Below are 495,357 nucleotides of genomic sequence, written 5' to 3'. Positions count from 1 at the left end.
TTAATTAAATATTAACCAAGTTTAACTTGAATCTAACTTAAAATAAATAACTAATTAAATTAATGAACTTGTGTTCCTATAATGAACTACCTGGTTTAAAATGATATGTTTAAGATGAAAGAATCCTATAACACATATTTTATTCACAGTTAAAACTTAGAAAACAACCAATCTTTTGATACAAAAACTCATTCTTTTACCTTTTTTAAGGGTTACACTGATGTCCATCCTATTATGGGCCCTTTGAAACTCAGTGGTTTAATCAACTTTTTACTGGTATTAGTTGCAACTTTAGTGTGATGTGAAATGACACTTTACATGACAGTTTAATTGAAATATGATTTGTGTCTGTCGGTCACTTTCCTGCTTTGCTACAACCAAAAAGAGACAATTTGTTAAATAATGATTACAAAGAGATGCTGCTTAGTTCTATAGTGTGAATCGATAATGAAGATTTATCACCTCTCATTAAAGAGGCGTCTTGGATCAGAGAAAGATGGATGGATTGCTTTTGTTCAAATCCTCTCTTCAAAATTGAAGAATGATTTGCAAAGGGCACACATAATGAATAAACTAATATATATATATATATATATATATATATATATATATATATAGGTATGGTACAATTGAGACAATTCGGTCTCCTTTTCAAGAGATACCTATTTTAGGCAATATACAGTGCTTTCTTCTTCTCTCTTCACCCTCACGAACCCTAGGAGCTCCAGAAATTCTCCGACGACACCGCCATCGAGTGTCGGAGGTCATCAGGGACTGGTGAGTTTTATTTTAATGTTTTTAAAAAAATAAAACCTTTTCATGTAATTACAATACATGGGATTGTAGCCATCCCCTGGCCCATTAGCAGGTTGGTGTAAACATGAAACAAACATCAGTAATAGAATAAAACACAGAGCATAATAAATAGACAGGTAACATACAATAACCGTGAAAAATCTATGTGATATAGTGCAAAGATAAATCTAGAAATTTGGGGACGATGACAATTATATATTGTTGATTATAAAGTGCAAGAGTGCTAATCAAAGTGTTGTAATGCTAAAGTGTGCATGATGCTTGCTGCTTAGTGCACAGATGGGCAACTTCTATCTCAGCGCGGGCCACAAAAATGTGATTGTCTGATCTGAGGGCCACATTATCAACATTGATGTCAGCATTTAGACAAATGAGTAATCTGAGCATTAATGCAAGCTTGAAAAAACACATTTCATGTGTTTTTAAACTCATTTTGTAAATATTCTCATCAATATGATGGATTTTTGTGTTTTTTGAAGTCATTGTGTGTGTTTTTATGTTTTCTTTTTTTTTTTCTCTTGTCATTTTGTGTAATGTTGTGTGTGTTATGAATCATTTTTGCATTGTTTTTTGTGTTTTTGTTGTTACTTTTTGTGTTTTTCTTGACATGTTGCGCATTTTTCTGTTTTCTGTGTTTCTCGTGATTCTCAACTGGTGGGTCGGGACCCAAAAGTGGGTCGTGGACCTGTACTGGGTGGGTCGCGGACAGCTGGTCAAAATTAAATAAATGCTTATTGTCTCTCATGTTGTATTTTATTTTGAAAGAAACTTTTCCTTTGACAGGGATGCTGTGAAATGCATGTTACACAGGGAAATATATAGATTTATGTTTGAAAAAAATATTATAGATGTGTGTTTTCAAAAGCTATTTTTGAAAAACTAAGTTTTGGAGGTTAAATTCCAAAAAAGTGGGTCGCGATTTAATGTCCGTGGCAAAATGTGGGTCCCAGGGTGAGACCAGTTGAGAACCACTGTTCTAGAGTTTTATATTATTATATAGTATTATATTGTTCTTTGTATACCTTCCATCTTTATGAATTACAATTTTGTTTTGGGGGCTGCATGTGACAACTGATTACCAGTTGCTAATGTTTGGCCTAGAGGCTCAGGTCATCATTATATTGCACATTGCCAGATTATAGTAGGAATATGAGTGTATTACATTGCATACACCCTACTTTCCTACTACTAGCTGGTGTGAACTAAACCACCTGCAGCTCAGCCAACAAAACAAAGGAGATGGTGATCAACCTGAGGAGGAGGCTGACCCAGATCCCACTTTTGAACATTCAAGGACTGGACATTGAGAAGGTGGAGACTCACAAGTAGCTGTGAGTTCACCTTGATAATTAACTTGGCTGGACTCATATAACTCAAACATCCTTTACAAAGACGACTCCTCCGACTTTACTGTATTACTATTTTTTTTAATCTAAGCAGTGCAATTTTCCTTATTTTTTTTTTTTTTTTTTTTTTTTATAGTTTTCAATGCATAAATCAATTCATTTTTTTATGTGTAAATTGTCTAATTTTTTTTTTTAAATCTCAATTTCAGTACTTCTTAAGTCTTGTTTCTTGTGCTGCTGTGACATAACAATAAAGTTTTATTGGTAACAATTTATTTGAAGTTTTATGGGCTGACATTATGTTGTCATTATCTGTCATCAGCATAAATAAGATGTGATGAAGGCTGTCATTAGTGTCGTTCACTAAATTATGACACCTTGGAGCTATGTTTGGCGTCTTTTGGGTTAGGTGGAGGGATTGGGTATAGTGTTACGGTTAGTTTAACGAATGACAGGACGCCTATTAAAGCCAATGACAGTGTCGTGTTATAACATGACACCGTAATGTCATATAAAACTTCAAGTAAAGTGTTGTTGTTTTATCTTGTATTAATAATGATGTATATTGTTATTATTGATATCATAATACATTTCAAATATAATATGAAAATACATCTTGGAAATGGCACTTTATTAGACGTTTGTTTTAAGTAAAGACACAACATTGGTCCTTTTTATTATTTGTACAAGCCTTGTCACACGGTTTTCACTATCAACGTTTATCCAACAGGTGGCGCCACTAGATCACAAAAGAAAACAATAGTGTTTCATTTCCATTCATTGTGTACAATCCAGTAAGATGGAGATAAAGTTGTCAACAACTTTGGACCACGTGTTTTCTTGTTCTGATAATAAAGCAGTACAAACCAATTAACCACACCAAATGTACCATCTTCTATGTAAACACCAGCTGTAGTTTCAGCCTCTGCTCCTCCATCAGAACAACAAGGAGCCCATGCAGGTCAGAAAAATAAAAAAAGAAAAAGTGAAGGCTGCTCTTCACCATCGGACAGTGGGCTATAAGCAGTGGTGACAGGGGTCGGATTAGAGCGGCTTAATGCTCCGTGTATGCATGTTAATGTAACAGGCAACGAGGGACCAGCGGGCGCACTGCTTTGGGATTATTTATCACAAAACATTTGTATTCTTCTGTCGGAGAGCGGTTTGATCCCGGATAGCTGCACACTAATCCTTCACTCCGGTTAATTAAAAGAAGGGGAAACCAATGGAACTGTGTTGGTGGTGATTCTTCTCTTCCAGAAATGTAATCATTTCTGGAGAAGCTTAACCATCTGCTGAGGTTAAGTCTACAAGCAGATTGTGTTTTCTGCCTGTTTAAAACCTTGGGATTTTCTCTCTTTTTTCTCCCCTCAAAATGGGAATGGGTGTTTTAGACCTGCTCTTGTAAAGAAAAAGGATGGAGATATCAACTTTTACTGATGAGGGTACTTCCCATTATGTAATTATTGATATAGATCTATTTCAGAGTTAAGTCTTGACCTTTTGACCACCTTGAAAACCAAACCAGATGGGTTGTAGACTTCATTCTGTGGTTGTCACTGTAATTTCTTAATGCATACAGACGATTGTTTTGTTGAATTTATCATCTTTGAGCAAGTGTTTCCCAAACTTTATTGCCCCATGCCCCAGCCTTTATTTCTTATCAGCACCCTTAGCTCATGTTATATATTCTTGTGTCTGCAGGCTTGTCTAAACTCCTCCTGTGTCTGTCCAACATTAAACTTGAAATTAGGCCCTTTTTATTCATTTATTTCTGATGTTTTGCTCATTTTAAAACTTGAACTTCAACCTTTTGGTGTATGTTAAAGAGTTGTGCCACAATTATTATTGCTGGAAGAGGAAAAAAAGTCTATGTGCGTGTAAAAAAAATCAAAAAAATCGACTTTATAATGTTAAAAAAAAATGTTGCTATGTACCCTCTCGAGAGGTGTTCAAGTACCCCTAGGGGTACACGTACCCCAGTTTGGGAACTATTGCTGTATATGTTTTTTGTTTAAATTCACGACTAGCAAATGGAGTTCCAAATTGTCCTTCCATTGAGAGCGTAAATACTATTTATAAGGCTGTCTTGATGCTAGATGCTATCCTCTTTTGGGTTTTTTTAAGAATCACAGCATCCAACAATCAAGTTTATAAGGAGTGGGGTCATGGGTTTTAGCAGCAGGTTTTAAGAGAATGCTAGTAAACAGAGAAATGAATTCCAGAAGTAGCCCATGAGGAGGGCTAAAGATGTCATCAGCTCTAAGAAGAGACTCAGATTTCCAGCCACCATCAGAATTAGAATGCCACTCGTGTTCGTGTGGAGTCTAACTGACAAAGACGTCCTTCACTTCCTCTCCCAGTCTCCCCGCCCTGCTCCCTGTCATTCAGTGGCTGTCTTACTGACCAGGATTAACAGGCAAAAGATTAAATCTCATCAAACACGTGTTTCACAAGGAGATGCCCTCTTTGTTCCATGAAGAACACTATGATAGCACTTTGATCTATGGGTGTCAATTATAATCTGCATCCACGTGTGTCTCCTTTGTTCCCCTCAGATATGTGCAAGCATCATCGATAGGACAAATATCTGACCCCTGACTCTAATACCTGATTAGAGACAAGTATGATTAAGGATTTATGACATTGCTTTTATGATAATTGTGTTGATACACACTGGGGCGTACTTAAGTGATTTACACATGTGTAATGCCTGTTTGGCTGTATTGTCCTCTCGGGATTGTTAATGCAATCATTTAAGCTCTAATATCTAAAAAAATAAATAAATAAAAAAGTGATTGGAATGAACATCCTGGCCTATCAAAGATTGTTCTTACACAACCCAGTTTGGTGTGTGAGTGTGTGTGATGATGATGATGATGATGATGATGATGATGATGATGATTAATGAATGGGACTGTTTTGCAGTGTGGGCATTCAACTTCAAAGGACTCTAATTAGAAAGAATTATTAAAGAGTCCCTGGGAGCAAACTGGTAGCCTGTCCAATACTGTTTTTTTTTTTTTGGATATTACTGGTGGTCTATAAGGCTTAAGTACACTTTAAGATCAGGAGGTCAAATCCTTCTCGGTCCTCAGCAGGAAGAAAATGACACCAGACGCAGCTTGACTTCTAATACGGATCCGGCTCTGACTTGGTGTCATTCTTACACCTTCCTGTCTCTTTAATGGGTCAAAGGCACTGAGACGAGGACGTAAACGGGTTTAATGTCTAGAGTAATTAGAGCCCCCCCTCTCTCCCTCTCTCTCTCTCTCTCTCTCTCTCTCTCTCTCTCTCTCGTCTGCTCCAATACACTGAAGACGCATGCACTATTCTGCACCGTTCACACAGCAGCTATTGCGCACAGAGCGCAGAGAGGCTCTCTATTCCTCCTTCGGCTCATCCTCAGTTTAAAGTTTTTACGCACAGATGTAACAAACTGAAATCTGGGTTCTTTTTTTTTCTTCTTCTTCCTTTCTCTCTTTTGTCACACACTCGGTTTTCCATGTGCTGCCTGGTTTTATGAGGACAAAGATGTTTTGTTGAGGTGATTTTACGCACGCAGCTGAGATGGATCACAGACTCTCCAGAGGCAGCTGGGTGCCCGTGACTGCTTTGGTTGTGTGCCTGCTGTTTCTGTGCCTGTGTGGTGGATTTGGTTCTTGCACAAATCCGCTACTCCATCCCAGAAGAGCTGGAGCACGGAGCGTTCGTGGGCAACATTGCTGAAGATTTGGGTTTGGACGTGGCCAAACTGTCAGCCCGTCGGTTTCGCATCGTGTCCGGGGCAAAGAAACAGTATCTGGAAGTGAATTTGGAAAACGGCATCCTCTTTGTCAACGAGAAAATAGACAGAGAGGAGCTCTGTGAACAAAGTCCGAGCTGCTTTTTACACTTACAAGTGGTTATAGAAAATCCATTGGAGCTGTACAGAGTGGAAGTGGAGATATTGGACGTTAATGATAATTCTCCCAGTTTCCCGTGGAGCGAGTTTAACCTGGACATCACGGAGTCCGCCGCGCCCGGCTCTCGCTTCCCGCTGGAGAGCGCACAGGACCAGGACGTGGGCACCAACTCCCTGCGCTCCTACCAGCTGAGCGCAAACGAGCACTTCATACCGAACATCCAAACCCGCAACGACGGGAGCAAGTTTGCTGAGCTGGTGTTGGACAACCCGCTGGATCGAGAGCAGCAGAAAAGACATCAGATGGTTCTGACTGCCTTTGACGGCGGGGCTCCGGAGCGCACCGGGACAGCCTTAATCACCATCACGGTGTTAGATGCCAACGATAACGTGCCCGTGTTTGACCGCTCTGTGTACCGGACGAGCCTGGTAGAGAACGCACCGAGAGGCACGCTGGTGGTGAAGCTGAACGCCACAGACTTGGATGAAGGCGCAAACGGGGAGGTTACCTATGCGTTCAGCGGACACGCACCCCTGAAGGTGCGTGAACTGTTTACCGTGGATCCGTACATGGGTGAGATCCGAGTGAAAGGCGTTGTGGACTATGAAAAAGCAAGTGTGTATGAATTATATGTGCAAGCCAAAGACAGAGGACCGTCGGCGGTGGCGGTGCACAGTAAAGTGCTGGTGGACATCCTGGATGTCAATGACAACGCACCGGAGGTCATCCTCACATCCGTGTCCACACCTGTGCAGGAGGACGCACCTCCGGGGACGGTGATAGCTGTGATCAGCGTCATGGACCGGGACTCAGGAGAAAAACGGCAATGTTGACTGTCAGATTCCGAGTAACGTCCCTTTCCAGTTACATTCATCCTTTAAAAACTATTACACACTGGTTACCAGTGAATTCCTGGACAGGGAAGCAGTTTCTGAATATAATATTACACTCACAGCCCGAGACTTAGGCTCTCCTTCGCTCTCCACCAGGAAAACCATCCTCGTCAAAGTGTCTGACATTAATGACAACCCCCCGCGGTTCTCCCAGCCTTCATACACTGTGTATGTGACCGAGAATAACGCCCCGGGCGCTTCCATTTGCTCTGTATCTGCCTTCGACCCCGATTCTAACCAGAACGCCTATTTGTCCTTTTCTATTGTGGAAGGTCAGATTCAGGGCATGCCTGTGTCCACGTATGTCTCAATCAACTCTGACAACGGCAACATTTACGCGCTGCGCTCATTTGATTACGAGCAACTCAGAAACTTTCAGATTCTGGTCCAAGCGCAGGACGCAGGTTTTCCTCCTTTGGCCAGTAATGTGACAGTCAATGTTTTTGTCTTGGACCAGAATGACAACGCACCTGTTATCGCGTCACCGCTTCCTAAAAATGGCACCGTGGCCACGGAGGTGATCCCCCGGTCCGTTGACGCGGGGTACCTGGTGACCAAAATCACTGCGTTAGACGCGGACGCGGGACAAAACTCCAGGCTTTCCTATCAGCTGATGCAGGCCACAGATCCCGGTCTGCTCAGCGTGGCTCTCTACACGGGAGAAATCAGGACAATACGGCGCTTGGTGGAGAAAGACGCAAACAAGACAGAGACTTGTGATTTTAGTCAAGGACAACGGGCAGCCGCCGCTCTCCGCCACAGTCTCCATTGTCCTCACAGTGGTGGACAGAGAACCAGAGTCCCTGTCAGACTTCGGAGATCTCACCCTCAGCCCACAGCCCCCCTCCAACCTCGCCCTCTACCTGATCGTGTCACTGAGCACCATATCCCTAATCTTCCTGGTGGCTATCATTGTTCTGGCTGCTGTGAAGTGCTACAAGGACAGAGAGACCCGAGCGGGTACAACCTGCCCCCGTTTGCCTGCTGCTGCTGCGGGGGCTTTCAGCCCGAGCCTCCGCCAGAGGTGTTCAAAAAATCCAACCTCAACCTGCAGATCTCCTCCGCTAAAGTGCCCACCAACTGCATGGAGGTGAATGGGAACAGCAGCATGTCTCAGTCCTATTGTTATAAAGTGTGTCTGACACCAGAATCCGCCAAAAGTGACTTTATGTTTTTAAAGCCGTGCAGCCCGAGCAGCACGCCGAGGAACAACGAGGCAAAGAGCGCCGAAAACAGCTGGAACGCGCAAAGCCGGAGTGCGTCTGTCAACAATGGAGCGACGACTCCAAACGAGGTATATATGACAAAATTCGCACAGAGTCATGAGTGATCGCGTTCAGCACTGATATCCACCTTTATTTAAACCCCCCACATTAGATTATGTGTCTGACAGCAACCTGAAGAATGACATTCCTTCATGAAGGTCAAATATCAGACAAGCTTCAAAGTTAAGCTCAAACCAAACAAGTCTCCCCTTTTTCACACATTTTTTTTTTGTTTTACTTCAATAGTATCGCTAATGCATGGTAATAACTGCCCAGCTTCTGTTAAAGCCGGGGAATGAAATGAGACCCTGGACAATTGCTTTTAATTGGCATGTTAATGAAAGCGTGACACGCGCAGAGCGTGTCGGGAATAAAGATGTCAATCAAGCCTAGAGAGGGGGGTGGGTTTAAAGATGACACAATTAAACACTTCTCACAGTTGATGCATGTGAACGTGAGTGGATCATTGGCACAGCACAGCGCGCGCACCTTCCATGCAGCTGGAAAAGTCAAGGTTATTCACGGACAAGGTGAAAGACGGGCTTCTTCTATATAGTGCGTGTGCGTGCGCGTCACGCCTCCTTAAACTCTAAACTAACAGCAAAGGAGAGATTACCTCACTGACACGTCAAGGGCACGAGCACGACCTGATCTGCGTTAAACAGAACAATGTTACGTGTAGCCTACACTAAAGGAAAAAAGGGAGTGGGAGCCAGCGTTATTGATGACAAAGATAATGACCGGTTTTGGGGAGACGGGGGGGGGGGGGGGGGGGGGGGGGGGGGGGGTACAAGGACACGACTGGAACGAGACGTGGGCAGCCTGTAGATCTGTGTCCTCTGAGACTGAAGAGATGACATGTGGCTTCACATTAGAGCAGGGAGCGGGGGGGGGGGGGGGGGGGGGGGGGGGGGGGGTTTGGCTGGCTGGGATGGAGGACAGAAACGAAGGAAGGTGTGTGCGCAACGATGCTTAGTCAAACTCCAGACATGTGTCAATGTAACATCGACCGTTTCCCATAAATTCCTTATTTTCAAACTAAAAACATTCAGGGACGATGATCATATTAAGTTATTAATTATTATTCCCTATAGGCTTACACCCTTTATCGCATGGTATATCACGAGTAGGCTTGTCTAAACCCTTTTCTGTGTCTGGTCCAACAATACATATCAGATTTAGGCTTTTTTTTTTCTTAGTCATCTATTTCTGAGGTTTGGCCTATTTTAGATGTTGAACCCCACCTTTTAATGTGTTTTGATGGGTGAGATGAGACATGAAATAATCAGATCTGACCAGAACTGTCTGTGTGCATGCATGCATGTAGAATCTGTTCTATATAGAAATGTACTGATTTTTCCATGCAATCCCTGAGATCAAGTCTCCATTAGCCTTAGTTAGAAGAACCACTTTGAGATTCATCATATCTTGACACAAAACAAGTTTACAGTTTCAAAATTATACTAAAATGTCCTTAAAACAAATAAATAGCATAGAAGACAAGTAAATGAAAGACAATGAAAAAGTGCAGTCATAGAGGAGGAGCTTATGAAAGCTATAAAAGCCACCAAAAAGTTCAAAATAAATGAGCTAAAACAAGAACAAGAAGAAGTTTTTGTTTCCAGAGGTGCTGTAAAAGGGCTCTACAAAGCAGGGGTTCTGGACTGGTCTCAACTTGGAACTCACGTGCACGGTCATTAAATCACGACCTTTTTTTTTTTTTGAGAATTTAACCAACCAAATTTAGTTTTTAAATAATAGCTGTTGAAAACATACATATATAATCTTTTTTTTTTTTTTTTAATATATATTTTCCTGCAACATGCATTTCACACCATGCCTGTCAAAAGAAAAGTTTTTTTCAAAATAAAAGAGTCCTACATGAGAGACGTAAGTATTTATTCATTTTTGACCAGCTGTCTGCGACTCACTTTTGGGTCCCGACCCACCAGTTGAGAATCGCTGACCCAAAGGATTGTTTATTCAATGTAAAAAATAAATAAAAATAAATAAATAAATAAATAAAAAAATATGCAAGGAAAACATTGACTATGAAGCGATACTTTATACACTTCGGATTTAGATATTCAATATTTGTGATGCATGTTTTGCAGCTATTGTGCAATAAAATAAGTTATTTTTTGGGCGATTGAGTTGTGCACTCATTGTAATAAAATGAAAATATTAATATTAATTCACTGATCTAAAGCCCTGCACTCCCGACTCACATACATCTTCCTGCAGCTCTCCTCCTCCTTCAGAAGAGGCGCGTCCTCAGGATAATAATTAGTTCTGCTAATTCATCTTTAGATGAGTCGTCAGGAGGTTTGTCTTTGACACATGAAAGACAAATCACAGCCAAACTGTGCTTGACGCACATAAGCAAGTGCACTGACACGCTGCGGCTGATGAACCGAAGGTGAAAAGTGAGATTGAATCCACAGTCATGCGTGAAAGACGCACGCGACAGTGGCACGGAGGGGCGTCACTCTGCGTGTGAGCCTTTATTCTCTGCGCTATAAAACTTTCCAAGGCTCTCTGTGTGACTTTTAATTAAAACGCTTGCATGAGGAGCATTAGGGGAATTATTAATTTTGGAAAATAATGCATGAACCCATGCTACAAAACAATGACGCGCGTAATTTTGTTAATTTTCTCCCCGGCCAGGATTCCTTTGAAGATTAAAATCATGTTTCGTTTCATCCCGGTGGGGCTCTAATTGGTTTTTGCCCCTATATGGTGAGCAGAGTACTTTGAATACCGATTAAATGCGCTTACTTTGCAGTCTTTCCGTTAACAACTCTAGGTGAGTTATTGGAGCATGCAGATCATACTATTATGGACTCGTGCATGGAATAAACATCACCACAGTGTTCCCTGTCAGCATTCCCGCTGCGCCACAGAGAATAAAAGGAAAACCAAGTGACAGCCGAATAGTAGCTGAAGGCAACAGCGTTTCAGCAAGTGTCCGCTAGATGGCAGTCAGATACCACCTAAATAAGGGCATGGCAATGTGAGTGATCTCTGTGAACCAAAGACCAAAAGATAATTAATATTTCAAAATAAGTTAAATTATGTCATTTTACATTTTTCCATATATTTGCTTGATGTTTGGACATTTTTTTTTTTTTTTAATGAGAAATGAAATGAATAATTCTTAAATATTTGAAGTTTAATTAATGCTCAGTTATTTCTTCTTGCAGCTGAAGCAGCCAAACACAGACTGGACTCTCACAAAGAACAAGAACTCCTCCATTAAAAGGTATGTTTTTTTAAAATGTCTAACCTTTTGATTAAAAAACAAAAACAAAAAAAAACACGTCACGGCTTCACATAATGCTAAACCATCAAAAACATTTGAGTGTGTGGTTCAATATGGCTGTGATGTATTTTATTAAAATGTGAGTAAATACGTAGTCGAGCACTTGCACTATTTTAGACCATCACATTAAAGTTTCTTTTAAGTTAAACCTAAAATTCTGCATTTTTATTTAGCAGACACATTTATCCAAACTCAAGTACAACACGAGTAGTTTGGGTTAAGGTGCTTGCTCAACATCCCATAGTGAAGGACCAGGTTGGATTTGAACCAGTGACCCTCTGATTGCAAACCCACTTCCTTTAAATGTTGTCCATGTTTATTTATCAGGGACATTATAGCAAATATAAGATCCCAACTTTGGCATCTCACAGTGCTACATGGTTGATCTAGATTTTCTATTGTTTTTAAGTGTGACTTCAAATACTGTGATTGCAGTAGATCTGTAGTGTTTTAAACCAGCAATTCTCAACTGGTGGGTCGGGACCCAAAAGTGGGTAATGGATCTGTACTGGGTGGTTTGCATGACAGCTGGTCAAAAATAATGTTGGACTTGTCTTTTATCTTGAAAGAAACTTTACTTTTGACAGGCATGCTGTGAAATGCATGTTGCACAGGAAAATATATAGATTTATGTTTCAAAAAAGATCATATATGTGTGTTTTCAACAGCTATTTTTGAAAAACTAAATTTGGTTGGTTTTAATGTAAAAAAAAAAAAAAAAAAAAAAAAAAAAAGTGGGTCGCGATTTTATGACCATGGCAAAATGTGGGTCCCAGGGGGAGACCAGTTGAGAACTCGTGTTTTCGACATTGTAACAGGAATGTTAAACACTTAGTATCTTTTGGCCTGCAGCTATAATTCTATCAACATGGATGGCACCCTTATGCGTAAGGCCATGCACGCAGACCCAGAAAACTACGTGACCTCCATGGCACCCGGGCAGTACTGGACCTGGGGGACACGCCCGAGGGCCACAAAGGGTAAGACACACCAAACATTGTGCATTAAAGCCACCAAATATGGAGCATTATGTTTTCATGTGTTTTATTGTTCTCTGAGCCTCATCATTAGACCACCAGCATTATACAAGATGTGCTTTCCACTGTGTATTTATGCTGCATGGGGTTGTTTGCATAAATGCTGTGCAGTAATAATCCAGATGTGTTTACTCAGCTTTTTCATCCAGTTGCTTTGAACTATTTTCACCACAGACTATAAGATGTCTCCTTCACCCAGCGGTCTCACCTCTCGCCCGTGGACCCCTCGCTGCACTCCTCCTCCACAGCAGCAGCAGCCCTCCATCCAAGCCCACCCACACCCACACCCCCCACCCGACTACCACCACAACGTCTACATTCCTGGGACTCCCTCGGGCTTTTGCACCCTGAGGCCGACCACACAGCGGAGCGAGCTGGATGTCCACAATTCTTTCTCCACTTTTGGCAAAAAGCGACGCCTGCAGATGTCTCCCCAGGGAGAGGCTGCGATGATAAACAATGACCTGTACAACGACTAATAACATGATGTACAAAGGTGGAGGATCTTATATGAGAAAAGACATTTACTAAAGAAGTGAAGGTAGAGATAATGTAGTGTGAGGTCAGTTGTGAAATAATGTAATTCACAGGAAAATGGATGAATGGTTTGTTTGGACTGCAAGGCAAAACATCAATATATTATTATTATTATTGTTATTATTATTATTTGGACAATCAAGCTAAAGCATCAGTTAATCCCAAATATTTTAAAAATGATTAGCGATTCAAATCATTTTTGCACATCATTATTAATGGACATATTTTTTATCTTACAAAAAAAAAAAAAATACAAAATGTACTTTTTCTTGGTTTTTACTTCCAGTTTGTGTGATTTTGACAAATAGTTGTGTGATGTTTATGCAAGCTGCACCATAAAGCAGATTACTGTAACGATGGGGGCGTTTTACCCCCACACATGTACTGTAAACATTTACAAGAATAAAGTATTTTTTTATATGAAATGCTTGAGTTTGGGATGGGAAGCCAAGTTAGGGAGTGCACACACACACACACACACACGCACACACACACGGTTACATCCTTTGAATCTGTGTTTAATTAGCTCCAGTCAATTATATTGGGGTGAAAAAGTTCTGCAGTTTCTCTTTGCAGAGGGCGAAAAGCTTTCCGCCATGGTAAGCTGTTTTCCACAGTGAGGAATAAACATAGTAAAATGCTAACATATGCTAATTGGAGTACTTGCATTTCCATTTGCCCTGAGAGAATAGTGGGTTCATTAACTGAACAAACAGAAGCTCTTCTCACGAAATATCACTTTAATTAAGACGACGAACACAGATACTTGCTTTGGGGGGGGGATGTGCATGGGAAGGGGTTCAAACTCTAAATGCCACACCTGAAAGTGAGCCGGGGGCACTATGGCTTCTCTCCCTTTTGCCCTTTTTCTATCTTCTCGGGGAATTGGTTTCCAGCATCAACAAATGAGAAATGGCCACTGGCCAAAGAAACACAGGCAGGGTAATTAGGTCGTCCTGTGGCTCAGATTGAAAATAATTTGGTTAATAAGGAAAAGGGGAGTCAGCAGAGAGCAGGCTAACCTTCTCAGCAGTGACGTGATCCACAGGGACAGCAGAGAGGACACCAACATTTAGGTCAGACTGGGTTATTTTCTGCTCGTGTTATCAACACTTTCAAGGAGAGTTTAGGGTTTCTCATTGGTAGGTTTTTTTTAAAATAAAGGATATAAATGTATTAAATAATTAAAATATCATTGATACAGGTGCACATGTAGTATATAGGTGCAACCTTTTACATACGGTACCATTTTATAGTGAGTTGGGTTTTAAGATTAAGATACAAACACCTTTGAGACCTATAAAAAACACAAGAAAGACCTCACACTTTAAAAAAAAGAGGGAATTTTAAATGCATTTCAGGCCGCACAGTCACAGTAAGAGGGACTAGATCACAAGTGTCAAACTCATGGTCCGGGGTCAAAATCCAGCCCTTTGGCGCATCCAATTCGCCACGCAGGAGAAGTGACAGAGAAATCATGAATCATTGTGTAAGTAAAAATCAACAATATTTGCAGGTGTTCACAGTTTTCCCGGTGCTTATATCATATGAATGAAGTCATTTTTAACACTAAACTGTTGAAAAAAAATCCAAATTCTTACAAAATTCTTCAATTTTCCTGAAATTATTTCATAATATCCCATTAATTAAATAGAAATTGGTCACAAAATTAAGAAAAATTAAAGTGAAGATACTTTGGACTGATATTTATCACTTACTACTTGAATATGGTCGGTTTCTTACATATTTAGTATTCAATGTATACGTAAAAGTCTAAACTAGGGCACAATAATGTTGTAATTACGTTTTTCTTGCATAAAATCTGTGCCCCGCTTGAGATCAAACTGTTCTGTATTTGGCCCCTGAACGAAAATGAGTTTGACATCCCTGGTCTGGATGAACACTTGGTAGCTGTGTCTGTATGAGGAGAGTTTGCATGTTCTCCCTGTGCCTATAGGTTAGTCTGGGTCCAGTGTCTTCCTGCAGTTTCTAAAACTGTGTGTGTTGTGTTATTTAGTGTTTCTAATGCACTTGTTTGAGTGAAGAAAGGGTGAACCATTGTTTTTGTCTCTGTGTTGGTCCTTGGACAGATTGGCAATGTAATGTAAGCTACAAATGTCAAACTCAAGGCCCGAGGGGCTGAATCTGAACTCAACTCGACTCAACTTTATTTACATAACTCAAAATACAACAAAGTCATCTCAGCGCGCTTAATAAATTATATGGTTCATAGTAAGAAAGAAAGAAAAAACCCCAACATGCCCTTTAGAACAGTGGTTCTCAACTGGTCTCACCCTGAGACCCACATTTTGCCACGGACATTAAATCGCCACCCACTTTTTTAGAATTCAACCAACAAATTTTTTTTTTTTTTCAAAAATAGCTTTTGAAAACACACATCTACAATATTTTTTTCAAACATAAATCTATATATTTCCCTGTGTAACATGCATTTCACAGCATCCCTGTCAAAAGAAAAGTTTCTTTCAAAATAAATTACAACATGAGAGACAATAAGCATTTATTTAATTTTGACCAGCTGTCCGCGACCCACCCAGTACAGGTCCGCGACCCACTTTTGGGTCCCGACCCACCAGTTGAGAATCACTGCCTTAGAGCTTCCGAATGTGACCCACTTGAGATCTAACAGTCCATAGTTACATAAATAAACACACACTACACTAAAGCACATGCTTCTCTACAACTGAGAACCAAGACCTGAAGAACATATGGAGGGTGTAGACATGCAGGAAGTGTCAAAATGTAATTGTTTTAAGAAATAATAATAATTTGAGCCCCCATATGGTTAATATTCATCAATTGCTCGAGAAGCATCAACAATTGAGTAATTTTAGGTGAATGCATTGACAACTTTTTTTTTTTTTTTTTTTATCAGCCTCAGAACTAATATACGTACTACGTCTTTAATTTAAAAAAAAAAAAAAAAAAAAAAATGCTTCTTGATTTAACAAAAACGTTTTCCTTGGAGGAAACTGGTGCCTGACTGACCACCTCTCTGTCATGTGTCGGTCATTCTGGGAGCTGTTCACGGACACAGTGCTGAAAATCCTCATTCACAAGCTCTATTATGTCTACCTGCAGTGCTACTCTTCCTCCACCAGAGGGCAGACGTAACATTGCTCAAAATCACAACATCCACAGAAATACCATTTATTTAGATAAATCATCACCGTAATAATAAGCAAACAAGGACATAATTTTGGTTGCACAAATGGTTTGTCCCCTGTGGAACGTAAGAGAAAATTATTTTCAGTGCTAACCCTAAATGGAGAACAATTATATTCAGCCACAAACAAACGTACATTGTCAAATTTGTAATGTATCATGGAAGATTTGTTTATATGCAGGAAAATTACAAATCACTGTAAAATATTGTATTTGAGTCAGAATATACATACTAAAATTATAATATAATATATATACTATATATATTTAAATAAATGTAAACTGCGTGGCACAAATATTAATAAATACATAAATGTAAACTTTTATAAAATTGTACAGAAAGTATTTCATGATTTGTGTTACAAATAAGTTCATATTTAGAATATTTTAATTATTGTCCAAGCATACAATATAATAATCTGCTAATTGGAATGAATAACCAGCAGAGGGCATCGTTGAGTAAAAATCGTTTCCTCATAAGCTTTACAATTTTCATTTTAAAATGTATTTTAAATTATAGAAATTAAATTCAAATTCAAATCACTTTATTTGCCCACAAGGGAGAATTTAAAACACCAACTGAAATACAACCAGCCATACCATAGCACAATTTAAAAAAAATAAACATATCGTCAATTTAAAAATGCCCATTGTAATGTCATAATAAAATATAGATTATAAAATATAAAAGTGCAGAGATGATAGCTGTGATCATAACTTGCAAACTGTGTTATTCATGTCAAAATACAAATATAATCTAATAAATTAATTAAATAAAACAACAGGTGGGAAGAGAGGGAGAAGAACTCAAACATCTTCAACAACTAAACGTTTTTAGAATAATTCAAATATGGGATCAAAACTTTTTTCTCCTTAAATTATTATTATTATTATTATTATTATTATTATTATTATTATTATTATTATTATTATTATTATTATTATTATTATAAGGCAACACTCCACAACGTTCTGATGTTTTTTTTTCAAGTCAACAAAGGAAAACAAAAAAGACAGACAATAAAAACTGACTGACTAACAAATAAATGTTAATAATAAATAATTAATTAATACATTAACAAATAAGCATGCTAGTGAGTAAATAAATACATCAATAAATAAGTGATGTATTTTTATTTATTCATTCAAAAAGAAAGTATCAAATATACATGTTGACAGTATTGCTTTCAAACACTTTAAAATTGTTTATCTTAATTCTTTAATGACATTGACACACTTTTTTTTTTTCCTTTGTGCTATATGCAGTGTTGTATCTTCCTTTCTGTATAAAATGCAATAAAATGGTCTGTCATCAAGTTACAGTATAAACAGCAAAAGCGTAAATGTGAATCTTGTCCAATCTTTTACAATCAATCTCACACATTGTAGAACTTACAATTTACATCCAAACTTTAGCCATAGATTGCATCAGAAAATCCCTCCAGTATACGCTGTATTTTGACCATGTTTTCTATACATAATCCTGACACAAGGACTTGTCATTCTGAGGTCATTGACGTGTTAATTGACGCAGTTGTTCACTTTTGACAAATGACCGGAAGATTGCGAGTAAAGAGACCCATGTCGCGAGCAAGATGAGCCAAGACAAGACACTGCCCAAGTGGGGTGGCACCCCTCGCCACACCCACAGGCCCGAACCGGAAGGACCCCACCAAAACCGGCCCAACGCACCTGCCGAGTCCACCAGCCCGTGAGGGCACACCACCGGCTCAGGAAGCTATAATAAAATAAATCAACATTTAACTCCAATGAGCGGGGGTGTGGTTTAAATTTAGGGGTGGCCCGGCTTGGGCGGTTGGTGGCGTCCTGTCTTGTTGGGGGGCCGATGACGATTCCCTTTGGATAGTTTTGTATCGTCAGACCATGCGGTCCTGTGTTGGTCCTGATGCAGGATCTGGTGTCTCTGAAGCCGGGGCCGCTCCCCAAGCACAGCGGGGCGCCCTCTCTGGGGCGGCCTGCGATGTTGGTCACTCCCTGAACCGCTTGAGGGTGTGGCTGGCGCCTCCCTGTGCTTGGGGGATGGGGGGTGCCACCGTGCGCTGTGGGGCCAGTATAGGTTCGGGGTGTACTGCGGAGTGGGAGTTAGAGAAGTGCTTTGCCAATTGGGGAATGAAGAGGCACCATAACAGGGTGGTGAGTGGAATCACACATTCAGGCCTGTCAGGTGGAGGCGCGGCCCCTCTGTGGATTGGCTGGACCACCATGCAGAGCACATATACATCTGGATGGTGCGGTCGGGTGTGGCGGGGCAGTGTGTTTTTGTGGGGGCATTGAGGGGTGCGGCTGAAAAGTCACTTTGCGGGGTCTCTCCGTAGCTTATTGACCTTGCAGGGTAAGGGGGTACCTCTCCTCTCCAGGTTAGCCGACCCAGATTGCAGGTGTTCATGTAAAATAAGGGCAGGTCAGAGCGTCGAATCAAAGTCCATCCATGGAGAGTGTGGAGATCAAAATAGACCTTGACAGGGTGTTTTCAGAGGGGGCTGAATGAGATAAGAGAATATGTTTTCAGATGGCTAAGCCACAACATGACTGCCAGCCCTTTTGTTCCTGGTCATTTGATCAATAATCCAATAATATGGTCATTTCCTTGAGATGAACTCTCCACTCATTTTAAAGTTCACCATGGTGGAATCCATTGAGAGCTCTGAGAGCTCAGCCCCTTCCATGGATGACAAGCAACTTCCTATATTGCTGCCAATGTAATCAGATGTTTGTGATAAATCAGGAAAATGCCAGACCCAATCAGCAGAAAACCCATTATCATAATTCCAATCGGTGGACGTCGTCCACGTCTTTAGGATTTATGGACTCTCCCAATGCCTGTACAATTCCCTCTATCCTTGGGTTTGAACTCTGCTGACTCTGGACCTGACCCTAGGTAGCGCTCCCCACCCAAACCCTGTGGATATAGGTGTACCATATGTGGTGAATTAGCTCCGAAGAGCAAGAGGTTGTCCCTCCCAGGGGATGGAGTGCCACCCCCGTGCCACAAGTGACTCCCCCCCACACCATCACCACCTTCAGCCCCACCATCCAGACCCCCAAAGGTTGGACTGGTGTGTGATGTATGTGAAAGTGTAAACCAGACCAGCTGGGGGTGAGGTGTCCAAGTAAGAGGCCTGTCTGGTGTGAGCCTGGAACGTCCATACAGCAGGCCACTGGAGTGGTGAGATGGCGCAGACGGACCCGCGGCACACATCAACCCACACCAACCCCACAGTGCACAACAGCACCCCTCACCCCCAAAGCACAACGGGCCTGCACTGCCCCACAACACAACACCGTCTGCACGGAGGCGACACCCACATCCCCTCGATAAGAGAAGGCGCTACCAACCACCCAAGCAGGGCCACCCCACTAGCCACAGACCAACAAGCAAGCGCACCCAAGCTCCCCTAACCGGGCGCCGCTACCCCACACAAATGTTGCCAGTACAACCCTCCCCCAAGTCCACTGCCGATCACCCAAGCCTCGACACAACAAGAGTGCCCCATAGGCCAAGCACCCCACACGTGTAACCATATCTTAAACAAAAGCATTGCTTTGTGCATTATTTGCAATTCTGTAACACACTTGCTTTTATCTGCAACACACTCACTCAGTTCAGCCATTTTGAGAACAAGCATGGAGGCAGGGAGAGCTAGAGCAGAGGAAGAAGAAGAGAGAGAGACAGGAGGACGTGGTCAAAGAGGCCATGCAGGACCATTATTTTGGATGACATAAGAGCAACTTTGGGATGTTGGGCAGAGAGGGTCCACCTCGATTTCAGTTTCATCCTTAATAAGGATATTCCGACTAATACAGGTATGTCTTCAAATCTACTCAGACTGTATCTAGAGTATTTACTAGGGATGTAAACATTCATTTCAGGAATTCAAATCACAATTTGCTGTTGCCAATTCAATTCAAGGACAATATTGGTTAATTTACAACAATTTGATCCAAAACAATTCAGTGACTTGAAATTGATTCAGTAACTTTTTAGTCAAAATAATAATGTAACCAGTGAGTGAAAAAAAAATACCTGGATACTGTAGTACAGGTGAGGTTTCATATATTCCTCATGTTTCTTGTCTATAAATGTATTATGCATAAATAAAGACGTAAACAACATTTAATGGTAATTGTGTTTATATCTCATTTGACTAAGGTCCAACCAACACTTCAGTTTAAAATAACAGGATGTTAACTTTTTCTGCTCTCATTTTAAATACTCAATACCTGACTTTTCTGCATGGTTTTCAACATTAAAATAATATAATTTTTAATATCAAAAATGACTTGCAACCAAGATCTGTTCATGTTAAATGAGCAGTGGTTACACATACTTTTCATTTTAATTTGATGGTCGTTGTAAGGCTTCTGCAGAGCTAATGCTAACAAGGCAACTGCAGTGAAAGGTGCCAGAAGGGCCTTGTGGTAAATGGTCAACACAGTGAGCGACACCTTTAAAATATCAATATTTCTATTGCCAGCTTCTCCATTTTGTTTGTTGTCTGCTGGCGCGCGGTGGGTGACGTCTTAGATAGCTGACAGAGTCAGAATAATGTCTTTATTAATAAAAGCACTTTTAAAACACATTCATATAAAGTCTGCCTTAAATCCAATGTGTTACTTCCTTGTATCGCTACGATTGATTGACTACCTTTTAAAATGAGTTTAGATCTTGTTCAGTGGGAACAAAGGAATGCCTTAAGTGCTCTGTCTTGCATTGTGGTGGGATGATGCGTTGAATGAAGGTCATTATGAAGGGTGGGAGGAGTTTTCCAAATTTGAAAGAATTGCGTCCCTCGTCCTCCTCTCAGCAACTGTCTCCAGGGAGTCCAGATACAATCCAACCACAGACTTCCTCACCATTTTGTTGATGGCACCACTCCCCCCAGCACACCACTGCATAGAACAGTGCACTGGCCACCACAGACTAGAAGGACTTCAGGAGTGAATTGCAGTCACTGAAGGATGTGAGTCTCCTCAGGAAGAACAGCCTGCTTTGTCCCTTCCTCAGTGTTGCTAAAGCAGTCCATTTTGTTGTTGATGTGGACCCCAAGATACATATATGAGTCCACCCTCTCCACTTCCTGCCCAAATGAGGACTGGGGCTGGGGGCCTTCTGTTCCTCCTGTAGTCCACCACCAACTCTTTGTTCTTACTGGTGTTGAGCTTCAGCTGGTTGGTGTCGTGAAGCTCAGACCTCTGTACTCCTCCTTGTCATCATTGTTAATGCAACCGATAATGGAAGAGTCGTCGGAAAACTGAATGTGGTAAGAACCAGAGTTCAACCTGAAGTCTGAGGTGAAGAGAGTGAAGGGGAATGGCGCCGAGCAGTTCCTTGAGGTTAACCAGTGCTGCTTTTGACCATCTTCCGATTAAATATTCATTGTTTCGCGTTTACTCCAAAGGCTGAGGAAATTCATTTTAAAATGTTAAATATTTTCTACCCATGTCATGTTTTTTTTTAGATCAAACTTTTATTATTGAATTGAGAAACCATTTTTTATTATGTTTATATTGATACTATTGAGCATGCATTTACATATAAACACACCAAAATGTTTTGGATTATATAACAGTATTGGATTTGTTGTTTTCGGGTTTTGCGTCTTTTCAATTCAATTCAATTCAGTTCAACTTTAATATCGCAAGTTACAACAAAGTTATCTCAGTGCGCTTAACAAAATATAAAGTCCATAGAAAGAAAGAACCCAACAAGCTTGGTCTGATTAAGTTTGGTTTAAAAATGAATGATACATATGTTTTAGGTATAATTGTCATTTTGGAAAATGAATTTAGGTGTAGATAAATGCAGCCATGCATGATTTTCAAAATGCTTCAAAAGATAATTAAAAACAATCTGTCTGATATAAACCGGATGTCAAAATTTTCCAAATTATTACATTTCTGCCTCTGAATTATTTTGGTTTTAGCTTTTGCTGACTTTCTGTTTAACTTTTGTTTGTTAATGTTACCTGCCATTTAATTCAGCCTTTGTCACTGTGGTTGTCATTGTTATGACTGTGGGACTTCATTATGTTTGTGTTTGTTAATAATAACTTTTGAAAAAAATCCTCCTCTACACTCATCCTTTACATCCTCCTCTCCCACATCCTCCTTTTATTCTCTCTCCACTCCTCCTCCTGCTAAATTTCCTCTTTCTCTTTCTCTTTTGTCTATTCCTCTTCCTGTTCTACATATTCTCCATGTCTTTCTTATATTTTCTTCCTCATGTCCTCTCTCAACATCCTCACCTTCCTCCATTATATATCTTCTCCTCCCTTTCTCCCTGTTCCACTTCTTCCTCTCCCTCCTCCTCTTCCTCACCCCCACCCTTTCTCTTCCTATTCTTTTTCTGTTTCTTCCTTCTCATCCTACTCCTCCAATGGTGAATGGTGCAGTCTCTTTAATGATATTAAGACAATAAATAAATCTAAAAAAAATATATATATATATATATGTATATAATTTTCATTCTGTACATTAGGCAAAGGCCAGTGTAAATGTTGACTAAATAAATGTCATTAGAAGGCATTAATTGTATTGTATTAGACACTTTATAACAATTAATAGGTGTGATACCTGATTTAAACATTAATTTGAAATGAACAAGGCAGGCCCTGTCCCTTTGTATGTCATTCAGTGAGTTTTTATGATTTATATTAATAATAAAACATTGTTAATATTCATTAAAATCACTCAATGTGTTAAATAAAGAGAGATGTATTGAATCGGCTTTCAGATGGTGATATTAGGTATTGCATAAAGATTTGTTAACACTGATTTGTTTTGTTGCTGTTTAATACATTAATCTATTGTTTTTAATTATTAATAGAGTATATCGGCCTCAAAGCAGGTTGTGTAACATATCGGTATGTGTGTCTATTCTGTCACTTGATGTCACTGTTGACCACGGAGGCAATAATACAGCATATCGTCATCCCTCATAACGGCACACCTCACAGTGAATTTGCTGCAGGACGCACGGTTCCACGGAGGACAATTAAGTTAGAAATTAAGGGAAAAGCCGGTTTATTTTACGCAGCTAAATATTTTCACGCAGATTTGGAAAGGAGGATCATATTTTATTGCACCTTTTTAAACGGTTGACCTTTCTCATTTGAAGGATGGGGTGTTGGGCTGCTGTCTTTGTCTGGTGCGCGCTGTGCCGCGGTGCTTTGTCCGTGACGCGCTACTCCATAGCAGAGGAGATGGAGAGAGGCTCCGTCGTGGCCAATCTTGCTGCAGATTTGGGACTCGAGCTTGGGAAAATGGCTGAAAGAGAGGTAAAACTGGACATTTTCACTAACAAAAAATACTTAGATTTTAACAAAAAGACAGGCGAGCTGTATATTGTAGAGGAAATGGACAGAGAATATCTCTGTCCGGTGAAATCCACGTCCTGTTTCTTAAAACTGGATTTTATTATTGAAAATCCATTACGAATTTTTAACATTGAGCTTGGAATAACGGACATAAATGACAATGCTCCTAATTTTAGACGAAACAGAGTAGAGCTGGACGTTTCAGAGTCTGCTGCACCGGGGGAGAGGTTCTCCTTACCCAATGCTGTGGATCCAGATGTTGGCATTAACACCATTAAAACCTATGAGCTCAGCACGAGCAAACACTTCACCATAGAAATCCAGACGGGAACTGATGGGACTCAATATGTAGATTTAGTGTTGACAGAGTCATTGGACAGGGAGGAAAAGGCAGTTCACAATCTGATACTGACTGCTGTGGATGGAGGAGACCCTGTGCGCTCAGGTACTGCTGATAACATAGTGAGAGTCCAGGACACCAATGATAACCCTCCCCGATTTGATCAGCAGATTTACACAGTGAACATGACAGAAAACAGTGCTGTAGGAGCCTTAGTGATAAAGCTAAATGCTACTGATCTGGATGAAGGTCTGAACTCAGAGGTGGTTTACTCCTTCACTCTTTACACATCAGAGAAAACACAAAATGTGTTTTCTCTCAATGCAAACACGGGGGAGATCACTGTGAAAGGGACAGTAGACTATGAAGACATGACTGTTTATGAGCTGCACATAGAGGCCAGGGACAGAGGGACACAGCCTCTGTTAGGACAGTGTACAGTTGTTGTCCATGTTATAGACATGAATGACAATTACCCAGAAATAACCATTCAGTCTGTTAAAAACACAGTGGTTGAAAACATACCAGTTAAAACCATCATTGCACTTGTAAGCATTAGCGATAGAGATACTGGTGAGAATGGGAAAGTGAGTCTTTCTATTTATCAACCCATGCCCTTTATTCTCACTGAATCTTTGGACCGACCAATGCACTACCAGCTCATTGTAGCCGAGCCTTTAGATCGAGAAACAATGCCTGAATATGACATCATGATGGTTGTTACAGACAAAGGCTCTCCTCCTTTATCTGATAATGAAACAATAACTGTGCACCTATTGGACGTCAATGACAACGTCCCACAGTTCCCACAGTCCTTTTATACCATACGTGTGATGGAGAATAACGCACCTGGAGCTCTGCTCAGCTCTCTCACTGCCTTTGACCCAGACCTCCATGAAAACCAGTATCTGGTGTACTTCATCATAGAGAAGGAGATAGCCAACACCTCCATGTCCATGCTGTTCTCCATCAATCCAGAGAATGGGAATCTTTACGCTCTGAAAACCTTTGACTATGAGATTGAGAAGGAGTTTCTCTTCCACATTGAGGCCAGAGACTCAGGCTCTCCTCCACTCAGCAGTAACGTGACCGTCCACATCATCATCGTGGACCAGAACGACAACGCTCCAGTCATTGTGTCTCCATGGCGCGCACACGGCTCGGTGGTGGAGGAGAAGATCCCCAGATCCACTGATAAAGGCTCCCTGGTTGCCAAGGTGATCGCTTTGGACACAGACTCAGTGCACAACTCTCGCATCACCTACCAGTTTCTGCAGGTAACTGATGCCACCTTGTTCAGCCTGGACCAGTACAACGGAGAGATCCGGACTATGAGGATGTTCAGCTACAGAGATCCACGCCACCAGCGTTTGGTGGTTGTTGCCAAGGACAACGGGGAGCCTGCTCTGTCTGCTACAGTCACCATCAAGCTGTCCACGGTGGAGACGGCTGTGAAGGCCAACTCTGACATGAGCGAGGTTTCTCTGGAGTATGACATCTTCTCAGACCTCAACCTGTACCTGGTCATCGGTCTGGGCTCGGTGTCATTCCTCCTGCTCATCACCATATTGGTCACCATCGTGCTGAAGTGTCAGAAACCCAAGGCCAGCTTAACGGCTCCTCCCTGCAGGAACAGTGTGATCAGTGAGAGGAACTCCACCATCGCAGACTCCACCCTGGTGTCCAACGATGCCTACTGGTACAGCCTGTTTCTAGCAGAGACCAGGAAAGGAAAGCTGGTGGTTAGACAACCTGCACCAAAGGGCTCCAGATACATTGTGTCCAGCATCCCCAGAGGGACGGGACTGACGGACACCAGTGGCTCAGCTCCTTCTACTCTGCAGGTATGTTGCACTTTTTTCAGTTATTTAAACCTTTTTTTGTTTAGTGCTGTCACTGTTCAAACATCTCACCAAATATAAACCAATTTTAATACATGATGCTGATTAATGTGTGTTTAACCACTATCAAATAAATAAATAATTAATTATTTAATTAATTAAAAATAAATATGTTGTGCACACGGTGATGTTTAGCACATCTGCCTCACAACAAGAAGGTCCTGGGTTTAAGCCTTGGGGTGGACACTTGGGTCGTTTCTGTTTGGAGTTTGCATGTTCTCCCTGCGCTTAAGTGGGTTTTCTCCACCGGCTTCTTTAATCCAAAAACGATGACTGTTAGATTGATCTGAGTTTATAGATTGCCATATTGAATGGGGGTTGTCTCTCTGCGTGTGTGTTGTCCTGCATGGACTAGCAGCTTGTCCAGGGTGTACTCTCACCTATTGTCCGATGACAGCTGGGCACCAGACGCCCGCGACTATGAAAAGGTGCAAGCTGGTTGGAAAGTGTATGGATGGATAGATGGATGGATGGATATGTCTTTCCAAATGCAAGCATGTCTTGTATGTCTATTAGTAATTTCATTTAATTAATTTAGGTTTAAAAAAAAAGTGATAAAAAAAAAAAAAACACATTTAAACCATAATTTTCTTTGATTTCAATTGTTTGTTTGTTTTTGTTTTTTTAAACATTAATTTGGAGCTTCTTTCCTCAGGCCATCCACATCCTCAACAAACACTGATCTTTATTATTTCTCTTCCCTATTTGGCCCAGCACAATTGACTCGATATTATATCTATACTCTTATGTTTATGTTTTTACTGTAATTGTTTATTTTAGGTTTTTATATTGGTCTAGCTGTGTGTAAGTACCCATGGAGTAACACTGAATACATTTACATTGCACATGATTGTGTATGTGACAAATACAGTTGATTTGATTTTAATTTGTGAAAATTACCCCTAAAAAAATTTAAAAATCTAAATATTAGCAAAGAATCAATTAAAAACAAAACAAAAAAAAAAAAAAATTAGACCCTTCAACGAAAAATGTATTGAAAATACGTGTTTACAGTATATATAGTGAGCTATTCGATACACATTTAAGGCTACAAATAAATTGTTGAAAAATATGCTTTTAGAAGAAAAAATAAACTTTACCTTCTAAAGATCAAATTATGACAGCATAAAGCTCAAAGGGGCGCTGTTCACTCATAGAAAAACCCACTGCATGAACGCAACCACATTCGCTAGTTATTGACACATGAAGAAAGGAAAGCGACGCTGCAGACGCTGAATGGGAACCTGCGCATTTGTACTGATGTTCCCTGCACACACAAACCTGGATTTTAACAGAAACATGGTCATCTGATCACGGATTCCTTTTGGTTTTCAACATCAGCGTGTATTACTGCAAAAGGACAGATCTGGTTCTCCCAGAGACGAACACGCATAGAACAATGGGCTCTGTTCTGATGGTGCGGTCACACAAAAGGTACGTGACTCTCGTGTTTCTGTTCTCGCTTTTTCTTTGCGTGTCGGCCTCAGTCAGTCACTATTCAATACCTGAGGAAATGAAGGAAGGATCCGTTGTAGCGAATCTAGCCACGGATCTGAGCCTGGATGTTAAAACACTGAACAAGAGAAGGATGAGACTGGACATCATCGCCAGCAAAAAATATCTGGATGTGAACAAAGAGACTGGAGAGCTGTATGTGGTGGAGAAAATCGACCGGGAATATTTATGCAACACAAAACTGTCTTGTTACCTAAAGCTGGAGATGATCTTGGAAAATCCACTGAGAATTTTTAACATAGAAGTAGAAATTTTAGATATAAATGACAACGCCCCACAGTTTCGCAGGGATGCCATTCATTTAGACATTTCTGAAGCGACACCAAAAGGAGAGAGGTTTTCTCTGAGTAATGCAGTTGATCCAGATGTAGGATCTAATTCAGTAAATACATACCATCTGAGTGAAAGTGATTATTTTAATATCGGTTCAGACAGGAAGAGATGGATCAAAATTTGCTGAATTGATTTTAATAAAGACATTAGACAGGGAGCAGCAGGCTGTTCATAATCTAATCCTTACAGCTGTAGATGGAGGAACACCTGCTCGCTCTGGCACTGCCAGTGTTATTGTTCATGTTTTAGATACTAATGATAATGCACCAACTTTTGGTAAATCAGTGTACAATGTTCAAGTGTTAGAAAACTCTCCAATTGGCAGCCTTGTTATTGACCTGAATGCTACAGACTTGGATGAAGGCTCAAACTCTGACGTCACTTATTCGTACAGTTTATACACGTCAGAGAAAACACAGGAAACCTTTAATTTAAATCCCTCCACGGGTGAAATCACTATCAAAGACATGTTAAACTATGAGGACTTCAGGATTTATGATATGGAAGTTATAGCAACAGACAAAGGAGCCAATAGTTTATCAGGACAATGTACCATTAAGATCATAGTTGAAGACATGAATGACAACCATCCAGAAATATCCATCAAATCCTTTCAGACTCCAGTCAGTGAAAGCATAGAAGTGGACACAGTGATCTCTGTGGTTAGTGTGAGTGATAAAGACTCAGGTGATAATGGAGTGGTTGATCTCCGTATTCCAGACAACATGCCGTTCAAACTGAGGGAGTCGTCTGATAACTATTATGAGTTGGTGGTGTCAGAGCCGTTAGACCGTGAGAAGGTCCCAGAATATGTCATCACGTTCACAGTCACAGACAGAGGCTCTCCTCCTTTATCTGACAATGAAACCATGACTTTAGAGCTGCTGGACGTCAATGACAACGTCCCACAGTTCCCACAGTCCTTTTATACCATACGTGTGATGGAGAATAACGCACCTGGAGATCTGCTCAGCTCTCTCACTGCCTTTGACCCAGACCTCCATGAAAACCAGTATCTGGTGTACTTCATCTTAGAGAAGGAGATAGCCAACACCTCCATGTCCATGCTGTTCTCCATCAATCCAGAGAACGGGAATCTATACGCTCTGAAAACCTTTGACTATGAGATTGAGAAGGAGTTTCTCTTCCACATTGAGGCCAGAGACTCAGGCTCTCCTCCACTCAGCAGTAACGTGACCGTCCACATCATCATCGTGGACCAGAACGACAACGCTCCAGTCATTGTGTCTCCATGGCGTGCACACGGCTCTGTGGTGGAGGAGAAGATCCCCAGATCCACTGATAAAGGCTCCCTGGTTGCCAAGGTGATCGCTTTGGACACAGACTCAGTGCACAACTCTCGCATCACCTACCAGTTTCTGCAGGTGACTGATGCCACCTTGTTCAGCCTGGACCAGTACAACGGAGAGATCCGGACTATGAGGATGTTCAGCTACAGAGATCCACGCCACCAGCGTTTGGTGGTTGTTGCCAAGGACAACGGGGAGCCTGCTCTGTCTGCTACAGTCACCATCAAATTGTCCACGGTGGAGACGGCTGTGAAGGCCAACTCTGACATGAGCGAGGTTTCTCTGGAGTACGACATCTTCTCAGACCTCAACCTGTACCTGGTCATCGGTCTGGGCTCGGTGTCATTCCTCCTGCTCATCACCATATTGGTCACCATCGTGCTGAAGTGTCAGAAACCCAAGGCCAGCTTAACGGCTCCTCCCTGCAGGAACAGTGTGATCAGTGAGAGGAACTCCACCATCGCAGACTCCACCCTGGTGTCCAACGATGCCTACTGGTACAGCCTGTTTCTAGCAGAGACCAGGAAAGGAAAGCTGGTGGTTAGACAACCTGCACCAAAGGGCTCCAGATACATTGTGTCCAGCATCCCCAGAGGGACGGGACTGACGGACACCAGTGGCTCAGCTCCTTCTACTCTGCAGGTAGGCGAAAACATGACATCTTCTTTTTAATATTCTCAACTTTTCCCCTTCGTATGTTTTTAGATACAATTACCATAGGGTCAATTTTTTCTAAAAGACAAAAAAAAAATAAAAAAAATAACACTGACTTTCTGGCTGAAAAAATGTTTTATTGTGGAAGTAATTTCCATTCAAAGCAAAAATCCTTGATCTAACAGGAAACAGTTTTGTTTAGTGAACAATATTTGTCATCATTAGATGTTTTTTAGGCATTGAATACATTGGTCAGGCCAACTGGATTTTGTTTGGGTAATTGTTATGTATTTGGCAAGATGGGTTTGTACCTAAACCTTTTTGGTTATGTAAATGTGTACGAAATTGGGATGATTATATGTTTGCTGCAATGGTCAGTTAAAGCTAATATAACTAATAATAAATCACAATACATTGAAATTCTGGTCTCAGCCTACTCCTGCCTTTTGGAAACTTATTTTTATTATCAAAGTTTCCACCTACAGTAGCATTTATAGAGTGTGTTAAAAGTCATGTTCAAGGACATAATGATGTTGATCAGGGCGAGACTTGATCTAGCAACTGTTAGTTTATTGGTTTAATTCATTGACATGATGCTCGTCCAATGCTTTGAAATTCAACTCACTACCAATGAAGCTTTGCAAAAAATCCAAATGCAGCTTGATGGAAAAACTGTCAAAGAAATATTTTAAATATAAAGAAGTAACTCTTCTTCGATAATTATTTTTGAAAAAGTGGCCAACAAGTTTGCATAATTGTATATTTGAATGACTTTTTGCTCTTAAAAAGATAGCTCTTTTTCATTAAAAAAAAAAAAAAAAAAAAAGGTTCCTTTTAACTCCTAAAAAAGGATGGACTGTGCTGATTTTTATTTATTTAATTGTTTATTTATTTTTATTAGCTTTTTCAATGCACTTTTTGACCTTAAATATAGATGCAATCAGCTTTGAGCTGTGATTTTGTTACATGTTTTTTTTAAAAAGATACTTGGTATGTAGAATTGGACTTGAAAAGTTTTTCTTTTAAGCAGTTGTAATTAAACATTTACATCATTCTAAGTGAATTCTATCATTTATTTGATTAAGGATTATTTAAGCAAGTTCATTTCGCTCTTCGCTGGTCATTTAAAAAAGTTAGCATCAGCCAGGATAAACTGTCTTTGTTAAGATTGTTGAATGTATAAATACCGTTTATTTTTAAATATATGTAATTATGTTCAAAATTTTAAACTTTCATTTCTTACATCAGTAGTGCTCTGTCGTCCTTGTAGAGCCAATACCCAGCACATTTTCCACCATGACCTGACTGAGTTTTAATGACTCTTTTAAATCTAGCAAAAATAACTCATGTCAGTTTGAAGTATTGGGTCAGCTAATAGCTATACTATTATCTTTATTGTTATTACGCACATTACATTAGTGTTACCTACACTAAGGTACACAAATTATCATAAAAATTTTAATGATGCAATTAGTACAGGCCCAATCCGACCTAGCCTAAAAAATTAAAAAGAATAACATTTTGCAATTACCTTCACAAATTTGTCCTGATCAACGTAACTCATGTAAATAATTACATTCATGTTGACCTGACAGGCTGACACATCAATAATTGCTTTTTGGTAAATCAAGACATGCTTTGGATGGAAATACTTTAAAAAAAAATTTGCAGGAAAATTTCCACTTTTTAAACTTCAAATACAAGCTTTTGAAAATAAGAGACACTTGGGTTGAAACTTCAACCTTCATTGTTTTTGTTATTATTGTTTTTTTTTTTTAATGTTGATTTCATGTTGTTGCAAAATATTAACAAGTAACAAATTTAATGAGCCATGCAATGTAGCCGCAATAATAAAGATGAAAAGATTTAACAACTAAACTTATATTATTCTAGTATAGTAATATTTTATTATTTAAAAAAAAAAAAAAAAAAATGTTTTTACACTTTAAAATATGGTTAATATAAACTCATAGGAGCATGATTGTATGGTGGTTAGCATATATGCCTCACAGCAAGAAGTTGGTTTAAATCCTGTGCTTGCTTAGGTTCTCTCTGGGAACAATTGTCTCCTCTCATCAGCCAAAATCAAGTATATTACGTTAATCGACTTCGATCAGCTGTATGAGTGAATGGGAGTGTGAGGTGTTGTCTGTGTGTTGGTTCTGTGGTGGATGGAACCCTGTCCAGGTCGTACCTACAGCACCCTTTGAGTGCTGGAGATCTGCACCAGCAGAACCCTGCAACCTAAAACAAGAACAGGTGGACTGGATGATGAATAAATGGAAATTGCATGGGTAATTTGTATGCATCAAAGACAAAATGACACAACTTTTTTAAAATTATACCTTGGTTTACCCTTGCATTTAACTGTTGGCTGGAATATTTTTGATTTTTTTTGTGTTCAATTTTGATTTTAAGAAACAAATTAAAATACAATGTAAAGTCTTCAATATAATCTAAAAATAATGCATTTATTATAACAAATCTGCTTTGCAAAAGACGAAAAAAGCAATAGGTGGCGCTGTTATACAGTAAATGCCGGAATCCAAACGTGCTCATTGTGCAGAGCTGTTTATGTAGAGAAGCAGGGAGCGCAGTGCTGAACGTTTGCAGGAGAAAACCGCTGTAATCGTTTCATGATACAGGGGGAAAAGACGGACTATTGCTCGATTTGGATCGTTTTTGTAGGCGTTGTGTGAGAGAACACTGTTACTGGAACAGTTCATTTTACTGGAACGGGTGGATTGTAACGCGCACAATGGATCCGATCGTGTTGAACAGGAGGTACGTGCTGCTTCTCTCTCTCTCTTTATTTTCGTTGGTGTGCAACGTTTCAACATCAGTGACTCATTATTCCATACCCGAAGAATTAAAAGAGGGATCCGTAGTTGCAAACCTCGCCTCTGATCTGAGCCTGGATGTTACAACGTTGACAAAGAGGAGAATGCGTCTGGACATCATCGCCAGCAAAAAATATCTGGATGTGAACAAAGAGACTGGAGAGCTTTATATTGCAGAGAAGATAGACAGAGAAGATCACATTTGCAACATGAAATCATCGTTCTCGTGCTATCTGAAACTTGAGGTAACACTCGAAAGTCCACTGAGAATTTTTAACATAGAATTAGAAATTTTAGACATAAATGACAACGCCCCACATTTTCGCAGGGAAACCATTCATTTAGACATTTCTGAAGCGACACCAAAAGGAGAGAGGTTTTCTCTGAGTAATGCAGTTGATCCAGATGAAGGATCTAATTCAGTAAATACATACCATCTGAGTGAAAGTGATTATTTTAATATCGAGGTTCAGACAGGAAGAGATGGATCTAAATTTGCTGAATTGATTTTAATAAAGACATTAGACAGGGAGCAGCAGGCTGTTCATAATCTAATCCTTACAGCTGTAGATGGAGGAACACCTGCTCGCTCTGGCACTGCCAGTGTTATTGTTCATGTCTTAGATACTAATGATAATGCACCAACTTTTGGTAAATCAGTGTACAATGTTCAAGTGTTAGAAAACTCTCCAATTGGCAGCCTTGTTATTGACCTGAATGCTACAGACTTGGATGAAGGCTCAAACTCTGACGTCACTTATTCATACAGTTTATACACATCAGAGAAAACACAGGAAACCTTTAATTTAAATCCCTCCACAGGTGAAATCACTATCAAAGACATGTTAAACTATGAGGACTTCAGGATTTATGATATGGAAGTTATAGCAACAGACAAAGGAGCCAATAGTTTATCAGGACAATGTACCATTAAGATCATAGTTGAAGACATGAATGACAACCATCCAGAAATATCCATCAAATCCTTTCAGACTCCAGTCAGTGAAAGCATAGAAGTGGACACAGTGATCTCTGTGGTTAGTGTGAGTGATAAAGACTCAGGTGATAATGGAGTGGTTGATCTCCGTATTCCAGACAACATGCCGTTCAAACTGAGGGAGTCGTCTGATAACTATTATGAGTTGGTGGTGTCAGAGCCGTTAGACCGTGAGAAGGTCCCAGAATATGTCATCACGTTCACAGTCACAGACAGAGGCTCTCCTCCTTTATCTGACAATGAAACCATGACTTTAGAGCTGCTGGACGTCAATGACAACGTCCCACAGTTCCCACAGTCCTTTTATACCATACGTGTGATGGAGAATAACGCACCTGGAGATCTGCTCAGCTCTCTCACTGCCTTTGACCCAGACCTCCATGAAAACCAGTATCTGGTGTACTTCATCATAGAGAAGGAGATAGCCAACACCTCCATGTCCATGCTGTTCTCCATCAATCCAGAGAACGGGAATCTTTACGCTCTGAAAACCTTTGACTATGAGATTGAGAAGGAGTTTCTCTTCCACATTGAGGCCAGAGACTCAGGCTCTCCTCCACTCAGCAGTAACGTGACCGTCCACATCATCATCGTGGACCAGAACGACAACGCTCCAGTCATTGTGTCTCCATGGCGCGCACACGGCTCTGTGGTGGAGGAGAAGATCCCCAGATCCACTGATAAAGGCTCCCTGGTTGCCAAGGTGATCGCTTTGGACACAGACTCAGTGCACAACTCTCGCATCACCTACCAGTTTCTGCAGGTAACTGATGCCACCTTGTTCAGCCTGGACCAGTACAACGGAGAGATCCGGACTATGAGGATGTTCAGCTACAGAGATCCACGCCACCAGCGTTTGGTGGTTGTTGCCAAGGACAACGGGGAGCCTGCTCTGTCTGCTACAGTCACCATCAAGCTGTCCACGGTGGAGACGGCTGTGAAGGCCAACTCTGACATGAGTGAGGTTTCTCTGGAGTACGACATCTTCTCAGACCTCAACCTGTACCTGGTCATCGGTCTGGGCTCGGTGTCATTTCTCCTGCTCATCACCATATTGGTCACCATCGTGCTGAAGTGTCAGAAACCCAAGGCCAGCATAACGGCTCCTCCCTGCAGGAACAGTGTGATCAGTGACAGGAACTCCACCATCGCAGACTCCACCCTGGTGTCCAACGATGCCTACTGGTACAGCCTGTTTCTAGCAGAGACCAGGAAAGGAAAGCTGGTGGTTAGACAACCTGCACCAAAGGGTTCCAGATACATTGTGTCCAGCATCCCCAGAGGGACGGGACTGACGGACACCAGTGGCTCAGCTCCTTCTACTCTGCAGGTAGGAGAAAACATGACATCTTGTTTTTAATATTCTCAACTTTTCCCCTTCGTATGTTTTTAGATACAATTACCATAGGGTCAATTTTTTCTAAAAAACAAAAAAAAATAAAAAATAACACTGACTTTCTGGCTGAAAAAATGTTTTATTGTAGAAGTAATTTCCATTCAAAGCAAAAATCCTTGATCTAACAGGAAACAGTTTTGTTTAGTGAACAATATATGTCATCATTAGATGTTTTTTAGGCATTGAATACATTGGTCAGGCCAACTGGATTTTGTTTGGGTAATTGTTATGTATTAGGCAAGATGGGTTTGTACCTAAACCTTTTTGGTTATGTAAATGTGTACGAAATTGGGATGATTATATGTTTGTTGCAATGGTCAGTTAAAGCTAATATAACTAATAAGAAATCACAATACATTGAAATTCTGGTCTCAGCCTACTCCTGCCTTTTGGAAACTTATTTTTATTATCAAAGTTTCCACCTACAGTAGCATCTATAGAGTGTGTTTAAAGTCATGTTCAAGGACATAATGATGTTGATCAGGGCGAGACTTGATCTAGCAACTGTTAGTTTATTGGTTTAATTCATTGACATGATGCTCGTCCAATGCTTTGAAATTCAACCCACTACCAATGAAGCTTTGCAAAAAATCCAAATGTAGCTTGATGGAAAAACTGTCAAAGAAATATTTTAAATATAAAGAAGTAACTCTTCTTCGATAATTATTTTTGAAAAAGTGGCCAACATGTTTGCATTTATTGTGTGTAATTGTATATTTGAATGACTTTTTGCTCTTAAAAAGATAGTTCTTTTTTATTTAAAAAAAAAAAAGAAGTTCCTTTTAACTCCTAACAAAGGATGGACTGTGCTGATTTTTATTTAATTTTTTTTATTAACTTTTTCAATGCACTTTTTGACCTTAAATATAGATGCAATCAGCTTTGAGCTGTGATTTTGTTACATGTTTTTTTTTTTTTTTAAAAAAAGACTTGGTATGTAAAATTGGACTTGAAAAGTTTTTTTTATAAGCAGTTGTAATTAAACATTTACATAATTCTAAGTGAATTCTATCATTTATTTGATTAAGGATTATTTAAGCAAGTTCATTTCGCTCTTCGTTGGTCATTTAAAAAAGTTAGCATCAGCCAGGATAAACTGTCTTTGTTAAGATTGTTGAATGTATAAATACCGTTTATTTTTACATATATGTAATTATGTTCTTTAATTTCTTACATCAGTAGTGCTCTGTTGTCCTTGTAGAGTCAATACCCAGCACATTTTCCACCATGACCTGACTGAGTTTTAATGACTCTTTTAAATCTAGCAAAAATAACTCATGTAAGTTTGAAGTATTGGGTCAGTGGCAGCTAATAGCTATACTATTATCTTTATTGTTATTACGCACATTACATTAGTGTTAACTACACTAAGGTACACAAATTATCATAAAAATTTAAATGATGCAATTAGTACAGGCCCAATCCGACCTAGCCTAAAAAATTAAAAAGAATAACATTTTGCAATTACCTTCACAAATTTGTCCTGATCAACGTAACTCATGTAAATAATCACATTCATGTTGACCTGACAGGCTGACACATCAATAATTGCTTTTTGGTAAATCAAGACATGCTTTGGATGGAAATACTTTAAAAAAAAATTTGCAGGAAAATTTCCACTTTTTAAACTTCAAATACAAGCTTTTGAAAATAAAAAAGACACTTGGGTTGAAACTTCAAACTTCATTGTTTTTGTTATTATTGGTTTTTTTTTTATGTTGATTTCATGTTGTTGCAAAATATTAACAAGTAACAAATTTAATGAGCCATGCAATGTAGCCACAATAATAAAGACGAAAAGATTTAACAACTAAACTTATATTATTCTAGTATAGTAATATTTTATTATTAAAAAAAAAAAAAAAAATGTTTTTACACTTTAAAATATGGTTAATATAAACTCATAGAAGCATGATTGTATGGTGGTTAGCATATGTGCCTCACAGCAAGAAGTTGGTTTAAATCCTGTGCTTGCTTAGGTTCTCTCTGGGAACAATTGTCTCCTCTCATCAGCCAAAATCAAGTATATTACGTTAATCGACTTCGATCAGCTGTATGAGTGAATGGGAGTGTGAGGTGTTGTCTGTGTGTTGGTTCTGTGGTGGATGGAACCCTGTCCAGGTCGTACCTACAGCACCCTTCGAGTGCTGGAGATCTGCACCAGCAGAACCCTGCAACCTAAAACAAGACCAGGTGGACTGGATGATGAATAAATGGAAATTGCATGGGTAATTTGTATGCATCAAAGACAAAATGACACAACTTTTTTTTAAAATTACACCTTGGTTTACCCTTGCATTTAACTGTTGGCTGGAATATTTTTTGATTTTTTTTTGTTTTCATATTTGATTTTAAGAAACAAATTAAAATACAATGTAAAGTCTTCAATATAATCTAAAAATAATGCATTTATTATAACATATCTGCTTTGCAAAAGACGAAAAAAGCAAGAGGTGGCGCTGTTATACAGTAAATGCCGGTTTCCAAACGTGCTCATTGTGCAGAGCTGTTTATGTAGAGAAGCAGGGAGCGCAGTGCTGAACGTTTGCAGGAGAAAACCGCTGTAATCGTTTCATGATACAGGGGGAAAAGACGGACTATTGCTCGATTTGGATCGTTTTTGTAGGCGTTGTGTGAGAGAACACTGTTACTGGAACAGTTCATTTTACTGGAACGGGTGGATTGTAACGCACACAATGGATCCGATCGTGTTGAACAGGAGGTACGTGCTGCTTCTCTCTCTCTCTTTATTTTCGTTGGTGTGCAACGTTTCAACATCAGTGACTCATTATTCCATAGCCGAAGAATTAAAAGAAGGATCCGTAGTTGCAAACCTCGCCTCTGATCTGAGCCTGGATGTTACAACGTTGACAAAGAGGAGAATGCGTCTGGACATCATCGCCAGCAAAAAATATCTGGATGTGAACAAAGAGACTGGAGAGCTTTATATTGCTGAGAAGATAGACAGAGAAGATCACATTTGCAACATGAAATCATCGTTCTCGTGCTATCTGAAACTTGAGGTAACACTCGAAAGTCCACTGAGAATTTTTTAACATAGAAGTAGAAATTTTAGATATAAATGACAACGCCCCACAGTTTCGCAGGGATGCCATTCATTTAGACATTTCTGAAGCGACACCAAAAGGAGAGAGGTTTTCTCTGAGTAATGCAGTTGATCCAGATGTAGGATCTAATTCAGTAAATACATACCATCTGAGTGAAAGTGATTATTTTAATATCGAGGTTCAGACAGGAAGAGATGGATCTAAATTTGCTGAATTGATTTTAATAAAGACATTAGACAGGGAGCAGCAGGCTGTTCATAATCTAATCCTTACAGCTGTAGATGGAGGAACACCTGCTCGCTCTGGCACTGCCAGTGTTATTGTTCATGTCTTAGATACTAATGATAATGCACCAACTTTTGGTAAATCAGTGTACAATGTTCAAGTGTTAGAAAACTCTCCAATTGGCAGCCTTGTTATTGACCTGAATGCTACAGACTTGGATGAAGGCTCAAACTCTGACGTCACTTATTCATACAGTTTATATACGTCAGAGAAAACACAGGAAACCTTTAATTTAAATCCCTCCACAGGTGAAATCACTATCAAGACATGTTAAACTATGAGGACTTCAGGATTTATGATATGGAAGTTATAGCAACAGACAAAGGAGCCAATAGTTTATCAGGACAATGTACCATTAAGATCATAGTTGAAGACATGAATGACAACCATCCAGAAATATCCATCAAATCCTTTCAGACTCCAGTCAGTGAAAGCATAGAAGTGGACACAGTGATCTCTGTGGTTAGCGTGAGTGATAAAGACTCAGGTGATAATGGAGTGGTTGATCTCCGTATTCCAGACAACATGCCGTTCAAACTGAGGGAGTCGTCTGATAACTATTATGAGTTGGTGGTGTCAGAGCCGTTAGACCGTGAGAAGGTCCCAGAATATGTCATCACGTTCACAGTCACAGACAGAGGCTCTCCTCCTTTATCTGACAATGAAACCATGACTTTAGAGCTGCTGGACGTCAATGACAACGTCCCACAGTTCCCACAGTCCTTTTATACCATACGTGTGATGGAGAATAACGCACCTGGAGCTCTGCTCAGCTCTCTCACTGCCTTTGACCCAGACCTTCATGAAAACCAGTATCTGGTGTACTTCATCATAGAGAAGGAGATAGCCAACACCTCCATGTCCATGCTGTTCTCCATCAATCCAGAGAACGGGAATCTTTACGCTCTGAAAACCTTTGACTATGAGATTGAGAAGGAGTTTCTCTTCCACATTGAGGCCAGAGACTCAGGCTCTCCTCCACTCAGCAGTAACGTGACCGTCCACATCATCATCGTGGACCAGAACGACAACGCTCCAGTCATTGTGTCTCCATGGCGCGCACACGGCTCTGTGGTGGAGGAGAAGATCCCCAGATCCACTGATAAAGGCTCCCTGGTTGCCAAGGTGATCGCTTTGGACACAGACTCAGTGCACAACTCTCGCATCACCTACCAGTTTCTGCAGGTGACTGATGCCACCTTGTTCAGCCTGGACCAGTACAACGGAGAGATCCGGACTATGAGGATGTTCAGCTACAGAGATCCACGCCACCAGCGTTTGGTGGTTGTTGCCAAGGACAACGGGGAGCCTGCTCTGTCTGCTACAGTCACCATCAAACTGTCCACGGTGGAGACGGCTGTGAAGGCCAACTCTGACATGAGTGAGGTTTCTCTGGAGTACGACATCTTCTCAGACCTCAACCTGTACCTGGTCATCGGTCTGGGCTCGGTGTCATTTCTCCTGCTCATCACCATATTGGTCACCATCGTGCTGAAGTGTCAGAAACCCAAGGCCAGCTTAACGGCTCCTCCCTGCAGGAACAGTGTGATCAGTGACAGGAACTCCACCATCGCAGACTCCACCCTGGTGTCCAACGATGCCTACTGGTACAGCCTGTTTCTAGCAGAGACCAGGAAAGGAAAGCTGGTGGTTAGACAACCTGCACCAAAGGGTTCCAGATACATTGTGTCCAGCATCCCCAGAGGAACAGGACTGACGGACACCAGCGGCTCAGCTCCTTCTACTCTGCAGGTAGGAGAAAACATGACATCTTGTTTTTAATATTCTCAACTTTTCCCCTTCGTATGTTTTTAGATACAATTACCATAGGGTCAATTTTTTCTAAAAGACAAAAAAAAATAAAAAATAACACTGACTTGGCTGAAAAAATGTTTTATTGTGGAAGTAATTTCCATTCAAAGCAAAAATCCTTGATCTAACAGGAAACAGTTTTGTTTAGTGAACAATATTTGTCATCATTAGATGTTTTTTAGGCATTGAATACATTGGTCAGGCCAACTGGATTTTTTTGGGTAATTGTTATGTATTAGGCAAGATGGGTTTGTACCTAAACCTTTTTGGTTATGTAAATGTGTACGAAATTGGGATGATTATATGTTTGTTGCAATGGTCAGTTAAAGCTAATATAACTAATAATAAATCACAATACATTGAAATTCTGGTCTCAGCCTACTCCTGCCTTTTGGAAACTTATTTTTATTATCAAAGTTTCCACCTACAGTAGCATTTATAGAGTGTGTTTAAAGTCATGTTCAAGGACATAATGATGTTGATCAGGGCAAGACTTGATCTAGCAACTGTTAGTTTATTGGTTTAATTCATTGACATGATGCTCGTCCAATGCTTGGAAATTCAACCCACTACCAATGAAGCTTTGCAAAAAATCCAAATGCAGCTTGATGGAAAAACTGTCAAAGAAATATTTTAAATATAAATAAGTAACTCTTCTTAGACAATTATTTTTGAAAAAGTGGCCAACAAGTTTGCATTTATTGTGTGTAATTGTATATTTGAATGACTTTTTGCTCTTAAAAAGATAGTTCTTTTTCATTTAAAAAAAAAAAAAAAAAAAAGTTCCTTTTAACTCCTAAAAAAGGATGGACTGTGTTGATTTTTATTTATTTAATTGTTTTTAATTTATTTATTTTTTTTATTTTTTTTAGCTTTTTCAATGCACTTTTTGACCTTAAATATAGATGCAATCAGCTTTGAGCTGTCATTTTGTTACATGTTTTTTTTAAAAAAAAGACTTGGTCTTTAAAATTGGACTTGAAAAGTTTTTCTTATAAGCAGTTGTAATTAAACATTTACATAATTCTAAGTGAATTCTATCATTTATTTGATTAAGGATTATTTAAGCAAGTTCATTTCGCTCTTCGTTGGTCATTTAAAAAAGTTAGCATCAGCCAGGATAAACTGTCTTTGTTAAGATTGTTGAATGTATAAATACCGTTTATTTTTAAATATTTGTAATTATGTTCAAAATTTTAAACTTTAATTTCTTACATCAGTAGTGCTCTGTTGTCCTTGTAGAGCCAATACCCAGCACATTTTCCACCATGACCTGACTGAGTTTTAATGACTCTTTTAAATCTAGCAAAAATAACTCATGTAAGTTTGAAGTATTGGGTCAGTGGTAGCTAATAGCTATACTATTATCTTTATTGTTATTACGCACATTACATTAGTGTTACCTACACTAAGGTACACAAATTATCATAAAAATTTAAATGATGCAATTAGTACAGGCCCAATCCGACCTAGCCTAAAAAATTAAAAAGAATAACATTTTGCAATTACCTTCACAAATTTGTCCTGATCAACGTAACTCATGTAAATAATTACATTCATGTTGACCTGACAGGCTGACACAGCAATAATTGCTTTTTGGTAAATCAAGACATGCTTTGGATGGAAATACTTTTAAAAAACAAATTTGCAGGAAAATTTCCACTTTTCAAACTTCAAATACAAGCTTTTGAAAATAAAAGAGGCACTTGGGTTGAAACTTCAAACTTCATTGTTTTTGTTATTATTGTTTTGTTTTTTTTTTGTTATGTTGATTTCATGTTGTTGCAAAATATTAACAAGTAACAAATTTATTGAGCCATGCAATGTAGCCGCAATAATAAAGACGAAAAGATTTAACAACTAAACTTATGTTATTCTAGTATAGTAATATTTTATTATTTAAAAAAAAAAAAAAAAAAAATGTTTTTACACTTTAAAATATGGTTAATATAAACTCATAGGAGCATGATTGTATGGTGGTTAGCATATATGCCTCACAGCAAGAAGTTGGTTTAAATCCTGTGCTTGCTTAGGTTCTCTCTGGGAACAATTGTCTCCTCTCATCAGCCAAAATCAAGTATATTACGTTAATCGACTTCGATCAGCTGTATGAGTGAATGGGAGTGTGAGGTGTTGTCTGTGTGTTGGTTCTGTGGTGGATGGAACCCTGTCCAGGTCGTACCTACAGCACCCTTTGAGTGCTGGAGATCTGCACCAGCAGAACCCTGCAACCTAAAACAAGAACAGGTGGACTGGACGATGAATAAATGGAAATTGCACGGGTAATTTGTATGCATCAAAGACAAAATGACACAACTTTTTTAAAATTACACCTTGGTTTACCCTTGCACTTAACTGTTGGCTGGAATATTTTAGATTTTTTTGTGTTCAATTTTGATTTTAAGAAACAAATTAAAATACAATGTAAAGTCTTCAATATAATCTAAAAATAATGCATTTATTATAACATATCTGCTTTGCAAAAGACGAAAAAAGCAAGAGGTGGCGCTGTTATACAGTAAATGCCGGTATCCAAACGTGTTCATTGTGCAGAGCTGTTTATGTAGAGAAGCAGGGAGCGCAGTGCTGAACGTTTGCAGGAGAAAACCGCTGTAATCGTTTCATGATACAGGGGGAAAAGACGGACTATTGCTCGATTTGGATCGTTTTTGTAGGCGTTGTGTGAGAGAATACTGTCACTGGAACAGTTCATTTTACTGGAACGGGTGGATTGTAACGCGCACAATGGATCCGATCGTGTTGAACAGGAGGTACGTGCTGCTTCTCTCTCTCTCTTTATTTTCGTTGGTGTGCAACGTTTCAACATCAGTGACTCATTATTCCATACCCGAAGAATTAAAAGAAGGATCCGTAGTTGCAAACCTCGCCTCTGATCTGAGCCTGGATGTTACAACGTTGACAAAGAGGAGAATGCGTCTGGACATCATCGCCAGCAAAAAATATCTGGATGTGAACAAAGAGACTGGAGAGCTTTATATTGCTGAGAAGATAGACAGAGAAGATCACATTTGCAACACGAAATCATCGTTCTCGTGCTATCTGAAACTTGAGGTAACACTCGAAAGTCCACTGAGAATTTTTAACATAGAAGTAGAAATTTTAGATATAAATGACAACGCCCCACAGTTTCGCAGGGATGCCATTCATTTAGACATTTCTGAAGCGACACCAAAAGGAGAGAGGTTTTCTCTGAGTAATGCAGTTGATCCAGATGTAGGATCTAATTCAGTAAATACATACCATCTGAGTGAAAGTCAATATTTTAATATCGAGGTTCAGACAGGAAGAGATGGATCAAAATTTGCTGAATTGATTTTAATAAAGACATTAGACAGGGAGCAGCAGGCTGTTCATAATCTAATCCTTACAGCTGTAGATGGAGGAACACCTGCTCGCTCTGGCACTGCCAGTGTTATTGTTCATGTCTTAGATACTAATGATAATGCACCAACTTTTGGTAAATCAGTGTACAATGTTCAAGTGTTAGAAAACTCTCCAATTGGCAGCCTTGTTATTGACCTGAATGCTACAGACTTGGATGAAGGCTCAAACTCTGACGTCACTTATTCATACAGTTTATACACGTCAGAGAAAACACAGGAAACCTTTAATTTAAATCCCTCCACAGGTGAAATCACTATCAAAGACATGTTAAACTATGAGGACTTCAGGATTTATGATATGGAAGTTATAGCAACAGACAAAGGAGCCAATAGTTTATCAGGACAATGTACCATTAAGATCATAGTTGAAGACATGAATGACAACCATCCAGAAATATCCATCAAATCCTTTCAGACTCCAGTCAGTGAAAGCATAGAGGTGGACACAGTGATCTCTGTGGTTAGTGTGAGTGATAAAGACTCAGGTGATAATGGAGTGGTTGATCTCCGTATTCCAGACAACATGCCGTTCAAACTGAGGGAGTCGTCTGATAACTACTATGAGTTGGTGGTGTCAGAGCCGTTAGACCGTGAGAAGGTCCCAGAATATGTCATCACGTTCACAGTCACAGACAGAGGCTCTCCTCCTTTATCTGACAATGAAACCATGACTTTAGAGCTGCTGGACGTCAATGACAACGTCCCACAGTTCCCACGGTCCTTTTATACCATACGTGTGATGGAGAATAACGCACCTGGAGATCTGCTCAGCTCACTCACTGCCTTTGACCCAGACCTCCATGAAAACCAGTATCTGGTGTACTTCATCATAGAGAAGGAGATAGCCAACACCTCCATGTCCATGCTGTTCTCCATCAATCCAGAGAACGGGAATCTTTACGCTCTGAAAACCTTTGACTATGAGATTGAGAAGGAGTTTCTCTTCCACATCGAGGCCAGAGACTCAGGCTCTCCTCCACTCAGCAGTAACGTGACCGTCCACATCATCATCGTGGACCAGAACGACAACGCTCCAGTCATTGTGTCTCCATGGCGCGCACACGGCTCTGTGGTGGAGGAGAAGATCCCCAGATCCACTGATAAAGGCTCCCTGGTTGCCAAGGTGATCGCTTTGGACACAGACTCAGTGCACAACTCTCGCATCACCTACCAGTTTCTGCAGGTGACTGATGCCACCTTGTTCAGCCTGGACCAGTACAACGGAGAGATCCGGACTATGAGGATGTTCAGCTACAGAGATCCACGCCACCAGCGTTTGGTAGTTGTTGCCAAGGACAACGGGGAGCCTGCTCTGTCTGCTACAGTCACCATCAAGCTGTCCACGGTGGAGACGGCTGTGAAGGCCAACTCTGACATGAGCGAGGTTTCTCTGGAGTACGACATCTTCTCAGACCTCAACCTGTACCTGGTCATCGGTCTGGGCTCGGTGTCATTCCTCCTGCTCATCACCATATTGGTCACCATTGTGCTGAAGTGTCAGAAACCCAAGGCCAGCTTAACGGCTCCTCCCTGCAGGAACAGTGTGATCAGTGAGAGGAACTCCACCATCGCAGACTCCACCCTGGTGTCCAACGATGCCTACTGGTACAGCCTGTTTCTAGCAGAGACCAGGAAAGGAAAGCTGGTGGTTAGACAACCTGCACCAAAGGGTTCCAGATACATTGTGTCCAGCATCCCCAGAGGAACAGGACTGACGGACACCAGTGGCTCAGCTCCTTCTACTCTGCAGGTAGGAGAAAATATGACACCCACTTTTTTAAAATCGTGTTTTAAATAGTTCCGTTTTTTTTTCTTTCTTTTTTCTATCATTCCATATGTTTTGTGCAAGAAACAACTTGGTGAAATCCTTAAAAAAAAAGCAAAAAAAGTGAATTGTTTTATTATAACCAGAAACATTAAGGTGAAGATTTACAAAAAACTTAAATATGACACTATAATAATAATAATAATAATAATAATAATAATAATAATAATAATAATAATAATAATAATAATAATAAATCCACATATAATACAAATTACAACAGATGGCGCTGTTTTGTTGGGAATAACCATTAGACAGATTCTATGACGCAGCTGCACAGTGCAGCACGTCGAGAAAGGAGTGGAGGATTCTCACTGCTGAAAACCCCTTGGCTCCTGCGTTTTTCCCTGATTTGCTCATTTTTCCTTGGCTTTGCCTACACTACAGTATCTTTTGGAAAATATGGTGTGAACCTCTCATTTATGGATTTCTGCACGGAGCAATAAGGAGCGTTGTAAACGCACAAGTGACAAAGAGCCGCTGTAACAATGGGGTCTCACAAAAGGTACGTGCTGCTTGCTGCTCTCATCATGTTTCAGTGCGTCAGGAACACTTGGACCTCAGCGACTCATTATTCAATACCAGAGGAGATGAAAGAAGGATCAGTTGTAGCGAATCTTGCTACAGATCTCAACCTGGATGTTAAAACACTGAATAAACGGAGGATGCGTCTGGATGTCATTGCAAACAAAAAATATTTGGATGTGAACAAAGAAACGGGAGAGCTGTATATAGCGGAAAAGATTGACAGAGAATATTTATGCAATGTCAAAACGACGACAAATTGTTACCTCAAATTAGAAATGACTCTAGAAAACCCGGTACGGATTTTTAACATAGAAGTAGAAATTTTAGACATAAATGACAACGCCCCACATTTTCGCAGGGAAACCATTCATTTAGACATTTCTGAAGCGACACCAAAAGGAGAGAGGTTTTCTCTGAGTAATGCAGTTGATCCAGATGTAGGATCTAATTCAGTAAAAACGTATCATCTGAGTGAAAGTCAATATTTCAATATCGAGGTTCAGACAGGAAGAGATGGATCTAAATTTGCTGAATTGATTTTAATAAAGACATTAGACAGGGAGCAGCAGGCTGTTCATAATCTAATCCTTACAGCTGTAGATGGAGGAACACCTGCTCGCTCTGGCACTGCCAGTGTTATTGTTCGTGTCTTAGATACTAATGATAATGCACCAACTTTTGGTAAATCAGTGTACAATGTTCAAGTGTTAGAAAACTCTCCAATTGGCAGCCTTGTTATTGACCTGAATGCTACAGACTTGGATGAAGGCTCAAACTCTGACGTCACTTATTCATACAGTTTATACACGTCAGAGAAAACACAGGAAACCTTTAATTTAAATCCCTCCACAGGTGAAATCACTATCAAAGACATGTTAAACTATGAGGACTTCAGGATTTATGATATGGAAGTTATAGCAACAGACAAAGGAGCCAATAGTTTATCAGGACAATGTACCATTAAGATCATAGTTGAAGACATGAATGACAACCACCCAGAAATATCCATCAAATCCTTTCAGACTCCAGTCAGTGAAAGCATAGAAGTGGACACAGTGATCTCTGTGGTTAGTGTGAGTGATAAAGACTCAGGTGATAATGGAGTGGTTGATCTCCGTATTCCAGACAACATGCCGTTCAAACTGAGGGAGTCGTCTGATAACTATTATGAGTTGGTGGTGTCAGAGCCGTTAGACCGTGAGAAGGTCCCAGAATATGTCATCACGTTCACAGTCACAGACAGAGGCTCTCCTCCTTTATCTGACAATGAAACCATGACTTTAGAGCTGCTGGACGTCAATGACAACGTCCCACAGTTCCCACAGTCCTTTTATACCATACGTGTGATGGAGAATAACGCACCTGGAGCTCTGCTCAGCTCTCTCACTGCCTTTGACCCAGACCTTCATGAAAACCAGTATCTGGTGTACTTCATCATAGAGAAGGAGATAGCCAACACCTCCATGTCCATGCTGTTCTCCATCAATCCAGAGAACGGGAATCTTTACGCTCTGAAAACCTTTGACTATGAGATTGAGAAGGAGTTTCTCTTCCACATTGAGGCCAGAGACTCAGGCTCTCCTCCACTCAGCAGTAACGTGACCGTCCACATCATCATCGTGGACCAGAACGACAACGCTCCAGTCATTGTGTCACCATGGCGCGCACACGGCTCTGTGGTGGAGGAGAAGATCCCCAGATCCACTGATAAAGGCTCCCTGGTTGCCAAGGTGATCGCTTTGGACACAGACTCGGTACACAACTCTCGCATCACCTACCAGTTTCTGCAGGTGACTGATGCCACCTTGTTCAGCCTGGACCAGTACAACGGAGAGATCCGGACTATGAGGATGTTCAGCTACAGAGATCCACGCCACCAGCGTTTGGTGGTTGTTGCCAAGGACAACGGGGAGCCTGCTCTGTCTGCTACAGTCACCATCAAGCTGTCCACGGTGGAGACGGCTGTGAAGGCCAACTCTGACATGAGTGAGGTTTCTCTGGAGTACGACATCTTCTCAGACCTCAACCTGTACCTGGTCATTGGTCTGGGCTCGGTGTCATTTCTCCTGCTCATCACCATATTGGTCACCATTGTGCTGAAGTGTCAGAAACCCAAGGCCAGCTTAACGGCTCCTCCCTGCAGGAACAGTGTGATCAGTGAGAGGAACTCCACCATCGCAGACTCCACCCTGGTGTCCAACGACGCCTACTGGTACAGCCTGTTTCTAGCAGAGACCAGGAAAGGAAAGCTGGTGGTTAGACAACCTGCACCAAAGGGCTCCAGATACATTGTGTCCAGCATCCCCAGAGGGACGGGACTGACGGACACCAGTGGCTCAGCTCCTTCTACTCTGCAGGTACTCTGCTCACCCTCTCATTAAGTCTTAACCACTCAGTCATATTTGTTTTATTTTAATCACAATTTTGGCTTTATTTGTGTATTTTAAATAGTTGTTCCAGAATCTATTGTTTGGTGGATCCAAAAATCATAAATTAAATATGTTTTTTAAAAAGAAAATCACATTATTTGTGAGAATTTACTTTGTTAATATTTTTTTATGTAGGGATGCGCAAATCCCTGTTTTGGAAACACCGTGCAGTCGTAGCATCTGTATTTTTTTTAATACCGTGAGTTTTTCATAGACCACAATACCAGCTTACACACAATATTGGTCAAGTGAAGTGGTGGAATGTAGTGCCTCTGGACATTGTTGGAGAGGAGGCTGTGTTGCAGTTACAAGCATGCGATATTGTGAGAGCATAAGTTGTGTTTTTCAATTTAGGAAGTCCACTTCAGATAGTTTGGTTTGCTCATCAAGCCCACTAGCTCTTGTGGATTTTTAGAAAAGGTTGGAAGTCTCTGTTGTCTCAGAAGCTTTGCTGCTGGTTCAAGATTAAAGATTTGTTGATGTTGTAAAAATACAACGTTGGTAGCATTGTGCTGCTCCCCAATGCAGGGTTAGATGTGTGATGCTGGTGATTAATAATCTGTCACTTGTTGTGTTGTGTGAGCTCTGACAAGACATTTCATGTCAGTGTGTGTGATCAACATCCATTATGGAGAGAAGATACGTTAACAACGTAAACATTACTGTACAAGGTTACAATTACTTTTCGCAGATGCTTTTATCCAAAGCAACGTAAAACACAAGCAGTTAGAATTAAGGGATTTGCTTTACATCCCACAGCGATGGCCCAGGTTGGATTAGAACCAGTAACCCTCTGATTACAAGCCAGCTCCCTTAGCTATTATACCACCATCAATCTGTAATGAACAAATAAAGTTACTAGTCTGGTAATAACATTTTCTCTTATTAGAATAATGAGTGCCACCTCTTTTTAAACAGCATCATCACCTTTTTAGGCATGGCTGCCAAACTCAAAACGCCACTCACTTTGTTGTTGTTCTTCTTGTGTACACTAGTTAAAATCACTACTCCTCTGTTTTTTGTGAACAGATCGGGCTGAAATTTGGTAGGTATAATCTATGGATGTGTATGCATCAATGCTCAGAGCCCGATTTGCGATTTGGGGCCCACCCCAAAAGAAAAAAAAACGAAAGTCAATTTTTTCATGTATTTGTGAGTCAAATAATACAAGGGTTGGTGGTACCGAATCTTTGACACATGAAACCAATAGAAGAGGCTCAAGCATAGCTAGAAACAAGAGTAAAAAAACCCTAAAATAATGATACTACAGCAATTGATACTATTAATATTAGGATTATTAGCTGCCTGTTCATTTCAGAACTAATTTTAACTACTTTTATTTGTTTTTAAATCATTGCATTTCATCATACTTATGTCCCTTCTCGGACTCTCAGATCTGCTGATTAGCTTCTTCTGAGAGTCCCAGTAATCAGAGAAAGCTTTGAGGGGTCGGTGGCTGTGTTCAAAATTGCATAATAACGTACTACTCATACTAACATATGACTCACACTAAATCTGACGTCAAAATTAGTATGTAGTGCATTCACATTAGATATGGAAAGATTTAGTATGCAAGAAATACCCAGTTGTATACTTTATCATGACATTTTTTAAGTGTGCACGGTGGGCACACTCGTCATACTCAGCTGTCCCATGACCACATGTTGATATTCTATTCGGTCACTTTCTTGCTTAAATTTTTTTTGAGAACGTTCAAAGGTGGCGAATCAATCGAGATATTTAGCCTCAGTGTGCTTCAGGTTTTGTCGTTGTAGGTTTGAAATGCATCTTGGGAAACTTTGAAGTATACTTCAGTGGGAATGGTCGTCATCCTAACCATACTTCTAGTATATAGTAGACAGTAGGTACTCATTGAGTTTGTAGTGTGAAGTACAGTGTGTGTCATTTCAAACACAGCCTGTGCTTTTGCAGTTATGCGTGTTCACTTTAGGGAATCTTCATCTCTGCCTATTTTTAAATCTTTGCTAAGAACACACCTTTCCTCTTTGGCTTAATTGTTGATTTTATGTACACTGTTTGTAATTTACATTGTGCTTTTACAGTTAGTTTTATTCATTTATTATTATTATTTTTACTGTGTTGTCAATGTTTTTATTTTGGTGTGTTTTTAAATTGATATTGCTTCATGGGTGTTTATAGTATTTTGTATATTTTCCATGTTATGTCACTATGCATAGCAATTTGTCTTCCTCTGTTTATTTATGTTGCTTTACAAATAATGTTGGTTCGTGATTTGATAATAGTGACAGTAGTAGTAATAATAATATTATTATTCATAGTCTTGTTGTTTTTTTGTGTGTGTGTAGCAAGAACTAAGATAGAAATGAATTCTGTTCCAGAAGTGATTGGAACACATGCAGGTTGATGGTGTCAGATGATCTTCGTTTGTAAAGAAATGACGGAATGCTCCAAAATGTTTTTTTTTTCTTCTCGTGCACGTATTACACTGCATTTTGTTGTAGTTATCTAGTTATAATTTTGTCTGTTTTTTTTTTTTGAGTAGTCAAATAAATTTACAGTTAGTATAATTCAAATCATTGTCGTATCAATAAAATTTCCATTTGGTGATCGAACCTCCCAATGATAAATGTATTTTAATGAAATAAGAAAAAATAAAAATGCACTGGTGCACATTTATATGTACAACACAGTTTCAAAACATTGTATAAAAAACCGAAAATAACTGCCTTTTGCTGAATTTGCAATGTTTACGTTAACCAAAAGCTATTGATTACATGTTACCATAGTTACATGTTAACATAGGAGATCTTCTTTGATATCATCTTCACAGTTCCTGCATTTGTTGAACTCTTGAGTTCTTGTAAGAGTTTACACTTGACTTCCTTTGCTAGATATCAGAATAGCTGCTGTGTAGGTGTGAACCATCTCAGAGACCACACCATGAGTTCATCTCATTTCATGCCCGGTGACGCAGATGTTTTCTTTAAAGCATGAGGTGGTGTGTTGTCATGCATGAAGATAGTTTTGCTACAAAAAAGCAAGGTTCTTCTTCTATATGGAACAAAGTGGTCACTCAGAAACTCTATAAAAGTATCACTATAAAAGGCCTTCCATGATTCATGACTCTGCTATTGAAAGACCACTGAGTAGCTTTCATTATGCCTTGGTATCACATATTAAAAAACACACTAGTGAGCTACAAAAACTCTGAAAATGTTACTTGTCAATCATTAAGGTCTCTATTTAACTCATGCATACAACTTTATGTTACTAGTGTGCTATAATGAACATACTATCTAGTTAACTATAGCTCAAGCCTATGTTGTCCTTAGTAAACTAAATGGACCCAACATGTTTTCCAGTGTCAGTTTCCGCGTCTTGTCCACAGTCTTCTTAGCAGAGGTTGAGACGGAACAGAGTGAAAACAATGCAAAGTTATGTTTCTGTGTCACATCAACGCTGTAGCTACGTGTAGCCCTCTGTGTCGACAAAAATTGCAATGGTCTCTTATTATATTCCAGAGCTATGACTGGACTGAATAACAAGTTTTTGTTTCATGTCGAGTTTATTCTGATTTAAAATGTGTTTATTGTTACATATACCAGTATGGCCTTAAAGCCTGATTAGGTGAAACAGTTGTCCTTGCAGTGAAGCCATGTTGAGCTTTTTTGAAAGGTTTTCTTATTGCAATTTTATGCTGGTTTGATACTGACATATTACTGCTGGCTTCATGTCAGAGATGTTAGTTCTATACCTCAGGTGTTCACTGATATATTATTTACAAAATGTGTTGCACATTGTCTTTGATTAAGCATTTATTTAATGCCTGTATTTGCACATTGACCAGTTTGCTTATTTAATTAAGGTTTTTCTGTTTTTTCATACTTGTGTTGCCATCTTTTTAAATGTTAAAGATTCCGTTGAAAATAAAAAAAAATAAAAAAACGAAAATTCTGCCTTTTTCTTCTGGTCTTTATTTTGAATAAATATGAAACACTTATATCGTGATACATTTTCCAGGCCTATTGCGCCCTAATGTGTACGTCCTTCTTTTTTCTTTCAATTAGGCTCACCTGAGAAACTAATTAAAGTCTAAGATTAATTTTAGTTATTTAAAGGTTGAATAAAAAGTATTATTTTAAAGAATATTATGTGAAATTTAAGAGTTAGATTCAGAACATTATAAGTTGTTTGACTTTAATTTCATTTTATATATTAATGTAAACCTTTTTTTTTACCTTCATTGTTTACATATTTCCTTTGTATTTTTTTATAATGTTTATACTTTTTATTTTATTTTTTCTATTGATATTTCTATTTATACATAGCCTCTGTAACTATACAGTTTATTTTACCTCCTTTATTGCATTATTTTTCAGGTTCCATTATTGCGTATTTTGTGTGTTGCCTTCTTTTGTCTTTTTTCTTGCACTTTATCTGAGTGACAGTAAATGTATACTCTACTCACTCTACCCTGTATTTAATATATTTTCATGGCATTTGATCATATACATTATCATATACATTATCTAGAACAGGCTGAAAGTTTTCATCCTCGTGTCGTGCTCAGCCTTGGTTCTATACGCACACGCAGCTGTGCGTAAAACTCCCGCTGAGCCGAGAACACAAAGCAGAAGGCTGAAAAGTGCAAACTGTTTGTCCTTTCAAACTTCTCCCAATCGTTGCAAAGACAATCACAAAACAAACACAAATTGGATTTGTAAATAGTAAAATATACTTATAGAGAAAATGCGTTTTTGGACTGAAACTCGTTCCTTTTAAACTGGATTAAAGGAAATCACTGTCAAATTATCTTTGATTTGAATTTATTTTTGTTTTATATATATATATATATATATATATATATATATATATATATATATATATATATATATATATATATATATAATTTTGTTGCTGTTTCGTTTAAATAAAGAAAAAAAAACAAAAAGAGTCGTTGATGAGGTCATCGTCATCCATTAGACATTCAGGGTGGGTGCAGTGAGCGCACGTCACTCCTGTGCTGGAGTGGAGACGCTTTCGCTTCTGAGCAGCGTGTCTGTTGACATCTTTCACATTCCTCCGTCAGATACCAGAGCGTTTGCTCGGGACTTTCCTCCACTATGTTTCACACCGGACGGTCCAGCGGAGTGAGTTACGTGCTTCAGTTTCTGTGCGTGGCTGCCGTCGTGGACTCGGTATGGACGGTTACGCATTATTCTGTTCCCGAAGAAATGGAGGAAGGTTCTGTGGTCGCGAATTTAGCAGCTGATTTGGGGTTAGACGTGAAGACGCTGCGTGAAAGGAAAATGCGCATCGATGTTGTAGCTAATAAGAAATACCTCGACATACACAAAGAGACAGGTGAGCTGTTGATCCTCGAAAGGATTGACAGGGAGTTTCTGTGTCCATCTAAAACAAATTGCTTTCTGAAATTAGACGCCACGATTGAAAATCCGATCCGTATGTTTAATATTGAGGTGGAGATAACTGACATTAATGACAACGCCCCTCATTTCCGTAGAGGTACTATGCATTTGGATATTTCAGAATCCACTGCTGTTGGAGAGAGATTCTCACTGAATGATGCTGCAGACCCAGATGTTGGAGTAAATTCTGTTAAAAATTATTATCTCAGTGCAAGTGAGCATTTCTCTATTGAAATTCAAACTGGAAGAGATGGCTCCAAGTTTGCAGATTTGATCCTTAAACAGTCGTTGGACAGAGAGCAGCAGGCTGTCCATCATCTGACCCTCACTGCTGTGGATGGAGGGGTTCCCACCCGCACAGGTACAGCCAGCATCATAGTCCGTGTGCTGGATGTGAACGATAACGCCCCTTCTTTTGACAAAGACTCATATGTTTTTAATGTGATGGAGAATTCTCCCATTGGCAGGCTGGTGGTTAAATTAAATGCTACTGATTTGGATGAAGGGTCCAACTCTGACGTAGTGTATTCATACAGTCTGTACACGTCTGAGAGAACACAGGAGATGTTTAATCTGAATCCAGAAAGTGGAGAAATCAGAGTAAAAGAGATGATAAATTATGAGGATTTAAAAGTTTATGAAATGGAAGTGATAGCCAGTGATAAAGGACCCGTCTCTTTATCTGGACAGTGTAGACTGACAATCCATGTGACAGACATGAACGATAACCACCCTGAAATATCCATTAAATCATTCCAAAGTCCAATAAAAGAAAATGAGTCCATGGACACAGTGATCTCTGTGGTTAGTGTGAGTGATAAAGACTCAGGTGATAATGGAGTGGTTGATCTCCGTATTCCAGACAACATGCCGTTCAAACTGAGGGAGTCATCTGATAACTATTATGAGTTGGTGGTGTCAGAGCCGTTAGACCGTGAGAAGGTCCCAGAATATGTCATCACGTTCACAGTCACAGACAGAGGCTCTCCTCCTTTATCTGACAATGAAACCATGACTTTAGAGCTGCTGGACGTCAATGACAACGTCCCACAGTTCCCACAGTCCTTTTATACCATACGTGTGATGGAGAATAACGCACCTGGAGCTCTGCTCAGCTCTCTCACTGCCTTTGACCCAGACCTCCATGAAAACCAGTATCTGGTGTACTTCATCTTAGAGAAGGAGATAGCCAACACCTCCATGTCCATGCTGTTCTCCATCAATCCAGAGAACGGGAATCTTTACGCTCTGAAAACCTTTGACTATGAGATTGAGAAGGAGTTTCTCTTCCACATTGAGGCCAGAGACTCAGGCTCTCCTCCACTCAGCAGTAACGTGACCGTCCACATCATCATCGTGGACCAGAACGACAACGCTCCAGTCATTGTGTCTCCATGGCGCGCACACGGCTCTGTGGTGGAGGAGAAGATCCCCAGATCCACTGATAAAGGCTCCCTGGTTGCCAAGGTGATCGCTTTGGACACAGACTCAGTGCACAACTCTCGCATCACCTACCAGTTTCTGCAGGTGACTGATGCCACCTTGTTCAGCCTGGACCAGTACAATGGAGAGATCCGGACTATGAGGATGTTCAGCTACAGAGATCCACGCCACCAGCGTTTGGTGGTTGTTGCCAAGGACAACGGGGAGCCTGCTCTGTCTGCTACAGTCACCATCAAGCTGTCCACGATGGAGACGGCTGTGAAGGCCAACTCTGACATGAGTGAGGTTTCTCTGGAGTACGACATCTTCTCAGACCTCAACCTGTACCTGGTCATCGGTCTGGGCTCGGTGTCATTCCTCCTGCTCATCACCATATTGGTCACCATCGTGCTGAAGTGTCAGAAACCCAAGGCCAGCTTAACGGCTCCTCCCTGCAGGAACAGTGTGATCAGTGAGAGGAACTCCACCATCGCAGACTCCACCCTGGTTTCCAACGATGCCTACTGGTACAGCCTGTTTCTAGCAGAGACCAGGAAAGGAAAGCTGGTGGTTAGACAACCTGCACCAAAGGGCTCCAGATACATTGTGTCCAGCATCCCCAGAGGAACGGGACTGACGGACACCAGTGGCTCAGCTCCTTCTACTCTGCAGGTATAGATGGTAACTCTCTTGACTTGAGTGAACTAGAGCTCGTCTTCAATTCTAACCTAAATGCACTCATCATTCAAAGGAATCTGAATAAGTTGTTTCTAGAAATCTATTATTATTAGTTTGTTCTTTGTTTATCCCCTTGTTTTTCAAAAACTTTATGCATTATTTAAGCCACAAAAATGCTTTATATGGCTTCATGCTCAGATTCAACATAAACTATAGGTTTAAATTATTTAGCAATACTAACTTATATTTCAAAAGAGTGATGCATTTCTATCAAACATCACTTCTATGTTGGAATTCTTCATGAAAGAAATTCAAAATGCAAGCCCCCCTTTATTACTAAGAAATGATTCCCTTTTGAAGTGTTATTTTGTGTTACTGTTTGCATATGGTAGAACTACATTTATAAGTTTTTAGACTGAAGAAAGGCTGAAAGTGTTCATATGTCTCTCTTTTGATTTAATGTTTTTTTTTCTTTTATTGTAATCGTGCAACAATAAATTTGATCAAACGTCCACTTTTGAGTATTACATAATTAAAGTCACCACTTAAACACGCACAAAAAAAACAATGAAACAAAACTGTCCGAAAACCAATTTTACATGTTCATGCATGAGTAGAAAGATGTTTAAACATTGAAGCCACTGTCATTGTTTTTGTCCATGTTGGTAAGTATTCTGCTGGATTAAACAGCATCGGACTGTCACAGATTGTTAAATTGTTCAATAAACCAATATATTGTTTACTCGCTTGTTCTCAAGAAGAAAGTAATGTATGTTATACTGTCTCAACAGTGACTCTGTGAGCATGGTTTGCATACATGTAGCTCTTTTTACGCATTGATCTTCTAACACTGCTTTCTTTTCTTCTGCCCATTTTAAAGTACCCGAAATGAGGGACGTCCACTCTGCAGCTGGAGGTATGTCAGACTCTCTCTCCCCAACCATTCATGACCTTTCTGCACTACATTGCAGGATTCATCATTTGAATGTTGTTTGTCTTTTTACTTTGTATTTCATCCTTTTCTTTTCATTGTGTTACTAACAGCTGTGCATTTTAATATAGCTACCACAGTTGTTAACAAAGCTGTTAAAATGTCAACATCATGTCTAAGAAATAGTTCTAGTCTATATCAGTAACCACAAATCTACTTGTAGTGACTACAGTGTTTTATGCTAACATGCAAACTCAGCATAAGCAAGCATAGCTTAATAATTATTTTTAGTAAACTAAATAAAAAACGTCATTCATGCTGGAACCATTTCCTAAGTGTTACAATGCTCATGTAAAGAGAGCGACAACACATCTAATGTTAATCACTGTGTTAAAAAGATGCTGTACATGTGAATAATAATCTGTGCTGACCATCATCACGAATAAAATATCCTATTTATGAATCATATAAGTGACATCACTCTGCTGCTTATGTCCGACTGTGGTGATTGATTTTTGAGCATCGTCTATACCAGGGTTTCTCAAATGGGGGTACGCGATGCCACGACAGGAGCTACTTGAGAGAAAGTGGAAAATGAACAAACAAAAACATAAAAAATACGTGATTTTATGATATTTTTGTTTTAGTAAAAAAATAATAATTATGATAATATTGATAGAAGAAATCTTGATTAGAACATGAACCGAAAATACAAGGGTCAGTCTTGGTCCCACACCAGGTGGGAGATGACTGGAAATGATAAAAACAATAGAAATAAATCTATTCAGGAGGAAATACTGTTTGATTTCACTTATTTACCATGTGAGATTTTTAAAAAAAATGTATAATCACTCATTTACAGTATCTGAGAAAAAGGATTGGATTTAGAAATAGTAGAAAGGGGGTATTTGGGCCAAAAAAGTTTGAGAACCACTAATCTATACCAGTGGTTCTCAAACATGTTTGTCTCAAGTTCCCCCTTTCTCTAACTTTTGAATCCAAGTACCCCCTTTGTCCGACTGTAACATTTTACTCAGAATTCTGTGAAAAAATAACTCTACAGCATAATGATGGAATGAATTAGTGATAATACACATTTTTAAGAATCTCATTTTGTAAATAAGTAGAATGAAACAGTATTTAGTGCCTCCTGAATAGATTAATTTCTGTCGTTTTTCAAATGTCATCTTTCTCCTATGGGACCAAGACTGATCCTTGTATTCTTAGTTTATGTTCCAATAATTAAGGTAATTTCTATCATAATTTTGTGTGTTTTTTGTGTCATTTTGTGTATTTTTGCGTTGTCTGTTCTTTTTGTGTGTTGTTGGTAGTATTTTCATTTAAATTGTTCTCTCAGTGTGTGTTTTTGGTGTTGTTTGGTTGTTTCTTATGTCATTTTGTACGTTTCTCTATTTGTTGTCATTTTGCATGTTGCTGGTATTAAGTGTTTTCCTCTCTTAGTGTGTTTTTGGTGTCGTTTTGTGAGTTGCTGATACTATTTAATATGATTATCATTTTTAACTAAAAATAAACATCATAAAACCCCATATTAATTCAATTCAACTTTATTTATATAGTGCTAATTACAACAAATGTCATGTCAAATCACTCAAATGCTTTCATTTGTTCATTTTCCTCTCTCCCTCTTTCTCTCAAGTATCCCCTATTGTGTCATCGCATACCCCTAGCCTGGCCTAGGGGTACACGTACCCCCGTTTGAGAAACACTGACTATACCAGTGGTACCTTACCCTCTCTATAATTTCATATAAGCTTTTTCATATGTGGAACAGCGGGCTCTCCTAAACCCCTGACTGTCTCTCCAACGTTTATTCCTTAAAACATAATCTACAAATTCAAAACAATGAGTGAAATTTTAAGTTTTTTAAACTATACCAATGTGACTTTAATGTGATTACTTCAATAGTAAGTAAATGTAGGAAATTATTAACTCCAATTTTCAGAAGTGTGATAAAATGGCCTCTACAGCATAAAATAATCCTGTTTTAATAAATTACAAGAAAATATGGTATTTAATTTAGCAATAGTACTTTTAGTTTGTGGAGAATGTTTTGAAAAAAAAAAAAAAAAGCCTAAAAATGGTACATTTCCCAATTTTTTTTAAACTAATTGTTAAATATTTTCTGAGTACCCCCTGCAATGTGCTGCTGTATCCCCAGGGGTACACGTCCCCATGTTTAAGAAATCCTGATCTATACTGTAGTCTGAGTTATGACCTAATTCTTTGTGCAGGAGAGGCACAAAGAGAAACTAGTCACCCAGTTACCTAGCAACCACTCTTCTCCCTGCATGGTGTTCACTGATAGACTCTACCTATTTAGGATCCCCTTCACCCTCTGTGTTGTGTACCTCAAGCCCCTGTCTGAGAGCCAGACGTCAGCTGCATGAGATGTGTTGGTTTGGTCCGTCATAGATCTCAATAGATCTCAGTATCCTTTTCCTTATGTATCTAATTATCTGTTTTTTTTTTTTTTGTTTTTTTTAAGCAGGCATCCACCACCAGCAGCTGCAGCTCCACATGAGTCCCCATTCCCTTTCTGATGCACGCTGGAGTAGTGATGATCCACAGAGGAGAGGAGAAACACAAACACACATACCATACCCCGGCTGAATTCCCATCATGCTCTGCTCGTCATCCTGCAACATTAATGAACAGTTGTGACCAATCAAACAGCGCTACCATTTTCTATTACTGAGCACAAGGAAAGCCTATCAACAAAGGTCTTTATTTTTTTTTTTTTTTTTAAATTGCATGACAGCACTGCATGACTTCCCCCACAGATCTAATGACTTATACAAGATCTTTGAGATGCTCACAAACAGTCTCAAACTACAAGGACTTTAGGAGTGGACGTGGGATTCATGAAATGCCTTTAAGAGATACATATTTTCTCTCTAAACAACAAAAAACGTGTTTGAATAATTCTTTTTTTTTTTTTTTTTTTTTTTGTTAGCCTTGGTTTCTTGTCTAGCTTCATTGCACCTGCACTAATGTATGACGCCTACAAGTTACCTAAAAAGTAAAGCAGCACATTTTTCAGAAAAGCACCACCTGCAATTGTTATTTGTGAACATGGACGGAATCAGTCTTTTTTTTTTTTTTTTTTTTTTTCATTTTGTATTCTAATGTTTTCTTATTGTGCTTTATGTAGGTTTTGCCTACTTATAAGAGAGACGTAATTTGTATAGAATATATGAAATGTATGTCAGTGTGTGGCCTTCAGCCATCCCACCTTTCTCTTATTTCTGCATGGACAAAAAAAGCTTTAATACTTTTGTGACATAAGTAAACTCATGTCAAAATAATGTTAAAACAGTAAGATTGAATGGTGCTTGTTCAGTGTATAATTGTACCAGTGTTTTTTTAATACAGCCTCATCAGAACATCTATTTGGAAACAGACTTACATGTGTTCATTATGCTCACATTTAGACCAGCAGAAACTTGCTTTAAGTCAATGAGTATGGGTTAAATAATGACTCTTGATCCGTATGTACTGTACCTCATCAGTTTTGTTTTCTAAGCGCTTTCAGCAATTTATACGCTTAAGTGCTTTTACCACTATGTAACATGTACCTTAAAAAACAACAACTTACTATTAACTGTGTTTAATGCTTACCTTACAATACTGAAAAAAAAACAGCTGGGTTGTAAAAAATGTTGCATTGTATGTGCAAAAACCAACAGCAATATAAACATATCCCACATATACAGCAGATTATACTGTATGGCTGCATCTGTATTAGTTCTGCCTTGCATTAATCTGTGAAATCCTACGTGCCATCTTTCAGCTAACTTGTTGTAAAACCTGTGAGCACAACTCCCACTGTATGACATGCAAGAAGCTGCAGTGAGTCAAAGCCAACCATATTCAGTAAGTGCATTTGTATAGTGGTGCTATTGTGGGACTTTGCTTTCTGTGAAGCTCTTTGAGTATGTATGGTGTCCTAGATACTCAAATAAAATATTGTACAGAATGTCTTGATCGTTGGTGAAATGTAGCTAATTGAGGTTTACTTTTCTTCTTTTTAGGTCACAGCATTTAAACTCGGTGTAATTTGCTCATGAAGGAATAGTGTGTGTGTGTGAGCTTAAATTTATTTGAGTCTATTTTACATAAATATAGTTTAAAGAAATGCGTAACAATTTTTTATCATAATTGCTGATTAGATAAACTAAAAAGAAACAAAATATCCTGAAATAACAATGACAATTATTGAAAACACATCCAGGTTTGGAAACAATGAAATTAGTTTTAATTCCTCATCTTTAATAATCTCTACTTAATTCTTAAGCATGCTTAAAACACACTGAGTTAGTTGTTTTGGGGTTTAAATTTTACTACATTAGATAAATAGTGTTTGAAAACATGGGTGTGACTAAAAATGAGTCTGTCTCTCTTTATTCTCTTTGTCTGTGTCCACATGACTTCATATCTCCCCAGAGACATGATGTCATGTGGGCAGAAGAGGCGAGACTCTCATTCAGGACCCCCCCCCCCCCCCCCCCCCCCCCCCCCCAACACACACACACACACCCCACCCCCAGAAATGTAATGTTTATCTGTCAATAACTACAAACATAAGAGAATGAGGCTTATTATTTCCTTGATATATTTGGGTTATACAGTATATGGCACTAAGAGAGCATTTAGTGCTCACTGTAGCTTAGAAACAGGAAAGAAAGGCACATAATTTGCCAAGATTAGGATAAACTATGAGGTCTATTGGGATGTTTCTGGGTTTGCAGCGGCCATTCAAAGCTGTTCTGAAGAAAAGGAATACAGTGATCCTGAAGAATTAAGGTAGGATCATTAATCTATCACAGAGATTTCTGTGACCTGTAGTCATGATTCAATGCACCATGAAAAGCCAAAAATATTGTTTTTTTTTGTTTATAATAAAACAACATTGCACAAATTAATAATGTCCTTTGAAAGTGATTCATCTACATACATTATAATCCATATAAATCACCCTATACTATCTTTACTAGAAGAGGTGGATGTGATGATGAAGGAAGGGTGAAGCACATGCTGCATGTGTTTGCTTGAAATCACAGCTCCAGCATCCCTCCCCCTCTTTCCGTCCTTGCCTTCCTCCTTCATCCATCTGATGAGGATGCGTTACCATGACGACATGGTCATGTGCGCCCAATCCTCTTCCTCCTCTTCCTCTTCTACGCCCCCCACCTCCCCGACCCCTCCCTTTCCCACCCGCTGCTGCAACGTCACAGTGCAGCATCTGAGGTCTGCTGGTTTCGGATCCTGCATAACACAGCCCCCACCTTCACTAAACACCAGGTTTAATCATTACAATAGGATGCTTTGAAATAAGCTAATAATAATGTCATAGGAGTGATCAATAGACGTGATTATATGACATATTGCAGCAACTCCTGAGCATGCGCACTCAATGACTGGCATGCATCCAGAAATGATAAGTAGCAGGTGGGAGGGGTGAAAATAATTGAGATTTTATTATGTAGGTCATGGAGTTCTATTGCAACCAGCGGTGTGTCTGTGTTTTACATATACACTAATAATAATCTATATATTTTTGCAATGATGTACATGGCTGTAAGTGGTCTGAGATACTTCAAAGGAGAAGTGGAAATAGCAATAGATGAACAGAGCATTACTGAAGAGGGAGCTTTACAGCGGCACTTGCAGGCAAAGTCCAGACGATGTCACTGCTCACCAATGACAAAAAAATACACTGTGGGTGTGAACATACATTTAGAGGCACGATTTCTATTGACATTTATACATATACCAATAATAATAATAATAATAATAATAATAATAATAATAATAATAATAATAATAATAATAATTATTATTATTATTACTATTATTATTATTATTATTATTAATAATAATAATAATAATAATAATAATAATAATAATAATAATAATAATAATAATAATATTATTATATTGATAAATGTATACATGAGATCAACATTAAGAAAAAAGAAACAGCAATAATAATACGACATTGAACAGTCTGGTTTTTCTTGTTATAATAATAATAATAATAATAATAATAATAATAATAATAATAATAATAATAATAATAATTACAATTATTGCTGTTTATTTCTATTAATGTTGATCTAAGGCATCAGTTCTCAAGGGGAAATTCACTTTACTATATCTATACCTTCTGAAGAATGGATGCCCACACCTTGACTATCTATTTAAAATTTAAAAAAAAATTGCAACCAAATGACATCTAAAATATTTTTCTTAATCTCTATTTTCTATCAACGATACATAAGGCAGGTTAAGTAAAAAAAAAAAAAAAAAAAAAAAAAAATCAAGCTGTGTCGTTGGACTTGCAAAGGGTGGTGCTCTAACTCCACTATTACCTCAGCTGTATGATCTGCTGTGTGTGGTGTGTGCACATAGCGGTTGGAAGAAAAACGAGAGCAAACGCAGTTCTCTTTCCAGAGTGACCATTCTTAGATAAAATGTGTTTTTACTTTATTTAACAAGACATTTAAACGTCTTTACACACAGATTTTACAAACCACGGTTCAAAGGATTTCTATTTCTCTCCAAACAATGGGAATAACGCACCTCAAACGGACGTGGAGGGACGCGAGGATTTCTTTTTGTCTGGTGTTGCTGAATATTGCATTGAAGCCTAATGGTATATCTGCTCAAATACGGTATTCCGTTCAGGAAGAGTCCCGAGCAGGAACGGTGATTGGAAACGTTGGCAGAGACCTGGGTTTGGATCACGGCGGACTGGCTGGTAGGAATCTCCGTGTCGTTTCGGGAACAAAGCAGGAGCTGTTCATAGTAAACCTCAGAGATGGAGCCCTGCTGGTGAATCAGAGAGTAGATAGAGAAGAGCTGTGTGGGAAAAGCGTTCCGTGCATCACAACTCATAAAGCAGTTGTTGAAAATCCTTTGGAAATGCATCAAATTTTAGTTGAAATTATTGATGTGAACGACAATGCACCTAAATTCCCGGAGGAAAACTCCACCCTGGAGGTGTTCGAATCTGCCATTGTTGGATCTCGATTTCAAATCGAGGGTGCAAATGATTTGGATGTAGGATTAAATTCATTACAATCGTACAAGCTTAACCACAACCAATATTTCCGATTAGAAACTGAGGAATTTGGAGAAGAAGGAAAGCTGCCATTCCTGGTTTTACAGAAACCTTTGGATAGAGAGCACACTGCTACACACTATTTACAGTTAACAGCCACAGATGGAGGAAAACCACCCAAATACGCAACATTTAATATTACTATATTTGTATCAGATATAAATGACAACTCACCGGTGTGTGATAAACCAAAATACATTGTAACAACAAGGGAAAACGCCCCAATAGGGACATTTCTACTGACAGTGAAGGCATCGGATGCAGATGAGGGGGCAAACGGTGAGGTTGAATATTCCCTCAGGAGTAAAGTCAGAGGAATCACACCAGAAATCTTTGAAATAAACAGCAAAACGGGAAAGATAACTGTAAAAAGAGCCCTTAATTATGAGGAAAAGCAAATGTACGAGATCAAGGTGCTGGCTGCTGACAGAGGAGCTGTCTCCCTCTCCACATTGTGTAATGTTGTCGTTAAAGTAGAGGACGTGAATGATAACCACCCCGAAATAGAAATCACATCGCTTTCAAGTCGCCTCCGGGAGGATGCACCTCCAGGCACTGTGGTGGCCTTAATGGGCGTGACTGATCTTGATTCAGGTGTGAACGGACAGGTGGATTGCAGCGTCCCAGGTCACTTACCCTTTGTGTTAAAGCCGTCCCCTGATGGACAGTCGTACTCTCTGGTCACCAAGGACTACCTGGATAAGGAATCAGCGCAAATGTATGATATTAAGATAACAGCCAAAGATTTAGGCAGCCCCTCTCTATCATCTTCAAAGGTGATTCATTTGGATGTACTTGATGTGAATGATAACAGTCCACTGTTTACCAGCAGTCCTTATATTTTCTATGTAGCAGAAAATAATATTGCTGGACTTCCAATTTTTGCTGTATGCGCAACCGATGCAGATGAAGGAGAGAATGCTGAGGTAACATATTCACTCCATTATAAGGGTTCAAAGAGCCAAATAACTTCCTTTATGAATATAAACCAGGCAAATGGTCAAATCTCAGCTCTGAAGAGTTTTGACTTTGAGGCTGTGAAAACGTTCCAGTTCCAAGTTGTTGCCACAGATTCTGGAACTCCATCACTGAGCAGCAACGTCACAGTCCACGTGTTCATTCTGGATCAGAACGACAACGCTCCAGTCATCCTGTATCCAGTCAGCTCCAACGGCTCTGCTGAAGGTGTGGAGGACATTCCCCGCAATGTCCACGCAGGACACTTGGTGACCAAAGTCCGAGCCTATGACGCTGATATAGGATATAACGGCTGGCTGCTCTTCTCACTGCAGGAAGTGAGTGACCACAGTCTGTTTGGTTTGGACCGCTATACAGGACAGATCAGAACACTTCGCTCATTCACAGAGACAGACGAGGCTGAGCACAAACTGCTCATACTGGTCAAAGACAATGGCAACGTGTCACTGTCAGCAACAGCTACTGTGATGGTCAAAGTGGTGGAGCCCAAAGAGGCTTTTGCAGCCTCTGATGTTCAAAGTGCAGCTAAAGATGATGAAGACAGTGATGTGACTTTTTACCTGATGATCACTCTGGGAGCAGTTTCACTGCTTTTTGTCATCAGCATCATCGTGCTGATTGCAATGCAGTGCTCCAAATCCACAGACTATACTTCTAAATATCTGCAGGAGCCAAACTATGATGGGACACTGTGTCACAGCATCCAGTACAGATCAGGAGATAAACGCTACATGTTGGTTGGACCCAGGATGAGTATTGGATCTACTATAGTCCCTGGAAGTCATGCTAACACACTGGTTCTACCTGATAGGAGGAGAACATCTGAGGAGGTAAGATGCTGATTTCAGAATATTCTGCTTTTTTTAATGGTGCGTTTTAAAATATTGTGTTTTGCTCCACACCTTTTTTCCCACTGTGTGCTGTCCGTGGTGCTGATCTCTTGCAAAAATGCTGTATGTATAAAACTGTCACTTTTTCGTAGCTGACTTATTTTGAACATTATCTCACTTTCCTCACATTTAGGTAATTTTTCTTTCATTTGAGACAGAAATTCATGTAAAAAAGCATGTTTTCTATTGTTGTTAAAAAAAAACAAAAAAAGTGCACACATGAAAAATAAATCTAAATGTAAAATTTAAATATAAATATGAAATGTATTTCTAAATGTTAAATGTATTTCTAAATGTTAAATGTATTTCTAAATGTTAAATGTATTTCTAAATGTTAAATGTATTTCTACATGTTTAATCTAAATCTAAATGTTAAATGTAAATCTAAACGTTAAACTGGTGGCCACGTGTAAAGCTAAATGTTTAGAAATTATACAAAGTGGGCAAGTCAGCGCCTGTCGATCACAAGGCCCCGCCCACACCACCGAGGGCCGCTCAGTGAGTGTTTGGGTGCGTGGAGTGTGCATAATTACTAAACATTTAGCTTTACACTTGGTAAACGATTTAACATTTCAATTTACATTTAATATTTAACTTAACTTTTACATTTCGACTTAACATTTACATTTAGATTAAACATTTACATTTAGATTTTGATTTATTTTTCATGTTTACACATTTTTTTTAACACACACACACACACACACACACACACACACACACACACACACACACACACACACACACACACACACACACATATTGCTTTCATGAATTTGTCTCAAATAAGAGTAAAACAAGCTAAACGTGAGGAAAGTGAGCTATAATATATATAAAAATATGTCGGCTATAAACAGTGATCAAGTTGTAACATTCATTCATTTTTAATAATATTGTTTACAACTGTTACGGATCGATGTTTTTAAGGTATATGAAGTGAATAGGTTGATAAATAAAACGCGTTCTGGGTGTTGATGTACTGTATGCCCGTGTCCACTTCGCGTCAGTGTGAACTAGGGAATGATTATGATGCTCTTCATGGAAAAAGCCCATCCCATCTTCACATCGTCACTGAATGGATTGTGTTAACGTCGTGTATTGTAGCAGAATTGTGTTGAAACGCAACACGGAGCATTCAATATAGATTGATAAAAAGAAAACATATTTTTAGGGAATCGGGCATTGTTTTTGATAGAGTAAGGTACTGGATTACAGTGGAGGTGTCGGAAGAAGGATTTTTTTTTTCCAGGTTTAAAATGGGAGGACGAGGACAAAGGCGATGCCGGGTCCACTGCTGGGTTGTCGGGATTCTGTTGGTGTGCAATGTGGAACGGATTTGTGCTCAGCTGAGATATACTGTCCCTGAAGAAGTGCAAGTAGGATCCCCTGTTGGAAACGTGGCAAAGGATTTAGGAATGGACGTTAATACGCTGACAAGCCGCAGATTACGCATCGTTCCTGGTCCAAATCACGCTCTTTTCCAGTTAAACCAGAACAACGGGCTGCTGTCTGTTGGTACAAATATCGACCGTGAAGAGCTCTGTGACGGTACCAAAGTATGTTTGATAAACCTGAAAATTGTGGTGGAAAACCCGCTGGAAATACACCACGTAGGGGTAGAAATTAGTGATGTGAACGACCATTCTCCTGCTTTTCCAGAAAGCGCGCAGCGACTGGAAATAGCAGAAAATACTCCTCCAGGTACTCGTTTCCAAGTGCATGCTGCCAGAGACCCAGACTTTGGTGTCCAGTCTGTTAAAACATACAAATTAAACACAAATGATATATTTGACATTGAGATTAGAGATAGCGAGGAGGATAAAATACCATTTTTAGTTTTGAAAAAGCCATTAGACAGAGAGAAAAAGGCTGAGCATTGTTTAGTGTTAACAGCTGCTGATGGTGGAAGTCCGCCTAAATCTGGTACCCTTCATTTAAATATAACAGTACTGGATGTAAATGATAATCGACCCATGTTCAGTAAGGATGTATATACAGTATCTTTAGATGAAAATGCTCCAATAGGAACTCTTGTTCTACAAATAAACGCTACAGATTTAGATGAAGGGATGAATAGTGAGATAGAATATTCTTTTGGGAAAACGCAGAGGAAAAAGGTGCATGATATTTTTGATTTGGACCGAGTGACTGGTGAAATCACAGTAAAAGGCAGTGTGGATTTTGAGGAAACAGAGATTTACAAATTAGATATAAAGGTCTCAGATAAAGGACAGCCACCAACAATGACTGAGAGTAGAGTCATAATAAAAATAAAAGATGTGAATGATAATAAACCAGAAATTGAAGCGACCTCACTGTCCAATAAAATCCCAGAGAACACAAAACCTGGCACCATTATTGCCCTCATCAGTGTTACAGACAGAGATTCTGGTGTTAACGGGAAAGTTATATGTAAAGTATCAGATCATGTTCCGTTTGATTTGAGGCCGTCAATAGAGGAAAATATGTACTCTCTCATAACAAAGGGGCTTTTAGACCGAGAAACCCTGTCTCACTATGACCTCATTATTACAGCCACAGACTGTGGTGAGCCTCAACTTCAGTCTGTGAAAACTTTAAGTGTTCAGGTGTCAGATGTAAATGACAACAAACCAAGTTTTAGTCAAAATCCGCAAGAACTTTACTTAACAGAAAATAATACCCCAGGGGCTGCAATATTTTCTGTTAGTGCGGCTGATGAAGATTTGAATGAGAATTCAGTGATAAATTATCACCTTTTGAGAGGTGATGGGGTGAAGGGGGATATGACATCATTCCTAAACATAAACTCTGATAATGGAGAAATCTCAGCTCTGAAGAGTTTTGACTTTGAGGCTGTGAAAACGTTCCAGTTCCAAGTTGTTGCCACAGATTCTGGAACTCCGTCACTGAGCAGCAACGTCACAGTCCACGTGTTCATTCTGGATCAGAACGACAACGCTCCAGTCATCCTGTATCCAGTCAGCTCCAACGGCTCTGCTGAAGGTGTGCAGGAGATTTCCCGCAATGTCCACGCAGGACACTTGGTGACCAAAGTCCGAGCCTATGACGCTGATATAGGATATAACGGCTGGCTGCTCTTCTCACTGCAGGAAGTGAGTGACCACAGTCTGTTTGGTTTGGACCGCTATACAGGACAGATCAGAACACTTCGCTCATTCACAGAGACAGACGAGGCTGAGCACAAACTGCTCATACTGGTCAAAGACAATGGCAACGTGTCACTGTCAGCAACAGCTACTGTGATGGTCAAAGTGGTGGAGCCCAAAGAGGCTTTTGCAGCCTCTGATGTTCAAAGTGCAGCTAAAGATGATGAAGACAGTGATGTGACTTTTTACCTGATGATCACTCTGGGAGCAGTTTCACTGCTTTTTGTCATCAGCATCATCGTGCTGATTGCAATGCAGTGCTCCAAATCCACAGACTATACTTCTAAATATCTGCAGGAGCCAAACTATGATGGGACACTGTGTCACAGCATCCAGTACAGATCAGGAGATAAACGCTACATGTTGGTTGGACCCAGGATGAGTATTGGATCTACTATAGTCCCTGGAAGTCATGCTAACACACTGGTTCTACCTGATAGGAGGAGAACATCTGAGGAGGTAAGCACACCTTGTAATTCCAGAGAACTGTTATATTTACATTTTTAATTGTTGACATTTTTCGACTCACACACTGGGAGGCTAATTGTTTAAGCAGTGGTTTGTTAGCTTTCTGCTTTAATGTGTTTGTTTCTTATGGTGACATCAGTGTTTTTGGAGAATTTGTATGTGCTTTCGAAACGTAGTGAGTGTTTTTAAATGTTATTCCCTTACCGATACTAGTTGGTGTGTATATAATGGTCCTTTCAAACTATTAAAATCACATTATTTTTCTGGGTTAATTGCAATTTTTCTGTTGTTGCTGAATTTCTGTTCATTGTGTTGTGGCAATATGAATAGAACATATAAGTAACTCTGTTCCAGCAAATGCATTTTGCTAACAAAGGTTCAGTATTTGTTGAAAGTGCACGCTACTTTAAAATGAAAACAGTATTCTTTCCACTCTTACTGCTTACTGCAAAGCGTCTTTCAGTTTTCTTTGAAAATTGCTATACAAAACCAACTTATTATCATTATTTACAAGGAAGCAGATACTGTATCTATAACCTTTTTCTCTTTGGAAATATAAAGTTGAATGAAATAAGTCATTTGTAGCCCTACTATAGGTCAGTGCTAAACTATATCCCGGAGGTGTGAGCCAAACTACAACAGGATGATTTGAAGTCATTGAAGTAGTTGAATATGTCCTGGTACTATCTGGAATTTTGTCCTTCATTATGGCTAACTTGATAAATACAAAAGGTGCATTATACGGGTTGGTTATGTTTAACCTATTAAGTTTTATGTGGTATCGTTCATTATCAATGTGATTAACACGCTCATAAACGGCGGTCATGATAATGATAATAATAATGCATTGGATTTTATTTAGACACTCAAAGCGCTTAACATTGATGTGCATTATTTTTTCACTCCGCACATGGTGGTGGTAAGCAACTATTGTAGCCACAGCTGACAGACTGACAGAGGCGAGGCTGCCATAGTGCTCCATTGGCCCTCTGACCACTACACCACATTCATACGAGGCAATGTGGGTAAAGTGCCTTGCCCAAGGACAGAACGACAATGACTTGGCTAGAGTCGGTTATTGGACGACCCACTCTACCGCTGAGCCACGGTCGCCCACCTCACTTTGCATCACACAAAGAGAGAGCGAGGGAACAACAACTACACCTCCCACACGTTAGGCCTCAACTTCCCATAATGCATCATCATTTAAGGTGGTACCAAGCCCGCAACGGTACAAACTAACCTCAAATTAGGATGCCTAAAAAAAGAACATTTGGATTAAAGCTTGTTAAAATGACTATCGGTGTTAATAAAAGAATAACTTCTTAATGTGATAACGGACAGCTATATACAGTATATAGCATATAAATGATATGCATGTTAATGTTGGTGCCTGTGTGCTGGGCCTTTTATGGCATTGGATCTAAAGTTGGCTTATACTATGAACAGTCTGTGGTTTTAAAGGGATGCCATAGCAATGATGACCATATATCAGCAGTGTTTTTAGTTTCAGACTGGCATGAATTGTCAGTTTGGCATTTTAAAAAGGAAAAGTCTTATTTATTATTTTGTTGAATAGTCTTTTTTTTAATTTCAGTTTTAAACTTAAAATGCTTATACAGTCTTCAAAACTCTTCCAAATTTTCTATCAATCTCGTGAACCCAATATCATGTGTTGTATTGTATCTTGCACTTAGAGTTTTGTCCCACCACTAATAGATATATGTATGTCTCATACAGACGAATCAAAGTGTTGGTAAGATGAGAAAGAGTGTGCTTGTTTCGTCTGATTTGATTTCATTTCAGTTTGTGTTGTGTTTGTGTGGTTTTTTATTCTCTATACGAATGCATGCATTTTAGACTTCTGGGGGAAAAAGGAAATTATTTTTTATGTATTTTTCAACATAAAAAAACCCATCTTTGCGCGATCAACTGTTGCTTTATGGCAACTGGAGTTACACTTGTGTTGTGTACAGAGTGACAAAGTTAATAAACATATTCTTGTTCCACTCAACATCTAAAATATATAGATATTCAATATCAATAATGTTTTGATTATGGAACTACAAAAATTTACAGTAAACCACCTCCACTTATTTAATATGTTCAACTGCACTGGAGTCGCACAAAGGAAGTAAAAATTGTTGCAGGAAAATTCTGTCAAAAGTAAGGAGAGAAGTTGGCACAGTTCAGTCTTTATAGGACAATTACCCACCATTTGATTTAGTTTCAATAATATATTTGGAATCTAAGAAAATATCAACAAGAGTCCAAGTGAATGCTTTAGTGAAGTCCAACTGGCACTTTGGTCCAATCAGAGACATGTAATCTGAGTTTATAACTATATGGTTACAAGGCTGCATTTATCACAGTTCTGTGTGTCTGACCCCTGCTTTTGGGTCCTCATCTCTGTGCAAAACCTTCTAAATGTTGAAATGGTGTTAATATGTCCAATGTTAATATAGTAATATTTCCACATTCATCTATTCAAGATGCCTCAAGGGATGGAAAGGAGGGATTTAAAATAATAATAATAATAATTGGTTATACATATCCATTTTTTCCCCTCAACATAGTGATATTTTATAATCTTTTACTTTGAAACTTGAGGTCACATCCTGAATCCTAAAGCTTTTTTTAAAAAAAAATGCAAACACAAAACTGACACAATATTGTATATACTGTACACTGTTTCTTACGAACAAGAAATTGGAAATATATACCCTTCAGTTGTGTATCTAGTCCGCGAGGTGTCAGTCTCTTATCAGTAATGTAAGTAGCCATCATACCCGCCCCTTCCTTAGTGGTTTTGTTCCAGTCGACAAAGGAGAGACGGAAAGAAGGGTTGCGTTTTTTAGCGCAAGGAAAAGGTGGTAGATATTTCCATGCATCGTTACGTCCTTTAAATGCTTCTTTTATTTGATGATCTGTTGTAAACCTTTTTTTTTTTTTTTGTTAACGATGGAATCTGGAGGACAGAGACGGAGGATGTTGTCCTGGCGGGTGGCTTTCAGTCTTTTTGTGACGCTCAGCTGCGTAAAGCGGATTTCAGCTCAGATCAAGTACATCATCCCAGAGGAAGTAAAAGTCGGATCCGTCATCGGAAATATAGCCAAAGATCTGGGCCTGGATATAACCTCGTTGGGAGAACGACAGTTTCGTTTGGTTTCTGGAACAGATGACGCTCATTTTAAGGTGAATCTGAACAAAGGCGTGTTATACGTGAATGAAAAGATCGACCGGGAGAAGCTCTGTGGAAGCGTTTCCCCGTGTTTGAGAAACCTGAAAATAGTGGCAGAGAACCCTGTGGAAATACATTACGTTGGAGTTGAAATCACCGACATAAACGACCATTCACCCAGTTTCCAAGAAAAAGAGAGGATTTTTGAAATTGCCGAGTCCACGTTGCCAGGTAAACGTTTCCAGCTGCCAACTGCTCGGGATGCAGATGTTCTACTAAATGCTGTGCGTGTTTATAGACTAAATCACAATGAATATTTTAGCATCCAAATCAGAGACAGGGGAGAGGATAAAATACCGTTCTTAGTTTTACAAAAATCCTTAGATAGGGAGAAGCATGATGAACACTCTCTGATCCTGACAGCAGTAGATGGTGGAAATCCACCAAAATCAGGGACTCTTAATATTACAGTATTAGTCCTAGATTCAAATGACAACCATCCCACGTTTAGCCAAGAAGTATATTCAGTAACAATACCGGAAAATGTCAAAAAGGAAGCAAATGTAATCACTGTGAAAGCAATAGATTTAGACCAAGGCCCAAATGGAGAGATTGAATATGTATTTGGCAGTGAATTAGACTCTGCACTTCAAGATTTATTTAGCTTGGATAAAGAAACAGGTGAAATCAGAGTAAAAGGAGAAATTGACTATGAAAAAGCTGATGTATATAAACTAGACGTGCAGGCTAATGACAAAGGACAGCTTCCAATGAGCACTGACTGTAGGGTGATCATAAAGATATTAGACATAAATGACAATAAACCTGAAATTGAAGTTACGTCTCTGTCAAACACAATACCAGAGAATTCAAAGATTGGTACTGTAGTTTCTTTAATTAGTATAACAGACAAAGATTCTGGTCTGAATGGTAAAGTGATATGCACCATTTCAGATAATGTACCGTTTGATTTAAAACCGTCAATTCAAGATAACATGTACTCCATAGTATTAAAACAACATTTAGACAGAGAGTCAGTGTCACACTATGATATTACAATTAAAGCTACAGACGGTGGTGACCCACCTATGTCCAACCTTAGAACTCTGAGTATTGAAGTGTCTGATGTTAATGATAATAAACCAGAGTTTTTACAAAATCCCATTAGACTTTACCTCTTTGAAAATAACATGGTGGGAAACTCAATATTTTCTGTTTCTGCCTCTGACAAAGACTTAAATGAGAACTCAGCTCTGACCTATCATATCATTAGAGAGCAAAACAATCAGCCAAAATTTACTTCATTTCTAAATATTAACCCAGAAAATGGAGAAATCTCAGCTCTGAAGAGTTTTGACTTTGAGGCTGTGAAAACGTTCCAGTTCCAAGTTGTTGCCACAGATTCTGGAACTCCGTCACTGAGCAGCAACGTCACAGTCCACGTGTTCATTCTGGATCAGAACGACAACGCTCCAGTCATCCTGTATCCAGTCAGCTCCAACGGCTCTGCTGAAGGTGTAGAAGAGATTCCCCGCAATGTTCACGCAGGACACTTGGTGACCAAAGTCCGAGCCTATGACGCTGATATAGGATATAACGGCTGGCTGCTCTTCTCACTGCAGGAAGTGAGTGACCACAGTCTGTTTGGTTTGGACCGCTATACAGGACAGATCAGAACACTTCGCTCATTCACAGAGACAGACGAGGCTGAGCACAAACTGCTCATACTGGTCAAAGACAATGGCAACGTGTCACTGTCAGCAACAGCTACTGTGATGGTCAAAGTGGTGGAGCCCAAAGAGGCTTTTGCAGCCTCTGATGTTCAAAGTGCAGCTAAAGATGATGAAGACAGTGATGTGACTTTTTACCTGATGATCACTCTGGGAGCAGTTTCACTGCTTTTTGTCATCAGCATCATCGTGCTGATTGCAATGCAGTGCTCCAAATCCACAGACTATACTTCTAAATATCTGCAGGAGCCAAACTATGATGGGACACTGTGTCACAGCATCCAGTACAGATCAGGAGATAAACGCTACATGTTGGTTGGACCCAGGATGAGTATTGGATCTACTATAGTCCCTGGAAGTCATGCTAACACACTGGTTCTACCTGATAGGAGGAGAACATCTGAGGAGGTAAGTAGTCATCTCAAGTTTATATATTACGCAAGCGCTTTTGTTCATAAATACAATTTTTCAAAGCTCATCAAATCAAGAAAGTGCAATAAGTTTTTATTTTTTCTTTGCCAGATTGGTGTTTCTTGCTGCATGAAACTTTTGTGGTTACTGTGTTTAAATGGAGACTATAAAATGGGGAAAGTTTTTGTCTTTGTGAGACTTGTCGCAAGAACACTGAAATATTTTCTAGAGTTAAAAGAAATAATTATCTGTGGTTAAGGGGAAATTTGTAATTAATTTGAATATATCTATTATTCTTGTTGTCATGTAAATTAGTTTTATGCTTTTAGTCTATTGAATAGATAACAGAACATGTTGTAGAGTTGCAGCTGTAGTCAACAAGGCAGCACTTGAAGCCTTTTTTTTTTTTTTAACTTTACAGCCAGATGTTTTATTATTTCTTCCAAAAGCTGTAGTGTAGATAATGAAACTAAATACCACAGACCAGAGCAAATACCTTAATACCCAACAGAGAATATTACTGTTTGTGTGGAGGCTGATTCAGGGACCTTCTCAGAGAAAGTTACCCCTCCCCAAAGTAGAATATACCGCTGTCCATGGTCCTGAAACAGTTTTTTTTTTTTTTGAGTTGGAAAGTTTGGTCACAACCTTTTTGCATATATTTGAAAAGAAAACTGAGCATGTTTATGTGTAAACATAACACAAAATGACCCAAACATGCGTAACCAAACAACTAGTTGTGGAGCAGTGGTATAGAGACTTCCAATAAACTAAAGGTTTGTGGTTCGAATCCCGCTCTATATCAGTTTTTGTTATTGTTTCCTTAGGCAAGGCACTTTACCCACATTGCCATGTATGAATTGTGCATGAATGTTGGTGGTGGTCAGAGGGGCTGTAGGCGAGAATTAGCAACCACACTTTTGTCAGTATAGCCCAGGGCAGCAGTGGCTGCAATGTAGCTTACCACCACTGGTATGACTGATGTGAATTACTGGTGTGAATGAAAAATAGTTTCTGTAATGCGCTTTGAGTCTCACTGAAAAAAAAAAAACACTTTATATATCCAAGCCATTATAATTGCTATTATTTTTCAAATTTGATTATATAGTATTGATGATGATCATAATAATAATAATTATTATTGTTATTATCATTTTTATAATTACTGCTTCCGATGGATTATTTTCTATCCGTTTTTTGTGTGGTTACAACACAAAAAAGCTTCTTCGATCTGGCTTTGTAGAAATTCTAAATTAAATGTTGTTTATTATGTGAATATATGTTGACAGATGATTTAGTAAAGGTAAACTTTTTTTTTTTTTTTTTTTTGTTACAGATCACTTGAGAATACTTTTCCAAGTAAAATGGCACATATTTTGAGGACAATGGCTTTAAATTATGATCACAATAAAATCAAACGTTGTACAGTATGAGTAAAAACAATTGAACAAGTTTGTATTTCATTTTTGTTTGCATTTATTTTGGTTTTAAAATTTACATCCATCAAATTTTAGACATAATTAAAACATTACAAATTGTATTTTGGATGACTGGTAGCCTAGTAATGATTTTGATAATAAAATTTAAAAAAACAAAACAAACCTGGACATTAAGAATCTGCCCATTATTGATTTATGAACAATATAGTGTGTAGTCCACTAGGTGTCAGTGTCATATTGGATTAAAATGCTGTGGTAACGCGTTCGTTCATCCTGCTTTTTCAAAGTGTTTTAGTTCCGTTCAGAGAGAGGAAGACGCAGCATCCACAGCACTGCCGTTATATTTAATCAAAGATACGTCTAAAATGTGGGATTTACCTTAAACTGCACGTTTTGTGGATCGCTCTTCTTTGCTCAGTGAAAGGATTTATGAATGGAAGCATCAGTAACGAAATTTGAAGGAAAATGATGGATAAAGGAGGACAAAGACGGGGCGGACTGAACTGGTGGGTTGCCTTCGGTGTTTTTCTGATTCTCATCTGTGTGAAGGAGGGTTCAGCTCAGATTAAATATACCATTGCAGAGGAAGTGAAAGTAGGATCTGTCGTTGGAAATGTTGCTAAAGATCTGGGACTGGACACCAGCTCACTGCTGGAACGTCGCTTTCGTATCGTCTCTGGTGCAAAGGATGCTCAGTTTGAAGTCAGTCAGAACAATGGTGTCTTATATGTAGGTAAAAACATAGACAGGGAGAGAATATGTGAGCACATAAATCCATGCTTGACGACCCTAAAGATTGTGGTAGAAAACCCAATGGAAATACACTACGTTGGAGTGGAAATTATTGATGTAAATGATAATCATCCAAATTTTAAAGAGAAGGATTATTTATTGGAAATTTACGAGTCAACTCCAGCAGGCAAGCGTTTCCAGTTGCCAGCTGCACACGACCCGGATGTTAACGCCAACACGGTGCGTGCATATAAATTAAATGCAAATGATTTTTTCTCGATTCAAATTCGAGAAGGAGGAGAAGACAAAATGCCGTTTTTAGTTTTACAGAAATCCTTAGATCGTGAGAAGCAGAATAAACACACGCTGACACTGACAGCAGTAGATGGTGGAAACCCTCCAAAATCAGGGACTCTGAATATTACAGTATTAGTCCTCGATTCCAATGATAATAACCCAACCTTTAACCAAGAAATATATTCAGTAACAATACCTGAAAATATCAAAACAGACACTAGAGTAATTACTGTTGTAGCTATTGACCCAGATCAGGGCTCTAATGGGGAAATTGAGTATTTTTTTGGTGGTCAAAGTGACCCCAAAATTTACAAGAAGTTTATCTTAAATAAAGAAACAGGTGAAATCAGAGTAAAAGGAGAAATTGACTATGAAAAAGCTGATGTGTATAAACTAGACGTGCAGGCTAATGACAAAGGACAGCCTCCAATGAGCACTGACTGTAGGGTGATCATAAAGATATTAGACATAAATGATAATAAACCTGAAATTGAAGTTACGTCTCTGTCAAACACAATACCAGAGAATTCAAAGATTGGTACTGTAGTTTCTTTAATTAGTATAACAGACAAAGATTCTGGTCTGAATGGTAAAGTGATATGCACCATTTCAGATAATGTACCGTTTGATTTAAAACCGTCAATTCAAGATAACATGTACTCCATAGTATTAAAACAACATTTAGACAGAGAGTCAGTATCACACTATGATATTACAATTAAAGCTACAGACGGTGGTGACCCACCTATGTCCAACCTTAGAACTCTGAGTATTGAAGTGTCTGATGTTAATGATAATAAACCAGAGTTTTTACAAAATCCCATTGGACTTTACCTCTTTGAAAATAACATGGTGGGAAACTCAATATTTTCTGTTTCTGCCTCTGACAAAGACTTAAATGAGAACGCAGCTCTGACCTATCATATCATTAGAGAGCAAAACAATCAGCCAAAATTTACTTCATTTCTAAATATTAACCCAGAAAATGGAGAAATCTCAGCTCTGAAGAGTTTTGACTTTGAGGCTGTGAAAACGTTCCAGTTCCAAGTTGTTGCCACAGATTCTGGAACTCCGTCACTGAGCAGCAACGTCACAGTCCACGTGTTCATTCTGGATCAGAACGACAACGCTCCAGTCATCCTGTATCCAGTCAGCTCCAACGGCTCTGCTGAAGGTGTGCAGGAGATTCCCCGCAATGTCCACGCAGGACACTTGGTGACCAAAGTCCGAGCCTATGACGCTGATATAGGATATAACGGCTGGCTGCTCTTCTCACTGCAGGAAGTGAGTGACCACAGTCTGTTTGGTTTGGACCGCTATACAGGACAGATCAGAACACTTCGCTCATTCACAGAGACAGACGAGGCTGAGCACAAACTGCTCATACTGGTCAAAGACAATGGCAACGTGTCACTGTCAGCAACAGCTACTGTGATGGTCAAAGTGGTGGAGCCCAAAGAGGCTTTTGCAGCCTCTGATGTTCAAAGTGCAGCTAAAGATGATGAAGACAGTGATGTGACTTTTTACCTGATGATCACTCTGGGAGCAGTTTCACTGCTTTTTGTCATCAGCATCATCGTGCTGATTGCAATGCAGTGCTCCAAATCCACAGACTATACTTCTAAATATCTGCAGGAGCCAAACTATGATGGGACACTGTGTCACAGCATCCAGTACAGATCAGGAGATAAACGCTACATGTTGGTTGGACCCAGGATGAGTATTGGATCTACTATAGTCCCTGGAAGTCATGCGAACACACTGGTTCTACCTGATAGGAGGAGAACATCTGAGGAGGTAAGACACGAACAAGCATTTCCTCTTTGTGCTGAACTTTGTTCTCTTTGAAACATTTTTGCTCAGGTTTCTTTGTCATGCACAAATTCAATTTTGTCATATTCAGTCATCTTGTACTCAAGGCCACAATGTAGTAAAATATTTAGTAAGCCAGATATCATGTTTTAAAACAATTTGCTCAACAAAGATCAAATGGCTTAAGTAATTAGCTTCAATAGTGACTTTTTCTAATTTTCCCATTTTCTTGTTGTCATTCGTTGATACAAGTTTTATATGTAAAATATACATTTGCGTTTGCCTGTTGAGTATTCAGTTGCTTGTTGACATGCAGTCTTGCTTTTGGGCACTGAGGACAGTCAAATTGTTGGTTTCCAAGAAGAGAACATAAAATGTATTGTTGCACATTTAGATCTATATTCATTTGATCAGTTTTGTGATTGTTGTAAATATAATTTACTAGGAAAATAACTCACACCTTTTTATTCTTTGGGCCTATGTTGCAAAGCAAGATTACCTCATATTGCGCTACCTTCCGGAGATTTAATCAGTGTGTGCTGGACTACGAAGCTCGCTAATGTCTTAGGAGCTAAATCACTATGGCAGCATAGGCTGAACAACTTGCCTGGTCCGGACTAGGGTTTTCTCTGGCTTGGATCTTAGCGAGTGCTAAAGCTCCGCCTCTTGACCAATCAGTTTTCTGAGAAAGCAAGCTGTCCAATAAAAGGTTATGTGTGAACACGTCACTGTGTGGATCTGATCTGACGCTGACAGAAGAGAGAATATTTAGACATTGATGCAATCCTTTCATTTATCGATGACATCCTTAGAAAGATATAGATTTGTATCTGATGAACTGATCTATATCAGCTGATGAAGCCTGTGTCTTCTTATGCACGGACGGGTGAAGTCATTAATTAATTCATTAATTAATTAATACGCTATAGTGAGGCTGACTGCATCAGCAGGAACATACTACAGACTGAGAAACAATGTGCTCTCATCCCAGTGTGTGTGATAAATAGGTCTATTTGAATAGAAAAATGTGTGAAACTGAGCGCTGTCTATTTATCATCCAATGGATTAATAACGTAAATAATCTCATGCTTTTACACATCAACAGTGTCAGCAGCTTCCTGCCTGTGTTCTTTTCTCTAACAACAGTGTTGTTTTTGGTCTGAATTATGGATTTTAATCATTCATAATTTTAAATTTAAGAAACACTTATACTTCAACTGACATTGCTAGTTGAAGCCCGCTAACGGAGATTATTTCCAGGATATTTATATTTAAGATTCATATAGGCCATTGGTGTTGGTGAAAAGGTCAGTGAATTCTGACCTCGTTTGTTTGTGTCTAATTTTTTGTCATTTTATAATTCACACTATTTGATTCTCTGGCCATTTGTTTTTCCGTCGCTTATATTCTTGTTTACATGAATTTGCCTGTAAGCTTTCATGTTTCTAATAATAATTGTAAGAATTCAGGTTTGCTGATGTTTTGCTAATGTTTCGTATTGTTTGGCGTTTGAAGTGTCCTCAAGTTGTGCAATGTTTTACAATCACTTTACTGGAGTGTAATAGTTTTACACATTATTAAACAGCCTCAAAGAAACGACTTGGAAATTAGAGTTGTGTCACTGTTTTTTTTTATTTTTTTATTTTATCTCATCAGTACTTTTAGCCCTGTTTGTGAATCACTGGCTATGGTTTTGGTTTTGGATATAGAATTAGTCGAGAATGTTTTTTGTTGGTGTGTTTGTTTGTTTTCTTAAACTAATTTTGACTGATCAATTTTTTTGAGTAACTATTTGTCTTGATGTGTTTATTTTATTGAGCCTCACAAATTCACAGAAATGAAAAAGACCGTCAGAATTTTTTATTCAATGTGTTTTAAGGAATAAGTTACTGAGAGAAAAGGCACACCAGGGTTGGGCTCAATTCTATTTTTCAGTCACAATTACGTTTTCAATGACCCATGTTCAATAACAATTCAATTACGCAGTAACCAGCATTTACCAACAAAGTACAAATATTTTATATCCTGAGAATTTCAATTGCAATTATATTCTGAATTACTACTGTTCAATTACCTGTTAATCACAATTTCTGAGCCTGAAATAAATAACCTATAAAAGTTAACCTTCCTCTTGTGTTGGCTTTCTGTTAGCATCTCTTATGATAACGGCTCCTAAATCAGCTATGAAATACACTAAAAACAAATATCTATCATCAAATTTATTCTATTTCTTGGTTTTCTTGGTTTGAATATTTCTGAGCCTCTTTTGTGTCACTATGCCCCTCTATTAAAATAGTTTTTAAATAGTGAAATGTGGGAAAGCTTGATATGAAACACATTTTAATAAAATGTTAACTACACATGCGTAGAACTGTACATTGAACTGTAACATGGTTCCCCAGTTTTGTGTTAAACTATAGTTGACAATTTTTATAGAATTTTAATGGAAATTACAAATAGAAAGTCAAATATCTGATCTCAATTACAATTTAATAATGGTTACTACAGCTGCAGATTTTTTTTAAATTACAATTACGACTATATTCACACCATAATTTTAATCAATTATCAATTACACAATTACAATTATTATTGACTCCAACCGTGACGCACACAGAGACAAGAGTCCTGCTCCTTTTCTATTTAGTTATGTCGGCCTATAATAAGGACAACTAATTACATTATATAACATGTATTAATGCTTAGTAATGTTTAAATTACTTAGTATAATTAACTGCTTATCAATACATTAACTGCTATTAGCTAATATTAAAATAATTATTATAACATTATTAAACTTTGAATTAATGTTTAAATCAAGCCTCTACTGATGTTAATGAAGGACATTACTAAACATTAATGAACTGCTTATTGATGCATTAACTGGTATGTTAGTTAATGTAAGTTAATACATTATAATTACTATTATAACATTATTAAACTGTTATTTGATGCTGAATAATTTTCTTAATTAACTAACGTAATTAAGGGAAATACTAAGCATTAATGAACTGGTTATTAATGCATTAACTGATATGTTAGTTAATGTTAGACATTATAATGATTATTATAACATTATTAAACGGTGAATTCATGTTCAATAATGCCTTAACTAACGTTAACTAAGGGACCCTTATTGTAAAGTGTTACCAAAACATTATTGCGTTAAAATTTAATTAACCTCAGGGTTATAGGGGAGTAAATCCAAGACATATGGCGCAACCTTATTTACACAGCTTTTCCAGTTATTTGTATATTATTTTTTTCTAAATATATTTGAACTTATTTTGTATGGTTGGTATTGTTGAATAGAAATGAGAAAGCTGCTAGACTTGGTCCACTTGGCGTCAGTGTTATATCATTTATTGCTGGGTAAGGGTTCCTCCCCTTTAAAACCACCCTTTGTTTGCGAGCTGAGGACGGATGCGTAAAGGGAGACAGTCGTGTTTCCTAAACAGCATCTGTAGATGGTCGGATGGTCAGCGTTGAACGGAGCAGGTGATGATCTTGTGAGTAAATGAGCGCTTTAAGAAGAATGGGGAGAGAAAAGCAGAGAGGATGGAGCGGACACCTCTGGCTTGTGTTCCAGCTTTGTCTGATGCTGATTTTTGGACGAGAGGCGACGGCTGAGCTGCGATATTCTATCCCTGAGGAGATGAGAGAGGGGGCATCTGTTGGAAATGTTGCAAAGGATCTCGGTCTGGATAAAAGCTCCCTGATGGACAGACGGTTGCGTGTTGTGTCGGGATCCAAGGACGCTTATTTTGACGTGAACCCGGACAATGGTGCCTTGCAGGTTCGTAAGAAAATCGACAGAGAGGAAATGTGTCAGAGCAGCACTACTACATGTCCTATTGAACTGAAAATTCTAGTTGAAAATCCGCTGGAAGTCCATTATGTAATAATAGAAATCACAGATGTAAACGATCACTCACCTGTTTTTTCTGAAGATGAACAAAGCATTGAAATAGCGGAGCAGACGTCACCGGGGACACGGTTTGAGCTGCACGCAGCCCGTGATCTTGACGCAGGCGTTAATTCCATTCGTACATATATATTATCGTCAAATGATCACTTCGACATTGAAACGAGTCAGAACGATGGGGACAAAAGACCTTTACTGGTATTGAAGAAACCCCTCGACAGAGAACAACAGAATAAACATTTACTTTGTGTGACAGCAGTTGATGGAGGCAAACCCCCGAGATCAGGAACACTTAATATTTCTATTACTGTTCTCGATATTAACGACAACCGCCCGCAGTTCAGTCAGGACACTTATCAAATTGAAATTTATGAAAATGTTACAATTGGCACAGTTGTTACAAGAGTGTCAGCAGTAGATCCAGATGAAGGGACAAACGGGGAAATCAAATACAGTCTAAGTAAAACATTAGCACGTAAGGTTCAGGATATATTTCAATTAGACAATTTAAGTGGAAAAATAACATTAAAAAAGCCGTTGGATTATGAAGATTCAGACATGTACAGGCTCGATGTGCAGGCTTCAGATAAAGGCTCTCCTCCATTAACAAGCCGTTGCAGAGTAATTGTAAAAATAAAAGATATTAATGATAATGCACCAGAAATAGAAGTCACATCATTGTCAAAAACAGTGCCTGAGGATTCAAAGCCTGGGACTGTGATTTCACTAATCAGTGTATCTGATAAAGACTCAGGGGTTAATGGTAAAATAATTTCAAGTTTGACTGAAAATGTTCCTTTTGAGTTAAAACCTTCATATAAGGAAAATACATATTCAGTTGTTACGAAGGGATTCTTGGATCGAGAGCAGGTGACTTATTATGAAATATCAGTGAAAGCTACAGACTGTGGTGAGCCTCCATTGTCTACTGTCAGAAATCTGATCATTCATATATCAGATGTAAACGACAACAGACCACACTTCTCAGAGAGTCCTCTAAAGTTTTATTTGTTAGAAAATAACATTGCTGGAAAGTCTATATTTTCACTGAGCGCTAAAGACAATGATGTGAATGAAAATGCTGTTATTTTATATAATATAGCAAGAGGAGGAGGTCCAGATATATTGTCTTTTCTAAACATAAACTCAGAAACTGGAGACATTGTTGCTCTGAAGAGTTTTGACTTTGAGGCTGTGAAAACGTTCCAGTTCCAAGTTGTTGCCACAGATTCTGGAACTCCGTCACTGAGCAGCAACGTCACAGTCCACGTGTTCATTCTGGATCAGAACGACAACGCTCCAGTCATCCTGTATCCAGTCAGCTCCAACGGCTCTGCTGAAGGTGTGGAGGAGATTCCTCGCAATGTCCACGCAGGACACTTGGTGACCAAAGTCCGAGCCTATGACGCTGATATAGGATATAACGGCTGGCTGCTCTTCTCACTGCAGGAAGTGAGTGACCACAGTCTGTTTGGTTTGGACCGCTATACAGGACAGATCAGAACACTTCGCTCATTCACAGAGACAGACGAGGCTGAGCACAAACTGCTCATACTGGTCAAAGACAATGGCAACGTGTCACTGTCAGCAACAGCTACTGTGATGGTCAAAGTGGTGGAGCCCAAAGAGGCTTTTGCAGCCTCTGATGTTCAAAGTGCAGCTAAAGATGATGAAGACAGTGATGTGACTTTTTACCTGATGATCACTCTGGGAGCAGTTTCACTGCTGTTTGTCATCAGCATCATCGTGCTGATTGCAATGCAGTGCTCCAAATCCACAGACTATACTTCTAAATATCTGCAGGAGCCAAACTATGATGGGACACTGTGTCACAGCATCCAGTACAGATCAGGAGATAAACGCTACATGTTGGTTGGACCCAGGATGAGTATTGGATCTACTATAGTTCCTGGAAGTCATGCTAACACACTGGTTCTACCTGATAGGAGGAGAACATCTGAGGAGGTAAGACACGAACAAGCATTTCCTCTTTGTGCTCAACTTTGTTCTCTTTGAAACATTTTTGCTCAGGTTTCTTTGTCATGCACAAATTCAATTTTGTCATATTCAGTCATCTTGTTCTCAAGGCCACAATGTAGTAAAATATTTAGTAAGCCAGATATCATGTTTTAAAACAATTTGCTCAACAAAGATCAAATGGCTTAAGTAATTAGCTTCAATAGTGACTTTTTCTAATTTTCCCATTTTCTTGTTGTCATTCGTTGGTACAAGTTTTATATGTAAAATATACATTTGCGTTTGCCTGTTGAGTATTCAGTTGCTTGTTGACATGCAGTCTTGCTTTAGGGCACTGAGGACAGTCAAATTGTTGGTTGCCAAGAAGAGAACATAAAATGTATTGTTGGACATTTAGATCTATAGCTTCATTTGATCAGTTTTGTGATTGTTGTAAATATAATTTACTAGGAAAATAACTCATACATTTTTATTCTTTGGGCCTATGTTACGAAGCAAGATTACCTCTTATTGCGCTAACTTCCAGAGATTTAATCAGTGTGTGCTGGACTACGAAGCTCGCTAATGTCTTAAGGAGCTAAATCACCATGGCAGCATAGGCTGAACAAGCCTGGTCCGGACTAGGGTTTTCTCTGGCTTGGATCTTAGCGAGTGCTAAAGCTCCGCCTCTTGACCAATCAGTTTTCTGAGAAAGCAAGCTGTCCAATAAAAGGTTATGTGTGAACACGTCACTGTGTGGATCTGATCTGACGCTGACAGAAGAGAGAATATTTAGACATTGATGCAATCCTTTCATTTATCGATGACATCCTTAGAAAGATATAGATTTGTATCTGATGAACTGATCTATATCAGCTGATGAAGCCTGTGTCTTTGTATGCACAGACGGGTGAAGTCATTAATTAATTCATTAATTAATTCATACGCTATAGTGAGGCTGACTGCATCAGCAGGAACATACTACAGACTGAGAAACAATGTGCTCTCATCCCAGTGTGTGTGATATATAGGTCTATTTGAATAGAAAAATGTGTGAAACTGAGCGCTGTCTATTTATCATCCAATGGATTAATAACGTAAATAATTTCATGCTTTTACACATCAACAGTGTCAGCAGCTTCCTGCCTGTGTTCTTTTTTCTAACAACAGTGTTGTTTTTGGTCTGAATTATGGATTTTAATGATTCATAATTTTAAATTTAAGAAACACTTATACTTCAACTGACATTGCTAGTTGAAGCCCGCTAACGGAGATTATTTCCAGGATATTTATATTTAAGATTCATATAGGCCATTGGTGTTGGTGAAAAGGTCAGTGAATTCTGACCTCGTTTGTTTGTGTCTAATTTTTTGTCATTTTATAATTCACACTATTTGATTCTCTGGCCATTTGTTTTTCAGTCGCTTATATTCTTGTTTACATGAATTTGCCTGTAAGCTTTCATGTTTCTAATACAATTGTAAGAATTCAGGTTTGCTGATGTTTTGCTAATGTTTCGTATTGTTTGGCGTTTGAAGTGTCCTCAAGTTGTGCAATGTTTTACAATCACTTTACTGGAGTGTAATAGTTTTACACATTATTAAACAGCCTCAAAGAAACGACTTGGAAATTAGAGTTGATACACTGTTTTTTTTTTTATTTTTTTATTTTATCTCATCAATACTTGTAGCCCTGTTTGTGAATCACTGGCTATGGTTTTGGTTTTGGATATAGAATTAGTCGAGAATGTTTTTTGTTGGTTTGTTTGTTTGTTTTCTTAAACTAATTTTGACTGATCAATTTTTTTGAGTAACTATTTGTCTTGATGTGTTTATTTTATTGAGCCTCACAAATTCACAGAAATTAAAAAGACCGTCAGAATTTTTCATTCAATGTGTTTTAAGGAATAAGTTACTGAGAGAAAAGGCACACCAGGGTTGGGCTCAATTCCATTTTTCAGTCACAATTACGTTTTCAATGGCCCATGTTCAATAACAATTCAATTACGCAGTAACCAGCATTTACCAACAAAGTACAAATATTTTTTATCCTGAGAATTTCAATTGCAATTATATTCTGAATTACTAATGTTCAATTACCTGTTAATCACAATTTCTGAGCCTGAAATAAATAACCTATAAAAGTTAACCTTCCTCTTGTGTTGGCTTTCTGTTAGCATCTCTTATGATAACGGCTCCTATATCAGCTATGAAATACACTAAAAACAAATATCTATCATCAAATTTATTTCTATCTCTTGGTTTTCTTGGTTTGAATATTTCTCAGCGTCTTTTGTGTCACTATGCCCCTCTATTAAAATAGTTTTTAAATAGTGAAATGTGGGAAAGCTTGATATGAAACACATTTTAATAAAATGTTAACTACATATGCGTAGAACTGTACATTGAACTGTAACATGGTTCCCCAGTTTTGTGTTAAACTATAATTGACAATTTTTTATAGAATTTTAATGGAAATTACAAATACAAAGTCAATTATCTGATCTCAATTACAATTTAATAATGGTTACTACAGCTACAGATTTTTTTTAAAATTACAATTACGATTATATTTACACCATAATTTTAATCAATTAATCAATTACACAATTACAATTATTATTGACTCCAACTGTGACGCACACAGAGACAAGAGTCCTGCTCCTTTTCTATTTAGTTATGTCGGCCTATAATAAGGACAACTAATTACATTATATAACATGTATTAATGCTTAGTAATGTTTAAATTACTTAGTATAATTAACTGCTTATCAATACATTAACTGGTATTAGCTAATATTAAAATAATTATTATAACATTATTAAACTTTTAATTAACGTTTAAATAAAGCCTCTACTGATGTTAATGAAGGAAATGACTAAACATTAATGAACTGCTTATTGATGCATTAACTGGTATGTTAGTTAATGTAAGTTAATACATTATAATTACTATTATAACATTATTAAACTGTTAATTGATGCTGAATAATTTTCTTAATTAACTAACGTAATTAAGGGAAATACTAAGCATTAATGAACTGCTTATTAATGCATTAACTGATATGTTAGTTAATGTTAGACATTATAATGATTATTATAACATTATTAAACGGTAAATTCATGTTCAATAATGCCTTAACTAACGTTAACTAAGGGACCCTTATTGTAAAGTGTTACCAAAACATTATTGCGTTAAAATTTAATTAACCTCAGGGTTATAGGGGGGTAAATCCAAGACATATGGCGCAACCTTATTTACACAGCTTTTCCAGTTATTTGTATATTATTTTTTTCTAAATATATTTGAACTTATTTTGTATGGTTGGTATTGTTGAATAGAAATGAGAAAGCTGCTAGACTTAGTCCACTTGGCGTCAGTGTTATATCATTTATTGCTGGGTAAGGGTTCCTCCCCTTTAAAACCACCCTTTGTTTGCGAGCTGAGGACGGACGCGTAAAGGGAGACAGTCGTGTTTCCTAAACAGCATCTGTAGATGGTCGGATGGTCAGCGTTGAACGGAGCAGGTGATGATCTTGTGAGTAAATGAGCGCTTTAAGAAGAATGGGGAGAGAAAAGCAGAGAGGATGGAGCGGACACCTCTGGCTTGTGTTCCAGCTTTGTCTGATGCTGATTTTTGGACGAGAGGCGACGGCTGAACTGCGATATTCTATCCCTGAGGAGATGAGAGAGGGGGCATCTGTTGGAAATGTTGCAAAGGATCTCGGTCTGGATAAAAGCTCCCTGATGGACAGACGGTTGCGTGTTGTGTCGGGATCCAAGGACGCTTATTTTGACGTGAACCCGGACAATGGTGCCTTGCAGGTTCGTAAGAAAATCGACAGAGAGGAAATGTGTCAGAGCAGCACTACTACATGTCCTATTGAACTGAAAATTCTGGTTGAAAATCCGCTGGAAATCCATTATGTAATAATAGAAATCACAGATGTAAACGATCACTCACCTGTTTTTTCTGAAGATGAACAAAGCATTGAAATAGCGGAGCAGACGTCACCGGGGACACGGTTTGAGCTGCACGCAGCCCGTGATCTTGACGCAGGCGTTAATTCCATTCGTACATATATATTATCGTCAAATGATCACTTCGACATTGAAACGAGTCAGAACGATGGGGACAAAGGACCTTTACTGGTATTGAAGAAATCCCTCGACAGAGAACAACAGAATAAACATTTACTTTGTGTGACAGCAGTTGATGGAGGCAAACCCCCGAGATCAGGAACACTTAATATTTCTATTACTGTTCTCGATAATAACGACAACCGCCCGCAGTTCAGTCAGGACACTTATCAAATTGAAATTTATGAAAATGTTACAATTGGCACAGTTGTTACAAGAGTGTCAGCAGTAGATCCAGATGAAGGGACAAACGGGGAAATCAAATACAGTCTAAGTAAAACATTAGCACGTAAGGTTCAGGATATATTTCAATTAGACAATTTAAGTGGAAAAATAACATTAAAAAAGCTGTTGGATTATGAAGATTCAGACATGTACAGGCTCGATGTGCAGGCTTCAGATAAAGACACTCCTCCATTAACAAGCCGTTGCAGAGTAATTGTAAAAATAAAAGATATTAATGATAATGCACCAGAAATTGAAGTCACATCATTGTCAAATACGGTGCCTGAGGATTCAAAGCCTGGGACTGTGATTTCACTAATCAGTGTATCTGATAAAGACTCAGGGGTTAATGGTAAAATTATTTCAAGTTTGACTGAAAATGTTCCTTTTGAGTTAAAACCTTCATATAAGGAAAATACATATTCAGTTGTTACGAAGGGATTCTTGGATCGAGAGCAGGTGACTTATTATGAAATATCAGTGAAAGCTACAGACTGTGGTGAGCCTCCATTGTCTACTGTCAGAAATCTGATCATTCATATATCAGATGTAAACGACAACAGACCACAGTTCTCAGAGAGTCCTCTAAAGTTTTATTTGTTAGAAAATAACATTGCTGGAAAGTCTATATTTTCACTGAGCGCTAAAGACAAGGATGTGAATGAAAATGCTGTTATTTTATATAATATAGCAAGAGGAGGAGGTCCAGATATATTGTCTTTTCTAAACATAAACTCAGAAACTGGAGACATTGTTGCTCTGAAGAGTTTTGACTTTGAGGCTGTGAAAACGTTCCAGTTCCAAGTTGTTGCCACAGATTCTGGAACTCCGTCACTGAGCAGCAACGTCACAGTCCACGTGTTCATTCTGGATCAGAACGACAACGCTCCAGTCATCCTGTATCCAGTCAGCTCCAACGGCTCTGCTGAAGGCGTGGAGGAGATTCCCCGCAATGTCCACGCAGGACACTTGGTGACCAAAGTCCGAGCCTATGACGCTGATATAGGATATAACGGCTGGCTGCTCTTCTCACTGCAGGAAGTGAGTGACCACAGTCTGTTTGGTTTGGACCGCTATACAGGACAGATCAGAACACTTCGCTCATTCACAGAGACAGACGAGGCTGAGCACAAACTGCTCATACTGGTCAAAGACAATGGCAACGTGTCACTGTCAGCAACAGCTACTGTGATGGTCAAAGTGGTGGAGCCCAAAGAGGCTTTTGCAGCCTCTGATGTTCAAAGTGCAGCTAAAGATGATGAAGACAGTGATGTGACTTTTTACCTGATGATCACTCTGGGAGCAGTTTCACTGCTTTTTGTCATCAGCATCATTGTGCTGATTGCAATGCAGTGCTCCAAATCCACAGACTATACTTCTAAATATCTGCAGGAGCCAAACTATGATGGGACACTGTGTCACAGCATCCAGTACAGATCAGGAGATAAACGCTACATGTTGGTTGGACCCAGGATGAGTATTGGATCTACTATAGTCCCTGGAAGTCATGCTAACACACTGGTTCTACCTGATAGGAGGAGAACATCTGAGGAGGTAAGACATGAACAAGCCTTTCCTTTTTGTGCTCAACTTTGTTCTCCTTGAAACTTTTTGCTCAGGTTTCGTGTCATGCAGAAATAAATGTGTTCATATTCAATCATCTACATCAGCGGTTCCCAACATTTTTTGCGCCATGGACCATTTTAATCTCAGACAATATTTTCACGCACTGGCTTTTAAGATGCGGCAAAAAAAAAAAAAAAAAAAAAAAAATTGTCATTTTCTAAATATAATTTTAAACGTGATTCCACTGTATAAACTTTATTAGCAGCATCAAGGTTAAACATGCTTTCAATATAAGATTAAGATACGCCCCAAAAACAAATTTAAAGTGCATGAAAAATAAAAATGAAACTCACCATAACGTGGGAGCCTTGAGCTTGTTTCTCTACAAAGAGACGGTTAGACAGATGTAGCAAAGAGAATCCGGTAATTTAAAAAAAAAAAAACATCTTTCTCTGATAATAAAGAAAACGGAAATAATGCAATTAGTTATGTTTTATTTTCTGTACAAACCATTAACAATTGACCCACAGACTGGTACCATTTGAGGCTCGGGGGTTGGGGACCCCTGATCTACATTATTCTCAAGGCTTTAATATGGTAAAACTTTCAGATATCATGTTTCAAAAACAATTTGCTCAATATCCATTGGCTTATGTGATTAACTTCCATAGTTTATTTTTCAAATGTTCCCATTTTCTTGTTGTCATTTATTGGTTCCTGTTGACATACAGTCATGCTTTCGGACATTGTGGACAGTCGAAATGTTGGTTGCCATGAAGAAACCATTAAATTTATTGTTAGACATTTACATTTAGCCTTCATTTGATCAGTTTTGTGATTGTTTTACAAATTACTAGGAAAATAACACACATTTTTACTCTTTGTGTTGGTGAAAAGACCAATGAATTCTGACCTCTTTTGTTTGTTTTTTTTATAAATTCCCATCATTGATCCTCTGGCCATTTCTTTTCAGTTGCATATATTCTTGTTTACATGGCAGCTTGCCTGTAAGCTTTCATGTTTCTAATACCATTTCAGGAATTTATTGTGTATTTCTGGTGTTTTGGTAATGTTTGGTATTGTTTGACGTTTGAAGTGTATACTCAACAAGTTGTGCAACAATTTTCTATCAGTGGTGTATATATATATATTATCATGGGAAAGTTCTCAACTCTGTCGTAGAGGGATTTTTTTTTCCTGGAGTGTTTTTTTTTGGGGGTTTTTTTTGGTCATACAGTATTATTTTTTTTATTATTATATAGTTCCATTAAATAATCACAATACAATCCACTGCAAGTCGGTTTTTCATAATATTTTTGTACATATGCACCTCTTTGCCACACTTTTTCCTTTTTAATCGTAAAAGTAATATACATTTTGTACATAATAAATATATTTGCTTTAAGTAAATTACATATGCACAGTTTAATCAAATTAAAACTTTGATCTAGCCTACCAATTTGGTCACATGGTATTAGTAATATTTCACACTTAATTTGCCTGATAACAGAAAGCAACTTAAAAATTAAATGAGGTGTCACTTGCTGGTTTAAAGTGCATTAAAATAATTTATATTGTGCTGTCAGTTGTTGGATCCAAAGGGTAAATATCTCATTAAGATGATTCTATATATAGGAAATTTGAATCGTGAGCACAATTTTTGTTGACACCATTAAATTAACCTGATTGTCGGCTATATTTACATTTATAATATTGGCTTTACACTCTGTCAAAATGTATTTATTCAGTTAGCCTATATGGTACATTTTCAATTCTTGGGTTAATTTTTTAAAATGGTTTTTAGTATAATTTATATTTAAAGTTTAATTTTGCACTTTAAACTGCACACATTGTTTGTTTAAAAGCAATATCATAAAAACACAGATTGTTTTCCTAGCATGATACATAATTGTGATTATAATCGAGATTACAGTATTAATAAAAAAAAATTAAAAAAATCGTGATTATCATTTTGGCCATAATCGTGCAGCCCTACTCCTCACCAACCTTTTTATTTAATTAACACAATTTTGTTTGAATATTGCTTGCATGACTTGTTCAAAATTCTAATTTGGTCACTGTAAACCACTGGGTGTCAGTGTTAGAGTAGGAATGTACAGCTTTAGTCTCACTCAGCCTCTCATGATGTGCCTTTTATTCATCATTTTTAAAGCTAGTATCATTGTGTCGGGATCGAGCAGCGCTGCACGCACCACCAAGGCTTTGTGGAATATAATCGGAGGATATATTGACTTATTTATCTTTAATCCCGTTTTGGGGTTATGAAAACATAAACAAACTGTTTTTTTTTTTTTTTTCTGACTGAGACAAAGGACAAAGAGGCGCAATGATGCCTTGGTTGCGTCCTCTGCTGTTCTCTCTGCTGTTGTGCTGTGGACACCTGCAGGTTTTTGCTCAAATGAAATACTCTACACCCGAAGAAGGTAAAGTCGGAGCTATAATTGGAAATGTTGCTAAAGATTTAGGCCTGGAGGTCAACACACTGGGAAACAGACGTTTACGCATCGTGTCCGGAGCTCAGGGGACGCTGTTTGAGGTAAACCCGAACAATGGGGTGTTGTCTATTCACCAGAAAATCGACCGAGAACAAATATGTGACCGGAATGTCGCGTGTTTAATAGATCTTAAAATTGTGGTTGAAAACCCCCTTGAGGTTCACTACGTAACGGTGGAAATAACGGATGCAAACGATCACGCTCCCAGTTTTGCGGAGAAAGAGAAGATAATAGAAATCGCGGAGACGACATTACCGGGCGCACGGTTTCAACTGCCCGGTGCTCGTGATCCAGACGTGGGAATAAACTCAGTCCAACGATATAAAGTGAGTCAAAACGAACATTTTCACCTTGAAATTCGGGACAGAGGGGAGGATAAAATCCCTTTCTTGGTGTTACAGAGGCATTTGGATAGAGAGCAGAAATCAAACCACGGCCTGATTCTAACTGCCATAGATGGAGGAACGCCCCCGCGCTCAGCAAATCTCAGTATCAAAATAAGAGTTCTTGATATTAATGATAATAGACCCGTTTTTTCTCAGGAGGTTTACACAATTATTTTACAAGAAAACGCAGCAATAGAAACACTTGTAATAAAAGTCAATGCAACTGATTTAGACGCAGGAGCGAATGGGGATGTAGAATATGCTTTTAGTAGAGATATAAATCCAAATGTGCTACAGCTTTTTAGTCTAGACAAAATCAAAGGAGAAATTCGAGTACGTGGAAAAATTGATTATGAAACAGCTGATGTCTACAAGTTAGACGTTCAGGCTTCTGACATGGGTCAGCCACCCATGACAAGTGATTGTAGAGTCATTATAAAAATACTGGATGTGAACGACAATAAACCAGAAATTGATGTGACATCAATATCGAGCTCTCTCTCAGAAGATTCAAAACCTGGAACTGTGGTGGCTCTAATCAGTGTTACTGACAATGATTCTGGTTTAAATGGCAAAGTGGTTTGTCGTCTAAATGAGGGTTTACCATTCGAACTGAAGCCATCATATAAAGAAAAGATGTATTCCTTAGTGACAAAAGCAACATTAGACAGAGAAAGTGAGTCACAATATGATATTTCAATCACAGCTGATGATTGTGGAACGCCCCCTCTTTCCACAGTAAAAACGTTAAGCATTCAAGTATCAGATGTTAATGACAATCGCCCCGAGTTCCCCAAAAATCCGTTAGAATTGTACTTGACTGAAAACAATGCTCCTGGGGCGACTATATTCTCTGTGACTGCAAGTGATAAAGACTTAAATGAGAACGCAGCAGTTGCCTATCGCATATTCCGAGGGGAAAGAAGCAGTCATAAAGAAATGACATCATTCCTAAACATAAACTCTGATAATGGAGAAATCTCAGCTCTGAAGAGTTTTGACTTTGAGGCTGTGAAAACGTTCCAGTTCCAAGTTGTTGCCACAGATTGTGGAACTCCGTCAATGAGCAGCAACGTCACAGTCCACGTGTTCATTCTGGATCAGAACGACAACGCTCCAGTCATCCTGTATCCAGTCAGCTCCAACGGCTCTGCTGAAGGTGTTGAGGAGATTCCCCGCAATGTCCACGCAGGACACTTGGTGACCAAAGTCCGAGCCTATGACGCTGATATAGGATATAACGGCTGGCTGCTCTTCTCACTGCAGGAAGTGAGTGACCACAGTCTGTTTGGTTTGGACCGCTATACAGGACAGATCAGAACACTTCGCTCATTCACAGAGACAGACGAGGCTGAGCACAAACTGCTCATACTGGTCAAAGACAATGGCAACGTGTCACTGTCAGCAACAGCTACTGTGATGGTCAAAGTGGTGGAGCCCAAAGAGGCTTTTGCAGCCTCTGATGTTCAAAGTGCAGCTAAAGATGATGAAGACAGTGATGTGACTTTTTACCTGATGATCACTCTGGGAGCAGTTTCACTGCTTTTTGTCATCAGCATCATTGTGCTGATTGCAATGCAGTGCTCCAAATCCACAGACTATACTTCTAAATATCTGCAGGAGCCAAACTATGATGGGACACTGTGTCACAGCATCCAGTACAGATCAGGAGATAAACGCTACATGTTGGTTGGACCCAGGATGAGTATTGGATCTACTATAGTCCCTGGAAGTCATGCTAACACACTGGTTCTACCTGATAGGAGGAGAACATCTGAGGAGGTAAGACACGAACAAGCATTTTCTCTTCATGCTGTGCTTTGTTTTCTTTGAAACATGAAAGCTATAGTGGACGATTTTAAACTTTATATATTAATAACCATGTTTTTTTCTGCTGTCAGCTACAATGTGGTAATTTTCCAACATCATATCAGTCTGAAAAGAATGAACATGTTTTTAGGGGGGGGGGAAAAATTTCAGAGGTTTTTTCTCCCTTCTTGGGATTTCTGGTATTCAAGCTTCAGTTTATGTTTTTTTAGGGAAGATTATTTTCACAAACTAAAGGAGTTTATAGTTTTTCATGGTTTTTCTGTAGCAGGTCTCTTGACGGTTCCAGATTAGGTTGAAGCACTGTTTGTCCCTTGTACATATATAAATATGTAGATACATATATAATAAATGAGTATTATGGCTGTGCTCAGCTCTCTGTTGTAATCCTGTTCTAACTGGTACGTTTCCGCACGTGTCTGAACACTGGCCCTTTTTCCAACCACTCACTATAGAGCCAAAGGCTTGATTGGTTGAGTCGTTACACCTGAACTGATCAACTAAGCAGTTCTCTGAACTACTTTTCCTCTTATATCTTAGCCTGCTAACACACAACCCACATGTTCTCCTTGTTATTCATGTTATAGACAAGAGGCTTGGAAATACTGTGGTTTTTGATGCTAGAATGACTGTATGGTTTCCAAAGTTGGACACACAGTGGCTTAGTGGTTAGAACATCCACCTCACAGCAATAAAGTTCTGAGTTAAAGCCCTGGGGTGGACACTTGGGTCCTTTCTGTGTGGAGTTTGCATGTTCTCCCTGTGCTCCCGACAATCCAAAAACATGACTTAGGTTGATTGGAGTCACTAAATTGCCCATAGAAGTGAGTTTGAATGGTTGTTTGTCTGTCTGTGTGTTGACCTGCGATGGACTGGTGCCCAGTTCAGGGTGTACCCCCGCTTAGTGCCCAGTGTAAGCCGAAGATAAGCACCGGCAGACCCCTGCAACCCTGAAATAGGACAAAGTGGGTCAGAAAATAGATGGATGGATGGATGGATGGATGGTTTCCAATGGAGGGGTGGGGAGTGGGGGGAGGCATTAAAGATTTTGTTGCTATCCATGGTTCTGAAATACGGTCACTCAAATAAATACAGGTAAAAAAAAATATAGGTGATGGAATAAAATATATCACTCCATTGTATTAATGAATGATATTTAGTCAATCAAAAACTTGTGGAAATGTTTCCTTCATAATTTGAGTAATGTGTGACTGAAAGTTTAAATAAAGGTTTTAAAGCTGTGTTTATGAAAATTGTTTTGGTGTTTAAGCCGTAATAATGATTTTACTGCTGTCAAATGAGCTGTATATTCAAGAGTTAAGTATATTTACTGTATATTAAGTACATTTAAGGATTTAGGAAAGGTGGGTCATTTTGACCGAGAGGACCAGGGCTGTCTGTGGTTTTCAAACTTGTTTGGCTCAAAACCCCCATTTTTCTTATTACTGAATCTAAGTTTACCCGTTCGTCCAACTACAGTTTGCTCAGAACTCTATGAAAGACAACTATAGATAATTATGGAATAAATGAGTAATAACACACTTTTTAAAGAATCAAATTGTTTTTCTTAGTGGAAAGAAACTGTATTTAGTGACTCCTGAATAAATTAATAATACAGTTTAGTTTTGTTTTTTATTCATAATTTTTTTGTCATCTCCCATGTGGTGTTGGTCCAAGACTGGCCAATTGCATTTTCAGTTCATGTTCTAATCAAGATAATTTCCATCATCATTATTATGATTATCATTTAAACTAATACATTATAAACTCCCATATGTTTAATGCTTTAATTTATACATTTTACACTTTGTCTATCTAGTACTCCCTGTAGTGCCATCGCTTACCCCGAGGGGTACACATACCCCCATTTGAGAAACACTGGTCTAGGATCACGCGCGCGCGCACACACACACACACACACACACACACACACACACACACACACACACACACACACACACACACACACACACACACACACACACACACGGATAGAACACATTTATAAATATCAATTTAAAAGGAAACAGCCAATGATAAAAAGAAAAGAAGATCATACATCATGGAAAATAAATTATTTTGTAATAATTATGGAACAAATAAGCTTCTTTTTTTTTTTTCCCTTGCAGGAAAATGAAAACTAGTTACACATTGTCAGTGTTTTCCTCTTGGTGTCAGTGTTAAATCAGGAAACCCTCCACTATATCCGTCCCTTTCCTTCCAACCCTTTGTTTGTCCTCTGAGCAAAGCAGAGCTCTCAAACCACAGCAACAGCCGGTTCGGTTCATTCTGTGAAAATGCGGCTCTCCGCTGTTTAATGATCCTCTTTGTCTGCTTGCATCAGTGCTTGTTTTTATCGAATAACGATGAGGACGTATACAGCACCTGGAATGTGGAATTTATCCTGGTTTACCGTCTTTTTGGCGACTGTCCTTTTGGCACAACGCGAGGCTTTGGCTCAGATACGGTATGTTACACCGGAGGAGGTGCGGGAGGGAACTGTGGTTGGAAACGTCGCGAAGGATTTCGGACTGGACGTGGCTTCTTTAACGGATCGACGGTTCCGTGTCGTGTCCGGGGGATCGGACGCTATTTTTGAGGTGAACCAGAGTAACGGGGCTCTCTACGTGGACAATAAGATTGACAGGGAGGAGCTGTGTCCGGGCAGCGGTACCTGTCTGATAGAGCTGAAAATACTGGTGGAGAATCCTTTAGAAATTCACTATGTAGTTGTAGAAATAACGGATGTTAATGACCATTCTCCGAGTTTTCCAGAAAAGCATCAAACATTTGAAATAGCTGAACACACGCTTCCAGGGAAACGTTTTCAACTACACACAGCCAGGGATCCGGATGCAGGAATAAACTCCATCCGCACATACACTTTAACAGCAAATGAACATTTTGATCTAAATATCCGTCAGAGTGAGGAAGGTAAAATTCCCATTTTAGTGTTAAAAAAATCCTTAGATAGAGAACAAAGAAATAAACACATGCTGCTGGTTACAGCAGTAGATGGAGGTAAACCTCCCAGATCAGCTACACTGAACGTGTCTATTATTGTTCTTGATAGTAATGATAATCGACCCATATTTAGTCAAGAGGTTTATGAGATGTCAGTAAAGGAAAATATTCCTGTTGGTACTTCAGTCTTTAGAATGAATGCCACAGATCATGATGAGGGAATAAATGGAGAAGTTGAATACAATTTGGGAAAAACCCTCAGTCCACAAGTGTACAATATTTTTGAGCTCGACAAATTAACAGGAGAAATTGTTATTAAAGGTCTGGTGGACTATGAAGAAAATGATAGATATGAATTACAAATTGAGGCTTCTGATAAAGGGACACCTCCATTGTCAGGCGAGTGTCGGCTGGTTATAAAAATAATAGACGTAAACGATAATTCTCCAGAAATAGACGTAACATCTCTGTCCAACACTGTGTCAGAAAACTCAAAACCTGGTACAGTTGTTTCACTGCTGAGCGTAAAGGACAAAGACTCTGGTGTGAATGGAAAAATAATATCCAGCATCATTAATGATGTACCTTTTGAACTAAAACCCTCATATAAAGAAAACACATATTCAATAATCACCAAGGGCTTGTTAGATCGGGAGAAAGTGTCACATTATGAAATTATAATTAAAGCCACAGACTGTGGTGAGCCTCCGTTATCAGCGTTTAAAACTGTGAGCATCCACGTAGCAGATGTAAATGATAACAGTCCACATTTTGATATTAACCCTTTACGGTTTTACTTAGAAGAGAATAATATTGCTGGGAAGTCAATATTTTCTGTAAGTGCAACAGACAACGACATAAATGACAATGCAGTCATTGCTTATCATTTAGTAAGAGATGGGAGTCAAAAAGATATAACTTCCTTCCTAAACATAAACTCAGAGAATGGAGAAATCTCAGCTCTGAAGAGTTTTGACTTTGAGGCTGTGAAAACGTTCCAGTTCCAAGTTGTTGCCACAGATTCTGGAACTCCATCACTGAGCAGCAACGTCACAGTCCACGTGTTCATTCTGGATCAGAACGACAACGCTCCAGTCATCCTGTATCCAGTCAGCTCCAACGGCTCTGCTGAAGGTGTGCAGGAGATTCCCCGCAATGTCCACGCAGGACACTTGGTGACCAAAGTCCGAGCCTATGACGCTGATATAGGATATAACGGCTGGCTGCTCTTCTCACTGCAGGAAGTGAGTGACCACAGTCTGTTTGGTTTGGACCGCTATACAGGACAGATCAGAACACTTCGCTCATTCACAGAGACAGACGAGGCTGAGCACAAACTGCTCATACTGGTCAAAGACAATGGCAACGTGTCACTGTCAGCAACAGCTACTGTGATGGTCAAAGTGGTGGAGCCCAAAGAGGCTTTTGCAGCCTCTGATGTTCAAAGTGCAGCTAAAGATGATGAAGACAGTGATGTGACTTTTTACCTGATGATCACTCTGGGAGCAGTTTCACTGCTTTTTGTCATCAGCATCATCGTGCTGATTGCAATGCAGTGCTCCAAATCCACAGACTATACTTCTAAATATCTGCAGGAGCCAAACTATGATGGGACACTGTGTCACAGCATCCAGTACAGATCAGGAGATAAACGCTACATGTTGGTTGGACCCAGGATGAGTATTGGATCTACTATAGTCCCTGGAAGTCATGCTAACACCCTGGTTCTACCTGATAGGAGGAGAACATCTGAGGAGGTAAGACATGCAGGTCATGTTAACTTTTTGTTAATTATCAACTGTTAAATATACATCAAAGCTGGACTTTAGAGCATATTTTTGACATTTACTTTATTTCATTCCGTCAAGCAATGATAGTATAGCATTTTTTGACATGCATTGAACACTCCTCATTCCAGCAGTATATTTAGTTTTTTTAAGTTTTAAATATTTCTTGAACACTTTCTGGGAGCACATGGTTTAGTTGTACAGTATATAGTTGTAACACCAATAATTTTGTTTGATAAAAATTGATTCAGGGCTTAAAAAAATAGACACAATATTGATTTCATCATTTCTACATTTCAGTATCGAGAAATACATCTTTTCACTCAAGTTTACAAACTGCAGTAAAATTGTGTGAATCAGAGTCTCCGTTTGGGTCGTTTAGTCCTTGTCTATCAGATTTTCTATTTTGAATTTCTTTGCTTTTTTTTTTTTAATTTTCACGTTAAAACTTGAGAGTGGTGCTTTTGTAAGTAATTGTTGGACGTCAGTGGCCAAGACTGCCATTTAAATAGCTATGATATAGCAAAAAACATTTATTCATTTATCCATCACTTTTTATATCACCATTCTTTCTTGGAAACATTTTTTGTCTGATTGAAACTTATCTAATGTTTATGTAAACACAATTCTGCTATTGCTGTTTTTTTTGTTTTGTTTTTTCTTGAACTTGTTTTTATTAAGGTTTTTTTTCCAAATGTACAGTGGAAAGGTGTAACACATATGCATTATTAAGTTATCATCTTCGCGATGAATCAACACGTCCTTATTGTCCGGTAGTAGAAGTGGTGGTGGCAGCGTCCTTTTCTTGTCTTCTGTAATTTTTTAATTTTTCCTATTTGTTATATTAGGTTGTGACTGTTGTAGTCTCAATCTGTGTGTGAGTCTCTCCATTACATAAATTCCCTCCACACTTCCCGCCCACCATTCCACGGTCGTCGTTGTTGGTTTATACCACAGTCAGTTGTGTTTGTTCTTGCTGATATCAATATTCTAATTTGATACTGATCCTTTTTTTGTATTACATCACCTGCCAAATGTCTCAAGTACAGTACCTCGCAAGATTTGGATAACTCATATTCCTATTTTTTTTATTTAGGATCTGCCATTTTTGGTCCCAGTAAAGTTTTATTTTTGGGCAAATGCAATTATTTTTGCTGTCAGTTTTTATCTGCTTTTCAAAGTAGTATTTTAATTGTAAGTAACGCTAATGTGAATGCTCCCCTAGTGTAAATTTCTCCTTCAAAACTCTGCACATTTCCTTGTTCAGTTATCGTTCACACTGCTGTGATACCTTTATTTGCCCACTACTTAAACCCATTATCATGAGAGCCATAAACCTTGATCCACTTGAAAACAACTCAAAATCAGTTTTTCTTTCTTGGAATGAGGTATGTCCCCACCACTATGTTTCATACTTTAGTTAAGGTTTTGATTATTGGATCAAAATGATTATCTAACTTGACCATTCATTCTTTGTGAGCTATTAAATATCATATTTCCTTGTTATTTTGTCTCTTTCTAAACTTTTACATTTTACTGTGTATCCTGTCATGCACCAGTATATCAGGGGTCTGTTTTGTTGTTGGTTTTTTTAAAAAATAATTTATGATTAAAGGGAATTGTGTAACATAGTATGGAAACGTGTTTCCACCATTTAAAAAAAACACACAAAAAAAAAAAAATCACAATGGCAAGTCATAATTATGAGTTAGTAAAGTTATAATTTTGAAAAAGAAAGTCATAATTATGAGATTGAATTTTATAATATTAAAAACATTCATTTTATTGTAAATTTGCAAAGAAAATTCCAAGAATGTGACAAATATGTTGCAATAAAGACTTATTTATGTACTTCTATTTCCTACACTATGTACAGATGAATTCTAAAAACTGAATAAACAGCCACAATATGTGTTTTGAATAAATTATTATTCTAAGTATTAAGAATGGTAACAGTCAGTGTCGGGAGACTGCTGCAAATGCTCAGTTTTTTATCTCATGAGCATGATCTCTATCTCATAATTATGACTTAACTAACTCATAATTAGAACCTGCCGTGGTGATTTTTATTTTATTTTTGTTTTATTTTATTTTATTTTTTAGTGGTGATAAACGGGCTTCCATAATCATGTGCTATTCACGTGATATATATATATATATATATATATATATATGCTACTATATCATTTTTACACAATGACAGTATATCCTGGAAGCCCTCTGGGGGTCAGTGTTATACCATAAAGGCAGCAGCACGTCGATCCTAGCCTTTTGTTTCATTTGGAAGTGTGCATACGAGTCCAGTGCAAGAGGGTGGATTGGTTGTTCTTCACGGATGCGATCCATTCATAAGATTCTTTCGTATAACGCCTTGTTAAAGGAAAAAATAAGATTTTATTTTCGTTTTGTTTGTTTTTTGTGTCTATTACGATGGGGAATACTAAAGATCATTTGAGGATCAACTGGATTATTTTTCTTACCCTGGCGCTGCAGATAAAAGAAGCGATTTCTCAGATCAGATACTCTGTGGCAGAAGAGGTGAAAGACGGAACCGTTGTTGGAAATGTGGCAAAAGATTTGGGTCTTGATGTCTCCTCTTTGCACGATCGACGTTTCCGCGTTGTTTCTGGAGGTAAAGACGCGTTTTTCGAGGTAAATGCGGACAATGGGGCGCTTTGTGTCCTCAGAAAGATTGACAGAGAGCGGCTCTGTCAGGGGAGTGGCGCATGTCTGATGGATCTGAAAATTCTGGTTGAAAACCCGCTAGAAATGCACTATGTTGTTGTAGAAATCACGGATGTCAACGACCACTCTCCAGTGTTTCCTGAACAACAGCAGACATTAGAAATAGCAGAGCACACGCTGCCAGGAAGGCGATTTCAGCTGCACAGTGCACGCGATCCTGATGCAGGAATGAATTCTATTCGCAGCTACACTCTAACTACAAATGAACACTTTGACATTGACATCCGTCAGGGTGACGAGGACAAAATACCATTTTTAGTTTTAAAGAAGTCGTTAGACAGAGAACAAAAACACAGACATTCACTGATTGTTACAGCAGTGGATGGAGGTAAACCTGTAAAGTCAGGAATATTAAATGTGTCCGTTATTGTGCTCGACATTAATGATAATCGTCCAATATTTAGTCAAGAGATTTATCAAATCCACATCAAGGAAAATATTGCTGTCGGTACATCCATATTTAAAATTAACGCAACTGATCCTGATGAAGGGACAAACGGTGAAATTAGTTACAGCCTCGTTAAAACATTGAGAAAAAGCGTGTATGACATTTTTGAGTTGGATAAAATCACTGGAGAAATTAGAGTGAAAGGATTAGTAGATTATGAAGAAAATGACATTTACAAGCTCGATGTTGAAGCTTCCGATAGAGGAACCCCCCCACTAACAGGAGAGAGTCGTGTAATCATAAAAGTAATAGATGTAAATGACAATCCTCCAGAAATAGAAGTTACATCTTTGACAAATACTGTTCAGGAAGACTCTAAACCTGGCACTGTCATTTCCCTCCTCAGCGTGACAGACAAAGACTCAGGAGTAAACGGAAAAGTCCGAACGAGCTTAACTTCTGACGGACCTTTTGAATTAAAACCTTCATTTAAGGAGAATATTTATTCCGTTGTGACAAAAGGAGTTTTAGATCGAGAAGAAGTCACCGTCTATGAAGTGACAATTAAAGCCAATGATTGTGGTGAGACTCCCATGTCTACCTTTAAGACATTCACTATAATAATATCAGACGTAAATGACAACAAACCCCAGTTTTCCCAAAATCCATATCACTTTTATGTAGTCGAAAACAACATTGCTGGAAAACCTGTCTTCTCTATATTTGCCACGGATAAAGACACAAATGACAATGCTGTAGTTTCGTACCATATTCTAAGAGAAGGAAACCAAAAGAATATTATGACTTTCCTGAATGTAAATCCAGATAATGGTGAAATCTCAGCTCTGAAGAGTTTTGACTTTGAGGCTGTGAAAACGTTCCAGTTCCAAGTTGTTGCCACAGATTCTGGAACGCCATCACTGAGCAGCAACGTCACAGTCCACGTGTTCATTCTGGATCAGAACGACAACGCTCCAGTCATCCTGTATCCAGTCAGCTCCAACGGCTCTGCTGAAGGTGTTGAGGAGATTCCCCGCAATGTCCACGCAGGACACTTGGTGACCAAAGTCCGAGCCTATGACGCTGATATAGGATATAACGGCTGGCTGCTCTTCTCACTGCAGGAAGTGAGTGACCACAGTCTGTTTGGTTTGGACCGCTATACAGGACAGATCAGAACACTTCGCTCATTCACAGAGACAGACGAGGCTGAGCACAAACTGCTCATACTGGTCAAAGACAATGGCAACGTGTCACTGTCAGCAACAGCTACTGTGATGGTCAAAGTGGTGGAGCCCAAAGAGGCTTTTGCAGCCTCTGATGTTCAAAGTGCAGCTAAAGATGATGAAGACAGTGATGTGACTTTTTACCTGATGATCACTCTGGGAGCAGTTTCACTGCTTTTTGTCATCAGCATCATCGTGCTGATTGCAATGCAGTGCTCCAAATCCACAGACTATACTTCTAAATATCTGCAGGAGCCAAACTATGATGGGACACTGTGTCACAGCATCCAGTACAGATCAGGAGATAAACGCTACATGTTGGTTGGACCCAGGATGAGTATTGGATCTACTATAGTCCCTGGAAGTCATGCTAACACACTGGTTCTACCTGATAGGAGGAGAACATCTGAGGAGGTAAGACACGAACAAGCATTTTCTCTTCATGCTGTGCTTTGTTTTCTTTGAAACATGAAAGCTATAGTGGACGATTTTGAACTTTATATATTAATAACCATGTTTTTTTCTGCTGTCAGCTACAATGTGGTAATTTTCCAACATCATATCAGTCTGAAAAGAATGAACATGTTTTTAGGGGGGGAAAAAAAAATTCAGAGGTTTTTTTCTCCCTTCTTGGGATTTCTGGTATTCAAGCTTCAGTTTATGTTCTCAGAGAACATCTGAGGAGGTAAGACATGCAGGTCATGTTAACTTTTTGTTAATTATCAACTGTTAAATATACATCAAAGCTGGACTTTAAAGCATTTATTTGTCATTTACTTTGTTTATTCATTCTATCAAGCTATGAAAGTATCGCATTTTTGGCATGCGTTGAACACTCCTTATTCCAGCAGTAATTTCGTTATTTTAAGTTTTAAATATTACCTGAGGAGGTAAGTCATGAACAAGCATTTTCTCTTCATGCTGAGCTTTTTTTTTCTTTGAAACATGAAAGCTGTAGTGGATGATTTTAAACTTTTTGTATTAATATCCATGTTTTATTCTGCTGTCAGCTACAATGTGGTCATTATCCAACATCAAATCAGTCTGAACAGAATTCTGAAATTTTTACATGGAAAAAAGCACATTCAGGGTTTTTTTCAGACTCCTTGAGATTTCTGGTATTCAAGCTACAGTTTATGTTTATTAGGTCAAAATATATTTTTCACAAAATAAAGGAGTTTATAGTTTTTCATGTTCTAACTGGTACGTTTCCTCATGTGTCTGAACACTGGCCCTTTTTCCAACCACTCACTATAGAGCCAAAGGCTTGATTGGTTGAGTCGTCACACATGAACTAATCAACTAATCTCTGACCTTCTTTCCCTCTTATATCTTAGCCTGCTAACACACAACCCACATGTTCTCCTTGTTATCCATGTTATTGACAAGAGGCTTGGAATTATTGCGTTTTTTGATGCTAGAACGACTGTATGGTTTCCAAAGTTGGGCGCACGGTGGATAATGTGGTTAGAACATCCACCTCACAGCTAGTATGTCCTGGGTTCAAGCCCTAGGGTGGACACTTGGGTTCATTCTGTGTGGAGTTTGCATGTTCTCCCTGTGCTGCATGGATTTCCTTTGGGTACTCTGGCTTCCTCCCACAATCCAAAAACATGACTGTAAGGTTGATTGGAATCACTTGGAGTGAATGTGAATGTGAGTGGTTGTTTGTCTGTCTATGTGTTGCCCTGCGGTGGAGTGGCACCCTGTCCAGGGTGCACCCCTGCCTAGTGCCCAGTGTGAGCTGGGAATGTGCACCTGCAGAATCTCGCAACCCTGAAATAGGACAAAGCGGGTATGAAAATGTCTGGATGGATGGTTTGATGGATGGTTTCCAAATTTGAGTCAGGGGGAATGGAGCATTAAATCAGTGGTTGCTATCCGTGGTCCTGAAACGTGATCACAAAACTAAATACAGGTACAGTAAAAAAATACAGGCAAAAACAAATATGAGTGATATAAAAGATTGTAACACTCCGTGGTATTAATTAATGATATTTTGTCAATCAAAAACTCTTGCGAAAATGTTTCCTTCATAATTTTAGTAACATGCATAATTTGAATGAATTGTGTGACTGAAAGTTGAAAACCTTTTGAACTTTGTTATCTCAATAGTACTACTTGTATAAATAAAGGTTTTTATTATATTATAAAAGCTTTGTTTAGGAAAAGTTCCTGTTATGGTGTTTAAGCCGTAATAAAGGTTTAAACTGCTGTAAAATTAACTGTATATTCAAGAGTTTGGTATATTGATTAAGGGTGTGCCATTTAAAGAACATCACGATTTGATGTGATCACAGTTCAGGGTGCTACGATGCAATTAATCAACGATTATGATGATATTAATGATTAGCACAATTTTCAACACACACCCCCCTATTAAAACATTCATTTATCCTCACTTTGTGGCTTTTTTTTTTTTTTTTTTTTTTTTTAACTTTTAAACAGGTGTATGTGTCAGGATCCATTAATTAAAGTAACCAAACAGATTGATCACTATAATCTTTATTTATGTCAAATCCAACAGTATTCTAACTACACAATTATTAAAACAAATTAGAATTACTAAAATATTTGCTTATTCAGCAAATTCAATCTGAACCCACACAAAAGCTAGTTTATTCAGTAAAAATAAAGACTTGTTCAAGAGCTGCATGATTCCCACGAGAAACTAATAATTTCACTTTGCACAATCAAAGTAGCTTAAAAAAAAACCTACAACATCAGCTCTCTTGTCGAATTTGGTGGTTTTTAAATGAAAGGTGGATTGATGCACAACTTTAATTTTTGTTCTGCAAGCAGCGGTCATGTTCCAGTCGTTTAGTTATTATAAAAACTATTGATTTTTAACATTTATGTATCGTTATCAAATCGTCACGTGTCGAATCGCGATTAATCTAATAATCAATGTATTGGCACACTTCTAATAATTATGTTTAGGGAACGTGGGTCATTTTGACTGAGAGGGCTGTCTACAGAAGGAACACACACACAGAGAGAGATATAATGTGAATTAATAACTATAAAATATTTTCTTGATTGAACACATTTATTAATATAATTTTAAAAAGAGACAACCTACGAAGCTTGATGAAAAGCAAGGAAGATCATAAATCATTGAAAATACATTATTTTGTAATAATTATGGAACAAATACGCTTCTATATTTTTTTCCTAGCAGAAAAATGAAACTAGTTACACATTGTCAGTGTTTTCCTCTTGGTGTCAGTGTTAAATCAGGAAACCCTCCACTATATCCGTCCCTTTCCTTCCAACCCTTTGTTTGTCCTCTGAGCAAAGCAGAGCTCTCAAACCACAGCAGCAGCAGGTTCTTTTCATTCTGTGAAAATGCGGCTCTCCGCTGTTTAATGATCCTCTTTGTCTGCTTGCATCAGTGCTTGTTTTTATCGAATAACGATGAGGACGTATACAGCACCTGGAATGTGGAATTTATCCTGGTTTACCGTCTTTTTGGCGACTGTCCTTTTGGCACAACGCGAAGCTTTGGCTCAGATACGGTATGTTACACCGGAGGAGGTGCGGGAGGGAACTGTGGTTGGAAACGTCGCGAAGGATTTCGGACTGGACGTGGCTTCTTTAACGGATCGACGGTTCCGTGTCGTGTCCGGGGGATCGGACGCTATTTTTGAGGTGAACCAGAGTAACGGGGCTCTCTACGTGGACAATAAGATTGACAGGGAGGAGCTGTGTCCGGGCAGCGGTACCTGTCTGATAGAGTTGAAAATACTGGTGGAGAATCCTTTAGAAATTCACTATGTAGTTGTAGAAATAACGGATGTTAATGACCATTCTCCGAGTTTTCCAGAAAAGCATCAAACATTTGAAATAGCTGAACAAACGCTTCCAGGGAAACGTTTTCAACTACACACAGCCAGGGATCCGGATGCAGGAATAAACTCCATCCGCACATACACTTTAACAGCAAATGAACATTTTGATCTAAATATCCGTCAAATTGATGCAAAAAAAATTCCGTTTTTAGTGTTAAAAAAATCCTTAGATAGAGAACAAAGAAATAAACACATGCTGCTGGTTACAGCAGTAGATGGAGGTAAACCTCCCAGATCAGCTACACTGAACGTGTCTATTATTGTTCTTGATATTAATGATAATCGACCCATATTTAGTCAAGAGGTTTATGAGATGTCAGTAAAGGAAAATATTCCTGTTGGTACTTCAGTGTTTAGAATGAATGCCACAGATCATGATGAGGGAATAAATGGAGAAGTTGAATACAGTTTGGGAAAAACCCTCAGTCCACAAGAATATAATATTTTTGAGCTCGACAAATTAACAGGAGTAATTGTGATTAAAGGTCTGGTGGACTATGAAGAAAATGATGTGTATGGATTAGACGTTGAGGCTTCTGATAAAGGGACACCTCCATTGTCAGGCGAGTGTCGGCTAGTTATAAAAATAATAGACGTAAACGATAATTCTCCAGAAATAGACGTAACATCTCTGTCAAACACTGTGTCAGAAAACTCAAAACCTGGTACAGTTGTTTCACTGCTGAGCGTAAAGGACAAAGACTCTGGTGTGAATGGAAAAATAATATCCAGCATCATTAATGATGTACCTTTTGAACTAAAACCCTCATATCAAGAAAACACATATTCAATAATCACCAAGGGCTTGTTAGATCGGGAGAAAGTATCACATTATGAAATTATAATTAAAGCCACAGACTGTGGTGAGCCTCCATTATCAGCATTTAAAACTGTGAGCATCCACGTAGCAGATGTAAATGATAACAGTCCACATTTTGATATTAACCCTTTACGGTTTTACTTAGATGAGAATAATATTGCTGGGAAGTCAATATTTTCTGTAAGTGCAACAGACAACGACATAAATGACAATGCAGTCATTGCTTATCATTTAGTAAGAGATGGGAGTCAAAAAGATATAACTTCCTTCCTAAACATAAACTCAGAGAATGGAGAAATCTCAGCTCTGAAGAGTTTTGACTTTGAGGCTGTGAAAACGTTCCAGTTCCAAGTTGTTGCCACAGATTCTGGAACTCCGTCACTGAGCAGCAACGTCACAGTCCACGTGTTCATTCTGGATCAGAACGACAACGCTCCAGTCATCCTGTATCCAGTCAGCTCCAACGGCTCTGCTGAAGGTGTGCAGGAGATTCCCCGCAATGTCCACGCAGGACACTTGGTGACCAAAGTCCGAGCCTATGACGCTGATATAGGATATAACGGCTGGCTGCTCTTCTCACTGCAGGATGTGAGTGACCACAGTCTGTTTAGTTTGGACCGCTATACAGGACAGATCAGAACACTTCGCTCATTCACAGAGACAGACGAGGCTGAGCACAAACTGCTCATACTGGTCAAAGACAATGGCAACGTGTCACTGTCAGCAACAGCTACTGTGATGGTCAAAGTGGTGGAGCCCAAAGAGGCTTTTGCAGCCTCTGATGTTCAAAGTGCAGCTAAAGATGATGAAGACAGTGATGTGACTTTTTACCTGATGATCACTCTGGGAGCAGTTTCACTGCTTTTTGTCATCAGCATCATCGTGCTGATTGCAATGCAGTGCTCCAAATCCACAGACTATACTTCTAAATATCTGCAGGAGCCAAACTATGATGGGACACTGTGTCACAGCATCCAGTACAGATCAGGAGATAAACGCTACATGTTGGTTGGACCCAGGATGAGTATTGGATCTACTATAGTCCCTGGAAGTCATGCTAACACCCTGGTTCTACCTGATAGGAGGAGAACATCTGAGGAGGTAAGACACGAACAAGCATTTTCTCTTCATGCTGTACTTTGTTTTCTTTGAAACATGAAAGCTATAGTGGACGATTTTAAACTTTATATTTTAATAACCATGTTTTTTTCTGTTGTCAGCTACAATGTGGTATAATTATCCAGCATCAAATCAGTCTAAACAGATTTTTACAGTGAAAAAAATAAAATGTAGGGTTTTTTTTCTCCCTCCTTGGGATTTCTGGTTTTCACTCTTCAGTTTATGTTTATTCTGTCAGAATATGTTCTCCGCAAACTAATGAAGTCTCTAGTTTTTCATGGTTTTTGTGTTAATATTTTATTGGTTTGTGTTTTGTTTTGTAGCAGGTCTCTTAACAGTTCCAGATTCGGTTCAAACACATGTTTCTTGTACAGATATATAAATAAATGAGTATTAGGGCTGTGTTCAGCTTTCTGCTGTAATCGTGTTCTGACTGGTACGTTTCCGCACTGGCCCTTTTTGCAGCCACTCACTAGAACCAAAGGCTTGATTGATTGGTCACGCCTGAACTAATCAACAGAGAAGCTTTTCTGACCTTTACTTTCCCTCTTATATCTCTAGCCTGCTAACACACAACCCACAGGCTCTCCTTGTTATTCAAGTTATAGACAAGAGGCTTGGAATTTCTGCTGTTTTTGATGCTAGAATGACTATGGTTTCCAAAGTTGGGCGCACAGATGCTTGGTGGTTAGAACGTCCACCTCAGGGTTCAAGCCCTGGGGTGGACACTTGGATCCTTTCTGTGTGGAGTTTGCATGTTCTCACTGTGTTGCATGGGTTTCCTCTGGGTACTCATGGCTTCCTCCCACAATCCAAAAATATGACTGTTAGGTTGATTGGAGTTTCTAAATTGCCTGTAGGAGTGAATGTAAATGTGAGTGGTTGTTTGTCTATGTGTTGCCCTTAGCACAAAGCAATGCCAAATGAATATGTGCAGTATAGGAACATTATTTGTGTATGGCACTGAACCTGGTCTCTGCACAAAAAGAAAAGAAAAAAAGGGTGCATAGAGGGTGGCTTTGATGTAGCTTTTCATACCAAGTTAGTGCTAAACACTTTTGCAAACATCGAATCAGATTTACGATGGTGCATTTTAAGTGTAAAAGTCTTTCCATATTTGTTAATTTGTTTTTACCTTTTGTTAAAGCGTTGCAGTAATTTTTGAATCTGCGGCTTTTGTGAAAGTCTTGTGATTTTTTGTTAATTTGTTGCGTGAAATCATACAGAAAAGGAGGGTCCGAGATGCCAGAAGTCGATCTGGCAAGCTGTAACGTTCCACTGCTTTTCTTATTTGCTTGGAAAGTTTTGACCGTATTTCTTAGATAAAGAATGTTTCGGCCGTTTTGTGGATGCAAACAAGTGCATGTAAAATACAATCTGTTGCAACATTTGTAAAAGTGTTTTGCTATTTGGCATTTTTTGCCAACTAATTATGTAAATTTCTTATCAAAATACTACATTTGTTCTACAAGTGTTTTGCTATATATATATATATTTAGATAATTATGTATATTTGTTTTCAAAGTTGTAAATTTGTTGTGGCATTTGTAAATGTGTTTTGCAGTTCTCAGCCACCAATTGGCACAAAATCCTAGTTTGTTGCTGTTTTCCCTGCACCTGTTGCCATTCTTTAGGCCAGCTTAGGCAACTGGTGGCCCGCGGGCCACATATGGCCTTCGGTCTAATTTTGTGTGGCCCCCAAAACAAATTCCTAAAAATTGTATTTCAAGATGTTGGAAGAAATATAAAGTCCCACACAATAACTCTCAAAACACAAAATGACAACAAAGACAGACACAACAAGCACTTGATCAAACAAAATGACTGCCAAAACTCACACACACAAAAAAAGAAACCAACACATTACAGAATAGATTTAAAGACGCACAAACTGTCAACAAAAGTGCACAAAATGACAGGAAAATACAGAATCAGAATCAGAAAAACTTTATTCCTCTCTGTGGGGTAATAAGAAAGACAGAGTAGCATATAAGAAACAAAGAAAGAATCATAAATGAAAACAACACTAATTATAATAATTATACCAAACAAATGAAAACAACAAATAAACAGAAATTGACCCTAAAAACACACAAATCGAGAACCAAAATGCGGAAAGTGGCAGAAAAATACAGAAAATTACAACAAAAACATGCAACATGACTAAAAACTGACAAAACAAAATCACAGACAAAGCCCCCCAAAAAAGACCCCCCACGCCCCCCCTCATGTGTTAATGCTCAGATCAATCATTATTCTAAATGCTGACATAAATGTTGATAATGTGGCCCTCGGATCAGATACATAGATTTTTTTTGGCCCCCGCTGTGATGGTGTTGCCCATCCATGCTTTAGTTTAGACTGTTATATTTGCCAACAGAACACATGCAGGTACATCTAAATAATAATAATAATAATAATAATAATAATAATAATAATAATATTATGAAAAAGTTTTATATTTTTTGTCAGTCATTTCAGAAAGTCAAACCATATATGATATAGGTTCATGACACATAGAGTGAATTATTTCAAGCCTTGTCTTTTTTTAAATTTGGATGAGTATGGCTTATTTTGAAAACCCAAAATTCAGAAGCTTTACATTTTTGCTTAACATATCTTTTTTTTTTTTTTTTTTTAATGATCTTATGTAATATTATAATTTTCTGAGACATTGAATTTCGGGTTTCCTTTATCTTTAAGCCACAATCATCAACATTTCAAGAAATTAAGCCTGTAAATATTTAACTATATGTCATGAGCCTATAACATAAATGGGTTTGACTTTCTGAAATGACTGACCAAAAATATTGAACATTTTCATGATATTCTATTTTTTTCTTTTTTTTCTTTGATGTACCTGTTCATTGTATCGCATTGTAATATTTTGAATGCTTCAGTCATGCGCTCTGATATCCTCTTGGTGTCACCATAACATTAGACAGCAGGCATGCATTGTCCCTCCCTTGGAAAAGCTTTTGTTTGGTGCTTCACATCTTCTTCAGTTGTAAATCGATCTGCAGACGGAATAAACTGGTGTTGCAGCGACTGGATTTGACGGATTAAATTGGTCTCCAGTGTAAATGTGTGGATGGATAAGGATGGAGAAAGGAAGACGAGCTCGATGCAGTGCGGGATGGTTTTCATTTCATCTGAGTCTGAGTCTGATGCTGCTGCTGCTGGGTGTCGGAGAGCAGGCTTTGGCTGAATTGCGCTACTCCGTGCCAGAGGAGACGAAAGAAGGAACCGTTGTTGGAAACGTGGCTAAAGATCTTGGCCTGGATAAATCATCTTTGAACGATCGAAGGTTCCGTGTTGTTTCTGGATCGAAGGACGCTTTGTTTGAGGTAAACGCGGACAATGGCGCTCTGCAAGTGCGGGAAAAAATCGACAGGGAAGAGCTTTGTCACGGTGGAGGTGCGTGTCTGACGGAGCTGAAAATCCTGGTGGAAAACCCTTTGGAAATGCACCACGTTGTCATAGAAATAACCGATGTAAACGATCACTCGCCCAGCTTTCCTGAAAAAGAGCAACATTTTCAAATAGCAGAGCACACCTCACCGGGGACACGGTTTCAACTTCACGCAGCCCGTGATCCAGATGCTGGAATGAACACTATTCGTACGTATGCGCTCACATCTAATGAACACTTTGAAATAGATTTGAGTCAAAATGATGAGGACAAAATACCTTTTTTGGTTTTAAAAAAGCCCTTAGACAGAGAACAAAAGAGTAAACATTCATTTCGTGTAACTGCGGTAGATGGTGGTAAACCTCCACGATCTGGGACATTGAATGTGTCCATTACTGTTCTTGATATTAATGACAACAGGCCGACATTCAAACAGGACACCTATCAAATAGAAACAAATGAAAACGTTGCAGTTGGAAGAATTCTGGCTAAAGTTTCAGCAATAGATCCAGATGAAGGTGATAATGGAAAAATTGAATACAGTCTCAGTAAAGCCTTAGCACGTAAGGTTTATGATATATTTGAGTTAAACCATTTAAGTGGAGAAATCAAATTAAAACAGTCATTGGATTATGAGGAGTCAGATATTTACAAACTCGACATTGAAGCCTCGGACAAGGGAACGCCCCCTTTAATAGGAAGATGTAGAGTAGTTGTGAAAATTAAAGATGTTAATGACAATTCACCAGAAATCGAGATCACTTCATTGACAAATAAAGTGTTTGAAGATTCAAAGCCAGGTACGGTAATATCACTTATTAGTGTGACAGATAGAGATTCGGGGCTTAATGGTAAAATAATATTGCAGATAATGAATGATGTGCCTTTTGAATTAAAACCATCTTATAAAGAAAATATTTATTCACTGATGACCAAAGAAAAGCTAGATCGAGAAGAAGTGTCATTTTATGAGATCAAATTACAAGCTTCTGATTGTGGTGAACAACCATTATCAACAGTGAAAACCCTGGGGATTCAGATAATAGATATAAATGATAACAGCCCACAATTTGATAGAAATAAGCTACATTTTTATTTGATGGAAAATAATGTCGCAGGTGCATCAATATTCTCCCTCACAGCATCAGACAAAGATGTGAATGAAAATTCTGCAGTTTCATATCATATTGTAAGAGGAGGGAGTGAAACAGATATGACATCATTCCTAAACATAAACTCTGATAATGGTCAAATCTCAGCTCTGAAGAGTTTTGACTTTGAGGCTGTGAAAACGTTCCAGTTCCAAGTTGTTGCCACAGATTCTGGAACTCCGTCACTGAGCAGCAACGTCACAGTCCACTTGTTCATTCTGGATCAGAACGACAACGCTCCAGTCATCCTGTATCCAGTCAGCTCCAACGGCTCTGCTGAAGGTGTGGAGGAGATTCCCCGCAATGTCCACGCAGGACACTTGGTGACCAAAGTCCGAGCCTATGACGCTGATATAGGATATAACGGCTGGCTGCTCTTCTCACTGCAGGAAGTGAGTGACCACAGTCTGTTTGGTTTGGACCGCTATACAGGACAGATCAGAACACTTCGCTCATTCACAGAGACAGACGAGGCTGAGCACAAACTGCTCATACTGGTCAAAGACAATGGCAACGCGTCACTGTCAGCAACAGCTACTGTGATGGTCAAAGTGGTGGAGCCCAAAGAGGCTTTTGCAGCCTCTGATGTTCAAAGTGCAGCTAAAGATGATGAAGACAGTGATGTGACTTTTTACCTGATGATCACTCTGGGAGCAGTTTCACTGCTTTTTGTCATCAGCATCATCGTGCTGATTGCAATGCAGTGCTCCAAATCCACAGACTATACTTCTAAATATCTGCAGGAGCCAAACTATGATGGGACACTGTGTCACAGCATCCAGTACAGATCAGGAGATAAACGCTACATGTTGGTTGGACCCAGGATGAGTATTGGATCTACTATAGTCCCTGGAAGTCATGCTAACACACTGGTTCTACCTGATAGGAGGAGAACATCTGAGGAGGTAAGACATGTACAAGCCTTTCCTCTTTGTGCTGAACTTTCTTTTCTTTGAAACATTTTGCTCAGGTGTCTTGTCGTTCACAAACCTATAGATAACCATTATGTTGTCTACATTTTCCTCGAGGGCTTAAAGTGATGTAACATTTACTCAGTCCGCCATTATGTTTCAAATCAATTGCTGCTAAAACATAATGAATGGCTTATTTCCGAGAGGATTTTTATAACTTGCACACTTTCTTATTTGTTGATTTACATGTTGAGTATCCAGTCATTTGTGGACTATATTACATACAGCCCTATTGCTTAGGACATTGTAAAGTTTTGAAATGTTGATTGCCATATGGGAATATATAATTGGACTGGTTCTGTGATTGGGTTTTGTATATATCGGGGACTAGAATTATTTGTGCAAAATAATTGACACAAATATTGGTTACTCTTTGTAGTGAAAAGACTAGTGGAATGCATAACCCTTTGCCATCTGTTTTCAGTTAGTCATGTTTACATATACTGTAAACCTTTTGTTTTTTTCATCGTATAATTGAGGCTTCGTTTGTATTTATGGTGTTTTGTTATTGTTTGGACCCTAAGTGCACTCAAGAGTTATGGGATTTCAGATTTCAGAGCAGAATTCAGTTTAAACTTTTTCTATTTATTTTTCTTCTTTGGCTGGTGTAACATATTTACAGCCAAAACAGAAAACCAAAAACTGAGCAAACACAAAAGAGAAGGGCATTGGGATGCCAGGCTACATTTTACAAATCCTGAACATATCTACTTTACCCTCTGTTTGTTTTGCTGTCAGCTTTACCAGTTGCTCACTCAGGGTGTCTCCCTGAGTGAGCCTCCATTTATAGGCAGTCTATACCTGTAACTCCTCCCACAGGCAAACCAAACCCAATCCAAAATCAATTAACTCAGTATCAAAATAAATTCATACAAATAACATGAATTATCCAATAATTGATAATAAATTCATGTTAATTCATTCACCTCCAATGTTTTAAAAATACATAACAAACAAAATATTACACAAACACTCCTGTACAATTTTTTTTTCCCAACACCAGCCCACCAAACACCCCTATTTACATTACTTGGTTTAGTCCCTCTGGTTTCCTGCAAACCTGGAAGTGCTTCTGTCAAAATGGTGGTGAGTTAGCTGCTAGCAAACAAACAAACACAAATGCTGGTAGGCCTTTGCCTGCACAGTGGAAGATGTTTGACCAGTAACATGGTTATTGAAGACGGTGCACAAGCATAACGAAAACAGTAACCAGAACAATGATAACAGAATGATGATGGCAGTAGCAACAAGTTAACAGATGTTAAGCTGCCGCCCTGTCCAGGGTGTACCCCCACCTTGTGCCCAGTGTGAGCCAGAGATAGGCACCGGCAGACCCCCGCGGCCCTGAAAAACAGGAACAAGGGGATCTGAAAATGGATGGTTGAGTCTCATTGAACATTGAAGACCGTTCATTGTTCATTTCTCATCAGCGCCCATCACCCCACCACTTTTTTGGGTTCAGGTTGGGGTTTATACCTATATTACCTTGTTACCCACATGGCACATTTGGCATGGCACGGATTTACAGTTCCTAAATGTAGCTATACTTAGTTTGATAATCTTTTTTTGTTGAAATTGAATTTATTGGGGTCATTGTTTTTTTAAATGTATTTTGACAAATTTTATTATGATTAGATGCCTTTGGGAAGCTCCAGTTGAGCAAGATTTGGTCTTTTCTTTTTTAAGTAAATGAGATGTTTACTGTATGCAAACTATGGAACCGTGGCAAGATTTATTACCAAAAAAAACACGTGGGGGGTGAAAGTAACTAACTTTTACTTTGAATGCTAATGAATTTAACTACTTTTTACATGTACTTGAGGACAATTTCAATCAAGTAACAGTACTTCTACCTGAGTAGGATATATCAGTACACTTTACATCCTCTGCAAATATGGTGTTTGTACTACAGCTATTGTAAAAACAGGTTTCAAAGAGAAAAATAGATTTTAATCCACATTTAAATAACTTGATATGGTGCAGTTGAGCTTAATAATGTCACAGGGTTCCAACTTCCAACCATGTTTAGGTTGTCAGTCAATCACTTGTTCCTCAGAGATTGGGTTAAAGTATCTGCGTGACATGATGACAGTTGTGGATGAGACTGGAACATCTGACCAAATGTGTGTGGGAGTGTGATTATTATATTGTGCGTGTGTTTTATGTTATTAATTGTATTGAATGTGTTTGGAGGAGGGTGTGCTTGGGTTAGTGATCCAGGGCGCGCAACTGGGCGGTGCTTGACCATGCGCTGCAGGGTTATGTATTGTGTTGTAGAAAGTTTTATGTGTGTGCGCACTCTGGTTTTTGGTGTGGCTGGGGAATGTGCTTTTGCATGTGTGGTTCGATTGTATGTGCGCTTGATGTGTAACATGTGCCACACGGGCGGGCGGTGCTTTCTGCGACCACTCGTGACATCAGTTATCTTTTTTTTTAAGTCCGCTCGTGATGCGCGTCTGTGTCGGTTTGTCGTTGTTGTGAGGCTGTGGTTTGAGTTCATTGTCGGTCAGTGTTATGCTTGTTGTGAGCGCAGCGTGGTTTTTGCTTTGCTTTAAGGGTGGATGAGCATGCGCACTGACACCAATACCTTATACAATCAGGACGTCACAGGCGTGACGCACACGGGAGAGTGCTGCAGGAATTCCTCCGCCTGTGCGGGTTTATTGGACCCCACAAGAATGCGCTGGGACCCTCACCTTATAGTCCTCGTGTGCCTGTCCTGTACCTTTAATTGTTACATGTTTATTAGACTAAAGACTACTTCACCACAACTCTGTGTCTACCTGAGTCCTGCATCTGGGTCCGAATTTACCGGCTGTGACTGGTCGCGATTATAAAGAAAGTCACTGCTTAATATAATATCTATACCAGATTTCAGTGTCATAGCTAGTGGTTTCCAACCTTTTTTTTTTTTTTTTTGACTCTTGGCCCCATTTTGATATCAAGAATTTCTTTTTCTTTTTTTTTCTTTTTCCAAGAATTACTGTTTGATCATGTTTGTTATACTGAATTACAAATACTGAGTAGCCAGGATTAGTGACAAATTATGCCAGCATATTTTATACTATCCGTTTTGGAGTCAGTCGAGAAAGGCTGATACTTTTATTATGCTATAACATTTTTTTAATAACCAACCTCATTCAATTCATTGATTTTCAAAAAAGATTATTCGGCGCTTTTTTTATTTTAATTTTTTTTATTTATTTAGAATTAACAATTTTGACAAGGAGAAGTTATATCATGCAGTTACACACCTGCTTTTGATTGAATGTTTTGAAAGATTCACTTATTTGAACACATTTAAAGTCCTGCTATGTGCTAAGTGGAAGGATTACCAACATTGTGCTGCAAATCATTAAAAAAAAAAATGTACTACTTTTGTATTTACCTTTTAACAATACATTTAGACCAATGAAGCTTATATTTATTGTTTTGTTTAAGAAAAAAGTAATTGGGGTTAGAAAAATCAATAACAAAGAGTCTCGACCTTATTTTTGATCGCTTTGCAAGTTAATCTTATTTTATGTGATCTTAACTTGTATTTATCTTCATTGAAATGAGAAATCTGCTAGACTTAGTCCACTTGGCGTCAGTGTTATATCATTTATTGCTGGGTAAGGGTTCCTCCCCTTTAAAACCACCCTTTGTTTGCGAGCTGAGGACGGACGCGTAAAGGGAGACAGTCGTGTTTCCTAAACAGCATCTGTAGATGGTCGGATGGTCAGCGTTGAACGGAGCAGGTGATGATCTTGTGAGTAAATGAGCGCTTTAAGAAGAATGGGGAGAGAAAAGCAGAGAGGATGGAGCGGACACCTCTGGCTTGTGTTCCAGCTTTGTCTGATGCTGATTTTTGGACGAGAGGCGACGGCTGAACTGCGATATTCTATCCCTGAGGAGATGAGAGAGGGGGCATCTGTTGGAAATGTTGCAAAGGATCTCGGTCTGGATAAAAGCTCCCTGATGGACAGACGGTTGCGTGTTGTGTCGGGATCCAAGGACGCTTATTTTGACGTGAACCCGGACAATGGTGCCTTGCAGGTTCGTAAAAAAATTGACAGAGAGGAAATGTGTCACGGCAATGGCGCATGTACAATAGAGCTTAAAATCCTAGTCGAAAATCCGTTGGAAATCCATTATGTTATTGTAGAAATTACAGATATAAATGATAATTTTCCTGTTTTTTCTGAAAATGAACAAGCATTTCAAATATTTGAGCATGCGACTCCCGGGACCAGATTTGAACTCCACAATGCACGTGATCCAGATAGTGGGATAAACACTGTTCGTACTTATACCATAACAACAAATGATCTCTTTGATATAGAGATGAGTCCAAGTGATGAGGAAAAAATCCCATTTTTAGTGCTGAAGAAGTCCTTAGACAGGGAACAAAAGAATAAACACCAGCTTCTTGTAACAGCTATTGATGGAGGCAAACCCCCAAGATCAGGAACACTTAATATTTCTATTACTGTTCTTGATATGAATGACAATCCTCCAAAATTTAGCCAGGATACATATATTATACAAATATTCGAAAATGTTTCAGTTGGTACAATTATTGCACAACTGTCAGCAGTAGATCCAGATGAAGGGACAAACGGGGAAATAAAATACAGTCTAAGTAAAACATTAGCACGTAAGGTTTATGATAAATTTGAATTAGACAGTTTAAATGGAAAAATAACATTAAAAGAGCCGTTGGATTATGAAGATTCAGACATGTACAGGCTCGATGTGCAGGCTTCAGATAAAGGCTCTCCTCCATTAACAAGCCGTTGCAGAGTAATTGTAAAAATAAAAGATATTAATGATAATGCACCAGAAATAGAAGTCACATCATTGTCAAAAACAGTGCCTGAGGATTCAAAGCCTGGGACTGTGATTTCACTAATCAGTGTATCTGATAAAGACTCAGGGGTTAATGGTAAAATTATTTCAAGTTTGTCTGAAAATGTTCCTTTTGAGTTAAAACCTTCATATAAGGAAAATACATATTCAGTTGTTACGAAAGGATTCTTGGATCGAGAGCAGGTGACTTATTATGAAATATCAGTGAAAGCTACAGACTGTGGTGAGCCTCCATTGTCTACTGTCAGAAATCTGATCATTCATATATCAGATGTAAACGACAACAGACCACAGTTCTCAGAGAGTCCTCTAAAGTTTTATTTGTTAGAAAATAACATTGCTGGAAAGTCTATATTTTCACTGAGCGCTAAAGACAATGATGTGAATGAAAATGCTGTTATTTTATATAATATAGCAAGAGGCGGAGGTCCAGATATATTGTCTTTTCTAAATATAAATTCAGAAACTGGAGACATTGTTGCTCTGAAGAGTTTTGACTTTGAGGCTGTGAAAACGTTCCAGTTCCAAGTTGTTGCCACAGATTCTGGAACTCCATCACTGAGCAGCAACGTCACAGTCCACGTGTTCATTCTGGATCAGAACGACAACGCTCCAGTCATCCTGTATCCAGTCAGCTCCAACGGCTCTGCTGAAGGTGTGGAGGACATTCCTCGTAATGTTCACGCAGGACACTTGGTGACCAAAGTCCGAGCCTATGACGCTGATATAGGATATAACGGCTGGCTGCTCTTCTCACTGCAGGAAGTGAGTGACCACAGTCTGTTTGGTTTGGACCGCTATACAGGACAGATCAGAACACTTCGCTCATTCACAGAGACAGACGAGGCTGAGCACAAACTGCTCATACTGGTCAAAGACAATGGCAACGTGTCACTGTCAGCAACAGCTACTGTGATGGTCAAAGTGGTGGAGCCCAAAGAGGCTTTTGCAGCCTCTGATGTTCAAAGTGCAGCTAAAGATGATGAAGACAGTGATGTGACTTTTTACCTGATGATCACTCTGGGAGCAGTTTCACTGCTTTTTGTCATCAGCATCATCGTGCTGATTGCAATGCAGTGCTCCAAATCCACAGACTATACTTCTAAATATCTGCAGGAGCCAAACTATGATGGGACACTGTGTCACAGCATCCAGTACAGATCAGGAGATAAACGCTACATGTTGGTTGGACCCAGGATGAGTATTGGATCTACTATAGTTCCTGGAAGTCATGCTAACACACTGGTTCTACCTGATAGGAGGAGAACATCTGAGGAGGTAAGATCATTTTGCAAACCATCTGTTCATTAGTGCCTTTCTTTGTGCATTCTCAATCAAGTTAATTACATTAAATGGTATTTTAAAGGTGTGTAACATTATTAAAGAAAACAATTAAAGAAAAACATTTGTCTCCACTCATTGGGGCTGAAATGTATGGAAGCCCATTCCTGCCAGTAAAAAAAAAACAATAACAAATTAACATCCTGACATACTAAATCAGATATATGAGATAGTATCTCAAAATTCTGTAATGCTAAGTATTAATGTGGAGATACTGTCTTAAAGGTCCAAATGGTCTTCCATGTGATGCGCCAAAGCTAGTTGGAAGGGGCTGAGAAAAATCTTTACAGACATCATCAAAGAAGTCATCACTTTCAAATTGGAGTTGTTTATGAGGAATCTCCTTAAATCAGAATCAGCCTCCACACCCTGGAGAGAAAGCTACAGATCAACCAACAGTGGAAGAAATGAAGTAAGACAGATGAGACTCAAGTGGCAGCATTTATAGACCTTTATAGACCTTTATTTTCCATCAGTTGCAAATGTCTGACAGGCAACACGACGACAGACAAATGCACCAAAAATGTTGGATGGCCAGGAAAATTACTGACAGTGCATCAACTGATGTGACTGATTTTATAGAAACACAGTTCACATTATTTCACTGCGTTGTCATGCACAAGTACACATAACCCTCATGAAGCTCACTTTTAGATTCCTGTGGGGTGTTAAAACATGCACATTTCCTGTGAGAGTCAGTGTTTCAAAAACAGCTTGAACGTGAGTGTGAACACAGTCACCAAAGGCATAATTATGAGATGGTATCTTATAATTATGACTTAGCATCTCATAATTATGAATAATTATCTCATAATTATGACTTGTATTTTTTTTTTTTACTATCATTGTTTTATTTTTCCTGCGTTTTTTTTTTTTTATTTATTTATTTATTTATTTATTTTTTATTTATTTTTTATTTATTTTTTTTTATTGTTGGGAATGGACTTCCATAGAAATATTTATTTATTTTTATTTTTTTTAAATACTTAAAATCTTATATTTTAAGATAACCTGTGTACATTGACTATCATTAAACCATCTCTGCTTTTAACACATAGCACACTTTGAGTTCAGTTTCTACAATTTTTCCCTAAAGGTTCTTAGTTTAAATTAAAACAAAATGATATTTTTTTATGGGTTACTTGAAATTTCATAAACATTTAAATAATTAAGTATCTTAATGTATTTACAGTTTTTGTGCACAGGATATTCACTAAACGTGTCTGAGAGCTTGAGACCAGACTGTCGCTGTCCTTGGTGCTGAAATCTTCAAGCGTTTATTTATTTATTTTTTTTTTAAGTCAATGCGCAACATATTCTGCAGTGTTACTTGTTTTTGCTTGAGAAGCAGTTTCTTTGTGTCCTTAGATAAGACACTTCACCCACATTGTCTAGCATGAATGTGGTGTGTGAGTGTTGGTGGTGGTGGTCGGAAAGGCCGATGGCGCACTATGGCAGCCTCGCTTTTGTCAGTCTGCCCCAGGGCAGCTGTGGCTCAAACTGTAGCTTACCATCACTGTGTGGAATGAACGAATAATGCACATCAAAGTAAAGCACTTTGAGTGTCAATTAAAAGCACTAAATAAAATCCAATGCATTATTATTATTATTATTATTATTATTATTATTATTATTATTATTATTATTATTATTATTATTATTGTTGTTATTGTTTTTATTGTTAATATTATTATTAATAATAATAACCATTTCAAACTTCTGCAAAGCTTTTCCTTTCCAAACGTTGCTGTATGAGGTATAAACTGCATGAATCTTTAGACTTTTGGTCCTAAATTATTTGTATATTGCGTAGGTGTATTTTATTTGAGCTGATAAACCCTGTTTAATATGCAGTGCTTTGATTTCTATATGGTGTTGTGGTCCAATAGCCTTTTTGTATTTGTGTTTTTTCTAAAGGATTGTGATAGGCACAAATTATTTAATATGCTTAGCAACATTCAGTCGATTATAAAAATTTTATATATGAATGAATACTTTTTAAACTATTTTAAGTGATTACTCCCCCTTGTGGTAATATGTTTGGACACTTGGTGTCAGTGTAGGTTATGTTTATAGGATTGTACGAGGTGTTTTTACGTCATTTGCTTCTATTGAACAGCGCCTGCCTTTTTTTTTAATCATTTCTGCATCACATCGCTTCCTACGGTCAGGATTGTACACCAAGCTCTGCAGCTTCTTTCCACACACGTTTTGTGTCGGTTTTGGTCGGCTCTTATCGACTGGATTTAAAACCACAACACGTCAATGGACTGTTTTGTGTTCCATCATGGAACAAAGAAGACGGAGCGAGGCGCGGTGGTGGCTTGCTTTCATGCTGCTTTGGGACATTTTGTGGAGCGGAGCTTTGGCACAAATCAGGTATTCCATATCTGAAGAGGTTCAAGAGGGAACTGTTGTCGGAAATATAGCTAAAGATTTGGGATTGGACAGGAATGCTCTCAGAAACAGAGGATATCGCGTTGTGGCAGGCTCATCTGAGCCCCTGTTCGAGGTCAATCAGAATGACGGGGTCCTGTATTTGAAACAAAGAATAGACAGGGAGGAGACGTGCGAACGCACAACCCCGTGTTTGATTAATTTAAAGACCGTACTAGAAAACCCACTAGAGATCCATTATGTAACAGTGGAAATATTAGATATCAATGACCATGCGCCTGTTTTTCCAGAAAAAGAAAAAAGGCTTGAAATTTCCGAGTCCGCTTCTCCTGGAGCGCGTTTTCAACTCCAAGCTGCACAGGATCCAGACGTAGGCCTGCTCGGTGTTCAGCACTATAAACTGAGCCATAATGATCATTTCAGAGTGGAAGTGAAGGACAGGGGTGAGGATCGGAAGATGCCGATTTTAGTTCTGCAGAAACAGTTGGATAGAGAAACAGTGCGACAGCTTAAACTGCGTCTGACGGCTATTGATGGAGGTAAACCCGCCAAATCAGGTGATATAAATATAATTATTGACGTTCTGGATGTTAATGATAACTCACCTGTGTTCACAAAGGAGTCTTACTCTGTTACAGTTAAAGAAAATGTCCCTGTGGACACAGTAGTCATTCAGGTAAATGCAACTGATTTGGATCAGGGAGCTAACAGTGAAATAATATATTTATTTGGAAAAGATGTGGATTCAAAATTAATGAAACTCTTTAGTATAGATGAAAACACTGGGGAAATCAAAGTGAAAGGTAAATTAGATTTTGAGAAAAGCCGCAGTTATGAATTAGACATTCAAGCTTCAGATAAAGGACCAGTTCCACTAACAACAGATAAAATTGTAATTATATCTGTTATTGATGTGAATGACAATGCACCTGAGATAGATGTGACGTCATTTTCAAGCTCAATAAGTGAAGATTCAAAAATAGGATCTACAGTAGCCCTTATCAGTGTGACTGATTTAGACTCTGGAATCAATGGTAAAGTTATTTGCACAATTAAACAAGACTTTCCTTTTACATTATCTCCTTCATTACAAGACAATATGTACGCTGTTGTGACCACGTCACAGTTAGACAGGGAAACAGTTTCAAAATATGATGTAACAATTGTTGCAAAAGATTCAGGTGAACGCTCATATTTAACAGAGAGAACTATAAGCGTTGTAGTGTCTGATGTAAATGATAACCGTCCACAATTTTTATTGAGCCCTTATACATTTTATATAGTTGAGAATAATAGCCCAGGAGCAACTGTGTTTTCAGTGAAAGCCACTGACCGCGATGAAGGTGATAATGCCATTATTTCTTATCATATTTTACGACAAATTGATGGAAATAAGTTGACGTCATTCCTAAACATAAATTCAGAAACTGGAGACATTGTTGCTCTGAAGAGTTTTGACTTTGAGGCTGTGAAAACGTTCCAGTTCCAAGTTGTTGCCACAGATTCTGGAACTCCGTCACTGAGCAGCAACGTCACAGTCCACGTGTTCATTCTGGATCAGAACGACAACGCTCCAGTCATCCTGTATCCAGTCAGCTCCAACGGCTCTGCTGAAGGTGTGGAGGACATTCCCCGCAATGTCCACGCAGGACACTTGGTGACCAAAGTCCGAGCCTATGACGCTGATATAGGATATAACGGCTGGCTGCTCTTCTCACTGCAGGAAGTGAGTGACCACAGTCTGTTTGGTTTGGACCGCTATACAGGACAGATCAGAACACTTCGCTCATTCACAGAGACAGACGAGGCTGAGCACAAACTGCTCATACTGGTCAAAGACAATGGCAACGTGTCACTGTCAGCAACAGCTACTGTGATGGTCAAAGTGGTGGAGCCCAAAGAGGCTTTTGCAGCCTCTGATGTTCAAAGTGCAGCTAAAGATGATGAAGACAGTGATGTGACTTTTTACCTGATGATCACTCTGGGAGCAGTTTCACTGCTTTTTGTCATCAGCATCATCGTGCTGATTGCAATGCAGTGCTCCAAATCCACAGACTATACTTCTAAATATCTGCAGGAGCCAAACTATGATGGGACACTGTGTCACAGCATCCAGTACAGATCAGGAGATAAACGCTACATGTTGGTTGGACCCAGGATGAGTATTGGATCTACTATAGTCCCTGGAAGTCATGCTAACACACTGGTTCTACCTGATAGGAGGAGAACATCTGAGGAGGTAAGACATGTACAAGCATTTCCTCTTTGTGCTGAGCTTTCTTTTCTTTGAAACATTTTGCTCAGGTGTCTTGTCGTTCACAAACCTATAGATAACCATTATGTTGTCTACATTTTCCTCGAGGGCTTAAAGTGATGTAACATTTACTCAGTCCGCCATTATGTTTCAAATCAATTGCTGCTAAAACATAATGAATGGCTTATTTCCGAGAGGATTTTTATAACTTGCACACTTTCTTATTTGTTGATTTACATGTTGAGTATCCAGTCATTTGTGGACTATATTACATACAGCCCTATTGCTTAGGACATTGTAAAGTTTTGAAATGTTGATTGCCATATGGGAATATATAATTGGACTGGTTCTGTGATTGGGTTTTGTATATATCGGGGACTAGAATTATTTGTGCAAAATAATTGACACAAATATTGGTTACTCTTTGTAGTGAAAAGACTAGTGGAATGCATAACCCTTTGCCATTTGTTTTCAGTTAGTCATGTTTACATATACTGTAAACCTTTTGTTTTTTTCATCGTATAATTGAGGCTTCATTTGTATTTCTGGTGTTTTGTTATTGTTTGGACCCTAAGTGCACTCAAGAGTTATGGGATTTCAGATTTCAGAGCAGAATTCAGTTTAAACTTTTTCTATTTATTTTTCTTCTTTGGCTGGTGTAACATATTTACAGCCAAAACAGAAAACCAAAAACTGAGCAAACACAAAAGAGAAGGGCATTGGGATCCCAGGCTACATTTTACAAATCCTGAACATATCTACTTTACCCTCTGTTTGTTTTGCTGTCAGCTTTACCAGTTGCTCACTCAGGGTGTCTCACTGAGTGAGCCTCCATTTATAGGCAGTCTATACCTGTAACTCCTCCCACAGGCAAACCAAACCCAATCCAAAATCAATTAACTCAATATCAAAATAAATTCATACAAATAACATGAATTATCCAATAATTGATAATAAATTAATGTTAATTCATTCACCTCCAATGTTTTAAAAATACATAACAAACAAAATATTACACAAACACTCCTGTACAATTTTTTTTTCCCAACACCAGCCCACCAAACACCCCTATTTACATTACTTGGTTTAGTCCCTCTGGTTTCCTGCAAACCTGGAAGTGCTGCTGTCAAAATGGTGGTGAGTTAGCTGCTAGCAAACAAACAAACACAAATGCACAGTGGAAGATGTTTGACCAGTAACATGGTTATTGAAGACGGTGCACAAGCATAACGAAACCAGTAACCAGAACAATGATAACAGAATGATGATGGCAGTAGCAACAAGTCAACAGATGTTAAGCTGCCGCCCTGTCCAGGGTGTACCCCCACCTTGTGCCCAGTGTGAGCCAGAGATAGGCACCGGCAGACCCCCGCGGCCCTGAAAAACAAGAACAAGGGGATCTGAAAATGGATGGTTGAGTCTCATTGAACATTGAAGACCGTTCAATGTTCATTTCTCATCAGCGCCCATCACCCCACCACTTTTTTGGGTTCAGGTTGGGGTTTATACCTATATTACCTTGTTACCCACATGGCACATTTGGCATGGCACGGATTTACAGTTCCTAAATGTAGCTATACTTAGTTTGATAATCTTTTTTTGTTGAAATTGAATTTATTGGGGTCATTGTTTTTTTAAAATGTATTTTGACAAATTTTATTATGATTAGATGCCTTTGGGAAGTTCCAGTTGTGCAAGATTTGGTCTTTTCTTTTTTAAGTAAATGAGATGTTTACTGTATGCAAACTACGGAACCGTGGCAAGATTTATTACCAAAAATACACGTGGGGGGTGAAAGTAACTAACTTTTACTTTGAGTGCTAATGAATTTAACTACTTTTTACTTGTACTTGAGGACAATTTCAATCAAGTAACAGTACTTCTACTTGAGTAGGATATATCAGTACACTTTACACCTCTGCAAATATGGTGTTTGTACTACAGCTATTGTAAAAACAGGTTTCAAAGAGAAAAATAGATTTTAATCCACATTTAAATAACTTGATATGGTGCAGTTGAGCTTAATAATGTCACAGGGTTCCAACTTCCAACCCTGTTTAGGTTGTCAGTCAATCACTTGTTCCGCAGAGATTGGCTTAAAGTGTCTGCGTGACATGATGACAGTTGTGGATGAGACTGGAACATCTGACCAAATGTGTGTGGGAGTGTGATTATTATATTGTGCGTGTGTTTTATGTTATTAATTGTATTGAATGTGTTTGGAGGAGGGTGTGCTTGAGTTAGTGATCCAGGGCGCGCAACTGGGCGGTGCTTGCCCATGCGCTGCAGGGTTATGTATTGTGTTGTGTAGAAAGTTTTATGTGTGTGCGCACTCTGTTTTTGGTGTGCCTGGGGAATGTGTTTTTGCATGTGTGGTTCGATTGTATGTGCGCTTGATGTGTAACATGTGCCGCACGGGCGGGCGGTGCTTTCTGCGACCGCTCGTGACATCAGTTATCTTTTTTAAGTCCGCTCGTGATGCGCGTCTGTGTCGGTTTGTCGTTGTTGTGAGGCTGTGGTTTGACTTCGTTGTCGGTCAGTATTGTGCTTGTTGTGAGCGCAGCGTGGTTTTTGCTTTGCTTTAAGGGTGGATGAGCGCATGCGCACTGACACCAATACCTTATACAATCAGGATGTCACAGGCGTGACGCACACGGGAGAGTGCTGCAGGAATTCCTCAGCCTGTGCGGGTTTATTGGACCCCATAAGAATGCGCTGGGACCCTCACCTTATAGTCCTCGTGTGCCTGTCCTGTACCTTTAATTGTTACATGTTTATTAGACTAAAGACTACTTCACCACAACTCTGTGTCTACCTGAGTCCTGCATCTGGGTCCGAATTTACCGGCTGTGACTGGTCGCGATTAAAAAGAAAGTCACTGCTTAATATAATATCTATACCAGATTTCAGTGTCATAGCTAGTGTTTTCCAACCTTTTTTTTTTTTTTTTTTTTTTTGGCTCTTGGCCCCATTTTGAAATCAAGAATTTCTTTTTTTCTTTTTTTTTTTTCTTTTCAAGAATTACTTTTTGATCATGTTTGTTATACTGAATTACAAATACTGAGTAGCCAGGATTAGTGACAAGTTATGCCAGCATATTTTATACTATCCGTTTTGGAGTCAGTCGAGAAAGGCTGATACTTTTATTATGCTATAACATTTTTTATAATTTTGTTTTTTTTTTTTAAACCAACCTCATTCAATTCATTGATTTTCAAAAAAGATTATTCGGCGCTTTTTTTATTTTAATTATTTTTTTTTTTATTTAGAATTAACAATTTTGACAAGGAAAAGTTATATCATGCAGTTACACACCTGCTTTTGATTGAATGTTTTTGAAAGATTCACTTATTTGAACACATTTAAAGTCCTGCTATGTGCTAAGTGGAAGGATTACCAACATTGTGCTGCAAATCATTAAAAAAATGTACTACTTTTGTATTTACCTTTTAACAATACATTTAGACCAATAAAGCTTATATTTATTGTTTTGTTTAAGAAAAAAAGTAATTGGGGTTAGAAAAATCAATAACAAAATGTCTCGACCTTATTTTTGATCGCTTTGCAAGTTAATCTTATTTTATGTGATCTTAACTTGTATTTATCTTCATTGAAATGAGAAAGCTGCTAGACTGAGTCCACTTGGCGTCAGTGTTATATCATTTATTGCTGGGTAAGGGTTCCTCCCCTTTAAAACCACCCTTTGTTTGCGAGCTGAGGACGGACGCGTAAAGGGAGACAGTCGTGTTTCCTAAACAGCATCTGTAGATGGTCGGATGGTCAGCGTTGAACGGAGCAGGTGATGATCTTGTGAGTAAATGAGCGCTTTAAGAAGAATGGGGAGAGAAAAGCAGAGAGGATGGAGCGGACACCTCTGGCTTGTGTTCCAGCTTTGTCTGATGCTGATTTTTGGACGAGAGGCGACGGCTGAACTGCGATATTCTATCCCTGAGGAGATGAGAGAGGGGGCATCTGTTGGAAATGTTGCAAAGGATCTCGGTCTGGATAAAAGCTCCCTGATGGACAGACGGTTGCGTGTTGTGTCGGGATCCAAGGACGCTTATTTTGACGTGAACCCGGACAATGGTGCCTTGCAGGTTCGTAAAAAAATTGACAGAGAGGAAATGTGTCACGGCAATGGCGCATGTACAATAGAGCTTAAAATCCTAGTCGAAAATCCGTTGGAAATCCATTATGTTATTGTAGAAATTACAGATATAAATGATAATTCTCCTGTTTTTTCTGAAAAGGAACAAGCATTTCAAATATTTGAGCATGCGACTCCCGGGACCAGATTTGAACTCCACAATGCACGTGATCCAGATAGTGGGATAAACACTGTTCGTACTTATACCATAACAACAAATGATCTCTTTGATATAGAGATGAGTCCAAGTGATGAGGAAAAAATCCCATTTTTAGTGCTGAAGAAGTCCTTAGACAGGGAACAAAAGAATAAACACCAGCTTCTTGTAACAGCTATTGATGGAGGAAAACCCCCAAGATCAGGAACACTTAATATTTCTATTACTGTTCTTGATACGAATGACAATCCTCCAAAATTTAGCCAGGATACATATATTATACAAATATTCGAAAATGTTTCAGTTGGTACAATTATTGCACAACTGTCAGCAGTAGATCCAGATGAAGGGATAAACGGAGAAATAAAATACAGTCTAAGTAAAACATTAGCACGTAAGGTTTATGATAAATTTGAATTAGACAGTTTAAATGGAAAAATAACATTAAAAGAGCCGTTGGATTATGAAGATTCAGACATGTACAGGCTCGATGTGCAGGCTTCAGATAAAGGCTCTCCTCCATTAACAAGCCGTTGCAGAGTAATTGTAAAAATAAAAGATATTAATGATAATGCACCAGAAATAGAAGTCACATCATTGTCAAAAACAGTGCCTGAGGATTCAAAGCCTGGGACTGTGATTTCACTAATCAGTGTATCTGATAAAGACTCAGGGGTTAATGGTAAAATTATTTCAAGTTTGACTGAAAATGTTCCTTTTGAGTTAAAACCTTCATATAAGGAAAATACATTTTCAGTTGTTACGAAGGGATTCTTGGATCGAGAGCAGGTGACTTATTATGAAATATCAGTGAAAGCTACAGACTGTGGTGAGCCTCCATTGTCTACTGTCAGAAATCTGATCATTCATATATCAGATGTAAACGACAACAGACCACAGTTCTCAGAGAGTCCTCTAAAGTTTTATTTGTTAGAAAATAACATTGCTGGAAAGTCTATATTTTCACTGAGCGCTAAAGACAATGATGTGAATGAAAATGCTGTTATTTTATATAATATAGCAAGAGGAGGAGGTCCAGATATATTGTCTTTTCTAAACATAAACTCAGAAACTGGAGAAATCTCAGCTCTGAAGAGTTTTGACTTTGAGGCTGTGAAAACGTTCCAGTTCCAAGTTGTTGCCACAGATTCTGGAACTCCATCACTGAGCAGCAACGTCACAGTCCACGTGTTCATTCTGGATCAGAACGACAACGCTCCAGTCATCCTGTATCCAGTCAGCTCCAACGGCTCTGCTGAAGGTGTGCAGGAGATTCCCCGCAATGTCCACGCAGGACACTTGGTGACCAAAGTCCGAGCCTATGACGCTGATATAGGATATAACGGCTGGCTGCTCTTCTCACTGCAGGAAGTGAGTGACCACAGTCTGTTTGGTTTGGACCGCTATACAGGACAGATCAGAACACTTCGCTCATTCACAGAGACAGACGAGGCTGAGCACAAACTGCTCATACTGGTCAAAGACAATGGCAACGTGTCACTGTCAGCAACAGCTACTGTGATGGTCAAAGTGGTGGAGCCCAAAGAGGCTTTTGCAGCCTCTGATGTTCAAAGTGCAGCTAAAGATGATGAAGACAGTGATGTGACTTTTTACCTGATGATCACTCTGGGAGCAGTTTCACTGCTTTTTGTCATCAGCATCATCGTGCTGATTGCAATGCAGTGCTCCAAATCCACAGACTATACTTCTAAATATCTGCAGGAGCCAAACTATGATGGGACACTGTGTCACAGCATCCAGTACAGATCAGGAGATAAACGCTACATGTTGGTTGGACCCAGGATGAGTATTGGATCTACTATAGTCCCTGGAAGTCATGCTAACACACTGGTTCTACCTGATAGGAGGAGAACATCTGAGGAGGTAAGATCATTTTGCAAACCATCTGTTCATTAGTGCCTTTCTTTGTGCATTCTCAATCAAGTTAATTACATTAAATAGTCTTTTAAAGGTGTGTAACATTATTAAAGAAAATTAAACAAAAACATTTATCTCCACTCATTGGGGCTGAAATGTATGGAAGCCCATTCCTGCCAGTAAAAAAAAACAATGACAAATTAACATCCTGACATACTAAATCATATATATGAGATAGTATCTCAAAATTATGTAATGCTAAGTATTAATTTGGAGATACTGTCTTAAAGTTCCAAATGGTCTTCCATGTGATGCGCCAAAGCTAGTTGGAAGGGGCTGAGAAAAATCTTTACGATGACTCATCATCGATGAAGTCATCACTTTCAAATTGGAGTTGTTTATGAGGAATCTCCTTAAATCAGAATCAGCCTCCACACCCTGGAGAGAAAGCTACAGATCAACCAACAGTGGAAGAAATGAAGTAAGACAGATGAAACTCAAGTGGCAGCATTTATAGACCTTTATAGACCTTTATTTTCCATCAGTTGCAAATGTCTGACAGGCAACACGGCGACAGACAAATGCACCAAAAATGTTGGATGGCCAGGAAAATTACTGACAGTGCATCAACTGATGTGACTGATTTTATAGAAACACAGTTCACATTATTTCACTGCGTTGTCATGCACAAGTACACATAACCCTCATGAAGCTCACTTTTAGATTCCTGTGGGGTGTTAAAACATGCACATTTCCTGTGAGAGTCAGTGTTTCAAAAACAGCTTGAACGTGAGTGTGAACACAGTCACCAAAGGCATAATTATGAGATGGTGTCTTATAATTATGACTTAGCATCTCATAATTATGACTTGTATTTTTTTATTTTTTTTTACTATTATTGTTTTATTTTTCCTGCGTTTTTTTTTTATTGTTGGGAATGGACTTCCATAGAAATATATATATGTATATATATATATATATATATATATATATATGTATATATATATATATATATATATATATATATATATATATATATATATATATTTTAAAAATACATAAAATCAGATATTTTAAGATAACCTGTGTACATTGACTATCATTAAACCATCTCTGCTCTTAACACATAGCACACTTTGAGTTCAGTTTCTACAATTTTTCCCTAAAGGTTCTTAGTTTAAATTAAAACAAAATGATATTTTTTATGGGTTACTTGAAATTTCATAAACATTTCAATAATTAAGTATTTTAATGTAATTACAGTTTTTGTGCACAGGATATTCACTAAACGTGTCTGAGAGCTTGAGACCAGACTGTCGCTGTCCTTGGTGCTGAAACCTTCAAGCGTTTATTTTTTTATTTTTAAGTCAATGCGCAACATATTCTGCAGTGTTACTTGTTTTTGCTTGAGAAGCAGTTTCTTTGTGTCCTTAGATGAGACACTTCACCCACATTGTCTAGTATGAATGTGATGTGTGAGTGTTGGTGGTGGTGGTCGGAAAGGCCGATGGCGCACTATGGCAGCCTCGCTTTTGTCAGTCTGCCCCAGGGCAGCTGTGGCTCAAACTGTAGCTTACCATCACTGTGCGGAATGAACGAATAATGCACATCAAAGTAAAGCACTTTGAGTGTCAATTAAAAGCACTAAATAAAATCCAATGCATTATTATTATTATTATTATTATTATTATTATTATTATTATTATTGTTGTTGTTGTTGTTGTTGTTGTTGTTGTTGTTGTTGTTGTTGTTGTTGTTGTTGTTGTTGTTGTTGTTGTTATTGTTTTTATTGTTAATATTATTATTAATAATAATAACCATTTCAAACTTCTGCAAAGCTTTTCCTTTCCAAACGTTGCTGTATGAGGTATAAACTGCATGAATCTTTAGACTTTTGGTCCTAAATTATTTGTATATTGCGTAGGTGTATTTTATTTGAGCTGATACTAAACCCTGTTTAATATGCAGTGCTTTGATTTCTATATGGTGTTGTGGTCCATTAGCCTTTTTGTGTTTGTGTTTTTTCTAAAGGATTGTGATAGGCACAAATTATTTAATATGCTTAGCAACATTCAGTCGATTATAAATATTTTATATATGAATGAATACTTTTTAAACTATTTTAAATGATTACTCCCCCTTGTGGTAATATATTTGGACACTTGGTGTCAGTGTAGGTTTTGTTTATAGGATTGTACGAGGTGTTTTTACGTCATTTGCTTCTATTGAACAGAGCGCCTGCCTTTTTTTTTTAATCATTTCTGCATCACATCGCTTCCTACGGTCAGGATTGTACACCAAGCTCTGCAGCTTCTTTCCACACACGTTTTGTGTCGGTTTTGGTCGGCTCTTATCGACTGGATTTAAAACCACAACACGTCAATGGACTGTTTTGTGTTCAATCATGGAACAAAGAAGACGGAGCGAGGCGCGGTGGTGGCTTGCTTTCATGCTGCTTTGGGACATTTTGTGGAGCGGAGCTTTGGCACAAATCAGGTATTCCATATCTGAAGAGGTTCAAGAGGGAACTGTTGTCGGAAATATAGCTAAAGATTTGGGATTGGACAGGAATGCTCTCAGAAACAGAGGATATCGCGTTGTGGCAGGCTCATCTGAGCCCCTGTTCGAGGTCAATCAGAATGACGGGGTCCTGTATTTGAAACAAAGAATAGACAGGGAGGAGGCGTGCGAACGCACAACCCCGTGTTTGATTAATTTAAAGACCGTACTAGAAAACCCACTAGAGATCCATTATGTAACAGTGGAAATATTAGATATCAATGACCATGCGCCTGTTTTTCCAGAAAAAGAAAAAAGGCTTGAAATTTCCGAGTCCGCTTCTCCTGGAGCGCGTTTTCAACTCCAAGCTGCGCAGGATCCAGACGTAGGCCTGCTCGGTGTTCAGCACTATAAACTGAGCCATAATGATCATTTCAGAGTGGAAGTGAAGGACAGAGGTGAGGATCGGAAGATGCCGATTTTAGTTCTGCAGAAACAGTTGGATAGAGAAACAGTGCGACAGCTTAAACTGCGTCTGACGGCTATTGATGGAGGTAAACCCGCCAAATCAGGTGATATAAATATAATTATTGACGTTCTGGATGTTAATGATAACTCACCTGTGTTCACAAAGGAGTCTTACTCTGTTACAGTTAAAGAAAATGTCCCTGTGGACACAGTAGTCATTCAGGTAAATGCAACTGATTTGGATCAGGGAGCTAACAGTGAAATAATATATTTATTTGGAAAAGATGTGGATTCAAAATTAATGAAACTCTTTAGTATAGATGAAAACACTGGGGAAATCAAAGTGAAAGGTAAATTAGATTTTGAGAAAAGCAGCAGTTATGAATTAGACATTCAAGCTTCAGATAAAGGACAAGTTCCACTAACAACAGATAAAATTGTAATTATATCTGTTATTGATGTGAATGACAATGCACCTGAGATAGATGTGACGTCATTTTCAAGCTCAATAAGTGAAGATTCAAAAATAGGATCTACAGTAGCGCTTATCAGTGTGACTGATTTAGACTCTGGAATCAATGGTAAAGTTATTTGCACAATTAAACAAGACTTTCCTTTTACATTATCTCCTTCATTACAAGACAACATGTACGCTGTTGTGACCACGTCACAGTTGGACAGGGAAACAGTTTCAAAATATGATGTAACAATTGTTGCAAAAGATTCAGGTGAACGCTCATATTTAACAGAGAGAACTATAAGCGTTGTAGTGTCTGATGTAAATGATAACCGTCCACAATTTTTATTGAGCCCTTATACATTTTATATAGTTGAGAATAATAGCCCAGGAGCAACTGTGTTTTCAGTGAAAGCCACTGACCGTGATGAAGGTGATAATGCCATTATTTCTTATCATATTTTACGACAAATTGATGGAAATAAGTTGACGTCATTCCTAAACATAAATTCAGAAACTGGAGACATTGTTGCTATGAAGAGTTTTGACTTTGAGGCTGTGAAAACGTTCCAGTTCCAAGTTGTTGCCACAGATTCTGGAACTCCATCACTGAGCAGCAACGTCACAGTCCACGTGTTCATTCTGGATCAGAACGACAACGCTCCAGTCATCCTGTATCCAGTTAGCTCCAACGGCTCTGCTGAAGGTGTTGAGGAGATTCCTCGCAATGTCCACGCAGGACACTTGGTGACCAAAGTCCGAGCCTATGACGCTGATATAGGATATAACGGCTGGCTGCTCTTCTCACTGCAGGAAGTGAGTGACCACAGTCTGTTTGGTTTGGACCGCTATACAGGACAGATCAGAACACTTCGCTCATTCACAGAGACAGACGAGGCTGAGCACAAACTGCTCATACTGGTCAAAGACAATGGCAACGTGTCACTGTCAGCAACAGCTACTGTGATGGTCAAAGTGGTGGAGCCCAAAGAGGCTTTTGCAGCCTCTGATGTTCAAAGTGCAGCTAAAGATGATGAAGACAGTGATGTGACTTTTTACCTGATGATCACTCTGGGAGCAGTTTCACTGCTTTTTGTCATCAGCATCATCGTGCTGATTGCAATGCAGTGCTCCAAATCCACAGACTATACTTCTAAATATCTGCAGGAGCCAAACTATGATGGGACACTGTGTCACAGCATCCAGTACAGATCAGGAGATAAACGCTACATGTTGGTTGGACCCAGGATGAGTATTGGATCTACTATAGTCCCTGGAAGTCATGCTAACACACTGGTTCTACCTGATAGGAGGAGAACATCTGAGGAGGTAAGACAACTACCAAGGTCTCCTTTAATTTTTTTTTACTTTATCTGCTTAAAATCACTTTTACCAAATGTGCAAAACCCAAGTATTACCGGTATATATAGAAAATGTTCACTTTTTGCTGTAAAATTCTGACAAGTTGGTTTGGCTTAGTAAAATTACAGTAGTTACTATTAGCTGGAATGAACAATCAAGAATAACCATGAGTGATGCAGTCATTGTTGAGCTTTTTCTTTTTTGTGGTGGTGCTGAAACATATACAGATTTCAGCGACCGTGCATCTTCTTACTTCAGTATTCATTTTATTCAGTGGTTGAAGTGGGTTGTTTTACTTTTCTTTGTTACAAAGCGTTATAAGTTTTTACATAGTGATACACAGGACATCTGAAGAGGTATGACAGTCTTTTTTTTACACTTATAGAGAGCTTTTCCCTTCATGTGTTTTCAAAATTAACCTTTTTTTAATTCACACAGTAATAATAGTGTGCTCTTACCATTCTAGAACAACTCAACACCAATTTAACATCACCCTTGAAGGCTCTAAGCTTTAGAATGAAATACACCTATCTCTCAGGTCAATATGTTCTTGTACTGCCTTTAAAAATCATTTCATGGAACACCTACTCTCTAAATAAACTATCAATCATTATGTTTTAAAACCAGTTTTCTAGCTTCTTGACGAGTCTCAATGTCTCAACTTCCCTATATAATCTATTCTTCTAAAGATTATATTTTTTTCTTTCCACTGGATAATAATCTAAACTGCTGTGACTTTGTTGCTTCCTGCTTCTTGTCATACAGTGTGATTTTCATGTTTTATATTCAATATGCTCAGGTGTGGAGCTTTGTACTAGCTCAAATGTTTGCACAGATGTTGTTTTAATTTGTGCTCAATGAATAAACCTAAAAATTCCAAAGGTAAAAACAAAAACAAAATAAAAATGAAAACAAAACTTTTACCGTACAATTTTTTTTCACTAATTAAATTATGCTGCAAAGTCATTTCCATTTCACATTCATGTTACTTGAAAGGATCCTTTTTGTACATTTTTCTCACAAATACAGGCAATTATTATCTATAGTTCATGGTTAAATGACCGGTTACACTGGTTACACATCAGTTGTTAGCTCTGTTTTAATATGATTTTCATGAAAACTTAATTTTGATCAAGCTCTGTTTGGCTTTGGGGTTGTGTGAAACTCTAATTTTTGCTTTTATTAGTCATTACTACAATGGACGTGATATTTTTGCATTTCCTGTCAGAGAATATGAATTGATGAAGATTTGTTGCATAATATTAAAAGAATATTACTACAGATATTTCCTTTTTCACTGCAATTTTCTAATCTTCTGTTTGCCATAGTTTTTTCTCCCATCTGTACCTTTCATTTTGAATAATTCATTTTTAAATAGGAAATATTCAAATACTCTATCAATGTTTTAGCTGATTATGAATGTAATATGTTTTCAATAGTTAAAATATTCATTTCAAATAAAAATGAAGATACATTTATTTTCCATAAAAAGAAAAAAACAAAAAAAACAGCAACAACATCTATATATTGATCTAAAAAGAATGGCTGAGTAATTTATTTTTGGATTAAACTAATAGTTTCTGCAGCGTCCCTAACGGACACATGGTGTCAGTACAATATTAAAAACCAGCAGTGGGCTTTGCTCTTCGTCATCATGTCACGGTTCCACCTCCTGGGTTTGTCATTCTGACGCTGACGGGATCGTGTCTACATATATATATATTTTTTTTAAATAAAAGACCCGTTTCTTGCGTTTTGCATTGGACATTTTTAGTTTACAATTGCATACTTGGAATTTTACAACCCAGCTGCTGTCTTTTATCATGGATTATTGAACACGTCGTTATCAGACATGGAACAAAGACAACGCCAGCCTGGAACGAGGGGAGGTTTTTTTCTTGGATGCGTTACAGTGCTTCTATGGACAGCAGCATCAGCCCAATTAAGATACTCCATCACCGAGGAGGTAAATGAGGGAACTGTAGTTGGAAATGTGGCTAAAGACTTGGGATTAGACAAAGGCACTCTAATAAATAGAAAGTATCGGATTGTTTCCTCCAGTGATGCAGACCCCCTTTTCCGTGTGAATCCAAACGACGGCACTTTGTCCGTGCGCCGCAAAATAGACAGAGAGGCAGAGTGCGAGCTGAGCAGTGCGTGTGTGATAAATCTGAAAACCATTCTTGAAAATCCGCTGGAGATCCATTATGTTGAAGTGGAAATCCTTGATATTAATGATCATGCACCATTGTTCCCTGAGCAGAAGAAAATATTAGAAATGCCTGAAACAGTACTACCAGGAGCCCGATTTCAGCTCTCACCAGCACAGGATCCAGACAGTGGCCAGTTTTCCGTGCAGCAATACAAACTGAGCCAGAACGATCATTTCCGTTTGGAAGTAAAGGAAAAACGTGGTGATGGAAAAGTACCGGTTTTGATTATTCAAAAATCTTTAGACAGGGAAACTGTAGGAAAGCATGTTTTAATACTGACTGCCCTGGATGGAGGCAAACCACCCAAATCTGGCAGTATGAGCATCATTGTAAGCGTTCTTGATACAAATGATAACCCACCTGTTTTCCAAAAAGAGATGTTATCAGTCACACTTACTGAAAACGCACCCGTTGGCACAATTGTGGCACAAGTAAATGCAACGGATTTAGATGAGGGTCCTAATGGAGATGTGGTATACTCGTTTAGCAACAGTATGAATCGAAAGATTGTGCAACTTTTCAATATTAACGCTTTAACAGGAGAGATAACTGTCAAAGGTGTAATTGATTATGAAAAGAATGAGGAATATGAATTAGAAATCCAAGCATCTGACAAAGGCCCAGTTCCTCTAACATCAGAGAAAAGCGTCAATATTAAAATAGCTGATGTTAATGATAACGCACCTGAGATTGAAATAACATCATTTTCCAGCTCGATTCCTGAAAATTCCAGACTTGGAACAACAGTTGCCCTTATCAGTGTCAACGACCTAGACTCTGGGTTAAATGGAAATGTGATTTGCACTTTGAAAGAAGATGCCCCATTTACCTTATCCCCATCACTAAAGGATAAAATGTTTTCATTGGTAACCAAAGCCCCTCTTGACAAAGAGCGAGTGTCACACTATGATTTGACAATAACTGCTAAAGATGCTGGTCAACCTCCATTAATGTCAGAGAAAACTGTGCATGTAGAAGTGTCAGACGTGAATGACAATAGTCCTGAGTTTGTATTTAACCCGTATATATTTTACATCACTGAAGCAAATGAGTCAGATGCACCTGTGTTTTCAGTCAAAGCTTATGATCGGGATGAGGGCGATAATGCACTTATATCGTATCATATTTTAAGAGATGGAAGCAAAAAAAGTATGTTGTCTTCATTTCTAAACATAAATTCAGAAACTGGAGACATTGTTGCTCTGAAGAGTTTTGACTTTGAGGCAGTGAAAACGTTCCAGTTCCAAGTTGTTGCCACAGATTCTGGAACTCCGTCACTGAGCAGCAACGTCACAGTCCACGTGTTCATTCTGGATCAGAACGACAACGCTCCAGTCATCCTGTATCCAGTCAGCTCCAACGGCTCTGCTGAAGGTGTTGAGGAGATTCCCCGCAATGTCCACGCAGGACACTTGGTGACCAAAGTCCGAGCCTATGACGCTGATATAGGATATAACGGCTGGCTGCTCTTCTCACTGCAGGAAGTGAGTGACCACAGTCTGTTTGGATTGGACCGCTATACAGGACAGATCAGAACACTTCGCTCATTCACAGAGACAGACGAGGCTGAGCACAAACTGCTCATACTGGTCAAAGACAATGGCAACGTGTCACTGTCAGCAACAGCTACTGTGATGGTCAAAGTGGTGGAGCCCAAAGAGGCTTTTGCAGCCTCTGATGTTCAAAGTGCAGCTAAAGATGATGAAGACAGTGATGTGACTTTTTACCTGATGATCACTCTGGGAGCAGTTTCACTGCTTTTTGTCATCAGCATCATCGTGCTGATTGCAATGCAGTGCTCCAAATCCACAGACTATACTTCTAAATATCTGCAGGAGCCAAACTATGATGGGACACTGTGTCACAGCATCCAGTACAGATCAGGAGATAAACGCTACATGTTGGTTGGACCCAGGATGAGTATTGGATCTACTATAGTCCCTGGAAGTCATGCTAACACTCTGGTTCTACCTGATAGGAGGAGAACATCTGAGGAGGTAAGAAAACTACCAAGTTCTCTTTTTAGGAATTAACTTTTTCCTCTTGAAAGCATATATTTGCCAAATGTGCAAAACCAAAGTATTATATTCAGAAATCTGACAAGTTGGTATTACAGCTTCGTGAAAGTTCAGTAGTTACATTTAGCTGGATTGAAAAATTGAGCACCACGAGTGATGCAGCCATTGTTAAGCTTTTTAATATTTGTGGTAGTGCTGAAACATTCAGAACAGATTTCACCAGCTGTGCATCTTTTTTAGTGTTCATTTTATTTGGTTGTTGTAGTGTGTTGTTTTACATTTCTTTTTCTTTTTTGAAAGCTTTGTAAGTTTTTTCATAATGATACACAAGGCATCTAAAGAGGTGTGTCAGTCATTTATTTAAAGAGCTTTTCTCTCTGTATTATATTCCTGCTTTGATATCATCCCAGTTACAAACTGCTACATATTTTCATTTATGGCATTGAAGCAATTTTTTTTCCCCTGCAGTTTGGCTTGTGTGTGTGGTTCATTATTTGAAGGTGATGTTAGCTGAGAATTAAGGTACCTTAAGTACATGACTAGTAGATTTTGAGTGTCCCGGCGCTGGCATATCACAATTGTTATACTTCATTTGCGCTAATAAAAGAGGGATCTATGATTTATTTATTTTTTTAAATACACTGTCTTTGTGGTTTACTTTTAGACATACTTTTAATACAAATACATTTAATTTAAGCTATTTACGTAATAGCTCTCAGTGACCAACTTTTATTATAGTCATTTTCAGTTATGTTACTTCTACTTAGTTTTTTTTCCAAGTACTTGATAAACCTCTATACAGATTCATGGACATAGCCGTTTTTGCAGAGAACCTCTTTTTTTGGTTTTGTGTGGCAGATTTGTGACTGTTTGGCTCTGTTGTTTATATTTATGTTTGTTTGTTTGTTTGTTTGTTTAGCACAAATTAGATACAAGCCTATATCCCCCATACCTGGCTCAACACTTGGTGGGTGTTTCATCAAAGTGCGCTTAAAAGAACCAGGTTTACGGGTTAAAGCCTGGTTTACCAGCTGCCTCTGGACATTGGCTTTTTCCATTTTTATTTCATCAAACTTTTCAGCTTGAAAAGCAGCAGTTCAGCCACTGGCGCTCTTTAGGTTAAATGCTTGTCAACAGATGTCGTCAGCTGAGCCACGTGGTCGATCACAGATTGATCAGAGACATAAGGATGCATACGTTGCAGCTTTTACTCTGAGTAAAAAGGCAACAGAGGGTTTTCACCTACGTTACATTCTGGGCAGTAACCCGGATCCGCGGCCATATTGGAGGCACACGGATGTAAACACTGCGATGGATAAATGTCCAAAACCAGAGAAATGCTCCTCAAAATGCAAAGGCATACAGGGAAGGACTTGGTACGCAATAAAGGGCATGATATTTGAAAAAATCATGGTATATTGGTAGTGCAGATCCATATGAGTTGACTCCCTCGTCTTGGATCAATGATGACCCGGAGAGTCTTCGTATCGTATCCTGATATTGTCAACTACCTGGTTTTAACCCTAACCCATTCTGGGTCATTCTTTTGATAAAGGTCAGACCTTTTACCTGGAATACAATGACAAATTTAGCACGTTTTAGCTCTACTTTTTAAGAACTGTGTTGCTACGGTATACAGCAAGCTATTAAATGTGATTATATTAATTAAGTCAATAATGCCACATGCAGTAGCTTGATATTAATTATATTATTATCATCACACTAGAAAAATAGTTAAGAGCCGATGCTATCAACAATTCACTTACCTGACAAGAAATGGGCCGAACAAATTCAGATGTTGTCCAGATGTTTGCCTCGTAGATCCTGGTCTATAACTTTGCTAATTACGAGCACCTCCTTTCCTCTAATAACTTTTGACATTGTTCTCCCTGATTTGTAATCATTTTGACAAACTATAAAACTCCAAATGTTTTTCACGGTCTGACTGATTGGTACAGCCAAAAACACGGCAATAATTCAGCATTTTCTTTTGTTCGACGTTTGGGATCTGCTTTGTTTACCTGCCGAGTACCTCCAAGATGGCGACTTCCGGTTTGATGACACGGTGATGACGCGTCGTGAAAACAATCTATTGAGACAAATGCTGAGACGAAGAAGACGAGACATCGGTCGTTTTTGAGCATCGAGTGAGAAGAAGAGAGAAAAAATGACGGACTCGTTTAATAAGTTTTTTGTGGTTTAAACATTTTAAAAGCATTAAATGGTTAAAGTTGGTGCTATTTCATGCGTTTATCGGGAACAACTGAAGCACGTATGATTAGACACTTATATACTGTATGTGGTTTTGCTGAGTGTACTGTGGTTTTTACACCTGTCAGCATTTAAAATAATAACAATGCAATAAGTCGTAATGAAATGACAACTCTAAACAGGATCACGTGGTTTAAGCAGCAGGTAAACTAAGCCTGCTGCTTAGACCTGGCCTGGAGCAGGTTTGCAGCACAGACTTCATCACCATGGGAACTGAGGTTTTTGTGCTTTGATGAAATGGCTGTTTTAGTTAGATCCCGGTTTAACTGACTCTCAGGATGAACCTGTCATTAAGCCCTGAGCTGGGTTTAATGAAATACCCTCCTTGCCTCTGTAAGTGGACCTTCTATGATGTTTATTATTAAGAATTATTATTATTGCGTTGTTTCGTTGAGCTCAAGGAGAGCCCAGTCTTTTGTGATTTCATGTAAATTGAGAACAGAAAAGTTGAGCCCGTGTTTTTGTAGAGAAGCTTTTACATTATCAACAGTTTGTGGACATAATTTTACCAAACTATTCTTTCAGATTCTATTTTCCTTTTTTTCTTCAATTATTTTTCTATTTTAAAGAATTTGACTGAAAAATGAAACACGGGTGCTTTAGGAAGACAATACTTGCATGCTGGAATAAAGTAAGTTAAAGAATAATAATGATAAATTATTGAACAGATAGTAAAATTCAAAAAAGATGAATTGATTGATTAACTACTGTTGATTCGACAGTCTTGTTTTTTTGTTTTTTTTATTTTATATGATGAACGGAAATCATAGGTATATGTACAAATTAGTCAAGAATTGGTTAAACATGGTTTTCTCTTTAATTAGACAGCATTATCAGGAAATACACCAGCTAACAGGTTGTATCCATTTGATGACATAATCCAAAGTGACACTGGGCTCAAAACGTTTGAACATTTTCCTGATTGTCTCAGTTCTGCATTTGATGTTGTCTTAGCGAATAACCAGACAGCACATTTTCTTATTGTGTATTTAGACTTTTGAACTTGAAATACATACAGGTATATACTGTAGCTTTTTGCAATATTAGTGTTTTTTTTTTATCAGTTTATATATATATGATCACTTTAACATTGCACTGGAAGTATATGCACAGCTGATCATTTACAGCTTGTTACTTTTAGGTAAAAAATAAATATCTTTATTCATTTATTTATTTATTCATTTATTCATTTATTCATTTATTTATTCATTTATTCATTTATTTCTAAAGAAAATAAAAAGCAAGTCCATGTTCACAGTACTCATTTACAGGAAGTATAATGGTCGCATGGTGTCAGTGTAATATCAGACTTAAACAGCACTCGCATGTCGACGTCATTGCTTTGTGGTTCCACCTCCGGACTACATGTTCTCTTCAGCACAGGCTCCAGCCTTTGTGGTGTGGCTGTCTTTGTGATGCCTTAACCATAGCTGTTAATAACATTCACATCAGAGTAAACAGGACAGGGATGCTCCGGAAAGTCGCATGTTTTTGGATCTTAAATGCTGCTTTTTGGGTGAATATCTGATGTTTTTGGGATCAACCATGGAACAAAGAGGACGCAAAGCACGGCGGGTGCGGGGATATCTGTCTGTGATGCTGTTGTGGAGCGTTGCATCTGCGCAATCAAGATATTCCATCCCCGAAGAGGTTAGTGAGGGAACGGTGGTTGGGAATATAGCGAAGGATCTGGGAATAGATAAAAGCTCGCTGAAAGGCAGGAAGTATCGCATTGTGTCCGGGGACGCGGAGCCTCTTTTCCGTGTCAGTCACAATGACGGAGTTCTGTCTGTGAGCCGCAAGATTGACCGTGAGCAGGTGTGCGCGCAAAGCAGTGCGTGTGTGATCAACCTTAAAACGGTGCTGGAAAATCCACTGGAGGTTCACTACATCGAAGTGGAAGTTGTGGACATTAATGATCATTCTCCTGAGTTCCCAGAGAAGGAGAAACTCCTGGAGATTTCAGAGTCCGCTTTACCTGGAGCGCGATTTCAACTAAAACCAGCCCGTGATCCGGATAGCGGTCATTTTTCTGTGCAGCAGTACAAACTAAGCCAAAATGAACACTTTCGTTTGGAGGTTAAAGATAAAGGAGATGATGGTAAAATTCCCATAATTATTTTACAAAAACCTTTAGACAGAGAAACCTCAAAAAGTCACTATTTCATTCTGACTGCAAATGATGGTGGTAAACCCCCAAAATCTGGCAGCATGAATATTGAAGTCAAGGTTTTGGACATTAATGATAATGCACCGTTTTTTTCTAAAGACATTTATTCAGTAACACTAAAAGAAAATGCTCCAATAGGAACAACAGTCCTGCAAGTGAATGCAACAGATTTGGATGATGGTGCAAACGGGGATGTGACTTATTCCTTTAGCAACAGTATAAATCACAATATATTGAACCTTTTCGATATTGATCTATTAACTGGAGACATAACTGTTAAAGGCCGAATTGATTATGAAGAAAAAAATAAATATGAGATTGAAATTGAAGCTTCAGATCAGGGTATTGCACCTCTAACCACAGAAAAAAGCGTCACCATTAAGATTGTGGACGTGAACGACAACGCACCTGAGATAGAAGTAACATCCTTTTCAAGGTCAATTCCTGAAGATTCCAGACCAGGAACTACTGTGGCTCTTATTAGTGTCAATGACTTGGACTCTGGTCCTAATGGAAAAGTTATTTGTACATTAAATGACAATGTCCCATTCACTTTATCACCGTCACTAAAAGACAAAACTTTTTCTTTAGTGACCAAATCCCCTCTGGATAGAGAGAAGAAGTCTGAGTATGATCTGATAATAACAGCCAAAGATGCAGGTCAGCCCCAATTATCATCTGAAAAAACAATATCTGTGATTATATCAGATGTTAATGATAACAGTCCAGAGTTTGCACAGAGTCCGTACACTTTTTATATGTGGGAAGGAAATAATCCAGGAGACTCTGTGTTTATTGTGAAAGCGTTTGATCATGACGAGAATGAAAACGCACACATCTCCTATCATTTATTCAGAGACGGAGCAGAAACAAATAAGTTGACGTCATTTCTAAACATAAATTCAGAAACTGGAGACATTGTTGCTCTGAAGAGTTTTGACTTTGAGGCTGTGAAAACGTTCCAGTTCCAAGTTGTTGCCACAGATTCTGGAACTCCGTCACTGAGCAGCAACGTCACAGTCCACGTGTTCATTCTGGATCAGAACGACAACGCTCCAGTCATCCTGTATCCAGTCAGCTCCAACGGCTCTGCTGAAGGCGTGGAGGAGATTCCCCGTAATGTCCACGCAGGACACTTGGTGACCAAAGTCCGAGCCTATGACGCTGATATAGGATATAACGGCTGGCTGCTCTTCTCACTGCAGGAAGTGAGTGACCACAGTCTGTTTGGTTTGGACCGCTATACAGGACAGATCAGAACACTTCGCTCATTCACAGAGACAGACGAGGCTGAGCACAAACTGCTCATACTGGTCAAAGACAATGGCAACGTGTCACTGTCAGCAACAGCTACTGTGATGGTCAAAGTGGTGGAGCCCAAAGAGGCTTTTGCAGCCTCTGATGTTCAAAGTGCAGCTAAGGATGATGAAGACAGTGATGTGACTTTTTACCTGATGATCACTCTGGGAGCAGTTTCACTGCTGTTTGTCATCAGCATCATCGTGCTGATTGCAATGCAGTGCTCCAAATCCACAGACTATACTTCTAAATATCTGCAGGAGCCAAACTATGATGGGACACTGTGTCACAGCATCCAGTACAGATCAGGAGATAAACGCTACATGTTGGTTGGACCCAGGATGAGTATTGGATCTACTATAGTCCCTGGAAGTCATGCTAACACACTGGTTCTACCTGATAGGAGGAGAACATCTGAGGAGGTAAGCACACGTAATTCCAAACAACTGTGTTCAATTTGCAATTTTAAATATTGACATTTTCAAACTCACTCACTGGGAGTTGTTTAAGCAGTGTTAGTTAGCGTCCCTGGCTCTACTGTACTTGTTTGGTGACGCATCAATGTTTTTGGAGAATATGTATGTACTTTTGAAACTTAGTGAGAGTTCTCAAATACTTTATTCACTTTCTACTTGGTATGTTTATGATTGTCCATTCAAACTATTAAAATCGCATGATTTTTCTGATTTAATCGCAATTTTTTGTTGTTGTTGCTGAATCTCTGTTCATTCAGTCGTGCTATGAATGGAACATATTTAACTCAGGTCCAGCAAATGTATTTTGCTCAACAACAACAAATGTTTTGTATTTGTTGAAAGTGCTTCTATTAAATTAATACATTATTTAATTTACAAAGAAGCAGATATCTATAAACTTCTTCTCCTTGGAAATATAAACTTGAATAAACCCAAGTCATTTGTAGAAACTGAGGTCAGTGCTAAACTATATCCCAGAGGTGTAAGCCAAAATACAAAGATAATATATAAAAACCTGATCAAAGAGGATCTGTGTTCTTGGTTCCAAAGAATCAGATCATGCATGTTAACTTTTTTATTAACACTAAGTTTAGCTTTAAAAATGTTTTTTTCACACACACGCACACATGCACAGGCCATGACTATATATTATACAAATTATTATCAAATGAGTAATAATACTTCATACTTATTATAAAATGTCTAATAGTAATTCATTATCATTAAAATAATAATTGTTGATGATTATTAATGTAATTAATCATATTTTCATACAAAAAGTTTTTTTTTTCTAAATTTTGCTTCATTTTATTTCACAGTTAAAATGTATTGTTTGAAATGAAAATGTGAAGTAGTTTGATTTCAGTCGTTTTTGCTTCTAGACATTTATTTTTTCCAAAAAATATTGTGTTGTGTTGCTGAATAATATATGGAGTTAATTGGGTTGACCGTGGCTCAGTGGTGGTTGTCCAGAAACCAAAAGGCTGGGGGTCATTGTCGTTGTGTCCTTGAGCAAGGCACACATTGCCTTGTATGAATGTGTATGTATTGTGCATGAATGTTAGTGGTGGTCAGAGGGGCCCTATAGGCGCAAAATGGCAGCTACGCTTCTGTCAGTAAGCCCCAGGGCAGCTGTGGCTACATTGTAGCTTACCACCACCTGTATGACTGATGTGAGTGACTGGCATGAATGAATTATGGTTTCTCTAAACGCTTTGAGTCTCCTTAAAAAAACGCTGTATAAATCTAAGCAATTATTGTAAACGCTCTGTTACTTTAAAGGTGTATTTGAGAAATCCAATTAATTTTTTTGGTGCCCTTATTGTGGTTGTTATTTTGAAATATGATGGTTTCTTGCTACAATACATAGACATTTATCTGCAGGCTCTGTATTGTATTTGAACGAGTTACATGTTTTTTTTAATGTGATTATGCTTCAGGGGGAGAGTATAATGCATAAGGTTGTGCAGAATGTGGATATTATGATATAAACCAAACCAAAGACCATTCTGCCAAAAAATTGAATAGACAGCTGTTAATGACATGGTGCTGAAATTATTGTATATTTATGACGATGAAGCAGATGACGTCAAAAATGTAATTCCTACTGAATTTAATAAGTCGAGAAACATACAGTATGTACAATATTATGGCAAATACCATGAGTTTAAACAGTTTCTTTTTTTATTATTATTTAAACTATTAACATTAATATTAAGTAATATATTTGTTTTTTTGTGATTCTTTAGTTGTTTTATATGGAGGTGAAGGTGTGGTCGTCAGCATTTTGTAAACCATATAACTTTTGAGTTTATAAAAAGAGAACACTTTATTTCATTAGTCCTTAATAACAAGCTTTATAGTGCACAGATACTGTATGTATTGCAATATGGTCGCATGGTGTCAGCACAATATTGCAGTATTGGTGCACGCGGGTGTTGTCGTCATGGCTTTGTGGTTACTCCTCTTTACAGCATTTCTCCCTCACAAAGAGAAGGTCTGTAACGGGTGGTTTTAATGAATCCTGGTCGACATCATATTTTGGGCCATTTTTGACCAACAGTTTGAGGAGTCGTCTGTTTTTACAACGCGTGGGAGATCATTGTGATGGATCACTGAGGATTTCTGGGTTTGACCATGGAACAAAGAAAGCAGAATGTCCGACCGCGGAGCGGATTGTTGGCTCCGTGCGTCCTGACGGCGCTTCTATGGAGCGCTGCTTCGGCACAGTTACGGTACTCGATCTCCGAGGAGGTTAGTGAAGGAACGGTGGTTGGAAATGTTGCTAAAGATCTGGGATCAGACAAACACACGTTGAAAGAAAGGAAGTATCGTGTTGTTTCTGGGGAAGCAGAGCCCCTGTTCCGTGTGAATATCAACGATGGCAATCTGTACGTGAGCCGTAAGATTGACCGTGAGGAAGTGTGCGCGCACAGCAGTACGTGTTTGATCAGCTTAAAAACGGTGCTAGAAAACCCACTGGAGGTCCATTATGTTGAAGTGGAAGTGATTGATATTAATGATCATTCGCCCACTTTCCCAGAAGATTTAAATACACTGGACATCTCTGAGTCTGTTTTACCTGGAGTACGATTTCAGCTGAAACCCGCCAGAGACCCAGACAGTGGCCCGTTTTCAGTGCAGCAATACAAACTGAGCCAAAATCAACATTTCCGCTTAGAAGTTAAAGCAAAACGTGGTGATGGTAAAATACCTATTCTTGTAGTTCAAAAAGCTTTAGATAGGGAGACTGAAGCCAGCTATACGTTAACACTGACTGCTTTAGACGGGGGTAAGCCTCCAAAGTCCAGTAATATGAATATTAATGTTAACGTTTTGGATGTAAATGATAACGCACCTGTTTTCTCTAAAGATAGCTATTCTGTCACCCTCAGGGAGAATTCACCGATAGGTACCACAGTGATCCAGGTTAATGCTACGGATTTAGATGATGGTCAGAACGGAGAGATACTTTATTTGTTCACAAAGAGCTTGAATCAAAACATTTTAAGATTATTTGATATCAATCATTTAACTGGTGAAATAACAGTAAAAGGTTTAATAGATTATGAAGAAAATGATGAATATGAAATAGAAATACAAGCTTCAGATAAAGGCGCCGCCCCTCTTACATCAGATAAAAGTGTCATTATTAAAATACTTGATGTTAATGATAATGTGCCTGAGATCGAGGTTACCTCTTTTTCTAGTTCAATTCCTGAAGATTCCAGACCAGGAACTACTGTTGCTCTGATTAGTGTTAATGACTTAGATTCTGGTCTTAATGGAAAAGTTTTTTGTTCTCTTGATAATGACGTTCCTTTTACTTTATCACCGTCACTAAAAGATAAAACTTTTTCTTTAGTGACCAAATCCCCTCTGGATAGAGAGAAGAAGTCAGAGTATGATCTGACAATAACAGCCAAAGATGCAGGTCAGCCCCAATTATCATCTGAAAAAACTATATCTGTGATTATATCAGATGTTAATGATAACAGTCCAGAGTTTGCACAGAGTCCGTACACTTTTTATATGAGGGAAGGAAATAATCCAGGAGACTCTGTGTTTATTGTGAAAGCGTTTGATCGTGATGAGAATGAAAATGCACACATCTCCTATCATTTATCCAGAGACGGAGCAGAAAGAAATAAGTTGACGTCATTTATAAACATAAACTCAGAAACTGGAGACATTGTTGCTCTGAAGAGTTTTGACTTTGAGGCTGTGAAAACGTTCCAGTTCCAAGTTGTTGCCACAGATTCTGGAACTCCGTCACTGAGCAGCAACGTCACAGTCCACGTGTTCATTCTGGATCAGAACGACAACGCTCCAGTCATCCTGTATCCAGTCAGCTCCAACGGCTCTGCTGAAGGTGTGCAGGAGATTCCCCGCAATGTCCACGCAGGACACTTGGTGACCAAAGTCCGAGCCTATGACGCTGATATAGGATATAACGGCTGGCTGCTCTTCTCACTGCAGGAAGTGAGTGACCACAGTCTGTTTGGTTTGGACCGCTATACAGGACAGATCAGAACACTTCGCTCATTCACAGAGACAGACGAGGCTGAGCACAAACTGCTCATACTGGTCAAAGACAATGGCAACGTGTCACTGTCAGCAACAGCTACTGTGATGGTCAAAGTGGTGGAGCCCAAAGAGGCTTTTGCAGCCTCTGATGTTCAAAGTGCAGCTAAAGATGATGAAGACAGTGATGTGACTTTTTACCTGATGATCACTCTGGGAGCAGTTTCACTGCTTTTTGTCATCAGCATCATCGTGCTGATTGCAATGCAGTGCTCCAAATCCACAGACTATACTTCTAAATATCTGCAGGAGCCAAACTATGATGGGACACTGTGTCACAGCATCCAGTACAGATCAGGAGATAAACGCTACATGTTGGTTGGACCCAGGATGAGTATTGGATCTACTATAGTCCCTGGAAGTCATGCTAACACCCTGGTTCTACCTGATAGGAGGAGAACATCTGAGGAGGTAAGACATGCAGGTCATTTTAACAATGGGTCTAATTATACAATATTTAGCAGTTGTAAAACACAACAAATGCCAGGGGTTTTCAAAGTGTGGGGCCGTCTTTGTCTTCTTGTCGTAAGGCGTGTGTGTTAGCAGCTGTGTGCTTTTAGTTACGTTTAAATTTGTTAGTGGCAAGTATCTGTCCTTCACGTCTGAGTGCAGCTCTAATGTAATCAGCTGTCATCAGCGATTTAATTTTTAAAATTTTTTTGTAATCAACTTTTTTATTAATGTGTGGTTGGTGACACTCAAATTTCTATATAGTTTACAATTATGCACACTAATTTTTTCCCCCCTCCTTTTTCTCCCACAAGTCCATTACCCTTGAGATGGGCATATTGATTAAATATATATATAATTTAGTTTAATACACATATAAATCCATCCCTTAAATAAAAAAATAACAATAATAATTACATTAAAACAAACTTAAAAAAACCCAATCATTTCCAGATTCCCCCAATATATAGAGATACGCAATAACAATATGTTCCACAGTACAAAGGTGGTGCAGATTTTATCCGTCAAAGACAACCACATAAATGGCAGTATATACATAATAGCTACAGTATGTACAGTACAGATTAGTTTGGTACATATGGTTATGTAATGAACTCTCTCAATTTGTCTCACAGTTTAAGGGCAAAGGATATTAGATGTAAATTGTTGTCTCGCAAAGTACCATTTTAGTTCACAAATTAGACCAGCAAGATATGTTTTCAGTCCTTGCTCCATGAATTTGGGCGGCAGAGAGCTTGAGCTGAATTATGTCTCTGTATGATAGGAGCCATTCCCTTACAGTCAGAGGCTGCACTGATTACCAGTGGGAAACAACCATCTTTTTATCAGCTGTAAAGCTAATAATATCCAGCGATTACTAATTGATACATTTAATTTTGAAGTGTCTAACGAAAGAAGCCTTGTTGTGCAGGGCTCTACCAATCATATTGGACAGTTTATTTGCTGCATTTTCCCAGAGATGAACCTGCGCATTGCCACACCATGTAGAGAAAAGTGCCTACAGTATTGTCTGGACTGATATCGCAATATTTAGTGTCTTTTAGTTTCATTTGATGTAGCCGTTTGGGATATAGGCTTGATGGATTATTTTATAATGAATCATTTGGCGATTGGGATTCCTGGATGAAAGCACGATGTTTGACCAGATATGAATCCATTCCCACTCTGAATGATCTCTCAGCTCAGCTTTCCAAAGATGTTCAATAGGCAGGTCTTTGTGAGGAGACAATTTATACATATCAGAGACAATACCGTTGCTTTCAGCTTAGCTCAAGACGGTGTGGAGAGGAGGATTTTTGCGCATGCATCCCTAGGGAACCCCATGAGAGCACCTAGCAGCACACAATAAATAGAAGAAGAAGAAGAAGGATGAACCTCGTAAGTTATCACATTTTTGTAAGTCTGTCCTGCCCCTCAACATCCACAAATGTGTGAACTATAGACCACTTAATGGTTCACGTCACTTGTGACGTGGCTGGAGGCAAAAACAGGAAATGCTGTGGAGGCTAGTACTGGTACAGCTTTAGAATGTTGTCTTGTTGTGTGTTTGGGTGCCAGAATAGTAGGAATAACATTACTGGATGTAGATTAAAGTTTTATAGGATTCCAGCGGACACTCGTGCTCAGAAAAACAAAGACTGTGGTTTTGCTTCCAGGCCCAACAAAATACGTCACATTGTTTACAAATCAAAAGGTCTATAGTCTACAGTCAGTCGATGTTTAAAGGGACAGTGTGTTTCTGTTGTCTTTTTTTTTGTCTCAGTTGGCATCGTGGTTGAGACTCTGTCACCTGAAGAGAGGTTCACCTCAAAAATGATTAAAATGTTGTCATGTTCAAAAGCAATATAGGCCTTTTAATATTGAAATATATGTTTTAAAATGTGTGAACAACTAAAAACACACACATTAAGGTTAACTTAAAATGTGTCTGTGCTTTGGGTGGGGGACCACACTTTGAGAACCACTGCTATACACAGTTTGTTTTTCTCTTTCTCTCGTGTTTAGACATGCATTTCTCTGACAGAAACAGGCAGAGAAGGTTCCAAGGGTTATGCGCCTTAAAGGTGTCGCTGTCCGCGGTGCTGAATTCTGCTGCTTACAGTATTTCAACGTGAAATTTCTATATTTTAACCTAAATCCCCTGTAAACCAGAATTGTGCTTATTCAGTGTTGGACAGAAAGTAGTGTTCAAATCTTATAGTGGTAGTTTCAGTAATGCACCTTTTGCTCAATTTTTAAAATTCCATTTCATGCTAACAAATCTGCTTTGAGGACATGTTACTAATTCTCTGGTGGATTTCAGGTTTTATATTATCATCTTCCAGATATTGTTTACTGAGAGATTATTTAGTTCAGACTTTTTTAAGACTTTGAAACAATATTTATGTTGGGTTTTTATTGTTTGCTATACACCATTAAACTCGGCTTTGTTTGATTTAGTTTTCTACTTAATAGTCTTTGACATGATATAAATATTCAAAGTACTCAGCATCTTTTAATAAATGTGGGTGTTGGTTTGTATTTTAAATACTTTTATGAGCAAATAAAATATCTTAAGAATTATTTTTGTTTTGCATGGATATGCTTTTTAGTTAATGCAATTTGAAATGCATCTTGCATTTTGGTGTAATATTTGCATTGTCATTGGCATCATCTGCTTCATGATTTATTATATATAAATTATGGCGAGCCATTTAGAAAATTAAATATATACATATGAAAGTCTGAATATATTTTTATTTATATATATATATATATACACAAAATAATGGAAATGTTTTGTTTAATGTTTTTACTACTAATACATATATTTAATTTCCTAAACGGCTTTCTTTATATTAAAAGAAAACATTTTTATTTATCCGCTGATTATTGAATTGTAGTTTTATACAAAAGTTTATGTAACTTCTTGCAGTAGAGGGTAAATGGGTGTATCAGTGTTCCGGTTTAGGAGCATGAGGACATTTTTTTTCTGTTTACTGAGTTGGAAGATGATTTTGTGTAGTTTGTGTGTGCGAAACACAACTGTGTTAATGTATAAAGCTTTCACTGGTACGTTCACGGTCATTAGGTACATTTTTAAATATGTTATACTATATATTTTAAGGTACAATCTAACAACACTGTCTTATAATGTACAGTCTATATTATTTGTGACACATTAACTTTATTTTTAGGGTAACTTGTGAGGTTTAATTAAAATTTAAATATTGTTTTCTTATTAAAAAAAAAATAAAATAAAAAATAAAAACTATTACGGTTTATTAAAGTTACTATAACTCAAATTATTAAATAAACAGAAGTGCAATGGCTATGTGCATCACATGGTGCCAGTGTAGGAACAAATATGGTTTGTGTAGTTGTATCGTCATCCTGGGTTGATCCACCCAGTCTTTTTCGTGTGCGGGGCTTTGCCACAAAGCAGCTCTTTTTCTTCGTCGCACTGAGCCTGCAATGAAGCGCTGTTTAAAATGGATTAAATCTGAATTATTTTTCCATCCTTTTTATTATTAGTGTTTTGGATTTTTTTGGTCTGGACATAATGGGACAAAGCGGAGTGCGGGCGTGGATGAAGCGATGGAGGTGCGTTGCGTTCGCTGTCGCTTTGGTGATGTTTTTACGCACAGCATCAGCTCAGATCAGGTACTCCATCTCTGAAGAAGTAAAAGAAGGCACTGTGGTTGGAAATATAGCAAGGGACCTGGGCATTGACAAAGGCGTGCTGAAAGAGAGGCACTACCGCATCGTTGGCGGCTCATCGGAGCCGTTATTTCATTTAAATCCAGACACCGGATTCCTGTCCGTCGCTAGGAGAGTGGACAGGGAAGAAATATGTGAACATGGCCACGCTTGTACTATCAATCTTAAAACTGTGCTTGAAAACCCTCTGGAAATCCATTACGTGTCGATTGAAGTGCTGGATGTAAACGACAACTCTCCGGTGTTTCCAGACAAAGAAAAGCGATTTGAAATATTTGAATCCACGTCACCGGGAGCTCGGTTTCAGCTCCAACCCGCACGGGACCCGGACGGTGGTCAGTTTTCAATTCAGCAATACAAACTCAGTCAAAATGATCACTTTCGACTTGAGGTGAAAGAAAGGGGCGAGGACCGCAAAACGCCATTTCTGGTTTTACAGAAGCAGCTCGATAGAGAGGTTAAGACGGAACACAGGCTTCTGCTGACTGCAGTGGACGGTGGGAAGCCAGCGAGGTCTGGAACAACAGAAGTTCACGTTGCTGTGTTAGATGTAAACGACAACACGCCTGTTTTCTCTCAAGATGCGCACGCAGTCGTGCTGAGTGAAAATGCAGCCTTTGGGACGCGGGTGGTTCAAGTTAATGCGACAGATTCAGATGAAGGCGCAAACGGGGAAATTGTTTACTCATTTGGCAAAGAAGTGGATGTGAATGTGCAGAAACTGTTTTTTGTCGACTCGAAGACAGGTGTGATTACAGTGGCGGGTGAAATTGATTATGAAAAGTACAAACATTTTGAAATTGACGTCCGAGCATCAGATAAGGGCATGATACCTCTGTCCACTGATAAAACAGTCATTATAAAAATTTTAGACATAAACGATAACTCTCCTGAAATTGAGGTTACATCCTATTCTAAATCTGTTCCTGAGGACTGTAGAATTGGAACAACTGTAGCTTTAATCAGTATTAATGATTGGGATTCAGGACCCAATGGTAAAGTTTCCTGCCTTATACGCGAGAACGTTCCTTTTTCGATATCTCCATTTTTGCAAGATAATATGTATGCTGTAGTGACCAACTCTCAACTGAACAGAGAAGACACGTCATTATATCAACTTACAGTTGTGGCACAGGATGCTGGTGTACCTCCCATGTCATCAGAAAAGACAATTTCAGTATTGGTGTCCGATGTAAATGATAACCGACCACAGTTTTTCAATACTCCATATGTTTTTTACATAACAGAAAACAATGGTTTGTCTGTACCAATGTTTTCAGTTAAAGCGTCTGATCCTGATGAAGGGGAAAATGCACAAATACTTTATCACATTCCCATGGACAGCAAGGCGGGGAATGTTGGTTTGTTTTTTAATATTAATTCAGAAACTGGAGACATTGTTGCTCTGAAGAGTTTTGACTTTGAGGCTGTGAAAATGTTCCAGTTCCAAGTTGTTGCCACAGATTCTGGAACTCCATCACTGAGCAGCAACGTCACAGTCCACGTGTTCATTCTGGATCAGAACGACAACGCTCCAGTCATCCTGTATCCAGTCAGCTCCAACGGCTCTGCTGAAGGTGTGGAGGAGATTCCCCGCAATGTCCACGCAGGACACTTGGTGACCAAAGTCCGAGCCTATGACGCTGATATAGGATATAACGGCTGGCTGCTCTTCTCACTGCAGGAAGTGAGTGACCACAGTCTGTTTGGTTTGGACCGCTATACAGGACAGATCAGAACACTTCGCTCATTCACAGAGACAGACGAGGCTGAGCACAAACTGCTCATACTGGTCAAAGACAATGGCAACGTGTCACTGTCAGCAACAGCTACTGTGATGGTCAAAGTGGTGGAGCCCAAAGAGGCTTTTGCAGCCTCTGATGTTCAAAGTGCAGCTAAAGATGATGAAGACAGTGATGTGACTTTTTACCTGATGATCACTCTGGGAGCAGTTTCACTGCTTTTTGTCATCAGCATCATCGTGCTGATTGCAATGCAGTGCTCCAAATCCACAGACTATACTTCTAAATATCTGCAGGAGCCAAACTATGATGGGACACTGTGTCACAGCATCCAGTACAGATCAGGAGATAAACGCTACATGTTGGTTGGACCCAGGATGAGTATTGGATCTACTATAGTCCCTGGAAGTCATGCTAACACACTGGTTCTACCTGATAGGAGGAGAACATCTGAGGAGGTAAGATAAATGAGCGAATTAGATGTGATTGGAGGTGTTGAATTATTTTATCCATAGAGTGATATTTAGTTTGCATGGAAGATAAGGTTGTCTGATAATGGGAGGGTTGGTAATGCAACCATTAACTTTTTTGGATGATATTTGACCCGCACTGAATGAATGATTATTGAAAAGAAATAATTTAGTGGATTGGGGCACTTGTGCACAGATTTGTAGCAACTCTTGTGTCAGTGTTTAACACACACACAAACACACACACACACACCCGCTCACACACAGGTACGCATACAGATGCGTATGAACACAGGCATGTTTGCAAAGACAAACAGAAGTACTGTAGTATTTTCAATTATCTGTACTTTGCTTGAGTATTACCTTTGCAGGATATTTCTTACTTTCACTCCACTACATTTAAAAGATGAATAATGCATTTTTTTTACTCCACTATTTTTGGATGCCCTTGTTACTAAGTATTTTTTTAAACTCAGAATTAGCTTTATTTGTGTAATGTTGTAGCTATTGAACAGCTCTTTGTTCATGTGAACATTTCAGTATTCTCTTATTTGCAATTATAATGATGAAAATGATGTTGCAGATTTTTAACTACATTCAATACTTAAAGGAGCATCGTGGCATGAGGGTAACTAACTGAACTATTCAGTTCAATTCAACTTCATTTATATAGCGCAAAATACAACAAAGTCATCTCAAAGCGCTGAACAAAATATAAAGTCCATAGTAAAAAAGGAAGAACCCAACAAGATCCACATGAACAAGCATTTAGCGACAGTGGGAAGAAATCTCCAGTAGAACCAGGTTCAGAGGTGGCAGCCATCCACTTCGACTGGTTGGGGTTAGTGAACAGAAGAATGAACAGACAGGATAGTAGGATAGTCCATCCGAGTGTTCCAGACTAGTTGAGTTGCAAACCACCCATCAGGAACCGACAGCTCCAACATCAAGACACCTGAAACAGAAAAGAGAGCCCTTGGAGGGTGAGGAGAAGGCACAGACTGCAGGAAAAAGATGATACACTCTTTCCTAGTGGTTAAGTTGACATTAATAATAAACATCTTGCGGCCTCCACCACGCTCTGAAATGCTACCACGACAGACGAGGTTTCGTCTTGTACTGGGCGCGCGTAGTGATCTCAGCGATCACTACAGAGGGGACACTTGCCCTCTTTCTAGCAGTGCAGCTGATGCTGTGACACTTTTATTTATTTACTCACTGTTCATTTGACTGTTTACTGTAAGACCTCTGCGCATGCCTCCGCAAAACCAAACTATAGTTATGTCCATCACACTTGTCTTTATCCAGTATAAAGGCCTCCGAGGATGCACATTCAGCGTCATTTGACGTCACGTCCGCAGGACTGCGTGGGAAATTCGGACCACAAAATGCAATACATAACGAATCACACAGCCAAGGCATTAGGGAGATGTGTGTGGGCTCATTATTTTTGATTTGAACTGTTCATCAGCATTAAAAGACTTCAAATAAATGTTTATTTTTTCACAAATTCTGCCCTGTGCTCTTTTCATTTAAAAAAAAAAAAAGGTAAATACTGAAGTACTTTTACTTAAGCAATATTTTTGACTGAGCTACTTTTACTTATATTGGAGTAGATTTTAAGAAGGAGTATTTGTACTTTCACTGAAGTATAATCAGAAGTGTAAAAAGTACTAATATATCCTACTCAAGTAGAAGTACTGTTACTTAATTGAAATTGTACTCAAGTACAAGTAAGTCATACATAAAATACTAGTAAAAAGTAGCTCAATTAAATGGTACATAAATTAAAAGTCAATATATTATTTTGACCCCCACGTTCATTTTTAATCATAAATCTTGTTTCAGTTCCCTTGCATACAGTAAACATCTCATGTATAAACCTAAAAAGGAAGAAATCAAATCTTGCACAATTGGAACATAAGTTATTTTCCGCAAAGGCATCTGTATAAAATAAAAGGTTTGCCAACATGTACAGTTTAAAAAATAAAAAATAACACCAATAAATAAATTCAAAATAGAAAAAATTCTGAGGCTCTAAGTATAGCTACATTTATCAACTCTATAACGATAACCAACATTCAATGCATTACATTTAATCTGATTGGTTGGCTATGATGTGATACATTTGTTTGTTGTCTGTCTGTCATTTCATTTTTTGTAGTTTCACAATGTCCGTTGATCATTTTAAAGCAAAAAAATAAAAAATAATTTACTGTGTAACGGTTAGGGTTTAGAAATGTAGCGAATTACTTAAATTATTTTAAAGTGTAGCAAGTAGAAGTAGGAGTGGTCGCCTAGTGGTTAAAGACGCTGGGCTTGTAATCGGAGGGTTGCTGGTTCAAGCCTCACCTGGGGCATCACTGTGGGATGTTGAGCAAGTCCCTTAACCCCGAACTGCTCCCCAGGCGCCGCAAAATGGCTGCCCACTGCTCCTCAGGGATGGGTTAAATGCAGAGGACAAATTCCATTAATGTAATAACATTACATGGCCAATTAAAGGTGAAAGCCCCAATTTAAAAAATTACATATTAAGAAATATACTAAATAAGGAACAAGTACCCATAAAATCAACTCAATTACAGTAACTTTACTTGTAATCTGTTACTTTCACCTCTGAGTAGCACTTGCTGTTTATTGTATTTTTAAAATATATTTTTTAATGTCTAATGCCTTTAAAGCAGTGCAGTTTCCAAAAAGGGGCACATGCACCCCCGGGGGTACTAAAGCATATTGCAGGGGGTATTCAAAAAGGTATAACAATTATTTTCAAAATATACGAGAAGTGTTTTAGGGTATTTTTTGGCCAAATATACCACAAACCAACATTACCTTTGCTCAATGAAGTACTATATTTTCTCTTATTGAAACAGAATTAATTTTTGCTGTAGAGACCATTTTATCACACTTCTGACAATAAGAGACAATAATTAGCTACATTTACATAGAATACTGTATTTACATACTATTAAAGTAATCACATAAAAGTTGCATGATATTTAAAAAATAAATAAAACAAAATTCCACTTTAACTACCATGCACTCATTGTTTTGATCTTGTAGATTAAGCCTTAGGGAACCAATGTTCGAGACACATTTAGGGGTTTAGGAGAGCCCGCTGTTCCACAAATCAAAAAGCATCTGAAATTATGGATAGGGTAGTAATGATATGAGGGGGGTACACATGATTTGACAAAAATGCAAAAGAGGTACAAGGGACAAAAAGTTTGGCAGCCACTGCTTTAAAGTGACGTATTTATTAGGGCTGGGCGATATATCCAGATTCAAGATATATTGAGTTTCTATTTTGGCGATATAGAAAACTACAATATTGCCTATAGCAATATATGTATATATATATATATATATATATATATATATATATATATATATATATATATATATATATATATATATATATATATATATAAAGCTGATTTTGTTTTGAACACTTGTTTTAGAAGTTGCTGCTTTCACTACTTCTCAGTACAGCATTATAAAACACAGTTTCCTAGTGCGTCCTCCTAACCCAGACCTTCATCTAAACCAGTGGTTTTCAATTTTTTTTTTTTTTTTTTTTTTTTTGCTCAAGTACCCTCTTTCTCTTATTCCTGAATCACAGTACCCCTATAGTCTGACGACAACATTTTGCTTAGAATATTTAAAAAGAACTATAGAGCATGATGATGGAATGAACAAGTGATAACACATTTTAAAGAATCTCATTTTGTAACTAAGTGGAAAGAAACAGTATTTATTGCATTGGTTCCTCACCTTTTTTGGATCGTGACCCCATTTTGATAACAACTATTTCTGGCGACCCCAAAGACATTTTTTTTTTCCTTGAATTAGTTTTTGATCATGTTTGAGCTCAGATATATATATATATATATATATATATATATATATATATATTATCATATCCGGTTATCTCACGCCTGGGGTGGGACCAAGACTGACACTTTATTTGATCATTTTCCAATCTCTCTCCCTCTCTCAAGTACCCTCTGCAGTGCCATCGCGTACCCCTAAGGGTACACGTACCTCTATTTGAGAAATACTGATCTAAACAACTCACTCACACATGCTGTATCTTATGGGAAAAAGCTGTTTATTAATAAATGTTTCTGTGTGGCATCTTGCATCAGCAAATTTAACCCTGAATTGAGATTTCATTTGAATTAAAATTGTTGAGATGTATATCGTATTTTCAGAAAAAATATCGACATATGAGTTTTGGTATATCGCCCAGCTTTAATATTCAATAGTCAGTGAAAATGTATCTGCACTTTAAGTTCAGCTCACGTGGTGTCACTGCCTACGAATATGATGAGCTCCTTTCCGCTGAACCGCTCTGACGTCACACATTCAGACACTGTGCGCTGGAGCTCTGAGGTGTTTCTTCATTCTTCATCTTCTCCTCCAGTGATGGTGTTGCTTTAGTGACATTACTATAGTTCATCTGCCTTTGGATTCGTGGTGGATGCTTTTTGGACGGCTGACTACCAACACCATAGTTGCTTTGTTCCTTTTGGAGTCCGCGCCATGGCGCAGCGCAGAGGCGGTGCGTGGCTGGAGCGCACCATGGTGGTCCTGATGGTTTCTCTGGGTCTCACTTTGGATCTTGCCTCAGCGCAGCTACGATACTCCATTCCAGAGGAGCTGTCGGTCGGTACCGTTGTTGGAAATGCGGCTAAAGATTTAGGTGTGGATGTCGGTGCTGTGAACGCGAGGGGATTTCGCATCGTGTCTGGATCAAGTGAGCCTCTGTTTTACCTCAATGATGGAATCTTACACGTAAATCGCATAATAGACCGGGAGGAGGTGTGCGAGCGGATTTCTACCTGCGTTCTTAACGTTAAGACGGTGCTGGAAAACCCGCTGGAGGTGCACTACGTCAGTGTGCAGATCTTAGATGTGAACGATCACGCTCCCACCTTCACCGACAACGAAACCCATTTAGAAATCTCCGAGTCTACTTCACCCGGGGCGCGGTTTCAGCTTCCAGGTGCGCGCGACCCGGACAGCGACGTGTTTTCTATCCAACAATACAAGCTCAGTCAAAATGAGCATTTTAGGTTGGAAGTTAAAGACAGAGGCGAGGATGGTAAAATCCCCGTGTTGTTTCTGCACAAAGCGCTGGATAAAGAAGCTGCGAGCAGTCACAGGTTACAGCTGACAGCCGTTGATGGAGGGAAACCAGCCAGATCAGGAACTGTTAGAATATTAATACATGTTTTGGATGTAAATGATAATATGCCTATTTTTTCTAAGGAATCATACACAGCTGTAATTGAGGAAAATTCAGCTGTTGGCACAACGATCATACAGGTAAATGCCACTGATTTAGATGATGGTTTAAATGGGGAGGTGGTTTATTCCTTTGGGCAAAATGTAAACAACAGACTACGTAAAATATTTGATGTTAATGCAATTACTGGTGAGATTATTGTTAAAGGACAGCTGGATTTTGAAGCTAAAGACAGATATGAGATTGATATTAAAGCATCTGATAAAGGCCAAGTCCCCTTTTCAACAGAAAAAAGTGTCATGATAAAAATTCTTGACTTGAATGACAATGAACCCGAGATTGAAGTAACATCTTTTTCAAGTGCAGTTCCTGAAGACTCAAAACCGGGGAGGACAGTAGCATTGATAAGTGTGAATGACAAGGATTCAGGTGTAAATGGCAAAGTCATTTGTTCTATCAGTGAAGATGTGCCTTTTACATTAACGCCATCATTACAGGAAAATATGTACTCTTTAGTTACCAAATCAGTGCTGGACAGAGAGCATGTGTCCAAGTATGATGTAACCATAGTTGCAAAAGATGCAGGGGAAAAAACACTGTCATCTCATAAAACAATAAGTGTGTCAGTGTCAGATGTGAATGACAACTGTCCAGTGTTTTCAACAAATCCATATAGTTTTTATGTACAAGAGAACAATGTTGCAGGTGGCTCCTTATTTTCTGTAAGTGCGAAAGACAGGGACGAGGGTGATAATGCGCTTATATCTTATAAAATAGTGAGAGATGGTGATCGACACAAAAAACTGACAACATTCCTGAGCATAAACTCAGAAACTGGAGACATTGTTGCTCTGAAGAGTTTTGACTTTGAGGCTGTGAAAACGTTCCAGTTCCAAGTTGTTGCCACAGATTCTGGAACTCCATCACTGAGCAGCAACGTCACAGTCCACGTGTTCATTCTGGATCAGAACGACAACGCTCCAGTCATCCTGTATCCAGTCAGCTCCAACGGCTCTGCTGAAGGTGTTGAGGAGATTCCCCGCAATGTCCACGCAGGACACTTGGTGACCAAAGTCCGAGCCTATGACGCTGATATAGGATATAACGGCTGGCTGCTCTTCTCACTGCAGGAAGTGAGTGACCACAGTCTGTTTGGTTTGGACCGCTATACAGGACAGATCAGAACACTTCGCTCATTCACAGAGACAGACGAGGCTGAGCACAAACTGCTCATACTGGTCAAAGACAATGGCAACGTGTCACTGTCAGCAACAGCTACTGTGATGGTCAAAGTGGTGGAGCCCAAAGAGGCTTTTGCAGCCTCTGATGTTCAAAGTGCAGCTAAAGATGATGAAGACAGTGATGTGACTTTTTACCTGATGATCACTCTGGGAGCAGTTTCACTGCTTTTTGTCATCAGCATCATCGTGCTGATTGCAATGCAGTGCTCCAAATCCACAGACTATACTTCTAAATATCTGCAGGAGCCAAACTATGATGGGACACTGTGTCACAGCATCCAGTACAGATCAGGAGATAAACGCTACATGTTGGTTGGACCCAGGATGAGTATTGGATCTACTATAGTCCCTGGAAGTCATGCTAACACCCTGGTTCTACCTGATAGGAGGAGAACATCTGAGGAGGTAAGAAAGGTCATCTGCATGTCAGAGCCACATTGAACACATGTTTGATATTCATCAGATGCTTATAGGAAACAATTCATTTAAAGTTGTTATAGTTAGTGCGGGCTACTGATATGAGCCTTACAAATCTGAGTAAAAGGCTTGGTCTATAGTTGGTGCAGGTACAGGTGACTGTACATTTTGTTGTCTCAAAGACAAAATAATTTACAAGTTAAACATTATGAATGTAATTATGTTTATTCATCTTTATCTTCCGACCAAATTTCTATTTTTTTTTTTTCAGGGTGACAATTATTTAACAAAAACATTAATTTCATTATTTTTCTCAGTTTCTCAACCTTTTTGTTTGGACAAGTTTGTGGCAGTTAAATAAAACAAAAGCATATATCAATACATATATAGCACACTAAAGTACTTTTTATTAAAATCTTCATGCTCTGCATCCAAAGGTTATTTTTCCTCCATTTCTTTGTGTTTTATTTAGTATCAATAGGACATTAGCTCCAGCAGTCCCAGATTCTATTGAATCTATGTTTTTTTAACTGTGGATATGTTGCTCTTTATATATTCAATTATTGCATAGTGGAATAAATTCTATACACATAGCTGTTGTGTGTATGATTTAAACAACAAAGTTATTTCTGAGCTTTTCTCTTTTATTTACTCTTTCTGCTTTTTATTTTGCATCAGATGAAGGGAATATTGTACATGGGGACGAGAATAAATGACCAGCTAACAGAGTTACATGAGCTCTGTGCTTTCTGATGTGGCTAAGGTGATTCAATGGGTCATGGATGGTTAGAGCTAAGACACAGACGCGGGCAGAGAGAGCCTGAGGCGAGCGTGCAGTGAATCACAATGTGCAGTCAGTCAGGTGGGGTTATGGACATTTATTTCATTGCCGTCTTAGATCTCTATTCCTATGGCTTTAGCTTTAAACAAAACCCCACAATAATGTCTATGTTATATGAAAAGGCACAACAGGCATTTCCATCATACATTTAGATTCAGCCAAAAAAAGTAGGTCATATTTTATCACATGTGAAGCTGCGCATGGTAGACATCGCTACTCTTTCTGTGTCGACGTTGTGCGTTGCCCATAGCAACACAACAGGAGATCCACCTCTCAGACTCCATTGGTTTTCGCACACTATCATACACTGAGAGGTCTGTTGGAAAAAAGGATGAATGCAGAGAGAGGGAGAAATCATGGAGGGGGAGGGGAATTGGTTTGTGGTTCTCTATGTTACAGAAATCTTACAGTATTTATTGAAAATGGGTTTATTTGGATAAAAAGCAGTGGATTAGGTGACAGAATGCAGTAAAGCAGGCAGCAGATTGTAAAGATATTAAAGCAACACTAAAGGCGAGAATAGCAGAGCATCTAATTAGATATTTTACTATATAAAGATAATCTTTTGACTTCCAAATAACTGGGTCATCCACAGACTTCCTACATTGTGGAGAACTAAGAGATATCTCTGCCTCCTAAATGTTCAGTAAATAAGCCTGCAGTGAATGCAGGGAGCAGGATGTGAAAATAACCACTCAGCTAAAGTGGGGTGTGAAAGCAGAAAGGCGGGGGATCAGCTCGGACTGAGAGTTAAAGCTGGAGAGATTGAAAACACTTTCTCTGCTGCAGTCTCTCCACTTTTACAGAGTTCTACTAGAAAGCAATGGCTGCATCCCTGCGCTGTTGTCTATGTGTGTGAATATTTCATGTGCACATGTTTCTTTGTGAGGCAGAGTGGGAGTGGAACCTTGTGTGTTGCAGTGCAGTTGCAGTCAGTAAGGCTATGAGCTAAGCTGTGCCAGGACAGCAGATGCCCTGGAAAGATGTGATTATAATAAGTGAGTGATGGAGATGCAGCAGGGTGATATGTTTGCTGAATAATAGGAGAATTTCACTACAGAATAATCACGTTGTAGCTGCACAACTGTGTCATCACCTCACCTCCAACACTTTGCAGCTGATGGATTGACTTTTTAAAAAAAAAAAATCACTGATCATATTGCAGCGCTGCCTCTTTCCATCATGGGTGTGGCTGCTGCCCGCTTCGCTTACTTTATCTCTTTGCTTGGCTGGCTCAGCAGATCTGTGCAATTGTGTTTGCATGCCATACGTCTACACTGTAAAGTGTTCACTGTGCAATGACCTGAGTGCGTCTATGTATGTTGTCTTAGTTAAGTAGGTGACAGAGTGTTCCCTCATTAAACTGTATTCAGTGTAGCAGAGGGTGACTAAGGCGCGCTGCTATATTCTGTAAGTCAGTGTTTCTTAAATGGGGGTACGCGATGGCACTACAGAGGCTACTTGAGAGGAGGGGTGGGGGGGGCGAGGGGGGATTAACAAATGAAAGCATTAAATTATGGGGCTTTATAATGTTTATTTTTTGTTCAAAATCTACTCATAATCGTACTAAATATTACCAGCAACTCACAAAACAGCAACAAAAACACACAAAATAAGAGAAAAATATACTGAGTAATAAAAAGGTCAGACAAACAACAACAGAAAACACAAAATGACACCAAAAACACAATCTAAGAGAGAAAAATACTTACTATTACTAGTAATACCTCAAAGACACACTAAATAAGAGAAAAATACGCGAGATCACCCCAAAATACACAAAAACAACAGAGAAACGTGCAAAACAACTTAAGAAATGATCAAACGACAACAAACACACACACAGAGAGGGAGAGAGAATAATTTAAATAACAACACACAAACACAACAACAAAACCAACAAAATAAGAAAAAAATATCCTGAATAATAAAAAGGTCAGACAAAAAACAACAAAATACACAAAATGACATCAAAAACACACAAAATGACACAAAAAACAGACAAAATGATGATAGAGATTGTTTTGATTATAACATGAACTGAAAATACAAGGGTCAGTCTTGGTCCCACATCAGGAGAGAGTGACATGTGAATGATAAAAACTATAAAAATACATCTATTCAGGAGGCACTAAATATTGTTTCATTCCACTTATTTGCAAAAGGAGATTCTTTAAAATGTGTGTTAACCCTCATTCATTCCATCATTATGCTCTATAGTTGTTGTTTTCCACAGTATTCTGAGCAAATGTTGTAGTCCTACACAGGGGGGGATGAGAAACACTGCTGTAACTCATAAAATAACAGTTTTGTTTCCATGATTATCAAAAACACAAACAATTGTGCCTTATAATAATATTGAGCCACTTCCTTTACCCTATTTGTGTTTATTGTAAATAAAAAACATATTTTTTGTGACATAAATGGTAGATTATTTGTCTTTTTTAAGGGAAATCTTTAATAAAGATGTTACAGTTACCCTCTATTCATGCCTCTCCTCTCTTCTTGTTTCTTCAGCCGTCTGCTTCTCTGCACTCAGCCTCCGCCCTGCTCCTCTCCTCTCTTTCCCGCCATACTGATTTCTCTCCTTGCTTCCCCTCCCCCACCCATCCCTTGGCCTGCTTTCCTCACTTTACAGTGTCTGTCCTTCATCTCCTCCTTCATACGCTGTCTTTCTCTGCCTCTCCATCATATCCTGACTTTTCGATCTGCTTTCTTTCTCCACTGAGGATCTGCTATGTTCCCGTGCCTGTGGGGCTGTGGAGCCTCCATGTGCAGTTGTGTGTCAGTAGGGCGCGTTCACCCTTTCGCTCTGGCTCTGTTAGAGGAGAGCGACAATCACTTTGAGGTCAGCAGCAGTGATGGTAATCACATTTAGACACACAGCTTTGACACTCAGCAAAAACAGCTTTGTTTTTTACACCTACCTCATGTTCACGATAGGACTCAGACCTACATGAAAACAACAACCAACATACACACATACTCTGTGTCTAATCCCATTTATTCAACTGGAACCTTTCCTTTAGCCAAATGAAATCTTTAGATGATTCTACCAAAGAAAACATTTACATTTTAAACCTTTTTTTTTTTTTTTTGGGAACAAATCTTATTTTACTGAGGATGATATTATCTTTGTATAATATTTCTTTGCAGCTTAATCAACCTATTCGGGAGCTCCTTCTTATTAAATAAGGAAAAATGTACAAACACCACACAGAGGTCCATCTTTTTTAAAGCCAGAAGCTTCATGCTGTGTAAAAAAATGTTGAACTTAATATAGACAAATAAATTGTTTTCTTTTTGTTATGCAATATTAGATATGTTTGAATATGCTGACAAACCATGATATTTAACTACCGTATACCTTATTTTTTTGTTTTTATCTTTAATGGTGGTGTTGATAAATGGTGATAGAAATTAATGTTGATGGGTAAAATACAGTCAATGTGCAGTAATTCATTATTTTAAAAAACTATAATTTACAGTATTTTTACTGTACATAAGCTGTATTTTGATTTAGAGTTAAAAAAAAGTGTAATCAGAAATGTGTAGTTAACGCTATATTAATGTTCAGTATTGTACTGTAATTATTAGTATTCATGTTACTTTAATTGAGTTGCTTTTATGGGTACTTTCTAAATCAGTAATTTTACTTGTACTGAAGTACATTTTAAAAGACGTAAAGTAATCAATTACATTTCTACAACCAACCATTCTGGAATAAATAATTATTTTTTGTTTTAAAATGATCAACGGACATTGTGAAACTATAAAAATAATGAAATAACCAGACAACAATCAAATGTATCACATCATATCTGACCAATCAGATTAAACGTAATGCACGGCACCAAAACAGCATTGAATGTTGGTTATTTTCTCAGTTTTAGGGTTCATACCTTTAGCTATATTTTCAGAGCCTGATATGTATTTTTTTTTTTTTTTTATTTAATTCATAGGTGTTATTTTATTTGAAAAATTGTACATTTTGACAAATATTTTATCTTATACAGATGCCTTTGTGGAAAATAAATGAAGTTCCAATTGTGAACAATTTGGTGTCTTCCTTTTTTAAGTTTATACGTGAGATGTTTACGGTATGCTAGGGAACCAAAACAAGATTTATTACCAAAAATAAATGTGGGGGCTGAAAGTAACTAGTAACTTTTACTTTGAGTATTATTCAATTGAGATATTTTTTACTTGTACTTGAGTATTTTAGGACTTACTTGTAGTTGTACTTGAGTACAATTTCAATCAAATAACAGTACTTCTATTAGCGTAGGAGATACTAGTGCTCTTTACACCTCTGATTATAAGTACGGCAATATACTGTCGAATATTACAGTATTTTACAGGATCACTTCTGCCTGTTAAATACTGTAATTTTTACAGTAAAGTTTTAAAGTGTTATATGTTTTCATTTGTGCTGTTGACCTTTTACTTGTAAAATACTTTTATTGAGCATATTTTAGTGCTATTAGTAGGTGTGTCCCGATACAAGTTTTTCTGTGATAAGATACCAATATTGTAGCTTTGAATATTGACTGATATTGACCTGATATTAGTGCAAATCATATACTTTTATTTCTGTTTTTATTTTGTATTTTTGAATTTTGTTTTTGTGATGAGAACGTGAGAAAAAGCTTGATGAAATGATACTATAGAGAACAATAGTCACGAACACTGAGCCATTTATTATTAATCAATGGGTTACATACATTTAACCTCAAATACAAGATAAAATTTAATGAGATAAATACAAAATAAACTTGAAGAATGAAAAATACTTTCATTAAATCCAATAAAAAAACAATGTATGTTATATTAAAGATTTTAGATACAGGCCAATATAATTTGATAGTCATTATTTTGCTGATATCAGACTGATATTTGATGCCAATATCAAATCGGGGCTTCATTATTTCAAGCAGATGCTGGAGCTGCTGTTGTGGATCGTCTTTATTGAGCGTTTAGTCAGTTGTTTTATCTTGTGTTTTGCATTACTTCAGACAGAAACTCATTTCAGTTTAGCCTGCCTGTGATTCTTCTAATTTAATAGTGAATCGATACATCTTTTTATGTTCTTTTGATTTAAAGCTTGCTCTAAAGAAGGCCTGAATTTATTATTATGATAATTGTATTAAATATGTTTTAATCGAATGCACCCTGTGCAACAGGACTCCCTTGAATGGTTTCCTTTAGTCCTGCCATGGTTCCCCAGTATAAAGAAAATGTGTGTGGCTTTGATGTGAACTGGCCCGAACGAGTCCCTTTTCTCCTGTATTTGGGTCAAATCTTGCTTCTTTCTTTTGAAAAGAACTAGCATGTGAGTATCTGGTATATGCACAGTATTGTAACAAAACAAAATTTTTAATACAGTAAAAGTCAGTTTTCTGCATTGCTTGATTCTCTATCATTCCTGTTGTTGTATAGAAGATTCTCCCCACCTCTTTGTTATATAAGCTCACTGAGTGGTGATAGAAAGGGGTCACTCTGGGAGCGTTTCCGACATTGCAGGGATGAGAACTGTTCACACCACACACATACACTAAAAGCCCCTGCTGTATGAGGCTGCATTTAAATATCGCATTCTCAGCTTTATATCTAAATTTCTTGCATTATATTGTCAGCCATCATAAGCTATTAAAATAGCAGGAATCACCAGTGTTTGTGTTTGTCTGATGTAACACTGTCTGGTGGCTTTTTTCCCAGAGCATTTAGCCCATTTTTCCCCTTTTTTTTTCTGAATCAACAGAACAGATGTGAGGTCTGTGCTGCTTTTGTCTGGCATCGGTGCTCGTACACGCCACAACATCTGCCTCGTGCTTAGATAATCACATGGGATGCCTGAAGGGACTCAACTAACTGATGGGTCAGCGCGAGGCAAAAAACGTGAAAGATGCCGACGAGTGACCACACATTTCAGTGAAATGAGTCTTTGAAAGTGTTGCGGTAAATCTGAACATGGTGTTTTCTGTTATGAATTTAGGATCAGCGAGTGGATTTGAATGTAAAGGATGTGTGAAAAGTTGAAGGAAATCTTTTAGCCTTGTTAAGAGGATTGACTTCTTACACAACAAGCCGTATCCCTGCTCTGCACACTGTGGGGTAAATGGGGTAAAAGCAGTAAACAGCCTTTAAAGCCGTATACTTACTGATTAATGACATATGCTGTAGTTATTTTCTGGCCATGGATGGGATCAGATCATGACTGACAGAGGATAGTCTCGCAGCTTGCAGGGTTCCCTTTCACTCTATTTGCTTTGCTTTGTGAAATCTCTATAGGGATCATCTGTGGTTATTGAGTTTTGAATTTGATGTATCCAATTTGGTGTTTACGTTTATTCAATAATGTCAAAGAGGCCAAGAAGAGTTTTTGGTGTGGTGGGTGGTTAGCTAGAGGTTACAATGCAATCCAGCTTTACCTACTACTTCTTTTAACACATAAATGTTGTTTAGTTAGATATCTAAAATGTTTGTGAAAATCGAACAGGCAAGTGTCTTTTTATGTGAGTCAGGCGGACCTGGGAACTTAGTTTTGTCGTGTTGCGTGCTGTAACTCTATACACATATTCCTAGTAAACTGTAAAACCTCTTTTAGAGCTGTAAACACATATATCAACCAGATATGTGGATACAATAAAAGGCAAGAAAGTAAATTTTAACTTGTAAAGACCAAGTAATAATAGACAAGGAGGAAGAATTAAGTTTCATTAAAATAATTTGAATTAAGTCAATTGGTTGTTTTTATGCATCATTTTATTATGCTTGATTATTTTTTGTAGCTGTCTTTATGTAGCTTCAGGAATGGCAAACCAATTATTTGTATAGCATTTTCATAAACACGCAATTCAGTGTGCTCCACTTTGATTAAAGGTGGCAGCATTTAGAAACCATCAAGCAGTTTAAAAATCAAGTATGAAAATATTAGCATTAAAAGAATTTGAAATCATTAATACAATCATTTATTTCTCATTTTTTTAATCTCCCTCTCAGTCATAAGCATTAAAGCTGTGGTTCCCAAACAGGGGTATGTGTACCCCCAGGTACAGGATTACATTGCAGGAGGTACTCGGAAAGAAATAATCCTTTCTAGGCAATTTTTTTTATACAAATTCACCACAAACTAACAGTACTGTATTGCTGAATAAACTGTTATATTTCCTTGTTATTTATTGAAACAGGATTATTTTATGATGTAGAGGCAATTTTATCACACTTCTGACAATAGGAGACAATAATTAGCAACATTTTACAAAGGTGACCATATTTACTTACTATTGAAGTAAACACCTAAAAGTTGCATGCATATTTTTTATTGTATTTTTTTAAACAGATTTCCACTTATTGTTTTGAATTTGTAGATTAACCATTAGGGAACCAATGTTCGAGACATAGTTGGGGGTTTAGGAGAGCCCGTTGTTCCACAAATGAAAACGCATATGAAATTATAGAGAGGGGAGTTGATATGACGAGAGGGTACTCATTATTAGACAAAAATGCAAAGGGGGTACACGGCACAAAATAGATTGAGAACTACTGCAATAGAGTATTTTAACTTGGATTTAAAAAATAAGAGTTTTGCATCAAATTTGTTCTTTCCATTGACTAAAAAGAAATGATTAAGTATTAGATTATTTGGTTTTGAGACAATTTATTTTTTGTTTATTTTGCTTTCACTTGGTTTTATGTATTTTATTTTTCTGTTTTAAATTATTAAAGAAATTGGCTAAATCCTATGTAATGTAACTAACATATAAGATCAAACCTATATTTTATTCTAGCACATTTTATATTGTAGCTATAATTGTAGTTTTAAAAAATCCTTCAAAAAACATCTTGTAATAGCTGGGGATTTCGCAACATTTTGACAGATCATATCTCAGGACTGCAGTTTTCCCCCTGCACAATGATGTACATAATAGGGTTGATAAATGTAATGACATTTGTCTTTTTTCAAGCTGTATAGGCTTCATTCCTCATCTATCAGGTCATCTGTGTGAGTGTCAACCAGTGGCTGTTTGTTGCAGAGGGTGACTCATCTCATCCCACGTGTATAGCTTTCTATTTCATCAAGTTGGACTGTGGTGTTTATTTTTAGACAGTGTTTCATAGAGAAACCATGTGATGATTAGGTATTAATTATCGATCATTTTGCAGATTGTAGCTTATGGGATGCTCGGTGGAAACGCTCCGCTCTGACATCCACCTGTGTATCCAGCTGTCGTATGTGGGTGGGTGCAGCCTATGAATAAAACAATGAGACATGGGTGTGGAAGATGACTGGTGATGCTGTGAGGCTGACTCACATCCCACTCTCTCTTCCCACTGATGCCTCTCATCACCATTGTTCTCCGCTTTCTCTAGCGTACATGCTTTCCTTCATCTTTACCTTCCCATGGTTATCAACTTTCTCACGTTCATTTCTTCATTCTTTAGTTCCCCTTATTTTGCCCACGTAGTACAAAGAGTACCATTTTTCATGTTTCCTCCATCCCCCCCCTCCCCTCCCTCCTTTGCCTGGTTCTCCTCCTTATGCCCTCTCCTGTTACTTTGTGCAACTGCAAGCTGAGGAAAAACAATGGACACATTTCAGTTTTTCTACATTCATCCTCTTGTTCTCCTGAAATCTGCTTCTCTGTCCTGTTTGTCTGCATTTAGTCTGCGTCTTTTAAGCACAGCTGTGTTTGATGTGCACCATTCATTTACTATTAGACACCATCTTTCCTTGATTTGTCTCTGGAGCTCGTTTTTTTACAGAATCTGGAGCAGTGAGCATGTCGGACTCGCTCCCTCTCTTTGTAGTTCTCATGCTTTGTGACAGCGGCAGGAACATGTGTAGCACAAACGAACCCATGTGTGCCTTTTCACAGCCTGAAGGCTGCAGACAAAAAAAAAAAAACAAATGAATAAAATCAGGACTGTGCAGCTCATGAGCTCACACTTGTTTGTTGTCTGGTTGGTTTAAGTAATTACCAATCCTAAGTCACAAAATAAATAATGATGTCTGGTAAACATATCACGTGAGGTGTGATACATGAGTCTTGTGTTATGGTATTTATTTTATTTATTGGTTTATTTAACAGGGGCAATGCACATTCATATCCATATAGAAAATATACCAGATTTAGCCAGAAGGCTTTTTGTTCACAGAATGTTTAAATGTCACCCTAAAAGAATACAAATGAAAGGAAATACACAATAAAATATACAGTGAAAAATGTAATGTAACACTTTATATTAGGGAACACCTATTAACCTTAATATAGCATTAGTAACATATTGGCTCTTACTTAGTCATTATTTAGTACTTATTAATGCTTTAGTCTCGCATTCCAAACAGGGTTAGGATTAGGGTTAACGTTAACCCTAATCCTATATTGAGATCATAATTCATATACAACAACTTCCTTACTTACTACTAATATGTAATAATTCTGAGTTTATTGAGGGAAAACTCTTACTGGTTATATAATAAGGCTATACAGCATAAGGCATTATTAAGTACATAATAATGACTAGTTAAGAGTCAATATGTTACTAATGTGCATGCTAATAAGCAGCTAATTAATGGTTTCTAGGTGTTCCCTAAATTAAAGTGTTACCATCACACTTCCATTTACATATTATTAAAAAAATAAAATAAAAAATAAACAGTATTTGATATGAGACAATCATCATATATTGAAAGAAAAGTTCATAAAATAAAACATTAAAACGTCACCAAGAGGCTCATGCAGTCAGTAGAGGCACATGTTAATGTTGGAATGACTGATGAGCCAGTGGTTTGATTTCTGGTGGTTATGGAGAAGTTATAAAAAGCCTCTCCATATGTACTGCATAAGGCTAAATGTTACGTATTTTTATTGTCTTTAATCCCATATCTCCTGACATCCAATTCACCATAATCTACAAATATTCAATATATGCAACATGAATTTATTCCTCTTGATTTATTGTCATATAATCATAAAATCTAGAAAATATTAAAACATTTACATCTATCATATTATTGGCTAGGCCGCTACCCATTCTTTTCCTGCATTTTATTTTTCTTTCTTTCTTTCTTTCTTTCTGCAAGCCTCTAAAGTTCACATTTTTTACACAAATTATGAAGTCCAATACTCTGTTTTTTATCAGAAACTGTAAAACATATTAAATCCATCTCCTCCCATAATATTTTGCTCACTTTACACTAAACCTCCTACAGCACATTTTTTGACTGTCCGACACAAACGATTGACAAAGACTTTAGCTTTGATCATAAATTGAGCCTCCAGTGCATCAGTATGTTTGACTGTAAATGTTTTGTAAATATATGCCCGTCCCGTCCCTTTGGAACTGCTTTTTCATAAACGTGCTATATAAATCAAATCCATAGAACATTTGCCTGGCTCTGACCATTTATGTGCAACCGCTATATATTTTGGTTGGGATGTTTGTAATTATATCATATTTATAAATATTGTTGTGTGCTCTTTTATTCCTCTGGTTTAAGTCGGGACGATTAGGTTCATACATCTTTATTGTATGTTGTATGTTTATTTAGCGATCCCCACAAGTACATTCAAGCAACATTTTTTTACTGTCATATTAGCTGTATGGATATTAACATACTCTCAGGTATGTTATAGTATTGTTTTCATAGAGTCATTGAAAGAAAGTGTTGCTGAAATATGAAGGATTTTCTCATGTTTCTGATATACTGAAAAACTAAATCTATCTTGATTTAAAGTAACACATTTTCCACTGGATACCAGGACATTGTGTGCAGCATTTAGTCATTTTTTTTTTGTTATTTTCATGCCAATCCTCCCTATTTATACCCAACCTTCTTGTCCTCTTGTCACTTTTCCAAAATAGCACAGTATGCAGGATAAAAATACTTTGCACCAACAGTCTTTTCAGAGACTCCAATGAGTATTGCTGAGAGAAAATATATAAACTTCAAGGTAAAGATATCATTGGTTTACATTTTATAATCTTGTTTCAATGTTAGACCAATGTGCTTTAGCTTTTCACAGTCCAGATTGCTAACTGTCAGAGCACAAGCATCTAAATTCTGATTATAAAAACAACCTGGGTGTAAATGATACACCTAATTGCCTGTATTCATATCTTCAATGGACTCCAAATCAGCGTTACTCATATATATTGTAAAAGGACACACCATCCGTAGGTCAGCAGTTCATATAGGGCTTTCTTTATAATGTATAGTGTCGCTGTCAATGCAATCGTTATTGACACCTTATTTTCGCCTGTGTTCTTTGGGATGGACAGATATTATATATTCAGTAAACAGAAAAATGCAACGTCTCGGACATTACAGCTTTGCTTTGACGTGTGCTTGCTTCAGGTCTTCACAGATGAAAATATGATAATCTGGCCTCTACTCTACTGTTGTATGTTTATTGCTTGGTAATATACTTGTTATTATCACTTAAGAGGTGACATTTTCACCAGCAATTGTTTATTTGTTTGTCTTTTAGCAGGATTACCTTATGCCATGAAAAATTTCAATGAAATTTTCAAGGCGATCCGGACAAAGAATCTAAGAATTCACATCTCTCATCATTAGTGAAATGTATACTGTATATATTATGTATTATATAAAATGTATATTTTGGTTATTAATTGACCAATCTTGTGAGATTTGGCTCAGTTATGTCAGATTGTTTTCTCAATTACCCCATGGAGTTGCATCCAGATCGGATACGGATTACATATTTCATCGCGATTTTTTTGAAAAAATAGGGGTGTCCACACATTTGAACGTATACTGTGTATTGTTACCAATATGGAGGTATGAATGTTTTCCAAGCCTTTACAGTGTGAATGTTCATGGTACCATGATCAGGATGACTGATTTAGATAACTGTCAATATCTGGAAAAGAGGAGCTCTGGCGCTTGGCGGAGGGTCTGCTCTCTCTCTTGCTCTTGTTTATTAATTCAATTTGTTGTTGTTTTTCCAAATGCTAACAATCAAATGTGATTCCTTCATTGAAAATACCCTCTAAGATCAATTTTAGATGCAGTTTCTCCACAGAAAAGTTACCTGTAAACTTTATTAATATGAAATATTTTTAAATACCTCTGGGAGTGTTTTTTTCTGTTGTATTAAAGGTTTTTTTCTTCATAAAGATGGAGATTTTGATTGTTTTAAATGACTTTCCAGATCAATCCTGTCTGCAATCTATGCGTCACATTGTGGATAATGAAGTGTGTGTGTGCTTAATGTGAGTCAGAAGAGGGAAGCAGCAGGGGTGTTGGAGAATATGATAGAAAACAACAAAGAGTCATGTTTACAGACTGCTGTAAATAAGTTCTTTGTGATGGAAGGCATGTGTAATTGTTCCCTAAACCCTGTTTATTCCCTGTTAACCTAATCTTCTCTCACTTTGCTTCGACCTCTAAAAGAGATCAGAGAAGTAGAAGTGATGTGTGTGTTTTAGGTTCAGGTTCAGTGGATGTGAGACAGTGATCAATGTGTGAATGATGTTTGATATGCAGCTGTTTGCTTGGTCATATGAAGGACTAAAGCAATGAAAACAAATGCAAAGGTCTGCATATGTATGATGCACACATACACCGTCTATGGTTGTGCATTTTTTTTTTTTTTGCAGTTTATTACATTTTGGAGTTTTTAATCCAGGTGCTCCATATTTGACAACTCTTGTCGAGGCCTTTCTTTTCAGTGCTGTCGGTCTTCCCCGTTGTCCAGGATTAGAAGCTCGTCCATAGTGTAGAGTGGTAATTCTCCCGTGCTGCTCATTTAATGCGATTAGTTAGAATCATCTTCTTGATGCCGTGAGGAGTCACTTTAAAAAGGGAGCAGCACTGGCTCAATGAGAAGGAGGCCATTCAACCCTGAACTCAAGGCTGAGGGCAGTATTTCAAGTGTTGCCTGTAACTTGTTTTCCAATCAAAGCCATGTTTTACCTTGGATTAAAAAAGTACATCACAAAATATTGCATGTATAGCTTCTATTTGTACAAGCTATAAGGAAAAGATGAGTTTTATACTAAGCTCTGTAGGAAGGTGTGAAGGGCGGGGCTACTGAGCAGTTAAGGAACGCCCAGTCTATACTATAAACACTCCAATGAAGAATCTATGCTATGCTAACTAGCTACTCAATACTCACTATAGCTCTCTATTAACATGTTTCTGTCCAACCTACTCACCACAGATTGCAGAGTCCACAGGTGATAGTTTTTATATGAGGGGGCGGAGCCATCTGTGCTTGATTGTGATACACGATGGACCAATGACATCGCAGAATCTTAGCAATAGCAAAATTCAATCGTAAATTCAACCCACAGGGTCAAACATGAGCTCATCAGAGATAGACATACATAAATGATAAAGGTCAAAGCATAGATTTATAAAGTTTATATCTAACAGTATTATTTTAATCAGAAGATGTTTTACATTTAGAAATCAAATGATCAGTTATTGTAGTTTGTTAAAGATGACATTTACTGCTGATTTAAAGCAATACATTTTATGTTCAAGATTTGATTATTTATCACTTAGGGGTCTATTGTGTCTATTTATTTGATTTATTAGGTATATGTATATGAGTTGTTTAATGTGTATTAAGTTTAGTATTTAAAATAGAAATATTCTTATTTGATTAGTGTTAATCTGAGTGTCCCAGTTATTTATATTTGATTTGTCTCATCGCTTACGTACATGGTTGTGTTATTGTTAGATTTGTTGAAATCAGTTGTTCTTCTGAAACTGTTTGACCTTGTCCCTGAAAAATAGGCTGTGAGAAAGTTGACCTGAATATATTTTATGGTTAAATAAGACCTATTGGACATTAAATTATAGTATGTTAAAAAAGAAACTATGAATAATAATCCATATTTACATCCAAAGACATTAGTTTTGTGGTTTATTTACTCTTTTAGTATATTTTCAGGTATCTGAATACGCATATTCATTTTGGTGACTTTTTAACTTTACTTTTACCACGACACAAATATTTATACGTTTACAGAGGAATTAAAAGACTGAGAGAAAAGTGACACAAGACGGAGCACAGAGAGGAATATTAGAAGTTGTAGAAGCTGCGTTGCCAGGTTGGGTTTAGGTGGCATTTTGGTGGATTTTTTTTTTGATGATTTACAAAGTTTTTCTGCTTGTCAAACAGTCCGCGGGCCCTTCCCAGTCCAGGTTGGCGACCTCTGCGCTAATGAGCACTTTGTTTGGTTAGCTTTGGCTCAGTTAGCACAGGCTACATACCTGAGCTAACATCCAGGGCCTCTGTTTACTATACAAAGCAGACGAGCTGTGTGGTTGACATAAATGTTGTAAATATTTGATCTTTGACACTGTAAAATAACCTCAAAAGCAGCAGCAGAGTCACACTGGGTTTATTTCACAGGAATCACACGTCAAACATACCACCATAACCTAAAAACCTCACATTTTTATTGACTACATTTCAATTTTCCCCATCATAATATTCAATCATCTTGATTACTCATTTTTATGCTAAACAACACTTGTAGATTTGTACCACATAGAATTTAAAGAACATATACATTCATTTGTTTATGGCTGAAACATGTTTGTAAAAATACATGTTCATTAAAGATCTCATAAATTTACCCCATAATGGAGACATGTGTTGTTACAGAAATATTGAAAAGAACCAGAATTTAAAAAAATAAAACATCCAAAGCAATCATTCTGGTAAAACCAATCGATTTTATTTAATTAGGTTTTTTGTTTTGTTTTTCTATTCTTTAAAATATTTTTTTAGTTCCAAAAAAAAAAAAGGAAGTAAATTGTGTGTTATATAAAATATTTTCAGTTACAGTTTACAGAGTTCAGCACTACCCTGCATACCATCCATAAACACCAAGTCCAGGTATGTAGAGACTCAGTGAAGGTGGTGTGGACTCTGTGGAGGAGAGTCATTGTTTCAGAGACGCTGTAGAAGGGACAGAATACCTGCTGTGTGATCCACGTACACTCCTATTCTGGAGGGACTGAGGATGTGAGACTGGAGACTTTATGCTGTTGTGATAAAATGTGTAACTTTTTGAGAACACATTAACATCCATGATTTGTTTATTAAATCCAAACCGACATTCATTCCCTCCCCCTGTTCTGCTGATACTCTTGTATGCCACTGATACCTCAACTCCTTCCACCTCCACCTCCCAGTAACAACGACCAGTCAGACTCTCTCTGCTCAGGACCTGAACCCATCCAGTGAACCTGTCTGGATGATCCAGATCTACTGACAATTGTTTTAAGAGAGAAAACAGACCTCCCAATCTTGTTACTTTTCTGTTTCCTTCTGATAATTTCAGATATCTATTAGCTGTGTTTGGATCCAGAGTAATTTCCTGTGAATACTTTAATAATCCAGCTCTGGTTCTCGGCTCTGATAGTAGATCATCCACTCTCTCCACAGTGTGAAAGACTTTGGTCCAGTCCTCCATCAGGACTTTGTGGAGATGTTCTCTGAGCTCTGACACAGCTGCCGTCACCTCCTCAAAGCAGCTCCCAGGACCTCTGTGGATGATGGCGGAGTGTGTGGACACATGAAGCGCTGACAGGGAGTTGTAGCTGAGGACAAACTGGATGTGATCCTCAGTGTGGGAGAGCTGCTGCAGCTCAGCGTCTCTCTTCTTCAGCTCCCTGATCTCCTGCTTCAGCTTCTCCTGAAGCGCTCGGACTGCACTCACTTCAGTCTGCTGCTTGGATCGGACCTCCTTCTCCAGCTCAGAGCTTCTTTGGTGGAGGACACGGATCAGCTCAGCGAACATCTGCTCACTGTGCTCCACTGTCTGATCAGCAGAGAGGTTGATGGTCTTCTCCTGCTCTTTAAGCAGCTCCACATCTTTCTGTCTGTTCTGGATGTTCTTGTGGATGTCAGCTAGACTCTCCTGCAGCTCTCTCTGTTTCTTCAGTCTTTTCTGCTGCAGCTGAAACTGTGTTGTGGTCTTTATGTTCCTCCGTGGAGCAGAAAATACAGATAAACTGCTGATCAGTGCGGCAGAACATCTTCATCACCTCATCATGACGAGAGCAGATCATCTCCTGGAGCTTCTTGGAGGGATTCACCAGTTTGTGTCTCTTGAATGCAGCAGATTCATGATGAGGCTGAAGGTGTTTTTCACAATAAGAGGCCACACAGTTCAAACATGACTTGAAGGCTTTCAGTTTCCTCCCAGTGCAGAAATCACAGGCCACGTCTTCAGCTGCAGCAAATCTTTGATCATCAGGATCATCTTGAAGTCTGTTCTTCTTCAGCTCCTCCACTAACTCTGCTAACATGATGTTTTTCCCCAGATCAGGCCTCCTTATGAACTCCTTTCTGCACTCAGGACAGGTGTAGATGTGATTCTCCTCCTCTGCATCCCAGTGGTTGCTGATACAGGTCCTGCAGTAGCTGTGTCCACAGGAAGTGGTCACCGGCTCCTTCAGGAGGTCCAGACAGATGGCCACAGGAGAAGGTTTCTGTTGTAGTTCAGCTCCTTGCTGCTCCATTTCAGCAGTCTGTCACTGTCACTCTCTGAAACCAGACTGAGTGCAGAGTTACTTTTACAGGGTGTGTCCAGTGCTCAGCACTTCCTGGTTACACCCACACACACTGCAGGTATGAGGGAGGACAAAGAGCTGTTGGGCTCAGAGCCAAGGAATCCAGGAGGTGAACTGGTTCTACAATGGGACAATGAACAGGTTCACAGTTAGATTCCATCAGACATAACACAGTTCAAAATAAGACAAAGACATTTTAATCCATCAGTCAGATATTTAACCTGGGAAAAAAAAAAAATGAAATTGTTCCTGAGAAATAATTCAACATTAGGACCCGTGAAAAACGTTGCATTTATTATTGACCTGTGTGTGTGTGTGACTCTCTCCATCGTTTCCGTTGGTTCTCTCTCACACGCGCTCGCGCAACACCCACGCTCATGCATATACTCCGTCACAGGTTGTTGAAATGCGTATGTAGAGAAAAAAAAAAACGGACCCGCAGGAACTATTTCAAACTTCCGGGAACTCTTCCGTTGTCGCAACTCTCTCTCTCTCTCTAAACGGCTCTGTATGTGTTCAGCATGTACATCTGAGGTGTGCATTTGGTTTTATAGCACATGGTGAAAATATCAGCATTTATAATGCAGTATCTGATTAGAAATGTGCGTTTTTCACCGTAAGCATTCAACACAGCCGCAGCCATTGCCCGTCAATACTAAGCTCTGTAGGAAGGTGTGAAGGGGCGGGGCTACTGAAGCAGTTAAGGAACACCCAGTCTATACTATAAAATCTCCAATGAAGAATCTATGCTATGCTAACTAGCTACTCAATACTCACTATAGCTCTCTATTAACATGTTTCTGTCCAACCTACTCACCACAGATTGTAGAGTCCACAGGTGATAGTTTTTATAGGAGGGGGCGGAGCCAACTGTGCTTGATTGTGACACACGATGGACCAATGACGTCGCAGAATCTTAGCAATAGCAAAGTTCAATTGTAAATTCAACCCACAGGGTCAAACATTAGCTCATCAGAGATAAAGATATACATAAATGATAAAGGTCAAAGCATAGATTTATAAAGTTTATATCTAACAGTATTATTTTAATTAGAAGATGTTTTACATTTAGAAATCAAACACTCAGTTATTGTAGTTTGTTAAAGATGACATTTACTGCTGATTTAAAGCAATACAATTTATGTTCAAGATTTATTGATTGATTATTATTTATCACTCAGGGGTCTATTGGTGTCGATTTATTTGATTTATTAGGTATATGTATCGAGTTGTTTAATGTGTGTTAAGTTTAGTATTTAAAATAGAATTATTCTTATTTGATTAGTGTTAATTGAGTGTCCCAGTTATTTATATCTGATTTGTCTCATCGCTTACGTAGATGGTTGTGTTACTGTTAGATTTAGATTAAGTTGAAATCAGTTGTTCTTCTGAAACTGTTTGACCTTGTAGGTGTTAGTAGTACAGCATTAGATTAGCAAAACATTTTTAATAGAGCAACATAGAGAAGAGCCTTTATACAGGTGCAGTAATAATTGAACAGACTATTTAATTTCTTCAAGCATATGTGTTGCATCTAGAGCTGGGCGATTATGGCAAAAATTTATAAATTATGATTAATTGATCCCTCTTTCGGTTTCGGTTAATGCACGATTATTCTAATCAAAATAACCAATACAGCAGTTTTACATCAGTTAAAAGCTCTGAATGATAATTTTAATTGTTCTTCGATTAATCACCTAGCTCTAGTTGCATTTCATACAAAGCTACAGAAGGTCATGGGGAGGTTACACATGGTTCACACCTTGACATAGAGCAGCGGTCTGCAACCTTTACTCTTAAAGGAACCGCATTTTGTCCAATCTCAGATTCTGGATTAAAGTCCTTCCAGAGTCGAAAAAATATATATTCTCAATGAAGACAATAGTGTGTGTAAATTTCTATACTGTTAAAATGATATCAAATAATATTATGTAGACAAAACATTTTTGAATTAATGTAATTGAAGGGCTACAAAAATAACTTTAATTTGATAACAGATGTCGGTCAACACATTTAAACTGCCTAATTTCTTGCAACAAATTAAGCCGTCATGTTGGCAGTGACGGTAAATAAATCTTTCCCCACACAAATGAAATCTCTATTTTCTTCCAGAATATTGTTTTTGTTAGTTTAGTTATCTTACCAGTGATTTAAAACATATGGTTAGCCACAGGTGCAAGGAACATTGTGATTTATTTTAAGGTTAACAAATGGTTTTATCATTATTTAATTTAAAGTTAATGTAATTATTAATAGTCAATACTCTCTGTAAAAAAAAAAATAACAACTCATTATTTTAATACTTTTTTTAAACTATAGGGACAAGGGATCCATTGCGAAAGAGTCAAAGAGCCACGTGAGGCTCCAGAGCCACAGGTTGCAGACCCCTGACATAGAGACAAATAAAACAATTATGCATTGCTAGTGTAACGGCTGCGAATTCTTCAGCCACCCGTTAATTGAAGACAGGACTCAGCTTGGAGTCGATCACTTTACTGTGATAGACACAAAAATGCACATCTTTTTTTAGTGTCTTCATTAAAGCAGCACACCTGGCTCCCCTCATCAGCACTGTCACTGCTCTGAGATTTTAAATACACGGAATATAACTTTGTGATCCCCCCAAAATGTATATTAACAATTGTTGTTTGAACACAATACAATAACAATTATATACAATCATATTTGGTGTCAGTGGATGGAGTAAAATGCACAAATTTTACATGTATAAAATAAAATAAAACATACCTGTGATAGACACAAAAATGCACATCTTTTTTTAGTGTCTTCATTAAAGCAGCACACGTGGCTCCCTACAGAAGCAAACAGCACAATAAAATAGCTGCTCAATACATATAACGTGATAATGACGTCATGATAATGAGGCACTAGTTAGCTAACTGCAGGTATTAGCAGACTTCTCAAAAGTACCAAAACACAAAGTTAGCTCACAAATTAAATTGAAAACAGGTCCATAACATTACAAAACATAATCTTAACAACATATATGAGGTATTATACAACCGCAGTTGTCAAAAATATTAAAATAAACTCCCCTTCACGGAGTTACAACTTACCGTCATCAGCACCGTCACTGCACTGAGAGGGCGGAAGTGAAGCTGCTGTAGATAGCATGCGCAGGAGTGGTGTGCTTTTCAAAATAAAATAAACGATAAAATTCACATAAATAACTTAACCTGAAAAACTGTTGTTTTATTGTTTTATATTCGCTTCACTAGCAAATGCAAGCTTGCGAATACCCAAGTACGTATTTCAAATATTGCAATTGAAAAAACAAAAACAAAGCAGTGCAGCAGATGCACTGACTTTCTCTTTATAATGTTGCTCATTGACACAAGCTGCTATACTTGCTGTGGCTTTTCCCACTCTTGCTGATGCTTTAGAGGCACACTGGGACTGAGGGCCATTTCAATGTTCTACATTTGATGCTGATGCGAGTTGAAGCTCGTGCCTGCTATTTTCAGAGTGCTGCAGCATCAGAGCCCAAATGGTCGGTAGGTTGCGCTCACATTCAAATCCAGTGGAAAGTGGGGCAACTTTAAAAATATATTTGAAGCCTTTTTTTCCCCCCTCATCGGACTATATTTGCAGGCCTCCACTCCTTCATAATTTATTACATCTGTAAGAGAAATGGGCCATGCCGTCACAGAAAGGTCTGAACCTGCAGTGCCTGCATGTACCATGCTGCATGACTAATAGGAGAGTAAAAATAGACATTACACAATGCTACAATGATATAGCCAGGTAAATAGCATGTATGCATGGTGCCCATGTTATTTTTTATTTGTATTTGTCCTTCTTTATATTGCAATAAATGCAAAAAATATGAATGTTTGATATATATTTTCATAGTATATGCAGGTATAGATGTATATCCACTGACTGGATGAGAACCCAATCTCCTTTGCATCAGAGCCTGCAGGCGTTTTAATATCCGCCAGCAGCAGGGAAATAGTCGCCACTCCAGCAGCATGTGTATCTCTATCATTGATACGATTTTTTCTAGAGTGTGATAGTGTTGATCTAATAAAAGGCTTGTCTGCCATGCTTGTGACTGTGTGCATGTGGAAGCTGCAATAGAGAACAAAAGAAATAGTTTAAATAAAAAAGAATCTCCCTCTTGTGGCAAAAGTAAAGAATGCCTATTGTTTCTGATGTGTGTCTGTGTGTCAATGGATTCAGTCATTTCCATGTGTTGACGTTGTATTTTAGCGTATTGACGGGTGTTGTTTGTGTGTCAGAATTGATCCACGGGCAGCAGGTCCTGTTCCACTTTCTATTCTGTGTTCTATAAGCCAAACAGCACACGCTCTGTCTCTAGGCAACTGATTGACAAATCTGGGTTATCCATGTCTGAATATGAAGTGAGATTTATTCCTAATCCCTCCGAAAATAGTTTAGTCCAGGGTATTTCAGTTTGTGGGTTAAAGACATGGAGATAATAAATCAGATAGAGAATGAACAAAACAACCTGTGGGTTTAGTTATCATGAGAAAACCATGTGTGTGGATACTGGTCTGTATTAATATTCTAGGATGATGTTATGTATTGATTAGTTCCTATTTTAGTCATCCGTGCCCTTGTTCATATACTGATGGAGTGTGGTGCAGGTGTTTCAGTGAAAGGGGGACAGTAGCAGATGCTGCATCCTGTCACCATGGATACAGGATGGGAGAGAGTGTGAATCAATGCCGGGCACTCCCTATGAAGCCTTAGATCCATCAAAACCTGCCTTTATCGCTAGGCACAATGCATGAGCCAATCAGACTGCCCATTACAGCTGCACTAACTCCTGCTGACCAATTAGATCTCTGATGCACCTCTGCTGAGCTGACATTATAAAGCTCATTAACAGTAGCTTAAACATGAATGTTTGTGTCTGCTATCCTATTTACAGACAATCTTATTATTATTATTATTATTATTATTATTATTATTATTATTATTGCTGTTGTTGGTGGTGGTGGTATCTAACATATGAGAATAAGTAAAAAGTGTTTAATAGAGAAAATGCAACATGGCAATATCGCATTTGAAAAGTAGTGAGAAGAAGTGTAAACTTCACTCATCCTTTCTTGATCAATGAATGAAAATAAATGAAATCATTCATCATCTAAGTTCATCAATGATTTATGTTAGCTTTAAACTTACTGTTTGTTAAATTATTTGTTAATTAATTCAACTTAATTTAATGTTTGTTTTAAATAACAAATATTTTACACAAATTTCAATAACAGACAGATAGATATATAGAACATACATGTGCCACATAGTCACTGAACACAAGTACATTATTATTATTATTATTATTATTATTATTATTATAATAATAATAATAATAATAATAATAACAAAATTAGTATTATTATTATTTGTTGTTTTTGTTGGTTTCTATACTGTATATGAGAATAAATAAAACGTATCGAGAAAATACAGCATGGCAATATAGCCATTAGAAAAAAGTGTAAAATTCACTCATCCTTTCTCTATCAATGAATGAAAATAAATGAAATCATTCATCATCAAATTTTGTTAATAATTTGTGTTAGCTTTAAACTAACTGTTTAAATTGTTTGTGATAAATAGATAGATAGAACATAAATATGCCACACGGTTACCCAACACTTAAACAAATTTAACTAACATTATTCATGTTGTTATTGTTGTTGTTGTTGTTATTAATCTATCTGTTTGTTTCTGGTTTAAAAAACAAAAACAAAAAAACCCTAGCTTCTTGTTTTTTCTCTCTTTTTTAATTCTTGAAAATTTGGGACTTCTAACTAAAAATGATTTTGTGATCATAAAAATCTGCCTTATGAGAATGTTCCTTTCTGATGTGCGACTATGTGTCTTTCTCTTTAATATAGATTATTTCTACAAAATAATAAAATAATTTTTCACTTTTTAAATAATTTGTTTTTTTTTTTTTTTTTCTCCTCAGGTTTTTCGCATTAAAACAATTATATATATATATATATATATATGAAAGTCTATATACTGTTATATTAGATTTCAATTGATTCTTTCATATCCCCTAGCCTCAGAACAATAGCGATTTCAATAACAACTGTGGTATTAAAAAAATCCAAACCTCTAAGTACAATGATAAAGCTCTGCTGGAGCAAAGTACAATTAGGTCCTGACAATGATATTATCATATAAACTCATTTCACTCTCAAGGATATTCTAAATGACCCAAATAGTTTTCAATATCATTGCTTTTGACTCTTGTTTTCAAGGATGTGACTCAAAGTCCCATTAGGTCATGTTTGTTTATTGATTATAACAGTGTATGTGTGGTTCTAGCTGAGTTTCTTTTTTGGCATCATTTTGTGAATAACATTTGATCTTTTAAAAAATTCTCACTTAACAATAGTGCAATAATTCGTTTTGTAACATCAGCCAGCGAATAAAACCACCAGAACACGTTGCAGTGCATCTGAAATGTTTTAGTAGTTTGATTAGTTAAAATATTGTTTGTTTTTTTTTGTTTTTTTTTTCCTGAAATACTTTCAGGATTAATCTTTTATTGATAAACTTTTATTGTTAAACTTGTATGGTTCAAAATGTATTAAATGTACACATTCTTAAAGAGACAGTGTACTGAATGTGATTTACTTTGAAAATGACTTTCAGCAACTCAGAGCTGCCCTGAAAGAAGCAACAATACATAATGTAATCACACATTTCAGCCTTAATAAAGGAAAAAGTCAAAAGTGACACAAAATGTTGATATTGAGCTGCTAGTGATTAATAAAAAGGTCTTTGTGGCATTTTTATCCACTGACTTTGACCCATTATTGTTTTTCTGGTAAAACTATTGAAAAAAAAAATAGAAAAATAAAAGGAGTTTATTTCACCTATAGCCATTTTGAGGAAAAAATAGAGATATGGATATTGGTTCATATCACCCAGGCCTAATGTAACCAAAGCAGTAACATTTTATCTTGTAAAGGATATTATTGTCCAAACTGTGTGAAATGAGGCGTTCAAAACTCTGTTTAAAGTAGGATTTTATTAACATGAGTGTGTTACCCAAAAAACTGCCTCGTTATGTAGCAAGTGTTGCTAATGCTACACCACTTTAAAGTAAAAAGCCTTTTTGTTTGATGTTAGTTGTACTTGGAACCAGTTTGATAAATTGCTTACATACATTTTTAAAAAATATATTTGAAAATGTCCTTGTCTTAAATGATCTTTTATTCCTTTTTTCCATTTAGGGCAGTGATTTTAAGTAGGTTTATTGGTTAGTTTTATTAGTAAATAACTTTAAAATAGTCTAAATGATCTGAAAAAAAAATTGTGATATGGAATTTTTCCCATAACACCCACTTATAGTTCAAACAGGCTCTTGCCATATAATCCTGATTATTGATATCTCTTGACACTAATTGGCACAAACACACCACAGCAGTGACATGCTGCTTGTTGCTTTAGTTAAGTACTAATTATGTGATTTTTAGGCATTATGCCATCGCTTTCCAAATGAGTGATCACAGTGTTCCACTGAATTTATGTGCCTCTCAGTGGTGTGTGGCTGTGTGTGTGTGTGTGTGTGTGTCTGTTTGGACAAGCTCCATATTGCTGTGTCCTGATTTTCATCTTGTTCCGGCTCATGTTTCCACAGATCCGCCCCTGTCCTACTTACCCCAGAAACCAGTGGAGGGAAACGCAGATTCGGGAATAAATGATTAAGTGGCGGTTGGATTAAATATGGAGATTGATTCATCCATCCCTGCAGTCTCACATTTTACCCCATCATAACTATACATGCCTGGAATATTATACTCGGACTTGACCTTGGTGATTATTAGACATAGCTCATAAAGTCTGACTGTAACTGGAGCAGAAATACTGTATGTGACAATGTAACTATAATGTAACTTATAATACTGTCATGAAATGTCATGCTATCATTTTCCCACCTGCTTATCATCTTTTGTTTAAAAAAGACAATCATTGATGTTTTGTTGCATTCATGTAAGGTCATATTTTGCGGTTGATTCTCTCATGATCATTAGTTGTGTAGGGCGTCAAGCTAACTAATATTGTGTCAGTTGTGATAGGCTTCACACAAATACGTAACGTTGTAAAATAAGGTATTAAAGTCTATGTATAAATGATGTGAAAGGTGTCGTGGTGAGCAGTTTTTCCTGCTAAAACTGTATCGCAGTGACATCATTATCTTATCACTTTAAACAGGATGTAGTGTGTGTTCTGTAGAAAGATGGAGGGGTCTCCAGAGCCCTGGTCCAGGGAGAATTGAGTTGGTTGTGCATGGCTGAATGCAAAGGTCAGGCTCTCTGCAGGGCTGTGGGGGGAAGTAAGGGAAGCTGGTAAAGTGCTGTCAGCATGAATGTGCTTCTGCAGTGCTGCATTACCAATGTATGAGTTGCCCTGCTATACAGCTACAGCCTGCCCTGCCCATTTGTACATAAGTTTGTGTTTTGCAGAAAATGAATTTGTACTTTCTGTCTATTACTACAAGATCAGACATTTTTTAATTTTTTTTTTTTTTGGTGTGATTAAGATGACACGCATGATTAGAAATGCTGTAATACAATAAATGTGAAATTGGTGATGCTTGTATGTGACTTTAGATGATCAAATGCTTTGATTAAAAAAAAAAAACACCCACGGACTTCTGTTTGAGTGTGTGTGTGAGTGAGCGTTTGTGCACATATGCATCCATGTCTGTGCTCAAGACGGCGTTGCTATGGAGATAGGAGAGCTGTGCAGAGGAAGAGGAGAAGAAGGAGGGGGAGGACTCGCCTTCAAGCATGTTCAGATCACACCCTTCCCCCATTCACACACACACACACACACACACACACACAAATAGTACAGTAAACACCCTTGGACACAACAAAGGGCTCTGCATAGAAAAATCATAAAACCATGAGACAGAGGTGATTTATGGACTAATTTAGTGGCTGTACATGTGGCAGTAGTTGTTAAATGATGGCATGAACACGCCTAGAAAGCTGCTGCTTCCGCCTCGACCTCGCTCACCCACATCAAGCGCCACACTGTGTCCTTTTTAAAACTTCTCCCCAGGTGCCACTGCCCACATTTCCACCCTACGTATACAATGTGATGGGCACGCTACATACAGAGGAGCAACACATGTACCCAACCACTACCACATGTGTCCTACATGTTCACTGAGATAAACACTGTGTATTTTTGTAAACTACAGTTAATGCCTATAATCAAATATTCATTATATCTGAGCCTGAGGGTAAGTTAGTTTAATACATGCACACAACTATAAACCAACATCACAATCATTTCCTGCTTGATTAATGGTAAATATTACTGATTGTTTTCTCAGTTAGCTGAATACATTTGCTTGACCCTTCATAGATAACTTTTTTCAAGTTATTCAAACTTTGTTTTAAAAGGAGGGCCTTTGCTGTTGAGTTGATGCACTGTGACCTACAAATCATACAAGCACCGTGACAGCTGGTTCCGATGTGACAGGCGCTCTTTGTATGTGGGGGTAAAGTTGCTGATATGCAAATCCTGCACCATACGTCATATACCTGCAATTATCGCATCTACATAGGAAATTAATCACTGCCTTCATTCTTTGCCGAGCCATTATTATTATTGCATGTGGGGCTAAAAGGATCGTAGCTGTTGGATGATATTAATTCTTTCAAATCAAATTATGTTTCCAGAATAGAAATGGGACAATTCATGAGTCTCGAGTTTAATCCAAGGATTATAAACAGGAATGTTCAGAAGCTGGGGGTGAATGTCTGGTGTAGTGAATGGCACATCAAAACCAATATTTCAGCAACATTTGGTTCCAGTTATTAATGCTACTCGCGGAAATGCATAATTTACTCTTCAACATATTTTTGTCAGTTTTATTTTATTGTACTGCTTTACCTATTTTAGATATGTCCAAACAATAAATAAAAACTCCTGTTATTAATGCAATTATCGAATTAATATAAAGTTTGCTGACTTTAAAAGATTGCACTTCTTGGAGTGTCGGCCTTCGACATGCAGCATGTAAAGACAAAGTAGATTTTTTTTTTTTTTTTTTTTTTTTAAATTAGACCATATTTATTTTCCTCAATGATAACAAAAAATATTGTTTTATTATGTAAAGAAGTACAATGCCATTGTTTTAAATTAAACTAGGTTCAATCAAAAACCTGGACACTGCTTGCCATGCAAAAAGCTCAATATTTATTTATTTATTTATTTATTGGAGGATATGCCCCTTGAGATGGAACATCTCGTTTTCGAGGGGGTCCTCAACTTACATAAAATGACAGGTACAGCAGAGCAGACAATACAAAAATTCAATATTTCAAAAATAATAAATACAACAAAATATAGATAGACACACACATACACACACACAGTATACATTTAACAGTTGCTCAAAACAGTAAATATTTTATACTAAAATAAATAAGTAATAATAGTGATATCATTAATAGTAGCTATCTAATGATAGTAAAAACGTTCATTAGATTAAATGAATAAAAAAGGTTTCGGTTACATAGCCTATAATCAAAAACAAATATGTGATTTAACACAGAGAGTGTGTGTGTGTGTGTGTGTGTGTGTGTGTGTGTGTGTGTGTGTGTGCGTGTGTGTGTGTGTGTGTGTGTGTGTGTGTGTGTGTGTGTGCGTGTGTGTGTGTGTGTGTGTGTGTGTGTGTGTGTGTGTGTGTGTGTTCAGTAGACTAATATTAGTGACTCTTACACAGAGTGGCAGTATTGCTGGACACAGCGTGGCTGCTGTCCGAGGTGCTGAAGGATTAACGCAGCTCTGAAATGTGAACTCAGCTTTGAACGGGCGATTATTGAATTAATACCGTTTAATTAATGGAGCCATGAACGGTGGTTGGTGCGTGTTGTGTAATGTGTAATAAGCCTTTTTCACCACGTAGCGTCGCTGTTGATCCATCAGAGGACACCTTCCTCTTCACCATTGACAAGCCCCTCCTGTCCACAGTCCTTGTGCTGGTTTTTTTTTTTTTTTAATGTCTTTGTTCAAAAGGCTTGGAAGGCGGTGGAGAAACACACCGCAGATGAAACCATCTGAAATTGAATGAATTATTACATAGTGGATTGAATACCTGACTGGGATCTATGTAGAGATGTTTTTTCCTTTTGGATGGAGCCATCTTTGGGCACATATGTGCATTTATGTTTTTTATTCTTACTGGGAAATGGCATCAGGGCAGCTCTCCTACTCCGTATCAGAGGAGGTGAATAAGGGGACCCAAATTGGAAATATTGCCAAGGATCTCAACATCAACACACAGGAGCTGGAATCCCGTATGTTTCAGCTTGTGATGGGATCAAAGAAAACATTCCTGGAGGTGAATCGTCGGACGGGTGTGCTGTATGTTAGTGATAGAATAGACAGAGAGATGCTCTGTCCGGAGGAACCTCAGTGCTCTGTAAGTGTTGAAGCCGTCATAAACAACCCTCTGAAGCTTTACCGCGTTGATGTAATCATTTTAGATGAAAATGACAATGCTCCGCTCTTTCCCACTGAAGTCCAACATTTACATATTGCTGAAAGCACATTGCCTGGAGTGAAATTCGTGTTATCTGAAGCCAGTGATGCAGACGTAGGGAAAAATGGGATTCACACGTACAAATTAAACCATAATGATCATTTTTCTTTGTCAGTGCACAAAGCAGCAGACACAGTGTCGCCTGAGTTAGTGCTGCAGACAGCATTAGACCGAGAGAGGACGCCTGTCATCACAATGACTCTAACCGCCATTGATGGAGGGAATCCTCCCAAAACTGGCACCTCTCAGCTTGTGATTACCATATTAGACATTAATGATAATATCCCTGTTTTCAGTGAATCTCTATATAAGACAAAAATTCCAGAAAACACACCTATCGGCACTGATGTGATCACAGTGAACGCTACTGATGCAGATGAAGGCCTGAACAGTGACGTCGTCTATTCCCTCAGAAGCAAAGATCAAAATCACGTTCTGGATATTTTTCAAATCGACCATCAAACAGGCGTTATTAAAATAAAGGGAAATATCGACTATGAGCAGCGGAAGGCTTTTGATATACGAGTAGAAGCCAGTGATAAAGGCCAGCCGCCCATGTCTGCTCACTGCAAGGTGCTGGTGGAGGTGGTCGATGTGAATGATAACGCGCCTGAAATCACTGTGACGTCACTGCACAACACAGTGAGAGAGGATGCTGCTTTAGGCACCGCCGTAGCGCTCGTGTCAGTCTTAGATAGAGACGGTGGAAGAAACGGTGAGGTGGATGTGCACATCAAAAATGACTCGCCTTTTAAACTTGAAACCAACTACAAGAATTATTATTCTCTGTTGGTTGATAAGCAGCTGGACAGAGAGAGTGTGTCTGATTATAATGTGACCATAGTGGCGCGTGATCAAGGAAACCCGAGGCTCTCCAGCAACAGTGTAGTTTCTATTGTGGTTTCAGATATAAATGATAATCCACCCCTGTTTGCAGAGAGTGTACTTAATGTGTATGTAAGTGAGAATAGTCCAGGAGCCGTGATTACAACCGTGACAGCGAAGGATGCTGATATTGATCAAAATTGCCAGGTGAGCTATTCATTTTTAAGAAGTGAAACACACTCATTACCGTTATCTACCATGATAAATATAAACTCAGAGAGTGGAGACATCATCAGCCTGCAGTCCTTTAACTTTGAGGAGCTGAAGACGTTTCAGTTCAAAGTTCAGGCCACAGACTCTGGTGTTCCTCCGCTCAGCAGCAACGTGACTGTAAATGTGTTTATTCTGGATGAGAATGACAACAGTCCTGCAGTTCTGGCTCCTTATTCTGAGCACGGCTCCGTTAACAGTGAGAGCATCCCATATTCTGCTGAAGCAGGATACTTTGTGGCAAAGATCAGGGCTGTAGACGCAGACTCTGGATACAACGCGCTGCTTTCTTATCACCTGTCTGAGCCCAAAGGAAACAACCTGTTCAGGATCGGAACCAGCAGCGGGGAGATCAGGACTAAGAGGAGGATGAGTGACAACGACCTGAAGAGTCACCCCTTGGTGGTGCTGGTCTCTGATAACTGGAGAGCCCTCCCTCTCTAGCTACTGTGTCCATTGATGTGGTGGTGGTTGAAAGCTCCGCTGACATCCAGACTCAGTTCAGACATGTTCCCATAAAGGAAGACAGCTTCTCTGACCTCAACCTGTACCTGCTGATCGCCATTGTGTCGGTGTCGCTCATCTTCCTGCTGAGCCTCATCAGTTTAATAGCTGTGAAATGCCACAGGACAGACGGCTCTTTCAGCAGGTACAGCGCCCCAATGATCACCACCCACCCGGACGGGAGCTGGTCTTACTCCAAGTCCACTCAGCAGTACGACGTGTGTTTCAGCTCAGACACACTGAAGAGTGACGTAGTGGTTTTCCCCGCCCCGTTTCCACCTGTAGATGCAGAACTGATCAGTATAAACGGAGGAGACACTTTTACCAGCACTCAGACTTTACCCAACAAAGAGAAGGTAAGAAGATTCTCGTCGCAACTTTTGTACATTTTCTTTCCATAATTGTTTAATTGTCATTGACCCTTTTGGTAACAAATGCGATTTTCTTTTAAGTGAAGAATTAGGATTATTGGCCTTATATTTCACGGGAGTGAACTGAATCTCACGATGTAAATGATTGCAATTGTTGGTGTGTGCTATGAGTGTACGATGGTATCTGGCCTGCTGCCTGTTAGAGCAGTCTGACCAGAACTAACCTGGAGAGAGTCCTGTGTAATTACAAATCAATTAAGGAAGCAAAGTAACACCACACAATACGCATCAGATTAATTATTGATGCACGTGTTTGCTCACCTATGGATTTGGTGATGGATAGAAGTAAACAATGGTCGGCTCCTGACTGGGAGCTGATTTGTATGGCATCAGATTTATGTCAAAATTCAAGCGTGCAGTTTACCTATAGGCCCAATCCCAATGTCCACACTAACACACTCACTGCCTTGAGCCTTGAGCCCTCAGGAACTTCACTGACGTCACCTGGAAAGTGATGGAGTGTGTGAGGTGGCAAGGGTTTGAAGCACTAGAAATAGAAATGGGACAGTCCTTTGTTTTTTGACAGCAATACCTAACGCTCCTTATGATTGTAGCTTTGGGACTTTGGGCTTTATAACACTTCTTTGTGACTGTGTTTAAAGTCTCTCTGTTTATTGCATGGCCAATGAATGATAATTTCACAAGTAAAATATGAAAGTTAAATAAATATGATAGTTATTTATATGTAAACAGATGTTCATGCTTTGTTCTCAGTTGAAAAAACGCATGGTTTGCTGTTCAGTCCTTTTTTTATTAAACAAGGACTGATGCATTGAACGATAGCAGACATTAATTTACCTCCCTATTGGCTACATGAGGGAGCCAGTGCAGGACTGCTACAATTTGAGTAATTTACCATCTCATTCTTAATTTTGTTAAAAGAAGAGCAGGAGGCATGTACAACCATTTATACAATACTAAATGTATTTATTATTGCATATCTACAATGACACAAATTTAAGCACAAATATACACATTTTTCTTGGTTTCTTTGAAAACACTAAATATTTCCACATAAACTGTCAATATAATCTCCTGTAACACGTACGAGCAACACAGACAGAAAAAGTGATTTCACCTCACCTTTAACTGCAACAATAGATGGATTTCTTTATTTTATTTTTATTTATTTGTTTGTCATTTGCTTTTGTGTACATGGTATTTGGCCCCAATTATCCTTATGCTAAAATATTTTTGTTTACTAATTCGCTCGTTTCACGTCGCTTTTAAAGCAGCTGCCAGCTGCTTTTCCCATGAGATTCCTGCCATACGTCACAATACAATGAACTATGGGTAATTCCCTTAAGATAAGTCTGCGGAGTTGGCCACTTATGAAAAGGGCGCAAGAAGGTCTGAAAAAGTCACCGGAAGTTCCCTCATGCATGATTTTCCAATGGGACGGACTTTAACTCTCATGGACTTTCGCGGGAGCGCGCCTCAAAGTCAGTGAGTGTATGAGTGCGGACATTGGGATTGGGCCTTACTCACGAACAAATTGAAACTACCACAGTGTTTCACACGCACGCACACAATTTCAGCTCCCTCGCAAAACAGACTTTTGGACATTTGGCCACTTTGGACGGCCCCTGGAACACCCCTCATTTCTGATTGGTCACCTTAAAGTGCCTTCTATCGTCAAATAATGAATAAGACAACTTTCCGCTGTCTCGTCAAAAGTTATAGGTGGATGCCTTCCGGCTGCATTTTGAAGCTGCCACAAAGATCTGTCATATTTAAGCACATATGTCACACAATCATCAGATTTCGTAATCAAATACATTGTAATCAATAACACTGTTCAATTTTAGCAACTTTCCTCCCTTCTATCAAAAGTTATGGGAGGGTCCACCTTACAGTGGTAGATTTATGTCTTTATTATTCAATAATATGTAAAACAAACAAACAAAAAAAAAAAAAAAATAATCATTGCAATCAAAAATGTCTTCCTTCAATCAAAAATGATTTTTTTTTTCAATCAAAAATGATTTTTTTTTCAATCAAAAATGATTTTTTTTTTCAATCAAAATGATTTTTTTTTCAATCAATGAAAAAAACTGCTCAAATGCAAAAAAAAAAATAATAAAAAAATTAGTTCAGACCCAAGGATCGTGGTTTCAATCATTTTGTAATTAATTTGTTTTACCGAGGTAGCCAAGTAATGTTGAATTTTTTAGGATTGATTCTGGCAGCTCCAAAATGCAGCTTAAAATCATTTGCATTTCACTTTTGATGGAATGGAGGAAAGTCTAAATATTTCATATCACACAGTCTCCATGCACACACAACCAGACATATGAGAACAGTCCATCCAACAGTGACAAAACTGGATCTTTTTTTTTCATTTTAGAATTGATGATATCTTTGTATCTTTTTTATTTGAATCTCTATTAGCTTTGACTAGATCCATTGCTACTCTTCCTGGAGCCACCACACCCAATACAATTGTCTTATTAATGTACAATTACTGTAACACGTTAAAAAAAAGCAAACAAACAACAACTAAAACAATTTACAAAACAAAACAAAAACAACATTCATACAGTCTGACCTCTAGGGTTCAAATGAACAATTCCTTCAACATGTGGCATTTAACATAAGATGATTGCTTATTTAGCAATTTACATTTACAATATATCAATATATATTAACTGTTATTTCTCAATATTACATTTATAGATCACATAATCAAACTTACACGAAGTAAGTGTATTCAGTAGCTTTGATTATACATATTTAGAGCTGTTTTGTTAATGCATTGTTTGAGTAGTTTTTTTTTAAATCGAAATTAATTATTTTCTTGAATAATTTGTCTTGGAAGAGCATTTCATGTCACCATGGCCCTGTACATTTGCAGTATATTTTTAATGCTATTTGTCTTTACTTTAGGTATAGTGAATCTACCTTCTGTAGCATACCTTGTTTTATTTGCATGTTCATCGAGTAACACTGTTCTATGTTGAACGTACAAATAAAACTGTATAAATTGAATGGTGGTGTAACAGTTAAGGAAGTGGGGTTTGTAATCAGATGGTCACCAGTTCAAATTCAACCCAAAAACTGTGGGATATTGAATATGTGCCTTAACCCTACGGCTCGTGTTGTTTGGATAAAAGCTTCTGCTAAATGAAATTTGAATTGATTGTAATTGTAAAAATACCTAATCTTTTTATTTTTATTATTTTGCTTTTTTAAGAAGATAATTTTACCCGATTTTTAAAGATAATTAACAGATAACAGAACTTTCAGTGCTTTAACAGCTTTAATTAGTTTTTTGGTGTTAGAAAAAGCAGAATTTGTACATTCAATAGTTTTCAGTCATTTAATTAAAAATTTACTTCATATCCTCGAGCTTTAAATAACAAACGTGACGTTGTTTTTCTGTTTCTATATTTTCAGTTCAAATTCAAGTGCAATGTCACTTTATTCGCCCATCCCTCTGTTCCAGGTGGTGACGTGAAACATGTATTTAAAAAAAAAAAGTGAACTCCGATCAACCCTATAGCTGCTCCACTGAGTACAGAACAAAAGAAAGTTACAGTATGTACATCCCTGTTTATTGAAATATGTATGACGTTGTCCATGGTGCTGAAATATGTATCAAATCAAATATTTACACTAATAGGACTGTAAAGCGAAGACAAAAATGAATCAAAAAGTTTACGAGTAAAGGGGAATATCAAGAATCTAAAAAAAACATTTTACCATTAATGTTTTGCATTCCCTGAATGATCACAATTTTGGACTTTAAAATTAAATAAATAAATAGAATTCACGCTTAAGGATTTTTTTTTTTTTTTTTTTCAGAAAAGAAAGAGTAAAAAAACAGATCAGGAAAATGATTTATTAGGTGTTTTTAAATAATTGTTAATTAAATAAGACAAACTGTTTCATCAGGCAGATATGTTTTGGGATTGATAAAAACAAAAAAATCTTCATTATGAGTTTAAAAGTAGCTCCAACTACACTTTAAAGTGAGATGGATCATACAGCCAAGTACATGTAATGTTTGCAAAAAAAAAAAAAAAGAAAAATCGTCAAATAAACCCAAATGTTAATTAGAATAATAAAATTCACCCATCACATATAGAGTATAATAGTGTGATACTAAAGAAGTAGTTTGAAGTTTACCTTTTGTCCACATAGGGGCGTAATAGACCGTGCCATTTCAGTTAGTTATTAAAGCAGCAGTCTCCTCCCTGAAACAGATGACGGTGACGATTTTTCCAGGCTTTATAACAAAGGAACGGAGGGTGAGGGGGAAAGAAGCTTCGTTTGTTCTCCTTAGGCTGCTGAGAATTCACCAACCTTGATATTTCCAGGACCGGGGTGGTTGGAATTACATTTCTACTCTTCAGATTGGATTTTATCATGTTTTTCAAAGGCAAAACGGGTTCTTTTTGGACGTGTACTGCTTTCGTGCTGTTGGATTACTGCTTGCGAGCGGTGGCTCATGGGCAGCTCTCTTATTCCGTCTCAGAGGAGGTAAACCCAGGCACTTCGGTCGGAAATATTGCCAGGGATTTAAACATTAATATCCAGGATTTAGAGACACGTAAATTTCAGATCGTCAGTGCAGCAAAAAACACATATTTTGAAGTAAATTTAAGAACAGGATTTCTCTATGTGAATGAAAGAATAGACCGAGAGGGGCTGTGCGCAAAAGCCAAAAACTGTGTCATAAATGTAGAAGCCGTAATCAACGATCCCTTGAAGGTTTATCGATTAGAGATCACCATTACAGACATTAATGATAATGCGCCTGTGTTCTCAGAGCATTTACAAACGCTGGATGTTGCAGAAAACACTTTACCCGGTGTGAAATTTGGACTGATTGAGGCTACAGACATAGACGTCGGAAAGAATGGGCTCAGCACTTATAAACTGAGTAATAATGATTATTTCAGATTAGACATACACAAAGGAACGGAGTCTGTGTCTGCAGAGTTAGTGCTGCAGAAGCAGCTGGATCGCGAGCGAGACTCAGTAATAAAGCTCACACTGACTGCTGTAGATGGAGGAAACCCTGCAAAGTCAGGAACGTCACAAATCATCATTAACGTGTTGGATGTTAATGACAACTATCCTGCTTTTACTAAATCACTATACAAATTTCAAATCAATGAAAACTTACCAGTCGGGTCAACTGTGGTGACTCTAAATGCAACAGACGCAGATGAAGGCCTAAATAAAGAAATAGAGTTCTCCTTGAGGAAAAAAGGACAGGATCGTGTCTTAGATTTATTCGAAATGGACAGTGAAACTGGTGCTATTTCAGTTAAAGGTCAAATTGACTATGAAGAAAATCCAGCCTTTGAGATTCACGCACAGGCCACAGATAAAGGCCAGCCTCCGCTGTCTGCTCACTGTAAGGTGCTGATTGAAGTGATAGATGTAAATGATAACGCTCCTGAGATCATGGTGACCACCCTGTTGCACACAGTCAAAGAGGACACAGCAGCTGGTACAGCTGTGGCTCTTGTCTCCGTGCTGGATAAAGACGGTGGAAGAAATGGAGCCGTAAATGCTGTCATTGTTGACAAGTCTCCTTTTAAGCTAGATACTAATTATAAGCATTATTACTCGCTGGTAGTTGATGCTTCGCTGGATAGAGAGTCAATGTCAGAGTACAATATCACTATAGTGGCCATGGATGAAGGGAGTCCACCTCTGTCCAGCACCAGCGTAGTCCGTGTTCAGGTCTCTGACGTCAATGATAACCCGCCAAAATTCTCAGAGTCTTTAATTAATGTGTATGTAAAAGAAAACAGCCCAACAGGAGCTGTGGTAAAAACACTCACAGCACTCGATGCAGATGTAGAAAATAATGGCCAGGTGAGCTACTCGCTTTTAAAAAGCCCTATAGACTCATTACCGTTATCTACCATGATAAATATAAACTCAGAGAGTGGAGACATCATCAGCCTGCAGTCCTTTAACTTTGAGGAGCTGAAGACGTTTCAGTTCAAAGTTCAGGCCACAGACTCTGGTGTTCCTCCGCTCAGCAGCAACGTGACTGTAAATGTGTTTATTCTGGATGAGAATGACAACAGTCCTGCAGTTCTGGCTCCTTATTCTGAGCACGGCTCCGTTAACAGTGAGAGCATCCCATATTCTGCTGAAGCAGGATACTTTGTGGCAAAGATCAGGGCTGTAGACGCAGACTCTGGATACAACGCGCTGCTTTCTTATCACCTGTCTGAGCCCAAAGGAAACAACCTGTTCAGGATCGGAACCAGCAGCGGGGAGATCAGGACTAAGAGGAGGATGAGTGACAACGACCTGAAGAGTCACCCCTTGGTGGTGCTGGTCTCTGATAACGGAGAGCCCTCCCTCTCAGCTACTGTGTCCATTGATGTGGTGGTGGTTGAAAGCTCCGCTGACATCCAGACTCAGTTCAGACATGTTCCCATAAAGGAGGACAGCTTCTCTGACCTCAACCTGTACCTGCTGATCGCCATTGTGTCGGTGTCGCTCATCTTCCTGCTGAGCCTCATCAGTTTAATAGCTGTCAAATGCCACAGGACAGACGGCTCTTTCAGCAGGTACAGCGCCCCAATGATCACCACCCACCCGGACGGGAGCTGGTCTTACTCCAAGTCCACTCAGCAGTACGATGTGTGTTTCAGCTCAGACACACTGAAGAGTGACGTAGTGGTTTTCCCCGCCCCGTTTCCACCTGTAGATGCAGAACTGATCAGTATAAACGGAGGAGACACTTTTACCAGCACTCAGACTTTACCCAACAAAGAGAAGGTGAGTCCATAGTTTGCTGTTGCTCTACATGCTGTGCTTGCTAATTTTGCAATAAGATATACATTTTTCCAAACCCCTTTAGATGTTGCAACCATTCAGTTTTTAATGCAACTTCAAGCTTATTCTTTTAAAAAGATGATCCTCATCAGTTTTCCTGAGAGATAATTTTCCACCATTGTGTAGTATGACGTGATCTCTTTCAATCTTATATTAAACGTTGTACATAACCTTAGTAGACCCTAGGTTCCCAAAGTAGGGTACGGGTACCCCCAGGGGTACTTAAATTGCCATATATGGGTATGTTAATAAAAATCGAAACAAGGTGACAACATTGGAAACTAGAATATGAATTGACAAGGAGTCTTCATGCATTGCCATACAATGGTTTCATTAAGACTGACAGAGAAACAATCTAATTAAAAACATGCAAATCTGATGAGAGCTATATTTGCTTTGCACTAGCCAAACGTGAAAGACGCCCTTTGCTATGATGTAGTTGTGTGATAGTGAATTTTCAGCTTTGACGAACATGAAAACAAACTATAGGACTAAACTTTGAATGGAGAACAATTAAATACTCAGACTGTCTCAAATTCAGCCAAACATTGTAACATTGTATTGAGTTGTATTTCACAGTTTCAGGGTGATCGATATGTTGTATTACTGCTATATGTTCAATCAACAAATATTTGATAGATTTATTTTTCCAAAATGTTTTGATTGTTTTCACTGAAAATGCCGGTAGGAAAATTATTAAAATAAACCTAATAATTCTGAATGAGAGTTTGTATTGTGTGCTTACAGATATTATTATTATTTTTATTATTATTATTATTATTATTATTATTATTATTATTATTATTATTATTATTAGTAGTAGTAGTAGTAGTAGTAGTAGTAGTAGTAGTAGTAGTAGTAGTAGTAGTAGCAGTAGTAGTAGTAGTAGTAGATCAAATCTATCACAATAACAGCCTTCTACCACCTAAAGAACATCTCCAGAGTGAAAGGTTTAATGACTCAGAAAGATCAGGAGAAACTGGTCCATACTTTTATCTCCAGCAGACTGGACTATTGTAATGGTCTTCTGACAGGATTCCCCCAAAAGAGCATCAAACATCTACAGCTGGTTCAGAACGCTGCAGCTCGGGTCTTAACAAAGAGGTCAGAGCACATTACACCAGTTTTAAAGTCTTTACACTGGCTCCCAGTCAGCCTCAGAATAAACTTTAAAGTTCTGCTGCTGATGTATAAATCTGTGAATGGGTTTGGTCCAGAATACATCAGTGACATGTTAGTCAGGTATGAACCCAGCAGAGGGGTATTCCATGAAGGAGGGTTAACAAACTGTGAGTCTATCCATAAACTCTGGGTCAACATACCCTGCGATGGGAAACTCTGGGTATCGGATTCCATTACAGCTGGTATGAAGTGGGTTAGTCAAGGCTAAGTATGTAAACCTTGGGTTACTTACGTGCACGCGCGCGATAAAAAGCCATCATCAATGGATCGAAGATGACACGAGCTGCCATGACAACCAAACGGAAGAGAGTGATTTATTCACCCTAATGAGTGAAATAAGCTGGTGTTTGAGGAATATGAGCCTGTTCTAAAGGTGCGTTCAGTCTTCAGTGACAATAGTGTCTTAAATCACCCGTAATTAGTCACTTTTTGGTCACTTCATCACTTTATTGCTTCAGTGACGTGACGAACGGTAAATAATATGAATAAAATGTGTCTGATACGTGGCAGCGGCATTTTTATTGTAATATTGTCACCAGAGTCATCTCAATGTCCTAAAAAATGTCATAAAAAACACTGAAGCGAGACGCGAACCATCGCTTTCAAACGCAGCGTCACAATTCACTGCCCCATCATATCTTCAAATACGCATGTTCTACAGATTTAACTGCATAACAATATAAAACAACAATCGAGCCTTAAAAGTGGATTAATTTAAATTGTCATCTCCCCCTTTACATTATCCACAGGTTTGTATTCAGAGAACTTTACTACAGACGTCAGTAGATGTTTTAATGCAGATCAACCTCTCAGTGACTTTCACTAAATAATCTGTATCCACAATGTTCTAAAGAAAACTACGTTCGCACAAAAACAAAAAAAAAAAAGTAAAGCAACACAACATTAGTAATGACGTGAGCACGTCTGCGGTGTGTAAAAACCTGCCAGCGACCAGGTTTAGTTCACGGACAATGTTTCCATGGTAACAGACTCAGAGAAGAACATACCTCGCGTTTAGGAATGGGATACTCAGAGTTTCCCTCATTTGAGCCTGAACATACTCAGAGTATGAACATAACCCGCTTTATGGAATACCCCTCAGGTCTCTCAGATCTATGGACACAGGTCAGATAGTGGAGACCAGAGCTCACAGTAAAACATGGCGTTGCTGTGTTTAGTTATTATGCTGCAAAGAAGCTGTGGAACAAACTGCCAGCAGAGCTGAAGTCAGCATCTAATGTGAACATTTTTAAATCAAAGTTAAAGGCACTTTTTTTCTATACTGCATGTGGTTGAGAGAGAGATTTTTGGTCTTGTTGTTGATGTCATGTGTTTGTTGATGATTTGAATTGATTTTACTGATGATTTTAAATGTTCTTATTGATTTTAAACAAATGATTGTTTTATCATGTAAAGCACATTGAGTCGCCTTGTGTATGAAATGCGCTATACAAATAAATTTGCCTTGCCTTGCCTTGCCTTGCCTAGTAGTAGTAGTAGTAGTAGTAGTAGTAGTAGTAGTAGTAGTCGTAGTAGCATTTATAATACCTCAACAGAATTGGTAAAAATCTGAGACACATTTAATATGATGGTGCTACATTGTATTTGACGTTACATTGCTAGCTTTTTTGTTTGTTTGTTTTTGTTTTTTTAATGCAGGGGTAGGGGGTACATGGCTTTAGGGTGAATATATGAAGGGGTACGGGGCTGTGAAAATTTTGGGAACCACTTTATTAGAATACATCAAAGCTTATCAAGTGACTTAAAAATGTAATATATTTATTTTTTCCACTTTTTGTCCTGGACTGTTATTGTCTGAAATGAGTTGAGACTAACGTTGACGTTGCGGTGCTCTCCATGGTGCTGATATCTACACTTTCAGGAAAAATGGCGTTTATATGAATACAATTTAGATAATATTGTAAAGTAATGTGAAGTCAACATAGCAGTACTATTTTTTTATACAAGACTGGACTAACAGAAACTGCCACAAGGCGGCAGTAGAGACCATAACTTGTTGTCATGCTGTAACGTGCAACGCCCCTGGAAAAATCACGCACAGCTTTATAACAAAGAGAGAGAGAGAGAGAGCACCAGTACAATGCGACAGCTGCTCGTGTAGCATCGTCTGAGAGGGAAGAATATATCTATTAAGTCTCATTGCTTGTGGAAGGATTCCGTTTGAGTGTTTCATGTGAATCTGAGCTGCATTCTTATGGAAATGGTGATGTTTTTACCGAGCAGAAAGTGCTTCGTTTGGATATTTTTCCTGCTCCTTGTACTGGATTACTGCTGGGATAAAGCGTCAGGACAGCTCTCATACTCGGTTTCAGAGGAGGTGAACCCAGGAACATTTGTGGGGAACATAGCAAAGGATTTACACTTAAACGTGCAGGATTTGGAGTCTCGGATGTTTCGGATTGTTGCTGGATCCAAGAGAAAATATTTCGAGGTAAACACAAAGACTGGGGCTTTTTACGTGAGCGAGAGGATAGACAGGGAGGAGCTGTGCGCGAAGGCTGTGAAATGCACTATGAACATCGAGGCGGTCATAAACGAGCCTTTAAAGCTTTACCGTATCGAAATTGACATTGTAGATATTAATGATAATTCACCGTATTTTATTGATAAATCCCAGAGTATAGACGTGGCTGAAAGTACGCTGCCTGGCCTAAAATTCCCATTGTTGCAAGCCTATGATGCAGACGTGGGGGGAAATGGCATTAACACATACAAGCTGAGCTCTAATGAACATTTTAATCTCGCGATAAGTAAATCAGGTGAAAGCGTTAGTGCTGAATTAGTGTTGCAGAAAGCTTTGGACAGAGAAAAGGAGTCACTCATCAAGCTTATTCTGACGGCCGTAGATGACGGAAACCCCCCCAAATCTGGGACATCAAACATTGTTATTAATGTTTTAGACATTAACGATAACGCGCCTGTGTTTGAAAAATCACTGTACAAAACTCGAGTGTTTGAAAATGCGCCAATTGGCACCACTCTGTTGATGTTAAACGCTACAGACGCAGACGAAGGAGCGAACCAGGAAATCACTTACACTTTATATTCAAAAGAGCAGGATCACATACTGCAGACTTTTCACTTAGACCCAAACACAGGCGCTTTGACAGTTGAGGGACATGTCGATTTTGAAGAAAACCCCGTGTTTGAGATTCGTGCACAAGCCAGCGATAGAGGCCATCCTCCTATGTCCGCTCACTGTAAGGTGTTAGTGGAGGTGGTGGACCTGAATGATAACGCTCCTGAGGTGACGGTGACCTCTCTGCAGAACACAGTGAAGGAGGACGCTGAAGTAGGGACTGCGATTGCACTCGTGTCAGTGTTGGATGCAGACAGTGGCAGTAACGGTGAAGTGCATTGTAGGATAAATGAAGGCGCACCGGTCAAATTAGAAACTAATTACAAAAATTATTATTCTTTGATAGTTAATGGTCCATTAGACAGAGAGGAGACTGCAAGCTATAATGTGAGTATCACAGCGTGTGATGGAGGCAAACCCTCACTTTGCAGCACAAATATTATAATCGTTCATATTTCTGATGTCAATGATAATGCACCGCTTTTCTCGCCGCCGCTTATAAACCTGTATGTTAACGAAAACAGCCCAGTGGGAGCAGTTCTAGGTAGAGTGTCAGCATTTGATGCTGACATGAATGAAAATGGCCAGGTTGGATACTATTTTCTAAAAAGCAATATATACTCATTACCGTTATCTACCATGATAAACATAAACTCAGAGAGTGGAGACATCGTCAGCCTGCAGTCCTTTAACTTTGAGGAGCTGAAGACGTTTCAGTTCAAAGTTCAGGCCACAGACTCTGGTGTTCCTCCGCTCAGCAGCAACGTGACTGTAAATGTGTTTATTCTGGATGAGAATGACAACAGTCCTGCAGTTCTGGCTCCTTATTCTGAGCACGGCTCCGTTAACAGTGAGAGCATCCCATATTCTGCTGAAGCAGGATACTTTGTGGCAAAGATCAGGGCTGTAGACGCAGACTCTGGATACAACGCGCTGCTTTCTTATCACCTGTCTGAGCCCAAAGGAAACAACCTGTTCAGGATCGGAACCAGCAGCGGGGAGATCAGGACTAAGAGGAGGATGAGTGACAACGACCTGAAGAGTCACCCCTTGGTGGTGCTGGTCTCTGATAACGGAGAGCCCTCCCTCTCAGCTACTGTGTCCATTGATGTGGTGGTGGTTGAAAGCTCCGCTGACATCCAGACTCAGTTCAGACATGTTCCCATAAAGGAGGACAGCTTCTCTGACCTCAACCTGTACCTGCTGATCGGCATTGTGTCGGTGTCGCTCATCTTCCTGCTGAGCCTCATCAGTTTAATAGCTGTCAAATGCCACAGGACAGACGGCTCTTTCAGCAGGTACAGCGCCCCAATGATCACCACCCACCCGGACGGGAGCTGGTCTTACTCCAAGTCCACTCAGCAGTACGATGTGTGTTTCAGCTCAGACACACTCAAGAGTGACGTAGTGGTTTTCCCCGCCCCGTTTCCATCTGTAGATGCAGAACTGATCAGTATAAACGGAGGAGACACTTTTACCAGCACTCAGACTTTACCCAACAAAGAGAAGGTAGGATCCTTTAATTGCAACTCCAGTGCATTTTGTTCTAAATAACTGCATTTATTGATGCTTTTTTAAAATTAACACACTCGTTATTTTTATTCAAGATTGGTTTTGAGCTATCCTGTATAGCTTTTTTGAGTGTAACTTTGGGCTGTGTAAATATGTGCTGTCCATGGTGCTGAAAGTGTAGTTAAAAATAAAGAGAATATATTATGAATTAGATGAAAAACTAAATATCATAACACTAGACGTAAAATTCTAAAATGTTATATTTAGCTCATCCTAAATTGTGACAGTATCTGATGATTGGATGTTTCATTTTCAAATTGATTGTTTTTGTATTTGTATGCATTCATTTCATATTGCATTAGTTGTATTTGAGCACCCAATGGAGCAATGTGTGGTTTCATGCCACCAAATAAACCTTTCACGCTTTTAGACAAGGCAAATATTCAATCTACCATTCAAAGAGAAACAATGCTTTGGCCCTATATTTATTAGGGGTTGTCAAGTCTCCTAATCTGTCTACGGTTGCTTATGGGAATTATAGCGTTGTGCATAATTTCCCGCTACATCTTTTTTACTCTGCCATGGTGCTGCTTTGCTTGGTTTTTGCAACTGCTCACACAGGTTGTTTTAGTATAGCTCTATTAAAAAAAGACATTATCTCACAATTTCAGGTTTGCATTCATCAAACTAATGTTAATAATAGCTTCTCTTTATTTGTTTTGTGATGAAATTGTCATCTTTTTTCTATAGAAAGGTGTGGTGGAATTGAAAATTTTAGTTTGATTTTTTGTTGAGCATTCATGGAGTAAACAAACCCATTTTTTTGTTGTAATAGCCAACATGGTCATTCATTTCTCTTTTTACAGATCAATTGTTACCGTTCCGTCTTTTTTTTTATTCAGTCAACATATTGAATAACTGTTTTTTGTTTTTTTTTTTAACTTTTTACAGGAATTTTACCTTAAAATCAGATTTGACTTTTAATAGTCTACGTATGAGAAATTGATTTTATTATTCACAAATAACTTTTAGAGACAAGTGAATTGTTGATTTCATAATCTTACTTCATGAGTTATGTCTTTAAAATACCATAAGAGGGCGCTGTCGACCTTCAAATAGAACGGAGAGTAGTTGTGCATTTTAAACCATCCCAGATTAAAACCCTGACGTTGTGACGTTCCGCTTCCACACAAAGGAATGAGAATACACTGAGATAGACAGGAGGAGGTGCTCCATGTTAGGGTTGTTACATGAGCAGAAAGAAACGCTTTGGTCACATTCCAAAATCACTGAACCTGTTTTATGTCTTTTTCTCTCGACTGGATTATGTCTTCTCTCACTCGGAGTACTGCAGCGTTTTTTGTTGCCGTTCTGCTGTTGGATTGTTACTGGAAGCCGGTGTGCGCCCAGCTCTCATATTCCATATCGGAGGAGGTGAAACCAGGGACTTCTGTGGGAAATATAGCCAAAGATCTGAACCTGGGAGTGGAGGAGCTGGAGACTCGCATGTTTCAGATTGTAACCGGAACGCAGAGGAAATATTTCGAGGTGAACCTTAAGACGGGTGTTCTCTTTGTTAACGACCGCATAGACAGGGAGGAGCTGTGCGCAAAGACGCTCAAATGCACCCTGAGCGTAGAGGCCGTCATAAACGCTCCGCTGAAGCTTTATCGCGTAGAAATACATATTCTAGATGTGAATGACAACTCTCCGACATTCAGCGCGGACTCACAAAGCATTGAAATAGCGGAAAGCACGTTACCGGGGACCAAATTCCTCGTCCTGTCAGCTTTTGACGCGGATGTAGGAAAAAACGGGATCAATACATACAGGCTGAGTGCTAATGAATATTTCTCTCTTTCCGTGCACAAAGGCGAGAGCGTGTCTGCTGAGTTAGTCCTCCAGAAACCTTTAGACAGAGAGAAACAGCCTGTTATAAAGCTCACTTTGACTGCAGTGGATGGAGGGACACCGCCTAAATCTGGAGCATCACAGTTAATAATTAGAGTTTTAGATGTTAACGACAATGTACCAATATTTACGCAATCACTTTTTAAAACTAGCGTCAGTGAAAATGCGCAGCTGGGTACGTCTGTAATTACAGTAACAGCTAATGATGCTGATGAAGGTCCAAACGGGGAGATTTCATACTCACTAAGCAGCAAAGACCAGGACCACGTTCTGAATTTATTTCACATCGATGAGCACACAGGATTACTGACAGTTAAAGGGAACATTGACTTTGAAGAGCACTCAGCCTTTGAAGTAAGGGTGCAAGCCAGTGATAACGGCTATCCTCCCATGACAGCACAGTGTAAGGTCCTGATAGAGGTGGAGGATTTAAATGACAATACACCTGAAATAACCGTAACCATGCTCAGTAATACAGTGAAGGAGGATGCTAAAATAGGCACCGCCATTGCGCTTGTGTCAGTCCTTGACAGAGATGGTGGAAAGAATGGAATAGTTCACTGTAACATTAAAAACAGCAGTCCATTTAAATTAGAAACCAATTATAAAAATTACTACTCTTTAGTCACGCAGGAGCCTTTGGACAGGGAGACTAATTCTTACTTGAATGTGACAATTATTGCTACAGATGATGGAGTCCCAGCTCTCACTAGCACGAAGGATATTGGCGTTTATATTTCTGATGTTAATGATAACTATCCTGAATTTTCAGATGCTTTAATCAGTGTTTACTTAAAAGAAAACAGTCCAGTGGGAGCTGTACTCAAAAGGGTTTCTGCAGTTGATGCAGATATTGAGCAAAATGCCCAAGTTAGCTATTCAATTATTGAAAGCAACCACAATTTATTACCGTTATCTACCATGATAAACATAAACTCAGAGAGTGGAGACATCGTCAGCCTGCAGTCCTTTAACTTTGAGGAGCTGAAGACGTTTCAGTTCAAAGTTCAGGCCACAGACTCTGGTGTTCCTCCGCTCAGCAGCAACGTGACTGTAAATGTGTTTATTCTGGATGAGAATGACAACAGTCCTGCAGTTCTGGCTCCTTATTCTGAGCACGGCTCCGTTAACAGTGAGAGCATCCCATATTCTGCTGAAGCAGGATACTTTGTGGCAAAGATCAGGGCTGTAGACGCAGACTCTGGATACAATGCGCTGCTTTCTTATCACCTGTCTGAGCCCAAAGGAAACAACCTGTTCAGGATCGGAACCAGCAGCGGGGAGATCAGGACTAAGAGGAGGATGAGTGACAACGACCTGAAGAGTCACCCCTTGGTGGTGCTGGTCTCTGATAACGGAGAGCCCTCCCTCTCAGCTACTGTGTCCATTGATGTGGTGGTGGTTGAAAGCTCCGCTGACATCCAGACTCAGTTCAGACATGTTCCCATAAAGGAGGACAGCTTCTCTGACCTCAACCTGTACCTGCTGATCGCCATTGTGTCGGTGTCGCTCATCTTCCTGCTGAGCCTCATCAGTTTAATAGCTGTCAAATGCCACAGGACAGACGGCTCTTTCAGCAGGTACAGCGCCCCAATGATCACCACCCACCCGGACGGGAGCTGGTCTTACTCCAAGTCCACTCAGCAGTACGACGTGTGTTTCAGCTCAGACACACTGAAGAGTGACGTAGTGGTTTTCCCCGCCCCGTTTCCACCTGTAGATGCAGAACTGATCAGTATAAACGGAGGAGACACTTTTAACAGCACTCAGACTTTACCCAACAAAGAGAAGGTAAGATGATTCAGCGTCACTGCTTCCTCTGGTTTTGATCCTTCTATTTGATAGCTTTTGAACTTGTTCAATGTGTTGGTTAAATCTGCTGCTCAATATTTATATACAATCACAATCTAGCAATATTTGTGAGTGTTATAAGGTTGAATCTTGTGCACTTGTTGCTCCCCTGTTCTTGAATTTTACCTGTGGCACTGTCCATCACTGCTGGGCGATATATTAAGATTCAAGATATATCGACTTTTCTATTTTGGCGATTTTTAAACTTACAATATCACCTTTATCAATATATATACATTTTTATTTTTGTAATTTTTCTGTTTAAATAAAAATTGAAAGCGCTGTTAGATGGATTGCTGAGTGTGTCTTAACCCAGTCCTTCCCCTAAACAACACTAAAAAACTCATTCACACATGCTGTCCCTTATAGGAGATAAATCCCAAAGTGGCACATTTTGTGCAGCTGTTTTGTCAATAAATGTGCTGTGTGGCATTTTGTATCAGCAAATTTAACCCAGAATTGTTTTTCTGGTCAGACTTCATTTTAATTCATGTTATTAAGATTTATATTTTATGGTGTCATTTTGAGAAAAAAAATATCGAGATATGTTTTGGTCCATATCGTCAGCCCAGCTCTCTTGTCCATGGTATTTAACCTCATATATAGTGTCCTTTATTTGTCTAAATGACATGCAATAATCATGCCTTTGAGTTTTTTAGATATTGTTTTTTTATGGGAAAAATGTAAATATTGTTTTGGCTACTGTTTAAATAATATTGGTTGTTTAAATCACTTTTTTTTGCTCATGTACCCCCTCTCACTCATTTCTTTAATCCAAGTACCCCCTATGTCTGACTACAACATTTTGCTCAGAATACTTTGGAAAAACAATAGAACATAATGATGGAAAAAAAAACGAGTGATAACACACCGGGATTCGTAAGCTGGAACTAATTCTAATGTACAGTACACAAGGTAGAATGCACCACTAACAGAATTATAGTGCTCATCTTAATTTGAGTTTTTTTTATCATGAAATTGGCTTCCATCATTTTTAAATACTGTAGACTTACAGTATGTTGCTTAAATCTTGTGCTTTTCCGTGACAGAATTGTGAGAATTGCGCAATATGTACTGTTTATTTACTTTAGTGTAGTTTTGGGTAATTTTTTTGCTTGCATTTGATTATTTTTCTGTATTTAATTAATTTGAGCTCTTGTGTAAGTTGAGGCGTGCTTGTGCAGTTCCCAAATAATCCACACAATGGCGCTCTAGACCGTGAAACTGAAACGTTTCCCCTCCTCCAGGACGGATAAAAAGGTATCAGGAAAGGTTTTTTTCCACAAAGAGACACAGAGAAAAGAAAGGAGCGGCACGATGAACCGCTAGTCTATTACTACCAAAGGAAATATCTGTATTTATCACTTCTCGTCTCATGGAGTAAAACTGTCCGTGGATACATTTTTTTTCCCCTTCACTTTTCTGTGGAATAATGTCGCCATCAAAGAGCAGGACGTCTTTTGCCGTGCTGCTTGTGTTTGTGCTGTCGGATTGTTCCTGGGAAACAGCATCGGCCCTGCAGCTTTCTTACTCCGTTTCAGAGGAGGTAAATCCTGGGACAAATGTCGGGAATATCGCCAAAGATTTAAACCTACGTGTCCAAGATTTAGAACCCCGTATGTTTCAGATTGTGGCATCTAAAAAGAAATACTTCGAGGTAAACCTAAAGACTGGATTTCTGTATGTTAATGAGAGGATTGACAGAGAGGAGCTTTGTGCGGATGAACATAAATGCACTACAAGTGTGGAGGCTGTTGTGAACAGCCCGTTAAAGCTTTACCGTGTGGAGATAGAGATCAAAGACGTGAACGATCACTCACCCGCGTTTAACACCAAGACTCAGACATTAGATATAGCTGAAAACACGCTCCCCGGTTTTAGATTTGCGCTATCTGAGGCAAGTGATGCAGATGTGGGTGAAAATGGGGTTAGTACATATAAGCTCGGTCCAAATGAATATTTCACCCTGTCTACTAATAAAAGAGGAAGCAGTCCATCTCCAGAGTTAGTCCTGCAGAAAGCATTAGACCGCGAAAAACAGCCCAATGTGCTTCTTTTGTTGACTGCAGTAGACGGAGGATCTCCACCTAAATATGGCACGTCTGAAATTGTAATAAACATACTTGATAATAATGATAATGCGCCAGTATTTAGTAGTACGCTTTACAAAGTGGGAATATTGGAAAATGCCCCAATTGGCACTGTAATATTCACCTTAAACGCTACGGATGCGGACGAGGGAACAAACAGTGAAATTATTTATTCTCTCCGCAGTAAAGATCAAGATCATATTTTGAATACTTTTAATATTGATCCGGATTTGGGCATCATTTCAGTCAAAGGTAAAATTGACTACGAGGAGAGAAGGGCTTTCGAAATCCGAGCTGAGGCGAGAGACAAAGGCCAACCGCCCATGTCAGCCCACAGCAAGGTGCTGGTGGAGGTGATCGATGTAAACGATAATGCGCCTGAGATTACAGTGACGTCTATTCTAAACACAGTGAATGAGGACGCTGAGGTGGGCACTGCTATCGCTTTGGTCTCACTCCTAGACAAGGATAGCGGCAAAAATGGAGAGGTTAAATGTCAGATAATAAATACAGTTCCATTTCAATTGGAAACGAATTACAAAAATTATTACTCTTTAGTTGTAAACGGGCCGCTAGACAGGGAGATGACCACTGCCTACAATGTCACAATAACATCCACTGATGAAGGAATTCCTCCACTTTCCAGCACAAGTTTTATTACTGTGTATCTGTCAGATGTTAATGACAATGCACCATATTTTTCCGAATCATTAATTAACATTTATGTGGAGGAGAACAGCAAAGTAGGAGAAATCATTAAAACTGTAACTGCTGTCGATATTGATGTCGACAACAATGGTCATGTGAGCTATTCGCTTTTAGACATTAGCAGTAAGTCAGTGCCCCTCCCTACCATGATAAATATAAACTCAGAGAGTGGAGACATCATCAGCCTGCAGTCCTTTAACTTTGAGGAGCTGAAGACGTTTCAGTTCAAAGTTCAGGCCACAGACTCTGGTGTTCCTCCGCTCAGCCGCAACGTGACTGTAAATGTGTTTATTCTGGATGAGAATGACAACAGTCCTGCAGTTCTGGCTCCTTATTCTGAGCACGGCTCCGTTAACAGTGAGAACATCCCATATTCTGCTGAAGCAGGATACTTTGTGGCAAAGATCAGGGCTGTAGACGCAGACTCTGGATACAACGCGCTGCTTTCTTATCACCTGTCTGAGCCCAAAGGAAACAACCTGTTCAGGATCGGAACCAGCAGCGGGGAGATCAGGACTAAGAGGAGGATGAGTGACAACGACCTGAAGAGTCACCCCTTGGTGGTGCTGGTCTCTGATAACGGAGAGCCCTCCCTCTCAGCTACTGTGTCCATTGATGTGGTGGTGGTTGAAAGCTCCGCTGACATCCAGACTCAGTTCAGACATGTTCCCATAAAGGAGGACAGCTTCTCTGACCTCAACCTGTACCTGCTGATCGCCATTGTGTCGGTGTCGCTCATCTTCCTGCTGAGCCTCATCAGTTTAATAGCTGTCAAATGCCACAGGACAGACGGCTCTTTCAGCAGGTACAGCGCCCCAATGATCACCACCCACCCGGACGGGAGCTGGTCTTACTCCAAGTCCACTCAGCAGTACGACGTGTGTTTCAGCTCAGACACACTGAAGAGTGACGTAGTGGTTTTCCCCGCCCCGTTTCCACCTGTAGATGCAGAACTGATCAGTATAAACGGAGGAGACACTTTTACCAGCACTCAGACTTTACCCAACAAAGAGAAGGTAGGATATTTATAACTTTGTGTTTCTAAAAACAAATTGCAGACTTTTTTTAAAATTGATTTTCCAAAAGCTGTCATGTTTTTTGCATGGTTGACATGTTTCAATAAGTTTCATCACCTCACTGTTCAGATGAAGCCTCTCTCTGAATAGGAAAAAGTGACAAATGACTGTGCATTGGTAGCATTACTATCCCACACTTCATTGATCGTGGGTTAGAGTCTTATTGGTGGCCCAACCTCTTTTTTAAGACAGGATGCAGTAGCTTAAATACAGGGCAGGCATTCATTTATATTAGATGTTGGAACATTATTTTTTTTCATATATGTTTTACACAAAGTAGTTCAGGAAAAGTGCAGACTACTGCTAATCATCTTGTGTTTTAGTTGTTGTCGCTTAGTTTGCATATATTGTAACAGAGCAAAACTGTTTCCCCGCTGTTATAGGGTCCATAGAAAAACATGCTTGATTATTATTATTTGTATAATGCACACATTTTGCAAGGAGGGTATCTGGTCCTCTTTGACTGTTGGAATTATTTGCATTTATGATTCATAAATATTGTGTTCAATTTTAAATCAGATTTGACGTTCAAAGAGCTCTCCAGGGTGCTGAAACTGCGTTACCACACCCTATAATCCAATTAATGTTAGTCATCCGACTCTGCAGATGATTGATAAATGGATTCTCGTTCATTTAATAAACTGGGTGTTTGTTTGTTTTTTTTTTTTTGTTTTTTTATAATTTGGATATTTAATATAAGCTTGATATAGATATCCATGAACAGAATTAAAAGCAAATATGAAACAACGTAAATTGGGTGTGCATGCACTGACTGTAATAAAATTCACTGATTGCAACCAATGTCAGACCTAAAAATATATATAAAATTCTGAAGTTAGATCAGATTTTTCAAATGACAATTATGTTTGCTTATTAGTTTGGAAAAAAAATATATTAACTAGGACATTAACTTACCCCCAATATCAATTTCAAAATAAAACCTTCCTAAATATTTTTTTTTAAATAAAAACAAAAAAAGAAAAAGTTGTTCAAGTGTGATAAATGGAATGCCTTTTAATTTGTTACATTTTGTTGTGTTTGCACAAGAAAAAGGGTGGATTTTCTTTTGCTGATGAAAGTGAAATAAGGTTTGTGCTGTGAACACTAGAGGTCGCTCGAGACCGTGAAATATTTATCATGCGCTTTTAATCCAAAACTCCTCCTTTGTTGGAGAGATCGGAGGCGTTTCGAGTCTTTCTTCGGGTGTGTGGGTTTGTCAGGATGGTCCGTGTGTGAGAAGAGCTGGTGGTGACTTCTTATGGTTTGTGGATTTTGTTCAGAAATTCTCCTTCAATTTTTTTCCTGGATTCATTATGAGAATCAGGCGGCGGCTTTTCACACAGGCTGGATGGATGATGCGGTGCGCCATTATTCTTTGTTTATGGAGCCGGTGTGTGGCTCAGATTTCTTACACCGTACCGGAGGAGGTGGACAAAGGCACGGTGGTTGGGGATTTAACCAAGGATTTACAAATCAACTCACATCAACTGCAAGAGCGAGGATTTCAGATCGTGTCAGGATACAGTAAGACATATTTTCAGGCTAATTTAAAAACGGGAGCTTTGCGTGTGAACGAGAGGATTGACCGTGAAGAGCTTTGTCCTAATCTGCCCAAATGTACCTTAAACATTGAAGGACTGCTGAAGAATCCTATTAATATACATCGCATTGAAGTCAACGTCATTGACATTAATGATAATGCTCCGACGTTCTTCGAACAAATCCACGTTTTTAACATATCCGAGTCTTCCTCAGCAGGGGAGAGGTATCCACTCCCGTCAGCTCAGGACGCAGACACAGGCAGCAATTCAGTGAAAACATACACACTCAATCCAAACGAGCATTTCACTGTGGATGTGAGCAGCGGCGGAGATCACGTGTCTGCAGAGTTAGTGCTGAATAAAGCCTTAGATAGAGAAAAGCAATCCATCATTAAACTCACACTAACCGCTGTAGACGGAGGGAAACCTGCAAAGTCGGGCACGATGCAGATAATTGTCAATGTAATAGACTCCAACGACAACGCACCTTCTTTCAGTAAAGCCCTTTATAAAGTGCGCGTCAGAGAAAATGCAGCAGTTGGTACAGCAATATTAACATTAAATGCAACAGATCCAGACGAAGGACTGCATTCAGAAATAAAATATGCCTTAATGGGACGAGGAAACCTGAACTCTGTAGATAAATTTATTATTAGTCCTGAGAATGGTGAAATTATAGTTAAAGAGCCGTTAGATTTTGAGGAAAATAACGCTTATGAATTACGAGTGCAGGCCAGTGACCAAGGAACTCCCCCCCGCAGTGGTTACTCCAAAGTGTTAGTAGAGGTTATTGATGTAAACGATAATGCGCCTGAGATTTCTGTAACATCACTGATGAGTCCAGTAAAGGAAAATGCTGAGATAGGAACAGCTGTAGCGCTGGTCACTGTAACAGACAAAGACGGAGGTAAAAATGGCCAAACGACGTGTAGAATAATAAATTCAGTTCCTTTTAAACTAATGTCAAACTATAAAAATTATTATTCTTTAGTAGTAGACACTCCTTTAGATAGAGAGACTGCGTCACAGTATAATGTAATTATTACTGCTGCAGATGAAGGGAGCCCACCTTTATCTAGCTCTGCTTCAGTCACTGTGCTTATTTCTGATATGAATGATAATGCACCCAGTTTCTCAGATACTATTGTAAATGCTTATGTAAAGGAAAATAGCAAGGTAGGAGAAATTATAGCAAGGACGACAGCACAAGACGCAGATACAGGTGACAATGCAAAACTGACATATTCACTGATGGATAATAACTTTAAAGGAATTCAGATTTCATCTTTTGTGAATATAAACTCAGAGAGTGGAGACATCGTCAGCCTGCAGTCCTTTAACTTTGAGGAGCTGAAGACGTTTCAGTTCAAAGTTCAGGCCACAGACTCTGGTGTTCCTCCGCTCAGCAGCAACGTGACTGTAAATGTGTTTATTCTGGATGAGAATGACAACAGTCCTGCAGTTCTGGCTCCTTATTCTGAGCACGGCTCCGTTAACAGTGAGAGCATCCCATATTCTGCTGAAGCAGGATACTTTGTGGCAAAGATCAGGGCTGTAGACGCAGACTCTGGATACAACGCGCTGCTTTCTTATCACCTGTCTGAGCCCAAAGGAAACAACCTGTTCAGGATCGGAACCAGCAGCGGGGAGATCAGGACTAAGAGGAGGATGAGTGACAACGACCTGAAGAGTCACCCCTTGGTGGTGCTGGTCTCTGATAACGGAGAGCCCTCCCTCTCAGCTACTGTGTCCATTGATGTGGTGGTGGTTGAAAGCTCCGCTGACATCCAGACTCAGTTCAGACATGTTCCCATAAAGGAGGACAGCTTCTCTGACCTCAACCTGTACCTGCTGATCACCATTGTGTCGGTGTCGCTCATCTTCCTGCTGAGCCTCATCAGTTTAATAGCTGTCAAATGCCACAGGACAGACGGCTCTTTCAGCAGGTACAGCGCCCCAATGATCACCACCCACCCGGACGGGAGCTGGTCTTACTCCAAGTCCACTCAGCAGTACGACGTGTGTTTCAGCTCAGACACACTGAAGAGTGACGTAGTGGTTTTCCCCGCCCCGTTTCCACCTGTAGATGCAGAACTGATCAGTATAAACGGAGGAGACACTTTTACCAGCACTCAGACTTTACCCAACAAAGAGAAGGTAGGATCCTTTAATTGCAACTGTGTTTAAAAAAACAAAATGCAGACTTTTTTTTATTATGGATTTTTCAAAAGCTGTAATGTTTTCTGCATGGTTGACATATTTCAATAAGTTTCATCACTTCTTTGTTCAGATGAAGCCTCTCTATGAATCAGAAAAGTGACAAATCTTGGTATGTGGTCGTGCATTGGTAGCATTATCATTGATTGTGATTTAGAGTCTTTTTGGTCTTGTCTTGTTTAAGACAGGATGCAGTATTGTATACTTACATACAGGATAGGCTTTTTTTTTTACATGAGATGTTGAAATATTATTTTTTTCATATACGTTTTACGCAAAGTCGTTGGGGCAAAGTTTGTAACTGCACATCATCTTGTGTTTGAGTTGTTGTTACTGATGTTACACCCACTTAAGGATTTAGCAATACAAAAGAAGCAGTCAAATAGGTAGGGAGATAGAATCTTTATTATTAAAACCAGTTCATAAAGATTAATAAGCCTCACCATACCAGACTCCCAGTTCAACTCTCAATTATGGTAACAGGATTGGGGGGGGATATGGTTTCACAACAATTACACACTGCAATTCAAATATTCCTCTCAAAGAGTTTACACACGTGAATATGCACAACACACTTACACCCTTAAGGCCCCACCTGAATGCCTGACTGAGAGCTTACCGGGTATTGGTGACAAGTGGGGAGCACAAGTTCAAATAAAATGCAAAACAAAAAATGAATAAAGAGAAGAAAAAAATAGGAACTAGCCCGCCCCACGGGCAAAACCCAGCTATTTGCCCCTGACCGGCTCACGTGTCAGGGCGGACTAGAACAAAGGAAACAAAGCCTAACTAAAAAACAAAACAAACAAATTATTCTCAGCAAGAGCAGCGTATGGACATCGATGCTCTGCAAAGAAAACATTAATAACCATAAAAAACATTAAAACATATCAAAGATGAACTACAAACAAACTTTAAAATACCTGGTCCCTTGGTAGTCTACCAACAACCAGCTGTATTCCACTCAAACAGAGAACAAGCAGGGAAGCACATCTGAAATGATAAAGATGTAGATGCCATGTGCTGGACACCAACACAACATACCATACACACACCAAACAGAATTTCCTACCAGCTTTTCCTGCACCTTCTGCATGCTCATGTGGAATAAGGTGTGCACCTGCCCTATTCCACTGTCCTCATACCAATGGCTGAACAACCTGTGTTCTTCCTACAGGTCACCATTTGCAGCAGTCTTGATTAGAGCACCTGCCACATTCCACAACCCAGTAGCTGGAATACCTGTGTTCCTGCTGCAGGTCACTATTTGTAGTGTTCTTAATTAGTGCACCTACCTAACACCTGTCACACTGAGTTTACATAATCTAACAAAAAAAGCTAGGGCGTAGGGCTGTTTCATTTACCACATTTTTAAAGCCATCTTTTCAATGAATGCGTTTTCTTTTAACATTGACTCAAAGATCACTTGGTGCTTCAATCTATCACAAACATGATATATGGTATAAAATGGTTTTATCCAATGTAGATATACTGTAGTATCCTCATAGTAGTATTTGTGTTTTATTAATTCGACCTTAAGTTTTGAAGGTAACATTAAACTTCCTTATTAAGAATAAAGATTTTTAAACCATTAGGGAAAAACACCCATTTTCTATTGATTTTTTTCTAACAGTGTTTTGATTTATTTGACTTCTTAGGGTTGGGCAATATGGACCAAAACTAATATCTCAATATTTTTTCCTCAACATGACAATGTACAAAATAAATCTGGATATTTTCAATTAAAATAACGTCAGACCGGAAAAAACAATTAACTGACTTAAATTTGCTGATGCAAAATGCCACACAGGCACATTTAATAACAAACAGCTGCACAATATGTGACACTTTGGCTTTTTCTCCTCTAAGGGACAGCATGTGTGAGTGAGTTCTGTAGTGTGGCTTGTTGAGCGGAACGTCTGGGTGAGGGCACAGTCAGCAATCCATCTAACTGTGCTTTTCATGTCGTTCTGAAAAGTAGTGAAAACAGCTACTCCTAAAATGAGTATTTTAATGAAAAAATTAGATATAAAATAATGTAATATTCTATATCACCAAAATAAAAAAAACTTGACATATATTGAATCTCGATATATTGCCTAGCTCTACTTCTTTTATTGCATTAAAACTAGAACATTTGAATAAAATATAATAATAATAATAATAATAATAATAATAATAATAATAATAATAATAATAATAATAATAATAATAATACATATTTTATTTTCTTGAAGATAAAGTCAGGGTTTTTTTTTTTTTCTCTTTTACTTTAAGGACAAACTTCACACCGACAAATATTTTGATTCATTTGGTATTGTTGCTTTTTCAGATGCTCAATGGAAAGTTATTTATGTATTTATTTATTTATTCATTTTATGTATTTTACAGATTAATTAGTTGCTGTTTTTTGTCTATAAATTGAGTGAATCAAGTTTGAGTTTAGTCAGAGTTCATTACACTATAGTTGGACAGGGAATAGTGTGTATTGTAATTAGTACAAGCTTGCTCTTTATTTATTTTTATTTTTTTAAATACGGCATTGAAAAAAGCAAAATGGACAATCAGTGTTTTATTTGGGGAAATTCGTGCCTGAATTCGATATCTTATAGCTTATTGTTACACTGACACTACGGACATGATAATAATTCACCACACGGCGACGCTAGAGACCGTGAATAAATGTATTTATTATGGGGGATTTAAAGACACCTCCTTAAATGCAAAAAGGCAACGCGTCATAGACTGCTCCTCCTTAGAGGCGTTGTATTGAATCGAAGAGGACCGCTTCAGATGCTGGATGTATTTGTTCATAACGGATATAGGACTTTGTAAGAGGAATAGTTTGGAATTGTTGGATTTTTTTTTTGTGTGTGACCTTTTCCACGATGGGCTCGGTGGAAAACCTGTGGGTTTCTGTGGCAGCGCTGCTTTGTCTGTGTCAGCGTTCTGCTGCGCAAATATCCTACTCCATCTCTGAGGAGGTACACAAAGGCACCGCGGTGGGGAACATTGCAAAAGACCTGGGTTTGAATCTACATGAGCTGGAAAGCAGGGACCTAAGAATTATTTCCAGCTACAGTAAGCAGTATGTTAACGTGGATTTAAGGACGGGGCTTTTCTTTGTCAATGACAGAATAGACCGAGAGGAGCTTTGTCCGCAGTCTCCTCAGTGCTTCCTCCGCGCACAGGCTGTTTTAAGCAACCCGCTGTCTGTTCACCGCATTGAAATAAGCGTGCTGGATGTAAATGATAATTCGCCTGTATTTATTGAGCAGTCTTATTCTTTAAATATCTCTGAATCCATGTCGCCGGGAGAGCGCTATCCTCTCCCCATAGCGGAGGACGCAGACATAGGCATGAACACGATAAAAGGCTACAAGCTCAGTCAAAACGCGCACTTCTCACTTGACGTGCAGGGTGGAGGAGACCACGGGATGTCAGCGGAGCTCGTGCTCGACAAAGCGTTAGATCGAGAAAAGCAACCTTTTATTAAGCTCATTCTGACCGCTGTTGATGGAGGAAAGCCTGTTCGATCAGGAACACTGCAAATCAGAATTAATCTATTAGATACGAATGATAATGCGCCAGTTTTTAGTAAAACACTTTATAAAACGAGTGTCAGAGAAGATGTTCCAAAAGGAACAGCGGTGATTAAATTAAATGCTACTGATTTAGATGAAGGAATAAACAGTAAAATAGTGTATTCTTTTATGAAGCGAGGCAACGCAGATGTTTCCCATATTTTCTATCTGAATCCAGAAACAGGAGAGATTACTGTACGAGGACAGTTAGATTATGAAGAAACGCCTGCTTATGACGTCAGAGTTCAGGCTATGGATCAGGGTCCTGTACCCCGTAGTGCACATGCTAAACTACTGATTGAAATAATTGATGTGAACGACAATAAGCCAGACATATCAGTGACGTCACTAATGACGCCTGTTAAAGAAGACGCAGAGGTGGGAACTATTGTTGCTTTAGTGACAGTTTCTGATAAAGATGGAGGGAATAATGGTGTAACTCACTGTAAAGTGGTTGGATCTGTTCCCTTTAAATTAAAATCTAATTATAAAAATGATTATTCATTAGTGGTGGATGGACCTTTGGATAGAGAGAATATTTCTCTTTATAATGTCACCATTACAGCCACAGATGAAGGGAATCCCCCTCTGTCCAGTATGAGAGTCATTACTGTACAGGTTTCAGATGTTAACGATAACGCACCTCAGTTTATGGAGCCTGTGTTAAATGTTTATGTCAAAGAAAACAGTCCAACTGGCTCAGTGATTTGTACAATAAGTGCAATTGACCCTGATTTAGATTATAATGCAAAGCTGACTTACAATTTATTAGACAGTTCAACCAAAAATATTCCCATTACATCAGTTTTAAATATAAACTCAGAGAGTGGAGACATCGTCAGCCTGCAGTCCTTTAACTTTGAGGAGCTGAAGACGTTTCAGTTCAAAGTTCAGGCCTCAGACTCTGGTGTTCCTCCGCTCAGCAGCAACGTGACTGTAAATGTGTTTATTCTGGATGAGAATGACAACAGTCCTGCAGTTCTGGCTCCTTATTCTGAGCACGGCTCCGTTAACAGTGAGAGCATCCCATATTCTGCTGAAGCAGGATACTTTGTGGCAAAGATCAGGGCTGTAGACGCAGACTCTGGATACAACGCGCTGCTTTCTTATCACCTGTCTGAGCCCAAAGGAAACAACCTGTTCAGGATCGGAACCAGCAGCGGGGAGATCAGGACTAAGAGGAGGATGAGTGACAACGACCTGAAGAGTCACCCCTTGGTGGTGCTGGTCTCTGATAACGGAGAGCCCTCCCTCTCAGCTACTGTGTCCATTGATGTGGTGGTGGTTGAAAGCTCCGCTGACATCCAGACTCAGTTCAGACATGTTCCCATAAAGGAGGACAGCTTCTCTGACCTCAACCTGTACCTGCTGATCGCCATTGTGTCGGTGTCGCTCATCTTCCTGCTGAGCCTCATCAGTTTAATAGCTGTCAAATGCCACAGGACAGACGGCTCTTTCAGCAGGTACAGCGCCCCAATGATCACCACCCACCCGGACGGGAGCTGGTCTTACTCCAAGTCCACTCAGCAGTACGACGTGTGTTTCAGCTCAGACACACTGAAGAGTGACGTAGTGGTTTTCCCCGCCCCGTTTCCACCTGTAGATGCAGAACTGATCAGTATAAACGGAGGAGACACTTTTACCAGCACTCAGACTTTACCCAACAAAGAGAAGGTAAGATGATTTTAACATGGTTGTATTATACGTAATGAAAAATAACACATTTTTGTGTTTTTTGTTACGTTTCCAAAAACGGCTCTGATTTGTTGTCTAATGATGGTATATTGCTCTTTTGTAAACTAACATGGAGAAAATAAGAAACTTAAAAACACAATAAAATACACAAATTATACACATCTATTTTTATTTTATATTTTTCAAAGGAATTTTAAGACTTTTAATGGTCAAACAAATCTAGAACTCTGGTGCAGAGAATGACCTTAGTTTTGTGTCCACATGCTTTTCTTTCCAACGTTGCATGTACTACTTGAGCATTTGTGTGTTTTTCCTGGAACTCTTATTTCTCTTAGAATATGTATAATAGGTTGGATTTCAGTTGATGAATTCAAGTTGAAAGAAAAGGCCCTGCCTAGTAATCCAGAAAGAAAAATATATGGATTAAAAGCAGATGTGATGTAGTAAGTAGGACGAAGTAAACACTACACATTGGCATTGATACTTACATTTTTCCATGAATCAAGTTCCATTAATTTGTCATTTCTATTAATGTAGTAAGGTCTTAAACAAAAATATAGATGATTATGTATTTAATCGTGTAGGTGGTAAAAGTTTTGCATTTAATTACATTGTTTTTTTAAGGTATGTATCTCATCTTTGTGTGCATAGTTTACAGTTTTGCTCTCCTATTGAGATTCAAGGATTCATTAGGGTTTTTTTTTTTTTTGAAAGAGTACAATATTTACTATAGTATTTGATTATGCTGCTTCAATAGATGTTTCCAAACCGTATTTAATTTCACTTTAACTACAGGTGCTTCTATAAGTTGTTATTTTTTTCATGCATTAATTTTCTATTTATGTCATTCATCTTGACTGAGTGCGTACATGTTTTTATATAACAGGCAGGGATGGACTGGCCATCTGGTATACGGGGAACCGACTCAGTGCGGCACGTTGACCTAAAGTGGTTTTTGTTTGTTTGTATTTTGACGAGCGAGTGGAGGCAGACATGGTAACAGGTGGCCAAAAATGGTCCAAAAGTGGCAAAACGTGGCAAGAAAAGAGTGAAAAGTGACTGAAACGGGACAAAAGCAGTCAAAAATGACCAAAAAATAGCCAAATAAAGAGGAACTAGGTGGTATGTAATGGCAAAGGGTCGCTTTAATGAGCATAATGTGGCAAACAATTGTCAAAAAGGGGAAAAATGTGGAGAAAAAAGGAAACATGTGGTATTTACTGGGTAAAAGTGATCTTTTTTGTATAAAAATTGGCCAAAAAAAAATCAAGAAAGGACAAAAATTGGATAAAAGTGTCAAAATCAATGTACAAATAAATAAATACATTTAAAATAGGAAAAAAAAGGGCATTTATTTGCAAAAGAAAGCTAAAATCTGAAAAAAGTGTCAGAACTTTTTGAAAAGGGCCAAAAATGGAACAAAGGAATTTGCAAAATCCACCTTTTAAGGTTTTCTGGGGAAATTATTATTAAAATTAAGACACAAAAAGCCACATGTTGAGCATTACTGACTTACAACTTCTACATGTCACTGATAAAATAGGGGGATGGCCTGGACAGAAAATGCCAGGGATTTTTTTTTCTGTCCTAGTCCACCACTGATAATAGATATATTGATATGGAATACAAAACTGTATAGAAGAGCATTGTCTGCAGTTCTTCTCTCTCCATGGTGCTGAAAAAAGCAAAGTTGTGTTCATGTGCTGTGACAGTCGGCTCTGAAATCACAGAAAATGTGAACCCAAGCTTTTTGGGTTTTTTTTTTTTTTCTTTCACAGAGAACTAGTGTGATATTTCATGAGATAATTTCATCGGCAAAACACAGTGGATAATATGCCGTAGTGACTTGTAGTTCTTTAAAATGTCCAGTAGGAGACAGTCTAGACCGTAACATTCTGTGCAGGTCTCTGAAGCACCGGATCCTCCCACGTTAAAAGGATCACATTTAGCTCTGTGCTTTGTTAGAAGGACTCTGTTGGACATGGGGTGGATATCACACATGTATTGTGTTAGATTCTGTCGATTTTAAAGAGTTTTCCTCGCATTTTGTGACGGACCATTTCATTTACGGATTGTATGCTTTATCTCTGTTGTGCGGAATTATGCATGTACCGAGAAGGACGACTTTGATTTGGATTTATTTGATGTTTTTCGTCTTGGAGTGTAAATGGGGAGCCGTCACTGGGCAGCTTTCCTATTCTGTGTCCGAGGAGGTAAACCTGGGGACTTCTGTGGGAAATATCGCCAAGGATCTGAATCTAAGTGTGCAGGATTTGGGAGTGCGTTTGTTTCAGATCGTTGCTGGATCAAAGAAAAGGTATTTCGATGTAAATCTGAAATCGGGCTTTCTTTATGTCAGCGAGAGGATCGACAGAGAGGAGCTCTGCGCCAAAGCTGCTAAATGTACAATAAACGTGGAGGCTGTGATTAATAATCCCCTTAAACTGTACCGTATAGAAGTGAATATTCTTGACATAAATGATAACGCTCCGTCATTTAGTGCTAAATCACAAACTATCGACATAGCAGAGAGCGTATTCCCAGGAGCGACGTTCCCGGTGCTGTCGGCCTACGACGCGGATGTGGGGGATAATGACATCCACACGTATAAACTGAATCAGAATGAATATTTTACTTTAGCTGTGCAAAAAGGCAAAAAGGTGTCAGCTGTGTTGGTACTTCAGAAAACACTGGATCGTGAAAAGCAGGCTTTGATTAAACTCACACTGACTGCTCAGGACGGAGGGACCCCACCGAAGTCTAGCACATCAGAAATTAAAATTCACGTGTTGGATATAAATGATAATATACCTATTTTTACCAAGACATTGTATAAAACCAGCCTCACAGAAAACGCAGCCTTTGGCACAACCGTTGTGACGGTGTCAGCAGCAGACGCGGATGAGGGACTAAACAAAGACATAATCTATTCATTAAATTCAAAAGATCAAGACCATGCGTTGGAAATATTTGATATTGATTCAGATACTGGATTAATAACAGTTAAAGGAAAAGTGGATTTTGAAACACATTCTGCTTTTGAAATACGAGTTGAGGCTACAGACAAAGGCCAGCCTCCCTTAACAGCTCAATGCAAGGTGCTGGTGGAGGTGATGGACCTCAATGACAATGCGCCTGAGATCACAGTGACGTCACTGCTCAATACCGTCAATGAAGACGCTGAGATAGGCACTGCTGTGGCTCTTGTGTCCGTCCTTGACAAGGACGGCGGTAAAAACGGTGAAGTCAAGTGTGAGATATTGAAATTATCTCCCTTCAAATTAGAAACAAACTACAAAAATTATTATTCCCTTGTTATTGGTGAACCACTAGACAGAGAGCTTATCTCTCAGTACAACATCACCATCAAAGCAACAGATGAAGGTAAACCTTCTCTATCAAACATTAGCATTATTGTCATCCATGTATCTGATGTCAATGATAACGCACCTTTGTTTTCAGAGGCCATAATAAACATGTATCTGAAGGAAAACAGTCAAAGTGGGACCATTTTAAAATCTGTCTCTGCTACTGATGCTGACACTGGTGAAAATAGCAGAATAAGCTATTCTTTAGTTAGTGGGAAAAGCCCAGTCCCGTTATCTACCATGATAAACATAAACTCAGAGAGTGGAGACATCATCAGCCTGCAGTCCTTTAACTTTGAGGAGCTGAAGACGTTTCAGTTCAAAGTTCAGGCCACAGACTCTGGTGTTCCTCCGCTCAGCAGCAACGTGACTGTAAATGTGTTTATTCTGGATGAGAATGACAACAGTCCTGCAGTTCTGGCTCCTTATTCTGAGCACGGCTCCGTTAACAGTGAGAGCATCCCATATTCTGCTGAAGCAGGATACTTTGTGGCAAAGATCAGGGCTGTAGACGCAGACTCTGGATACAACGCGCTGCTTTCTTATCACCTGTCTGAGCCCAAAGGAAACAACCTGTTCAGGATCGGAACCAGCAGCGGGGAGATCAGGACTAAGAGGAGGATGAGTGACAACGACCTGAAGAGTCACCCCTTGGTGGTGCTGGTCTCTGATAACGGAGAGCCCTCCCTCTCAGCTACTGTGTCCATTGATGTGGTGGTGGTTGAAAGCTCCGCTGACATCCAGACTCAGTTCAGACACGTTCCCATAAAGGAGGACAGCTTCTCTGACCTCAACCTGTACCTGCTGATCGCCATTGTGTCGGTGTCGCTCATCTTCCTGCTGAGCCTCATCAGTTTAATAGCTGTCAAATGCCACAGGACAGACGGCTCTTTCAGCAGGTACAGCGCCCCAATGATCACCACCCACCCGGACGGGAGCTGGTCTTACTCCAAGTCCACTCAGCAGTACGACGTGTGTTTCAGCTCAGACACACTGAAGAGTGACGTAGTGGTTTTCCCCGCCCCGTTTCCACCTGTAGATGCAGAACTGATCAGTATAAACGGAGGAGACACTTTTACCAGCACTCAGACTTTACCCAACAAAGAGAAGGTGAGTTTGACCTTCCACTGAATGTACAGTAATACTGTATATGGCTGTTGAATTGTGCATTTGGTGTCTCTCGTGATGTTTCTGATCCGGGATTTGACTTTTTTTCAGTTGCTCAGTTTTTGTATGCAGTTATATGCAAAAAAACCAAAAATGTGCTGTATTTATTACAGGCCGTAAGCTAATGCATGAAATATAGACATTTCTTTATTTTTTTAATTCAAAATTAAATGTAATAAGTTTTGAAACTTTTATGTAGGTTTTGTAGATGAAGATTTGATATGGTGTTTCCTCATAATCGTCATAAATGTTACTCAATTCTGGGGTCGGAAAAGTCTATTTTGATAGAAGAGGTTGTCAGGGCAGTTTGAAATATGAATGCTTTCTCAACTAATATTTGTTTTAAATGTATTTAAATTATTTTACAAAATATTAAATTTCAATCCAATCCTTTGCAGTTTTTTTTTATTTTATTTTATTGAACAAGCACATGATACAAAAGTGCTGTAGTGATGTAGTTTTTTCATAGTCACTCAGACAAACTGAGGCTTCCTGTGAGAGAGCTGTGTGACCCCTCCCTCACTGTACAGGTTCATGCACTCCACCTCACCTACATTTATATATAAATAATTTGGTAATTTCATACTTTGATGTAATTAATTTATTGTTGGAAATAAGTTTATTAATGGGTTTTATTTTGATCCTTGACTTTTCTTTCTTTGAGACCATTGGCATTTGCATACAAGTGCGGGCCAGGTGCAAAATATCTGCCCAATCAGACAGAACCAAGTGTGGCCCAGACGGAGGGGAGTTTTAGGGGTAGAAAGTTTAAATTTAAAGGGTACAGTATACAATAAATAATACATATTTGGACTAATGATAAAGAAACAAATATCTATTTTTGTTAAATAATGTTGAATTTGTAACTCTATATTGTGATTGTTGAAATGGGCTAAATGTGGAACTCACCCACTCATGGACTAAAGGGTTATTTCTGAGTGGTTTGTCTATTTAGGGGCTGTAAATGTGAGTCTAAGTTGATTTTTTTTTTCTTGTTGCTTGTGTAGGGGACACACTCTTTATTCTCTGTGGTGTAAAAAATAAATGTCTAGTGCTATGACATCAGCTGGCTTTATCAGTTATTTTTATTTACTTCTCCATGTAAGAGAACCATTTAAATCTTACACCTCAAGTCAAAAAGTCCAAAATCCAGTATTTAAGGGGGTCATTTTTCCCAGTTGTCCCAATTTTGTTGACCAGATACTGTGAAATAATAGTAGAAGCTCTAACTGAAATCCACAATTAGCAACCAGACCAAAGCGTCCAGACGGAGTGCAGTGGATGCTGTATCTTCTGTGGAGTGGTTTGGCTGGAGTGCGTCAACTGAAGCTGGAAGAAGGGATTTTATGTGATTTTTAACCAGCCTTTCAAAGCTCTTCATTATTAAGTGGTCATTTAGAGTGGAGACAGTGGGGTTTTATGACAACTGGATTTGGCCCCCAGGCCTCGAGTTGCTGTCATGGCTCCCTCTGACCACACTCTTACCAGCTTTGTTGTGGATCTGCTGGAAGCAAGAAAAAGTCTATATGCTGAAGGTAGAATGACAGAAATGGGGTTTGATGATTCTAAGTTTGGGCAGGGGCTGCTCTGAGCTAGTCCACATTGAAGTATGCAAGGGTCCTGTTGGGACCTCTGGTTACCAACTCCACTTATTGATGGAAATGAGGGAGAACCTTAGTTTGGCTGGCCTGGATGTAATCTCCAGCAACGATCATTAGACCCTGACATTGTTTGTTTTCCAAACTACTGATGTGATGATAAAGAATGTATGAAGCTACTTTGATGTTCTGCTTCAGCAATGATGAATATGACTAAGAATTTCCTTGGAAGATAGAAGGACCTTCACTTAACTGATTAAAACTCAATATTCAGTGATCAGTGGGTAAATGACCTTTGTGTGTTTGTGCTCAATTTGTTGTTTGTGTAAACACAAGCCTCTATCTCGTGATTTGTGCTGAGAGTGCTGCTACGATCGGCCCGGTGTGTTGTCACTGCTAAGTCTGTCACTGCATCATTTAGCCTGGTCTTCCAGAACATTGAAGCACAACAGTCCCTCGCCTCCCGTTTTGTTGTGATGCTGAGCCTGATGTAGTCCAGATTATTTTCCAGTGAGTGTGTATAATCAATAGTAGCTATCCCGTACACTAGCTCCGCCACGACTCCCTCACTTCTGCTTCTATATACACCGCCACCTTTGTCGCAAAATGAAGTCGCCTATCGTTCCTCAAAGGGTTGGTGATGAGCGGTGCTCAGCCAATGTGTGCAGCGCTCCAAAGCTTCTTCTAGTCTGCAGTTTTTCCTTTTCACAAAGTCCATGTTGAGTGGTCCTTGTAGTTGAAATAAAATCAGTTGTCGTAAGATTTCCTTCCATGACAAATAAAATGTTTTTGTTGTGTGGCCATCCAGGGCGCCGCCATTTATTACATCAACCGTAAAAAACAACAATAAAAACAACTAACCAACCTTAAACATCTCTAATATATATGATATATTAAAGACAAATAAATTGGACTATTTTTAAGTAATAGGCTATATAATTCTATACAGTTGAACAGTTTCACTGTAACGGTTCCAGAAAAGGGGATTATAATCCAGATGTTGTTTCAAGATGCAGTCCATGTTACTGAGTAAGTGCTTCCTTTCATTTGAGACGTGCGGCTTTTCCTCTTTCTTTTTCTGGTGAATGGCAAGTCATGCATCTTACAGTTTGCGTTGGATAAATAAGAAAATATGAATACAAATGAGTATGTACTTTAATTGCATAAAAAACGAAGTTAGCTGTAGGCCTATATGATAAAGGAACTGCCTATAGTGGGAATGAAATAATCAATAAATTCAGTGATCTATCTATTTCATTTTTTTTCCCCATTTATTTATTTAGCACACGTTAAAAAACAACATTAAAAACGCAAATAGGGAACGAAGCCCAAAGCGCTTGTACAAGGGCTCCACCTCTTTCAATCAGCACAAACAATTTCGAATAAAGGGTAACAAACGCGTGAAATCATTAGACAAAATGCACAATTTAACTTTGATATATGAGGGGAAAATAGCATATAAATAAAGTACACAAAAATCAATGTCAAAAGACAAATAAAAATATTGAACTAAAGATTAATTGAAAATTGAAAAAGAAATACTAACTTAAAACATACATATGCATACAGACATACACATTCAAATACAAACATTCAGATTACACGTGGAGTGTAATTGAGTAAAGTGAGAGAGGGCATAAAGTAATTAGGTGTAGTGTATGTATAAATGGATTAGATTTTTTTGACTACCCTAAAGTGAGTTGGTTATCTATCTATCTATCTATCTATCTATCTATCTATCTATCTATCTATCTATCTATCTCCTGTTCAATTAGTCTCTAAATATACAAAATGTTCGCTAGATGTCGGCCGAGACCACGTTATATCTGCACTAACATCATTATGGAAATCCCTCCTCTGCCTCTGACCAAACCTACCTCGCCATTGTGGAATAACGCTTTGTGGAAACAGCTCGTAGACGAGGCGTGTCGCACGGAGGATGGATTGATTGTCAATACTGCTCAATTTGTTGATATTTTCATGTTTTTAAGACAAGGAAACTATAGGACACGTATTTTCCTCGAACCGTGATGGCATCCTGGATACAATGGAATAATACAGGAATACTGTTTGTCACCCTTCTTTGTCTCTGCGAGTGGACCGTGGCTCAGATCTCCTATTCTATATCAGAGGAGGCGGACAAAGGCACTGTGGTCGGAAACATCGCCAAGGATTTAAACCTCAGTGTACAGCAGCTCCAGACAGCGGGGATACAAATTACATCTGTGGATAAAAAACGTTATATAGACATTAATTATGAATCTGGAGTTTTATTTGTCAACAATAGGATAGATCGGGAGGAGCTTTGTCCCAATACGGTAAAGTGCTCTTTAAATATAGAAGCAGTGTTGACTAATCCACGCAGCCTGCATCGAATAGAGGTTGTTATTAATGATATTAATGACAATGCGCCCTCGTTTCTTGAGGAAATATTTACGGTAGATGCGTCCGAGTCTTTTTATGTGGGAGAAAGGTATCCACTGCCCATAGCGCAGGACGCAGATGTCGGAACCAACTCGGTTAAGACTTATAAAATGAGCCCAAATGATCATTTTGCGTTGGATGTTCAGAGCAGCGGTGAACGCGTGTCTGCAGAGCTGGTGCTGACCAAGGCGTTAGATAGAGAAAAGCAGGCTGTCATAGAGCTCACACTGTCCGCCATAGACGGAGGAAAGCCTTCCAAAACGGGAAGTTTACAGGTCGTAGTGAACGTTCTGGATGTAAACGACAATTCCCCCGTTTTCAGTAAATCCTTATATAAAGTTCAAGTGGTTGAAAATGCAGAAATTGGCACCGCTTTGTTATCACTGACTGCTTCTGACTTAGACCATGGCGTCAATGGACAGGTTGTGTACTCGTTTACTGAGAGGGGGCGTTTGGGTCCGGGTGATACATTTTCGCTCAACGAAAACACAGGAGAAATTGCAGTGAAAGGAAATATTGATTATGAAGAAAATCAGGCTTTTGAAATCCGTGTGCAAGCACGTGATAAGGGCGCCCCTCCCCGCAGTGCACACAGCAAGGTGCTAGTGGAGGTCATTGATGTGAATGACAATGCACCGGAGATATCAGTGTCATCACTCATGAGCCCAGTGAGAGAGGACGCAGAGGTCGGCACTGCGGTTGCCATGGTAACCATCACTGATAAAGATGGGGGCAAAAATGGCCTGACAAACTGTAAGATAACAGGCGCAGTGCCCTTTAAATTAAAATCCAACTATAAGAATTATTACTCCTTATTAGTTGATGGTCCTCTTGATAGAGAAAGTGTTTCTGTTTATGACATAACTATTTTAGCTGTGGATGAAGGGACACCGTCATTATCGAGCACAAGTGTAGTTAGTTTTCACGTCTCTGATGTTAATGATAATCCTCCTCATTTTAGTGAACCATCCATCAATGTATATGTTAAAGAAAATAGCCCGATTGGAACCACTATATATAAACTGACCACGGTAGACTCCGATTTAAATGAAAATGCTAAACCAATGTATCATATGATTAATAACTTCCAAATGAGTGAGAAAATACCAACAATGCTAACTGTTGATTCAGAAAGTGGAGACATCATCAGCCTGCAGTCCTTTAACTTTGAGGAGATGAAGACGTTTCAGTTCAAAGTTCAGGCCACAGACTCTGGTGTTCCTCCGCTCAGCAGCAACGTGACTGTAAATGTGTTTATTCTGGATGAGAATGACAACAGTCCTGCAGTTCTGGCTCCTTATTCTGAGCACGGCTCCGTTAACAGTGAGAGCATCCCATATTCTGCTGAAGCAGGATACTTTGTGGCAAAGATCAGGGCTGTAGACGCAGACTCTGGATACAACGCGCTGCTTTCTTATCACCTGTCTGAGCCCAAAGGAAACAACCTGTTCAGGATCGGAACCAGCAGCGGGGAGATCAGGACTAAGAGGAGGATGAGTGACAACGACCTGAAGAGTCACCCCTTGGTGGTGCTGGTCTCTGATAACGGAGAGCCCTCCCTCTCAGCTACTGTGTCCATTGATGTGGTGGTGGTTGAAAGCTCCGCTGACATCCAGACTCAGTTCAGACATGTTCCCATAAAGGAGGACAGCTTCTCTGACCTCAACCTGTACCTGCTGATCGCCATTGTGTCGGTGTCGCTCATCTTCCTGCTGAGCCTCATCAGTTTAATAGCTGTCAAATGCCACAGGACAGACGGCTCTTTCAGCAGGTACAGCGCCCCAATGATCACCACCCACCCGGACGGGAGCTGGTCTTACTCCAAGTCCACTCAGCAGTACGACGTGTGTTTCAGCTCAGACACACTGAAGAGTGACGTAGTGGTTTTCCCCGCCCGTTTCCACCTGTAGATGCAGAACTGATCAGTATAAACGGAGGAGACACTTTTACCAGCACTCAGACTTTGCCCAACAAAGAGAAGGTAGGATATTTATAACTTTGTGTTTCTAAAAACAAATTGCAGACTTTTTTTAAAATTGATTTTCCAAAAGCTGTCATGTTATTTGCATGGTTGACACGTTTCAATAAGTTTCATCACCTCACTGTTCAGATGAAGCCTCTCTCTGAATAGGAAAAAGTGACAAATGACTGTGCATTGGTAGCATTACAATCCCACACTTCATTGATCATGGGTTAGAGTCTTATTGGTGGCCCAACCTCTTTTTTAAGACAGGATGCAGTAGCTTAAATACAGGGCAGGCATTCATTTATATTAGATGTTGGAACATTATTTTTTTTCATATATGTTTTACACAAAGTAGTTCAGGAAAAGTGCAGACTACTGCTAATCATCTTGTGTTTTAGTTGTTGTCGCTGAGTTTGCATATATTGTAACAGAGCAAAACTGTTTCCCCGCTGTTATAGGGTCCATAGAAAAACATGCTTGATTATTATTATTTGTATAATGCACACATTTTGCAAGGAGGGTATCTGGTCCTCTTTGACCGTTGGAATTATTTGCATTTATGATTCATAAATATTGTGTTCAATTTTAAATCAGATTTGACGTTTAAAGAGCTCTCCATGGTGCTGAAACTGCGTTACCACACCCTATAATCCAATTAATGTTAGTCATCCGACTCTGCAGATGATTGATAAATGGATTCTCGTTCATTTAATAAACTGGGTGTTTGTTTGTTTGTTTGTTTGTTTTTTTCATAATTTGGATGTTTAATGTAAGCTTGATATAGATATCCATGAACAGAATTAAAAGCAAATATGAAACGACATAAATTGGGTGTGCATGCACTGACTGTAATAAAATTCACTGATTGCAACCAATGTCAGACCTAAAAATATATATAAAATTATGCAGTTCGATCAGATTTTTTAAATGACAATTCTGTTTGTTTATTAGTTTGGGGGAAAACAATTAATAAACGAGGACATTAACTTACCCCCAATATCAATTTCAAAATAAAACCTTCCTAAATCTTTTTTTTTAAATAATAAAAAAAAAAGTTGTTAAGGTGTGATAAATGGAATGCCTTTTAATTTGTTACATTTTGGTGTGTTTGCACAAGAAAAAGGGTGGATTTTCTTTTGCTGATGAAAGTGAAATAAGGTTTGTGCTGTGAACACTAGAGGTCGCTCGAGACCGTGAAATAATTATAATGCGCTTTTAATCCAAAACTCCTCCTTTGTTGGAGAGATCGGAGGCGTTTCGAGTCTTTCTTCGGGTGTGTGGGTTTGTCAGGATGGTCCGTGTGTGAGAAGAGCTGGTGGTGACTTCTTTTGGTTTGTGGATTTTGTTCAGAAATTCTCCTTCCATTTTTTTCTGGATTCATTATGAGAATCAGGCGGCGGCTTTTCACACAGGCTGGATGGATGATGCGGTGCGCCATTATTCTTTGTTTATGGAGCCGGTGTGTGGCTCAGATTTCTTACACCGTACCGGAGGAGGTGGACAAAGGCACGGTGGTTGGGGATTTAACCAAGGATTTACAAATCAACTCACATCAACTGCAAGAGCGAGGATTTCAGATCGTGTCAGGATACAGTAAGACATATTTTCAGGCTAATTTAAAAACGGGAGCTTTGCGTGTGAACGAGAGGATTGACCGTGAAGAGCTTTGTCCTAATCTGCCCAAATGTACCTTAAACATTGAAGGACTGCTGAAAAATCCTATTAATATACATCGCATTGAAGTCAACGTCATTGACATTAATGATAATGCTCCGACGTTCTTCGAACAAATCCACGTTTTTAACATATCCGAGTCTTCCTCAGCAGGGGAGAGGTATCCACTCCCGTCAGCTCAGGACGCAGACACAGGCAGCAATTCAGTGAAAACATACACACTCAATCCAAACGAGCATTTCACTGTGGATGTGAGCAGCGGCGGAGATCACGTGTCTGCAGAGTTAGTGCTAAATAAAGCCTTAGATAGAGAAAAGCAATCCATCATTAAACTAACACTCACCGCTGTAGACGGAGGGAAACCTGCAAAGTCGGGCACGATGCAGATCATTGTCAATGTAATAGACTCCAACGACAACGCACCTTCTTTCAGTAAAGCCCTTTATAAAGTGCGCGTCAGAGAAAATGCAGCAGTTGGTACAGCAATATTAACATTAAATGCAACAGATCCAGACGAAGGACTGCATTCAGAAATAAAATATGCCTTAATGGGACGAAGAAACCTGAACTCTGTAGATAAATTTATTATTAGTCCTGAGAATGGTGAAATTATAGTTAAAGAGTCGTTAGATTTTGAGGAAAATAACGCTTATGAATTACGAGTGCAGGCCAGTGACCAAGGAACTCCCCCCCGCAGTGGTTACTCCAAAGTGTTACTAGAGGTTCTTGATGTAAACGATAATGCGCCTGAGATTTCTGTAACATCACTGATGAGTCCAGTAAAGGAAAATGCTGAGATAGGAACAGCTGTAGCGCTGGTCACTGTAACAGACAAAGACGGAGGTAAAAATGGCCAAACGACGTGTAGAATAATAAATTCAGTTCCTTTTAAACTAATGTCAAACTATAAAAATTATTATTCTTTAGTAGTAGACACTCCTTTAGATAGAGAGACTGCGTCACAGTATAATGTAATTATTACTGCTGCAGATGAAGGGAGCCCACCTTTATCTAGCTCTGCTTCAGTCACTGTGCTTATTTCTGATATGAATGATAATGCACCCAGTTTCTCAGATACTATTGTAAATGCTTATGTAAAGGAAAATAGCAAGGTAGGAGAAATTATAGCAAGGACGACAGCACAAGACGCAGATACAGGTGACAATGCAAAACTGACATACTCACTGATGGATAATAACTTTAAAGGTATTCAGATTTCATCTTTTGTGAATATAAACTCAGAGAGTGGAGACATCGTCAGCCTGCAGTCCTTTAACTTTGAGGAGCTGAAGACGTTTCAGTTCAAAGTTCAGGCCACAGACTCTGGTGTTCCTCCGCTCAGCAGCAACGTGACTGTAAATGTGTTTATTCTGGATGAGAATGACAACAGTCCTGCAGTTCTGGCTCCTTATTCTGAGCACGGCTCCGTTAACAGTGAGAACATCCCATATTCTGCTGAAGCAGGATACTTTGTGGCAAAGATCAGGGCTGTAGACGCAGACTCTGGATACAACGCGCTGCTTTCTTATCACCTGTCTGAGCCCAAAGGAAACAACCTGTTCAGGATCGGAACCAGCAGCGGGGAGATCAGGACTAAGAGGAGGATGAGTGACAACGACCTGAAGAGTCACCCCTTGGTGGTGCTGGTCTCTGATAACGGAGAGCCCTCCCTCTCAGCTACTGTGTCCATTGATGTGGTGGTGGTTGAAAGCTCCGCTGACATCCAGACTCAGTTCAGAAATGTTCCCATAAAGGAGGACAGCTTCTCTGACCTCAACCTGTACCTGCTGATCGCCATTGTGTCGGTGTCGCTCATCTTCCTGCTGAGCCTCATCAGTTTAATAGCTGTCAAATGCCACAGGACAGACGGCTCTTTCAGCAGGTACAGCGCCCCAATGATCACCACCCACCCGGACGGGAGCTGGTCTTACTCCAAGTCCACTCAGCAGTACGACGTGTGTTTCAGCTCAGACACACTGAAGAGTGACGTAGTGGTTTTCCCCGCCCCGTTTCCACCTGTAGATGCAGAACTGATCAGTATAAACGGAGGAGACACTTTTACCAGCACTCAGACTTTACCCAACAAAGAGAAGGTACGTCATTGACATGATTACATTAGCTTGCTCTCCATGATTCCATATAGAAGATAGTTGTGAAATGATTCCATACGTAGAAATAGTGGTGAATTTTTAACCTTTAGAGTTTTTCTCAGTGTTTAGAATGATGTTGTGAATGTTTTATAGTTCTTTCATAATTTTTGGGCGGTTTTAGGAGTTTATGACATATCAAAATAATGTGGGTAATGTTACGGGTTTTTCAACCTAATAACTTACCGTTAGAATTATTTACATGGGGTTTTGATACTTGGTAATCGCTTTATACGTATGTGTGTTAAGAAAATTAAAGGTTGCCTGTAGTGAATTTGAACTGCAAGCTAAATAAAAAGATAATTTATAGAGGTTTAGAACTTTCTTTCAAAGTCTCTGTAGCAGCAAAGAGGAGAACTAACTTGCTCATCTGGGAGACAATGTCAATTTGTTTCGCTCAACTCAGATGTTTGTAATAACATTATCATGTTATATTATGTGTTCTGATGCTTTTTTTTTTTTTTAAAAAAAATCTTGTTTATTGTAGTCATCTAAAAGGCTTTAATATCCTCCCAGACTCATTTCTCTGTAAGTCCACTCTCTCTTCATTTATTGGTAATACATCAAATATATTTCATGTTTTATACGTGTACAACTACTCTTACCATTTTTGCAGAGACAACTGTAATTGCTTTAGCTATTATCATATACCTATTTGAGACTTTGTCCTCATCTTTGGATTAAAATATTATCAATGTACCTCTAATTTGTTATATATCTATCTTTTGGTCAGTTTATTTAACTGTAATTTATTTACGTTTTAGTTTTATAATCCGCGAGCATGTGCTGTCCGTGGTGCTGAACACCTAATCGTAAAACATGTGTATCATCTCGTGCATACTATCTCAAACAAGTCACTGGTTTTAATATGTACTTATACTGAGCTCCAGACATGACATGGTGCAGAAAAATAAAAAATTGTGGTTACGATAATACTCATTTAATGCAAATTAATACCGTTCTCGGTGTTGAGCGTGACTTGTTGCTGTAGCAACAGCAGATGCAGTCAAAGAGGAGCAGGTGCTGATCTGCTCTCGTCAATACCGTGTTGTTTTTGTTTATGTTGTACATCCATTAAAACTGTTAATATGTGAGTGTGTGTAGCTCTGTGTGTACACACGCGTCATATGCGCAACTCACTTTTCGGTGCAAAGTTATCTCACCTTAGCTGTTGGAAATAGTAATTTACGTGTTTTTGCACATTTACTTAAGTATTGTTTTTTTTGTATTTTATCATTTACAATCTGTACTATAATTTGATGAAACATAAAACATGTGTACAATATAGCTCATTAAAATAAATAAATAAATTGCTTCAACGGGGTGACAGGATGCAACCCTCCACGGCAGTGTCTGTGTCCCTTTAGGTAGTTTAAGTGTTAGGTGCTTGTGTGAGGGTTGGTTGTGACTGTGCTCGGGTCTAGTTCATATGTGTGCATGTCATCTGTCTGTCTCTGTGCATGTCTGTCAGTGCCTGTGTGCATGTGTCCCTACTGTGAGAAACATCCAGAGAGGTTGGAGAGGTCGTATGAGTGAGCGGTAGATCTGAGAGTGATTGTGTGTGTTGTATGAATGTTTGAGTTCATCAGCGTTAGAAGAGAAGGGACCTGTAGTTGAGTTGGAGGAGCGCTATTTCTCTTTGAGGGACCAGGAGCTGGGTGGTGCCCTGCTGTGCGCACCTGTTCCTTATGATTTGATTTGGGGGTTAGGGTTACACATGACATGGTAAAAAAAAAAAAAAAAAAATGTGGAAACAAATTAGTAATTTGTGGCCACATATTAGTATATTGTGGACACATTTTTTTGAATTTATTTTTTGACCATGTCATGTCTGGGGCTCCATGCTTATATGCTATAAGGGAGCGTTAATATTTAGGTCACCTGTTTCTTCCTTTTTTTTTAAAAAAAAAAAAGAAAAGTAAAAGACACTAGAAGTGGTTGTATTATATTTTATTCACCACAGGATGTCGCACGAGACCGTGTTTTGACTGTTGTGTACAGCTTTAAGCATAGCCACGCCTCTTCAATAGAAAAAAAAAAAAAATCAAGTCTTTATGGTCATTTACACCCATACTGTGCTGATAGCGGACGAACGGGAACCTTCTCCGACCTCTCTGGATGTTTCTCTCGTTTCTACGGTTTTAATGACTGGGATTTTTTTTTAATCAACTATGTATCAAGGACGTGGACATATTGTCTGGATTTATCTGGTCGTGTTTCTTTGTCTGTGTGAACCGTCAGCGACGCAGTTGTCCTATTCCATTGCTGAGGAGGTGAACAAAGGCACTGTGGTGGGAAATATCGCAAAGGATTTAAACCTCAATGTAAACGAGCTGCAGAGCAGAGATCTACGTGTTGTTTCGAGTCACAGTAAGAAGTACTTTGACGTGAATTTACGGACCGGGAATCTCTTTGTTGATGAGAGAATAGACAGAGAGGAGCTGTGTGCGCATCTGGTGAAATGTTCCCTAAAAATACAAGCGGTTTTAAGCGATCCGATGACTGCACATCGCATAGAGGTTATTATTCTGGATATTAATGACAACTCACCTGCTTTTATTGAAAATACCTATTTTCTAAATATATCAGAGTCTTCCTTATCAGGGGAGCGATATTTCCTCCCAATAGCAGTGGATGCAGACATAGGAAACAACGCAGTGAAAAGCTACAAACTGAGTCCAAATGAACATTTCTCGCTTGACGTGCAGAGCGGCGGGGATCACGGTGTGTCTGCAGAGTTAGTGCTACAGAAAGCTTTAGACCGGGAGAAACAGTCTGTCATCACACTCCTCCTGACTGCAGTCGATGGTGGAAAACCTCCGAGATCAGGATTGTTGCAACTATACGTGACTGTTATAGATGTGAACGATAACATACCTACATTTAGTAAGTCTCTTTATAAAGTCCATGTCGTGGAAAACGCGGCTCCAGGCACTCGAGTTACAAAGCTAAATGCAACAGATGCAGATGATGGAATTAATGGTAAAATAGTTTATTCTTTTATAAAACAAGGCAATACCAATCCATCTGCTGTTTTCTATCTCAATTCAGAAACAGGAGAGATTTCAGTAAAAGGGGAACTTGATTACGAAGAAACGCCTGCTTATGACGTCAGAGTTCAGGCTATGGATCAGGGTCCTGTACCCCGTAGTGCACGTGCTAAACTATTGATTGAAATAATTGATGTGAACGATAATAAGCCAGAAATATCAGTGACGTCACTAATGACGCCTGTTAAAGAAGACGCAGAAGTGGGAACTATTGTTGCTTTAGTAACAGTTTCTGATAAAGATGGAGGTAATAATGGTGTAACTCACTGTAACGTGGTTGGATCTGTTCCCTTTAAATTAAAATCTAATTATAAAAATGATTATTCATTAGTGGTGGATGGACCTTTGGATAGAGAGAATATTTCTCTTTATAATGTCACCATTACAGCCACAGATGAAGGGAATCCCCCTCTGTCCAGTATGAGAGTCATTACTGTACAGGTTTCAGATGTTAACGATAACGCACCTCAGTTTATGGAGCCTGTGTTAAATGTTTATGTCAAAGAAAACAGTCCAACTGGTTCAGTGATTTGTACAATAAGTGCAATTGACCCTGATTTAGATTATAATGCAAAGCTGACTTACAATTTATTAGACAGTTCAACCAAACATATTCCCATTACATCAGTTTTAAATATAAACTCAGAGAGTGGAGACATCATCAGCCTGCAGTCCTTTAACTTTGAGGAGCTGAAGATGTTTCAGTTCAAAGTTCAGGCCACAGACTCTGGTGTTCCTCCGCTCAGCAGCAACGTGACTGTAAATGTGTTTATTCTGGATGAGAATGACAACAGTCCTGCAGTTCTGGCTCCTTATTCTGAGCACGGCTCCGTTAACAGTGAGAGCATCCCATATTCTGCTGAAGCAGGATACTTTGTGGCAAAGATCAGGGCTGTAGACGCAGACTCTGGATACAACGCGCTGCTTTCTTATCACCTGTCTGAGCCCAAAGGAAACAACCTGTTCAGGATCGGAACCAGCAGCGGGGAGATCAGGACTAAGAGGAGGATGAGTGACAACGACCTGAAGAGTCACCCCTTGGTGGTGCTGGTCTCTGATAACGGAGAGCCCTCCCTCTCAGCTACTGTGTCCATTGATGTGGTGGTGGTTGAAAGCTCCGCTGACATCCAGACTCAGTTCAGACATGTTCCCATAAAGGAGGACAGCTTCTCTGACCTCAACCTGTACCTGCTGATCGCCATTGTGTCGGTGTCGCTCATCTTCCTGCTGAGCCTCATCAGTTTAATAGCTGTCAAATGCCACAGGACAGACGGCTCTTTCAGCAGGTACAGCGCCCCAATGATCACCACCCACCCGGACGGGAGCTGGTCTTACTCCAAGTCCACTCAGCAGTACGACGTGTGTTTCAGCTCAGACACACTGAAGAGTGACGTAGTGGTTTTCCCCGCCCCGTTTCCACCTGTAGATGCAGAACTGATCAGTATAAACGGAGGAGACACTTTTACCAGCACTCAGACTTTACCCAACAAAGAGAAGGTACGTCATTGACATGATTACATTAGCTTGCTCTCCATGATTCCATATAGAAGATAGTTGTGAAATGATTCCATACGTAGAAATAGTGGTGAAATTTTAACCTTTAGAGTTTTTCTCAATGTTTAGAATAATGTTGTGAATGTTTTATAGTTCTTTCATAAATTTTGGGCTGTTTTAGGAGTTTATGACATATCAAAATAATGTGGTTAATGTTACGGGTTTTTCAACCTAATAACTTACCGTTAGAATTATTTACATGGGGTTTTGATACTTGGTAAATGCTTTATATGTGTGTTAAGAAAATTAAAGGTTACCTGTAGTGAATTTGAACTGCAAGCTAAATAAAAAGATAATCTATAGAGGTTTAGAACTTTCTTTCAAAGTCTCTGTAGCAGCAAAGAGGAGAACTAAGTTGCTCATCTGGGAGACAATGTCAACTCTGTTTCGCTCAACTCAGATGTTTGTAATAACATTATCATATTATATTATGTGTTCTGATGCTTTTTTTTAAAAAAATCTTGTTTATTGTTGTCATCTAAAAGGCTTTAATATCCTCCCAGACTAATTTCTCTGTAAGTCCACTCTCTCTTCATTTATTGGTAATACATAAAATATATTTCATGTTTTATACGTGTACAACTACTCTTACCATTTTTGCAGAGGCAACTGTAATTGCTTTAGCTATTATCATTTACCTATTTGAGACTTTGTCCTCATCTTTGGATTAAAATATTATCAATGTACCTCTAATTTGTTATATATGTATCTTTTGGTCAGTTTATTTAACTGTAATTTATTTCCGTTTTAGTTTTTTAATCTGCGAGCATGTGCTGTCCGTGGTGCTGAACACCTAATCGCAAAACATGTGTATCATCTCGTGCATACTATCTCAAACAAGTCACTGGTTTTGATTTGTACTCATACTGAGCTCCAGACATGACATGGTGCAGAAAAAAAAAAAAAAAAAATTCTGGCTACGATAATACTCATTTAATGCGAATTAATACCGTTCTCGGTGTTGAGCGTGACTTGTTGCTGTAGCAACAGCAGATGCAGTCAAAGAGGAGCAGGTGCTGATCTGCTCTCGTCAATACCGTGTTGTTTTTGTTTATGTTGTACATCCATTTAAACTGTTAATATGTGAGTGTGTGTAGCTCTGTGTGTACACACGCGTCATATGCACAACACACTTTTCGGTGCAAAGTTATCTCACCTTAGCTGTTGGAAATAGTAAATTACGTGTTTTTGCACATTTACTTAAGTATTGTTTTTTTGTGTTTTATCATTTACAATCTGTACTATAATTTGATGAAACATAGAACATGTGTACAATATAGCTCATTAAAATAAATGAATAAATCGCTTCAACGGGGTGACAGGATGCGACCCTCCACGGCAGTGTCTGTGCCCCTTTAGGTAGTTTAAGAGCTTGTGTGAGGCTTGGTTGTGACTGTGCTCGGGTCTAGTTTATATGTGTGCATGTCATCTGTCTGTCTCTGTGCATGTCTGTCAGTGCCTGTGTGCATGTGTCCCTACTGTGAGAAACACCCAGAGAGGTCGGAGAGGTCGTATGAGTGAGCGGTAGATCTGAGAGTGATTGTGTGTGTTGTATGAATGTTTGAGTTCATCAGCGTTAGAAGAGAAGGGACCTGTAGTTGAGTTGGAGGAGCGCTATTTCTCTTTGAGGGACCAGGAGCTGGGTGGTGCCCTGCTGTGCGCACCTGTTCCTTATGATTTGATTTGGGGGTTAGTGTTACACATGACATGGTAAAAAAAAATAAAAAATTGTGGAAACAAATTAGTAATTTGTGGCCACATCTTAGTATATTGTGGCTACATTTTTTTGAATTTATTTTTTGACCATGTCATGTCTGGGGCTCCATGCTTATATGCTATAAGGGAGCGTTAATATTTAGGTCACCTGTTACTTCCTTTTTTTTTTTTTTTTAAAGAAAAATAAAAGACACATTAGAAGTGGTTGTATTATATTTTTCTCACCACAGGATGTCGCACGAGACCGTGTTTTGACTGTTGTGTACAGCTTTAAGCATAGCCACGCCTCTTCAATAGAAAAAAAAAAAAAAATCAAGTCTTTATGGTCATTTACACCCATACTGTGCTGATAGCGGACGAACGGGAACCTTCTCCGACCTCTCTGGATGTTTCTCTCGTTTCTACGGTTTTAATGACTGGGATTTTTTTTTAATCAACTATGTATCAAGGACGTGGACATATTGTCTGGATTTATCTGGTCGTGTTTCTTTGTCTGTGTGAACCGTCAGCGACGCAGTTGTCCTATTCCATTGCTGAGGAGGTGAACAAAGGCACTGTGGTGGGAAATATCGCAAAGGATTTAAACCTCAATGTAAACGAGCTGCAGAGCAGAGATCTACGTGTTGTTTCGAGTCACAGTAAGAAGTACTTTGACGTGAATTTACGGACCGGGAATCTCTTTGTTGATGAGAGAATAGACAGAGAGGAGCTGTGTGCGCATCTGGTGAAATGTTCCCTCAAAATACAAGCGGTTTTAAGCGATCCGATGACTGCACATCGCATAGAGGTTATTATTATGGATATTAATGACAACTCACCTGCTTTTATTGAAAATACCTATTTTCTAAATATATCAGAGTCTTCCTTATCAGGGGAGCGATATTTCCTCCCAATAGCAGTGGATGCAGACATAGGAAACAACGCAGTGAAAAGCTACAAACTGAGTCCAAATGAACATTTCTCGCTTGACGTGCAGAGCGGCGGGGATCACGGTGTGTCTGCAGAGTTAGTGCTACAGAAAGCTTTAGACCGGGAGAAACAGTCTGTCATCACACTCCTCCTGACTGCAGTCGATGGTGGAAAACCTCCGAGATCAGGAACATTACAGATAGTAGTGAATGTACTGGATGTAAATGATAATGCACCAACGTTTAGTAAATCACTGTATAAAGTGCATGTTAAGGAAAATGCACTTCCCGGGTCGTATGTAATAAAACTAAATGCAACAGATGCAGATGATGGAATTCATGGTAAAATAGTTTATTCTTTTATAAAACAAGGCAATACCAATCCATCTGCTGTTTTCTATCTCAATTCAGAAACAGGAGAGATTTCAGTAAAAGGGGAACTTGATTACGAAGAAACGCCTGCTTATGACGTCAGAGTTCAGGCTATGGATCAGGGTCCTGTACCCCGCAGTGCACATGCTAAACTATTGATTGAAATAATTGATGTGAACGATAATAAGCCAGAAATATCCGTGACGTCACTAATGACGCCTGTTAAAGAAGACGCAGAAGTGGGAACTATTGTTGCTTTAGTAACAGTTTCTGATAAAGATGGAGGTAATAATGGTGTAACTCACTGTAAAGTGGTTGGATCTGTTCCCTTTAAATTAAAATCTAATTATAAAAATGATTATTCATTAGTGGTGGATGGACCTTTGGATAGAGAGAATATTTCTCTTTATAATCTCACCATTACAGCCACAGATGAAGGGAATCCCCCTCTGTCCAGTATGAGAGTCATTACTGTACAGGTTTCAGATGTTAACGATAACGCACCTCAGTTTATGGAGCCTGTGTTAAATGTTTATGTCAAAGAAAACAGTCCAACTGGCTCAGTGATTTGTACAATAAGTGCAATTGACCCTGATTTAGATTATAATGCAAAGCTGACTTACAATTTATTAGACAGTTCAACCAAAAATATTCCCATTACATCAGTTTTAAATATAAACTCAGAAAGTGGAGACATCATCAGCCTGCAGTCCTTTAACTTTGAGGAGCTGAAGACGTTTCAGTTCAAAGTTCAGGCCACAGACTCTGGTGTTCCTCCGCTCAGCAGCAACGTGACTGTAAATGTGTTTATTCTGGATGAGAATGACAACAGTCCTGCAGTTCTGGCTCCTTATTCTGAGCACGGCTCCGTTAACAGTGAGAGCATCCCATATTCTGCTGAAGCAGGATACTTTGTGGCAAAGATCAGGGCTGTAGACGCAGACTCTGGATACAACGCGCTGCTTTCTTATCACCTGTCTGAGCCCAAAGGAAACAACCTGTTCAGGATCGGAACCAGCAGCGGGGAGATCAGGACTAAGAGGAGGATGAGTGACAACGACCTGAAGAGTCACCCCTTGGTGGTGCTGGTCTCTGATAACGGAGAGCCCTCCCTCTCAGCTACTGTGTCCATTGATGTGGTGGTGGTTGAAAGCTCCGCTGACATCCAGACTCAGTTCAGACATGTTCCCATAAAGGAGGACAGCTTCTCTGACCTCAACCTGTACCTGCTGATCGCCATTGTGTCGGTGTCGCTCATCTTCCTGCTGAGCCTCATCAGTTTAATAGCTGTCAAATGCCACAGGACAGACGGCTCTTTCAGCAGGTACAGCGCCCAATGATCACCACCCACCCGGACGGGAGCTGGTCTTACTCCAAGTCCACTCAGCAGTACGACGTGTGTTTCAGCTCAGACACACTGAAGAGTGACGTAGTGGTTTTCCCCGCCCCGTTTCCACCTGTAGATGCAGAACTGATCAGTATAAACGGAGGAGACACTTTTACCAGCACTCAGACTTTACCCAACAAAGAGAAGGTGAGTTTAAAATACTTTTAAAAGTCATAATGACAGTAATAATGCATTGGATTTATATAGAGCCTTTTTTTGGTCACTCAAAGTACTTTACACATAATATTCTTTCACTTCACTTAGTGGTGGTAAGCTACTACTTTGGCCACAGCTGCCCTGGGGCAGACCCACAGAAGGGAGGCTGCCAGTGCACCAACACTCACACCACATTCATACTAGGCAATGTGGGTGACGTGTCATGCCTGGACACAGTGACCGATAAAACTAGACTAAACTGCCCCCCACTGTTTCACCTGGTATACTCAGTGGTCTCCCATCCAACTAGCCAGGCCCAGCCCTGCTTAGCTTTGGAGATTTAATGAGATCGGGAAATGACATGCAGGTATGGCCACATATCATGTTTTTATATGGTGGCTCTTGGGACACAGGACTTTAAGTATATTATAAACATCACATTCAAAATTAAGCAAAATGTAAGTACAAAAAATAAAAAAAACAGGATATTTATAACTCTCCGTATTGTGCTGAAATTGTGTGATTTTATCTATGAATGTATTTGTATTCAAGCCTTTCATTTGCATAATTTCTTATCGACACTTCTTTTATTGCTGCCCTTTTTTACTTTGTAATTTACACACACTAGCACAGTAGCATTAAATCAGCAGACGATGTCGCTGGAGACCGTGTTATTTTTTTGTATGGGTCTTTTTCTTTTTTTTTTTTACCCAGACTCCTCCTCTCCATCTACGTAGTTCAATGCTTTGTCAGAAAATGCACTAACCGCAGCCACACACCGCGGCTTCGTCTGCTTTCACTGCGTGTGCGCGCACGGACACGTTACGAGGTTCTTCTTTTATTCTGGATGCAGCGATGAAACAAGGGCAGCAACGTACTTTCATTTGGATACAAATCTTTCTTTTTTATTTTGTGTGCGATGCGTCTGCGGTGCAGCTTTCCTTCTCCGTGGCAGAGGAGGTGGACAAAGGGACGGTGGTGGGGAACCTCGCTAAAGACTTACATATCAGCGTGCAGGAGCTGGACAGACGGGATTTACGCATCGCCTCCACTGGGAAATATTTCGACGTGGATTTAAAAACGGGATCGCTGTTTGTTTGTGAACGGATCGACCGTGAAGCGCTGTGTCCTAATAGTCCGAGGTGCTCCGTGAACATTGAAGCCGTGCTCAGCAATCCGACGCATCTGCACCGCATTGAGGTTCATGTCCTTGATATCAACGACAATGGGCCGTATTTTCGCAACACAGAGATGACTTTAGGCATGTCGGAGTCTTCCTCTGTGGGTGAGAGGTATTTATTGCCAATGGCAAACGACGCAGACACGGGTAGTAACGCGATAAAGAGCTATAAGCTGAGTGCAAATGAATATTTCTCTCTTGATGTTCAGAGCAGTGAACAGCAAAGCGAGTCTGCTGAGTTAGTGCTGCAAAAACCCTTAGATCGAGAGAAAAAGTCTGTTATTTATTTAATTCTGACAGCTATGGACGGAGGAAAACCTGCGAAAACAGGAACTTTAAATATAATCGTTAATGTTTTAGATACAAATGACAATACGCCCATATTTAATCAACCTCTATATAAAGCTCAGGTTATGGAAAATACTCCCTCTCAGACATCCATTCTCACTGTAAGTGCTTCAGACTTGGATGAGGGAATAAACAGTGAAATTCAATATTCATTTTTGGAAAGAGGGAATTTCAATCCTTCAACAATATTCTCAATAAATCCAGACACGGGAGAAGTAACTGTAGTTGGAACAATAGACTATGAAGAGAGCCAAGCTTATGACATACGCATACAGGCGAAGGATAAAGGCACGCCCTCTAGAAGTGTGCATGGTAAACTATTAGTGGAGGTGATTGATGTAAACGACAACACTCCTGAAATTGCCATCACATCCCTCATGAGCCCAGTTAAAGAAAATGCAGAGGTCGGAACAGTTGTTGCCTTGGTGACAGTAACGGACAAAGATGGAGGTAACAATGGTGTTACGAATGCAAAAATTCTTGGATCAGTGCCTTTTATACTCAAGCTCAACTATAAAAATTACTTCTCGCTAATAGTTGATGGTCCCCTTGACAGAGAGAGTATTTCTCAATATAATGTCACAGTCATAGCCACTGATGAAGGAAGCCCACCTCTCTCCAGCATGACGGTTATTCCTGTTCACATATCTGATGTTAATGACAATGCACCTCTTTTTTCAGAGCCTCTAATTAATGCATATGTGAAAGAGAACAATGCTATCGGGGCTACTATATCTGTTATTAGTGCAGCTGACCCTGATGTGGAAGAAAATGCTAAAGTGACATATTCACTCCTAGATGCTAATGCAAAAGGGCTTCCAATAACTTCAGTAATAAATATAAACTCAGAGAGTGGAGACATCATCAGCCTGCAGTCCTTTAACTTTGAAGAACTGAAGACATTTCAGTTCAAAGTTCAGGCCACAGACTCTGGTGTTCCTCCGCTCAGCAGCAACGTGACTGTAAATGTGTTTATTCTGGATGAGAATGACAACAGTCCTGCAGTTCTGGCTCCTTATTCTGAGCACAGCTCCGTTAACAGTGAGAGCATCCCATATTCTGCTGAAGCAGGATACTTTGTGGCAAAGATCAGGGCTGTAGACGCAGACTCTGGATACAACGCGCTGCTTTCTTATCACCTGTCTGAGCCCAAAGGAAACAACCTGTTCAGGATTGGAACCAGCAGCGGGGAGATCAGGACTAAGAGGAGGATGAGTGACAACGACCTGAAGAGTCACCCCTTGGTGGTGCTGGTCTCTGATAACGGAGAGCCCTCCCTCTCAGCTACTGTGTCCATTGATGTGGTGGTGGTTGAAAGCTCCGCTGACATCCAGACTCAGTTCAGACATGTTCCCATAAAGGAGGACAGCTTCTCTGACCTCAACCTGTACCTGCTGATCGCCATTGTGTCGGTGTCGCTCATCTTCCTGCTGAGCCTCATCAGTTTAATAGCTGTCAAATGCCACAGGACAGAAGGCTCTTTCAGCAGGTACAGCGCCCCAATGATTACCACCCACCCGGACGGGAGCTGGTCTTACTCCAAGTCCACTCAGCAGTATGACGTGTGTTTCAGCTCAGACACACTGAAGAGTGACGTAGTGGTTTTCCCCGCCCCGTTTCCACCTGTAGATGCAGAACTGATCAGTATAAATGGAGGAGATACTTTTACCAGCACTCAGACTTTACCCAACAAAGAGAAGGTAAGATATAAGTCATTACAGTGAAGCTAGAGTTCATAGTCGAATCAACATTTTTTCCAGTTGGACTTATTTATTGTCAACTCTTTCGTTAGATAGACTTTATTTTCCATCCTGAAGCAGTGACAGAATATATATTTTGGACATGGCCATAACAGCAAAAAAATTTGGCACAGTAAAACATAAAATTGGCTTAAAAACACACAATGAGGATCATTTAAAAAATAACAGATACAAATTGTTTGCAGTGTAATGGCTATCTTGTGTTGTTCGGAGCAGTTATTTAAGAGGGGATGAATGTGCATTTGTAAATGTTTTTTCCGAGCCAGAGGAACTTTGTATCGTCTGCCTGATGGTGGTAGTAGCTGAAATGAGCGATGGAGGGGGTGTGATGGGTCTTCTGTGATCAGGGTGGCTTTCCTGATCACAGAGTGGTGGTGCAGTTCAGAAAGGGGGTGTCTGTGATCAACCAATAATTACACTTGCCTGATTAACAACACGGGTGAGTTTGTAGTGTAGTTTGTCTAGCTCTGTCCGTGGTGCTGAAATCATCGTGCAATCCTTTTTGCTGATTCAGCAATGCTCTACAAAATGGCAGTCACTCAAATTTGTATGAGAGTGAATTTTCAAAATTGAATTATGTTCGAGGGGCACTCATCTTTTTCTGTACTTAAAAAAATATTATTAATTATAATTGTTTTTGTACATCTATATTTTCAGATGGCAAACATTTTTTTTTTTTGTCATTCTTTATAAGATGTCCAGCACCTGTCTTGTAATGTACATTATAAGGGTTCTAGGTTTTCATGTGACTGCTGTTGACATTTGTTTTAAAATATCATTTTATGCATTTATTTATGAATTTACGTTTTTTCTTTTTTTATTCCTTTTGGGCAATGGCGTTATCCCACCGCTAGATGTCGTTAACAGCTTATAGAGGGTGAAAATGGTTTCCTCCCATGTCGCTCTGCCTTTAAGAGACGTTTTATAATTCTTTGTTCGTGTCAGTCTTCAGTGTGGATGTCGCTACTCGGCTATGAGACCATCGGATTGACTTTTTTTTATTTTTTTATTACTGTTGTTCAGGCAAACAAGGAATATGTTACAAAAGGATATTTTTCAGCTTTGGATTTATTATTTATTTTCTGTATGTCACGTATGGACTGTCGCAGCGGCTCAGATCGTGTATTCTGTGACGGAGGAGTCCAGCACTGGTTCCACTGTGGGGAATTTAGCCAAGGATTTACATCTAGACGTGCACGAACTGCAGAACAGAGGTTTTCAGATCTCAGGACCAAACACCAAGTATCTGGAGGTCAACGTTAAGACTGGATTACTGTTGGTGAAAGACAGAATAGACCGGGAGGAGCTGTGCGCACGGAACGCCAAATGCTCACTGGAGGTGGAAGCTATTGTGAATGATCCCCTCAATCTGTATCGCTTTGAGGTTAAAATCCTGGACATCAACGACAACACGCCTTCATTTCGAATCCCGCAGATTGTCTTAAATGTGTCAGAATTGGCTTTTTCAGGGGAGAGGTTTGCTTTACCGAATGCGTTTGACGCAGACGTCGGGATGTATTCCGTTAAAAGCTACAAGCTGAGCCCAAACGAGCATTTCTCTTTAGATGTGCAGAATAACGGTGAGCCCACAATGTTCGCAGAAATGGTTCTGCATAAAACATTAGACCGCGAGAGACAGCCAATGATCAAGGTAACACTTACGGCTGTAGACGGAGGAAAACCCCCTAAATCAGGCACATTACTGATCATCGTGAATGTGCAAGATGTAAATGATAACATACCAGTGTTTGACAAATCTTTGTATAAGGCCACAGTAATGGAGAACACACTGCGAGGAGCCACTGTACTAACTGTGCATGCTCGTGATTTAGACGAAGGTAAAAATGCAGAAATTCAATATTCTTTTATCAACCAGGACAATAATAATGATATTAATAAATTCCACATTAACCCTGAAACTGGTGAGATTACAGTCAATGGAGAATTGGACCATGAAAAGAACAGTGCAGTTGAAATGCGAGTCCAGGCAAAGGACAGAGGACCAAACCCAAGAGCATCTAATACTAAAGTTCTGATTGAAATAATAGATGTTAATGACAATCCGCCTGAAATAACAGTGACGTCTTTAGTAAATATGGTGAAAGAAGACTCTGGGGTGGACACAATGGTCGGCCTCATTACAGTGAGGGATCACGATGCAGATAAAAACGGAATAGTTCAGGTTCGGATAGTGGATCCTGTGCCTTTCACAATAAAAAACACATACAAGAACCATTACTCATTAGTCGTAGACGGGGCCCTCGACAGAGAGTTAATTTCTCAATATAATATAACAATAACAGCTACAGATGAAGGGGTCCCACCCCTTTCTAGTACAAGCATAGTTACAGTTCATGTGTCTGATGTCAATGATAATGCACCTGATTTTAAACAGACAGTTATTAACATTTTTGTCAGGGAGAACAGTGCAGTTGGGGCTGTCATCCACACTGTGACTGCTGAAGATCCGGATGTAGGTGAAAATGCTAAAGTGACATATTCAGTAATCAGTAATAATGATCTAAATAATGTCATGATAAACATAAACTCAGAGAGTGGAGACATCATCAGCCTGCAGTCCTTTAACTTTGAGGAGCTGAAGACGTTTCAGTTCAAAGTTCAGGCCACAGACTCTGGTGTTCCTCCGCTCAGCAGCAACGTGACTGTAAATGTGTTTATTCTGGATGAGAATGACAACAGTCCTGCAGTTCTGGCTCCTTATTCTGAGCACGGCTCCGTTAACAGTGAGAGCATCCCATATTCTGCTGAAGCAGGATACTTTGTGGCAAAGATCAGGGCTGTAGACGCAGACTCTGGATACAACGCGCTGCTTTCTTATCACCTGTCTGAGCCCAAAGGAAACAACCTGTTCAGGATCGGAACCAGCAGCGGGGAGATCAGGACTAAGAGGAGGATGAGTGACAACGACCTGAAGAGTCACCCCTTGGTGGTGCTGGTCTCTGATAACGGAGAGCCCTCCCTCTCAGCTACTGTGTCCATTGATGTGGTGGTGGTTGAAAGCTCTGCTGACATCCAGACTCAGTTCAGACATGTTCCCATAAAGGAGGACAGCTTCTCTGACCTCAACCTGTACCTGCTGATCGCCATTGTGTCGGTGTCGCTCATCTTCCTGCTGAGCCTCATCAGTTTAATAGCTGTGAAATGCCACAGGACAGACGGCTCTTTCAGCAGGTACAGCGCCCCAATGATCACCACCCACCCGGACGGGAGCTGGTCTTACTCCAAGTCCACTCAGCAGTACGACGTGTGTTTCAGCTCAGACACACTGAAGAGTGACGTAGTGGTTTTCCCCGCCCCGTTTCCACCTGTAGATGCAGAACTGATCAGTATAAACGGAGGAGACACTTTTACCAGCACTCAGACTTTACCCAACAAAGAGAAGGTAAGAAGTCTTCATAGGGAAGCTGCAGTTTATCGTCTTCTGTCTTGAACCTTCTTTTCATATTGTCAACTCAGTGGTGCTCTCCTTGGTACTGAAGTTTTAGGTCATCTGCATCTTTTGCTTTGCAGATTCAGTATTCAGCGTTTTCATAAGTAATTCTATTTTTAAAGGGGTTCATATGCCCTAAACTTTTTATTCAGAGGTGATACATTTCTTCTTTTTACTGGCCGTCTTTTGTGCTTTTCTCTGCATTATCTCGACCCAACTTTAACCTCTGACTTATTTGTTGCTTGCGTGTAGACATGTCTTAACCACAATAGTCTGGGTCAGCTTCCTATGTGCTGGTTGGCCATGGAATCTTGCTTATTTTGATGTTTGAAAAAATTCTGTATAAAACAACAATGACTTGGAATGATCATAGTACATTACCCCATTGTGTCAAGTGGACAGTCTGTGTTGAATGAACCTCACCTCAGTGAATAATGACGTGCTGTAAAAGATTTTTTCTCACTCCAAACTTCAGCTGTAAAGTGGTTGTATTGATCAAAGCACAAAGGGCTCCAGGACATCTTTGGACAAACCACACTCAGGCATTAAATTGACTTTGTGGCATGAGTTGGAACATCAGGTATTGTTTAGAAGTTGGTAGGACTTGTTTTTATCAGGTGGATAAGATGTATGCAATTTCCATTGTATAAATGAGGGAAAAATACAAAGTACAAACTTTAAGTCTCATCATTGTCTAAAAAGACAGAGGTTTCAACATTGGCCACGATCCTCGTTCCATCACAACCAGTGATGTTAATTTCTGTTAGTTAAGTATAGTTGGCCATAAAGGTTAATGGTCAACATTGTGTTTGAGGTTAACATGTGCTGTTTACAATCAGTGCTAGCACCAATTCACCTGAGGCAACATTCTAGATGAATTATGCATTTCCACGAACATTTCCATTATCAGTCCTCCCCTTAAAAACTACCAGTTTACCCTGCACAGATAATCCTGTGAAAGCACCTGTTTAATTCACTCAGGTGTTACACATTGAATTATATCCCAGTAGAAATTATTTTTTTATTCTATTTTAATTTTTTTTTATTGAAGTAGCACAGTTTTATTGCCCTAAAAGGACAGTTAATATTATATTAGAGTAAAATAAAGTAAATCTAAACAACATAACCTAATGTTAAATGTACCTTTATCACATGGCCCTGAGGGCAGCAGATGCTTTAAAACAACCCACTCAGGAACAAATTGTTAGCTTTTGCCTTTACATCAATTGATAATATATTTATATTATAAATTAAGTGATTAAGCAAATTATAACATTCTTCTATGATCTGAAACATGTATATTGACTTAAATGTAACTACAAAACTACTTTTTTGGGATCATATGGTGTTCCTGCTTTTTCCCCATACATTCAGTGACAGCTCCTATGTGTTAAAATGACAGCGTGATCAGTGCAAATGTGTAAAGATAAGGGATTTTAGTGGTTCTACTTGACTTCTAATGTTGGTCATTCTTTTTATTTAATGTGGATTAAATGTGAAATGATAATGTAGAATAAATAAATAGATACTTGAGTATTCCTAAATAGTAAATAATTGTCAAGTGAACAGATAAAACATTTCATCACCTCATATGCTAAAAGGAAAATAAAGGTAACTTTTATTTTCAATATATTCTAAATAAAAAATTTTATGGGATGAGACAGTGATCATCTTCCCCATTTCAACCACCTCACACAGTAACACTTAAGATCACCCCGATATCCAGGCAGGAATAATCAAACTTGTGCTAATTCCGGAATTTGTGGCAAACTTAAACACAAAAATGTGTTTTTACCTCTCTTTTTTCACTGAATATATGTTTACACAAAGACTAGCAGCAAAAATACATTACAACTCATTGTCAACATTGCAGCCCTATTGTGGTCACTTTCCCTCTACTGTATTTTGCCTCAAATTGTTTCCTTACGGCTGCATTAAATGTAGTCATAATTCATATTCATTTTTATTGGTTATGTAAATTATTGTCCATTATAGTGCTCAACAATATGGACCAAAACTCATATTTTGATAGTTTTTCTCTAAATGGTGATCTATGGTTTAAAACAATATTTTTAAACTTAAAGTCTTACCAAAAAGGTAATTAGGTTAAATTTGCTGATGCAAAATGTCACAAAAAATGTCAAAAAAACACCATATGTGACACTTTTGGCCTTTTTTCACAAGGGACAGCATGTGTGAGTTCATTCTGTTCTGAGAAATAGCAAAAGCAGAGACTAAATTAGTATTCTAATACAAAATAAGCTATATATATATAGGCAATATTGTAATTTTCTATATCGTCAAAATAGAAAACTCTATATATATCTTGAATCTCGACATATCGCCCAGCCAGTCTGTATTATTGTTTACTTACAGCCTATCATTGCCCAATCTCATTAGTTTAGTAGTTGGATGGGATACCACTGAGAATTCCAGCTGCCACAGTGGGGGACAGCCACTCCAGTGGTATCTGTCATTGTGTCACTTCACCCACATTGCCTATAGTATAGTGTGTGAGTGAGTGTTGGTGGTGGTCGGAGGGCAGCTGTAGCTACAATAGTAGCTTACCATGTGGAGTGAAAGAATAATACCTTAATTCTGTAAAGCGCTATATACAATTGAAATGCATTACTATTATTATAAATGACTGTGTAAAAAAATATCAGTGTATGATACAGGTCTCAATGAAGGGCTCTAATGGCATCGTTGCAGGATTGAATGTATTTTAATACAAATATTACTTTGTATCATCATCACTCAAATTAGTGTTTGTGTTGTTAATCTGATGGGTTTTTTTTTTTTGAATAAATTTGTATATTCTGAAGCTCCCAATCTCCTTGGTTCTCTGTCTGAACAGCTGTAGCACACATTCACTTCATGTTCACTGCTGCTTTTCTCCTGCTCTCCACCTTCGTGCTGCTACAGCTCCCCTCCCCCTCCCCCCTACACTCCACACTCCCTGCTGAAAGGGGAGCAGCTGAAAGAACTAACAGGGAATTAGCGTCCGTTTCTGTAGACATGTCTGCCATCAGCCTCGGAGCACTGTAAACACGGCCTAATATATTTTCATTAACATCCCTGATATGTGCAGATGATCCGGTTGACAAATAATTCCCCCTGATGTTTTTTTTTTTTTTTTTTTATACCAGTTTGATTAGGATTCAATTCCATGCACACTGCCTGTGACATGCTGATTTTCTGCAGCTTGTTTAGATGGTATGATGTCTTGGAGCTGGTGGATGATGCTCGGTCATGTAGTGACGCTTTGTGTGATGCGTTGCGGTTGATGCTTTTAGTCACTCAGACAGTAGCTATGACCTCATTCCAGGGAGTGGTTCAGCATAATAAAAAAAACAGCTCAGTCTGATCTATTGGAGCTTTAGATGGTTTACTGTGTATATCTAAAAAAAAAAAGGGAGGAATAAAAAGCTTAAAATAGGGCTTTGTCGTCTTATACAGACTTTGAACATTACATGTGACCAGTGGAGGAGTTTTATAGTAAGTGGGTCACCGAGCGATTTGGAAGATGGCAGCGTGCAGCATGCGGCATCAGGTCGGACCTGCGCATTGGTGACTGTGTTGCTTTTTAGTCCAGCACTGTTAAATGCATAAGTGCTGCGGCTCCTGTGAAACAAACGACGCCCGGAGCTGCGTGTCTCTGGCTGAGTGTGCATGCCGCAGCTCCTTGGATGTGTGAGGGAGGCAGGAGGAGGCAGGGTGCGGGGGATGGGCAGGTAATTTTCCGCTCCTCGTTGCAGCAGCAGCAGCAGCAGGAGGGAGCTTCAGGACCGATGGTGGTATCACACTCTCTATCGTCCTCCTCCTGCTCTGCGGCTGCATGGGCGGGGCCGCCATCACCTCATCACCTCATGTCAATCACAGCTACAGCCTGTGCAGCAGTGAGGGAAGAGTGGATGAGGGCGGAAGCCATTGATTCTATGGAAGTAGATTTGTGTCTTTATTATTCAATAATAATAATTAACAAAAAAAAAAGAAACAAGTGTTCAAATGCAATTATTTGGTTCTCAAATATTGTTTTACTTATTTATTTATTTATTTAATTGTATTTATTTATTTTTATTTTTTGCATTTGAACACTTTCTTTTTTGATTTAAAATATTTACTTTTGATTGAAGTAAACTTTTTTTTGATTGAAAAGGTTTTTTTAATTTTTTTTTTTTTCAATTGTATAATAAAGACACAAATCTACCTCCATAAGATTGTATTTATTTAGGTATTTATTTGTTCCTTTCATGAAAATGCAAACCATATAACAACATAGATTATTACACGAAATAATTTTACAGTCTTGCAACAATTCCATGATTGGAAAGGAGCAGTAAGAAGAATACAATTCTTATATTTCTGCCCCTTAACTTAATAAATACATAATTAATGAACCCACCAACCTTCACCCGTCAGTCCAAACAATTTTCATTATTCTCTAATAACCTAAAAATGACAAATCAAAATTTAATAATCACACCCCGAGTCGACTTTCGGAAGCTCTATCATTCACACCAGTGGTTTCCAGAGGTGTAAAGAGTACTCACATAATATACTCAAGTAGATAAAATACTTAAGTACAAGTAAAAAGTAACTCAGTTCAATAATACTCAAGTTAGAAGGTACTCACCTCAAAAAGGCATCTGTATAAAATAAAAGATTTGTCAAAATGTACAATTCTTTTTAAAATAAATTTTACTCAATAGTTTGGGTGTAGAAATGTAACAAATTACTTCTTTTAAAATGTAAGTACAAGTAAAATTACTGATTTAGAAATGTACTCAAAAAGGATTAGTACCCTTAGAAGCAACTAAGTTACAGTAACGTGAGTACTTGTAATGTATTACTTTCACTTTTCATTTTAATGTTACGTATCCCAAAGTCTTTATCGCACAATAATTAATTTATCTACTCTTGTCAAATGTTGTTTGTTAGTAGCCTTCCCTGACCTCAACTGGCCCTGCAACCTGTTGAAAACATAGCATCCAATTCTAATTATGTGATAAAAGATGAGCAGCTGTTGTACCTGAATCCTCAATATTGCCAGTTGGTGACTGACATGACACAACACTTAATGTTATTGTCATTTTAGTTTTTTTGCTCATTTATTGATAGTGTGGAGAAGAAAAAGTTTAGGTACATGTATACAGGCTACCTTGTATAAAACCAAAGGTACTTGTGACTTTTTCTGCATACACTCTTGCTCTGTCTCATGTTTTCAGCGTTTTGTAAATGTGTGTGTGGAGATACCGCTAAGGGAACAAGCACCAGTGATATTGGCCACTGCTACCGTTTTAGACAACCCGGTCTCACTCCAAGGTCATGTCACGTGACCACCTTGTCATCCCGTTTGAGAAATGGGAAAACATGGCAGACATTTGTGAATTTTTTAATGGAAATTGCTATATATTAAAAAAAAAGCATGTGGCTTTAGCTTCATCTTAACCTGTCTGTAGCATTGCAATGGCTGTTGTGATTCATTCTGGCATTAGTCAGATTAGTCGAAATTGAGAAATGTTGCAGTAATTGAACAGAATTGCAGGACCGTGCAGAATTCACAGGGATTGGCTGGATTTTGTGAATTTCTGGAAGGCCTGACTGTAGGACATTTGTTCTATTATCTTGGGTGTTATTTGTGTTTCCCCCCTCCAGTGTGCTCAGTCACTGTTTTACATACATAGTCATGTTGCCCAAAGACTACATCCATTCCAATAAGGCAAACTATTCTACCATGCAGTCTTTATTTGGAGAGTGGCTTGATAACTTCTAAAATCCTGGCATTCAGTCTATTTTTTTAAAAATTTTATGTTGTTTTTATCCTATTGCAGTGGTTCTCAAACTTGTTAGGCGCAAGTACCCCCTTTCTCTTATTTCTGTGTCAAAGTCAACCTGTGTCCGTATACAACATTTTGCTTAGAAAACGATTTAAAAAGAACTTAGAGCATAATGATGGAATAGGGATAACACATATTAAAGAATCTCATTTCGTAAATAAGTGGAAATAAACAGTATTTAGTGCAGTGGTTTCCTACCTTTTGTGGATCGTGACCCCATTTTGTTATCAAGAATTTCTGGCGACCCCAAAGACATTTTCTTTCTAGAATCAGTTTTTGATCATGTTTGAGCTCAGATATATTTAATTTTTTTTTTTACTGCATTTTAGTTGAACAAGATTTATATTTCACAAATATTTAAGATTTTGATTTGAAAAAAGAATAATAATTAAAAAAATGTTTAAAAATCTATTCATATCAGAGATTTCTGGCAACCCCACATGGGGTCCCGAGCCCGAGGTTGAAAAACAAAACACTGATGTAGTGGCTCCTAAATAGATTTATTTCTATAGTTTTTATAATTTCCAGTCATCTCACAAGGAGCCACAAAGTCAGTGTTTTTCAACCATGGGGCCAAGACCCCATGTGGTGTCGTCTGGAGTTTAAATGGGGTCGCCTGAAAATAGATTTTTTTTTTTCATCTTTTTTGTTCTTTATTAAAATGTCACACAATCTTTAACAACTGTATTTCTATACTTTCACTTTGTAAAATATAAATCTAGTTCAACTAAAATAAAGTTAAAAATATATATATATATGTATATACTGTATGTATATACGTATATACATATATGATCTCAAACATGATCAGAAACTAATTTCTTTGGGGTCGCCCTAATAAAATCTTCATATCAAAATGGGGTCAAAATCCTAAAAAAGTTGTGAACCACTGCACTAAATGTTGTTTTGGGGTTTTTTCTGCTTATTTTGAAAATGAGATTCTTTAAAATGTATGTTATCACTAGTTCATTCCACCATTATGATTTTTAGTTGTTTTTAAATAGTTTTCTAAGCAAAACGTTGTAGTCGGACAAAGGGGGTACTTGGATTCAGAAATAAGAGAAAGGGGTACTTCAGCCATCGGCATACAGGCAAAAATATTAAACTCCTCCATGCGGTAACGTAGTGCAGTGAATAATTTTTTTAAGAATATAATGTAGTACGTTGCGGGTTATATAATGTGCAGAAGAACATGTCACTTTTTAACTATAAGGCAGGTTGATCTACAGATAAACGTGTGGTGCTTTGTTCTCCGTGTTCTCTGTCTGACACATCCTTCATAGCACTTCCTGTTTTTCTCCCTACAAGGGTGTGTCCTTTGTGCAAGAGTGAGGCTGGTGCTGCTGTCTTTGGTTGCCATGGTGATCGCTCTGAGCTGTAATGACATGATGAACCAGTGAGCCTGTTTCTAGGGAGCTGCTGCATACCCACCCCCACTCCAGGCATCCATCTCAGCATGTGTGGTGTGCATGGTTGTATACGCATAAAGGAAAGAAGTGTATGGGAGATGAGAGAAATGAGGAGGAAGTTGAAGGTGAACGATTTGCAGCATCTTCAGCTTTAATGCTCAGGCAGTACAGGAAGTGAGTATATTGAATTCTGAATCAAATTACAGAGAAGCCTCAAACACAGCAGAGCCCAGAGCAAGAAAGAGAGCAAAAATAAATCTACGGAGGAGGAAAAACACATTATACAAGTGCTCTGCAGCTGAGAGGCAACATGACAGGCTTTACATGGTCATATATAGAGGGAACTTATCACCACCCCACCCCTGAATCCCACATCACTAGCCTGTCCTCCATCCTTTGCTCCCTCTTACTGGCATTTGAATGTTTTTTACTCGTTAGATTAGCTTTGTCATGCACCACAGTTACAGCCTCTCCCATCAGAAAGCCAGAGCACCCAGAGACAGAAACGACCAAAGCTGGCTTGCCTGCTTTTCTTGATAGCTTTGTTCAATGCCACGAGAAAAAAAAAAAAAAAAAAATCAGCTTGATTTATGCACAGGCTGAATTGGGACAACTGAAAAACTGTTTAACCCCTGGGAAAGGATTTGTGCTGCTTTTCGTTCACTCTTACCATTTATTTTTCAAAGAAAACTACACAAGGGATCATAACAAACACAGGCAGAGAATGGATTCTCCTCCCGCTCACCATGTCCACCTGAGTAAAAGGATTGTGTTTACTCTGGGCCTTTTGTGTTTAGGATTTACAAAAGGGTGCAGAGTAATCTGTATGGAGTCAAGCAAGGAAGGAAGAAGGTTTAACACAGCTGTTTGTCTTCCTGTTGTTTTTATATAACATGAATAACACACACAGAGAGATAATATTATAATATTTGTGTGACTATGTTTAACATCTGTATTGTTACAAATAACCTGAAGGACAGGATGTGCTCCTCTTTCATAAATATAATCCTCAGCACCAGATCCCTCCCTTTAGGATCCTTTGATGTGTGTATGGTAAATGTGCAGTTCCAAAGCTTAATACATTTTCAGAGTTGTCCTTATCTCCATTACCAAGCAGCGCTACTGTGTGCCCTGCATGCAACCTTCTTTCCAGTGGTGTTTCTGCTCTGTCCTCTGGAGGGCACTCTGTCTTTACGTGCCTTGTTCATTATGGTCACTGACTGTCCTCCATCCCTCCAACACACACACACACACACACACACACACACACACACACACACACACACACACACACTCATAGATGGGATTATGCTTTAGTGCTTTGGCCTAATGGGAGTGCAGAATGAGCTGCAGGGTAATGATCACGTGTTCAGGCTTTGTACTGCTGGTTTATTCCTGCAGAGGGACCAGTTTCACCGTCTGTCTCAGGCTGAGTCTCTCATTGAGGGATTAAATCCACTGCATTTATGCAACTGTTTGACCTTTACTGATCGATCCAGATTTGACTAAACCACAAAGCGATGATGACGATAAATTGTGATCCAAACATATGTTGGAGATAAATTAAAGGTCAGAGGAGATTATTAATTGCGAGCCAATGCAAAAGTGCACTATATCACGTTGGTCAGTTGTCACTAGCATGCATGTTCTGAAGGTTACAACCAAAGTTTCCAAAAGAATGATGCACAAGTACTGGGAGAACATGCAAATTCCACACAGCTACCAGCAAAGCAACTAACGGCCCTCTTTATTTTTCCAAATGAAACTGACTGATTGACATACACACATAATAATTTTAGCATATTTAATGTTCAAATCCCATGTTAAAATGACTTTAATGTATAACAAATTTGCCTTGGATTCATGCTGCCGTCAAATAGGCACATTTTTCATATTGTCCTGCTGAAGCTAAATGCATGAAAATATTTTTTTTGTGTAATTTATGCGGCTTTGTTTTTTTTTTGGTTTTTTTTGGTAATGCACAATCACGAAGGAAAAATGGAAGGTTTTTGTCCACCTTAATAACAACATTTCTTTACAAGCTGAAAATGAATTTACTCATTTCTAATGCGAAATATATAAAAGTAGTACAAAACTGTTGGAGAACATGCATGAAAATGATGATTTGTCAATACATAACCATCTCTTTCAAAGCAGTTAAAATCCCAGATCTTGCACAATAATGTTCAAATCTTTGTGAATATCTTCCAGATTTTGCTACAGTTATTTAAAAATAAGAATATTTTACCCCGTTTTGTGTTAAATTTTCTAGACAAATTAATACCAGTAATGTTTACTTTCACAGAAATGATTTTCCTAGAGGCACGAATGTCCTTTAAGTTTGCATGTCTATTGTTTCGTGAGTGATATAGATAGATGCTTCAAGGTAACCCAGCAATGATCCTAGATCGTGTCTATTTCACTATAAAGGGGGATTATCTCTAGACTAGTGCTTCCCAGAAGTACGTGTACCCTTAGGGGTAAACTTGAACACATCTCAGGGGCGACACGAAAACATTTGTTAATTTAATTTCTAATACTGTAGGACAATTGTTTAAATGCATACACAAATTGTATTTATCCATCAATGATAAATTGTGGCACACCTCTTTATAATAGGGACGTGAAAATGGTCAAAACATCAGAAATAGATGAATATAAGGCTTAAATCCGAGGTTGATGTTGGATCAGACAATGGAAAGGTTTTAGATGAGCCTGCTGACACAAATAAATAATGCATTACATCAGTGGTTCTCAAACATGTTTTGCCCTTTCTCCTATTTTTGAAACAAAGTACCCGCTTTGTCCGACAAAAAAAAAGAAAAAAAAACACACACACACACACAAAATAAGAGAGAAATATACTGAATAATAAAAAGAACAGATAAACAACAACATATGCAAAATGATACCAAAAACACAAAATGACAACAAAAAAGACAATAAAAGACACACAATTATGATAGACATTTTTTTTGTGTCATTTTGTGTATTTTGTTGTTGTTGTCTGTTCTTTTTTATTATTCAGTAAATTTTATTTTTGATTTTGATTTTTTTGTTGTCATTTTGTGAGTTGCTGGTGATATTTAATATGATTATATTTTTTAACTAAAATAAATAATTAGAATAAAATAAATAAAACCCCTTTTGTAATGCTTTCATTTGTAAATGTTCCCCTTTCTCTCTTTCAAGTACCCCGTGTCATGACATTGCCTACCATATAGGGGTACATATACCCCCATTTGAGAAACAGTGCATTACATGAACTAGGGGGCTTATACTCATGATATAACGAATGGGATAAGGGGTACACGGGACAAAAAAGGTTGGGAAACACTGCTTTAAAACACTCTATTATTAAAAAAGAATGGACTTTATTAATCAGGAGAAGTTATTATAAGAGTTACTGTTTTGCATAATTGATGGGTGGAGTTAATAAAGTGAGATCAGGAAATTAGTACAGAAATAATGAATCTCTCTTGATGACCAACATAATAGCTTTACAGTTTGTGTATCACTAGTTGGCCTCAGTGATGGCATTGCTTGAGAAACCCCAGCTCTGAAACAGGAAAAGTGAGAATATTCAGTAGAACTAGACATATGAAAACACTTGCTGTAAACAAACACATTAGAAAGCAGCCTCTCTAATCTTTTGCAGTGCATTGGTGCGTGACAAGCATCAGTCTCTGGATGGAGACTTGTTGATAACTATATTTTCTGCACCCTTGTGTTTAAAAATTAAATCCTTCCAGCTCAGGGGCCTTTAATTAACACAAAAAGAGATGTGCACATTCATGGAGGTTTGATCATGAAGACTTTCATGATAACCTTTAAAATACCTTCAGAAAGAGGGTGTGTGGGGGAACTGAGGAGACAGATACAAATGTCAGGCTTATTCAGCTCTGTGTTTCTTGTTAGCAGGACATTTGTTTGTCTGTCTTCATTGTTAAACACGGAGGTGTGTGAACTGCTGGGAACATCTGATAAATGTCACGGTTAGCATGACAGACCATCTTAACATAATGAAATAAACATTTCTTTAGGGGGAAATTCAGAAAGCTCAAACACAAATCAAGAAGGAAACATGTACTGAGTGGTTTTTTTTTTCTTTTAAATACTGCTCTAATAACTTCAAATATTAGAAAAACTTTGCATATGCTGATAATAGTAAATAAACCCTACCCGTTGCACAAATTAATTTGAAATAAAAATTCCTAGAGATAAAAGCAAATCTATAATATGTCAGGAAAAGCAAATTCCCATCAAAAAAACCATCTGCTTCATCTACTTACATAACTTAGACATGTACATAATTAACCATGGCGATGTTCAGTTGGAAACAGACCTCCTGTTTTTCCTAATATTCACCGAATGCATTGAGTTCTTCTGACACTTCTGCAGCAAATGAATCCAACAGTTGGCTGAAAGTGATACGCAGCCATTAGAAAATTACAAACACAACATTTCCATGTCCAATTAATACAAGTACTCCTTTTAGGATCAACTGCATTATGCATTGCATTTAATTTTATAAGAAAAGTACCGAGCATTGCAGTTATTCAACTACAGTTAGCCTTTAGTTGGGCTGGATATTGTACTTTAACAAAAACGTTATTTAACACTAAAAGCATATGGCATATTTATTATTATATTTATATACCTACATAAAACAAACAAACAAAAAAACCAAGTATGTTTAAGTCATGTTAATGTTAAAGATATGTTAGGTATACTTTTTTATTTTGCAAAATTAATGAAGATAATAGGTGGCAGGCACAGCTCGTGGATGTATCATAAAAATACACCTTGTTTTCTTTTCTTTTCTTCTTTTTTAATGAAAAAGGGGCTATTTGTCTTGTGTTCAATGTCCATTGCATTTTCTGTAGTGTATCTGAATGTTGTGAAAGGTGTTTTATACTCAGTCCACATGTTGCCCACGTACCTCTGACAATGGTACTCATAAATTATTATCTCTTCACCAATATTTGACACAGAGACAAACAGGGGATGATTTATTTATTCATGCATTCAGAAGCAGACCGCCGCAGACTTTTGGACTGCTCTTTTTTTTAAGAATATTCTGTTATATGAGTAGCATATATATAACCCCTTTGGTCTTTGGCTCAGTTTAGTTCTTCTTCATCTTCTGGTTTCCGTCTTAACTTTTAAACACTTATTTTCTCTTCTTAGCATATGACTCAGAGTGTATTCTCTATCTGCCAGGACACCAAATGTTGTCCTAGCCGTGGGCAGACTGGGCGTGGGTGAGAGTGGAAGAACAGAGAGAAAGAAAAATACAACGTAGGATGTAGATATACTGATCCTTTCCATGGGTGCTGAGGTGAACTGGTAAAGTTTTCTTTTCTTAAGGATTTTATATTTTTATTTATTCGTTTTTTTCTTCTATTTTTACAGTGACGCATTCACCCTACAAGGCGCATAACTGCCATTCAAAACCAAAACATTCAACAAAATCAGCGTAATCTTTTGGCTGGAAGAAGCTAAATCTCAATTATTACTGAAACATTTTCACTTCCAAGTATTGGACTAACCTTTCAAATTGTTGATTACTCAGAGAAAATGTTCTTGCTTTTTGAATGATAAGGCCAACCATTTCATCACAATACCTAAGAAATTATCAGTTACTTTAACATAGTCTAAGATGCTCAAAGGACATATTTTCAGTACTTAAAAGAAGAACACCTGCCTGACCTCTGTGTTGTTATGGAGATGCCTTTATGACTTTATGAGTTGTGATGCCTTTGTGTTGCTACACATATATATACAGCATCCAACAATCAAATAAATACATTAATTTAAGGAACTATTTTTTATTTTAAAAAACAGTTAATTTTCATTTTCTGTTTCAAAAACAAGAAGAAAGAATGTTGGTGCTGCTGTGTAACAGATGCTGATGATGAACATGGATCACTATGTTGTTTTTCGAATCATTAAAATAGTGTTTTTCTCAGGGAAGAGGACATTGTTGCAGAAAAACCTCTACCTCACTTTGGTGTGACATTATTGCAGATATCTCTTCACAAAAATCACGTCAAAGTATAGTTCCAAAAACATTTTAGCCTGGGTTCGGGAAGCAACAGGTAGAAGTCATATTCTGGCACTCTTGACAGAAACACAGCACACACTCTTAAAAATGGAATTTACCAGTAGCATGAAAAATGGCTTTATTTGTTTCTGTTTTTTAATTAAATTTCTCATTTAATTACATTTTTATTTATTTTATAATTTTTTTTCCACTGACAGCTAATGGTCACACATTCTTCTTCTCTGAACTGTGCATGGAGGAGTTCGAGGTCGATTTGCATATTCTTAAATATATATAAAAAAAAAAACATAACTTCAATCAAAATTAAATATTTTCAATCAAAATTAAAATTTTCAATTAAAAAAACATTTTCAATGAAAGAAAAAAGTGTTTCATTATATATATTTGGGTCTCAAATATATATATATATATATATATATATATTTTTTTTTTTTTTTTTTCAGCTGGACACTTTTTTTCTTTGATTGAAAATTTATTTTTTTGTTTGAAGTAAAAAAGAAGAAAAAAAAAAGATTGAAAAGTTGAAGTGATTTTTTTTTTTTTATTGGGAAAAGTACTTTTATTATTATTATTATTATTATTATTAATATTATTATTGAATAATAAAGACACAAATATACCTCCATTTTGGTCGACACCTTCTCTTTTCATTCCTGAGCTATAATTAATCGTATATTGCCAATAATGCTGCTTTAGTCATAAATCATATATGCTTGCATTATTGTGCTTTTATTTTGCTTATATTGTCGAAAAAAATAACGGGTTTTTGTTGTTGTTTTTAAATATTAAAGTGGTATACAATACACCCCTGCACTTTAGTTTCCTGACGGTAATTCTTGCATCTTTTCTCCCTATATTCATCTTAATGCTGTATTCCTTAGTATGGGATCTGCTGTACTGAAGCAGGTCTAATAATCTGTGTGTATTACACAATAAAAAGGGCGGTGGCACAGACAAAAAAAAAAAAAAAAAAGCAGGACAGCTGGTGTTCAATTTTCAGAAGGCAGAGAACGAATGCCTGCACACAATCCTGCTTTATAGATCGTTGTATTGATAAAACGTCCAAGTTGTCGTCTTTATGACTTGAATTTTATTAGATGGAGGGTCGATTGTTGTTGTCGGAGGTGGTGAAAAGCAGCCAGCACCGCCTGAGAGAGAAACCCCCCCCCTCCTTATAGCCCACACTGACAGAGTGAGAGCATCTGTGAGAGGGAGCTGAGCTGCAGGAGAGAGAGATAGATTTATAAACAAACGATACAAACATGGATGTATTGGAGATATTAATGCACGCAGCGGAGAAGACGCGGTGTTGATCGCACACAGAGCGGAGTGATGCGCGCTCTCTGCCCGCGGTGTGGATGAGGCAGGCGGGAACAGTCAGCCTGCCTCTGCTGCGATGGCTGTGACAGCGCGACGGTGCCACAGCCCAAAGGAAAGTCTGCTTTTTTCTTTCTACCTTGTTATACTGTCATTGCTTGGCATCACACACGCACAGATCCGCTACTCCATGCCGGAGGAGCTGGAGAGCGGCGCACTGGTCGGAGACATTGTGCGCGATTTGGGTCTGGATCCGAGCAAACTTCCCAACCGACGCATCAGAATCACACCAGAAGGCGGGCGGAGGTATTTCACCGTCAACCACAAAACTGGGAAACTGGTGGTGAGTGAGCGCGTCGACCGTGAGACGCTGTGTGAGTTCAGCGGCACCTGTTCACGCAGGTTGGAGGTCGTACTGGATAACCCGCTGGAGGTGCACACTGTCGAGGTGGAGATCTTAGACGTGAACGATCACGTGCCGCGGTTCCCTCGGGATGAATACCAGCTGGAGGTGTCTGAGTCTGCTCTCACTGGGACCAGGTTTCACGTTGAAGCAGCGCAGGACGCAGACGACGGGTCCAACTCAGTAAAGCAGTATCGATTAAGCCCAAACCCCCACCTCACGCTGGACACTGTCAAACCGTTTTCAAACCCCAAACACATCGAGCTGATCCTTAAAAAGCCCTTTGATCGTGAGCTGGTGGCCTCTCATAAGTACATCCTATCAGCTCTAGATGGAGGCACCCCACAGAGGACTGGATCAGCTTTAATCAATGTCCTCGTCCTTGATGCCAATGACAACGTTCCTGCGTTTGACAGCCCGGTATACAAAGTGAAACTGCCTGAAAACTCTCCAAAAGGGGCTCTTGTGATCCAGCTAAATGCCACAGACCCTGATCATGGCTCCAATGGAGAAGTCTTCTTCTCTTATAGCAGCTACACACCAGAAAGGATCAGACAGATGTTTTCTCTGCATACAGAATCAGGAGAAATTAGAGTGAAAAATAACATAGACTATGAGGAGACAAACTCATATGAAATGTACATACAGGCTATGGACAGGGGGCCAGCGCCTGTTGCTGTGCACTGTAAGGTGGTTGTAGAAGTTTTGGATGTGAATGATAACATCCCTGAAATTGTGTTGTCTTCGCTGTCCAGTCCAGTGCGTGAAGATGCTCGGGCCGACACAGTGGTGGCATTGATTGGTGTTAATGACCGTGACTCTGGGACAAACAAACAAGTAATTTTAGAAATAAAGCCTCACCTACCGTTCAAAATCAAATCCTTACGCAACCACTACACCATTGTCACATCTGCGTTCCTAGACAGAGAAACCATCTCATCCTACAACGTCACAGTCACTGCTGTGGATGGAGGCTCCCCTCCTCTGAGGTCTCAAATGACCTTTAAAGTGGATGTTGCTGACGTTAATGATAACCCACCACGTTTTGAGCAGACATCGTATACAGTTTATGTTACAGAGAACAATAATCCAGGTTCCTCACTCTGTGTTGTGAAGGCCACAGACGCAGATAATGGTGAAAACGCGCGTATCACTTACACAGTGCTCAATGACAACAACCACGGCATCCCTGTGGCCAGCTATGTCAGCATCAAACCTGATACAGGGGAAGCTTATGCTCTGAGAGCGTTTGACTTTGAGAAGCTGAGAGAGTTTCACTTTCAGATAAAAGCCCAGGACAATGGCGTGCCTCCCCTCAGCCGTGTGGTCACAGTGTATGTTTACATTATGGATCAGAATGATCATGTGCCCAAAATAGTCTACCCACCCACAAATGGGAGCCATACCATAGAGACATTGGTGAAAAGTGCTGAAGCAGGAGTGTTGGTCAGCAAAGTTACTGCCTGGGATGGCGACGCAGGGCAGAATGCATGGCTGCTCTACTCTCTGGAGCCAACCAGCACAGACCTGGACCTGTTCAAGGTACACGAGTACACAGGAGAGATCCGCACCACAAGGCGGGTCTTTGAGGACAATTCCACCTCCTTCGTCCTGACTGTTTCTGTGCGAGATAACGGCCTGCCGCCGCTCTCCTCCACTGCCACCATTTATGTTCATGTGATGGAGCTGCCACCAAAGATGACCCCCGACCCGAAACGCATCATCAGGCCCAACAGTCCCCTGATGTTCTCCAAAGTTACCATCTACCTCATCATTGCCCTGAGTGCCACCACCTTTGTTTTTCTGGTCACTGTATTTGTTCTGGCCATTGTTCGTTGCCATGCCTACTGCACTCAGCCAGGCACCTGCTCCTCATGTTGCAATTCCAAGAAGAGCATGCCTGAGGGGGGCACCTCAGCTGGTGGTGGAGGAAGAGCCACCAGTGGAGGTGGGGGAGGAGGAGGAGGAAGTGGAGGCCAAGCCAACAGCAAAGTTGCCCTTCGCCGTGACCTCAAAGTGGAGCCGCACTATATTGAAGTGCGTGGAAATGGCTCTGTGACCAAAACATATTGTTATAAAACATGCCTGACAGCCACGTCAGGCAGCGACACTTTCATGTTCTACAACACCGGTCGGCCACACAGTGGCACCTGGGGCTCGGGCTACGTCACCAGCCACAGCGGCCACAGCCAGATAGTTGTTCGTCGTCTAAGTATGCCCGACGCAACGGCCATTCAGGTGTGTCTTTGGTGTCACTGCTGTGTTTTTATTACGACAATTAACTTCATATTGCCGTGAAACATTTCTTTGTCTTTAAGTGTAGGCTCAGATCAGTGAGTGATTATATGAAAACACTTTACACTTAATAATGTGGAGTTACTGAAGCAAAGTCATTTGTTTGAAAGTGGTGATGCTTACCATGCACGTTCCTTCCGCTGTTGAACATTACGCAGCTTTTTGGGGCAATTTGTGAGAAAACATTATTCTCAGTTATCAAAGATTTTGGTCAGTAACTCTCATACAATAAATCAAATTGAAGGTCAGCTTTCAACCTGTATTTAAAGATGTTTGAAAATGCTCATCAATGAATCTGTATAACTATTTTTGTCAGGTGGACCAACAATATTCTGGGTCCAAAGGGCACTGCATGGTCATCTTGATGAGAATGGGTGGGGGTGGGAGGGTTGGTTCTGGGAAATTGTTCAGCTCTGTCAGCTATAATAGCAACAAATCCCACTGCACCAAAATATCCTCCTCTGGTCACGTCTCTGTGTGGTGCTGAAGTGCCGGACTCAAAGACTTGTTCAAAGGGTGAACATTGTGTTTGCGTTTCATGTGGCAATCCTTCCCCAAATGTATCGATAAACCGGTGAATCTGTTAAGTTTTAACACCAAATATAACCCAGATTAGCTTCTCAATAATTCTGTATTCTGCAGGGATTCTTTTGTGTTTCTCTCTGTGTGGGTCTGCAAAGCACGCATAAGGAATGGAGAGAAAAAAAATGTGATTTAAAAAAAGAGCAATTTTTCAGTTGACATGGTCCTCATTAAATGCCAGTCATGTTTGTTCCAACTATTTAATTAAATGGCAGCGATGTGTTTCTTCGTGGTGTTTGCGGATTGGCTGCCTCCACATAGGCAAGGTGGGGGGATAAAAGGTGATTGGACAACGTGTTGGTGGCGGAGGTGTGAGCCTTGTATCTATGCTAGAAGTGTGGAGGGAGAGAAGAGAAAGGAAGGGGAAAAAAAAGCAAAAAAATTACTATTCTCGAAAACATAATGCATTTTTTTGCATTACAATAGAATCCTATAGATATACAGTACATATGATGTTTATACTTTTCTGAATTCTCAAATATTAAACATCTGCCTTTAAAATTAAAACACAAAGCATTGTTTTTACATATTTTCTTGTAATCTTGCCTTTTGGATTATTGTTAATATGCATCTTAGTTCTTAATAATGGTGTTTTGATCTTTCCTGGGGAGGTAAATGTTTCTATGTGAGATACAGATTCTTGTATTTATAATGTGTTTGATTTCATTTACTCACATAAACAACATATGGCCGAGCAGATCGGCCTCCCCTCCGGCCACTACTACCTCACAAACACTTAAGTACCTTTTATGGACAATCTGGTTTTTGAATTTTACATTTTGTTTTTTTGAAGAGACGTACAAACAGACATGTCACTGTAAGTGATTGTTTTCATAGAGTTGTCTCCTTGTTGCTTTTTCTAACAGAGGACATGGTTTGCTCTGTCATCACCGTGCTCTGTTTGAGTGATTCCAGGAGGAATACCAGGCTTCCTCTCATTAGGACCAGCTATTGGATTTCAAGGGTGATGAATGCCCACTGCAGACTCTTAGAGGTCATAGCAGCTTCATCGGCAACAGAACATCTGTCATATTTGAAAGGAAAAGGGCCTCATGTGAACTGCACATCCTTGCAGAGAGAACTTAGTGTCCTCTACCAGGCTTGTTTAGCTCTCGTCGGTTACGGTTGATATGTATATAAAACATGATCACAGATATGATTAATAGTCAGATTGTGTTTCACTGTAAAGGTTAAGTCAAAAAATTGTCTCACTTATACTAGTGTATAGAAGTTTAACTTTTTACTGGAATATGGGTAAACAAGTAACAAATAATGTGTCACTTTGTGTCATAGCAGTTCATCTATTTTTCTTTTCTTTTTTCATGCCTTGTCTGCACATGCTGTCAAAGGTCAACACTATATGTAGCGCAATCTTTTTTGCGACAGCAATCCATGTTTTATTATTGCAATTAAATAAATATATTTATGTTATTGCATAATTGACTGCTCCTCAGGGATGGGTTAAGTGCAGAAGACAAATTCCAATAATGTACTAACATTACATGGCCAATTAAAGGCGAAAGCCCGATTTAATCTTTAATCTTTAATCTTTAATCTTAATCTTTAATCTTAATTGTGACCATCACCAGCCCTCCCTAAGGAAGGGTAAGAAAAAGTTTATTAAAGAGAGGATATAAAAAAAAAGGCAGTGTTACACCTAGCAGAGGGGAAAGGAACAGGGAAGAGGGAGTCAGGGTGGGACGATGGAAGGTGTGCGGAAGAGTCGACTATTTTAAGGTGGAAGTGCAGTGTGATGTTATAGTTGTGCATATTGTGCTTATTGTGTTGTATAAAAGTAAGGAGAAATTTAAGCGGGTGACACAGCACCCAGCTCACGTATAATGGTGGTGGCCGTGAACAAAAGGAAGAAGTGCGTGGTTATAACTAAAACTGATATTTGGGATCAACGTATCTAAGGATAAGCCCAATATGATCTTAGCAGTTCATCTGATAACTACCCTCTCCTCTATATCTTTCCTCCAACTGTGACCTTCATATCTCTGAAGTTTAGGAGGCAAGTGTGAGAAGGTTTTGGATAAGCATGAAGATAATTTAAGTAGAGGGGAATGTATATGAATAGAGGATATAAACAATGTTTAAGTTGACTAAGAAGAAGAGAGATTTCCGAGTTGTGTTAAGATGCTTTTGTTTTTTTCTGAAATACATCTTTCATCACAATAAGCACTGTTGTATTTGGTCTGAACTAGCTGGGCAGTATGAGAGGACACCTCAGGCCCTGTGTGTCACTGTTTTATGGACAGTGTGCTGTGGGTGTGAAATCCTTCAAAGTCAAAGAAGGAAAACATACAAAGTGATAGGGTGAATCTGATGAAATGGGAGGATATGGGTGCACTCCATGTCAAAGGAAGGCAGGTATTCAAGAAGCTGCTGTTTTTTTTTTTTTTTTCTTGTCTGACATGTGCATGCACTCACAGTTCTCGCAATGACTTATTAATGAAATGCTATTAGCTTCCCCCTGTATTTAAGACTCAATTCTTCCCACTTTCTCTTGCAGCCCAAGGCGCTGAGCCAAGACTGGAGATATTCAGCCTCCCTGAGAGCAGGAGGAGTGATGCAGAGGTAAGCTTCTCATTTTATTTCAGCATTCTGTTCACACAGTGAATGTGAGAACTTGTGACCCCTATATTAAAGCTCAGAACAAAGTAAGGCAATTTGCTTTTAAAATGATTGAGTAGTTTCCTATCGGCACTTTAGGTGTGCCTTACATTAGGGGGTAAATAAAAACATTTAAGTGCCAAGTGTAATATTCTGGAATGAGAAAACACTAGTGAATTTAAATCTAAATTTAGGACCAACAATGGCAGTGTTACTGTGCGGACAGATGGAGAATGGACAGGAGGGAACAGTTTAAAGGGACGGGCTCACTGATGTATGAAAGGCATGTTGTTTGGAAGAAAAATAGCATTTCAAGGGCGCAGTGATAAGGAGTGACCCCACTGCTGATCACACCACCTGCTTCGTGTGCACGAACCAACTAAGTAATTAAACAAAATCCATGTCAAAATGTGTCCTTATAAGTTAATCAAGAATATAAACTCACTGAGGTGAAAATGTTTTTCCTGCCAAGACAGCTGCTGCAAATGTTGTTGTAAGATATAGTTTCAAATTAACCTCGAGTGGAATACAAAAAAAAAAAAAAGATTAAATTAACTTAAAACATTCAAACAAACAAAGACATAAAACAGTAGATATAATTAACTTTGATCTAGTTAAAAATGTTTAGCAAGACCAACTGCGGGGCAGTTTTTTGGGACAACTCGCACATATTTAAGATTTATCCAACACAATCGATTCAGTCACATATTTTTGCTGTTTTGCGTATGATAATTATTTGGAAAAGACTGTTATTTTATTTGCTGCATGGCTGAGGTTGTGTTTGCATTAAACATATACTCTGTATAATAAGCATTTTCATTCATGTTTATACTTAACCTAAAATAAATATAGAAGCTTGACTATACTGGCAATATTCACTGCATTTTATTTTAAACTGCTCAATACAAATATGTGCAGAACGTGATTATTGACACGCCTGTGTGTAATTTATGTTTCTCAGATTATCTCTTTATTATAAAGCCCTGATTAAAGAATGATAATAAGCTTGGGTGGGCTAGTCGGAATTATTAAATCTATCTTCCTCCCATTGCCTGTGATGTGTATTTAAATTGTCACCCATTACTGAGCATTACTAAGCGTCCCCTTTTATAAAGTGACATATTCAGAGCTTGTTGGAAAGATTTGGCAGAGCACACCCAAACACCATGTAATGACACTGACCTATTTCATTTAATCTTCTAACATATTCACCAAATCCAACACAACTATTTCGTCTGAGTTTAGTTTGTCCCTGTTTGTGGATACATTTAAGATTATTGTAAATGCATGAGTATTGGCAGTGTTATGATGGGGACATATTTCTTTAAGAAACTGGAAATTATATTAGTGAAATTAATTTTCATATTTCCTTTTACCCTCTTCAATCTGCCTTTGGTTCATGATCAAGGCCTATTTTTAACTTTAAAACTTAAATAAAAGTGAATTTCTATCACATCAATAAAGCCTTTGACCTTTCTTATACTGTAAAAAGAAAATAGTTGGACCAACTTAATTGAGATGACTAAATGGGTAACACCTATATGAGTTCAATTCTTTAAAAAAATGAAGTTAATATGTTACATTTGAAAATTGAATTAATGAACTCAGACTTAATAGTTTTATCACTCAAATACATTTTTTGTATTACAATGAAGGAAAGTCAACTTTAAACTTTCAGTATTTCTGAGTAATTTGTATATATCCCAAAAGTAAAATACTTGTCGTTTTTAACCTGATGCTATCTATTTCATTATTTTCCTTCTGCCACCTTGAGGCTGCAGCACTGAGGGGTAGTTAAGACAAAGGGCCTTGCTCAAGGGCCCATAGGAATGACTCACGGTGGGTTGTGAACCAGCTAATCAAATACGCTTCCGCTTCTAACCTGATACTGAAAGTTACTTTCGATTGTAACTTTTTAAATTTTGACTTGCTCAGTCACTAAAATTTCAAATTTAAGTTGCCAAAAATATCAAATTAGACATAAATCATCACACATATGACATCATTAAATCAAATGTAGCATCACGAGAAACCTAATTAATGCAGGTTCACTCAGGAGAAATCTGAATGAAACTCACTCAGAACTTTAAGTGACTTCAACAACTACTGAAATTAGTCCCTACAGTTAAAAATCTGAACTACGTGGCAGGACGGTGTGTTGTTTAGCACTGCCTCTGTTCTGGGTTTGGTTGAATGGATGGATGGATGGATGGATGGATGGCTAGGTGGATGTTCAAATATTTTGAAGCATGTTAGTTGAGTTTAGGTAAAGACATTTACATTAGAAAATGCATCTTAGTTGATTCAAAGGAATACAGATTATGCAAAGGCTCTGCATTTTTTTTTAAAAGCAGGGGAATTTAAATATTTCTACAATTCAGCCAATTTTTTATATTTTCTTTATTCTCTGCAATTTAATCCACAGATAACATTTGAATTTAAAGATATTCTTTACTTGAAAGGCTGAGGAATTGTTATCTACTCTTCCATAACTTTCATAAAATGCTTTTTTGGGAAATGCTCTCTCTGATGTGAGCAGTAACTTTTATCTTCAGACATGTTTCACACCAAGTCAGGCTGAGACTTTGCCTTTGCACTATGGTGGACACTTCAGTGGATGTGGTGTCTCACTGGGGGTGTGTCGGCGGTTGGCAAAGCACACTGGGTGTGAAAATGTGAAAATTGTTCATCTATTTAATCTGTAATCCAGAGACTATGAGTGAAATATAGATTAATATGTTATTCCACAGGATTTTAAAGGATTTTATTTGCTGCTGCATCGACCATCCCCCACACCATGGATTGAACATGCAACATAATGTTCTATTGAAAAGATATGCTGACAATTGCACACGGTGTGTTTTCAATATGAAATACATATAGTTAAGATGGTACCAAGAGGACTAAATGCACTTAGCATTTTGCAAGTTCATTTGTTCAGATTTAATTATTAGTATTTTTTTTAATTCATTTTATCCATCTTCATCAAATACAAGCAAAAGGTCATTACAAATAAACAAATATGTAAGAAGAAAGTATTCAAATAGAAATAGCAAAAGAACAGTGACATTAATTAAAAAAAAAAACTTTTGTATTTGATTAATTTTGAAGATTTCAAAAAAGAAAACCCAGTTTGATCGTTTGGGATTTAAATATATTTAAATATCTGCATATGACATTACAAAGGCAAAAGCATCGCAAAATCAATTTTGAGAATTGAAGAATGTATACTAAGCAAATATTTTCACCCCTAAACTCCCATTTTCCCTACTACCCATGAAAAGGATCACAAAATGGATGAAACTCTCATTTTGGATGTTCTGTGCTTTGCAGTCTTTTTTTGTCAGTGTGAAGCTAAAGGTGTTCAGTGTCTAATTTTTGTGTTTTTGCGCTTGTTTGTGTTGTGCAGCTCAGTGCATATGGAGGAATCCTCAGTGTTGCAGGGAGCCCAGGGAGTCCTGGTCCAGAACTGGCCCACTGCATCTAGCGCTGCTGGTAAGATGCCACCATTACACTCCCAGCTAATAGACAATTTGGTAAATGTACATATACAAGGATATCATGTAGTTAGACAATCCTAAAGAGATTTCTCCTCTGTGAGATCAAATTAATATGAAAAGGAAGATGTATCACAAACAAGATCAGCCTTTACTCTCAAGGTTAGATATAATTAGATCTGCTCAATGCAGAAGAGCAAACAGACATTGTTATTTATAATCCACTGAGCCACAGAGAGAACAAAAACACCTGACTACGCTGAAATGGAATATGGGAAGAATTGTTGAAAAACATATATAGCTATGACATATTTATTAGACTTCTGAAATCCAAACTGGAATTGTTCAGCAAAGTTCAGCCTAACAATAAGTCAAAAGCTTAACTTACCAGGAAAATCAGGAAAATAAAACTGTCATATTGAAAGACAAAAAAATGATTGTCAGGAGCATGCAAAAAAACAATGAGCTCAGAGCGTAATGTGACTAAATGATAAATAAATAAAATGCACAACTTAAATGTGAATTAATTTTGCATAAACCATTGGGTATTAAAGAGACATACATTCATTGTACACCTTCTGTTTGTTGCTGACAGTACTAATGGATATAATGAAGCATTAATAATGCAGTAGAAAAGCACAGAGAAAATGTGATGTGAGTCAAAAATTCAATACATAAATAGTGCATGTGAATCTCGATCAAATCTAATTTGTTGTTCTAAGACCAAGTTGAGGAAGTCGTGCGCTCAGCAGGCAGGCACACACACACACACACACACACACACACACACACCGCCTCCTCCTCTATCGATTTGTTGCCTGGGCTGAGAACTCACAGCCTGTAGACACTTCAGAACAAGAGAGACAGAGTGTGTGTGTGTGTGTGTGTGTGTGTGTGTGTGAGAGAGAGCGAGAGAGAGAGAGAGAGAGAGAGAGAGAGAGAGAGAGATGACATGAGTGTGGGGGACAGGCAGCAGTGACATGTTCAGGGAGGGTCAGCAATAACGGGATCAGCTGGTGGGGTTTTAAAGCTGTTTAATTGGGCTGTGGTTCTTTGAAAAAAACACTTTGTGTGTGTGCATACATACAGTCACTGTTCTGTTCATCATTGAAGATAAAAAAAAGAAATTTCAATTGCTTAAAGGACATTTTGAGAGCATCATTACTGCATGATAATAAGTAATATTGTCACCAGATCATGGTATTGAACATTAGGGATGTCCTGATACAACTTTTTCACTTCCGATATGATACCAGTGTTGCACTTATTTTGAAGTGTGGAATGTTTGAAAGGGCACATAATATCTACAGTATTCTACAATTTAATAAATATAATATTATATATATATATATATATATATATATATATATATATATATATATGGCTGATATCGGACTGATATCCGATATCAATATCGGATCGGGACACCCCTATTGAACAATCAAGGTATTGAAGATTTAAACCCAAAGGAGTATCATGTCACTTTTTACATCCAAATTGTCTTGTTTATAGTACGAGGTGTGGCCATTCAGTAGCTTTCCACAAACATACAGTACATGCTTCAAATTCACACCAAAAAATATAGCTGTGCAGTTTTGATTAAGGTGCCCACACCCTGTTTCCCTTTCATTTAAATTAATAGCCACTTTAACATGTGTTTGTGTGTGTCTCCTGTTCCAAGTGTGGTTTGGCTGCCTATACCTTGTGGACTGTGACAGATGGACAGCAGCCCATGCCCAGATTAACAGACCCACAGTAATGAAATCTGGGTTCTGCTTTGTGCCTCAGTGCCTATTTGTCTGTATTTGTATGTTTCTCTAGAACATAGAGTACATAGTATCAGCACTCATTTTCAAATATCTGCTTATCATAGAAGGTTTGGTTAAAAGGAGGAAGAAGAATTTGGAAAAAAAAAAAAAGACAGGAAGGAAGCATCTTAAAGAGGAATTCAGATGGCTGCGTGAGGCTGTTGTTGCTAGGGGAGAGAGGATAGATTAAACATTATGCATCCTTGTATGTGTGTGCATGTGTGTGTGTTTCAGCGCGTGTTGGTGTGTGTGTGTATGTGTGTCAGTCACTATTTTCTCCATCAGCATAAGCACTGTCACCACGACTCCTACCAATGTTCCACTGTCTCACTCGAGGATGCAGTTTCCATGGAAGCCATTCATGCCCCCTGTGATATTGGCAGGGGAGGGGGGAAGGAGGGGGGGGGGTGTTGGCTACACAAAGGTGCAAACATATGGTGTGGGACAAAAGTAACTAAATAAGGGAGAGAGGGAAAAGGCAGAAAAGAGGAAACTGTGGCAACAAATGAAGGACGAGAGAGAGAAAAGAGGGAATGCAGGCAGAGATAGAGACGGTGTTTTTTTAGTTTTTTTTTAAAAAGGGAGAGGTTTACAGTGAATGACCTACATTTAGTTGGGCTGAAATACTGCAGAGGTGGATAAAACTTTACTGTATTCTGTGCGTTCTATCATCTTTAACTAAATTAGCATACAGGAAACCAGACTGATATGAACCAATTTAATAGAGAACGCTAGGGCGCCGCCCCATCAAAAACCATTAACTATTAAACATACAATAATAAGTTAATGCAGAATTAAATATTTTGACTCATTAAGTGTGTGTCTGTAGTGGCTGATAGTCCGTCACCATTCATAATTTTCTGTGCTAATATGTTCATCTCACAAGCGAAGGTCCCCGTCCCAATGAGTGTGTATGCAGACTTGAGGTCAATTATAATAGCAATCACGTAATTGATCTATAATTACAATTATGTCATAATTATAATTGAAATTGAGTGCACACAATTGCCTTTGTAATTGTAATTATCATGAAAATTCTGTAAAAATGATCATTTATAGTTTAACGCAAAACTGGTGAACCGTGTTACAGTTTTATGTACAGTTCTACACATATGCAGTTCACAGTTATTTCAATATGTTTCACAGTAAGCTTTCCCACATTTTACCATTTAAGAAAAGTTCAATCGAGCGGTATACAGACAGAAAAAAGGCTCAGGCGCCCACATCTGAAATAATAAAGGCAATATTTTCATTGATTAGGAAGCCTAACAAGGTAACCAATTGATAGGAAATAAATTAGATGATAGATATTTGTGTATTAGTGTATTTTACAGCTAATTTAGGGCTCGTTATCATAAGAGATGCTAACAGAAAGCTAACACAAGAGGAAGGTTAACTTTTATTAGGTTATTTATTTGAGGCTCAGGCTTTAGTAATTGAGAATGTAATTGACTATCAGAGGATAGAAAATAATTGCAATTGGAAAAAATGCTGGTCACTGTAATCTTGATTGAATTGTAATTGAACATGGATAATTGAAAACGTAATTGTAACTGAAAAATGTAATTGACCCAAGCCCTGGTAGGTCCTAAAACATTTAACATGCAGGAAGACTTCAGGCTTGTTTCTAATTGGTTACTCTAAGATTCTGCTCCCGCCCATCAGTATCGTCTTGTGCTATCGCTCATGAAATCTGATTACATCCCAACAGCTGTCAGCCAAAGTCAATGCCATGGTCACTGTCTGTGCTCCTGCCATGTGTGTTAATCTGTCACGGTTGCCTAGCAACAGATGTCACACAGCGTCGCTGCTCACACCCACACATTTTAAAAAAGGTCCACTACAATACTTCTTTAAAAGTAAAGACTTGAGTGGGAAAACACACATCATGGATGGACAGCGTTAGTGGGGGTGATTACAAAGGGAAACTGTGTCGGTAAGTGTTTTTAGCAATGTATGATAGACTGTACCACCGAGGATGGTGAAATGCACATTCGGGAAGTCGTGCTTACGTCACAGATGACGTTAGCCATAGTAAATAAACGGGTGCCATCTTAGAATGGCAGAAAACAACTGGTCCGCCTCCTGTTTGTCCGATTACAAAAATGTCTTTTTTTTCAATACAGGAGCGATTTATATCCCAGTATGGCATATAACTATCAAACACTACCCCAAGAGGCCAGGGGATGATAGAAGGCTAAGTTATCACTGCTAGAGATATGTGTGTGTCCATACAAAGACCCAGCCAACACTTGGTTGAACAATTCAAAGCATTGGCCAAATTTCACCAACTCAGATCTTTATAATTACCTAATAAATGAACCTTGTGAGTAACCCGCACGCCAATAATCACAGTGTACTTTATGTTCAACTTAACGGTTATGAAATGTAGAGAGCACACGTAGGAATGGGACGTTTTTGGAGACCCATCCTTATGGAGAATGGCCAGCATTTTCCTAGATTTTGGGATGATGTAAAAAATGATATCTTTATTATTTTTTTACATTGGACGAACAACCAAACACACAGCAGCTCTTCGGCATGGGAAACCTTTTCTGTTACAAAGGGAGTCAAAACAAATATGGTGACTGGCATTGCTAGACAGAAACTTCACAACTTACTCGGATGCCCGACTTCTCGAGTTAAAGGATGATACCTGAAACAGTTCCGACACATATTTCCGACACATATTTAGAAATGATGAACATTTTACATGTAAAACATTTTATTATGAGCTCAAGCTTGTTTCACTGGATGCAACAACATTGCCGTCTCATCTGTATTTATGCAGGACGCTCTACAGGATCGCAGACACTCGTCAAAGTCCACCTCGCATTATTTCCTTCAAACCATCACACTCGTGCAGGCTATAGAGCTCACAGTATTGATGACAGTTGATGATATGGACTGATGCGCTTATTATATCTGAATGTCGACATGTAAGAAGTTAATAAAATCGGGCTTTCCACACAAAGAAATGTTCATATGTCATTAGTATGAGGAAAAAAATAGTTATAACTGCGTTATAGAGTTATAACTGTGGGTCAGACAGAAAAATGTGGCCAATCCACACACTGCTGTTATTTTATCAAATAAACCTAATACATTGTTATTCATGCTCCATGTTTCATGATTTCTCGACAGCCCAACAAAAGACTTTTTGGCCCAGTTCGCCTCCTTGTCAATGAAGCATACTGTATATATCATACTGCCTTCATTCAAAGACTGAAGGCTTAGGCTAGGTTTATTTACGTGCGGTGGGAGATTATGCATAGGAGATGCGTACGTGTAAAATGATACTTAAGCGCAAACGGGAGAATATACATGTATATACACGGTAATGCAAAATATTCACACTGGCATCCCATTGCCAAATTTTATTGTAATTTTCCTCAGTTTGACGTCCTGTCATGAGAGACTGCTGGTTTCCACCATCTGCCACAAGATCAGCTGGGAACAGACAGCAAGGTGCTCAGTCTGGCATGTAACTAAAACAGGGACACACACATAAAGACACACACACACACACACACATTAAGACACACTCGACAAACACATTACCCTTGAATATGTATTTTTCATTTAACTTTTTTTTTTTTTTTTTACAGTTTATCAACATAAAAAAGGCTTTTCTCATTCTTTCACCACAAAGAGGAAAAATCTATTCAGATGAATAAAAAGAATCAGATTTTAGGCTGACAGCAGGATGGCATTTGGTTTTAATTTCGAAGTAGGAAAAGAAGGGCCTGGCTCACCAACTGGTGAAGTAATACTTTGTAGGAGGGTGTGTTTGCTCATTGTACAAATGACGCAAACAACTAAATCCACACAACCGGCTGCCTCTTTGTCTCCTTGGCTCTCTGGTGGTTATCTAACGCTGCACTGCCCTCTCATGCCCAGCTTTCCGCTGCGTGGAAAGTGTGATGTATAACGTGAAAGTGGCAAAATGGAGCTCGACTGATTTAAGTGACTTTGAAAACCTTTTGCAGCTCAGAGTATAAGGTTCCTTCACACGCAGACATAAAACTTAGTAGAGCATACAAACACCTTCATAACCAAGTCATTCATTCTGCTTCTTTTACTGTGTATTGATATATAGGGAGAGGACAGAAAGCGGTGCAGGCTAAATCCTTTTCATTGTATCCATTAATAGTTACGCTTCTTTTGTCAATAACTGGGAATGGCGGATGTTGACTGAAGCCATTTCACACCAGATTAGCTGAAATGTCAGTGGAAATGATGGCTTGACATATAACGTACTTGTGGAGGAAGGGTAGCTGTAACAGAGTAATGAGAAAGAAGACTTTTCTTTTTGAATAGCCATGAATGAGCAAACAAAAAAGTGCTTCTATCTTATTATTAGCATGCAACTCGCTTTGGCTGATTTTATTAAGGGTTGTGGAATAATCTCATATCTCTCCATCAAATTAGGGAAATGTGATTTCCAAGAGCCAATTATACCTTCAGTCACATATATACCTTAATCCTGAAGGTGCTTCTGTCAGCTGGTGATGAATCGGTAACAAAGATAGTGTGTGATGGTTAAGTGAGCTTGTAATCAAAAGCTCACTGGTTTGAATCCAGCCTTGTCCATCACTGTGGGATGTTGAGAAAGTTTCTTAACCCTAACTACTTGTGTTGTACATTGCTTTGGATTAAAGCATCCGCTAAATGAAGTTGTAATTCTGTAAAATAATTCAGTTTAAAATCTCACGTTGGGACTGTAAACAGTAGTTGAAGTCATATGTGGATTAGAAAAGTAGATCCTTTATTAATATATTAAAGCTGTTCAAAAGAATTATTTTTAAACCTATATATATATATATATCATTTTTTTTTCAATTAATGGGCTATTCTAACAAAAAATGTTGATTAATGATTAATCTAATGATTCTAACGGTTGTTTAACATTACTTAATCAAAGTATTCACACAATAACATTTACATTTTCAAAAAAAATTCAAATGACACTTGAATTTCACCGATATGAAATGGAATGTGCAAAATATTGAATTCTAATGCCGGTCAAATAGTGCATTAAACAACCAAGCTCAGGACACAAAACAATTCTATATTCAAACACTTGAACACAGCCCTACAGGTCATTGCTCCTCAAGAAAAGTACTGTATATCCACTATTAGATAAAATGCTGACAGATGAGTAGTGCAAAATAATATAATTTGTTAGGCAACCAAACAAATGGAATTCATGTCACTCAGTCCGGTATTAGCAAACATATTAGCAACATGTGCGGACTGCTCCAGACAACTAACGTCGCTTAACGTTCGTAATGATGCACCACATATCATGGTGCCTCTTTGCATTCTTCAAACTTTTTTTTATATATTGTGTCATTCCTAGACTCTGAGAATTGTATGGTTAATTCGTTCCACCATTTGGGAACAACAAAGGAGAAGAGTCTAGCTAGGGAGCACCAGGCGTCTTTCACAGGCAGAGCATAGCTGGCAAGAGGGAGTGAAAATCTGGCTACAGTATAGGAGTAGACAGGAGTCACTATTTGGGACCGTTTGTCAGTTTGTCAGCACAAGTAGATTAAATTCAAGAACTGATCTGTGGTTCAACTGAGGGACAACCTGAAAAGATGATGAGTTCAGCCTCGGACAGATTTAGTTGAAGGTGGCGTTCCTTCATACTGTACATGTGGAGATATCAGTCAGACACCCTGATATCAGGGCTAAGACCTGCTGAATATCTCAGAGTTTTATTATTGAATGGATGAATTCTGACTTATTGACTGCAGACTGACAGTTCCAAAGGCCAAAGGTAACAAAGGGTGGGCTGGGACCACTTTTCTGGAGTGTGGACTGGTTTTGCTGATTTCTTTTTTATGGAACGTGCATCTTTTCCTGTTGCCAACGATGACAGGGATATCTCAGAGACACATGGTGGCAGCTCGGTAGACTCACATAGGTTAATTAATTGCACCAGGTGGAACCGCCCCTGTCTGATTTCACTAATCCAATCAATAGAGGGTGACCCGCGTCACCTGACCTCACCTATTGTTGCTGAGAGAGACTGAAACACCAGTGCTAAGGAAACCAAACTCAAGCAAAGATTGGCTTACCTAAGTTGGTTACAACTTCTTCTATCTAAGATTCAGTGCTTGTTTCAAATATTTCAAATTATGTGAAGGTACGGTGACAGGTTTGTTTTCTGTAAATATGCAACCTCAAATGAATCCGCTCATAACAATAAGCATTGTGTCCCATGGTCCCACTTTTTAAATAGGCATTAATCGTCCTTTCTGACAGTGACTCCTCCCTGCTGTGCTCCAGCCCCCTGCTCTCACAATGACTCATCACTCTCTGGGGTGTTGTTGTGTTTGTGAATGCAAGGAAACACTAACTGTCTCGTCAAATTCTCACATCCATTTGGACGGGTCGTCCCTTGCAGGCAAAAGTGTGAATATGTTACATTTGAAAATCCACGTTTTGTACTTGGAGCTCGTTTTCATGTGTGGCTGCCGTCCTGTGTGTGTTGTGGGTTTAACTTCTGCGTTGGGAGTCAGATGAGGATTCATCCACTGGGCAGAGGATGTCCTCAATTTAGTGATCGACTGATTGTGACTTGCTCTGTCCCTGTGTCACTGTGTAGAAGAAGAAGTGACGAGATCTAGCCTGTCCTGTCTACTCAGGCTCTTTATCTATATTTCCGCCGTTTTCTCTGCTGCTGTTACAGCTGCAAAAGTGAAAAACTAAAATATAATAATAATAATTTTATACTGCTCAAATGCATGACTTGTTGAATTCTGTTAAATTACACCCAATACACACAAGAGAGGTAGATTTATCACAATTATCAAAAAGGTCAAAACATTTTGTTTTTTTATCTGTTCATTGTCTGCTGAAGTCATTTATCACGATTCACTGCAAGTGTTATACTTTCTGATGCAAATGAATACATTTACTTTTAAAATCGAATAAGAAATAATAAACATGGCAGTATTAAAATGATCCTTTAACAAACAGTAAATGAGCTTACCAGATAAGTCAACTAAATCGTCAGTATTTATCCAAATGGCTTCAGTACAAAATATGTTACTCATGTTTTGAGATTTCATTTAAAATCTTTAAATATGGAACAAATTTAGGATGTTTTGTTGTTTGTTTATGAAGGATTATACGCCATGCTACACTTGCCAAATTTGTTTGGTTTTTTTTTTGTCTTTGCTATCCCAAAAATCCATTTAACTCATGACCAACACAAAAATATTATATAATGTGAGCACTCGTAGAACGCAAACCTCCACCAAGAGCAAATATCCTCTTTGACACAAATTCACAATTATCTCTGGATCAGTGATCCTGGTACTGTGATCATTCACACTTTAAAGCATGGTTCCCAACCAGGGGTACATGTACCACTAGGGGGACTTGGAAGGGATTACTTGAAAATGTATTTCCAGCATAATAAGTAATTTTCTAAACCTATTTCAGACAATGCACATTCTCAGCAAACAGCTTTTCCGATTAATAATAAATGACATCCAATGGAATTAACAATAAGGCCTTTATTTTATTTTTTTAACATCATGGTACCATGAGCATTCACACTTTAAAGGTTTGTAAGAAATTACCTTACAATTAGAAATGATAAATTATATCCCAATCAATAATACAATACAGTAGCAATACAGTAGAATGACATGTGCAATCTGATCTGATCAGAACTCTGTGGGGGTAATTAAAGAACCAATCTGACATAACTGGTTTAAATGTCATAAAGTTAAGTCAATTATGAATCTAGCTATGAATTTTTGAACTTTAGGCATTGATGAGAGATTTTTTGATTTCTCAAAACTGATCTAGAATCAACATATTGATCCGGAAGAAAGACAGATGTGGCGTAGGTCATTGTTCTAGGGTTCATACTCTCATTGTATGTGCAGTTATATCATCTAACAGCATGTGGAGTCACTCTGTAAAATGCAGGTGACACTTTGGAGCTTAATATCTGCATCAATCAAATGTATTATTATCATTGATTTTTGCTGACATGACTTATCTTTTTATCAGAACAAAAGTATAAAACACGACACAAAGACGCAGAAAAAAACATTTCCTAATGTTTTATTTTAATTTTATTAAATGACTTGTCCTTGTTACAATATAAGTGACACGGTGTTAAAGTAGCATTATTTATTTCAATATGTCGTTAAAGTGAAATCAAGAAATCCATTATCCGCATTTTCACTGTTTCTGTGCAAAATGAATGTGTACTGTGTAAAACGTGTTCAGTGTAAATAATAATTATGCTTTTTGTTTGTTTGTTTGTTTCAGATGCTGAAGGAGGAGAGGTCTCCCCACCCATGGGTGCTGGCGTAGACAGCAACAGTTGGCATTTTCGTTACGGCCCCGGGGGGCCCGGGGCACCCCCACAGCACCTGAAGCCAGGTGAAGTTCCCCCAGAGGCCTTCATCATCCCCGGCTCGCCCGCCATTATATCCATCAGACAAAACCAGGGAGGAGATGACGACAAGAGCGACTTCATCACGTTCGGAAAGAAAGAAGAGGCCAAAAAGAAAAAGAAGAAGAAGAAGGAGAAGAAAGACAAGAAGGATAAAGGAAAGGATGATGACGAGTAAAAGAGCAGAACGCAAACTCAGCAAAGCAGAGAAGGGCGTTGTTAAAACAGAGGTACCAACCAAAGTCCTGAGGGAAATAGGAAAATGTCCAAACTATGTAACATTTTCCAAATTTATTTTAATACAAATTACTACTGATGACAATATAAAGCTGTTTTGCTTGAACCTGGCCTTACCAATATTATCTTAACCTCCAGTCTGTTACTGGGGTAGATTATAAAGCTTGCCTTGTTACAATAAATCACAATACACAATTCAATTATTTTTATCCGCGCCCTGATGTGCCTATACACATGCTAGTTCAAATTGTGTCGTCCTGTTAAGAAGGGATGAGCCAGTTTTCTCCCACATCTTTATTTTGTTCCACTTTAACCTATTGGGCTTGTTGGCACCTCTGTCTTACCCCCTCCCCAAATAAAGATGTGTACACCATTTCCTCTCTGCGGAGACAAAATACTTTGTGCGAGAACAACAAAACGCTGTGCCAGCTAAGGAAAAGAAGAAACGCTAAGAGGACTTAGGCGGCTGGATGCTGTCTGAAGCTGTGCACACTTGTAAATAGCACCGACGAGAGTCACTGAAACTAAGGCTAAGATGACACTGCTGCAGATTTCTTTGGTATTTACCAACCGTGTTTCCTGAGATCTCAATGAAACCACATGCACATAAGCATGCTGACACATTCAAACATGCAAACACAAATGTACCACAACGACGTGGATGCAGAAAGTAAGAAGAATGAAAAAAAAGAAAAAAATCATCTGGTGTTGAAGAAATGTGTTTAAAACGGGACACTGCAAGCTTTTTTTTTTTCTGCACAGTTACCTATGGAGGTCCTAATGTACAGCTACTCTCTCAGGATGGAAGCAGCATCCTTTGCAGTCACTTTGTATTCACTCACGGCATCAAAAAGACTCAAAGAGCTTCAGCTTTATATGCCAGAAGCCCAAGCTGAGCGATTCAGAAAGTTTTGGAGAGATGTAGTGGTGAGGAGATACCTCACATAGCGGGGATAGTCCACTTCAGCTGGATTCGTGATTTCATGCTGATGAAACCTTGCAGAGTAGAAGAAGAAGTTTCTAAATCTTCTCTTCTTCTCCTGCTGCAGCAAAAGCCAAATGCTTTCTGCTTTGAATGTTTGGTAGCAACCAGCCCTTACCTGAAACCTTGAGTTTACAAATGCTCACCTGCTTGTATTTTCCCCCAAGCTGCCACGAGCAATCTTCTCCTCCAAGTCCACCTTTCCCCCTCCTGGATCGCTCCCATCCCTCTGACTGCCTCCTCATGTGACAATGCAGTTTGTGAATTCTTGAGTTTTCTTTTATTGTCTAAAGATGTTTAATTTTACATACTCTTTTATTTTGATTTTTTGTGGCTTTATTAAAGCTCTGTTTTCACGCTACATGCTCATATCCATATACCCTCTGTACCCCCTGCTCAGGATCAGACCTGGGAGCTGCCTGCTCTGAACATTGTGGTGTGCTGACAGAAGCATGGAGTAATGCGGATAAGGCCCCGGGGTTGGGACTATCATCTGTGATGTTTTCAAGTGCATAAAAGTTCAGTGCTTTTAACTTGTGAATATTTCAGTAGGAGGTCCATTTCCTGTTTGTAGCCACTGATGAGAGGTCACTGCATGGGATGAAGCCAATTACAGGAACAGCAGAAAACTATATGAACAAATATCGAGACTGAAAGGAGCTGATCATTTTCCTCCCCGAGGAAAAGATTATTCAGCTTTTTTAATGCACTGTAAAACTAATGCAGAGGTTATTATAGTTTGGAAAACAACAGGAATTTTCATCCCATCGATCCTGTCTCAGGAGGTTTCAAACAATGGACTCACAAACATTCAAACACACACATCTCACAACCTACTTCTGTTGGTTTCCCTCCCCTGCCTGTAAACCTGTCGCCACATCCCAGAGTTTTGCGGCTCAGTATGATGTCACTCCATTAAAGTGGCTGCTGCATGTACTGCTCTAAGGAAACACATACTATATAGAGAAATATATATATAAATAGATAGATGGCTATGATTTTATTCTTTTGTAATCTCATCTTTCTTCATTACTCGCACAGGAGATATTTGTACTTCCGTCTCTGCTAAACATCTATATGTACTACATTCTTCACCCTCCACAGATGTTTTATGGCATTCACTAAACTTCTTTAGATAATTGTAAATGCTATAGTGTGATACCTTTCAATGATTTGTTTTTTGTTTTGTTTTTTTAATTTTACCTACATGTTTTTTTGCTCCTGGGAACAAGCAAAGCAAAAAAGGGAAAAAAAAAAAAAAAAAAAACACTCTGTGTCTGGCTTTGACATGAAGAACACTGTATTATTGTACCTGAAATATGTATGATCCTTTGATGAGCTATCACTTTCCTTCCACTGCTTGAAGATGAAAAAGACAAAAAAAAAAAAATCTGTGTTAAAAAAAAAAAAATCAACGTAGTGTATGCTTGTGTTTAGTGGGAGTTCATGCTGTCATTCTTACCCGATGTTTGGTGGTGAACTATGGTGGAAATGTGCTGTCCAGACTGGACCAGCTGAGATCTGTTGTAAAACTCTTTTTTTTTTTTTTTTTTTTTTGTACACACTCTCTCATCAACTGTGCCAGTGAAGTAGTAGATTTTCATTTGATCCCTTTTGCTTTCAGACTTTTTATTTGACCTCTATGGATACAGTGGTAATGTGTATGGTTTATAAATCACCAATAAAGTTTTCTTTCTTAAAAACAAGTTGGAATCATTTTTTATTCAGGAGTGCTTCTGCCTACTAAACCCCAATAAAACGATGACTTCTTAAATAACCCAGCATGTTTTTGGATCGTCAAAAAAACTGAAGGAAGTGGTGCAGGAAGCAGACTTGTCATCGGAGGGTCACCGGTTCTAATCCTACCTGGGCCGTCACTGTGGGATGTTGAGCAAGCACTAAATGCTTGTGTTGTATGTCGTTTTGGATAAAATTGTTAAATGAAACTGTGATTTTGTAGTTACTGAAGGAAACAATAGAAGGACCTTTTCTATGCAAGGTTCTTTGGAAAATAATTAAAAACAAAAATCAGTTATCTACATGTTTACTGATGCAAAATTAGGCTTCAATTAGACTTATATATACAGTATATATATATATAGTTGTTGGTTTTTTAATTCCTTTTTTTCTTTCTTTTCTTTTTTGTTTTTTTTTTACATATACAGTATGTGTCATGTGAAATTGATTTATTTATTTGACAGGGACAATGCAGTCAGACAGTTACAGCAAACATATGCAACTGATACAATGCATATAGTGTATAGCTGCTAATTCTCAACTCCTACATATATATATATATATATATATATATATATATATATATATATATATATATATATATATATATATATATATATATAATATGTAAAATGTATTATTGTTTGACAGGAGTTGTCAGAAACACTGAGGAAAAGTGTGAATAAACCCAAGAAGAATTGGAACTTCTCTATGCAGCCATGCAGCCTTATCTGACTACATGCAGCATCGATCCCTACGGAAACAAAGGAAATACACAAATGTGAGCCTGACATGGATGCCCAAATTGTTCTAATTGAAAGCATGGTCACAGATGGTCCCTGCAGTCCCCTGTGACAGGAAGCTTCCAGACGCCATGTATAATTTAATAGAGTGGCAAAATAGATTTGTTTTCTCCCTGTAAATTACAAAAGTGAATTACATTAGAGGCCATACACAATTATTTTTAATGATATGCAGATAATCGATTTCTTTATCAAATTCTTTATACAGGAAAAATAAGCTCAATATTTTCCCCAATACTACAACAGACTGTAAAAGATTGTCTGCTTTTTTAATCCCTCTTTGCCATTTTTATTACCAAGACTTCTAATGTTTTTTTTTTTTTTTTAAAGGTAAGATAAAGTTGCACTATGTCACTGCAGTAAACCTAAAATTTGTTTTGGTGTTTGAGTGCATAAAAGAATTGAAAATGTGATGTTTCTACCCTCATTTTAATAAGTAGACTGATTAAATGGTTTGCATCTATCCAGTTAACAGTCTCCAGGGACACTGCCCTTGATCTTTGGCCAACCCAGGAGAAGTGAAACAGGGGGTGCCCAGGATGGGGCTGAAGGCTTGACCTTTCCAAAGGAAGAACCTTTATACAACCCCACCGACTTCCTGACATTTTACTGTTAAGATTATATTTGATTAACGTTGTTAGGTATAGGAAAAACAATCAGACATTTATCCAAATTTATACTCCAATCGGTTTTCACATGATGATCTGGTATAGTTTGTACAAACTCCATTTGCAGACACTTAGCAGGCTGGGTCTCTGACTGGCTAATCAAAATGAATAAGGATACGTGCCATGACAGAGTGAAGCAAGCTCTGTAGATAGACCATTGGGGCACTGGGATGACACTATATGTTTACTTCAACAAAATAAATCATAAAAATATTCACTTGTTTGCAAATAGTGAATAACTGGGGATAATGTCAGTCTTGATAATGTGAGCTCATGCATTCACAGCATGTGATTGATAGTATGAAACAGGTAAAAATAGACGTTACAGTAAGTGTGTTGCATCTCAATCTGAATGGTGCATTGGTATGAATTGATGGGTGAGTTAGAAAGTGACTGGAAAGCCAAAAAAGGCAGAATTTGGATAAATGTATATGAGAGGAAAATGTCTTCAATTTAATATTTGATATGTCAGTCACCCTCATGGAGTAAATTATCATACATATAGCAACTTGTTAAGGCTGAGAAAAATATGATTAAAAAAAAAATTACTTTTGTGCACAATATATTCATGTATCAACTTGGCCCCTAAAATTAATGTTCTTAATCTTTTTGCAAGCGTTGGCTTGTGGTTCATAGCAAATAACTAGCATTGGTTGTTTGCGCATCCCAGACAGTCACTGTCTGAGAAACATGGATGTGATTCAACACTGAATCCATAAGAGACTCTCCATAATAAAATGCATCTTTCCACACTGAAGCAAAACTTGGAAAAATGAAAGAGAAGATGCCAATATAGGGAAAAATCCCAATTAAAGATGTTACATTAAATAATTAATGTATTGTTGTCCCTCTGTCATACATGATGTCAGTCACCAAACTCAATTATCATTCAATAATGTATATGTCTTCAACTTTTAGCTACTCAGCACATTTCCATCTGAAATAATCCCAATGCAAAATTTACACTGTCACTCAAACATCCTTTTACATCTATGGGCACGTCCTCGCACAGACAGGCTGTCTCCTCCACACCCCTCCATCTGCTGCTCCAGATTTACTCTACAACAGTGATAAACTTAAAGCGCCATCTTCTGGTAAGGACGTACCAGTACGTTTGACCATAATCCATAGGCACAGAGAGAAAACACTATGAATAATATTCAGTTGTGCTTGTTCTTTGAAAATAAAACCGATTTAAAAAAAAAAAAAAAAAAAACTAACAATTATCCACTGCAAACAGGGCATTAGTTGTGAAATTTCAATTTCTGCTATGGATGACAAATTGAGTTATTTTATGAAACAAAAATTAAATTTCTAAAAGCATTACACAACTATTTATTACTGATTAGAATGTGTGGACAGTCAGTGTTATTATTATTATCATTATTAATATTATTTTAAGAAAATCTTAAAATGCGGATACATATGCATCCATGAAGTTTGAATGCACACTTCAGCCATAAAAAACTACATTAATACTGTTTGAATAAAGTTATGTTTATATATATATATATATATATATATATATATATATATATATATATATATATATACAGTATATAGTCCTACTGTTTTATCAGAATTATTATCGTCATCATTGTCATTATTGTCATTATTATTATCAGACTACTATAGTAGTAGTGATTGTTTTAATATTTACAGACACATTCAGCTCTTTGAATTAAAATCTAAAATAGAAGTGCATGTATCTTCCCATGCGACCAGTGCATTGATAGCTGTTATCAATTTTTTTTCTATTGGTCCAAATATCGTCTTAATGCTTGTAGGGGAAAAAAACTGTATGTGCCACACTGGTGTCTCTGTCCATGGTGCTGAAACAACCATTTTCCATATCATTAACAATGATCTAATCTATCTATCTGATCTAATCTAACTAATTAAATATATTTCTAAACTGCTGTGCATGCTATTGTCAGAATGAATGTACACATTCAAATGTGACTGATATACAGTATTAAGTTCATATTATAAAAGGACACATATTACTAATGACTGATGCAGTCTGAGTAACAGTAGTTTCGTTTTATACCTATTTTTTTCAGGGCGGTATTAAGAATGTAAATATTATTTAAGGTGAATTGTAACCAAAAATTACTGTTTAAAATAATTTTGTTCATGTTTTTAGCTTGTCCCTAATGAAATAGTTTTGACGCAATAAAATACAAATCTGCAAACTCAAAGAAGATTGAGGAATGTGTGATCAACCATCCAAACATTAAAAAAAAATAAAAAATAAATAAAAGGTTAAGAACATTAAAAGAGTTTCATGGTCACGTTCAGTATTAACATTGATAATATTTATGTATAATGATAGCAGTTTCATGTGAAAGGCAGGTGAACGATCTCCTTTAGTTGTTAGACATGATAATGAGACCCTACATGTAAAAAAAATAAATGTGTTACGTGTTCTCAAATTTAGCATACTTTTGTGTACTTGAAGCCACACTAATCATCAATATATACGTGTGTCTAAGATTAGTTAACTTAAAGCTTGCTATTTTGGAAGAACTAATTTTGTACTTCATATATTTGAATTGTAATTAAATTGTAAAAAGTTCATGGAAGTGTATTTAGTGTATTTTTACGTGCTAAAGTGGAACAACTTAGAGTGTATTTAAGAAAAGTATAAGTATATGACTTTAAATGTACTTATATCAGAGGTGAAAGTAACGGATTACAAGTACTCACGTTACAATAATTGAGTTGTTTTTATTGGTACTTGTATTATTTGAGCATATTTCAAAATCAGTCATTTTACTTGTACTTAAGTATGTTTCAAAATAAGTAAAGTAATTCGTTATATTTCTATACCCAACCATTACTGAGTAAATTATTATCATTTTGTTTTAAAATGATCAACAATCATTGTGAAACTACAAAAAAATTAATAACCAGACAACAATCAAATGCATCACATCATACTGTATGTGTTTTTTAAATAAATAGTTGGACATTTTGACAAACCTTTTATTTTATACAGATAAATAAATGAAGTTCCAATTTTGCAAGATTTTGTCTTCTCTTTAAGTTTATACATGAGATGTTTACTGTATGGAACTTTGGCAAGATTTATTGCCACAATAAACATGGAGGGTGAATGTAACTAGTAATTTTTACTTTTAGTAATATTAAATTGAGCTACTTTTTACTTATAGTAATAGGAATTACTTGTACTTGTACTTGAGTACAATTTCAATAAAATAACAGGACTTCTTGAGTACGATAGGCTATCTTTACACATCCGACTAATATATGCTAAATTAGTCAAATTTAAGTATACTTTATTTGTATTACAAGTACATTAATAATGTGTTAATATTTTATCAAAAATATTTCACCATTATATTTATATATTTTTTACTGTAGTATTACTATGCTTAATTTTAAGCATATTTTCAAATTACTAAAAGCATACTTTACAATTAATTTTAAATAAACTTGATCATTACATTGCAATATTACTTATTAACTTGCAAGAAATACATATGGCTGTTTTGTTTAGTTATAGTGCAATTGTGGCATTTTGAAGGATGCCTAAACAATATGTGAAAAATGTGTATGATGGATGGTCATTTTTCACAATTCATTCAAATTACACAACTTATTGGTCGGACTGAATGAAGTATGTAAAAAGCAACACATGGTGCCGCTGTGGACTAGCATATACTGGCATCTCCACCCACTCTTATATTGGACTATGTGGTTTTCTGCAGACGACCACCGTCATACATCCCATTCTACTGATTTTTCGACTCGTTGGATTACGTTCATTATTTGGGAGTAGACCTTAATGATCATTTTTTGTTTTTGTGTTTATTTTGGGCATTAACTTGACCTAAATTAGACACTCGCAGTGATGATGGAAGACAAAGGATTTCCCGTCCTCTGTATCGCCCTCTTTGTTGGAGCGCTACACTGCGTAAAAGGAGATCTCAGCTATTCTTTTCCAGAAGAGACAAAGTTACAGTTTGTTATTGGAAACATAGCCAAGGATCTCGGTCTGGATTTGAGGACATTATCTGCCAGAAAGGCCCGTGTTGATTTTGAAGGGACTCGTAAGTACTGTGACATTAATCTGGGCACCGGCAATTTGGTTACAATGGAGAGGATTGACAGGGAAAGCCTGTGTGGTAAGAAGCCGTCTTGTGTTTTAAAGGCAGATTTGTTGCTGGAAAATCCGTTAGAGCTTCATCGAGTGGGTCTCCATATTCAAGATATAAATGACAACTCACCTAAATTCAAAAAGGATCGGATTGAAATGGAAATAAGGGAGTCAGCAGACAAAGGTAATCACTTTTCAATCGAGGAAGCACGCGATGCGGACATCGGTCAGAATGCAGTTCAGAGATACAGCCTTCAAAAAAATGAGAACTTTATTCTTGCTGTGGTTAATAACAGAGTGGAGCTAGTATTAGATAATACACTGGATCGAGAAAAGGATAAAAACATCAATCTGCTGCTTACAGCATTAGATGGCGGCTCTTCTCAGAGATCAGGTACTGTAGTCATACACGTCACTGTGCTGGATGCTAATGATAATGCACCAGTGTTCAGTCAGTCTGTCTATAAAGCCAGTCTGCCTGAAAACTCTCCTTTAGATACACTGGTGATCACAGTGAGTGCTACTGATGCTGATGAAGGAATTAATGGAGACATTACTTATGACTTGGATCACATGTTTGATGATGAAATAAAGGTTTTCACTATCAACCCCAAAACCGGAGAAATCAGACTGAAGGAAGCTATTGATTTTGAGCAACACAATTTGTATGAAATGAAGGTAGAAGCTAAAGACGGCTTAGGACTCACCTCATATGCTAAAGTGATGATAGATATTAAAGATGTAAATGATAACGCTCCAGTGATCCATGTAAAATCTCTGACCAATCCCATTCCTGAGAACGTGTCACCTGGTACAGAGGTGGGCATCATCAACGTGCAGGACAGAGACTCTGAGAAGAACCGACAGGTCCGCTGCTCCCTCCAGCAGGGTGTCCCTTTTAAATTGGTCCCCTCTATTAAAAACTATTATTCTGTGGTGAGCACAGGACAGCTGGACCGTGAAGTAGTGTCTGATTACAACATTACAATCACTGCCACTGACGAGGGCTCTCCACCTCTGTCCTCCTCTAAAAGTCTGCACTTATCTGTAGCTGACATCAACGACAACCCACCTGTGTTTGAGGAGGAGTCGTACAGCGCATATGTGAGTGAGAATAACAAAGCTGGCTCCACTTTATGCTCCGTCACTGCTCGAGACCCTGACTGGAGACAAAACGGTACAGTGATTTATTCTCTGTTAGCTGCTGAGGTGAACGGTGCCCCGGTGTCCTCCTATGTGTCTGTTAACGGAGACACGGGGGTGATCCACGCTGTCAGGTCCTTTGATTATGAACAGCTGAGGAGCTTTAAAGTCCAGCTGATGGCCAGAGACAACGGTTCTCCTCCACTGAGCAGCAACGTGAGCGTCAGTGTGTTCATATCAGATGTGAATGACAACCCTCCTCAGATACTGTACCCCGCCCCGGAGGGCAACTCCTTCATGACCGAGCTGGTCCCCAAAGCTGCACACGGAGGCTCTCTGGTGTCCAAAGTGATCGCGGTGGACGCAGACTCTGGACAGAACGCCTGGCTGTCCTATCAGATAGTCAAGTCCACTGATCCGGGACTGTTCACTATTGGTGTCCACAGTGGAGAGATCAGGACACAGCGGGACATTAGTGAGACTGACAGCATGAAACAGACGCTCATTGTGTCAGTGAAAGACAACGGACAGCCCTCTCTGTCTGCCACCTGCTCCATGTATTTACTGATTTCTGATAACTTGGCTGAGGTGCCAGAGCTGAAGGACATTTCTTATGATGAGAAAAACTCCAAGCTGACCTCTTATCTGATCATTGCGCTGGTGTCCGTGTCCACCTTCTTCCTGACCTTCATCATCATCATCCTGGGTGTGAGGTTTTGTCGCAGGAGAAAGCCCAGACTGTTGTTTGATGGAGCAGTTACCATCCCTGGAGCTTATCTGCCTCCTAATTACGCAGATGTTGACGGCACAGGAACTTTACGCAGCACTTACAATTATGACGCCTACCTGACAACAGGATCTAGAACCAGTGACTTTAAGTTTGTCAGTTCTTACAATGACAACACGCTGCCTGCTGAGCAGACTCTGAGGAAAAGCCCATCAGACTTTGCTGATGCTTTTGGAAGTGCTGACAGCTCTCCTGAGGTAGGACGCTTGATTTTATTCATTTTTAATTTACTTCTTGCTGGTGTTTCAGTATCTAACTCATTTTGTTAGGGAATAATATCAAACTAATGAAAGTATGAAATAGGATGTATTGAATGCATCTAAAGGTTTAATAATGGAAAGTTCATTCTGCTTTTTACAAATGGGCATTTTTGAATTGGTGTTCACATTCTCGATGCAACTCTTTGGGTATAATGTTAATTATCACACGTACCATCTTAAATAGTTAATAGAGAGTTTGTGAGAGAAAAATAGGAATTTCCTTTTTGGATCAATTTATAATTTTTTAGCCTTTTTAGAATTTAATTTTTATTAAGGGACTTGTCAGGATTTGTTTTAGTTTTCTGTTTAGATGGTACATATTAAATTGATATGAATTGGCATGCTTTTTACGAAAGATGCAGAAAAGAACCTAATTTCTCTGGAAATATATATATCTTTTAAAATTCATAAAATATATTGCTTTTGTCCAATGGTTGAACATTTTTCTGGCTTCCTTAATGGGGATTCTGTCCAGGTGATTGATAGCCGTATAGAGCTAGCAGACAGAAACCGATATCCAGTCCAAAACATCCTATTTTACTCAAGATACACATCTGAATTTTGGATTTTTATTTCACGCTGCATTAAACGACATAACTTGCCCGCACTTGAAAAATCTTCAAAATATTAACCGTCACAAAAAAAATATTTACATTTATTGTGACCAAGCTAAACGCTTCAGTGAATTTATAGTTGGAAATGGTTCATCTATTACATTTATAATACTGGTAGGGGAATAAAACATTATTAGACATGATTACTCACCTGTTTATGCATATCATTTTATTATAGTTTCTGTGACAAACACAAAGATAAATTTGTTTTCCACTAATCAATAGCCCTGAGTGAATGTCACCTTACAGCAAGGTATCAATACCTCCTTTCCTTCTTTAAAATCAGTCCACGACAAAGTTTTTTTTTTTTTTTTTCAAAAACCTCTAAAACGCTGTTTTTTCACCAAAAATTGTCCGATGACAAAATTTTCTTCATTACCTAGAATTCTCATATTAGTACCAATGTTTTGATGCATGAATTGTTGCTCGGTTATGAATTCAGATTTACACCTACATAAAATATCAGAGTCCAAAAACAAAGACTTTTTTTTTCTTAAATGCAATTTTTCGCCAAAAATGATCAGATTGGGAACCAGGGGTTCTCGATTGGTCTCACCCTGGGATCCACATTTTTCCACGGTCATCAAAATGCGACCCACCTTTTTTTTTTCTTTAGAATTCAATCAACCAAATGTAGTTTTTCAAAAATAGCTGCTGAATTACACAAATATAATTAAAAAAAAAAAAAAAAATCTGTATATTTTCCTGTGCAACATGCATTTCACAGCATGCCTGTCAAAAGAAAATTTTCTTTCAGAATAAAAGACAAGTCCAACATGAGAGACATTAAGTATTTTATTTTTTCCAAAGGTGTACATTTTGTTTAGTAATACATTAAACACATGTTTTGGTGTATTAATTTCCACTACAGGTACCCTGTAATTTCACTTTATGAAAAAAATATGTTAAAGTCAAGTAACAGCAAAGTGATTGTTCCAGGTGTTGATAAGGCCTTTCTGCCAACGCGAAACCTCTCATAATGGTATGGATAATACTTTAAATATATTATTATTACTATTATTATTAATAATAATTTATTACTGCAAGCTGGCCAAGTATCATTCTCACAAATTTGAATTGGTGCAATAAAATACATTTTTGCCTGGCTGACTGATGTGATTATAATCTTAAGTGTACCAGCAGAAAGGATTATATTGTCATTGATGCTTTCAATGTTAAGTTATTTTTTTCTACCCTAACATATAATCTAACCATGCAGTGGTAATTTTACTTCTTCCATTACCTGATCATTTCATTTTTTCTATAGTTTATCCATATTCTCTGATCTGTGACCATGCAGTAATTCCTTTTCCCCTCAGATTTAGGCAAAATGTAAAGACAAATACCAAAATACTATTGGAGCTCGAGTAGAACAAAGAATATAATAAACTATCTAAGCACACAACAGGATATAGAGCTTTTTAAGAGCTCCCGGTAACTAATGAACTCACTGACTGATTTTGTCAGAGGTGTGGAGGGTTACATTTAAATTACACCATGGCAAATAATTTATATTAGTCTTTTAAACCTTACAAGACTAATATAATATGTCATTGTTTATTTTCCTTTTCATATTCTATTACCACAGCTGTAAAGTGTAAATTGCTCTCATACACCACTGGTCGATAGTGAAAATGAATATTGTATGACATGTCTGTGTCACTGTACAGCTGAAAAACCTCAGGATGTCACTGTTGGGTGCTGGATATTGATTTAAAGACTTTAAACACACGTCAAGCCCGTGTAGATTTGGAAGGAAATGGGTGTGATATAAGGTTAAATACTGGGGATTTGATCATGTCGGAAAGAATCGACAGAGAGCGTCTTTGTGACCAAAAACCAAAGACAGTTCTCCTGAGGTAGGACACATTTTTCAAAATCACTTGGACTTTTTTATCATCTAATCATCATTTAATATGCTATATTATGAGCCCAATTCAGCCGTATGCAATATGATGTATAAATTATTTAAAAAGCTCATTCAGCTTTCACAAATGTTTTGTGTAGTTGTTGAACTCATTTCTCCCTCACTTGATTAAGGTGCATGTTGATGACAGAAATAGCGCTAGCCAACAAACTAGTGTCCAATTTGAATACCCTAAGAACGTATTTCAGTTTCAGCATTTGAATTCACTCATAAAAAGTCAGTCAGACTTTGCTGACTTTATGGGATTTTTAGTCACCACAAGAGGAGTAAAAGTTATTTTTTTTTTTTTTATTATTGAAAATATAAAATAAAAAATAAAAAACCAACAAAAAAACAAAAACAAATATACATTAAACATTCCTAAATGGTTAATAGTGGCAGCATAATGGAGTCTTTAGAAAACTTAGAAAAAAATAAAATAAATTTTAAAAAACTCAAGTCACTAAGTATCTGGTGTGACCACCATTTGCCTCACACAATGGAACACATCTCCTTAGCATAGAGTTGATCAGGTTGTTGATTGTGGCCTGTGGATTGTTGGTCCACTCCTCTTCAATGGCTGTGCCAAGTTGCTGGATATTGGCAGGAACTGGAACTGGCTTTAGAAATGTTTTGACATTGTTAGTGAGAAACTTACCCTTAACATTCATAGTATCTAGTTTGTGTAAAGAATTTGTAGTTTTTTCATTACAATGGACATTTTTCTGTGGTTGCTGACATATATGGACGCCCAAACAGGGCAAATGAAAAGCAGATTAATATCCATTCACAGACCAGGTGGATGTTGTAATTGTTTTGTTAAGACCATTCCTGTTTTCATCTCCTAACCGTGGTTGTGGGAGACAGGGGAGATCCGTACTCTTCAAAGCCGATCAGGCAGCTTCTCCTTCGGTATTTAATCCCAGAGACCTCACGCTCAATAAAAGTGGACAATCACAGAAAGAACAGGCTGTGTTGGTATTGGAGAGCTGTACTTTATTAATTACCTGCACTGTAAACATAAACTTCGCTACCTGTCCCGGTCACCGAGTCGGACTATAGAGGGTTTTCACGGCGCACCATTTAGAGGTCTGGCCACAAGGTAGTCCTTTTGACCAGACCTCCTGGTTAGTGTCTGGAGGAAGGCACTGATGGAAGGGTCCGACCTCTGAGCCTTCTCAGGTCGACTTGACTGCTGGTCAAAGTAATGGCGGACTGGCCTCCTGCTGTGGATGTTGGCAGACCTTCTCTGCAATGGAATCAGGAACCCGAGTACCAGGTAGGAAGCGCTCCAACTTAACCCCATCACTGCCAGTGGAATTACATTGCCTGGAGAGGGCATCTGCATTTTGGTTAATCCGTCCTGGTCAATACATCACACTGTAGTCGAATGCAGACAGCTCAACAACCCAGTGCTGCTCAGTTGCTGCCTCACCCTGTGAGGCAGGGAAAGTTGTGAAGTTAATAGTAGAACACATCCCCAACATCTTCGGCACAAAGACCGGGTTGGACGTCAATATCATCTTCAACGCCTTGGCCTGGTTCCCTAGGGAGCGCCTTCGCTGAGGGTGCCGCTGGCGCAGTGGGCTAGGTCTCCCCCCCCACCCCAACCCAGGGGCTCACTTGATGGACTGCAGGGGTCGGCTTGTGTAGCTTCGGGGGGAGATAAGGGCGAGTTGTGGGGCCTCGCCCGCGCTGGGGCCTCCCCTGGGGCGTGCTGGGTGGGTGTGTGTGGGGGCACGGCCGGTGGATCCTGTCCTGGCGGATCCACGTCGGGGGTGGTTGGTCTGATGGCTGGGTGCCATGTTTGGGCAGGGGTGTCCCGGGGGTGGGTCTTTGGGTTTGGTGTCTCGGGGCGCGCTGCCGCCTGGTGGCTGGGGCCCGCTGTCCTCCGGGCTGTGCTGGTGTTAGAGGTGTCTCATGTCGGCGCGTGGGTGATTGGGGGTGGCCTCCGTGGAGAGGGGGCTCTGCTGGCAGGGTTGGTGTGAGGTTGCGGTGCCTGACTCCGCCTGGGGGGGTCACGCCGTGCTCCGTGTGGCCGGCATGGTTCGGGGGCGTGCTGCGGGGGATCTTCGGTTGTGCTGCTCGGCGCGTCCCTGGGGCCCGCAGTGCCGCGTGCCCGTCTGAGCCATCTTCCGGTGGCCCACCATGCGGACGGGCCGGGCTCACACCAGACAGGCCTCCTACATGGACACTTCACGTCACTCACTCCTAGCTGGTCTGTCTCAGCCACTTGTTGCACCACACTCACATACCCAACCCTTGGGGTGCTGGTTGGTGGGGCTGGGGCTGGGGGTGGAGGGGGCTGCCGCCTGTGCTACTAAGTAGTGGCGCGGGGGCGGCACTCCAACTTCTGACGGCCCTACTAATCCCTCCAATTTTAATTACACCTCAACACACCACCCCCCGGAGGGTGGGGCCACCACTTCCACTCTCCGGAGCTATTGCAGCACATAAACATATATACAAATAGGTTGGACAGGGAGCACTGCTCCCCTCCATCCACCTTTTTTTAATAGCACTTCATACATTCACTAAACACACACATTCACTCAGGAGATAGGGAAGTGCCTCTCCACTGGAGAAAGGAGAGGCACCATAACAGGATGGTGGGTAACCTCACAGACTTGGGCCTGTCGGGTGGGGGCCCGGCCCCTCTGTTGATGGCTGGGCCGCCGTGTAGAGATCGGGAGGGTGTGGTTGGGCGTGGCGGGACGGTGGGTCTCTGGGGGCGTGGAGGGGTGTTGCTGGGGGCTCTCTCTGTGGGGTCTCTCCGGGCTATGCCGGCCTGGTGGGGCGTGGGGGTGCCCCTTCCCTACGGGGAGGGCTTGGTGCTTGTCTCGTCTCCTGGTTGCCTTGGGGGCGCGCCTCACGGGGTGTGGGTCCGGGGCGGCCTGCCGCGCCGGTGCGGGGGATGGGCGCACTGGGGGTGCTGGCGTCTATGCCGGGGTTGGGACGGGATTGCTTGGCGCTCCGGGGTGGTGCTCTTTGCTGGGGGGAGGTTCTAGCTGTTCCGGTGGTTAATGTTGGTATTGGCCGCTTGGTAGGTCTGTCCTGCTATCTGCAGGCTGGCGAGTGAGTGGATTCTGCACCTTTGGCTGGGGGCTGCTGCTCCACATTGGTTGTGTGCCATTGGAGTGCCTCTCTCCCGCGGTGGTGGCCGCTGGTTGCTCTTGCGCCAGGGGGGGCATTGCCTCGGCTGCTTGGCGTTTCCTCAGATGTGTGTGTGGGGGGTGGTGTCTGCCTCTCGGCCTGGGATATTGGGGGCGTCTGGGGGGCTACTCGGCCGTGGGGGGGTGGCCGGGGGCTCCCTGGCCCCCGCTCTTTCTGCTAGCCTGGCTTCATCTGCGGGCCCGTGGCAGTTCCTGGATTTGCGGTAGCGGTTTTTGCACATATACTGGTCTACAATGCACTGGCACGCTTTGGGATGTGGGATAAAACTCATACTGAGCTTAACTTTAGACACGTTAATCTCAAATACCTGCTTTAGGTATTACCACTCACTCATTCCCCCTGTCCACAGCCACCAACTTTATAGCAAAGCTTCACACTTGTCACTATACTGGCTTGATTACACAACATAATAAGCAAAGTATGTTCTACAACTTCACATTTCACCGTCACTGTAAAATAATCTATTCTTCCCCACCCATTCTATTTTCTACCTTGAGTCACTCCTCCCTGCTCCAGTAAAATCTTTGGAGACGGTTTATGGTAGAAAAATTAACATTCAATTCACGCTCAACAGCTCTGGTGGACATTCCTACAGTCAGCATGCCAATTGCATGCTGACTCAGAACTTGCGACATCTGTGGCATTGTGCTGTGTAATTTAACAGAACATTTTTAGAGTGGCCTTTTATTGTGGGTAGCCTAAGACACACCTGTGCAAGAACCGTGCTATCTAATCAGCATCTTGATATGACACGCCTGTGAGGTGAGATTGATTATCTCTGCAAAGGCGACATGCTCACCAACACATTTAAACAGATTTGTTAACAATGTTTGTGAGAAATAGGTCTTTTGTGTATTTTATATAAAATGTTTTAGAACTTTGAGTTCAGCTCATGAAAAATGGGAGCAAAAAAAAAAAGTGTTGCATTATATTTCTGTTCAGCGTAATTGGCTTGAAAGCAAGGTAACAAATGTCAAAATTACGATGAAAATATGTTTGAATGCAGAATCTAACCAATTGTAATGAAATATGAGAAAGCTAATGAGTTAGGCCAACCTAATATCAATAAATAAATTAATAGACCATTTAAACAACAACGTCTGGCAGGGAACAAGGCCAACACGAACAACGATAGAGAGGAGGAGGAATAAATAAATAAAAAAAAAGACAACACTGACTACAGATGAGAATACACAAAAAAGGACTGTTCAGAACAACTCAAGAATGTTTGACCAGAGAGACATGTAAACCCATGTAAATTTGCGATGGTAAAACAGGGGATGGGACCCAGATAAGCAAACTGCTTCTCTCGTCTCCTTTTTAGGCATGTACAAAAAAAAAAAAAAAAAAATGTAAAAAAAAAAAAGTGAATGTCACCATGTCAGAAATAAACTGAATAAATAAAATAAAAAGAAATAAACATTGTAACTATGCATGCACATGAATTGGCAGTCAAAGCTTACAGTTTGGTCACAATTAGAGAACCGTGAAGCTGTTTTTAGTATTTAAATCACCTTAAGTCAATGTGACTGGCCAACACTGTACCATTAATGACCGCTCAAACAGCACTTATGGACTTATGAACAAAATTGAAACAGTTGAAATGTGATGTACATGCTTAGCAAGAATGTAGACCAAAGGAAAAACCATTAGTAAGTTCATCAAGTGCTATTTGTATTGTACTTTCCCCACTGAAAGACCAAATCTCAAAAAACATAAAATATGGCTGAATATTGTAATTAAATTTATGATGGTGTGACGTGTATGCATGTGTTTGCAGGCAGAGAGGTTCAGGGTGAATCAAGGAAGGAGGTTGTGATGTATATACTGTATAGATGTCATTGAAATGATGCCAGATTCTGTACTTGATCAAGATATTAATATTAATACTTTGTGACAGAACGAAGTAAAAAAAGTATAAGCTTTAGTATTAAAGTGTAAGTCTAAGTATTATTTAGTCTTAGACTATTTTTTATACTTTTCAGTAAAAGCCAAGTTCACTATACTTTTTTTTAAAGTATATTAAATATATAAAAAAGTACACTACATGTACACTGCCTCAGTTTTAGTATAAAATAAGATATATATATATACTTGTAGACCACTTGAATAAACTACTTTTTTTGCAAAGGGAAGCTTCCTTTTGTCCAATAAATAAGACTTTTCCCTTACATTTTCCCTTTTTTGTTCTTTTTTTTTAATTTTTATTTTTTAATTGAAAGAATAAAATATAGAATGCTCAAATACTTAGATTTTCCGTCTTCTTTACTTTCTCAGAACACACAACAACAATATTGTTTATGTTTGCCAAATACCATCCAAACCGTGCTTGATTTCAACACAAAGTAACTGGTGAAAAGATGATATAGATACGTTTTATTGTACAATTCTCCAGAGCTGAGCTGAATCCACCTTCATGTGAGTGCAACAATGTGACTCGTGGGGTCGCTGTTGTCTCACAATAAAGGAGGCTTTCCTCTGCACACACAGGCGGAGATTATCCGCACAAACGGTCACATATTTGCTGTTTTCTGCTGCTTGAGGAGTCGGTGAAGACTATTTTGTTGATTTCTAAGGAATTGGGTGTCGTTGCAGTAAACTTGGCTTTGTGAGAAAGATCGGAGTACTTGTTTTTTTTTTTGAGGATGGGAGACAAAGGATTCGTATCCCTCGTCTGCTTTGCTTTCTTCATTGTCTTTGTGCATCTCGCAAAAGGCGATCTGAGCTATTCCATTGCTGAAGAGATGAAACCACGCTCTGTGATTGGAAATGTGGCCAAGGATCTCGGTTATGACCTGAAGACGTTATCCTCCCGCAGAGCCCGCGTGGATTTTGAAGGGAAAATGAAACGCCTCTGCGAAATGAATCTGAGCACCGGGGATTTGATCACATCGGACAGACTAGACAGGGAAAACCTGTGTGGTAAGAGACCTACGTGTGTTCTTAAAGTGGACCTACTGATGGACAGTCCGCTAGAGCTTCATCGTGTAAATCTCCATCTTGAAGATGTGAATGACAACTCTCCTAAATTTAAAAAGAATCTAATAGAAATGGAGATATGGGAGTCAGCAGAAAAAGGCAGCCGCTTCTCCATAGAGGAGGCTCATGATGCAGATATCGGTCAGAATGCTGTTCAGAGGTACATCCTGCAGAAGAATGATAATATGATTCTCTCTGTCGATAATAACAAAGTTGAACTTGTGCTGGAAACAAAGCTTGATCGTGAGAAACAAAAAGAATTAAATCTGCTCCTCACTGCATTAGATGGCGGCTCTCCTCAGAGATCAGGTACTGTAGTCATACACGTCACTGTGCTGGATGCTAATGATAATGCACCAGTGTTCAGTCAGTCTGTCTATAAAGCCAGTCTGCCTGAAAACTCTCCTTTAGATACACTGGTGATCACAGTGAGTGCTACTGATGCTGACGAGGGAATTAATGGAGAGGTGACGTACGACTTTGGTCACGTATCTGATGACAATATAAATGTTTTTTCTATAAATTCCAAGTCAGGGGAAATTAAAGTATCAGGTTTAATTGACTTTGAAGAAACTAGTTCTTTTGAAATTAAACTGGAAGCCAAAGATGGTTTAGGGCTCACCTCTTATGCCAAACTGTTAGTAGATGTTACTGACAAAAATGACAATGCACCTGCAATATATGTAAAATCTCTGACCAATCCCATTCCTGAGAACGTGTCACCTGGTACAGAGGTGGGCATCATCAACGTGCAGGACAGAGACTCTGAGAAGAACCGACAGGTCCGCTGCTCCCTCCAGCAGGGTGTCCCTTTTAAATTGGTCCCCTCTATTAAAAACTATTATTCTGTGGTGAGCACAGGACAGCTGGACCGTGAAGTAGTGTCTGATTACAACATTACAATCACTGCCACTGACGAGGGCTCTCCACCTCTGTCCTCCTCTAAAAGTCTGCACTTATCTGTAGCTGACATCAACGACAACCCACCTGTGTTTGAGGAGGAGTCGTACAGCGCATATGTGAGTGAGAATAACAAAGCTGGCTCCACGTTATGCTCCGTCACTGCTCGAGACCCTGACTGGAGACAAAACGGTACAGTGATTTATTCTCTGTTAGCTGCTGAGGTGAACGGTGCCCCGGTGTCCTCCTATGTGTCTGTTAACGGAGACACGGGGGTGATCCACGCTGTCAGGTCCTTTGATTATGAACAGCTGAGGAGCTTTAAAGTCCAGCTGATGGCCAGAGACAACGGTTCTCCTCCACTGAGCAGCAACGTGAGCGTCAGTGTGTTCATATCAGATGTGAATGACAACCCTCCTCAGATACTGTACCCCGCCCCAGAGGGCAACTCCTTCATGACCGAGCTGGTCCCCAAAGCTGCACACGGAGGCTCTCTGGTGTCCAAAGTGATTGCGGTGGACGCAGACTCTGGACAGAACGCCTGGCTGTCCTATCAGATAGTCAAGTCCACTGATCCGGGACTGTTCACTATTGGTGTCCACAGTGGAGAGATCAGGACACAGCGGGACATTAGTGAGACTGACAGCATGAAACAGACGCTCATTGTGTCAGTGAAAGACAACGGACAGCCCTCTCTGTCTGCCACCTGCTCCATGTATTTACTGATTTCTGATAACTTGGCTGAGGTGCCAGAGCTGAAGGACATTTCTTATGATGAGAAAAACTCCAAGCTGACCTCTTATCTGATCATTGCGCTGGTGTCCGTGTCCACCTTCTTCCTGACCTTCATCATCATCATCCTGGGTGTGAAGTTTTGTCACAGGAGAAAGCCCAGACTGTTGTTTGATGGAGCAGTTACCATCCCTGGAGCTTATCTGCCTCCTAATTACGCAGATGTTGACGGCACAGGAACTTTACGCAGCACTTACAATTATGACGCCTACCTGACAACAGGATCTAGAACCAGTGACTTTAAGTTTGTCAGTTCTTACAATGACAACACGCTGCCTGCTGAGCAGACTCTGAGGAAAAGCCCATCAGACTTTGCTGATGCTTTTGGAAGTGCTGACAGCTCTCCTGAGGTAGGACAAGTTTCTTTTCTAATATGTGTATTTTTTAACTACATTATATCTCTTTCTGGAGACAATCAACTGTAGTTGTGACTGTGATTTGTCTCAAGCATTTTTAAGAAGTGCTGTCAGTGCTACTAGTTTTGTGCTTCTCACGGAAACATTTCTGCAGCACCTGACGGCAGCTTGTGTAGCTTTTCTTTGAACATCTGGTAAAAAGAATGTGCTGAAGATTTATTTAAGTTTGTGAAATTTTTAAACATATCTTAACATTTAAGGGCTTTTGTTTAATATATATATCATTATTAAAAAGTACAGATATGACGATACTAATGAAAAATGTTTGGTGTCATCCTTATTGTTGCAAACCCTAAAAGATTAACCGATTCATTGCTTTTCTAAATTCTACATTGTTGGACCAGTGTATAATTGTGGACAAGGTATTAAACATGGTAATGACGTTAAAATGCTTCAGCCTTTTGGAAAATTTCTCCTGTACTCATTAATTTTATTCTTACTTCATGACAATGTCTGAAGAAAACAGATTCTTTCTAATCAGCACCTGAAATATGAATCAATGTCATTCATTTAAGTTTCATCAGATTATACAACTTATTTCAACATGTTTGGGCTTTTGTGTCACAAATGATAACAAATAACAACTTAGTGTTAAAAACTGTATCTTAAAGATTCACATTTCAAAAAGTTTATTATCATATAGACAACAGTGTTAAGCAATTAAAATCTTGTTTTGCAAATGCACACAACTAACGATAAACAACCAACAATCTGAACTAAACTTAAATATTTTTGCAATATGTAGCTATGTGGAAATATACATACAATATGTATGTAGTTCTGGTCAGTCAGTGGTTTAGTATCCTTATAACCTGTGGATGAAACCTTTTCTGTAGTTTTCCTTGCTTTCAGACTCCTGTATAATGTCTACCAAATGGCAGGTACGTAAACAGGGTGTGGTGTTGGTGGGTATGCTCCATGATGCTGCTCCACAGTCACTGTGCTGTTTTAATGAGAGGCTGGAGAGCCTTCTTGTCCTGGATCGTGCAGATTCCAAGTCAGGCTGCTGTCCACTGTGCATAGATGTTGCTGAGGAGTTTTGAGATAATTCAAATTTCCTCCGCTTTCTCAGGAAGGAGAGTCTCTGTTGATCCTTTTTGATGATGCTGGGTGTTAAGTCTAGGTGAGGTCTTCACTAATGGGAGTGCAGAGGAATTTAAAAGTCACCACACTCACCACTCTGTTTAGTGGGGCATGCTGGGATCTCCTCTTTCTGTGGTCATGAATCTCTTTAGTCATCTCAGTGTTTAGGGGATGAACATTTTTGTGGCATCATGCATGATAATCCACGTCCTCCCAATGCAAAGCTGAGTGAATATTTATTATGCATCCTTGATTAAAAAATAAATAGAAAGTCAAAAACACACACTAGTTGACTAAGCTGCCAAAACACTGACATGTTAACTCGTCAATCATGAATTAAGTTCCCTCATTAAAAGTGCATATCAAATTGTGTGTTACAAGTTTGCTAATGAAGACTAAAATGCATACTAGTTCACTAGTGAGACCCACATGCTCACTAGTAACTATAGCACAAATCTTTTTCTTGGCTTTACTAGTTCAGACCCAACATGTTTACTCGTGAAATAGTGAAAGATAGATAACTAGTTGATCAGTAAATCAATTTGCAGCAGCACTAGTGAACCACTGGGGCTAAAATTATATATTAGCTTACTAATGAAAGGCAAACAAAACAAAAACATAGCGTTAAGGTGGGTGGAGCTGGCACTGAGGATTCCTATTGGCTCCCCAGTCCAGAATGACACACGGCAACCAATTAATACTCAGCATTTTGTTCTTATAGCGCCTGCTTTATTTGAACTAGTTCAAGAGTAAATATGTTGGGTCCTACTATACATTAGCAATGTCAACAAAACGTTTGTAGTCAACTAGTGGGCATGTGGTCCTTCACTAGGAAACTAGTGAACTAATATGCATTTCACCTTTCATTAGCAAACTAGTAACACAATTGTATGCACTAGTTAACTAGGGACCTTAATCCATGATTGATTTGTTAACATGTCAGAGTTTTGGCAGCTCACAAGTAAAATAGTGTGTGTTTTTGACATTTATGATCTGGGATGCATAATAAATACTCACTCGACATTCCATATTGTTGGTCACCTCTCTGCCAGTGATCAACCCATTGATGTTTGTATTGTTGTTGAACTTGATGATGGAGTAGTTGCTCTGTGAAGGGACACAGTGGTGGGTGAAGAGGGTGAACAAGAGGGGACTGAACACAGCCTCTGGGGGTCTCTGTGCTCACTGTTTTTGTATCTGATGTCCTCATATCAACTTTAACTGCCAGGGGTCTTTCTGAAACATGGTATATAGAAATGATAGATATGCGGTTAAAAAAAAAAAATGTAGCAGCCTTATGTAAAGAACTGATCACATTAAAGGAAACCCATGGGTAAGATTTTTTTTCCAATTATTGAAGACTGTAGAAGAACCAGTTAATTGCATTTCTAAATTCTACACTGTTGCAACAGTGATGGAATGAAGTAGTGTGCAGAGGTATGAGGTAAAATTGCTTCAGTAGCTTTTTGGGAATTTTCTACTTTGTCCAATTACTATGTTTTTGTTCGACTTTTACATTTACTCCTGGACAATTTCCAAATAAAACTGATAATTCTTCATCAGCACCTGAAGTATTTTTTTTACTCTGTTTTGTTTTAGCAAGAAATAATGTATCAAACTAAGAAAATCTGTTGAATTGGATGAATTGATGTTTGCATTTTTTGTGTTCTATGAAATTTCAGATTTCTTAAATTGAGTATATTAATACTAGTGATAATGCTCTGTTTGATCTGAAGTCATTGATCATCACGGAGTATTTAGTGTTTGTGATTGAAAAGCCCTTTACTAAATTTTTTTTTTTAAAAAACAACTGGAGAATTGTTGCAATCAGGAGACAGATCTGTAGTTTGTAAAATGGTGCAACTTAATATATACATATAACAATAATTATATACATAATAACACGTGTCAAGAAAAGTTTTCTCAATAACCAAACTTTCTGTTCATATGGAAAATATTGCTTCTGTAATGTTCTCATCTGGTTACAGTGTATTTTTACAGTTTTTCATTGGTGTAAATTGATTTTGGGTTATGGTTGCAGTATCATAAGATCAACTTCTACTTAAATGTGGATAAATGGTCACTAATGCAAAATATATAATATCCTTTGGCTTGGACATTAAAGAATTAGGTCAATTCCCAGCTATTTTCCTTAAGATGCAAAATTAACCAATTAGTTCTCCAACCCTCACAATTTACGGACATATTCCTTACCTGAACTAAACAAAAGTCTTTAAGATCCACTGATGTTAAAATACTGTCATAGTCAACTTTGCAAAATCTCTGTTTTATTTATTTATTTAATATTTCAAATACAAAAAAGAAATATCTTTCAACTAATATGACATATTGAAATTACTTTATTTGAACAGCACTGTGTATTTTGATCATGTATTACTGTTAAAATGTATCCTTAGTGAAAGTAAAACGAAAAAAAAAAGGAAAGGTTAAAATTTTAATCATTAAGGTTCCTTATTAACGTGTGAAAATAACAATGTGGTTTTCCTCTTTCGCTGTCCATGGTGCTGATGTTCCTTCCGCTTATTTATCAGATTAATATTAGATCATATTTTAAATGTTTTAAATCAGTCTCCCTTTAAATGTGTTGCCAGGTTCACACTGTTCACTGTTTTGCCGTATTCTAAAGATACTCTTGGCGTCGCTGCTCCCTCACAGATGTAAGAGGCATCATTTCTCTACATTAGAAAGACCTCAGTTTATAACCAGAGCCATTGTTCGAGGTGTGGTGTCCTGCAGTATTCAGACCGGCACATTTTCTCAATCGGATTACATTTATATCTGCGGTTTTTTTTAAGGAAACATGATGGTGCTCAGAGGAATACCGTGGCTCTGCTGTGTGTGTTGTTTTTCCGTGTTTGTGCGCATCACGGCCGCAGACCTCAGCTATTCTGTTCCGGAGGAGATGAAGCCGGGATCCTTTGTTGGAAATATAGCGAAGGATCTCGGACTGGACAAAGCAAAATTATCGTATCGGAAAGCCCGCCTCGATAGTGAAGAAAACTATCAGCAATACTGTGACTTCGACTCCAAATCTGGGAATTTGATCGTCAGAGAACAGATTGACAGGGAGGAGCTGTGCGGTGAGAAGATTTCATGCGTGCTTAGATTTGAATTAATCTTGGAAAACCCTTTAGAGCTGCACCGTGTTTCAGTGCTTATTCTGGACATAAATGATAATTCTCCAGTTTTTCCCAGTGAATCAGTGAAGTTAGAAATCAGTGAATCCGCTGTTAAAGGAGCAAATTACCGTCTCATTGAAGCTCATGACATGGATATCGGTCAAAATACAGTAACGCACTACAGTTTACAAAAAAATGATTATTTCGTTTTATCCGTTAATGAGGTGTCTGATAGGAGGAAGAGCATCGAGCTGGTTTTAGACAAAGAGCTGGATCGTGAAAAAGAACGAGATATAAATTTTGTGCTGGTTGCAGCTGACGGTGGAAATCCTCAGAGATCAGGAACTGCAAATATACATGTGAGTGTGTTGGATGCTAATGATAATGCGCCTGTGTTTGATCAGGCCGTGTACAAAGCCAGTCTGCCTGAAAATGCTCCTCTTGATACGGTGGTTGTTACTGTCAGTGCTACTGACGCAGACGAGGGAGTGAATGGAGAAGTGACGTACGAGTTTAGCCGCATCTCAGAGAAAGCAAAGAGAGTTTTCTCTCTGAATAGTCAAACAGGACAAATTAAAGTCATTGGAGGACTTGATTTTGAAAGTAATTCAAAATATGAAATGCGTGTTGATGCTAAAGATGGTTATGGACTTTCATCAGATTCAACTTTAATTATTGACATCACTGATGTAAATGATAACGCTCCAGTGATCCATGTAAAATCTCTGACCAATCCCATTCCTGAGAACGTGTCACCTGGTACAGAGGTGGGCATCATCAACGTGCAGGACAGAGACTCTGAGAAGAACCGACAGGTCCGCTGCTCCCTCCAGCAGGGTGTCCCTTTTAAATTGGTCCCCTCTATTAAAAACTATTATTCTGTGGTGAGCACAGGACAGCTGGACCGTGAAGTAGTGTCTGATTACAACATTACAATCACTGCCACTGACGAGGGCTCTCCACCTCTGTCCTCCTCTAAGAGTCTGCACTTATCTGTAGCTGACATCAACGACAACCCACCTGTGTTTGAGGAGGAGTCGTACAGCGCATATGTGAGTGAGAATAACAAAGCTGGCTCCACTTTATGCTCCGTCACTGCTCGAGACCCTGACTGGAGACAAAACGGTACAGTGATTTATTCTCTGTTAGCTGCTGAGGTGAACGGTGCCCCGGTGTCCTCCTATGTGTCTGTTAACGGAGACACGGGGGTGATCCACGCTGTCAGGTCCTTTGATTATGAACAGCTGAGGAGCTTTAAAGTCCAGCTGATGGCCAGAGACAACGGTTCTCCTCCACTGAGCAGCAACGTGAGCGTCAGTGTGTTCATATCAGATGTGAATGACAACCCTCCTCAGATACTGTACCCCGCCCCGGAGGGCAACTCCTTCATGACCGAGCTGGTCCCCAAAGCTGCACACGGAGGCTCTTTGGTGTCCAAAGTGATCGCGGTGGACGCAGACTCTGGACAGAACGCCTGGCTGTCCTATCAGATAGTCAAGTCCACTGATCCGGGACTGTTCACTATTGGTGTCCACAGTGGAGAGATCAGGACACAGCGGGACATTAGTGAGACTGACAGCATGAAACAGACGCTCATTGTGTCAGTGAAAGACAACGGACAGCCCTCTCTGTCTGCCACCTGCTCCATGTATTTACTGATTTCTGATAACTTGGCTGAGGTGCCAGAGCTGAAGGACATTTCTTATGATGAGAAAAACTCCAAGCTGACCTCTTATCTGATCATTGCGCTGGTGTCCGTGTCCACCTTCTTCCTGACCTTCATCATCATCATCCTGGGTGTGAGGTTTTGTCGCAGGAGAAAGCCCAGACTGTTGTTTGATGGAGCAGTTACCATCCCTGGAGCTTATCTGCCTCCTAATTACGCAGATGTTGATGGCACAGGAACTTTACGCAGCACTTACAATTATGACGCCTACCTGACAACAGGATCTAGAACCAGTGACTTTAAGTTTGTCAGTTCTTACAATGACAACACGCTGCCTGCTGAGCAGACTCTGAGGAAAAGCCCATCAGACTTTGCTGATGCTTTTGGAAGTGCTGACAGCTCTCCTGAGGTAGGAAACATTTATTTTGTGATTTTTGTTTATGAGCATTTTTAAGAAGTGCATGTGTTAATGGTTTTGTGTTTCTCACAGAATAATTTATGCAACACCTGACGGCAGCTGTGTGGTTTTTCTCATATTTGGTAAAAGAATACGTTATGGATACAAGGAATTGATTGTCTATAGCCTTTCTTTGAAAGTTCTCAATGGCAAATCAGCAATTTCCTTTTCACCTTACATGTGTTTCATTTGGGCTTTATCCACAGTCCTCAGGTTCTACACTGCTTCATATCACTGGCTATTCCACCATTGACTTTGTGTTTTTACTGCGAGCTGCTATAATAATTTTAAAATGCATATGCCTAAGTTTGATTGTGACTGAGGAGCTTTTTTGGATTGGAAAGAATTATTTTAGTGAACAAAATCTAGCCTGAAATCTAAAAAGCTCTGTATTAAGCATATACTTTTTTTGAACAAAATTAAATAAATGAAATTATAGTAATTTGTTTACTCGATTGTTCAAAACTATTTTGAAAGTCTCCAAATTGTACAAATTTTTTCCAAGCATTTCAAGGAACTGTATTGGACTGGTGTTCTCCCCACGGTGTACACTCACTTATCCCTGTTTAGAGCTGGAGATTAACATCAGCAGGACTTTTTGATTTGTTCAATTTTTAAAACATATTTTTAAATTTAAGGGCTTTTTTTTTTTTAATATAACAAAAATTAGCTCACTTGTAAGAAGTATAGATATGAGGATACATATGAAAACTGTTTGGTGTCATCTTTAAGTAAAGATTTGGGAAAGTTAATGCAAAATCATGGGTAAAACTTTTATTTATTCATGTTGCAAATTTCATGGCAAAAAAACCAGTTCATTGCTTTTCGTAATTCTACATTGTTGGAGTGGATGGTGGAATAGGTAATATACATGGTAGTGAGGTAAAAATGCTTCAGCTTTTTGGAAATGTTCTACCGTACCTATTAATTTATTTTCGCCATGACACTATCTGAAGAAAATAGATACTTTCTAATCAGCACCTGAAATGCAAATGTCATTAATTTCAGTTTTATCAGATTTTACAACTTTTTGTAACATCTATCCATCCATTTTCAGACCTTCTTGTTCCTGTTTTTTACTTCAGGGTTGCGGGGGTCTGTTGGTGCATATCTCGGGCTCACACTGGGAGCTTTATGCGGGGGTACACCCTGTACAAGGTGCAAGTCCGTCGCAGGGCAGCACACAGACAGACTAACAACCACTCACACTTACATTCACTCCTACGGACAATTTAGAGACTCCAATCAACCTAACAGTCATGTTTTTGGATTGTGGGAGGAAGCCGGAGGATCAGAGGACTTATTCTAACATGTTAGGGTTTTGGTATAACAAATTATAACAAACAGTAACTCAATGTTGAAAACTGTGGATTGAAGATTCACATTTCAAGAAGTTTATTATCATTATCATATCATTATCATTATCATAACAGTGTTTCTCAAATGGGGGTCCGCGATGGCACTTGAGAGAGAGAAAGTTAAAAATAAAAAACAAAAGGTTAAAAATATGGGGTTTTGTAATGTTTATTTTTAGTTAAAAAGCAATAAATTGAATGTCTTTTTTTAATTTCTTGCAAAAACAAAGCATACATTGCGGTTGTAAAAGATAGTCAACCTCATCAGATGTTGACATAATTCACGTATTGGACTGTCACCAAGTCAGTTCAATCAGAAATACACCTGAGAGAGAGAGAAAGTGAAAAATTAACAAACGGAAACATTAAAAATATGGGGTTTTGTTATATAATTTTTTTTAATTAAAAATGGTAATCATAATTATGATTATGCAAATGATCTTAAATAGAACATGAACTGAAAATACAAGTCAGTCTTGGTCCCACCAGGTGGGAGATGACCAGAAAACTACAAATGATAGAAATAAATCTATTTAGGAAGCACTAAGTAAGTTTGAGAACAACTGATATAGATAATGTTACGGCAAAATTTGCGGTTGACCTCATTTGGAGACATGATTTATTGCTCTGGTTGAATGATGGAGTCCAGGAGAAGCATTGATGATTTTATGAAAAAGTTTATTCTAAACTAAGAAAAAAAGTACAAGATGGAACAAAAGAAGTGACCGTCCCTGCCGGAGGTCCGATGATTCAGTGACACACAGTTCTGATCCAACACGTATATTCCCCTCAGTCCCCCTCCCTCCTCCCCCCAGGAGATAGAGATAGAGGGAGAGGGAGGAGGTGAGGACAGAGGGTGAAAAAGAAAGACAGTTTCTTCTTTGGGTCTAAACAACCAGTTCTGGTATCTGCCGGTTGTCATAGAGACGGAGGGGTGTGCGTTTATGTGTTTTTGTGTGTGAATGAATGTGTATGGCGTGTGTATGTGTGACATGTGACTGTGTGAGCATGTGAGTGCGCACACAGAGTGCCTATGCGTCCTTGTGCGATTATTGTTTTGGGGAGATATCATGTGCTTTGGACAAGGCGGTCTGACCCAGCAAAGTTGAAGACATGAAAATCACACAATGGAAAGTTACCCAAGGCTTAAGGATTAAAATATATGAGTAAATATATTATTAAGCGTAACTAATAATTTCGCCCCCCACAATAATAATCATCATCATCAATCTTTTATTGCAGACTCTTAGTCCAGAATTTAAAAAAGAAAAGAAAAGAAAAGCACCACTATTTACAACGAACAGCTGTACCAATGTCTCCACAGTTCAGACTGGTACCGTATCAAGGCGACAAATGAATTTGTGAAACAAACAATGCAAGGATGCCTGAAATGTTTTGATCCTTGTGAACACAAACAGATGACTTGTACTTTCCCCTCTTGGCCTTTTCAGTAAAATCTGTCATGGTAGGCTACATTGTATTTCTTTATGCTGGCTCGTTTATAATTTGAACATTAGGTGTGCCCAGCACAGTATGCTTTCAACAATGGCTCTTTTTTTACATCAGCTGCACATGCACCAAACTTACTTACACGCATAATATCCTGTGCAAACATCATGTGACATTGTCTGTATCTACTGTACATCATCTGACATATAATCATTGATAAAATGTCCCAGATATTTATATTTATTACACCCATTCATGCTGTTGCCACATAATAGATAACAGTGTTAAGTAATTAAAATCTTGTTTTGCGAATGCACATAACTGTATCGATACAAATGAAAAATCTGAACTAAACCTAAATATTTTTGTGATATGTCGTTATGTGGAAACATACATGTAGTTCTGTTCAGTCAGTGGTTCAGTAGCCTTAACCTGTGGATAAAACTTGTTCTGTAGTCTATAGTTGTCCTAAATTTCTTTCAGACTCCTGTCTCTACAAAATGGCAGGTATGTGAACAGTGTGTACTGGTGGGGATGGTCATTGGTGCTGCTCCACAGGTACTGTGCTGTTTTAATGACACAATGGAGAGCCTTCCTGTGCTGAATCATACAGTTTCCAAGTCATGATGCTCTCCACTGTGCATCTGTAGAAGTTGCTCAGCTTTCTCAGGAAGGAGAGTCTGTTAAACCTTCTTGATGATGCTGTGTGATCCTCGCTGATGTGAGTGCAGAGGAATTTGAAAGTCTTCACACCCTCCACCTGCGTCCCGTTAGTGTGTAGTGGGGCATGCTGGGAGCTCCTCTTTCTCTGGTCAATATTCTCCTTAGTCTTCTCTGTGTTTAAGGGAAGATTATTTTTGGAGGCATCATGACATGCTAAGTGACCTCCTCCCTGTTGATCACCTCTCTGCCAGTGATCAGCCCATTTATGTTGGTACTGTTGTTGAACTTGATGATGGAGGTGTTGCTCTGTGAAGGGACGCAGTGGTGGGTGAAAAGGGTAACTCACTGTCTTTGTGTCCTCGTACCAACTTTGACTGCCAGGGGTCTTTCTGAAAGATAGAAATGATGCATATGAGGATATCAGTAAAAGAAAAAAGTTTTCTGTCAGCTTTATATGAAGATTTCGGAAAATTAAAAGAACACCATTGGCAAGATTTTTTTTTATTACTATTATTGCAAAGTGTAGAAGAACCAGCTCATTGGATGTTTGTTGCCCCAGTAATGGAATGAAGTAGTGTGCATAGATATGAGGTAAAATTGCAGCTTTTTTGGGAAATTTCTACTTTGTCCAATTACTATGTTTTTGTTTGACTTTTACATTTACTTCACGTCACTCTTCCATTAGCATCTGAAGTATTTTTTACTTTTTTGTTTTGTTTTAGCAGGAAATAATGTTTTATCAGTCTAAGAGAATCTGTTTAATTGGATGAAATGTTTGCATTTTTTGTGTAATCTCAAATTTTAGATGTCTTTGATTGAGTCTATTAATGCCTGTGATAATGCTCTGTTTGAACTGAAGCCGTTGAATCTCACTGAGTATTTAGTGTTTGTTGAATAAAAAGCCATTTACTAAAAGGTTTTTAAGAAAAAAAAAACAAAACAAAAAAAAAAAAAAACAGCTGGACAAATGTTGCAATCATTAGACAGATCAATAGTTATTAAAATGGTGCCTCCAGGTTTGTGTAAGGATATGACTTTTGCTCACGAAATTTACCAGTTTGAAATAGTACATTTGAGATGTATGTTAATACTTTTGAAATCCCCTCCACTGCTACTCTGTGTTTAAATCAAAATCACTTGTCCTGTAGCACATCATATGTTTTTGTGATTAATACACAACGAATCAAAGGCAACTGTAAAGGCTGCACAGTAAAGCATAGAAATGTTGAAGGTTAAAACTATTTCTAATTTATTTACTTTAGATGCTGTTATAAGAGGTTAATATCCAAGTTAATCAATTATTTCATTTTAAAACCAGATCAAAAATAGTCTTTGATTTTGTTTTAATGATGTTACAATTTTAAAAAAAAGCAATAAACAAAATTTGATTAAGTAGAACTTGACATTCATGAAATAGAAGTTTAAAGTCAACTTTCTCCTTGTACCTTTTTGATATACGTATAAAGTTTGAAAGCAACTACTTTTGACACTTAAGTATAGAAAATAACAGCTACTCTAATTCAGTTTCAAAACAGTAAATTCAATTTCAAGTTGTTACTTTCAAATTCAAAAACTATTCATATTCAGTTTCTAGTGGCACAAATCGCAGCCCATACTAACATTGTTATTGGTGATCTTTCCTATGGGTTTCTACTTTATACAAGGCTGATTTACTTTTCATCAAAAGATCTACTTAGTTCTTGTCATAACTTTTCATTTAAAGTGAAGTTGGATTTTTTGTTGAAATAAATCTTTTTTATTTTACAAACTAAATAATGATGTTCATAATGTCATGTTTCAAGAAAGGTCTACTTTCTGTTCATATGGAAAACATCGCTTGTAATAATATTTTGGTTGTGATGTCAGTATCATTAGATCAACTGGTGCTAATAGGTGGACAAATGATTACATTTTGTCGCTAATGAAAAAATAACAATATATTAAAAAAAATAAATAAATAAAAACATTTTTTTTTTTCTCTCTCCTTTGGCTTGAACATTTAATAATTAGATCACTCAGCTATTTTCATTAAGTTGAAAAATTAACCAATAGTCCTTTAAGCCTTACAATTTTAGAACAAATTACTTGAAGCTAAATAAAAAACTCCTAAAAATCCACTGATGTTAAAATACTATCATAATCAACTTTGTAAAAAACAACAACAATAATAATAATAATAATAATAATAATAATAATAATAATAATAATAATATTTCAAATACAAAAATAAATTATATCTTTTCAATCATGACGTATTGAATTTTCTTTTTTGTATGTTATGTATTTGGTAATGTTTTACTGTTTACTTGTATCCTTAGTGAAAGTACATACGTTAAAGCAATAGTTTTGGAAAGAAAAGAAAACATAAACTTTTGAAATTTCAAATCATTACGGTTCATTATTGTTGAAAATGCAAGTTCACACTTTCGCTGTCCATGGTGCTGATGTTCCGTCCGCTTATTTATCAGATTAATGTTAGATCATATTTTAAATGTTTTAAATCAGTCTCCCTTTAAATGTGTTGCCAGGTTCACACTGTTCACTGTTTTGCCGTATTCTAAAGATACTCTTGGCGTCGCTGTTCCCTCACAGATGTAAGAGGCATCATTTCTCTACATTAGAAAGACCTCAGTTTATAACCAGAGCCATTGTTCGAGGTGTGGTGTCCTGCAGTATTCAGACCGGCACATTTTCTCAATCGGATTACATTTTTATCTGCGGTTTTTTTTAAGGAAACATGATGGTGCTCAGAGGAATACCGTGGCTCTGCTGTGTGTGTTGTTTTTCCGTGTTTGTGCGCATCACGGAGGCAGACCTCAGCTATTCTGTTCCGGAGGAGATGAAGCCGGGATCCTTTGTTGGAAATATAGCGAAGGATCTCGGACTGGACGTGGGGAAATTATCTTCTCGGAAAGCCCGCATCGATTCAGAAGAAAACTATCAAAAATACTGTGATATTGACGCAAAATCTGGCAATTTAGTCATAAAGGAGAGGATTGACAGAGAGGAGCTGTGCGGAGAAAGGGTGTCGTGTGTGCTTAAATTTGAGCTGGTCTTAGAAAGCCCCCTGCAGCTACATCGTATATCAATGACTATTCAGGACATCAACGATAATTCACCTGTTTTCCCAAAGGACACGTTTAAATTTGAAATCAGAGAGTCAGCAGATAAAGGAGCTCGATACCGACTGAATGAAGCGCATGACGTTGATATCGGTCCAAACACCGTCAAACAATACATCTTAGAAAAAAACGAGAATTTTATTTTATCCGTTCAGGAAACTGATGGATCAAAGAGCATCGAGCTGGTTTTAGACAAAGAGCTGGATCGTGAAAAGGAACGAGATTTAAATTTTGTGCTGGTTGCAGCTGACGGTGGAAATCCTCAGAGATCAGGAACTGCAAATATACATGTGAGTGTGTTGGATGCTAATGATAATGCGCCTGTGTTTGATCAGGCCGTGTACAAAGCCAGTCTGCCTGAAAATGCTCCTCTTGATACGGTGGTTGTTACTGTCAGTGCTACTGACGCAGACGAGGGAGTGAATGGAGAAGTGACGTACGAGTTTAGCCGCATCTCAGAGAAAGCAAAGAGAGTTTTCTCTCTGAATAGTCAAACAGGACAAATTAAAGTCATTGGAGGACTTGATTTTGAAACTAATTCAAAATATGAAATGCGTGTTGATGCTAAAGATGGTTATGGACTTTCATCAGATTCAAAAGTATTTATTGACATCACTGATGTAAATGATAACGCTCCAGTAATCCATGTAAAATCTCTGACCAATCCTATTCCTGAGAACGTGTCACCTGGTACAGAGGTGGGCATCATCAACGTGCAGGACAGAGACTCTGAGAAGAACCGACAGGTCCGCTGCTCCCTCCAGCAGGGTGTCCCTTTTAAATTGGTCCCCTCTATTAAAAACTATTATTCTGTGGTGAGCACAGGACAACTGGACCGTGAAGTAGTGTCTGATTACAACATTACAATCACTGCCACTGACGAGGGCTCTCCACCTCTGTCCTCCTCTAAAAGTCTGCACTTATCTGTAGCTGACATCAACGACAACCCACCTGTGTTTGAGGAGGAGTCGTACAGCGCATATGTGAGTGAGAATAACAAAGCTGGCTCCACTTTATGCTCCGTCACTGCTCGAGACCCTGACTGGAGACAAAACGGTACAGTGATTTATTCTCTGTTAGCTGCTGAGGTGAACGGTGCCCCGGTGTCCTCCTATGTGTCTGTTAACGGAGACACGGGGGTGATCCACGCTGTCAGGTCCTTTGATTATGAACAGCTGAGGAGCTTTAAAGTCCAGCTGATGGCCAGAGACAACGGTTCTCCTCCACTGAGCAGCAACGTGAGCGTCAGTGTGTTCATATCAGATGTGAATGACAACCCTCCTCAGATACTGTACCCCGCCCCGGAGGGCAACTCCTTCATGACCGAGCTGGTCCCCAAAGCTGCACACGGAGGCTCTCTGGTGTCCAAAGTGATCGCGGTGGACGCAGACTCTGGACAGAACGCCTGGCTGTCCTATCAGATAGTCAAGTCCACTGATCCGGGACTGTTCACTATTGGTGTCCACAGTGGAGAGATCAGGACACAGCGGGACATTAGTGAGACTGACAGCATGAAACAGACGCTCATTGTGTCAGTGAAAGACAACGGACAGCCCTCTCTGTCTGCCACCTGCTCCATGTATTTACTGATTTCTGATAACTTGGCTGAGGTGCCAGAGCTGAAGGACATTTCTTATGATGAGAAAAACTCCAAGCTGACCTCTTATCTGATCATTGCGCTGGTGTCCGTGTCCACCTTCTTCCTGACCTTCATCATCATCATCCTGGGTGTGAGGTTTTGTCGCAGGAGAAAGCCCAGACTGTTGTTTGATGGAGCAGTTACCATCCCTGGAGCTTATCTGCCTCCTAATTACGCAGATGTTGACGGCACAGGAACTTTACGCAGCACTTACAATTATGACGCCTACCTGACAACAGGATCTAGAACCAGTGACTTTAAGTTTGTCAGTTCTTACAATGACAACACGCTGCCTGCTGAGCAGACTCTGAGGAAAAGCCCATCAGACTTTGCTGATGCTTTTGGAAGTGCTGACAGCTCTCCTGAGGTAGGACAAGTTTTTTTTTTTAATTAATTAATTTATTTTTTAATTTTAATTAACTGTTGCTGGTGTTTCATCATTGAACTTGTTATTGCAATAAGTGGCGTTTGGTCCATGTCATGATCAGCATGAGGTTACACTGAAATCCATCCTCATCAAAACCCTTATTTCAGCATTCATTTATTTATTTTTTTTTAGTTTTTTTTCTTTCCTTTTTTACATCTTATCAATGACTGAAGCTGCAGTGTGTTGCTTGTGTATTTGTCCGTGGTGCTGAACTGCCTTTTGTAATTCATATATATGGATGTTTTTTTTTTTTTTTTTTTTTTAGTGAACAAGCATTTCAATCATCATTCAAGAATTCTTCAAATTAGCTCAGGATGTTTCTCCTGGATTCCTTTTTAAATTTTGGAAGCTAAAACATCTGTAAAGTCAAACTCATTAATAAAGAAACATGTTTAAGATCTAAACAAAGTATACTGAATGTGTCAAATTCCTAAAAAAAAAAGAATGAAAATGTGAACAATTATCAAGTGAGATTGTGTCAACACAATTTTGTAATGTTTCCTCTACTTTTTTGACAACCATTTATTTAGTATTGTATTCAATTTTAGGAATTTTTTTTGGCAAATTTTTTAAAGCCATAGGTGAAAATCTACATTTCCAGACCAAAGGTAGAACATTTGAAGTGTTTTTTTCTAGAAGTGTTTAACATTAAATATGAGGTTTTACTGTATGTTATAAAGAAAGTTAACTGGAACGTAAAACGAATAACAGGTTCATAATATCTATGGTTGTTTTCTTGACACAACAGAGAGAATCTGGTTGAAATCTACAAAATAAAGAGTCTCTCTCCTCAAGGCTATATGAACTATGATAAAGGACCATTATTATTATTATCATTATTATTGTTATTTTACTGATTCAATACACTGTAGTCTGGTTCTTCGATATAAATTATTGACTCTGAAACTATTTTTTACCAGTGGTTCATTTTGAGGCGGATGGTTTTCGTAGACAATATGCTAGTCTCAGTATTTTCCTCTTTGTTCCTAAGTTTGACCTCTTTACCATCTCATGCGAAACTAATGACATGTTGGTATTATTTCATCATAGGGATCATAGGGAACAACTGAAATATGTTTGATCAGGTGCATTATGTGAGTTGTGAGTTTGCTGAGTAGTTGGCTGTTTTTTTTTTTTTTTACACCTGTCGGCGCATAAAATAATGAAGATTTAGTAAGTCACAGTTAAATACAGGTATGTCATTTATGAGACTTGTGACTGTTTTGTTGAACAGTTTCTTGGAAGTCAGCAATAAACATTGAATTCATATTAACATAGAGAGGGAGCAGCTTATCTGGAAACGTGATACCGTTCATGGATTTGGGCATTGGGGAAACTTAGGGATCTGCCCTGTCCCTGAAGACCCACTCCCTTCAGAGAGCTCTCTAAAATAGGAGCTTCCTCATCATGGATTGTTGCATACTTAGTGAATGCACACGACAAGGAAAACAGAGGCAGTGGATAAGGACGTATCCATATAGACATAATACTGATTGAAAACACATAGGAGACTGTGATAACATAATGAAAAAAGTATAGTATACATTAAACACGTAATAAGATGATTAGCTGGGTTTGATTAAATACCCCTGTGGATATGCCTGCTTGTCCCCAAGAAATGAGTGTATGATGGTGTTTAACACAGAATGTAGTCAAACATCTTAGCATCGTGACATAGCTCTAGATGTTTCAGATGGCTTAGTGTAGAATTTAAAGTAATGTGATGGTATTTTGCTAAGGGTTAGGTGGGCCTTGATGTGAGTCAAATGTGAACATATTTCAATTCAAGTTAAAGGCTCTCTTTTTACTGCGTATGACTGACAGGGACATTTTTGGTCATGTTGTTCTTGATGTAATGTTTTTGTTGCTAATTTTAATGTTCTTATTGATTTTTAAGCTGTTGAATGTTTTCTGATGCACTTTTTGATCATGCAAAGCACATTGAGTTGCCTTGTATATGAAATTCACTATACAAATAAATGTGCCTTGCCTTGCCTTGCCTTGATGCGCCGGAGAATGTCTTCTGTTCTGTTGTGGGGGTGTGAAACGTTCTTTTGTCTGTACAGCATTTTAACTTGCTATTATTCTGCCAATTCTTAACCAATCTACACCATTCAGATGTCAAAATGTTTCACTGCTGAGAGACAATGTTACTAGATTTGTAAAATGCGAACACTTTTAGTTTTAATGTCATATTAGGGTTTATGCTTTTACTGTAAACTTTTTTCTCTCAGTATCTCTATATCTTGTACATGTTAAACTCTGACAAAAAAGTATATTCATTTTTAAAGTGACCCTGTTTGTCGTGCTGCATGTAAATCTTAATAAATTTACACTATTCAAAAATCCAAATGATCTGATGCTTAGTGACAATGATATCTAACTTGTAACATGCTAACTCTTACTTTTAATGTACTGCTTTTACAAGCCTCAGAGAGCTTGATTAGGTGTGCTAGAGTGTGACAGCTGCTGCTCATGAACTTTGAGTTAAACTGCTGTTAAGTATTTCACCCTGCAGCTACAGCCACAATTTGTATCTTAAAAAGTTGCTCAATTCTTCCTCTTTCTTAAAACCATACTTTTAGTAGGAAATCTTAGCATTCATCCTTTACTTTGACTCCACAGGTAGAACTTGGACCCTAGGTCGTTGGTTCTCAATTTTATTTTTATTTTTTTGTTTTTTTTGTTCTGTGGCCTCAAGCACCCCCTGTCTCTTATTTGTGAATCCAATGCCCCCTTTGTCCAGCGACAACATTTTGCTGATAATTCCTTGAAATAGTAACTGTAGAGCATAATGATGGATTGAATGCGTGATAACACATTTTAAAGAATTGTATTCTGTAAACAAGGGAAATGAAACATGTAGTGCTTCCTGAATATATTTATTTCAGTTTTTATTGTTTCTGGTCATCTCCCACCTGGTGCGGGACCAAGACTGACTCTTGTATTTTCAGTTCATGTTCTAATCAAGAATATTACCATCATCATTATGATAATGATCAGTTTCATTCCCACTTGCATTTTTGTGGCAATGCAAATTTTTCTAGTTACCGATTGATATTTAAAATATTATTTTTTTAACCCTGCAAGATTGTGTTCATTGATACAGTAATGAAAAACATAACATTATTTCAAAACAATTGTCGGTTTGTAGAGATGACAATTTTACCACAGCTGTCCAAAATATACAGCATTGTATTGTTATTTGTTAACTTTAAATCTTGAGATCTCATTTCAATGCTTGACTATATCGCCCGTTTACCACTCTTTCATTTATTTTCATTTTTTTTTTAAAACAGAAAAAGGTGCTTTCAGTTCAAAAGAAGCATAACTTATTTAATAAACATTTACTTCATGTGTTGATTAGTGTGTGAGAGCAACCAACGATAAGCAGCAGATGTTCAGAACCAAAAATATTGTGAGTAATCCAAGTCTTTTTTTTTTTTTTTTTTTTTTCTAGAATGTGTGCACTAAATATAGGTGCGTCTTTCACAACACGTTTTTAAACTTAATATATGTTTGTGGAATGATCCTAAATCATGACTGTTTTTTTTTTTTTTAATGTTTGTTAAAAGCCTTTCTAACATTGAATTAATTTATTTTCTCCGAGCTCTTAGTTTTTTGTCTAGTAAAATCCTAAATTATACAATAATGGAAAACTCTTTAAACTACTTGGGAAATCCTATGTAAGTGCATGTTTATTTAAAATAAAAACTTCAGAGATTTGTTTCGATACAATTTTTTCAGCCTTAAAACTGAGCCGTCTGACATACGTTTTTCACAATTTACTTCTGAATACAATTTTTATAAACATAGCTGTTTTCTTGTTTGTTCATGCGTAGTACCCTAGTTGTGATGATATTTTTACATGACTGGAACTGATTCAGGGCGATGATGCATTAAAAAAAAACAACTTCTTAAAGTTATTTTATTAATCATTGTTTTGTTTTGGGGATACAGAAGTCGACTTAAGTTCAAAGTAAAAGGGGGGGGGGGTGTAACATTTTTTAGTAAGACCAACTCAGGAGTGCAACAGCAACTGTTGACTCCCAATTTAGTTTATCAAATGATTTACTAAAACAGTGATAAAGCTGTTATTAAATCAGAGATACTCAACTTATGGCTCATTATGTAGGGAAACTTATTAACACTTTACCTTTTACTTTGGTCATTTTGCAACTTCCTTTGTCCCATTTTTGCCCTTTTTCCAAAAAGATTTGACTTTTTTTCCTAAGATTTCATCTTCTTTTTGCCAATATAGATTCCTTTTTCCTAATTTTAGTCTATTTTTTCAAGTTCTTTTTGACACTTGTATCAAACTTTTGTTGATTCTTCAACCACTTTTTGCCACTTTTCATCAAAATGAGCTATATTTTGGCCAAAAAAAAAAAAAAAACCCACTTGTTTCCTTTTTCCTCTACATTTTGCCTCTTTTTGTTCCATATTTTTGCCCTTTTTCACTATTGTTTCCCACATTTTGCTCATTTAAGATACTATATACTACCAGTTTCTGGCTTTTGGCCCACTCACTTGTCAAGCTTTTCTTGACACGTGTTTGCCACTTTTGGACCATTTTTTCACACCTGTTACTCACTTTTTGTCTCTTTATCGCTGTTAACTCTTTAACCATTCAATCAATCGAACTGACCCAATACGTTTTAAACAATGAATCCCTCTGTAAAAAGTGAGGGGGGTGATTTTTTTATTTATTTTTTTCATTTTATTATTTTATTATTATAAAAGTGCAAGTGTGGCATCCCCCGCATTCTCCACGGTGTGATGCGCCAGGATTATATATGCAGCATATATATATAACCCACATCCCATTGATATTTTCAATTCTTCACTGCACCCTTTATGTATGGGAGCTACTCTGTTTTTAATCATTATTCGTTCTTGATGGTGGCTGACTCTTTTGTAATTTCAGTATTTCTACTCACAGCGTCGCTGTCTACCAGCATTACATTAGTCTGTGCATTGTGTGACTGCACGATCACATTATTACATCTCAACGACGGTGAGCTGATGAAAAGCGCTGCGCTCGTGCGTTAATGGTTGCTTTTTTTAGTGGATCTTTTTTTTGTTTTTGCTTTCGTTCATATTTTCGTCAGTGAGGTGGATTTATCACTGCTTTTGCGGGATTATGGCGGCAGACAAAGGATTTTCAGCGCTCAGCCTCGTCTCATTCATGGGAGTGTATCTTATGCTTGTCCGAACGGTCTGTGGAGATGCGTCTTTCTCTTTTCCTGAAGAAATGAAGCAAGGCTCTGTCGTTGGAAACATAGGAAGAGAAACTGACGTTGCGGTGAACTCACTGGCTGTTCGGAAGGCCCGTATTAATGCGGATGGGAACGGAAAACGGTATTGTGACATCAATCTGGGAACCGGAGACGTCATCGTTAGTGACAGGATTGACAGAGAGGCGCTTTGTGGCAAAAAAGCCTCATGCGTTTTGAAACAAGAGCTTGTTCTTGAAGACCCTTTAGAGGTGCACCGTATTAATTTACACATTCAAGACATCAATGATAATTCACCTCAGTTCAAAAAAGGTACAATAAAATATGAAATCAGGGAATCTGCTGATAAAGGAAGCCGCTATCGTTTGGATGAAGCGCATGACGCTGATATTGGACAGAATGCAATCCAGGGATACAGTGTTGAAGTAAACGATCATTTTAAATTGAATATTATTGCAAAAAGCGGCGGAGGGAAGTACAGTGAGTTAGTATTGGAAAAAGATTTGGATAGAGAACAACAAAAAGAGCTTTCTCTTGTGCTGGTGGCAACAGACGGAGGCACACCTCAGAGATCTGGTACTGCAGTCATACACGTCACTGTGTTGGATGCTAATGATAATGCACCAGTGTTTAGTCAGTCTGTCTATAAAGCCAGTCTGCCTGAAAACTCTCCTTTAGATACTGTAATACTCACTGTTAGTGCCACTGACGCAGATGAAGGAATAAATGGAGAAGTAATTTATGAATTTGGTCATATTTCAGATGAAAACAACAACATATTTTATCTTGATCAGATCACTGGAGAGGTGAGAGTTGCTGGATTGTTAGATTATGAGGAGGTGTCAAATTATGAAGTGGAAATCACAGCCAAAGATGGTCTTGGATTGGTGTCATCATGTATGTTAATTATTGACATTGTTGATGTAAATGATAATGCCCCCATTATATCTCTCCAGTCCTTCAAAAATCTAATTCCTGAGAATGTGTCACCTGGTACAGAGGTGGGCATCATCAACGTGCAGGACAGAGACTCTGAGAAGAACCGACAGGTCCGCTGCTCCCTCCAGCAGGGTGTCCCTTTTAAATTGGTCCCCTCTATTAAAAACTATTATTCTGTGGTGAGCACAGGACAGCTGGATCGTGAAGTAGTGTCTGATTACAACATTACAATCACTGCCACTGACGAGGGCTCTCCACCTCTGTCCTCCTCTAAAAGTCTGCACTTATCTGTAGCTGACATCAACGACAACCCACCTGTGTTTGAGGAGGAGTCGTACAGCGCATATGTGAGTGAGAATAACAAAGCTGGCTCCACTTTATGCTCCGTCACTGCTCGAGACCCTGACTGGAGACAAAACGGTACAGTGATTTATTCTCTGTTAGCTGCTGAGGTGAACGGTGCCCCGGTGTCCTCCTATGTGTCTGTTAACGGAGACACGGGGGTGATCCACGCTGTCAGGTCCTTTGATTATGAACAGCTGAGGAGCTTTAAAGTCCAGCTGATGGCCAGAGACAACGGTTCTCCTCCACTGAGCAGCAACGTGAGCGTCAGTGTGTTCATATCAGATGTGAATGACAACCCTCCTCAGATACTGTACCCCGCCCCGGAGGGCAACTCCTTCATGACCGAGCTGGTCCCCAAAGCTGCACACGGAGGCTCTCTGGTGTCCAAAGTGATCGCGGTGGACGCAGACTCTGGACAGAACGCCTGGCTGTCCTATCAGATAGTCAAGTCCACTGATCCGGGACTGTTCACTATTGGTGTCCACAGTGGAGAGATCAGGACACAGCGGGACATTAGTGAGACTGACAGCATGAAACAGACGCTCATTGTGTCAGTGAAAGACAACGGACAGCCCTCTCTGTCTGCCACCTGCTCCATGTATTTACTGATTTCTGATAACTTGGCTGAGGTGCCAGAGCTGAAGGACATTTCTTATGATGAGAAAAACTCCAAGCTGACCTCTTATCTGATCATTGCGCTGGTGTCCGTGTCCACCTTCTTCCTGACCTTCATCATCATCATCCTGGGTGTGAGGTTTTGTCGCAGGAGAAAGCCCAGACTGTTGTTTGATGGAGCAGTTACCATCCCTGGAGCTTATCTGCCTCCTAATTACGCAGATGTTGATGGCACAGGAACTTTACGCAGCACTTACAATTATGACGCCTACCTGACAACAGGATCTAGAACCAGTGACTTTAAGTTTGTCAGTTCTTACAATGACAACACGCTGCCTGCTGAGCAGACTCTGAGGAAAAGCCCATCAGACTTTGCTGATGCTTTTGGAAGTGCTGACAGCTCACCTGAGGTAGGACATTGTGTCTTCTATCATGTGTTTTTCTTAATTTTCACTAATGGAGACATATTTCCATTGACAGTGCTTGTGGTTCAGATAGTAATGAGTTTTGCTGACACTTTTTCTGCTGCACATACACCACCTAAATGTTTTGCTGCAAATGTAATTCCTGACATTTAAACTATAGTGTTTTTTTTAATTATTATTATTATTTCATTAGTTTTGTACAAAGTCATTCAAATTTAAATTAGATATTAACATGTTAACTACTGTTGTGATTACTTTTTATCTTTATTTGACAAATGAAATTTTGGGGCTTTTCAATTTATTTTATATTCTTTTTTTCTTTTTTTTAAAGAAAAGAAAATTAGAAATAACACATTGTTACACAAGTGCTTTTGACTAAATGACACTTCTTCACTGACAGAATATTTGGGTCTGTGGGAATTCTGTTACCAACCATTTACAAGTATTTTTCTGTTTACTCAAGTGTGCAAACAAGAGGTGAATTTTTTTTTTTTTTTTTTTCAAGGCTGTTATGACGCTCATTGCTTTTTGTCTTATTATGGTCCAGAGTCATGTATATATTCAGCTTTCTGCGTGGCATAATTAATAAACAATTTACTTTCCCAGAATTTAGTAGGCATAAAGGATAATTGTCATATAGCTTATTTATTTTTATTATTTTAATCTTTCGAATAAACCAACTCAAGCTTGTCCTATCTTTATTTTGTTATTTCCCCATGTTAGTGTTGATGATTTTTAAAATATATTTATTTGGTCGCCTATTTATCATACTTTCACTGCATTTTTAACTAAACGCAAAGTGAGGCCTGAATATTTAATAATCGACTTTAACGTGTGATAATTAATATTTAAGTTCCAACTCTGTCTTCAAAGTGTTTTCTATAGCTGATGATTTTTTTTATCTTATTGTGACATGTTCTTGCATGTGTTTCCAGATGGAATGGTTTTGCTTTGTATTTCTCTCCTTGGTGATAAAGTCTTGTATTTGGGCGACCGTGGCTCAGGTGGTAGAGGTGTCATCTTCTCATCAAGAGGTTGGGTGTTTAAAACCCCATTTATACTCGTCTATGCGTCGAAGTGTCCTTGGGCAAGGCACTGAACCCTAAGTTGCTCCCAACGCCTTGCATGGCCGCTCAGTCCCATTGGTGTGTGAATGGGTGGAGGAGTTGATATTGTAAAGCACTTTACCACTTCAGTCTCGGGATAAAGCACAATAAATCAAGTCCATTTACCATTTGTTAGCTTTTTTGTTTTGGCATTGCCGTTTTGAATTATTCATTCTTGTTCCATTTATCGACCCACTTGCTCCTTTCCTTCCAGGGGGCTAGGCCGGGGTCCATCCTGGACAGTGCACCAAACTATTACACCATCCTTGCTGTTGTTTTTTATGTTTTTAAAATGTAAACTAGCAAACCATTCAGAATGCAGACGAGCTTTTAGATTCAAATTTACAGACTGAAGTTCTCATATTAAGGAAAGCTACTGCGGGTAAACAAACAGCAAAGAGCAGGTAGATAGAAGAGTTTTTTTTCATTAATGTTTTATGAGCCTGTGTTGGATTCACAGATCGTTGTTTTAAAACGTGTAAAACCTTAAAACAGCTCTGTGTTTTATTTTTATTTATTTATTTATTTATTTATTTATTTATTTATTTATTTATTTATTTATTTATTTATTTATTTATTTTTTTTTTTTTTTTTGGGGGGGGGGGGGCTGAACCTACACAAGTGGCTTTCAAACTTCTTTGACTCAAGTACCCCTTTTCTTATTTCTGAATAAAAGTACCACCTTTGTCCGGCTAAAATATTTTGCTCAGAATTCTATATGAAAATACATCTATTGAGCATAATGATGGAATGAATGAGTGATGGCAATTTAAAGAGTCTCATTTTATAAATAGGTGGAATGAAACAATATTTGGTGCCTTCTGAATAGATTATTTCTATAGTTTTCATTATTTCTGGTGATCTCATGCCTGGAGTGACCAAGTTTGTATTTTCAGTTCATGTTCTGTTAATCAATATTATTTTCATCATCATTATTATGTTTATCACTTTTCACTAAAAATAAACGTTATAAAACCCTGATATTTTTAATGCTTTCATTTGTTAATTTTCTACCCTATGTCTTAAGTACCCCCTGTGGTGCCATCGCGTAGCCCTAGGGGTACATGTACCCCCGTTTGACAAAAATGGCCTACAAAACTTACTCGGTGCTATTTTAGTGTGTTGTCTGGGTTAGTTTTTTTGCACTATTTATTTCAATGTCAATGTAAGCAAATGGAAACTATTCCAGAATTCTAGTAATGAACTTTTGCGAGGCATTTTAACAATTTTTATTTTTGACGCACACTTTGATTTTAAAGTCGAGTAATGAAATTCATTATCATTGTTTTATTTCAATTTTATTTTATATTTTTAATAAAACGAATTAAGCTTGAAAATAGAAATGGAGTAGATATCAATATTTCTTTGGTTTTCCTTATAGTTGTTGTATACAAACTGTACTCACGGGGTCACTATAGACCAGCTCATTTAATAGTCTGATTCATTGTCCACCGCCCATTATAAGGATCACAGCGTCGGTGTTTTGTTGCATTTTATGTTGCCGTTGGACCGTCAGCAGGCACACATATAGCTTTAAACACTTTAATGTTCAAATCCAAACAGAACCACAGTGTTGAATCTTATTCCTGAGAATGATGGGAGGTGGATCGCTCCATCACAGCTCCTTCTTTGTCCTTTTCTTTGTCATGGCGCACTGCGCACACGGAGACCTGAGCTTCTCTGCATCGGAGGAGCTGAAGCTCGGTTCCGTTATTGCAAACATTGCCTCGGACCTGGGACTGGAGCCGGGGCGGCTGTCTGCTCGGAGAGCTCGTGTTGACATGGAGGGGAGCGACAAGCAGTTTTGCAGGATCGACTTGAGAAGCGGAGATCTGTTGGTGGCTGAGAGGATAGACAGAGAGGAGCATTGTGGAGAAAAGCCGACATGTCTGCTCAGATTTGACTTGCTGCTGGAGAATCCACTGGAGCTCCATCGCTTGTCTCTGCAGGTGCAGGATATAAACGACAACGCGCCTATTTTCTCAAAAGACGTGATAAAGCTGGAAATAAGAGAATCAGCCGATAAAGGAGCGAAGTACCGCATTAACGCAGCGCATGATGCAGACATTGGACAGAACGCTGTGCAGAGCTACACTTTACAATCAAATCCTCACTTTGTGTTTAATACACAGACCACAGGTGCTGGTAACAAATACGGTGAGTTGGTTTTAAATAAAGAGTTGGATCGAGAGGAGCAGAAAGAAATGAAATTGCTGCTCACAGCTTTAGATGGTGGATCTCCACAAAAGTCTGGGACTGTAGTGATTCACGTCATTGTGCTCGATGCTAACGATAATGCTCCAGTGTTTACTGAGGCCGTGTATACAGCCAGTTTACCTGAAAACGCACCTTTGCAAACACCTGTGCTGATGGTCAGTGCATCAGATGCAGATGAGGGAGTCAACGGAGAGGTTACATATGAATTTAGTAGACTCTCTGATAAATCACAGACCCTTTTTTCACTGGATGAGAAAACAGGAGCAATCTTTGTGGCAGGTGACATAGATTATGAAGAAAGATCCAAATATGAAGTGATGGTTGAGGCAAAGGATGGTTATGGTCTGTCGTCTGAAGCAAAAGTAATGATTGACATCACTGATGTAAATGATAACGCTCCAGTGATCCATGTAAAATCTCTGACCAATCCCATTCCTGAGAACGTGTCACCTGGTACAGAGGTGGGCATCATCAACGTGCAGGACAGAGACTCTGAGAAGAACCGACAGGTCCGCTGCTCCCTCCAGCAGGGTGTCCCTTTTAAATTGGTCCCCTCTATTAAAAACTATTATTCTGTGGTGAGCACAGGACAGCTGGACCGTGAAGTAGTGTCTGATTACAACATTACAATCACTGCCACTGACGAGGGCTCTCCACCTCTGTCCTCCTCTAAAAGTCTGCACTTATCTGTAGCTGACATCAACGACAACCCACCTGTGTTTGAGGAGGAGTCGTACAGCGCATATGTGAGTGAGAATAACAAAGCTGGCTCCACTTTATGCTCCGTCACTGCTCGAGACCCTGACTGGAGACAAAACGGTACAGTGATTTATTCTCTGTTAGCTGCTGAGGTGAACGGTGCCCCGGTGTCCTCCTATGTGTCTGTTAACGGAGACACGGGGGTGATCCACGCTGTCAGGTCCTTTGATTATGAACAGCTGAGGAGCTTTAAAGTCCAGCTGATGGCCAGAGACAACGGTTCTCCTCCACTGAGCAGCAACGTGAGCGTCAGTGTGTTCATATCAGATGTGAATGACAACCCTCCTCAGATACTGTACCCCGCCCCGGAGGGCAACTCCTTCATGACCGAGCTGGTCCCCAAAGCTGCACACGGAGGCTCTCTGGTGTCCAAAGTGATCGCGGTGGACGCAGACTCTGGACAGAACGCCTGGCTGTCCTATCAGATAGTCAAGTCCACTGATCCGGGACTGTTCACTATTGGTGTCCACAGTGGAGAGATCAGGACACAGCGGGACATTAGTGAGACTGACAGCATGAAACAGACGCTCATTGTGTCAGTGAAAGACAACGGACAGCCCTCTCTGTCTGCCACCTGCTCCATGTATTTACTGATTTCTGATAACTTGGCTGAGGTGCCAGAGCTGAAGGACATTTCTTATGATGAGAAAAACTCCAAGCTGACCTCTTATCTGATCATTGCGCTGGTGTCCGTGTCCACCTTCTTCCTGACCTTCATCATCATCATCCTGGGTGTGAGGTTTTGTCGCAGGAGAAAGCCCAGACTGTTGTTTGATGGAGCAGTTACCATCCCTGGAGCTTATCTGCCTCCTAATTACGCAGATGTTGACGGCACAGGAACTTTACGCAGCACTTACAATTATGACGCCTACCTGACAACAGGATCTAGAACCAGTGACTTTAAGTTTGTCAGTTCTTACAATGACAACACGCTGCCTGCTGAGCAGACTCTGAGGAAAAGCCCATCAGACTTTGCTGATGCTTTTGGAAGTGCTGACAGTTCTCCTGAGGTAGGACTATCGTTTTCTTTATATAGTTACATTGAACACTTTTTCAACCTAATGACACAATGTGAATTTCATGCTTTAACAATGTTATGTGCAAATGTGGTAACTTATAAAAACATTCTTATTAGAACACTGCTCATATAGATTTAGATTTTGACCAAGTATTCTATTTTATTTTATTTTTTTCTTTCTCTGACTGAAGCGGCAGTGTTCCTTGTGTATCTGTGTATTTATTTTATTTACATGTATCAATACAGTATTTAATTTTTTATTTTAAGAAAAGTACTTAATATTTAAAGTGAAGAAGCCTTTCCAGTACCATTTTGAAAAACAGCTGGAATAGACTATGATCAATCCGTAGATGTTCACAATGTCCACAATTTTCTTTTTTTAAGACACAACAGAGAAAATCTGGGAGAAATCTACATTGTGAAATAAGTTGGTATCCTTAGGGCTATATTTACAATGAGAATATTCAGTATAAGCTGTTTCTAATGTTGTGTTTACTCGCTTGAGCTTGGATTGGTTGTTCTGCTGGTGACTTCAAGCTTGTTTGTCTTAATTGTGTATCATAGATAAACAGATATACAGTACATTGATGAATGTAAAATGTAAAATAGCAGTTAAATATCATCAAGTACTTCTCATTGAGATGTCATGTAAAATGTCCAAGTTTCTCTTTCGTTGATGTTTTGCTCTCATATTGCTTTACTTGTACTTTGCTGATATTGTTATGAACAGATTATTTAATGAATGTTTGAACTTTTCCACTGAGAGAATATTTACAAAACATCTTTTATTTAAAATAAAATACACAAAGCTTTTTAGTCACCTTTTAACCAGTCATTGTTTACTGTTACCTCTTTTAGGTCATACTCTATAATCTTAAGGCCTGTACTACAAGCTGGATAAGTATATCCTGGATACCCTTTCTGGTGTATATACACTTTCATGAAGAGAGATCTATATTAGAGATATTAGAGATTATATTAGAGATTTATTATGTAACCGTGTCCACCAAACTCTTGATTAGACAAACACGCAAAAACGAAATCACTAGGAGAACTAATAAAATGCAGTTCTCCTGGTGAATTAGGTTTTGCTTGTTTGTTTAATCAAGAGTTTGGTGGACACGGTTACATATTATATCTATGTATGCTGTGTTGGTGTAATCTTTTTACTATGTCCTCAGAAAAGTTTGTTTGAGGTTTTGCGTCATTTCTTATGTGAGTTTTGGCGGCAAACACTTCTCCAGGAAATCTAAAGTTTTAATTTGCTGTCCTTTGTTTGATAAATCCTGTTTTGTCGGTAACAATGGTGATTTAGTTGTTCCCCATCTGCCTTTAAGCATGACTGCCCTGATTTTATATCCTAATTGTCAAGGGTCTTTTGTTTTTTCTTGGGTTTCGTCTGCTCTTCCACTGTTTTTCCCACCATCGAAAAATGCATTGCATGTACTTGGCAATGGTTGTCAAGATGTCCTTAAAATATGTTGTTTAATTGCACATGGAAAAAAGCGCCCTTTTCTTAAATAGCTTCGCTTGTTGATCAGTTTAGCTGGATTTATGTGGTGAAACCTTTGTTAATCTTTTGTCTCTTTCTGACATTAGCTTCACTTTTTTAGCCGTTGAAGATAAGCACCCAGGAATACAAGTTATCAAACCTATCAGAATGGATCATTGTTTGTACTCAAACTCATACAATCATGTTTAATTAAGTACAGGATATCATCTGCTTTTTTCATTGGCGCAATCCAGTCTCACCATTAAATGTTTATCCATATTTTCAGTTCCTTCTATTCTGTAATTTTTACGATACTTTCTGCAAAGGTGTTCCTATACAGCTGCAATGATGATTTTCAGTACAGCTAAAACTTGATTATTTTAAAGCAAATATACTGCACTGCTTTGGAAATTGTGAATTGATATATTGCGCCGATACCAAAATACCTAGAGTGAGACCAAACTTGTTGAAAACAGGCACGAACATAATTGTCAGACTTGAGAGTTGAATCATTGGCTTGACCTTCTTGCTCGAGACAGAGGTGCTAACCTTGACTCCACTGAGCTGCAAGCACAATTATAAAGGTTTTGTATTGTAATTTTAATGATCTGTTAATGATAGTTTTATATATATTTATCTTTTGTATGTACATTTTTATGCATGCTAAACCATTCATCAATACACAAGATTTAAAACATTACACAGAGAGAATTATCAGTGTTTCTTTTCTTGGTTGGCAGTAATATATTGTAAAATAATAATGTAGCTTCGCTCTCATATTCCCTCTAATGAAAACAGTATTCATAGTTAACTGTGACTTGCTGTAAAGTTGCTATGTTAATAAAAATTAAGATGAAAATGGTGTTCACTTATGTTGGAGCCCATCGAAAAGTGTTACGGTAGCCTATGTGGGAGACCCAATATTATTATTATTATTATTATTATTATTTATAGGCCCGAGCGCCACGAGCTGGCTAAAAGTGCCAAAGGGGGAAACAACGTTCTTTCTTTCTTTCTTTCTTTCTTTCTTTCTTTCTGTCTTTCTGTCTTTCTGTCTTTCTTTCTGAGCCAACTCACCCACTGAACCTTTATGTAGAGTCTCAAAAATTCAAACAAAATTCAATTGCGCGCTTCTCTAATTTCTGTTCATTTCTGATTTAAAAAATGGAAAAATATTACGCTCCAGGGCCCCCAAGTACACCAAAAAGGCATGACGAGATAGGAGTTGCCAAAAAAAAAAAACTCATCGTAGAATCGTGAAAATTGACACAGAAGTAAACCATGACAAGACAAGTAAAACATATTAATAAGACCATGCCAAAAAATACACAGGAAGTCCAGAATCTTGAATTGGAAATTGCAAAGCTGCTATTTTAATGCATTTCTCCTATAGAGCGTTTAACTGACGGGGTTCAAAATTGCTGGAGATCATCTAGACAAGTGGGACACCGAAAGTTATCAATGAATTCTTGATAACTTATATGGTGTTTGCAGGGCGGAGCTGTGAATTTTGGGCAAAAATGACAAAACATTACATTTTTGGACAATGCTCCCATTTGCACATACAAATAACGATTTGCATCAAATGTGACTCAGTTGTCAAACCCCCGGACCTAAACCAGCTCAAGGTGGAAAAACGGACATTAAAGCGCGTTAGTGACCCCATGAAAACAATATAATATGGGGCAAACGTATTTTAAAGCTCTCCTGGGTGTTTCACTGATGGGCTTAAAATCGCTGGAAATCATCTAGAGAAGTGAGACATCAAATGTTATTTATTTTTTTGAAAATGCTCCCATTTGTACATTCAAACTTTGATTTGCATCAAATGTAAATAATTTGTTAAACTCTCGGCCCTGAACCAGCTCAATGTGGACATTGGCGCGTTAGCGCCCCCTACAGAGTAAAGACAATTTAATATGGGGGGAAAAAAACATAAAAAATGTTGAGAATTTTTCACAAACTTTTGTTTTGGCCTCTCACTCAAAAAAGTCAATGAGACGCATGTTTTATTTTTTCACGAGATACTCTCCATTTTGTGTTAATAGGAAATTGGACAAATCTTAAAAATTGTCAGCTCAAACTTTAACACTCCTGGAACTACTACTACTTCTACTACTACTCCAGCAATGTTCTTGGATGTGTTAGTACAACAACAAAAATCATAAATATGCTAAGATTATATCTCAATAAATTTCTGTCTAAACAAATCAATAATAATGCATCGATAGTATAAAATTCACTGTTATATTATGCCTTTGTATGAACTTGAGGCAGCGCATCAAAGGCAGCACAGCAAAGGCAGCATATTTATTATTATTATTTGTATAACTAACCTGTGTTTAAAAATCTGATGTTATGTGAATAAAACAGTTTCTTGTTTGGATTGAAAGATTGATTTAGACGGATGTTTTTGGAATAGAAATTGCAAGGTGTTGCCAGGCCAACCATTGTCTTTTCTTTTACGTCATTATAAAAATTGGGAAAGTATAAATACAGACATGATTTATTTTATTTTTGCCATTAGTAAAATACAGGCTGAACACGTCTCTGCTTTCATAAAACATAGTGAGTTGTTATATCTCCAAACGTACAGGTGGTGTCACCATGGCTCCACAGAATAAACAGACGTGTCCGCTCTCCACCCTTCAGTCTGACTGCACACACAGCGCTCTGCTGCTCTGTGGATTTAACAAAGAGACTCACATCACGCTGCATTTTGGAGTTAATATTCCTTCGTATTTTCCTTCCTTTTCTGAATTTTACGCATCTGTCTGAGCTGAATCTGTTCCAAACATGAGGCTGTTCCCTGTGACGGTGCAGTGCGGCCTCGCTTTTGTTTTCCTGGCCGTGCGCCTCACAAACGGAGACGTGAGCTACTCCATCCCGGAGGAGATGAAACGTGGATCTGTGATCGGAAATATCGCTAAAGATCTGGGACTGGATTTGGACAGACTGTCTGCTCGTAAGGCTCGTATCGACACGGAGGATAACGGTGTGAAATACTGCGGTTTAAACCTGAATACAGGAGACCTGCTGGTACAAGAAAGGATGGACAGAGAGGGGCTTTGTGCCAAGAAGGCGTCGTGTATCGTTAAACAGGAGCTCGTGCTGGAAAATCCTTTAGAGCTGCATCGAATAAATATCCGCGTTCAGGATATTAATGATAATTCACCACAATTTAGAGCAGAAACAATTACATTTGAAATCAGAGAATCAGCACACAAAGGAGAACGGTTTCCTTTGGATGAAGCGCAAGACGGAGACATCGGAGAAAATGCTGTTCAGAGCTATTCATTACAGCAAAATGATCATTTTAAATTAAATATACAGTCAAAAGGGAGTGGAAGGAAATATGGTGAGTTAGTTTTGGACAAAGAATTAGACAGAGAGGATAAAAAAGAGATGATGCTCTTGCTTACCGCATTAGATGGCGGCTCTCCGCAGAGATCAGGTACTGTAGTCATACACGTCACTGTGCTGGATGCTAATGATAATAAACCAGTGTTCAGTCAGTCTGTCTATAAAGCCAGTCTGCCTGAAAACTCTCCTTTAGATACACTGGTGATCACAGTGAGTGCTACTGATGCAGACGAAGGAATTAATGGTGAAGTCACTTATTTATTTGATGATGTATCAGATGAGAAGCAAGTTTTCACTTTAAACTCTAAAACTGGAGAAGTTAGAGTAGCTGCAGCAATTGATTATGAAAAGGAATCCTCTTATGAAATGCAAATGAGTGCTAAAGATGGTCTGGGACTGCCTTCATATGCAACTTTAATTATTGACATCACTGATGTAAATGATAACGCTCCAGTGATTCATGTAAAATCTCTGACCAATCCCATTCCTGAGAACGTGTCACCTGGTACAGAGGTGGGCATCATCAACGTACAGGACAGAGACTCTGAGAAGAACCGACAGGTCCGCTGCTCCCTCCAGCAGGGTGTCCCTTTTAAATTGGTCCCCTCTATTAAAAACTATTATTCTGTGGTGAGCACAGGACAGCTGGACCGTGAAGTAATGTCTGATTACAACATTACAATCACTGCCACTGACGAGGGCTCGCCACCTCTGTCCTCCTCTAAAAGTCTGCACTTATCTGTAGCTGACATCAACGACAACCCACCTGTGTTTGAGGAGGAGTCGTACAGCGCATATGTGAGTGAGAATAACAAAGCTGGCTCCACTTTATGCTCCGTCACTGCTCGAGACCCTGACTGGAGACAAAACGGTACAGTGATTTATTCTCTGTTAGCTGCTGAGGTGAACGGTGCCCCGGTGTCCTCCTATGTGTCTGTTAACGGAGACACGGGGGTGATCCACGCTGTCAGGTCCTTTGATTATGAACAGCTGAGGAGCTTTAAAGTCCAGCTGATGGCCAGAGACAACGGTTCTCCTCCACTGAGCAGCAACGTGAGCGTCAGTGTGTTCATATCAGATGTGAATGACAGCCCTCCTCAGATACTGTACCCCGCCCCGGAGGGCAACTCCTTCATGACCGAGCTGGTCCCCAAAGCTGCACACGGAGGCTCTCTGGTGTCCAAAGTGATCGCGGTGGACGCAGACTCTGGACAGAACGCCTGGCTGTCCTATCAGATAGTCAAGTCCACTGATCCGGGACTGTTCACTATTGGTGTCCACAGTGGAGAGATCAGGACACAGCGGGACATTTGTGAGACTGACAGCATGAAACAGACGCTCATTGTGTCAGTGAAAGACAACGGACAGCCCTCTCTGTCTGCCACCTGCTCCATGTATTTACTGATTTCTGATAACTTGGCTGAGGTGCCAGAGCTGAAGGACATTTCTTATGATGAGAAAAACTCCAAGCTGACCTCTTATCTGATCATTGCACTGGTGTCCGTGTCCACCTTCTTCCTGACCTTCATCATCATCATCCTGGGTGTGAGGTTTTGTCGCAGGAGAAAGCCCAGACTGTTGTTTGATGGAGCAGTTACCATCCCTGGAGCTTATCTGCCTCCTAATTACGCAGATGTTGACGGCACAGGAACTTTACGCAGCACTTACAATTATGACGCCTACCTGACAACAGGATCTAGAACCAGTGACTTTAAGTTTGTCAGTTCTTACAATGACAACACGCTGCCTGCTGAGCAGACTCTGAGGAAAAGCCCATCAGACTTTGCTGATGCTTTTGGAAGTGCTGACAGCTCACCTGAGGTAGGACCAGCATTGTGGTTTTTTTTAATGTTTGAACACTTCACAGGATGTGCACAATGTGATTTTCTTTAACACTGTCATAGTTGGGTTGATTTTTACATTATTTCCCTGACTGAAGCTGTTGTGGGTCACTTGTGTATCTGCCTGTTTTCTCCGTGATTTTTTTTATTTTTATTCCTATTTATTTATTTTTATCAATCATTTCAATCACTATTTGAATAATTTTTAAACATGTTTTTACTGAATATTTTTTCTCTATCTTTGTTTTATTTTGGCCATTAAATTATTGTTATTATTTTTAATACATTTTTTAAAATTCTATGAGGATGCGACTGAAATATTGAAAGTGTCTAAGTCCAAAAGATAGTTTAAATATTTTTTTTATCAAGTGACATGGTTTTAACAGCTGACAGCTATTCTGAGGTAGGCACACAAAATTTCAAATAACTATAGTGCCCTGTTGTAAGTTTTGTTTTAGCATTTTTAATAGTTTTGGGCTCCAGTTGTTATTTTAACAGTAAAAAGTGAGGAATGTAATGCTAGTTTGTAAACTTTTTTTCTTGTTAAACAGCTTTTTTCCCCCTTTTTTCATTACTTTCTTCTTTTTTGTAGTTTATCAAATTATTTTCTTCAAGAGTTCAAAATGTTTACTTCCTTGTCATTTTTGCTTCTTTATTTTATTTCCTTTGTCTTTATTGTGCACATGACACACAACTATATCTATCAATGAACTCAGATGACTTTGGTTCCATTGAGGTGTTGTGTGACTGCTTAGAAAAAGTAAAATGCTGGATGACTGAAAAATTCCTTCAACTAAATCATGACAAGAGAGAGGTGATTGCCTTTGGTTACGAGGAAAAGAGGACCGCTAGCAGCGAGTATCTTGAGTCTCTTGGTTTTTAGCTTTTAAAGATCAAGTCAAAAACCTCGGGGTTCTGATTGACTCAGATCTTACATTCAGCAGTCAGATCAAATCTATCACAAAAACAGCCTTCTATACCACCTAAATAAAATATCCAGAGTGAAAGGTTTAATGACTCAGAAAGATCATGAGAAACTGGTCCATGCTTTTATCTCCAGTAGACTGGACTATTGTAATGGTCTTCTAACAGGAATCGCCCAAGAGAGCATCAAACATCTACAGCTGGTTCAGAACGCTACAGCTCGGGTCTAAACCAGAACAAAGAGGTCAGAACACATTACTCCAGTTTTAAAGTCTTTACACTGGCTCCCAGTCAGCCTCAAAATAGACTTTAAAGTTCTGCTGCTGGTGTATAAATCTGTGATGGGTTTGGTCCAGAATACATCAGTGACATGTTAGTCAGGTATGAACCCAGCAGGTCTCTGAGATCTATAGACACAGGTCAGATAGTGGAGCCCAGAGTTCACAGTAAACATGGTGATGCTGCTTTTAGTTGTTATGCTGCAAAGAAGTGGAACAAACTGCCAGCAGAGCTGAAGTCAGCATCCAATGTGAACATTTTATAATCAAAGTTAAAGGCACTTTTTTCTCTACTGCGTATGATTGAGAGAGATTTTTGGTCATGTTTTTATTGATGTAATGTATTTGTTGATGATTTTAAGTGTTTTTTTTTTTTGTTTTTTTTTTGTTGCTGACTTTAAGGTTTTTATTGATTTTAAGCTGTTGAGTGCTTTTGGTTGCATAACCCTATGTAATGCACGTTGAGTTGCTTTGAGTATATGAAATGCGCTATACACATACATTTTCCTTGCCTTGTCTTTTAGGGCTCATTTTTTTCCACTTGGTTCATTGATTACTTAATTTTACTTTTGAATCTTTGATGCATTGAAATTGTCTGAGTCATTTCTTGTTTTGGGAAGCCTTTGGTATCATTATTTGCATAAAATGCTTTTTGCGCGAAACATTTTTACATTATCACATTTGATTTGTTTTGGTTCTCATACAGGCAAGGTCTTGTAATAGGTTAAGTCTCAATTCATTATAATCAGTTTTTATCTTGTATATTAGCACTTAATTTAGTGTGTTGTGTTGGTCATAGGACCAATATTAATTACTCTACTCATGTATGATTATTTCCTCAATTTCTGATAATGTTCGTGTTAGATTGTAAATTGCTTAAAAATCAAATTACTGTATCAGACAAATCTTCTTATATATAGATTATAACTATGTAAAGATATAATCTTTACATAGTTATATTGTACACAAATTTGTTTTTTTTTTTACTCAGACAGACTAGTCGATTAATCGACTTTGGTGTTGTCTGGTGACTCTGTCCACGTGACGTCGACTCGTCGCAGTACCTGACTTTTGCCAAAGATGGCGGCGCAGCATAACAAACGAGGGTCTTAGTACCCCTGCACGGCAAGTCAGCACAATATCAAGTGTTTCTCGCTCCTTCCTGGTTTGTGCTCAAATGCAGCTGGTAGGCAGATACTACGGCTAATATACATGCTAACGTTAGTTGTAGTGGTGACATGTCTGTGTGCTAAGTAGATCTGGATAAAATCAGCAGCGCAGGACGGAGGCTCCGTTAGCGTGGGAAGACCGCTGTTGTGCCAAAATCTGTGACCGGAGGTGTCAAAAGTTCCAACCCCTGCGGCTTCTCAGCGGACATTTACTCCCCCTTAAACACGTTTGTAATTCTTTTCCAGTCTGCATTTACTACACCCACCGGTGGATCATTTTTAAGATTAAATTGGGGCTTTCGCCTTTAATTGGCCATGTAATGTTGTTACATAAATGGAATTTGTCCTCTGCATTTAACCCATCCCTGAGGAGCAGTGGGCAGCCATTTTTGCGGCGCCTGGGGAGCTTAACATCCCACAGTGATGGCCCAGGTGAGGCTTGAACCGGCAACCCTCCAATTACAAGCCAGCGTCCTTAACCACTTGGCCACCACTCCCTGGGGGAGCAAATAGCTTCTTAACACACTCAGTGCCATTAATGAGATAATTTGTCATTTCAAATCCAAACGCTCAATGTCATTTACAACAAAACTTGTCATTTATGTTTTTTCACGTAGATTACTAGAATACACCCTGGCGGAGGTCCCTCATCAATATCTAAGCTGTAATGTGATGTAGTGACCAACTGGTGCCCTGAAGGTGGCAGCAGTGCACCTTTAGATGTCAGATCAGCCACTAACGCTTTCTTAGCTAAGGAGGAAGAAGCAGGTACAAGGGAGATTATGGCGATATGAAGTGATATTGTGAAGTATCCAGCAGCTCACAGCGCCACTACTAACACAGAACATGCGTGGACCTGAGTGGATTTTTGATAATGTTGCGATTGTGAGATAAAACCATCAACTAACCGGGCCAATGGGTCAGCTCTGCGTGTCGGGAGGAAGAGGAAGTTGAGTCTGTGGTTTTTGTTGTTGTTTTATATAAGAAAACAATGTTCAGATGTTAGTTGTCACTAAAGCAAAAAAAAAAAAAAAAAGTAGCTTTAAAGTCACTGACAGGGTTTTTTTAAAAAAGGCTGTTTTCTCAGCTTTTTGCTCTGAAACTGAAAATTTGTGTAAAACTTGCTCTATTCAATGGCTGATTACAGGAGAATGAAACAAGCCAGAAACAGAAATGAAAGTAGAGGCTTTAATTTTTCAGAATCTGGTGTCAGATTTCAGATAGTCATAGTTGTAGCACTCTTCTTCTTTACCGCCGAGAAGCGACAGAGGTCACAGATTTTTTCTGGTCACAGACTACGTCAACTGCGTAAACCTCTTCGTAGCTATTAAGGAGATATTTACTCCCCTTTAAATGTGACGCGCCGGTGGGTGAAGTTCATGCAAATTAAAGAAGAATTACAAGCGTGTTTAAGGTGGAGTAAATGTCCACCGAGAAGTTGCAGGGGTTAAAACTGTTGCCACCTGCGTTCACAGATTTTTTTGGGTCACAGAACACCGGCACTCAGCTCGGCTTTGGCTCTTGGTGACTTCATCGACTAGTCGAAGTCGACATGATTACTATGCACATAAAGTCGACCTTTAAAATCATGAAGTCGTTCAACCCCTACTCAAAAATGTGTTTTTGTTGCAGCAAAATATATTTTAAAGACAAAAATGTAGGCTACATTTTACTTCATTGAGAGTATTTTTATTTATGTAATTTTTCCCCCTCTCCTTCCCACCTAATTTGGTATGTATTTTGTAGTTTTTTGTTAACCACGGTTAATAATGCGTTGAATTTATATAAGGCTTTTTCATTGACACTCAAACCGCTCTGTGCATTATTATTTTACTCCACACACAGTGGTGGTAAACTACTGTTGGAGCCACAGCTGCCCTGGGACAGACTGACAGAAGAGAAGCTGCATAGTACGGCATCGGTCCGTCTGACCACCACCAACACCAACACTCATTCACACAGTGTTGGTTGTGCAAGGCACTAATGTGGGTTAAGTGCCTTGCCAACAACAATGACTTGGCGAGCGCGGGATTCGAATCCCCAACCCTTCAGTTATTGAACAACCCACTGTACCACTCAGCCACGGTTGTCCCCAGTTATTTTCTTATTGCTCATAGATCAGGATTTCTCAGTAAGACATGAAAATAATTAACACATGGTTGTGTATTAAAATGAGAAAATTGATAAAATAAAATTGATCCTTTATCAGTAAGTGCACACTAGAAAACATTTTGTTAGTTGTCTTCAACATTAACCTAAAATAATGGAAAAGTCTTTATTTTGAAATCAAGTGTTCTTAACATCTTAGGTGCTTCGATTTTTAGACATTTTGACAAAGTTGTTTTTGTCTCGACTAGTGCAGTGCCCGTAGGAAGTATGTTTTGCTATAAAAAAATGGGAGGTTAAGTAGCTTTTTCGTGGATGGTTTAGATGGGAGCTTTATTGCCCACAGAGTGATTGGCTCTGGTGCGCCCACAGGCTGCCTCTAACCCGGCCAACTGTGCCGCGTGATCAAAACCAGTAAAGGCTCCATCCATAGTGATGATGTCATGAGTTCTAAAATTTCTTAAAATTGTCCGCTCAGCTGGACAATTTTATGAAATAATTAATTAACGATATCATTGCAGTCCAAACAAATCCGACATTGCACACCTTTGAACCAAGCAGCAGCCATGTTGAAAGTCTCTGAGCCTGATTTGCGGAGATATTTGAGGAACACACACACACAGCCAGACAGAGATTCCTTGCTTTATAGAAAGATATATCGATAGATATATATAGATAGATAAATAGATTTAACATTGCATTGTGTTCACGATAAACACGCTGTTGGTCACTGGGTTTAAAGTTGTAGGGAAGATTGCCTTTTGTTCACAGTTTAGTTTCTCATCATTCTGGCTATATATATATATATATATGTGAACATATTTACGTATTTAATTTCCTTTTCCAAAGCATAATTTCGACTTTTGGATGGTCACTTGAGTATTTGTTTAAAGGAGCTAAACATGATATCCTTTAATATCTAATTATTCTGCCATTTAAGGTGAGTACTTTGTGCTCTTACACAGTTATTGAACATGTAGGTGTGTGTGAAGCTACTCAGAAAATTCAAATTTAACTTGTTTCTCAGGTTTACGACTTTTTACATTTTCAGCTGACTCTGCCTGTTGGTTTGATGGAAGTCAGCTGTTTTTTTTACTTTTATTTTTTTTAAATGTCATTAAATTAACCTCTATTCAGAGAGGAGAACCAATTCAATCTCTCTTTGAATGTGTCCTGGTTTTTTGCCGATGTGAATTGATTTTATTTCTTATTAATTTCTGGTAGTTAATGTTATGTTTGTAACATGCTTTTATATGTGTACTGTGCACTTTTCAAAGTTTAATGTCAGTGTTTTTTTTAACTAATCTGTTCTGCACATATTAATGTTGTAGTCCTACTATATATATGTTTTTACTTCTAACATATATTTTTGTTTCTTTACTAGTTTTCTTTATCGATATTTCTGCAATAGACACTTTATAAGGGTATCTGACTCTTTGCATTTTCTTTTTTTAAACTTCAAAGACACTTAAATACAGATAATCTCTGCCTATTGCAAACAAATACAATATTAATTCATTTAATCATTCTTAGAATGCTGAATCAGAATATCTTTCTAACCCTGAAAGTCAGTACAGCTGAGAATTTTAGGTCTGATGTCTTTATTTGTAATTTGAGTTTAGCATATCAGATTTGAGTTTTTTTTTTTTTTTTTTTTTATTCGGTATATTTTAGGTTGTTTACATTAGGTTTCTGTAACAATTTAAAATTGACAATTAAAAAGGGAGAGGAACATTTAATTTACAGTCGCTGCTTTGAAATATACTGAGTTAGAGTTGTTATATCTCCAAACGTACAGGTGGTGTCACCATGGCTCCACAGAATAAACAGACGTGTCCGCTCTCCACCCTTCAGTCTGACTGCACACACAGCGCTCTGCTGCTCTGTGGATTTAACAAAGAGACTCACATCACGCTGCATTTTGGAGTTAATAATCCGTTTTATTCTTTTTAATCTAATTGTAATTCCTTTTTGAAATTTGCACATCTGTCTGAGCTGAATCTGTTCCAAACATGAGGCTGTTCCCTGTGACGGTGCAGTGCGGCCTCGCTTTTGTTTTCCTGGCCGTGCGCCTCACAAACGGAGACGTGAGCTACTCCATCCGGAGGAGATGAAACGTGGATCTGTTGATCGGAAATATCGCTAAAGATCTGGGACTGGATTTGGACAGACTGTCTGCTCGTAAGGCTCGTATCGACACGGAGGATAACGGTGTGAAATACTGCGGTTTAAACCTGAATACAGGAGACCTGCTGGTACAAGAAAGGATGGACAGAGAGGGGCTTTGTGCCAAGAAGGCGTCGTGTGTCGTTAAACAGGAGCTCGTGCTGGAAAATCCTTTAGAGCTGCATCGAATAAATATCCGCGTTCAGGATATTAATGATAATTTACCACAATTTAGAGCAGAAACTATAAAATTTGAAATCAGTGAATTAGCAGACAAAGGAGAACAGTTTCCATTGGATGAAGCGCACGACGGAGACATCGGAGAAAATGCTGTTCAGAGCTATTCATTACAGCAAAATGATCATTTTAAATTAAATATACAGTCAAAAGGGAGTGGAAGGAAATATTGTGAGTTAGTTTTGGACAAAGAATTAGACAGAGAGGATAAAAAAGAGATGATGCTCTTGCTTACCGCATTAGATGGCGGCTCTCCTCAGAGATCAGGTACTGTAGTCATACACGTCACTGTGCTGGATGCTAATGATAATAAACCAGTGTTCAGTCAGTCTGTCTATAAAGCCAGTCTGCCTGAAAACTCACCTTTAGATACACTGGTGATCACAGTGAGTGCTACTGATGCTGATGAGGGGAGTAATTCTGAAGTCACTTATTTATTTGATGATGTAGGTGAGAAGGAAGTTTTCTTCTTAAACTCCAAAACTGGAGAAGTTAGAGTAGCTGCAGCAATTGATTATGAAAAGGAATCTTCATATGAAATGCAGATCAGTGCTAAAGATGGTCTGGGATTGTCTTCCTATGCAACTTTAATTATTGACATCACTGATGTAAATGATAACGCTCCAGTGATCCATGTAAAATCTCTGACCAATCCCATTCCTGAGAACGTGTCACCTGGTACAGAGGTGGGCATCATCAACGTGCAGGACAGAGACTCTGAGAAGAACCGACAGGTCCGCTGCTCCCTCCAGCAGGGTGTCCCTTTTAAATTGGTCCCCTCTATTAAAAACTATTATTCTGTGGTGAGCACAGGACAGCTGGACCGTGAAGTAGTGTCTGATTACAACATTACAATCACTGCCACTGACGAGGGCTCTCCACCTCTGTCCTCCTCTAAAAGTCTGCACTTATCTGTAGCTGACATCAACGACAACCCACCTGTGTTTGAGGAGGAGTCGTACAGCGCATATGTGAGTGAGAATAACAAAGCTGGCTCCACTTTATGCTCCGTCACTGCTCGAGACCCTGACTGGAGACAAAACGGTACAGTGATTTATTCTCTGTTAGCTGCTGAGGTGAACGGTGCCCCGGTGTCCTCCTATGTGTCTGTTAACGGAGACACGGGGGTGATCCACGCTGTCAGGTCCTTTGATTATGAACAGCTGAGGAGCTTTAAAGTCCAGCTGATGGCCAGAGACAACGGTTCTCCTCCACTGAGCAGCAACGTGAGCGTCAGTGTGTTCATATCAGATGTGAATGACAACCCTCCTCAGATACTGTACCCCGCCCCGGAGGGCAACTCCTTCATGACCGAGCTGGTCCCCAAAGCTGCACACGGAGGCTCTCTGGTGTCAAAAGTGATCGCGGTGGACGCAGATTCTGGACAGAACACCTGGCTGTCCTATCAGATAGTCAAGTCCACTGATCCGGGACTGTTCACTATTGGTGTCCACAGTGGAGAGATCAGGACACAGCGGGACATTAGTGAGACTGACAGCATGAAACAGACGCTCATTGTGTCAGTGAAAGACAACGGACAGCCCTCTCTGTCTGCCACCTGCTCCATGTATTTACTGATTTCTGATAACTTGGCTGAGGTGCCAGAGCTGAAGGACATTTCTTATGATGAGAAAAACTCCAAGCTGACCTCTTATCTGATCATTGCGCTGGTGTCCGTGTCCACCTTCTTCCTGACCTTCATCATCATCATCCTGGGTGTGAGGTTTTGTCGCAGGAGAAAGCCCAGACTGTTGTTTGATGGAGCAGTTACCATCCCTGGAGCTTATCTGCCTCCTAATTACGCAGATGTTGACGGCACAGGAACTTTACGCAGCACTTACAATTATGACGCCTACCTGACAACAGGATCTAGAACCAGTGACTTTAAGTTTGTCAGTTCTTACAATGACAACACGCTGCCTGCTGAGCAGACTCTGAGGAAAAGCCCATCAGACTTTGCTGATGCTTTTGGAAGTGCTGACAGCTCTCCTGAGGTAGGATTATAGTGTTTTCTTTATATAATTACATTTTTAACCCTCGACCACTTTTCCAATTAAATGACACAATCTGAATTTTGTACTTCAACAATGTCATGCGCAATCTGCGGTAACGTATAAAAACATCCCTATTAGAACACTGCTCAGATTGATATAGATATCAACCAAGCGTTCTATTTTAGTGTCTTTTTTTACTGACTGAAGCGGCAGTGTTCCTTGTGTATCTGTGTAATACTGAAGCTATTTATTTTATTCACATGTATCAATATTTTATTTTTCATTTGAAGTTAAAGTATACTTCATATTTTAAGTAAATAAGCCTTTCAAGTACCATTTTGAAAAACACTAGATGTTCACAATGTCCACATTTTTCTTTTTGTAAGACACAACAGACTAAAATATGGGAGAAATCTACATTGTGAAATAAGTTGGTATCCTTAGGGCTGTATTTACTATGAAATTATTGAGTATTGGCTGTTTATCATGTTGTGTTTACTCGCTCGAGCTGGGATTGGTTGTTCTGCTAGTGGCTTCAAGCTTGTTTGTCCTAATTGTGCAGTATCTTATAGATAAACAGATATACAATGATGAATTTAAAATGCAAAATAGCTGTTAAATATCATTAGGTTTTTCTGTACTCTGTACTACGAAGCAGGTTATGAACACGTTCACTTAAGCCAGGTGATTTCATCCTGGCTGCGCGCACGTTCATAAGAAATAATGCAGCATCTGACATAAATTAAACACGGAGAAACCGTGTAGAGTAACTTGCATCACAATTGAGGAATAATTGTTTAAAAATATGACGATTTAAAATCCATAATTCAGACCAAAAACAACACTGTTGCTGCAGCAAAAGCAGGAAGGAAGGAATGCAGGCAGGAAGCTACCAACACTGTTAATGCGTAAAATTGTGACAATATACAATATTAATTCATCAGATGATAAACAAACAGCGTTCTGCTCAGCCAGTTTACATTTATTACAGCACAGACAAGTTTCTATTCACGTAGTCTGCCTCAATTTCTCACATACTGGGATGAGAGCGCATTGTTTTACTGCGATGACTCAGTGAACCCTGTGAAGGGGACATGTGGTATTCAGTATAAACCGTTCAGTCAGCCTACATCATAAGGTGGACATTATTTGTGTTTAATATTGCCTGTATTATTTCACAGCGCCTATCACACTGTATATAGCAGCACAACTGCTGCATTTTTCGGCTGAGGATGTCAGCATTGCTAACATGTGAATGAATGAAAGAATGAATGACTGTATCTGTTGGCGGAAGAGCGCCTTACTCAAGCTTCATCAGCTGACTGTAGATCAGTCCATCAGATGTAAATCTATATCTTTCCTAAAGGATGTAATTGGTATTAATATTATTTCGTTCCTAAACACAACTGTCAGATCTGTACCAACCAGGATCTTCTACCAATGGGGATGTTTTCCAAAAGAACTAATTTGTCAGGAGGAGGGAGTTTTGAATTCGCTAATATCTTCTCCACTTCTTAACCTGCTCCCAACTATGTTAGTTGCTCAGCCCAATGTGATTTACCCTGGTAAAAAGTTAACCAGCAGTATAGCACACACAGAATAAATCAAGGAATTTAGCAGGATATGAGGAAATCCGGCTTTGTAGTACAGGCCCTTAAAAACCCCTTTCTTGTGTATTTACACTTTCATGAAGAGAGATCTTTAAGCATTAAAGACATTTTATTAGTTCTCCTGGTGATTCCGGTTTCGCGTGTTTGTTTAATCAAGAGTTTGGTGGACACGGTTCCATAATGTTATATATATATATAAAATATGTATGTTGTGTTGGTGTAATCTTTTTAATAAGTCGTAAGAAAAGTTTGTTTGAAGTTTTGCATCATGTTTCTTATTTGAGTTTTGGCTGCAAACACTTCTCTAGGAAATCTAAAGTTTTAATTTACTGTCCTTTCTTTGATAAAATCTGTTTTGTTGGTAAGATTAGTGATTTAGTTGTTCCCCATCTGCCTTAAAGCATGACTGCCCTGATTTCATATCCTAATCGTCAAGGGTCTTTTGTTTTTTCGTGGGTTTCGTCTGCTCTTCCACTTTTTTCCCACCATCAAAAGATGCATTGCATGTACTTGGCAATGGTTGTCAAAATGTCCTTCAAAATTGTTTTTTAATTGCACATGGATAAAAAGGGGTCCTTTCCTGAAATGGCTTCGCTTGTTGATCAGTTTAGCTGGATTTATGTGGTGAAACCTTTGTTAATCCTTTGTCTCTTTCTTGCATTTGCTACACCTTTTTAGCCGTTGAAGATAAGCACCCAGGAATACAAGTTATCAAACCTATCAGAATGGATTATTGTTTGTTCTTGATGAATATTTACACTCAAACTCATACAATCATGTTTAATTGTTAAGTATATGATGTCATCTGCTTTTTTCATTGATGCGATCCAGTCTCATTAAATGTTTATCCATATTTTCAGTTCCTTCTATTCTGTAATTTTTTTGATACTTTCTGCAAAGGTGTTCCTATACAGCTGCAATGATGACTTTTCAGTACAGCTATATAACATATCATTTTAAAGCAAATATACTGTACTGCTTTTGTAACTGTGAATTTATATATTTCTCCGATACCAAAATGCCCAGAGAGAGACCAAACTTGTTAAAAACAGACACCAAGGTGTCCTTGGGCAAGGCCCTTCACCCACATTGCCTATGAATGTAATGTGAGTGAGAGTTGGTGGTGTTCGGAGGGGCCGATAGCGCACTATGGCAGCCTTGCCTCCGTCAGTCATGCCCCAGTGCAGCTGTGGCTACAATAGTAGCTTACCACCACTAAGTGTGAAGTGAAAGAATAATCCCTTCATTCTGTAAAGCGACTTTGAGTGTCCAAAAAGCGCTATATAAAATTGATGAGTTATTATTATTATTGAGTGCCAGACTTGAGAGTTGAATCGTTGGCTTAGCCTTCTTGCTCCAGACAGAGATGCTAACCTTGACTCCACTGAGCTGCAATGACAATTATTAGGTTTTTATTGCAATTATTGTAGTTAGAATCATCTGTATATATATATGTATATACTGTATATACATCTTCTGTATATACGATCTTATGCATGCTAAACTACTCATCAATACACAAGATTTAAAACAGGACACAGAGAGAATTATCAGTGTGTCTTTTTTGTTTGTTTTGTTTTTGTAGGCCTTGGTTGGCAGTAATAGATTGTACAGTCAAATAATAATGTAGATTTGCTCTCATATTCCCCACCATTGAAAATAGTAAACATAGTTATTCTGTAACTGCTGTAAAGTTGCTATGTTAATTAAATGGATGAAAAAGGTGTTCACTTATGCTGGATCCTTTAAAAGTGTAACAATAGCCCAACTGTGGGAAAGCCACTATTATTATTATTATTATTATTATTATTATTATTATTATTATTATTATTATTATTATTATTATTATTATTTGTTACTAACTTGTGTTTAAAAATCTGATGTCATGTGAATAAAACATACTCCTGTTTTGAAAGAAAAAAAATTATTTAGTTGCATGTTTTTGATTTAAAAATTCTAAGGTAGTTATGTTGCCAGGCCAACCATTGTCTTTTCTTTAGTTACTTTTACGTATTGGAATAATAGAGAAAAGTAGAAAAACAACAAAGGAAAAAAATACATGATTTTTGTCATCTACTGTTAAAATAAAGGCTGAACACGTCTCTGCTTTCATAAAACATAGTGAGTTGTTATATCTCCAAACGTACAGGTGGTGTCACCATGGCTCCACAGAATAAACAGACGTGTCCGCTCTCCACCCTTCAGTCTGACTGCACACACAGCGCTCTGCTGCTCTGTGGATTTAACAAAGAGACTCACATCACGCTGCATTTTGGAGTTAATATTCCTTCGTATTTTACTTTCTTTTCTGAATTTTACACATCTGTCTGAGCTGAACCTGTTCCAAACATGAGGCTGTTCCCTGTGACGGTGCAGTGCGGCCTCGCTTTTGTTTTCCTGGCCGTGCGCCTCACAAACGGAGACGTGAGCTACTCCATCCCGGAGGAGATGAAACGTGGATCTGTGATCGGAAATATCGCTAAAGATCTGGGACTGGATTTGGACAGACTGTCTGCTCGTAAGGCTCGTATCGACACGGAGGATAACGGTGTGAAATACTGCGGTTTAAACCTGAATACAGGAGACCTGCTGGTACAAGAAAGGATGGACAGAGAGGGGCTTTGTGCCAAGAAGGCGTCGTGTGTCGTTAAACAGGAGCTCGTGCTGGAAAATCCTTTAGAGCTGCATCGAATAAATATCCGCGTTCAGGATATTAATGATAATTCACCGAAATTTACAGCTGAAAATATCAAATTGGAAATCAGTGAATCAGCAGACAAAAGTGCACGGTTTCCATTGGATGAAGCGCACGACGGAGACATCGGAGAAAATGCTGTTCAGAGCTATTCATTACAGCAAAATGATCATTTTAAATTAAATGTAAATTCAAAAACAGGAAGACAGAAATACTGTGAGTTAGTTTTAGACAAAGAATTAGACAGAGAGGATAAAAAAGAGATGATGCTCTTGCTTACCGCATTAGATGGTGGCTCTCCTCAGAGATCAGGTACTGTAGTCATACACGTCACTGTGCTGGATGCTAATGATAATGCACCAGTGTTCAGTCAGTCTGTCTATAAAGCCAGTCTGCCTGAAAACTCTCCTTTAGATACACTGGTGATCACAGTGAGTGCTACTGATGCTGATGATGGAATTAATGGAGACGTTAAATATAAATTTAATCATGATGCAGATGAAAACCAAATTTTTACAATAAACTCTAAAACTGGAGAAGTTAGAGTAGCTGCAGCAATTGATTATGAAAAGGAATCTTCATATGAAATGCAGATCAGTGCTAAAGATGGTCTGGGACTGTCTTCCTATGTAACTTTAATAATTGACATCACTGATGTAAATGATAACGCTCCAGTGATTCATGTAAAATCTCTGACCAATCCCATTCCTGAGAACGTGTCACCTGGTACAGAGGTGGGCATCATCAACGTGCAGGACAGAGACTCTGAGAAGAACCGACAGGTCCGCTGCTCCCTCCAGCAGGGTGTCCCTTTTAAATTGGTCCCCTCTATTAAAAACTATTATTCTGTGGTGAGCACAGGACAGCTGGACCGTGAAGTAGTGTCTGATTACAACATTACAATCACTGCCACTGACGAGGGCTCTCCACCTCTGTCCTCCTCTAAAAGTCTGCACTTATCTGTAGCTGACATCAACGACAACCCACCTGTGTTTGAGGAGGAGTCGTACAGCGCATATGTGAGTGAGAATAACAAAGCTGGCTCCACTTTATGCTCCGTCACTGCTCGAGACCCTGACTGGAGACAAAACGGTACAGTGATTTATTCTCTGTTAGCTGCTGAGGTGAACGGTGCCCCGGTGTCCTCCTATGTGTCTGTTAACGGAGACACGGGGGTGATCCACGCTGTCAGGTCCTTTGATTATGAACAGCTGAGGAGCTTTAAAGTCCACCTGATGGCCAGAGACAACGGTTCTCCTCCACTGAGCAGCAACGTGAGCGTCAGTGTGTTCATATCAGATGTGAATGACAACCCTCCTCAGATACTGTACCCCGCCCCGGAGGGCAACTCCTTCATGACCGAGCTGGTCCCCAAAGCTGCACACGGAGGCTCTCTGGTGTCCAAAGTGATCGCGGTGGACGCAGACTCTGGACAGAACGCCTGGCTGTCCTATCAGATAGTCAAGTCCACTGATCCGGGACTGTTCACTATTGGTGTCCACAGTGGAGAGATCAGGACACAGCGGGACATTAGTGAGACTGACAGCATGAAACAGACGCTCATTGTGTCAGTGAAAGACAATGGACAGCCCTCTCTGTCTGCCACCTGCTCCATGTATTTACTGATTTCTGATAACTTGGCTGAGGTGCCAGAGCTGAAGGACATTTCTTATGATGAGAAAAACTCCAAGCTGACCTCTTATCTGATCATTGCACTGGTGTCCGTGTCCACCTTCTTCCTGACCTTCATCATCATCATCCTGGGTGTGAGGTTTTGTCGCAGGAGAAAGCCCAGACTGTTGTTTGATGGAGCAGTTACCATCCCTGGAGCTTATCTGCCTCCTAATTACGCAGATGTTGACGGCACAGGAACTTTACGCAGCACTTACAATTATGACGCCTACCTGACAACAGGATCTAGAACCAGTGACTTTAAGTTTGTCAGTTCTTACAATGACAACACGCTGCCTGCTGAGCAGACTCTGAGGAAAAGCCCATCAGACTTTGCTGATGCTTTTGGAAGTGCTGACAGCTCTCCCGAGGTAGGACATGGTGTCTTCTCATGTGTTCATGTGTCTTTCTGCACTTTCACTAACATTTTTGGGTTGACACTGTTTCATGTGCTTGTGGTTCAGATAGCAATAAGTTTTGTTGACACTTTTAGGGCTGCACATATATACTTAAAGGTTTCCCTTGAATTGTAATTTCTGGTGTTGAAACTTGTGCTCTTTTTTATTCTTCAGCTTTGCTGAGGTAGGCGTATAACTTCTTTGGTCATTGATGTGTATTTTTCAATTAAAAACTTATTTCTAAATATATATTGGCACAACATCCATTAGTGGATTTTTTTGTCATAACAGGGTATAACTACCCTATCTTTGCCCAGTTTAACCAGAGCTCATCAACAGTGCAAATTCTGTTTTACAATAACACAGAGGCGACCTAAGGGCATAGTTGTGAATGCTTGACTCTCACAAGTCCATAATGCTTGTTACGTTTTGACATCTTCTGCTTAACCCGAAAAGAAGGATCTTCAAATAACTGCAAATTTTAACTTTTACTTTTAAACAACAATCTTTGAGAACAATATCTAGATGTTTGTGTTAAATTTTTTCGAGGAGTATAGTTGTTACGGCTGGTGCCTCATGGCCTCTCAGCCTGCCCTTCCGCCTCTCTCCTAACACACCTGATCAGTAATCTGGATGAGAGGGAGGAAGAGCTGTATAAAAAGCTGAGAGGACCAGAAGGAAGAAGGCACAACATCAGACCAGCAGCAGACATCTGGGGAGAGTTCTTCTATACTCCCCACTCTTTGTCTTTGTGAGTTTATTTTAGTTTGGACTGGAGATTTCTGGTATCCTGTTTTTGTGTTCATGTAGTTTAGTGTTTTGTAGTTTAGAGGATGGACGCTGGGACGACGGCCCTGTATAAGGTTGGCCGGACAAGCCCCCAATTTATGTTTATTTTTGGTCAACAAATCCTGTTTTAACATTTAGGTTAGTTTTTCAGTGGTCAGCCGATTTTATGACATTTTTAGCTGATTTTTTCTGTTTAAACATAATACTTACTCTGCCTGAATTGGTCTTGTGTTGGAAATCTGTAGTTGTATTACTTTACAACAAAAAATATTCATAGTTCATTCTGCTATTTTCTGTGTATTTGCAGCATGTTTTTAGACTTGATTAAGTGTATTGTGAGAGTATAAAGGGGAACAATATTGGCAACAACCACATCTTTTTTTAAACTCTTTTTTTTCTAATATCCTTGAGTAATAATCTTTGATATTTGAATGATGTAGTTTGACTTATTTTCTTTTATTTTTTCAAGAACAAAAAAAAAACAACCCTTTACATTTTGAATTTGTTATTAGGCTCTATGCAATGTGTATGGTAAACTTTGGAAAAATGTTGAAAGCTTTTTGTTTCTTGCATAATTTTCAAAATTTGATATCATAGCATTTTTGAAAACATGATCTAATTTGCATGATTTTGAATGTGGCCAAATGTATATTAGCTGTTCACTACTTAGTAAACATAGATTTCAAGAAAAGAAAAAAAAAATATGAAGGGCATCTTAAAGTATTTGGTATTGTAACTCTTTTAATGTCTAAATTATAAACAGATTTACTGATTATTACGAAACAAATACATTATTATGTTCGTTATTCGTGGCTCTAGGTTTCTGCTTTTATTATATTTCAGACTCAGATTATGTTTCTAACAATTAAATCTTTGTCGGTACAGCTGAAATGATTATGGTTTATGTCTTTTTTTGTTGTATAATCAAGCATAACAAATTTGATGTTTTTCCCTATATTAAGGCTTGTTTACATTAAGTTTCTGTAACATTTTAACATTGGGACAGTTGAGAAAGGAGTGGAGTGTTTGCAGTGTAAACAATTAATTTTAAAACTTGGCTTTGAAACATACTGAGTTATGAACGGTTTCTTGTAACAACTGATAGGTGTGCGCACCAGGAACAAAGGCCTGCTTCAGAGTGAAATTATATCAATGTAGATGCCATAATGTTTAAAAGTATGCCTCAGTTACATTAAATGTCATTTCATTAAAAAATATATCTCTTTTTTTTTTCATTGCATCACGAATCGGAATGCATATGATATAAAATAGACGTGTATATTGATGTACTTTGTAGTTGTAAAATACTGAAAGTTTTATGACACAAGTTGTTTTGAAGGCAGGTGTCATGCTCAACCAGAGACAGGGTGTAAAGATGCACCATCAGGGAATTAGGCTACATGCTATATGCACAGGCATGGCAGGGTGTGTCTCAGACTAGATATTGTGAACTCAATTTCACTTATTTTTACTAATACATCCATCGCACCAGTCTCACTTCTTGTTGCTGTCATACAGAATCATGTACCACGTTGAACTGTTGGGCGCAAATACGCAACAAGGAGGAGGTCGCCTCCACATCCCAACCAAATCTTTACGACACGTCCCGAATAAATGCTGAGCCACAAAAACATGAAAAACATCAACTTTAGGCTACCAACACCTGACAGAGTTCCTTCAGTCCATCACACACCAACACCCCGAAACATGGTAGTCTACATGAGAGTGAAATGGTGTAATCATCTGATACTAAAGTGAATTATTACATATAACTGTCTCCAGTCGACTGAAGCTTCAGGAGAAAGACATAGGCTATACTATTTTTATACTACAAAAAATACACCAATCCATTCAAAATTTTCCCTGCAAAAGTAATATTTCAATACAATATTTATGTATACTAATCATTTTAATAAAATCATGTGTTATTTTAAAATGACTCCCTCATGTGATAACCTCTTATAACTATACATTTCCTCCTTCACTAAGCAAATACAATGAAAGATTTCCAGACACTCAAAAACATGTCCATCAATAATCAACAGAGCTGCAGACTCAGACACAGCATCAGAATATGTGGATCAGAACTATTGAGCCCCTGACATCTATATGAGCCATCAACTTATAGGGACCTGACATCAGCAGACCAACTGGAATGCTAAACTGCTATTGAAAAATGGGAGGGCAGGTGACCCATATGAGTTATTTTGAATTAGATTCCTCAGGCCAATATACAGTACCTGACAGTATCAATGCTCCGAGAGGGGCTTCCCTCTTGAAATACCGTCCATGTACACAAGTTTGGAGAGACGGACCGTCTTTGGCAGTTAACGGTACAATAACTCCTTGTTATTGTTTAGCTTCAGTCCGCTTGTAAACAATGATAAATGTGCCACTTTTTGCCCCCTGCTGTGCGCATTTCTGCAGTGACGTTGTACAGAAACCATCTATTTTGGAAGGTTTTTAGTGACATTGTAGTGATAGTGAATAAAGAGTAGAGTGAGATTAAAAAAAAAAAAAAAAACATGCATGATTATTTCTACTAAACACGTATCTTCTTTAATAAAACTTGAAAAAATAAAAAATAAATATTACAGTTGTTATATCTTTTTTTAAACTTCAGACACTTAAACAAAGATAATTGCAAACAAATACAATATAACTTTATTTATCCATTCTTAGAATGCTGAATCAGAATAACTTTCTAACCATGAAAGTCAGTACAGCTGAGAATTTTAGGTCTGATGTTTTTATTTGTATTATGAGTTTAGCATATCAGATTTGAGGTTTTTTTTTTTTTTTTTTTTTTATTCGGTAGATTATAGGTTGTTTACATTAGGTTTATGTAACATTTTAAAAGTGAGAGGAACATTTAATTTACAGTCACTGCTTTGAAATATACTGAGTTAGAGTTGTTATAGCTCCAAACGTACAGGTGGTGTCACCATGGCTCCACAGAATAAACAGACGTGTCCGCTCTCCACCCTTCAGTCTGACTGCACACACAGCGCTCTGCTGCTCTGTGGATTTAACAAAGAGACTCACATCACGCTGCATTTTGGAGTTAATATTCCTTCGTATTTTACTTCCTTTTCTGAATTATACACATCTGTGTGAGCTGAATCTGTTCCAAACATGAGGCTGTTCCCTGTGACGGTGCAGTGCGGCCTCGCTTTTGTTTTCCTGGCCGTGCGCCTCACAAACGGAGACGTGAGCTACTCCATCCCGGAGGAGATGAAACGTGGATCTGTGATCGGAAATATCGCTAAAGATCTGGGACTGGATTTGGACAGACTGTCTGCTCGTAAGGCTCGTATCGACACGGAGGATAACGGTGTGAAATACTGCGGTTTAAACCTGAATACAGGAGACCTGCTGGTACAAGAAAGGATGGACAGAGAGGGGCTTTGTGCCAAGAGGCGTCGTGTGTCGTTAAACAGGAGCTCGTGCTGGAAAATCCTTTAGAGCTGCATAGAATAAATATCCGCGTTCAGGATATTAATGATAATTCACCACAATTTAAGGAGGATACATTGAAATTTGAAATTCGTGAATCAGCAGACAAAGGCGAACGGTTTCTGTTGGGTGAGCGCACGCCGGAGACATCGGAGAAAATGCTGTTCAGAGCTATCATTACAGCAAAATGATCATTTTAAATAAATATGAACACAAAAGCAGGTGGACGGAAATACTGTGAGTTAGTTTAGACAAAAAGAATTAGACGAGAGGATAAAAAAGAAATGATGCTCTTGCTTACCGCATTAGATGGCGGCTCTCCTCAGAGATCAGGTACGTTAGTCATACACGTCACTGTGCTGGATGCTAATGATAATGCACCAGTGTTCAGTCAGTCTGTCTATAAAGCAGTCTGCCTGAAAATTCTCCTTTAGATACACTGGTGATCACAGTGAGTGCTACTGATGCAGATGATGGTGTAAAACAGTGAGATCACTTATGGAGTTGATCATGTGTCAGATGAAAACAGTGACACATTTATTTAAATTCTAAAACTGGAGAAGTTAGAGTAGCTGGAATGATTGATTATGAGAGAGGTGTCATCTTGAATTACAGATCAGTGCTAAAGATGGACTTGGATTAGTTTCTATGCAACTTTAATTATTGACATCACTGATGTAAATGATAACACTCCAGTGATTCATGTAAAATCTCTGACCAATCCCATTCCTGAGAACGTGTCACCTGGTACAGAGGTGGGCATCATCAACGTGCAGGACAGAGACTCTGAGAAGAACCGACAGGTCCGCTGCTCCCTCCAGCAGGGTGTCCCTTTTAAATTGGTCCCCTCTATTAAAAACTATTATTCTGTGGTGAGCACAGGACAGCTGGACCGTGAAGTAGTGTCTTGATTACAACATTACAATCATTGCCACTGACGAGGGCTCTCCACCTCTGTCCTCCTCTAAAAAGTCTGCACTTATCTGTAGGTGACATCAACGACAACCCACCTGTGTTTGAGGAGGAGTCGTACAGCGCATATGTGAGTGAGAATAACAAAGCTGGCTCCACTTTATGCTCCGTCACTGCTCGAGACCCTGACTGGAGACAAAACGGTACAGTGATTTATTCTCTGTTAGCTGCTGAGGTGAACGGTGCTCCCGGTGTCCTCCTATGTGTCTGTAACGGAGACACGGGGGTGATCCACGCTGTCAGGTCTTTGATTATGAACAGCTGAGGAGCTTTAAAGTCCAGCTGATGGCCAGAGACAACGGTTCTCCTCACTGAGACAGCACGTGAGCGTCAGTGTGTTCATATCAGATGTGAATGACAACCTCCTCAGATACTGTACCCCGCCCGGAGGGCAACTCCTCTTCATGACCGAGCTGGTCCCCAAAGCTGCACACGGAGGCTCTCTGGTGTCCAAGTGATCGCGGTGGACGCAGACTCTGGGCAGAACGCCTGGCTGTTCCTATCAGATCGTCAAGTCCACTGATCCAGGACTGTTCACTATTGGTGTCCACAGTGGAGAGATCAGGACACAGAGGGACATTTGTGAGACTGACAGCATGAAACAGACGCTCATTGTGTTCAGTGAAAGACAACGGACAGCTACTCTCTGTCTGCCACCTGCTCCATGTATTTACTGATTTCTGATAACTTGGCTGAGGTGCCAGAGCTGAAGGACATTTACTTATGATGAGAAAAACTCCAAGAGTGACCTCTTATCTGATCATTGCGCTGGTGTCCGTGTCCACCTTTTTCCTGACCTTCATCATCATCATCCTGGGTGTGAGGTTTTGTCGGCAGGAGAAAGCCCAGAACTGTTGTTTGATGGAGCAGTTACCATCCCTGGAGCTTATCTGCCTCCTAATTACGCAGATGTTGACGGCACAGGAACTTTTACGCAGCACTACAATTATGACGCCTACCTGACAACAGGATCTAGAACAGTGACTGTAAGTTTGTCAGTTCTTACAATGACAAACACGCTGCCTGCTGAGCAGACTCTGAGGAAAAGCCCATCAGACTTTGCTGATGCTTTTGGAAGTGCTGACAGCTCTCCTGAGGTAGGACTATAGCGTTATCTTTATATAATTACATTTTACCCTTGAACACTTTTCTCAACCTAATGACGCAATGTGAATTTTGTGTTTGTTAATGTCTTGTTAAATCTGCGGTAACGTGTAAAAACACCCTTATTAGAAACTGTATTCTTATATATAGATATCGACCAAGCATTCTATTTTATTATTATTATTATTATTATTATTATTATTATTATTATTATTATTATTATTATTATTATTATTTTTATTACATATTTTCTCTGACTGTAGCTGCTGTGTGTTTGTGTATCTGTCCATGGTGCTGAAGCTCTTTTGTTTCATTCATATGTTTTGATATTTGTTCTTTAAGTGAAGAAGCCTTTCATTTACTCTTACGAGAAACAGCTTGAATGAATTATGAAAAACAGGTGGATGTTCACAATGTCCAGATTTTTCTTTTTGTGAGACACAACTGAGAAAAAAAGGGACAATTTAATAAGTTGGTATCCTTAGGGTAATATTGACTATGAGATGACTGAGGTGGATTGCTTTGAAAGTAAAGTCCCTGTATATATTTCACTAAAACACTGAGGTAAATTTTTTCTATTTCATATCATAAAGGATACTGATGTTTATTGTGTTCCTAAAAGTTCTTGTTAGAATGGATTATAATGTAGTTATGATCAAAAATGTTACTTGATTGGTTTTGTGATTATTACACAGGCTGTTTTTTTGGGTTGTAGAGGTTTTCTCATGTTGTGTTTACTGGCTCGATCTTGTATTGGTTGTTCTGCTGGTGGCTCCAAGCTTGTCTTTCCTGATTATATATCATAGATAAACAGATATGCATTGATAAATGTAAAATGTAAAATAGCTGTTAAATATCATCAGGTTCTTCTCACTAAGATATCATGTAAAAAGTCCAAGTTTCTCTGTCATTGCTTTGCTGCATGTTGCTTCTAATATACTTCATATTGTCATGAACATATGATTTAATGAATGCATATAACTTTCAGAGAATTTACAAAATATTTTTTTACTTTAAAATAGCAAATGCAAAGAGCTCTTATGTCACCTTTTGGTAAGTGATTATTTACTGTTACCTCTTTTAGGTGATGCCTTATCTTCTCTCTCTTAGAGCCTGTATTGAGAAGCTGAATAAGTATATCCTGGATATCTTTCAGTTAGCGAGCTTTACCTAACCAAACATTCACTATCACAGAGCAGCTGTACTACGAATCAGGTTACGAACACGTTCACCTAGATGAATTCAGCCTGGCTGCGTGCACGTTCACAAAAAGGGGGCAGAGATCACATCCTCTGACCACTCACAAACACTGAGAAACCATGCAGAACAACATACATCACGAGCAATAATTGTTTAAAAATATGATGAATTAAAATCCATAATTCAGACCAAAAACAACACAGTTGCTGCAACAAAAGCAGGAAGGAAGGAATGCAAGCAGGAAGCTGCCAACACTGTTAATCTGTAAAATTGTGACATAATTTATATTTATTTATCAGATGATGAACAGACAGTGTTTTGATCAGCCAGTTCAAATGTATTGCCTCACAGACAAGTTTTAATCACCTTGTCTGCCTCAATTTCTCACACACTGGGATGAGAGTACATTGTTTTACTGCAATGACTCAGTGAACCCTGTGAAGTGGACATGTGGCATTCAGTTTATACTGTTCAGTCAGCCTACATCATAAGGTGGACATTATATGTAGTTTAAATTGCCTATTTTATTTCATAGGGCCCTCCACACTTTGTGTATAGCAGCACAACTGCTGTATGTTCCTGCTGAGGATGTCAGCAGTGCTAACATATGAATTAATGAAAGAATGAATGACTATATCTGTTGGTGGAAACAGAGAGCGCCTTACGCAGGCTTCATCAGCTGACTAGACCAGTCCATCAGATGTAAATCTATACCTTTACTAAAGGATGTCATGTGAAAGGATTGCATTTATTAATTAATATTCTTTCGTTCCTAAGCACAGCTGTCAGTACCATGCACCAAACAGGATCTTCTAAGAATGGGGAGGTCATTTTCCAAGAGAACTGATTGATCAGGAGGCGGGACTTTTGTACTCACTAAAATCTTATTCACTTCTTAACCTGCTCCCGACCATGCCAGTTGTTTAGCCTAAGTTACCATGGTGATTTACCCCAGTAAGAAGTTAACCAGCATCGTAGTACAGCTCACACAGAATAAATGCTTGACATTAGCAGGATAGGAGGAAATACAACTTCATAGTACAGGTCCTTAAATAACCCTTTCTGGTGTATTTACACTTTTCCAAAAGAGATCTTTAAGCATTAAAAACATTTCATTAGTTTTTCCTGGCAATTTGATGTAACTCTCTTGGTTTTACAGCTTACATATGTTATTTCACTAAAGTACCTAGCGCAGTCTTGTATTTAATTCACACAATCACACAACATACAAATCCAGTTTTGCCTGTTTGTTCAAACAATAGTTTGGTGAGTTCCATGTTAATATATATATATAACTGTATTAGGGCTGTCATATTAATGCATTAATTGTGATTAATTAATTACAGGAAAAATTAACGCGCTAAAAAAAAATGACGTTAATCGCTATTTTTTAGCACTCCTAACAGCACGGAAACATTCTTATTTTAAGAGTTCCCGCTATACAAAAATAGTGATGCACAGACTACAATAACAAGACTCGAGACTGCCGAGCTGCTCAGCTTCGTTCATGTTAATTTGGCTTTTGAAAATACCGGATAGAAAACTAAAGCCTTGTTGTGTGCAAATTGTACAGAAAAAGTTTGCCTGATCACCGCGGCTTTGCAGCTTTCACTACCACCTGAAGTTAGCGGCGAGCACTGACTATCACGGCTATCACGGACACTCGGACAGTGCTAACTGCCGCATGCTGCAAGCACGCCATGTTTGACAAATGAACAAACTCACTGGATAAATATTATTACCTGCAGGAGAAGAAGAGAGAGCAAAGTTTGGTGTCAGAAAAGTGTTCTTACTGTTTATGATGTGCTTACTCACTGCATATGATGTTTTATTTCATTTATTTTCTATTATTTGGAGATTGACAAAAGTACACGTCAATATAACAGGTAGCCCTTGGAAATATCAAAAACTGGAATGTAAATGTTAAGCCTGCATCTGTTCTAGTCTGTTAAAAACAAACAATAAATGACTTTATAAAGCCACTTTGTTATATATCAATGTTTTGCTCTGCAACAATAATGTAATTTAAATGAAAATACCTCAAGTTGAGGGCGTTTCTCAGCAATTTTTAGGTGCAATTAAAAACTAGATTAATTAATTACAGAGCATGATTGATTAATCACACTTTTTTTTTATCTCTTGACAGCACTATGCAGTATACTGTATATATTTGAGTTTTGGTGGCAAGCACTTCTCTAAGAAATGCAAAATTTTAATTTGCTGTCCTTTGTTTGATGAATCCTGTTTTGTTGGTAAGATTAGTGATTATTTTTTAACACACTTGCCTGAAAGCAAGACTGGCCTGGTTTTATATCCTAATAGTTGAGTGTCCTTTGTTTTTTCACGGGTCCTCTGAGCTTCCACTTTTTTCCCACCATTTAAAGATGCATTGCATGTACTTGGCACTGGTTGTCAAGATGTCCTTCAAAAGTTTCAAAAGTGCTTTGAAAGTTGTGAATTGATATATTTCTCCAGAACTGAAATACCCCAGAGAGAGTCCAAACTTGTTGAAAACAGGCACCGAGATACGTGTCAGACTTAGGGTGGAATCATTGGCTTTTTTATATATATATTATATTATATATATATATATCTTCTGTAAGTGTGATCTTATGCATGTTAAATTATTCTTCAATACTTGAGATTTAAAACAGGACACAAATTTTTTATCTGTTTGTTTTTTTACAGGCCTTCGTTTGTAGTAACATATTTCACAATAAAAGAAGAATGTATATTAGCTCTATTCCCTCCAAGAAAAGCAGTAAAAAGTATGTTAACACTGTAACTTGCTGTAAAGTTGATTTGTTCATAAAAATGGAGTTTACTTAAGTTGGAGCCTATTCATAAGTGTAGCAGTGGCCGATTTGTGGGAGATTCAAGATTATTATTATTCTTATTAGCTTTGTTATTGCACTGTTTATCTTATTTGTAACCAACCTGTGGTTAAATATCTAATGTCATGTCAATAAAAAATATACTTGTTTTGATAGAAAAATTGATTTAGTTGCATGTTTCCGTTTTAAAATGGTAAGGTTGCTGTGTTGCCAGGCCACCCTTGTCTTTAGTTACTTTAACGTATTTGGGGGACATTGGAGAAAAGTAGAAAAAAACAAAAACAGAAAAACAACATTTTGTCATTGGTAAAATAATTGCTGAACACGTCTCTGCTTTCATAAAACATAGTGAGTTGTTATATCTCCAAACGTACAGGTGGTGTCACCATGGCTCCACAGAATAAACAGACGTGTCCGCTCTCCACCCTTCAGTCTGACTGCACACACAGCGCTCTGCTGCTCTGTGGATTTAACAAAGAGACTCACATCACGCTGCACTTTGGAGTTAATATTCCTTCGTATTTTAATTCCTCTTTTCTGAATTTTACACATCTGTCTGAGCTGAATCTGTTCCAAACATGAGGCTGTTCCCTGTGACGGTGCAGTGCGGCCTGGCTTTTGTTTTCCTGGCCGTGCGCTTCACAAACGGAGACGTGAGCTACTCCATCCCGGAGGAGATGAAACGTGGATCTGTGATCGGAAATATCGCTAAAGATCTGGGACTGGATTTGGACAGACTGTCTGCTCGTAAGGCTCGTATCGACACGGAGGATAACGGTGTGAAATACTGCGGTTTAAACCTGAATACAGGAGACCTGCTGGTACAAGAAAGGATGGACAGAGAGGGGCTTTGTGCCAAGAAGGCGTCGTGTGTCGTTAAACAGGAGCTTGTGCTGGAAATCCTTTAGAGCTGCATCGAATAAATATCCGCGTTCAGGATATTAATGATAACTCACCGAAATTTAAAGCAGAAACAATTAAATATGAAATCAGTGAATCAGCAGTCAAAGGCGCACGGTTTCTATTGGATGAAGCGCACGACGGAGACATCGGAGAAAATGTGTTCAGAGCTATTCATTACAGCAAAATGATCATTTTAAATTAAATGTAAATTCAAAACCAGGAAGACAGAAATACTGTGAGTTAGTTTGGACAAAGAATTAGACAGAGAGGATAAAAAGAGATGATGCTCTTGCTTACCGCATTAGATGGCGGCTCTCCTCAGAGATCAGGTACTGTAGTCATACACGTCACTGTGCTGGATGCTAATGATAAGGCACCAGTGTTCAGTCAGTCTGTCGTCAAGCCAGTCTGCCTGAAAACTCTCCTTTAGATACATCTGGTGATCACAGGAGTGCTACTGATGCATGACGGAAGATTAATGGGGAAGTTAAGGAAGTTAATCATGTTGCAGATGAAAACACCCAGTTTTCTTAAACCTGAAACGGAGAAGTTAGAGTAGCTGCTGAAATTGATTATGAAAAGGAATCATCATAGGTCAGCATCGTGCTAGATGGGCTGGACGGAGATGCAACTTTAAAATGATCATCAGTTGATGTAAAAGGATAACCGCGCCAGTGAGCATGAAAATCCTGCCCATTCCGGAGAAGGCACCTGTACAGAGTGTGGGCATCATCAACGTGCAGGACAGAGACTCGTGAGAAGAACCGACAGGTCCGAGCTCCCTCCAGCAGGGGTCCCTTTTAAATTGGTCCCCTCTAGAAAACACTTAGTCTGTGTGTGAGCACAGGACAGCTGGACCGTGAAGTAGTGTCTGATTAAACATTACAATCACTGCCACTGACGAGGGCTCTCCACCTCTGTCCTCCTCTAAAAGTCTGCACTTATCTGTAGCTGACATCAACGACAACCCACCTGTGTTTGAGGAGGAGTCGTACAGCGCATATGTGAGTGAGAATAACAAAGCTGGCTCCACTTTATGCTCCGTCACTGCTCGAGACCCTGACTGGAGACAAAACGGTACAGTGATTTATTCTCTGTTAGCTGCTGAGGTGAACGGTGCCCCGGTGTCCTCCTATGTGTCTGTTAACGGAGACACGGGGGTGATCCACGCTGTCAGGTCCTTTGATTATGAACAGCTGAGGAGCTTTAAAGTCCAGCTGATGGCCAGAGACAACGGTTCTCCTCCACTGAGCAGCAACGTGAGCGTCAGTGTGTTCATATCAGATGTGAATGACAACCCTCCTCAGATACTGTACCCCGCCCCGGAGGGCAACTCCTTCATGACCGAGCTGGTCCCCAAAGCTGCACACGGAGGCTCTCTGGTGTCCAAAGTGATCGCGGGGGACGCAGACTCTGGACAGAACGCCTGGCTGTCCTATCAGATAGTCAAGTCCACTGATCCGGGACTGTTCACTATTGGTGTCCACAGTGGAGAGATCAGGACACAGCGGGACATTAGTGAGACTGACAGCATGAAACAGACGCTCATTGTGTCAGTGAAAGACAACGGACAGCCCTCTCTGTCTGCCACCTGCTCCATGTATTTACTGATTTCTGATAACTTGGCTGAGGTGCCAGAGCTGAAGGACATTTCTTATGATGAGAAAAACTCCAAGCTGACCTCTTATCTGATCATTGCACTGGTGTCCGTGTCCACCTTCTTCCTGACCTTCATCATCATCATCCTGGGTGTGAGGTATTGTCGCAGGAGAAAGCCCAGAATGTTGTTTGATGGAGCAGTTACCATCCCTGGAGCTTATCTGCCTCCTAATTACGCAGATGTTGACGGCACAGGAACTTTACGCAGCACTTACAATTATGACGCCTACCTGACAACAGGATCTAGAACCAGTGACTTTAAGTTTGTCAGTTCTTACAATGACAACACGCTGCCTGCTGAGCAGACTCTGAGGAAAAGCCCATCAGACTTTGCTGATGCTTTTGGAAGTGCTGACAGCTCACCTGAGGTAGGAAACATTATAGCCGTGTATTTTTATGTACCTTTTTGAAAGTTTAAAACTTTTCTCAACATAATGAAGCAATCTGGCCTTTGTTTTTAAACAACGTAAAGTGCATTTTGAAGTATTAAAACATCATAATCTAAAGTTTTCTTAGTTTGTATTGCACTTTTCCTTAAGTGAAACTGCAGTGTGCTGCTTTTGTATGCGTCCATGGTGCTGAATATTTTTGTTATATCCTGTTGGAGGCATTATATATTCTAGTGAAGAAACATTTTCTTTACCTTTCCAGTCATTTTCAGCTCGTCTTCAAATGTATGTTCTTCATGTTTCTATTTATTTTTAAAGGTTAGAAGTTCTAGAACAAAAGACAAAAATAAATAAATCAGAACAATAAGGCAGAGTGGGACTGTAGTGGTAAAGGCTTTGGCCTCACGGCATAAAGAGTTTGATTCTATAGGTTGATCATTTGTTTTTGTGGAGCTTGCATTTTCAGCATGTTTTTTCTCCTCTGACTTTGGAGAAAACAACAATCATCAATTTATAATATGTTCACATCCTTTTACTTTTCCTATATATTTATTTAGGTCAGAGATTATCAGTAATTTATTTCTTTATCATTTTTTTTACAATTTATTCCTGTTGACTGTTTTTAAAGCAAATCATGGAAGCTTATAGATTTAAAGAGGTGCGGTGCTTTAGAAGGTATGACATTGTTATGGATGCATCATAATATAAGTTTTTTTTTTTTTTGTATAATGTAAATAAAGAAGGTAACTTAAAAGAGATCAAAGTTTAGAGTGTCCTGAATTTCACTGCAGAGACAGTTACAAGTGATAATTGTTGAAAAAAATTGTATCTTGAGGCTGTATTTAGAAGGACATATTTCAGGTGGATTGCTTTAGAAGACCCCGATAATAAACTAAAAAAAAACGTAAAACCAATTTGAGAGTGAAAAATGAAAATGCAAGTTCACTTCAGTCATTTTTTACCGTCATTATCAGTTCTGTCAGCTGCTGGATTTAAGTACTGGAGCGAAGTCTTGCATGGACTGGTTATATTGGAGTGCTTCTATTAGAAATTTTAGATGCAGGCCGATATATTACGATCAATTTTTTTGTATTTTGTTTCTGTTATCTGATGGATACTTGATAATATTGGATTACCACCCCCTTATTTGGAAGCGCTGACATGCACTTCTGAGCAAGGAACATCATTTTTCAAAACAAAAACGGTTAGTGATTGTTTCTGTTGTTCTTACAAACAGTACAGAAGGGTATTCCAGAAAGGAGGTTCAACAAACTCTGAGTCTATCCATAAACTCTGGGTCAACATACCCCGCAATGGGAATCTCTGGGTATCTGATGCCATTACAGCTGGTATGAGGTGGGTCAATCAACCCTGAGTATGTAAACCTGGGTTATTTACGTGCACGAGCGCGATAAAAAGCCATCATCAATGGAGCAAAGATAACACAAACTACCATGGCAACCACACGTCAGAGAGTGATTTTTACACCCCAGTGGGTGAAATAAGCAGGTGTTTGGGGAATATGAGTCTTTTATAAAGTTGTTCACACAACGCCACTTCAGCGACTGACTATAGTTGTTTAAATCTCCTGTGATGAGTCATGCTTTTTGGTCGCTTCATCACTCCAGTGACGTGACGACCGGGAAACAACATGAATAGTAAAGTGTCTCCCATACCAGCAAGCAGGTTCAGTTCACGGAGAATGTTACCATGGTTACATACACAGAGAAGAACATACCTCGCTTCCATGAATGGGAAACTCAGAGTTTCCCTCATTTAAGCCTGAATATACTCGAGTATGAACATAACCTGCTTTCTGGAATACCCCTCAGGTTTGTTTAAGGTATTTAGGTCTCATACGATTTTTGAGTTGTTTAGATTGCTTTTAATAAAAAGTGATATCTGTGTGTTTCACTTGCTGGGACATGGGTTTGTCATGGTTTCTTCTGATGGTGGTTCTTAAAGCTGTAGTATGTAAGTTTTTTTTTGTTTCATTTTGTCAAAAATCCATAATAATCTTTGCGCATATTGTGATCCAAAGTGTTCTGAGCGGACAGTGAATCTCATCTCCTTCTCCTGGTCCTGTAAATGAAGTTTATAAATCTAGGAACGTGACGCCGGACTTCAGCCGCCAATCAGAGATTTTTCTCCAAACACATGTGCTCCATGGGATGTTGGGCGATACTATTGGCTGCTTGACTGAGGTCAGGCACGTACACGTGCCAAATGCAATGGCATGCGTTCCAGCAGAAGTCTCCATCACAGTGTTAAGCACAACAGTTAGAGGTCAAATCAAGCGAAAAAAAGGCAGACCAATGTGGAGAAGCAGTTTAAAGGCACAAACTGTTGGGAGGAAAAGACCGCTTTGCGTCCTCGCGGATCCCCGTGACTGCGGAGAGTCCAACCCACACACTGGTGTCAGAGAGAGAGGGATAACAGAGGGGATAAATTGCTTGTAAATGAGAGAAGCTTATCCAAGGTAAAATAATTTTACAGTCTGGATGCGGAGTAATGTGTCAGTCTAAGAGCGGCTGGGATCCCTGAGCTGACGGCAGCAGCCGCTGCTTGGGGCAGTAACTACAAAGTGATATGTGCATTCAAAATTTCCAATAACACAAGATAAAGTCCCTACATTTGTAACTAGTCTCTGTGGAGGAAAGAGTAGGGAAGTTTGTTAACATAAATATTATGGGGAGGCTAAGTTTCGGTTTCAGTTTCAAAACAGAGTGGAGAGGGATTCTACAATCTGCAAACTTTCCATCCTGATCATGCAAGGATGAGTTTAACTGATGCATGAAAGATGTAGAATCTGGTGCATTTCCTCTCATTAGGATGAATTCATTAAAAATCATCTTAGTGGTTTTTAGATTTTATAGTGACTCACTTAATTTGGTATAAACAGGTAATTGATCCAATGCTTCAACTTTTCTTCCAAGATGCTTGTTTTTTTTAAAATGCTTTACTTTGAAAATAATGATGAACTGAAACCTTATATTGACTATTGGATTGTTGTCATTTTTTTTTTTCTTTTTTCTTTTTACCAATGCACTATATTTAATTAGATTTTTCCTGATGAAATATCAGCATCAAACAATACTAACGTGTTTATGTGAGTAAATCTGAATTGCTTTTTTTTTTTTTGCCGTAATGTTCAGTTTTACTGGTAAATGTTTTGCATTATTTCAGTTTCATATGGAGGTAATTTTTAATGAACATTTTTCCAAGATCATTTATTGCAACGTTTCTTGGTAAACCTCATACAAATTGTAATACTAATAGAAAATAGTCATTAAATATGTCTTGCAAAGTTACTTAACTTGACACTTTTGTCTTTCAATAGTGTTTACTGCAGTGCATGTGTCAACAGCAGACTTGTTTAAAAGCTTATCAAAATGATTCAAAAAAAGTGTAACTTTGTCCACTAATGGTTGTATTCAGGGATTGTTTTGACGTGTACTTGGTTATGTCTTAAAAGGAAAATGTCGACCTTGCCTTGTTGCTTTATTCCTATAATAACCCAGGCTTTTCCTTCCAGGAGATTTCAACCAAAAAGGTGAACATAGGCAACCTAACCAAACACAGTCAATAACTGTTGGCATTTTGTCAGTAGATTTCCCCACTGCGGGATAAATAAAGAATCTCTACTCTTCTTCATCCAAATGACCAACACCTGTGCCAACACCATGGCAACCTAAAAGTACCTACTTGTTCCGCCGACAAAAGGCTCAGGTAAACAGAACTTAAAAATAAATACAAAAAGGTAAAAATAATGTGAGAACTAAATGATGGCTACAAAGATCAATTTAGTATATCAATTTAAAGAGGAAATCGGTGTCATGAGATATTTCCCAATTTCCCTCAAAAGGGAAGTGGAGAGTGAAAAAAAATACATAAAAAAAACAAAAAAAAACAAAAAAAAACAGTAAGTGTTTTTTTCTCCTAAAATAAATGCTAAACACTTATTCTTTAGAGATCACACTAAGTTGTTTTACATCAGTTGTTATATCTCCAAACGTACAGGTGGTGTCACCATGGCTCCACAGAATAAACAGACGTGTCCGCTCTCCACCCTTCAGTCTGACTGCACACACAGCGCTCTGCTGCTCTGTGGATTTAACAAAGAACTCACATCACGCTGCATTTTGGAGTTAATATTCCTTCGTATTTTCCTTGCTTTTCTGAATTTTACACATCTGTCTGAGCTGAATCTGTTCCAAACATGAGGCTGTTCCCTGTGACGGTGCAGTGCGGCCTCGCTTTTGTTTTCCTGGCCGTGCGCCTCACAAACGGAGACGTGAGCTACTCCATCCCGGAGGAGATGAAACGTGGATCTGTGATCGGAAATATCGCTAAAGATCTGGGACTGGATTTGGACAGACTGTCTGCTCGTAAGGCTCGTATCGACACGGAGGATAACGGTGTGAAATACTGCGGTTTAAACCTGAATACAGGAGACCTGCTGGTACAAGAAAGGATGGACAGAGAGGGGCTTTGTGCCAAGAAGGCGTCGTGTGTCGTTAAACAGGAGCTCGTGCTGGAAAATCCTTTAGAGCTGCATCGAATAAATATCCGCGTTCAGGATATTAATGATAATTCACCACAATTTAAGAAGGATACATTAAATTTGAAATCGTGAATCAGCACACAAAGGAGAACGGTTTTGTTGGTGAAGCGCACGACGGAGACATCGGAGAAAATGCTGTTCAGAGCTATTCATTACAGCAAAATGATCATTTTAAATTAAATATGAACACTAAAGCAGGTGGACGGAAATACTGTGAGTTAGTTTTAGACAAAGAATTAGACAGAGAGGATAAAAAAGAAATGATGCTCTTGCTTACCGCATTAGATGGCGGCTCTCCTCAGAGATCAGGTACTGTAGTCATACACGTCACTGTGCTGGATGCTAATGATAATGCACCAGTGTTCAGTCAGTCTGTCTATAAAGCCAGTCTGCCTGAAAACTATCCTTTAGATACACTGGTGATCACAGTGAGTGCTACTGATGCTGATGATGGGTAAAGTGAGATCACTTATGAGTTGATCATGTGTCAGATGAAAACAGTGACAATTTTTTTAAACTCAAAAACTGGAGAAGTTAGAGTAGCTGCAGATTGATTATGAAAAGGCATCCTTTGAATGCAGATCAGTGCTGATGGTTGGATTGTTTCTTATGCAACTTTAATTATTGACATCACTGATGTAAATGATAACACTCCAGTGATTCATGTAAAATCTCTGACCAATCCCATTCCTGAGAACGTGTCACCTGGTACAGAGGTGGGCATCATCAACGTGCAGGACAGAGACTCTGAGAAGAACCGACAGGTCCGCTGCTCCCTCCAGCAGGGTGTCCCTTTTAAATTGGTCCCCTCTATTAAAAACTATTATTCTGTGGTGAGCACAGGACAGCTGGACCGTGAAGTAGTGTCTGATTACAACATTACAATCATTGCCACTGACGAGGGCTCTCCACCTCTGTCCTCCTCTAAAAGTCTGCACTTATCTGTAGCTGACATCAACGACAACCCACCTGTGTTTGAGGAGGAGTCGTACAGCGCATATGTGAGTGAGAATAACAAAGCTGGCTCCACTTTATGCTCCGTCACTGCTCGAGACCCTGACTGGAGACAAAACGGTACAGTGATTTATTCTCTGTTAGCTGCTGAGGTGAACGGTGCCCCGGTGTCCTCCTATGTGTCTGTTAACGGAGACACGGGGGTGATCCACGCTGTCAGGTCCTTTGATTATGAACAGCTGAGGAGCTTTAAAGTCCAGCTGATGGCCAGAGACAACGGTTCTCCTCCACTGAGCAGCAACGTGAGCGTCAGTGTGTTCATATCAGATGTGAATGACAACCCTCCTCAGATACTGTACCCCGCCCCGGAGGGCAACTCCTTCATGACCGAGCTGGTCCCCAAAGCTGCACACGGAGGCTCTCTGGTGTCCAAAGTGATCGCGGTGGACGCAGACTCTGGACAGAACGCCTGGCTGTCCTATCAGATAGTCAAGTCCACTGATCCGGGACTGTTCACTATTGGTGTCCACAGTGGAGAGATCAGGACACAGCGGGACATTAGTGAGACTGACAGCATGAAACAGACGCTCATTGTGTCAGTGAAAGACAACGGACAGCCCTCTCTGTCTGCCACCTGCTCCATGTATTTACTGATTTCTGATAACTTGGCTGAGGTGCCAGAGCTGAAGGACATTTCTTATGATGAGAAAAACTCCAAGCTGACCTCTTATCTGATCATTGCGCTGGTGTCCGTGTCCACCTTCTTCCTGACCTTCATCATCATCATCCTGGGTGTGAGGTTTTGTCGCAGGAGAAAGCCCAGACTGTTGTTTGATGGAGCAGTTACCATCCCTGGAGCTTATCTGCCTCCTAATTACGCAGATGTTGACGGCACAGGAACTTTACGCAGCACTTACAATTATGACGCCTACCTGACAACAGGATCTAGAACCAGTGACTTTAAGTTTGTCAGTTCTTACAATGACAACACGCTGCCTGCTGAGCAGACTCTGAGGAAAAGCCCATCAGACTTTGCTGATGCTTTTGGAAGTGCTGACAGTTCTCCTGAGGTAGGACGCTTTATAGCCGCTTCTTTCCGTGTATAATTTTGAAGATTTTTATTTTTCTCAACATAATGAAGCAATCTGACTTTTGATTTTAAACAATGCAATGTGCATTTTGAATATAAAAGCATCATAATCTAAACTTTACTTATTTTCTATTATTTTTTTATTTGTTTTATAATAATGTTTTCAAATATCTCACCACAATGTCATTATGGCCTTACATTTTTATCTTTTGACGGCTTTCCAAAATTTAAGATTGACTAACCTTTCTTTGATTTTTTTTTTTTTTTTTTTTTTTTTTGTTTTTGTTTCTGTATGACATCTTTTCCTTAAGTGAAATTGCAGTGTGCTGCTTTTGTATGTGTTAATGGTGCTGAATATTTTTGTTATAAACTGTTGGAGGCATTATATATTCTATTGAAGAAACATTTTCTTTACTTTTCCAGTCAATTTCAGCTAGTCTTCAAATTTATGTTCTTCTGTTTGTGTTTTATTATAAAGGTTAGGGGAAAAAAAATCTGAACAATAAGGCAGAGGGGACTGTTGTGGTAAAGGCTTTGGCCTCACAGTATAAAGAGTTTTATTCTAGGTTGAAAACCTGATTTTGTGGAGCTTGATTGTTTTTTTCTCTGACTTTGGGAGAAATCAACAATCATCAATTTATATTATGTTCACTTACTTTTTACTTTACCTATATATTTATTTAGGTAAAGTTTGTTTTTATTTTTATTTTTTTTTAACAATTTATTCCCACTGACTGTTTTTAAAGCAAATAATCTGAACATAAATAGATTTAAACAGGTGCTGTGCTTTAGAAGGTATGACATTGTTATGGAAGCATCATAATAAGATATTTTTTTCTTTTTTTATAATGTAAATAAAGAAAGGTAAGTTTAAATAGATCAAAGTTCAGAGTGTCCTGAATTTTTTCATTTACAAGTGGAAAATGTTGAATAAAGCCATTATCTCAGGGATGTAATCAGTACGACATATTTCAGGTGGATTGCTTAGAAGACTGATAATAAACTTAAAACCAATAAAACATATTATACTTTTAAAGTGCAAAATAACAATTCAAGTTCATTTCAGTTCTTTTTGACTGTCAGTATCAGTTCTGTCAGCTGCTGGATTGAAGTGCGGCAGCAAAGTCTGGAATGTACTGCTTATATTGGTGTGATCCTATCAGAGATTTTAGATACAGGCCTATATAATATGATCATTTTTTTATACTTTGTTGATGTTATCTAATTGATGTTCAATAATAGTGAATTGGGATTCTCTTATTTTGAAGCACTGGCATTTCTGAGTTAGGAAAATATGCTTGTGATTGTGTTGGCTGTGCGTAAGGTTTTTAGGTCTAATACAGTTTTTGAGTTATTTTGATTGCTTTTAATAAAAAGTGACGTCTGTGTGTTGCTCTTGCACTTGCTGAGCCATGGGTTTGTCATTTAATTTGAAATTTCCTATGCTGATGTTTGATATTTTACAACCATTTAATGACACAATACATAACACATTTAGATGACGCACCATTGCCAGCAGCACACTTGGTAGCTTCCATCCCCTCAACATATCTGTCAAGTCTCCTGTTTTGTCTGGGAAACTCCTGTATTATACCCCTCTTTTCCACCAACGTCATGTAGTAGTAATTTCCCGTAAATATTCCGTAATTTAATATAATAACAATAAAAAGATAAATAAATAAAAATATTCCTCTGTCTCTCTAAACTGAACGCTGTCACTAGCTTCGTGAGAACTGCCACCCATAGGCCACTTGCAGTTCTTGCAAGATTAGTGCCGACAGCAGGAGCAAACCCAGAAACAACTAAGAAGCGAGATGGATGAATGTAAAAAGACGTTGCAGCGGAAAAAACAAAGAACTCGAGTAAATACCTTGGAAAATGTGACAGAAAGTTTACCTAAAGAGCAGCAGGATGGGACACAGTTATACACATTCTGTAAGATTTGGAAGTGAGATTTTAGCGTCTCCCACGGCAGAAGAAACAAATTAAATCACCATGAAAAATCTTCCAATCACAAGCTCCACAAATATAAACTCCTTCCAAAAAGTGTTAAAGGATGTAAATTCTGCAACAAATGTGTCTAATAAGTCATTATTGAATACCAGAGAACCACATGAGTGAACATGAGAAATTATAAGAAAATATGTAATGAAAATAAAATGTAAATGTCTAACTTAAAGACAAGCAATGTGAAATTAACAGTAAAAATACAACGTGTTGACTTATGTATGAACTGTAAGTATATTAAATAAACAAACATGCTTCATATACTTCTTCAATTAGGGCTGGGCGATATATTGAGATTAAAGATATATCAAGTTTTCTATTTGGGTGATATAGAAAACTACAATCTTGCATATATATATATATATATATATATATATATATTATAGCTTATTCTGTATCAAAATACTAATTTTAGGAGTTGCTGCTTTTACTTCTCAGAAAACCAGCAATGAATGCGTCCTAACCAGTAGCGGAACAAATCAGACCCGGGCCGGGGGCGGGGCAAATGACCGGGCTTTTTAAACCCAAATAATAAAGCTCATAATAACATCATTTTACAACATACACATGCCCGCATCAGCGGGGCTTACAAGCTTCAGCACCACAGAGAGTGGCTGTCATTTTGAAGCCCATCAAACAAACATGAAGTATAACCAAACAAGAAAACAACAAAAACATTAGGATGGTCACTAACACAAATTCAAAGTATTTCAGCACCATGGATAGTGACCACTTTATTTTGACACACACTTTAACCATTTCAACTCAGAGCCTTTATCAATAACTATAAAGTTTAGTAAAACTGGCACAGCGGCCCACATGCTCACAAACACTATTTCAATATGAAGTACTATAGACCTACTCGGCTCCCTTAAGTCCTTCCTCCTATCAGGGGGAGTGCCACCCTCCCAGCCCCCTGAAGCTCCGCCCCTGGTCCTAACCCAGATCTTTCACATAACAAGCCACACTACAGAACTCACTCACACATGTCTCTTATAGGAGAAAAAGCCAAAAGTGGCATTTTTGCAGCTGTTTGTTATTAAATGTGCCTGTGTGCGTAATTTCACATCACCAAATTTAACCCAGAATTGTCTTTCTGGTCAGATTTCTTTTGAAAAAAAGATTTGTCAGGATTTATCTCGTATATCACCATTTTGAAAAAATATATTGAGATATGAGTTTTGGTCCATATCACCCATCCCTAGTAGGAATATTCACAGCATTTTAATGTCAACAAATCACATAATTGTATTTAATAAGCATTTGACCAGTGGCTTCTTTAGATTTCCTGTACACTTGTCATCAAATAGAAGGGATAACAGAGCTCGGTTGGAGTGGTGGGACAGCATTTAACAAGCACCAGAAAAATACCCATATTTTCAAATCCAAAACTTCACAAGTATTCCCCACACACAAAGCGTTCGCCCACCACTCCTCCTTTCATCCTCACTCAATTGCAAGTGCATGTCTCAAAAGTTTGCTACGGTTGCTACTCAAATGTTGACAAATCTTAAATGATATATGTGCTGAATTTTTTCTGCATTTGTGGCATTTAAATATGGTATTTGGTCATTAATAATAAAATGGCATTAAAAAGCATTAACTTTGAGTTGCTTCTGCCTGCATCAACCCTTTAATTCTGTGATTTATTTGTTGAAACATGAAATAAAAAGTAACAAAATACAGTTTATTCATTACGTACTATTGTGACAGAAGTGTGACTGAGTTCCGTAAGATTATTTTACCAACATTTTTATTAGGATTTTTTACTTGTTCATGAGGCTAAAATGCACCAGAATGCAGAAAATTCCATGTATTTTATTTACATTTTTCTGGGGGAGGACCCCCAGACCTCCCAGAGGTTTTTAAATCTCGATCCCCTGATATTAAAGCAAACATTACAACCTTGGATTTTATAGTGACCGTCTTAGTTTGAAATAATCAGGTAACTGATTCAATGTTTCAAATTTTCCTCCAAGGCACTTATTAAATTAAATTCTTTACTTTAAAATATTGAGAAACTGAAATATTATATTCTCTATTGGATTGCTGTCCTTTTTGCCAATTAACTATATAATTAAATGTTTTTTCTGATGGATTATCAGCATCAAACTATACTAACAAGTTTATGTGAGTATATTATCTGAACTACTTGTTTATTGCTGTAATGTTCAATTTCACTGTTAAATGTTTAGCATTATTTCAGTTTAATTTAAAAGTTATTTTTAATCAACATTTTTCCAGGGTCATCATATACAGCTGCAATGTTTCTTGGTCAACATTAAAGAATTGTAACACATTTAATTATTTTTTAATGCAAATATAATGCTCTGCAAATTATATATTTAAGTATTTTTCCTGTATACAATTGATCCCATGAATATGCACTCAAGAACACTTTTATTTAAGTTTTGATTCTTAATTGTGTCTATTTGTTATTTTAAATGCATTAATAGTCCGCACCAAGTCTGCCATGGATCACGTGGTGCAGGATTATAGCCATCCTTTATCAGAATACAAAGCTTGATAGAAGAGCTCACATGTCAATCAAAAAAGTCAACACAGGCATCCTGACCAAACAGAGTCACTATTTGCTTCTCAACCCAAATGACCAACATCTGTGCCAACACCATGGAAACCATAGCCGATTGCTCCGCCCACATCAAGCTCAGGTAAAAAGAACTTTAATAATAATAATAATAATAATAATAATAATAATAATAATAATAATAATAATACAAAAAGGCATAAATAGTGTTAAAACTAAATGATGGGTCAAGCAGCAATATTTTATTAGATAAGTTTAAAGAAGTATGTGGTGTCATCAGATATTTTTCAAAACAGATATTACTTCAAAACAGAAGTTGAAAAATATACAGAAAAAAACAAAACAGTAAATGTTTATTTATCCTAAAGTTAATGCTGAACACGTCTTCTTTCTGTAAAACACACTGAGTTATTTTACAGTTGTTATAGCTCCAAACGTACAGGTGGTGTCACCATGGCTCCACAGAATAAACAGACGTGTCCGCTCTCCACCCTTCAGTCTGACTGCACACACAGCGCTCTGCTGCTCTGTGGATTTAACAAAGAGACTCACATCACGCTGCACTTTGGAGTTAATATTCCTTCGTATTTTACTTCCTTTTCTGAATTTTACACATCTGTCTGAGCTGAATCTGTTCCAAACATGAGGCTGTTCCCTGTGACGGTGCAGTGCAGCCTCGCTTTTGTTTTCCTGGCCGTGCGCCTCACAAACGGAGACGTGAGCTACTCCATCCCGGAGGAGATGAAACGTGGATCTGTGATCGGAAATATCGCTAAAGATCTGGGACTGGATTTGGACAGACTGTCTGCTCGTAAGGCTCGTATCGACACGGAGGATAACGGTGTGAAATACTGCGGTTTAAACCTGAATACAGGAGACCTGCTGGTACAAGAAAGGATGGACAGAGAGGGGCTTTGTGCCAAGAAGGCGTCGTGTGTCGTTAAACAGGAGCTCGTGCTGGAAAATCCTTTAGAGCTGCATCGAATAAATATCCGCGTTCAGGATATTAATGATAATTCACCACAATTTGGAGCAGAAACTATTAAATTTGAAATACGTGAATCAGCAGACAAAGGCGCACGGTTTCTATTGGATGAAGCGCACGACGGAGACATCGGAGAAAATGCTGTTCAGAGCTATTCATTACAGCAAAATGATCATTTTAAATTAAATATACAGTCAAAAGGAGTGGAAGAAATACTGTGAGTTAGTTTTGGACAAAGAATTAGACAGAGAGGATAAAAAAGAGATGATGCTCTTGCTTACCGCATTAGATGGCGGCTCTCCTCAGAGATCAGGTACTGTAGTCATACACGTCACTGTGCTGGATGCTAATGATAATGCACCAGTGTTCAGTCAGTCTGTCTATAAAGCCAGTCTGCCTGAAAACTCTCCTTTAGATACACTGGTGATCACAGTGAGTGCTACTGATGCTGATGAAGGAATTAATTCTGAAGTCACTTATTTATTTGATGGTGATCAGTGGAAACAAGTTTTCTCCTTAAACTCTAAAACTGGAGAAGTTAGAGTAGCTGCAGCAATTGATTATGAAAAAGAATCTTCATATGAAATGCAGATCAGTGCTAAAGATGGTCTTGGACTTCCCTCCTATGCAACTTTAATTATTGACATCATTGATGTAAATGATAACGCTCCAGTGATCCATGTAAAATCTCTGACCAATCCCATTCCTGAGAACGTGTCACCTGGTACAGAGGTGGGCATCATCAACGTGCAGGACAGAGACTCTGAGAAGAACCGACAGGTCCGCTGCTCCCTCCAGCAGGGTGTCCCTTTTAAATTGGTCCCCTCTATTAAAAACTATTATTCTGTGGTGAGCACAGGACAGCTGGACCGTGAAGTAGTGTCTGATTACAACATTACAATCACTGCCACTGACGAGGGCTCTCCACCTCTGTCCTCCTCTAAAAGTCTGCACTTATCTGTAGCTGACATCAACGACAACCCACCTGTGTTTGAGGAGGAGTCGTACAGCGCATATGTGAGTGAGAATAACAAAGCTGGCTCCACTTTATGCTCCGTCACTGCTCGAGACCCTGACTGGAGACAAAACGGTACAGTGATTTATTCTCTGTTAGCTGCTGAGGTGAACGGTGCCCCGGTGTCCTCCTATGTGTCTGTTAACGGAGACACGGGGGTGATCCACGCTGTCAGGTCCTTTGATTATGAACAGCTGAGGAGCTTTAAAGTCCAGCTGATGGCCAGAGACAACGGTTCTCCTCCACTGAGCAGCAACGTGAGCGTCAGTGTGTTCATATCAGATATGAATGACAACCCTCCTCAGATACTGTACCCCGCCCCGGAGGGCAACTCCTTCATGACCGAGCTGGTCCCCAAAGCTGCACACGGAGGCTCTCTGGTGTCCAAAGTGATCGCGGTGGACGCAGACTCTGGACAGAACGCCTGGCTGTCCTATCAGATAGTCAAGTCCACTGATCCGGGACTGTTCACTATTGGTGTCCACAGTGGAGAGATCAGGACACAGCGGGACATTAGTGAGACTGACAGCATGAAACAGACGCTCATTGTGTCAGTGAAAGACAACGGACAGCCCTCTCTGTCTGCCACCTGCTCCATGTATTTACTGATTTCTGATAACTTGGCTGAGGTGCCAGAGCTGAAGGACATTTCTTATGATGAGAAAAACTCCAAGCTGACCTCTTATCTGATCATTGCGCTGGTGTCCGTGTCCACCTTCTTCCTGACCTTCATCATCATCATCCTGGGTGTGAGGTTTTGTCGCAGGAGAAAGCCCAGACTGTTGTTTGATGGAGCAGTTACCATCCCTGGAGCTTATCTGCCTCCTAATTACGCAGATGTTGACGGCACAGGAACTTTACGCAGCACTTACAATTATGACGCCTACCTGACAACAGGATCTAGAACCAGTGACTTTAAGTTTGTCAGTTCTTACAATGACAACACGCTGCCTGCTGAGCAGACTCTGAGGAAAAGCCCATCAGACTTTGCTGATGCTTTTGGAAGTGCTGACAGCTCTCTGAGGTAGGAGGTAGGATTATAGCATTTTTTTGTTTTTTTTTATACATATAATTACAGTTTTATAAAGAATACTAATGTTTATTTTGTTCCTAAAAGCTCTCGTTAGAATGGAATTTATATCAAGTTATGATAAAAAATTGTTACTTGATTGGTTTTGTGATTATTACACAGGCTGTTTTTTGGGGGTTGTAGAGGTTTTCTCATTTTGTGTTTACTGGCTTAATCTTGTATTGGTTGTTCTGCTGGTGGTTCCTAATTTGTCTGTCCTGATTATATATCATAGATAAACAGATATGCATTGATGAATGTAAATTTTAAAATAGCTGTTCAATATCATCAGGTTCTTCTCACTACGATATCATGTAAAATGTCCAAGTTTCTCTCTGATTGGTGCTTTGCTCTCATCTTGCTTTACGTAAAGTTTGCTGACTTTGTTATGAACAGATGATTCAATTAATTACCATAACTTTCAGAGAATATTAACAAAATAATTTTTTAATTTAAATTAGTAATTGCACAGAGCTCTTAAGTCACCTTTTGGCCAGTGATTATGTACTGTTACCTCTTTTAGGTGATGCCTTATGTTAGGGTCTGTATTGAGAAGCTGGATAAGTATATCCTGGATATCTTTCAGTTATCAGGTTTCTCTTAACCAAACATTTGTTGTCACAGAGCAGCTGTACTACAAAGCAGGCTATGAACATGTTAACCTAAGCCAGGTGATTTCAGCCTGGCTACGTGCATGTTCACATGAAAAGGCAGAGATTACATCCTCTGACCAATCACAAACACTGAGAAACTATGCAAAACAACTTACATCACAATAGAGATATACCTTTTTTTTTTAATATGACAAAATTGAAATCCATAATTCAGATCAAAAACAACACAACTGCTGCAGCAAAAACAAGCAGGAAGCTGCCACCACTGTTAATGTGTAAAATTGTGACATTATACAATATGAATTAATCAGATGATAAACAGACAGCGTTTTGCTCAGCCAGTTCAAATTTATTGCCTCACAGACATGTTTCTATTCACGTTGCCTCAATTTCTCACACACTGGGATGAGAGGACATTGTTTTACTGCGATGACTCAGTGAACCCTGTGAAGGGGACATGTGGCATTCAGTATAAATTGTTCAGTCATCCTACATCATAAGGTGGACCATATTTGTATTTTATATTGCCATATTATTTAATAGGGCCCTCCACACTTTGTGTATAGCACCACAACTGCTGTATGTTCCTGCTGAGGCTGTCAGCATTGCTAACATATTGTACATCAATGAATGAAAGAATGAATGACTAAATCTGTTGACGGAAACAGAGAGCGCCTTACTCAAACTTCATCAGCTGACTGTAGATCAGTCCATCAGATGTAAATCTATACCTTTACTAAAGGACGTCATGTGAAAGGATTGCATTTATTAATTAATATTCTTTCGTTCCTAAGCACAGACAACTGATTGATCAGGAGGCGGGACTTTTGTACTCACTAAAATCTTATTCACTTCTTAACCTGCTCCCGACCATGCCAGTTGTTTAGCCTAAGTTACCATGGTGATTTACCCCAGTAAGAAGTTAACCAGCATCGTAGTACAGCTCAAACAGAATAAATGCTTGACGTTAGCAGGATAGGAGGAAATTCAACTTCATAGTACAGGTCCTTAAATAACCCTTTCTGGTGTATTTACACTTTTCCAAAATAGATCTTTAAGCATTAAAAACATTTCATTAGTTCTCCTGGCAATTTGATGTAACTCTCTTGGTTTTACAACTTACTTATGTTATTTCACTACAGTACCTTATACCGCATACTTCTATTTAATTCACACAATCATACAACATACAAATCCGGTTTTGCTTGTGTGTCAAACAAGAGTTTGGTGAACACAGTTACATATAGACTGTATATGCTGTGCAAACCTTGACCACTTAGCTGCAAAGACACCTATTAATGTTTTTATTGTAATTACACTGATAACTATAGCTTTATCTGTATGTACCATCTTATGCATGCTAAATTCTTCATTAATAGAATTATATGTTTCTTTTTGTTTGTTTTGTTTGTTGCAGGCCTTGGTTTGTAGTAACATATTTTACAGTAAAAGAATAATGTATTTGTTCTCATATTTCCTCCAAGGAAAGCAGTAAATAGCATTAAAGCGTTGGAGCCTATTTAAAAGTGTAACAATAGCTGATTTGAGGGAGATCCAACATCATTGTTATTTTTATTATTAGTATTGCTTTTAGGTTATTTCTAATTTACATTTTTGATACTTTGTGCCACTGATACATTTGTCCTGAACATTTTGTGCGTGTTGCTAATCAAAAACCTGTTTTTTTGGTTTATGAAATAGATTAAAATGATGAAATACATTCAGCTGATTTTTTTCTGGTTAGATTAAAATTATCTTTCTACCTGTTGTTTTATTTCTATACACCAACAATTATTTTTAGATTACTATGTTTTTTTTTGGTATTTGCTGTGGTTTACAGAATGGTTTTAGACTTCATATTGTGGACTGTGACAGACCAAAGTGAAAATATTTTTTGGCAACAATTGCATCTTTTTTTAAAAACTATTCCTTTATAATATCATTGAGTAATAATATTTTATCTTTGAGTAGTTTGATCTTTTTTTAAAGAAGAAGTGAGAAAATCCTTTACATTTTGAATATCTTATTGTGCTGCAAAGTGTACTTGGTTTTTTGCGTTTTCAGAGATTTTAGGGGAAACAAAATATGAAGGGCATCTTACAGTATTTGGCATCATAACTCTTTGACATCTAACACATTTATAAACAGGTAAATACTTATTGAAAAGGTTACTCATGGCTCTAGGTTTCTGCTTATTCTATTGCAGATTTCTATTGCAGACTCAGACTTTTTCTGACACTCAAGTCATTGTCGGTACAGCTGACATTATTATGGCATGTCTTTTTTTGTTGTATAACCAAGCATAACAAATTTGATGTTTTTTTTGTAGATTAAGGCTTGTTTACATTAGTTTTTTTGTAACATTCTGACCATGGGACAGTTGAAAAATGTATGGTTGCAGTGTAGAACAATTATTGTTAAAATGTGGCTGCTTGGAAACATACTAAATTATAGACGGTTTCTTGTTACAAATGACATAGGTTTGCACGCACCAGAAACAAAAGCCTGCTTCAAAGTGAAATGATCTCAATGATGCCATAATGTTTAAAAGTATATCTCTGTTACATTACAATTTCTTTTCATGAATAAAAAACCTCTCTTTTTCTTTCATGCATCACAAATCAGAAAGCATATAAATCTTAAGACGTGTATATTTGTAGTCATACAATACTGACACTTTTACAACACAAGTTCAGGGTTTTGAGCTTTGAGGGCAGGTGTCCTGCTCAACCAGAGATAGGGAATAAAGACAAACCCTTATGATGGCTAAGTGTACACGCTCAGGGAATTAGGCTACATGCTATATAACTGCACATGCATGGCAGGGTATGTCTCACACAGCAGATATTGTGATCTATATTTCACTTATTTTACTAACACATCAATCCATCGCACTAGTCTCACTTCTTGTTGCTGTCATACAGAATCATGTGCCAAGTTGAACTGTCAGGGCACAGATATGCACCGAGGAGGAGGTCTCCTCCACATCCCAACCAAATCTTTAGAAGGACAACATGTCCCGAAAAAAGATTGAGCCACAAAAGCAGAAAAACATACATTTCTGGCGACCAAAGATAGACCTGACAGAGTTTCTTCAGTCAATCACACACCAACACCCTGAAATATGGTAGCCTATATGAGAGTGAAATGGTGTAGTGATCTGATAATGTGAACTATTACCAGTGTTGGGAGTAACGCGTTACAAAAGTAATGCAATTACAGTAATGTATTACTTTTTGCTGTAACACAGTAATGTAACGTATTACTTGTAAAATGTAGATATATTTATACCCATTACAAATCTCCATAACGTGCTTTACAACGCATTTTCACCTGAGATGTGAAAAACAGCACCAGTAACTTGAAGAAACACGACCGGTGCCAAGCTAACACCAAGTTGACAGATAGAGATTCAGGCGCGATGAATAAGAGAAAGAGAGCAGACGACAAAAGTGCGGGAAAGAGTCATACAAAGCGCTGCAGAAATGAAAGTTTCTCTCTGTCTGCTGTACTACTTGAACCAGGTATGGCTGAGACTAAGACTCATACAGATCAGATTCCTGCTCTTAAATGTGCGGTGTTGAAGTTTTTGGTTTAGAAGTGGTTTTTGTAGAGACATTCACAGTAGAATGCCGATAGCTTGCCGCTCAAAACAATAGCAGAGCTGACCCGAGTCGCCGCCGCCATCATCAATTTGACTCGTAGTCATGTAATCTTGTGACTGGTTTGACTGCTTTGTATTGGGTGCTCATAGAAAATTGTGTTCAACATTGACTGGTGGTCATGTTATCTCGTGACTGGTTTGTATTGGGCACCTCGTGACTGGTTTGTATTGGGTGCTCATGGAAAATAGTGTTACACTTTGAATGTTGGTCATGCTATCTGGTGACTGGTTTGTATTGGGTGCCTCGTGACTGGTTTGTATTGGGTGCTCATAGAAAACAGTGTTAAGCATTGACTGGTGATCATGTCATCTTGTGACTGCTTTGTATTGGGTGCTCATAGAAAATTGTGTTAAACATTGACTGGTGGTCATGTTATCTCGTGACTGGTTTGTATTGGGTGCCTCGTGACTGGTTTGTATTGGGTGCTCATAGAAAACAGTGTTAAGCATTGACTGGTGATCATGTTATCTTGTGACTGGTTTGTATTCGGTGCTCATATAAAATAGTGCTTCAATTTTATTGGTCATAATGTTAGCAGCAGTAAAAACAGCACACTTTAAAGAGGAAAAAAGGAATAGAAACAAAAGAAAGAGATTGTGTGTCTTGTCATGTCATAAAGCTATAGGTTACATTATAGTTGTTTCTAGCTCTATATGTTTCATATGAATAGGTCTATAGACTTTAAAAATGTACACGATCTTTATCATGACTTACCAGACTTTAACTTTGTCTGCTTTGGTGATTTGGACGGTCATTGTTACATATTGCGCCATGAGCCTTCACTGTGCAAAACAAATTCCTCGTGTGTATTCATACACTCTTGGTCAATAAAGTTGATTCTGATTTTGATTTATTAAGTTGTTGTTGCCTACACAGTCATTATGCTATACCACATTACCCTCCACTGGATAAATAATAGGCTGCAATAAACTATATTTTAGCATTTTAGAATGGCTAGTCATTCTTCTGCGTTTCTTTTTTGGTGAAAGTAATTCAAAAGTTGTGTAAAGCGTTACAATTCAGAGACCGTAATATTGTAATGTAACCAATTACTTTTAAATTACAGTAACTACTAATATGTAATGTGTTACATTTTGAAAGTAACTTACCCAACACTAATTATTACACATAACTGCAGTCGACTAAAATTTCAACAGAGAGACATATAGGCTATTATTTCACTATAATTACAAATAATACATCAACCATTTCACAAATGTTGCTGCAAAACTAATATTGCAATGCAAAATTTACGTACAAATAATTTTTAGTGTTATTTTAAAATAACTCCTACGATTCCTCCTTCACTCATCAATTACAATTAAAACATTTTTAAACTAGTGTGAAGAAATAAGTGTATAATATATATATAAAATTCACATATATATATTTAATTTTTTTATTTATTTTATTTATTTTTTAAACACATGCATGATTATTTCCGCTAAACACGTCTCTGCTTTAAATAATACCTTTTAAATTAATACAGTTGTTATATCTCCAAACGTACAGGTGGTGTCACCATGGCTCCACAGAATAAACAGACGTGTCCGCTCTCCACCCTTCAGTCTGACTGCACACACAGCGCTCTGCTGCTTCTGTGGATTTAACAAAGAGACTCACATCACGCTGCATTTTTGGAGTTATTATTCCTTCGCATTTTCCTCCTTTTTGAATTTTACACATCTGTCTGAGCTGAATCTGTTCCAAACATTGAGGCTGTTCCCTGTGACGGTGCAGTGCGGCCTCGCTTTTGTTTCCTGGCCGTGCGCCTCACAAACGGAGACGTGAGCTACTCCATCCCGGAGGAGATGAAACGTGGATCTGTGATCGGAAATATCGCTAAAAGATCTGGGACTGGATTTGGACAGGACTGTCTGCTCGTAAGCTCGTATCGACACGGAGGATACGGTGTGAAATACTGCGGTTTTTAAACCTGAATACAGGAGACCTGCTGGTACAAGAAAGGATGGACAGAGAGGGCTTTGTGCCAAGAAGGCGTCGTGTGTCGTTAAACAGGAGCTCGTGCTGGAAAATCCTTTAGAGCTGCATCGAATAAATATCCGCGTTCAGGATATTAATGATAATTCACCGAAATTTAGAGCAGAAACAATTAAATTTGAAATCAGTGAATCAGCAGTCAAAGGCGCACGGTTTCCATTGGATGAAGCGAACGACGGAGACATTGGAGAAAATGCTGTTCAGAGCTATTCATTAAAGCAAAATGATCATTTTAAATTAAATATACAGTCAAAAACAGGAAGACAGAAATATGGTGAGTTAGTTTTGGACAAAGAATTAGACAGAGAGGATAAAAAAGAGATGATGCTCTTGCTTACCGCATTAGATGGCGGCTCTCCTCAGAGATCAGGTACTGTAGTCATACACGTCACGTGCTGGATGCTAATGATAATGCACCAGTGTTCAGTCAGTCTGTCTATAAAGCCAGTCTGCCTGAAAACTCTCCTTTAGATACACTGGTGATCACAGTGAGTGCTACTGATGCTGATGATGGAATTAATGGTGAAGTTAAATATGAATTTAATAATGATGCAGATGAAAACCAAGTTTTCACTTTAAACTTGAAAACTGGAGAAGTTCAAGTAGCTGCAGCGATTGATTATGAAAAGGAATCTTCATATGAAATGCAGATCATTGCTAAAGATGGTCTAGGATTGTCTTCATATGCAACTTTAATTATTGACATCACTGATGTAAATGATAACTCTCCAGTGATTCATGTAAAATCTCTGACCAATCCCATTCCTGAGAACGTGTCACCTGGTACAGAGGTGGGCATCATCAACGTGCAGGACAGAGACTCTGAGAAGAAACCGACAGGTCCGCTGCTCCCTCCAGCAGGGTGTCCCTTTTAAATTGGTCCCCTCTATTAAAACTATTATTCTGGGTGAGCACAGGACAGCTGGACCGTGAAGTAGTGTCTGATTACAACATTACAATCACTGCCACTGACGAGGGCTCTCCACCTCTGTCCTCCTCTAAAGTCTGCACTTATCTGTAGCTGACATCAACGACAACCCACCTGTGTTTGAGGAGGAGTCGTACAGCGCATATGTGAGTGAGAATAACAAAGCTGGCTCCACTTTATGCTCCGTCACTGCTCGAGACCCTGACTGGAGACAAAACGGTACAGTGATTTATCTCTGTTAGCTGCTGAGGTGAACGGTGCCCCGGTGTCCTCCTATGTGTCTGTTAACGGAGACACGGGGGTGATCCACGCTGTCAGGTCCTTTGATTATGAACAGCTGAGGAGCTTTAAAGTCCAGCTGATGGCCAGAGACAACGGTTCTCCTCCACTGAGCAGCAACGTGAGCGTCAGTGTGTTCATATCAGATGTGAATGACAACCCTCCTCAGATACTGTACCCCGCCCCGGAGGGCAACTCCTTCATGACCGAGCTGGTCCCCAAAGCTGCACACGGAGGCTCTCTGGTGTCCAAAGTGATCGCGGTGGACGCAGACTCTGGACAGAACGCCTGGCTGTCCTATCAGATAGTCAAGTCCACTGATCCGGGACTGTTCACTATTGGTGTCCACAGTGGAGAGATCAGGACACAGCGGGACATTAGTGAGGACTGACAGCATGAAACAGACGCTCATGTGTCAGTGAAAGACAACGGACAGCCCTCTCGTCTGCCACCTGCTCCATGTATTTACTGATTTCTGATAACTGCTGAGGTGCCCAGAGCTGAAGGACATTTCTTATGATGAGGAAAAACTCCAAGCTGACCTCTTATCTGATCATTGCGCTGGTGTCCGTGTCCACCTTCTTCCTGACCTTCATCATCATCATCCTGGGTGTGAGGTTTTGTCGCAGGAGAAGCCCAGACTGTTGTTTGATGGAGCAGTTACCATCCCTGGAGCTTATCTGCCTCCTAATTACGCAGATGTTGACGGCACAGGAACTTTACGCAGCACTTACAATTATGACGCCTACCTGACAACAGGATCTAGAACCAGTGACTTTAAGTTTGTCAGTTCTTACAATGACAACACGCTGCCTGCTGAGCAGACTCTGAGGAAAAGCCCATCAGACTTTGCTGATGCCTTTGGAAGTGCTGACAGCTCTCCTGAGGTAGGATTATAGCGTTTTTTTTTTTTTTTTTAATATATATATATAATTACAGTTTATAAAGAATAGTAATGTTTATTTTGTTCCTAAAAGCTCTCGTTAGAATGGAATTTATATCAAGTTATGATAAAAAATTGTTACTTGATTGGTTTTGTGATTATTACACAGGCTGTTTTTTGGGGGTTGTAGAGGTTTTCTCATGTTGTGTTTACTGACTCAATCTTGTATTGGTTGTTCTGCTGGTGGTTCCTAATTTGTCTGTCCTGATTATATATCATAGATAAACAGATATGCATTGACGAATGTAAATTTTAAAATAGCTGTTCAATATCATCAGGTTCTTCTCACTAAGAAATCATGTAAAATGTCCAAGTTTCTCTCTGATTGGTGCTTTGCTCTCATCTTGCTTTACGTAAGTTTGCTGATATTGTTATGAACAGATGATTCAATTAATTATCATAACTTTTAGAGAATATTAACAAAATATTTTTTTAATTTAAATTAGTAATTGCACAGAGCTCTTAAGTCACCTTTTGGCCAGTGATTATGTACTGTTATCTCTTTTAGGTGATGCCTTATGTTAGGGTCTGTATTGAGAAGCTGGATAAGTATATCCTGGATATCTTTCAGTTATCGGGTTTCTCTTAACCAAACATTTGTTGTCACAGAGCAGCTGTACTACAAAGCAGGCTATGAACATGTTAACTTAAGCCAGGTGATTTCAGCCTGGCTACGTGCATGTTCACATGAAAAGGCAGAGATTACATCCTCTGACCAATCACGAACACTGAGAAACTATGCAAAACAACTTACATCACAATAGAGATATACCTTTTTTTTTTTTTTTAATATGACAAAATTGAAATCCATAATTCAGATCAAAAACAACACAATTGCTGCAGCAAAAATAAGCAGGAAGCTGCCACCACTGTTAATGTGTAAAATTGTGACATTATACAATATGAATTAATCAGATGATAAACAGACAGCGTTTTGCTCAGCCAGTTCAAATTTATTGCCTCACAGACAGGTTTCTCTTCACGTAGCCTCAATTTCTCACACACTGGGATGAGAGCGCATTGTTTTACTGCGATGACTCAGTGAACCCTGTGAAGGGGACATGTGGCATTCAGTATAAATTGTTCAGTCATCCTACATCATAAGGTGGACCATATTTGTATTTTATATTGCCATATTATTTTATAGGGACCTCCACACTTTGTGTATAGCACCACATCTGCTGTATGTTCCTGCTGAGGCTGTCAGCATTGCTAACATATTGTACATCAATGAATGAAAGAATGAATGACTAAATCTGTTGACGGAAACAGAGAGCGCCTTACTCAAACTTCATCAGCTGACTGTAGATCAGTCCATCAGATGTAAATCCTTTACAGCTTACATATGTTATTTCACTAAAGTACCTTATACCGCATACTTCTATTTAATTCACACAATCATACAACATACAAATCCGGTTTTGCTTGTGTGTCAAACAAGAGTTTGGTGAACACAGTTACATGTAGACTGTATATGCTGTGCTAACCTTGACTCCACTTAGCTGCAAGGACACCTATTAATGTTTTTATTGTAATTACACTGATAACTATAGCTTTATCTGTGTGTATCATCTTATGCATGCTAAATTTTTCATCAATAGAATTATTTGTTTCTTTTTGTTTGTTGTGTTTGTTGCAGGCCTTGGTTTGTAGTAACATATTTTACAGTAAAAGAATAATGTATTTGTTCTCATATTTCCTCCAAGGAAAGCAGTAAATAGCATTTAAGCGTTGGAGCCTATATTTAAAAGTGTAACAATAGCTGATTTGAGGGAGATCCAACATCATTGTTATTTTTGTTATTAGTATTGCTTTTAGGTTATTTCTAATTTACATTTTTTGATACTTTGTGCCACTAATACATTTGTCCTGAACATTTTGTGCGTGTTGCCAATCAAAAACCTGTTTTTTGGTTTATGAAATAGATTAAAATGATGAAATACATTCAGCTGATTTTTTTCTGGTTAGATTAAAATTATCTCTCAACCTGTTGTTTTATTTCTATACACCAACAATTATTTTTAGATTACTATGTTTTTTTTTGGTATTTGCTGTGTGTTTACAGAATGGTTTTAGACTTCATATTGTGGACTGTGAGAGACCAAAGTGAAAATATTTTTTTGGCAACAATTGCATCTTTTTTTAAAAACTAGTCCTTTATAATATCATTGAGTATTAATATTTTATCTTTGAGTAGTTTGATCTTTTTTTAAAGAAGAAGTGAGAAAATCCTTTACATTTTGAATATCTTATTGTGCTGCAAAGTGTACTTGGTTTTTTGCGTTTTCAGAGATTTTAGGGGAAACAAAATATGAAGGGCATCTTACAGTATTTGGCATCATAACTCTTTTAACGTCTAACACACTTATAAACAGGTAAATACTTATTGAAAAGGTTACTCATGGCTCTAGGTTTCTGCTTTTTTCTATTGCAGACTCAGACTATTTTTCTGACCCTCAAGTCATTGTCGGTACAGCTGATATTATTATGGCATGTCTTTTTTTGTTGTATAACTAAGCATAACAAATTTGATGTTTTTTTTTTTTTTTGTAGATTAAGGCTTGTTTACATTAGTTTTTTTGTAACATTCTGACCATGGGACAGTTGAAAAATGTATGGTTGCAGTGTAGAACAATTATTGTTAAAATGTGGCTGCTTGGAAACATACTAAATTATAGACGGTTTCTTGTTACAAATTACATAGGTTTGCACGCACCAGAAACAAAAGCCTGCTTCAAAGTGAAATGATCTCAATGATGCCATAATGTTTAAAAGTATATCTCTGTTGCATTACAATTTCATTTCATAAATAAAAAACCTCTCTTTTTCTTTCATGCATCACAAATCAGAAAGCATATAAATCTTAAGACGTGTATATTTATGTACTTTGTAGTGATACAATACTGACACTTTTACAACACAAGTTCAGGGTTTTGAGCTTTGAGGGCAGGTGTCCTGCTCAACCAGAGACAGGGAATAAAGACAAACCCTTATGATGCCTAAGTGTACACGCTCAGGGAATTAGGCTACATGCTATATAACTGCACATGCATGGCAGGGTATGTCTCACACAGCAGATATTGTGATTTATATTTCACTTATTTTACTAACCACATCAATCATCGCACTCGTCTCACTTCTTGTTGCTGTCATACAGAATCATGTGCCAAGTTGAACTGTCAGGGCACAGATATGCACCGAGGAGGAGGTCTCCTCCACATCCCAACCAAATCTTTAGAAGGACAAACATGTCCCGAAAAAGATTGAGCCACAAAAGCAGAAAAACATACATTTCTGGCGACCAAAGATAGACCTGACAGAGTTTCTTCAGTCAATCACACACCAACACCCTGAAATATGGTAGCCTATATGAGAGTGAAATGGTGTAACGATCTGATAATGTGAACTATTACCAGTGTTGGGAGTAAAGCGTTACAAAAGTAATGCAATTACAGTAATGTATTACTTTTTGCTGTAACACAGTAATGTAACGTATTACTTGTAAAATGTAGATAATTTTATACCCATTACAAATCTCCATAACGCGCTTTACAACACATTTTCACCTGAGATGTGAAAAATAGCACCAGTAACTTGAAGAAACACGAGCGGTGCCAAGCTAACACCAAGTTGACAGATAGAGATTCAGGCGCGATGAATAAGAGAAAGAGAGCAGACGACAAAAGTGTGGGAAAGAGTCATACAAAGCGCAGTAGAAATGAAGTTTCTCTCTGTCTGCTGTACTACTTGAACCAGGTATGGCTGAGACTGAGACTCATACAGATCAGATTCCTGTTCTTAAATGTGCGGTGTTGAAGTTTTTGGTTTAGAAGTGGTTTTTGTAGAGACATTCACAGTAGAATGCCGATAGCTTGCCGCTCAAAACAATAGCAGAGCTGACCCGAGTCACCGCCGCCATCAACAATTTGACAATAGTCATGTAATCTTGTGACTGGTTTGCCTGCTTTGTAGGAAATTGTGTTAAACATTGACTGGTGGTCATGTTATCTCGTGACTGGTTTGTATTGGGCACCTTGTGACTGGTTTGTATTGGGCGCTCATGGAAAATAGTGTTAAGCATTGACTGGTGATCATGTTATCTTGTGACTGGTTTGTATTCGGTGCTCATATAAAATAGTGCTTCAATTTTATTGGTCATAATGTTAGCAGCAGTAAAAACAGCACACTGAAAAAGAGGAAAAAAGGAATGGAAACAAAAGAAAGAGATTGTGTGTCTTGTCATGTCATAAAGCTATAGGTTACATTATAGTTGTTTCTAGCTCTATATGTTTCATATGAATAGGCCTAGACTTTAAAAATTTACACGATCTTTATCATGACTTACCAGACTTTAACTTTGTCTGCTTTGGTGATTTGGACGGTCATTGTTACTTATTGCGCCATGAGCCTTCACTGTGCAAAACAAATTCCTCGTGTGTATTCATACACTCTTGGTCAATAAAGTTGATTCTGATTCTGATTTATTAAGTTGTTGTTGCCTACACAGTCATTATGCTATACCACATTACCCTTCACTGGATAAATAATAGGCTGCAATAAACTATATTTTAGCATTTTAGAATGGCTAGTCATTCTTCTGCGTTTTTTTTGGTGAAAGTAATTCAAAAGTTGTGTAAAGCGTTACAATTCAGAGACCGTAATATTGTAATGTAACCAATTAATTTTAAATTACAGTAACTACTAATATCTAATGTGTTACATTTTGAAAGTAACTTACCCAACACTAATTATTACACATATGCAGTCGACTAAAATTTCAACAGAGAGACATATAGGCTATTATTTCACTATAATTACAAATAATACATCAACCATTTCACAAATGTTGCTGCAAAACTAATATTGCAATGCAAAACTTACGTACAAATAATTTTTTAGTGTTATTTTAAAATAACTCCTACGATTCCTCCTTCACTCATCAATTACAATTAAAACATTTTTAAACCAGTGTGAAGAAATAACAAGTGTATAATTCTTTATATATATATATATATAAAATTTCACATATATATATATATATTTAATTTTATTATTTATTTTATTTATTTTTTAAACACATGCATGATTATTTCCGCTAAACACGTCTCTGCTTTAAATAATACCTTTTAAATTAATACAGTTGTTATATCTCCAAACGTACAGGTGGTGTCACCATGGCTCCACAGAATAAACAGACGTGTCCGCTCTCCACCCTTCAGTCTGACTGCACACACAGCGCTCTGCTGCTCTGTGGATTTAACAAAGAGACTCACATCACGCTGCATTTTGGGGTTTATTTTCCGTCGTATTTTACTTGCTTTTCTGAATTTTACACATCTGTCTGAGCTGAATCTGTTCCAAACATGAGGCTGTTCCCTGTGACGGTGCAGTGCGGCCTCGCTTTTGTTTTCCTGGCCGTGCGCCTCACAAACGGAGACGTGAGCTACTCCATCCCGGAGGAGATGAAACGTGGATCTGTGATCGGAAATATCGCTAAAGATCTGGGACTGGATTTGGACAGACTGTCTGCTCGTAAGGCTCGTATCGACACGGAGGATAACGGTGTGAAATACTGCGGTTTAAACCTGAATACAGGAGACCTGCTGGTACAAGAAAGGATGGACAGAGAGGGGCTTTGTGCCAAGAAGGCGTCGTGTGTCGTTAAACAGGAGCTCGTGCTGGAAAATCCTTTAGAGCTGCATCGAATAAATATCCGCGTTCAGGATATTAATGATAATTCACCACAATTTAGAGCAGAAACAATTAAATTTGAAATCAGTGAATCAGCAGTTAAAGGTGCACGGTTTCCATTGGATGAAGCGCACGACGGAGACATTGGAGAAAATGCTGTTCAGAGCTATTCATTACAGCAAAATGATCATTTTAAATTAAATGTAAATTCAAAAACAGGAAGACAGAAATACTGTGAATTAGTTTTGGACAAAGAATTAGACAGAGAGGATAAAAAAGAGATGATGCTCTTGCTTACCGCATTAGATGGCGGCTCTCCTCAGAGATCAGGTACTGTAGTCATACACGTCACTGTGCTGGATGCTAATGATAATGCACCAGTGTTCAGTCAGTCTGTCTATAAAGCCAGTCTGCCTGAAAACTCTCCTTTAGATACACTGGTGATCACAGTGAGTGCTACTGATGCTGATGAAGGAATTAATGGTGAAGTTAAATATGAATTTAATCATGTTGCAGATGAAAACCAAGTTTTCACTTTAAACTTGAAAACTGGAGAAGTTAGAGTAGCTGCAGCAATTGATTATGAAAAGGAATCTTCATATGAAATGCAGATCAGTGCTAAAGATGGTCTAGGATTGTCTTCATATGCAACTTTAATTATTGACATCATTGATGTAAATGATAACGCTCCAGTGATCCATGTAAAATCTCTGACCAATCCTATTCCTGAGAACGTGTCACCTGGTACAGAGGTGGGCATCATCAACGTGCAGGACAGAGACTCTGAGAAGAACCGACAGGTCCGCTGCTCCCTCCAGCAGGGTGTCCCTTTTAAATTGGTCCCCTCTATTAAAAACTATTATTCTGTGGTGAGCACAGGACAGCTGGACCGTGAAGTAGTGTCTGATTACAACATTACAATCACTGCCACTGACGAGGGCTCTCCACCTCTGTCCTCCTCTAAAAGTCTGCACTTATCTGTAGCTGACATCAACGACAACCCACCTGTGTTTGAGGAGGAGTCGTACAGCGCATATGTGAGTGAGAATAACAAAGCTGGCTCCACTTTATGCTCCGTCACTGCTCGAGACCCTGACTGGAGACAAAACGGTACAGTGATTTATTCTCTGTTAGCTGCTGAGGTGAACGGTGCCCCGGTGTCCTCCTATGTGTCTGTTAACGGAGACACGGGGGTGATCCACGCTGTCAGGTCCTTTGATTATGAACAGCTGAGGAGCTTTAAAGTCCAGCTGATGGCCAGAGACAACGGTTCTCCTCCACTGAGCAGCAACGTGAGCGTCAGTGTGTTCATATCAGATATGAATGACAACCCTCCTCAGATACTGTACCCCGCCCCGGAGGGCAACTCCTTCATGACCGAGCTGGTCCCCAAAGCTGCACACGGAGGCTCTCTGGTGTCCAAAGTGATCGCGGTGGACGCAGACTCTGGACAGAACGCCTGGCTGTCCTATCAGATAGTCAAGTCCACTGATCCGGGACTGTTCACTATTGGTGTCCACAGTGGAGAGATCAGGACACAGCGGGACATTAGTGAGACTGACAGCATGAAACAGACGCTCATTGTGTCAGTGAAAGACAACGGACAGCCCTCTCTGTCTGCCACCTGCTCCATGTATTTACTGATTTCTGATAACTTGGCTGAGGTGCCAGAGCTGAAGGACATTTCTTATGATGAGAAAAACTCCAAGCTGACCTCTTATCTGATCATTGCGCTGGTGTCCGTGTCCACCTTCTTCCTGACCTTCATCATCATCATCCTGGGTGTGAGGTTTTGTCGCAGGAGAAAGCCCAGACTGTTGTTTGATGGAGCAGTTACCATCCCTGGAGCTTATCTGCCTCCTAATTACGCAGATGTTGACGGCACAGGAACTTTACGCAGCACTTACAATTATGACGCCTACCTGACAACAGGATCTAGAACCAGTGACTTTAAGTTTGTCAGTTCTTACAATGACAACACGCTGCCTGCTGAGCAGACTCTGAGGAAAAGCCCATCAGACTTTGCTGATGCCTTTGGAAGTGCTGACAGTTCTCCTGAGGTAGGACGCTTTATAGCCGCTTCTTTCCATGTATAATTTTGAAGGTTTTTAATTCTTCTCAACATAATGAAGCAATCTGACTTTTGATTTTAAACAATGCAATGTGCATTTTGAAGTATAAAAGCATCATAATCTAAACTTTACTTATTTTCTATTATTTATTTATTTGTTTTATAATAATGTTTTCAAATATCTCACCACAATGTCATTATGGCCTTACATTTTTATCTTTTGACGGCTTTCCAAAATTTAAGATTGACTAACCTTTCTTTGATTTTTTTTTTTTTTTGTTTTTTGTTTTTGTTTCTCTATGACATCTTTTCCTTAAGTGAAATTGCAGTGTGCTGCTTTTGTATGTGTTAATGGTGCTGAATATTTTTGTTATATACTGTTGGAGGCATTATATATTCTATTGAAGAAACATTTTCTTTACCTTTCCAGTCAATTTCAGCTAGTCTTCAAATTTATGTTCTTTCTGTTTGTGTTTTATTATGAAGTATAATCTGAACAATAAGGCAGAGTGGGACTGTTGTGGTAAAGGCTTTGGCCTTGGTGGAGCTTGCTTGTTTTTTTCTCTGACTTTGGGAGAAATCAACAATCATCAATTTATATTATGTTGACTTACTTTTTACTTTACCTATATATTTATTTAGGTAAAGTTAGTTTTTATTTTTATTTTTTTTTAACAATTTATTCCCACTGACTGTTTTTAAAGCAAATAATCTGAACATAAATAGATTTAAACAGGTGCTGTGCTTTAGAAGGTATGACATTGTTATGGAAGCATCATAATAAGATATTTTTTTCTTTTTTTTATAATGTAAATAAAGAAAGGTAAGTTTAAATAGATCAAAGTTCAGAGTGTCCTGAATTTTTTCAGTTACAAGTGGAAACTGTTGAATAAAGCCATTATCTCAGGGCTGTAATCAGTACGACATATTTCAGGTGGATTGCTTAGAAGACTCTGATAATAAACTTAAAACCAATAAAACATATTATACTTTTAAAGTGCAAAATAACAATTCAAGTTCATTTCAGTTCTTTTTGACTATCAGTATCAGTTCTGTCAGCTGCTGGATTGAAGTGCGGCAGCAACGTCTAGAATGAACTGCTTATATTGGTGTGATCCTATCAGAGATTTTAGATGCAGGCCTATATAATATGATCATTTTTTTATACTTTGTTGATGTTATCTAATTGATGTTCAATAATATTGGATTGAGATTCTCTTATTTTGAAGCACTGGCATTTCTGAGTTAGGAAAATATGCTTGTGATTGTGTTGGCTGTGCGTAAGGTTTTTAGGTCTAATACACGTTTTGAGTTATTTTGATTGCTTTTAATAAAAAGTGACGTCTGTGTGTTGCTCTTGCACTTGCTGAGCCATGGGTTTGTCATTTAATTTGAAATTTCCTATGCTGATGTTTGATATTTTACAACCATTTAATGACACAATACATAACACATTTAGATGACGCATCATTGCCAGCAGCACACTTGGTAGCTTCCATCCCCACAACATATCTGTCAAGTCTCCTGTTTTGTCTGGGAAACTCCTGTATTATACCCCTCTTTTCCGCCAACGTCATGTAGTAGTATTTTCCCGTAAATATCCCGTAATTTAATATAATAACAATAAAAAGATAAATAAATAAAAATATTCCTCTGTCTCTCTAAACTGAACGCTGTCACTAGCTTCGTGAGAACTGCCACCCAGGCCACTTGCAGTTCTTGCAAGATTAGTGCCGACAGCAGGAACAAACCCAGAAACAACTAAGAAGCGAGATGGATGAATGTAAGAAGACGTTGCAGCGGAAAAAACACAGAGCTCGAGTAAATACCTTGGAAAATGTGACAGAAAGTTTACCTAAAGAGCAGCAGGATGGGACACAGTTATACACATTCTGTAAGATTTGGAAGTGAGATTTTAGCGTCTCCCACGGCAGAAGAAACAAATTAAAACACCATGAAAAATCTTCCAATCACAAGCTCCATAAATATAAACTCCTTCCAAAAAGTGTTAAAGGATGTAAAGTCTGCAACAAATGTGTCTAATAAGTCATTATTGAATACCAGAGAACCACATGAGTGAACATGAGAAATTATGAGAAAATATGTAATGAAAATAAAATGTGAACGTCTAACTTAAAGACAAGCAATGTGAAATTAACAGTAAAAATACAACGTGTTGACTTATGTATGAACTGTAAGTATATTAAATAAACAAACATGCTTCATATACTTCTTCAATTAGGGCTGGGCGATATATTGAGATTAAAAATATATCGAGTTTTCTATTTGGGTGATATAGAAAACTACAATCTTGCACACAAATATATATATATATATATATATATATATATATATATATATATATATATATATATATATATATATTATAGCTTATTCTGTATCAAAATACTAATTGTAGGAGTTGCTGCTTTTACTTCTCAGAAAACCAGCAATGAATGCGTCCTAACCAGTAGCGGAACAAATCAGAGCCGGGCCGGGGGCGGGGCAAATGACCGGGCTTTTTAAACCCAAATAATAAAGCTCATAATAACATAATTTTACAACATACACATGCCCGCATCAGCGGGGCTTACAAGCTTCAGCACCACAGAGAGTGACTGTCATTTTGAAGTCCATCAAACAAACATGAAGTATAACCAAACAAGAAAACAACAAAAACATTAGGATGGTCACTAACACAAATTCAAAGCATCTCAGCACCATGGATAGTGACCACTTTATTTTGACACCCACTTTAACATTTCAATTCAGAGCCTTTATCAATAACTATAAAGTTTAGTAAAACTGGCACAGCGGCCCACATGCTCACAAACACTATTTCAATATGAAGTACTATAGACCTACTCACCACTATTTGAAGGGCATACGACAAGCCTTGCGCTACGTGAACTCGTCCACGATGCTTTGTATGTCTATTTTCTTTGCTTTGTCATTCTCTATGGACAGCATGACAAGTCCACTCAGTCTCTCCTGTCCCACTGTGATCCTCAACTGGTTTTTACTGAGTTTGAACTTGGAGAATGAGTGGGACACGTGACTGATGTGCGCACACATACTCTGTGCAGAAACCTTGTTTACATATGTGACGCTTGAAAAACTGAAACATGGCAATGAATGAACTAATGTTAAGGCTCGTAAATAGTTTGTAGTATGTAGAAAGCTTGTCACCTGAGGACGCGGTTGGTTATTTAAGGAAACTCACTTTATGTACAGGTAAATGATTGTGGGACCCATGCAGCATTCCTGAAAACAAGTGGTTATAAGATGTGCGCTCCTGGCCCAATCTTCAATGGCCAGACATTTATACATATCTGATAGAAAAACCCATACGAAAGAAAACCTAAAAGCATTAGGTCTCGAGTTGCTTATAACTGTTATGAACGGGCACATAGGACGGTTCCTGTACTCCTGTAAATGAAGGTTTCTGTGTATTTCTGCATATTCTGATCAGTTTCAATGTATGAGTTTCCATCTCTACATTAAGTCTCCTCCTCACTGTCCCACGTCTGCATATCAGTCCATTTACAGCTTTTTATGGTCACTTTTTACTGGATCCAGACTGAGATACGGCTCCATCCACTCCCGTGCACCATCACCTCAACAGTACTCCGATTGTTTTGCACCAAGCCTGCGCGCATGCACCTAATTTAGTATGCATATGTCACACGAAATGGGTAACCCCTGTATAAATCTGCATGATGGGTGACTGCCCATACTCTGTGCGCTTTTGGGCACAAGTCATGAAGGGCCCACCTTCTCCAGTTCCCCTGAGCCATGGTAGAGGCCCGGCTCCCTTAAGTCCTTCCTCCTATCAGGGGTAGTGCCACCCTCCCAGCCCCCCCTGAAGCTCCGCCCCTGGTCCTAACCCAGATCTTCCACATAACAAGCCACACTACAGAACTCACTCACACATGTCCCTTACAGGAGAAAAAGCCAAAAGTGGCATTTTTGCAGCTGTTTGTTATTAAATGTGCCTGTGTGCGTAATTTTACATCACCAAATTTAACCCAGAATTGTCTTTCTGGTCAGACTTCTTTTGAAAAAAAAATTCATCAGGATTTATCTCGTATATCACCATTTTGAGAAAAAAAAATATATTGAGATATGAGTTTTGGTCCATATCACCCATCCCTAGTAGGAATATTCACAGCATTTTAATGTCAACAAATCACATAATTGTATTTAATAAGCGTTTGACCAGTGGCTTTTTTAGATTTCCAGTACACTTGTCATGAAATAGAAGGGATACCGGAGCTCGGTTGGAGTGGTGGGACAGCATTTAACGGGCACCAGAAAAATTCCCATATTTTCAACTCCAAAACTTCACAAGTATTCCCCACACACAAAGCGTTCGCCCACCACTCCTCCTTTCATCCTCACTCAATTGCAAGTGCATGTGTCAGAAGTTTGCTGCGGTTGCTACTCAAATGTTGGCAAATCTTAAATGATATATGTGCTGAATTTTTTCTGCATTTGTGGCATTTAAATATGGTATTTGGTCATTATTAATAAAATGGCATTAAAAAGCATTAACTTTGAGTTGCTTCTGCCTGCATCAACCCTTTAATTCTGTGATTTATTTGTTGAAACATGAAATAAAAAGTAACAAAATACAGTTTATTCATTACGTACTATTGTGACAGAAGTGTGACTGAGTTCCGTAAGATTATTGTACCAACATTTTTATTAGGATTTTTTACTTGTTCATGAGGCTAAAATGCACCAGAATGCAGAAAATTCCATGTATTTTATTTACATTTTTCTGGGGGAGGACCCCCAGACCTCCCAGAGGTTTTTAAGTCTCGATCCCCTGACATTAAAGCAACCATTACACCCTTGGATTTTATAGTGACCGTCTTAGTTTGAAATAATCAGGTAACTGATTCAATGTTTCAAATTTTCCTCCAAGGCACTTATTAATTTAAATTCTTTACTTTAAAATATTGAGAAACTGAAATATTATATTCTCTATTGGATTGCTGTCCTTTTTGCCAATTACTGTAACTATATAATTAAATGTTTTTTTTTTTTTTTTCTGATGGATTATCAGCATCAAACTATACTAACAAGTTTATGTGAGTATATTATCTGAAATACTTGTTTATTGCTGTAATGTTCAATTTCACTGTTAAATGTTTAGCATAATTTCAGTTTAATTTAAAAGTTATTTTTAATCAACATTTTTCCAGGGTCATCATATACAGCTGCAATGTTTCTTGGTCAACATTAAAGAATTGTAACACATTTAATTATTTTTTAACGCAAATATAATGCTCTGCAAATTATATATTTAAGTATATTTTTCCTGTATACAATTGATCCCATGAATATGCACTCAAGAACACTTTTATTTAAGTTTTGATTCTTAATTGTGTCCATTTGCTATTTTAAATGCATTAATAGTCCGCACCAAGTCTGCCATGGATCACGTGGTGCAGGATAATACCCATCCTTTATCAGAATACAAAGCTTGATAGAAAAGCTCACATGTCAATCAAAAAAGTCAACACAGGCATCCTAACCAAACAGAGTCACTAACTATTTGCTTCTCAACCCAAATGACCAACACCTGTGCCAACACCATGGAAACCATAGCCGATTGCTCCGCCCACATCAAGCTCAGGTAAAAAGAACTTAAAAAAACCCCAATATTAATACAAAAAGGCATAAATAGTGTTAAAACTAAATGATGGGTCATGCAGCAATATTTTATGAGATAAGTTTAAAGAAGTATGTGGTGTCATCAGATATTTTTCAAAACAGATATTACTTCAAAACAGAAGTAGGAAGTGAAAAATATACAGAAAAAAAAAACAGTAAATGTTTATTTATCCTAAAGTTAATGCTGAACACGTCTTCTTTCTGTAAAACACACAGAGTTATTTTACAGTTGTTATATCTCCAAACGTACAGGTGGTGTCACCATGGCTCCACAGAATAAACAGACGTGTCCGCTCTCCACCCTTCAGTCTGACTGCACACACAGCGCTCTGCTGCTCTGTGGATTTAACAAAGAGACTCACATCACGCTGCATTTTGGAGTTATTATTCCTTCGTATTTTACTTGCTTTTCTGAATTTTACACATCTGTGTGAGCTGAACGTCTTCCAAACATGAGGCTGTTCCCTGTGACGGTGCAGTGCGGCCTCGCTTTTGTTTTCCTGGCCGTGCGCCTCACAAACGGAGACGTGAGCTACTCCATCCCGGAGGAGATGAAACGTGGATCTGTGATCGGAAATATCGCTAAAGATCTGGGACTGGATTTGGACAGACTGTCTGCTCGTAAGGCTCGTATCGACACGGAGGATAACGGTGTGAAATACTGCGGTTTAAACCTGAATACAGGAGACCTGCTGGTACAAGAAAGGATGGACAGAGAGGGGCTTTGTGCCAAGAAGGCGTCGTGTGTCGTTAAACAGGAGCTCGTGCTGGAAAATCCTTTAGAGCTGCATCGAATAAATATCCGCGTTCAGGATATTAATGATAATTCACCACAATTTAGAGCAGAAACAATTACATTTGAAATACGTGAATCAGCAGTCAAAGGCGCACGGTTTCCTTTGGATGAAGCGCACGACGGAGACATTGGAGAAAATGCTGTTCAGAGCTATTCATTACAGCAAAATGATCATTTTAAATTAAATGTAAATTCAAAAACAGGAAGACAGAAATACTGTGAATTAGTTTTGGACAAAGAATTAGACAGAGAGGATAAAAAAGAGATGATGCTCTTGCTTACCGCATTAGATGGCGGCTCTCCTCAGAGATCAGGTACTGTAGTCATACACGTCACTGTGCTGGATGCTAATGATAATGCACCAGTGTTCATTCAGTCTGTCTATGAAGCCAGTCTGCCTGAAAACTCTCCTTTAGATACACTGGTGATCACAGTGAGTGCTACTGATGCTGACGAAGGAATTAATGGTGAAGTTAAATATGAATTTAATCATGTTGCAGATGAAAACCAAGTTTTCACTTTAAACTCTAAAACTGGAGAAGTTAGAGTAGCTGCAGCAATTGATTATGAAAAGGAATCTTCATATGAAATGCAGATCAGTGCTAAAGATGGTCTGGGACTCTCTTCTTATGTATCTTTAATTATTGACATCATTGATGTAAATGATAACGCTCCAGTGATCCATGTAAAATCTCTGACCAATCCCATTCCTGAGAACGTGTCACCTGGTACAGAGGTGGGCATCATCAACGTGCAGGACAGAGACTCTGAGAAGAACCGACAGGTCCGCTGCTCCCTCCAGCAGGGTGTCCCTTTTAAATTGGTCCCCTCTATTAAAAACTATTATTCTGTGGTGAGCACAGGACAGCTGGACCGTGAAGTAGTGTCTGATTACAACATTACAATCACTGCCACTGACGAGGGCTCTCCACCTCTGTCCTCCTCTAAAAGTCTGCACTTATCTGTAGCTGACATCAACGACAACCCACCTGTGTTTGAGGAGGAGTCGTACAGCGCATATGTGAGTGAGAATAACAAAGCTGGCTCCACTTTATGCTCCGTCACTGCTCGAGACCCTGACTGGAGACAAAACGGTACAGTGATTTATTCTCTGTTAGCTGCTGAGGTGAACGGTGCCCCGGTGTCCTCCTATGTGTCTGTTAACGGAGACACGGGGGTGATCCACGCTGTCAGGTCCTTTGATTATGAACAGCTGAGGAGCTTTAAAGTCCAGCTGATGGCCAGAGACAACGGTTCTCCTCCACTGAGCAGCAACGTGAGCGTCAGTGTGTTCATATCAGATGTGAATGACAACCCTCCTCAGATACTGTACCCCGCCCCGGAGGGCAACTCCTTCATGACCGAGCTGGTCCCCAAAGCTGCACACGGAGGCTCTCTGGTGTCCAAAGTGATCGCGGTGGACGCAGACTCTGGACAGAACGCCTGGCTGTCCTATCAGATAGTCAAGTCCACTGATCCGGGACTGTTCACTATTGGTGTCCACAGTGGAGAGATCAGGACACAGCGGGACATTAGTGAGACTGACAGCATGAAACAGACGCTCATTGTGTCAGTGAAAGACAACGGACAGCCCTCCCTGTCTGCCACCTGCTCCATGTGTTTACTGATTTCTGATAACTTGGCTGAGGTGCCAGAGCTGAAGGACATTTCTTATGATGAGAAAAACTCCAAGCTGACCTCTTATCTGATCATTGCGCTGGTGTCCGTGTCCACCTTCTTCCTGACCTTCATCATCATCATCCTGGGTGTGAGGTTTTGTCGCAGGAGAAAGCCCAGACTGTTGTTTGATGGAGCAGTTACCATCCCTGGAGCTTATCTGCCTCCTAATTACGCAGATGTTGACGGCACAGGAACTTTACGCAGCACATACAATTATGACGCCTACCTGACAACAGGATCTAGAACCAGTGACTTTAAGTTTGTCAGTTCTTACAATGACAACACGCTGCCTGCTGAGCAGACTCTGAGGAAAAGCCCATCAGACTTTGCTGATGCTTTTGGAAGTGCTGACAGCTCTCCTGAGGTAGGACCATAACTTTTTATGTGCACATATATTTTAAAAATATATTTTTTGGCTTTGTGCCAAATGTATTGGCACAACTCCCATTAGTGGAACTTTTTTGTAACAACAGTTTAATACTACCTTGTTTTTGCACAGTTTAACCAGAGCTCACATTCCTTAAGTGGGAGAACAACACAGTGCAAATGTTGCTTTACAATAACACAAAGCGACCTACGTATCTGTGAATGCTTGACTCTCACTAGCCAGTTATGCTTGGTAACTGTTTTGTTCACTTCTGCTTAACCAGAAAAGTCATCACGATTTTAATAATTTTCAAATTATTCTCATTCGTAACGACAATATCATTTTGAGGCATAGTTTTTTTTACTGTAGTACTCCAAACTCTTTGCCAATTGCACTCATTCAATGATTTCAGAAGTTTTTCCTACAAAGGCATCGTGGTAATAGTTTATTGTTGGGAAGCCTTCTACTAATTGATTACCAAACAAGCTTTTACCATTGTGAAACTACTGTTTCTTTTGTATCTCTCATACGTGCACGTGCTTGATCATTTTTTTATTTAAGCTATGTTTAGTATTTTTTGTTATTCTTCAAAAGAAAGTAAGGTATTTTGTTTTGAAACAGAGGATTCAGGTGTCTTGTATTTCTCACTGTTGGAGAAAACAGAAATTTACAGGAGAAAGCTGGTTAAACATGTTATTATCCTAAGGGTTATATAGAAATTATTTTGAGGGATTATTTCAGAGGAAAATTCCTTGTCAAATTAACTTTCATTTAAACATCAAGGTAAATGAATCATTTTTGTAGCACACATACTATAAAGGCTGATATCCAACTATTGACTGTTTTCTAAGTGTTGGCAGCCTTTTTGAGCTATAGGAATAATATTCTTGAGGATGAGTACATGCGTGCTTGAGGTATTCAGGTTGATTCTTATTTCTAGCATTATACATATTGGTTATTGAAAATGACAGGTCATTAATAACACATTTTCTTGTTATCTTTGTGCTCTATATTTTCCTCATTTCTCTCCCTATAAATGCACGGCAGGTATGTTTTGCAATGGTTGACAATGTTGCAAAAATCTTATCAGATTTTTTGGAAATGGACAATAAAGTCTTTTTTCTTCTAATAGCCATATTAGTTCTACTTCTTCATTTTCTTTTTTTTTTATTTTTATTTTTTTTTTTTTTGGTGCATCTTTCTCCTTCAGCTTGATGGTACATTCCTATTTTTAAACTGAATGTCTACAGTATATCTTGGATATCTTCTTGTTCTTATTTAGATGGAGGTTCTTGCATTGTCAAATGTGGTCTGTTTATGTATTTGCTTGTTTATTGTTTACTCATTACTTACAGGCACATTTTAATAACATGTTAAATTGTCTCATTTGCATATTTAAAAAAAAAATCAGCATTGGTGGAGTACTTAGATCATCAGACATGTTGGCAAACTATAGTTCTTGCTTTTGTCAATATTAGGCATTACATTGTGTTCACACTATTCACTTGGTTTATTGCTTTAGGAAAAAATTGCAGTCGAGGTGTTTTGCTCACAATGGTCGTCAGTTATCAACATGCGTTCGACCAAATTCACCCAAACGTCATTATTTGTCTCTTGTGATGTGAGTGTATTCTCTATGATCAGTGTGCCTTACTCGTCACCTTTCATGACCAAAAGGCAGTGACGTGCCGTGAGTACTAGGGTTGGGTACGCAGACAGTCGAGACCACCAATGTGGACACTAATGACAATTTCTTATGTTTCTGCTGGCAAGTGTTGATCTAACAAAATCATCATCGTAAAACACCAGTAAAGAAACAAACAATTATTCAATAGCAGCCTCCATATTCTCCCAACAAGATAAATCTCATGACACGACAGCGCATCCATTGTTTGTGTTGGAAACACAGAAACAAAATGACAAAAACAACAACTCGGAACAGCCTCAGTGAGGCACATCCACAAAGCCAATCCTTCCTTATGTACCATTCACTGTAGAAAATACCACCAATGTTCTGACCTTACCTTTGCTGAAGGTCTGGTAGCTCAGATGTCGGTCTTCCATCTTTTAAAAGCTGTTGTTTTTCCTGATAAAAAAGTTTCTTTATCATCTCTAGCAGCTTAGAGAGCTGCCTTTTTACGTAAATGGTTTTCATCTTGGGGAACTGACTGCACATGCGCAAACACAAAAAAACACGCTATGGGAACAGAGGCAGAGCAACAATGTGCTTTTGGGAGAGGGTGTGGCCTCCTCCTGCCTTACAGTGGAGTGAGACTCTGCAGCCATACCAGGAAATAGCGCTGTTTAGTCATTTAGGCTATGAAACGCACAAAATGCTGACACTTTCAAACTTATAGGTACTGTAGGCTATCGGAAATTGAAAAATAAATAATTTATAATTATATTATTATTAAAACAAATAATAAAAATATCAATTCACCCTTGGGTAGGCACTGCCTACCTTGCCTACCCTGACTGCACGTCACTGCCAAAATGTGAAGATTTGTCTTGATCAAATAGTAAGGATTTATGGTTTTAGGCTCTGGGCGAGTACATTTCCATTCATTAAAGCATCATTAGGCATTGGTTATGAAGTTAATTATTGCAAATTTGATTTACACCTCAGCCTGAATCCATTCCAATACGGAAACGCTGTTCTCTTCCTACGTTATTCTCTTCCACAGAGCGTTTAAATGAGCTTCTTTAACTCCAGTTTTCATACTACCGAAAAGCAAACCTTTGTTTTTCTCCATCCCAGCTGTGAGAATACTGACTTTCATCTCGGAAACGTTTATAATTTTTAAAATACTGTTTATTTTAAAAGGGGGAAAAAAATAGTTGTCGTTTTTAAGTAAAGGCATGACATGTTTTTTTTTTTGAAGAAGAAGAAGAAGAAGAAGAAAAACTGTTTATATTGTTGTTTTCCCATTGAAAACACTGGGCAAACAATGTGTAGTTTGAAATAAAGAAATTAAAAAAGACATGTAGTATTTCGTATTTCTGAACTTTGATCACACAGTCGTAGAAACTAAGTGTAGGAAGATATTAAAATGGGACGGAATGTAAATAAACGTTTTGATAATAATAAAAAAAAGTCAGTGGAGCAGATGTCTGTGTGTCTGCCTGTTAAGTCCTGAGTACAGTGCGACATGACGAACATGACCGGTAGCGAGGTTTATGTTTACAGTGCAGTTAGTTAATAAAGTACAGCTCTCCAACACCAAAACAGCCTGTTGTTTCTGCACGGTTCCACCTTTATGGAGCGTGAGATCTGCAGAGGAGAACCATGCCTGATCAGCCCTGGAGAATACGGATTTCCCATGTGTCCCACAATCATGGTTAGGAGATAAAAACAGAAAAGGTTTTAACAAAATAATTACAATATCCACTCGGTTCATGAATGGATGTTTTTGGGGTGCCGTTTTTTGGCTTCCATAGGTTGTCATAACAACCACAAAAGAATGTCCGTTATGGTTCACATAAACCAAATTTATACAATGAAAGTTAAGGGTACATTTTTCACTGGAAATGTCCTCAAATCAATTCTAAAGCCACGATCTATCTTGAATTAAGTAATTAATTTGCCACAAAAATGTATGAGATGTCTGCCATTTTTTCTATGCGGAGTCAGCAGTCATGTGATCTGTCGTCAGCCCATTGAAAAGACAGGGCAAAAAAAAATTGTAAACATCTTCTGTTCTAAGAGCATCATACGTAAACTACTTACAATACTGCTTGTTGACAAACGTTGCTATTACACATTTTGCTGTGAGACTGGTAAGGCTGATAAATATTTGTTTTCTCATACTGCTAATATTGTTTTGTTTTTTTTTTCTTTTTATTTCCACTTATAATACCCAAAGGTTTCATTTGAACGGTTGACCGAGCAATAATTAAAGGTTTCGTAAAAAGTGAGAGACTGAGTGGACTTGTCATGTTGTCCATAGAGAATGACAAAGCAAAGAAAATGGACATACAGAGCATTGTGGATGAGTTCACGTTGCGCAAGGCTTGTCGTATGCCCTTTAAATAGTGGTGAGTAGGTCTATAGTACTTCATATTGAAATAGTGTTTGTGAGCATGTGGGCCGCTGTGCCAGTTTTACTAAACTTTATAGCTACTGATAAAGGCTCTGAGTTGAAATGGTTAAAGTGGGTGTCAAAATAAAGTGGTCGCTATCCATGGTGCTGAGATGTTTTGAATTTGTGTTAGTGACCATCCTAATGTCTTTGCTGTTTTCTTGTTTTGTCATACTTCATGTTTGTTTGATGGACTTCAAAATGACATAGTCACTCTCTGTGGCGCTGAAGCTTGTAAGCCCCGCTGTTGCTGGCATGTATATGTTGTAAAATGATGTTATCATGAGCTTTATTATTTGGGTTTCAAGGGCCCGGTCATTTGCCCCGCCCCCTGCCCGGCTCTGATTTATTCTGCTAGTGATCTGACGCTGACAGCTCAAGCAGACAGTTATGTGCTGTGTTGACTTTAAAATACTTTTGGATAAACCTAGATGGGAGCAGGTTGCTGATAAAAAAGAAACAAGCTGTGCCCAGTGGGAGGGGCTTATGACATCACCGGAAAATCCTTCGCCATTTCCTCAACATCACATTCTAAATGATGTCTTTTTCAATGGATTTGCATCAAACTCATTGAGAGTGATTTTTAACTGGTTTTCTCTTTATACTGGGTTTTAAACTAATATTACTGTGTAAACAGGTCTTCTAATTTGTTTTACTGGTGATACTGTTTTTTTGTGTTCTACTGCAATATCATTGCTATTGCTAGGCTAATGCTAGGTTATTGCTACATTAATGCCATTGCGAGGTTAATGCTAATGCTAGATTAACATTAATGCTAGGTTCATGATAATGTTAAGCTAGCTAATGTTAATGCTAGGTTAATGCTATTGAATGGCCAATGCTATTGCAAGTATTGTTATCACTCGCTTAATGCTAATGTTAGTTCAATGCTAAGGCTAGGTTAATGTTAATGTTAGGGTAATGTAATTGCTAGGTTAATGCTATTGCGAGGTTGATTCTACTGCTAGGCTAATGATAATGCCAGGTTATCATTAATGCTTGGCTAATGTTAATGTTTACCCAATGCTACTGCTAGGCTAACATTAATGCTAGGTTCATGCTACTTCTATGTTAACTATAATGCCAGGCTAATGCTAATCCTAAAGCATTTAAAATGCCACATCTCAACGTTTTTCCACCATTTTGCATCAAATTTGCTTAGGCCAAACCTGAAACCCCAACATTGGGATATGCAACTTTGGGTTACCGACCCCGGCCATTTCTCCGGACCCTACAACGCCGCTTGAGGCTTTAATAATAATAATAATAATAATAATAATAATGTGTTTTTTAGATTACTAGATATTTTGATACCTTGTGCCACTAATACATTTGTCCTGGACATTTTGTAAGTGTGTGTTGCTACTTAGAAACTTGTTTCTTGGTTTTATGAAATTTTTAGCTAAGTTTCCCTGTTTAGATTAAAAACTCACTCTGCCTTTTGTTTTATTACTTTACACCAATAATTATTTATCATTTACCATATTTTTTGGGGGATATTTGCTGTATATTTACAGCATAATTTTAGACTTCATAGTGAAAGTGAAAATCATTTCTTGGCAGCGACCGCATTGAGTAATAATATTTGATCTTTGAACTGTGTATTTTTAAAGAAGAAAAAAATCATTTACATTTTGAATTTGTTATTATGCTTTTTTACAAAGTTTACTGGGGGATTTGCCAGTTTTTTTCGTGTTATTATGGCTTTTAGGGTAAACAAAATAGGAAGGACATCTTACAGTATTTATTAACAGATACAACTACTTTTTTGCAAAACAAATACATTATTCTGTTGGTTACTCATGGCCCTTTCTGCTTTTATCATATTGCAGACTACGACTACCTTTAGAACATTTAAATCATTGTCGGTGGAGCTGAAATTATCATTTGTTTATTTTTTTGTCGTATAATTAAGCATAACAAAATTGATGGAGTTTTTTCTAGATTAAAGCTTGTTTACATTAAGTTTCTGTAACATTTTAACATTGGGACAGTTGAGAAAGGAGTGGAGTGTTTGCAGTGTTTAAAACATACTGAGTTATAGACGGTTTCTTGTCACAAAATCAAAATACAAATAAATCTTAAGACTTGCACATTTATATATGTTGTAATTGTAAAATACTAAAAGTTTACACAAGTTCAGGGTTTTGAGCTTTGAAGGCAGTTGTCCTGCCCAGCCAGAAACAGGGACTAAAGATGCAAGCTCAGGGAATTAGGCAACATGGCAGGGTAAGTCTCAGACAGTAGATAATTTTAACTCAATTTCACTTATTTTCACTAATACATCCATCACACCAGTCTCACTTCTTGCTGCAGTCATGCTGCAGAATCATGTGTCATGTTGAACTGTCAGAGTGCGGATACGCACCGAGGAGGTTGCCTTCACGTCCCAACTAAATCTATATCACAACATGTCCTGAAAAACGTTTGAGCTGCACAAAAGCAGAAAAACATCAATTCCAGGTGACCAAAGTGACACCTGACAGAGTTTATTCAGTCCATCACACATCAACACCCCAGAATATGGTAGTATACATGATGTGATGATCTGATAACGTGAACTATTATACATAACTGTCTGCAGTCGACTGAACCTTCAGGAGAGAGATGCAAGGCTATTATTTATAGTTGTATTTACTGATAATAGACCAATTAATTAAAACATTTTTCCTGCACTGCTAATATTACAACACAATAGTAAGTGTTATTTTAAAATGACTTCCTCCCATGTGATAACCTCTTATATCTACATTTCCTCCTTCACTTATTACAATGGAATAATTCCAAACACTCAAAAACTCGTCCATCAACAATCATCAAAGCTGCAGATTCAGACACAGCATCAGAATATGAATCAGAACTATTGAGCCTCTGACAATTATAGACATCAACTTATAGGGACCTGACATCAGCAGACCAACAGGAGAAGTGCTAAACTGCTATTGAAAAATGGGAGGGCAATGCACAATATAGACTGGAACAGACAAGATGTGACTAAAAGCCCTTTTAAAGATAAAGATAAAGATAAAGATAACATTTATTAGTTCCACAAGGGGAACATTGCACAATTTCATCAGCAGATAAATACAATACAATTTAATTTAAAAAGCATAATAAAAATGGCCTTCAGAAAAATCTTATCCTACCGACAAAGCGATGTGATCTCCTCGGATATTATACAGTAACATCCATCATGTTGCCGGTTTGTACAGTTAACTGCACATCAACTCCTTGTTATTTTCTTAGTCAGTCCGCTTGTAAACAGTGAGAAACGTGCCACTTTTTGCCCCCTGCTGTGAGTATGACATTGTACAGAAACTGTGCTTTTTATTTATTTATTTATTTATTTATTTAATTTTTTTTTTTTTTTTTTTTTTTTTTTTTTTTTTTTTTTTTTTATTTTGGGGTGGGGTTAGTGTCGTTGTAGTTAGTACACCTTTATTTACCATTATTTTATTTAACAGTGAGAAGGAGACAAAAAAAAAAAGAAAATATAAACAGTGGAGTGAGAATAGATATAAATAAAAAATAAAATCACATTCATGAATCTTTCTATTAAACACGTCTCTGCTTTAAATAAAACTTTTTAAATTATTACAGTTGTTATATCTCCAAACGTACAGGTGGTGTCACCATGGCTCCACAGAATAAACAGACGTGTCCGCTCTCCACCCTTCAGTCTGACTGCACACACAGCGCTCTGCTGCTCTGTGGATTTAACAAAGAGACTCACATCACGCTGCATTTTGGAGTTATTATTCCTTCGTATTTTACTTGCTTTTCTGAATTTTACACATCTGTCTGAGCTGAATCTGTTCCAAACATGAGGCTGTTCCCTGTGACGGTGCAGTGCGGCCTCGCTTTTGTTTTCCTGGCCGTGCGCCTCACAAATGGAGACGTGAGCTACTCCATCCCGGAGGAGATGAAACGTGGATCTGTGATCGGAAATATCGCTAAAGATCTGGGACTGGATTTGGACAGACTGTCTGCTCGTAAGGCTCGTATCGACACGGAGGATAACGGTGTGAAATACTGCGGTTTAAACCTGAATACAGGAGACCTGCTGGTACAAGAAAGGATGGACAGAGAGGGGCTTTGTGCCAAGAAGGCGTCGTGTGTCGTTAAACAGGAGCTCGTGCTGGAAAATCCTTTAGAGCTGCATCGAATAAATATCCGCGTTCAGGATATTAATGATAATTCACCACAATTTAAAAAAGAAACAATTAAATTTGAAATGAGTGAATCAGCAGACAAAGGAGAACGGTTTCCTTTGGATGAAGCGCACGACGGAGACATCGGAGAAAATGCTGTTCAGAGCTATTCATTACAGCAAAATGATCATTTTAAATTAAATGTAAATTCAAAAGCAGGAAGACAGAAATACTGTGAATTAGTTTTGGACAAAGAATTAGACAGAGAGGATAAAAAAGAGATGATGCTCTTGCTTACCGCATTAGATGGCGGCTCTCCTCAGAGATCAGGTACTGTAGTCATACACGTCACTGTGCTTGATGCTAATGATAATGCACCAGTGTTCAGTCAGTCTGTCTATAAAGCCAGTCTGCCTGAAAACTCTCCTTTAGATACACTGGTGATCACAGTGAGTGCTACTGATGCAGATGAAGGAATTAATGGAGAAGTTGCATATGAATTTAATCATGTTGCAGATGAAAACCAAGTTTTCTCTTTAAACTCTAAAACTGGAGAAGTTAGAGTAGCTGCAGCAATTGATTATGAAAAGGAATCTTCATATGAAATGCAGATCAGTGGTAAAGATGGTCTGGGACTGTCTTCTTATGTAACTTTAATTATTGACATCACTGATGTAAATGATAACGCTCCAGTGATCCATGTAAAATCTCTGACCAATCCCATTCCTGAGAACGTGTCACCTGGTACAGAGGTGGGCATCATCAACGTGCAGGACAGAGACTCTGAGAAGAACCGACAGGTCCGCTGCTCCCTCCAGCAGGGTGTCCCTTTTAAATTGGTCCCCTCTATTAAAAACTATTATTCTGTGGTGAGCACAGGACAGCTGGACCGTGAAGTAGTGTCTGATTACAACATTACAATCACTGCCACTGACGAGGGCTCTCCACCTCTGTCCTCCTCTAAAAGTCTGCACTTATCTGTAGCTGACATCAACGACAACCCACCTGTGTTTGAGGAGGAGTCGTACAGCGCATATGTGAGTGAGAATAACAAAGCTGGCTCCACTTTATGCTCCGTCACTGCTCGAGACCCTGACTGGAGACAAAACGGTACAGTGATTTATTCTCTGTTAGCTGCTGAGGTGAACGGTGCCCCGGTGTCCTCCTATGTGTCTGTTAACGGAGACACGGGGGTGATCCACGCTGTCAGGTCCTTTGATTATGAACAGCTGAGGAGCTTTAAAGTCCAGCTGATGGCCAGAGACAACGGTTCTCCTCCACTGAGCAGCAACGTGAGCGTCAGTGTGTTCATATCAGATGTGAATGACAACCCTCCTCAGATACTGTACCCCGCCCCGGAGGGCAACTCCTTCATGACCGAGCTGGTCCCCAAAGCTGCACACGGAGGCTCTCTGGTGTCCAAAGTGATCGCGGTGGACGCAGACTCTGGACAGAACGCCTGGCTGTCCTATCAGATAGTCAAGTCCACTGATCCGGGACTGTTCACTATTGGTGTCCACAGTGGAGAGATCAGGACACAGCGGGACATTAGTGAGACTGACAGCATGAAACAGACGCTCATTGTGTCAGTGAAAGACAACGGACAGCCCTCTCTGTCTGCCACCTGCTCCATGTATTTACTGATTTCTGATAACTTGGCTGAGGTGCCAGAGCTGAAGGACATTTCTTATGATGAGAAAAACTCCAAGCTGACCTCTTATCTGATCATTGCGCTGGTGTCCGTGTCCACCTTCTTCCTGACCTTCATCATCATCATCCTGGGTGTGAGGTTTTGTCGCAGGAGAAAGCCCAGACTGTTGTTTGATGGAGCAGTTACCATCCCTGGAGCTTATCTGCCTCCTAATTACGCAGATGTTGACGGCACAGGAACTTTACGTAGCACTTACAATTATGACGCCTACCTGACAACAGGATCTAGAACCAGTGACTTTAAGTTTGTCAGTTCTTACAATGACAACACGCTGCCTGCTGAGCAGACTCTGAGGAAAAGCCCATCAGACTTTGCTGATGCTTTTGGAAGTGCTGACAGCTCTCCTGAGGTAGGACTATTACTAATTTGGTTACCAATGTGTATATTTATATATATATATTTTAATTAATCTATATTGGCACCATGTCCATTATACATATTTTTGTCACAACAGGGTAAAACTATCTTGTTTTTGCACAGTTTATCCATGCAGAGCTGACATTCCCTAAAAGTGGGTGAATAACAGTGCAAATTATGCTTTACAACAGCACAAAGAGGAGACTTATAAAGTAGCTTTGAATGCTTGACTCTCACAAGCCAATTCTGCTTGATAACTGTTATGATAACTTGTGCTTTACCAGAAAAATCATAAAGACCTGAAAGATCACCAAATAATTGCACATTGTTATGTTTACTTTCAAATAACAATATTATCATATTGAGGCTAAATTCAAAACCAGCATATCCAAACCTTTTTCCAATTGCACTTATTCAATGATTTCAGATGTTTTTCCTACAAAGGCGTTGTGGTCATGGTATATTGTTGGGAAGCCTTCTACTAATTGATTACCAATGAATCTTTTACCTTGGTGAAACTACAGTTTGTTTCTTTTGTGGTTTTTTTTCCTAATACAGGCATTTTTTTTGTTATTCTACAAAGGAAAGTATATGGTATTTTGAAACAAAAGGTTCCTGTGTGAATGTCTTACTGTTTGACAGGAAAAAGAAAGTTACAGGAAAAATAAATATGTTATTGTCCCAAAAGCTATGTTTAGATTCAGCTGGATTGTTTCAGAGGGAAATCCCCTGTCACAATAGCTTTCCTTTCAACATCAAGATAATTTAATCTAATTTATTGAAAGTTTGTTATATGCAATACTTCCTAATTAATACATATTAAATAGCAAAGACTAATATCCAATTTTTGGAATTGCTGACAGCTCTTCTGAGGTATGAAAGCCTACATAGTGTTCAGTTGTTGCAAGGTTTGCATCATAGTTTTTAAATATATTTTTGAATCATTAATTTCAGTAACAGTGAGAATTGGTAAATAAATAAAGATACTTCAACAAAACAAAAATTACTTTTCAGTTTAAAAAACCCCCCAAAAAACTAATACTTGTATGATGGTTATTTGATTATTGTCGTTGGAGTTAAAAACCTTCAGCTTTTTTTCTGCAGAGTACATTGGCTGTAGTTTTCTTTGCTTTTTAAAAATGCAACAGTTATTTCTAAGAGTAATTGGTGTTCAGCTTTAGAACTTTTTTTTAACTTTAATTTACTTTTAAAGCATTGTTTTATTGAGATTGTGTCAGTTATTTGTTGTTGGAGAAATTGTTTGCTATTGATATTACCAAATAATACCAATTGCTTGTTGTCATAATTCTCTTTTATCTTATTAATTAATTAATTTCCTTATTTAGCATTACCTCATTTGTACAGACGGACCGATTCCTCTTGACTGTTATACTTGATAGTGCAAAAAATGTAAATCCAGATTTTCTGGTAAATAGATATTGTAAGAACAATTACACTTAAATAGATTATGGTTCTTAGCATTCTTGAAAGGATTATTTTTTTTAGTTTGTTCCGGTTTTTTGGATGTAATAACTCATTGATTTCTGATGATTATTTTATTTAGTCATTTTTTATAAACTAGTTTTATTTGATATAAAAATATGATAAGTTGTTTTTTGTTTCAATGACTTTTCATGTAATTTTTAAAAAACATGTTCCAACCACATCATTTATAGCTTGACTTTTTGTTGCCTTTGCAGCACTCACTTAAGCCTCTCAAGATGAGACAGGTATTGGTTAATGTCTTTTATGCAGTGGAATAAAATATTGAGCACAGTCAGGTCCATAAATATTGGGACATCAAGTGCTTTAAACTACAGACTTTCAGCTTTAATTTGAAAATATTTACATTCAAATCGGGTGAACAGTGTATGAATTATAAAAGTTTTTATATGTGCCTCCTACTTCTTAAGGGACCAAAAGTAATGCGACAAATTTACAATCATAAATCAAACTTTCACTTTTTAATACTTGGTTGGAAATCCTTTGCAGTCAATTACAGCCTGAAGTTTCGAAGGCTTATAGCCATTACCAGACACTGGGTTTCATCCCTGCTGATGCTAAGCCAGGCCTCTACTGTGACTGTTTTCAGTTCCTGCTTGTTTTTGGGGCATTTTCATTTCGGATTTGTCTTCAGCAAGTGAAATGCATGTTCAATTGGATTCAGGTCAGGTGATTGTCTGGTCCATTGCGTAATATTCCACTTCTTTGCCTTAAAAAAAATCTTTGTTTGCTTTGGCAGTATGCTTGGGGTAATTGCATCTGCACTGAGTCCAATGAGTTCTGAAGCATCTGGCTGAATATGAGCAGATAAAATTGCCCGAAACATGTCAGAATTAATCCTGCTGCTTTTGTCAGCAGTCACATCATCAATAAATACAAGGGAACCAGTTGCATTGGCCACCATACATGCCCACGCCATGACACTACCACCTCCATGCTTCACTGATAAGGTGGTATATTTTGGATCATGAGCAGCTCCTTTCCTTCTCCATACTCTTCTCTTCTCATCACTCTAAGCCAAGGTGATCTTTGTCTCATACTGTCCATAGAATGTTGTTCCACAACTGTAAAAGCTTTTTAAGATGTTGTTTGGCAAACTCTAATCTGGCCTTCCCGTTTCCGAGGTTCGGTTTTTTAGTATAACCATATGAAATTGTTTACCTGTATGACTACAATATGTTTTATACTCTTTTTGTAGAGTTAATGAGTCCTGTTTAAACCTTTATTCCTCTGCAGTTTACATTTATGACATTTTACACTATGCTTAATCATGAACCCTTGCCGCTTCACAGAAGTTTCAGTACAGCAGATTGTAATTTATTACAAATCAAACTGCAACGAGTTTCAATGCTTGAAATATGTGATGATTTCTGTTTTCCCTGCATGTTTTTGGTCATTTTTGAATATACATTCTTGAAATGATGACTGTTTTTATTTTAATTTAGTGTGCTTGGGATTTTTATTTTGCTTTTCATAATTCCATATTTTCTATAATTATATACCTGGCAAAGATCCCATTACCCTATAGGCCAGGGCAAGGCAGAATGTATTTTGTGGACATTAGTTTATAGTTTAATATATACCGGTATGTGTTCATACTTTTTGACCCTAACTGCTTTTGCTTAAATACACCAAATCAGGTGATCATCCAGTTGAGTTTAGAATTCTAGGATGCGTGTTTTTTTTTTTTTTTTTTTGTGTACAGGTGCATAAAGACATGGTTTATATCTGTGCTCTGTATCAGGGGTGTCACATTAATGCCCAAGGACCAAGTGTATATGTTCAACCTGAGAGACAATTTTACTTACAGTGAAAACACAAATTATTAGGTAAAACTGATTTTTTTTTTTTTTTTACACCAAACGAAATAGGACTAATATTCACCTATCTACATGCAGAGGTGCTGAAGGGCAAAATGGTTGTTGAAAAGTCAATTTCGTTTCTTTAAAAAGTGCTTAGATTTCTCTGGACAGGCCCATATAAAACTCTTCCCTTTAAAGCCTCTTTACTGAAATGACTGATATGGAGAGCCTGCAGACACTTACACTGGATATTAGAAAGTACAGAGGTTAAAATCAATGGCGTACACAGCGTCGTATGAGGTCAAGTTTAACAAGTTCTTTTTACAGTCTATGGGACAGAGACACTGATTGGGATTCCTTTTGGGACTCTATTAAAGCTGATGATGTCATGTAAATCCTCTGTGTTGCTTAATGATATTGTTTTGTATTTTGAATTTCCCACATTCCACGTCCCAACTAATTGCAGATATTTATTTTAATGGATATTTTTACTATAACCTTTTATATGCGGTTATTTGAGGGATAAGGGGTGGGTGCATCAGCCTCTATGCTAATGTTTTGTTGTTGTTTTTTTTGTTCCTGTTTCATAAATGTTTTGAAAGTCAATACAAACTTAAATTACATAATAATAATAATAATAATAATAATAATAATAATAATAATAATAATAATAATAATTTAAAAAAACAGAGGGTAATGTTATAAAGATATAGGCACCATAATTTCACCAAAAATCTCAGGAGGTGCAGGTAAAAAAGTAAAAAAAAAAAAAACACTGCTTTAGTGAATGTCATAATTAGAAATACATTTTGAAAGACACATAATGCAATGGGTAGAAAGTTTTTAATAAATACTTTTTGAATTATTTTGATAAAACTTTACAGTTGTTATATCTCCAAACGTACAGGTGGTGTCACCATGGCTCCACAGAATAAACAGACGTGTCCGCTCTCCACCCTTCAGTCTGACTGCACACACAGCGCTCTGCTGCTCTGTGGATTTAACAAAGAGACTCACATCACGCTGCATTTTGGAGTTAATATTCCTTCCTTTTCTGAATTTTACACATCTGTCTGAGCTGAATCTGTTCCAAACATGAGGCTGTTCCCTGTGACGGTGCAGTGCGGCCTCGCTTTTGTTTTCCTGGCCGTGCGCCTCACAAACGGAGACGTGAGCTACTCCATCCCGGAGGAGATGAAACGTGGATCTGTGATCGGAAATATCGCTAAAGATCTGGGACTGGATTTGGACAGACTGTCTGCTCGTAAGGCTCGTATCGACACGGAGGATAACGGTGTGAAATACTGCGGTTTAAACCTGAATACAGGAGACCTGCTGGTACAAGAAAGGATGGACAGAGAGGGGCTTTGTGCCAAGAAGGCGTCGTGTGTCGTTAAACAGGAGCTCGTGCTGGAAAATCCTTTAGAGCTGCATCGAATAAATATCCGCGTTCAGGATATTAATGATAATTCACCACAATTTACAGCAGAAATGATTAGATTTGAAATCAGTGAATTAGCAGTCAAAGGCGCACGATTTCCATTGGATGAAGCGCACGACGGAGACATCGGAGAAAATGCTGTTCAGAGCTATTCATTACAGCAAAATGATCATTTTAAATTAAATATACAGTCAAAAACAGGAAGACAGAAATATGGTGAGTTAGTTTTAGACAAAGAATTAGACAGAGAGGATAATAAAGAGATGATGCTCTTGCTTACCGCATTAGATGGCGGCTCTCCTCAGAGATCAGGTACTGTAGTCATACACGTCACTGTGCTGGATGCTAATGATAATGCACCAGTGTTCAGTCAGTCTGTCTATAAAGCCAGTCTGCCTGAAAACTCTCCTTTAGATACACTGGTGATCACAGTGAGTGCTACTGATGCAGACGAAGGGATTAATGGTGAAGTTAGATATAAATTTAATCATGTTGCAGATGAAAACCAAGTTTTCTCTTTAAACCTGAAAACTGGAGAAGTTAGAGTAGCTGCTGAAATTGATTATGAAAAGGAATCTTCATATGAAATGCAGATCAGTGCTAAAGATGGTCTGGGACAGCCTTCTTATGCAACTTTAATTATTGACATCATTGATGTAAATGATAACGCTCCAGTGATCCATGTAAAATCTCTGACCAATCCCATTCCTGAGAACGTGTCACCTGGTACAGAGGTGGGCATCATCAACGTGCAGGACAGAGACTCTGAGAAGAACCGACAGGTCCGCTGCTCCCTCCAGCAGGGTGTCCCTTTTAAATTGGTCCCCTCTATTAAAAACTATTATTCTGTGGTGAGCACAGGACAGCTGGACCGTGAAGTAGTGTCTGATTACAACATTACAATCACTGCCACTGACGAGGGCTCTCCACCTCTGTCCTCCTCTAAAAGTCTGCACTTATCTGTAGCTGACATCAACGACAACCCACCTGTGTTTGAGGAGGAGTCGTACAGCGCATATGTGAGTGAGAATAACAAAGCTGGCTCCACTTTATGCTCCGTCACTGCTCGAGACCCTGACTGGAGACAAAACGGTACAGTGATTTATTCTCTGTTAGCTGCTGAGGTGAACGGTGCCCCGGTGTCCTCCTATGTGTCTGTTAACGGAGACACGGGGGTGATCCACGCTGTCAGGTCCTTTGATTATGAACAGCTGAGGAGCTTTAAAGTCCAGCTGATGGCCAGAGACAACGGTTCTCCTCCACTGAGCAGCAACGTGAGCGTCAGTGTGTTCATATCAGATGTGAATGACAACCCTCCTCAGATACTGTACCCCGCCCCGGAGGGCAACTCCTTCATGACCGAGCTGGTCCCCAAAGCTGCACACGGAGGCTCTCTGGTGTCCAAAGTGATCGCGGTGGACGCAGACTCTGGACAGAATGCCTGGCTGTCCTATCAGATAGTCAAGTCCACTGATCCGGGACTGTTCACTATTGGTGTCCACAGTGGAGAGATCAGGACACAGCGGGACATTAGTGAGACTGACAGCATGAAACAGACGCTCATTGTGTCAGTGAAAGACAACGGACAGCCCTCTCTGTCTGCCACCTGCTCCATGTATTTACTGATTTCTGATAACTTGGCTGAGGTGCCAGAGCTGAAGGACATTTCTTATGATGAGAAAAACTCCAAGCTGACCTCTTATCTGATCATTGCGCTGGTGTCCGTGTCCACCTTCTTCCTGACCTTCATCATCATCATCCTGGGTGTGAGGTTTTGTCGCAGGAGAAAGCCCAGACTGTTGTTTGATGGAGCAGTTACCATCCCTGGAGCTTATCTGCCTCCTAATTACGCAGATGTTGACGGCACAGGAACTTTACGCAGCACTTACAATTATGACGCCTACCTGACAACAGGATCTAGAACCAGTGACTTTAAGTTTGTCAGTTCTTACAATGACAACACGCTGCCTGCTGAGCAGACTCTGAGGAAAAGCCCATCAGACTTTGCTGATGCTTTTGGAAGTGCTGACAGCTCTCCTGAGGTAGGACTATTTCCTCTTCCATAATTTTTTTCTCACTCTTTTTTCATATATCGACACACTATGACGTTTTTCTGAAACAACATGATTGTAATGACCATTGGTAGGATTATTATTGTCGTACAGCTGCTCTCTTTCGACATGTAAGGACCTGCCTAACACCTTTGTTGTGGGCCCAAAACACTAACAGGTCAATAACTTAATTGCACACTGAAAGCAAATCCATGCTAAAAAATGAACACGTCTTTGTTTTAGTTACATTTAACCTTATTTATATCTAAGTCGCTATTAAACATAAAGCCAATGCTCCAAGATCGATGTATTGTTTCTGTTTTAGCATTGTTAAAGCTGTTACAGTCAATAATAAATATTTATACATTTTTGAGTGTAACATCCACGTTTACAGTTTGGTTTTCTTGGTTTTATTTGACACTTCCTGTTTTGGTTTCTAGTTTTCTTTGTCATTCTGGCTGCTTCACCCTCTGTTCAGCCTGCCCCATCAGTTTCACCTGTGCTCCCAGCCGTCACTCATCACATTCATTTGTTGGTCTATTTAGTTCTGCTCTATTAGTTTCTATTTGCCAAATGATCTGTTCTTTTCCTGACCAGTGATCCAGCGTTCCTATAGTGATATTTCTGACTCCTCAAATTTTTGCTTCTGCTTGCTCCCCTTGCGCCTCTGTCTGATTTTTGACTGCTTGCCTGTGTGGTGTGTGCCAAACATCTTCTCGAATATACTCTCAAACTCTGGGTCCTGCATTTGAGTCTTTTCCTGTCTAATCAAGCATTACAGTGAGAACTATAATAGATAATAAGATACATTCAAATAAACTTAATTTTGTTCAAAAAAAGTTATTTTTTTTAAATTCTATTAAACCATATCCTCAAATAAAAAGATGACTGCAAACCTGCAAAAACAGGGAGGTTGTGTCCATACCTTTGTCATTGTTCAGTCTCGTCAGATCTTAGAAGCTAGAAAGGCCAGAACTGGTTAGTTCTTGGATGGAAGACCACTGAGAGTTCCATTTGCTCTAGTGGTATCAGTCCATGTCCTTATAGGTAAGACGCTTCACCCACATAGGGCTGGTCGCCATGACGTCACCTCCGGGTAATGTCAGAAACAGCTTGGTGAAAATTGATGCATTGTTTGTTGCTTATTTATGATCACAACTTGTCAACAGTAAAGTCCTGTAGCTTTGAGCAACTCACTGACTGAAAGCAGCAGATGCCTTTTTAAAGATTAAAAGCACATGTGTGTTTGTTTTCACAGAGCTGCGCCATGACTAGAAACCTCGCTTCCGGTTTACATCCCGACCAAAGTAATTGTCTGGTATCAATGTGGTGTGTGAGTGAGTGTTGGTGTTGGTCTGAATGGCTTATGGTGTACCATGGCAGCCTAGCTTCCATTAGTCTGCCCCAGGGCAGCTGTGGCTAAAATTGTAGCTTACCACCACTGTATGTGAAAGATTGAAAGAATGATACAAAATAAAGTGCTTTGACAGTCTATGAAAAAGCAATATATAAAATCCATGTATTATTATTATTATTATTATTATTACTATTATAAAAACTGCAATGAATTTCAACTTTAAAGCACTTGACAAGACCTAAAATATAGTACAAAAATATTACAATTTTTCAGGCAAGTGCACAGATAGACCCCAGTGATGCTCAAGCACTTGCCCTTCTGCCCTGCATGACAAAAGTATTATTGAACTTTGGAAAATAAGTTTCGTTTTACCTCAATTTGGATCTAAACACCACTGTTTAGTAAAAGAGTGGTGTTTATTTAAGAAATGTTGCTTTTTAAGCCTTTATTAAAGTAATGACTGTTTTTGAATATTCTATGATTTTGTGGAATAAGTAGAAGATACAGATTACAAAGCACTTCATTTATCATATTATGATCTTGATTCATTCAGGAATAAACATTTCTTTCTCGTAGTTATTGAGATGAAAGGTATAGTCTTAATTTGAGCTACTGACAGTGTGGTGAGGTATACTGTGGTATGTGTTTATTATCAGTGTGATGCTGCTTATACTTCAGCTGAGGAGCATGCTTCTGGAAAGTAGCTGAGCTGACAATCCAGCTCCCTTCATGTCAGTAGAGAGTATTACCTCATTAATAATAATAATAATAATAATAATAATAATAATAATAATAATAATAATAATAATAATAATAATAATAATAATAATGTTTTGTAGAGGAGTGTGATGATACTTTATGGAAGTTTACTTTTAAGATATCAAAGTAAACTTTAAAAAAATCATTTTTTTTTTAAAGTAATCTTGTAACTTATCTTAAAATTCTGGTTGTTGTGGGAAAGAGAACCTGAATTCCTCAGAACTGATTAAGCCTCATGGATGAGATGTGAGATATGTCAAATGGAAACTAAAAACAAATTGAGCTACAAATCTGACAGTTAATTGGCGTTAGATGGTGCCTATACATAAAGAACAAAGTTAGTTTCCAGTTTTACTTATGTTATTGTGTGTTATTAATAACAACGTTTACAGTAAATATAAAGTAAAATATACGTTTTTTAAGTTGGCTCATTTTTATTTATTTTTTTAACTTTTCAATAAATTTATAAATCCATAATTGATGACGCGCACACTCACATGAAGGCCTACACACACACACACACACACACACACACACACACACACACACACACACACACACACACACACACACACACAGTGTTATTTCACTCATAATTTTAAAGAAAAAAAAAATACTCAGATTTACAACTATGTGTTTTAGTTTTTCTGAACTCACGGTGGCGCTGTATGCCTGTGAAATATGCTTAGTGACGCTCCTTACGTCCTCTTCTCTTTTGTTTCTGATCACATTTTGTGCTCCAGTGCCATGATCTGAACCACACAGGTTCCACATCTGCTGTGTGTGTGTTTTAAACGTTTCATTGGGATTGGACATATCTGTTTTGGATGATGGATTCCAAGATCACCGCGTTTCGAGCGTGTTTGGTGTGCGTTGTCCTTTTTGTGGAACACGTCCACGGAGATCTGAGCTATTCATTCCCAGAGGAGCTCAAACGAGGGTCTGTCGTTGGGAATGTAATCAAGGATCTCGGCTTGGATTCAGGTGCGCTGTCCAACAGACGCGCGCGCATCGATACAGACGGGACTGACACACGCCACTGTGACATCAACCCGCGTAATGGAGAGCTGATTGTGGCCGACAGGATTGACCGTGAGCTGCTTTGTGGCGAAAAGGCGTCGTGCGTCCTGAAGCAGGAGCTCGTGCTGGAGAATCCCCTCGAGCTTCATCGTATCAGTCTGCACGTGGAGGATATTAACGACAATTCACCACGTTTTAATGAAGATATAATCAGATTAGAGATAAGAGAATCAGCGGTAAGAGGGGCTCGTTTTGTGATAGAGGAGGCGCACGATGCGGACGTGGGGCAGAACTCCGTTCAGCAGTATTCTCTCAATATGAATGATCACTTCCTTTTATCTTTGGATGGAAATACATTAGAGCTCGTTCTAGATAAAGAGCTCGACCGTGAAAAAAGTAGCCAAATAAATCTACTGCTCACTGCATTAGATGGCGGCTCTCCTCAGAGATCAGGTACTGTAGTCATACACGTCACTGTGCTGGATGCTAATGATAATGCACCAGTGTTCAGTCAGTCTGTCTATAAAGCCAGTCTGCCTGAAAACTCTCCTGCAGACGCTGTGGTGGTGACAGTCAGTGCATCTGATGCTGATGAAGGAGTAAATGGAGAAGTAATTTATGACTTTGGTCACGTGACTGAAGAGGTGAAGAAATTATTCACTATTGATCGTAAAGTAGGTGACATTAAAGTCAAAGGTAACATTGATTTTGAAGCTGCTACATCATTTGAAATACGTGTTAAAGCTAAAGATGGATTAGGACTGTCTTCATATGCAAAAGTAATTATTGACATCACTGATGTAAATGATAACGCTCCAGTGATTCATGTAAAATCTCTGACCAATCCCATTCCTGAGAACGTGTCACCTGGTACAGAGGTGGGCATCATCAACGTGCAGGACAGAGACTCTGAGAAGAACCGACAGGTCCGCTGCTCCCTCCAGCAGGGTGTCCCTTTTAAATTGGTCCCCTCTATTAAAAACTATTATTCTGTGGTGAGCACAGGACAGCTGGACCGTGAAGTAGTGTCTGATTACAACATTACAATCACTGCCACTGACGAGGGCTCTCCACCTCTGTCCTCCTCTAAAAGTCTGCACTTATCTGTAGCTGACATCAACGACAACCCACCTGTGTTTGAGGAGGAGTCGTACAGCGCATATGTGAGTGAGAATAACAAAGCTGGCTCCACTTTATGCTCCGTCACTGCTCGAGACCCTGACTGGAGACAAAACGGTACAGTGATTTATTCTCTGTTAGCTGCTGAGGTGAACGGTGCCCCGGTGTCCTCCTATGTGTCTGTTAACGGAGACACGGGGGTGATCCACGCTGTCAGGTCCTTTGATTATGAACAGCTGAGGAGCTTTAAAGTCCAGCTGATGGCCAGAGACAACGGTTCTCCTCCACTGAGCAGCAACGTGAGCGTCAGTGTGTTCATATCAGATGTGAATGACAACCCTCCTCAGATACTGTACCCCGCCCCGGAGGGCAACTCCTTCATGACCGAGCTGGTCCCCAAAGCTGCACACGGAGGCTCTCTGGTGTCCAAAGTGATCGCGGTGGACGCAGACTCTGGACAGAACGCCTGGCTGTCCTATCAGATAGTCAAGTCCACTGATCCGGGACTGTTCACTATTGGTGTCCACAGTGGAGAGATCAGGACACAGCGGGACATTAGTGAGACTGACAGCATGAAACAGACGCTCATTGTGTCAGTGAAAGACAATGGACAGCCCTCTCTGTCTGCCACCTGCTCCATGTATTTACTGATTTCTGATAACTTGGCTGAGGTGCCAGAGCTGAAGGACATTTCTTATGATGAGAAAAACTCCAAGCTGACCTCTTATCTGATCATTGCGCTGGTGTCCGTGTCCACCTTCTTCTTGACCTTCATCATCATCATCCTGGGTGTGAGGTTTTGTCGCAGGAGAAAGCCCAGACTGTTGTTTGATGGAGCAGTTACCATCCCTGGAGCTTATCTGCCTCCTAATTACTCAGATGTTGACGGCACAGAAACTTTACGCAGCACTTACAATTATGACGCCTACCTGACAACAGGATCTAGAACCAGTGACTTTAAGTTTGTCAGTTCTTACAATGACAACACGCTGCCTGCTGAGCAGACTCTGAGGAAAAGCCCATCAGACTTTGCTGATGCTTTTGGAAGTGCTGACAGTTCTCCTGAGGTAGGAAACATTATAGCCGTGTATTTTTATGTACCTTTTTGAAAGTTTAAAACTTTTCTCAACATAATGAAGCAATCTGGCCTTTGTTTTTAAACAACGTAAAGTGCATTTTGAAGTATTAAAACATCATAATCTAAAGTTTTCTTAGTTATTATTGCTTTTTTTTTCATAATAATTTTACAAATATCTCACACAATGTCATTATGGCCTTACATTTTTTTCTTGTGACGGCTTTCCCAAATTTAAGATTGACTAACATTTCTTTAATTTTTTCTGTTTTTTTGTTTTGGTAGGTAGGATTTTTGCCTCTTCTGTCATTTATTTCTCACACATTTTTCCATATATCAACACACTATGACTTTTTATGAAACAACATGTTTGTAATGACCATTGGTAGAATTATTATTGTAGTACAGCTGCTCTCTTTCGACAGTTAAACACAGGGCCGACCCTAACACTTTTGTTGTGGGCCCAAAACACTAACAGGTCAATGACTTAATCGCACACACTGAAAGCAAAATCATGCTCAAAAATAAACAAATGTCTTTTTTTTTTCTTTTTTTTTTAAATGCATACATATTATGATGGCAAAGGCAAAATAACTAAAGCTATGTTTAAAAAATAAAAAGTAAAAAATATGTATATATAATTAAAATGAATAATAATAAAAAAAAATATAATAACATACATTAATGCAAAGTATTCAGAATAAATGTAGTCAAAAGTGAAATATTTTAACTATGGTTACTATTACACTTTTAGTCATGCTTTCACCAACATCCAACATCAGTGAGAAAATTCTCAAAATTCATGTGAGGTTGTCTTGTGCCCTTGATGATCATTGATACTGTATTTATCTATCAGCTTGAGCATTGAAATGCATTTTTCAACTGATACCACTGTCGTTGTCACAGTTACAGACAAACCTAAGAGATATCCATAGATTTGGATACAACTCTGTCAGTTCCTTCTCATCACCACAATCTAGAAGTTTAAATGCTGTATTGGTTGGAAAGCAAATGACTTTTGTACTTGGGCCAGTTTGAACATTTAATATGTTCCTTAAAAAGGAAATGAACATCAGACTGATGCTATTAGGGAGCTAAAGGGGAGTTTGGAGGTATGACATATGCACATGTGTGTTATTTGAAATTTTTGATGGATTGAATGTTGAGTTTTTCAATGCTGTGCTTGATTAAGTAGGAAACATGTTGTTTATCTATGGGTTATTATTAAAATGGTTTTCAGGTGGCTTTCTGATATTGCATATATATTTTCTGACTAATAGCTTCATAGTAAAAATTCTAATGTGCAAATTAAGAAGCCACGTTTTCTTGATGCTTATGTAACTATGCACATTCATAAGGAATGTGGTGCATTTATAAAAAGTTATTATGGTATTTTACTGTGAGTTAGTGTTGGATGTTGGAGCAATGCGTGATTGCTGCATCACAGCTAAGCTAATAGTTGTTTACCTGTGCTGACTTTTTACGTTTTCCATCAGCACTGTAGTAGATTTTTTTATGAAGTACCAAGTTCATGAATTGAACACAGGAGTACGTGAATGGAATCATCTCTTTCTGTTAACACTGTGATAAACTGTGACTATTTTATATATAAACACTGCACAGTGTAAAGCTGTGATGGCAAAACCTTCGCCTAAAATAGCAAATAGTGCACAGAGATGAAACCACTGCTCTTATAGGCTCAATTTATCAGCCATTTATGGTAATTCAAGTTCAACCAATGAAGAAACTTTATAGCAACAAGTGTGTCTAAAGTTATCTCATCTTCAATGCTGTAAACTGCTTTATAAATATAATTTTAATGAGCTAAATGTTCTGTTTTGTACATCACAAACTACGTTTCCTTTTTCTGTGAACGTTTAGATTCTATACTTATAAGGTTTTTTTTTGTTCACTTATATTTGCTCAGAAAGTTCAGTCCTGAGTTTTGTTTTGACTCTAACACTTTGTGCTGTCTCTGGTGTTCATATTGTCAGGTTTTGCATTGACAAAGAATCTTACCAGTGAAATTAAATCAAATATATATTCTATTTGAAATAGATAATTTAGTAGCACTTGTTGCCTAAAATGTTTGGGGCATTATTTCTCATTTTGTTAATCATCTTATTTTCTTTTATTCAACTTAGTTTCATTCAAAAAAACATTATTCAAATTAATTACCAGATTTTGGGCACTATTGTGGTAGTGTTTGGCATTTCTGACACAGAACAAGAAGTTATAAGTGCTGGATTAGATTTCTGGGTATTGATGTTCACCTTTCAATTGGAGTAGGTTCTTTATAAAATGGTAATTTCATTAATTTCATTGTTGCGGGGACATTTTTTTTTTGTGATTACAAATACTATTTTACTGATTTTCAATTTTTTTTTAATACATTTTACAAATATTTGTATTTTTTATAAGCAATGCTTGCTGCAGGTTAATTGTGTGTATAGAATAAACATGATCACTAAGGAAGTAATCCTCTGTTTATTATGTGATGTTATTAAGGGAGGTGTTTGAAGGAGTTTTGATACGCTTGAAGCTTGGATATGTTTATGTCTTTTGATTGTTCTATATATATATATATATATATATATATATATATATATATATATATATATATATATATATCTTTGTGGCTTTGTTTTGTCTGTTTTTGGTTTTTATTCATTTATTTATTCAATTTGATAATTAGAGTTTGTATTTGTGGTGTTAACTAAAAAAAACTGTATTCAAGTTGAAAATGTCCTGCTCTGATTTATAATAATAATAATAATAATAATAATAATAATAATAATAATAATAATAATAATTTAATCAATATTTTTTCTGGTTGGAGCAGCTGCCTTCCAAATAAGAAAATACAAAAAGAATATATATTTTTGCCCATTGCTTTGCTGCTCAGAGAGTCATGGAACGTTCTTGATTAGAGTGTTCTATTTTATTTTATTTTATTTATTTTTTTTGGAGGAGTGTGATCAAAGTTTTCTCTTTAATGATATCATAGTAAACCTAAAATCATGTACTTTTTCATTAAAGTAATATTGTAAATTGTCTTAGAATTCTGGTTGTTGTGGGAAAGGGAACCTGAATTCCTTAGAACTGAGTAAATCTCATGGATGAGATGTGACATATATCAAATGAAAACTATAAAAGCAAATTGAGCTACAAAGCTGACATGGAACCTGGTGCCTATATTGTAGAAGAAGAAAGTTAGTTTACAGTTTAACTCTAAACGTATTTTTTTTTTTTACATGTTATTAATAAGTTATATAGTAAATATATAGTAAAATATAAGTTTTTCAAGTTGGCCGATATTTTTTTTTAAACTTTTCAATAAATGTTAAAACGCATGCACACACTCACATTAAGGCAAACATTTTAACACTATGAACAACTACAAACTCTCAAGTGTTATTACACTGATAATAATAATAATAATAATAATAATAATAATAATAATAATAATAATAATAATAATAATAATAATAATAATACTCAGATTTACAACAATGTGTTTTAGTTTTTCTGAACTCACGGTGGCGCTGTATGTCTGTGAAATTGACGCTCCTTACGTCCTCTTCTCTTTTGTTTCTGATCACATTTTGTGCTCCAGTGCCATGATCTGAACCACACAGGTTCCACATCTGCTGTGTGTGTGTTTTAAACGTTTCATTGGGATTGGACATATCTGTTTTGGATGATGGATTCCAAGATCACCGCGTTTCGAGCGTGTTTGGTGTGCGTTGTCCTTTTTGTGGAACACGTCCACGGAGATCTGAGCTATTCATTCCCAGAGGAGCTCAAACGAGGGTCTGTCGTTGGGAATGTAATCAAGGGTCTCGGCTTGGATTCAGGTGCGCTGTCCAACAGACGCGCGCGCATCGATACAGACGGGACTGACACACGCCACTGTGACATCAACCCGCGTAATGGAGAGCTGATTGTGGCCGACAGGATTGACCGTGAGCTGCTTTGTGGCGAAAAGGCGTCGTGCGTCCTGAGGCAGGAGCTCGTGCTGGAGAATCCCCTCGAGCTTCATCGTATCAGTCTGCACGTGGAGGATATTAACGACAATTCACCACGTTTTAATGAAGATATAATCAGATTAGAGATAAGATAATCAGCGGACAGAGGGGCTCGTTTTGTGATAGAGGAGGCGCACGATGCGGACGTGGGGCAGAACTCCGTTCAGCAGTATTCTCTCAATATGAATGATCACTTCCTTTTATCTGTGGATGGAAATACATTAGAGCTCGTTCTAGATAAAGAGCTCGACCGTGAAAAAAGTAGCCAAATAAATCTGCTGCTCACTGCATTAGATGGCGGCTCTCCTCAGAGATCAGGTACTGTAGTCATACACGTCACTGTGCTGGATGCTAATGATAATGCACCAGTGTTCAGTCAGTCTGTCTATAAAGCCAGTCTGCCTGAAAACTCTCCTGCAGACGCTGTGGTGGTGACAGTCAGTGCATCTGATGCTGATGAAGGAGTAAATGGAGAAGTAATTTATGACTTTGGTCACGTGACTGAAGAGGTGAAGAAATTATTCACTATTGATCGTAATTTAGGTGACATTAAAGTCAAAGGTAACATTGATTTTGAAGCTGCTACATCATTTGAAATACGTGTTAAAGCTAAAGATGGATTAGGACTGTCTTCATATGCAAAAGTAATTATTGACATCACTGATGTAAATGATAACGCTCCAGTGATCCATGTAAAATCTCTGACCAATCCCATTCCTGAGAACGTGTCACCTGGTACAGAGGTGGGCATCATCAACGTGCAGGACAGAGACTCTGAGAAGAACCGACAGGTCCGCTGCTCCCTCCAGCAGGGTGTCCCTTTTAAATTGGTCCCCTCTATTAAAAACTATTATTCTGTGGTGAGCACAGGACAGCTGGACCGTGAAGTAGTGTCTGATTACAATATTACAATCACTGCCACTGACGAGGGCTCTCCACCTCTGTCCTCCTCTAAAAGTCTGCACTTATCTGTAGCTGACATCAACGACAACCCACCTGTGTTTGAGGAGGAGTCGTACAGCGCATATGTGAGTGAGAATAACAAAGCTGGCTCCACTTTATGCTCCGTCACTGCTCGAGACCCTGACTGGAGACAAAACGGTACAGTGATTTATTCTCTGTTAGCTGCTGAGGTGAACGGTGCCCCCGGTGTCCTCCTATGGGTCTGTTAACGGAGACACGGGGGTGATCCACGCTGTCAGGTCCTTTGATTATGAACAGCTGAGGAGCTTTAAAATCCAGCTGATGGCCAGAGACAACGGTTCTCCTCCACTGAGCAGCAACGTGAGCGTCAGTGTGTTCATATCAGATGTGAATGACAACCCTCCTCAGATACTGTACCCCGCCCCGGAGGGCAACTCCTTCATGACCGAGCTGGTCCCCAAAGCTGCACACGGAGGCTCTCTGGTGTCCAAAGTGATCGCGGTGGACGCAGACTCTGGACAGAACGCCTGGCTGTCCTATCAGATAGTCAAGTCCACTGATCCGGGACTGTTCACTATTGGTGTCCACAGTGGAGAGATCAGGACACAGCGGGACATTAGTGAGACTGACAGCATGAAACAGACGCTCATTGTGTCAGTGAAAGACAACGGACAGCCCTCTCTGTCTGCCACCTGCTCCATGTATTTACTGATTTCTGATAACTTGGCTGAGGTGCCAGAGCTGAAGGACATTTCTTATGATGAGAAAAACTCCAAGCTGACCTCTTATCTGATCATTGCGCTGGTGTCTGTTTCCACCTTCTTCCTGACCTTCATCATCATCATCCTGGGTGTGAGGTTTTGTCGCAGGAGAAAGCCCAGACTGTTGTTTGATGGAGCAGTTACCATCCCTGGAGCTTATCTGCCTCCTAATTACGCAGATGTTGACGGCACAGGAACTTTACGCAGCACTTACAATTATGACGCCTACCTGACAACAGGATCTAGAACCAGTGACTTTAAGTTTGTCAGTTCTTACAATGACAACACGCTGCCTGCTGAGCAGACTCTGAGGAAAAGCCCATCAGACTTTGCTGATGCTTTTGGAAGTGCTGACTGCTCTCCTGAGGTAGGACCAGCTCTCACAAACAATTTCAGTTTATGATTTGCCAATTAATGTTAGACCTCACCTTTCGTCATTGGTTACTTCTGTTGTGTTATTGCAGATTTAGATTGCTTAAAAGCTTTTTCTCATTGAGATTTTGATCATTTCTTTTTTTAGTGTCACTAATGGAATCATGTTTTAGATTATGAAACATTGTAATTTTTCATAACATAAAATGTTACATTTTTTTATTAAAATGAATGTCATTATTTTTTAATAACCTTTAAGCTAATATTAATATTATTATTAATTTTGTATGAATATATTATAATTAATGAGTCTGCTTGTACTCTTTGATAGTCTGGCACCCTGTTTAAGATGTGTACTGATCATGAGAGCACCAGCAAGACCCCTGTAACTTTCAACAAGAATAAGTGCCAGAAGATGAATTTATATTCAGTGCTAAAATAACACTATTTTACTTCTTAAACCCAAAATAATTGTTCACTTGAAATGATCATCTACTTCGTATTGGTTAAATTCTTGTAAGTTTTCTTTGTGGGCTTTCACTCTAAGAAGCAGTTAAATTAGCCCCAGTCTGTGCTGATTTACACAGATCCCATATGTAATAAATATTTTTTACATGCATCATTTTAAAGGTTTACTTGCAGTTTTCTCCAATCATTCATATGCACAACAGTAAGGGGATTTCTCAAAGCAATTAGTAATAGCCAAACACCATGGATCACCGGCAAAAGCAAGTCTTTTGCTCACAATCATTCATTTATCTCTGAAAACTGAATTTTTGTATCAATGAACATGTCCTTGCCATTGTGTACGTATGAGAAATACGTTGTCATATTGTCAATTAAACAGTGAACCCAGCAGGGATGTTCTTTTATAAACTATGGCTGAGGTTTGGATGTAAATTGTACACATTTGTGTATCTGGGTAAACTGTACATGCAGGGCTGAAATGTGCTGTCAACGAAAAGTCCTAATGATTGAGGTCAGTTGTTTTCCCAACTTTTGGTTGCCCCCTTTGACCAACACCGGTCATTGTAAGCCCATGATTGAGAACGTGGTCTACAGTGTGGCTTCCTTATCGTTATCCACTTACCAATTCCTTATTCCTTATCTTGGAGCAACTATACCATTTTAGGACATTTTTAGAAAAAAAGTCTAATGGAAATGTATAGAAATATGCTTGACATATGACATGTTCAACCATTTTGTATGTAAAGACTTGTGGGGGGAGACCCATACAATGCATTTTGATCAACATTACATAAGCAATTGATAATGTAAGACAGCGATTCTCAACTGGTAGGTTGGGACCCAAAAGTGGGTCGCGGACCTGTACTGGATGGGTCGCGGACATCTTGTCAATAGTAGATATTTGATTTCTCTCATCTTTGACTTGTTTTTTATTTTGACATGCATGCTGTGACATGCATGTTGCACTGGAAAATATATAGATTTATGTTTTTGAAAAACTAAATTTAGTAGGTTGAATTCTAAAAAGAAAAAAAAAATGTGGGTCGCGGTTTATTGATGGTGGCACAATATGGGTCTCAGGGTAAGACCAGTTGAGAACCCCTGATGTAGGAAACAGCAGACAACTGTGCATAATAATGTACAAAAGCATTTGCAACTCGTGCAAATAAAAAAAAAAAACTTTATTTTTTTTTTTTATGTGCACAAGTGACACAATGTAGTTTTGAGAATTTCAATTCAGACCTGAGGAATGTATCAAAACGACTGAGAAAAACTCTAATCAGTTACGTTAAAGTGAAAAGAAATATGAAAATATAATATTCTTACATTAAATTCTTATTGTCAATCAATGGTTCACCTCATAGTTTAATATGAATGATAATGACTGAACACTTCTATAAAAAAAAATTTACTTAACAATGGAGAAGTTTTTAAAACTTTATAGTCTGCAAGGTCTTGAAAAGTAAAAATAATAAATACATTTGTAATTGTTGTTGTGGCTTGATTTAGTTAAAGTGAAAAACTGAATGAACTAAGATATATCGTTCACAGAAATATTATCTCAATGCAGCATGCCTTCTTCCAGTTTTTTTTCATTCATTATTGAAATCACAAAACTACTTTAAATTGAAATGTGTCCATAAACGATAGATAGATAGATAGATAGATAGATAGATAGATAGATAGATAGATAGATAGATAGATAGATAGAGAAATGCACCTTCATCCCCTCTGCAATAACTGCTCTGAACAACATGAGATATAACACTGCAAACTATTTTTATCTGTTATTTTTTAACACTGCTTCAGGACAATAACATCTATCTATCTATCTATCTATCTATCTATCTATCTATCTATCTATCTATCTATCTATCTATCTATCTATCTATCTATCCACTAATAAATAGTGTTGCAAGTGTTTATTTTTACTTTTCTAAATTTAAAACTATATATTCTGACAAAAACAAGGTTGCTTTGCATTATTTGTATTTACTTTTATTATGGGATTGTATAAAATGTAGTTTTATCTGTTTGGCTCTTGGTGACGCTCTCCTATAAAGCCTGAGTCAGATGGTCGTGTCTCACCCTATCTGTGTCAGTGGGACTAGAATATTGGGTCAGAGCCGAGGGGGCTGTGTGTGTGCATGCGCATTTGAGATTTGCTTTGTGTGTGTGTGTGTGTGTGTGTGTGTGTGTGTGCGTGTGCGTGTGTGTGTGGGTGGAGAGGAAAAGAGAGGCTGTGTGCATAGAGATGGAGAAGTAGAGAAATAGAGAGAGAGAGAGAGAGAGAGAGAGAAATACAGAGAGAGAGAGATGCAGTGAGCATAGGAATAGAGAGAGGAATCCTAGCTGACAGCTTATAGAGCATGAATAACTCAGCCAGAGGAGCAGAGAAGCGTTTGAACACAGCAGCATCGTTTCCACTGTTGGATATGTCAAGATTTCTGCAATAATGTCGACAAATGCTCCTATTCGTCGAGCCTGCTCACCAATGGAGCATCCGGCTAAGTTAAGATGGTACCTGTGTGCTTTTTCATTTTTTCTCCATTTTGTTGCGGTGTTTGGAGAAGTGCGTTATGTACTACCGGAGGAGAAGCGCAGAGGCTCGGTCATCGGGAATGCTGCAAGGGATCTGGGGCTCAAAGTTTCTGAGTTGAATGTGCGTCAAGCACGTGTTGTTGCAGAGGGGACCAGCCAGCTGTGTGAGTTGGACACTGCGTCAGGAAACCTTTTGATCAGCCAACGGATAGACCGAGAGGAGCTGTGTGCACAATCCCCTGTCTGCACCCTGCAGTATCAGCTTCTGCTCGAAAATCCTCTTCAAGCATTCAGTATTGTTTTAGACATTACGGATATAAACGACAACAGTCCAGTGTTTGCTGCAGGGGAGATAAAGCTAGATTTAGTGGAGTCCACTGTTCTGGGGAGACGTTTTCCCCTGGAGAGCGCACATGACCCTGATCTGGGTACCAACTCTGTGGGTGAATATAAACTGAGCTCGAATGAGCATTTTGTATTGGAAATGAGTACACAGATAAAAGGCAATGCATATCCTGAACTTGTCCTTAAAAAGGCTCTGGACCGGGAGGTACGAGCTGAACATGTGTTGAAAATCAATGGAATTGATGGGGGAAATCCCACCCGATCAGGAACGGCATCTATACGCATCCGCGTGCTAGATACCAATGACAATGTCCCAGTTTTCAGCCAACGGGTTTACAAGGCCTCTGTGCCTGAGAACTCACCTATTGGGACTGTCATAGCGAGACTGAATGCCACAGACCTGGACGAGGGTGTCTATGGAGAAATAACATACTCTTTCAGCCATTTGTCAGACAAAACGAGAGGACTCATCGAGATAAACCCTCTGAACGGAGAGGTGCGAGTGGCAGGACTTATTGATTACGAAGAAGCTACAATGCACGAGTTGGATGTTCAGGCTAAGGATGGCGGGGGTCAAGCGTCTCATTGTAAACTTGTGATTGATGTCAATGATGTAAACGACAACAAACCAGTGATAGAATTGAAATCAGCTTCTTCCAGATTAGCAGAAGACTCCAGCCCAGGCACTATGGTTGCTCTGATTAATATTTACGACCTGGACACTGGGAACAGTGGGCACGTCACATGTTCAATCTCAGACCAAACTTCATTTAAACTTGTAAGCGAAGTAAAAAACTATTATATGTTAGTGACTAACGGGGTGCTGGATAGAGAACTCCAACCTGAGTATAACATCACTGTTACAGCCACTGATGGTGGCTTTCCTTCCCTTTCCAGTGTAAAAGTCATAGCTATTGTAATTAGTGACATTAATGATAATGCACCTACTTTCAAACAAACCGAGTTTAATGCCAATATTTTGGAAAACCAACCTGTTGGCATGTTTGTAATAAAGATTGCCGCAGAGGACGTGGACGACGGGTCTAATGCTAAATTAATGTACCAAATATCTCAGTCTTCTAATTCTGAAGTGTCGTCGTTCCTCAGCATTAACCCAGACACGGGGGAGCTGTTCACTTCCCGCATCTTTGATTACGAACAATCAGTTCATTTCCAGATTAAGGTGACAGCTCAGGATAAAGGCTCGCCTCCGCTCACCGCCACCTGCACCCTGAATATTTTCATCAGGGACCAGAATGACAACACACCCGTTGTCCTGTATCCGGTCCAAACCCCGGGGTTGATTGCTGAGGATATGGTCTCAGTCGAAGCCCCAAGAGGTTACCTGGTGACCAAGGTGGTAGCAGTGGACGCAGACTCTGGCCATAACGCATGGCTCTCCTACAGAATAATCAAAGCCACGCAGCCCAACCTGTTTATGGTAGAAATACATTCAGGTGAAATTAGGACTCTGCGTCCTTTCATGGAGGATGATGAGTCCAAACATACGGTGATCGTCTTGGTGACAGATAACGGTCCTGAATCTCTGTCCGCTACAGCGACAGTCAGCATCTTGCTTGGCAACGGGCTTCCTGTTTTAAGTGAACTTTTTGAGTTTGCGAATGAATCACGTGAAAGCGATAATTTAACGCTCTATTTGATTATTGCCCTGTCGGCCGTGTCATCCCTCCTCATCCTCCTCATCAGTGGTGTGTTTTATTTTAAACTCTGCCGACGCAGCTATACGTACCGTTCAACCACTGACAGTCTCCCCGTTTTCCCTTCGACCTATTACCCACAGAACTTTGCAGATATCAGCCGCTACGGGACACTGCTGAAAGATGACCGTTTTGACCCTTTCATGACTGCCGGGTCATGGAGGGGCGATTTTCGTTTCGCGTCAAACACAGACACTGACACGCTTAAGAAAAGAAGTGCAGCGTATCAGAAAAACACGCTGAGGCGCATCAGCGCAGATAGAAGTACTCTGACGATCCGGGCACCGCATCCCTGTTATGTGATTACATGAGTGTCTGCTTTTTATATTAAATCCATTACGCACTGAAGTAGTCATAATACACTTTTTATTTGTGAATATATAATTTAAAAAATCTCCTATGTTATTTCTTGAGCACGTGTGAAAAATGTGGCCCATTAGGAGAGTCTAGTACATGGGCACTCACTTAGTATTGTTGTTTTTAACATTTGAGATAGTGTTAATGTAATAGTAGTTCTAGTAGTATGGTAGGAATTTTGTTTTGCAGTTAAAAACTTTTTAAAATGTAAATTTGAAAATGTGATTAGCCATCAGAATCAGAATCCTTCTTTTATTTTCATTGTGCTTAAACTTCCATTTGCCAATATGCAATTGGCTGCATATAATTTCTTTGTTTTTTTAAGAAAACTAAAACATTTGAGGTTTAGTTCAGGTTGTGCTTTTTCTGTTTTATCATAAATTGAACTCCAATCATGTTTAATAGCTGGTACGAACTAAAATTATTATTGTTTTTTTTTTTTTTTATAACTTCAGTGTATTTATTGCTGGTGCATGTTTTCAACACCTGGTAGTGACAGTTTTCTATGTGACTTCAACTTCAACTTGAAACTTGTGTATTTTATGGCATATTTTTGTAACATAAGCATAAGCACAGATGAAGTATATCTTGCTCCTATTTGCATACATACGTATATAAATATGTATATAGTTTGTGATTTTTGCCTCCTTTAAATGTTTAAAGTTTGTAGTTATTCTATTCAACATCTTTTTGTTTTCATCACCCATCTGTAATCCAAAAATACATTTTACGAAAATGTGCTGAGGTAATAAGCTGTGATCTGCTTGAGATCTGTGTAAAAGGATGTGCGGGTTGACCTTGAAGATGTATTAAATTTGTTCTTATTACATTAATCATGGGGGTGGGTCTTTCCAATAAGAGCTTTGAGAAAATATCCACTATATCATCTGCCAAAATGAATTGCACTGCCACATTTTGATGAAAAGTGTACATGTAATGTTTTCCACATTTTGAAAGTCAACTGTTTGATTACTCTTGTTTACAATAATAATGGAATATTTTGTGAAATTAGACAACAGACCATGGCTCACTTTGTAAATCTAAAAGTAACATTAGTCAATGACACATGTCTCTGTGAGTTTATTAACACGTTTTCATGCCTGTTTTTGAAAATGCACTACAAATGATTTTCTATTGCTTTCTTGAGTAAAAAAAAAGGAAATGCAACAAATGTACTGTGCACGTTACACGATTCATTGAATATTTATGGACCATCTGTGAACGTTTATTGCAAAATAAAGTCAAAAAGTTGAAAACTGGCATTGATTTTTGGCTTAACAATTGATATCTGAAATTAAGTTTTTTTTTTTTTTAATATATATAAATATATAATATATATATATATATATATATATATATATATATATATATATATATATATATATATATATATATATATATATATATATATATATAATACATTTGGTATATGCCCTTTTAAGACTTTGACTTTTCTTCACATTTTTTTTATCAGGCAGCAATCCAGAATGTATTTACCACTTTTTTACTTTTAAATTTCTATTTTTAATTTTAGTTTTTCATTTCATGTTTTTAAAAACTTTTTTTTTAAAAAAAAAAAAAAAACATGATTATAAGATTATTTATTATTTATTTATTTATTATCATTTTACTTTTCAAGGGCTAAAATTAGAACGTATAATAAATAATGCTATTTATATTAAGCAGAGCTGTGTCACAGCCAGGAATTATAGATTCAAACCCAGGACTTGGTTCCTTTCTGTGTGGAGTTTGCATGTTCTCCCGTGCTTGCTTGGGTTTTTTTCTGAGTACTCGGGTCTCGTCCTATACCTTCTAAAAACATGCATGTAAAGCTAATCGGAGTATTTAGATTGCCTTATAGTGAAGGGGAGTGTGAGTGGTTGTCCGTCTGTTTGTCTGTACCCTTGACTACTCGAGATAGACTCCAGAAGACCCCTGTGACTCACAAGAGGAACAAGCGAGTCAGCCGATGAAAGAATGATTGAATTGATTAGATTATAGTATGCCAACTAACATGAAATACAAGTATACAATACATATCAAGCATATGTGCATATTTGTCTCTTTCAGAACTATATAACCAACAACTTTCAGAACTTCATGACATTCAGTCAGCTGTACATTGGTGGAGGTGAACTTTTGACAATGACTTGATAACAAAGGCACAAACTTAGTGTTTTTTTTTTTTTTTTTTTTTTTTTTTTTTCTGCCTGAAGGTGATTTATAGATCAGTGGTTATTAAACTTCTTGGAGGGACTCAACCCTATAGAAGCTTCATCAGTGCATTCCCTGAACCCTGTGTTATTAAAAAAATAAAACACATTTTTTTTCACAACACAAGTATTTTATTTGGACATACTGTATAAGTCTGGGTTATATAATAAACTAGTTCATCATATAATTTATTTTGTGTAACACAATTTTACTGTGTGTCTTGATCCATGTTAAGAACCACTGATCTAGATGTTTGTTGTCAAAGAAGAAATATTGACATACTTTTTAAGGCAGGTATAGGTATACTCTTATGGTGCATCTTGCTCTATATGCACATTTTACAAAGTCGAAGATTTTGTTCTTTGGGCATTTATGCCTTGTAAATGTATGGTTCGTGATCATCTCATTCCAAAGCTATATAGAGTGCCTGTGCCATAGCAAATAGCCATGTATTTCCTACTGTTATATCACAGTGACGCACTTGTCATAAAATGGTTGCGTTTCTGAATTCGTGAGGAGCTCTGTGTGTGTTTCTGCTAAAGGCTCATTCGTGTGTCTATTTTCAGTCGTGCAAGATGGGGTAGATTTGTTTATTGCAATGTAGGTCACATTAACACAGTCTAAGGCAGAAGGGCTGACAAGATGCATGAAGAGGATTTTGTGGTATTCTGTGGTGCACATTAGAAACCTCTTTGAAAGAATATTCATGCCATGCATTTTTGAAGCATTGAAGTATTTTTATTTGTTTTCCAATATGATGGATTTGTTGAAAGCTTTATGTTATAACAGTGGTAATTTCGGGTTTACATTGATCACTGAATCATAATCAATGTGCAAATGATCAGTAATGAAGCAGATTGCATCATGATACATAGTTCTTACATCAGATATCATAGATCATGCATCTTTCCAGTTTCATAATCTGTACAATCACAACAAAAACTGTTATTTCACTCAGTAATTATTTTATCTGTGTTATTTAGAAATTTTTACTGTGATGAAAATAAAGCAATGTTATTGTTCCAGGCTTCAAACTAATTTACATTTCTTTTCTTCTCTCCTTTTTCTGTATGATCCCTGGATGACACTTTTAACTCCATATCAGGTAAGAGTCTTTTGTCATTGAATGAATGATGTACTTTGCACTACACACACTACACACTCATGCTACACTTACAGTTATTAAAATCCAACTAAACTCTCTCAGTCAAATAGCATGTATTACTGTGCTGTCTTCTGCTGTATGTTTCTCACTGCACAAAGAACACATCTGCTTGATTGCATGAAGTTATGCACAATATATGGTCATGTAACTCTATTGTTTTGCAAACATGCAGCATCAGTGATGTCTGTTTTAATTATTTCTGAAGGCTTAGAACATCCAAAGTGATAACCATGTAATGCCTGCTGGTATTCAGCTCTCCTAAATAATTCATAGTGATGGGAAAAATGTTTTTTGTGCAGATGCAGGATGCATTGACATGATCAAGCTGTGCACAGATTTTGCTCAACATCAGTGAATCCAATATGCCTTTTACATATGTGTTTGGTTAAGAAACAACCCATACATAACACTGATTACACCATCCACTCTGCTGTGACAGAATGCTGCAGTGCTTCAAATGATTCCACCATCCAAATGTAGGTCATTGGATATATAACTTAGATTAGATGTGGGTTGGTGGTGGGGAGGGGATCCATCAGTGCTCTTCTTTTAATCAGTGTATTTATCTGTCTTTGCATGTAGTACTTCCTTTCTGCTGACTGGTGCTGTACCAGTTTGATTGTTCATACCATTTTGTTTTTTAAATATTTAGGCTGCCGTATATATGAACTGACCGCACTCACCAAGTTTTACTTGTGTTAATATTATGCTCAGTTGATGTGTCTTTTGTTGTCATATTTACATATACAGTGCAACAACAATTTTAAAAGAGGACTAAAAACGTTCCTTTTTTGTTTTTGTTTTTTTAACAAAACATTTTGTTCTCCCTCCTTGGATGGTTTCTAGCTTATTTTATTTCCTTTCATTTTAATTTTTTCAACCTGAGACATCACAAAGGACCTGGGCTTGGATGTTAAAAAGTTCAACCAGTTATAGACTTTGATCATAAATATGTGACGCCCAACCAGAAAAAAGGGCACATCGATGTTAGTTAGCAAATTGACAGGGAGTAACTGTGCGCAATAAATAAATAAATAAATAAATAAATAAATAAATAAATAAATAAATAAATAAAATTAAATCTTTGTGTAGCTTTAAATTAGAAATCATACTCAAAGATCTTTAGAATTGTTTTCTTTCATGATCTTGGTGTTCCTGTTTTCACTGTCGATGTTAGTTATTTGTTTATTGTCTGATGTTATAATTTGGCAGGTTGTATTTTAATAGCAATCATAACCATGTGTTTGATTCTGTGAGCTGTTCTGTTTGACCATTGTTATGTTCATTTGAGTTGTGTTTAGGCCTCAAATTCCTTCTTTGTAACATGCTTATGTGTGTGTGAGAACTGTATGGTTATTGGGTTTATTTTACAATGCAATAAGGACTATTTCCTGTCAGTTTTGGTTCTAGATGACAGGTTATTATGTGTTTAGATTTTAGTTAGTTGAAGCGATTGCCTTTTTTTCTATTCAAAATGTTTGCTTCCTGTTTTGCCATTGGTTTGTAGAAAGGTAGTCAATTTCAGAAATGCCAACAAAATGTCCAACAAATGTAGGAGGATAGATCTGAATTTGAGTTTTTTTTCTTCTTCTTTTGTATTATGCTTCTTTATCTTGTGACTTCATGTAATGTGTATGAACTTGAGCTGATTGATTTCATTTGATTATCTTTTTTCCTAAATAAAAAAAAAATGACTTGGATGAACAACTTCATCGAGCAATATCCAGTTTTTCATTTTTAAAGCCAAAAGATTTTGCGGTTAAATCTTCTTTTTAAGTTTTCATTGTGACAATACATGAAGAGTATATTGCGAGTGGTGATCATCTCAGTGAAGATGGAGACAGTCTCGCATCCTGTAGCAGTCCGCCTGTGATCCCTTAAGTTTTTAAGTTACTGCTCGCCTTATTAACTTACTCTAATTAAAGTGAAACCATAAACATTTAGTATTAAAAGTGCTTTTTTAAACTGGTAGCCCTTCAAATTATTCATATAGCTCACAGTATGCGGTTGGTGACCCCTGGTATAGACATTCACACAAATAGACATTATTCTTTTCCAAAAAACAACTTTAAATGTATAACGTTTGATGTGCTATGAAGATCTCTAACTGTTATTATAGGAGCCTTGATTCAATTGCATGTTTTGGACTCTAAGGGACGCTGTTAGTCAATATATAGAATTTATCCTATGCGTCTGTATTCATTCCCTCCTGTGACTGAGCTCAGACTGCAGGCTGCTTTCAGTGCAGCGGATGCTCTCTTCAGGACAAAGATCTATAAATTAAGCATCCTTTTCTGGAGTATAAATACAACAGATAATCGAGGAAAAATCCACACTGCTTCTTAAGGACTGTAATCACAGTTTTGGATTTTTATATTTTACCGATGGCGACCAGAACGGCGTTGACGCGCACATCTGTGAAATGGCGATTGTTCTGTGAGCTGCTTGTGACGCTGCTTCATATCGTTAACATGGTAGGTGCTCAGATTCGGTACTCTATCCCCGAGGAGATGAGAAAAGGCTCAGTGATCGGTAACGTGGCACAGGATCTCGGTTTGGATCCGCCGCGGCTGCGCTCCAGGCGGGCCCGGATCGTGAGCGCAGAGAGCGTCCAGTACGCGGAGCTGAAGGCAGACAAAGGGATCCTGGTTGTGAACGAGAGGATCGACCGAGAGCAGCTGTGCGGGGACGTGACACCGTGCAGCTTCAGCTTTGAGATCATTTTAGAGAATCCGATGGAGATTCTGAGAATTACTGTCGAGGTTTTAGATATTAATGATCACGCTCCTGTTTTTCCCAACAACGAAAAAGCTTTGAATATTGAAATCAGTGAACTAGCTGCAATCGGGGTTCAGTTTCCTGTGCAGAACGCTGAAGATCTGGATGTAGGCCAAAATGGATTGCAGGATTACATTTTATCACCAAATGATAATTTTGTTCTGAAACAGCACGCAAACCCAGACGGGAGTACATCTGTAGAAATAGTGCTTCAGAAGCCTTTAGACCGAGAGCGACGCCCACATCTGTCCCTGAAATTAATTGCTGTCGATGCAGGAACGCCTCAAAGATCTGGAACAGTAAATATAAACATAACAGTATTAGATGCCAATGATAACAGACCAGTGTTTAATCAATCGGTGTATAAAGCGTCAGTTATGGAAAATACAAATGAGGGCGTTAATGTTCTTACAGTAAACGCTACTGATGCTGACAGTGGCTCATACGGTCAAATCACTTACAGTCTGTCCAAAATGAAAGGCAACGCAGCAGACATCGTCAGTATTGACGCCCTCACCGGCACAATGTATGTGTCTGGTGTCATAGATTTTGAAAAGGATAAAAAATTTGAGGTCAGAGTAGAGGCAAAAGATCAAGGAGGCTTAACAGGAACGAGGTAAAATTATAATTGATGTTATAGATGTAAATGATAATGCCCCAGTTATAAACATGATGTCATTTTCCAGTCCGGTATCTGAAGATACACCTCCTGGAACAACAATAGCTATTTTAAATGTAAAAGACGCTGATGCAGATAAGAATGGACAAATACATTGTTCCATTGAAGGTAAAATGCCTTTCAAAATTGAGTCATCTTTAACAAATTATTATAATTTGATATTAGATCAATACCTCAATAGAGAAGTAATTTCTGAATATAACATAACAATAACAGCCACTGATTTTGGGTCTCCATTTCTCTCCACTTCAACAACATTAACACTTAAAATCTCTGATGTAAATGACAATGCCCCAGTATTTGACAAAAGCACTTATTCTGCTCACGTGTCAGAGAATAATTCTCCAGGGTTTTCTATCTTTGCAGTCAGTGCAAAAGATTCAGACTGTAATCAGAATGCCAGAATTTCCTACATATTAGAGGACACACAGGTCAGCGGCAGTCCAGTTTTTAATTATGTGTCTCTGAACTCTGAAACAGGAGTTCTTAGTGCTGTGCGGTCCTTTGACTATGAGCAAATAAAGCAGCTGCAACTGGTGGTCAAAGCTCAGGATGGAGGTTCTCCTCCTCTCAGCAGCAACGTGACAGTGAAAATCCTGATCCAGGACCAGAACGACAACCCCCCTCAGGTGCTGTACCCAGTCCAGACTGGTGGCTCTGTGGTGGCTGAGATGGTTCCCCGTTCAGCAGATGTGGGCTATCTGGTGACTAAAGTGGTGGCTGTTGATGTGGACTCTGGACAGAATGCCTGGCTCTCGTATAAACTGCAGAAAGCCACAGACAGGGCGCTGTTTGAAGTGGGCTTACAGAATGGAGAGATCAGAACTATCCGCCAAGTGAGTGATAAAGATGCAGTGAAACAAAGACTGACTGTTATAGTGGAGGACAACGGGCAGCCCTCTCGTTCAGCTACAGTCATTGTGAACGTGGCGGTGGCCGACAGCTTCCCTGAAGTGCTGTCAGAGTTCACTGACTTCACACACGACAAGGAGTACAAGGACAACCTGACTTTTTACTTAGTGCTGGCTCTGGCTGTAGTCTCCTTCCTGTTCATCACCTGTTTAGTGGTGATCATCTCAGTGAAGATCTACAGATGGAGACAGTCTCGCATCCTGTATCAGTCCAAGCTGCCTGTGATCCCATATTATCCACCACGTTACTCAGACACTTTGGGGACAGGGACTCTCCCACACGTGTACAATTACGAGGTGTGCAGGACCACAGACTCCAGAAAGAGTGACTGTAAGTTCGGCAGAGCTGGTAGTCAGAACGTGCTGATAATGGAGCCCAGTTCAACAGGGACCATGCAGCGGATACAGAGTGACAGGAACATCCTGGATGAACCAGACTCTCCTCTGGAGGTTAGTTGGTTTAACTTATACATACTGTATGTGTATATATATATATATATATATATATATATGTACATGTATAGTTTGTTAATCTGTGTACTTTTGATGGCTATTGCTATTTGCTCGTCTTGAGCCACTTTTACCCTCATGAATAGAATGTCTTGTGCAGATCTTGCAAATGATGTATGTTTGACTGGATGGTTGGATGGTCACTTTAATGATGACAGCAATACAACAACAACAAAAAGTGAAAAGACATACTCAAAAAATGTAATAGGTACATTAGATATAGAAGTTAAGCCCACACACAAACACACTTTAGGACAGAGGAAATGAACATAATTTACCAGAGATGGAGATTGTTTTAGGGTGCCATCCCTCAGCACTGTTATTTAGTCTCTTTGCCTTTAGATGCAGTTGTGTTAATGTGGTTGGATGAAGGATGGATGGTATGTTGGTTAAAGTGTATGTGTGACATGTCTGAGACTCGAGCGCTGACCTCGGGAATCGTGTGTGTGTGTGTGTGAGTGTGTGTGTGTGTGCATGCGTTTCTTCTATCTGCTGGTGCTTGCAGGAGTGAGCATATCAGGTGTTTTCTGTGGATGTTTAATGATGAGTGTGTTTTTGTGGCCGAGGGTGTATTTCAATATTGACCCAGGACATATTTTGGGGCGGGACTGTCTCTGTATCTCACCTCAACTTAATCTGCCATCATTGATTTTTAAAAGACCATGACTAAGGCTCATCTGTCCCAGTTTGTTTCTCGTTACGACCTGTCTGTGGTCTGAGTTGGTTGGTCTGCTGTGTTGAGCGCAGCGTGCCTTTTGTTTTGCCTTTAGTTAAGAGTCGATCATTTTGTCTATTGGCAGCCAACCCAGTCACACAGCAAAATGTGTAATACTTTTGTCACAAGCAATATTGTAAGCATTTTACATACGAATGTAAAGATTTACAGTTTGTTCCGCCCAGTCTTTTCAATGGGCTGACGTCAGGTCATGTGACTGCTGACTCTGCAGCCTGCCTCCAATGAAAAACATGGTGGACATCTTGTAAATTTTAGCGGCAAATTGCCTTATTTCAAGATAGATTGTGGCTTTAGAATTGTTTTGATAACATTTTTAGTGACAAACCTACCCTTAACTTTCATGTTATGGAATCAGTTTATGTAAACAATCTGTAATTTTTTGTTATGACGGACAATTTTCTGTGGTTGCTATGACAACCTATGGACGCCAAAAAAGTCAAACCAAAAGCAGATTAATATCCATTCACAGAGTGTAGAAAAGTGCACTGGCCGCCACATAATGATAGAACATCTCCATCATCTTGCTGCACATATTGAAAAATGTGCGCTTCCTCAGGAACTAGAGTCAACGATAAATACTCCTCAGCGCTGATGTTTTACTTCCAGCCAATTCAGTTGTTAAAGGAGACACTCAGGTATTAGTAACCCCCACCATGTCCCACATCCTCCATCAGGACAGACAGTGATTGTCTTTGGTAATTTACAGACATTTCACCAACAAATGTACACTTTTTGCATTTGGATAGTACTATAAGAGTTGGTAAGCTATGTTCATTTATCTAATATATTCATGAACTTATATTATGAACTCTACTCTCTTAAGAGTTTTTGCATTAAAAAATTGTTTTGTGGGAAGAACAAGTTACAACCAATTCCTTTCTAAAATACTTGGGTTGGTACGTCATAACCTACAAATCCTCAGAACGAATACAAACTTAAAATCGCCATTGCTTAATTTACCATGTGGCAAAGTGGCATGGGATTGTAGGTAAATATGTTTTGAATGAACAACTTGAAATAATGTATGTTATAGTTGATATCAAATAAATATTTGAATAATATGTTATTTTTACATATAGATTCACATTTTTAATGAGATTCACAATACTTGTAAAATTAGGGAAAACATTAAATGTAACAGTGTTTTAATCTATATTTTATAAACCCAAGTATCGTTAGAGCAGGGGTGCCAAAGCCTGGTCTTGCACAGCCCCTCTGTTTTAGATGCTACCCTGGTTCACTACAACTGAAAGCAGAGGGTGTGTCAGGAAGGGCGTCCAACGTAAAGACGTGCCAACTAAACCATGTGAGTAATTTGCCATGATGACGTCTGAAGGGAACAAAGCAGAAGAAGATCCTGTTTTCTGTGGAGCTGCATCAGGGCACCATCATTAGAATCAGGGGTGTTAGAGCATGGAGACATTTGAAACATGCAAGACTGGAGCTCTCAATGACCGCACTTCACCAACCCTGCTTTAGAGCAGAATCAGCACCAAGGACAGCGCGTTATCTTCTGCAGCATTTTTTATGTGTATTTGCTGTCGTAATTGTGAAAAAAGCACATAATCAGAAACATATGTCCCTCAGTCTAAACCAGTTTTTTTTTTTAAATACATGTATATATCTCGCATTAAAAAAAATATAAATAAAATAAATTGAAAAAAAAAAAAAAAAAACATTTTTTCTGTATTTATTTGAGAACCCGTAGTGACAGTTTGTGTTTTGTGTTATATTTGTGAGAGAAACATAAAACATATTCTTGAAGTAACTTTTTAGTATTAGTGTTTCTAAAAAACAAAACAAAATGTCTTGATTTTTCCATCAAGTACAATTCCATAGTGTCTGTTCTGGTTTTATTTACATTTTCTTAGCGACGTGATTTATTTTTTTATTTTATTTTTTTAATTGAAACTCTTTAACAAACTTTTTTGGTTTGATTTTTTTTATTTGTCATAGTATTTGGTAGACGTTTGATGAACAAATGGCTTTAAATGCAGTAAATTAAAGTATTATCAAACACAATCAGCGCCTACATGTTAGTGGCCTGTGTTTCTCGTTCTGAACTCTAAGGGACGCTGTTGGAACAATCTAAATTATTACATTAATGCTGACAACATGATCCCCTCCCTGTGTCTGTGGACCAGGAGAAAAAGAGATGAGCTGCAGTTCATCGGCTGACGTTTAGAGCAGACGCACGTCAGCTCTCAGATACATGCAGTAAATGATATACTGCCATCATTTCTTATTGGAAATCATTGTCGGAGATTTACATCGTTTCTGATCGTAATTGGTCGGATTTATTTCACAGTTTTGTGTTTTTTGTCACTATGGCACTTGGAGCACGAGCAGAAACGCGCTGCGTAAAATGGCGTTGTGGATGCGGACATGTTTGGAGGCTTTTGTCTCTCTTGCTGTGCGTTCAGTCCTTTGGTATCAAGGACACATCCGATATTCAATCCCGGAGAAGATGAAGAAAGGATCTCTGATCGGTAACGTAGCGCAGGACCTCGGTTTGGACCTGAAAAGGCTCCGTTCTGGTCGGGCCCGGATCGTGAGCGGAGAGAGCATCCAGTACACGGAGCTGAAGGCAGACAAAGGGACTTTAGTGGTGAATGAGAGGATCGACCGAGAGCAGCTCTGCGGGACGTGACACCGTGCAGCTTCAGCTTTGAGATCATTTTAGAAAATCCGATGGAGCTGCAATCAGGTCACTGTTGAAATCACGGATATAAACGATCATTCTCCCACCTTCAATGAAAATAAGTTACGTTTTATTATCAGTGAAAGTGCTGTAAGTGGAGCTCGTTTTTCTTTGGGCAGCGCGGAAGATCAGGATGTGGGTGTGAACGGATTGAAGGAATATTTCTTAACAGAAAACGAGAATTTTTTGTCCTTGAACAGAATTCAAACACAGATGGAAAGAAATACGCAGAGATGGTGCTGCAGAAGCCTTTGGACAGGGAGACAAATCCATCTCTGTCTCTGAAATTAATAGCTGTAGACGGTGGGACTTCCGCAGCGATCTGGTACAGTAAATATAGATATTACAGTTTTAGATGTTAATGATAATGCACCAGTATTTAATCAGTCTGTATATAAAGCTACAGTGTTAGAAAACTCCTCCAAAGGATACCTACGTTATAACTGTAAACGCCAGTGACGCTGATCATGGATCAAATGGAGTTGTGACGTATCATTTTTCTGATATAACGAGAGCTCTGCGTAATACTTTTATAATTGATGAAAAAAGTGGAATAATATCGATTAAAGGCCTTATTGACTATGAAAAGGATAAAAAATATGAATTCAGAATAGATGCTAAAGATCAGGGCGGTTTGACAGATTCCAGTAAAGTGATCATTGAAGTGACTGATGTTAATGACAACGCCCCGACTATCAGCGTCATGTCCTTCACCAGTCCTGTGTCAGAGGACTCTCCTCCTGGTACAACTATTGGCATCATTAATGTCAAAGACCTGGATTCAGGTGATAACGGACAGGTCAACTGTAAAATAGAAGAAAATTCTCCTTTAAGATCAAATCTAATCTGAGGAATTATTACACTTTGGTAACAGATACTGTGTTGGACCGTGAAGGTGTTTCAGATTATAACATCACTGTTGTAGCCACAGATTCAGGGCTGCCTCCTCTCTCAGTGAGGAGAACCTTTCATTTGAAGGTGTCTGATGTTAATGATAACGCTCCAGTGTTTTTACAAAGTGTTTACAACACGTTCATCACAGAGAACAACTCTCCAGGTCTTTCTGTGCTCACACTGAGAGCTAAAGATCCTGATGAGAACCAGAACGCTCGTGTTTCCTACATCCTGGAGGAGACCAATGTGGGCGGATCTCCAATTTCTGATTTTGTTTCAGTCAATGCAGAGAGCGAGTCGTACACGCAGTGCGCTCATTTGATTATGAACAAATCAAAGAGCTGCTGTTTGTGGTCAAAGCTCAGGATGGAGGTTCTCCTCCTCTCAGCAGCAACGTGACAGTGAAAATCCTGATCCAGGACCAGAACGACAACCCCCCTCAGTGCTGTACCCAGTCCAGACTGGTGGCTCTGTGGTGGCTGAGATGGTTCCCCGTTCAGCAGATGTGGGCTATCTGGTGACTAAAGTGGTGGCTGTTGATGTGGACTCTGGACAGAATGCCTGGCTCTCGTATAAACTGCAGAAAGCCACAGACAGGGCGCTGTTTGAAGTGGGCTTACAGAATGGAGAGATCAGAACTATCCGCCAAGTGAGTGATAAAGATGCAGTGAAACAAAGACTGACTGTTATAGTGGAGGACAACGGGCAGCCCTCTCGTTCAGCTACAGTCATTGTGAACGTGGCGGTGGCCGACAGCTTCCCTGAAGTGCTGTCAGAGTTCACTGACTTCACACACGACAAGGAGTACAAGGACAACCTGACTTTTTACTTAGTGCTTGCTCTGGCTGTGGTCTCCTTCCTGTTCATCACCTGTTTAGTGGTGATCATCTCAGTGAAGATCTACAGATGGAGACAGTCTCGCATCCTGTATCAGTCCAAGCTGCCTGTGATCCCATATTATCCACCACGTTACTCAGACACTTTGGGGACAGGGACTCTCCCACACGTGTACAATTACGAGGTGTGCAGGACCACAGACTCCAGAAAGAGTGACTGTAAGTTCGGCAGAGCTGGTAGTCAGAACGTGCTGATAATGGAGCCCAGTTCAACAGGGACCATGCAGCGGATACAGAGTGACAGGAACATCCTGGATGAACCAGACTCTCCTCTGGAGGTTAGTTGGTTTAATTTATACATATTGTATATATATATATATATACATATATATATATATATATATATATATATATATTTATGTATGTATATTTATATATATATATATATTTATGTATGTATTTATTGTTTTTTTTAATATGTGCACTTTTGATGGCTATTGCTATTAGATCATCTTGAGCCACTTTTACCCTCTTGAAAAGATTGTCTTGTGCAGATCTTGCAAATTATGTATGTATGAATCGATGGATGGAATGTAATTTTCATTACAGCAATACAACAACAAAAAGTGAAAAGAAATGTAAAAAAATGTATAGGTACATTAGATATAGAAGTTAAACACACACACAAACACACTTTGGGACAGTGGAAATTAACATTATTTACGAGACATGGAGAGTGTTTTATGGTGCCATCCCTCAGCGCTGTTATTTATTTTATTTTCATTTGGCTGCAGAGTGTGCCTTTAGATGTGGTTGTGTTAATGTGGTTGGATGAAGGATGGATGGTTTGTTGGTTAAAATGTGTGTGTGTGTGTGTGACATTATGTCTACGGGTGAGATTCAAGAAATGAGCATAGTTCAGGTGTTTTCTGTGGATGTTTAATGATGAGTGTGCTTTTTTGCTGAGGGTGTGTTTAAATTATTGATCCATGTAGCTCACATTATGAGGAGTGTTTCCTTATATTCTTATTCTTAGGGCACTACTCTTATATTGTCGCCTGACTCCTGACTGAAATAAATCATGAGGCAGTGTTGTGGTTTAGGGCAGGATATCCGATGTGAAGAATGCAAAGCGCCAAAGCTAAACTGGAGCATGCGCAGTTGCGGGGAAAGGAACAAGAGGACGGTAATTGGTTAATGGTTAATAATCTACTTTTGATTTTAAGTTTTTAGCCGTCCTCATTTTGTTATAGCAACCACAGAAAAATGTCCGTTGCCACCAAAAAACTACAGATGATTTACATAAACTGATTCCTTAACATGAACGTTATGGGTAGGTTTGTCACTAGAAATATTATCAAAACAATTTCAAGGCCACAATCTATCTTGAAATAAGATAATTTGATACTAAAATATACAAGATGTCCACCAGGTTTTTCATTGGAAGCAGGCTGCAGAGTCAGCAGTCACGTGACCTGACGTCAGCCTGTTGAAAACACTGGGAGGAACAAACTGTAAACATCTTACGTTATACGAGCGTCATACGTAAAGTTTTTACAATATTTCTTGTGGACAAATGTTTCAATTACACATTTTGCTGTGAGACTGGGTTGTGGCAGCAGTTGCTTTGTGTCCACGGGAAATTACAGGAATGAAACACAGGAAAGAACTGCAGGAACTCTCCATTGGACCCCACATCCCTGATAGCACACATACATCTCGCCGACATCGGCACAATGAATGAAGTTGCCTCGGCAAGACGTATTATGGAGAGCGTTTGCTCATTGGGCAGACGTCGCGGAGACATTGACGTTTAGTCGATGGATTAAAGATGCTCAGCCCGGCCTCTCTACAGCTTATATTAACCTTTATTTAGCTTGGATCATTCAATTAGTATAAATATATCCATATCCATTGTCGAGTATTTACTTAAATCTGATAGAAATTTGGCAACAACAATAAAAAAACAATTTACTACCACTAAATAGCTTATTGTGTGTGGACAAAATAAAGAGAGACACAGTTCATGATCAGAAATGTATTTTCAGCAGCATGGCCAAAAGAGCTCCAGCACAAAAACAGCTTCATGAAAATGACATTTTACAGTTCTACAATTTTAGTAGTGGTATCACCGATTTGTGGGGAAAAAACACACAAAATTACGCATTAGGAGTAGAATGTCAATGCACGATCTGAGGCCGACATCGGCGAGACGTATGTGTGCTATCTGGAATGAGTGTGCTGTGACCCTTATTTGATGGATCCCCATCTACCACTCCTGTACTATTGTTACCTGCATTTTATATGAAAAGACTGCTTCACTACAGCCCTGTGTCTGCCTGAGTCCTGCATCTGGGCACTAAACTGTCTGATATGACCTCACCTGAAAGAAAGTCATGACTCTGCAGTTTATCTCCACTCAGATTTGTCGTTCAGTTCTTTGTTAAACAGTCTGATGGCTGAGGAAATTAAAAAGTTAATGTATTCCTCCTCATGTCAGCAGAGCTGCAGCAGCCTGTTGGTAAAGGAGCTTTGCTGTAGTGGATGAACGTTGGTGTTAAACATGGTGGATAACAGTTTGTTCAGAGTCGTCTTCTCCACTACAGTTTCCAGGGTGTCTGGTTTGTAGCCCATCATGGAGCCTGCCTTTTTGACCAGTGTGTTCAGTTTGTTTGAGTCTCCAACATCGTAGAAAAGTGCACTGGCCGCCACATAATGATAGAACATCTCCATCATCTTGCTGCGCATATTGAAAGATGTGAGCTTCCTCAGGAACTATAGTCAATGATAAATACTCCTTTATAGCCCTCATGTTTTACTTCCAGCCAATTCTGTTGTTAAAGGAGACACTCAGGTATTAGTACTCCCCTACCCCACCCCACCCCCCACCCCCCACCATGTCCATATCCTCCCCCAGGACAGACAGTGATTGTTATTGGTAAAATTACAGACATTTTACCACTTTTTTCATTTGGATAGTACTATAAGAGTTGTTAAGATAAGTAGCTTGTTCATTTTTCAAATTTATTTATGAATCTATGATATTATGAACTCAATTCTTTTTTGTTTTTGTATTTAAAAAATTGTTTTGTGGGAAGAACAATTCACAACCAATTCCTTTCTTAAATACTTTGGTTGGTGCGTCATGATTTACAAATTATCAGAACGAATACAAACTTAAAATCACCTTTGCTTTTTTTTTTTTTTTTACCATGTGGCAAAGTGGCATGGTAATGTAGTTAAATATATTTTGAATGAACAACTTGCAGTATGCATGTTATAGTTGGTATAAAATCAATATTTTAAAAATGTTATTTTTATAGATTCACATTTTAATGAGAATCACAATACTTGTAACATTAGGGAAAACATTAATTGTATTAGTGTTTTAATCTATTATTTATGAATCCAGTATCTTTAGAGCAGGGGTGCCAAAGTCCGGTCTTGCACAGCCCCTCTGTTTAGATGCTTACCCTGTTCACTGCAACTGAAGGCAGAGGGTGTGTCAGGAAGGGCATCCAATGTAAAGATATGTGCCTATACTTAACCATGTGAGTAATTTGCCGTTGTTGACGTCTGAAGGGAACAAAGCAGAAGAAGATCCTGCTTTCTGTGGAGCTGCATCAGGGCACCATCATTAGAAGCAGCGTTAGATATTTGAAAACATGCAAAACTGGAACTCTCAAGGGCCACACTTCAGCAACCCTGTTATAGAGCAAGAATCAGCACCAAGGACAGCAGCCTTTTTGTTTGTTTGTGTATTTGCTGTCGTTTTTGTGGAAAAAGCACATAATCAGAAACATATCTCCCTCATCAATCTGAAGAAGATTTTTTTTTTTCTTTGCTGTATGGTTTTTGAGAACCTGTAGTGACAATTTGTGTTTTTGTTATATTTGTGGGATAAAACTTTAAAAATATCCTCGATTTTACTTTTTAGAATTAGTGTTTCTAAACAAAAAAAAACAAAAAAAAAAAAACAACAAAACAAAAAAAAAAAATGTCTCAATTCTTTCATCAAGTACAATTTCATAGTGTCTGTTTTTATATATATATATTTTTTATTATTATTGTTTGTGTTAGTTTATACGTTTTCTTAGCCTGGGCTTTAGGCATTATGAAGTAGAAAAAGTATTAGTTTTTTTAATTATTATTATTATTTATTTTTTTAATTGAAACTCTTTAACAAACTTTTTTGGTTTGATTTATTTGTCATAGTATTTGGTAGACGTTTGATGAACAAATGGCTTTAATTGCATGAAATGAAAGTCTTATCAAACACAATCAGCCCCTATGTGTTAGTGGCCTGTGTTTCTCGTTCTGAACTCTAAGGGACGCTGTTGGACAATCTAAATTATTACATTAATGCTGACAACATGATCCCCTCCCTGTGTCTGTGGACCAGGAGAAAAAGAGATGAGCTGCAGTTCATCGGCTGACGTTTAGAGCAGACGCACGTCAGCTCTCAGATACATGCAGTAAATTATAAACTGCCATAATTTCTTATTGGAAATCATTGTCGGAGATTTACATCGTTTTCTGATCGTAATTGGTCGGCTTTATTCACAGTTTTGTGTTTTTTGTCACTATGGCACTTGGAGCACGAGCAGAAACGCGCTGCGTAAAATGGCGTTGTGGATGCGGGCATGTTTGGAGGCTTTTGTCTCTCTTGCTGTGCTTCAGTCCTTTGGTATCAGGACACATCCGATATTCAATCCCGGAGGAGATGAAGAAAGGATCTCTGATCGGTAACGTAGCGCAGGACCTCGGTTTGGACCTGAAAAGGCTCCGTTCTGGTCGGGCCCGGATCGTGAGCGGAGAGAGCATCCAGTACACGGAGCTGAAGGCAGACAAAGGGACTTTAGTGGTGAATGAGAGGATCGACCGAGAGCAGCTCTGCGGGGACGTGACACCGTGCAGCTTCAGCTTTGAGATCATTTTAGAGAATCCGATGGAGCTGCATCAGGTCACTGTTGAAATCACGGATATAAACGATCATTCTCCTGTGTTTAAAAGAAACAGGATTAATTTTGAAATCAGTGAAGGTGCTGTAATTGGAGTTCGTTTTGCATTAAACAGCGCGGAAGATCAGGATGTGGGTGTGAACGGACTGAAGGAATATTTTTTAACAGAAAACGAGAATTTCATTCTTAAACAGAATTCAAACGCAGATGGAAAGAAATACGCAGAGATGGTGCTGCAGAAGCCTTTGGACAGGGAGACAAATCCATCTCTGTCTCTGAAATTAATAGCTGTAGACGGTGGGACTCCGCAGCGATCTGGTACAGTAAATATAGATATTACAGTTTTAGATGTTAATGATAATGCACCAGTATTTAATCAGTCTGTATATAAAGCTACAGTGTTAGAAAACTCTCCAAAGGATACCTACGTTATAACTGTAAACGCCAGTGATGCTGATCATGGATCAAATGGAGTTGTGACGTATCATTTCTCTGATCTTGACAGTAGTTTATTAAATGTTTTTACAATTAATGAAGAAACTGGAATAATATCAATTAAAGGCTCTATTGATTATGAAAAGGATAAAAAATGAACTCAGAATTGAGGCTAAAGATCAGGGAGGTTTGACAGATTTAAGTAAAGTGATCATTGAAGTGACTGATGTTAATGACAACGCCCCGACTATCAGCGTCATGTCCTTCACCAGTCCTGTGTCAGAGGACTCTCCTCCTGGTACAACTATTGGCATCATTAATGTCAAAGACCTGGATTCAGGTGATAACCGGACAGGTCAACTGTAAAATAGAAGAAAATTCACCTTTTAAGATCAAATCTAATCTGAGGAATTATTACACTTTGGTAACAGATACTGTGTTGGACCGTGAAGGTGTTTCAGATTATAACATCACTGTTGTAGCCACAGATTCAGGGCTGCCTCCTCTGTCAGTGAGGAGAACCTTTCATTTGAAGGTGTCTGATGTTAATGATAACGCTCCAGTGTTTTTACAAAGTGTTTACAACACGTTCATCACAGAGAACAACTCTCCAGGTCTTTCTGTGCTCACACTGAGAGCTAAAGATCCTGATGAGAACCAGAACGCTCGTGTTTCCTACATCCTGGAGGAGACCAATGTGGGCGGATCTCCAATTTCTGACTTTGTTTCAGTCAATGCAGAGAGCGGAGTCGTACACGCAGTGCGCTCATTTGATTATGAACAAATCAAAGAGCTGCTGTTTGTGGTCAAAGCTCAGGATGGAGGTTCTCCTCCTCTCAGCAGCAACGTGACAGTGAAAATCCTGATCCAGGACCAGAACGACAACCCCCCTCAGGTGCTGTACCCAGTCCAGACTGGTGGCTCTGTGGTGGCTGAGATGGTTCCCCGTTCAGCAGATGTGGGCTATCTGGTGACTAAAGTGGTGGCTGTTGATGTGGACTCTGGACAGAATGCCTGGCTCTCGTATAAACTGCAGAAAGCCACAGACAGGGCGCTGTTTGAAGTGGGCTTACAGAATGGAGAGATCAGAACTATCCGCCAAGTGAGTGATAAAGATGCAGTGAAACAAAGACTGACTGTTATAGTGGAGGACAACGGGCAGCCCTCTCGTTCAGCTACAGTCATTGTGAACGTGGCGGTGGCCGACAGCTTCCCTGAAGTGCTGTCAGAGTTCACTGACTTCACACACGACAAGGAGTACAAGGACAACCTGACTTTTTACTTAGTGCTGGCTCTGGCTGTAGTCTCCTTCCTGTTCATCACCTGTTTAGTGGTGATCATCTCAGTGAAGATCTACAGATGGAGACAGTCTCGCATCCTGTATCAGTCCAAGCTGCCTGTGATCCCATATTATCCACCACGTTACTCAGACACTTTGGGGACAGGGACTCTCCCACACGTGTACAATTACGAGGTGTGCAGGACCACAGACTCCAGAAAGAGTGACTGTAAGTTCGGCAGAGCTGGTAGTCAGAACGTGCTGATAATGGAGCCCAGTTCAACAGGGACCATGCAGCGGATACAGAGTGACAGGAACATCCTGGATGAACCAGACTCTCCTTTGGAGGTTAGTCTCTAAATCCGTAATCTTGCTGATTCCCTGCAATTTTGTGCATCATATATTTGGATGTATATGTTTGTGGTTTTAAATAGAAAACTTGAAATATAAAACCTTTATGATTTACAGTATTTGTTAAGGATATACTGCAATTTGTCAAGATTTCATTTGTTTGTATATTTAGGGACTGAAGTCGAACAAAAGAAGGATGTTCGTCACACCTTTTTTCCAGATTTTTTTTTGCAGTATTTTCAATGCCCCTTTAACACATGCAAACTGAGTGTTTATTTTCATCATCAAGTACAGTGTCTATATTGCATCTATCTCTAATAATATTCACAAATGCTCATTTAAAGCAAAAAAGTTTGAGCGATTCACACACTTCAGCTTTTATTTTTGTTTTTTTCCAAATACAAGTTTTTTTAATTTCTAATGCTGGATTTTAATTATTTTCTATTTGCTCACAAGTGTTGTGTTTTTTTTTTTTTTTTTCTTTTATTTAAGAAAAATAATTTACTAAGGTATCTTTTCAGATAATATTGAAAGTTATTACGACTGCATTCTTTGCGTGTCACCTAAGCTGAAGTTATGATTTTACATAACATTTACGTCTTTAAGGTACTAAAGTTTTAGACAGAAAACATATTAAATCCTTCAAAATCCCCTTTCACTGTAATTTGGTGTTGCATTACTTCTTAGATTTTAAACAGGCCTTTTACAAAACTTTATATGTCAATTATGATACTGGTCTTGTCGGGCTGGGACTTTGACGTGTTAATTGTCATTAATGAAATACAGAAAAATAACACACTTGTTTATATTTGTTCAGTATTGTCTCCGTGATCCTTTAGGTTTTTGGTTGTAGTTGTAGCTGTTAGAATAGTCAGAATTGGAGTTAAAGGCTGCTGGGTTGTTTATTCATTTATTCGTGACGTTTCTAAATGTTTTGTGTTGGTTTTAGTTCTAAACTTTTGGATCAACTTTGAAGTGTAGTTGAAGTTATAGTTTATCTTTCTTTTGCAATGTTCTTCTTGTGTCTTTTGCTGTTTTCAACTTGAGCACATGGTTTTAATTTGTTTATTAAAATATCTTCTTGTAAATCAAAGAGCTTTTGCTTGAAAATCTTTTTTTCCCACTTTTTGATTGCATTATTTTAAATTGTGAGTATTTTCATCATAATTGGTTTAAAAAAATGAAAACAGATTTTTTTTAATGTAATTTATTAAAAAACATATTTGACAATGCAACTCAACATACAGTAGATAGAAAAGTTGATGATGACTATGACGATGAAGATGACGATGACGATGACGATGACGATGATGATGATGATGATGATGATGATGATGATGATGATGATGATGACGATGTGATGTATGGAATCACAGGAGTGCCAAAATTAAAAGGAAATGCATGTGGAAATATAAAAAGAATCAATAATAAAATATTGAAAATATAAAGAGAATCAATAATGTAAATTATACAAATGTAGTCATATTCTTTTTCCATTTTGCTTTTCTATTTTGATTTTTTGTGTTGTTTTAGAGATCTTCTTACGTTTGTCAAATTTTAGCTGTGGGTCAAGAACCAAGCCAAGATATTTTAATTTTGTTACAGATTGAATGTTTTTTTTTTTTGAAAATGTATTCATAATTTCTGCCCTACATTTGGTTTTCTAATTGAAAAACACATTGACTGTTTTGGCTATAGATTTAGCACCAACTGGTGATAGGTGAGCCAAACACTCACCTCAGCTATACAAAATACATAGCAGGTGCATTAGCATTTCACTGTAAAATGAAATTGGCATGTTTTGTTCTGACTTTTCCCCTCAAATGTTCTGCAATTGAAGGAAAACGTCAACATTTTTAAATTATTTTAAAACCTATACTCAAGGTTTATGAAGTTCAAGGTCTTAAGTGTCATTTCTATGTCACATAAAACCAGAAATTGTGCCTTTGGGCCAGAAGCATGCTTAGAATAATAGAAAAAAAATATAATAAATGCAAATGTATACAATCCAATACAAATGGGGGTAGAAATAATAGAGCACAAATACACAACATAAAAGAACACTCAGGAGTATGAGGTTTTGAGGATGTGTAGCAGCATCAGAGCTTTGGCCTATATTATTCATTATTTTAAGCTTCTAGAAGAAGGTGTGAGTCTTGTTGTCTGTGCTCTGATGCTGCAGAGTCTTTTCTTGCAGGAGGAGGATGAATAGTCTGAGTTCTGGGTATTTTGAGTCAACCATTATGCAGGCCGCTCTGTTTCTGATTCAGCTGGTGTAGGTCTATGGGCGGGAGGGGAGGCTTCAGCGGGGGATCTTCTCTGGGTGATCTTCCACCCTCTGCAGAGCATTTCTGATCATGCTTGGTTTAGCTTCCTCGGAAGGAAGAGCCGATGGTGAACCTTTTTGACTATGCTGACTGTGCTGGTGGCTCACTTTAATCCTCTGGAGATGTGTACCTCTGATACTTAATGCTGTGGACCATCTCCACAGTTTCACCTTGGATGTAGAGAGCAGAGGGGGAGGAAAACATGATCTCCTCTCCTAAAGTCCACAACCATCTTTTTTTTTTTTTACCCACATTGATACAGAAATTGTTGTCCCTACACCAGTCCTCCAGGTATCCTACCACCTGTCTATATAGGCCGACTTGTTGCTACGGATTATTAATCCCACTTCCACTGTGTCATCCGCACTTCAAAATATGATTGCCCTGGTGTTAAGCAGAGTAATAGTAAGTAGTGAGCAGAGTGTAGAGCAGATGACTGAGGATGCAGCCCTGGGAGGAGCCAGTGTTGAGAATGATGGTGGAGGAGGAGATGTTGTTGATCCTCACTGTCTGTGGTCTGTGTGACAGGAAGTCCACAGATGCAGGTGGAAACTGGTAGTCCAAGCAGAAGCAGTTGTTTAACTAGCTGTTTGATTGTGTTGAAGGCAGAGCTAAAGGAAAAACAGCCTGATGTACATGTATCTCTCCAGGGGGTGAGAACTGAGTGGACCACAGATAAGATGCAGCCATCATAATAATAATATTAATACAAATATACCAATATATATAACGACCGAAGCTGTCCGGTTACAGAGATGCATTGTAGAGTTTGATCACCAGGAATGATTTCTTGTGGCGTTCTGTGGAGCACCGTGGTGGGATCAACCTGGTGCTGAAGGTGGCTTCCCAGCACATCATGGAGTGGGTGGGACTCATTGACCAAGACGGCCTTCACCTTGGACAGGGTCCTCCTCTCTGTCACCACTGTTAGAGAGTCCAGTTTAATCACCACAACATCACTGGCCTTGCGAATGAGTCTGTTGGCATCTGCAACTCTCAGTCTGCTCCCCCAGCAAACAACTGCGTTAGAGCAGTGGCCCCCAAACATTTTGTGCCCAAGGGACACCAATGGACAAATAAAAATCTGAAGGGACACCTATTGTGCAAAATAGCCTTTAAATCGCGTTATCACTCATATCATGTACAATATCTGTAAATGTGCAAAATTATTTACTAATGCCAAATAAAGGGTGCAGACAACTATATTACTCATTAAATATTTATTAAAGAAACATTTAAAAAAAAAAATTAAAACATAGGTATAGAATTTGCCTCTGTATTATGAAATGATTGCATACAAAGTAGTAAATTAAAAACAAATTATTTTTTGTAGTTGTATAGTGCAATAAATTACATATGGTTGTCACAAAATTCCACGGCACAACCAGGCTTGCCTCACGGCACACCGTTTTGGAACCACTGGCGTAAAGGATCACACTCGCAACCACAGACTCATAAAACATCCTCAGCATTTTTCTGCATATGTTGAAGGACCTCAGCCGTCTCAGAAAACAGAGGCGGCTTTGGCCCTTCCTGTAGAGGGAGTCAGTGTTCTTCCCCCAGTCCAGTTTGTTATCAATCACCAGTCCCAGGTATTTGTACTCCTCCACAATGTCCACACTGACCCCCTGAATAAAGACAGGGCTGACTGGCCTTTTGGTTCTCCTCAGGTCCACAATCAGCTCTTTAGTCTTTGACACATTGAGCCATAGATGGTTCAGCTCCCTCCATGTGACAAAGCTGTCCACAGCAGCCCTGTACTGCACCTCATCCCCCTCCCTGATACATCTCACCTGATACATATGTAATTACAGAATTGTTCTATTTCACAATTACTCTGTTGACACTGTTTCATGATTTATAGACCCTTAAAATAACCTTTACAGTACTTGCAAAGTTTATTATAATAAAAATTATTATTTGTATTCAAAATCATTTTTAGAAAATTATTCAGCACCATGGACAGCATCTCTTTTTGCTGTATTTTTTGTGTCTTTATTGTTGCATCTGTATATACTGTAGAATGATGACGACAAGCATTTTTTCTTAGAAACAGAAACATTATTTTCAACATTTTTTGTCCAATTTAAAAACGAATGTGCTCTGTTTGCACGTCAACATATAATGATTTGTAGGGAATGAAAGTCACTGAAAATATCCAAACAAAATGTAAACTATATCAGTCTCTACAAGTCCTTCAGGTAAATTTCCTTTGTGATCAATTTATATTTGTTTTTGGAATATTTATGGAAGGATTTGAGGATATTTTTTTACGATTTTGAAGAATATAAGAAAAATTTCAATTTGCAAATAAAAAGAACTGCCATCATGCATCATGAGTGAGAGAAAGCTTTGATTCCTCCAAATATTGTTGAGTTTCATCGAATGTGAGCTGTGATATCTAAAATAAAATCAGTCTGTAACTTCCTAATAAATTCATATTTTCTTTCTCATTTTTATTATATCCTGCCCTGCGGGTCGAATTGGATGCTTCAAATGGCCAGATTTGGCCCCCGGGTGTTTGACACGTTTGATCTCTAACAATTAGATCCGTACATGTCATGAGGCTGTGTTTCTCGTTCTGAACTCTAAGGGACGCTGTTGGACAATCTAAATTATTACATTAATGCTGACAACGTGATCCCCTCCCTGTGTCTGTGGACCAGGAGAAAAAGAGATGAGCTGCAGTTCATCGGCTGACGTTTAGAGCAGACGCACGTCAGCTCTCAGATACATGCAGTAAATGATATACTGCCATCATTTCTTATTGGAAATCATTGTCGGAATTTTACATCGTTTCTGATCATAATTGGTCGGTTTTATTTCACAGTTTTGTGTTTTTTTTTTTGTCACTATGGCACTTGGAGCACGAGCAGAGACGCGCTGCGTAAAATGGCGTTGTGGATGCGGACATGTTTGGAGGCTTTTGTCTCTCTTGCTGTGCTTCAGTCCTTTGGTATCAGGACACATCCGATATTCAATCCCGGAGGAGATGAAGAAAGGATCTCTGATCGGTAACGTAGCGCAGGACCTCGGTTTGGACCTGAAAAGGCTCCGTTCTGGTCGGGCCCGGATCGTGAGCGGAGAGAGCATCCAGTACACGGAGCTGAAGGCAGACAAAGGGACTTTAGTGGTGAATGAGAGGATCGACCGAGAGCAGCTCTGCGGGGACGTGACACCGTGCAGCTTCAGCTTTGAGATCATTTTAGAGAATCCGATGGAGCTGCATCAGGTCACTGTTGAAATCACGGATATAAACGATCATTCTCCCACCTTCAATGAAAATACGTTACGTTTTATTATCAGTGAAAATGCTGTAAGTGGAGCTCGTTTTTCTCTGACCAGCGCAGAAGATCAGGATGTGGGTGTGAACGGTCTGAAGGAATATTTCTTAACAGAAAACAATAATTTTGTCCTTGAACAGAATTCAAACACAGATGGCAGAAAATACGTAAAAATGGTGCTGCAGAAGCCTTTGGACAGGGAGACAAATCCATCTCTGTCTCTGAAATTAATAGCTGTAGACGGTGGGACTCCGCAGCGATCTGGTACAGTAAATATAGATATTACAGTTTTAGATGCCAATGATAATGCACCAGTATTTAATCAGTCTGTATATAAAGCTACAGTGCTAGAAAACTCTCCAAAGGATACCTACGTTATAACTGTAAACGCCAGTGACGCTGATCATGGATCAAATGGAGTTGTGACGTATCATTTTTCTGATCTTCACAGCAGCCTACTTAATGTTTTAAAATCAATGAAAATAGTGGTGTTATCTCAATCCAAAGCCCTATTGATTATGAAAAGGGAAGAAAATATGAATTGGGAATGAAGCTAAAGATCAGGGAGGTTTGACAGATTCCAGTAAAGTGATTATTGAAGTGACTGATGTTAATGACAACGCCCCGACTATCAGCGTCATGTCCTTCACCAGTCCTGTGTCAGAGGACTCTCCTCCTGGTACAACTATTGGCATCATTAATGTCAAAGACCTGGATTCAGGTGATAACGGACAGGTCAACTGTAAAATAGAAGAAAATTCACCTTTTAAGATCAAATCTAATCTGAGGAATTATTACACTTTGGTAACAGATACTGTGTTGGACCGTGAAGGTGTTTCAGATTATAACATCACTGTTGTAGCCACAGATTCAGGGCTGCCTCCTCTCTCAGTGAGGAGAACCTTTCATTTGAAGGTGTCTGATGTTAATGATAACGCTCCAGTGTTTTTACAAAGTGTTTACAACACGTTCATCACAGAGAACAACTCTCCAGGTCTCTCTGTGCTCACACTGAGAGCTAAAGATCCTGATGAGAACCAGAACGCTCGTGTTTCCTACATCCTGGAGGAGACCAATGTGGGCGGATCTCCAATTTCTGACTTTGTTTCAGTCAATGCAGAGAGCGGAGTCGTACACGCAGTGCGCTCATTTGATTATGAACAAATCAAAGAGCTGCTGTTTGTGGTCAAAGCTCAGGATGGAGGTTCTCCTCCTCTCAGCAGCAACGTGACAGTGAAAATCCTGATCCAGGACCAGAACGACAACCCCCCTCAGGTGCTGTACCCAGTCCAGACTGGTGGCTCTGTGGTGGCTGAGATGGTTCCCCGTTCAGCAGATGTGGGCTATCTGGTGACTAAAGTGGTGGCTGTTGATGTGGACTCTGGACAGAATGCCTGGCTCTCGTATAAACTGCAGAAAGCCACAGACAGGGCGCTGTTTGAAGTGGGCTTACAGAATGGAGAGATCAGAACTATCCGCCAAGTGAGTGATAAAGATGCAGTGAAACAAAGACTGACTGTTATAGTGGAGGACAACGGGCAACCCTCTCGTTCAGCTACAGTCATTGTGAACGTGGCGGTGGCCGACAGCTTCCCTGAAGTGCTGTCAGAGTTCACTGACTTCACACACGACAAGGAGTACAAGGACAACCTGACTTTTTACTTAGTGCTGGCTCTGGCTGTAGTCTCCTTCCTGTTCATCACCTGTTTAGTGGTGATCATCTCAGTGAAGATCTACAGATGGAGACAGTCTCGCATCCTGTATCAGTCCAAGCTGCCTGTGATCCCATATTATCCACCACGTTACTCAGACACTTTGGGGACAGGGACTCTCCCACACGTGTACAATTACGAGGTGTGCAGGACCACAGACTCCAGAAAGAGTGACTGTAAGTTCGGCAGAGCTGGTAGTCAGAACGTGCTGATAATGGAGCCCAGTTCAACAGGGACCATGCAGCGGATACAGAGTGACAGGAACATCCTGGATGAACCAGACTCTCCTCTGGAGGTTAGTTGGTCAAATTTCCTTTTTTTTTTTTTTAATTTCTGTCTTCTTGGTTTATGTTTTCAGCAACAAACACTATTTCGTAATTTTATTTTAAGGGAATATATATACCTATTTTTTTTATCATGTGTAGTATTGTTGATGTCTGTGTTCAGTGCTCTTTCAGTGCACATATTGAGCCACTTTTACCTTCGTATGAAAAAAAATGTCTTGTAAAAATTCTGCATGGATGGATTGATGGACAGTTCTTTTCATGACATTAATGCAACAACTTTAGAAAGTGAAAAAAAGTACTCAATTAATAAAATAAATAAATTAGATATAGAAGTTAATCTCACACACAAACACACTTTGGGACAGTGCAATTGAACATTATTTACAAGAAATGGAGAGTGTGTCAGGGCACCATTCCTCAGCACTGTTTAGTATGGAGGCAGAATGGATGGTATGTTGGTCAAAGTGTCTGTGTGATGTTATGTTTATGTTGGTGAGACTCGGGCTTCTGATCTTCGGAACGTGTGTATTTGTGTGTGGGAGTGTGGAGTGTGATAAATATTGTGTGTGGGTTTTTTTACTCTGGTGCCAGCTGTTCTTACAGGAGTGAGCACAGTTCAGGTGTTTTTTGTGGATATTTCATGAGTGGGTTTGTGTGGCTTAGGGTGTGTTTGAATTATTGACCCAGGACACATTGTGGGGTGGGGCTGTCTCTGTGCTTACTTCAAAATCATATGTCAACATTTATCTTCATAAGACAGTGACTAAGTCTCGTCTGTGTCTGTTTGTCGTTGCGACTTGTTTGTTGTCTGAGATGGTTGGTCTGCTGTGTTGAGCGCAGCGTGTCTTTTGTAATGTTTTTATGTTCTTTTATGGTGTACGCGATCTTAATGGTGTTACGGTCCAAAGAGTATCCAAATATGTATCGTGCACGTTATAATACCGCTAGCCACTAACGTCAGCCGTTAACACGCACGGAAGTTGATAACAAGAAATGAGGAGCGCCAGTAGATTCATACACCACGTCTTTTCCTTTAATCACATATCATGTACATCAGTAACTCTTTAACAAAACATCATTGACACACAAATTATGCTTCTGCCATTGCTGTGAGGTTGCTGTGAGGTTGACAACATGATAAAAATGTTTATCAAACGCAGCAGAGTAAATGTTTGTCTGTCGGTCCTCTCTGTATGGTGAGAATAAAACATGAAATTCTCGTCCTGGGTTACTCGTTAATATCCAAATATTTCACAAATAGAACCAGATTTAATTTTAAAACAAAAAAAAAACCCTGCTTGTTTGGTTTTTCATTTTTCTGGATTTCTGTTATGGTTTTAAGTCGGTAAAAAAAATACCACACTGTTTATTTGTTATTTTGATTCGATTTTAAAACGGAATAACCAAAGAATGAAGGGTACACAGATTATTTTTTTAAAGAAAAAGATAACTTTCTTTGCTTTGAATAAATAAAGAAAATCTGAGATTAAAAACTGAATATGTTTGTGTCTTTTATTTTGTTTGCAAATTTTTCTTTACCTAAAAATAGCTTGATTGAATTGAACACCTTCATATGTCCTTTATTTTAATTACAGTGTTTTATGACTTATAAATCTCTTTACAATAATCTACAGTGTATTGCTTTGTTAGACTAATATATATATATAATATAATATAATATAATGTAATATAATATATGTGTATTTCCGGTTTTTTCACGTCATGTCGTTTTTACGGCCTGAGGCTGTCAAGTCTTTATGACTTTTATTTTGAAGCCTGAGGCTGTGTCATTTGACGTCTCTTGGTTTGACAACTGAGACTGTTAGATTTGACAGACGTTTTGAGTCCTTTTAGATTGACAAATTACACTTTATGATTGATGTATTTAAAAGTAAAAACATTTTTAAGACAAATGCTAAATTATTACATTTTGCAACAATTGTCTTGTCTAAGTTTTTTTATAATTCAAAAACAAAATAAAAGCAAAACACCTTTCATTTAACAAATGAGACCTGGATATTGCTGTTGTTGTTTTTTTTTTGTTTTTTTTTTTTGTTAAATTCAGTTTTAGATATCACAGCCCACATATTCAATAAAACACCACAATATTTGGACTACTCACAGTTTTCTCACACTTATATCGCATGATAACAGTCAATTTTAATTGCAAATTGTTGAAATAGCTCTTATATTTTTCGGAATCCTGCAATTATCCTCATACCATTCCTTCATTTAACTGCGTACGGTGGGCTAGTGGTTAGCTCGTCGGCCTCACAGCAAGAAGGTCCTGGTTCAAACCCTGAGGTGGAGACACGGTTCCTTTCTTTGTGGAGTTTGCCTGTTCTCCCTGCGCTGCATGGGTTTCCTCTGGGTACTCAGGCTTCTTCCCACTATCAAAAAACATGACTTAGGTTGATTGTAGTCACTGAATTGCCAATATAGTGATTGTGAATAGTTGTCTGTCATCTGCCTGTAGCCCTGTGATAGACTGGCGATCCTGTCCAGGGTGTACCCCTTGCCTAACGCCCACTGTGAGCTGGAGATAGGTACCTGCAGATCCCTGCAACCCTGAAATAGGACAAAGCGGGTTAGAAAATAGACGAATCGATGGATGTAAATTTAACTGAAGGTGCAGACTGAAATATTTTTCATATTGCTTGGATATTGTCAGTGACTTCCATTTCTTACATATCATTTATACAGTATGTTGACGTGCAAACAGAGCCCATGAATGTTGAAAATTCTTTTTGAAGAAAAGGACCATGTAAAAAAAAAAAAGTTTAAAATAAAGTTTAAATCCTTATTTATTTTTTTTTATTCATCAGGTCATTGTACAGATACAACAATGAAGACAGTAAATACAGCAAAGAAGACGCTGTCTATGGTGCTGAATAACTCTGTAAAATGATTTTGAAAACATATAACAGCTTGAAAGGCCGCAACATAATTGTAGCACTATTATTAATGTAAGAATCTTTACAAATATTGTAAAGACAGTTTTTAAAGTTCTATTAATCATGAAACGGTGTCAACAAAATTAATGTATTTATGAAATAAAATAAGTTTAATTAATCCAAGGCAATTTGAAGTGAAGCAAAATAAGCATGGAAAATACAAAAAAGAAAGGAAAAAAAAAGAAAAAAATTAAATAATTGAGAAATTTAAAGCAAACAATCTAAGTAATGCGTAAGAATTATAAAATAAACAAAACTGCAGAAAAAAACAGACAATAGATTAAACAGAAAGATTAAATGAAAAAAAAACCAAAAAACGAATTCACGTGTTTATCATGAATTTTAAACCAACACCTTTAATATCTCTTCTGAGTATTTTTTTTACATTTTTTTTTTAATTTTTTTTAATCAAATGCAATTCAAGGAAAAACACAAACTCATTACAATTTTTTTTTGATTGAAAAGTGAATCCACTTGAAAATATGTTTATTTATTTATTTATTTATTTTTACCAAACGTATGTAAAAAAAAAAAAAAAAAAAAAAAGCTACAATACAAATTTACATGTATTTTGATATATACATGAAAATGAAAATGCTGACACGTAAAATTGATATGGTTAAAAGTAAAAACAAATGTAGAACAAAGGATAAATTAATACGTAATGTAACTATTGTCTAAGTATTGTTATGATTTGAAAATCAAATAGAAGGCCAAAAACCACTTTGATTAAAGAAATGTAACATATAAAATATATACATTATATGTTACATGTTATTGATATATATATATATATATATATATATATATATTATATATATATATATATTATATATATATAATAATTTTACGAACGCAGTTGTAGATATCACAGCCCACAAATTCAATACATCTCTGCAATAATTGGAGGACTCACAGTTTAGTAATTTTTTAAATGATTAATGTTTTCTCTGTCAGTTTCATTATATTCTGCGGGTCGAATTGGATGCTTCAAAGTGCCAGGTTTGGCCCCCGGGCCGTGGTTTGGACACGGACTATCTAAAACAATTAGATCCGTACATGTCATGAAGCTGTGTTTCTTGTTCTGAACTCTAAGGGACGCTGTTGGACAATCTAAATTATTACATTAATGCTGACAACATGATCCCCTCCCTGTGTCTGTGGACCAGGAGAAAAAGAGATGAGCTGCAGTTCATCGGCTGACGTTTAGAGCAGACGCACGTCAGCTCTCAGATACATGCAGTAAATTATATACTGCCATCATTTCTAATTGGAAATCATTGTCGGAAGTTTACATCGTTTCTGATCATAATTGGTCGGATTTATTTCACAGTTTAGTGTTTTTTTGTCACTATGGCACTTGGAGCACGAGCAGAAACGCGCTGCGTAAAATGGCGTTGTGGATGCGGACATGTTTGGAGGCTTTTGTCTCTCTTGCTGTGCTTCAGTCCTTTGGTATCAGGACACATCCGATATTCAATCCCGGAGGAGATGAAGAAAGGATCTCTGATCGGTAACGTAGCGCAGGACCTCGGTTTGGACCTGAAAAGGCTCCGTTCTGGTCGGGCCCGGATCGTGAGCGGAGAGAGCATCCAGTACACGGAGCTGAAGGCAGACAAAGGGACTTTAGTGGTGAATGAGAGGATCGACCGAGAGCAGCTCTGCGGGGACGTGACACCGTGCAGCTTCAGCTTTGAGATCATTTTAGAGAATCCGATGGAGCTGCATCAGGTCACTGTTGAAATCACGGATATAAACGATCATTCTCCTGTGTTTAAAAGAAACAAGATTAATTTTGACATCAGTGAAAGTGCTGTAATTGGAGCTGGTTTTTCTTTGATTAGTGCAGAAGATCAGGATGTGGGTGTGAACGGACTGAAGGAATATTTTTTAACAGAAAACGAGAATTTCATTCTTAAACAGAATTCAAACGCAGATGGAAAGAAATACGCAGAGATGGTGCTGCAGAAGCCTTTGGACAGGGAGACAAATCCATTTCTGTCTCTGAAATTAATAGCTGTAGACGGTGGGACTCCGCAGCGATCTGGTACAGTAAATATAGATATTACAGTTTTAGATGCCAATGATAATGCACCAGTATTTAATCAGTCTGTATATAAAGCTACAGTGTTAGAAAACTCTCCAAAGGATACCTACGTTATAACTGTAAACGCCAGTGACGCTGATCATGGATCAAATGGAGTTGTGACGTATCATTTCTCCGAAATAGACAGTAGTTTATTAAATGTTTTTACAATTAATGAAGAAACTGGAATAATATCAATTAAAGGCTCTATTGATTATGAAAAGGATAAAAAATATGAATTCAGAATAGATGCTAAAGATCAGGGAGGTTTGAGAGATTCCAGTAAAGTGATCATTGAAGTGACTGATGTTAATGACAACGCCCCGACTATCAGCGTCATGTCCTTCACCAGTCCTGTGTCAGAGGACTCTCCTCCTGGTACAACTATTGGCATCATTAATGTCAAAGACCTGGATTCAGGTGATAACGGACAGGTCAACTGTAAAATAGAAGAAAATTCACCTTTTAAGATCAAATCTAATCTGAGGAATTATTACACTTTGGTAACAGATACTGTGTTGGACCGTGAAGGTGTTTCAGATTATAACATCACTGTTGTAGCCACAGATTCAGGGCTGCCTCCTCTCTCAGTGAGGAGAACCTTTCATTTGAAGGTGTCTGATGTTAATGATAACGCTCCAGTGTTTTTACAAAGTGTTTACAACACGTTCATCACAGAGAACAACTCTCCAGGTCTTTCTGTGCTCACACTGAGAGCTAAAGATCCTGATGAGAACCAGAACGCTCGTGTTTCCTACATCCTGGAGGAGACCAATGTGGGCGGATCTCCAATTTCTGACTTTGTTTCAGTCAATGCAGAGAGCGGAGTCGTACACGCAGTGCGCTCATTTGATTATGAACAAATCAAAGAGCTGCTGTTTGTGGTCAAAGCTCAGGATGGAGGTTCTCCTCCTCTCAGCAGTAACGTGACTGTGAAAATCCTGATCCAGGACCAGAACGACAACCCCCCTCAGGTGCTGTACCCAGTCCAGACTGGTGGCTCTGTGGTGGCTGAGATGGTTCCCCGTTCAGCAGATGTGGGCTATCTGGTGACTAAAGTGGTGGCTGTTGATGTGGACTCTGGACAGAATGCCTGGCTCTCGTATAAACTGCAGAAAGCCACAGACAGGGCGCTGTTTGAAGTGGGCTTACAGAATGGAGAGATCAGAACTATCCGCCAAGTGAGTGATAAAGATGCAGTGAAACAAAGACTGACTGTTATAGTGGAGGACAACGGGCAGCCCTCTCGTTCAGCTACAGTCATTGTGAACGTGGCGGTGGCCGACAGCTTCCCTGAAGTGCTGTCAGAGTTCACTGACTTCACACACGACAAGGAGTACAAGGACAACCTGACTTTTTACTTAGTGCTGGCTCTGGCTGTAGTCTCCTTCCTGTTCATCACCTGTTTAGTGGTGATCATCTCAGTGAAGATCTACAGATGGAGACAGTCTCGCATCCTGTATCAGTCCAAGCTGCCTGTGATCCCATATTATCCACCACGTTACTCAGACACTTTGGGGACAGGGACTCTCCCACACGTGTACAATTACGAGGTGTGCAGGACCACAGACTCCAGAAAGAGTGACTGTAAGTTTGGCAGAGCTGGTAGTCAGAACGTGCTGATAATGGAGCCCAGTTCAACAGGGACCATGCAGCGGATACAGAGTGACAGGAACATCCTGGATGAACCAGATTCTCCTCTGGAGGTTAGTTGGTTTAATTTACTTATTTCTTACAATTAATTTTTTATTCGTCTTTTTGGTTCACATTTTCAGCAACATAAACTATTTCATTTTTTTTTCAAGGGAATATATATAACCTTTTTATACCATCATCTCTGCTCTGGAGGTTAGTCTCCAAATACTTGCTGATATCTTGCAATTTTGTGCATCATATATTTGTGTGTATGTTTGTGGTTTTAAATAGAAAACTGCGGATATATATTACTATTAAGATATTTGTAAAGGATCTACTGCAATTTTGTCAACATTTTATTTGGTTGTATTTTTATAGACTAAAGTCAAACAAATGGATGTTGGTCACATCTTGTTTTTCCCTATTTCTTTTTGCAATATTTTTAAAACACCTATAACACCTGCAAACTGAGAGTTTATTTTCATCAAGTACAGCTGCTGTTATTACAATCTCTCTCTAATAATATTCACAAATGCTCATCTAAAGCAAAAAAGTTTGAGCGATTCACACACTTCAGCTTTTCTTTTTTTTTTTTTCGAAATATACATTTTTACATTTCTAATTCTGGATTTATTGGCTCAAGAGTGTATTGATTTTTTTTTTTTTTTATCATTTAAAAAAATATACATATAATCAGAATCAGAATCAGAATCAGAATCATCTTTATTCGCCAAGTGTATGTTGTACACACGAGGAATTTAACTGTGCTCTCTCCAATAGTGAAAACAAAATTTTTTCAACAATAAACAATCAGCTAGAAAAGATGATAATAAGTATAAACATAAGTTAAATATAAACAGTAGTTAGACTAGAATGTGCAAATAACAAGATGATGATAATAATAATAATAATAATAATAATAATAATAATAATAAAATAATAATAATAATAATAATAGTATAAAAAATAATTAAATAGATACAAAATAAAAATTAAAAAATAAGATAAAAGAAGGAAAATAATAGAAAAGAAAGATAATATAAAAATATAATAATAATAATAAAAGGAAAATAGTGCAGTAGAGCATTGATAAGTAGTGCAGTAGAACATTTAGATTAAAGGTATGTACATGAACATAATTTGCCAATGTGTCTTTTCAGATAAAATTGAAAGTTATTAGGACTACATTCTTTCCGAGTCACCTAATCTAAAGTAATCATTTTACATAAAATATGTCTTTAAGGTTCTAAAGTTTTCGACAACACTTTTAACCTTTCAAAATCCCCTTTCAATGTGATTTGGTGTTGCATTACTCCTTAGATTTTAAAGACGCCTTTTACAAAAATATTTACTCTATATTTTGTACATCGATTATTATATTGGTCTTATGTTAGGGATGGGACTTTGATGTGTTATTTGCCATTAATGAAATACAGAAAAATAACACACTACTGTTTATATTTGTACGGTATTGTCTTAATTTACTCTGTGGTCCTTTTCTAATTATTTTCTCAGCTTTAGATTTAGCACCAACTGGCTATAGGTGATCCACACACTCACATCAGCTATGCAAAATACATATCAAGTGCATAAGTATTTCAGTGTAAAATGAATTTGCCATGTTTTGTTCTGACTCTTCCCCTCAAATGTTCTGCAATTGAAGGAAAACATCAATGTTTTGAAATTAATTTGAAACATATATACTCAAGCTTTAAAGTTCAAAGTCATTCTTGTCATTTCTATGTCACATAAAAACAAAAAAATGTTCATCTGTGTCAGTAGCATGCTTATTAATAAAAGCAAAAGTATAATGTAATACAAAATGGTGTTGAAATAACAGAGCAAAATACACAATATAAAACACTGGAGTATGAGGTTTAGAGGATGTGTAGCAGCATCAGAGCTTTGGCTTATATTGTTCATTTGTCTGAGATTCTAGAAGAAGGTGTGAGCCTTGATGTCTGGGCTCTGATGCTGCATTTTTTCTTTTTTTTTTTTTTTTGTTGAATAGTTTGGTGTTGGGTGTTTGGCGTCTGCCTTTTCTTCAGGTCTGTGGAGGGGAGGGTGCAGCGGGGCATCTTCTCTGGGTGATCTTCCACGCTCTGCATAGCCTTCCTGTTCACAGCTGAGCAGTTTGCGTACCATGGGGTGATGGATGAGGCCAGTGTGCTCTCCACCACACCTTTGGAGGGCTGAGAGGACTGCAGGGCTCAGTCACACTTGCTTTAGACTCCTCAGAAAGAAGAGCTATCGGTGGACCTTATGACTATGCTGATGTGTTTGTGGCTCACTTTAATCCTCTGGAGATGTGAACCTCTGATACTTAATGCTGTGGAGCATCTCCACAGTTTCTCCCTGGATATAGAGAGCAGAGGGGGAGGGAGGCATGGTCTCCTCTCCTAAAGTCCACTCCATCTCCTTTGTTTTACGCACATTGGTATGATTGTTGTCCCTGCACCAGTATGGATTATTAATCTCACTACCGCTGTGTCATCCGCACTTCAAAATAAGATTGCCCAGGTGTTAAGCAGAGCAATGGTATAAATGAGCAGAGTGTAGAGCAGAGGACTGAGAATGCAGCCCTAAGAAGAGCCAGTGTTGAGGATGATGGTGGAGGAGGAGATGTTGTTGATCCTCACTGTCTGTCTGTGTGATAGGAAGTCCACAGATGCAGGTGGAATCTGGTAGTGTAAACAGAAGCAGTTTTTTTTTAACTATGTCAGCAGTTTGATTGTGTTGAAGGCAGAGCTAAAGGAAAAGCAGCCTGACGTATATGTATCTCTCCAGGTGGGTGAGAACAGAGAGGACCACAGATAAGATGGAGCCATCTGAGAGTTTTTCCTCTATGCGTACTGGTCTAAGTCCACTTTTATATACAATAACTGAGATATCATGTGTGTTTTGGTTCAAATTTTTAAAAAAACAACGTGATGTAAATAATTTTATTCTTATTGTATTTTATGATGTTATTCATTTTGCATTTTTTTAATTTCTGTTTTCATTCATCGAATAGTATGAGTTACATTCATTTAGAAAAAAAAAAAAAAACATTTCTATATTAGTTTGCTTTGATGAAAAATATAAAATCTCAGAATAATAAAAACTGAATATTTTTGCATAATTTATTTTGTTTGTAAATCTATACAGAATTTTCTTCACTTAAAAATAACTTGGTTGAATTGAACTCCTTATACACCATATATGATACAATTATTTTAAGTACAGTGTTTTATTACTTGTAAATTCCTTTAAAAACATATATACTTGTAAAGTTTCATAAAACACTTAAATTCTATCATGCTGCTATAGTGTGCCGCTTTATTGTGTTTTTATTGTTTAATCTAGATACTGACCTAAACAAATTTTTAATCTAAAACATGATTTTTGTTTCAATACAATCATCCATTTTCTAACCAGCTTGCTCCTTTTTCAGTTTATTTTCAAGTTTTTTATTGGTCTTATACAGTCTTTTATTAGTTGGTGTGTTGTTATATTTTCATACTTAAATTAATTGTCCTCCTTCATATGTCAGAAACAGAATCAGAATCAAAATTACTTTATTTATCCCAGGGGGGAAATTACTTGCATTACAGCCGCTCAAGAAATATTACAAATAAAAAGAATGAATATTAAACAATGAAAGAGTGAGAAAAACATACATAGTTAATTAAAGACTGTTAATTAAATAATGATTAAATACAAGTGCACACATTATAGTCATAAAAAATCAAATAAGATACATAATAATAATATAATAATAATAATACAAATATACAGATATGTACAACGATCAAAGCTGTCCAGTTACAGAAATGCATTGTAGTTTGACCGCCACAGGCAGGAATGATTTCCTGTGGCATTTTGTGGAGCACCATGGTGGGATCAGCCTGATGCTGAAGGTGCTCTTGTGGCTTCCCAGCACATCATGGAGTGGGTGGGACTCATTGACCAAGATGGCCTTCACCTTGGACAGGGTCCTCCTCTCTGTCACCACTGTAAGAGAGTCCAGTTTAATCCCCACAATGTCACTGGCCTTGCTGATGAGTCTGTTGGTGTCTGCGACCCTTCGTCTGCTCCCCCAGAAAACAACAGCGTAGAGGATCGCACTCGCAACCACAGACTCAAAACATCCTCAGCATTTTTCTGCAGATGTTGAAGGACTTCAGCTGTCTGAGAAAATAGAGGCAGCTTTGGCCCTTCCTGCAGAGGGAGTCAGTGTTCTTCCCCCAGTCCAGTTTGTTATCAATCACTAGTCCGAGGTGTTTGTTCTCCTCCATATACTGTCACACACACTGTCCGCCTGGATGGAGACAGTGCTGGCCGGGTTCTTGGTTTTATTCAGATCCACAATCAGCTCCTTAGTCTGTGTCACATGCTGGAGATGGTTCAGCTCCCTCCATGTGACAAAGCTGGCCACAGCAGCCCTGTACTGCACCTCATCCTCCTCCCTGATACATATGTACCGGTACATTACAGAATTGTTCTATTTCACATTTATTCCTTTGACACCGTTTCATGATTTATAGACCCTTAAAAATGAACATTTACAGTACTTGCAAAGTTTATTACAATATTAATTGTTATGTGTTTGCAAAATCATTTTACAGACTCATTCAGCACCATGGACAGCGTCTTGTAGAACTGTATTTATTGTTGCATCTGTACATTGACCTGATGAATACAAGCATTTTTTTTTCCCTTCTTTTAACTGAAACATTATTTTCAACATTTATTTGTCCATTTTTACATGGTTCTTTTCTTGACATATAGTTGGCATATTTTAATAGTATTTGCTCTATACTTTACTGAATTTTCTTCCTGTGCCTTGTACCCAAGCATTCATGTTTGAAAAAGCCTTTTCAGTGTACATTTTAAACATGTTTGCTTTTTTTGGTTTCTAAAACTTCACACAATCTTTAAATTACACTAAATACATTAATATTTCAATTTAAAAAAAAAAGTAGTTCGGGGGCCAAATAGAGACCAATTTCAAATTGAGTGGGTGGTAGATTTTAGGCGGGGGAAAAAAGCATGTTTAACTTTCATGTGTTTTGTTTGCACAACGACATATAAATGATACTTAAGGAATGGAAGTCACTGACAATCTTCAAACAATATGTAAAATACATCAGTCTCGGCAGGATCTTCGGTTAAATTTACTTTGTGCTCAATTTCTATTCATTTTTTAGGAAACTTTGTGGAATGATTAGAGGATAATAGCACGATTTTGAAAATATAAGAGATATCTCAACATTTTGTGATTACAAATAACTGTCATCATGTAATTTAAGTGTGAGAAAGCTTTGACTCCTCCAAATATTATTGAGTTTCATTTAATTTGTGGGCTGTGATATCTACAATGGAATTAGTTTGTAATTTCTTAATTGATGAATTTTTTGTCTCTAGTTTATTATATCCGGGGGTCTAATTGAATGCTTCAAAGGGCCAGATTTGGCTATTTAAAATATTTAGATAGCACTCAATGTCATGAGGCTGTGTTTCTTGTTCTGAACTCTAAGGGACGCTGTTGGACAATCTAAATTATTACATTAATGCTGACAACATGATCCCCTCCCTGTGTCTGTGGACCAGGAGAAAAAGAGATGAGCTGCAGTTCATCGGCTGACGTTTAGAGCAGACGCACGTCAGCTCTCAGATACATGCAGTAAATGATATACTGCCATCATTTCTTATTGGAAATTATTGTCGGAGATTTACATCGTTTCTGATCATAATTGGTCGGATTTATTTCACAGTTTTGTGTTTTTTTTTGTCACTATGGCACTTGGAGCACGAGCAGAAACGCGCTGCGTAAAATGGCGTTGTGGATGCGGACATGTTTGGAGGCTTTTGTCTCTCTTGCTGTGCTTCAGTCCTTTGGTATCAGGACACATCCGATATTCAATCCCGGAGGAGATGAAGAAAGGATCTCTGATCGGTAACGTAGCGCAGGACCTCGGTTTGGACCTGAAAAGGCTCCGTTCTGGTCGGGCCCGGATCGTGAGCGGAGAGAGCATCCAGTACACGGAGCTGAAGGCAGACAAAGGGACTTTAGTGGTGAATGAGAGGATCGACCGAGAGCAGCTCTGCGGGGACGTGACACCGTGCAGCTTCAGCTTTGAGATCATTTTAGAGAATCCGATGGAGCTGCATCAGGTCACTGTTGAAATCACGGATATAAACGATCATTCTCCTGTGTTTAAAAGAAACAGGATTAATTTTGAAATCAGTGAAAGTGTGTAATTGGGGCTCGTTTTTCTTTACCCATTGCAGAAGATCAGGATGTGGGTGTGAACGGATTAAAGGAGTATTTTTTAACAGAAAACGAGAATTTCATCCTGAAACAGAATTCAAACGCAGATGGAAAGAAATACGCAGAGATGGTGCTGCAGAAGCCTTTGGACAGGGAGACAAATCCATCTCTGTCTCTGAAATTAATAGCTGTAGACGGTGGGACTCCGCAGCGATCTGGTACAGTAAATAATATATTATAGTTTTAGATGTTAATGATAATGCACCAGTATTTAATCAGTCTGTATATAAAGCTACAGTGTTAGAAAACTCTCCAAAGGATACCTACGTTATAACTGTAAACGCCAGTGACGCTGATCATGGATCAAATAGAATTGTGACGTTTCTTTTTTTCTGATCTTGACAGTAGTCTAAAAAATATATTCACGTTAGAGGAAAAATCTGGAAAAATATCAATTAAAGGGTCTATTGATTATGAAAAGGATAAAAAATATGAATTCAGAATAGATGCTAAGGATCAGGGAGGATTAACAGATTCCAGTAAAGTGATCATTGAAGTGACTGATGTTAATGACAACGCCCCGACTATCAGCGTCATGTCCTTCACCAGTCCTGTGTCAGAGGACTCTCCTCCTGGTACAACTATTGGCATCATTAATGTCAAAGACCTGGATTCAGGTGATAACGGACAGGTCAACTGTAAAATAGAAGAAAATTCACCTTTTAAGATCAAATCTAATCTGAGGAATTATTACACTTTGGTAACAGATACTGTGTTGGACCGTGAAGGTGTTTCAGATTATAACATCACTGTTGTAGCCACAGATTCAGGGCTGCCTCCTCTCTCAGTGAGGAGAACCTTTCATTTGAAGGTGTCTGATGTTAATGATAACGCTCCAGTGTTTTTACAAAGTGTTTACAACACGTTCATCACAGAGAACAACTCTCCAGGTCTCTCTGTGCTCACACTGAGAGCTAAAGATCCTGATGAGAACCAGAACGCTCGTGTTTCCTACATCCTGGAGGAGACCAATGTGGGCGGATCTCCAATTTCTGACTTTGTTTCAGTCAATGCAGAGAGTGGAGTCGTACACGCAGTGCGCTCATTTGATTATGAACAAATCAAAGAGCTGCTGTTTGTGGTCAAAGCTCAGGATGGAGGTTCTCCTCCTCTCAGCAGCAACGTGACAGTGAAAATCCTGATCCAGGACCAGAACGACAACCCCCCTCAGGTGCTGTACCCAGTCCAGACTGGTGGCTCTGTGGTGGCTGAGATGGTTCCCCGTTCAGCAGATGTGGGCTATCTGGTGACTAAAGTGGTGGCTGTTGATGTGGACTCTGGACAGAATGCCTGGCTCTCGTATAAACTGCAGAAAGCCACAGACAGGGCGCTGTTTGAAGTGGGCTTACAGAATGGAGAGATCAGAACTATCCGCCAAGTGAGTGATAAAGATGCAGTGAAACAAAGACTGACTGTTATAGTGGAGGACAACGGGCAGCCCTCTCGTTCAGCTACAGTCATTGTGAACGTGGCGGTGGCCGACAGCTTCCCTGAAGTGCTGTCAGAGTTCACTGACTTCACACACGACAAGGAGTACAAGGACAACCTGACTTTTTACTTAGTGCTGGCTCTGGCTGTAGTCTCCTTCCTGTTCATCACCTGTTTAGTGGTGATCATCTCAGTGAAGATCTACAGATGGAGACAGTCTCGCATCCTGTATCAGTCCAAGCTGCCTGTGATCCCATATTATCCACCACGTTACTCAGACACTTTGGGGACAGGGACTCTCCCACACGTGTACAATTACGAGGTGTGCAGGACCACAGACTCCAGAAAGAGTGACTGTAAGTTCGGCAGAGCTGGTAGTCAGAACGTGCTGATAATGGAGCCCAGTTCAACAGGGACCATGCAGCGGATACAGAGTGACAGGAACATCCTGGATGAACCAGATTCTCCTCTGGAGGTTAGTCTCTAAACACTTGCTGATATCTTGCAATTTTGTGCATCATGTTTGTTATGTTTGTGGTTTTAACTAGAAATCAAGAAATATAAAACCTTCATGATTTTTTTTTTTTTTTTAAGTATATATAGTAATTTGGTCAACATTTTATATGGTTGTATATTTAGGGACTAAAGTCGAACAACAGAATGAATTTGGTCACATCTTGTTTTTCCCTATTTATTTTTGCAATATTTTCAATGCACTAATAACATCTGCAAACTGTTTATTTTAATCATCAAGTACAGCTGCTGATACATCTCTGTTTATTAATATTCACAAATGCTCATCCAAAGAAAAAAAAAGTTTGAGCGATTCACACACTTATTCAGCATCTTTTTTTTTTTTTTTTTTTTTTTTTTTTTCCAAATACAAATTTTTAAATTTCTATTGCTGGATTTTAATTTTCTAATGGTTCAAGAATGTTGTGATACGTTTTTTTGTATCATTTAAAAAAAATAATTACCTAAGGTGTTTTTTCAGATAAAATTAAAACTATTACGACTGTGTTATTTGCGTGTCACCAAAGCTGAAGTTATCATTTTACGTGATATGTACGTCTTTAAGTTACTAAAGTTGTAGACAGACAGAAGACTTAATTAATTCCTCAAGATCCCCTTTCACTGTGATTTGGTGTTACATTATTACTTAGATTTTAAACACGCGTTTTACAAAATTATGTATACTATATTTTCTACATTAAAAATATACTGGTCTTATGCTAGGGCTGGGGCTTTGACCGGTTATTTGTCCTGTATATATTTGTTCAGTATTGTCTTTGTGGTCCTTTTCTCGGTAGGTTTTTGGTTTTGTATTCAAAGTTGTAGCTGTTAGAATTGTCAGAATTAGAGTTTGATGCTGTTGGGTTGTTTTTTCATTTATTAATTACAGAATGTTTCTTTTTGTTTTAGTTCCAAACTTTTGTTTCAACTTTGAAGTGTAGTTCAAGTTATAGTTTATCTTTTTTTTTTTATTTTGCATTGTTCTTCTGGTGTCTTGTGCTGTGTTTTCAACTTGAGCACATGGGTTTAATTTGTTGATAAATGTTTCCAAAATAATATAAAATTTAAAAAAATTGTCCTCTGTAAGTAACTTGACTGAACCATTAAGCAATATCCATTTTTTTCTTGGTAAATTCAAGAGCTTTTGCTGGTAAATCCTTTTTTTTAATTTTCTTGTGACAAGACTTGAATATTACATTCATTGGGATTTTTCCAACTTTTTTCCCACTCTTTATTTACATTAATTCAAAATGTGAATATTTCCATCATCATAGTACCCATCAATATAGTTTTTTCTCTTCATTGAATTTTTTTTTTTTGCATCAAAATTGGTTAAAAAAAATTAAATCAATTTTTTAAAAACATTTTTTAATGTATTTTATTCATAGTATTATTTGACAGGGAGAATGCAATTCAACATTGATAGAAAGGTTTGCAGTTGATGTTATGCACATATTATGTAGCTAATGCTATTTCACAAATACTCTCTTGGGCCTTTCTACACTACAGTGAAATACAGTCAAAACAATAAAACTTACCAAGCCCCAATACAAAGATTATAAAAAACATTCACATACACACACAGCTATTTACAAATGGGTACAATTTTGATATTCTTTCAGCCAAGACTTAAGCCTATAGGTAAACATTTTAAAATCTGATAAGGTCTAGAGTTGTAGTGGATTCCACAGCTTGGCACTTTTGTAAATATAGGCAGAATGACTAAATAAAGTCCTGCAGTGTGGGATCTGACAGTTATGATTGATGGAACCTCATGGTGACTGTAATTGCTGTTTTGTTTCTGGATAAAAGAACTGAGTGGTTCAGGTGTTACATTACTGATACATTTCAATACAAAATACTTATCAAGTGCATGCGTTTTTTAGTGTAAAACAACTTTGCCATGTTTTGTTCTGACTTTTCCCCTCAATTGTTCTGCAGTTGATGGAAAACTTTAATATTTTTAAATTATTTTAAAGCTACTCAAGGTTTAAAGTTCAGGGTATTTCTTTTTCCATTTCTATGTCACATACCGTATGAAAGAAAAATTATGTCTCTGGGCTTGAAGCATGCATAGAAAAATGTTTAATACAAATAAAAGTATATAATCTTATACAAAAGGGGGTAGAAATAATAAAGCAAATACACAACATAATAGAACACACAGGATAATGAGGTTTTGAGGATGTGTAGCAGCATCTGAGCTTTGGCTGATATTGTTCATTAGTCTTAGCCTTGTTGTCTGGGCTCTGATGCTGCAGAGTCTTTTTCATGAAGGGAAGAGGATGAATAGTCTGAGGGCTGGGTGTTTGGAGTTTCCCATTATATGGGCTGCTCTGTCCCTGCTTCAGCTGGTGTATGTCTGTGGACGGGAGCCTTCCTGTTCACAGCTGAGCAGTTAGCGTATCGTGAGGTGATGGAGGAGACCAGTGTGCTCTCAACCACACCTTTGGAAGGCTGAGAGGATGGCAGTGCTCAGTCTTGGTTTAGCCTCCTCAGAAAGATCAGCTGATGGTGGATCTTTTTGACCATGCTGACTGTGTTGGTGGCTCACTTTACAGCTGTGGACCATCTCCACTTCTCCCCCTTGATGTAGAGGAGGAGGGAGACATGTTGGTCTTCTCTCCTAAAGTCCACAACCATCTCGTTTGTTTTATCCATGTTGATATTTAGATCGTTGTCACTTCAACAGTCCATCAGAGGGGTGTTCCAAAAAGGAGGTTCAACAAACTCTGAGTCTATCCATAAACTCTGGGTCAACATACCTCGCTATGGGAAACTCTGGGTATCCGATTCCATTACAGCTGGTATGAAGGGGGTCAAACAACCCTGAGAACAGAATGTACCTGCTTAGCTGGGGCTGCTGCATAGAGAGAGCTGATCACTTCTTCTACAGTCGTACGTTTACAGCATTTATCATAGACAGCTCCACTTGTAATTACGGTTTAAATGATCAACTCATGAGTTACTAAAGGATAAGTTCACTCAAATTCTACATTTGACCACAGTAAGAAGAGGAAGTGTACAGTCCTGTCAGTGCAGCTTCGGCTCTACAGACATTGACGGCCGCTTGAAGTCACGTAATTTACATTGATTTTGAGTGTAATGTAGTCGCCAGAGTCGTATAGACGTCCCAAAAAAACATTTTCTAATGTAAAATTGGAACCCCTAACCTTATGCATTCATTATGCAATGCTCACTCTAAGGTTAATTAGTATACATTCAGTTGTGTTTCCGTACTATTCATATATTGCTCTTTGAGCGTTCCTTTAAATTGACATATCCCCCGTTAGATTTGCCACAGGTTTGTATACCGGGGATTTTACAGCAGACATCATTAAGCGTTTTAATGCAGATTAACCTTTCTGATTGCTCTGTATACATAGCCTTTCACTAAAACCTCTGCATCTACAATGTTATGAAGAAAAACTATACCATTTACAAAAAAAACATAAAGCAGCACAACATTTGTACTGATGTGAGTGCACGTCTGTGGTGTGTGATGATACTAATGTGTGGTCAGAGAAGAGTGTCAAGGTAAATTAAAATTTTCTTTGAGAAGCGGTGTTCAGGTGGGCGGAGTCAAACAGAAACCCAGCGAGCAGGGTCAGTTCATGGAGAATGTTACCATGGTGACATACTCAGAGAAGAATTGACCTTGCTCTTTGGAATGGGATTCTCAGAGTTTCCCTCATTTGAGCCCTAACATTCTGAGAGTATGAACATAACCCGCTTTCTGGAAAACCCCTCAGGTATCCTACCACCTGTCTGTATGGGCCAACTTGCCGCAAATTTCCACAAATCTCAATATAAGATTGCCGAGTTGTTAAGCAGAGCAATCAAAAGTGAGCAGTAGAACAGAGGACTGAAGGAAGTCCATAGATGCAGGTGGAAGCTGGTAGTTCAAGCAGAAGCAGTTTTTTAACTATCATTATCATTATTGAGAATTTTTTGAATTTCTGTTTTTTTCTCCACTTAAAAATAGCTTGGTTGATTTGAACTCCTTATACGTCATATATTCTATAATTATTTCAATTACAGTATTTAATGACATAAATGCCGTTGAAAATGTCAATAGTTTTAAAAATTCATAAAAGACTAATATTCTATTATACCACTATACTGTGTCGCTTTGTTCTGTCTTGATTGTTTAATAGACATTGACTTAACAAATGCAAACCAACTTCTCTTTTCAATCTAAAACATGATTTCTGTGTCAATACAATCATCCAATTTTTTTTCTTAGTTGATAGTTGGTGTGCTGTTTTTCTTACTTAAATGAATTGTCCTCCTTGATGTGCAATTACAGAATTGTTCTATTTCATATGATAAATTTGATTCAGTGACACCGTTTCATGTTTTATAGACTCTTAAGAAATAACCTTTACAGTACTTGCACAGTTTATTACAATAGATTAATAGAGCAACAATCCTGTTGCAGCCTTTCAATCTCTTATGTGTTTTCAAAATAAGTTTACAGAATTATTCAGCACCATGGACAGCGTCTGTATTTGCTGTATTTATTGTAGCATCTGTTCAAACATTTTTTTTTAAACAAAATCAATTTCATAATGCTGTATATACTGTATAGATGTGCAATTTTAAAATGTTTGCCGTTTTTGGTTTCTAAAACTTCACACTTTTATTATATTAATTAATTAATATGTCCATTAAAAACACTATTTTGAAGCAGGGAATTAAATGATCTAAC

At 38.7% G+C, this 495,357-nt stretch overlaps 45 protein-coding genes and 15 pseudogenes across 57 annotated transcripts; 58 read left to right on the top strand and 2 right to left on the bottom strand.

The window, feature by feature from the left end:
- LOC114470759 (protocadherin gamma-A11-like) overlaps window positions 1-2,145 on the top strand; it is a 3,256-nt pseudogene extending 1,111 nt beyond the window's left edge.
- Window positions 2,146-5,532: 3,387 nt separating this feature from the next.
- LOC114471294 (protocadherin-10-like) lies at window positions 5,533-13,342 on the top strand. The gene is given in 8 exon segments (XM_028460003.1): window positions 5,533-5,795; window positions 5,797-6,885; window positions 6,887-7,660; window positions 7,662-7,911; window positions 7,914-8,254; window positions 11,429-11,487; window positions 12,400-12,527; window positions 12,759-13,342. Coding segments are annotated over 8 exon segments (3,009 nt in total). The 5' UTR covers window positions 5,533-5,732; the 3' UTR covers window positions 13,064-13,342.
- Window positions 13,343-23,446: 10,104 nt separating this feature from the next.
- LOC114470758 (protocadherin alpha-C2-like) lies at window positions 23,447-26,567 on the top strand. The gene is made up of 2 exons (XM_028459094.1): window positions 23,447-25,828; window positions 26,541-26,567. The coding sequence occupies exons 1-2, from the start codon at window positions 23,447-23,449 to the stop codon at window positions 26,565-26,567; spliced, it is 2,409 nt and encodes an 802-aa protein (XP_028314895.1).
- Window positions 26,568-27,097: 530 nt separating this feature from the next.
- Window positions 27,098-34,942, top strand: LOC114470757 (protocadherin beta-16-like; annotated as a pseudogene).
- A 3,593-nt stretch (window positions 34,943-38,535) lies between these two features.
- On the top strand, window positions 38,536-40,113 carry LOC114470756 (protocadherin alpha-C2-like). Its single transcript, XM_028459092.1, has 2 exons — window positions 38,536-40,035; window positions 40,099-40,113. The coding sequence occupies exons 1-2, from the start codon at window positions 38,551-38,553 to the stop codon at window positions 40,111-40,113; spliced, it is 1,500 nt and encodes a 499-aa protein (XP_028314893.1). The 5' UTR covers window positions 38,536-38,550.
- A 2,692-nt stretch (window positions 40,114-42,805) lies between these two features.
- LOC114470755 (protocadherin alpha-C2-like) lies at window positions 42,806-45,735 on the top strand. Its single transcript, XM_028459091.1, has 2 exons — window positions 42,806-45,249; window positions 45,712-45,735. Exons 1-2 carry the CDS (start codon window positions 42,841-42,843, stop codon window positions 45,733-45,735), a joined length of 2,433 nt encoding a protein of 810 aa, XP_028314892.1. The 5' UTR covers window positions 42,806-42,840.
- A 77-nt stretch (window positions 45,736-45,812) lies between these two features.
- LOC114471296 (protocadherin alpha-C2-like) lies at window positions 45,813-60,720 on the top strand. 4 transcript variants are annotated; one of them, XM_028460007.1, is made up of 3 exons: window positions 45,813-48,209; window positions 56,673-56,708; window positions 59,233-60,720. In XM_028460007.1, exons 1-2 carry the CDS (start codon window positions 45,813-45,815, stop codon window positions 56,682-56,684), a joined length of 2,409 nt encoding a protein of 802 aa, XP_028315808.1. In that variant the 3' UTR covers window positions 56,685-56,708; window positions 59,233-60,720. The 4 variants fall into 4 exon arrangements, with proteins under 4 accessions (XP_028315808.1, XP_028315807.1, XP_028315806.1 ...); XM_028460006.1 differs by having other exon boundaries at window positions 59,230-60,720; XM_028460005.1 differs by lacking the exon at window positions 45,813-48,209 and adding an exon at window positions 53,298-55,786.
- Window positions 60,721-63,176: 2,456 nt separating this feature from the next.
- LOC114470754 (protocadherin alpha-8-like) lies at window positions 63,177-65,687 on the top strand. The gene has a single exon (XM_028459090.1). The coding sequence runs from the start codon at window positions 63,312-63,314 to the stop codon at window positions 65,685-65,687; it is 2,376 nt and encodes a 791-aa protein (XP_028314891.1). The 5' UTR covers window positions 63,177-63,311.
- A 1,304-nt stretch (window positions 65,688-66,991) lies between these two features.
- On the top strand, window positions 66,992-70,547 carry LOC114470753 (protocadherin alpha-3-like). Its single transcript, XM_028459089.1, has 2 exons — window positions 66,992-69,343; window positions 70,491-70,547. The coding sequence occupies exons 1-2, from the start codon at window positions 66,992-66,994 to the stop codon at window positions 70,545-70,547; spliced, it is 2,409 nt and encodes an 802-aa protein (XP_028314890.1).
- Window positions 70,548-72,376: 1,829 nt separating this feature from the next.
- LOC114470752 (protocadherin alpha-2-like) lies at window positions 72,377-80,619 on the top strand. The gene is made up of 3 exons (XM_028459088.1): window positions 72,377-73,214; window positions 77,483-78,939; window positions 80,611-80,619. Exons 2-3 carry the CDS (start codon window positions 77,572-77,574, stop codon window positions 80,617-80,619), a joined length of 1,377 nt encoding a protein of 458 aa, XP_028314889.1. The 5' UTR covers window positions 72,377-73,214; window positions 77,483-77,571.
- Window positions 80,620-82,385: 1,766 nt separating this feature from the next.
- Window positions 82,386-84,895, top strand: LOC114470751 (protocadherin alpha-8-like). The gene has a single exon (XM_028459087.1). The coding sequence runs from the start codon at window positions 82,472-82,474 to the stop codon at window positions 84,893-84,895; it is 2,424 nt and encodes an 807-aa protein (XP_028314888.1). The 5' UTR covers window positions 82,386-82,471.
- A 3,387-nt stretch (window positions 84,896-88,282) lies between these two features.
- Window positions 88,283-90,805, top strand: LOC114470750 (protocadherin alpha-8-like). The gene has a single exon (XM_028459086.1). The coding sequence runs from the start codon at window positions 88,382-88,384 to the stop codon at window positions 90,803-90,805; it is 2,424 nt and encodes an 807-aa protein (XP_028314887.1). The 5' UTR covers window positions 88,283-88,381.
- A 2,311-nt stretch (window positions 90,806-93,116) lies between these two features.
- Window positions 93,117-95,501, top strand: LOC114470749 (protocadherin alpha-3-like). The gene has a single exon (XM_028459085.1). It carries the CDS (start codon window positions 93,117-93,119, stop codon window positions 95,499-95,501), a length of 2,385 nt encoding a protein of 794 aa, XP_028314886.1.
- A 2,272-nt stretch (window positions 95,502-97,773) lies between these two features.
- On the top strand, window positions 97,774-105,070 carry LOC114470748 (protein dachsous-like). Its single transcript, XM_028459084.1, has 2 exons — window positions 97,774-100,229; window positions 102,654-105,070. Exons 1-2 carry the CDS (start codon window positions 97,862-97,864, stop codon window positions 105,068-105,070), a joined length of 4,785 nt encoding a protein of 1,594 aa, XP_028314885.1. The 5' UTR covers window positions 97,774-97,861.
- Window positions 105,071-108,022: 2,952 nt separating this feature from the next.
- On the top strand, window positions 108,023-110,428 carry LOC114470747 (protocadherin alpha-8-like). Its single transcript, XM_028459083.1, has one exon. The coding sequence runs from the start codon at window positions 108,023-108,025 to the stop codon at window positions 110,426-110,428; it is 2,406 nt and encodes an 801-aa protein (XP_028314884.1).
- Window positions 110,429-113,496: 3,068 nt separating this feature from the next.
- LOC114470746 (protocadherin alpha-8-like) lies at window positions 113,497-116,736 on the top strand. The gene is made up of 2 exons (XM_028459081.1): window positions 113,497-115,872; window positions 116,668-116,736. The coding sequence occupies exons 1-2, from the start codon at window positions 113,497-113,499 to the stop codon at window positions 116,734-116,736; spliced, it is 2,445 nt and encodes an 814-aa protein (XP_028314882.1).
- A 2,853-nt stretch (window positions 116,737-119,589) lies between these two features.
- Window positions 119,590-290,654, top strand: LOC114470587 (protocadherin alpha-C2-like). Of its 10 annotated transcripts, none has more exons than XM_028458841.1 (4): window positions 119,590-122,058; window positions 276,503-276,567; window positions 280,013-280,098; window positions 290,210-290,654. In XM_028458841.1, exons 1-4 carry the CDS (start codon window positions 119,689-119,691, stop codon window positions 290,512-290,514), a joined length of 2,826 nt encoding a protein of 941 aa, XP_028314642.1. In that variant the 5' UTR covers window positions 119,590-119,688; the 3' UTR covers window positions 290,515-290,654. The 10 variants fall into 10 exon arrangements, with proteins under 10 accessions (XP_028314642.1, XP_028314648.1, XP_028314646.1 ...); XM_028458845.1 differs by lacking the exon at window positions 119,590-122,058 and adding an exon at window positions 139,553-141,950; XM_028458844.1 differs by lacking the exon at window positions 119,590-122,058 and adding an exon at window positions 156,165-158,640.
- On the top strand, window positions 124,281-126,808 carry LOC114471500 (protocadherin alpha-8-like). Its single transcript, XM_028460339.1, has one exon. It carries the CDS (start codon window positions 124,409-124,411, stop codon window positions 126,806-126,808), a length of 2,400 nt encoding a protein of 799 aa, XP_028316140.1. The 5' UTR covers window positions 124,281-124,408.
- On the top strand, window positions 130,492-132,993 carry LOC114471499 (protocadherin alpha-8-like). The gene has a single exon (XM_028460338.1). It carries the CDS (start codon window positions 130,591-130,593, stop codon window positions 132,991-132,993), a length of 2,403 nt encoding a protein of 800 aa, XP_028316139.1. The 5' UTR covers window positions 130,492-130,590.
- On the top strand, window positions 135,231-138,558 carry LOC114471497 (protocadherin alpha-8-like). The gene is made up of 2 exons (XM_028460337.1): window positions 135,231-137,724; window positions 138,540-138,558. Exons 1-2 carry the CDS (start codon window positions 135,359-135,361, stop codon window positions 138,556-138,558), a joined length of 2,385 nt encoding a protein of 794 aa, XP_028316138.1. The 5' UTR covers window positions 135,231-135,358.
- Window positions 145,638-148,455, top strand: LOC114471496 (protocadherin alpha-8-like). The gene is made up of 2 exons (XM_028460336.1): window positions 145,638-148,143; window positions 148,445-148,455. The coding sequence occupies exons 1-2, from the start codon at window positions 145,728-145,730 to the stop codon at window positions 148,453-148,455; spliced, it is 2,427 nt and encodes an 808-aa protein (XP_028316137.1). The 5' UTR covers window positions 145,638-145,727.
- LOC114471495 (protocadherin alpha-3-like) lies at window positions 150,180-153,360 on the top strand. Its single transcript, XM_028460335.1, has 2 exons — window positions 150,180-152,736; window positions 153,356-153,360. Exons 1-2 carry the CDS (start codon window positions 150,324-150,326, stop codon window positions 153,358-153,360), a joined length of 2,418 nt encoding a protein of 805 aa, XP_028316136.1. The 5' UTR covers window positions 150,180-150,323.
- Window positions 180,774-186,063, bottom strand: LOC114470594 (E3 ubiquitin-protein ligase TRIM16-like; annotated as a pseudogene).
- LOC114471494 (protocadherin alpha-8-like) lies at window positions 201,819-210,376 on the top strand. Its single transcript, XM_028460334.1, has 3 exons — window positions 201,819-203,324; window positions 206,959-209,172; window positions 210,371-210,376. Exons 1-3 carry the CDS (start codon window positions 201,819-201,821, stop codon window positions 210,374-210,376), a joined length of 3,726 nt encoding a protein of 1,241 aa, XP_028316135.1.
- LOC114470588 (protocadherin alpha-8-like) lies at window positions 210,391-212,886 on the top strand. Its single transcript, XM_028458850.1, has one exon. The coding sequence runs from the start codon at window positions 210,478-210,480 to the stop codon at window positions 212,884-212,886; it is 2,409 nt and encodes an 802-aa protein (XP_028314651.1). The 5' UTR covers window positions 210,391-210,477.
- On the top strand, window positions 214,239-216,766 carry LOC114470590 (protocadherin alpha-3-like). Its single transcript, XM_028458852.1, has one exon. The coding sequence runs from the start codon at window positions 214,370-214,372 to the stop codon at window positions 216,764-216,766; it is 2,397 nt and encodes a 798-aa protein (XP_028314653.1). The 5' UTR covers window positions 214,239-214,369.
- LOC114471493 (protocadherin alpha-3-like) lies at window positions 218,095-220,539 on the top strand. The gene has a single exon (XM_028460333.1). The coding sequence runs from the start codon at window positions 218,125-218,127 to the stop codon at window positions 220,537-220,539; it is 2,415 nt and encodes an 804-aa protein (XP_028316134.1). The 5' UTR covers window positions 218,095-218,124.
- LOC114470593 (protocadherin alpha-3-like) lies at window positions 223,362-225,836 on the top strand. Its single transcript, XM_028458855.1, has one exon. It carries the CDS (start codon window positions 223,458-223,460, stop codon window positions 225,834-225,836), a length of 2,379 nt encoding a protein of 792 aa, XP_028314656.1. The 5' UTR covers window positions 223,362-223,457.
- Window positions 227,825-236,315, top strand: LOC114471492 (protocadherin alpha-5-like). Its single transcript, XM_028460332.1, has 5 exons — window positions 227,825-230,326; window positions 233,309-233,320; window positions 234,078-234,167; window positions 234,552-234,726; window positions 235,537-236,315. The coding sequence occupies exons 1-5, from the start codon at window positions 227,951-227,953 to the stop codon at window positions 236,313-236,315; spliced, it is 3,432 nt and encodes a 1,143-aa protein (XP_028316133.1). The 5' UTR covers window positions 227,825-227,950.
- LOC114470591 (protocadherin alpha-3-like) lies at window positions 237,657-240,150 on the top strand. The gene has a single exon (XM_028458853.1). It carries the CDS (start codon window positions 237,754-237,756, stop codon window positions 240,148-240,150), a length of 2,397 nt encoding a protein of 798 aa, XP_028314654.1. The 5' UTR covers window positions 237,657-237,753.
- On the top strand, window positions 242,267-244,751 carry LOC114470592 (protocadherin alpha-2-like). The gene has a single exon (XM_028458854.1). It carries the CDS (start codon window positions 242,364-242,366, stop codon window positions 244,749-244,751), a length of 2,388 nt encoding a protein of 795 aa, XP_028314655.1. The 5' UTR covers window positions 242,267-242,363.
- LOC114470589 (protocadherin alpha-5 pseudogene) lies at window positions 246,855-249,347 on the top strand (annotated as a pseudogene).
- A 7,891-nt stretch (window positions 290,655-298,545) lies between the features above and the next one.
- Window positions 298,546-301,085, top strand: LOC114470745 (protocadherin beta-16-like). The gene has a single exon (XM_028459080.1). The coding sequence runs from the start codon at window positions 298,641-298,643 to the stop codon at window positions 301,083-301,085; it is 2,445 nt and encodes an 814-aa protein (XP_028314881.1). The 5' UTR covers window positions 298,546-298,640.
- A 4,098-nt stretch (window positions 301,086-305,183) lies between these two features.
- On the bottom strand, window positions 305,184-306,787 carry LOC114470744 (proline-rich protein 2-like). The gene is made up of 3 exons (XM_028459079.1): window positions 306,689-306,787; window positions 306,470-306,582; window positions 305,184-305,760 (listed from the first exon to the last, which is right to left on the bottom strand). The coding sequence occupies exons 1-3, from the start codon at window positions 306,785-306,787 to the stop codon at window positions 305,184-305,186; spliced, it is 789 nt and encodes a 262-aa protein (XP_028314880.1).
- A 2,628-nt stretch (window positions 306,788-309,415) lies between these two features.
- LOC114470743 (protocadherin gamma-A2-like) lies at window positions 309,416-311,866 on the top strand. Its single transcript, XM_028459078.1, has one exon. It carries the CDS (start codon window positions 309,416-309,418, stop codon window positions 311,864-311,866), a length of 2,451 nt encoding a protein of 816 aa, XP_028314879.1.
- A 3,780-nt stretch (window positions 311,867-315,646) lies between these two features.
- On the top strand, window positions 315,647-318,200 carry LOC114470742 (protocadherin beta-16-like). The gene has a single exon (XM_028459077.1). The coding sequence runs from the start codon at window positions 315,762-315,764 to the stop codon at window positions 318,198-318,200; it is 2,439 nt and encodes an 812-aa protein (XP_028314878.1). The 5' UTR covers window positions 315,647-315,761.
- A 6,122-nt stretch (window positions 318,201-324,322) lies between these two features.
- On the top strand, window positions 324,323-329,501 carry LOC114470741 (protocadherin gamma-A4-like). The gene is made up of 2 exons (XM_028459076.1): window positions 324,323-326,807; window positions 329,484-329,501. The coding sequence occupies exons 1-2, from the start codon at window positions 324,408-324,410 to the stop codon at window positions 329,499-329,501; spliced, it is 2,418 nt and encodes an 805-aa protein (XP_028314877.1). The 5' UTR covers window positions 324,323-324,407.
- A 2,500-nt stretch (window positions 329,502-332,001) lies between these two features.
- LOC114470740 (protocadherin gamma-A12-like) lies at window positions 332,002-336,583 on the top strand. The gene is made up of 4 exons (XM_028459074.1): window positions 332,002-332,076; window positions 332,585-332,671; window positions 333,052-334,404; window positions 336,578-336,583. Exons 1-4 carry the CDS (start codon window positions 332,002-332,004, stop codon window positions 336,581-336,583), a joined length of 1,521 nt encoding a protein of 506 aa, XP_028314875.1.
- A 510-nt stretch (window positions 336,584-337,093) lies between these two features.
- On the top strand, window positions 337,094-341,139 carry LOC114470739 (protocadherin gamma-A12-like). Its single transcript, XM_028459073.1, has 2 exons — window positions 337,094-339,511; window positions 341,119-341,139. Exons 1-2 carry the CDS (start codon window positions 337,118-337,120, stop codon window positions 341,137-341,139), a joined length of 2,415 nt encoding a protein of 804 aa, XP_028314874.1. The 5' UTR covers window positions 337,094-337,117.
- A 2,475-nt stretch (window positions 341,140-343,614) lies between these two features.
- LOC114470738 (protocadherin beta-16-like) lies at window positions 343,615-351,097 on the top strand. Its single transcript, XM_028459072.1, has 2 exons — window positions 343,615-346,195; window positions 351,065-351,097. The coding sequence occupies exons 1-2, from the start codon at window positions 343,808-343,810 to the stop codon at window positions 351,095-351,097; spliced, it is 2,421 nt and encodes an 806-aa protein (XP_028314873.1). The 5' UTR covers window positions 343,615-343,807.
- Window positions 351,098-352,501: 1,404 nt separating this feature from the next.
- LOC114470737 (protocadherin beta-16-like) lies at window positions 352,502-356,880 on the top strand (annotated as a pseudogene).
- Window positions 356,881-358,855: 1,975 nt separating this feature from the next.
- LOC114470736 (protocadherin beta-16-like) lies at window positions 358,856-361,646 on the top strand. Its single transcript, XM_028459070.1, has 2 exons — window positions 358,856-361,436; window positions 361,638-361,646. Exons 1-2 carry the CDS (start codon window positions 359,049-359,051, stop codon window positions 361,644-361,646), a joined length of 2,397 nt encoding a protein of 798 aa, XP_028314871.1. The 5' UTR covers window positions 358,856-359,048.
- Window positions 361,647-365,206: 3,560 nt separating this feature from the next.
- On the top strand, window positions 365,207-367,789 carry LOC114470735 (protocadherin beta-16-like; annotated as a pseudogene).
- Window positions 367,790-372,188: 4,399 nt separating this feature from the next.
- LOC114470734 (protocadherin gamma-A10-like) lies at window positions 372,189-374,790 on the top strand (annotated as a pseudogene).
- Window positions 374,791-378,958: 4,168 nt separating this feature from the next.
- LOC114470733 (protocadherin beta-16-like) lies at window positions 378,959-384,324 on the top strand (annotated as a pseudogene).
- A 2,154-nt stretch (window positions 384,325-386,478) lies between these two features.
- Window positions 386,479-388,960, top strand: LOC114470732 (protocadherin gamma-A4-like; annotated as a pseudogene).
- A 4,076-nt stretch (window positions 388,961-393,036) lies between these two features.
- Window positions 393,037-398,020, top strand: LOC114470731 (protocadherin beta-16-like; annotated as a pseudogene).
- Window positions 398,021-402,763: 4,743 nt separating this feature from the next.
- LOC114470729 (protocadherin gamma-A10-like) lies at window positions 402,764-405,445 on the top strand. Its single transcript, XM_028459068.1, has 2 exons — window positions 402,764-405,182; window positions 405,437-405,445. The coding sequence occupies exons 1-2, from the start codon at window positions 402,795-402,797 to the stop codon at window positions 405,443-405,445; spliced, it is 2,397 nt and encodes a 798-aa protein (XP_028314869.1). The 5' UTR covers window positions 402,764-402,794.
- Window positions 405,446-411,327: 5,882 nt separating this feature from the next.
- Window positions 411,328-413,727, top strand: LOC114470728 (protocadherin gamma-A10-like). The gene has a single exon (XM_028459067.1). It carries the CDS (start codon window positions 411,328-411,330, stop codon window positions 413,725-413,727), a length of 2,400 nt encoding a protein of 799 aa, XP_028314868.1.
- Window positions 413,728-421,620: 7,893 nt separating this feature from the next.
- On the top strand, window positions 421,621-424,158 carry LOC114470727 (protocadherin beta-16-like). The gene is made up of 2 exons (XM_028459066.1): window positions 421,621-424,028; window positions 424,140-424,158. Exons 1-2 carry the CDS (start codon window positions 421,621-421,623, stop codon window positions 424,156-424,158), a joined length of 2,427 nt encoding a protein of 808 aa, XP_028314867.1.
- Window positions 424,159-428,238: 4,080 nt separating this feature from the next.
- On the top strand, window positions 428,239-432,088 carry LOC114470726 (protocadherin beta-16-like). Its single transcript, XM_028459065.1, has 3 exons — window positions 428,239-430,804; window positions 431,861-431,909; window positions 432,072-432,088. Exons 1-3 carry the CDS (start codon window positions 428,417-428,419, stop codon window positions 432,086-432,088), a joined length of 2,454 nt encoding a protein of 817 aa, XP_028314866.1. The 5' UTR covers window positions 428,239-428,416.
- A 1,597-nt stretch (window positions 432,089-433,685) lies between these two features.
- LOC114471002 (protocadherin gamma-A11-like) lies at window positions 433,686-451,070 on the top strand. The gene is made up of 2 exons (XM_028459476.1): window positions 433,686-436,135; window positions 450,977-451,070. Exons 1-2 carry the CDS (start codon window positions 433,757-433,759, stop codon window positions 450,995-450,997), a joined length of 2,400 nt encoding a protein of 799 aa, XP_028315277.1. The 5' UTR covers window positions 433,686-433,756; the 3' UTR covers window positions 450,998-451,070.
- Window positions 439,773-451,031, top strand: LOC114471003 (protocadherin gamma-A11-like; annotated as a pseudogene).
- LOC114471001 (protocadherin beta-15-like) lies at window positions 445,000-447,729 on the top strand. Its single transcript, XM_028459475.1, has one exon. The coding sequence runs from the start codon at window positions 445,152-445,154 to the stop codon at window positions 447,609-447,611; it is 2,460 nt and encodes an 819-aa protein (XP_028315276.1). The 5' UTR covers window positions 445,000-445,151; the 3' UTR covers window positions 447,612-447,729.
- A 2,248-nt stretch (window positions 451,071-453,318) lies between the features above and the next one.
- LOC114470725 (protocadherin gamma-A11-like) lies at window positions 453,319-458,809 on the top strand (annotated as a pseudogene).
- A 206-nt stretch (window positions 458,810-459,015) lies between these two features.
- Window positions 459,016-465,498, top strand: LOC114470724 (protocadherin gamma-A5-like; annotated as a pseudogene).
- Window positions 465,499-465,666: 168 nt separating this feature from the next.
- Window positions 465,667-474,269, top strand: LOC114470723 (protocadherin beta-16-like; annotated as a pseudogene).
- A 36-nt stretch (window positions 474,270-474,305) lies between these two features.
- Window positions 474,306-479,874, top strand: LOC114470722 (protocadherin gamma-A5-like). The gene is made up of 3 exons (XM_028459063.1): window positions 474,306-475,725; window positions 478,194-478,263; window positions 479,768-479,874. The coding sequence occupies exons 1-3, from the start codon at window positions 474,358-474,360 to the stop codon at window positions 479,872-479,874; spliced, it is 1,545 nt and encodes a 514-aa protein (XP_028314864.1). The 5' UTR covers window positions 474,306-474,357.
- A 142-nt stretch (window positions 479,875-480,016) lies between these two features.
- Window positions 480,017-484,521, top strand: LOC114470721 (protocadherin beta-16-like). The gene is made up of 2 exons (XM_028459062.1): window positions 480,017-482,463; window positions 484,441-484,521. Exons 1-2 carry the CDS (start codon window positions 480,025-480,027, stop codon window positions 484,519-484,521), a joined length of 2,520 nt encoding a protein of 839 aa, XP_028314863.1. The 5' UTR covers window positions 480,017-480,024.
- Window positions 484,522-487,994: 3,473 nt separating this feature from the next.
- On the top strand, window positions 487,995-490,620 carry LOC114470720 (protocadherin gamma-A5-like; annotated as a pseudogene).
- The last annotated feature ends 4,737 nt before the right edge of the window (window positions 490,621-495,357 follow it).

The sequence above is a fragment of the Gouania willdenowi genome, chromosome 10, assembly GCF_900634775.1.
Source record: "Gouania willdenowi chromosome 10, fGouWil2.1, whole genome shotgun sequence".
NCBI classification, from domain to species: Eukaryota; Metazoa; Chordata; class Actinopteri; order Blenniiformes; family Gobiesocidae; genus Gouania; species Gouania willdenowi.
The sequence above is the reverse complement of the archived record's forward strand: the minus strand, read 5'-3'. Positions and strand labels throughout refer to the sequence as shown.

What these genes read in the sequence shown, in the direction of transcription:
- LOC114470758 (XM_028459094.1), top strand. Translation starts at nt 23,447, where the DNA reads ATGGGGTGTTGGGCTGCTGTCTTTGTCTGGTGCGCGCTGTGCCGCGGT. An exon ending in CAGCTCCTTCTACTCTGCAG is followed by an intron (nt 25,829 to 26,540) that starts GTATGTTGCACT and finishes TTCTTTCCTCAG; the next exon opens with GCCATCCACATCCTCAACAA.
- LOC114470756 (XM_028459092.1), top strand. Translation starts at nt 38,551, where the DNA reads ATGTTAAACTATGAGGACTTCAGGATTTATGATATGGAAGTTATAGCA.
- LOC114470755 (XM_028459091.1), top strand. Translation starts at nt 42,841, where the DNA reads ATGGATCCGATCGTGTTGAACAGGAGGTACGTGCTGCTTCTCTCTCTC. An exon ending in CAGCTCCTTCTACTCTGCAG is followed by an intron (nt 45,250 to 45,711) that starts GTAGGAGAAAAT and finishes CCTACACTACAG; the next exon opens with TATCTTTTGGAAAATATGGT.
- LOC114471296 (XM_028460005.1), top strand. Translation starts at nt 53,387, where the DNA reads ATGTTTCACACCGGACGGTCCAGCGGAGTGAGTTACGTGCTTCAGTTT.
- LOC114470754 (XM_028459090.1), top strand. Translation starts at nt 63,312, where the DNA reads ATGGGAATAACGCACCTCAAACGGACGTGGAGGGACGCGAGGATTTCT.
- LOC114470753 (XM_028459089.1), top strand. Translation starts at nt 66,992, where the DNA reads ATGGGAGGACGAGGACAAAGGCGATGCCGGGTCCACTGCTGGGTTGTC. An exon ending in GGAGGAGAACATCTGAGGAG is followed by an intron (nt 69,344 to 70,490) that starts GTAAGCACACCT and finishes CATCACACAAAG; the next exon opens with AGAGAGCGAGGGAACAACAA.
- LOC114470752 (XM_028459088.1), top strand. Translation starts at nt 77,572, where the DNA reads ATGAGCACTGACTGTAGGGTGATCATAAAGATATTAGACATAAATGAT.
- LOC114470751 (XM_028459087.1), top strand. Translation starts at nt 82,472, where the DNA reads ATGAGCGCTTTAAGAAGAATGGGGAGAGAAAAGCAGAGAGGATGGAGC.
- LOC114470750 (XM_028459086.1), top strand. Translation starts at nt 88,382, where the DNA reads ATGAGCGCTTTAAGAAGAATGGGGAGAGAAAAGCAGAGAGGATGGAGC.
- LOC114470749 (XM_028459085.1), top strand. Translation starts at nt 93,117, where the DNA reads ATGCCTTGGTTGCGTCCTCTGCTGTTCTCTCTGCTGTTGTGCTGTGGA.
- LOC114470748 (XM_028459084.1), top strand. Translation starts at nt 97,862, where the DNA reads ATGAGGACGTATACAGCACCTGGAATGTGGAATTTATCCTGGTTTACC. An exon ending in TGAGGAGGTAAGACATGCAG is followed by an intron (nt 100,230 to 102,653) that starts GTCATGTTAACT and finishes TATTTTCGTTTT; the next exon opens with GTTTGTTTTTTGTGTCTATT.
- LOC114470747 (XM_028459083.1), top strand. Translation starts at nt 108,023, where the DNA reads ATGAGGACGTATACAGCACCTGGAATGTGGAATTTATCCTGGTTTACC.
- LOC114470746 (XM_028459081.1), top strand. Translation starts at nt 113,497, where the DNA reads ATGGAGAAAGGAAGACGAGCTCGATGCAGTGCGGGATGGTTTTCATTT. An exon ending in CATCTGAGGAGGTAAGACAT is followed by an intron (nt 115,873 to 116,667) that starts GTACAAGCCTTT and finishes TTTTGCTGTCAG; the next exon opens with CTTTACCAGTTGCTCACTCA.
- LOC114471500 (XM_028460339.1), top strand. Translation starts at nt 124,409, where the DNA reads ATGGAACAAAGAAGACGGAGCGAGGCGCGGTGGTGGCTTGCTTTCATG.
- LOC114471499 (XM_028460338.1), top strand. Translation starts at nt 130,591, where the DNA reads ATGAGCGCTTTAAGAAGAATGGGGAGAGAAAAGCAGAGAGGATGGAGC.
- LOC114471497 (XM_028460337.1), top strand. Translation starts at nt 135,359, where the DNA reads ATGGAACAAAGAAGACGGAGCGAGGCGCGGTGGTGGCTTGCTTTCATG.
- LOC114471496 (XM_028460336.1), top strand. Translation starts at nt 145,728, where the DNA reads ATGTTTTTGGATCTTAAATGCTGCTTTTTGGGTGAATATCTGATGTTT.
- LOC114471495 (XM_028460335.1), top strand. Translation starts at nt 150,324, where the DNA reads ATGGAACAAAGAAAGCAGAATGTCCGACCGCGGAGCGGATTGTTGGCT.
- LOC114471494 (XM_028460334.1), top strand. Translation starts at nt 201,819, where the DNA reads ATGGACAGTGAAACTGGTGCTATTTCAGTTAAAGGTCAAATTGACTAT. An exon ending in CTTTACCCAACAAAGAGAAG is followed by an intron (nt 203,325 to 206,958) that starts GTGAGTCCATAG and finishes TTAAACGTGCAG; the next exon opens with GATTTGGAGTCTCGGATGTT.
- LOC114470588 (XM_028458850.1), top strand. Translation starts at nt 210,478, where the DNA reads ATGTCTTTTTCTCTCGACTGGATTATGTCTTCTCTCACTCGGAGTACT.
- LOC114470590 (XM_028458852.1), top strand. Translation starts at nt 214,370, where the DNA reads ATGTCGCCATCAAAGAGCAGGACGTCTTTTGCCGTGCTGCTTGTGTTT.
- LOC114471493 (XM_028460333.1), top strand. Translation starts at nt 218,125, where the DNA reads ATGAGAATCAGGCGGCGGCTTTTCACACAGGCTGGATGGATGATGCGG.
- LOC114470593 (XM_028458855.1), top strand. Translation starts at nt 223,458, where the DNA reads ATGGGCTCGGTGGAAAACCTGTGGGTTTCTGTGGCAGCGCTGCTTTGT.
- LOC114471492 (XM_028460332.1), top strand. Translation starts at nt 227,951, where the DNA reads ATGCATGTACCGAGAAGGACGACTTTGATTTGGATTTATTTGATGTTT. An exon ending in CCAAGGATTTAAACCTCAGT is followed by an intron (nt 234,168 to 234,551) that starts GTACAGCAGCTC and finishes TTGGATGTTCAG; the next exon opens with AGCAGCGGTGAACGCGTGTC. An exon ending in CGACAATTCCCCCGTTTTCA is followed by an intron (nt 234,727 to 235,536) that starts GTAAATCCTTAT and finishes CTGTTGATTCAG; the next exon opens with AAAGTGGAGACATCATCAGC.
- LOC114470591 (XM_028458853.1), top strand. Translation starts at nt 237,754, where the DNA reads ATGAGAATCAGGCGGCGGCTTTTCACACAGGCTGGATGGATGATGCGG.
- LOC114470592 (XM_028458854.1), top strand. Translation starts at nt 242,364, where the DNA reads ATGTATCAAGGACGTGGACATATTGTCTGGATTTATCTGGTCGTGTTT.
- LOC114470587 (XM_028458839.1), top strand. Translation starts at nt 270,787, where the DNA reads ATGGCTGTGACAGCGCGACGGTGCCACAGCCCAAAGGAAAGTCTGCTT. An exon ending in CCGACGCAACGGCCATTCAG is followed by an intron (nt 273,349 to 276,502) that starts GTGTGTCTTTGG and finishes TTTCTCTTGCAG; the next exon opens with CCCAAGGCGCTGAGCCAAGA. An exon ending in CACTGCATCTAGCGCTGCTG is followed by an intron (nt 280,099 to 290,209) that starts GTAAGATGCCAC and finishes TGTTTGTTTCAG; the next exon opens with ATGCTGAAGGAGGAGAGGTC.
- LOC114470745 (XM_028459080.1), top strand. Translation starts at nt 298,641, where the DNA reads ATGATGGAAGACAAAGGATTTCCCGTCCTCTGTATCGCCCTCTTTGTT.
- LOC114470744 (XM_028459079.1), bottom strand. Translation starts at nt 306,787, where the DNA reads ATGCCCCCCCTGGCGCAAGAGCAACCAGCGGCCACCACCGCGGGAGAG. An exon ending in GCAGCAGCCCCCAGCCAAAG is followed by an intron (nt 306,583 to 306,688) that starts GTGCAGAATCCA and finishes CCCCCAGCAAAG; the next exon opens with AGCACCACCCCGGAGCGCCA. An exon ending in CCGCCCCGGACCCACACCCC is followed by an intron (nt 305,761 to 306,469) that starts GTGAGGCGCGCC and finishes GTCTGGTGTGAG; the next exon opens with CCCGGCCCGTCCGCATGGTG.
- LOC114470743 (XM_028459078.1), top strand. Translation starts at nt 309,416, where the DNA reads ATGGGAGACAAAGGATTCGTATCCCTCGTCTGCTTTGCTTTCTTCATT.
- LOC114470742 (XM_028459077.1), top strand. Translation starts at nt 315,762, where the DNA reads ATGATGGTGCTCAGAGGAATACCGTGGCTCTGCTGTGTGTGTTGTTTT.
- LOC114470741 (XM_028459076.1), top strand. Translation starts at nt 324,408, where the DNA reads ATGATGGTGCTCAGAGGAATACCGTGGCTCTGCTGTGTGTGTTGTTTT.
- LOC114470740 (XM_028459074.1), top strand. Translation starts at nt 332,002, where the DNA reads ATGGCGGCAGACAAAGGATTTTCAGCGCTCAGCCTCGTCTCATTCATG. An exon ending in ATCTTATGCTTGTCCGAACG is followed by an intron (nt 332,077 to 332,584) that starts GTCTGTGGAGAT and finishes ACAGTGAGTTAG; the next exon opens with TATTGGAAAAAGATTTGGAT. An exon ending in AGGCACACCTCAGAGATCTG is followed by an intron (nt 332,672 to 333,051) that starts GTACTGCAGTCA and finishes ATATCTCTCCAG; the next exon opens with TCCTTCAAAAATCTAATTCC.
- LOC114470739 (XM_028459073.1), top strand. Translation starts at nt 337,118, where the DNA reads ATGATGGGAGGTGGATCGCTCCATCACAGCTCCTTCTTTGTCCTTTTC. An exon ending in GTGCTGACAGTTCTCCTGAG is followed by an intron (nt 339,512 to 341,118) that starts GTAGGACTATCG and finishes TTCTGACATTAG; the next exon opens with CTTCACTTTTTTAGCCGTTG.
- LOC114470738 (XM_028459072.1), top strand. Translation starts at nt 343,808, where the DNA reads ATGAGGCTGTTCCCTGTGACGGTGCAGTGCGGCCTCGCTTTTGTTTTC. An exon ending in GTGCTGACAGCTCACCTGAG is followed by an intron (nt 346,196 to 351,064) that starts GTAGGACCAGCA and finishes GTGCGCCCACAG; the next exon opens with GCTGCCTCTAACCCGGCCAA.
- LOC114470736 (XM_028459070.1), top strand. Translation starts at nt 359,049, where the DNA reads ATGAGGCTGTTCCCTGTGACGGTGCAGTGCGGCCTCGCTTTTGTTTTC.
- LOC114470729 (XM_028459068.1), top strand. Translation starts at nt 402,795, where the DNA reads ATGAGGCTGTTCCCTGTGACGGTGCAGTGCGGCCTCGCTTTTGTTTTC.
- LOC114470728 (XM_028459067.1), top strand. Translation starts at nt 411,328, where the DNA reads ATGAGGCTGTTCCCTGTGACGGTGCAGTGCGGCCTCGCTTTTGTTTTC.
- LOC114470727 (XM_028459066.1), top strand. Translation starts at nt 421,621, where the DNA reads ATGAGGCTGTTCCCTGTGACGGTGCAGTGCGGCCTCGCTTTTGTTTTC.
- LOC114470726 (XM_028459065.1), top strand. Translation starts at nt 428,417, where the DNA reads ATGAGGCTGTTCCCTGTGACGGTGCAGTGCGGCCTCGCTTTTGTTTTC. An exon ending in GTGCTGACAGCTCTCCTGAG is followed by an intron (nt 430,805 to 431,860) that starts GTAGGACTATTT and finishes ATGTCCTTATAG; the next exon opens with GTAAGACGCTTCACCCACAT.
- LOC114471002 (XM_028459476.1), top strand. Translation starts at nt 433,757, where the DNA reads ATGATGGATTCCAAGATCACCGCGTTTCGAGCGTGTTTGGTGTGCGTT. An exon ending in GTGCTGACAGTTCTCCTGAG is followed by an intron (nt 436,136 to 450,976) that starts GTAGGAAACATT and finishes ACTCCATATCAG; the next exon opens with GTAAGAGTCTTTTGTCATTG.
- LOC114471001 (XM_028459475.1), top strand. Translation starts at nt 445,152, where the DNA reads ATGTCGACAAATGCTCCTATTCGTCGAGCCTGCTCACCAATGGAGCAT.
- LOC114470722 (XM_028459063.1), top strand. Translation starts at nt 474,358, where the DNA reads ATGTCCTTCACCAGTCCTGTGTCAGAGGACTCTCCTCCTGGTACAACT. An exon ending in AACCAGACTCTCCTCTGGAG is followed by an intron (nt 475,726 to 478,193) that starts GTTAGTTGGTCA and finishes ATCTGCCTGTAG; the next exon opens with CCCTGTGATAGACTGGCGAT. An exon ending in CCACTGTGAGCTGGAGATAG is followed by an intron (nt 478,264 to 479,767) that starts GTACCTGCAGAT and finishes CTGAACTCTAAG; the next exon opens with GGACGCTGTTGGACAATCTA.
- LOC114470721 (XM_028459062.1), top strand. Translation starts at nt 480,025, where the DNA reads ATGGCACTTGGAGCACGAGCAGAAACGCGCTGCGTAAAATGGCGTTGT. An exon ending in AACCAGATTCTCCTCTGGAG is followed by an intron (nt 482,464 to 484,440) that starts GTTAGTTGGTTT and finishes CCTTTTCTTCAG; the next exon opens with GTCTGTGGAGGGGAGGGTGC.